Raw genomic sequence first — 576,716 nt, forward strand, 5'->3', positions numbered from 1 at the left:
AGCGGGCAGACTCCACTTGCATTATCGTTTGTTTAATTTAAGATTTAATTGGAATCTTGGTGCAGTCAGGACAGATAAAGAATAGAATGAGTGTTACTATATTAAGCCAAAACCTTGATCTGCAAACCGTAGGAAAATACTGGAATTTCATTCAGTCAATATTTGATTTAAATGGATTTCACATGTCATAATTTTTTTCATTTATGTGCAATCTTCCCAAGTATATCTGTAATTCCTACTTCAGGAAATGTGACACTATTCAGAAGAGAAATCAATTTTTTGAGAGATTTTAATTTTTTTTAAATTTAGAGTATTTTTTCCAATTGAGGAGCAATTCAGCATGGCCAATCCATATCCCCTGCACGTCTTTGGATTGTGGGTGTGAAACCCACGCAGTTATGGAGAGACTGTGCAAATTTCACACGGACAGTGACCCAGGGCCAGGATTGAACCTGGGACCTCGGCATCGCGAGACCAGCAGTGCTAACCACTGCGCCACCATGCTGCCCTCCAGAACAGAAATCTAGAGCATGATCTTCTGGCTGCTTATTCCGGTGGGATTTTCCGGTCCTGCCACTGGGGCACCCCCACCACAGGGTTCCCGGCAGTATGGGGTGGATTCAACAGGGGGAGGGAGGGGCATTGTCCAGCCATTTTTTGAGCAGAATCTCTTGGTCCAGTCAACAGTGAACCCCCGCTGCGGGCTTCTTGGCGATGTGAGGCAGATTCAACGGGAAATCCCATTGACAATGATGGGACTAAAAGATCCCGACGCCGTCCGACAGCAGACCGCACCCCACCATCGAGAAACACGCCTTGGGGGCCTTTTGGAAAATCCCCTCAATGGGAAATCCCATTGACAGCGGCGGGACCAAAAACTCCTGCCACCGACCAATGGTGAGCTGCCTTCTGCCACTGAGAAACACGCCCTTTGTTTCTGATGTTCTATTAGAGGCATTTCTGTGACGGCAAGGTTCACATTATCTGTCAGTGGATACACAAAACTTGTTCCGTTAACCTGGGTCATCAGTTCTTCAGACATCGAGGGAGTTCTGTCTGGTTTGGTTTTCCTGCCCAGCTGCACAAATGTCGAATATACAAAATATTCTTCAGACTTACTTATCCACATGGAGAATATCTTTAAAGACGAGGTATCAGCAAACGCAAATGGGCGGAGAATCGGTTTTGACGCCAAAATCGCAATTTCCCAGTGCCCCGACAATTGTGTCAATGCGCCCAACTCCGCACTTACAGAAAATGTCATTGGCAAATCATTAGCAGGTCTGACCCGATATTTCCCGGGGCCTCCGCGATTCTCCTCCTCCGCTTTTAAAAATCGTGAAACAGGCACGGTGACTGATGATGGAGAAAGAGGCGGTAAGACACGGAAAGGCGCGACAGTGGGCTGCTGGGCTGGACACTGGCTGGGCTGGCGGAGGAGCCCTGCTAGGGATGGGGGTGGGGGGGGGGGGTGACGGGGGGACGGGCTGTGCAGCTGATGTGACCTCCCAGGACCGGTGCGGTGTCTATGCATGGACTGCCATTGCCGCGACCTGCAAGGCAGCCACCTTGCTGCCCACTCCACTGACCACCCACCATGGCCTTGGTCCATATGGGTGCCCCAACCGACCACCCCCGTATACCACCCTCTCTCATACCAATCCCCCAGCCAGCCGCTCCCTGCTGGTGAGGCATCACGTGGACTGCCTAAGGGCAACGTCCACAGTTGCCCCTACAGGGGGGGCACCGAGCTGGGGTCGCTGAGGGTACCGCTGGCATGGGCAGCGGCAGCTGACGGTACTCCTGGCAGCAGGGATGGGTACTAGGGCCAGAGGCCACCACGGTGCTGGTCAATCGGAGCCAGGGGTGCGTGGATAGGGGAGGGGAGGGACATATGGCGGCAGAGTCCGCAGTGCCAACCAAAGGCCACTGTGTAACCTGACAGACCTGGCTGGGCATGGGAGTGCACACCATGCCAATATGTCGGCCTTTCATCTGCTGCACACAATGGATGTCGGTATTCAATCAGCAATGGTGGCCTTCCTGCTAGTCGCCGCAGCCCTGGGGGTGCACTGCAGCTGTACGAGCTACTCGAGGAGGAGGAAGCCGCAACGGAGCATGCTCCAAAGGAACAGGAGGCTGAGGAGGAAAAGGAGGAGAAAGGAGGAGCATGATGCCTAGTGTGTACCTGGAGCACCTATCATTTGAGAACCTGCTGGATTGGGCGTGCCGTCAACGACTCTGGCTGTGCAGGCGGACAGTGCGACATATCTGCCAGATATGTGTGGGGGGGGGGGGGGGGGGGGGGGGGGGTTACATGCAGCACGGTAGCACAGTGGTTCGCACAGTTGCTTCACAGCTCCAAGGTCCCAGGTTAGATTCCTGGCTTGGGTCACTCTCTGTGTGAAGTCTGTACGTTCTCCCCGTGTCTGTGTGGGTTTCCTCTGGGTGCTCCGGTTTCCTCCCACAGTCCAAAGATGTGCAGGTTAGGTGGATTGGCCATGATAAATTGCCCCTTAGTGTCCAAAAAGGTTAGGTGGGGTTACTGGGTTACGGGGATAGGTTGGAGGTGTGGGTTTAAGTGAGGTGCTTTTTCCAAGGGATGGTGCCGACTCGTTGGGATGAATGGCCTCCTTCTACATTGCAAGTTATTCTATGACACCAGAGTGGTGAGCTTTGGATGAACCCCAGTCCCCGAGCCAAACACACGCCCAACATCCACCCATATCCCCGCCCGCCCCCCCCCGCCCCGTGCCGTACTGCTCTGCAGCCAGCGCAGACCAACTCACCCCTAACACCCTTCTGACAGAGAACTGAGACAGGCTGTAACATTTTGTGCAGGTGTTTAATGTGACAACGTGGATACAGATTTGTGCCCTAATCCCTATCACTGAACTGTATCCTGCCCCCGTGCCTACTTAACTGGTGTCTAATTTTCTGGTCTTACGGGTCTTAATGCTACATCAGGTGGATCCCCAGATGGTACAGCAGGTGTGGAAGTGGCCTGCTGTGATTCCCGCCCTGTGACCTGGGTCCGCATTGGCGGCCATCTTCTGGAGTGACCGGGCCTGGATGGGCCCGGTTCTGCTCGGGTTCCCCAATCTGCTTAGGTTCCCCAGGTGTCATAGCGCTGCCCTGTTCTGCCCACTGCTTACCAGGTGTTCCAGGGATAAGAGTCCAAGGTGCTGCGGGGAGAGGGTGTTCCCCCATGGGTGTCACATGCAAGGGTCCCATTGCCACCTCCGACCTCGAGGTGCCTGATTGCCCCCAGGCTAGTCCATGGGATGGGGTTACGAGCGGAGCTAAACCTAGGGACTCCCCCACCACCTGGCGCTGCCAGTCCTGGAGGCCCACTGCTGCCTCAGCCAAGGTCTGCATGCTCGCGCCCATGGAGCACAGGGAGTGGACCACATCCTTCTGGGACTGCACCACATCACGCTGCACCTGTGTTATCTTCTGAGTCTGTACCGCATCAGCTAGTGACTGGCCATCTCCCTCTGGGATTAGGCCACCTCCCTCTGATCTGTACCATGTCGGTCAGCAGTTGGGCAATACTGCCAATGCTCTCAGCCATGGCCTGCTGTGACTGGGCCATGCCCAGGAGTGCCACTGCAATGTCCAGGTGGCTCTGGCACATGGCTGCCTTTGGGAGGAAAGCCCTGTCCTGGACCTCAGCCACCACCTGCACAGAATGCCCCAGGCTTGGACATGCTGATCCATAGCCGAAACTCTCACCCCCAGGGCCTCCACCGCAGATGCCACCCATGCGGTGTTGGCCTGGGTAGCACGCATGGCCAGCATCACCTCCTGCTCCTGTACACTGTTGGATTCCTCCAACTGCACCTGCAGGTGCTGGATGCTCATCGACAACCCCCCATGTAGTCCCTGGCTCTAAGACTGCATTTTCATTATCGGTGGGACTAACCGTTCCAGAAGCCCAAAACCCATCTGTACAGCAGCTAGTCCCTGGGGTTGGCCTGCCCTCCGACCGTCTGCCCCTTCGGAGGTTCCTACCTCCACCTGATGGACTAATGTGTGTGTGATGCAGAGCAGATAGTGTCCCAGGAGTCTCTTCACTAAAGAGCCCAACCAAGGTGAGTGTCTTTGGGGTGGTGGAGGTTGTTGGTGACAGCTGTGATGGGAAATCCGTGTCATCCTCGGACACATGCAGGTGTCCTGGGTTTCGGGCGTATGGTTCGCGTCCGTGTTGGTGTATTTGTCGCTGGTCGGCACTGGTGATTCTGACTGTTGCAGGGGGCGGGGTTCACTAGAAGGTCACGTCTCATCACCAGCAGGATCTGCAAGACACATGGGGCGAAAGTCTCCGATTCTCCGCCACCCGGGAAGTGGCGGCGGCAGGAATCTCGCCACTCCGATCGGCGAGGCCCCTGCGGCGATTCTCCGGCCCGCGATGGGCCGAAGTCCCGCCTCTGGGAGTCCTCTCCCGCCGCCGAGGTTTAAACCACCTCTGGTAACGGCGGGATCAGCGGCGCGAGCGGGCCCCCGGGGTCCTGGGGGGATGGGGGCGATTGGACCCCGGGGGGTGCCCCCACGGTGGCCAGGCCCGCAATCGGGGCCGCCCGCTCAGACTCCGGGCCAGTGCCCTGGGTGCACTATTTCTCTTTCGCGGCCGCCACGGCCTCCGCCATGGCGGAAGCGGAAGAGAAACCCACATCGCGCATGCGCCGGTGGTGACGTCCGGCGAAAGCCTTTTGGCCAGCCCCGCTGCCGGGGGCGCCGGTTTTTTGCGCCAGTCCTCTGGTGCCAACCGCTCCGGCGCGGGGCTGGCCCTTTGGGGAGGCCCGACCCCTGAGTGGTTGGCGCCACTCCCCTGCGCCGGGACCCTCCGTCACGCCGGGTACGGGAGAATCCCGCCCATGATTAGACCGCGGGCCGGGGTGGTGGGGTGTGTTGGGGATGCGGTTATGATTGGGAGGGGGGAGTAGGGGTGATGGTGGTATGGTGGTAGTGTGAAGGTGATGTGGGGGTGGTATTGGGGAGGTTGACACACGTGTCATGGGGAACTGCCTCGCCTGACGCCAACCTGCACCCCGACGACTGCCGTTTCCTTCTGCCCGTGAACCACGCCCAGGGCCTGCTCCTCTGCTGCATGAGGGGCCGCAGATCCTGTGGTCCCCTTCCAGTCTTTTTCCACTCCTGGCGGTTATCAGCGGCTGCCTCCTGGGGGGGGGGGGTGCAGAAAATGCACAATGTTAGTCTAAAGCATGTAGCACAGAGGGTGGGTAGCTGGTGGCTTCAGTGGCCAGGGCACGTGGCTATGGCAGCCAGTGTGTGTTGCATGATGGGGATTCGGACATCCTCAGGGTGGGCCCTCTTGTATTACAGAGATATATTACTTATTTGTCTTGCCGAGTTGTATTTAACTTGATGATAAACAGTCGAAGTCTTCCAGTTGATGACAAATTATTTATTGAGTAACAAAACAATATACCTGTGAGTTCTTTACTTTAATACTTTCACTAGTAATAGAAATAACTGAGATTATCTTAAATTAACAATTAATACAATACACTACACTCTGAGCTGGTCACGTCTATCCTCTAGCTGCAATACACACACACTAACACTAAATAAGAGCAGGAAACTCCTTCTATAGTTGCTGTTAGTGTGGCGATCCAGTGATCATCTGACTGTACTAACTGCACATTAACTAATCATGTATTAACATATACAGATATCACTACAGGGGCAGATAGGGTTACGTGTGTGTGGGGCACAGTGCTGCTTACTCACCCTGGCTGCCCTGAGGAGGTCGTGACACTGCTGTCTGGTCCGGACTGTGTTGCTCACAGTGTTTACAACCCTTGCCACCTATGCCCACATGTGGCAGACGGTGGCGCTGGCAGCCTCCTTCCTGGGCCGGGATACAGAATCTCCTGCCTCTCCTCCACAGCATCTAACAGGGTCTCAAGCTTGGCGTCTGTAAAATGTGGTGCCACTCTCATTGCTGCCATCTTGTTGGCTGGGACGGTGTGTGTGAGGAGTGATGTGTGTATATGCGGCTGCAGCTTGTCGGCCTCCTGAGTGTCAATTGCGAATCCGGCACCGTTTCTCATTGGACCCGGTTGTGATCCACATGGCACTGGTGCTAGCCCCTCAACAGTTGTTGGATCGGTCCAGGTACAGCGGCAGTTTTGCTGTCATAGAGGTCCCTGTATCCTTCCCTAGCATTAACACGAGGGCGCGATTCTCAAGCCTCATTACGCTCACGCTCTTGCAAAACGAGGCCGGTGAATAGCGGGAGAGGCAGAAAACTAGAATCGTGTCAGGTGCCAAACAGTTTGCGATGCAGCCCACCCGCTCCCCTAGGCGAAATCGGGATCTCACCCTAACGTGGTGAGAAACCAATTATCACCACTTAAGCCCTATTTCCACACAATTAACGAAAGTCACCCCATGGACAGCGGCCTCTCGTCATTCAGCAGCCTCCTCAGGAAGTGGACACGCTGATTAGTACTCCTTTTGAAAAACGTGAACCTGGCAGAAGGGCTTCTGTGGGAGCCGAGGAGGTGAGTAGCAATCTTTGCTGACAGGCAAAGAGCCCAGGGGTGCTGGGTTGCCACCGCAGTGCTTGGCTGGGGGTGGGAGACTCTTGGCTGGGGGTGGGGGACCGTCTGCAGGGGTGGGCCACCATGGGAGGGTGGGGAGGAGGCGCTGGGGTCAACTTGGGGGCAATCGCGCATGGCACCACCATGCCAACCCCTGTTCTGGGGCAACTCCTGTTCATCTCTTTCGCTTGGTGGTAGTGTCACACAACATGATGCAGGATATTCTCAGTGTGGCGATGGGATTTTGTCCCCACAAGGCCGGAGGCAATGGCGCTTTCACTGGTTTTCCTAACTGCAGGGGAGTTCCCCATTGTCTGGACTAAATTCTGCCCAAAGAGTCACTCACAGAACTTCCATTCAATTCATAGTTGAAGGGAATTCCCCAATCCTCTTCTAAATAAATTATACCAAGAATGGCAGAGTAAACAGTAAGGAAGATAGTAATAGTAATACAGTATAGTGAGAAAGTAAATAGAATAAATCGTGGGTAGAAAGATGGTTGATTAAATTTAACTGTGGTAGTCACCACTAACAGTATTATATGTATTACGGTAAGACACGCATACTAGAGGTACACGGGTAAATCTCTTCCTGCTGGCTCCGCCCAGTAGGCGGTGTATAAATGTGTGTACTCGCCAGTGCAGCAGCCATTCTGGTAGCAGCTACAGCAGGCACAACATCTTTGCTCAATAAAACCTCCATTATTCCACTACTCTCGTAGAGTAACATAGGGCGAAATTCTCCCCCCCCCCACGACGGGTGGGAGAATAGCGGGAGGGCCTTCCCGACTTTTTTGACGCCCTCCCGCTATTCTCCCGCCCCCCCGCCGAAATCCCGACACGAATCGCTGCCGCCGTTTTTTTACGGCCGGCAGCGATTCACAGCTGTTAGAAGGGCCGAAGTCCCAGCCCTTTACGACCTTTTTACGAACGGCAAACACACCTGGTCCTGCCGTTCGTAAAAACGTCGTGACCACCTGGAAAAAATAACCATGGCACCGATTGGCACGGCAGTACCACGGCCGTGCCAAGGGTGCCATGGGCCCGCGATCGGTGGGCACCGATCGCGGGCAGCGGGCCCGATGCCCGCGCACTATTTGTCCTTCCGCCGCCCCGCAGTATCAATACGCGGGGCGGCTGAGGGGCAACCCGGACCGCGCATGCGCGGGTTTCGCGCAAAAACGCGATGACGTCACCCGCGCATGCGCGGGTGGAGTCTTCCCACCTGCGCATGCGCGGCTGACGTCATATGACGCGTCAGCCGGCGCTAAGTCCGACAAGCGGGCTTAACGATTTTCGTTAAGCCCGACTTGTCGGAGCCTCCGACGTCGGGCTGCTAGCCCCGACGGGGGACCAGAATCGGTCCCCCGTCGGGAAGGGGCGCGATGCCGTAAAACCCGCCCGGGTTTTACGGCAGTTTGACGATTTCTCCCGTTTTGGGAGAATTTCGCCCATAGAGTATGAAGTGATTCATTTTGGTAGGAAGAATAAGAAGAGGCATTATAAACCAAATGGTAAAATTTTAAACATGGTGCAGAGACAACAAAACATCAGGATGTTATCATCAATCTTTCAAAATAGCAGGACAAGTTGAGAAGGCTGTTCAAAATGTAAATGGAACCCTTGGCCTTGTAATGGTTGCAAAGTGTACAAATGCGAGGAAGACATTTATAAAACATTTGTTCAGCCTCAGTTAGATTATTGTGATTAGTTCAGGGCACCACACTTAAAGAATGATATAAAGACGTAGAGAGAATGCAAAGGAATTTTCCTAAAATGTAGAACCAGGGATGTAGAGCTTCAGTAATGTGGAGAGAAAAGAGAAAGTTGTCTGTTTGTTTTGAAGCAGAGATGGGATTTGACAGAATTATTCAAAACAAGAAAGGGCTTTGATGGAGTAAATAAGGTAAGACTATTTCCAGTGGCAGAAGGGTCTGCAACCACAGGACATAGACCGAAGGTGAATCAGACGTGATATGAGAAAAAAACCTGCAGTTTGTTATCATCTGAAATTCACTATCCGAAAAGGTGGTAGAAGAATATTTAATAACCTCCATTATTTCATGGCTGACTTCATTGCTGAGTTTTGTATCATCTGCAGACATTGAGATTATGTCCCGTATGCCGAAATCCAAATCATTAATGTATATCCAAAATAATAGTGTTCCTGATACAAAGCCATAGGGAGCACCATGTATTCCACCCTATGGGCTAAAAAATAACCTCTCACAATTACTTTTTGTCCTTAAGCCAGTGTTGTATCCATGTTATCATTGCCTCTTTAATCCCTTGGGCTTCAATTTTGCAAACAATATATCAAGTAGTAGTATGTAAAATGTCTTTTGAAATCCATATACACAACAGAAGAGGTTTAACATTTTGGGCATGTATAGTGGGATCTTTCTCGTCGCCTGCAGTGTCAAGAAATAACTTGCTATCAAACGGGACTGCCTTTTTATGGCCTCGGTCGGGAACGCCCTTCCGAGGCCACACTTACCTCATTTCCTGCACTGACGAGCACGGCCTGCGGACTGCCCCACTGCCCCTCCGCTTAAGGGCACCCCGAGGCCCGATCACTGGCACAGGCAACCTGGCACTCAGGCACCTTGGCACTGTCAACATGGCACCATGGCAGTGCCTCTACCAGTCTGGCAGCGCCACCAAGGCAGTGTGGAAGTGACAGGCTGGCATTGTCAAGGTGCCTGGGTGTCGGCGGGAGTACGAGAGTACCAACCTGCCCAAAGCCCAATTATCCGGCCTCCAATGGCCTGGGGGATCTCCCTAGGTGCCATTGTACCTGGTCCACATTTAAGTGGACCAGTGCTGAACGATGCCATGACGAGATCCCCCAGGTGCAGCATTAATTCCCAAGCCGCGAGAGAATACGGCGCAGCCATATTAAATTATCCTGATGACTCACTTAAATGTGTTAATCTGGAACTCGCCCAGAGAGGGTGAGAGCCAGATCATGACATCTTGCGAAATCTTGTTAGATCTCGCTAGGCATTCAGAGATCGTGAGATTTAATGGCCTCGCCGAGTCACCAAGTCATGTGTAACAATGCCAGTAGATCGTGCCCAATATGAACAACATTGGTCCCTCATCAGCCCTTTCTGCTGCTTCAACTCAAAGAACTCGACCAAGTTAAACAATCCCAATTTGCTCCAACAAATTGTTTATTGGCATTTTCTGAATGCCAATTAACCTTGTTCCAGATTATTGTCTCTAAAAATTTCCGGACCTCTGATGTGAAAGTAACTTGCCTGTAGTTGCTGACATTATCCCTCCCTTTGTTTTAACAGGGGTGAAATGTCCTCAGTAAACAGTCCTGTATGTGAGGAAAATCAGTAAGTTGAGGCCAATATCCAGCTTACTTCACTCAGTAAATTAGGATCCTATCCTGACCGAATTAACTTCCTATTTCGAGAATGCCAACCTTTTAAGCACCTCCTCTTTAATTATTTTTGTTTCATCCAATATCCTCCTTGATTGTCATATTGACAGCAACCATTCTCTATTGAAGACAAATGCAAAATGAACATAGAACTTAGAGTGCAGAAGGAGGCCATTCGGCCCATTGAGCCATTTAAGCCCTCACTTCCACCCTATCCCCGTAACCTAATAACCCCTCCTGACCTTTCTGGTCACTAAGGGCAATTTATCATGGCCAATCCACCTAACCTGCACGTCTTTGGACTGTGGGAGGGTACCAGAGCACCCGGAGGAAACCCACGCTCACACGGGGAGAACGTGCAGACTCCGCACAGACAGTAACCCAGCGGGGAATCAAATCTGGGACCCTGGCGCTGTGAAGCCTCAGTGCCATCCATTTGTGCTACCGTGCTGCCCATTAATTAGTTCGGACCTGCCCTCTGCCTCCAGAAGTCTGCTTCCTTTCTGGTTTTGAACGGGCCTTGCCCTTCTTTTCAACACATTTTACTATTTATGTGTTTATGAAAGTATTTTTGATTTCTCTTAAGGTAGATTCTAGTGTATTTTCATTCTCTTTTTCTGTACCTCTTATTTAGATCTCCACTGCACTGTGTACTCAGCTTGTTCCTTCACTGCATTTGAAACCTTAAATTTATCATTTATCTCCTTTTGATGTCTCATTTTAACCTCTATGTCATTTATCATCCAGGAAATTGAATGACCTTCCTTTACTCCTTGTGGGCCATGACCTCCTTGAAGGCCTTCATCGTTCAACTATTGTTTTGATGAGAAATTTTGACTTAAATCCACTTGGGCCAATTTCTGTTTCGCTTCACTGAAGTTAACCCCCCTCCAAGTTAGGTATGTTTGGTCTTGATTGTTCCCTATCCTTTTCCATAATCACGCTAAACTGATATTACATTCACTGATCCCCAAATGCTCGCCTATGGATACATGTTTCACTTGCTCTATTTCATTCTCCAGAATTAGATTCAGGATTGCTTATTTTCTCATTGGGCTAGAAACACATTAATCAAGATAATTCTCATGTACACATTTCCTCTCACTCTTTTCCCCATGCACTGTTACCATCACTGCCTCTATTAACTGCATTTTTACTGTAATTTGCCTGCAAAATTGCTCCCCTCGCACCTGTAGTGATATGTGCATATGATATATGAAGGGTGAATGACAACATCATAGTGTAAGCCAACCACTAGATGGCAGCACAAGATTCACGTATAAATATGTGAACTCAAAGGATCTTGGATTTCTTCGAACGACGAGGAATGACGAGACAGCAGTTAGAGAGAGAGATAATAGCATAGTTAGCACGTGTAGTTAAATATTGTTAATATTTATTCTGAATTACTTTCTCAGCAGTTATAGTTCTGTAAGAGTGAACAAACTCAACATTATTCAATTTGTTATTCATTAAACCTATTTTGCTTTCAGTTGAAGATTGGTAGTTTCTTTAGAATTTAACCTGCAGACCATTCTGGAAGTAAAGCAAAGAGTAACAACATAATACAAACAAGTGTAACAACACCTTCATATTATTTGGTGGCCTGTAGTATATACCCGGTCTTGGAATAGCTCCTCAATTTTTTCTTATTTCTAATCAAATAGTTACTGTCTTTGACACCCCCCCCTTATATATTATCTTCTCTAGTGCCATAATAATTTATTTCAGCCAATCTGTAATTGCAATTATACCATTGCCCCACAGGGTGATTAATGCCTAAAACACAACAATCTTATTCACCATATTATGTGAGTTTACAAGTGCATCTCAAACGCATATTAGATTGCCTGGTGTTTTTTCCCGATCTGATCTTTACTATTTCTGAACCTTTCTTTAGTGCTACTGATATCTCCCAGTCTTCTGTACATGATCCTGCCTCTCTCTCACACGTCATTCTGCTGCTGGTCCTACTGCCAAATTAGTTTAAGCTCTCACTCACTGTTTTGGTGCCCGCTTTATTGAGTGCAGGCCGCCCATGTTGAACTGGTCCCTTTCTGGGACAAAATCCCCAAGGATTCAAAATCATTCCCAGTGGACTATTTCTCCAGCTCCACCCTTACTTATCCGAGGGATTTTACACTCCCTCGCGTATTGCACTGGGAATAATCTAGAAAATGCTACCTTTCATGTCACGGTCCTTGATTTTCTTGTGATTTCCTGAAACTCTGACTGCAGGACCTCACTGCGGTTCCTTCTTATTTCATTGGTTTTCACATGGAACACAACTTCCACCTGCTTTCCTTTGGCCCTCAAAATTAAACCTGTGCTGTAGAATTCTCTATCGACAGGATCCTCATGCCTGCAGATTTCCTGGCCACGTGGGGTACCCACTGTGGGAAATCTCAATGGCTGGCTGCGGAACAGAGGATCCAGCTGCCGGCGAGGCCGCACGGCGCAGTAAAACACGGCTGGCGGATGGGAGAATCCCGCCCCTGGTTTAGTCGGGAGATCCCCTCCCTCCTGAAGAACAGATCTGAGGCGTTCTTGACAGGCGACTCTGACTTATACAAGAAAGCCAGGTACGACCTCCGCAAAGCCATTAGTGATGCCAAGCGAAATACAAGACTAAGCTAGTCACAGACTAACAACACGTCGGTTGTGGCAAGACTTAAACAACATAATGGGCTACAAAGCAAAGCTGAATAGAATCTCTGGTGACAGTGCACCCCTCCCATATGAACTCAATGCATTCTATGCTTGTTTCGAGCAGGAAACCAACAAAACGTTGTCAACTGCCCAAGCAGCCCGGACACATCCATTCCTACCATCACAGCGTCCAAAGTCAGATCGGCCTTCTTGAAGTGAACCCTTAGAAAGCAACGGACCCTGATGGAGTCCCTGGTTATGTACTCAGATCCTGCTGGCGGGAGTGTTTGCCGACATCTTCCTTTTGGAGGTTCCCACCTGCTTCAAGAAGACCACCATCATACCGGCACCAAAGAAGAACCAGGCAACATGCCTCATTGACTGCCATCCGGTGGCCTTGACACCTATCATTATGAAGTACTCTGAGAGGTTGGTCAAGAGACAAATCAACTCTATACTCCCAGAATGCCTAGATCAACTGCAATTTGCCACAATCGGTCCACAGCAGACGCCATCACCCTGGCCCTACACTCATCACTGGAGCATCTCGACAACAAGTCTCCTATGTCAGACTCCTATTCATTGACTACAGCTCCGCCTTCAACACCATAATCCCAGCCAAGCTCATATCAAAACACCAAAACCGAGGACTTGGCTCCTCCGTCTGCAACTAGATTCTCAACTTCCTGACCTACAGATCACAATGAGGAAGGATAAACAACAACAACACTTCCTCCACGATAGTCCTCAAAACCAGGGCCCCACAAGGTTGTGTATTTATTGTATGTCCTATGTTTTTTTATGTATGGAACGATCTATCTGGATTGATAGAACAATACTTTCCACTGTTCCTCGGTACACGTGACAATAAGTCAAATCCAACCAATCAAAATATTCTGTGCCTCCTCAGTCATGTCCTTCAGCCTGGATGCAATACACCATGGTGGGTTCACATTGGCACATCTTCCTACCCCCTGACAATCGAATCTTTCTACACTTTGCTGTGCTCCTTCTGCACAGTCATTCTAACCATAGTATCAGGAGGTGCACCAAATTGCACTCTCCCAAGGTATTGCGACCCTCGCCAGTATTCAACATTGAAACTAGTTTCAAACTGCTACGCTCACAGAGGATTCCTGCACAGCCTGCCTCTTTCCAACTTGTCAGGAACAGACATAAATTCTCAGTCTTCTTATCTGCCCTGCAATGACTTCAGCTGCTTCTCAAGCTCTGAAACCCTGAGCTGGAGTTGATACAGTGGGAGAGACTTTGCACACATATGGTTATCAAGAAGACATGGTCCTGTAGTTCCCACACAGCACAGGAATTGCAGGCAATAAGTCTCAGTTAGCCCACCATTTGACGTAAATGTCTTTTCCACTGTGCTTGGCTTTTTAGTTTTTATCCCTTTACTCGTATGGATTAATTATTTCCCCCACTTATTAAGTTTCCAATGCTCACCCAGTTCAGCAGTTACTCTGAGCTCCATGCATGCACAGCCCTGCTGCTTCCAACATTGATTTCTATTAGAAACCTGCACCTGTGTGAAATGCCTGAGTACGGTGTGTATTGGAGGTCCCAGAGCTATCAGTCTCAGCTGGCGATATAAAAAGGAACAGACTACAGCTTCCAGAGGTATTTGTGCCCACAACAGCAAGCTTTCTTTTAAAGATTTCACACAATAATGGCTATTCACAGCAAGCACCAGGACTTGTTCTTTCTACTTCCCTCTCCAGCCTCCATTCTTACGTATTGATGGAAGGTTGCTATGGTGAAAATAACCATAGCAGCCACTACTAGGAGCAGAAAAAAAAGTCATATTTTCGTAGAAAACTTAAAAAGCAAGCAAGATATGGCATGAACTCTTCAACTTTTTTGTAAGTAGCTTTGAAGAATAATGTATGATATATATTAGCTAGCCTCCTGCAAGCACAGTTGACTAATGCAGTGAGAGGCTTAAACACAGAAACAGCAAGGGAGAAGACCATGGCTGGAATTCACCGGTCGTTGCAATTGTCTTTTCCCGGTGGCGTGGGGTGGTTACTCTGGGAGACCCCATTGACAATCGACGGGAAGATAGAATCCTGCCATCAGCGAATGATGAGCAGCCGTGAAATAAGTGGCTGGCAGACCGAAGAATCCCGCTCTTGGTGTGAGGAAGAAGTTGAGTGCATCCGAATCAGAACAGGCTTCATACTTCATTCTTGAGTGCTTACACCAGATGTATTTTCTTTTTTTACTTTTTGTTTAATCCAGCACTCAAAACACAATTGGGAAAGCAAAATGATTTGTACGGTGGCAAGATTTAGTAATTGTGAAGTTATTGAGTTTAGGAGTGAGACTCTGAGTAAAAGTTAGTCATGCTGTAATTCCATTGAGGTATTACTAATCTCTCATGGAGATGGAGATCACTTGATAGATGAAAACAGGCATTCACTCCATTTTCCTGGACGTTCTGTCAAACTCCTAATTGATTGATGTTGGGAAGCTATAGAGAAAGGCCAAAGAATTTTAGAGCTACTAAGAAGAATCTTCTGATAGCATTAAAAATGCTTTCAGATGTATTTGGTAGTAACAGAAAACTGAAAATGTACTTACTTTTTCTACAGTTTTATATATGCTATAAAAATCCGTGCCTTAACCCAATTAAGGCAAAGAGTTGCTCCCCAATATTACAGACATGTCTTTGTTTAGGCAATTGAGGTACGTGAGAGGAACGCAATTATGTATTTATCTGTCGGCAATGACTAAAGAGCTGATATTTATTTGTACAAATTAACACTTCACAGTCTCAGGATAATTTCTTTAAAATATTAATCCGAACACCTCCTTTTATTGCAATTCAGTAACTTCTGACGTATCACAGACACATTCATGGATGAGCTGCAAGTAATTTTAAAACATTGAAAAATTGCTCCATTTTGCAGTCAAGATTAAATAAAAGAGCTACTTTATCTTTGGAGCTGTAATGATGTTTTGTTCTCCTTTCTTAGACCGACCCTATTGATTCTCTTCACTTTGTTACTGGAGGCGATGTTGCTCAAGAGAGACATTTACCTTTCACTTGACACCTCTTATAATTTGTCTGAAGGTTCAGTATCTGGCGGTTGGAAAGTAAAATGTAATGCCATCATTTTAATTTTAAAATTCAAATTTCAGTAGGTTTTTATTGTATTGCTCCTTGTTTTCAGAATGGGTACAAGCATATTCATTGGCCATCTCGAGTGATGTGAGTGGTATATGTTTTAAAAATTATAGAATCCCTGCACTGCAGAAGGAGGCCATTCAGCCCATCGAGTCTGCACGAATCCTCTGAAAGAACACCCTACCTTGGCCCACTTCCCGTCATCACTACTTAACCCTTTTGAATACTGAGGGGCAATTTAGTATGGCCAATCCACCTAACCTGCATATCTTTGGCCTGTGGCAGGAAACCGGAACATCCGGAGGAAATCCACACAGCCATTGGAAGAAAATGCGAACTCCACACAGTCACCCAAGGTTGCACTTGAACCCGGGTCCCTGGCGCTGTGAGACTACAGTGCTAAACACTGTGCCACCGTGCCGCCCCCATGGTGATGAGTCTTTCTTGCCGCACTGCAGCCTTTGTGGTGTGGCAATACCACAATGGTGTTCGGCTTGAAATTCCAGGATTTTAACCTGCTAATGATGAAGAAATGATGATGTGCATCAAACGCACGACAGTTGATGATTTGGAGGGGAATTTGTAAGTTTTCCCAAGACATTTCTGCTCTTTGCGTTCAGCAGTAAATATCATAGGGCGGGAGGTTCTGTTAAGTGAGCTCATTGAGTTGCTGCAGTGCACTACATAGACAGTGCTTACTTCAGCGCTGTAGCACAAGTGGATAGCACTGTAGCCTCACAGCGCCAGGGTCCCAGATTCGATTCCCCCCTGGGTCACCATCTGTGCCAAGTCTGCATGTTCTCTGCATGTGTGTTTCCTCCGGGTGCTCCGGTTTCCTCCCACAGTCCAAAGACATGCAGGTTAGGAGGATTGGCCGTGATCAATTGCCCTTAATGATCAAAACGGTGAGGAGGGGTCATTGGGTTACGGGATAGGGTGGAAATGAGGACTTAAGTGGGTTGGTGCAGACTCGATGGGCCGAATGGCCTCCTGCACTGTGTGTTCTCTATTCTTTGTTCAGACGCATGCACTAGATGTTGAATGGACAGCAATTGAGTCCAGACACAGGGCGCTGCTCAAGATGATTACCCTGTTCAAAGTTGTTTTGAATGGGGAATTCGAATAACAGTTTTACATACACGTTCAATACTTTCATGTTTTTCAGTACTGGAGGCCGCTTTCAGTTGTTCGGTAAACTTCTTGATGAGATTAGCTGATGAGTCTTTTTGGAGTTAGCACACAGAGGAAGAACACTTAAAGATTGTCATCAACTCCCCTGACGCCACTACGTGGCACCTCCATCGCAATGCGAAGAAGACCGTTATGTCGGTGTCCCAGCTGAACAAAATCATTTGGAAAGAATATAATGTTTCCTCCTGTGGAAGTTGATATGTCCCATAACCCTCGTCCAAAACACTTAGACACCATCCTGGACCATCAGCCTTACCAATCGGCTAGAAATTATCAATACCTGTCCAAATATAAAAATCAGGGTAAACTTTGTCTGTAAATTCACTGGATGAACTCAGCCAAAATATTTCACATTGCAACAGAGACCACGCAGTCTGCTCTACTGCAGAATGTTGCCCTGCCAGCAGAGAAAGATCATGGACATGCAGCTTTTATGAGGAGAGTGTCAGTGCCCCTTAAGCCTGTTCCAACTCAACGGTTCCTGGTGCCATCCTTCATTGTCTTGCTGCCATTTTCCCTGATGCCATTGTGCCCCAGAACATGGAGAAAGTTGTGAGCAATGCCAATTTTCCCACCCACAAACGCTTGAGGACTTTGATGGAATGACATATGGGTGAATACTAATGAACATGTACACTTAGGTAGTCAGTGCATGAACAATCCTGTCAGGCAACCTGTTGTCCTGTCAAGGAACATGGAGGAGTCCAGCTCCAACAGGACACATGGCATCTTGCAGAGCAACAGAAGTGTTAGACAATACCGTGACAGATGGCACAGATACAACCAATATAGGGCACCCCAAGTTATCGAGCCAGTGCAACTGTTGATTAAGAACATTGATGGTCTGCATCGCAGTGTTTCTGGTGGAGGAATGGCTGACATTGTATGCCCATTTTTCTCAAATGGGTAGATGATGAGGAGTGCACATCAGCTATGCGCAGGGTGGGGTGCCCTTTGTGTCTCAGCCATCAGTCTCTGGCTCTTCCTGATGGCCAAGTTCAGGAACCACAGAGCTATGTGCATATAATCAATGGCATTCTGAACCATTAGAAATACCTCTAACATGAAAAGCTCGCTCTCCTATTTCTCTCTGCTGAGGGAGAAAATTATAAACTCGCCTATCCTTGCGTACAGAGCCTCTCTCATCTCTCAGATGCAGCAATGGATTATGAATTGGGATATGTTCACAATGTTTGCTTGTTGCCACCTGAAGTTTAGAGCGATGGTAAGCTTGATAAACGCTGGCAATGCTATCCTCTGTCTATTGCGAGGCATGCGTCATGTTGGAGCAGGACTCCTCCATGTTCCTTGACAGGACAACAACTTGCCTGACAGGATTGTTCATGCACTGACTACCTAAGTGTACTTGTTCATCTTATTGAAAGAAATTGTACTGTTCTGTTCTGTTACAACCTCCATCATGATTGCTGGGTGAGGTAGAGGTAGGAGAAGTGTTCCCCGAAAATGTTTGGTGTATACGGTCTTCTGTGGAGATCCTATCTCCTCTCTATGTGCAAATTTTCCTCTTTCTGCAGATTCCTCTACATGTTTTTGCATGTTTATTATGATCCTTGGCCAGACCTCAAAGTTGTTGGTGAGATCGAGTTACGAACCAATAAAGCTTTGTTTAAAGTCGATAAAATTTGGGATTCAAGAAACTTGCTCAGTGAAGAAAACCACAAGATTCTATGGGTTTTATATGTTATAACTAGACGGGAAGATCCCAGAATGGATCCCTGGCTCAAAACACCGTAACCTTTACCATTTTTTATAAAACGTGGAAGAAAAGAGTCACAGGACCATTAATTTGTTTTAGCAACAAGAAAGGAACAATTCATTAAACATGGTGTCATGTGAGAGTACCTTTAAGAAATGGATGTTTATCAAATAGCTGTAGTGGATGTACATTTAAGAAATGGGTGTTTGTCAAATAGCTGCAGTGATGTCAGTGTGTGGGTGGAGCTGAGCTGTAACTCTGCTTTTACTTTTGCTGTGAGCAAAAAGCTGGTGAGCTGGTGTGTGTCCGTGTGTTATGGTTTCGTTTTCAGAGTGGAAAGCTGCAGTGAAAGAAAGCAGATGTGTGTGGATATCTCCACAAGCTAAATAATGTTCATTTGAGGATTTCAAAGTAATACCTGTTTCTGTAGAGAATTTAAACCGGCTGTATTTCTGTAAAAAGGGTTTTTTGGACTTCTGGATGTTGTTAGGAAAGTTATGAAGGATTACTTATAGAATATTGTATCTGTGGGGATTATTGGTGTTGGTAGTTGTTAAGGTGTTTACTGTGTGTTTATAAAGTGTCAACTGGATTCATAAAAAACATGGTTTTGTTTTAAAAGTACTTTAGATCTCTGTTGCATCACACCTGTAAAGTAGGCTCTTGTGCTCCCCATAACCACAATCTATTAAAAGTTCTGGGTCAGGTGAACTCCATGATACACTTTGGGGTTCTCTAACTCCTGGTCCATAACAATGGAACAAATATATTATAACACAATACCCCTTTTGCTCCCCCCTGAGCTGAACAAATGCACACAGATTTAAAGATTAACATAGATCACAAAGTACATCTTAATTTACAATGGTTTCCTTCACACAAAGTCCCTTTTAAGCACACACAATGACTGTGGGCTGCAAGAATCCTCCCTGTTTATTACTTTATATATATTATTACAATATTATTATATAATTTCCCCTTTCTTTTATGTTGCCATTGCATTTTTGATCTATGGATTATTAAAGGACATACCGCTTTAAGACAAGAGGCCTGTGCCTTTAATTCAAGCAGAAGCCTGTGCTCGTTTGGACTGGAGTTGTAGACTGACCTGCATCAATGACAGAGATTGGCTGGGTCTCGGTTTGCTTTATTTGCCTGATGGCCAATGAATTTGCCCAAAATGCTGTGTTCTGCCTAGTAACGGGTGGTGATTGGGTATTATTCCATAGGTATGTTTTTCAGAGCTCCAAGGGTAAGGTTTGGCTTCAGTTTGACACCTGGCAGCTTAAGTGAAGAGATCCACTCTCTCCACTCCCTATTTTTCTCCAGTAAGAAGTCTTACAACACCAGGTTAAAGTCCAACAGGTTTGTTTCAAACTCGAGCTTTCGGAGCGCAGCTCCTTCCTCACCTGATCTCCACATCATATTTTTCTCCAGAGAGGCTGTGTTTCTGAACTGGCAGAAAACCTTTATGAATCTGTTTACAGGGGAACCGTTACAGGTGGTGCAGGTGAAGTCTAACATCCGTGAACTCAGAAAAGCTGGTGTAAATCACCTATCTTTCTGCTGAAGGCTTGCGACCTGTACGTACTACCTTTTCTGCACTACAGAGGCCTGAAGACAAACCCAAAAATGAAAGCTATGTTTGAGGAAACAATAGATGGGATTCTCCGTTCCCCAAGCCGATTTCATACTCAGCAATCGGGTGGAGAATCTCTTTTTACAATGGAAATGGGGGTGGCGCCTGTTTTCTGATGCTCCACCCCCTTCAAAACATCATTGAGGCGCACGCCACACGCCTTTGGGACGGCCACAGGACGTCATCTGAAGGCCTTCCCCCGATGCTCCGCCCCCGATGGCACAAGGTCCTAACTGCTTGGTTGACTCATGGTCTCAGTGGTCGGGAACCTGGCGTGGTGGCTGCGGACTGTGTCCAGCGCCGCCATAGTCAGGGGGGAGCTGTGCTGCTGGCCGGGGGGTTTCGGCAAAGGCTGGAGGGACTGGTGTGGGGGGTGGCCTGAGGGTGGCGAAGGGTTGTCCATGGGGGAACTACCTGGTAGGTCGGGTCTACGCACGGGCGGCACCTCGTTGTTTGGCGCGACCGCTGCAGGCCGTCGCTGTGCTCATACGCAGCCATGGAACCGGCAATTCTCCAGCCACTTATATCGGGAAGACCATGTGTTTTACGTGCCACTGCTGCTAGCCCCTCACTGGTCGGAGGATCGGTGCTGGGGCCTCGCTGAATTATCCTACGAAAACTGTCACGGATCCTCCGGACATCGCCCCAAAATCGGAGAATCCAGCACATGCTTTTAAAAACTGCCGGAAAACCAGTACAGGCCTCAACACAAATACTCTAATCTACAAGCTGTGATGAAAGTGTGCTAAAAGAATCACCATCTGAAGAAAAAACTCTTAACTTTTGACTTTCAGCCTTAGTATTTTTCACCACTTTCCACCCCTCTGTGTTTGTGTCTCTTGTCTGTGTGGATGTAAACGGTGGGGAGGCACGTTAAGGTAGGAGTTAGGTGCTTACTAATAACTAACCAACTGTATCTCCTGTGTACTTCTTCCATACCTCCTGCACCACATGCCGACACCCATTACCGGCTGCCATGGCCAGGTGCCCAAGCCACTGAAGCCACCAGCTACCCACCCCCTGGTTTGCGTGCGTCGGATTTCCTAACACTGTGCATTTTCTTATCCCACACCCCCTCAGAGGAAGGCTGCCCATAACTGCCAGGATCGGGAGAAGATTGGAGGGGGACAGCCGGAACTGTAGCCTCTCAACGCAGCAGAGCAGAGAACGTAGTCGGTGGGCAAGAGGACAGGGCAGCCGCTGGAGTGGAGACCAGCGTTGGGAGGGTAAGTGAGACCCCGCTGAATTGCGGCTCCCCGTGACACGTGTATCAATCAATCCCAACATCACCCTAATGCCAAAACCACCCTCACCCCCACACCACCCCAAAAGCCACCCTCACTCCCACACCACCCTCACCCCCATAACCCCCCAAAAGCCACCCTCACTCCCACACCACCCTCACCCCCACACCACCCTCACCCTCACACCACCCCAAAAACCACCCTCACTCCCACACCATCCTCACCCCCACACCACCCTCACCCCCACATCACCCCAAAAACCACCCTAACCCCCACACCATCCTCACCCCCACACCACCCTCACCCCCACATCACCCCAAAAACCACCCTAACCCCCACACCATCCTCACCCCCACACCATCCTCACCCCCACACCACCTTCACCCCTACATCACCCCAAAAACCACCCTAACCCCCACACCATCCTCACCCCCACACCACCCTCACCCCCACATCACCCCAAAAAACACCCTAACCCCCACTCCTCCCTCACCCCCACATCGGCCCAAAAACCACCTCATTCCCACACCACCCTCACCCCACACCACCCTCACCCCACACCACCCTCACCCCCACACCACCCTCACCCCACACCGCCCCAAAAAAACACCCTCACCCGCACACCACCCTCACCCCCATACCACCCTCACCCCACACCGCCCCAAAAAACACCCTCACCCGCACACCACCCTCACCCCCACATCACCCCAAAAGCGACCCTCACTCCCACACCACCCTCACCCCCACACCACCCTCACCCCCACACAACCCCAAAAACCACCCTAACCCCCACACCACCCTCACCCCCACACCACCCTCACCCCACACCACCCCAAAAAAACACCCTCACCCGCACACCACCCTCACCCCACACCACCCTCACTCCCACACCACCCTCACTCCCACACCACCCTCACCCCCACACCACCCCAAAAACAACCCTAACCCCCACATCACCCTCACCCCCACACCGGCCCAAAAACCACCCTCACCCCCACACCCCCACAAAAGACACCCTCACCCCCACACCACCCTCACCCCCACACCACCCCCCACTCCACACACCCCCACACCCACTGCAACCCCCCCCCCCCCCCCCCTCCGCCAACAGTCTTATAATGCATCTTGTCTTGTCAGCAAGAGCTGCTGGTGATGGCATGGGCCCATCTGGCGTCCCCGTCCCCAGAAAGAGTTCCAGTTGCCGAACAGTGACAAGGGCACTGACATGGACGTGTGCTATCGACCGAGGCCCTGGGCACCCCGTAGCTCGGGTCGGAGGATGGCACTGACTTCCCATCACAGCTGTCTCCAACACCTCCCACCTCCCCAGAGATACTCGGTGGGCATTTTAGTGAAAAGGCTCCTGGGACACTACCTGGTGTGCACCACACACATGCTCCAGTGGAGGTAGGAACCCCCAAGGGGGCAGACGGTCGGACGGCAGGTTGACCCCAGGGACTAGCTGCCGTCAGAGGGGTTTCGAACTTCTTGAACAGACAGTCCCATAGATCGTGGAGATGCTATCCCAGATACAGGGACTGCACGAGGGGTTGGCGGCGAGCCTCCAGCACCTGCAGGTGTAATTGGAGGAGTCCAACTGCATGCAGAAGCAGGAGGTGGTGGTGACCATGCCTGCCACCTAGGCCATTACAGCACGGGTGGTTTCCACGGTGGAGCCTTTGGGAGCAAGAATTTTGGCTATGTATCAGCATATCCAAGGCCTGGGGCAATCTGTGCAGGCGATGGCCAAGGCCCAGGACAGGGCACCCCTCATGAGCAGCCACGTGCCAGACACACCTGGGACATCGCAGTGGCACTCCTGAACTGCATCTTCAGACTTCTGAAGCACCGCTTGATCACGTTCCTGGTCGCTGTGTGGATGTCGGTTAGGGCCTCCGGATAGGCGTCATCAGCCACAACTGCAGTGGATAACCTCTTAATAGGGAGAACCCACAGGGACCCCCTTAATGGGGATCCTCCCCCCAGGGATCCCCTTAATAGGGAAACCGCCCCAGGGGCAACCTTAATAGGCAGAAGACCCCTCCCCCCACCCTATGGAGCCCCTAACTTAAGGAAACCCCCTCCAAGACCCCCGAACTACAGGGAGTGCCACAGAGACCCCCTAACTAAAGGACCCCCCACAGAAACTCTCCAATTAGAGGCACCCCCTAACTAAAACCCATCTGGTTCACTAATGCTCTTTATAAAAGTAAATCTGTCGTCCTTACCTGGTCTGGCGTACATGTGACTCCAGATCCACAGCAATGTGGCTGACTCTTAAGTGTTCCCTCAAGGGCAATTAGGGATGGACAATGAATGCTGGACCAGCCTGCGATGGCCTTGTCCCATGAATGAATAAAAAAATTAAAAATAAAAAAAACTAAAGGAACCCACCCACAGGGACCCTTTGATTAAGGACCTCCCCCCATCACAGGGACCCCCTTAACTTAAAGAACACCCACAGAGACCCCCTAATTAGAGGGACCCTCATAACTAAAAGGACCCCCCCATCACAGAGACTCACCAACTAAAGTAACTCCCTCCCACAGAGACCTAACAAAAGAGACCCCCGACAGTGGCCGCCTGAATAAAGAGACTCCCGACAGACCACCACCCCTCCCGAAGACAAACCTTTTAGACCTACTAAGGCAGTGATAAAATTACAGCTGGAACACTTACAGCTGAAATAGCCCCCCACACCCAATCCAGCCAAAGATAAAATCCTCTTCAATGGGAAGGAGGGTGGTGCCGAGGGGAAAGAGGGAAAATTACACAATTTCCTCTGGGCCCAATGGGGACTCCAACTCCTCATGCCTCTCCCCCTCCCCCTCATGGGATGGATAATCCATCCATGGCTGAACTCCCTGCCAGAGTCTCCGATCTAGAAAGAATGCAATAAACGGCTCAAAAGCCATATTGATGACTATCATAACTTAACTTACAATGTGCAATGAAGGCTAAGTCTAAGGAGGCTTTGTGCTTCGAAAGAAACAGGAGGTGTTGAAGGTTTCTCTGCTTTTGATAGAAGTAAATAACTTATTTATATAGCACCACACACAAGCTCAGCAAACCTGTCATCATCCATAGCTAATAAATGACTTGAAATACCGTTGGTTGAGGGACATCAGGAAAACTCGCTTGCTCTTCTTCAAATACCATCCATCCATCTGAGACAGCAGATAGCACCTTTTAAAAAAATGTTTTTATTGAAATTTTCATTCATGACAGGTAAACTTTATTATCATATAGATAAGTTATACTGTTGCACCAATCATAACTGAGGTTATAAATAATTTTACGATACATGTGGTCGAATTTTATATTCGTGTTATCAAACAAAGTCACAGAGGAAAAGAAAAAATACGGCATGAGATATAAGTGGTCTGTTTACATTGCAGTGACCAGTGTTTGGGCATGATCTACTGGCCAGTAGATGGCGGGCCTCCTGCGGACTTCCCAGCAGCCATTACGCCTCATGAGATCTACCCGGACCTCATGATGTGACGCGATCAGGATCTTGCCCACAATGGGCGTGACCAAGCCAGGCATACCTAAGTAGGTTTTAGACCTACATAGGCATACTCACTTGGAATCTACAGGTCTCCCTGGCATCTAATGGCCTCCCTCTGGAGTCCCCAATCAGGCACTGATTAGTCCTTGTCCACACAAACGTGGACCAGATGGTGTAGCCCCTAGGGGTGTCTCCCAGGCCCGACCTGAACACCATGCTCTGACACCCCACTAGTGGCATGAATGAGCTCCATGCAGAACACTAGATTTACATAGGTTTACACAGAATTTACAGTGCCGAAGGAAGCCACTCGGCCTATCGGGTCTGCACCAGCCCTTGGAAAGAGCACCCTCACTTAAGCCCACATGTCCACCCTATACCCGTAACCCAATAATCCCACCTAACCATTTTGGACATTAAGGGCAATTTAGCATGGCCAATCCACCTAACCTGCACATCTTTGGACGGTGGGAGGAAACCGGAGCACCCGGAGGAAACACACGCAGACACGGGGAGAACGTGCAGACTCTGCACAGACAGTGGCCCAAGCCGGGAATTGAACCTGGGACCCTGGCACTATGAAGCAACAGTATTAACCACTGTGCTACCGTGCCGCCCATTAGGGTGGGAGCATGAAAATAAATGCAAATGGGTTGTTCACTTGTGGTGTCTAAAATCGTGGCCCTGGCGTGGTGGACCTCATGATTGGCCAAGACCCATTGCGCCAGGCCAAGATGGTAGAGACCATCCAAACCCATCAAAGGCCCGACCCTCCCCCACCTCCAAAGCACACTTTGGCCCCGACCCCCCGATCTCCCGGATAGCACAGCAGCCCCCAACCCCTGGATTGCCTGGGTGACCCCCCCCCCCCCCCACCCCCCCCCCCCCCCCCCACACACACCCAAGTACAGGGGTGAGCTGATCCACCTCTCCCCACCTGCCCCCCTCCCCTGGGACCCCTGAAAGAGGGAGATATCCCACAGGGACCCCTGTAATAGGGGAAAGCTGGTGCTCCTCAATCAATGCCATAGTCTGACTCCTACCTGTCTACTCAGTGTTTGCTCATACCCACCACCTGGGGGGAAATGGTGGAGGGGGGAGGGGTGGTGCAGAGATCGGGAATGGGAGCTCAGGGCCTCGGGGCCTGGGGCAGTGGGTTGGGGGTTGGCCTTCATTGCGGAAGAAAGTGTCAGAGGCATCAAAAGCCCTTATCCCCTGTTGGTGCTCACCACCGTTTCCCAACCCTCCCAGCCCTCCGCAACCTGCCCCTTACCCCCTCGCTATCTAGGTGTGGCCTGGGATGCATGTCAGAGGTGGAGGCAGCCTGGGCTTACCACGCCCCATAGCTTTTGATGCCCCTGCCGGGCGTCCTCTGGGGGCCTTTGGGCTGGAAAGCCCCAGCCCACATGCCGGCGGTAGATCCCTCAGCGTGCCTCGCCGTGCCACCCTGTTCCGGGGGCTGACTCCGAGACGCGCCGTTGCCGAGAATGGGGAAGAGCATGGGGGAGCCGGTGGCTGGCCTCGCCACTCCCCCTAGTTGGCGCCCATCGGGTCCTGGGGGTCACTTTGGGATGGAGGGGCAGCTGGATTGAGACCCGGTTACACCTGTGTCATCTGGCTCTGCCAGCCTTGCGGCCCCCCAATGTCTGCACCACGGTGTTGGCGACCTTGACAATGTTCCTCAGTGCCTGGGAGCAGCCGTCCCCAACCTGCTCCGGAACACGCTGGCGATACCCACCTGCGACTTGGACATGTTCCGCAGTGCCTCAGAAAGCTCCTGCTTGGACGGGGACACCCTCCAGCAAGTCAGACAAGCTACCGAGGCCCGAGGTTATGGTTGTCATTGACTGAGCCACGCCTTGGATACCACCACTCATGCTGCTGATGTCGTGCACCAGGCTCCCTACTGCAGTCGCCACCCGAGCAGCCTCGCTGCCATGCATTACTGGCACTATCTGCTGCACCCGTACCCTTTGGGACTCCGTCAATCAGCTATGGACCTGCTGGACCGTAGGCGGCATCCCCCTCTGAATATCACGGCCGCACCCCATCGACTGCATCAGCTCCGGGTAAACCCAGTCCAGAGGATGGGGATCCTGCAGGATAATGAACATGTGGTCAGTGGGAGGGAAGCATCATTCTGTATGGCATTAACAACTCACATGTGACAGTTCATCTGGGTGGCGGCCGGTGAACCCACACCTCTGCACCGTACTCCAACCTCTATGCCACTTACCGATCAGTCCTAGGCCACCTCCGCCGTCTCCATGGCCTGTTCCTCATAGGGGGTGAGGACTCTGATGTCCGACACCCCGCTGCCTGTCTGGCTCCTCTCCCATCTGTTGTGGGCCATCCTCTCCTACGGGGAACACAGAGAGGGCATTGTGAGCCGCATACATCATTCATCACCGGGGGGTGGGGAGGGGGGGGGGGGGGGGTCGGGTGGATTGGTATGGGTGGGGGACAGCACTGCTGGACATGGGTGGGCTGGGCACAGTATGGTGCTCGGCAGGGTCCGCATGGTCATTGGGGGGGGGGGGCGGATTCCAACCCAACCATGAGGCCCAATGGGGGTCGTTGATCTTGTCACGGCACTGGGTTCCGATCATCCTGGTGATGCTCCCCAAGCTTAAGGCTTTTGCCACTTCCTCCCAGACAATATGGCTGCCCTGTGGCTGACCTTCCGAGCCCCTCGGGGGAACAGGGCATCCCAACTGCACTCCGCCACATCTGGCCAGGTGGGCATCCCCGAATTGTGGGCCAGGTCTCCTTGGTGTCATGGCTACGAGCTGTGTGGGGTCAGTTCTCTGGGATCGGTTTAAGTGCTGCTCCCCTTTGTTGGTGCAGTCCCGGTGAATCAGCCGGTGGGACCAACATTTGTGGAGTGAAGCACCAGGGACCTTGTTTAAGTGGACCAATTAACGTTTGATACCAGCGACAGCCTGCCCGAGTCGTGCATCGGGGAGCACACGGCAGTTCCTACACGTGACCACACTTGGAAACTCTTCCATTAAATTGCACCCTACATGCGTTTAGGTGGATCCATCCCATTTGCTGCAGCTCCCCCCCCCCCCCCCCCCCCACCCCCCCCACCCCCCCGCCCTTCTCCACATCCCCAAGTACAGTCACCTCTTTTCACACTGGATCATGAAAGTCCGTTAAAATATTTCTTTTCTCACTGCTCCTTCCTGAGCTCGTTCTTTTGGATGAAAGTCGCTTGCCTCCTCCGATGTATCGAGATAGTACTCTTTGTCCCAGTATCTGACCCATTCTCTAGCCAGCTACAGCATGCCAAATTACACCTTGCTTATAAACAGTGTGGGTTCAGCTCCATTAAATTCTGCCCGGCGCATGGCCAGGTGTGCTCCAATGTCCAGGTACAAGTGAATGGTGTGTCCTTCCCACGACCGATTGCTCTTCGTCACCTCAGAATCCGCTCTTTGTCCCGGAATCTGTGGAACCGCATTATCATTGCCTGTGGTAGTACCCCTGACTTGGGCCTTTGTTGGAGCGACCTGGTGGTCCAGTCCACTTCTGAGGGCTTGACGAAGCTCTCCTCCCCGAACAGCTTTCCGACTATCGACACCACAAATTCTGTTGGGTTCCTCGCCTCTGTGCCCTCCATTAGCCCGACAATCCATTGGTTCTGTCGGCAGGACCTGTTTTTCGTCATCAATGCCTTCTAGGTCCTCACCAACCTTGCCACCTCATATTTGAGCGAAGCGATCCACTTCTCCTGGTCCATGGCTGCCTTTTCCAGATCCCGCACCACTGCCTCCTGGGCCCCCAGTCTCCTCTCCACTCTATTTATTGCCTCCTTTATGGGGGCCAATGCGGCCTCTATTACTAACCTCTTTGCTGCCCTGAGGTTCTCTTTCACCACTTCTCTGTGCTTCTGGCGTTCTCTTGTGATGAACTGCATTCGCTTCTCCATTATCAACTGTCTGGCGTTGGCGTTCCTGTTGGATCCACCGTGCTCAGCTCTGGGCTGCCACGTGGGTCTCCCTATTCTGTGGTTGACGTTTCCTCTTTCTGCCTTTCCTGGCTTTGCAGCCTGGTTGCTGGCTCGTCGGCATCCTGGTCGATTAAGTAGTAGATGTTGCTTCAGCTGGGGAACCTTTCGCACTTGTTGTGTCCATTTAACGGCGTTAAAAGGTCTAGCCAGAAGTTTCTCGGAGAGAGCCACCTTTCATGCGACTGCTCAGCTCATGGCTGCCAGCGGAAATGTAGATGGTACCTTTAACCATGTAGCACTCCACTGAGGTATCGCATTCCCTGGAGTGGGGTGTGAACTCAGTTGAGATTGCCACCACTGAGCCAATGTTTCAGTTCAGAGAAAATGATGTAAAAAGTAATTTTCCGGATTTGCATTGCGAGCACGGAGTTCATTTTTGGAATGCTGAACATAGAGGATCATGCACCTGTTAGCAGCCACCCATGTTGAGCTCCCCACTTCAGAGGAGTACCTTCATCACACGGAATGCAGCTCAAGAAGATGACTAACCACCAACCTCACAATGTCAATTCGGGGTGAGCAAAAATGCTGGCCTTGCCAGTGATGCCAACATCCAACTAATTAATAAGGTCCACAAAGTGTTGATGTTTTACACGGTGCAGCGCAGAGAACATCCTGATGGGTATGGAAAATGCACAGAAGACCTGAGGGATCCCATGTCCATGTTTTGACCATAGGTTTATACCTACTGATGTCAAATCCCAGGTCATGCCAAACAGGACAATACCACCTCCTCCAAGCAATCTCTCTTACAGAGGCAAGACCGAGGGCTGACTCGAGATTTACAAACTGCTTGAACGATGCACTGACAATTGCAGTACGAGGGTATTGCAGGAGCTTGCATTCGGTAGACTTTGTTCAACAAAGAACACATCATACCACAAACAAACCTGAGCCTTGTTGTGGCTTTTCTGTTTACATGTTAATTAAAGTTAAGTTCTGGTACTCGATTTCCAGAGGGGATACAGGAAGCAGGGAAACTGCTCGGTATAATTTAAGAGAAATGCTGAAGTATGTTTCTCCCAGTAGACAGAAAAGAAAATCAAAAAGAAAAAAATGAATATTTCATTAATTGAGCTAGATACCTGTGTTGTTTTAAATTAAACTCAGTGATTTAATTAGACGTGCCATTATGTCTGCACTGAGGGGTAAAGTATTGTTCAATGACAGGGCTGCTGTGGACATGCTGTCCTTTAGAGAACAAAATTGGCTCGGTGTTGCCCTGGCATTGCATTAAATGATTCATAGCTCTTTTCACGGATGACTGAGAAACAGATGTGCTTGGCAAATGCAGGGAGTAAACTAACTAAAGCTATTTGATTTGCGACATATGCTTACATTGTGAGGTATGAAAACAACCATTTTTTTGTTCTTGATATCTTTCCCATCCACTTAATGTCATTTTTGTTCATGTATAAGTTCCACGTGAGCCATGAGGCCTACTTTCAAAATAACTATTTTATTGTTGCTCATTGTTTCTTTTTCCTAAACTCAAAAATGCCCCGAAACGCAACATTACCTCCACCACTATTCCAACTATCATCACCATTACCGATCACTATCATTACCACCATCACCGATATCAACACCATTACCTTCCTACCATTATTGCCACCACTGCCATCACCATCCCCATTGTAATAATAATAATAATCTTTATTAGTGTCACAAGAAGGCTTATATTAACACTGCAATTAAGTTACTGTGAAAATCCCCTAGTCGCCACACTATGGCGCATGTTCTGGTACACTGAAGGAGATTTCAGAATGTCCAAATTACCTAAGGAGTACGTCTTTCAGGATTTGTGGGAGGAATCCAGAGCACCCGAAGGAAACCCATGCAGTCGCAGGGAGAACGTGCACACTCTGCAAATACAGCGATCCAAGCTGAGAATCGAACCTGGGTCCCTGGCGCTGTGAGGTCACAGTACTAATCACTGTTCTACCGTGCCACCCAACAACCAGTAACATCCCCATTACCAACACTGCTGTCAACATCATGACTACCATTAGAGTCACTGATTTGGGAATAGTTACTGTATTTAGAATATATATTTTCGAGGACAGTTTTATCACGTTGTCAAGCCTCCAAAGCATCTAACTGCTTCCATCTTATTTTTTTTCCAATGTTTCCAGTGAAATTTGCAGGGCGAGGATGAGGTTTGATGGGTGAACTGTCAGCTCTCACCATCATTGTCCCTTTGATAATGACTATAACTTCAGGATGTCAGGTATCTGCAGATTGGCATACAAATCCTAAAGTTCTGGTCCGTAACTCAGGGCTCCAACACTGTACTGCAGAGGCCCAGTGCTGGGACACATTGAAATTAGTGATAATGTGAACTTTTCTGTTCCCACATTGCTTTAGAAGTCCTTAAAAGCTTTCGCATTTTTCAATCAGGTGTATTTGAGATTTGAACAGTGACATGGTTAATAAAGTTTGATGAAGAACAGGGCCAGCCCTGAAAATATAATTTTGTAATCATGGAGTACTGATGATGTTCATTTTTAAGTGAAACTTTGCAATTAAAAAAATTATTTTGCATAATATTTTCGCTGCTGCCTCTATCCCAATTTCTTAGTTATTCTATGTAAAAAGTTCCAAAAGTAAGTTATTTTACTGTTTTCTGCTTCCTGTTTGTGCGTCTGTGAGAATCCTTTATTGTCATTGGACATCTTAATAACTTCATTCCAGCTCCACACTATGACTGCCTATTAAAGAACGCTCCAATCAGTTGCAGTATCACTGCACAGTGATAAGAGGTGAAATTCTCAAAGAGATCACAGAATTTCTCAGCAAGACTAACTTCATGGTCAGCAATGAGAGCTCTTCACTACTGATTTGCAAAATCTGGCCCAATATAAAACCAATATTCTATACATTGTTTCATTTACTTAGCAATTAATTACAATACTTTGGAAGAACCCAAGAAGTTGTTCTTTTGTCACAACTTAATGAAACCAGTGCACTGTAAATCACTAACAAGGATACTTTACACAAACAGTTTCAAATTTAAATGGCTTGAGGAAGTACTTCCATGAAAGAAATGCATTATTACAATCATAATGAAAACATCTGTAATCAAAAATTTGCTTGTTTACTGGATTAGTGCAGGTGAGCTGGCAATGGTGTGCTTTTTAAACAGGTATTCCATAGGTTTATTGGAGAACTTCGATAAGCTCAAAAAGGCTTATTAAATGTTAAATTAACTTAATGGCATTTATATTTAGTTGAAAAACATAAATTGAGACATGTAGCTACCATATCCTAAGGTTGAAGACTAACCTGAGGTGAATTCTTACTTTTTGACAAGATCAAGACCATTGACAATAACGTCTGAAAATCAGCTGTGTTTGGTTCAGTCTCGTGGTTTATTCATTCACTCTGGGAATACAAGATTGGGGAGAAGATGCTAGCAGGCCTCTTAGTGTCTTCTGCTTACTTCACAGCTGCTCTTTCTGATTGGAATTCTGGAGTTCACAGAGGAAACTCAAAAATACAGCTCTCTTCAATCAAATACAATTTAACATTACCTTTGGATAAGCACCCAAGTAATTAATTTCATATACCGTGGCATCACAACTGCAGATTATCACATCATCTTAACTTTTTAATCATTAGCATTTTGGGATTCATGGATTGGTCATTGATTCCATCATTTCCAGCTCACCATTATCCTTGCTGTGGCATTTTCTCATGTGGTTTGCCAATCAATTCTGGTGTAAATTCGCTCCTTGAGGATGAGTGTGTACCAACATCTAACTTAAGGTGTTCATGGGCAAGTATGCTGTGCCAGGAATGGCCAGGGCATATCAAATTATAGTGGACTCCAGACAATTATCATTTTAATTCAAGCAAAGCGTCAACTATCCATTCACGGTAAACAGGATTCCCGAATCATTTGAATCTTTTGAAGACAAAACCTGGACTGAAATTAGTTCCTCAAAGATTGTATTGTTAATCATTGGTATGTTTCAGTAAAGGGAAATAGCCTGCGATGTAACCCTATTGAGTCCATGTTATGAAGCAAACGATCTGTATTTGCATGAATATCTCCCAGTTACTCAGTTATGATATGTTGCATTTTAAGATGGTAGGTACAATGGAAGCTGGGACCTGGGATAGAACTCCCCAGTTTGACAATGGGAGGATTTGCTCCAGTTACTTTAGGAATGGTGTCAATGGGTGGTACTACTGATGACATGTAAACAACCCAAATGTTGGAAGAAGTAATTGGATTTTGACAAACTATTATTTTAATTCATAGGGCCAAACATACAGCTCGGCCTTCAAGCAGAAATAATAATGCAAAATTTAACAATGTCAGTAACCCAAACCTGTTGACTAACTTTATTCTAATAGAAACAAAATGCAAATTCTCGTGTGATATGTGTGATGTGAAGCGAATTGTACCGGGGGCTCCGTTCCCGGGGGGGGGGGAGAGAGCCTCCGATGGGGTCTGGCCCACGATCGAGGCTCACCGATCGGTGGGCCGGCCTCTCCCCCCCCCCCCCCCCCCACCCCCCCGTGCCTACTTCCTTCCGCGACCAGCCCTAGAACCCCAGCGCCATGTTGGTTAGGGGCCGGAGCGCTCCGTGAGGTAACCGCACATGCGCGGGACCCAAGGCGCCACGTCTTTTACGTGCCGTCGGGTCTCTGATGCCACGCTGAGGCCCCGCCCCTGTAAATCGCGCGACGCCCCTACTAGCCCCACGGAGGCGGGAGAATAAGGGTCTGGGAACGGGCGCCGACACCGGAGTAAAACACTCCGGTTTTTACTCCGGCGTCGGCTCTTGGACTCCCGTTGGGAGAATCCCGCCCATCATGTCTATATGAGCCAATTGGTAAACTTTTAAATTTATATTTTTCTGGAATGACTATTATATTTGGCATTTTGTAGTATTTAATCTGATTTTAATCCTCTTTCCTTGCGCTTTTATTTGAATTAAGATATGTCATTTATTTGACCTACCGATATTGGGGGTACATCAATACAAAACTGTTAAAAATTTGCAAACATTTTTAAGATAGAAATTTTATCACTGTAATCTCACTTCATTGGGGGTCTTGTGGCACAATGCTGGTATCCCTATCTCTGGGGAAGCTCCAAGTTCAAGTCGTACTTCAGGCAGGATTTGATGGCCACAGAAAGTGAATTCACAATGTGACCAAACAAGTTCCCGACTCCATGGGGCTGTGAATCAGTGTGGAGGCTTGTGTGGTGATATGACTAGGAGGTTTGCAGTACCTATCTGCCATTGGTGCAGAACACTCGCTGCCCATTGGCTCAGGTCGGTCATGTGCCTCTCGGCTGGTTGGTTGAGATTAGTCATGTGACTGCTCACCAATTGGTTGGGAGGCAAGTAGTCCCGCCTACGAGGCAGGGTATAAGATCCCGTAAGACCTGACAGTTAGCCTTTCTCTGTAAGTCGACTGCCGGGCACACAACTAGTCAATTAAAGCCTAATGTTTGGATCTTCATCTCGACTCGTATCCAATTGATGGTTCATCAATTTAATCGACTAGAAGTTTAAAATGGAGCTACGGATCAAACCAGACTGCCTCCGCATCAGCCAGCACACTACAAGCGCGTCAGCAACTTTTAAGCACTGACTGGCGTGTTTCAACAGCTACCTCTCCACCACAGACAGCCAGCCCACCAAGGAGCAGAAACTTAACATCCTCCACTCGTGCGTGGGCACCGCCGTCTACTCGATGATTGAGGACGAACGAGATTACTACGGGGCCATGGACCGTCTGAAAGGACATTTCCTCAAGCCTGTTAACCAAGTTTATGCACGGTATCTCCTAGCTACAAGGCAACAGTTTCCCGGTGAGTCCCTTGATGAATTTTATCGGGCCCTCGTTGTCCTGGGGAGAAATTGCGCCTGCCCACATGTTACTGCAGCAGAGCTCAAAGAACTGTTAATCAGTGATGCCTTCGTTGCAGGCATGCAACACTCTGCAATTCGCCAGAGGTTGCGAGAGAAGGACACCTTGGGGCCTCGCTGAGGCACGGACCCTCGTATCCTCCCTGGAGGTTGCCGACCGAAACGCCCGCGCATATTCCCCCGGCCGCGCGGCAGCCCCTTGGGCAACGTGGCATGCAACCCCCTTGTCTCCTGCCAACTCCGACCCCCCCCCAGGCCTGCGCTGCGGGGTGCCCCGATAAGCTCACGGGGCCCCGCTGTTATTTCTATGGTCTAGCAAAGCAACCCCACCCCTGCTGTCCGGCCCGTTCCGCAGTGTGTAAAAACTGCGGGAAGAAAGGTCATTAACTCAGTGGCCTGTCAGTCAAAGTTGGTCGCTGCTGTTCCGCGTAGTGACCGTGGATCCCCCCCCCCGCTCTCCCCCAGGGCCCCGCGTGGCGCACAGGCCCCCCCTACTGCCACTGCCAGCCACCACGAGTGACCCACGGACTTCTCTGCCCCTGACTTCAGCCCCAGGAGTGACCCACGGGTGCCGCCATTTTGGGCCCCGGACGCCACATGTGGGTCCCGGGCGCCACCATCTTGGGGCACCGACCCCACGTGCGGGACCTGGGCGCCACCATCTTGGGGCCCCGACTCCACGTGCAGGTCCCGGGCGCCGCCATCTTGGGGCCCCGACTCCGCGTGCGGCCGACGGCCGCCACCATTTTGGACCAACACAGAAGACCCCACCAGTGACTACTCTGCAAATGAAGACGACCCAGACCTACTGCCACTCGCTGCAGTGACTCTCGACCAGTCGCGACCACGCACGCTCTCTACGGCAACGACACAGATACTTCTCAATGGACACGAAACGAGCTGCCTACTAGACTCCGGGAGCACAGAAAGTTTTGTCCACCCTGATACGGTAAGGCGCACTCCCCGTTCACCCAGTCAAGAATAAGATAGCTCTAGCCTCAGGTTCGCACTCCGTCCACATCACTGGGTGCTGCGTAGCGGACATCACGGTCCAAGGGATAGTTTTTAAAAACTACAAACTCCTCGTCCTCCCCCGCCTCTGCGCACAGGCACTCTTAGGACTGGATTTCCAGTGCAACCTGCAGAGCTTGACTTTCAAATTCGGCGGCCCTATTCCCCCCCTTACTGTCTGCAGCCTTGCGTCCCTCAAAGTGGACCCCCCTTCCTTATTTGCGAACCTCACCCCGGATTGCAAACCAGTCGCTCAGCAGGGGCATCGCCTCTAGCAGGACGACCAGTTATAACTCTCGGGGTAACGGGCAGGTCGAGCGGGAGAATGGCACAGTCTGGAAGACCGTCCTACTGGCCCGACGGTCCAGAGATCTCCCTATCTCCCACTGGCAAGAAGTCATCCCCGACGCCCTCCATTCAATTCGGTCTCTCCTCTGCACTACCACAAACCAAACACCTCACGAACGTCTTCTTGTTTTCCCTAGGAAGAAGTCCACAGGATCCCCACTCCCGACCTGGCTGGCCGCCCCCAGGCCCATCCTGCTCCGGATGCAAGTGCGGGTGCACAGGTTTGACCTGTTGGTTGAACAAGTCCAGTTACTCCATGCTAACCCGCAGTACGCGTACGTGGAGTATCCCGACGGTCGGCAGGACACGGTCTCCCTTCGAGACCTGGCACCTGCCGGCGTGCGGCCTCAACCTCCCACATCAACAGCCTCCACCCAGTCCCCCCCCCCCCTCCCCCCGCCCCCCCCGGCACCCCCGAAACCCGGCGCCAGGAACCCGCTCCCCCAGCCAGAGTTTCACTGGCACCGACCAGGGGTACGGACACAGGATCACTACCGACGCTCCCGGAGTCGAGGACGGCCATCGACCCGATGTCACCGGCACCGCTGTGACGGTCCAGTAGAACATCGAGGGCGCCCAACAGACTGATCGTGTCGATCTGATGTTTCCACTGGACTTTTATCGGACTCCTCGTGTCATTCAGAGTTCCAATGTACATGTTGCACATTTGGTTTCTCTCGTTTTACTTGTATACTGTTCATTGTTTTGCACAATTGTCGCGCGCCAGTGGGCAGCCATCAATTACCTTGGTACACCTCACAAGCTCTAGTCATTTCACTAGTCCTACAGCCCCCCCCCCCCACCTTCCTACTTCCGCCCCCCCTGGCTTCTTTCTCCACAAGGGGTGAATGTGGTGATATGACTAGGAGGTTTACGGTACCTATCTGCCATTGGTGCAGAACACTCACTGCACATTGGCTCAGGTCGGTCATGTGCCTCTCGGCTGGTTGGTTGAGACTAGTCATGTGACTGCTCACCGATTGGTTGGGAGGCAGGTAGTCCCGCCTACGAGGCGGGGTATAAGAACCCGTAGGACCCGGCAGTCGGCCTTTTTCTGTAAGTCGACTGCCGGGCACACAACTAGTTGATTAAAGCCTAATGTTTGGATCTTTATCTCGACTCGTGTCCAATTGATGGTACATCAGCCTGCATTTGGGGCTGGGGTCTGATGGTGGGGGAACAATTATGGTTTACAGAGGGAAGCAGTCCTCTTTTTACAGCACTTCTTGTGCATCAGAAAGGAGACTTACATTCTTCTCAAGCCTGTCCTCACCTTGCTGAATGCATAGCGTTTCCTGAGGCTTGGGAAGCTGGAATACGACACCCAGTTCTGTGTGTTGCACTTCAGAAAGTTGTGAAGGCATTGGCAAGTGTTCACGAGAATTATTCCAGAATGTTAGGGCACAGATTTAAAGGAATTAATAAAAGAAGCAAAAAGCAATATGAGAAAAAACTTTTATATGCAGCGAGTTGTTAACGTCTGGGATGTACAGTCTGAGAGTGTGCTGTTGGCAGGTTCAATCGAAGCATTCAAAAACTAAACTTTTATCTGACAATGAACAATGGCACAAAGTGAATTGCTAATTTGGACAGCCAGTTCACATATGATGGGCTGAATGCTCTCCTTCTGTGGTGTCAGAACTCATTATTCTGTGAAACAATAAAAATACTTCAAAAACAAATCAGAGGTTTCCAACCTCTTCAACATATTTGAAATGCCAATCCATCGCCTTGTGCTAAGTAAAACATGGAAGTCAGCAGATTGCCTTCTCGATGTGCTCAGCAGTTTTTGCCTATTTAACCTCTTCACTTGCACTCACTCCCACCCACTCAACTGTGGTTGGGATTTTCAGGCCCTGCTGTGTTGGATTTGGCGGCCCTTCCAAAGGTCCATTGACTTCTGGCAGGACTGGACAATCCTGGCGGCAGGCGGGGCTGTAAAATCCCACAAATTGTTAAAAATCCACCTTGCCCACCCTCCCCAGTTCCCCAATCCCTAATGACATTTGCTAATTGTTGTTATGCAGCCATATACTTCAATTCAAGTGTCATTTGCACATTGGCTTTTAAATGTTTATTCAGCTTTGCTAAGAATAGAGTCGAAACACTGACCTACATGAATTGACAAAGATAAATGTTTAGAAGCTCAGTCAGCAGTTGTTCCATATTTCCTTTTTTCATTTGGCGTGGAAACAATTCCTAAAAATGTTTCCATTGAAATGGTAGATTCTTGACACTCTCAGGACAAGGTGCCAATTATGTTGGGCAGCAAGGTAGCATAGTGGTTAGCATAAATGCTTTACAGCTCCAGGGTCCCAGGTTCGATTCCTGGCTGGGTCACTGTCTGTGTGGAGTCTGCACGTCCTCCCCGTGTGTGCGTGGGTTTCCTCCGGATGCTCCGGTTTCCTCCCACAGTCCAAAGATGTGTGGGTTAGGTGGATTGGCCATGCTAAATTGCTCGTAGTGTCCTAAAAAGTAAGGTTAAGGGGGGGGTTGTTGGGTTACGGGTATAGGGTGGATACGTGGGTTTGAGTAGGGTGATCATTGCTCGGCACAACATTGAGGGCCGAAGGGCCTGTTCTGTTCTATGTCAAGCAATATAAAGGCTCTATGGCTCTGTTCTTTTGCAATTTTAAACTCAGACTTTAAAAGGAAATCAGAAAAGTAACCATATCCTGATTACAGTTGGAGGAAATGTCTCACCAGGAAAGCTTTAGCAGGTTGGGCCTATACTCACTGGAGTTAAGAAGAAAGAGACGTGATCTAATTAAAACATATAAGATCTGCTTGTCAGGGCAGATGGTGACGGGATGTTTCTTCTTGTGGGAGAAACTAGAACTAAAGGACACAGTTTCAAAATAAGGGGACATCTTTTTAATAGGGAGATGAGGAGGAATTTTCCTCTCAGAAGATTATTATTGGATCAATGGAGGCTGGATTATTGAATATATTCAAGGCTGTTACCCTGATTAATATGATATAGACAGATTCCCTCGACACTGTGGACAAATCCTGGGCATCTGGCAGAAGACAGGAGTCAGCTAATGAGGTGCTAGATGGCGATGCTGAATTGTTTTGTCTATGTTAGCCAAGACATAGAGGCTCACAAGATACAGAAAGTAGTCTACGTTTTCTCAGATCTCACCATCAATTTTAATTGATGGGAGAAGGTGTTTTGCTCTGAGAGCTGGTTGAAAGAGGATCTTAGTTTTCTGGGTGTTAAGTGAAAGGCACATATTTTCCCATATATATGGAGAAGGAGTCAACAGTGACCTGGAGCTCAATTTCTGAATGAGGGCACACAAAGCATTTGTGGTGATACGATCTGCATACCTGTCTGCCATTGGGGCAGAACACCGGCTTACCATTGGCCCTGGTCTGTCATGTGCCTCTCGACCAATTGGCCGAGAGGCTGAGTTAACAACGCCTCCATTAACGAGGTATAAATGGACAAACGCCCGGCGATCGTCCATTCCATTGAAGACGATCGCAGAGCTGTGTTCTAGTCTATTAAAGCCTGACTTTTGTAAAGCACATGTCACGCGTACAATTGATGGCACATCAGCATTATCTGCGTACTGAAACTCAATGATTAAAGTTAGAGTGGTTTCGGTTTTAGACTGAAGGTGCCCACATTCCTATATGCTTCAGAGACTTGGTGATTTACCTCAAAGCACTGGAGAAGCATCACCAGCTGTGCCTTTGCAAGTCCCTCCAAATTCAGTGGTGAGAAAGGTGGTCCAACAGATGCAAACTCTCCCAAGCCAACTTACCCAACATCGAGGCATTAATCACTCCAGATCCGCTCTGGTGGGTGGGACAGGTGCCTCTTTGCCTGACAACAGACTCCCGAAGCAACTGCTCTACTCAGAACTCAAGAGGTCTACTCAGCATCCCTCAAGAGGTCAAGCAGACCTCCTGACTCGTGATGGAAGTCCCTGTCTTGTGACGAACCAAAATGGAAAAGGCTCATTGAGGAAAGCACCGAACATATCAGGAAAATGCAGAGGCGAATTGAAGGCGTTGGGGGCACAAACCTCCAAACACCCCATTTATCCAATCTTCCAAGCACCACCTGCCATGCATGTGGAAGAGTCTGCAGATCGTGCACTGGACTTATCAGACACTTCAGAACCCCTTGACCCTGAGTAGAAGCAAGTCATCCACAATCCTGAGGCACTGCCTAAAAGAAAAATCTAGATAGGCCATGTAAGCCTACTGCTGCCACCAGCAGAATATTTTTTTGAAAGGTTTATCAGTTTCCTGTGAAAAGGGAGGCTTAAACAAAAAAATGGAAATTTTCTTCTGGGGTCCAGCTTGACCCTATACTTATCTAGCTCAGAGCCAGCTTGATTGAACTGATATTGTAATTCAACTTGCTTTTCATCTTGTCCACAGATTAACATAGAACACTCAATACTTGGCCCTCAGCGCATTAATGCTTTGGTTGGTAGGCCGACATTTTATTTATCCGTGAGGCTGCTTTGACGGCAGAAGAATGATTTCTAATGTTTTTGATGGACAGTATTAGATAGGAAGAGATCAAAAGATGTGAGCAGATGTCAAGCCCATAATTGATGTGCTGATATTTGGGATGTTCAGTGATCCACTGTATTGACAAATCTAGCTTTTTCAATCAAATGAGATTTGGTGTACTTTCCAGAAACTCTCAAAATGTCCCGGAGATCCTGGCAATTCACTTAATTTTCTCATCTGCAGTCGTACTGGAATATTTTCTCAGGATAAAAGATTGTTTGAAATGGAATCCGCCTGTGCATCACTGAATGACAACTCCTGACAACCTGCCACAGTTGTATGTGGAGGTAATTCAACTATGACAGCTCACACCTACTGGTGCCCAGTGAGAACCAAAGCAGTCAACCACAGTATGAAAAGTTTCTTTCTAATGTATCAGACAAATGGCTCGCAGATTTTGACTATATACCGCATAGAATGAATACTGTGTCTTTCATCTCAGCTGAATGTTTAAACTATGAATGCTATAATGGGGATGATTTTCAACCCATTTCCTGGCTGAGAGACGAGCAGCCAACAATTGAAAATTGAGGGGCACCCACCTCAGCCCAGACATTCAAGGCCTGATTGGTGTAATTTTCAGACAAACCAGTAAACGGGGGGTTGTGTTCAATTATTCAGTTGTTTTGTGGGAGATGATGTGTTTCTGTTGACTGTCCTCCTATTTATTCTTTGTCAAGCCTGTGACTACAGAAAATGGAGAAATTGAAAGTAAGCTGGAACTTTATGGGAGTAGGCATTTTGAAAAATGTTTTGTGGTGAAGTTTTGCGCATACATAGAATTTGGATAAACACCGCCCGCTTCCCCAGTGGAGACCATAAAATACGACCCAAGGTGTGTACAATGGATGTTAGGTTGATAATAAGTGAGAACCAGCCTGGACATGCAAAGTTTAGAGGTGGAAGAAAGAAATGAGGGACAAAGCGATAGTACAAAAAGAGACTTACAGCTCGCATAGGGCTGGATTCTTCCAGCCCGCCCAGCGCAAGATCACCACAGGCGAGACGCAGACAATGGAGAAATCCATTGATCTCGCGTGGGATTCTCCGGTCACCGGGTGTGCAAAGCCAAAGAATCCGCCCATAAAAAGGAATCCAAATGTCTTCTGTAAGCTTATAAACAGTGAGAATGTAGTAAGAGGAGGAGTAGGGCTAATTAGCGATCAAAAGGTGGATCTACGCGTGGAGGTAGAAGGCATGGCTCAGGTATCAAATGATGACTTTGCATCAGTCTAACCAAGGAAGAAGAAATTGCTGGTCAGAGTGAAAGAGGATATAATTGAAATACTGGATTGGCTTGGTAAAGAGGTGATAATACAAAGGTTGGCTCTACTTAAAGTTGATAAATTGACAGGATGAGATGGGATGCAACTGAAGATTGTGGTCATTTTAAAATCATACTGCTGTCAAATCTCAGAAAGTCTGTTGCTCGTAGCCCAGATTGAGCCAGACTTTCGGTCAGGAAGACTGTTACCTTATATGGGAATAGGTCATGTGCAGCCCACACCACCAGAGATGGGACACCTGGGGAGGGCTAGGTGACCTTTCAAACAGTCATCAATTGGACCATTGGCTGTTGGGACCCCCCCTCCTGAGACCTCATTGGCCGAAAGTCAGAAAAGATTCTGGAAAAACGAGTGAATGGGGATATAAGTAGGCATCTCAGAGACACCAGAAGCAGAAGACTAACAGAAGACTCGAAGCAAAGACTCAAAGCAAAGACTCAAAGCAAAGACTCAAAGCAAAGACTCGGTGTGTGAGGTGACCCTGACCAGAGAAGAAGGAAGCAAGCAAGCAAGAAACAGCCAGCAGTATCACCTTTGCAAAGAGGAACCAGAGGGACTCAGGGATCAGGGGTGGAATTCTCCGACCCCCCCGGGGGATCAGCGCCAATCCCGCCCCCATTGTGTCCCGAATTCTCCGCTCCCCGAGATTCGGCGGGGCGGGAATCACGCCTCGCCGGTTGGCAGGTCCCCTGCGCCAATTCTCCGGCCCGCGATGGGCCGAAGTTCCGCCGCTGACAGGCCTTTACCGCCGGCGGGAATCAAAACACCTCTGGTGCCGGCGGGATTGGCGGTGCGGGCGGGCGCTGGGGTCTTGGGGGGGGACGCGCGGCGATCTGACCCTGGGGGGTGCCCCCACGGTAGCTTGGCCCGCGATCGGGGCCCACCGATCGGTGAGTGGGCCTGTGCCGGGGGGGCACACTTTTTCTTCCGCCTTCGCTATGGCCTTCACCATGGTGGCGGCAGAAGAGACCCCCTCCCCTGCGCATGCGCCGGTATGACATCAGCAGCCGTTGATGCACCGACGCATGCGCGGACTTCCGCCGGCCAGCAAAGGCCTTTCGGCCCCAGCTGGCGTGGCGCCAAACGCCGTTCGCACCGGTCGGCGGAGTGGCAACCACTCCGGCGTGGGCCTAGCCCCTCAATGTGAGGGCTTGGGCCCTAAAGGTGTGGAGACTTCCGCACCTTTGGGGAGGCCCAACGCTGGAGTGGTCGATGCCACTCCAATACGCCGGGACCCACCGCCCCGCCGGGTAGGGGAGAATCCCAGCCCAGATCTACAACTTACCAAACCACCTTTGCGGGTAGTATAGTCGAATCCTGGGTGTTTCTTGTATGTATACTGGGTAATTTTACGGCTTATCTATATTTAATAAAGTGTGTTGCATTATATCCGGGTCCGTACTTTGTTCTACTCATAAATAAAGACATCTGGGTAAACTTTAATTAAGGAGCTGGTTGAAGTATCTGAATTGGACAGATACAACAAGATATTGAGGATAGTATGGGTAGAAATTGACGCCCAGTCTTCAAATTCTTTATTAAATATCTGTGCAGTGTCAGATGACTGGAGAATTTCAAGTCCCTAGTCCAAAAAAGAATGCAAGTACATATCCAGCAACTGTGGACCAGTCAATTTATCCTCAGTGGTGGGAAAGCTTTTAGAAACAATAATCAAAGAGAAAATTAACAGTCACTTGGATAAATGTGGATGAATTAAGGTAAACCAACAGGGACTTGCTAAAGGCAAATTGTACTCAGCCAATGGGATTGAGTAGGAGGTAGGTAGGATCAGTAGGTAGTGTCTCTACCTCTAAGCCCAGAAGCTCTGGATTCAAGTCTCTCAGACTTGTTGGGCATTGAAGGAGTATTCATGAAACTCATTAGTGGGCAGCACGGTAGCATGGTGGTTAGCATAAATGCTTCACAGCTCCAGGGTCCCAGGTTCAGTTCCCGGCTGGGTCACTGTCTGTGAGGAGTCTGCACGTCCTCCCCGTGTGTGCGTGGGTTTCCTCCGGGTGCTCCGGTTTCCTCCCACAGTCCAAAGATGTGCGGGTTAGGTGGATTGGCCAAGATAAATTGCCCGTAGTGTCTTAAAAAGTAAGGTTAAGGGGAGGGGGGGGGGGGGTTGTTGGGTTACGGGTATAGGGTGGATACGTGGGTTTGAGTAGGGTGATCATTGCTCGGCACAACATCGAGGGCCGAAGGGCCTGTTCTGTGCTGTACTGTTCTATGTACTGTTCTATGTTCTATGAAACAATTCAACATGTTTGTAATCAGAAACATACAAAATAGAAGCAGGAGGAGGCCATTCTGCCCTTCAAGCCTGCTCCGCCATTCATTATGATCATGGCTGATCATCAAGTTCAATACCCTGATCCCATCTTCCCCCATATTCGTTGATCCTTTTCGCCCCAAGAGCTATATCTAGCTCCTTCTTGAAATTACAGAACGTTTTGGCCTCAACTACTTTCTGTGCGAGTGAATTCCACAGATTCACCACTCTCTGGATGAAGAAAGTTGTCCTCACCTCAGTCCTAAAAGGTTTACCCCTTATCCTCAAAGTATGACGCCAAGTTCTGGCCTTCCCCACCGCCGGGAATATTCTTTCTGAATCTGAATTTTTATGAGATTCCCTCTCACTCTTCTAAACTCCAATGAATATAATCCTAACTGATTTAGTCTCTCTTCATGTGACAGTCCCGCCATCCCAGGAATCAGCCTGGTAAACCTTCGCTGCATTCCATCCACAGCAAGAACATCCTTCCTCAGGTAAGGACACCAAAATTGCAGGTGCAGCCTCACCAATGCCCTATACAATTGCAGTAAAACATCTTAATTGCTGCACTAAAATTCTCTTGCTATGAAAGCTAACATACCATTTGTCCTTTTTATTGCCTGTTGTACCTGCACGCTTACTTTCAGCAACTGTTGCATAAGGACACCAAGGTCTCGCTGAGTATCTACCTCTCTCAATTTACACCCATTCAAATAATAGCCTGCAGTCCTATTTTTGTGATCAAAGCGGATAACCTCACATTTATCCATATTATACTACATTGCATGTGTCCACTCACTCAGCCTGTCCAAACCCTGCTGAAGCATCTCTGCATCCTCCTCACAGCTCATCCTCCCACCCAACTTGTATCATCTGCAAATTTGGAGATAAGTTAGTTTAGTTCCCTCGCCCAAATCATTAATATATAATGTGGACCAGTTTGGGTCCGAGCACAGATCCCTGCGGCACCCCAATAGTCACTGCCTGCCAATCAGAAAAAGACACATTCATTCCAACTTTGTGCTTTCTCTCTGCTGACCAGTTTTCTATCCATCTCAAGAGGCTACCCATAATCCCATGCGCTTTAACTTTTCATACTAATCTGCCATCTGAGACCTTGCCGAAAGCCTTCTGAAAGTCTAAATAAACCACATCCACCGGTTCTCCCCCCAGTCAACTCTACTGGTTACATCACCAAAGAATTCAAGATTTGTCAAGCATGATTTTCCTTTTGTAAATCCGTGCTACTTTGTCTGATTACACCACTGCTTTCCAAATACTGCGCTATGAAATACTTGATAATGGACTCCAGCAACTTTCCTACTCCCGATGTTAGGCTCATAGTTAGGTTTATAGCTGCCTGTTTTCTTTCTACCTCCCTTTTTGAATAGCGGGATAACATTCATTACCCTCCAATCTGTAGGAACCATTCCAGAGTCCAAAGAAGTTTAGAAAATGACCACAATGGATCTACACTTGCATCTCTGACTTCCTGCCTAATGCTATTCCCAATATTACCACTGCAGTTTGGTAGTCTATATGCCACCCCAACCAATGTTTTTTGCCCCTTGATGTTTCTTAACTTGACCCAGACAGATTCCAAATCATCTGTACTAATATCTTTGCTGAATATTGTATCAATATCTTTTTTAATCAACAATACAACTCAACCACCTTTTTCTTTCTGTCACGCCTTCCTAAAAACTGAATAGCCCTCAATGTTTAGTTCCCATTCTTGGTCACCTTGGAGCCGTGTCTCCATAATCCCAACTATATCATATCCATTTACATCTATCTGTGCAACTAATTCATCCATTTTATTTTGAAGGCTCAGGTGCAGAACCTCAAGGCTAGTTCTTTTAACACACTTTGTCCCATCCCAACTATTTTTTACAGTGTTATTATCTGATACAGTCCCTTAATCTCTCTGCCTATCACTTTTCTTATTCTCCTTTTTGTCTTTTTCTCTTGTTCTTGATTCCCTCTGCTCACAGGAGTGCTGAACTGGAGTGCTGAGCTTGTGGCATTTGAGTGCTACAGTGAGAGTTTGGTGACTGAGGGAGTATAAGGGTTCATTTTTATTTAAAGTCTAGTATTTCTTTTATTTAGTTAATTAACTTAAAAGTTGCTGTTTGGTCAATAAGAAGGTGAATTTTGAATCAGCTTTAAACAAGGTTCTACTTGGACTTACTTGCAGCTGGAGCTTGTTAATTAGTTAATTGCATTAGGCCAGTTTTCAGAAGCTAGAGTCGCAGTATAAATAGGAGCTAGTTACAGTGCAGACTTTGTTTGCACTGGAGTGCTGAGCTTGTGGCATTTGAGTGCTACAGTGAGAGTTTGGTGACTGAGGGAGTGCTGAGCTTGTGGCATTTGAGTGCTACAGTGAGTTTGGTGACTGAGGGAGTGCTGAGCTTGTGGCATTTGAGTGCTACAATGAGAGTTTGGTGAGTGAGGGAGTTAGGTGAGGAGGGAGTAAGGTGTTCCTTACATTTCATTTCCCATATTTATCAAAGAGCGTGAAGGGAGCCAGGAGTTTAGAGTACAGCTGACTGGAAGTAGAGTCGGAGGGCGGAGGTCCAGTTGGTCCAAGGGGCAGCTAATTCTGTAAAGTAAGAGGGGATGGAGGCTAGGGCAGTTGCATGCTCCTCCTGTAGGATGTGGGTGGTGAGGGAAACCACTGGTGTCCCTGCTGACTATACCTGCGGGAAGTGCACCCAACTCCAGCTCCTCAGAGACCGTTTTAAGGTACTGGAGCTGGAGCTGGATGAACTTCGGATCATCCGGGAGGCAGAGGGGGTTATAGAGAAGAGTTACAGGGAGGTAGCCACACCAAAGGTACTGGACAAGAGTAGCTGGGTTACAGTCAGGGGAAAGAAAACTAACAGGCAGACAGTGCAGGGATCCCTCATGGCCGTTCCCCTTCAAAACAAGTATTCCGTTTTGGATGCTGTTGGGGGGGATGACCTACCGGGGGAAGGCCCCAGCGGCCAGGTCTCTGGAACTGAGTCTGGCTCTGGGGCTCAGAAGGGAAGGGGGGAGCATAGAAAAGCAATAGTAATAGGAGATTCAATGGTTAGGGGAATAGATAGGAGATTCTGTGGTCGCGAGCGAGACTCCCGAAAGGTATGTTGCCTCCCGGGTGCCAGGGCCAGGGATGTCTCGGATCGTGTCTTCAGGATCCTGAAGGGGGAGGGTGAGCAGCCAGAAGACGTGGTGCACATTGGTACCAACGATGTAGGTAGGAAAAAGGGTGTGGAGGTAATAAACAAGATTAGGGAGTTAGGCTGGAAGTTAAAGGCTAGGACAGACAGAGTTGTCATCTCTGGTTTGTTGCCGGTGCCACGTGATAGCGAGGCTAGGAATAGGGAGAGAGTGCAGTTGAACACGTGGCTGCAGGAATGGTGTAGGAGGGAGGGCTTCAGGTATTTGGATAATTGGAGTGCATTCTGGGGAAGGTGGGACCTGTACAAGCAGGACGGGTTGCATCTGAACCAGAGGGGCACCAATATCCTGGGGGGGAGGTTTTCTAGTACTCTTCGGGAGGGTTTAAACTAATTTGGCAGGGGAATGGGAACCGGATCTGTAGTCCAGCAACTAAGGAAGACGATAGTCAGGACGCCAAAGCACATAGTGATGCAGTGGGGAAGGTAACAATGACAAAGGAGAGTACTTGCAGGCAAGGAGATGGGTTGAAGTGTGTATACTTTAATGCAAGAAGCATCAGGAATAAGGTGGGTGAACTTAAGGCATGGATCGGTACTTGGGACTATGTGGTGGCCATCACGGAAACTTGGATAGAAGAGGGGCAGAAATGGTTGTTGGAGGTCCCTGGTTATAGATGTTTCTACAAGATTAGGGAGGATGGTAAAAGAGGTGGGGGGGGGGGGGGTGGCATTGTTAATTAGAGATAGTATAACAGCTGCAGAAAGGCAGTTCGAGGGGGATCTGCCTACTGAGGTAATATGGGTTGAAGTCAGAAATAGGAAAGGAGCGGTCACCTTGTTGGGAGTTTTCTATAGGACCCCCAATAGCAGCAGAGATGTGGAGGAACAGATTTTGGAAAGGTGCAGAAGTCACAGGGCAGTAGTCATGGGTGACTTCAACTTCTCAAACATTGAGTGGAAACTCTTTAGATCAAATAGTTTGGATGGGGTAGTGTTTGTGCAGTGTGTCCAGGAAGCTTTTCTCATACAGTATGTAGATTGTCCGACCAGAGGGGAGGCCATATTGGATTTAGTACTTGGTAATGAACCAGGGCAGGTGATAGATTTGTTAGTGGGGGAGCATTTTGGAGGTAGTGACCACAATTCTGTGACTTTCACTTTAGTTATGGAGAGGGATAGGTGCGTGCAACAGGGCAAGGTTTACAATTGGGGGAAGGGTAAATACAATGCTGTCAGACAAGAATTGAAGTGCAGAAGTTGGGAACATAGGCTGTCAGGGAAGGACACAAGTGAAATGTGGAACTTGTTCAAGGAACAGGTACTGCGTGTCTTTGATATGTATGTCCCTGTCAGGCAGGGAAGAGATGGTCGAGTGAGGGAACCATGGTTGACAAGAGAGGTTGAATGTCTTGTTAAGAGGAAGAAGGAGACTTATGTAAGGCTGAAGAAACAAGGTTCAGACAGGGCGCTGGAGGGATACAAGATAGCCAGGAGGGAACTGAAGAAAGGGATTAGGAGAGCTAAGAGAGGGCATGAAAAATCTTTGGCGGGTAGGATCAAGGAAAACCCCAAGGCCTTTTACACATATGTGAGAAATATGAGAATGACTAGAGCGAGGGTAGGTCCGATTAAGGACAGTAGCGGGAGATTGTGTATTGAGTCTGAAGAGATAGGAGGGGTCTTGAACAAGTATTTTTCTTCAGTATTTACAAACGAGAGGGGCCATATTGTTGGAGAGGACAGCGTGAAGCAGACTGATAAGCTTGAGGAGATACTTGTCAGGAAGGAAGATGTGTTGTGCGTTTTGAAAAACTTGAGGATAGACAAGTCCCCCGGGCCTGACGGGATATATCCAAGGATTCTATGGGAAGCAAGAAATGAAATTGCAGAGCCGTTGGCAATGATCTTTTTGTCCTCGCTGTCAACAGGGGTAGTACCAGAGGATTGGAGAGTGGCGAATGTCGTGCCCCTGTTCAAAAAAGGGAATAGGGATAACCCTGGGAATTACAGGCCAGTTAGTCTTACTTCGGTGGTAGGCAAAGTAATGGAAAGGGTATTGAGGGATAGGATTTCTGAGCATCTGGAAAGGCATTGCTTGATTAGGGATAGTCAGCACGGATTTGTGAGGGGTAGGTCTTGCCTTACAAGTCTTATTGACTTCTTTGAGGAGGTGACCAAGCATGTGGATGAAGGTAAAGCAGTGGATGTAGTGTACATGGATTTTAGTAAGGCATTTGATAAGGTTCCCCATGGTAGGCTTATGCAGAAAGTAAGGAGGCATGGGATAGTGGGAAATTTGGCCAGTTGGATAACAAACTGGCTAACCGATAGAAGACAGAGAGTGGAGGTGGATGGCAAATATTCAGCCTGGAGCCCAGTTATCAGTGGCGTACCGCAGGGATCAGTTCTGTGTCCTCTGCTGTTTGTGATTTTCATTGACGACTTGGATGAGGGAGTTGAAGGGTGGGTCAGTAAATTTGCAGATGATACAAAGATTGGTGGAGTTGTGGATAGTAAGGAGGGCTGTTGTCGGCTTCAAAGAGACATAGATAGAATGCAGAGCTGGGCTGAGAAGTGGCAGATGGAGTTTAACCCTGACAAGTGTGAGGTTGTCCATATTGGAAGGACAATTATGAATGCGGAATACAGGGTTAATGGTAGGGTTCTTGGCAATGTGGAGGAGCAGAGAGATCTTGGGGTCTATGTTCATTGATCTTTGAAAGTTGCCACTCAAGTGGATAGAGCTGTGAAGAAGGCCTATGGTGTGCTAGCGTTCATTAGCAGAGGGATTGAATTTAAGAGCCGTGAGGTGATGATGCAGCTGTACAAAACCTTGGTCAGGCCACATTTGGAGTACTGTGTGCAGTTCTGGTCACCTCATTTTAGGAAGGATGTGGAAGCTTTGGAAAAGGTGCAAAGGAGATTTACCAGGATGTTGCCTGGAATGGAGAGTAGGTCATACGAGGAAAGGTTGAGGGTGCTAGGCCTTTTCTCATTAGAACGGAGAAGGATGAGGGGCGACTTGATAGAGGTTTATAAGATCATTAGGGGAATAGATAGAGTAGATAGTCAGAGACTTTTTCACCGGGTGGAACACACCATTACAAGGGGACATAAATTTAAGATAAATGGTGGAAGATATAGAGGGGATGTCAGAGGTAGGTTCTTTACCCAGAGAGTAGTGGGGGCATGGAATGCACTGCCTGTGGAAGTAGTTGAGTCGGAAAAGTTAGGGACCTTCAAGCGGCTATTGGATAGGTACATGGATTAGGGTAGAATAATGGAGTGTAGGTTAACTTCTTAAGGGCAGCACGGTAGCATTGTGGAGAGCACAATTGCTTCACAGCTCCAGGGTCCCAAGTTCGATTTTGACTTGGGTCGCTGTCTGTGTGGAGTCTGCACATCGTCCCCGTGACTGCGTGGGTTTCCTCCGGGTACTCCGGTTTCCTCCCACAGTCCAAAGATGTGCAGGTTGGGTGGATTGGCCATGAAAAATTGTCCAAAATTCTATGATTAACCTAGGACAAAAGTTTGGCGCAACATCGTGGGCCGAAGGGCCTGTTCTGTGCTGTATTTCTCTATCTATCTATAGGTTCTCACACCCCTGCCATAATAGATTAAATCCATTGCAAATCACTCTCGCAAATACCCCCTAAGGGCATCAGTCCCGGTCCTGACCAGGTGTAACCCATCCAGTTTGTACAGGTCCCACCTCCCCCAGAACCTGTCCCAGTGCGCCAGGAATCTGGCATTTTTACCTATGTCATTGGTATCAATGTGCCCCATGGCCACTGGCTGTTCAGCCTCCACTCCCGAATGCTCTGTAACCGCTCCGAGACATCCTTGACCCTAGCACTAGGCAGGCAACATACCGCTCTAGAGTCTCATTTGCGCCACAGAAATGCTTATCTATTCCCCTTACAATTGAATTCCCTATACTTATTGCATTCCCACACTTTTTACTCCTCCCCTCTGCAGCAGAACAGAATTTGGCTGTTGCTGCTTTCCCCCGAGAGGTCCTTCCCCTCAATAGTATATCTGTTTAGCAGGGAAATGGCCACAGGAGATTTCTGCACTGCCGGCCTAGCTCCCTTGTTCTGCCTTGTGGTCATTCCCTCCCTGCCTGTAGAGTCTGAGCATACGGTGTGAACAAATCTCTACACATGCTGTCCATGACACTCTCGGCTTCATTGATGCTCCATAGTGTCTCCAATTGTCGCTCCAGCTCTGAAACGCAGACTTTCAGGAGCTGTAGCTGGAGATACTTCCTGAATACATGCTGCCCCAGACACTGGAAATGTTCCCGGCCTCCCATATGCAGCAAGAGGAACAAACCAAGGCTTTGAGTTCTCCTGCCGTGACTTACCCTTTTGAATAAAAGCTTTAGAAGATGCTTGATATAAGATTAAATCCAATTCTCTATGGCCCTTCTTTGCTTGACCTCATTACTACCAATTATAGCCCTTACAGATTATAAACCACAAAACCTATTCTTAAACTATACTTGATGAAAGTTGTAAAGACTTACCGACCTTGTCCATTACTTGCCATCAGATCTCTCCCTTGAAGCCTCAGCTGCAGCAGGGCAAAGCCACTCTGAAGATTTAAAGTTACAAAGCAAGGAGAAAAGCAAAGAGCACCTCTTCCCGCTTTGCACCGAATCTCCATTCTGCTTCAAATTCCCAAGTGTAAAGCTCACTCTACCTGTGGCCTCTCTCCCATTGCTCGTGCCCAAAACTCACTATGAATACGCTTTGAAACTCTTTACTTGAATGGAGCTGAGATTGTCTGAGCTGACTTAGATGACTCACACATCAGTTGCGATTCAAATGATCTAATCAACACCTCTTGTCTGCTAATTCTTCTAAACCTTACTCACTATTTCCCAAAAGGAGGGACAAGGTATAAACATATGAAACAAATTTGATTAATTTCTTTGATGAGGGTAATACAATTGATGTTGTGTATATGAACTATCAAAAGGCATTTGATAAAGTGCCACATAATAAGTCAGTCAGCAAAGTTGAAGTCCATGGTTTAAAAGGGACAGTGGTAGCATGGATATAAAGTTGGTTATGTGACAGGAAACAAGAGTTTGGTAATAAGCAGTCATCTTCTGAACTGGAGGGAGGTATATATATATATTTTAATAAATTTAGAGAACCCAATTATTTTTTTTGGCCAATCCACCTAACCTGCACATCTTCGGGTTGTGGGGATGAAACCCACGCAGACATGGGGGGGAATGTGCAAACTCCACACGGACAGTGATCCAGGGCTGGGATTTGAACCTGGGTCCTCAGCGCCGCGGTCCCAATGCTAACCACTGCGCCACATGCCGCCCTGAGGAAGGTATGTATATTGGAATTCCCTGGGGCCCGTAGCATGACTTTTGCATTTCTTGATAGGTTTTAGTAACCTGGACTTGGGTGCTCAAGGCACAATTTGAAAATTGCAGATGACACAAAATTTGGAAATATTATCAACTGTGAGCAGGAGAGTGATGGAATTTAAGAGGGGATAGACAAGCAGGTGGAATAGGTGGACACATGATCGATAAAATTAATGTAGAGAAGTGTGAAGTGATACATTTTTATAGGACGAATGAGGAGATAGAAGGAAGGGTTCTAAATGGGGGGTGGTGGTTTCATGAACAGAGAGACCTAAGGCTTTTTATACGCAAATTGTCGAATGTTGCAGGGCTGGACGAGAAAGCAGTTAAAAAGACATATGGGATACTGGGCCGAGAATAAAGCAAGGAAGTTATGATAAACCTATGTAAAAACTAGTTTGGCCTCAATTGGCGTATTGTGTCCATTATGGGCACAATATGGGCACACTTTCCGAAAGATTTGAAGGTTTTAGATAGGGTGCAGAAAACACACCATAGGCCTTCTTCACAACCCTATCAACCTGGGTGGCAACTTTCAGGGATCTATGTACATGGACACCGAGATCCCTCTGCTCATCCACACTACCAAGAATTTTACCATTAGCCAAATATTCCGCATTCCTGTTATTCTTTCCAAAGTGAATCACCTCACACTTCTCCACATTAAACTCCATTTGCCACCTCTCAGCCCAGCTCTGCAGCTTATCTATGTTCCTCTGTAACCTGCAACATCCTTCCGCACTGTCTACAACTCCACCGACTTTAGTGTCGTCTACAAATTTACTCACCCATCCTTCTGCGCCCTCCTCTAGGTCATTTATAAAAATGACAAACAGCAACGGCCCCAGAACAGATCCTTGTGGTACGCCACTCGTAACTGAACTCCATTCTGAACATTTCCCATCAACTACCACTCTCTGTCTTCTTTCAACTAGCCAATTTCTGATCCACATCTCTAAATCACCCTCAATCCCCAGCCTCCGTATTTTCTGCAATAGCCGACCGTGGGGAACTTTATCAAACGCTTTACTGAAATCCATATCCACCACATCAATTGCTCTACCCTCGTCTACCTGTTCAGTCACCTTCTCAAAGAACTCGATAAGGTTTGTGAGGCATGACCTACCCTTCACAAAACCATGCTGACTATCCCTAATCATATTATTCCTATCTAGATGATTATAAATCGTATCTTTTATAATCCTCTCCAAGACTTTACCCACCACAGACGTTAGGCTCACCGGCCTATAGTTACCGGGGTTATCTCTACTCCCCTTCTTGAACAAAGGGACCACATTTGCTATCCTCCAGTCCTCTGGCACTATTCCTGTAGCCAATGATGACCTAAAAATCAAAGCCAAAGGCTCAGCAATCTCTTCCCTGGCTTCCCAGAGAATCCTAGGATAAATCCCATCAGGCCCCGGGGACTTATCTATTTTCACCTTGTCCAGAATTGCCAACACTTCTTCCCTACGCACTCAATGCCATCTATTCTAATAGCCTGGGTCTCAGCATTCTCCTCCACAATATTATCTTTTTCCTGAGTGAATACTGATGAAAAGTATTTATTTAGTATCTCGCTTATCTCCTCAGCCTCCACACACAACTTCCCACCACTGTCCTTGACTGGCCCTACTCTTACCCTAGTCATTCTTTTATTCCTGACATACCGATAGAAAGCTTTTGGGTTTTCTCATGTCCCCTCCTTGCTCGTCTTAGCTCTCTAGATCCTTCCTCGCTTCCTTGTAACTATCAAGCGCCCCAACTGAAACTTCACGCCTCATCTTCACATAGGCCTCCTTCTTCCTCTTAACAAGAGATTCCACTTCTTTGGTAAACCACGGTTCCCTCGCTCGACCCCTTCCTCCCTGCCTGACTGGTACGTACTTATCAAGAACATGCAATAGCTGTTCCTTGAACAAGCTCCACATATCCAGTGTGCCCAACCCTTGCAGCCTACTTCTCCAACCTACACATCCTAAGTCATGTCTAATGGCATCATAATTGCCCTTCCCCCAGCTATAACTCTTGCCCTGCGGGGTATACTTATCCCTTTCCATCACTAACGTTAAGGTCACCGAATCGTGGTCACTGTTTCCAAAGTGCTCACCTACCGCCAGATCTAACACCTGGCCTGGTTCATTACCCAAAACCAAATCCAATGTGGCCTCGCCTCTTGTTGGCCTGTCAACATATTGTGTCAGGAAACCCTCCTGCACACATTGTACAAAGAACGACCCATCTAATGTACTCGAACTATATCTTTTCCAGTCAATATTTGGAAAGTTAAAGTCTCCTATAACAACTACCCTGTTACTTTCGCTCTTTTCCAGAATCATCTTCGCCATCCTTTCCTCTACATCCCTAGAACTATTAGGTGGCCTATAGAAAACTCCCAACAGGGTGACCTCTCCTTTCCTGTTTCTAACCTCAGCCCATACTACCTCGGAAGAAGAGTCCCCATCTAGCATCCTTTCCGTCACCGTAATACTGTCCTTGACTAGCAGCGCCACACCTCCCGCTCTTTTGCCCCCTTCTCTGAGCTTACTAAAACACCTAAACCCCGGAACCTGCAACAACCATTCCAGTCCCTGCTATATCCATGTCTCTGAAATGGCCACAACATCGAAGTCCCAGGTACCAACCCATGCTGCCAGTTCCCCTACCTTATTTCGTATACTCCTGGCATTGAAGTAGACCACCTACCTGAACACCGGCACCCTCCTGTGAAGTCAAATCTGTGCTCCTGACCTCTATACTCTCAATCTCCCGTACCCCAAAACTACAATCCAGGTTCCCATGCCCCTGCTGAATTAGTTTAAACCCCCCCCAAAGAGCACTAACAAATCTCCCCCCCAGGATATTGGTGCCCCTCAGGTTCAGCTGTAGACCATCCTATCTATAGAGGTCCCACCTTCCCCAGAAAGAGCCCCAGTTATCCAGAAATCTGAATCCCTCCCGCCTGCACCATCCCTGTAGCCACGTGTTTAATTGCTCTCTCTCCCTATTCCTCATCTCACTATCACGTGGCACGGGCAACAACCCAGAGATAACAACTCTGTTTGTTCTCGCTCTGAGCTTCCATCCTAGCTCCCTAAAGGCCTGCCTGACATCCTTGTCCCCTTTCCTACCTATGTCGTTAGTGCCAATGTGGACTACGACTTGGGGCTGCTCCCCCTCCCCCTTAAGGACCCGGAAAACACGATCCGAGACATCACGTACCCTTGCACCTGGGAAGCAACATACCAAACGTGAGTCTCTCTCGCTCCCACAAAATCTCCTATCTGTGCCCCTGACTATTGAGTCCCCAATTACTAATGTTCTACTCCTTTCCCCCCTTCCCTACTGAGCAACAGGGACAGACTCCGTGCCAGAGGCCCGTACCCCATGGCTTACCGCTGGTAAGTCCCCCCCCCCCACAAGTATCCAAAACGGTATACTTGTTACTCAGGGGAACGACCGCAGGGGTCCCTGCACTGACTGCTTCTTCCCAGTCCCTCTTACAGTTACCCATCTATCTCCAGTCTTTGGTGTAACTACTTCCCTGAAGCTCCTATCTATGACCCCCTCTGCCTCCCGAATGATCTGAAGTTCATCCAGCTCAAGCTCCAGGTCCCTAACACGGTTAAAACAATGGATTAGAGAAATTTAGGCTATCCTTAGAGAAGGGAAGGTTGAGAGCAGAGGAGGCGTTAGACTGAGCTGATAGAAATAAACTATTCCCAATAGCAGGAGAATAGAGAACCAGAGGACATTGATTTTTTTTTCTTTCACTGGATGTGGGCATCATTGACTAGATTGACATTCCCTCATTGTCCTTGGGAAGGTAGGGTTGGGCTGCCTTCTTCAATATTCTTGCACCGCTGTAGGTACTGCTGGAAAAAACACTTGGGATGAATGGGATCAAAGCTTATGGGGAGAAAGCAGGATTCGGCTATTGAGTTGGATGATCAGCCATGATCGTGATAAATGGTGGAGCAGGCTCAAAGGGCATAAAGGCCTCCTCCTGCTCCTATCCTCTATGTATCTATGTTACTTCATTGTCACTGGGTCAAAATCCCTCCCTAAAGCACTGTGGATGGACCTACACCACATGGTCCACAACAGTTCAAGAAGGCTGCTCACCACCTTCTCGAAGGCAATGAGGGATGGGCAACAAAACTGCTGACTGTTGAATCAACGGTAAGCAGGACGCATAGACGAAAGGTAGAAATTAATGAACAAGGTTTATTACGATACAAATCCAAACTCCTCTACTCCCCTAAGGGCCTCCTTCCCCAACTTGCACCCAGGCTGTTTTTTCATGCGAGTTGGGCTCTCCCTTTAACGAGGCAGTTCACATTCTGGGGAAGTCATGGGAAATCGTATGGTCCTAATCCCAGGGCCTCCCTTGGGGTTATAACACCGACCTAGCCAGTGATGCCCACATCCAGTGAAAGAATTTTAAAAAGTCAAAGTTCTCTGGTTCTGGTTCTCTTCTCCCCTATTGATCAGTTGGGTCATAGATCCAGGAGACCTTCAGAATGATTGTTGTTGGATTCTGGCTTCCTGAGTCAGCCAATTCCATGACAGAAGCACAAACCAGGCCTCTGATCTCTCTCACCATCCCAGTCCTTCTCCTGTTGGGGGGGGGGGGGGGGGGGGGGACACACACAAATAGGGGAGGAGGGGGGAGTAGCATTCTGAACGCTGCTGATGGGCACAAAGCACCCCAAAATAATTCAACCCCCCCATTCTTCCTTCCCTCCTTTTAACCCATGGACATGAAAGAGTGGGCTGGCTTTCTTCATTCCACTTTGCCCAGCCTTTTGTATTATTGCAATGGAAACATGAAAAGGCCCTTAATTGGCAAGTAATTGGTCAGTTAAGGGCCTCAATTAGCTTAAGGGTAGGAAGGCTGGTTGATGCCTTACCTGCCCATGGTATTATGTGGCACATATCTGGGGTGAGCAGGAAATGGAGGGCTAATCACCTGCTCTATTTTAGCAAATATGCTAACCAAGATCGTAAAATTCTCCACCCAACTCAGACCAGGAAGTCGGATAGCCATGTAATGACTACAGACAACATAAGGGAAAGTAGAAATAATGCATTATGATTCAGCTACAACTATAAAGCAAAGCAAATGCCTCCTAGTTCATGACAAGGAATGATTTACAAATTGAGAGCGATGATTTGACTTCAGCTGATTTGGGGTCATAACCATAAGTCTCCCATTTCTTGGGAAGTTTATGTTGCGCTTGGACTAATATTGTCAAGTGACATAGTGAAGGGAACGCAGCAGATTTGCTGTCTGCTGGTACTGGTGCAGTTCATTGAGTTACAAGAGCAGAACTCACAAATGTCATAACATATAAAATATAGTCCACTAACAGTCTTAAGGCATAATTGTGGTAACAAAGTGTGACAGAGGCTGGAGCTGCAATTTGTGTTGACGTGCAATGCTTTTCATTTCCAGTGACAATACCACTACGCCACTGCCTCCCTGCGGTGGTGAAACCCCAATGTTTACAAACATTGACCACATCAAAAAGAGATAAGTGTAGTGCAATCCTTCCTACCCACCCCTTCCCTTAAATCCACTCCCCCCTCCCCATCCACTGTCCAACACCATGTATTACTCAGCTGATAATGCGGAAATCCATGCCCACGTCCCTCAGGAGCAGGCAGGGAGGTCGGAGTCTGGAATGGATGGGAAGGCTTGGGATGGAGAGCTGTTACCTTCCTGGCTACTGCTGATTAATTTGGGAATGGCATTAACCTCTGTACTAGAGACCAATTGAGATTCTCAGGTGGCCAATTAAGGGCTACTTAAGACCTATTTTGCAAACATTATTATTTTACCAGTACTGGCAGGGGCCATGCCATGTGGACAAACCACCCACAAAACCATAACAGCAAGTCAGGCGGTGGGGGTGGTGGGGGTCTCTTCTGCTTGAGCACCTTATTCCCAACATAGAGATCCAGCTAGGGGTCCTGCTCTTTCCATTGATTCGCCACACTAATCCCTTTCTCAATTACTTTTGATCTATGTCCCCTAGTTATTGACTTCCCTGTGAAGGAAAATAGGGTCTTCCCATCTACTCTAATTTTATACAACATAAATAAATCTCACATCAGGGCCGGGATTCTCCCCTACCTGGTGGGGCGGGGGGTCCCGGCATGGCGGAGTGGCGCCAACCACTCCGGCGTCGGGTTCACCAAAGGTGCCGAATTCTCCGCACCTTTAGGGGCTAGGCCCACGCTGGAGTGATTGGCGCCACGCCGACTGGCGCCAAAACCGGCCCCAACGGCCTTTGGCGCCCACCGGCCGGCGTCGGGGCTAGCTGAAAGGCCTTCACCAGTTTGCGCATGCGCCGGTGCGTCAGCGGTCGCTGACGTTACCACCGGCGCATGCGCGGTAGGGGGGGTCTCTTCTGCCTCCGCCATGGTGGAGGCCGTGGTGGCGGCGGAAGAAAAAGAGTGCCCCCACAGCACTGGCCCGCCCGCCGATGGGTGGGCCCCGATCGCGGGCCAGGCCACCGTGGGGGCACCTCCCGGGGTCCGATCGCCCTGCCCCAGGACCCCGGGGGCCCGCTCGTGCCGCCAATCCTGCCGCCACCAGAGGTGGTTGAAACCACGTCGGCAGGAGAGGCCTCACAGTGACGGGACTTCGGCCCATCGCGAGACGGAGAATCGCCGCGGGGGGCACGCCGATCGGCGCGGCGCGATTCCCGCTCCCACCGATTCCCGGGTGGCGGAGAATTCCGGCCACGGCGGGGGCAGGATTTACGCCGGCCCCGGGCGATTCTCCCAAGTAAAACAGTCTTTGTCCATCCAATCTTATATCATAGCTAAAATTCTCCTTTCTTGGCAACATTCTTGTAAATCTCTTCGGTGCCCTTTCTGGTACAATCACATCCTTTCTGTAATGTGGTGACAAGAAATGCATATAGCAATATAGCTGTGGTCTAAGTAGTATTTCATACAGTTGAAGCAAAGCCTCCTATATCTCAGCTGATAAAGCAAAATATCCCATAAACCTTCTAAAACCAGGTTATCTACCATCAGTGGACATGTACACCAAGATGTCTCGCTGTTCATTTACATTTTTTGGATTCCTACCTCTTATCATGTATGTGTTTGGCTTGTTTGCCCTCCCCAAATGCAGTACCTCACATTTCTGTGCATTGAATTCAATTTGCCATTTTTCTGCCCACCTAACCAGTCCATTGAACTCTTTTAGCGGTCTACAACTTTCTTCCTCACTATCAACTTTTGGTGAATCATAATAGCATAATTCACACTGTTATCACACATGTTGTACCATGCCTCTGTAAGCTCGTCACACGAGCAGTTGCGCGGCTCTGCCCATAAGGGGAGGTGTACTGGGAATGTACGGAAGTTTGTACAGGGCTCCACCCTTAGCTCCGCCCATGACTCCTCCCCCCCCACTGGTTCTGTAAAGCTTGCTAGTCGGCGCCTGCCTGCCAGTTCATCTAGAGTTCATCTTGTCACAGGCAGGCTCTGTTGGAAGACGATTAAAACCACTGTTCACATCTAATCACGTGTCACGTGAATTGATGGTCTCATCACAACTGCACAGCCAATACTTTATCATTACCAAACTTCTTAATTATACTCCCCACATTTAAGTCTAAAGGCTCTTGTACCCATCCTATATTTGGATACCACACGGCGCCGACTTTCTGGTTGCAGGATCGGAGAATCCAGCCCCTGGTCACAGTGCCTGCTGGAGTCTTGTCTCAGTGCCTACAGAGGCCTGGTCTCAGTGCCTGCAAAGGCCTCGTCTCAGTGCCTGCTGGGGTCTTGGCTCAGTGCCTATAGAGGCCTGGCCTCAGTGCCTGCAGCGGCCTGCTCTCAGTGCCTGGTGGGATTCTCCGCCGGCGTGATTCTCTGTTGCCGATGCCCAGGGGTTTCCTGACCCACAATGGGAAACCCCATTGACCAGTCAGCATAAAGTAGAATCCCGCCGGTGGGCCAAGGCTGAAAAGTGGCATGACGGGGCGGAGAATCCAGCCCCTGGTCTCAATGCATGCAGAGATCTGGACCGGGATTCTCCACTATCCGGCAGGGCGTGAACCACTCCGGCGTCGGGCCGCCCAGATGGTGCGGAATCCTCCGCACCTTCAGGGGCTAGGCCGCGCCGGCGGCGTTGGCGCTGCGCCAACCAGTGCCAAAGGGCCTCCGCCAGCCACCGTGAGTTGGCACTTGCGCGGGAGCGCCAGCGTGTTCAGCCGTGATCCCAGCGCATGCGCAGGGGGGTTCTTATCTGCGTCGGCCATGGCAGGCCATTACAGCAGCCGGCACAGAGGGAAAGAGTGCCCTCACGGCACAGGCCCGCCCACAGATCATGTGCCCCGATCGCGGGCCAGGCCACCGTGGCCCCCCTCCCCCCCCTTCCAGGGCCAGATTCCCCCCATGCCTTCCCAATGGAATCTGCAGGTCGCCCGCAGAGCCAGATCCCGCCGGTATGGACCTTGCTTGATTTACCTCGGCAGGATTGGCCAAAAACGGGTGGTCACTCAGCCCATCGCAGAGCGGAGGTTCACCGGGGGGCGCGGGGCACTGCCAAAGGCCCCCGACCGGTGAGACGCGATTCCTGCCCCTGCCGTTGGGGCGGGATTCCCGCCATCCCCTGCCGATTCTCCGGCTCGGTGGGGGGTCGGAGAATCCCGCCCCTGGTCTCAGTACCTGCAGAGGCCTGGTCCGAGTGCCTGCAGAGGCCTGGTCCGAGTGCATGCAGAGACCTGGTCCGAGTGCCTGCAGAGACCTGGTGTCAGTATCTGCAGAGGCCTGGTTCGAATGCATGCGGAGGCCTGGTCTCAATGTATGCAGAGTTCTGGTCTGAATGCATGCTGAGGCCTGGTCTCAGTGTCTGCAGAGGCCTGGTTCGAATGCATGTGGGGGCTTGGTCCAAATCCCTGCAGTGGCCTCGTCGGAGAGCATGTAGTGGCCTGGTCTGAATGCATGCGGAGGCCTAGTCTGAATGCATGCGGAGGCCTAGTCTGAATGCATGCGGAGGCCTAGTCTGAGTGTATGCACCTTTAGGGGCTAGGCCCGTGCCAAAGTGGTTGGCGCCACGCCCACCTGTGCCAAAACCGGCGCCAGCGGCCTTTGACGCCCGCTGCATCAGGGCTGGCCGAAAGGCCTTCGCCGGTTCACGCATGCGCCGGTGCATCAGCAACCGCTGATGTCACCACCGGCGCATGCATGGTGAGGTGTTATTTATTTGTTATCTTCATGGTTTTGGTTGTGTTTAATGTATCCATATAAATGCCTCAATAAAAAGATTTTTAAAAACACAATGCACCACCACCTTTACTGATGTAACGTTCCCGAATTATCTGCAACCATACTGACTGATTCACTGTGGCAGTGTATTAAGAAGGCAATAGTTACAGCAGCAATGCCATGAAATATAAAAACACACCCTAATACAATTGTAGCAGTGAAAAGAGCCTTTTATTTCAAAAGTGCAGTATAAGGAAAGACTTTGAACAGTTCTTATGAATGTATTAAAAAAATCCAACTATTTAAACTAAAATCCTGTTTTGGATTTTTTTTTTCAACAGGTTCCTTTGAAATCTTCATTCATCAAAATTTAATAATAAAATTCTCCCAAAACATTATTAACGCATCAATAATTTTCGATCTGACTTCTTGAATTGATATTCAGGGCGTTGTTTTCCAGAGAATTTCTAACGGCTTATCGATGTAGAATGGCTTGTCTGTCATTTCAACAAAAAGTTCCTGCAAATCAAGAAAGAAAATTAGACAAGGAAGATGTTCCTTCTAAGTCTATGCCCAACATTTGAGTGACAATCAGTAAATTATTTAATTGCTCCCCACAAAGGAATGGTAATAAACAAATGTTGAGCAGCCACCAGAATAACAAAATTGTCTTTTGATTTAACAATGTTTTCAATGTAAAGTAGACAACCTTTGTTGAAATGGCACTGGGCACTATATTGGAATAGAGGTGATGTTTAGCTCCTTAGAACATTTTCCAGCATTTTTTTAGATTTTGCAGAACTATAGGTTTAATCACAATTCTCTACCTTTTTATATTATCCAATATCATTAGTTCCCCAAGGATCTATTTTCCTTTTATATATCTCGACAGACTTGGCATTGGTAACCTTATGATTTATACACCATATTAAGATGTGATGAATGTAGAAAATTGTTATATATTATATTTTATATTTGTTGCAGTAATGTTATTAAAAACCCTGATCTAAGATACATACAGGCAGTGTGTCTGTTAAAGCTACGATTAAGGGGTTGTAAATGTGTGGTAATCATTGATTTTAACTGTTTACTGGTTTATAGAATGATAGCTAATAGAACATTTGAGAGGATCCCTGGGATTCAGATAATTTATGAGATGTTGCTTAGTCCTGGATAAACAGGATATCTTAGTGGGTGGAGACTGCAGAATGCCTAAAGATGTAGTTAAGAAGGGGAGCCAATTCTGTGTTGTTTCCAGTTTGCCGTAGGACTTTAGTCTGACAAGACAGGTATTCAGCTGGCTCCTGAAAGATCCGCTCCCATTGATTCTGATTAGCCGCAGTCATAGATTTACCACAAATACATTGATCACCAATTATTGTCTACTGGGGTTGATTTAATTTGGGAAGAATTTAATGTTCCCCCACCAGAGCCAGGCTCGGAGATAGGGTTGTGAGGGCGGTGGGTGGGGGAAATTGTGATCGGAGGAGAACTTGTGAAGTTGAAACTCTGCCACCTTCCTGCCTTTCGCCAATTTTGACCAAGGATGGTGGGTATGACTGTGGTCTAAAAAGGAATGTCCCTTCTCCTTGAGCAGCCCATGCCAAACGGAGTGATCTGGACCCTATCTACTATCACCACACCCACTCTATTACCTTGGGCCCCGCTGCGTGGCCCGGTGAACTCACCCAATTTACTTTATTTCTGGGACTCCATCAACAATCCTGGACGGGATTCTCCGAGCCTCCACGGCGAATGGGCATTGACGACGAAATCCCCGGAGAATCGCCGTGAATCATGCGCACGCGGTCTACGCAGCGCAGGTAGGCAGCCATTGACAGAGGCCTCCATGGCGATTCTCTAAGTGTAACTGGCTGAGTTCCCAACGGCACGGGTCTCTCATGGTCCCACCCATCGGGAACTCGGCATGGTGGCTGCGGACTCAGTTCGGGGCCGCCCTGGCGGGGACGGGGAGGATCCTTCACTGGGGGCGGCCTCACAGACATCCAGGCTATCGATTAGGGGTCACCAATCCGCGGCCAAACTCATGACATCGTCTATCCGGTGTGGGTCCGCCATGTCGCGCGGGGCGGCCGACGCTGGCCGCCGCCGTGCGAATGCGCGGACCACCGACCGGAAGTGCAGGGCCCCATATCGGCAGCCGGACATGCGAAGACTACTCCAGGGCCCTGCTAGCCCCCTTCAGGTGAGAGAATCACTCTGGACTTTCCTGAAGAAAGTCCTGATTCGCTCACGTTTTGATGCTGGAGTGGGGACATAGTCCCATTATTGGAGAATCCTGCTCCCTCTTCCTGGGCCTCCTGTAATAACAGCAGATGCCGCCACTTCTGGAGGGGCTGATTGTGCAGACGAGCTACCGTCCTCTGAAAGACTAAATTAGACTGAAAGCCTTTATTCTCTGGAGTTTAGAAGAATGAGAGGAAATCTCATTCAAACATACAAAATCCTTTCAGGGCTTGACACTGAAGATTTAGGAAGGATGTTTCCCTCGGCTTGAGTGTTTCAGAACTAGGAGCATTGAGGACTAAGATGAGAAGGAATTTCTTCACTCTGAGGGTGGTGAATTTTTGCAATTCCCTGGCCTGAAAACCATGGAGGCTCAGGCATTGAGCATGTTAGAGACTGAGATCAATAGATGCCGATGTATTAAAAACATAAATGGATACAGGGATAGTGCAGGAAAATTATGTTGAAGTAGAAGGGCAGCCATGATTTTACTGAACTATAAAGGGGGCTTGAAGGGCTAAATATCCCTCAGGGGAGCGCATTAGCCTGACAATGGGGAGATACATGCCCAATTGAGACTTAATCCCATTGGCTACATCAGGATTGCCACCAGTTTACCGTGATCATTAACCCGTGCCATTTATTATCAGGGTACTCTTTGTGTCAGCATCTATTTCTGTATAATTGTACAGTACATTAGATTCCGATATCTATAATTGTACGACCAACAATAGCATTATAAATAAATATTTACATCAAATTAAAGGAACCTTTAACTTGCAATGCTTCTGTATTGCATCAGATTATATAAATTCTGTGATTTCTACTTTTCATGATTATGTTCCTTTTCCTGTCTTCTGTTTCAAAAGTCAATTTCTATCTCTCACGGATTCCGAAACATAGTCTTATAATCCGCTTAATGTCAGTTAATAGGCACAAGAATAATAGGAACATTCATATAAATTGGGAATATTCCCAGAATAATTGATTTTGAATGCATTTAAATCAATACTAATGAGGTTTGCTTAATGGGGATAATCTGATTAATGGCATGACTTCATTTTACCTGGAAATATCTAATTAACAGGTTCACCGCTATGTCCTTTATCTAACGCTTAAAGGGAAAATGCATTCTATCGTACACTTATTTTTATCTCTTAAGTGGCTCTTGTTGCTATGTTTTTGGTTTTGAAAAGAACGATTGGAGAGTTCCTGGCAACGCTCCAAATGAATGAAGAACCTTCACGTTCTTCTTATTCATGTCAGCAATGAGGTGGAGCTTCATGGTGTCACATTAGGAGGACTTCTACACTATCAGGTTAAAAGTCAGCTTTGATGATGGTGTCAAATGGTTGGTAACCCATTATATCGGCTGCCCATTATAAACCCAACCTAATTATTCTTTCTATTGATTTTAGAGCTGCCCAGACCCTCTCTGCCCATTGCAAAGGATGAGCTTAAGCTCCCAGCAATCAATTGACAGGAGGTTTGAAACATTATATATTGCAGAAACTGGGAGATCAAAGGATGCAGGTAATTGTAAAGCTATTTAACTTAACATTTAAAGATAATTACACAATTTATTTGGATAAACATCAATCAAAGAAGTTTTACATACCAGAATCACTGATGTTAAAAATAAATTATCACAGGTACAAATAATGTTGGTGAATGTTCTCTCTACTCTGTCAGGATTCGAGTACCTTTTTGCTGAAAATAAATGAGTGATGGTGATATCGTCAAAGTTCTCGTGTGAAGGATTCATTGCCATTATCGGTAAGGAGGCGGAAAAAAATCTCACAGAAATATAGAACTGGATGTTCATCCGAAAGGCATCTGAGGAGGAGTTGGGAAACATCCTGGTTCAGCACAAATCCGCTGCTCCCGAAAAAAGTCAGAGATAGCTGAGGCGGGCTGTTTGAAAGGCCGACCTCAGTGCTCTGGAAATTTGGGTGGAGTGTTAACAAAAAACAGCAAACTGTCAGGTTCAGTTGGAAAAGAGGCATGTTTCTCCGCAGACATATTAGTATGTGCCCATTGATAAATTTAGAGGTTTAACAGGTCTTTCACTCCATCTATTATGTATATGTGAGCGGATTATATGGCGGGTTCCTCAGGGCAGGATCTTCCAGCCCATCCCGACAATGGGAATGTCCAGTCGATGTCGATAGACTTTTGGTTGGGCCGGTGACTCTCCCATGGCAGGTTGCGCCATGACATGGTCAAGAAATCCTGGCCGTCTGCTTGTTTTGAATAGTCAATTTAAGTGATGAGCAACATGATTTTTAATGTGAGCCTGTGTATCTTTGCAACAGTCATGCTTTCATACCTGTGATTCAGGTCTATAGTGGAAACTGCTGATGTTGTGTATTGTGTTCTCATAAGTTACAATGACACTTGTAGGCGGAATGGTCCCTGTTCCCCAGACTTGAAGATATCCTAGTTTCAGCTCGTTTGCTGTACTCTTCAGATTGTTGTGCAATATAGTGGTTTTCATGGTGTCCTGTAATTTGACAAATAAATCATAGAGATAATCAGATGTTATATCACAATTTATATTTTGACATAGCAGAAACAGTGGGTTGATACAAGACCGCTAATAATATTTAACTGAAGTCAGAAAAGTTAGTGAAGATTAATCATCTAAGGCTCACACAACGTACTATTGAGATAAATCCAGAAAATGAATTTCAATGCTGAATTAGTTAGTGCAATTGTAATCCAATAAAAACCTAAGGAAAACATAAGTAGAAAATCACCACATTGGAAACTGATTTCTAGACGTTAATGACAAAATCAGGGAAATAATTTGAATGGCTCCATTCCCAGTACAAAGTCTTAGATTTGCTCAGTGCAGCTCAGAAAATCAGTGCTACAATATAGCAACGCCGTGCGCGATCTACCAGAATAGAAATAGAGTACCAGAATAAGTGCATTTAGCCGCAGACTTGGGGTCTCAGCGGGGATAAGGCCGCACTTAGTCCTGTTTCCTGCGCTGAGGAGATCCGCTCATTGGACCTCCTCTGTGCAGAAGATCAGGGCAGGAATCTCCAATAATGGGGCTATGTCCCCATGCCCACCAGAAAACGGGGCACGAATCACTCCGGACTTCCGGCTGTGGGTCCGCGCATGCATGCCGCGGCACCGTGCGACAGTCTGGAGGACCCCCAAGATCGCGCGTGCCGCCAATCAGTGGCCCCCGATCTCGGGCATGGCCATCGAGGAGGTCCCCCCACTCCCTCCCAGAGACTGATACCCCGCCCCCCCACCAGGACAGCCACCGCAGCCACGACGCCGAGCTCCCACCGGGTGGAACCATGCGAGAACCACGCTGGCGGGAACTCGGTCAGTTGCCGGAGAATCGCGCAAAGATGTCGTGGGTCTGACGCCCCATTCTCCGCCCCCGCACCGGACGCAATTGCGACGCGCGACCTGGAGTATCCCGGCCCAGGGCACCATTTTTAAATGGCATCCTGATTTCGCGAGCCCCTAATACGACTTCCGAACTCCCCCAAAGCTTCAACTCACCTATAAGGATGTCCTCAGGCCCCTGAACTACACAGTCCACCCCCAGGTCTGATCCACGTCGCAGGGAAAATGCCACCTTGGCATTGTCACCTGGCACCCAGGTGGCAGTGCCAGGCTGACAGTGCCAAGTCTGAGTGGCACCAGTGCCAGGGTGCCACTCTGCCCAGAGGTCAAGCACCTTGGAGCCTCCAATCACCTTGGAGTCCCCCACAAGTGCCATTCCACCTATTCCCTGTTTGTGGAGACCAACACTGAACAGTGCTCGTCTGAACTCTCCAAGATGAAGGGATTAAAACCCACTGCCCTAGTCAGGTCGTGGGAGTGTATATTAGAGCGAGACTAGCTGTCTCACTCTAATACACAGATTTGCTAAAAAGTGATCAGCCCACAATGGTCAAGATTCACATCGCGACATCGTGCGAGATTGCATTAGATCTTGCGAGGCATGGCGGGATTCCGGAAAAGGGATCACCCAGCATTTACCGGCCGTGTGCGCCTCGCTGCCTTTCGGGCGTAATGCGTTTGGTAGATCATGCCTACCGCAGTGACACCTTACTGTTGTATCCCGCATTGGTCTTACGTGATAGGGGTGATTAACTGCCCTGTGGATCTTGCAGAATACAAGCTTGCCTGACAAGGGGCGAGGTACCTTTAACAATGTCTGGCTATGTATAAATAGAGTTGGTCAGTAACGCAACGTCTGGAGAAGATCCAGTAGGTTACTACTGGAGCGGTATAAAACAGTAATTGTAAAATAAAGTTTTTGTTTCCACCAACTCCGTGTGGACTCTTCATCAAGGTTAAAAAGTGGATAGCTATCAACGCTACTGCATCACCTCACTATCTCTATCGCATACAGGTTGGAAATTTTCATTCATCATGCCTCTTTTCAGATGTTTGAACATTTCTGATGCCAGACTGGAATCAGTACGCACAGAAGATGCGGTAGTTTTTCTGGGCGAACAATATCGCAGAGAACGACTGCCAGGTAGTCATTTTGTTAACTGTTTGTGCTGTGCATACATTTGGAGGGATACGAAGCCTTACCTAACCAACGGCCCCTACACTAAGACATTCGATGAGTTTTTGGCTCGAGTAGGGAAGCACATCCAGTGTTGACTCTGTGTGGCCTTACAAATCTTACATTACCCTGAATTTTTGTATCATCAGTATGTATGTAAATAGTTATTGCTGCATACCAACAGCATTAAAAATGGAATTGAACAAGACCATTAGAATTAAAGAATATAAAAAGGTAGAGAAAATAAAGCATGGGAATGCGATGACAGTAGATAACTCCAGTTGTGAAACTGACAGTACGCGTATGATAACCAAAAGGCTCAATTTTGTAATTCCCATACACCTGTGAACATCTTAGGGGTATGATGCCCTTCTTTCTACTGATTGTTAAGGTAAATGTTATATTTTCATAAAAGCACAACACCTGCATCTGCTAACAGTCAGGGCAACTTTAAACCTGCTGACTGCTGGGAAACTGAGGAGATGGTGCATAATAGCCTTGCCTTCTGTATCTTTTTAACCTCTTCCAATCCTACAACCTTCCAAGATGTTTGAGTTTCCTGAATTTGAGCTTCTTATGCAACCAAAATTTTATTACCTGACCACCGGCGATCAGGTCTTCAGCTGCCTAGGCCCTAAGCGTGGAAATTCCTCCCCAAACTTTCCCCCTAGCAGGGCAGCACGGTGGCGCAGTGGGTTAACACTGCAGCCTCACGGCGCCGAGGTCCCAGGTTCGATCCCGGTTCTGGGTCACTGTCTGTGTGGAGTTTGCACATTCTCCCTGTGTCTGCGTGGGTTTCGCCCCCACAACCCAAAAGATGTGCAGGTTAGGTGGATTGGTCATGCTAAATTGCCCCTTAATTGGAAAATGAATTGGGTACTCTAAATTTATTTTTAAAAACTTTCTCTCTTATCTATTTAATTAAGATGCTCCTTGAAACCTACCACTTTGATCAAGGCTTTGGTCATCTGTTCTAATATCTCCTTATGTGCCTCGGTATCAAATATTGTTTGATTACACTTTTGTGAACCTCTTTAGAATGCTTTACTGCTTTAAAGCATTAAATGCACCACATGTTCCGATGTTCTTCTTTAAATACAAGTTTTTTGTTGTTTTATTCAGCAGCTGCTGGATTTTACTCTCCATTAAAGTCAATCGATAGTCACATTGGCCAGAGTGTAGAACAGCTGTTTCACCTGATCCCACTGGTTCCCACTTTGCCAAGTTAGGTTAGATTTGAAATTCAGAAATAGCTAGGTGTTCTCTGCTGGACCAGTACCCTGTATGACAATGGGAAAATGTCTCCATTTGCGCTACTTGATTAATTTAAAAATGTTTCATTTATCAAAATTATATTAACCCACAATTTTTCCACAAGAAATTAAAAGACAAATTAAAAGATAAACAGCAAATTTTGTGCAAGTCTTTGTATCCTATGACATGCCCCTCAGACCTGCAGCTTACTATGTCAAAATCATGCCCCACTGTGCAAGTACATATCGTAGGCCTATTTTTGTAAACCACAAATGAGTCCAAATCGAGAAGGTTAAAGAAAACTTGGTTTTCTGACACATTGGTATTAACCATATACATCAGATCATATCCGGGCATGCTCTGTCGGTACCATACCTGGCCGACTTTATATAGAACTTAACCATGGATGATTTTGGGTTCCAACCCGTAGGTTCCATGCAGGTTACAACACCTATATTTTGTGCTGATTTTAATGTCATCAACTTTTGGTTAATAGTTAGGAAACAGAGTAGGAATAAACAAGTTATGTTCGGATTGACAGATTTTAGCTATGGGGTGACACAAGATCAGTGCTTGGGCCTCAGCCGTGTACAATCTAAATGCTAGACTTAGATGAGGAGACCAAATGTAATGTATCAAGATTTGTGAAGATAGAAAGCTGAGGGGGAAAATGAAAAGGTCTTCAAAGGGAGAAATAGAATATGAAAGTGTCCATTTTGTCAAGATGGATGGAAAAAGAAAATATTTTTAAAATTTGAGCCTCTAGTAAATGTTGGCATTCAGAGGGTCTTGGATGGCCTCACACAAGAATAACAAAAAAGTAATGTGCAGATATAGCAAGTAATAAGAAAGGCATGGGAGTTGGAGGAGAAGAGCAAGGAAATCTTGCTGCAACTATATAGGCCTTTGTTGTTGCGGGTACCATGTACAGTTTTGGTCAACTTACCCAAGGAAGAAAAGATTTGATTTTAGGCAGTGTTACAGAGGTTCTCGAGATTGATTCCTCAGATTACAGGGTTATCTGATGAATAAAGTTTGAGTAGACTAGGTCAGAATAATATAAGGTGACCTGCTTGAAACCAGTAAATTTCTTCAAGAACTTGACAGGATAAATTGATGCTTCCTCTGGCTGATGGGTCTAGAACTACGGTTCTCAGGATATGGGATTGGCCATTTAGGATTGTGGTAAGGAAAAATGTATTCACCCAGAGGGATGTGAATTTTTATAATTCTCTATCTCCGAGGGCTCTAGATGCCCAGTCACTGAGCATATTCAAGATCGGGTTTGATAGGTTTCTGGGTACGAAGGGAATCAAAGGATATGGGGATAATGTAAGAAAGTGAAGTTGAGGTCAAAGATCAATCATGACCTTAGAGAATGGCAGAGCAGGCTCGTAAGGCAATTTGGCCAACTCTGCCTTCTAGATATTAAGGGTTGTGCCAGTATTTTTTTAAAAAGGTTTTGGTCATTGTTTTACCAGTTATCCAGCTTGGCATGTATTTTGCAACTGGCAGTTGAAACATGGTAAGTTGACAGTTGAAGCAGGATGTGCCGATTGCCTGAGGCATACTGAACTTTTAATTGGAGGTGGGTAGATGGACAATATTCTTTTTCTTTGCTGCTATGAGCTGGAATGCTAAGAGAGAATGATGAAATCGACTAACTTGATGGGTGAGTTCCAATAACAGTCAACCCTCGGATACTGAGTCTTAAGTTTAGATCTCACCTAAAAGGATCTGAGTTACTGAGCAGCTAGGCATTCAGATATTTGCAAAGAGGATTAATCAACATTGCGAGGGTGTTTATAAAAAAAAGGGTGATTTTCTGCAACACAGTGGCACAGTGGTTAGCACTGTTGCCTCACGTCGCCAAGGATCATGGGCGGGATTCTCTGACCCCCGCCGGGTCGGAGAATCGCCGGGGGCCGGCGTCAATTCCGCCCCCGCCATGTCCCGAAGTCTCCGGCACCAGAGATTCGGTGGGGATGGGAATCGCGCCACGCCTATCGGCAGCCCCCCCCCCCCCCCCCCCCCCCCGGTGAATCTCCGGCCGCGATGGGCCGAAGTTCCGCCGCTGACATTCCAGTTCCGCTGGCGGGAATCAAACCACCTACTTTACTGGCAGGACCAGGTGGCGCAGGCGGGCTCCGGGGTCCTGGGGGAGGGGGGGGCGGGCACGGGGCAATCTGGCCCCAGGGGGTGCCCCCACGGTGGCCTGGCCCACGATCGGGGCACTGATTGGCGGGCGGGCCTGTGCTGTGGGGCACTCTTTTTCTTCCGCCTTCGCCATAGTCTTCACGATGACGGAGGCGGAAGTGACCCCCTCCCCTGCGCACGCGCGGGATGACATCAGCAGACGGCATGGCACCAAAGGCCGTTCTCGCCGGCTGGCGGGGCGCCAACCACTCCGGCGTGGGCCTAGCCACTCAATGTTACGGCTTGGCCCCTAAAGGTGTGGAGACGTCCACACCATTGGGGCGGCCTGACACCGGAGTGGTTCACGCCACTCCATCCCGCCGGGACCCCCCGCCATGCCGGGTAGGGGAGAATCCCGCCCCTGGGTTCAATTCCAGCCTTGGGTCACCGTCTGTATGAAGTTTTCACATTCTCCCCATGGAAGATTGAGCTTGGGTGAAGTACTCTTTCAGAGGGTCAGTGAAGACTCGATAGGCCGAATGGCCACCTTCTGGCACTTTTGTGATTCCTTTATATCTTTTCACACTGTAAGAGCGCTGGCACGCGATTCTCCGAGGTGCGGAGAATCGGCGTCATTTGTGATTTGTGCCAGCGTATTTGGCGCGGCGCCGGCCACAGGACACTGATCCTTCGGCCCAAATGGGCCGAGCGGCCGTGCGGATCCGAGAGAGTCCAACTGGAGGGAACTCTGCGCGAACGGTCGGGGGGGGGGGGGGGCCTGTGGGGGGGAGGCCCTTCTTCACTGGTGGGGGCCAACAATGGGGACTGGCCCGCGATCAGTGCCCACCGGGCAGGCCTCTGCCTCCCCGGGCCTATGTTTTGGCACAGCCGGCCCCTGAACACCGACGCCATGTTGAGTCTGGGCCGGCGCGCTAAAGAAGTCCTCCGCGTATGTGCAGGTTGGCGTGGCCCAACTGCGAATGTGCGGGTTGGTGCGGCACCCATTTGCCGCAGGGAAAGGAGGCTGGAGCGGCGTGAACTGCTCCAGCGCCATGCAACGGCATTCACGACGGCGTGAACACTTGGGCTCCATGTTTGAGAATTGCCCCCAGGTTATGTCATCTTGTAATCCTGAACAGGATTATTTATCACTCGATTCCCATGCTAATTCACTAACCATCTATGATATACGTCAATAACTGACGCTTCATGATCACCTGTGGCAACGCAACATCACCGTACAGATTATCAAAGGAAAAACAACTATTTACAGTAATTCTGGGAGAGAAAGGAAATAAATGAGCAATAATTTTCTGAACCAATGTTAAATAAAACTACTGGTTGGAAAATTGTGAAATGCATATTAGGGACAGCACAATGGCACAGTGGTTAGCTCTGCTGCCTCACAGTGCCAGGGACCCGGGTTCAATTTCGTGACACAGGTGACTGCCTGTGTAGCGTTTTACATTCTCCTCGTGTCTGTGTAGCTTTCCTCCGGGTGCTCCGGTTTCCCCCCACAGTCCAAAGATGTGTGGATTAGGTGGATTGGCCATACTACAATTGCCTCTTTGTGCCCAGGGATGTGGAGGTTAGTGTGGTGAAATTCACATATGCATTTCTGTATATAACTGTATATAATTGCCCCATTGTGTATAACTGTATATAACAGTACCAATGTATAAAGCTGATCACCAATACATGCAGTTATGGTATGATCACACATGAAGGTAATGTAGGGTAAATGAAATGGATACAGACAGCCATGAGAGGAAGCTAATCCAAAATAATTATGTACGGGATGACGCTGAGCCTTGTGGGACAGAAGGTTGGAGTAGGTGGTGGGAGCAGGAGCAGGTGAGGAGTACTGAAGACAGTGAGAGAGCAAGAGAGTAGTTAATGAGTTAGTGAGTTAGATGTTAGATGAATATAGTTTATGTGTGTTTATTCAACTGTTAGTTCTTAGGGATATGTGTCAAATCCAATTGTTTTGTTAGTTTATAAGACTCGTTATTTTCTGATCAACACGACACATCAAAGCCATCTGGTTAGAGCAAGGCAGAGAACACAGCAGTGACAGTTATGACCTCCAGCCAGTAGGTGGAACCAGACACACATGGAGCCAGATATATATATCAGGTGACTGATGAGACTCAGGCAGCTGGCAGCAGGACGGACAACAGGACAGTCGCATCTCACCTTAGCTCTACAGTAACTCAGATATAATTGTCTGTACATAGGTTTGTTGGTTACCTGTCCAAGTATTTAATATTAAATACTTGTTATATCTAAACACACATGTTCTATGTGTGACTTCATAATCAGGGGAGCCACAGAACACAACAGTTAGGTTATGGGATTATGGGGATAGGGGAGGGTAAATGGACAGAATGCACATTCAAAAGGTTGCTGTTGATCTGATGGGCCAAATGGCCTCCTGCAGGGATTCTATGATATACTGTAGTTTCCAACATGTACCTCCAGTAGGCAGAGCTTTCTGCTGGGGAGGGCAAAATAAATGTACTTTCTGTGGTATAAGCATAATCCTTCTGGTTCAGTCCATTGAAATAACACTGGGAATTTGTAAGGCAAAGGTAATACCTACTTTAACAGCACTGAATTCAGCTTGGAAATATTCCTTTCTTTCAATTGTATCTGCAAGGTGGAATTGAAATAAAACATAGATAAAAGCAATATCAATGGAAGTTCAGGCATTTGTGAGCATCATATATGGCAAGTGGCACTGATAACAATGCACCAGTTATTTTCTTTATGAGTTTAAAAGATTCCCATAAGTTATAAAGATCTTTGGCATGGCTGCAACAACATCGATAATACATCACTGGTATGCTGTGGATTATATCTAAACAATGACAGTGAGCAACTGCCCTTCTCTTACAAGCATGAAGGACCCATTACTCACAAGCATGACAGCTACGAGTGAGTTATGATGGTTTTCCACAAGTGTAGGTGCAGCTGGAAATACTGAAGCAGCACCCTGCAGAGGTAAAATAAAAGTGGAATTCTAATCCAATTTTTCAGGAATTGGAGAATGGGGTACATTGCTGCTAAATCTCATTAAATGCTACCCATATATGTCAGCGTAAGGTTCAACTCTACTGTGACAATGAAAAGATAATTACCTCCCACAGAATGCATTCTCTTCATCCCATTGCCCACACATGATTGTGACAGACGATTCCCTTGTGACGGTGTTTTATTAGGCATTCTTTCTTAAGCAGATTGTAGAGCTTACACATCGGTCTGGATTTTAACCTAGGTACGTTCACTTGGCAGGAGTGGGGTGGACGGAGAGAGATGGCTGCGGGTATGGGGTGGTACCACTGTGAGGTTGGGGGGGGGGGGGTGTCAGGAAACCCCACTAGAACGATTGATCTCCCAAATGCCCTGAACAATTTAAATGCATACCTCCTGTGAATTGTTTTCTGTGGAGCTTCTGTCCACCAACATCCTGATTGACAAGCTGGGAAGGCCTGTCAGGTGGTAACTGTATTGACAGGGCTGAAGCCTACAAGAGCAGAGATTTGGGGAAGTAGGGATTACAGCACACCAGCAGTGCTGTAAAAATACTTACCACATGGCTTCAGGCCCCCTTGAAGTTGTCAAGTTTCCTGAGGCCAGTGAAACCCGGTCGCCTGTGTTTGGAATTGCATGATTATTGAAGTTATGGCATGGAGCCTCAGTATAATATTTAAGTGACCAACTTGTACCTGGCCATTAATTGGTTGTCCACCCCTTATCCAGCTTCTGCTAAAACTGGAACTGAACAGATTCATGTTAGTTTCTCTTCCTATTCCAAAGGTTATGCTTCAATTGTAATCTCTGACATGACCGCACCCTATCTGTTTTAAAGAGGTAAAATTCAGCCTGTCATGTTTAACTGTTTCTGCACAGTGTAGTACTTTATTTATAAATTTAGTGGACCCAATTAATTTTTCCAATTAAGGGGCAATTTAGCGTGGTCAATCCACCTAGCCTGCACATCTTTGTGTTGTGGGGGCGAAACCCACGCAAACACGGGGAGAATGTGCAAACTCCACACGCACAGTGACCCAGAGCCGGGACCGAACATGGGACCTCGGTGCCGTGAGGCAGCATGGCTAACCCACAGTGCCACCCTGCTGCCCTTGCACAGTGTGGTATTATGGTGATGCCGCAAAGTAAGAGAAACACTGCAGGAAAGTTAAATAGCTTATCACTGAAGTGCAATGCAGGGTTTTGAAATCAGGGAAACAAGCCAGAAGTCTACGGTGGCAGTAGCTGCTGTGGTCCAGAGAAGGAAAGGGGAATTAGTTACCAGTCCTTCTCCATTATGTGACAGCTAATCAGCATTAACTCTTGTTAAATGTGTATTATGTCAGTTCAATATAGGATTAGGCAATGGCTGCCAAAATCCATTGGTCCAGTCACACAGATGAAATCGGCCACTGGATAAAACGTTTGTACCGATGAAACGAAAATCCAAAAGACGTCGGTGGCTTCAGGGTAGGAGAAAATAAATCAATTGCAAAAGAAGCGTCCAATATTGCCTTGAAAGTGATTCAATAGCATTACAATCCCTTCCAGGATTTGTTACAGTTCAGAAGTCATGCCTGCCATTGTAGATTTTACAGCAGGTCAACAAAAAAAAAGAATTGCAACAGAAATATCAAAAGCTGACGTACCAATGCTCTGACCATCATCCCAGAAAAGACGACCTTTAGCAACTTGATTATCATCCAAGGCAACAATTAGTCCAAGGTGGTTTTTCCGGCTGTAAAATTATTTGTTGTAAGTTAAATCTGAATTTTCTGAGATTTCCGCGTGCATATTCTTCAAGATCAACAAATTCAGACAGATCAGCTTCTTACAAAATGTGTTCATGTATTTATCACAGATTTGAAAAAGTTGGATTAAGCACCTAAACACCGCAGGAACGCCACCCAAATTTATACTTTTCTGTTATGTTCTTACACACATTCCTTTCCACCCTGCCCTTTCCTGATCTTCGCATCTCAGGGCCTGAACCCATTCATTTTCAAACAAACATATCTGTCAATATTTCTTCAACTAAGGGATAATTTTCCAACTCTGTGCAATGTATGTTCTTCTTTGTTATTGCATGTTGGCAATTTGCTGGTGTGCAAAATGCACTTTCTGTTGGTGGGCCAGCTCTACCGAAAGTGTACGGTTGGAAAATTATTTCTAGGGAAGAAACTTCATTGGGTATCTAGTTATTTTCTAGGAATTAGTTTACTTAAACAATTCTGTAAAATAAACATTTACCTGTAATATGTAGTGTTCGCTGGCTCTTGCCAGGGAATAATATAACCTCCTCTGATATGAAGATTGATGTGATCGAGTGGTGTTGGCATATAAATCCACTTGCCTCTTTGAGGAATAGTTTTGGCCTATATAAAATAAACATTGCTAATAAAGAGTGCCGTTTCTCGGTTCGCGGATTGCCAATTACAATTATAATAAATGCCACTCTTATCAGTTCTTCCTGCTGATTTGTTGAATACATCGAGTTACAAGAGACCATCTGATTTCTAAGATTATTCATAAATATCTTTATAGTTGAGTTACTGGCGTAAAATAAATGTTGTATCTGCAAAGTAAACAGCTAATTTTAATTTTACTGATCCTGAGTAAATAATCAGCAACCAAACGCCAGTCAAGGATTGTCCACGAACAGATAACGATGCAAAAGATGCTGCGGGGCAAGGGCTGGGGGAGTGAAACTGATCAACACCTGTAGCCTAAAGTGGGCACTAAAGTGAATCCCTACATTGCAGAAGGAGGCCATTCAGCCCTGTGAGTGTGCACGATGCTCTGAAAGAGTAACCCACTCATGCCCACTGCCCCGCCCTATCGCAGCTTTCCCAACTTTCACTGCCCAACCCTCTCCCTGCTACCCCGACTAACCTGCACATCTTTGTACATGGAGGGGCAATTTACCATGTCCAATCTACCTAACCTGCATATCTTGGGACTGTGGGAGGGAACTGGAGGACCCAGAGGAAACCCATATCGACACTGGAAGAGCATGCAAACTCTGCACAGACAGTTACCCAAGGCTGGAATTGAACCCAGATCCCTGGTATTGTGAGGCAGCAGGGCTAACCACCGTGCCACCAGATGGAGAACTCGCAGTATTGTTTACACCGCAGACAATTTTCATTCCTGTTGGCTCAGGAAAATTAGTCGTGAGCTTGCTATCTTCCCATTTTGTGTTTCTGCTGTTAACTAATTTCAACTTTTTGATTTCATTAAAGCTGTGAATGACAGTATAATAACTCATGAGTGACAAAGTCATAAAAGGTTTTGCACTGATCTGTGTACATTTGATCAAGTAACATCTGGGGAGCTAGATGGAGCGTGGTTTAGTACAATCTGCTTTCATCTCTGGGATTCCATCCAGCAAAGAATAATGGGATAAAATAAATGAGCTTAGGCAGATTTAAACTTGTTTCTAACAGGTAAGCGTCCAAAGCATAAAACTGCCCATAACATAAAGATAGCAGCTGCAATTTAATGCAGAGATGCAGCATTTTTGAGAAAAAAACAGGAATAGGCATATTCATTTAGTGCCAAGATGCTAAAGGATATATAGAAAAATCGAAGTTGGGAGCAGGAGGAGGCCATTCGGCCCTTCGAACCTGTTCCGCCATTCATCACGATGGCTGATTGTCCAACTCAATAGCCTAATCCTGCTTTCTCCCCATAACACTTGATCCCATTCGCCTCAAGTGCCATATCTAGCCACCTCTTGAATATATTCAATGTTTTAGCATCAACTACTTCCTGTGGTAATGAATCCACAGGCTCACCACTCTTTGGATGAAGCAATTTCTCCTCATCTCTGTCCTAAATGGTCTACCCCAAATCCTCAGGCTAAGCCCCTGATTCTGGACACCTACCATCAGGAACATCATCCCTGCATCCGACCTATCTAGTCTTGAGGTTCAAATAGATAATTACCTGAAATTGAAGGTGAATAAAGCAATAAAAAGGCCAACAACATACAGTACAAGAATGAAGGTATGTTAATAAATTTGCACAAGACAATGATTAGCCAGGCCATACTTGGAATATGTGTTCTGTTATAGGCACCCAATTCTAGAAATATAGAAACATAGACATTAGAAGGAGGAGAACGCTATTCGAACCTTCAAGCATGCTCCACCATTCATTACGATCATGGCTGATCATCCAACTCAATTGCCTAATCCCACCTTACCCATGTTGTTTGATCCCCTTCGCCCCAAGTAGTGTATCGAACTGCTTCTTGAGAACAACAATGTTTTGGCCTCAACTACTTCCTGTGGTCACAAATTCCACAAGCTCACCACTCTCTGGTTATAGAAATTTCTCCTCATCTCTATACTAAATGGTCCATCCAGTGTCCTCAGACTGTGACCTCTGGTTTTGGACATCGCCATCAAGGGGAACATCCTTTTTGATCTACTCTGCCTAGTCCTGTTAGAATTTTCTAAGTTTCTATGAGGTCCTCACCTCATTCTTCTGAACTCCAGCAAATACAACCCTAACCAACTCAATTTCTCCTCACACACCAGCCCCGCCATCCCAGGAATCAATGTGGTAAACGTTGGCTGCTCTCCACTAGAGCAAGAACATCCTTCCTCAGATATGGAGACCAAAACTACACACAATATTCCAGGCATGGCCTCTCCAAAGCCATAAATAATTGCAGTAAGACATTCCTGCTCTTGTACTCAAATTATCTCGCTATGAAGGCCAGAATACCGTTTTCCTTCTTTACTGCCTGCTGCACCTGTATACTTACCTTCAGCAACTGTTGTATGAGGCCACCCAGGTCTCATTGCACATTCCCCTCTCCTAATTCATGACTATTCAGATAATAGTCTGACTTCCCATTTTTTCGAACCAAAGTGGATAGCCTTGCATTTATCCAAATTATATTGTAGCTGCCATTTATTTGCCCACTCACTCAACTTCTCCAAATCACACTGAAGGATCTCTGCATTTTCCTCAAAGCGCACCCTCCCACACAAATTTGAGTCATCTGCAAATTTGGAGATATTACATTTCGTTCCCTCATCTAAATCATTAATATATATTGTGAATAGCTGGGGTCCTGGAACCGATCCCTGTGGATCACGGCCTGTCATTTGGAAAAAGGCCTGTTAATTCATACACTTTGTTTCTTGTCTCCCAACCAGTTTTCTATCCATCTCAATACACTACTCTAATCCCAAGCATTTTAATTTTACACGCTCATCTCTTATGTAGAACTGACAAAAGCCTTCTGAAAGTCCAAATGAACCTAATCTACTGGTTCCCCCTCTTCAACTCTACCAGTTACATATTCAAAGAATTCCAGCAGATTTGTCAAGCATGATTTCCCCTTCATAAATCCATGCTGACTCTGCCCAATCCTGCCAATATTTTCTAAGTGTTCTGCTAGAATCTTTATTGTCACAAGTGGGCTTACATTAACACTGCAATGAAGTTACTATGAAAAGCCCCTAGTCGCCACATTCTGACGCCTGTTCAGGTACACAGAGGGAGAATTCAAAATGTCCAACTTACCTAATAGCACATCTTTCGGGACTTGTGAGAAGAAACCAGAGGACCCGAAGGAAACTCACGCACTCACAGGGAGAACATGCAGACTCCGCACAGTGACCGAAGCTGGGAATCGAACCTGGGACCCTGGAGCTGTGAAGCCATAGTGCTAACCACTATTCTTCTGTGCTGCCCATCTCTAAGTGCTCTGCTTTAAAATCTTTGATAATGGATTCCAGAATTTTCCCCACTACCGACAACAGACTTACTGGTCTATAATTCCTCGTTTTCTCTCAACCTCACTTTCTAAATAGTGGTGTTACTTTAGCTACCCTCCAATGTGCAGGAGCTGTTCCAGAGTCCATAGAATCTTGGAAGATGACTACCAATGTATCCACTATTTTTAGAGTCACTTCCTTAAGTACTTGAGATGTGGATAACCAAGCCTGGCAAATTATCAGCCTTCAATCCCATCAATTTCTGTACTAATATTGATCTCCTTCAGTTCCTCCCTCTCACTAAGGCCTGCGTTCCCCAACATGTCTGATAACTTATTTGTATCCTTATTGGTGACAACAGAACCAAAGCATGTATTTAATTGCTCACACATTTCTTTGTCTCTATTATAAATCCCCCTGTTTCTGACTTGAGGGACCTACATTTGTCTTCACCAATCTTTTTGTCTACACTCACAGATAGAAACTTTTACAGTCAGTTTTTCTGTTCCCTGAAAGCTTGTACTCTACTTCCCCCTTCTTAATCAATCTCTTAGTCCTGCTTTGTTGAATTCTAATCTGATCCCAATCCTCAGACCTGTTGGTTTTCTTGGCCAATTTGTATACTACTTTCTTGGATTGAATACTATCTCTAATTTCCCTTGTAAGCCATGGTTTTGCCACCTTTCCTATTTTACTTTTGAGCCAGGCACGAATAAACAATTATTGCCTTTAAGTAAAGTTTCCCAATCGGTGATAGCCAACTTGCGGCTCATATTATTGTAGTTTCTTTTAAGATTCAGGACACAAGTCTCAGAATCAACTATGTCACTCTCCATCTTGATGAAAAATTCTATCATATTATGGTCGCTCATTCCCAAGGTGTCTCGCACAATTAGATTGCCAATGATTCCGTTCTCATTACACATTACCCAGGCTAGGATGGTCTGTTCTCTACTTGGTTCCTCAATATATCGATCCAGAAAACCATCCCATATACACTCCAGGAATTGCTCCTCTATGGCATTGTGACTAATTTGATTTGATTTCTATATGCAGATTAAAATCACCCATAATGTTAGATGTTCCTTTATCGCCTGCATCTCTAATTTTCTGTTTTATGTCATTCCCAACATCACTACTGCAGTTTGGGGGTTGATATACAACGCCCACTAATACTTTTTGGCCCTTAGTGTTTCTCAGCTCGTCCCATATCGATTTCACATTGTAGGACCTAATATCCTTTCTCATTATTGTGTTAATTTCATCTTTTAAAAAAAATAAATTGAGAGTACCCAATTATTGGTTTTCAATTAACGGGCAATTTAGCATGGCCAATCCACTTACCCCGCACATCTTTGGGTTGTGTGGGCGAAACTCACGCAAACTTGGGGAGAATGTGTGAACTGCACATGACCAGAGTCGAGATCGAACCTGGGACTTCGGCGCCGTGAGGTGGAAATGCTAACCACTGCACCTCCGCGCTGCCCGTGTTCATTTCCTCTTTAACCAGCAATGCAACCCCACCGCATTTTTGTTTCTGTCTGTCTTTCCTAAATACTGAATACCCTTGGATGTTTAATTCCCACCCCTGGTCACCCTGAAGCCATGTCTCTGTAATGTCTCTGTTTATATCATTGATTTACATCTATTTGCACAATTAGCTCCTCCGCTTTATTGCAAATGCTCCTCGGGTTAAGGCACAAAGCCTTTCGGCTTGTATTTAACATTATTTGTCCATTCCCAATACTTTTATTTACTGTGACCCTGTTTGAGTTTGGCTCTTAGTTTCTCTGCCTATCACTTTTCTTGGCCGGGATTCTCCCCTACCCGGCGGGGCGGGGGGTCCGATCGTAGCGGAGTGGTGCCAACCACTCAGGCATCGGGCCGCCCCAAATGTGCGGAATTCTCTGCACCTTTGGGGGCTCGGCCCGCGGCGGAGTCGTTGGCGCCATGCCGACTGATGCCAAAACTGACGCCAACGGCCTTTGACGCCCGCCAGCCGGCATCGGGGCTGGCCGAAAGGCCTTTGCGGGTTCGCACATGCGCCAGTGCGTCAGCTGCCGCTGATGTCACCACCGGCGCATGCGCGGTAGGGGGGTTCTCTTACGCCTCCGCCATGGTGGAGGCCGTGGTGGCGGCGGCGGAAGAAAAAGAGTGCCCCCACGGCACTGGCCTGCCCACCGATTGGTGGGCACTGATCGTGGGCCTGGCCACCATGGGGTCACCCCCCGGGATCCGTTCGCCCCGCGCCCCCCCCCCCAGGACCCTTCTGTAGCTGGAGACACTTCCTCCACACTTGCTGGCCCTGGCCACTGGAAATGTTTCCAACTTCCCACATGGAGAAAGAGAAGCGATCCACGATTTGAACTTTCTGCCGTGACTTACCCCTTTAAATTAATCTTTTTGAAGATACTTGATATTAGATTATATCCAATTCTCTCAGACCCTTCTTTTCTGGACCTCATTCCTACCAATCATAACCCTTACAAAGTAAAAACTACGAAAGGTATTTTCAACTATAAGCAATAAAAGTAGTCACGGCATACTGACCTTATCCATTAGCTCTTTCCCTTTTATCCTCAGCTGTTGCAGCAGGGCAAGGCCACTGACTGAAGATTTAAAAAGTTACAAAGCAAGGAGAAAAAGCAAAAAGCACCTCTTCCCACTCTGCACCGAATCCCCATTCTGCTTCAAATTCCCGATACTCCCTCTCACTCTGGCTGTCTCTCACTCAGGAAATGTGCTCTCTACCACTGCTCAGGTGCAAAGTTCACTGAGAGCACTAAAGGCATAGAGGGTAATACAGCTCACCAAGAATAAAATGTTGCAGTTAAGATGAGAGACTTGAACTGATTTTTTTGCACCAATGGAGAGGATACCCATCATTTAAGCACTGGAGGCCTGGATCTGGAAGTCCCATTCCTGAACACAGCCCCTACCATTTTGAGCAGGATTAGGGGCAGGTTGAACTTTGGGCATGTTAAAGTGAAGCTGTCTTCGGTCTGATTTGATTTTTGCAAGGGGGGTTTAGGAAATAAAACTTCTGTACATTAGACATTGTAGGAGAAGGCCTAAACCGATTGTATTTCTTCAGAGAGTTTGGTATCCCTTTGGATATGGTCCCAGAACATCTTTTGGAGAGACCAGATGCCCTTTGGAGGGTTAAGATGCTTTTTGGGAGAGTTCAGGTGCCCTTTGGGACTGTTCAAAGTAGACATGTGCAAATATGGATGAACTCATTGTAACTGGCAAGTCCACTGGAATTTTCTGGGAAGGTGCCTAAGGGAGCTCCAAGGCATTTAAATCCCCTGCCCTTTATATACATGAGAAGTGCTGACAAAATCAATGCTTATTATTTCACTCTGCTTGTTGACACTCTCACTTCTCTAGCTCCCCTCCTCTTCCCACTCACCGCCACATACTTGGATTGTACCTGCACCACCTGCTGTATTTTCCCCCCCACCATACCTCACACCAATTGCCACCCATGGTTCTTACCAATCCAAGTTCCTCAGTCTCGTTGTTTGGCAAGATTCAACAACTGAGCTATAGAGTGATTCAAAGGCAAAGGGTGTTGAAAATGGGTGGGGAATCTGGTAGAATGGGTGGATCTGTAATTAAAACTACATTAATTTTTTTTTAAATGTGAGAACCAAGAAACACTTCCAGTCATGGAGTTGAACACATACAAACAAAACACAGATCTCAAGGGGTGTGTCTTGATCTCTAAAGGGGCCATTGCTTCACTGTCCAAGGAATGCACCTGCAGACCTCTACATTCACCTCGTCATTAGATCCACACTGTGACCAGGAGAGCAATTTACCTCTGCAGACTCTGGAAAAGATAAGGCTGTACATCTTCACACCTCAGCAGCAAATGCCTCCGCTTTGCTCCTGGCTGAAAGATCTGAATAGTTAACAATTGTTAACATGGAAGGACTTGTTAAAATGCTCCTCTCTACCTGACCTGACATTTTGATTAAATTATTAATTGGGACAGAACATAAATAAATTTGGCAAAGTTTTAATTCTTAAGAATTAATAGCAATTCTACAAAAACAATTGATATTAAAAAAAGTACACAATTTTTGTAAGTTTGGAAGTCTTGCTTCAACTGCACAGGACATTGGTGAGACCACACAAGAGTATTGTGTACAGTTTAGGGCTCCTTACATAAAGAGGGAAATACAGTTCAGAGAATGTTCACTGGCTGATTCCTGGAATAAGGGGATTGCCTCATGTGGAAAAGCTGAGCAAGTTGAGCCTATATTCAGTGAAATTTAGAAAAATAGGAGGTGACCTTATTGAACTATTTAAGATTCTGAAGGAGCTTGACAGAAGATGTGAAGACAACCTTTTTCCTTGTGGTGGAATCTAAAACTGGAGATGGGATGGGGAGGGCACCGTTTAAAATTAGGGTTCTCCCATTTACAACTGAGATGAGGAGGATTTATTTTCTCTGAGGATTGGTAATATTTAGAATTATCTTCCCCAGAGACGAATAGAGGTTGGGTCATTGAATCTATTCAAAGCTGAGTTAGATTTTTGACCAAAAAGGGAGTCAAGGATTATGGAGGTCAGGTAAGAAAGTGAAGTTCAGGCCACAATCAGATGAGCATCTATCTGATTTAATGATGAAGCAAGCTCCAAGGAGATGAATGGCCTATTCCTGCTCCTGTTTCCTATGAGTTTTTGATCATTTGATCCATCTGAGATCATGATTTATAAAGAGAACAAAAACTCACCCACATTTTAACACTTATTAGGGTCACAGAGCATTGTTTTCGCCCATTGGATTATTTCCAGCCCAATTATCATTGGTCTTCCATACTGTGACAGTATTATTGCTGCTTTGATCAAAGGTTTTAAATGACTAACTTTCTAAACAAGTTGCACAATAAAATACTTTGAGGTTTCACGGTACAAACTTTAGAATTATTTTCATCATATTATTTGACTACTTCATATTTTGAGCATAATTTGAAATAACTTACTGTAAACCAGTCATACCAGCGAGTGTCAGGGACATAGGCATGTACAGTAGTCACCCCCTGAAATTCAGAGTGCGGAATGTTACTTATAGTTATAGTCAATGGTATTCAATAGGTAAGTGTGCAATAAAATAAAAATGACCCCTACCTTGATCAACGCAGGACTAATCATCAATGCTCCACCCCAAAGGAACTGTCGATCAATAGTCCATGTCTTTTTATCTTCAAAAAACCTTCACAAGCAAATTAAATAACATGCTGAATTGGTTGAAGAACTAAGCAAATTTTAATCAGTGGATAATTTTAATTAACTTACTCGTGAAGTAATGGTCTTATCACTGTACTGCCCTGAGAGTGAGCTTCGTACATCAATGTGTAGAGATATGGCAACAACTTGTATCGTATTCGGAGAATATTCCTTGAGATATTCTGGAATTTCTCATCCCAGGCCACGGGATCCTGTCTCTGAAAAATGAAAATGTAATCATTAAACCAGGTGTATGATTTAGCCAAAGCTACTATCAATCCCTGTGCACATGAACATTTCCGAGAAGAAATCTGCAAAATGTCTTGTTTTCTTCTGGAAAATGCTGCATAGCTATTTTGTACTACCTTTGGTTGTGCATGTGCAACGAGCGAAAATTTCAATCAGTTGATTCAGTTATAATATAAACAGGCTCTAAAAATGTAAGGGTGAATTTTCATGGGGGTTCTCTTGTTGTTTGCTGAATCCTGAAAAATCCTGGAAAAAATGGTATCAGCAGGGCGAATACCAATGTTTTCAATAGCTCTTCAAAGCACAGTTGAATGGACATGTGGAAAAATTATTTCCCAATGCACCCATATGGTGGAATATTTGGCTATAGAATATCTTGTGTATTAAAGATATTTCTGGAAAATGCATTCATATAGGGTTTCTCACATTCTCAGGACATTGCGGAACACGTCACAATTGAAGTACTTTTGAAATGTCATTGTTGTAGACGAACATGATGACCAATGTGTTCACAGAAAGGGCACGAGGAGAAACTTCACTGCTCTTGAATGGTGTCCTTTGATCTTTTACATCAGGGAAGACTTGGTCCTGGTTTAACATTTAATTCTATAAAATTACATCTCTGATGGTGCAACAGTCTCTTTAATGATGAGACTTTGTTAATAACACTTCCATCCCGAATCCTGCTAAAACTCCTTTGAGGCTGTTAGTTCCTGCAGTGTAAGCCACCATTCTCCACCATCTCACCCAGGGGCCAAAAGTACACCCAGCACAGAGAGCAAGAGCTGCCGGGGCACCATAGCTGAGCACACCCAACTCAATTGGAATGTGCATACATATGAACGTTCTGATTATTTCATGAATCCTATGGGCTGAGATCAACTAACTTGGCTCTGCACAATCATGGGCCCTTCAGGTAAAGGATTCAGAAGTTTGTTTTGGATATGCATATTGTTCATGACCTCAATATTTCAAACAGATTTCAAAAAGTAGTCAGACTGGATTTTCTGGTGGACATGCATGAGGGACATACGGGAGTTTCAAGCCTGCCCATGCCATTAGTACACTCCCCTGTGCAATCTTCAGGGAGATAGCCTACTAATTGGTCACTGTGAAATTAGGGTTCTCAAAGCTAAATTGTGTGGGAATGAAGAAACAGCACCGCCAACAAGGTGATGTAAAAGAGTCACATGACTCTCATGGCTGAGACCAATATCTGTAGTCATTTGCATCTGTAAATAGTTATGTTCATACAATAAACCAGTTATTGTTCAAACAAATCTTATGTTTCTGCCTCTGTCACTAAGCCTGATCACATTGGTGCTCCGGAATGGTTCTGGTTTCTAAACCAAACTTTACGGCTGTGTCAACCGGACTTAATTTAACAAGCCTGTGGTTCGGGAAATCTACACAATGCACTCAGTAGACGATAGCTTGACCAAGTCCTCGAAGAGTATGTTCTCAAAACTCTATGCCAACAGCAGCTTTTGGCAGTTACCATTCAAAGAAAAATCTAAATTATTGACAACCTTTATTACCTATTTGGCAGATTTTGCTTTAATGATTTGCCGTTTGGCATAAACGTAGCGCATAATATTTTTCAACAAACAACATCTCGCAAGGCCTGAAAGGTGTAATCTGCCTTCTAAAGGCCATGATGTTCCGTTTGGGATGCAATGTTCTCCTGTTGTTCCAGTTTTACAATTCCCTTGTGTAAAGCAGGATGCAATTCAGTGTTCCAAGCCATACAAATTTATGTATGGCCGTAGATTTTGAGTGGATTCCCTGGGGAATCCTGATCTCGGTCGCTACCTTGAGCAGCCGGCACCGCCCCCGCCTACATACATCGGCTACTAACCCCACACTGAAAATCAGCCCCAACCACCCTCCCCATGGTATGTTGCCTCCTGGCTGTAAGGGTTCTGGATGTCTCAGAGTGGCTGCAGGACATTCTAAAGGGGGAGGGTGAACAGGCAGCTGTCATGGTGCATGTAGGTACCAACAATATAGGTAAAAAATGGGATGAGGACCTACATGCTGATTCTAGGGAGTTAGAAGGTGAACTAAAATATGAGATAGGCTAAATGGGTCATGAAACATCATTGGCAAACATGATTAAGGAAAATCCAAAGGCTTTTTATACTGTTTTATATATAAGGCTCTTTCTGTAAAGAGCAAGAGGATAGCCAGAGAAAGGGTTGGTCCATTCAAGGATATTGGAGGGAATCTATGTATGGAACCAGAAGAAATGGGAGAGGTACTAAATGAATACTTTGCCTCAGTATTCACCAAAGGACCTGGTGGATGAGGAGTATAGGGTCGAGTGTGTAGATATTCTGAGTCATGTTGATATTAATAAAGAGGAGGTGTTAGGCATCTTAAAAAGTATTAAAGCAGATAAGTCCCCAGGGCCTGATGAGATCTATCCCAAAATACTGAGGGAGGCAAGGGAAGAAATTGCTGGGGCCTTGATAGTAATCTTTGTATCCTCATTGGCTACAGGTGTAGTTCCAGAGGACTGTAGAGTAGCCAATGTTGTTCCATTGTTCAAGAAGAGCAGCAGGGATAATACAGGAAATTATAGGCCAGTGAGCCTTATGTCAGTGGTAGGGAAAGATTCTCAGAGATAGGATTTACTCACATATGGAAGCAAAGGACTTATGAGTGATGGACAGCATAGTTTTGTGAAGGGGAGGTTGTGCCTCACGAATTTGATTGAGTTTTTCGAGGAAGTGAGAAAGATCATAGATGAGGGAAAGGCAGTAGATGTTGTATACATGGACTTCAGTAAAGCTTTTGACCAGGTACCTCATGTACTGGTACAAAAGCTGAAGTCACATGGGATCAGAGAACTGGCAAGTTGGATACAGAACTGGCTTGGGCAGAGAAGACAGAGGGTAGCAGGCTGTGACTAGTGGTGTTCCAAAGGGATCAGTTCTGGGGCCTTTGTTGCTGGTGGTGTATATTAATGATTTGGAAGAAAATATAGCTGATCTGATTAGTAAGTTTGCAGATGACACAGAAATTGGTGGATAGTGAAGAGGATTGTGAGAGGATGCAGCAGGATATAAACTTGTCGGAGTCTTGGGTGGAGAAATGGCAGATGGAGTTTAATCCGGACAAGTGTGAGGTATGCACCTTGGAAGGTCCAATGCATGTAGGAATTACACAATAAATGATAGAGCTCTTGCGAGTACTGACAGGCAGAGAGATCTTGGAAAGCTTGTCCACTGATCACTGAAAGTGGCAACGCATGTGGTAACGTGGTCAAGAAGGCACAGGGCATGCTGGCCTTCATTGATCGGGGTATTGAATATAAGAATTGGCAATTCATGTTGCAGCTGTACAGGACCTTAGTAAGCCTCATTTGGAATATTGTGTACAATTTTGATCACCACACCACCAGAAGGATGTAGATGCTTTGGAGAGGGTAGAGAAGCGATTTACTAGGATATTGCCAGGTATGGAGAGGTTAGATAAACTCGGTCTATTCTCACTGGAACGACAGATGTTGAGAGGCAACCTGATAGAGGTCTACAAGTTTATGAGTGGCATGGACAGAGTGGATAGTCAGATGCTCTTTCCTGAGGAAGGAGAGTCAAGTACTAGAGGACATAGGTTTAAAGTGCGTGGGGAAAAGTTTAGAACAAATGAACGATGCAAGTGGTAAAGATATGGGGCTGGATTCTCTGATTTTGAGACTAAGTTCTGATTCCATCATGAAAACTGTGGTAATTTACGCCAGGAAAACTGGTGTGAAAAGGCCACCGATTCCTCCATTTGCTGGAGGCTAGCAGAGAGCCGTCATGGAGCTCACAGTTCGAGCTGCCGATACGGCCCCCAGCACTTCCGGTTAAGAGGCCGCGTATGCGCATGGCGTAATCAGCCCGCGAAAGTAGCATCCCGCATCGGCCGCTCGCCCGCCCCGGACCACCCACCCACATTGCCCCCAGCCCCGATTGAAGCCCCTCCCTGCCCACCGATGGGCCCTCCCCCGACTGTGGCAGCCAGGGACTGAGTCCGCAGCTGCCATGCAAGGATCCCGGAGCACACGTAAGCCATTCCGTCGGGAATCTGGCCGATTGGCAACGGAGCATTGTGGAGCAGGCCTCAGGCAATGGCAATGTCGGCATCGGGGAGTGGAGAATCCAGCCCATGGAACGCGGTGATTGGGGAGGTGGTGGTAGCAGGTACGATAGCGGTATTTTAGGGGCATCTACACAAATATATGAATAGGGTGAGAATGGAAGGACACGGACTACATAAGTATATATGGTTTTAGTTTCGGCAGGTACAATGGTCGGTGCAGGCTTGCAGGCTGAAGGACTTGTTCCTGTGCTGTATTGTTATTTGTTCACAGAGAAGCTCCCCATCCTCATATTATCTGGGTACCCCAGTCACCCCCAAGTACGGGGGGGGGGGGGGGGGTTGACTTGACCCACCCTCCCAGGACCACTGTAATAAGGGGACCCACCATATGACCCCCTGCCTACAGGAACCCACTCCACAGAACCCCCCCCACACGCAACCCCCTCCCCTTGCCCCCGGAAAAGAGACCCCTGTCTAGAAGCTAGCGAGAAGTCCAGACAGGGCCTGTGGGAAGCATTCTAGCTGTAATACTTACCTTGCCACTCCGCTTGGCCAATCCTTGAAGATGAGCAGCTATGCCTGCGTCTGGTTCCCACAGATTCACTGTCTGCAATCCATTTGTGGCTTTAGTGATTTGTGATTGACAGCTCATAAAAATCCCCTGCTACTTTGATCCATTCATATCCCATCACCCTTCAGTGACCTAAGTGGTGAAACCCCAATGTTTGGAAACATTGCCCACATCAAAGAGAGGTAAGTGGAGTGAAATCACATGCTTGAGTGTTTGGAATTACTTACATCTCTCTGATGTAGCCCTCTAAATAGATGTAAATAGGTCATTATGACCCTTTTGCATTTTATTCCATGCTCCTACCGGTGTGCCGCTTGAAACTTTTTCACGCTGCCAGCGAGGGGTTGAAGCATAGCATTCGGGTTTGTGTTCGGTGCCAATTACACTTTTGCTCTGATGCTCTATTCACTGTCCCATCCGGGACTGAATTCTGGGTATCCCGCCAAAAAGTTAAGAAATTGTAATTCTTATTGGCGCGGTGATACCATGACTTCTGGAATATGACTCTCTTGGACACAGTTCAACATCACTTCAAATACAAAGTATAGAGACTTCACCTGCACTGACAACACCAAGAGTTACTGAGAGATGAGAAACTTCTATGTTGTCTTCACTGCTTCTGGTTACGTACATGTAAAGTCTTACTTAATAAATTCTACTTAATTCATAAATACTCATTATTTGTACCTTGTAGGTGAAGTACATCTGAGGACCCTCGTATTAGCAATGAAACATTTGGAACTTTATTTTAATAAGAAGGGTTTATGCCTCAAAACTTCAAACTGTATATGTGGGCGGTACGCCAAGTCTTTTGTCCAAATATATTTACATACTATCCTTTCTCCTCCCAAGTCTCTGATTTCCAAGGTTTGATCAGTCTGGAGGTTTCGCAACTCTCCATGATAGTGTCCATTTGAAGTTTGGAAGATTGATAGTTTCCTCTTGGACTTCTTTCCTTTGACTTGGTTGGTCGACAGGAAGAGTTGCAGTTTCTGGTGCATTGTCAGTTTAACCCTCAACAACTGGTTCTCCCAAATATACAATTGAATGTTCTCTTTGAGGAATGAGGATAAGATTTCTCCTGATCCTACTTATTGTGCATTCTGGGGTATGAATTAAATAGTCTGCTGTTGATTGTCATTTCTTTGGACAATGGCGCCTTCTCTGCTTTGTCTTCATCCTTAGCTCTCTGATAGCAGCAAACTGCTAATTGTTATGAAAACAATGGTAGTCTTAAGGAATTTCTATTTGTATTGGAAAAATATTTCTATTTATTTGGCTTTAATTCAATGTTTCTGTGCCTGGAAAGTAAAACTTATAGGGTGCGATTCTCCGCCCCCACACTGGGTGGGAGAATAGCGGGAGGGCCTCCCGACATTTTTCACGCCCTCCCGCTATTCTGACCCCCCCTCGCCACGAATCGCCGCTCGCCGTTTTTTACGACAAGCGCCGATTCTCCGATGCCGATGGGCCGAGCGGCCGGGCCTTCATGCCCGTTTGAACATGGCAGCAAACACACCTGCTTGCTGCCTTCGTAAAATGGGCACCAGATTCCCGTTTGGGGCATCTGGGGGCCCGATTGGCATGGCCGTACCACGGCCGTGCCAAGGGGGGCATAGGCCTGAGATCAGTGGGCACCGATCGCAGGCTGTGCGTCTGTAATGGATGCACTATTTTCCCTCCGTCGCCCGCAAGATCAAGCCGCCACGCCTTGCGGGGCGGCTGAGGGAAAAGATGCCAACCGCGTATGCGCAGGTGGCATTGTCCAACCTGCGCATGCGCGGCTGACGTCATCGGCCGTGTCAGCTGGCGTGACGCTTGGCATGCGGCCTTGATGACCGTCGTCAAGGCCGCGCCGCCGTGACGCACGGGGCCGCGTTCCTAGCCCCGCCCGGGGGGGAGAATCAGCCCCGGAAGTGGGCGTGAAGGCTGCCTTGGGTCACGGCCTGTCTCACGGCAGCCTTTACGATTCTCTACATTTGCGGAGAATCTCGCCCATAGTTAGATTCATGCTGGAAAAAGGTGTTTGTACGTGTGGAGGTTGGTTTCAATTCCAACTGTGATTCTATTGTACTTAGAGACAGCTATGCCATGAAGGGTCAATAAAACAGCCTTTGTTTCTTAACAACTGGGGCCTTGTAAAGTAGGGAAGATTTTAAGTTTTAGTTTCACTGAAATCGATAGCAGTTGGAGATAGGTAGTGACAGAAGGCAACTCTCACAGCTCTGCTAGAAGCAGTTGGCTTTAGAAGGCTAAACAGGAACACGTGCCTCAGCCTTTTTCGAAGAAAAGCCATATTATGGGGTAATGGTCAAGTAAACAGTTGCTGGAAACCTGAAGTTCAGTTAAGTAATATAGAGAAACAAAGAGAAGTTTCCAAGAAGTTTGGAGTTAACGTAACAGAGGAAACTGGGATAGTCAGATTATTGTTCAGTAAAGTCATAGTGTTGATGAGGCATTGGATTGTGAGAAGCCATAAATATATCTGCAGTAGTGCTGAGCTTTGTGAGAAATTACTACAGTTTGGGAGAGATTATTTGAGATAATTGTGGAAATCGGTGGCTGGACCTCAGAGTTGGTGTAAAAACCTCCAAGACACAGGAAACCTGAAGGGAGAGATGTAATACCTGAAAGTGAAATCTTGATAGAATCAACAGAGGGAAAGCTTAATTTAAAAGAAGATTTGAAAGCGTAACTTTTGAAAGCGGAATTTGAAATCACTCGTGTGGAAACCGGAGTTCAGTGAGACAAGGTGATTCATGGTATAAGAATCATCTGGGGGGATTTTGAGGAGAAAATTACAGACATTCACTTGAGTTCAGAGGAGAGTGCGTCTTACCACTGTCATCTTGCGTGCTTAAAAGGGACTTTGTGTGTGATGAGAACATTGTAGCTTAAATTGACACCCTATTAAGGATGTCAAGAGGGTTCCCAAATCTGGAGGCCCACTGAGAAAAACAGCAATCCCAGTGCTTGATCTTGGTTTTCTCTTAGACTATGCAATGATGGACAAACATATCTTCCTGTCAGGAGTGAAGGAAAATCCACTGAAAGGATAGTGACAGGCAGGATTGTGGCTTTTCTCCCTGTGACCCCATCTTTGGGACATGGGGCCTTAGGTTCCGATGACTCCCTGACATGCCATCAGAAGGTGACCTTGATTGAGCTGGCAGCCTCTGTACATGGCAGGGTGCACTCTGAAGGCAGGAGAATACTGTTGCCATTGCAAAATGGTCCCGAAGTGGGAACTACTTGACACCTATGGCGCTGCAAGCTGAGCTGGATGCTAATCATCCATGGATTCTTCCCTATTTTCACAACCCCCTGTCTCCAATCCCAACTCCATGGGGCTGGAAGAATCCAGCCCTTGATCTTGGCTTTCTCTCAGAATATGTTGTGATAAACAAACATATTATTCTATCACTGAACCGGTGAGCAGCTGACCAGCGTAAAAAGCTACGTACACCATTATAATTCAATACTAATATTCAAATAATATTTTGAATCAAACATTTGCCATGTTTTTCATCAACAGGCAGTTCCTCAGTAATTTCTTTTAGAAAAGTCTGAAAACCAGTACTTCACTATGACAGGATTTCAGCCATACCATTTATTCAGTTTTACAACCATTTAAACTGCTGCCAGATTAGTTTATTACTAAAGTCAAATTCAATGCATATTACACTAACATTATTTCAGGTAAACAGAATGTGAAAGGAAATTATTTTAGTTCTAAGTTTCATCAACACGCAAACTTTGGACATGAGCCTGTACACATGCTTATCTGTGTATTCTTTCCAGAGCTTACATAATGTAATTAACAGAGCATTCATTCATCAAAATATGTTATTTTACTGACAAGGTAAAGTGAGAGGCAGGTAAACAAATCTGTCTTGTTTCTCAGTGCCTTTGCTCCTCAAATTATTTGTGCTTTCTCTCTGGTTGCCATGGAATTCAGAAATTCTGGAATGCAGCTGGTCTGAGCTGACCCTGTTATTTTTCCAGTGTAGCAAATTGTGTTGTACCAAATGCAATATTATTACATTTAACATGAAGCACATTTCTTTTTACGAATGGTACAGGTGTGTTATTTATTTTACTCAATTATTTGACCGTTCATGGTGATGATTAGTAACTGTTACACGTTTTATTGCACAGCTAAAGAAGTATTTCTAAATTGACTATCCACCTGAAAATGTGCTTAGTGACCTTCATCCACTTCAGGAGCCTGGTTGAGATGAAATGTTTTAAACAATTTGGTGATTTTATGTTGTGCTATCCTACCCCACCAATGGTTTGTACAATTTTGAAATGGGCTTCTTATTGTGCCCATTGGTGAGTTTTCATCCGCAGATCGGGATTAGAACTGGGTAGTGCATGCACATCATGCACATTTCAGTAAGTTCCACAACTGATAGATCTAAAGCGACCCAGCAATGCAAGTTACGGCAATCCTTTATCGAAACTGAAATGTTCATCCAGGCCCCAGAAAATTTCCTAGGCTGTAGAATAACACCAGCACACCTCACTGGTTGCCACATCCTACTGACCCAGGACAACCCAGTGCCATTCACCGCGCTCCACGGGCCATCATGTTCCAGTTGCCAGCACGTTCCATTAATCAGCGCACTCCACCGGTTAGCACGCTACACCATTGACCACACTCCACCAGTCATCTCACTTCACCAACACCACACTCCACTGCCCAGCCCCTTTCAACAATCACTGCTGTCTGCCAATCACCACACTCCAAGGAGGGGGACTCAACCAATCACCACACTCCAGCAGTTGGCATACGCAACCACCTGGTACACCCCACTCGCCAGCACACTTCATCAATTGTCATGCTCTAATCAAAGTACCCCAACCACCAAATGTTTGGGTGTCAAAAGATCAAAATCAACTATCTTATTGTTCCGAAACAATGCTCCAATTAGCAACATTCTAATTAATACCTATACCTTACAACTGTTCCGTACAGAGGAATAGACTTAAAGAGAAATAACAAGTATTTTTTCCTCGGGCTCAAATTACCCTCCTTCAGCTTGTCACACGTTTTGTTCACAGCATTGGAAGTCGATTCATGATCTAAAATTCCCAAGATGGATACCTCACTGAAACAATTAGTATTGTATTCAGTTGTAATCGTAATTGATGGCAATGTCTTAAATTTGTCAGTCAGTTCCAGCAATTCAATGTATTTGGTGCCAGGTTAATTTCAAAAGAAAGTTAATTTTCAATCTCAATTCCCAAAGAAATTCATTAGTTTATGAAGAAATTCAAAGATTTAAAGCCAAAGTTGATAGTGCAGCCTCAAAGGACAAAATAATAATATCCCAATATTGCTCAGTCCTTAATATGTGATGCAATTTCTTCAGATTTTGCAGTCACTGTTGAAATGAAGAAAACTACTCATAAAGAGGCAATATCACTGTGACATGGGTTTCCCTTTCCCCAATGTTAATTTCATTCTGACATCAGCAATAGAAGATCTCTGGCACCCGGCAACACATTGTCAACAAGGAAAGCGACCAATCACGCTGAATATTTCTTACAGACAGCAAACCAGGAAGTAAAATAGACTGATTGCCCCCTTACTTTTTAATCAAGGAAAGTAACATACATATTAGGACAAATACATTGGATTATTGTAGAAGCTGAAATATCATAAATAAACTTACAAAATAATTTAAAAAAATAAAATCCATAGATATTTCCCTCATAATGTAGAAATGTGACATTCTGCAGTTGTAAATCTAGTTCCACAGTGCCAGAGACATAGTTCAACAGTAATAATGATACAGTATGGAATTCAAAACTCAGTTATACCTTATTCAACCACGATATAACTTTTTAAAATGAATTTTACATTGAGACTGACAGCATAGAAAATGGAAGTTCTTGTCAAAATAAGCGACTTCTAAGATTGCCATCACCAATAGTTTTAACTTTAAAGTTCAGAAACATTTGAAATGAATTATTCAGGATGTGGCTAATCATTATTGATAACTGATATAAGTAATCATAGAAAGAAAATTGTTAAATGGGGAATTGAAATGTATTTGCAGAATAAGGTCAGCGTAAAAAAGATGGTTGCTGGAAATGATTAAAGTCATGAACTACAAATAGACAATAGTGTCTAACGAGTTTCAGAATCCTAAGCTTAAGTACTGTTCATCTCTCAGGGATTAATAGGAAAAGGTTGAAGGCAAGTATTTTATCGGATTCACAATCTCTTTGTTTCAATTTCCAAAGTAGCCCTGCATTTCAACTTCTATATTCAATGCAGAATGCCAGATTGTATATTGACTGCTGAATTTAAAACTTTACATTCTCCTTTGAATTTAACACTGTTTTATCATAGTTAAGCAAAACTGACTTACCATGAACCCCAATCCATTGTGGTTCCTAGAATAGGGATAGAATGCTCCAAGCTGCATCCAGCGAAGACACAGTTCATAGGTACTATTCTTAAAAAAGCCACAAATATCTGCTCCAGTCTGAGGGTTAATAACATTTATATTATTCCACAAGAAACTGCTGAATTTCAGCATTATGCAATGAGAAATGGCTTTCAGCACATTCTGTACAAAATACTTCCTAATAGACTTACGTAGGAAATTCCAAATAGACTGAACTCCATCATTCCTAGAACACACAAAAGGCAATTATTTCATTACATATTATAATGATTCCAGTGGAGACCGATGAGTTTTAAGACCCTATTCAAACTCTCAGTGAGCGACTGAAAGGATCACATGACAGGACTTTTACTGTAACACACAATCGAAAAGCAATACTGACAAACCACTATTTCAATAGGCAACTTATTCTCTGAACTACAGAAAGGTTTTTCTGTTACCCTTTAAAACAACCGAGCATCCCCCTAAGATGATTATACCTTAAGTGGACATTCTGTTCTCCAGAAACAAGCTTCTGATTGTTTGTATCTTCTCTTCTTTCCCAGCCAGATAACTGCTAATCCCCAAACTGACTTTCACAGTGAGGGTTACCATGGAGATCCCACCCTCCTTCCAAAGTTAGGCAAATTTTCCTCCCACTTTAAATCACCACTTGAACTTCAATCCGAGCATGCGGTGCCACCACATTCTGCAGGTGAATAATAGAGACTAGCTGTCTCTATAATCTCTGCTCTCTCCCTCCATCAGATTCTTGCAGACTGACCATGTCTCTGAGGTTCAGGGATATCGTGAAAAAGGCCCCGTAACGTGATCCCACAAATGATTTCTATGGACACATCTGCTCTCAAAGCCCTTCTCCGTGGCAATGTGAATCACACAACTGGATTGGAGGTTAGATTAGTTTAGGTTACTAGCTCTGTTTGAATTTTTGAAAGTGCCGAGTGTTTTGAGCAGTTGCTTAGAGGTGGTGAAGTCTGCAGGAAGTGATACTGGACATGGGAGGGTATTGATTTTTACAACAAGAGTTCTGGGCACACAATTTTCTCCAAATTGCAGATGACATTCCTGCAGTACCACCGTCCCCTCCTCTTCCCACCTCCAGCGGAAGGAGCTGATGCAGAGGCAGAGAAGGAACAAGAGTAGAGGGGAAGGGCTTTCAGCTTTAAGCGTTATCCACCTAGGGTCTGCTGGAAACAGTGGGCAGAATTCTCCGACCCCCCGCAGTGCAGAGAATTGGCGCCATTGGCGCCGGTCGGGGTAGGCGCCGACTCTCCGACCCAGGCCGGGGCGACGAATCTCCAGCCCGGATGGGCCGAGCAGCCGTCATCAAAAGGCCAAGTCCCGCTTGCGCCGTTCTAACATCCTAAGAGCCGGCAGGACCTCGGCGTTGAAGAGTCTGGGGGTGGGCTATGGTTGGGGGCGGGTGGGTGAGGGTGGGTCTGATCCCGGGGGAGGGGCTTCTGTAGTGGCCTGGTCCACGATCGAGGCCCACAAATTGGCGGGCCGGCCTCTCTGCCCCCCAGCCTCCTTTCCTCCACGCCGGCTCCTGTAGCCCTGCGCCATTTGGCATCGGGGCCGGCGCGGGGAAGAAGGCCATTGCGCATGCGCTAGTTGGCACCGGCCCAACTGCACATGTGCGGGCCGCTCCAGTGCCATGCTAGCCCCCTGTGGGCCTCAGAATGGGGTCCTGGATCGGGCACCGATGCCGGAGTAAAACACTCCCGTTTTTACTCCGGCGTCGGCGCGTAGCCGCCCGATGGGAGAATCCCGCCCAGTATTCTTACTCCAAGAGCCGTATGCTTGTTGCCTGTGATTCACGGAAGAGACATTCAGAACTCTACCACCAGACCTGCTGCTGCAAAATCACGCAAGCTCGGGATGGTTAGAGGCCAAGGGCTTTGACATGTCAGCATTCTTCCAGGGTGGTACGCGCCTAACATCTGACTGTTCACCATCCACTATACCATCCAGGTGGCTGTGACTCTTTATGCCAGGAGAGGGGACTTTGTTGTCTTCTTTCTCACCTGGCAGAGATGGGTGAAGCGTGGAAATGGCTTTGCCAGTGTAGTGTGCTTCCTCATGGTGCAGGGCCATTGGCTGTACACGTGCAGCTTTGCTGCGATGTACCGCAAGAGAAAATTTTCACTTGCTGAATATGACCATGCTTGAAGAGTTCCATTTTCCTGGCAACCATCAGTCTGCTCATACATCAATTTTTCAGCCATCGCGTCACACCACAGGATGGCTGCTATCTGTTCCACTTCCTTCCATAACCCAGCCTCACATGATCAGCAAGAGCTGTTCTGCCACGAGAAACATATTACAAATGGGGGGTAGAAGCAAATGTTCCACAGCTTCAGCATACCCGGGGAGTCCTCCATAGCGGGTGTCCTGAATCACCCGAGAGTACAGTCCTTCCATCACAGGTTCACTAAGGACCTCAGAAAGAGGAGGTCGATGAGGTAGAGGATCGAGAACAAGAGGAGAAGAGAGCAGACAGCAACAAAACAAGAGGAGGAGCAGAAAAGAGGAGACAGCAACAGACCTATGTTCTGTACGGGCTGTCCATGAGCACCTCATCTCACTTCAGTTCCTGAGGATACAACCCCAGATCTGTGTTGTCCAAAAGCCCCACATTTTCCATCAGCAGTGATAGAGGATTAACTGGCGAACTGGAAGCAGAGAATTTAGACAAATGGGTGATTTTCAGGTTGACAAATGGTAACTGGTGGAATGCCACAGGGATCAGTGCTGAGGCATGCGCTGTTTACAATCTATATGAATTAGTTGCATGAAGGTGTATTGTAGCCAAAGGACTGACAAAAAGCTGTTTAGGTTTGCTTTCCTGAGATCCAAGACAAGGATGCACTGCAATCAACACACATTAGCTGCTTTGGTATGTCCTTGCTGAGTAGGAATGTAAAGGCCAAACTGTAAGTCTACCAAGCCTGTGTCCTCAGTGCATTGATTTTCAGCGGTGAGACCTGGAACACATAGGCTAGGCAGGAGAAAAGACTGAACAGTTTCCACCTTCACTATCTCAGACTTAACCTTGGGTTCTCTTTGCAGGACAAGGTCACTGACTCAGAAGTGCTGGAGCATGCTAAATCCATCAGTGTACACTAATTTCAAAGTCAATGATGCCTGCACAGGCTCGGCCATGTTCTTCGGATGGGTGACGGCCCAAAGAGATTGTGATGATGACCTGTCCACTGGCTCACGACCTTCTGGGAATCCATTATTCCCCAACAGGGACAACTGCAAACAAGATGTGAAGATGGCAGACATTGACACTGACAACTGGAGAATGTCTGGCCACAGTCCGACCACGGTTGGTTGATTGTTTGGAAAGGGTACTGGAAGAGAAGCTCAGCTGGCTGATAAGAGGGCCTAGACAAAACACAGGCCAATGAATTGTGCACTTTCTTCGCCAAATGTCTTCCATTGCAGAGACTATCATGTCAGACTGGATTCCTGAGCCACAGCAGGCGATGCTCAACACAAAGCCGATCATCACAGCACAAAACATTGCCTTACGAGGCTGAAGGCTACCATCCAATATAATTACAGCAGAAATGGTTCGAAATAGCTCACCTTTTAGAGTGTTAATTAAACCAGAGATATCAGGAAAGCTGGAGGCTAATTCGTGATAGTGATGAAATAGTACAACTATTAAAGGAAAGATTACACCAGGCTCCCGTTTCTCATTCACATACAGCAAAATAGACCATAAGACCATAGGGTATAAGAGCAGAATTAGGCCATGCAGCCCATCGAATCTGCTGACCATTCGATCATGGCCGATATGTTTTCATCCCCATCCCTCTGTCTTCTTCCCGTAACCCCTAATCTCCTTATTAATCAAGAACCTATCTATCTTTGTCTCAAAGACACTCAGTGACTTGGCCTCCACAGCCTTTTGAGTTCCACAGATTCACCATCCTCTGGCTGAATAAATTCATCCTCATCCCTGTTTTAAAGGATTGTCCCTTCAGTCTGAGGCTGTGCCCTCAGTTTCAAGTCCCTTCTACCAGTGGAAACAACTTCTCCACGTCCAATCTATCCAGGCCTCTCAGTATTCCGTTAGTCTCAGTTAAGATCCCCCTCATTCTTCTAAACTCCATTGAGCACAGACCCAGAGACCTCAATCGCTCCTCATATGGCAAGCCCTTCATTCCCAGGAACATTGTTGTGAGCCGCCTCTGGACCCCCTCCAAATGACCTCTGCTGAAAAGCACACATGTGGATGTGGGTCTGCTTCCTACTCCTCCCTGCAATGCCCAGCACTCTAAATGTCATATGTCTGCCAAGACTTGCTGTGCAACCTTATTTGTGAAGAGAGGCTACTTAATGAAGAGACCGGTGGACTGCTAACACTGCTGGGAGAGTAACACTACAAGCATGTACCATTTCTTGAATTATTGCTTTGCCGGTGGTGGTGGGGGGGGGGGGGGGGGGGGGGGCGCAGTGGGGGGAGCTTCAAGTGGACAGAAAATGGGAACGAGAGGAAACAAATACATGTATTCTGATTAAATATATAATAATTGTTCACTTGTTACCAATGATTGATTTATGCATTTGGTCCCAGGCAGCTGTGTTGTCTCCAAGCCAATGTCCTGCCCATTGACCACTACTTGGGAAAGTTGAACGTGTCACCACGATCCCACGCTCTCCAGTTATGTTCTGCAAAGATCTATGAAAAAACTATTGTTAATTGCAATGAGAAGAGTAAAATTGCACATAACAACACATCAGGCGATTTCATTTGAGAACTTTGAATGTTTCCTGAAAATATATTTTAAACTTTCTAACTTGCTTCAGTGCTTTATTTTATTGCGTTTGATTTTTTGTCTTTCCTTTTCAATACATGCCAATCTCCCAAAGCAATGGACAAGCACAAGGTTAGTTTTCAGCTGGGGTGAGGTTAGAGGCTCGAAATAAATTGACCCAGGTGGATCAATATCATTCATTCAAATCTTACTTTAAAATCAAACATTTGTTCTTATCTTTATTATGCTTTCATTTTATGTTATCACATAAATATTAGTGATAGTTCTGACAACTGGAAATCAGAGACGTAGAATTAATTGGAGAACAAGTGTTTCCCTGCAGCATAAATTGAGAAATCGAGACACTGGGCTGGATTCTCCTCCACCTGTTGCTCGCAGCGGAGTTCCCCATGAGGCGGAGAATACAGTGTTGGTGGGAAAGTGGGATCGCTGCCCATTGCTGATCCGTTTCAAATGCCCTGGTCCCCTGCTGGTCGGTTCAGGCCCCGCGCCAGCAGGAGGATGCAAAAGGGTCACGTGGGTGAAAATTGGTGCAGGTCTTGACAAGCAGGTACCTGATACGGGAGACCTGACACTGGGCCGAAGGGGCAACTCGCTAAGCCTAGCCCTCTCTAAGCACAATAGAATCCAGTTGGAACTGAAACCAACCCCAAAACATACAAATATGTTTGTCCAGCATGAATCTAAAGATAAATTTTGCCCTTCCAGGCACAGAAATATTAAATTAAACACACTTAAAACTGTACCTTATTTCTCATGTTTACCAATACAAATATAAACCCCCTGAAACTACCATTATTTTCCTAACATGGACAAGCAATCACCACATTATTGAATTGATGTTGTACCCCATGGTGGGCAAACTCTTCACTCCCGAGTACTGTGTGTTCCCAAACCAACTATGAGGGTGTCTCTAGCAGACCCTAGACATCACCTAAGGTTCTTCATCCCCTTCCTCCGCGTATTGACCCTCTCTGTCCTCCTCCTCTTTGGTGATCCTCCATCTCCTCCTCGTCCATTTGGTCTCCCTGCTGCAATATCAGGTTGTGCAGAGTGCAGCAGACCACTCTGATGCGGAACACCCTTTGGGGACTATACGGCAGGCAGCCTTGACAGGTCCAGGCATTGGAACTGTATCTTCAGCAGTCCAATTGCCAACATGCACGTTGATGCATGAGCCTCGTTATAGTGAATCCCCGTGGGTGTGTGTGGCCTCTGTCCTGACATCATCAGCCACCTCCTGAGGGAATCCCCCCCTGTCCCCGAGGAACCATCCCTCCAGCCGCTGCTCTCCCTCAAAGACAGCTGGGATCTGTGAGCACCCCAATATGTAACTAACATGGATGCTCTCCAGGAAACAGGAACACAACTGTCATTATGTGGTCACAGACAATTTGGACATTGAGTGAGTGGTATTCCGTTGCAGTCCATGCCACCATGGAGACCTCAGAGCCATGTGGGTGCAGTCAATGACACCCTGCATCTGCGCTTTGGCTGAATCGCATAGCCCTGGTGTCCTGGCTCATCTGGTTCCAGTTCAAGTCGATGTACCGGTGGGCCCCAGCAAATAGCACATCTGCGATCTCCCTTACGCACTTGTGTGTGGCAGACTGGGAAATGCCGCACATGTCACCTGCACTGCCCTAAAACGAGCATCTGGCACAGAGATTCAGAGCAGCGGTGACCTTAAGGGCTACAGGAAATGAATGATCTCCCACTCCATGTGGTGTCAGCTCTTGCATAACCTGGCAAATATGGGGCGGGATTCTCCCCTACCCGGCGTGACGGAGGGTCCCGGAGTAGGGGAGTGGCGCCAACCACTCAGGTGGAATTCTCCCCACCTTTGGGGGCTAGCCCCGCGCCGGAGCGGTTGGCCCCAGAAGACCGGCGCAAAAAACCGGCGCCCCCGGCAGCGGGGCTGGCAGAAAGGCTTTCGCCGGTCCACGCATGCGCCGGCAGTGACGTCAGCGGCAGCTGGCCGCTGACGTCACTGCCGGCGCATGCGCGATGTGGGGTTCTCTTCCGCTTCCGCCATGGCGAAGGCCGTGGAGGAAAATAGTGCAGCCAGGGCACTGGCCCGGAGTCTGAGCAGGGAGCCCCGATCGCGGGCCAGGCCACCGTGGGGGCACCCCCCGGGGTTCGATCACCCCCCGCCCCCCCAGGACCCCGGGGGCCTGCTCGCGCCGCTGATCCCACCGTTTCAGAGGTGGTTCAAACCTCGGCGGCAGGAGAGGCCTCCCAGCGGCGGGACTGCGGCCCATCCGGGCCGGAGAATCACCGCAGGGGCCTCTCCGATCGGAGTGGTGAGATTCCGCCGCCGCCACTTCACGGGTGGCGGAGAATCTCTGCCACGGCGGGGGCGGGATTTTAGGCGGCCCCAGGCGATTCTCTGACCCTGCTGGGGGTCGGAGAATTTCGCCCATGGTCCACCGACCCCCAGGACAGATGTAGTCTTCTCTGGCACTACAGCTCTGACATCCGGAGGTGGGATGTGTGACATCGGAAGGTCCTTTGCTGCTCTTGGCTCCACCATCTGTGGTTCTGCTTCCAGAAGAGCAATGGGCCCAGCATCCCCCTCATTTTCAGGGTGGGTGGTCCCAGCTATATGCAGTGGCATGTCTATATTGCTGCTGCTGGTCGATTGCAATCAGCAGAATAGCCAACTCGAATGGCTCCATGATTCTGTACATTCAAAATCACGAAGGAAGAGAACATCAAAGTGAGCAATAAGAATTCATGACAGTGCATTGACCCTCAGCCCTCTACCCTCCTGGAAGATCGACCCATAAGCTTCCCCCTCAATGAGTGCCTCTCCACAAAACCTCACTCTCTCCCCTTGAACACAATTGCCGCTTCCCCACAGTTGTTGCTCTCAACTTCATTTGGCTGAAGAATGCCGACCTTGGAGGGTCTCAGTGGTACCTGAACCCCGACCATTCTCACCCCCAACCCGAGGGTTTGATGACAGGGCATTTGAGTGCATGTTTTCGACCAGTGTTCAACCACACTGGGGACCTCAATGATTCGCCTCATCATGATCTTGAATGAGTTGAGTAATAAAAGACTTTACAGTCATTGTTGTGCACTGCTGTCCACATTAATGTGACATCTCTAATGTAAACATTGGTGTAAGCATTGGAGTAAAATGCTTGGGGAAAATGCTACCAGCTATTTTGCTGCAAATCAGATAACAAGGGAAACAAAACCAAACAAACTAAGGGACAAATTAAAGGGATCCTGCCTTAAATAATAAGCAAATCACAAATGCAACTTAGAATATCAAACCAAGAAGTTATTAAGCACGTTGACAAGGCACTCAGCTGTTAGTGGCCACCTGGCACAGAAGGCATCAACAGTGACGGTGGACTCTATGTGCTCCTTTTCCAGGGACACCAGGCTGTGAATGTAGCCACAGTAGAGGGGTAGACATTTGGGTTGGATGCCCCCCGCAGTCATCTGCTGCCTGGGACCTATCTATGGCGACTTTGGCCAGGCCCAGGAGCAGGTTCACGAGGTGGCCCACCTCCTTCCCCTCTCCCCTCCGCACTTAGTAGGAGCCAATGGCATTAAATGGTTAATCACTTGGTTTCAATCAGTGGCACACTCGTATGTTGCTTTGTTGACTTAATTGACTCATCAAGGAAGAATCAGGGAATTGATCAGGCAATTGACTTCCTCGTGTGGCAGGCAATTTCATGTGAAGAAAGCAATCCTCATTATCGAGGGCGTTCCCTATCTCACAAGGGCTGCAGATTAAACAATCCAACCATCTGTACCTGTCTTCTACCCTGACACTAACCACTGACAATCAAACGTCAGTAACCAGTGGGCTTGACCTTCCATGCAGCTTATCCCCTTTGTCCTCACACTGGTGTTTGAGTGTGGGGTTCAAGTCTCACAGCAGGCATCCTCCCCCCACTGAGTGAGCCATCAGGCCTCTTGAGCCAGGGAAGCACATCTTTCCTGAGTCCCCCCACTCTGCCCTTGCAGCTAAGCCTCTCCAGGGATCACACTCAAGAACTTCACAGTCGTTTCCAGTTCTGACCCTTTGTAATCACCTCCTCCCAACCATATTCCAGCTCCTACTCTCAAAGGGCACTCCGTTAGTGACGATATCACCATAAGCCCAACAAGGGGGATACTGGAAGCTTTGCCTGCATGCCAGCAGCCAGACCTCTTTAAACCAAGGGGTATCCCAACATGAAGGGAAGGCAACCCGAGAAGGCAATACCAAACCCTACCCCCACCCCCCCTCACTGGCCCCGATTTGTACTTTTTTGGGTCTCCTGCACCCTCTCCATTTCTCCCTTTGCGACTGGCTCCAAGAAGGGGAAGGTGACCTAAGCTCACCTCTGATATGCCCTTCAGAGATGAGGTCCCCAGGTTCAGGTTTTCATAAAGCTGCTGTAAATTGCGCCCGCCATTCAGTGACGAATATTCAGTGAGGGAGGGTGTCCCAGAGGGAGTGCTCACTCAAGACATATGAATGTATTATAATAAGGTTCCCGGGTTCCTCTGGCTTTTTTCACGTTACTGCGCCAGCGAGCGGCATTGAAAATCAGAAATCCCGATCTCGCCGAAGAGATGTGCGTTTTCCGATTATCTCAGTGCATCCATGCCATCAAATCCACGTATGGCTAAAATGGACTCAAAATCGCCCCTATATGTGATCATTAGGACTTATAAGTGGGGAAATGAGTGGGGAATAAGGTGAAAACAGGAAGCGCACACAAATACATACAGCGGAATTCTCCTTCAGTGCGATCCTCTGGTCCACCGGCAGCACACCCATGCCCACGGATTTCCCGATGGCATGGGGTTGCCACAATGGGAAACTCCATTGGCTGGCTGCGGGAATGGAGAATCCCACCCATGTTGCCAATTTTCCATGACTTTGCGCACAGGGCGACGCAAGTTCTTTGTAATTTTTAAGTCATATATATTGTTCTGATCATTTTCTTTTCATTCTTTCATGGGGTGTGGGCATTACTGACAAAGCCAGCATTTGCTGCTAATTGCAGTTGAGAACTGTTAAGTCAATTACATTGCTGGAATTACTTGTAGACCAGACCAGGCAAGAATGGCAGATTTCCCTCCCTAAAGGGCATTAGTGAGCAGACAGGTTTTTACGAAAATCAATAGTCATTTCATGATTACAATGACTGAGACTCGCTTTTCAATTTCAGATTTTAAAATATTAATTAATTGATTTTAAATGCCATTAGTGGTCATAGTGGGATTTGAACTCCCAATCCAGGGCATTAGCCGGAGGATCATTTGTCCTCAAGATCAATTGCCCCACCATCTCCCAATATACCACGATGCCCCCAAATATACAATGCTTCAATTTGATATTATTATTCATAGATAAATAGCAAGACATACCACAATTATTGGAGTAGTGTTGGTTAGATCATTTTGCCCCAAAACGCCTTTACAGCTGATTGTGCTCGGGGTTTGCAGGATCTGTAGGAAAGCATCTCTTTGCTAAGGGCCGCAAAGTACATTTTCCATAGAGGACATTTATAATGACAAAATTGAACAGATGTACAACCAGGTGTAAATCTTGAAAATATCTTACGAATAGATGTGCAAAAGAAAATTTACCAGGAATGAATGTATAACATTCAGTGTTAAACTTTCTTACTGCCACATGTGACAGCTTTAGCCTTCGAAAGGTGCATATTGTTGCCCTCAATAGTGAATCATTCACCTTCAACCTGCACATTGACAGCTTCTATTCACTAGTCCTTTCTATTCACTAGTCCCTTACATTAAAACACCTTGGAGCTACTTTTCTGGGTATGCAATAGTGACAGGTTTCTCATGTTGTACCATTACAAAACTAGAAGTATACAGTGTCGATAACAAGGATTAGCACAAAAGTCAGAAAATTACCCCAGGAGCATGTGCTCAGAACCAAGACTTTTCCACTCAACTTTCACTTTGGAACTTGGATTATAAAGAAATCAAAACTCACTTTGAGCACTTGCCTGGTCTCTTCTCTTAAGGCCCAGCAGTCAAATCAGTCGCAATATAACCCTGGAGGGATTAGATTTAGAACTCAAAGGTTCCACTAATTTAGAAGAAAACGCCAATCTTATTTACATGTTCAAGGTGGTTGTTATGTAAAATAAACTGATGTTGGGGTTAAGACTTACTTTGAGGTTCCAAAGTAAAAAAGCATTTAATTTTGCAGCCCAAGTGATCCTCCTATTGATGAACACAAAATGCCATCTTTCATATAAATCCTCAGATTACACATTGACAAAACATTGCTTCTCACCAGGAGGGTCTAAAGTGACTGCTAGAAGGAGAACCGTGCGCTTAAGTAAAGCATGCCACACAGCTGCTCTTGCTGTTACGTGATCACACACCATCTATTTCACAAAACCATATTGATTTTTCTTGTCTCTGCAGTTCATTTAGACCATTGACCTTCAAGTTTGCAAGTTTGCTGTTTATGAACAATTGCCCTGAATTTCCTCTTGACTTTTTCTCGCTGTGGTACCGTAACTTCATGGAAAGTACAGTGGAAACACCATTTGCATAGTGAATGATGAAGCAATGCGAATGGTAGAAATGTGCGGCCTTTAAATATTGTTCCAACATATGTATATAAATGCATCGATTTTGTTACTGTTCTAACTGGCCCGGATCCTATTGGCTGGGGATGATTGGTTACCCCATGTTACTTGAGGAATATGAGCTCTTCCAATGTGAGGATACCGACTCAAAAACAGCTTCTTCCCCACTGTCACCAGACTCCTAAATGACCCTCTTATGGACTGACCTCATTAACACTACACCCTGTATACTTCATCCGATGCCAGTGCTTATGTAGTTCCATTGTATATCTTGTGTTGCCCTATTATGTATTTTCTTTTATTCCCTTTTCTTCCCATGTACATAATGATCTGTTGAGCTGCTCGCAGAAAAATACTTTTCACTGTACCTCGGTACACGTAACAATAAACAAATCCAATCCAATCCAATTCAAGGGGGGTGGGGTAATCATTTGCAGTGCAGCTGTAAAAATAGAGGTGGCCAGTGTGATATGAGCTAGAGAGGGAACCAACAGTGAACTACTGGCCCTGTGTACATATTCTTGAAAATAAAGTTACTTTCTGTTTGACTCGACAAACTCCGTGCTGGATTCCTCATGGCCCTCACAAAGGTTATCAAACTTTTTGCATTGATTTTCTTCATTTAATTCTGCAATTTAGATCTTTATTATCCTCTCTCCATTTGTTAAAATCAGCTTGGCTACACGTATCTTCATTGATTTCCGATCAAGTAACATTTTAAAATCCCAAGTTATTTCAAGATAATCGTCTACAACTTACTGTAGTGTTGGTTTTGTTTGTGACCATCCATAAAGGTTATGCACATCATAGTGCCTGACTGGAGTTCCATCTGCTAGAAGCTGTTCACTCTCCATACATAGCGTTTTGTGTTGCAACCCCATATGACTTGATTCAAGAGCTTAGAAATGAGAATGCATCACGTGATGAAACAGATAGTAACAGAATGAAATAGGTAAAATGATTAATCAAATCCTTCTATGTTTGGAATTATTGCATGATCGATTTCAGGTAACCAAGACTTATTATCTGTAACTTTTTAAAATATATTTAGAGTACCCAATCCATTTTTTCCAATTAAGGGGCAATTTAGCACAGCCAATCCATCTACCCTGTACATCTTTGTTCGTGGGTGTGAAATCCATGCAGACACGGGGAGACTGTGCAAACTCCACACGGACAGTGACCCAGAGCCGGGATCGAACCTGGGAGCTCGGCGCCGTGAGTCAGCAGTGCTAATCACTGCGCCACCATGCTACCCTTAATATCTGTAACTTTTAATTTCAAATGTTTAAAAAAATTGTACTTTTAATTTTTTTGATGATGAAACTTAATTAAAATTTTTAGATGAAATGTTGTGCTGGCTTTGTGCCAGACACACTAACCCCCGCACCCACATTCCCACCAGACACTTCCTTTGCTTTATCTTCCACACTTGAAGACAATCCCAATATGTTATCAGCACTTCTTCAAGAAATCACTAAAATCTTTTTTAAAGAAAACACCAACAGAGCCTGCAGGAAATTGTTGCAATTCATTCAACTCGGCTGGTTCAAAACTTTGGGGCTGAGTAAGATTTGTATAGAAGTGTTCTCCGCCTTTACTTCCTACCAATGATGCTTGGCTCATCACTACCCCTCAGCAGGGCAAGGAATTAAATATTTTATGAACCCATACTTTCAAATAAGATAGAACAAATAACATGGACGGATTGAGAGTGAAGGTTGTTAACAGGCTTGTTACTGGCACACTTCAAGTGCCTATCAGCAAAACGAAAAAGTGGAGGCAATTTTACACATGAATCCCTATTTACATAGTGAGGGAACCGAACACCTGAGGCATCCACAGTCTCTCACATGAGGGAAAGCCAGTTACCAAGGGAAGAACTCATGAAAAGTGGCAGTAGCTTTGATGTTTACTGACCCCAACATGAAGATATTACCCCTCCTTCAATGTTGTTTTGGGAAGTCTTGTGAAGCAGTGGGAAACATCCCTGCTTCTGAACCAATACCCCAACTCATCTGTTGGGGCGAGGGGGAGGGGGGGGTTCCTCAAGCCCCTGCGTACCCCACCACATACTGGTAGGGCACACCCAGGCCCTTGGCACCTTGGCACTCACAGCCTAACACCCTGGCAGTCCCCTGCCAGCCTGGCATCTGGGAACCCTGACAATGCCAAGATGCCCGGGTGGAACCAGCCATGCCAGGGCACCCGCCTACCCAGAGGCCAACCACCTGGGGGCTTCCGATCATCTGGTGCTTTTTCGCTTGGTCCCTAGCTGGGGTCTCCTCGGCGAGGCCGATAGATGCCGGGTGGCTGTTTGATTCGGTGGCAGCATAGCTCAGTGAACTATTAAGTTCTATTAACTATGCGAGTCTAGGTCCTGCCCATTGTGAGAACATGAGATTCGGGAGGCATAATGACCTTCGGGATTCTCAGGAGCGTCCTCTCCTGGATTCTACCGACTGCGTCCTGCCCAAATTCCCATGGGATGTGGCTGGTAAATTGCACCCTTGGGGAAGCAGACAAAAGTCTGCCTTAGTGCATCACTAGGTGCGGTAAGAAGATTTGAATTAATTTTGATTTAGCCGACAAATGACCATGTCCAGTGAGTAACGCTGAAGCTGAGTACTATTCGCTGAATATACCTTTGGGAAAAATTTACAAATTATTCTGTGACAACTACAAATTAGGTAACAATGTGTGATTCACTACTTTGATATATTTTAGAACAAACTATGAACCGTTTTTTGAAATTCGCGAGGGAGATTCAGTATACAGAGAGTTACATTAAATACAGATGAGCTGTTTCAGTTTAAATGACAGAGCAGCCTACACACGAATCGATTTCCAAACTCAAGTGACTCTTTGCATTCTCTTTGAGCGGCACATTTGAAGAATTAATTAATTGGAAATGTCCTAACCTGGCATATAAGGTGGCTTGTTCAGTTTGATATCATAACAACCATTAACAGATCCATGGACAAAGCTTGCTGGTTCATTCATGTCCTGTAAAGAAATAAGGGAAAGTGTCTTTGCTGTTAATTGAAACTTAGTATTGCTGTTTAATGAGACAGAAAATTAACAGTGAAAACTCACAATCCAAAGTCCATCAAACGTCAACCTTTTACTATAATATTCTTTTATTGCTGTATGCCACCATTCTGCTGTTTCTTTGCGGAAGAAGTCTGGGAAAGCAGCATAAGATCGATAATGCTGCAACAACATGAAACAACAGTTTTAACAAAAAGAAGACAAAGCTTCTTAAATACATACTTTAAAATTAAGTCAAGACATTGGTTCTTTCTTTCTAATTTTCTCTTGCATGTTAATTAAATTCCTCTGCTTCCATGTTTGTTTTATGTTTATTATGTCCACACTGAAGTTAAAAATGATTTCAACTTAAGGTTTTTTTCATCAGGGCAAACACCAATGGCAGGTCATTCGGCTTCAGATAAGTGTTAAATTAATATATTTTAGTTGCGGGGTGATTTTGTTTGACAGACAGAATTAAATCATATACGTAATTTTTTAAAAATCAAGCTTACCTCCACTTGATAATCCCAGTCTTTTGATGTATTAACTGTTACATTTGGGAAATCTGGCCATACCTGTAATGGGTATTCAGAAAATTAAAAGTTTATTACTGCATTATGCATTTTGTAGATGTTATGATGCACAAATAATTCTGTTTGTGTTGTGAAATTAGAAGCAATAAAATTGTTTTCATTACAAAAGGAACTAAAATCACTTCAGAACATTGCTGCATTTTAAATATCTCACAAAAATGCTTTTAAAAAACTGATTACCTTCCCCCACACAATATCAGAACTTCCATTCCATTTAATGAAGACATCATTATTGACTCCAGTTGTAAAGGCTTTGTAAGATTTGGTTTCATTTCCTGAAATAGCTGGGTCCTGCATAGTTTAAAAATGTATAAAATTCATAGTTCCAAATTAGATTATTGATGTGTAATTCAAGTCTGCTTTTCTTCAAAGAGTACGCTAGAAGCTTACCAAAATGACAATAGTTCTCATCCCTTCGTTTCTCATTTTATTAAACAAATGTGGCAAATCCTGGAAGTCGTCAACATCAAGTGTAAAGTCCAACTGCCGCTCCATGTAATCAATGTCAACATATTGCACATCCTTCAAATAAAGTTATATTTTAATACATAGAATACATTAATATTTCAGTTCAACATTACATAGGCTGCTGATGAGGATATCAGCTACCAGATTAGACTAATACCTATATAGTGCAATAACTAGTTGGCACACCTGATTTACATTGACAGCTGTACCTCTGCATGTCACACTGAGCTCAGAGACAAAGACTGGGTGGGAAGACATGTATTTGGCTCAGTGCAGAATCTTACTCCAGAGGCAGGCTAAATTATAACTAAAAAAAGAGATTAAAAATAGTCAGAAATAAAGGATATATGGAGTTCCTCAGAGAACCAATGGCTGTGCACTGGGCAGTGTTAATACCACATTGAAGTCATTATGTGATCATTCATTTGAGGTGCTGTCATTTCAGTTGGCCATGCTGTTAAGAGACAGACATGTATGCTGCCATTTTACATAAATGCATATCTGAAACTAATTTCCATTGATGCAAGTTGGTGTATAATAGTAGCAAAGTGCTTTTTTACATCAGTTATTCTTTACTCCATACATCAAAAAAATCATATTCTCGCCAGATTATCAGATTGATAATATATTAATGCAATACTTGCACATAAGAATATAACAAACATACATATGGAATTTCAGCATTCCTCATATCAGTGTACAGATCCTCAATTTCGCTGGTATTCGTATATCCATATCGACATAACTGAAATCCCAGGGCCCAATACGGTGGCATGACTGGACGGCCAATAAGCTAGAAAGAGTACAAGAAAAGCCAATGCTTTGGATTTGTGTTTAAAGCTGACAAGGTGCCTTTTAAACCAAAAACAGAAAATGCTGTAAAATCTCAGCAGGTCTGATAGCATCTGTGGAGAGAGAACAGAGGTAACACTTCCAGTCTGGGTGCCTCTTCGTCAAAACCCTTTAACACAATTTGTCCTCTGTGCAGCATTAATCATATATTTGTACTTTGTTAGTTTACAAAGGAACACAAGAATTAGGAGGAGGAGTGGGCCATGTGGCCACTCAAGCCTGCTGTGACATTGAATAAGATCATGGCTGATCTGATTAGCCCCTTAACGCCAACTTCCTGTCTGCACATCTTACCCTGAAATGGAATATTACGTTCTATCATGTTATGATCACTGGTTTTTTAAAATAAATTTAGAGTACCCAATTATTTTTTCCAATTAAGGGGCAATTTAACGTGGCCAATCCACCTAACCTGCACATCTTTTGGTTTGTGGGGGCGAAACCCACGCAGACACGGGGAGAATGTGCAAACTCCCCACAGACAGTGACCCAGGGCCGGGATTCGAACCCAGGTCCTCAGCTCCGTAGGCAGCAATGCTAACCACTGCACCACCGTGCTGCCCTGTTATGATTACTGTTGCCTATAACACTGATTCCATTACTGTGAGACCATTAATTAATCCTGTCTCATTGCACATTAGCAGATCTAAAATAACCTGCTCTCTGGTTGACACTAGAATGTAATACTTTAAGAAATTGTCCTGAATATGCTCTATGAACTCATCATCCAAGCTACCTTTGCTAATCTGATTCATCCAATCCATAAAAAGATTAAAATCACCCACGATTATTTCACTACCCTTCTTACAAAATCCCATTATTTTTTCTTCTTTACTCTGTCCTATCTTGTAACTTTCGTTACAGAGCCTATGAATTACTCCTACAAGTGATTTCTTAACTTTGTTAGTCTTACCTCTACCCAAATTAATTCTGCATCTTGATCTTTTGAAAAAAGGTCCTCTCTCACTGTTATTCTAATACCATCCTTAATCACTATTGTACTAATACCATCCTCAATTAACAGAGCTGCCCCACCATTTACTAGTTTCTTGTCCTTCTGAAATTTAAAATACCATTGAATGCTTATCTTCCAGCCATGCTGACCTTCCAAGCAAATCTCTGAAATGGCTATCAGATCATGCGTAACACAAAGTGCATGGATCAGAAGTACTAATTAATGAATGGTTCAAATGTTTTATCATTGTAACTGCCTGTTGCAGTAATATCAATCTTGTAGGATCTTCCAAGAGTATGTGCAGAGATTTGAGAGTTTTTCTGCAGACATGTGCTTCTAAACGGTGCCTGGGCTATTTGGGGTTTGCTTATTGGACAATTAACTGTTGGCTGAAACTAGATGTAGAACTATTTCTTCCGGTTAAGCTGAAACTAGGTGTGGAAATTTTCCTCTGATTCAGCCTCAGGAAAACCATATTTTGGCACTGGGCCATTGTTCACAATACCTCTATACACATTGCTTGAATGACAGAATCTACCTATCCCCACCTCTAGGAAATAAGATAATAAGCATTGCATGGAGTAGGAAATTGAAATTCGTCCGCACACCATTTTGTGTGCATAGGCTAATAAGATTGTATCAACACTTTTCTACATTAATGTTGTGAGGTTACAACAGGGAGGAAATTACCCAGCAGTTTATGCACATCTGGAGACCCGATGGGAAGGTTCAGAGAACACAGAGCAGGGATTGGCAGGATTGTGGTTGTTGATTTTTTAAAAATTCTATCAAGATTTGTTTACCAAACTGTAATTTTGTGTCCAGCTGGAAGTGTGAGTGATTCCGTTCGCATTATCATTACTTTCCCAATATTCTGCTGAGATCTTAGAGTTTCTACAGGAATGAGAAGTTCATTAAGGTTGATTTGAGTTTGTGCTTTTGCAAAATTTATCGCAGGTGAAAATTGCATGACTTGCCTTGAAAATTAATCCTCAATCATCATCCAATTAACTTCAATTGAGAACTCTCCCTTTCGTAGCATACTAATACTTTGTTTAGTAGCAATCCTGAAATTATTTCAAACCAGTCCATTTAGGCATCGGTACTTACTGATGTATATTGTTCAACAACATTTTCTGGGTTTGGACCAAGAACCATATAAAAGTCCAGGATTCCTCCAATAGTGCGGTATGTCAGAGAAGGTGTTGGTTGAAGTGTTACATCTGGAGGTTAAAAATATCACAGACATGATAAAACAAACACTGATAATTAAGTTCAATATCCCAGATCACTAAGTGTTGTCATTACACAGGTTTTCACCTCAAATGCATGAAAGAACCATTTCCTTGGTATGGACCATTGATTCATTGTTGCGATTTCTGCGGACCACAATGTACAAAAGTAATTTTAAACGTTATTTTTTCCATAGATTACGGCTGACGAGAGTCAATCTAATATATCAGTGGGTATTAAAAGCACAGCTATCTCTAATAGTTTATGATGCACACTTACATTGTGGATTATATTACACAAGGATGTTTGTGAAGCAAATTACATTGCAAGTAATGTAACATCGATTATGGCACAGACTTGGTACACATAATTGTATTTCCCTCCCCACAGACCACCTGCAGTACTCTCATGGACCAGCCAATAGTCCATGGGCCACAGGTTTAGGAACCACTGATTTAAGATAAATTCAGATTTTAATCTTTTATCTTCTCGTTATCATTAGTTGCAGCTTCCTGAAAGAATTCTTTAGATTTCATATCAGTTTGCAACAAATATCTTTGATATTTAATATTGTTTACACTGATACCTATAAAAATCAGAATTTCAAATATTAAGGCATAATCACAACCAGCAAGGCAAATATAGCCCTTGAGGTCACAAGATTGAATAACGAAGGTGAGATAAGTTGATCTTTCGTTCATCATAGAATCCCTACAGTGCAGAAGACGGCCATTCGGCCCATTGAGTCTGCACCGACCCTTGGAAAGAACACCCTATGTAGGCCCATGCCCCCACCCTAGCCCCATAACCCAGTAGTCCCATCTGTCCTTTTGGATACTAAGGGGCAATTTAACATGGCCAATCCACCTAACCTGCACACCTTTGAACTGTGGGAGAAAACTGGAGCACCCGGAGGAAACTCATGCAGACACAGGGAGAAAGTGAAAACTCCACACAGACAGTCACCTGAGGCAGGAATTGAACCAGGGTCCCTGGCTCTATGAGACAACAGTGCTAACCACTGTACCACCTTTACTTCTTAATATGTTGATTAATTTATTATCTTTGCTGTTATATATTTCAGGTACAAAACTTAAATGACTAAAATGTGCTTAATCCTTTGAATATTGCCAATCCTTCGTGACTTGCAAAACCCTTGTGTGTTATTGACAAGCTAAAAAAAATTAAAATACGCTTTGGAATATTAAAGATTACCATTTAAAATGTGTGAAACTCAAAAGTTTCACTAATATTCTTACAACATGCAACATTTCCCCAAATGTAAAGTTCTAAGATGCTTTGTAAGAGCATTATAAAACAAAAATATTACAGTGAGCCACATAGGAATATATTAGATCAATGACCAAAAGCTTGGTCAATGAGGTAGGATTTAAAGAGTGTGTTATAGGAGGAAAGTGAGGTAGAGAGGAGGTGTGATATAAGAAAGATCTTGGAGCCTGGACAACTGATAGGATGCAGCCACCAATAGTGAAACGATTAAAATCGGGATGTACAAAAGACCAAGACATTTTGGAGGGTTGTGGGGCTGGAAGAGATTACTGAGATAGGGAGGAGCAAGGACCTGGAGGTCTTTGGAAACAGAGATCCGAATTTTTAAATTATGATGCTTCTTGATTGGGAGCCAAGGTAGCTCAACGGGCCCAGAGATGGTAAAGGAACAGGACTTGCTTCGAGTTAAGGCACAGGCAGCAGAATTTTGGATGGCCCAAGTTTACAAAGCATAGAAAGTGGGAGCCATTCAGGAACGTACTGGAATGATCAATGAATGAAAATGAAAATTGCTTATTGTCACAAGTAGGCTTCAAATTAAGCTACTGTGAAAAGCCCCTAGTCACCACATTCCAGCACCTGTTCGGGGAGGCTGGTACAGGAAGTTTATAGATAATGACGGCATGGGTTTCAGCAGCAGATAAGCTGAGGCAGAGATGAAGTTGGACGATGTGCCAGGGTGGAAATAGGCTGTCTTAACGATTGCGTACATAGGAGGTGGAAAGTTCATCTCAGGACTAAATGTGGCGCCAAACAGATGTCTTAATCTCGGACTTTTGACAGAGCGAGTGATGGATTCAATAACTAGTGAATAGAGTCCCGTGCGGGGGCTGGAAAAATTGGCGTCAGTCTTCCCAATATTGAGTTGGAGGAAAATTCTGCTCATACAGTACTGGATATCAGATTAGCAGTCTGATAATTTATCCACAGTTGAAGAGTTGAGAAAGGTGGTAGTGAGGTAGAGCTGGGTGTCATCAGCATTAATCTGGAAACCAATGCTGCAATTTCAGATGTTGTTGTCGAGGGGCAGCATGTAGATGAGAAGTAGGATGAGGGCATAGATTGATCGTTGGGGGCACCAGAGTTAATGGTGCAGAAGGAGGAAGAGTAACCGTTGCAAGTGAGTTTTCTGGTTGGAATTGGAGAGTTAAAGCAGTTGCACCCAGTTGGACGATAGTGAAGATGTGTTGAAGGAGGATGGCTTAGTCAACTGTCAAACTCTGCAGAAAGACTAAGAAGATGGAGAAGGAAAAGTTTACCGTTGTCACAGTTATGTAGGTCACTCTAAAATTTGACCAACATTTTATGATATGGTTCTTTGCATTTTGATGCCAAAAAAGGTTCAACAGTTGCAATATGATATTTTTAAAAGAGTGCAGAAACATTTTAACTTACCCATTGCATTACTGTTCAACAGTAGTACACCATGGGCATTGAAATCATTTTCAAGACCCATATAAAAAGGTTGGCTCCCATAGCAGTTCATTTTATCCTGTGAATATAGATCAAACTGAAGGTTAGAAGAACATTGTTTACATAGCCACTGGTTAGAACATAGAGCCAGCCATAAACACTTTTTTAAAATTCAAGTCAATGGCCTACAACTTCAAACAAGCAGAGATTGTTTCTTGGGTGCTAGCAGCCTAATCAAGCCCCTAATATGCAAGAGTGAAAACAGGCACTCATTTCTGCCTGAAAGTGTACCACTCACCATACTGGTGAAGGGATATTCAGGGCTCATGACTATATGCAAATATTGTTGGTTCGCCCTAAGCCATCCACATCAGCTGCATGCCATAAAACCAGACACTGGGACCACCTATGACCAAAAGGTTTGCGTTTTCATTTTTTTTTACGTAAACGAATGCGGGAGGAGTCGGACTGAAAATTAAAAAGGACGAGATCATGAGCTGCTGCTCAATTGTGACACCTCTCCAAATCAGCTCTGTTCCCCACCAATCCAGTTTCTGAACCGCCGAACACTGACCTTTGACCCTCCCCTGGACTTCTCACTCCCAAATTCTGATATCCCAATTCTGCTCAACTCTCACCTCTGCACCCTGCAAGCTCTGTGCACCCCAAAATGACAAAAATAATTTTTTATTAGGTCCCTTCATATAATTTGGATGAAGCTTATTAAAACATTAACTGATGTTCCATTTTAGAGCCATAAAAAACCTTCAGTGCAGAAGGCTATTTGTCCCATCGAGTCTGCAAAAATCCTCTGAAAAGTCCACCCCCTGCCCTATCCCCGTAAATCCACCCAACCTGCAGATCTTAGGACACTAAGGGACAATTTTATCATGGCCAGTCCCCGTAACCTGCATATGGGTGGCACGGTAGCATTGTGGTTAGCTTTATTGCTTCACAATGCCATGGTCCCAAGTTTGATTCCCGACTTGGGTCACTGTGCAGAGTCTGCACATTCACCCCGTGTCTGTGTGGGTTTCCTCTCTCAAGTCTCGAAAGATGTGCTGTTAGGTAATTTGGACATTCTGAACCTCTGTGTACCTGAGCAGGGGCCGGAGTGTGGCGACAAAGGGCTTTTCTCGGTGACTTCATTGCAGTGTTAATGTAAGCCTATTTGTGACAATAAAGATTCTTATTATTATTATTCTCTCTTTGGTGTGGGTGAAAAGCGGAGCACCTGGAGCAAATCCAAGTAGACACAGGGAGAACATGCAACTCGGCACAGACAATTACCGAGCTGAACCCATGTCTTTGGTGCTGTGAGACAGCAGTGCAAACCAGTGTTTCGCTGTGCTGCCACTGATACTGAGCAAATTGCTGTACATTTCAAACCCCATGTGCTTTATTTTGGATTTCCATCATTCATGATTTGATCAATCTGTCTCATTAATTATCAGTGTAATTTTGAAATATGTAGAATTCTATATTTAAAATTCAGTGCAGTGTAAATTGAGTGTTTCCTCACATCAGAGACAATCAACGGCATCTATCAATGTATCACAGACAAAGCTTCTTTCAGTGTTGATAGAGTATTGATAGTTTTAGGTGCTAATTGAATGCAATTGGCTGAGAGGTAACATTTTTAAAAGTGTCTTGACTGTGGGAATCCAGACATTGTTTCAGACAATGTTTCACATGATGAAATCAGCCATTGTATTCCAGTGTATTCAGCAATAAGAATGCATCAACTAATCAGTCATAGCAAGGTCTCCGGGCCGAGCTGTGGAGCGAAAAACATTTCCAGTAATTTTCCTAAGATTGCGCACACAGACACCAAGTTAATCTTGATGGGCACCAGTCTTAAGTAATGTCCCCTGGTTGATTAATAAATCATCCTCTAATAACAGACATCCATTTGAACGAACCGGGAGGTCTCAGCTGAGAATTAGAAACCAATGAGAGTAAATGAGGGATTAAACCAGAGATAAGAATTCCCTGAAAAGTAGGACCTCGTGGTCAACGTCTTGTTCCTGAATTCCTGCATTTCTGAATTCTTGAATCATCTATCTGTTTGTTTTTAAAGTGATTTCTTTATACTTTTACGTTTTATGCTTTTTGCCATGGGTTCGACCCTTTTATGTATCGTTTGATATTTCATTTCTAAGTTTTGATTCAGTTCTTAACCAAGTGTATCCAAGTGAATAATTAGCAAGAAAATATTATTTTGATACCTCCAATCAATTGGACTATCGACTTTTATTAGAAGGTAAAATAAGAGCCCCAACCAGTGTACATAGACATTCTTCATACAGTAACTATTTTATTTCTAATAATGATATTTATTTTCTCACATAAAGGTTTACTCATTACATTATATTTATGCTAATCAGCTATTTGCCCTTTGTTCACTGGTAGAAAACTCAATTCAGTTGAAGTTTTTTTTCTAGTAGTCACGGGATATTATAATTGTCAGTAGAGAGAAGCAAAGTGCAATGAGCGTGAGATTCTATTCGCTTATCATTCCATCTGAGAATCTATAGACCAATCACATGCTTAATGCCCACACTGATCGTAATAGCTCATCCCTCACTATACTCCTGCAACCGGAGAAGAATTTAGATGGCTGCCACTTAAAACAGGAAAATTACTCACATTCTCAGAGGGACATTTCCAATAACACCAAACCTAGAATCGTTTCTGATGTTCCCATGAGTGTGTGGGGGTGGGAGTGAAGTTGATGGTTCCTAATGTCAATGAATTCCTGGTCTGAGATTAGATGCAGCATTTCTGCTGCAGTACATCATCAACTCAGTCGCTGCCATCTCTCAAATTGTGTACAAACGAAATCCATGGTCATCACATAAACTTTATTCTCATTTCTGTTGAAATCTACTTCCCTTCCATTTCCCTAAAAATTTCAGCATTATTTTGAATCCATTTTGTAGGACTGATAACATTGATTTTTTGTTTCCTCTCTGCTCGACAAACATCATTTGTCATTTTATCCCATTTTAAAATATCCTCAAAGCAGTCACCTTAGACATAGATGCTGGAAGAGTATAACATAAAATCTCTGTTTTTGGAATACAATGGGTTACGGGGATAGGGTGGAAGTGAGGGCTTAAGTGGGTCGGTGCAGACTCGATGGGCCGAATGACCTCCTTCTGCACTATGTGTTCTATGTTCTATGTATGTAATGTGCAAAAACTTTACTTCCCATCAACAACCGTACATTCATCTTCACATTGTGATTGTGGGGGGTAATTTTGAGCCCATGTTAGCCGACGGCGTAAATGGTGACGCAGGCACAAATTCTCGCGGGAGTTGGGAAACGGGATTCCCGCTGGTGATGTAATGAGGTTCTTGCCCAGAAGGGAAATTTTAATAAATTTAAATATCACTACAGGGCTTCCCTGCAATATATTCCCCCTTCACCGAATAAATAAATAATCTTTATTGCCACAAGTGGGCTGACATTAACACTGCAATGAAGTTACTGTGAAGAGCCTCTAGTCGCCACATTCCGACACCTGTTTGGGTACATAGAACATAGAACATTACAGCGCAGTACAGGCCCTTCAGTCCTCGATGTTGCGCCGTCCTGTGAATCCCCTCTAAAGTCCCTCTACACTATTCCCTTATCGTCCATATGCCTATCCAATGACCATTTGAATGCGTTTAGTGTTGGCGAGTCCACTACTGTTGCAGGCAGGGCATTCCATGCCCTAACTACTCTCTGAGTAAAGAACCTGCCTCTGACATCGGTCCTATATCTATCTCCCCTCAATTTAAAGCTATGTCCCCTCGTGCTGGACATCACCATCCAAGGAAAAAGGCTCTCAATGTCCACCCTATCTAATCCTCTGATCATCTCGTATGCCTCAATTAAGTCACCTCTTAACTTTCTCTCAAACGAAAACAGCCTCAAGTCCTTCAGCCTTTCCTCATAAGATCTTCCCTCCGTACTAGGCAACATCCTTGTAAATCTCCTCTGTACCCTTTCCAATGCTTCCACATCCTTCCTATAATGTGGCGACCAGAACTGCATGCAATATTCCAAATGCGGCCGCACCCGAGTTTTGTACAACTGCAACATGACCTCATGGCTCCGAAACTCAATTCCTCTACCAATAAAAGCTAATACACCGTACGCCTTCTTAACAACCCTCTCAACCTGGGTGGCAACTTTTAGGGATCTATGGACATGGACACCGAGATCTCTCTGCTCGTCTTAGACGTCTACCAAGAATCTTACCATTAGCCCAGTACTCTGTCTTCCTTTTATTCCTTCCAAAATGAATCACCTCACACTTTTTTGCATTAAACTCCATTTGCCACCTGTCAGCCCAGCTCTGCAGCTTATCTATGTCCCTCTGTAACTTGTAACATCCTTCTGCACTGTCCACAACTCCACCGGCTTTAGTATCATCTGCAAATTTACTCACACATCCTTCTACGTCCTCCTCCAGGTCACAAACAGCAGCGGCCCCAAAACAGATCCTTGTGGTACACCACTAGTAACTGGACACTAGTTAGAACATTTTCCATCAACCACCACCCTTTGTCTTCTATCAGCTATCCAATTTCTGATCCAAACTGCAAAATCACCCTGAATCCCACAGAGGGAGAATTCAGAATTCTCAGCTGGTACGGAAATTGAACCCATGCTGCTGGCCTTGTTCTGCAAACCGGCTGTCTAGCCCACTGAGCTAAACCAGTTGTGGCAGCAAGTTTTAATAGTCTTAAAAAACATGAAGCCGTCGAGGGGAACCTGCCGGGGCATCTAGGTACGTATAGCCCCTGGGGGAGTGTGGCATTACCTGGCATTGACAACCTGGCACTGATAACCTGGCAGTGTCAACCTGTGCCAGGGTGATATTTCAGAGGTGAGTTCTCTGAGTGGAGAGGGGGGTGGGGAATTTATATCTATTACAGAGAGGGCATCCTTTAAAGATGGTACCTCAATCTCTATCAAACAGGCATTGTGTGTCCAACCCCGCCAGGGTGACAGTGAAAACCAGGCCTTCAGATTTCTTTTGCACAGACTGCAATAAAATCTGGAAAGAACACTCGGCTGTGCAGTTGGAGAGCTACGCGACGATCTTCCCACATCTGCCAGCACTCTGTGCACTGAGGTGAAGTTTCCACCCGGTGTATATGTATGAAATCAACTTCTGTGCTGCCCTTGGGTATGGCTGATAAAAGACATATGGAGCTGGATTTTCCAGTCCCCCAGCCACCTGTTTCTCAGCAGTGCACCGTTTGCTGGTGGCAGGATTTTTGTATCGCCCCGGGAAGCTCAACGAGCCCCCTGACGCCCTATCCCGAGGTATATGTACCAGCGCACAAGCGGACTGACTCCGGACCCTACACGCCGATCTCTGCCATCCAGGGATCACCCGGTTCTTTCACTTCATAAAGGCCCGCAATCTTCCCTACTCCATTGAAGAGGTCAGAGCTATCACTAGAGACTGCCAGGTCTGCGCGGAGTGCAAACCGTATTTCTACCGGCCATACCGGGCGCACCTAGTGAAGGCCTCCCATCTCTTTGAACGCCTCAGCATGGATTTCAAAGGTCCCCTTCCCTCCACCGACCGAAACACGTATTTCCTTAACGTGGTCGACGAATACTCCAGATTCCCCTTCGTCTTCCCATGTCCCGATATGACGCCTGCCACCATCATCAAAGCACTCATCACCATCTTCGCTCTGTTCGGTTTCCCCGCCTACATCCACAGTGATCGGGGATCCTCATTTATGAGCGATGAGCTGCGCCAGTACTTGCTCAGCAAGGGCATCGCCTCAAGCAGGACAACCAGCTACCACCTCCAGGGAAATGGGAAGGTGGAGCGGGAGAATGGGACGGTCTGGAAGGCTGTCCAGCTGGCCCTATGGTCCAAGAATCTCCCGGTCTCCCGCTGGCAGGAGGTCCTCCCTGACGCCCTTCACTCCATTCGGTCGCTACTTTACACAGCGACTAATGAAAGCCCCCATGAACGTCTCCTTGCCTTACCCAGGAAGTCCATCTTCGGGGTTTCGCTCCCAATGTGGCTGGCAGCTCCAGGACCCATTTTGCTCCACAACCACATGTGGCTCCACAAGGCAGACCTGTTGTTCAAGAGGGTACAGCAACTCCACGCAAACCCGCAGTACGCCTACGTGGCATACCCCTGCAGCCGCCAAGTCTCCCTCAGGGACCTGGCACCAGCTGGGTCCCCACTCCCCCCCTCTGCCCCGGCGCCATACCTTCCTCCCCCCAGCGCATCTCACCACAGGCCCTGCTCCAGGACGATCTGTCCTTCCCTTGGTCCCACCCAGGGATGAACATGAGGTCGACATGCTCCCGGAGTCATCGGCGACCGAACCGATGCCTACATTGCCACCGGGACTGCGGCGCTCACAACAGAGGATTTAGGCACCCAATCATCTTAATTTATGAACTTTCCCAAAATGTTAGCCTATGCATGTAAATAGTCTTGCACCACCCCCGCTGGACTCTTTTTTAATGGGGGATGAATGTGGTAGTTGTGGTGAATGTGATTCACACTATATATAGTTGCCAATATCACTCCATGTATATATGTTTGTTATCTACCCATTGTAAGTGCAGTTGCACTATCCGACCACCAGGGGGAGTCGCTCTGGGAGTACGCGAGAGTTTGTACTGGGCTCCTCCCTTGGCTCCACCCAGGACTCCTACCCCTGGGACCGATGTATAAAGATCAGTGCCTTAGAGCCAGCCTGCCATTTCACCTGAAGTTCAACGACGAATAGGTTGGCTCTATTGTAGGTGTATTAAAGCCTCTGTTCAGATCCAACTACACGTGTTCGCTGAATTGATGGTTCCATCAGTAGTCACCACTGTAGTATATATATCACATGAGGTGTAATACAGTAAGGCTCCTGTACTACAGTTGTGGGGATAGATCCCTGCATGTTGGGTCCGCCCAGTAGGCAGATTATAAATGTTTGTGCTCATTTCGGCAGCATCTGCGGGAGGCTATGCATCTCTGCTTAATATAGCCTTGATGTGGAGATGCCGGCGTTGGACTGGGGTGAGCACAGTAAGAAGTCTTACAACACCAGGTTAAAGTCCAACAGGTTTGTTTCAAACACGAGCTTTCGGAGCACGGCTCCTTCTTCAGGTGAAGAAGGAGCCGTGCTCCGAAAGCTCGTGTTTGAAACAAACCTGTTGGACTTTAACCTGGTGTTGTAAGACTTCTTACTGTAATATAGCCTTGATTACACTCTACTCTCGTCTCGTCGTAATTGATCGTGCATCAGGCACTAAGGTGCAATTTAGCATGGCCAATCCACCTCACCCAAAAGATTTTACACTGTGGAAGGAAACCTGAGACCCTGGAGGAAACCCCCACCGACACATGGAGAATGTGCAAACTCCACACAGTCGCCCAAGATCGGATTTAAACCCAGGTCTCTGGCGCTGTGAGGCAGCAGTGCTAACCACTGTGCCACTGTGTCGCCCCAAGAGATGTTATTTGCAGAAGAATAAATCTATGAATATACAAATCACTTCTTAAAATAGTTTTTTTTTACTGTGCGCCTGACAAATTTCTGGGTTTACTCTTGGCAAGATATGCAGATGAGCAATTAACTCATTCATATGACATTTCATGTCTACTATTTCCGGGGCAATGTTAACCTCATTAAAACAGACAGGTCAAGCATTTTTGGGCCTGTGTCTTCATGGCTTGGATGGCCCTTGTTTAAACTGATTGGGTGACAACAGAAGATGGTGGAATTTAGCCAAATTGTTCATCCGTTAACAGTAATTTCTAGGTTCCTGTGATGGAGATATATTTGAGAATGCAAATAAACAGCTGTTTATTTTAATCAACAGTGCTCTGTCTTTTAGCCAAGGGTACAGAGATCAAAGCTGAGATCATTAATCTGGCATAAACAACATTTGGTCAGCTATTTCTATATGAACCTGCTGCATCCACCGCCAAACGGAGGAACATTCAATTATTTGCTTCATAATTTTGCAGGCAACGGTCCTGGAAAGGCGAGATAAAGGGTTACAGTAAATCACAGCTCTGTGATTTATGTGTGAATGGGCTCTGTTGTTCTTCACAATAAAACTTCAAGCAATTGTAATCACTTTGACTTACAACACTGAAGCCCAGCTTTGATGTGCAGCCAGAGTAATTCAATTTTTCACAGCACTTGATGTTAGTAATAAAACACAATAAACCACAGCTGAAGAAACAGGTTTATAAACTTACACCAGGTGGCTGATCCTTGGCAAACATTCCCCAAGTCTGCCCGTTCATTTTGTGTTTGAAACTTTGGTGCTCAGTTTCTCCAAAACCATAAATGTATTGTGAAGGGAGCTGGGTTGAAATCTGTATGAATTGATCAGTAAACGTGAAGCCAGGCACTTGAGAATTCCAACTGTTACAAAGTAAACAAAACACAATTCTTAGCATTTTAGATTGAAGTTAACCAGCGGCACTATTAAAATTAGACAAGATTCTAATCTGGCGTTGACTACTATTATCAGGGGCAAGTATGAAAGAGTTCACACAAAGGACAGGGGGTGGGATTCTCCGCTGGCGTGCTTCTCCGTTTTGCCGGCCTGTGGCGGACCCTCCGAGACCTTCGGGGAACAGGACTTCCTGTCTGACTGTGTCCAAAAGTCCGGCCAGGTCGGCATATCATGGGACTGCCTCCTCGATGGCATGGCTGCCAGTTTTGTGGAGTTTACCCTGCAGGTTTAAGTACTGCGCTCCCTTGGTAGCGGGAGGCTGGCGAGCATGGTCCCGGTGAATCATTTGCAGCTCGAAGCTCTTGGGGCTTCATTAAACAAACTAGTTAATATTTGATACCAGTGATGGCCTCACCAGATTGAACGTTGGGTAGCCCGCGGCAGCCCCGCACACTTAGAAACTTTTCCGTTAAATCGCACCCTTAAAATTATTTTAATTACTGGGGAGCTGCACTCGCTGTCCAGACCAGCTCCTCAGTGATCAGGCCACCATTTTGAAAAGCTACCCACATCTCCAAGTCGGCTTGTGGGTCCCCTACACCTTCACCCACAGGCACTGACACTCACATGTGCATTACCTCACACCTTCGCCAAATGATGACACCCCACTATGGGGTGGCTAAGGGATCCGCTTATCCACACCCCCTTTCGGGCACCCTCCCCTTTCAGGACCCCCGCCCTTCATTCCCCCCCCCTCCAAACTTCCGGAGTCCCCTTCATACCCACCCTGCATCTCCTTCACCTTTCATATCCCCCTCAACCCTCCTTTAATATGCATGACCCCCCCTCAGGCCCTGACCCTTGGCAGACACTGCCACCATGACAGTGCTCCTGCCGACATTGTAGAGCCACCAGGGCTCCTTGGCAATGCCAGGGTAGCAGTGCCAATGTGCCAGCCTGACAGTACCTAGGTGTCTGCAATCAAGGGGGAGGGCCAGAGGGCCACCCTGGCTGTCCCTAACCACTCAGTGGCTTCCAATGGTCCAGGAGATCCCCAGTTGCCATTATTCCAAATCCACATTTGTGAGGATCAGCACTGATCAGCGCCCAGCTGAGGTCTCTCTGGGGATGCTGGGATCCCGACAGATCCCGGGTCAGCATGCCTAAGGCAGGTTTTAAACCTAGTTAGGTGTGCGAAGCTTGGTCCCGCCCATTGTGTCTGGAATCATGATTGTGACACCCTGTGAGACCTGGGTAGATCTCATGATGTGTATGGCTGTCGGGAAGACCACAGGCGGCCTTTCCCGGAATCTACCGACTGCGTCGCACTCTCATTCTGCGCAATGCAGTTGGCGTAGATCATGCCTTTATCTTTATCCTTTAATGTAATAAAGTGTCCCAAAAACCTCACTGGAACTTTATAAAGCAAATGTTACACTAAGCCACTAAACAAAATGTTTGGGAAGATGGCCCAAAGCTTCGTCAAAGAGGTAAATGTTCTGGAATCCCTTGAAGGAGGAATGAGAGGTAGATGAGGCGGAGAAGTTTGGGGAAAGAAATGCACAGCATTGGCACGGCCAGCATTCATAAAACAATTAAAATCGGGGATGCTAAATAGGTCAGAATTAGAGCAGCACAGGTATCTCAAAGATTTGCGGGAGAAGAGCAAATGGAAGGTAGTATTTCTAAAATTAATTAGTTAATTATTTGAATAGCTGCCAAAATTTGAACAAAAACAACTTCTCTGGGAAGGCAAAAACAAATTATTCAGTTGTGACATTGTAAAATAATGAAGACCTTTTTTGGCTGAACTGAAACTTTCAGATCGTTTCTCTTGATACATCTTCATTTTATGACAAAAGTTTATGTTAGAAGTCTCACGGAAACCAATTTTTTTGTAAACATAATACTATAATATTGAGTTCAGTAGCTCAAAATTTAAAAGAAAATCAATTGATTCAGTAAAGCCAGAGTTAACCGTTGTGAATTTAGTTCACTGCTTTGTTAATTCTGACTAATTTTATTGGGAGGATCATCCACGATGACCATGCTCCATAGAGTTCTTGTGCTGCATTGATCACTTGTTTCTCATTACCATTTATCAGCCTTTGTGTAAGAGAATATGAAAGTTATCTGTACTGACTGTAAAATAGAAAATACAATCCAAAAATCCTATACTCACATGATGGCACCAGTACTCTTTCTTCTGACCTGGATCCCAAATGGGCAATTGGTAAATGTAACCTCATAAAGCCTCGTAGAACCGTCACCTGGCTTTGAGCTGGGAATGTTTAATTGGATAGGAACTTCAAATCTTTTTGTCCGTGGATCAGAAATCTGGAGGACGATAGAGTTTTGGCTTTAATATTATTAAATATGAACAATTAACAGACATCAGCTTAGAAAAAACCCGGTGTCATCAGGTGGAGAGAGAAGGAATTTATAGCAGTGCTGGTCATCATTCTTCCCTTAAGTAATATCAAAACATAAAAATAGATTGGCCATTTATTTAATTTATTATATGTGGAATCTTGCGGTGCGGAAATGGACTTTACTTTTTTATTTGTTTTCAGGCCATAGACAGCACAAGGAAAACTATATATATTTGGTCTGGGAAGGTGGATGTTCTCCATGGATTGTTGGAGTCATCATAATGGTGGTGCACCCTGGATGGTGTTAAAAATGGAGGCTTAAGATCCAAATTTATTGATAATAAAGGAACAGTGATTAATGTCCAAGTCATAACGGTGCATGACTTGGTGGGGAATTAGGTGGTGAGGCTGCTTCCATGACATCGCTGCTCTTATACTTCTTTTGAAAAATATTTTTATTGGGATTTTTTTACATTTAATAACAAGATTATACGCAAGAGACAGAGCCATTGGCAAGAACACAAAATAAAAAAACCCAAGCAATTGGGCAGCATGGTGGCATAGTGGTTAGCATTGCTGCCTCACAGCTCCAGGGACTGGGGATCAATTCCGGCCTTGGGTGACTGTCTGTGCAGAGTCTGCACGTTCTTCCCGTGTCTGCGTGGGTTTCCTCCGGGTACTCCGCTTTCCTCCCACAGTCCAAAGATGTGCAGGTTAGGTGGATTAGCCATGTTAAATTGCCCCTTAGTGTCCAAAAGGTTAGGCAGGGTTACAGGGATAGTGTGGAGGCGTGGCCTTAGGTTGGGTGATTTTCCAGGGGCCAGTGCAGACTCGTTGGGCCAAATGGCCTTCTTCTGCACTGTAACATCTATGATTCTACGAACAGCAATTTCATAAACATCTGTAAAACAGGCTGTCGCTTTCCCTTGCTCGCATTTTCTTTTACATTCATATTTTATTATATTGTATTACATAGAACATAGAACAGTACAGCACAGAACAGGCCCTTCGGCCCTCAATGTTGTGCCGAGCCATGATCACCCTACTCAAACCCACATATCCACCCTATACCCGTAACCCAACAACCCCCCCCCCCCTTAACCTTACTTTTATTAGGACACTACGGGCAATTTAGCATGGCCAATCCACCTAACCCGCACATCTTTGGACTGTTATATAATTTGTATTATTATATAATATTATTATTATTTACAATCATGCCAGAACTCTACTGTATTTATATTTACAATCATTGTGATGGTTGGGGCGGCCGGGGGGGGGGGGGGGGGGGGGGGGGGGGGGAGAGAGAGTTCTGTTCCTCCGTTGTATTTCCGATGGAGGTTCGGATGGTCTGCCTTTTCAGTTTGCCATGCGTGGGAGGGATCTGTGTCCCCTCCTGTGAGTGGCCTTCCTTCCTGCCTCTCATCTGCTGTATGCAGCTCCCTTTCATCCCAGCAGTACTCCCTGCGACACCACATGACCTCCCTCCCCCTGTTTCTAACCCCCCTTCCTATCTGCATTCCCCCCTCCCCCCAGCTGGTTGTTGATCACAAACAGGTCCTCAAAGAGGTTTGCAAATTGCTTCTATGTATTGTGGAATCTCTCTTCGGATTATCTGATTGAGAATTTTATCATCTCTTGTCTCAGGAACGCAACCAGATGTGAGAGACACTCCAGCCTCGCAGAAGTCTCCACCTAGAAATCAGTGAGGTGAAGGCCAGGGCGTCTGCCCCCTTCCCTGTCCAGAGCTCTGGATGCTCTAACACCCTGAGGACCACCACGGATGGGCTCATCTTCATCTTGACCCCAACAACCCTGGACATTGCCTCAAAAACGGTCATCCAGAACTCAGAGTCTGGGGCAGGACCAGAAGATGTGGGTGTGGTTGGTAGGGCCCCCTGAAACCACTCGCACTTATCATCTGCCTCCAGGAAGAACCCGCTCATGCGTATGCCCTGTGCACCAACTTGAGCTGCACCAAACATAGCTTGGCGCAAGAGGAGGTGGAGTTGATCCTGTGTGGTGCCTCGTTCCAGAATCCTCCCCTATCTCCATGCCCAGCTTCTCCCCCTTTTCTGTCTGGTTTCATCCAGTGGGATCCTTAACTTTTCTATGAGTTGCCTATAAATGTCGCCACATTTGTTGTCCCTTAGCCAGTCCAGCCCACCAAGTGTCGAAAAGTGTGTGTCGGGACTCTGGAGGAACATTTTTGTCTTCCGGCAGAGAAAGTCATACAGTTAAAGGTATCTGAACTCATTCCCTTTTGGGAGTTGGAGCTTCCCCGTGAATTCCCCCAGGGCCGCCAGTCTACTGTTCTTGTACATGTTGTTTATCCCAATGGCCCTCTGTTCTCCCCCCACGTCCCAAATGTGGTGCCGATCTTCATCGGTGTGAACCTATGGTTGTTGCAGATGGGGGTCTCTTGACATAATATAATAATAGTATAATAATCGCTTATTGTCACAAGTAGCTTCAATGAAGTTACTGTGAAAAGCCCCGAGTCGCAACATTCCGGCGCCTGTTCGGGGAGGCTGGTACAGGAATTGAACCCGCGCTGCTGCCTTGCTCTGCATTACAAGCCAGCTGTTTAGCCCACTGTGCTAAACCAGACCCTAACATAGACATACTACCAAGTGTGACCTGGTTCCAGGTCTTCAGTGTGGCCAGTACTACCGGGCTCCTGGAGTGTGTGCATCGGGGCGGCGGGGGGAGGGGGGTGGGGGGGGGGGGGGGGGGTGGAGGGAGGAGTGTTGCAGTGGCCAGTGCTCAGAGAGATGTCCATGTGCAAGAGCCTGAGGCGGTTTCGTCCATTCGGACCCAGACCACCTCCGGTTTCCTCAGCCACCACTTCACCCTCTCCGTGTTTGCCGCCCAGTGGTAAACAGGCGGTTCAGTAGGGCTAGGCTTCCCATGTTTCATCCTAGCTGCAAGATGGTCTGACGTATCCTCAGGACTCTCTTTGGCTCCTCCACCAGCTTAGAGAGATTACACTTGTGGAGTCTCATCCAGTTGTGGGCAACTTGTATCTAAGGTAACTTCAAAAGTTCATAGGATATAGAAGGACGATTAGGCCATTTGGCCCATCGAGCCTGCTCTGCCATTCGATCATGGCTGATCTCATCCTGGTCTTAACCCTACCGTCCTGACCGGTCTCCGTAACCCTTCAACCCATTATCAATTAAAAATTTGTCTGTTAAGTTTAAATTTACTCACTGTTCCAGGATCCACCGCACTCTAGGGTAGTGAATTCCACAGATTCACAACCCTTTTGGAGAAGTGGTTTCTCCTTAACTCTGTTTTAAATTTGCTATTCTTATCCTAAAATTATTATCACTTATTCTAGAATGCCCCACAAGAGGAAGCATCCGCTCCACATCCACAATATCCCTCACTTTTATCATCTTGAATACCTCAATTTGATTTCCCCTCATTCTTCTAAACTCTATTCAGTATAGGCCTAAATTGTTCAATCTCTCATATGGCAAACTCGACATCTCTGGAATCAGCCGAGTGAACCCCCTCTGAACTGCCTCCAATGTCACAACATCTTTCCTGAAATAAGAAGCCCAAAGCTGTGCACAATACTGCAGGCCTTATTGCAACACACTTCCTGACCTTTATACTCTATTCCTTTAGCTAGAAATGCCAACATTCCTTTCGCTTTCTTTATTATTTGCTTTACCTGCATGCTAATTTCCTGTAACTCATGAACGAGGACCCACAGATCCCTCTGCAACGGAGCATCCTGCAGTCTCTCCTCATTTATATAATAAGTTGCCTTCCCATTTTTCGAACCAAAATGCATGACCTCACACTTAGCCACGTTAAACTCCATCTGCCACATGTTGGCCCACTCTCCTAACCTATCTTTATCCATTTGTGAGGCTCTTATTTCTTCATTGCAACTTACTGTCTCATCTATTTTTGTGTCATCTTCAAATTTGGCCATTGAACCTACTATTCCTGTATCCAAGTCATTAATATAGATTGTAAATAGCTGGGGCCCAAGGACTGAACCCTGTGGCACCCCACTAGTTACATCTTGCCATCTGCAGAAAGACCCATTTATCCTAGACTTTAAGTCTTCTATCTGTCAGCCAGTCTTCTATCCAAGCTAATAAATTACCCCTAATCCCCTGTGACCTAACCTTGTGAATTAATCTTCTGTGCGGCATCTTATCAAACGCCTTCCATAAATCCAGATATACTACATCTACAGGATCCCCATTATCTGCTGTTACATCTTCAAAGAACTCTAGCAAATTAGTCACACATGATTTGCCCTTCATGAAACCGTGCTGACTCTGATGGATAGCGTTTTGTCTTTCCAAATGTCCTGATATTACTTCCTTGATAACTGATTTTGACAATTTCCCAACAACAGATGTTAAACTAACTGGTCTGTAATTTCCCACATTCTGTTTCCCTCCCTTTTTGAATAAGGGTGTCACATTAGCATTTTTCCAATCCACTGGAACCTGTCCTGTGTCCAGGGAACTTTGGAATATTATAACCAATGGATCCACTATCTCCGTTGCCACTTCCTTTAACACCCTAGGTTGTAGGCCATCAGGCCCGGGGGGCTTATCTGCCCTCAATCCCAATAGTTTGTTGAGTACCATTTCTCCAAATAGTTTGCTGAGTACCGTTTCCCTATTGATGCTGATTTTGCTAAGTTCCTCCCTTTCTATTACCTCTGAATTGCCTGTTCCTATAGGAATGGTGCTAGTGTCCTCCACCATGAAAACTGAGGCAAAGTATTGATTTAGCAGCTTTGCCATTTCTGTGTTCCCTAATATTAACTCTCTGGTTTCATCTTGCAAAGGACCAGCATTTACTTTCGCAACTTTCTTCCCTTTTCGGTACTTAGAAGCTTTTGCTATCCTTTTTGATATTCTGCACTAGTCTTCTTTTATAATTTACCGTAGCTTTTTTTATTACTTTTGTTTGAAAGTTTCCCAATCTTCCAGCCTGCCATTGGACTTTGCAATATGATATACCACCAGCGGGATTCTCTGTCGGCGGGATTCTCCACTCTGCCGGCTGCGCACCCGCGCCTGCGGGTTTCTCGACAGCATGGGATGGTGACAGTGGGAAACCCCATTGGCTGGCTACCGGAACGGAGGATCCCGCCGTTGGTAGGGGTGTGTCACGCTGAAAAACGGGGCTGGCGGAACAGAGAATCCTGCCCCATAGATTTTGTCTTTATATTGTCCTTGAACTCCTTGCTTAGCCATCGATGTCTTTTACTACTATTATCATCTTTCTTCCTCTATGGAATATCTTTTAGTTGTGAGGAATGGAGTATCTCCTTAAACAACTGCCAAAGTTCATCAACTGTCCTACCTTTTAGCCTTCCTGCCCACTCTACTCAAGCCAAACCAGCCCTCATGCCTATGTAATTACCTTTCTTTAGTTCCAGAATGCAAGTGTGTGAGTTCTATTCCAAACTGAATCTTGAACTCGACCATACTATGGTCACTGTTACCAAGAGGATTCTTAATATAAGGTCACTAATTAATCTGGTTTAGCTCAGTGGGCTAGACAGCTGGGCCGGAATTATCCCCTACCCGGCGGGGCGGGGGTCCCTGCGTAGGGGAGTGGCGCCAACAACTACGGTGTTGGGCATCCCCAAAGGTGCGGAATTCTCTGCACCTTTAGGGGCTAGGCCCGCGCCGGAGTGGTTGGCGCCACGCCGACTGGCGCCAAAACCGGCGCCAACGGCCATTGACGCCCGCCGCCCGGCTTCGGGGCTGGCAGAAAGGCTTTCGCCGGTTCATGCATTCGCCGGTGCGTCAGCGGCCGCTGACGTCATCACCGGTGCATGCGCGGTAGGGGGGTTCTCTTCCGCCTCCGCCATGGTGGAGGCCATGGTGGCGGCGGAAGAAAAAGAGTGCCCCCACGGCACTGGCCCGCCTGCCGATCAGTGGGCCCCGACCGCGGGCCTGCCCACCGTGGGGGCACCCCCCGGGGTCCGATCGCACCGCGCCCCCCAGGACACTGGGGGCCCGCTCGCGCCGCCAATCCCGCCTCTAATGAAATGAATGAAAATCGCTTATTGTCACGAGTAGGCTTCAATGAAGTTACTGTGAAAAGCCCCTAGTCGCCACATTCCGGCGCCTGTCCGGGGAGGCTGGTACGGGAATCGAACCGTGCTGCTGGCCTGCTTGGTCTGCTTTAAAAGCCAGCGATTTAGCTTGGTGAGCTAAACCAGCCCCAGAGATCCTCTACCAGAGATGGTTGAAACCACGGCGGCGGGATTGGCCTCTCAGTGGCGGGACTTCGGCCCATCGCGGGCCGGAGAATCGCCGCAGGGGGCCCGCCGATCGGTGCGGCGCGATTCTCACCCCCGCCAATTCCAGGGTGGCGGAGAATTTCGGCAGCCCCGGGCGATTCTCCGACCCTGCGGGGGGTCGGAGAATTTCGCCCCTGGTCTCCTTGTAACCATGTTTCTGTAATACCCACCAAATTATGCTCTATTGTTTCTCTTTGCATCGTTAACTCGTCGAGTTTGTTCCAAATGCTTTGTGCATTTTGACACAAAGATTTAAAATTTGTTCCACCGCTAAATTTCCTTACTCTTCTATATTTCCGTGGTGCATAAAGACATAGACCCGTTCTGTCCCTCACCTTTATTTTCTGGTAACCATCCACCACATTGCTAACCTGTACCCTTACCGCCTCCTTTAATTTTTTTTTAAATTTCCCCTACAACTGAACCCTCCTCTCCCCACCCCCATCCAATTAAAAACCCTAACTACAGCCCTAGTTATACGATTCGCGTGGACTCTGGTCCCAGCTTGATTCAAATAGAAACCGTACCATCGGACCAGCTCCCTCCTTCCCTCGTACCAGTGCTAATGCTCCATGAATTCAAACCCATTTCTCCCACAACTATCTTGGAGGAACGCATTTACCTCCGTAATCTTATTAACCCTGTGCCAATTAGCTTGCGACTCAGCCAGTAATCCAGAGATGATTACCTTTTTGGTTGTGCTTTTTAATTTAGCTCCTAGCTGTTCATACTCCCTCAGCAGAACCTCTGTTCCTGTTCTCCTTTGTGGTTAGTACCTATGTAGACTTTGACAACTGAATCTTTACCCTCCCACTCCAAGTTTCTCTGTTGAATTTGGTTTGGGTCACTTTAAATGGTAGCTCTTCCAGCTCCACTCTTCCCTCTCGGGAGTATTTTGCTTTTATCCAGGTTGCATTTTTAACCTGAGAAGGCACTAAACTCCCTAAGGAGTCCTGTTATCTTTCCCATGCTGGCCAGAGGGTTCAATACATACAGGAGCAGGTCATCTGCATAGAGCAAAGTTGTGCTCTCTGCCCATCTACCACTCTGCAGGTCCAAGGACGATGGCCAATGGCTCGATTGCCAGCGAACAAGAGTGAGGATAACGGGCACCTCTGCCTCATTCCCCTTGCACTGAAGCTGGTGGCAATCGTCCAAACGCTGATCATAGGAGCGCTATACAGGAGCTTCACCCACATGGTGAAGCTTGCGACAAATCCAAACCGATCAAGCACCTCCATTCTATTCGATCGAAGGCTTTCTCAGTGTCTAGGGAGACGATCCCTCTGGTGTCTTCTCCAAAATGGGGGCCTTTAATGCTTTCAGCAAGGGCAGCACGGTGGTACAGTTAGCACTGCTGCCTCTCGGCGCCGAGGTCCCAGGTTCGATCCCGGCTCTGGGTCATTGTCCGTGAGGAGTTTGCACATTCTCTCCGCGTTTGCGTGTGTTTCGCCCCCACAATTAAAAGAAGAACAGGGTATGTGGATTGGCCATGCTAAATTGCCCCTTAATTGGAAAATATTAATTGGGTAATCTAAATGTGTTTATTTTTTAAATTATTACATTCAGCAGGTGTTTGATGTTTGCTGTCTGCCCTTAATAAACCCGGTCTGATCTTCCACGATCACCTCTGGCAGGCAGATCTCCAAGAGCCTTGCCAGAGCTTTCACTAGGGCTTTTTCATCAGTATTTAAGAGAGAGATGGGTCTGTATGATCTACTGGTCGGGTCTTTGTCCTTTCCGAGAATCAGTGAGATCGAAGCCTGGTCCAGCGTGGGTGGCAGGGCTCCTGTCGACAGTGAGTCTTTGAACTTCCCCTTCAAGTGCAGGGCCAGTGCTACTGCAAATGTGTTGTAGAAGTTGACCAGGGGCCCATCCAGTCCTACCACTGTTCCTGACCGCATGGAATTAATGCAATCCACAATTTGATCCAGGCCCAGCAGTGCTTCCAGCTCTTGTTTCCTGTCCTCCTCCACCAGTCTGTCAAGGAACTGCTTCATCCCCAAGTACCCCTCCTGGGGTTTGGAGGTATACAGACCGTGGTAAAAGTTTGCAAAGTTTGTTAACCTCGTTTGGGTCTGCCCTTTCTGTCCCTAACATGCGCTCTTTATTTTGCGGCTGCTTGCTTTCGTAGTTGGTGCACTAACATGCAGTCCCGCTGACCATAACGAAATGCGCCCCCCCCCCCGGGTCCGTCACTGCGCCTGTGAATGAAACTGTCACGTTAACTAATACGGCCACCAGTAAGTAACCCCTGAAAACCATGGATACGTAACCTCAGTGAGGCATTGGTGAATTCTAAGGCTGTTCCTCAATCAACTGAATCTGGGAAACTGGGTTCCAGGGAACGATTCAGCGGACTGAAGTTAAAGTCCGCTATTGGGTGTACTGAGCAGAGCTGATGGATCCTATTGTAGTTCACAGTGACCACATTTGTAACAAGTGTTGTTTGCTCGAGGAACATTGCGATACACCAGGAAGGAGGAAGAGTTTGGCAGCATGGTGGCGCAGTGGGTAGCACTGCTGCCTCATGGCGCCGAGTTCCCATATTCGATCTCGGCTCTGGGTCACTGTCCGTGCGGAGTTTGCACATTATCCCCGTGTTCGCGTGGGTTTCACCCCCACAACCCAAAGATGTGCAGGCTAGGTTGATTGGCCATGCTAATTTGCCCCTTAATTGGAAAAAATTAATTGGGTATTCTAAATTTATAAAACAAAAGGATGGAGGAAGAGTTACTTTGACGCTTCAGGAGGCAGTCGCACCCCATAGACTAAGTACCTTGAATTCGGTCAGTGGTCAAGGACGGGAGGGTGCGACTACAAGTGAGGAAAGTTGAGGGATCCACAAGGTAGCACTGCAGGACCTCAGCCCCTGTCCAATATGTTTGAGAATCATGTTCCATACATGGAGGAGAGTGCGGGCTGCAGGGAGGATGAGCAAAATTACCATAGGACCATGGTACAAGGAACTATTCAAATTGGCGATGAAAAGAAAAATGTAGTCATAGTCGGAGATAAGAGTCAGAGGAACAGACACTCTGTAGCCTGGATTGAAAGTCCAGAAGGCTGTGTTGCCTGTCTGGTGCTGGGGTTTGGAACATCTGCTCTGGGCTAAAGAGGAACTTGCAGTCGAAGGGGCAGCATCCCGTTGTGGTCGGTGTTGGTACCAATAACACAGGTAGAATGAGGGAACAGGTTCTTCATAGAGAGTTGAGGAGCTAGGCACTCAATTAAAAAACAAAACCTCCAAGGTTATAATCTCTGGATTATAGCAATGTACAAATTGGCATAGGGTACATAAAATTAGAGAGATGATTATGTGGCTCAAAGACTGGTGTGGGAGAAATGGGGTTTGATTCGTGGGACACCAGCATTAATGCTGGGGAAAGTGGGGGCTGTATCATTGAGACGGCCGACATCTGACCTGTGCTGGGACCAGAGTTCTTGCAAACAGCATAACTAGGGAAGTCGAGAGAGAGGGCTTTAAACTAAATAGTGGGAAGGGGGATTCTGGTGAGGGGATATATAGGCTTACAGAGCAAAAGAATGTGGCAGCGTTACAAAGCAGTTATATAGGTAATATATACATATAGGTAATTATACCCAGAATGTGACAGGAAGGGGCAGAAAGTACAAACATGATAAAACAGCAATAAATAGGCAAAAAGGGGAAAAATAGCTCTTTACTTAAATGCACATAATATTCAGCAGAAGATAAATTAATCAATGGCACAAATTGAGATTAATGCGTTTGATCTTATAACCATTACAGAGGATGGGTTGCAAGGAGATCAAAACTGGAAGCTAAATATTCAGGGGTATGTAATATTTTGTAAGGATGGCAAGAATGAAAGAGTGGTGGGGTAGCTTTGTTATTATGAGATGGAATAAGTACAATAACAAGAAATGCTGTTGGATCAGAATCCATATGGGTGGAGCTAAGAAATAAGAGTTCGATTGGCCAAATGACTAACCTCTGCTCCTACATTTTATGTTCTAAGGGAACACAGAGGTGATTAATTAACACGTATGGAATGGTTTGTTTGAAAAGTCTGCTTAAATGTTTTATTCTGTGATGGGTTTTTATTTGCGCATTGTGGCCAAGAGCACGTTGTGATGGTCAGAAACGGAGAGAAGGGAAGATGTAGGATTGTTCAATGGAAATTTAGACAGGTATCCACTAGAAAGTTAGCTGGATGAGGGGATCATTGACATGCAAGCAAAACGGTGATGTGCTGGTTGTCTTCTCCTTTCCTCCTCCTCCTTAGCTGCTCACCATGTCTGTGATGGCAAGGGTTGTGTCAACATGAAGGCGGACAGGATACAAGAGTGTAATGAATCATGACACATACACTGGTGAGTACTGTGGGGTTCCTCCACAGCGATCCAGCCAGCAGAACCATTGTTGAACATCATATTGGTCTATTCAATGATGTTTCATGTGAAGATAGGACTCCCATAAGGTGCATGCTGGCCACATGTGTACTGAAGTCGTGAGATGCCTAGTCAGCAGATAGCTCTCACCCCACATATCCTATTTGATATGGTGGCTCAAATACCAAGGTATGAGTGGACTGGTGCAGAATAAAAACATCATGACTGTTGTCTGGATACAAGGTATTCACCGGTATGATGTGCTGAGCATTGTCACACACGGCACATTCGGGGAGAGGCACCCTTTGCTTTGTGATAATTCTCTGCATGTAGTTAGATGCAGTACCTGCAAAGCATGTGTGCACAATCAATGGCACACTGGACCATAGGGAAGTCCATTACACTGAGAAAGCCATATGCACATCCTCCTCATTCTCTCTCATCAGCGGAACATCAAGAACTCCTCTTTCCTGACATAAAGAGCATCTGCCACTTCTTTGATGCAGCAAAAAGGCGACAGAGAACTGTTTGAGATATCATCTGTTCCACCCTCGAAGGATCTCAGGTCACTTTCGTAACCACTGACACTGCCCTACTTGTTCTGCTCTGAAACAGCAGGACTGTTGCAAGAAAGAGTATGTTTCCATAAGCATCTCCTTCATATAACGGAGATGAAACATATATTGTTCCTGGCTTAGGCTGAGGGAAAGGAATTGCTTCCTGAAGGCCTCCTGCTAACAGCCCAAATTTCCACTATTTTTATTTACATTGTTCTATTGGAATGATTGAATTATGCATATTCTGAGCTCAAGGAACAACATTTAATTACCGGGAGCAGGCTGTAAATTAAACATGTGATGGATTGCACCAATTCCCACTTTCTAATGATCTGTAAGTTTTCAAATCCTCTTGGCACTTTGGAATCTTACCTTAAAATTCAACATATTGTCACTCAGGTAGGTGACATCAACCTGCAGGAATTCCACAGTTGGGGTCTGGCCTTTGTAACTCTCTGGATGTGCTGTATTCCTTCTAATTTCAGCACGCATTCCATTTCCTCTCTGCGTAATCCTCTTGACTGAATTCAGGAGATAGCCATTATCACCTTCGTAGAAGCAGTGAGGTTCAGAAGGTACAGAACTCTTCTGCAAAAAACAAAAACCCAGGTTTCATCGACAACAAATATAGCTTGACTTAAAATAGCTAAATACATTTAAGTATTTTTCTCAACAGCAAGTGTAATAACGTATTAAATATTTTGATGTCTATTTCAGCAGAATTATTGTACTTTTCACAACATTGCTTACATTTTATTAGACCGTAGATATAATGGGTGGGATTCTCCCGTACCCGGTGGGGCGGGGGGTCCCGGTGGACGGGAGTGGTGTGAACCACTCCGGCATTGGGCCGCCCCAAAGTTGCAAAATCCTCCGCACCTTCAGGGGCTAGGCTCGCCCCGGAGTGGTTGGCACCCCGCTGGCCAGCGGGATAGGGGCCTGGCGCCATGTCAACTGGCACCGAAGGGCCTCCGCCAGACGTGTGCTGGCATCATCCCCACGCATGCGCATATGGAGTCACTTCCGCACCGGGAATGACGGATGATCACAGCCTCCAGTGCGGAAGGAATAGAGTGCCCCCATGGCACAGCCCCGCCCACGGATCGGTGGGCCCCGACCGCAGGCCAGGCCACCGTGGGGGCACCTCCCGGGGCCAGATCCCCCCGCCACCCACCAAGGGACCAACTCCAATTTACGCCGGCGGGACCGGCATAGAACGGGCGGGACTTCGGCCCATCGCAGGCCGGAGAATCCGGACAGCCCCAGGCCCATTGAGTAGCGCCGGACCCCGCCATTCTCTGAGGCGGGCGGTGCAACTCACGCCATGTCGGTTTTTGGGGGGCAGATGAATTGGGAGGATGGCGGGGGCAGGATTCATGCCGACCCCAGGCGATTCTCCCACCCTGGGGGGGGGGGGGTCGGAGAATCCCGCCCATTATTCCCATCATAAAAAGCAGTGCTTAATCAGCACATCATAAGTTAGATCAGGAGTTCCCAAACCGGGGTGCGCAGAACACAGGGATGCGGAGGAGCCTCCCAGGAGGGCCTTGGAATGGAACTCGGTGCCTCATTACAGCCCTGGTTCAAACATGGACAAAAGAGCTAAACTTCAGAGGTGAGGTGAGAGTGACTGCCCTTGACATCAATGCAGCATTTGACCGAGTATTGCCTCAAAGAGCGCCAGCTAAACTGGAGTCAATAGGAATCATGGAGAAGACTCTCCGCTGGTTGGAGTCACACCTGGCACAAAGGAAGATGGTTGTAGTGGTTGGTGGTCAATCATCTCAGCTCCAGGAGATCATGGCAGGAATTTCTCAGGGTATAGTCAGGATATAGTCCTAGGCCCAACCATCTTCAGTTCATGTCCAACTGCAGCAAGACCTGTACAACATCCAGGTTTGGGTTGACAAGTGGCAAGTAACATTCATGCCACTCAAGTGCCAGGGAATGACAGTCTCCAACGAGAGGGTCTAATCAATGCCCCTTGACATGCAATGGCATTACCATCGTTGAATCCCCCACTATCAACATCCTGGGGGCTAGACAGACACTGAACTAGAGTATACACATAAATACTGGGGCTACCAGAGCAGGTCAAAGGCTAGGAAGCCTGCCTACCATCTGCAAGGTCAGGATTGTAATGGAATATATGCCACTTGCCTGGATGAGTGTTGTTGTAGATGGAGCAAAGACTCCATAAGAGGCCAGGCTAATAGGATACAACTTTGTTTATTCTCACACTAGATATCACACCTCTCCACTCCCCGCAGGGTCACCTCCCTGGCCTACTTCCAGGTCAGGGTTTATATCCTGTGGGGAGGTCCTTCAATTGGAAGGAAGCACTGCCCCCTAGTCACCTGGGTCGCTAATACTCTGAGGTGTAGGAGGGGAATTGGATGCAATACAATTTCTGTCCCCGTAGGGGGTCAGAACAAGTACAGTTCCAACAACACTCAAGAAACCCGACACCATCCAGGACAAAGTTGCCCGTTTGATTGCTAAACCTTCCACGAACAATTAATCCCTCCACCATTGATGAACAGTGTATCATCTACAAGATGCACTTCAGGAACATACCAAGGTTCTTTAAATGGCACTTTACAAACCCACGAATGAGCATTAATATCTGGAACATAAGGACAAGAACAGTATGCAACCAGCTGAAGGTTCCCCTCCAAATCACTCACCATCCTGACTTGGAAATTGTGGTGAACTACTGTGTGCACCTATATTAGGGGATGTAAGGTAGGACCTGCACTACAGGTTCGCCGGTAGCCCCTGCCGGCAAGCTCCGCCCACAAGGAGCCATATAAATATGCGTGTCCTCCTCTGATCTGCCATTTCGCCAGCTGCAGTAAGAGGCCACGCATCTGACTGCAATAAAGCCACAGTTGTACCAATCTGAGTCTTTTGAGCAATTGATCGTGCATCAATTTATTGCAGTCAGATTTTCTAAGAAATGGATATCAGAATCAAACCAGATCTCCTGCAGCTGGATCCGCACTCGCCCGTCACCAGAAAGGACTTTAATCACTGGCTAGCTTGTTTTGAGGCTTACATCAACGCTGCGACCCCCATGCCGACGGAAGCTCAAAAGATTCAAGTCTTATACTCCAGATTGAGCTCCAACGTGTTCTGTTGATCCAGGACGCCCAGAATTATGCAGAAGCAATGGCACTCCTAAAAGAGAACTATGCACAGAAAGCAAACACACTCTTCACCAGGCACGTACTCGCCACTTGCTCTCAACTCCCTGGCGAGTCTATCGAAGACTTCTGGTGGGCCCTAATCACACTCGTCTGGGACTGTGACTGTCAGGCCGTTATGGCCACCACACATTCCAATCTCCTCATGCGAGACTCGTACGTAACGGGGATTGCGTCGGACCCCATCCGACAATGACTGCTGGAAGGGGCCACGCTCGACCTAAGGGAGACAAAAGCTTTAGCGCTCTCCATGATGGTCGCATCTCGTAATGTCCAGGCCTACCCCACTCGCCACGCGGCCCACCCGTCTTACCCCTCCTGGACCCCGCAAATGACCCCCCCGGTTGGGGCCCAGCTTAGTCAATACGCCACCCGCCAATCCACACATCCCGGGGATTCCCACTGTGACAGTTAGCAGAAGCACCCCCGCTAATGCTGCCCGGCCCGCGCCACCACTTGCAAGTTCTGCGGTAAAAAGGGCCACTTTGCAGCTGTGTGCCAGGCCCGCGCAGTCGCCGCTACCGCACCCGCAATCGCCCCCTTCCCCCAGCCAAATGCACAATGGGCTCCGCCACCTTCTCCTCCCGGGGCCACGTGCGGCCAGTGGGCGCCGCCATCTTCTCCTCCCAGGTCCACATGCGGCCAGTGGTTGCCACCATCTTTTCCTCCCAGGGTCATGTACGGCCAGTGGGCGCCGCCAGCTTCTCTTCCCAGGGCCAGGTGCGGCCAGTGGGCGCCACCATCTCCCCCCCTCAGTCCACGTGTGGACCATGGGCGCCGCCATTTTGTTCCCCACAGGACCTCCGGACGCCACCATCTTGTCTCCCCCACGGGGCTGGAACGTCAGATCTGGGTCGCCGACGCTCTCCATCTGAAACCTCGGATGACCACCCGCAGCTCGCCTCGATGACACTGGACCAATCTCGTGCTCACAACCTGAGCGCCACTTCGACGACGTTGAAAATCAACGGCCACGTGACCTCTTGCCTGGAGCACCAAAAGCTTCAAACACCCGGATATGGTAAGGCGCTGCTCCCCCGCGGTCCACCCCGCCAATCAATGGAAATCCCTGGCCTCCGGATCCCACTCTGTCCCGATCTGAGGGTTCTGAACGGTCACTGTCACTGTCACTGTCCTGGGCGTAGAATTCAGCGGTTTCCGTATCTAGATCTTCCCAAACTTCTGCACTGCACTATTGCTGGGCCTGGATTTCCAGTGCAATCTCCAGAGCTTCACCCTCAAATTCGGCGGGCCCCTACCTCCACTCACCGTTTGCGGCCTCGCGACCCTCAAGGTTGACCCCCCCTCCCTCTTTGCCAATCTAACTGCGGATTGCAAGCCCGTTGCCACCAGGAGCAGACGGTACAGCACCCAGGACAAGACCTTCATCAGGTCCGAAGTCCAGCGGTTGCTTCGGGAGGGTATCATCGGAGCCAGCAACAGCCCTTGGAGAGCTCAAGTGGTAGTAGTAAAAATGGGGGAGAAACACAGAATGGTCATGGACGTGGCAGCTTGATCTTGTGGGGCGGCGGAGGGGAAAGAGTGCGTCTCTTGGAGACGCCGGCCCGATGATCGGTGGGCATCGATCGCGGGCCAGTCCCCTCCCGAGCACGGTCGTGGTGCTCGCTCCCCTCTCCGCCCTCCCACAGGCCCCATACTCACCTTTTGCGCTGTGTTCACGCTGGCAGCGACCAGGTGTGGTTGCCGCCGGCATGAACAGGTCGGGAACGGCAGGCCGGTCGGCCCATCCGGGCTGGAGAATCGCAAAACACGACATGCCGTTTTGGGGGGTGGGAGAATCGCGGGGGGTGCCAGAGCGGCCCTCCCGCGATTCTCCCACCCGGCGTGGGAGCAGAGAATCGCGCCCATGGTATACGTGCCTTTATTAGCCGAAGTATAGATTTTAAGAGCAGGGAAATTAAGCTGAAACTGTATAAAATGTTGGTTAGGCCACAGCTAAAGTATTGTGTGCAGTTCTGGAATCCACATCACAGGAGGGATGTGATAGCACTGGACAGGGTGCAGAGGAGATTTAGCAGGATGTTGCCTGGGCTGGACAGTTTTAGTTACGAAGAGAGATTGGATAAATTGCGGTTGTTTTCCTTGGAGCAGAGGAGACTGAGGGGGGACATGATTGAAGTGGATAAAAGTATGAGGGGCATAGATAGCGCAGACAGATAGAAACCTTTTTCCTTGGTGGAGGGATCAATGAAAAGGGGCATAAATTTAAGGGGCTGGAGGTTTGGAGGGAATGTGAGGAAATCATTTTCACCTCGAGGGTAGGGGGAGTCTGGAGCTCACTGCCTGAAAGGATGATGAAGGCAAATAGCCTCATTGCATTTAAGAAAGATTTAAATGTGGACTTGTGATGCCAAGGTAAACAAGGCTATGGGTCAATTGCTGGAAATTGGGATTAGAATAGTTAGGTTGTTATTTTTACCCGGTGGAGACGCGGTGGACTAAAGGACCTTTTCCATGCTGTAGATTACAAGACTCTATAACTATTAAATCACCATCGATTAAGGTTTGGCATTTTGTTGTTTGATTTGCATTTGTATGTGATATATCCTGTAGAGCTGCTTCATTGAGAGACTGGGAGTTCTGCTCCATCAGCCAGGGTGCAATGTAAACACAACATAAGCTCAGCCAATATAGGCTCTGATGTTCTTTAAGAATATTGTGCTCCTCAACTTCATGTTTTAAGCATAACGCAACCAAACAGTTCACAGATTGGCACATCAGATTTCCTTCATCCGGATCTGGTTAAGAAGTCGGCTGAAACAAATGAAGCAGAAAGGTGTACTGTTAAACTGAATGAAGTTTGAGTGGACTCCTGCTTCTTAGGCCTTTGGGACCTAAATTAAATTTCTCTCTTTCGCTTGCCAGAGGAACTCTATATTTCCAATTTGAACCTTAACTCCTTCTGTTGAATTTCATAATGAACCGCACTCCAACACACTGACCGGAGAACATTTTCCATCGAGGTTTCCTACACCTCACCCTTTATACTTGTTCTATGTAATCTAAGATTTCCCCATGTCTATTCTGCAGACATTTTAGCTATAGCCCCCAGACTCCAATTTCCTCACCACCATCTTTAGGCTTTGCCCTGTTCTCCTGCCTTAATTTTCAATACCACCCCACACCTCAACCTTGCCTCCGTTCACATGCTCCAGCCTCACAACTCTAACCAAACTGCCTCAACTTCTGCAACCTGTTTATCTTCCCATTGTGCCTGCTCCTTGAGTTTAAATTCTCTAACTTTTGTCCTAATCCAGCTATCATCTATTTCCCTACAGACACTAACGATGGGATATTAATCACTGTCACAGTCCGTATCCTCCTCCACAACATTTGCTCCCTGAATGAATAGCATTTTTCAATTCATATTTCATTGAGAGCTATTTTCTTGATATCCTGTCACTGACTAAACCTAGCTATTGGATTTTTATTGCCTCCCCATGACTGAAGATTGCTAATCTGACCAGACATTCCATCCTGACCCAAACTGCTGTGACAGTGGGACAACCCACTTTGTCAAATCCTGCCTCAAACTCTCCCCTTACTCATCTCACATCTTATGTTCCTTCAAAGGCTTACATACCGCACTCCTCTTTTATACCCCCTGCATCTCCTTTCAAAGCATATGTTCCTTCTTTGAGCTATGCCAACATTCTCACAAGGATTACTCCCTCAAAGCCAAACGACTCCTTATCTTCAGTGCCTTATCCGCCATTTAAAAACTCGGCCATTCTGAACATTTTTTTCTGTCTGTATTATTTCATACACCAATAATTACACCCCTCCCCTTCACCCATATCCACACCTGATCTTATCAACAAGCCTCATTGCCTTTAAGGTCTCAATCAGTGGCGGATACCTGCTTCCTTGTCTCCTTCTTCAACCACAGTCCCGTAATCCAACATTTTTCCTCATCCACCAACAGAAAAGCACAGTTCCGAACTTTCTTATGAGGTCAATCTCAAACTCCAGTTCCCCTCTCAATTCCTCCAACCAGCATGAAACAAGAGTCGCCACTTAATTGTTGAATAAATATCTCACTGTTCCCCATTTCTAGCACCTCTCATTCACGATAAAGTCCATGGTCTTTATGGTCAATCTCCATGGTCTTTTGAGACCATGGGCGAAATTCTCCGACCCCCCCAGGGCCGGAGAATTGCCTGGGGCCGGCGGAAATTCTGCCCCCGCCATGGCCGGAATTCTCTGCCACCTGGGAATTACCGGGGGCGGGAATCGCGCCGTGCCGATCGGCGTGCCCTCCGCGCCGATCGGCGAGCCCCCTGCAGCGATTCTCCGGCCCGCAATGGTCCTGCCGTTGAGAGGCCAATCCCGCCGCCGTGGTTTCAACCACCTCTGGTGGCGGCGAGATTGGTGGCACGAGCAGGCCCCCGGGGTCCTGCGGAGGGGCGCGGGGTGATCGGACCCCGGGGGGGGGTGCCCCACGGTGGCCTTGCCCATGATCAGGGCCCACCGATCAGAGGGCGGGTCAGTGCCGTGGGGGCAGCTGACGCACCGGCGCATGCGCGAACAGGCGAAGGCCTTTCGGCCAGCCCCAACGCCGGGCGGCGGGCGTCAAAGGCTGTTGGCGCTGGATTTGGCGCCAGTCGGCGTGGCGCCAACCACTCCGCCGCGGGCCTAGCCCCCAAAGAAGCGGAGAATTACGCACCTTTGGGGAGGCCCCACGCCGGAGTGGTTGGCGCCACTCTGTTACGCCAGGACCCCCCGCCCCGCCGGGTAGGGGAGAATCTCGGCCCATCAGTCTAATATCAAGTCATGGAAGAGTGGCAACTCCCTTCAAGTGAACAATGAAAAAGATCAAAACAATCAGTACTGTCTTCTGCGAAAAAAATCCCCTCCCTTATTGCCAATCATTTGGTCCATTTTGCCAGCCATTCATTCATGTTTAAAGAGACAATCCAGAATCTTGGCACCCTGGTTAAATTAAAGCTGAACTTCAATCCTCATACCCTGTCCTATTTATTATCTGTAGTTTATTTTTATTCTTTCATGGGATGTGTTCATCACTGGCTTGGTCAGCATATATTGCCTATTCAAACTGCCCTTGAGAAGGTGGTGATGTGGGATCACATAAACCTGCAGAACACCCCAGAATCAGTACCATTATTCTGCTTCGCTATAATTAAAATGCAGCCCCAACTCGAGTACAAAAATGCAAATGAGGGTGCTGTGTACAATGGTGTTGTTCATAGTGACTTCCACCCTCCCCGCCATTTTCAGCATCAAACAGTGATTTTGCTTTGGGTGTAGTGAATGGTGACTATCTGCACCAGCACCTAAAACTGCACTATTGATTTTGAGTATCTCTTTGGATGTTGAGTGGACATAATTTCACAATAACACAGATTGTAGCCCTGCTGATGGTGAGTGGAATTTTATATATTTTTTTCAAAGTATTGTCTCCGATCAGATAACCGGAGGGCAGCCTGCTGGTTGCCTTGCCGGGTTTTCCCACTGTATTTTAAAACACATTGAAAAAGAAAAGTTAAGAGGCTGGTCCCAAAACGTCATGCTGGTGGGGGCAGCCCCTGAATGAGCCCCGCCCCTTCAGCAAACTCAGCTCAAGGCACCTTGATATGAGCAGAATAAATATAAAAAAGAACCCTACCCACATCCACGGAACCATCCTCCAATCACCCGGAACCTCACCGACAGAAGCACCCAACCCTGGCACTGGCTCGGCACTCAGTGCCTGGGTATGACTCTCTCCATTCTTAGGGCTGTGCATAGCTGTGCGATGCTGGCAGAGTCTGTTCGCCAGTTCCCTGTTTATAAAAACTGTCAGGAATCCTGCTGACATAACGTCACACTGCCAGAGGAGGGGGAGGACATTCATACATGAGGGTTTCCAGAGGGGAGGCCCGCTAATTATATTAAAGGGCATTCAAATGCATGGTGGGAACCCTGTTACATCGCTGCTGGGAGGCGGTGACAATCGAGCGGGAAACCCGCCAGCGTAAAGCTGTTTTGGGACTCCCCCTCAATTCTCCAACCCCTCTGTCAGTTTGCGGACCCCAAACATATCATTTTACTCGGAACCTCACGTCCCCGGTGGCACACGACTCCAAGACCGATGACCAGATAGTGAAATTGGTCAAATTGGTGGGTGGCACGGTGGCACAATGGTTAGCACTGCTGCCTCAGTGTGAGGGACTTGGGTTCAATTCCAGCCTTGGGTAACTGTCTGTGTTGATTTTGTACATTCTCCCAGTGTCTGCGTGGGCTTCCTCCGGGTGCTCCAGCTTCCTCCCACAGTCCAAAGATGTGCAGATCACATGGATTGGCCATGCTAAATTGTCCCTTAGTGTCTCGGATGGTGCAGGTTAGGTGGGCAGTGTATGGGGCGGTCTGGTCGCGAGGTCCATGGCAGGGTCAACAGGCACAGAGGAGAAAAACACACGGTCCTCATGACTGGACCGGAGTCAAAGGCCCAGGAAAAGCACCCGTGTTTGAAGTAGACTGCTATCAGTGTAGAGCAGACCATCCCCAGGAGGTCTGTCATATTCGGGAGTTTGTGTGCTCCTGGTGCAACCGAAGGACGCACATTCAAGCACGTTGCCACACTAGGCAAAGCGTGCCAATGCAAAAACAAATAACAACAGCAGTCCATAGCACCACTCAACATAGTGGAGAAGAGCTCTGAAGAAGAGCATGCAATGCATTGGTTGAATGCAGTCCAATTGGATAAGACAGCCCCGATGGAAATTGTCTGAAGGATAAACCGCTTGAATGGAAGTCGACCTCAGGGTTTCAGTGACTTTAGTGAGGAGCATACTTCCTAATATCTTTGTGCAGGAACTCAGTCTTTAAGCTTGAAGAGTACATAACCAAGCTTTCCACGTACACCAGGGAAACTTTGAAGATCTTTGGAACAATACACCAGTTGCATACAAAAGGGCAGAAAGCCAATCTGTCTTTGTTTGTCATGAAAGGGCATAAACTCAGTCTGTTGGAAAAAGATTGTGAAGACAGGGAGCACAGGGAGCTAGGCCAGGTTAAAGGCATCAAAGTCAAAATCTGAAGTGGTTTATGTAGAAGTGGGTACAACTCTGCAACTGTTTAAGCACTCACACAGAGTCTACAGAAACAGTCCATCTGCCTGTTGATAAGAATTCTATAACAGTGCATGCCAATACTGGGCTGGCCGGAGTGTGACCGATGGTCAGAAATTCTCCCCATAACTGATGATGGAAAGTACAAACTTACAAACAACCTTAAAAATAATTTCTAAATATGTTCACATGAATAAAAATGTATGTCTGTAATAAATAAACAAACTTTCTCTCTCAAAACAAGTTTCTGTTTTCAGATTACTTACAAGCCATTTGCAACCCCGCTCGATACAGATAGTTGCATTTGCATTTTTTTCAGGGTGACAATCTATCCTTTCAAATACAGCAGAATTCCATTGTACTGAGTAGGATTCTCCCAGTTCTAATTGAAGACCTGTTAGCTGAACAATCTATGCAAAGGAAAACACATTTATTACAAGAGTCATCAAAGTGTCCCGATTACAATAATTCAATCTTTAATTATTATTCTCAATAATAATTTTAAAGCATAAACTTCATTTTAGAGCATCTTTTGTGTTTGAGAATTCTATTTTCTTCGATCTTCAACATGGATTATCCTCTGAATTAGTATTCATTTTTGAACAGTCGCCAGATGGGCAGCAATGGCAAATGTGTCATAAATTCTTCTGTTGGCTCGTCAACTTTCCACTGGAAATGGCATCTGCCCGTATTTGGGTTGAGTGCATGCAAATCACCCATTATTAGCAGGAGGCTTTTATCCGATGCATTTCTAGTCATTAAATATCAAGAATCACTGGATCTCAAGAATGTCATCGCAATCTGTCATCCAACACTATTAAGGTGTGGGAGAGGGATGGACAGCTTAAAATTTAAATGTCTGTCAGGCTCAGTTCAATCAATCATGCAAACTTGAAATGACAAATCCTTTTAAATTCTTCTCTGCTTTACATGGTACCACTGATCTCAACAACTGCCGCAGTAGCAGCTCTCCCCCCCCCCCCCCCCCCCCCCCCCTCCCCCACAACCCACAGTGGGCCATGAGTAGCCCAGAAAATACGGCTGCTGTCTGCTCCCAATTTTCAAATTAATCCATCTTCGGAGCACACAGGTCGGCAAAAATTCCACCCTGATACTATCCTAACAGGAATCTCTGCCACGGTGTAAAACCTAATTAAATAAGTTTGATACAAATATACCTGCTGTAAATGAATGATTTGTTGCAATACAGTTTAATCTTTTACTGATATTATGGTTTCATGAGGTTTATCATTAGAAGATACTCGATCAACATAATAAGATAAAGCAAAGCAATTGATAAAATAACTTGTAATAATCATTACCAGATTAACGAATGTTACAAAGGTTGCACTGAGCGTTCACTCCAGATTAACTTCTCAAAGCAGGGGATGGTGAGAAAGAAAAAACGCTCAATTTTACAGGAAAATACTAATTGTCCAGTCATTACAATTCACTTTTCCCGCTGGCAGCGGATCCCCGTCAATGGGTTTCGCGGCGACATGAGATGGTTTCAATGGGAAAACCAATTGACAAGCAGCAGGATGATAGAATCTGGCCACCACATGGCTGAGGGTTTGGAAATCTCGCCCCTGGTCTTTTTTACCGCAGTCAGATAATGAGCGGCACCGACCTCTACGGGATCTTTCTTTGCAACTAAAAAGTGTCACTTATACAGATGACAGTCTCCAAAAGCATTTTTGGTGTTATCACCTTCTCCCACAGGATAGTCTTGTTTTACTTAATTCTGATCCTGCATGCATAAGATTCAAAGTTACCCCTGGAATCAAATTGCTCTGCTAAATATAGGAAGTAATGGAGAACCATAAACTGACATAATTTTGATATCTCGGTTTTATAGGTTAAAAGAAAATGCAGTTGGTCAGACTTAGTATCAGAATGGGACATTTAAGAGCTCAACAGGTAGTATATCTATTTAACTAAAGAAAGAATTATTGAGATTATAAGGAAGTTTCCATTACCTTAGTCTTTGCATTATAATTGATATTTTGTGGTGATAATGTGGTGACATTAGATCCATGTTTCACGGTTACTGATGCCAGGGCACTCTTGACACCAAGGATTCTTATTTCTCCAAATTTTAGGTTGTTTGGGTCAATGTATCCTTGTTTTAATACTGTAATATCCAAACGATTCTAAAATAGAACAAAACTTCATTAAGCATCTGATACAAATGATTTTCTTTCCCTGAGAGTGTTAAGACATTTAGGTCTTGTGCGTTTAGTTGCCCAATACAATGAGTTTGCTATCCACTAACAAGGCAAGCAAAGTGCAACTATTGAAGCAAGGAGCCTTGGCTGTAATGAATTAGATTTTCCTGCAGCAGGGCAACTAACTTCAGGTAGAGATTGCGGGTCCTTGAACTTGGCTGGTTGATGTGCTGCAGTTGGTGGGGCAGAGGTCGGTCGCAAAAGAGACAGAATATTGGTTGCGCAGTTCTTCTTATCCTCTGATCTTTCAAGCTCTTTTGGGCGGTCCCAATCTGGGATCTAATGGATCGATAGGATTTCGATCACCCTCATCGATTCTGGCCAATTAGGGGCGGATACCTTGATAGCTGGGCGGGTCTTAGTTATTATTGTCCTAGGCATGTAGGCACTCCCAAATAAGGTAAATAGGCACTCTGTTACTGCTGCTATCTTTCAATCTGTGTCCCATTGTCCTGGGGAAATTGGTGATTGACCTTTAGCAGGTGCAAGTTTCTATGTACATTTGGTTTCCTCTGCACAATACACAGGGGCTGTGTATTGTCTGTGTCCCAACCTGACCACAATTCCCATTATCCTTTGCAGGGCACCATTTTAGATGCCACATCAGACTCAACACTGGAGTTCAAACATTTCAAACTGTAATCTGTATTTTGTTTTCTTTCCTTGTTTTGGTTTCTTTCAAGTCTGCCACACACTTGCTCTCGGCACATCTTTGGCAGGGGATTTCATGAAGCGACAGTTACCATTGGGTCACGGCTCTGGCTGTATTTTTCTGTGCCCTGACGCAGCTATGCATTTCTGGGAAGGTGTTCTGAGCATGACTCCTCCAGAAATGCAGAAAGTACAGTTCATTGGAGAACTCCATCATCGCGCAGTAGCGTCGGAGGGAAAGATTGGACATGCCCCTTTTCACAGTAAGGCAAGTTTAAGTGTCCAGTGAGTGAGTGAGTAGGGTGGTTAATGGGTAAGGCAAGTGGGTAAATGAGTATGGAGGTAGGTGGGTATGGTGGCAGGCAAGTAGAATGGCAGTGATGCACAATCAATGGACACGAAACATAGATGAAGTCCGAAAGATAGGCTTTAATGCACAAGAAGTGTACCCGGCAGCAGATGTACAGTAGAAAGACTGACTGCCGGGAAGCACGGGTTCTTATATCCCGCCTCGTAGGCGGAGCTACCTACCTCTCAACCAATCGGCTGAGAGGCACATGACATACCCGGGCCAATGGGCAGCGGGTCCTCTGCACTAATAGCAGCTCATTTTCAGTTACCGTAATACCCCTAGTCATATTACCGCATTCACCCCTTGTTGAAAAAGAACCGGGGGGGGGGAGGGATGGTACGGGGAACGCGAACATTGGGGGGGGGTCTCCCGTGAGTACGTGAGAGACTGGTAGTATGACTAGAGATGTTTAGGTCATACCATTGCATTGATTGCTGCCTACTGGCCCGCAATTATGGGCAAAATACAATTATGTGCAAAATGTACAGTGTATAAAAATTGGGGGGGGGGAAATGGAAATGGAGAACAGACAAGGAAAATAAGAGCATCCGCAGGCAAGAGTCTACCAGTAGGTCACATTGATTCAATCAGTCGATCGGGCGCCTTGGATGTCCTGCTTAACCTGCGTAGCTGTGCCGGCGACGTTGGAGCAGTGTTCGTCCGTGACTCCGGGAGCGATGATCCTGTTCCTGTGTCCATACCCCTGGTTGGAGCTAGCGGGAGCCAGGCCAGGGGGGGGCGTCCTGTCCGCTGGGCCATGGGGGTGTCGGTGGGGCCGGGGGGGACTTGCTGGGGGCAGTTGGGGCCAGGTCCCGAAGGGAGACCATGTCCTGTCGGCCGTTGGGATACTCCACATACGCGTATTGCAGGTTTGCGTGGAGTAGCTGGACTCTTTCGACCAACGGGTCCGACTTGTGCACCCGCACGTGCTTCCGGAGCAGGATGGGCCCGGGGGTAGCCAGCCAGGTCGGGAGCGGGGTCCCTGAGGAAGACTTCCTGGGAAAAACAAGAAGGCGTTCATGAGGCGTTTGGTTAGTGGAGGTACAGAGGAGTGACCGGATAGAATGGAGGGCGTCTGAGAGGACCTCTTGCCAGTGGGAGACTGGGAGATTTCTGGACCGTAGGGCCAGCAGGATGGTCTTCCAGACCGTACCGTTCTCCCTCTCGACCTATCCGTTACCCCGGGGGTTGTAACTGGTCGCCCTGCTGGAGGCGATCCCCCTGCTAAGCAGGAATTGATGCAGCTCGTCACTCATGAAGGAGGACCCCCTATCGCTATGGATGTAAGCGGGGTAACCGAACAGAGAGAAGATGGTGTGTCGGGCTTTAATAATGGTGGTCGTGGTCATGTCAGGGCAGGGGTTGGCGAAGGGGAAGCGGGAGTACTCGTCAATCACGTTGAGGAAGTACATATTGCGGTTGTTGGAGGGGAGGGGACCTTTGCTGAGACGTTCAAAGGGGCGGGAAGCCTTTATCAGATGCGCTTGTTCAGGGCGGTAGAAGTGCGGTTTGCACTCCGCGCAGATGTGGCATTCCCTGGTCACTGTCCTGACCTCCTCGATGGAGTAGGGCAGGTTGCGCGTCTTTATGAAGTGGAAAAAGTGGGTGAACCCCAGGTGGCAGAGATCCGCGTGGAGAGTTCGGAGGCGGTCCACTTGTGCGTTGGCACAGGTGCCGCGGGACAGGGCATCGGGAGGCTGGTTTAGCTTCCCAGGACGATACAAGATGTCGTAGTTGTAGTTGGACAACTCAATCCTCCACCAAAGATCTTGTCGTTCTTTATCTTGCCCCTCTGTGCGTTGTCGAACATGAAAGCCACTGACTGTTGGTCTGTGAGGAGGGTAAACCTTCTGCCGACCAGATAATGCCTCCAATGTCACACAGCTTCGACTATGCCCTGTGCTTCCTTCTCGAATGATGAGTGGCGGATTTCTGAAGCGTGGAGGGTACGGGAGAAGGCCACGGGTCTGCCCGCTTGATGGAGGGTGGCCGCCAGAGCTACATCAGATGCGTCGCTCTCGACTTGGAAGGGGAGGGACTCGTCGATAACGCGCATCGTGGCCTTTGCAATGTTTGCTTTGATGCGGCTAAAGGCCTGGCAGGCCTCCATCGACAGGGGAAAAGTGGAGGACAGGATGAGTGGTCGGGCTTTGTCAGCGTAATTGGGGAGCCACTGGGCGTCATATGAAATGAAGCCCAAACAGCGCTTGAGGGCTTTGAAGGAGTGGGGAGGGGAGGCTCCACCAGGGGGCGCATGCGTTCAGAGTCGGGGCCTATCTCTCCGTTATGCACTACGTAGCCGAGGATGGCTAGACGGTCGGTGCTAAACATGCATTTATCCTTGTTATAGGTCAGATTAAGGAGTTTTGCAGTACGGATGAATTTTCGGAGGTTGGTGTCGTGGTTCTGCTGGTCGTGGCCGCAGATGGTGACATTATCGAGATACGGGAAGGTTGCCCGTAAACCGTATTGGTTGACCATTCGGTCCATCTCCCGTTGGAAGACTGAAACTCTGTTCGTGACACCGAAGGGAACCCTTAGAAAGTGGTAGAGTCGCCCATCCGCTTCGAACGTAGTGTACATTCGGTCACTCGCGCGGATGGGGAGTTGATGGTAGGCGGGCGTAAGGTCCATCGTGGAAAAGAACTTGTACTGCGCGATCCTGTTGACCAGGTCGGAGATACGTCGGAGAGGATACGCGTCCAGCTGCGTAAACCTGTTGATGGTCTGACTGTAGTCTATGACCATCCTATTTTTCTCCCCGGTCTTCACCACCAGCACTTGTGATCGCCAGGGGCTGTTGCTAGCCTCGATAACCCCTTCCTTCAGAAGCCTTTGGACTTCGGACCTGATAAAGGTCCGATCCTGGGCAGTGTACTGTCTGCTCCTGGTGGTGACGGGTTTGCAATCCGAGGTGAGCTTTGCAAACAAGGATGGGGGATCGATCTTGAGGGACGTGAGGCTGCAGACAGTAAGGGGGGGCATAGGGCCGCCGAATTTGAACGTTGCACTGGAAATCTAACCCCAGGAGTGCTGCTGCGCAGGTGGGGAAGGACGAAGAGCTTGTAGTTTTTAAACTCCCTCCCCTGGACCGTGAGGTCCGCTATGCAGCACCCTATGATCTGGACCGAGTGCGAACCGGAGGCCAGAGCGATGTTTTGTTTTACCGGGTAAATGGAAAGTGCGCAGCATCTTACCGTGGCGGGGTGGACAAAACTCTCTGTGCTCCTGGAGTCCAGCAGGCAGCTTGTCTCGTGGCCGTTGAGGAGGATTTTCATGGTTTCCGTGGACAGCGTGCGAGGCCGCGACTGGTCCAATGTGACTAAGGCGAGTCGTGGCAGCAACTCTGAGTCATCATCTGGCAGACACCTGCGGGGTCCTCGGTGCCGATCCAAGATGGCGGCGCCCGTCAGCCGCACGTGGTGGGGGGTGAACAAAATGGCGGCGCCCGGGGATCACACGTGGAGTCGGGGGCCCAAAATGGCGGCGCCCGGGCGTTGCACGTGGTGTCGGGGGCCCAAAATGGCGGTGGGGGGTGGGGGCAGCGAGGTCCATGGGCTGCATGGGTCCCCTGAGGAGAGCGGGGGGGGGGGGGGGGGGGGGGGGGGGGACCCGTGGTCGCTGCTCAGAACCGCAGCGACCGCTTTAGACTGGCAGACGGCCGCAAAGTGGCCCTTCTTGCCGCAGCCTTTACAGGTTGCGGAGCGGGCCGGGCAGTGCTGGTGTGGGTGCTTTGCCTGGCCACAAAAGTAGCAGCGGGGCCCCGTGGGTTTATCGGGGTGCCCTGTGTTGCAGGCCTGGGGGGGGGGGGGGGGGTCACGTTCCACGCTGCCCAGGGGGCCGCCGCGCGGTCAGGAGCGTACACGCGGGCGTTATGATTGGCAAAGTACAGGGAGGAGGCGAGGGCCCGTGCCTCGGTGAGGCTTAAAGTCTCTTTCTCTAAAAGTCTTTGGCGGATCTGCGAAGATTGCATACCCACAACGAAAGCGTTTCTGATTAAAAGTTCGGTGTGCTTTGCCGCAGAAACCTGTGGGCAGCCGCAGTTCCTCCCCTGAACGAGGAGGGCCCGGTAAAATACGTCTAAAGACTCAGCGGGGAATTCCTGCCTCGTGGCCAGTAAGTGCCGAGCGTAGACCTGGTTCACCGGCCGGATGAAATGACCTTTAAGCAAGTCCATGGCCGCGTCGTAGTCTGTCGTGTCCTCTATGAGCGTGTACACGGTGGTGCCGACGCACGAGTGGAGAATGTGCAATTTCTGTTCCCTCGCCGGGACGTTTTCGGCTGCTCAAGTAGCTATTGAAGCAAGCCAGCCAGTGTTTAAATGCTGCTATTGCATTTGCTGTGTGCGGGCTGAGTCGAAGGCACTCCGGCTAGATGCGAAGCTCCATCCTTTAAAATCTTGTGCATTAAATTGATGCACAATTAATGGACATGAAACGTAGATGAAGTCCGAACGATAGGCTTTAATGCACAAGAAGTGTACCCGGCAGCAGACGTACAGAAGAAAGGCCGACTGCCGGGAAGCACAGGTTCTCATATCCCGCCTCGTAGGCGGAGCTACGTACCTCTCAGCCAATCGTCTGAGAGGCACATGACTTACCTGGGCCAATGGGCAGCGAGTCCTCTGCACCATTAGCAGCTCACTTCCAAGTACCGTAATACCCCCTAGTCATACTACCATAGGCAGGTTTGTAGCGTGGCAAGTGGGTAGGATTGAAAGTGGATGAGGTTTGTAGTTGGCTGAGATGAGGTGAGTTGTAGGGGTAATCAGGTGGTCAGTTTAAAGGACAGATGGTGTATTCCCGTGTGGGCTGCCAGGTCCCGCCGGTAAGGGTCCTAGGCCGGGATTCTCCCCTACCCGGCGGGGCGGGGGGTCCCGGCATGTCGGAGTGGCGTGAACCACTCCAGCGTCGGGCCGCCCCAAAGGTGGCCTTCCCTCCAGCAGGCCCACAATATTCTGCCACCGAGATCAATTCTCTTGGACCTCCAGCCTAACAGCATCTTGCAAACATCACCCAGTCTCACCATCTCCGCTTCCAGAAATATGATCTGGCCACTCTGGTTGGACACCACTTTGTCCACGTCTTGGATTATCGTTCCTTGAACCTCCAAGTGCTTCTCTATTAAATAAGTTAAAAGCCCATGGTGTTAAGGGTAAGATCCTGGCATGGATAGAGGACTAATTTCTAAATAGGGAAATACTGAGGAAATCAGAAGCACAAAGGGACTTGGGAGTCCTTGTTTACAATTCTCTCAAGGTTAATGTGAAGGTTCAGTCGGCAGTTAAGAAGGCAAATTCAATGTTAGCATTCATGTCAAGAGGGCTAGAATACAAGACCAGGGATGTATTTCTGAGGCTGTACCAGGCTCTGGTCAGACCACATTTGGAGTATTGTGAGCAGTTTTAGGCCCCGTATCTAAGGAAGGATGTGCTGGCCTTGGAAAGGGCCCAGAGGAGGTTCACAAGAATGATCCCTAGAAAGAAGAACTTGTTATATGAGGAATGTTTGAGGACTCTGGGTCTGTACTCGTTGGAGTTTCGAAGTACGAGAGGGGATCTTATTGAAACTTACCAAGATACTGCGAGGCCTGGATGAAGTGGACGCGGAGAGGAAGTTTCCACTGGTAAGAAAAGCTAGAACCAGACGACACCATCTCAGACTAAAGGGACGGTCCTTTAAAGCAGAGATAAGGAGGAATTTCTTCAGCCAGAGGGAGGGGAATCTGTGGAACTCTTTGCCGCAGAAGGCTGTGGAGGCCAAATCACTGAGTGTCTTTAAGACAGAGATAGATAGGTTCCTGATTAATAAGGGGATCAGGAGCTATGGGGAGATGGCAGGAGAATGGGGATGAGAAAATATCAGCCATGATTGAATGGCGGAGCAGACTCAATGGGCCTAGTTGCCTAATTCTACTCCTATGTCTTCTGGTCTTCTCCACCTGACCGAAGGTCCCACGAATATGTGCATTTGCCCCCTCAATCACCATCAACCAGTCCCCTGTGTATCCTTTTGTTGCTGCTGATATTCCTCCTTGATGAAACCGATCAAGTGTTCAATTGGCAGCTTCGCCATCGACGATGACCCTTCCCCCTCTGCCATTTTCTCAGCTTGCGCTGCACTACGAGCCCCCTCCAACTCTTGGGCCAAGGCTCTCACTGTCTTTAACCGGGTCTGACATCCCATAAACATTCCAGTCCAGGAGCGAACTAATCATCCTCCACCCTCCTCACAACGTTCTATCAAATTCCCCCGAAAATCGTGCAAAAAGATCCAGGCTGGAGTCGCCTTAGTGCGACCGATCACACCATGGCTGCCACCGGAAGTCATTCAACATTTTCATGTTAGACTCTTTTTACTTGCTATTTACGTTTCTTTACCTGTTTCAACGTGCACATTCTGAAGCCATTGTTACTATTACCTAACGAGTCTCCTCCCTTAAGGTAATTTACCTGTCCTTTTTCATCATTAAGTTTTCGTCTCAGATTATTCCAAGTTCCCTGGCATTAAAACTCTATCATTCATGCAAACATCACTTAATTTCCCGAAAGATTCCGTCCTTAATTTATTTCCTGCCATTGGTTATCGCTGAATATACTAACATAGAGGAAAGTAACCAACAGATAGAAATGGCTGGGGTGAGAACAGTTTCCTCAGAAATTCCTGGAGTGATGCTCGATCTCTGATAACCATAGTTTTCCCTTCTGAATGAAGCACGACTTCAGCCACTGCAGGATCTTCTCTCTGACCATTTCATTAAGTATAGCTTAGGAAGGGTTTCTTGATGCCATGCTTGATTGGTAAGCAGTTTGATGGGCACTCAGAAGGAAAAAACATAATAAAAACAAGAATACTGGTCCGAATTAGCCTTGTACACCTTAAGATTGAACTCAATAAGAATACTGTCCTAACGTTTTTTTTTCCTTTTTGGTATGTAATGTTAGCATTAAACACTCCCAACAATGCTTCAGAGTGACATGCCAAGTTTGAACCAGGAAATTTTATCTGGTACCGTGACCTTGCAGATGTTGCGTGTCCTATTTTCATGCTGCCTCCCTTTTTTATGAGGTATTTATCTGCTTATTTGAAATGGGTTAACACGTCCTCTAAGTGTTCCATTTAGAGTATGAATGAATGAGGATGGATGAATTTTGACACTTGTATATATGCTTGGAAATGCTGTCATATTTTAGAATTCCCAAAGATTGGAGAATAGTCACATCCTTATTCTTGCACAGACTCCTCTGAAAACATAATTCATTTCAGCAAGGGTTATATTTATGCAGTTTAATGTCATGCCTAGTTACTTTTGTTAAAATAATCTCGACCAACAATCCGGGATATGTGTTCCATGTACACATTCAGCAGCAAGTTTTGTAACAAAATAACAATTAGAAATTAGAATTGACTCAATTTGAAAAAGCTAACCTTTGCAACTGTGAACTGATAAGCAGTGTAAGCTTCCTTTTGGAAAGTATCTGAAAGGGAAAATCAACACAATTTACTGCTCAGCAACAGGGCATCAGAAAATCCAGGGACAGAGTACATTAGAACCATCTATTAAGTTATATATTAAGAAATATATTTCAAAGTGTTTGAGACAGAGTAACGAACAGCAGGTCATTGCTTCAGGTAACATAATTGCTTGGCAATCAATATTGAATTGGCTCACCAGCCATGTGCTAAACAGAATGAACACTGCTTTTGAAATGACAATCCTAGTTGAGAAATAAAGGGCTGAATCCATCCCTGGTGGGATTCTCCGTTGCATCGGTAGATCACCGACATCCGCAGGTTTCCCCGTGATGTGGGGTGGCCACAATGGGAAACCCCATTGGCAGGTGACGGGAACGAAGATTCCCGCTGCCGGCGAGGACACACCACCCAGGAAAACACGGCTAGCGGGCCGGTGAATCCCACCCCTCCCTGGCTCAGACAATATATGCAGAAATGATTCTGCAAGCCGACAAAAGCAGGAGTGTGGGTGAGCATCCTGGCAGAATTCCAGAAGTTGGAGAAGGTCAAGTTCGCTTTGAGGGGGTCGGCAGATGGGTTCACCCAGAGGTGGAAACTGTTTATTGATTTCTTTAAGGAGGTTGGAGGGGTCAGCAAGGGTGGGTGTTTGGGAGAGGGGGTTGGGGAGAGTAAGGGGGTTAGTCAAAATGGGGAAGGTGGGATGTGAGGATGGGTTAGCGTCAGGAGAACATGTGGGATGTGGTTGTTTGCTGAATTGTTTGATTGTTCTGATGATTCTTTTTGTAAACATGAAAATGCTTTGAATAAAAATACATTAGAAAAAAAAGAGTTGAAAGCATTGGTCCGTAGTGAGCCAGCCAAAAGTCTATTAACTTCAACAGGACCAGGATATCCCACCAGTGGATAGAGCCAGGAAATTCCAGCCAGTATCTCCATCTTTTAGAGCAAATGCATATTTTTATATATACCGAGTTCATGATTCATAGGCAGATTTTAGAAGTAAATATTAGTTCTGAGAAGATTGCAGTTTAACTGTAGGAAATGTGACAAATGCAACTAAAGCAGCTTGAAGATTCATTCATGCACTTAAAGGATTGGGGCCATGTTGACTGAAGGGGTCAACAACAAAAAAGATTAGATCATAAACAGCAGCTGGGCTTACAATAGCTGGAGAATTGGAGTCAAGGGATGGAATTTCCCATTAATCCTATGTTGGGAGTGGGGAGTGTTTCCTCCGTCGGAGGCTGATGGGAAACCACACGATATCTTCGTCCTTGGTATAATTAATTATGTATTCAGGGGTTTTGCGCTCTTTTTCATGGTGGGGGAGACTTGATGGTGCGCATCCACTGTCAGATCCAGGTGCCATAGTAAAAAAGACGCCTGACATCACTGACCCGCCATTGAAGAAAGAGTATGGGCTTCCTGAAGAAAGAATTTAGTCCAGCAGGAACACTGTGGCTGGAAGGTGGACCTACTTGAAGACATTGAAGCTGGAAGATCCACCCGATAGGTGCTCCCCCCACCCATGGCTGTGGTGTTCCAAGTTCACTGATAGCCTCCATCCCGAACTCCAGAAGCAGCCTCAGCCTTTCATCAGGTAAACCCTGACAGGGAAGCATGCCATGTTGGTGCAGACATGTTCAGGACCAATGCTGTGGAGAATCGGGCGTAGGGGCAAAGATTGGAGCCAGGCTTTCATCTGCATCCCATTAGCGGGATGCAAATTTGTTTCACGCTGGCTACCACTGGGTTCCTGTCCTGCCATGGTGGGCAGCATCAATTGGCAATTTCATGCCAACACAAAACAGATTTTTGGGCCTGCCGCCGAATTCTGCTCTCCCACCTGCAATTGACCATGCTGGTGGGAGAATTCTGCCCAAAGGGTCGACACTGCTGGTAAAGAGACGTCCAGAGAGTAGCTTTGTTTTGGAAGTTAAAGCTACAATTACCTGAGAAGTGAGCACTGGAACACTACATCAGCATGAAAATGTGCTGCGATTAAGAAAATTCTAGGGTTTCAATTTATCATGTGTTTGCTGGGCAGAGAGCGTCCGGCAGCAAGGGAAAAGGTGCTATTAGAAGCAAGCTCCTGGCAGTAGATGTTTTATTGTCAGCTGGCTTTCTGCAGTTAGGGCTAATAAAAAGAATATGGGAGCTGCAAAGGTCACTACCTCCAAGTTGGAAAAGGTTAAGGTTCAGAAAAGTTTCCAACTACAAATAAATGCATTCTTGAAGGTTTCACATCACATGGTTTGCTCCATTAGTCGACCATCCTTGTGATGCACTGCCTTCCAATGCCAATTTGAAAGTAAAAAAGATTCAATCCAATTAGATGATGCTTAGCTGTCAGCCAAACAGCCTCTGCATTCCCAATTTTTATTTATTTTTAATAATAATAATCTTTATTATTGTCACAAGTAGGCTTACATTAACAATGCAAAGACGTTACTGTGAAAATCCCCTGGTCGCCATACTACAGCGCCTGTTCGAGTACACTGAGGGAGAACTCAGAATATCCAATTCATCTAACAAGCACATCTTTTGGGACTTGTGGGAGTAAATCGGAGCACCTGGAGGAAACCCACACAGACACGGGGAGAATGTGCAGACTCCGCACAGACAGTGACCCAAGCGGGTATTGAACCCAGGGCCCTGGCACTGTGAAGCAGGAGTGTACATCTGGGAAAGTGAAGTGTTCCAAGACAATTACAAACTAATAATTTTTTTAATGTCTCAATGATTTTTCTCCAGCGCTGCACACAGCAGTGTCCTGGAGATTGCTCTTCAATTCCTGGAGTCTATCAGCTAATCCTGGATGGTTGGAAACCCTGGGCTCAGAGGAACCCACAAGAACCATTTAGCATGACGTAGCTGGGGAAATTGAAGCTTTGTGAAATCTCGGGACAGGGCCAGATTAGTGATGCTAGCCAGCTATTAAAGGACTGAAATTGAACTACAAAGTAAAGGATCGAGTGCACTCATAAATCTGGCAAGACATGATTGAAACACTGGGAGATGTTCAATCATTGAGACTGTCTAATTTGGAGTAACCTTTGAAGAGAATTCCATGGTGAGATCTTTGGAGATGAAGACTGGAATCCCTCATGACAATGAGATTGGTTGGCTCTCAGCATTCACTGACATGTTGATGGGTTGCTGAGAAATCCCATGGAATCCGTCTTGGTCACGTTTGCTATTTAATGCAGTGTGCTGATTTCACAAATTTACCATATTTACCATGAATTTTAGGGCATGAAACAGATATTCAAAAATTGTTTCATATTTCTGACCTTTGTTTTATTTTATTTTGTGTGAAAGTTTATTTTATTTGTTCAAAACATGTGGAATCTTGTGGCTTTATTCTCTGAGCAAGTGTCTTGAATCACAAACTTTGTCCACTTTAGACAAAACATTATTGACCCTTAACCAGACCTAAAAAGAAATGGGGGTCTGGGACCAGAACAATATTCTGAGTAAAGTTATTTAACTTGTGAAAAGGTGTTTAGTGCGTATTCAGTATTCAATGCAGCTGTTCATGGTGGATTATAATAAATGTAAAGATTAATACAGTACCTCTGGATTCTCCATCATCCCAGAATAGCTCTCCACTAGCCTTTCCTTTTTCATCAAGGGCAATGAGGAGACCCATGGGGTTCTTCCGACTGTACATAAAAAAAGGTACTTATCTGATGCAATTCATTGGCACTGTCATTTTGACATTTTAATGTAAGTGTGCTAAACTTCAGGAAAATTAAGCATAGATCTAGCCGCACTCACCTATAAAAAGTAGTTTTTGCTGGTTGCTGTGTTGGGAAGATAAATCCACCTCTGACATGAAGTCCCAGTTTATCTCCTGGAACATGCATATTCACCATCTGCTTTCGAGAAGGTATGGCAACACCCTAATTTAACAAAAAATGGCTTTTTTTAGGCTGAGGTTGTGTTACATTTTTGTTCATTAATTAGCATGGCACAGCAATGGTGGATTTGAGTAAGGCACAGGTAACTATTAAATATAATTTCTGCATCCGTGCATGTCTTTATCGTGTGTCTAATATAATTCTGTTCCATTATCAGGATTGGTCATTTTAACTTGAAAGAACAAACATATCTAATGGTTGATGCACATGCATTAATTGCAACTGTTCCAGGTACATACACAGGTTTCTCAACAATAAATTTAAGAAAAACGGATGTTAAGAAAAGTTGAATCAATTATAGAGCGTTCAGCATTCACTGAAAAGGCACATGACTGAATTGTGCCCTTCACTCAGGTCAGGTAACCTGTTGGCAAATGTGATGGGCTTTCAGTCAAGCCACTAATTCCTCATTTTGATAGACAATTTAATGCTGGTGGAGAGAAAAAGTTGGCAGGCAAACGTAGCCTTCCGTTTCCTCTCAACTAATTTGATTGGACATCCCTATTCTCTTCAAGAGAAGGAGCCAGCATGGAGGCACCAGCATTAATGCTAGGGATAGGATGAGAATCTTAAGCCTTTCTTGCAGTATCTATCATGATTTTCATTGAATATCTGATATCTGGTTTGGAAGAATCTGGGTTAATGCAGGACTCTCATTGCTATTCTTGGGGGGAAAACAACTCATTTTCCAGGAGAATGTAATTAAACAGTTTTAAGAAAGCTGGAAACCTGCTAACCCAGGTGAACTGTGTACAAAGAGGACACATGGTAGTTTATGGCTTTGGAAAAAAAGAACATTTATAGAAAACTGTTTTGAAGATGGTCTTGGTTTTGCTTTGAGAAGAAAAAGGACCAATTAGTGGTGAAAAGAAGACAGCAGCGGGTTTGCATTCCAGATCCAGTCCACAATCAGAAGTGAATATTTGCTACTCCTAAGTTGCTCTACATGCAGGGATGGAGTACCTGAAATGCAAAGTGCGAGTCATTGTTGTTTCGCAGATCAGTGCAAAGAGAAAAATTGTACAAGATGGACAGTATTTCAAGGTCTCCAACATCTTTCCTTTACCCTTGAACTATTGACTGTTAACCTTTGGCCGAATTCCTCCATTTTTATTTTTGGGTGTCTGTATGTGACTTAGGGTATTTCATACTGTATATTATTATCCTGTGCCTTCTATTTGGACAAGACTGTTTTTTACAATAAAAAAATATTCTGGGTAACAGTAGCAAACAATTTTTGATGAGCGAATCAAACAGTGCACTACCATTCCAGTCATAACAGGCCTAACAGGAAACATGACCTAAGAAATGTGGGCCTGCAGTGTACAATTTGCTATTGATCAATTTAAATAAATGGAAAATCTGATGCAGTTGAAGCATGATTTATGGGTCAGTGTTCCTTGTGAGTAATCTTCCACTGCGAGAGCATTCAACTGTGGAATAAGAATTTATTAACTTCAAAATTGAATTAAAGGGATACTTACTGTTTCGTAATCATACCAAACTGCATCAGGTACATAGGCAGAGACATATTCCGTACCCTGAAAATAATGGAAGAAGCATTGGTATAAATTTTAAACAGATATTAAAATAGCTTCGATCTGCAAAATGAAATAGGAGGGTTATCATTATCTTATTGGGTTGGAAGGCACCCATTTTCACCACACTTCTAGTGTGGCATAATGCTGCACTATTGTCAGCTATAAAGCACCTTTGAGGCACGAGGATCTGGGCTACAAGCCCAGGCTGACACTTCAGTGCAGTGCTGAGGGAGTGCTGTAAAATCAGAGGGGCCATTTTGCCAAAGAGATATCAAACTGCTAACTAGGCAATTTGCAACAAAAATATAAACCCAAAGTCTGCCCTCTCAATATGAAAGACTTCATGACAATACTCAAGGAAAAGCAGAGGCATTCACCTGGTATTTTGGCTTGCAAGTACCCCTCAAAAAAAAATCAAAAATAATTATATGATCATTATATCATTGTTATTTGTGGAAACTTGCTGTGTGCAAATTGGCTGTCGTATTTCTTACAACAATGATAGCACTTCAAAAAGTATTTAATTTGGGGTGTCATGGGGTTACAGAAAGCAGTATAGAAACAAAATTCTCTTTTTCTTTCTTTCTTATACTGTGACATGGATGTTGGTTCATGTTTATGTTACAAATATTCAATTTTAGTTTGCAAAATACCACAGATAAATAAGTAAATTTGCTCCATCTTAATTCATGCGGCCAGATCCAGGTTGTACATTTGTATTTCAACATCTAGAATCCATATAGTGCAGAAGGAGGTAATTCGGCCTATTGAGCCTGCACTGATCCTCCAAAAGACCACGCTACATTAGGCCCACACCCCTGCAACCCCGCACATTGATCATGGACAATCCATCTAATCTGTGCATCTTTAGGCAATAAAGGACAATTTAGCAAGTTTAATCCACCTAACCTGCATATCTTTTGACTGTGGGAGGACACCGGAGCACCTGCAGGACTTCCACGCAGACAGGAGGAGAACGTGCAAATTACACACAGACAGTAACCCAAGGCGGTAATTGAACCTGGGTTTCTGGCATTGTGAGGCAGCAGGACTAACCACTGTGCCATCCAGTTGTTCCTCAAATGTTTTCATTAGTCTACCCATTATTAAGTTATTGTGGGTAGACACAAGGTGAAGACTAGGTCGTCACACATTGGGAACGCCAGAGAAATCAGAGGGCAGGCCATACACGCCAGTTTTGCATACTTCAGTGAAGAATCATACAGAGCAATAGTAACCTGGGGCGGGATTCTCCCCTACCCGGCGTGAGGGGGGTCCCGGCGTAGGGGAGTGGTGCCAACCACTCCGGGGTCGGGCCTCCCCAAAGGTGGGGAATTCTCCGCACCTTTGGGGGCTAGCACCGCGCCGGAGCGGTTTGTACCAGAAGACTGGCGCAAAAAATCGGCGGCAGCGGCCTTTCAGGCCCGCCGCCCGGCAGCGGGGCTGGCCGAAAGGCTTTCGCCGGTCGGTGCATGCACCGGCGGTGACGTCAGTGGCCAGCTGCCGCTGACGTCACCACCGTCGCATGCGCGATGTGGGTTTCTCTTCCGCTTCCGCCATGGCGGAGGCCGTGGCGGCGGGGGAGGAGAAAGAGTGCACCCAGGGCACTCGCCCGGAGTCTGAGCGGGGGGGCCCCGATCGCGGGCTGCTTGGCCACCGTGGGGGCACCCCCCGGGGTCCGATCGCCTGCGCCCCCCCCCCCCCCGGACTCTGGGGGCCCGGTCGCGGCACCGATCCCGCCGCCACCAGAGGTGGTTCAAACCTCGGCGGCGGGAGAGGCCTCCCAGCGGCGGGACTTCGGCCCATACGGGCCGGAGACAGCAGCGGCCCTAGGGTTGCTGGCGCCCCGGGCAAGCTGAACTTCGGCGCCCTTACAAGTGCCAATTTTAAAGGCCTCCAGCGCTGCGCTCCATCACCTTTCCCCGCTGCGGATAGCCTTTTCCTGCTCCCCTCGGCGGCCCTCCTCCCGCCGAGGACCCTCCGTGCAGCTACTGCCTCACATAGACACTGAGCAGCCGCCAGCGGCTGAACTGGACCAGCAGGCGGCCGAGGCCAATCAACATGGCGGCCGCACAGGGGGCGGGGCCAGGGCTGAAGGAGCACCCCACGTGACTCCGGGCTGCGCGTGGGCAGCTACTGAACATGCGTAGCTGCCATCAAGCGGAGGCAACATGTTGCAAATGCGCAGATCGTCCTTAGAATCTTACAACCTTTCGGCCACTGAATTAATTAGATTTGATTTATTGCCACCTGTACCATGAAACACATAGGACATACAGAAGTACATAATGCAAATACATAGACATAGACTTGATGGCGCCCCCTAGCACATGACGCCCCGGGCGACTGCCCGAGTTGTCGGTACCTTGAGCCGGCCCTGGCCGGAGTATCGCCGCAGGGGCCTCACCGATCGGAGTGGCGTGATTCCCGCCCCCGCCAATTCCCGGGTGGCGGAGAATCTCTGCCACGGCGGGGGCGGGACTTTCGGCGGCCCCAGGCGATTCTCCGACCCTGCTGGGGGTCGGAGAATTTCGCCCCTGGTGTGAAAAGGGCTGTCTCCCTGCTTTCTCAGCTGGGGAATAATGAATGACCTAGGGGATCTAAAAGAGTGAGGCAAACAGCTAAATAAAACGAAAAAACATTCAGTTCAAATCACATTAATTTCAGTGAAACTGTCCAGTTATTGATGGTACTAATGGGATAGGGTACATAAAAATGTTTAATAAGATGTTTTTTTACATTATACATTTTGCTATTAGAAAAACCAAAGTCGTATTCGACAACAGTAGAGTGACAAACGTGCAAATTTGATTGTTATTAATTTACTGATTATTTACTGTAAATTTAAAAAATATACTTTAATTAACATTTGTAAAAATAAATAAACATTAATATAAATAAATAGAAATGGATATTAATAAATAATACTTGAATTAACATACAGGATCTAGCACAGGCGTGATAAGAAGAGCAGGTCCCCATAGAAACTGACGGTCAACAGTCCATGTTGAATTGTCTGAAGGAAACCTTGGAAAAGATAAAGCAATTTACATATTTGGTTGTAGTTACAGTTGAATGACATGCTGCAGATGAAAATGCTGGGAAATGGAACTTGTTACTTTATCTCCAATTGGAGCAGTTAACAATGCCACACAATGGAATAAGCATCACACAATCAAACTGCTTCTACATTTTCTGATAAGTTTCCTAAAGCTCATGTCGGGAGCACACTGCCTATTTTATCAGTAAAACAACAAGAATAATTAACAGCTATGCAGTATATTTCACACTGCAAAATCTTTCCAGGCATTTCACAGTTATGGGGTAAGAGGCAGTCAGGCCCAGGAAGGAGCGGGAAGCAGCTGAAGGTGCGATCAAAGAGAAAGGCTTCAGTCAAGATTTTAAATGTAGCGAGGTGACTAGATTTAAGGAGGGAGTACCAGAGAGTGGTAAAATTTATGAAGACTCTGTCACATGTAGTGACTGGAATAGTGGAAGAAATTAGGCAGTGAAAGGAATTTGAGGAGTCAAAATGTAGGGGCATGATTGTAAGGTGACTTGATGATGAGCAGATTTGAAAATCAATGCACCAAGGGACACATGTCACAGGAGGAGGGGTGGAAAGATGGGTGTAGGTGGAAAGAACCAAAGTGAATAAAATTTTATATGGGAAGGGAACAAAGTGAATTTTTGATGAGTTAGAAGTGGCAGATCTGGAGGCAATAGAAAAGGTTGAATCTGGAGGTGAAAAATGCATGGTTGACAGTTTGACCAGCAATGTAATTGAGATGGATGCAGAGCTGAGGATATTTCAGAAGTGAAAGCAGACAGTCCTGCTGGGAACTCAGTGTGGAGTTTGAAGATGTGTTCAGGGTTAAACAAGTCACTTGAGTTGAACACCGTCAAACTAAGCTAAGGTAGGCAGGGTTGGGATCACAGTCCAGGGTCCAGAGTGGTGATGACTACTGAGGGACAAATTGAACAATTTTGCTGATGCTAAGTTGTTGGCTATGCAGTCCCAGTGACGTGATGTCCATGGAAATGAGGCAGATGATGGAGAAGTAAATGTGAGAACCACCAGTGTCCACGTGATGTTTCATTGACATGAAAGTAGTAGGAAAGCACCAGGAATGGAATCTTTGGAGCAAACAGGACATAACTGCCACAAATGGGAGCCTATCCAGAAGGTGTGTTGGTGGCACTAAGAGAGATAGTAATGAGTCCTTTACAAGTGACTGGCGTACAAGAATGATGTAAAAAGGATGTGTAATCTATTGTGGCAAAAATTGCCGAGGAGTTGAATAAGAGGGCAGAGGTTAAGGCACTTGAATGCCAAGAATGTTGTTGACTTTGATAAGTTCTGTGCAGAGTATGGAAACTGGGTTGCAAGAACATTAGCACAATTAAATACCAATGACCTATTTCATAATGGGAAGTCAGACAGAGGTGGTATTAGAAAGGACAAAGGGCAAGCTATTTAAGCAGCTGGACTGTTACAGTAGTTCTAAAGGTGAGGTTGAGATTCCTGTCTGAGGGCAGCATGGTTGCCTAGTGGTTAGCACAGCTGCCTCACGGCGCTAAGGTCCCAGGTTCGATCCCGGCTCTGGGTCACTATCCGTGTGGAGTTTGCACATTCTCCCCATGACTGCGTGGGTTTCACCCCCACAACCCAAAAATGTGCAGAGTAGGTAGATTGGCCACACTAAATTGCCCCTTAATTGGAAAAAATAATTGGGTAATCTAAATTTATAAAAAAAACAAAAAAGATTCCTGTCTGGCGGTTGATAAAGATCCATGCCATGTGGGCAATCACAATGCCTGCAACCTAGTTGGGATGGTTCCCTCCTATTGGGCAGCATGTGGCCATCGGAAGGACCTGTCAGCTGCAAGAGCAGCCCACACGGGAATACACCATCTGTCCTTTAAACTGACCACCTTTCTCCCTTGCCTCACCTAACTTTCCTCCAGGGCTCCAGCTATGGTCCTGCTCCTAAGCCCTACTGCAGTGCTGGAAGTGCCGAGCATTCCAGATGGCAGAGCTGGTATGGAGAGCAAGCAGCCGATGATTGTTTGAAACTCTCAGGGGTGGCATATCTGCCCTGACAGTACTGAGGAGTCACTGCACAACTAATAAATTCAGCCCACATTTCAATAGTGTATTAGGATATGACCATCTCCATGGCAGGAATAAATAAATGCCGATCACGTTTGTTCACTGGAAACTGGATTGATTCTGCTCAGAACTGTTTGTGATGCCTAACGACCATGCATGGAAGATATTTATTTCTTACTATCTACAAGATACACTGCAGGAATTCAACGAGACACTTTCCAAAACAAAGACCGCTACCATCTAGAAGAGCAAGAGCAGCAGACACATGGGAACACCACGACCTGGAAGTTCACTTCCAAGTCACTCACCACCCTGACTTGGAAATATATAGTCGTTCCTTCACTGTCGCTGGGTCAAAATTCTGCAACACCCTCCCTAACAGCACTGTGGGTGTACCTACACCACAAGAAGGCAGCTCACACCACCTTCTCTGGGGCAATTAGGGATAGGGAATAAATGCTGGTCTCGCCAACGATGACCACATCCCGTAAACAAGGACAAACATGTAATCTTCAGATGAGTAGAAAACATGTTATAATGACAAACTGCACAGATCTCATCCATACATGCCCTGTTCGTAAACATTACCCTGAACAGTTAATTTGTTTGGATCCCATTTTATTGCAGCGCATCAAAATTTAAAGGTCATTTTCTGCACCTTGAAACCCAAATACCGTGCAATACTTTTCATCTAACAGCTGAGAAAGGTAGCTTCTTCCCAGATTTCTGACAATTCTATCTTAGACTGCTCACAGGAATGTTTGTAATATTAGCCCACAGTGATTTCCTGTGGGGATGATTTGGTCCTTCACCCATATCATCCCAAGATGACATGGTTCAGATCATATGGGTGTCATACAATATTTGCTGTGAAAACCAGACCAACTGGAAAATCAACCTCATGAGCAACGCATTCGGCAAAATTTACTTAGATTGGATTTCATCTTTCATCTTTTCACTTCTTAAATTAATTTAAACAGAAATCATTCATTTGAACTCAAACTGCTCAAGCAGAAAGAATGCGATAAGGTGTGCTGACAATTTTGTCGCACAAAAAATGCAATGTCAGTTCAGTGAATTCATTTAATTTGTATATGAGTTGATAATATGTTAATATGGCTTTGCTAATTAACTGAGTACATGATTTTCTGAAAAACTTACTCATGAAACAGTGGACGGACTACAGTGTCGCCATAGACATTAGCCCTGTGAAACAGTGTGTAAAGGTAAGGAAGCAATGTGTAACGAATATTCAGGTAATGTTTGGAACTGTTCACTAAAAGGGAGTTTTCGCCGTATGAAGCAGGATCTTGATGCTAAAAAAAAGAAGAATTGGTCACCATAACGCCATTACATTCCCAGTTCATGTTATAACTGGATGGGAAGATCCCAGAATGAAATCTTGGCTCATAACTTTTACTTTTTTCAATAAAACACATAGGAACAGAGTCTCAGGACTGCTAATTTGTTTTAGCAACAAGGAAGAAACATTTATTAAACATGAAAAATTGGCTTATAATACAATTCTTCCTTACTGCCCCCACTTAGCTTCGCAAATTTAATATTGAAAGAAGAACATGGATTACAAAGTAGATCTTAAGCTACAATAGTCTCATTAACACAAACAGTCCCCTTCAAGTACTCAAGATGATTGTAGTCTGCACTCCGCTCTGAAGCCATGTTATTATTGGCCGGGATTCTTCGGCAGCATGATTCTCCATCGGGGTTTCCCGACGGCGAGGGGATGCCCCACAATGGGAAACCCCATTGACCGGCCGGCGTAACGGAGAATCCCGCTGGCCAGTCGGGGCAGAAATGTGGCCCGGCGAGGCGGAGAATCCCAGCCATTGTCTGTGGCTTTTTCCTCAGAATCGCCCCAGTTGATTATCACATGACAGTTTCCAAATTCCACTCCCAATTTTAAACAAAGCCTCTGTTCCACTTTCTACAGCAAATCCATTGCAGGATTTTGCACCTTCCCTTTTAGGATTTCTTTGTCTCACAGTTTTCTCCAAAAACTCTGAGATCCAGTAACTGATTTCTATAGTCATTTCAACTCACATTCCATACTTTAGTAAAATCTCACAAACCGGAAAATCACTTTAGATATCTTTCTGTCATCCTAGCCTCCCTCTAAACTCTGTCTGTCTTTGCTGAACAAGGGCTGCCTTCTCCCCTATCTGGCAGGGCGGGAGGTCCCGGCGGGATGGAGTGGCATGAACCACTCCGGCGTGGGGCCGCCCCGAACCTTTAGGGGCCAAGCCCTCACCTTGAGGGGCTAGGCCCACGCCGGAGTGGTTCCCGACCCGCCGGCTGGCGGGAAAGGCCTTTGGTGCCATGCCAGCCGGGGCTGAAGGGACTTCGCTGGCCGGCAGAAGTCCGCGCATGCGCGGGAGCGTCAGCAGCTGCTGACGCCATCCCAGCGCATGCGCGGGGGAGGGCGTCATTTCCGCATTGGCCATTGCGGAGGCTAAGGCCGACACGGAAGGAAAAGTGCCCCCACATCACAGGCCCGCCCGCGGATCGGTAGGCCCCGATCGTGGCCCAGGCCACCGTTTGTGGTAACCCCCGGGGCCAGATCGCTCCACGCCCCCCCCTCCCCCCCAGGACCCCGGAGCCCACCCTCGCCACCAGTCCCGCCGGTAAGGGGGGTGGTTTGATTCACGCCGGCGGGACAGCAGCGGGACTTCGGCCCATCGCAGACCGGAGAATCGCTTGGGGGGGGGGGGGGGGAGGGGGGCGCCGACCGGCGCGGCGTGATTCCCGCCCCCGCCAAATCTCTGGTGCCAGAGAATCCGGCGGCCGGCAGGGGTCGGAGAATCCAGCCCCAAATCTCTTTCTAGTGTCTTTAACTTCAAGGTCTCTTGGAAACTCTTCATTTCTCCAATTTCCTTAAGTAGCTGCTCATCACTCCATGGTATTGGGCATCCCAGTAGCATAGTGGTTAGCACAGTTGCTTCACAGCACCAGACCCAGAATTGATTTGCATCATAGGTCACTGTCTGTGCTCTGGTTTTCCCCCCCACGTGGCAAAAGACGTGCTTGTTAGGTGAATTGGACATTCTGAATTCTCCCTCAGTGTACCCGAACAGGCGCCGGAGTGTAGCGACCAGGGGATTTTCACAGTAACTTCATTGCAGTATTAATGTAATCCTACTTGTGACAATAAAGATTATTATTGGTGTTTCTTATAGAAAGACTGAGAGATATGCTCCCTCTCGAGCCTTCTGAACCAACTGCTTCTAGCAAAGCATGCGAGAGCTGCCTTTTCACTCTCTACACATCTCCGACTGCTCTAAAATTACCTAAAATAAAAAAAGCATTTTACCTCACAAGGACCTCCAGTTGCTAAGCAACGGCCACATACCTATGCCTTTTATTTATTTTTCATACAGTGGCCATCTTTGAAGCACGATAGTAACATTGTTGGAACTTAACCACCCCCACACATCCAAACACTTTTGTCCAGCCTGAATCTAACTTTAGGTTTTACCCTTTCAGCCACAGAAACATTAAATTAAACCCAATTAAAACTATTCATCATTTCTAATGTTAACCAATACAAATATACTTTAAAACTATCTTTGCTTTCCCAACCATTGTAAATTAAATCCATCCATACGCCACATTAATTAATGAGTCAACAGATTTTTCTTAATGCTTTACATTTTCTCCGAGTGCAATTAAATCCACATTGTCAACTGATGAGAACTCACTTTATATCCCTCAGCATTATGGTTTCGGGAAAATGGATAAAAGGCTCCAACCTGCATCCATCTCCTACAAAGTTCTTCAGGTGAGTCATCAAAGAAACCACAAATGTCTGCTCCTATCTGTCAAAAGGAAGCATAATTGTGACTTTACTAGTTCATCAAATGGTTGTGGTTGTTCAGCTCCTATAGGCAGCTAATAGAACATAGAACAGTACAGCACAGAACAGGCCCTTCGGCCCTCAATGTTGTGCCGAGCCATGATCGCCCTACTCAAACCCACGTATCCACCCAAACCCGTAACCCAACAACCCCCCCCCCCCCATTAACCTTACTTTTTTTAGGACACTACGGGCAATTTAGCATGGCCAATCCACCTAACCCGCACATCTTTGGACTGTGGGAGGAAACCGGAGCACCCGGAGGAAACCCACGCACCCAGGGGGAGGATGTGCAGACTCCACACAGACAGTGACCCAGCCAGGAATCGAACCTGGGACCCTGGAGCTGTGAAGCATTTATGCTAACCACCATGCTACCCTGCTGCCCCTAAGTTCGACTCCACACAACAAATCTTTGTTTTGAATGGCATCTTGCAATCTTAATATGCCAAATGTTACACAAAAAAGGTTGGTCATGAAAAAGTTTGTCCTGGGCAGCACGGTGGCGCAGTGGGTAGCACTGCTGCCTCACGGCACCGAGGTCCCAGCTCTAGGTCACTGTCCGTGTGGAGTTTGCACATTCTCCCCGTGTTGGCGTGGGTTTCACCCCCACAACCCAAAGATGTGCAAGGTAGGTGGATTGGCCACGCTAAATTGCCGCTGAATTGGAAAAATTAATTGGGCACTCTAAATTGTAAAAAAAAAGATTTCTCCAGACGACAAGATGAATGCTACTTCTACAGTTTTTACTGTCAACTTGGATATATATTCTTAAATCAACTTACATATGGAAAACCAAAGAGACCAAATTCTAACATTCCAGGAATTGCCCACTTGATGTCATTCCAGTTTGCAGCATTGTCTCCCAGCCAGTGTCCCGTGTATTTTCCTGACCCAGCAAAAGTTGATCGAGAAAGAATAATACTTCGATTTCCAGGGAACACAGTGTTAAGTACTCTGCGAAAAAAGAGAGAAATGAAATTAGATAAATATTTATTTTTAATACAAAATTTATTGCGCATTTGCTCTGCACCAAATCCATTTTGAGGAACTATCTAAAACCAACCTATATGATTATTTTTCTTTCCACTCTGCCAGTAACTTCTGGAGTGAATGATGGCTTTTTAAAGTACATAGAGGAAGTAATAGTAGTACATTTGGAAAATCACAATCTAATCAAGCCGAGTCAGCAAGGCTTCATGATAGAGAAATCGTACCAGGGGCTGGTTTAGCACACGGCTAAATCGCTGGCTTTGAAAGCAGACCAGAGCAGGCCAGCAGCACGGTTCAATTCCTGTACCAACCTCCCCGAACAGGCGCTGGAATGTGGCGACTAGGGGCTTTTCACAGTAACTTCATTTGAAGTCTACTTGTGACAATAAGCAGATTTCATTTCATTTTTAAGAGTTTTTGAGGTATTCTCAACCATGGTGGACAGAGGGGAACCAGTAGATGTGTTTTATTTGAACGTCCAAGAGGCATTCGACAAGGTACCTCATAAAATGTTGTCATAAGGTAAGATCCCATGATGTTGGAGGTAGCATATTGGCATGGATAGAGAATTGGCTAATGGACAGATAACAATGAGTGTTGTTAAGGGGTTCTTTTTCAGGTTGGTGACCTGTAACCAATGGGGTTGCAAAGAGATCAGTGCTGGGTCCGCAACTGTTTACAATATATATTAATGACTTGGAGGAAGGAAGGAAATGCACTATAGCTAAATTTGCAGATGATACAAAAATAAGTGGAAAGGCAAGTTGCGAGAGGGATGCATATATTTTGCAGAGATATTGATAGGTTAAGTAAGTAGGCAAAGGTTGACAAATGGAGTATAATGAGGGAAATTGTGAAAATATTCATTTTGGAAGGGAGAACAAAAGATCAGAGTATTATTTAAATGGAGAAAAACTTTAGAAAGCTGCAACACAATACAACACTCGAATACTGAGGTAGTATGGGCTGAGTTAAGAAACAGGAAAGGAGAGGTCACCCTGTTAGGGCTTTTCTATAGGCCTCCGAAAAGTTCCAGAGATGTAGAGGAAAGGATTGCAAAGATGATTCTGGATAGGAGCGAAAGTAACAGGGTAGTTGTTATCGGGGACTTTGAGCGTGATTCTCCGCAAATGCGGAGAGTCGTGAAGGCTGCCGTGAAACCGGCCGTGTTTCCCGGCAGCCTCCGCGCCCCCTCCCGGGACCCGATTCTGCTCCCCGGTCGGGGCTAGCAGCGGGGCCCCGTGAACCTCGGCATCGCAGGCTTAGCGAAATTCGCTAAGCCCGCACGCCAAAGTTAATGGCGACTGACGCGCATGCGCAGATTGGACGGCTCCAACCCGCGCATGCGCGGATGACGTCATCACGCATATGCGTGAAACCCGCGCATGCGCGGGCCGGTATGCCCCTCACCCACCCCGCGGACTGATCCAGCGGGGCGGCGGAGGATCAAAGAGTGCGCGGGGTTCGGACCCACTGCCCGCGGTCGGTGCCCACCGATCGCGGGCCCATGGCACCCTTGGCACCAATCGGTGCCATGGTTACCCAGAACGGCACTTTGCGGCCATTTTCACGAACGGTCAGAGCAGGTGTGTTGCCGTTCGTGAAAACGGCCGTAAAGGCCTGGGAAATCGGCCAAACGGCGAGCAGCGATTCGTGTCGGGGGCGGGCGTGGGGTGGGGGGGGGGGGGGGGGGGGGGGAAGAATAGTGGGAGGTCGGGAAAAATGTCGGAAGGCCCTCCCGCTATTCTCCGACCCGTCGTGGGGGGCTGGAAACACTATAGTTCGAGTACTTTAGATGGGTCCGCTTTTGTCCAATGTGTGCAGGAGAGTTTCCTGATGTAGTATGTAGATAGGCCAACAAGAGGCGAGGCTGTATTGGATTTGGTACTGGGTAATGAACCAGGACAGGTGTTAGATTTGGAGGTAGGTGAGCACTTTGGTGACAGTGACCACAATTCGATTACGTTTACTTTAGCGATGGAAAGTGATAGGTATACACCGCAGGGCAAGAGCTATAGCTGGGGGAAAGGCAATTATGATGCGATGAGGCACGACTTGGGATGCATCGGCTGGAGAGGAAAACAGCAGGGGATGGACACAATGGAAATGTGGAGCATGTTCAAGGAACAGCTACTGCGTGTCCTTGATAAGTATGTACCTGTTAGGCAGGGAGGAAGTGGTCGAGCGAGGGAACCTTGGGCTGCTAAAGCAGTTGAAACACTTGTCAAGAGGAAGAAGGAGGCTTATGTAAAGATAAGATGTGATGGTTCAGTTAGGGTGCTTGAGAGTTACAAGTTAGCTAGGAAGGCTCTAAAGAGAGAGCTAAGAAGAGCCAAGCTAGGACATGAGAAGTATTTGGCAGGTAGGATCAAGGATAACCCTAAAGCTTTCTATAGATATGTCAGGAATAAAAGAATGACTAAGGTAAGTGTAGGGCCAGTCAAGGATAGTAGTGGGAAGTTGTGCGTGGAGTCCGAGGAGATAGGAGAGGTGCTAAATGAATATTTTTCATCTGTATTCACACAGGAAAAAGACAAAGTTGTCGAGGAGAATACTGAGATACAGGCTACTAGACTAGAAGGGCTTGAGGTTCATAAGGAGGAGATGTTAGCGATTCTGGAAAGTGTGAAAATAGATAAGTCCCCTGGGCCGGACGGGATTTATCCTAGGATTCTCTGGGAAGCAAGGGAGGAGATTGCTGAGCCTTTGGCTTTGATCTTTAAGTCATCTTTGTCTACAGGAATTGTGCCAGAAGACTGGAGGATAGAAAATCTTGTCCCCTTGTTCAAGAAGGGGAATAGAGATAACCCCGGTAACTATAGACCAGTGAGCCTTACTTCTGTTGTGGGAAAAGTCTTGGAAAGGTTTATAAGAGATAGAATGTATAATCATCTGGAAAGTAATAATTTGATTAGAGATAGTCAACATGGTTTTGTGAAGGGTAGGTCGTGCCTCACAAACCTCAATGAGTTCTTCGAGAAGTTGACCAAACAGGTGGATGAGGGTAAAGCAATTGATGTGGTGTATATGGATTTCAGCATTTGATAAGTTTCCCCACGGTAGGCTATTGCAGAAAATACAGAGGCATGGGATTCAGGGTGATTTAGCAGTTTAGATCAGAAATTGGCTAGCTGATAGAAGACAAATGGTGGTGGTTGATGGGAAATGTTCTGACTGGTGTCCAGTTACTAGTGGTGTACCACAAGGATATGTTTTGGTTCCGCTGCTGTTTGTCATTTTTATAAATGACCTGGAGGAGGGCACAGAAGGATGGGTGAGTAAATTTGCAGATGACACTAAAGTCGGTGGAGTTGTGGACAGTGCAGAAGGATGTTACAAGTTACAGAGGGACATAGATAAGCTGTAGAGCTGGGCTGACAGGTGGAAAATGGCGTTTAATGCAGAAAAGTGGGAGGTGATTCATTTTGGAAGGAATAACAGGAAGACAGAGTACTGGGCAAATGCTAAGATTCTTGGTAGTGTGGATGAGCAGAGAGATCTCGGTGTCCATGTCCATAGATCCCTGAAAGTTTCCACCCAGGTTGAGAGGGCTGTTAAGAAGGCATACGCTGTGTTAGTTTTTATTGGTAGAGGTATTGAGTTTCGGAGCCATGAGGTCATGTTGCAGTTGTACAAAACTCTGGTGCGACCGCATTTGGAGTATTGTGTGCAGTTCTGGTCGCCACATTATAGGAAGGATGTGAAAGCATTGGAAAGGGTACAGAGGAGATTTACAAGGATGTTGCCTGGACTTGAGGCTGTTTTTGTTAGAGAGAAGAAGGTTAAGAGGTGACTTAATTGAGGCATACAAGATGATCAGAGGATTAGATAGGACATTGAGAGCCTTTTTCCTCGGATGCTGATGTCCAGCACAAGGGACATAGCTTTAAATTGAGGGGAGATAGATATAGGACAGATGTCAGAGGTAGGTTCTTTACTCAGAGAGTAGTAAGGGCGTGGAATGCCCTGCCTGCAACAGTAGTGGACTCGCCAACACTAAACGCATTCAAATGATCATTGGATAGGCATATGGACGATAAGGGAATAGTGTAGAGGGAGTTTAGAGGGGTTTCACAGGACGGCGCAACATCGAGGGCCGAAGGGCCTGTACTGCGCTGTAATATTCTAAAGGGACTTGGGGGGATTTGTGCACAAAACATAAAAAGCTAGCCTACAGGTGCAACAGGTAATCAGGAAGGCTAATGGAATGTTGCCCCTTATTTCAAAGGGGTTGGAGTATAAAAGTAGGGAAGTCTTCCTGCAATTGTACAAGGTACTGGTGAGACCACATCTGGAGTACTGTGAGCAGTTTTGATCTTATTTAAGGAAAGATATTATTTAATTGGAGGAGGATAAAAGAAGGTTCACTGGGGTAATCCTGGTATGGAGGGATTGTCTTATGAGCAATATCAAACAGGTTGGGACTCTAATCATTGGAATGTACAGTGCAGCACGGTGGCGCAATGGTTAACTCTGCTGCCTCACGGAGCCGAGGTCCCAGGTTTGATCCTGGCTCTGGATCACTGTCCGTGTGGAGTTTGCACATTCTCCCTGTTTTTGCATGGGTTTCACTCCCACAACCCAAAGATGTGCAGGGGAGGTGGATTGGACATGCTAAATTTCCCCTTAATTCTAAAAAAATAATTGGGTACTCTAAATTTTTTTTTTAAATCATTGGAATGTAGGAGAATGAGAAGTTATCTCACTGAGACATATAGGGGGCGCGATTCTCCGCTCCCCACGCCGGGTGGGAGAATCACGGGAGAGCCGGGTGAATCACGCCAGGCCGCCCTGGCACCCCTCGCGATTTTCCCACACCCCCCAAAAATGGCGTGAACAACACGCGACAGGTAAGTGTGGGGCCTGTGGGGGGCGGAGAGAGGATCGAGCACCGTGGGCATGCTCGTGAGGTGACTGGCCCGCGATCGGTGCCCACCGATCGTCGGGCCGGCATCTCTAAGAGACGCACTCTTTCCTCTCCGCCGCCCCGCAAGATCAAGCCGCCACGTCGTGCGGGGCAGCGGAGGGGAAGCCGGCAACCGTGCATGCAAGTGTTGGAGCCGGCCAACCTCCGTATGCGCGGCTGACGTCACTTAGGCGCCGCCGGCCGCGTCATTCTCGGCGCGCCGCTTTGACGCAAGCGTCAAGGCCCGGCGGATGAAATTCACACAACGCCGCTCCTAGCCCCCCATGGGGAGGGGGGGGGGGGGGAGGGAGAATAGGGGGCGAGGTGCGGCCTCTGATGCCGGAGTGAAACACTCCGGGTTTCACTCCGGCGTCGGCACTCAGTCTCCCTTTGGGAGAATCGCGCCCAGGGTTATTAAGGGGCTTGACAGGGTAAATGTTGAGAGGATGTTTCCCCTAATGGGAGAGTCTAGGACCAGAGGCAGTCTCAGAATAAAGGGTACCAATTTGACCGTCTTAGAATAAAGAGTGCTGATTTCTGACTCAGATGAGGAGGAATTTCTTCTCTCAGAGGGTTGAGAGATTTTGGAATTCCTTGCCACAGAGAGCTGTGGAGGCAGAGTTCTTGTGTATATTTAATGCTGAGATAAATAGATTCCTGATCACTAAGTGAATCAAGGGTTACAGGGAAAGGGCAGGAAAGTGGATGTGAGGAATGTCAGATCAGACATGATCCTATTGAATGGCAGAACAGGCTCGGGGGCCCGAATATCCTACTCCTGTTCCTATTTCCTATGGTCTTATAATCTTCAAAAGTGCATAAGTTAGGGCAGAATTTCAGATAACACATAGTTAGCAATTTAAAGTTCCAAACTGAAAAAGAGTAGCAGTTGAAAAGCACAACCTGCTTAATTACAATACCTATGTGTTCGTTTCTTTCATATTGTTAAAAAAAGAGGTTTATCTCTCCTGAATTGGCTAAATTAATTTTAAATATAGCACAATGTATACATGTAATACTGGTATCCATAGTGTATAGATGTATGTACTGTTTATGAAAAGTCAAACAACGGAAAGGTTTGCAAGATATTCTTGCATAACATCCCATTAGGATATGAAAATTACTTAAGAGGTGATAACAGTATCTGGTAGCAGTAATGGGCAGCACAGTGTTTAGCACTGCTGCCTCATTCACCAGGAACTGGGTTCAATTCTGCCCTTGATTGCTATCTGTGTGGGTTTCCTTCGGGTGATCTAGTTTCATCCCACAGTCCAATGATGTGCAGGTTAGGTGGATTGGCCATACTAAATTGCTCCTTAATATCCGGGGATGTAGGGCGGCAGGTGGCACAGTGGTTAGCACTGGGATTGCGCACTGAGGACCCGGGTTCGAATCCTGGCCCTGGGTCACTCTCCGTGTGCAGTTTTCACATTCTCCCCATGACTGCGTGGGTTTCACCCCCACAACCCAAAGATGTGCAGGTTAGGTAGATTGGCCACGCTAAATTGCCCCTTAATTGGAAAAAAAAATAATTGGGTACTCTAAATTTAAAAATAATATAACCAGGGATGTACAGGTTATGTTATGGGGTTACGGGGATAGGGTAGGGTGAACAGGGAATGGGTAGAGTGCTCTTTCAGGGGGCTGGTGATGATTCAATGGGCCGAATGGCCTCCTTCTGCATTGTAGGGATTCCAGGAGTATATGCATTAATTTTTAAAAGGTAAAAGGCTCAATATTTGAAAGAGCAATGAAATGAGTAAAGTATGGGAGAGATAGTTGGGTGACAAGAATCTTTAGAGAATTGTACAAAGCATCACAGATCAAATGGCTTTCTTCTGTGCTGTTGAATTTTATGCTTCTATGATCCATTTGGCTGTTGTAACCACATGATGTCCTTGGAAGAAAGATCCTAATTTTCAATCACTATCAGCACCTTTTTCTATCAAATAGTGTATCCCCAGTTGCTGGTTTAGCTCACTGAGCTAAATCGCTGGCTTTTAAAGCTGATCAAGCAGGCCAGCAGCACGGTTCGATTCCCGTACCAGCCTCCCCGGACAGGCGCCGGAATGTGGCGACTAGGGGCTTTTCACAGTAACTTCATTGAAGCCTACTCATGACAATAAGCGATTTCCATTTCATTTAAGGTAACTATGTAATTATGTAGTTAATGATACATTCTTATCAGAATTCAGACACATGCCAAAGCAGATACTAAACCAGATGCATCCAATGCAGGATGTTAACATTATGAATGGAGCAGTAATGTGAGTGAATTTGCATGAGGCCAGATTTTAAACATGCTGCTTGGCGACAAAACTAAAATCATTCTCTTTTCCAGCCCGACTAGATCCAGCTCAGCAGAGAAATCAGCCCGTCTTCAAGTTTTAGTTAATTTGGAAACTCTCCACTGACACACAACCCACCCCCCACCTTCACGAACCCAAAATCCAGAAAACCCCCATATCAAGCATACAGTTGGTCCTGAGCTTCCCAGATACGGGATCTGATACCTGCACTCCTACATTTAATACTTACTGTTCAGTAGCAAGAATCATAGAGTGTCCATAAAGACTATGGAGATCATAATGCATTCCTCCAGTCTGTTTGGCATCCATGCAAAGGGTTTTAGAGTACATCAGTTTATCAAGAATCCCTTCAAAAGAAAATAGTGTGTTACATAGATGTTGATTTCCAAAGCTTTAAAGATTGTCCATACAACTTTGGCACATGCTTTCCCGAAACTTTGCTGTGGCAAAAGTGTAAAGAATTATTGTGCAAATTCCGTTGTACTCACGGAGTTTGACTCATAGGCTTATTTTTGATTGTGGTATGCAGCAAAGCTTTTCCCCATAACTTACGACCTCTCGCCTTCAAGTCTTAAACTAAGTCCCATGTGGCAATGCGGAAAAATAATTACACAGTCTCCACCTCATTTGTTCCATTGGCCATAACGCAAACTAACAAGCAAAACAGAACACGGTAGAAAAACCAACAGATTTTTTTAAATGAAAAAGGATGTTGGGTGAAATGTTACGGTCCCTCCCGCCAAAGCCAAGGGATTTTTGAATGGTTTGTTGCAATTTATGATTCCTCCCACACCATGACAGGCCTGTAAAATTCCACCCATTGACTTGTTCAGAGAAAACTGCTTAAAAGCAATCTTTTGTCATGGCTGCAAAGCCCCAGAGTTAACAAGAAAATGCACATCTGGAAGAAATGTTGTCGAAAAGTCAATGTCAGAGGTGAGAAAACACAATCACAGGGTAAGTTTAAATTATGTTTGTACCTGTGTGAGGATGAGGTCCAGCTTCCAATATTTGGCAGCAGTGTTCCCTTAAACCATTTTCACAGTAGTGACTTCATTCTCAGCACCACAGAACTCAAATCATAATAAGTCATTCTCTAAACTGACATTTCCTGAAGGCAGGGATTCCCAAACCATGAGACATGACCCCACTGGGACAGAAACCTTAGTGTCGCAAGCTCCAAGGCCATAAAGATGGTTGTGGAGTGGATAATCTGGGGGGAAAGTCCTGCAAGCACATTTGATTTTTCTTTCCGGCTCGAATTTCCCTGGGCAAAAAGGGGACGAAGTAGACTTCTCTGTGTCATGCCCATGTGTCCCATTAGGTCCAATCTGTAGGATGACATGTTCACAAAACGGCTGTAACTTGTAAGCTCCCCAGCGTTGGATTTGGGTGTGTACTCTCATAAGTGCACAGGCAAGGTTTGTGGGGCAATTGTCCAGAAGCACAAACATCCCCTGGGCAATTACCCTGTGCTGGGAAACATCTGATATTGTGATTTAAATCACAAACTTCGATGGTTCTAATTGGGTTACACTAATAGTTACCCTCCACCTTATCCCCCATAACCTAATTTTACGTTTTGGACACCAAGGGGCAATTTAGCATTGCCAATTCACCTAACCTCCCTTTGGACTGTGGGAGGAAACCGGAGTGCCCAGAGGAAACCCACACAGACACGGGAGAACGTGCAAACTCCACAAACGCTGTCACCCGAGACCGGAATTGAACCCGGGTCCCTGGAGCTGTGAGGCAGCAGTGCTAACCACTGTGCCATTGTGCCGTCCCTAAAAGGTAAAGTCGCCCAAAAATTGCCCGGCCACGTATAAGGCCCCGGGCCTGCCCTCCGATTGGCTCGCCCCTGACCAGGGTGGCCGCAGGCTGAGTCCACAGCCACCACGCTAATATCCCGACCGGCAGGACCATGTTAGGTCAACACTGTCGGACCTTCGCGTACACCGCTTTTTGGGGCCCGGAGAATCGGGGAACCGGCGACGGTCCTGATTCTATGCGGGGAAATGGATTCTCCGCCCCGGCACCGGCCGCAATTTTGGCGTCGGGGTGTGGAGAATCCAGCCCCATAGAGCGAGGAGAGCTGACTGGTGGTGATTTAATCTGAACACCTCAGGTGAGGGGCAAGGTTGAGAAGGTGGGGCCTTCATGAATAACCTCTGCCGGTTGTGGAATTGAATCCGCACTGCTGGCCTCACTCTGCATCACAAACCAGTTGTCCAGCCAAGTGAGCTGAGCTGGCTGAAGACTCTTCACTTTGACTCTCCTGAGCTCTGATGCTGAACCCTGGGATCTCACCCAGCCTGAGTCAGAAGTACAGGCAAGAAAGGATCGAAATAAATTGATGTAAGTAATTGGGCACAGAATCGCAATTTGGCTCATTAATACCACTCATGAGGAAGTTTAGGCCCATGATTTTCATATGTTTAAAACTAATGTGCACTTTTAAAATTTAAATAGTGAAGGCTACTATCCTGTTATTTTGTTTTGTTTTAGCATCACCCACCCAAACTACAGAGAAAACTACCCACCACTGCTTAATAACTGAATGTCACCCTCTCCACTACCCCCAATTCAACATCTTTCACATCCCCCAAACTGTCACTGGGGTCACACCAAATCTGGCACCCCAAAACCAGAAGAAAGGCAAGGCAGATACTGAGGCAGAAAATGTGAAACTTGTTCCCTTGTCACCGATTCCGACCAGAAAATGAATTAGTTGCTCTCATGACAGACTGCTTGTGTGAAGCTGATTCACTCCCCAAGATCCGATGGGCTGCGAGCCGGGATAAAAAATACAGATTCAGGTATCATGAGGCCTTGGAGCCGGCCCCTGGACTTTCCCTTTAGTTCCTCTCCATGGCCTTTGGAACTCACAAACCCAAAATTTCATCCATTGCAACCAATGTTTGGGAACCTCCATTCCCTTGAGGGGGAGGAGATCTTGATTGAGAGAGGGGGAGGAAGCGCCCATGAGGGATGTGCCTTGAAGCGGCAAAGTGCCTGATGTGAAAAAGGGGCCCTTGAGGAAGACAACTTCCCATCTTTCCATCCGACGCACGATCAGTGTGACCTTCCAGCTTTCCCACTGCTGCTCCATTCCTCCTACTAGACTCAACATTTGAGGCCCACCCTAAAAAAAAGGGAAGGTTGCTAGTTCAAAAGTGTGTACAAAGGTTATTGGTGCTTGTGTGTCCCTGAAGTATCACGAGTGGCCAGACAGTTGTTCTGGTTCAAACTTGGACAATGCAGGTACTGTGAACACTGGTGGTCATCACTCATGCAGCTGAACATTGTGCCGCTGTGGTCCGAGAGAAAATAATAATCTCATTGGAACATTATACTTACTTGGAATGAAAGGTGGATAGTTCCATTGATTCTTAACACATCCTTTAATTGAACCTTTCTTGAAGCTTGACACCTCATTCATATCCTACAAAGGAGATGGATAGGAAGAGATATATGTATGATATATTTATGTGCAAACCTTACCAATTAGACTTCATAAAGCAGCCAAAAATGAATCAAATAAGATTAGCAAATAAAATAAAGATAGAACATACAATCCAAAGTCCATCATATTTTATCTTCTGATAGAATTTTACACATTCCTCCACCCACCATTTAATGCATTGGGGGTTTGTGTAGTCAGGGAAGACTGTTTCACCCGGCCAAACCTAAACAATAGGAGAAAAAAAAACAGCAACGTATGTTATTCGCAGATCGTGCAAGTTCTGTAAAAATACATTTCATACAATAGAGGAAAAACAATGTTGTGAATCAAGACAATCATCAACTTTTAACCTACTTCTTCTCAATTATTTATTTATTTTTTTATAAATTTAGAGTACCCAATTCATTGTTCCAATTAAGGGTGAATTTAGTGTGGCCAATCCACCTAGCCTGCACATCATTGGGTTGTGGGGGCGAAGCCCACACAAACACAGGGAGAATGTGCAAACTCCACATGGACAGTGACCCAAAGCCAGGATTGAACCTGGGACCTCGGCACCATGAGGCAGCAATGTTAACCACTGCACCACCGTGCTGTCTTACTTCTCCCCAATTATAACCCCATTTTAATAGATGGGCATTAAAATCATTTGGCAATATGCAATGTATCAAAAGAAAATAAATATTTGTGTCAATGGGCACGATTTCCCCATTGTGTTGGGCCCAGTGCTGATCCTGTTGCGGCAGGTGCATTGTGGGAGAAGTCCAAAACGGGCTTTTCACCAGTCGCTAAGCTGATTGCGAGTCATCCGACTCGCTACACTCGGCACGATCTGGATCATGCCTTCACTGGGCGCGATCCAGATAATCATAGTGAAGTGAGCCTTTAAGCTCATCTAATTACGCATGGCCCATTTGAGGTTGCATTCTCCTGGCTCCCAGGAGTCACCGGAAGCACCGGAGAGGTCTCACTCTGATGCGGATTAGTACTGGTCTCCACAAGCGGAGACCAGGAGAGATGGCCACACCAGGGGGCTCAGACGCCATTGCTGTCCTTCGGGTGGTCAGCAACAGGGCAGAGCAGTGCCCTGGAACCCTGGTGCTGCTAACCTGGCATTCTGGCACTGTCAATCTGGCACTCTGGCACTGTCAACCTGGTAGCCAGGCACACTGGCACCGCCAACCTGGTACCCTGCCAGTGCCAACCTCAGGGTCAAGGGGGAGGTTACCCCTCGGGGTCAAAAGTTGGGGATGTTGCACCTGTCTGTGGTGGGGTCGCATTGTCAGTGGTGGGGGTACGGGGGATCCTCAGCCTCACTTTGAGATTGGGACAGTCCTTCAAAATGACACCCTGATCTCTGAGGAGCCGACCTTACCGACGAGTTTAGGTCGCCACAGCAGAAAAAATTCTAAGTGTGGAATTTACCAGGTAGAAACTCACCAAGCTCCAAAAAATTACTCAGTGTGGGAGAAACCTCTCCAAAATGACACTAGTAATTTTTTGGAGGAATCACGGCCCAATATCTCCATTCCTTCTTTTACAGACTAGCATTTCCAGACCGTTATCCACCATTTGTACAAGATATGGTTCATTTCAGTTACCTCTCCTAAAAGGGGCGTCTTTCCATCCGATTCATTGACCCATACTCCCATTTGTGTGCCTTTATCATAAGCTTCGTAGGGACCATTTATCAGCTTCTGAGTGCTAATGGCTGGATCCTGGGTTTAAAAAGAACAAAGGTTATAAACAGTTAAGTGATAAAAGCCTTTGTTCCCTGCATTTCAAAGGCATTGATGTCTTATTGAAACGTGTACATCGGATGTGGATGATACCGGGAAGGCAATCATTACCTAACCTGCGTTGCCCCGAGGTTCCTTTCTCTGAAGGACATTAGTCAAGCAGTTGCACTGTTACGGCAACCTGGCAGCTTTCATACTGTTAGTCCACAAATTTATCTCCATTGCCTAGTTGGGATTTGAACTCCGCACCTCTGGTTTACCAGCCTAGCACAAAATCCCCTGTACTGTCATCCCAAACTATAATTGTGTAAGCTGAATCACTTCAAATACAACACTATTCCAAGGTCATAAATTTTTAAAAAATGGTTTTAACATCAGAAATACAATAATTGACGAGTTGCCGAATAGCCATTTATCATGTGATATTTTAAAATATTATTTTTTCATATTTATTCCTTGTGTTTTATTTTCATCCAACGGCATCGCAAGAACTGCATTGATAAAAGATCTCCTTTTTGAAACAGTTCATTCTGATTTATTAGAATATTTTTAAGTGATCACAATGAAAAGAAAACAGCAAGATCATGGAACTTACCAGAATGATGATGTATCTCTGCCCGTGATTATGTAAATCCTGAGCAAATTCAGGTAGATTTTGGAAATTGACCAAGTCATAAGTAAAATCTTTTTTATCTTCCATATAGTCAATATCAGTGATCTGGACATCCTAAACAAGTTTAATTAAACATCAGTTAGTCCATAGCCAATAACCTGGATAATAAAGATAGCTAGAATTATTTACAAAAATATACTTCATTGGCCTAAATTGGTGGACGGATCAGAATTTTAATTATCTGCCCTATTTTTAATAATAATAAAAATAATAATAATCTTTATTGTCACAAGTAGGCATACATTAACACTGCAATGACGTTACTGCGAAAATCCCCCAATTGCCACATTCCGTCGCCTGTTCGGGTATATTGAGGGAGAATTCAGAATGTCCAAATTACCTAACAGCACATCTTTCGGGACTTGTGGGAGGAAGCTGGGGCACCAGGAAGAAACCCACAGAGACACGGGGAGAACTTTCAGACTCCGCACAGACAGTGAGCCAAGCCGGGAATAGACCAGGGACCCTGCCGCAGTGAAGCAACAGTGGTAACCATGCGCTACCGTGCATTATTGCATTGACTTTTCCTGCTCATGTCAGAAATATTTGTTTACTAAAATAATCAGAGTTTATTGATGTTTTTTAAAACAGCATTCATACATACTTAGTTTTCACTTCGGGTAAAATTGTAGTGCATTCGTCGAGGGAAAAACACAGGTAAAATGATGAGGAAAGAGATAGGGAGTGAGACAAAGCAGAAAAATTATGCATGTGATAGACATCATGTGGATAATATAAGTGAGAATAAGGCTGAATATGGAATGATCGGACAGGAAGAGAAAATAAAAGTAAAAGAAGCAAAGAGATTGTATGTGAAGAAATCAGTAGCTAACATAAAAGTCTTCTGTAATAATACAAATAACGACTTCCGGTGGTGGCCATGGAATAGGAGGTCGCGTATTAGGTAGCTCCCACTTGTGACGGGCCTCTTGGACCTTTCCTCCCGATATTTTCGGAATTTTATTAGAGAAATCGGTGGAGAGTGAGACAGTGAGGAGAAATCACCCGGCAGTAAATGGAGCCATGGACCAGAAGTGGTCGTAGAAGAAGAATTTGTCGAGTAACAAAGGCGACTATAGAACCTGCAGCACGGGAAAGCATGGTGGAGGTGTAGGATCCCGGTTTGGTGGCACAGTGGTCAACAGTACAGCTGGTGGAGTTCATTCAGGAGAGTTTCGCCAAACAAAAGAAGGAAGGATATGACCCGATTAAGGCAACGATTGATCGGGTGGAACGGGCTGGAAGCCCGTGGACTGGCGAGTCAGAAGGTGGAGGAGAAGATGCCCGTGCAAGAGGACCATTTAACCGCTTTGGAGGCGGAGGTGGGGCTGATGAGGGACCACAGCAGGAGAAGCTGGAGGACCTCGAGAACAGGTCCCGGAGACAGAACCTGAGGGTTATCGGCTTCCCAGAGGGCATTGAGCGCTTGGACGCAAGGGCATATGTGAGAAGTACACTGGAAAGGTTGATGGGAGATGAGGCGCTTACTCAACCCTTGGAAGTGGACAGAGCGCATAGAGGGCTTGCGAGGAAGCTGCGTGTGAATGAAACACTGTGGGCGATGGTGATGCAAATGCACCAGTTCTTGAACAAGGAACAGATTTTGCGGTGGGACAAACAAACAAGGAGCTGTAAGTGGAAGAACTGTGAGTTGCGTATCTACCAGGGCCTGGGCGCGGAACTGGCCAAAAGACGAGCCGGATTCAATAGGGTAAAATTAGCCCTCTTCAAGAAGAGGGTGAAGTTTGGGATGTTATACCCAGTCTGTGGGTCACTTATGAGGGCCGGGAACTTTACTTTGAATCACCGGACGAAAGCAATGGACTTTATCAAAGACAAAAGGCTGGCAGGGGTTTGAGGGCATTGAACCTTGGGGGAGGGCATTGCGGTATCGAGTCAGTTAAAGTAATTTTAGTTTTGAATTGTATTTGCAGTGCCCTTTATAACAAGCTTTTGGGCTGTTGCTCAGATCTGTAAGTTAACTTTGTTTCAGTGGGTGGAGGGTGGAGGGATTTTTTCTACTGTGGTTATTGGGGACTGTGATGTTTTGAATATGTATGTTCGAGTGGGCGGGAGGGAGAACAATAGGGGATAGGATTTCTGGAGCCATGGGTGGGGATTACCAGGCTAGCTGGGCCGGCTAGCTCATGGAAGGGGTGGGGGGGGGGGGGGGGGGGAAGCTGCTCTGCTAACAGGGGAGAAACTTGTGGCGCTAACAATTGCACACAAAGACGAGAGACATGTACACTCAAGGCTTTATTGCTGTGTGATGCTATTCCTCCGGCTGCAACTGTAGAATAGGATCTTAGTGACTCACACGCATATTTATACACAAGCTCTCTGTGGGCGGAGCTAGCCGGCAGGGGCTTACCGAAGGAACTTGTATTACAGGTACAGCCATACATCTCCCTACTGCAATTACGCATATCTACAATGGCTATCACCACAGAACTGTTGCTGGGAGACAAATGGGAGGTCAAGGAACGTGGATGCCCGAGGGCGGGTCCATGGAGGTGAGAGATGCGAGCTGGAGGCTGGCTAAGAAGCGTGATGGCTGATCTACGGGAGGGGGGGAGGGGGGGGGGGGGGGAGAAGCCTCCCGACTAGGCTGCTCACATGGAATGTTAAGAGGGCTGATTGGGCCGGTTGAAAGGGCTCAAATGTTCGTGCATTCTGAGGGGTTTGAAGGCGGACGTGACAATGCTACAGGAGACACACCTGAGGGTATTAGATCAGACCAGATTGAGGAAGGGGTGGGTCGGCCAAATATTTCATTCAGGGTTGGATTCAAAGACGAGGGGGGGTTACGATCCTGATCAACAAACGGGTGGCATTTGAAGCAGGGAGAATAGTGGCAGACGTGGGGGATACGTACATCATGGTGAGCGGGAAGTTTGAGGGGATGCTGGTGGTGCTTGTGAATTTATACGCACAAAATTGGCAATTTATGAGGCAGGTGTTAAGGAAGATCACAGACCTGGAGTCGCATAAGCTGATCGTGCGGGGGGGACTTTAATATGTCAATTTATCCAAGGTTGGACGGGTCAAGGTCAAGGACAAGGAGGCTTCCAGCCATAGCGAATGAACTAAAGGGGTTAATGGAGCAGATGGGGGGAGTGGACGCATGGAGGGTCGGGCGGTCAAGAGGGAAGGAGTTTTCCATTTTCCCTCATGTGCACATGGCATACTCCCGGATAGATTTTTTAAATTCTTAGCAGGACTTTACTAGCGGGGTGGTTGATACTGAGTATTCGGCGATTGCCGTGTCGGACCATGCCCCACATTGGGTGGACCCAAGGGTGAGTAAGGAGAGAGGGCATCGCCCGCAATGAAGGTTGGATGTAGGACTGTTAGCGGATGAGGAGGTGTGTGGGCGTGCGAGGGAGTCCATCCAGAACTATCTGGAAATAAATGACGCAGGTCTTGGCAACAATGGTCTGGGATGCGCTGAAGACAGTGGTTAGGGAGGAGCTAATCTCGATACGGGCCCATAGGGAGAAGGGGAGCAAGCAGAGATGGAAAGGTTGGTTGGGGAAACACTCCAGGTTGACAGGAGATATTCGGAGGCCCCGAAGATGGGGTTACTGAAGCTACGGCAGAGGCTACATCTGGAGTTTGGTCTGCTATCTACTGGGAAGGCGTGGAGCATTTGAGGAAACCGAGGGGGCGATATACAAGTATGGAGAGAAGGCCAGCAGGATGCTTGCGCACCAGCTGAGGAAAAGGGAGACAGCCAAGGAGATGGGAAGAGTGAAGGACAGAGGTGGTAACGCGGTCTTGGACCCATCAGGGGTAAATGGGGTGTTTAAGGAGTTTTACAGCAGGCTATATGAGTTGGAACTCCCAGCGGGGGTAGAGGGGATGAGGTAGTTCCTGGGTGAGTTGAAGTTTCCGAAGATGAAGGATTGGTGGAGGGATTGGGAGCCCCGATTGGAATTGAAGAAATAGTAGAGGACCTGGAGGCCATGCAGTCGGGTAAGGCCCCGGGACCGGGCGGCTATCAGTGGACTTCTATAAGAAAGTCTCATGGTGGTGGGTCTGCTGCTGGTGAGGGCATTTAATGAGGCAAGGGAGCAGGGTGTCCTTCACCCAACAATGCCACAGGCCTCGATCTCACTGATCCTGAAGTGGGAGAAGGACCCAGAGCAATGTGGGTCACATAGGCCAATCTGCCTATTGAATGTGGATGCTAAACTGTTGACTAAAATATTGGCCTCAAGGATAGAAAACTGTGTCCCTGAGGTGATAGGGGAGGACCAGACAGGGATTGTTAAGGGCAGGCAGTTGACGGCCGATGTTAGAAGGTTCTTAAATGTTTTCATGATGCTCTCAGAGGTGGGAGGGGGGGTGGAGAGAGAGATGGTGGTGGTGGAAAATGGCCTCTGACCAGGTGGTGGAATTATTTGTGGGAGGTGTTAGGATGGTTCGTGTTTGGGCTTCATTGATTGGGTTTCATTGTTGTACCAGGCACCGGCGGCGAGTGTACGAACGAATTGGCTGATGTCAGGCTGTTTTAATCTGCACCAAGGTACAAGGCAAGGGTGTCCCCTCTCCCCTCTCTTGTTTGCTCTGGCCATAGAGCCATTGGCGATGGCGTTAAGAGCATCTCGGGACTGGAAGGGGTTGGTGCAGGGGGCGGGACACAGAGTCTCGCTTTACACCGACGACCTGCTCTTGTATATTTCCGATCCATTGGAGGGATGGGGGAGATTATGCAGATCTTCGGGAAATTTGGCTGGTTTTCGGGGTATAAATTGAATGTGGGGAAAAGTAAGATGTTCACAATCCAGGCAAGGGGCAGAAGAGGAGAGTAGGAGAGCTGCTGTTTAGAGTGGTGGGAGGGAGCTTTCGCTATTAGGGAATCCAGGTGGCACGGGAATGGGAGACATATGTTAAATCTGAACCGTCTGGTAGAGCAAATGAAGGAGGATTTTAGAAAGTGAGACATGCTCCCGCCGTCACTGGCGGACAGGGTACAGACCGTGAAAATGACGGCCCTCCCCAGATTTCTGACTGTTTTACAATGCCTCCCCATCTTCATCCCAAGGGCCTTTTTAAAATTATTAAACAAGGTGATTTTGGGCTTTGTGTTGGGCGGGTAAAACCCCGTGAGAGAAGAAAGTGTTGCTAGAGCGTAGTCGAGGCGGGTAGGTTTGCACTGCCGAACTTTAGCAACTATTCTGGGTGGCAAATATAGCCATGATTAGGAAGTGGGCAGTGGGGGGGGGGGGGGGGGGGGGGGGGGTCGGTGTGGGAGCGATTCGAGGTGGCATCATGCAAGGACACAAGTCTGTGGGCATTGATAACAGCACCTCTGTACTGGTAAGGCTGGATGGGGGGTTTCGGAGATGGCAGAGTGCAAGGACTGAGAGAATGGGGATCTATTCGTAGATGGGAGATTCCTTTGTTTGAAGGATTTCGAGGAGAAGTTTGAACTGCCTGAAGGAAATGGATTCAGGTATCTGCAGGTACGGGATTTTTTACGAAGCCAAGTTTCGATCTTTCTGCTCCTGCCGCCACGGAGGATACAGACAGGGTAGTTTCCAGAAGGGTGGTGGGAGAGGGGAAGCTAATGGACATCTACAAAGAGCTTATGGAGTCGGTGGAAACTCAGATAGAGGAGCTAAAAGGCAAGTGGGAAGATGAGCTCGGGGGAGAGATAGAGGCGGATCAATGGGCAGATGCTTTGAGCAGAGTTAACATATTCTCATCATGTGCCAGGCTTAGCCTGATACAATTTAAGGTAGTTCAACGGGCACACATGATGGTGGCCCGGATGAGCAACTTTTTTGGGGTAGAGGACAGGTGTGCGAGGTGTACGGCGGGCCAGCAAATCATCTCCATATGTTTTGGGCATGCCTGAAGCTTAGCCGACTCTGGCAGGTTTTTGCAGATGTATTGTCCGCGGTACTAAAAACACAGGTGGTGCCGAGTCCAGAGGTGGCGATTTTTGGACTGTCGGAAGATCCGGGAGTCCAGGGGGCGAGAGAGGTTGATGTCTTGGCCTTTGCCTCCCTGGTAGCCTGGAGACGGATATTCCTCACATGGAGGGACTTAAAGGCCCCAAAATCAGAGACCTGGGTTCGCGACATGGCTGGGTTTCTCAGTCTTGAGAAAATCAAGTTCGCCCCAAGAGGATCAACGCTAGGGTTCGTGCAGAGGTGACAGCCTTTTATCGATTTCTTCGGGGAAAATTAACTGTCAGCAGAGGCAAAAATCTAAAAGGGGGTTAGGCTATTTTCTGTTAAGGGTAGGAGGGACTTGTTTGGGATGGAAATCATGTATGTACTACGTTTATATTTGGATTCGCTTTCTTTTATGTTGTTATTGTTATTATTACAAAATTACAAATACCTTAATAAAATGTTTTTTTTAAAAAAGGTACCAATTACAAAAAGGTAATGAAAGGTGGAGTGGGGTCAGTTTGAGACCCCAAAATGTATGCAGAGAGGCAAAGGTCATGGCTAAGCTACGAAACGAATCCTTTGCATTTGCCTTTACCAAGGAAGAAGATGCTGCCCAAGGCAAAGTGAGAAAGGAGATAGTTGAGAAATGGTTGATTAAAAACTGATAAAGAAAAGATGTATTAGATGTACTAGCTGTACTTAAATTTGATAAGTCAGCAGGAACAGATGAGATGCATCCAAAATTACGGAGGGAAGAAAGGTTGGAAATCGCAGAAACTCTGGCCCACAATCTTCCAAACTCCTTCGATACAGGGATGGTGTCAGAGAACTGGAGAGTTGGAAAGAAAGATAAAAGAACCATACAGCACAGGAACAGGCCCTTTGGCCCTCCAAGCCTGTACCGATCATGATACCAACCTTTACCAAAACCCTCAGCACTTCCTTGTGCCGTATCCCTCTATACTCATCCTATCAAAGAACAAACAAAGAACAAAGACAAGTACAGCACAGGAACAGGCCCTTCGGCCCTCCAAGCCTGCGCCGACCATGCTGCCCATCTAAACTAAAATCTTCTACACTTGCGCGCTCCATATCCCTGTATTCCCATCCTATTCATGTATCTGGCAAGATGCCCCTTAAACGTCACTATCGTCCCTGCTTCCACCACCTCCTCCGACAGCAAGGTCCAAGCATCCACTACCCTCTGTGTAAAAAACTTACCTCGTACATCTCCTCTAAACCTTGCCCCTCGCACCTTAAACCTATGCCTCCTAGTAATTGACCCCTCTACCCTGGGAAACAATCTCTGGCTATCCACTCTGTCTATGCCCCTCATACTTTTGTACACGTCTATCAGGTCGCCCCTCAGCCTCCTTTATTCCAATGAGAACAAACCAAGTTTATTCAACCTCTCCTCATAGCTAATGCCCTCCATACCAGGCAACATCCTGGTAAATTTCTTCTGCATCCTCTCAAGCCTCCACATCCTTCTGGTAGTGTGACGACCAGAATTGAACACTATACTCCATGTGTTTGTCAAGGTGCCTGTTGAACGACATTAATGTACCTGCTTCCACAACCTCCCCTGGCAACGCATTCCAGACACTCACCACCCTCTGCTTAAAAAACCTGCCTCGCACATCTCCTCTAGACTTTGCCCCACATACCTTAAACCTATGCCCCCTGGTGACTAACCCCTCCACCCTTGGAAAGAGTGCCTACCCATCCAATCCATCCATGCCTCTCATAATCATGTGGACCTCTATCAGGTCACCCCTCAACCTCTATCTTTCTAATCAAAACAGCCCAAGTCTATTCAGTCTCTCCACATAGCTAACACCCTCCAGACCAGGCAACATCCTGATAAACTTCCTCTGCACACTCTCCAAAGTCTCCACATACTTCTGGTAGTGTGGCGACCAGAATTGTGCACAATATTCCAAGTGAGGCCTTACCAAGGTTCTGTATAACTGTAGCATGACTTGCCAGTTTTTATTCTCGATGCCCGATCTAATGAAGGAAAGCATTCTGTAGGCTTTCCTGACTACCTTGTCCACTTGTGTTGTCACCTTCAAAAATCTGTGGACATGCATGCCCAGACCTCTCTGACTTTCTATATTCCTAAGACTTTTACCATTTACAGTATCTTAGAGACCTACCAAAATGTATTACCTCACTTTTGTCCAGATTAAACTCCATTTGCCATTTCTCTGCCCAAGTCTCCAACATATCTATGTCCTGCTGAATCTTCTCACAATCCTCAACAGTATCTGCCACTCCACCAACCTTGGTGACATCCACAAACTTACTAATCAGGCTGGCTACATTTTCCTACAAATCATTTATGTACACTACAAGCAACAGAGGCCCAAGCACCGATCCCTGTGGAACACCACTAGTCACAACCTTCCATTCAGAAAAACACCCTTCTACTGCTACCCTTTGCCTTATGTGATCGAGCCAGTTCTGTATCTATCTTACCAGCTCACCTCTGATCCCATGTGACTTCACCTTTTGTGCAGTCTGCCATGAGGCATCTTGTCAAAGGCTTTATCACCTCCTCAAAAAACTCGATCAAGTTAGTGAGGCACGACCTCCCCTTCACAAAACCATACTGTCTATCGCTTATGAGTCCTTTTGTTTCCAAATGGGTATAAATCCTATCCCTGAGAATTCTCTCCAATAATTTACCTACTACTGACATGAGGCTCAATGGCCTGTAGTTTCCTGGATTATCCTTGCTACCTTTCTTAAACAACGGTACCACATTAGCTATTCTCCAGTCCTCTGGGATCTCACCTGTAGCCAATGAGGATACAAAGATGTCAGTCAAGGCCCCAGCAGTTTCCTCCCTTGCTGTTACACACTTGTTCAAAAAAAGATTTTGGGATAAGCCAGCAACTACAGGGCAATCCGTTTAATTTTGGTGGTGGAAAAGTTATTAGTTAATAGTTATTGGGACAAAAATTGATTAATTTAAGAAAAGTCAACATGGATTTGATAATGGAAACCTGTGTTTAACTAACACGATTGTGTTTTGTGACTATGTAATAAAGAGAGTTGGTGAGGGTAATGTCAGTTATGCGATGGATATGGACTTCCAAAAGCAATTTGATAAAATTCCGCACAACAGGTTTATCAGCAAAGTAAACACCTAAGGAATAAAAGGCCCAGTAGTAATATGAACATGCCTGAGTGACAGGAGCAGAGCAGTTGTGAATAGGGTTTTTAGGGGGCACTAGAGGAAGGCATTTTGAAATAGTGGGGTTTCCCAAGGCTCATTGTTGGGAACAATGCTGTTTTTGATATATATTAATGATCTAGACTAGGGTGTACAGTGCACAATTTCAAAATATGTGGATGACACAAAGTTTGAAAATATTGTGAATTGTGAGAAGGATAGCAATTAATTAAAAGAGGCTGCAGGCAGTTTGATGAAATGGATGGACAAATTGCAGATTAAATATAATTCAGAAATATTTGAAGTGATAATTTCTGGTAGAAATCAAAGAGACAATATAAATTAAAGGGTGCAATTCCAAAGGGGATGGAAGGTGGAGAGGGCCCTGAAGATGCATGTTCACAAATCATTGGAGACAGCAGGGCAGGTTGAGAAAGTGGTTCATAAAGCAACTGAGATCCTGAGCTTTTTAAATAGGGGCATCGAGCATAAAAGTAAGGATGTTATGATGGATCTTCTGTAAAACACTGGATCCAGCCTCAGCTGGAATACTGTGCCCAATTCTGGGAATACACTTTAAGAAGGATTTGAGGGCATTGCAGAGGGTTCAGAAAAGATTTATGAGAATGGTTTCAGGAATGAGGGACTTCCTTTATGAGGATAGAATGACAAAGCAGGGGTTGTTCTTCTTGGAGAAGCGAAGGTTAAAAGATTTGATCGAGGTATTCAAGAGCATGTAGAGCCCCAGGATAGTAGGTAGAGAGGCACTGTCCCTGTTGGCAGAAGGGTTAAGAACTAGAAGATACTGATTTAAGGTGACCAACTAAAGGAACAAAGGCGATATGGGGAAACATTTTTATGCAGTGGACCATTAGCATCTGGAATCTATTGGCTGAGCGTATGGAGCAGGCAGATTCAGTCACGGCTTTCAAAAGAGAATTGGACTATTAGCTGAGAAGTAAAAAGCAGGGGAAGAGGATTAGCTGAGTTTCTCGTGCAGAGAGCTGGCGTGGGATTGATGGGCTGAATCGCCTCTTCCTGTGAGGCGATTCTCCAGTCCTCTGAAGCCATGTGACATTCTATGACTGAAAAATACTTTTTGAACAAGTGGGTAACATTACTAATTCTCCAGTCCTCTGACACAATCGCCGAGATTCTCCGATCCGGGTTTGTCCCGTCATCGCCGCCAGCGAGAACGGAGGATTTGGCACTCGGCCAAAAGTCCTTTTGCTGCAGCTGGGACTGGAGAATCCCACCTGGGTGAACGGACAGAGAATTCTGGCCCATGCAGCATCCTATAAGTTTTCTAAGTGATAATCTTTTTAGGGTACAAAGGTAGCAAACTATTTTCTCTCTGTTACTGCTATGTTACTGATGCGATTTTTTGTAACAATGTGCTGCACTCACATATGGGAGATTGATGTCTCTGTTCCTCTTCACTGTAGCTTCAACATCACTGAGGTTTTTATAGCCCCAACGGCTAAGTTGGAATCCCAGAGTCCAGTATGCAGGCATTAATGGTTTGCCAACCAGCTACATTTGGTTTCAACCAACAACAGAAGATTAATTACATTCATTATAATACAGATCGCAAACAAAAACATATCAATGACTTAATTAAGAAGAGCTTCCTCTTAAATAACTAGAGTAGCATGCAGGAATAGTGTATAGTAATTGTTTGAAAGTCATACTTCTGTAATTTTATCTAGTTTCATCACTAGTACTGATAATGACTGTGTACATACTGTTAAGTATTCACGAACAACATCCTCAGGTGAAGAACCTACAAAGATGTAAAAGTCCAGAACTCCACCAATTGTCCTGTATGTTATTGATGGGCTTGGCTGAAGTTCAACCTCTGCCAAGAGAAGATAATGAGTCATGATTTGTTAATCAGGTTTAGCCATTATGTTCAACAGTGATGTATCAGAGATAGCCATAATTAGCAATGTGGTGCACTGTAATAGTTAAACATTTTTATACCATCCTCTTTGCTGGGAGGAGTAAACAAAGTGTTTCGATAATGGTGGCCTGTAGCTGAGAATGTGTTAATCTTACATGATGCAATATACAACAAATCGTTCTGCTGAGTTCAAGTTCTGCTATTAGTGAAGCTTTCAGTGATAATAATAAACTATTGTAGGTGGCTATTATTGGATTACGAATAACACTGTAACATATATTAAAAAGTACATTGAGTTATTTATACAATTAATTGCACTCTTACATTGTTCCTCGGGGCTGATTACTGTATTATCGATACCCTAGAAACAATTTAGTGGCTAACATAAGACACTGAAAGGATGAAAACAATGATGTTTAATTATCTCACATAGCACAGAGTAATGTGCTTCCGTAAGATTATTTATGTGTGCCATTTTGATTCAGTCGTTAGTCCGTTTAAAATATGAATGTCATGAACAGTTATTAATAGTGCACAAGGTAACCTTTTTACAAGCCATTCAGTTCTATATGCTTCCATAAGCAATTAAGTATATATATATTTTATTTCTTTTGATTATTTTGTCAAGAAGACTTAGCTTGTAATATATGTTTTAGAATATTACATTTAGTTTTAGGAATATTACTTTTGGTTGAAGGTTAAAAGGTTAAATGTAGATAAATGGCCACAGGTGGCTACGAAGCTGATAAGAATCCCTGAAGTCGATCGAATCAAGCAAGCTTGAAGTTCATTGCACTTAAAAGTTATTGCATCTTTATCTTGCAAATGTCAAGGAAGGGTACAACACTTAAACAATGGAAAATCATATCTTAAGCCTGAGGGGCTAGATCTTCATCTTTGAATTGGATAGTAGGAGTTGGGACATTTCCCGGCTCGACACCCTGGCCTCAGGAGGAAGTTCTCACAAAGACACGGAGCGCAATCCACCATAAACGGTAGCACAAGTGGCTAGCACTGTGGCTTCACAGCGCCTGGGTCCCAGGTTCGATTCCCGTCGGGACACTGGGCGGAGTCTCCACGTTCTCCCTGTGTCTGCGTGGGTTTCCACCAGGTGCTCCGGTTTCCCCTCACAGTCCAAAGACGTGCAGGTTAGGTGGATTGGCCATGATAAATTGCCCTTTGTGTCCAACAAGGTTAGGAGGGGTTATTGGGTTACAGGGATAGGGTGGAAGTGAGGGCTTAAGTGGGTCGTTGCAGACTCGATAGTCCAAATGGCCTCCTTCTGCACTGTATGTTCTATGTTCTATGTTCTAAACATTTCAAAGTCCTGTTTCAGACGGTTGGTGTTTTGCGACGATTGCAATGCGAGGTTCTGACCACTATTCAACGGCACTCGGCCAATTCCTTTGGGCCTCAGAGTTCTTACCCATCGAGGCTACGCTTTGAAATTTTTCCGGCACTGGGGAGCTGAGGTCACCAGCAGCATCGGCTCCTCACAGATCGGGGCACCATTTTGTTAGGCTGCCCCAAACCCACACACACCCCTTTCAGGAACCTCTGCTTTCAGGATCTGCCCCCTTCACCTCCTCAAAGTTCCTGTGGCTCCCTCAAACCCCCTTTCATGGGTATGGCTCCCCAGGTTCGAAACGTTGGCAGTGCCAACCTGGAACCTGGGCACCATGGTGCCTCCAGCTTGGCACCCTGGCAATTCCCCTGGCACCAGGGCTGCCAGGGTGCTGGGGGGGGGGGGGGGCGCTGCCAAGATACTACCCAGCCCTCTTCCCAGCCACTGGGGAGCTCGAATGGCATCTGAGCTCCTCCCAGGTACCATCATGCCTGGCCCACGCTTGTGAAAAATACTGCTAATTGGCACCCGGTTGCGGCCTCGCAAGCCTAATTGACTCCCAGGCGCCCGGTGAATGCAGTCAGGATGTTTAAATGAGCCTAATAGTTCATTTAAGTATCTTTATCTGGATCATGGTTAGCAAAGACGTGAGTCAGGTGACATGCGATTGGCCTGACACAAGCACTGATTTGGGGCTCTTCCGGGATTCACCCATCACATCGGCTCTGTGCCAAGGGCAACACAGTGGCTGGATCACACCCATGATTTTCATTGAGAGGGGCAGGCTACAGTCAGACCTTCAAATTTAGGAAAAGGTTTGGAGGCAATCACAGTGGCTGCCAAGTGCTGAGTTGGGCTCTCAGGAAGGCCTGGCTCGGTGCTGTGGGATGTCATCCCAGTGAAAATAAAAAAAGTAATGCCCTCTAGCCCTCATTCCTTACCCACCCACTCCGAAACTTCCTCACCCACCCACACCCCATCAATGCTACTTCATGTCCCGCAAACCCCATCTGCCATTGTCCCTCATACCACTATGCCAAGCTATGCCCACCCTTGATGGCCTTGATGGGCCTTGAACCAGAATCAGATCTGGTCACCATTTCTATTCCTTTATGGAGTCTTCCCATCTCTGTCAAAATCCATCCCTAGCATGGCCAAAAGGTCTCCCCATACGTCAATATATGATTTACATTATTTTCAGATGAAAGAAAGCTGAAAAACACTTTACAAACATGAGAATGCCTTTTGGGCCAAAATATCTGATGGGCTATCATATGTATTAGCAATATAAATTATTTATATGAATCTCAGAATCAAACTGGAGTTTACAAGAAAATTGCAAAAAGGGTAGGCTATAAAATCCATTGACTTCTTCAGATCACAACAGCATTTTTATGTTAGGGATAATGAACCCAAAGTTCTGTTTGAGGACATCCCAAAACATGTTATGCTGTCATAGAGATAATAATAATCTTTATTCTCACAAGTAGGCATATATTAACACTGCAATGAAGTTACTGTAAAAAGCCCCTAGTCGTCACATTCTGCCGCTAATTCAGGTACACAGAGGGAGAATTCAGAATGACTATTCACCTAACAGCATGGGTGGAATTCTCTGCTCCCGGGAAAAATCGGGATGGCCGTTGTGAACTCGGCTGAGTTTCACGGCGGCCTCGGAGGCCGCTCCTCGCCCCCTATTCTCCCCTCCCGGCGGGGCTAGGAGCGGCGCTCCGTAAATCCCGGCCGCGGGGGCATCGCGCCGAGAATGACACGGCCGGCACGCCTAATGACGTCAGCCGCGCATGCGCAGGTTGGCCGGCTCCAACCCGCGCATGCGTGGCTGACGTCACGACACTGACAGCTCGAACCCGCGCATGCGCGGTGGCCGTCTTACCCCTCAGCTGCCCCGCAAGACGTGACGGCTTGATCTTGCGGGGCGGCGGAGGGGAAATAGTGTGTCCGATTGAGACACCGGCCCGACGATCGGTGGGCACCGATCGCAGGCCTGTCCCCTCCCGAGCACAGTCGTGGTACTCATTCCCCACCAGGCCCCCTAAAAGCCGCAAACGGGCATCTCCACACCCGTTTCACGACGGCGGCAACCACACCCGGCCCATCCGGGTCGGAGAATCGCAGGTCGTTGTGAAAAACGGCGTGCGGCGATTCTTCCGAGTCGGGGGGGGGGGAGAATCGAGGGGGGCGCGAGGGGGGGCGTGAAATTTGTCGGGGGGCCCTCCCGCGATTCGCCCACACGGCGTGGGGAACGGAGAATCGCGCCCCATGTCTTTCGGGACTTGTGGGAGGAAACCGGAGCACCCGGAGGAAACCCATGCAGACACAGGAAGAACGTGCAGACTCCGCACAGACAGTGACTCAAGCTGGGAATCGAACTGGAACCCCGGAGCTGTGAAGCAATAGTGCTACCCACTGTGCTACTGTGCCACAATATGTGCCAGAGAGAAAATTATTTTGCTCCATTTGTCTGGATGTTTTCTCCAAAGGCAGTTGAGTTGCAGCTTGGGTTCTGGCCGTCTGCAGCTCATTGAGAGAAGATAGCCAAATTTGATGAGTGTTTGTTAGGCCAGCAGTTAAGGCAAGCAAATACTAATTTAATTATTCTGTGTAGAGTACAGATGGGGGCTTAATCCTATTTCCAATTTCATGAGGATAAAGCAGCTGGAGGATTTACTTTAGTTCTCAGCTCATGGAAAAAATCTACAGTATTCTCACAGAGCAAAGAAAGCAATCAGCAGAATTAACTGTGGAGCATTGAGAAAGGAACTAGAACAAAGGACTGAAATATCCAAAGTCTAGACGTATTCAACAAAGAATCTTACTTTGGAGAATAGCTGGAACTTGAGGAAAATTAAGGTAAATTGCAGAGGACTGTGGCATACCTTTGGGTGGTCCTGACAGAAGTAACTAACTCTAAGGTGCCATAAATTATGGGTGGGGTTTATTTTATGGCCAAGACTGAAAATTTAGTGAAGGCACAAAAAGTTCAGTCTGTAGGAATTTCCAGTTCCTGAAAAATCCCAGCCTATAAGAAAATTTTGGGGGGGATTAAGTATTAAAACTGAGTGCACAACTTACATGGTTATAAATCATACTGTTAAAGATAATAGCACTCTTTTTGTTTAAGTCTTTGATATACAGGAGTTTGCTTTTATTTAAAAATCCAAAATCTTGTGGTAATCTATTGACTCATATGCAGTGTTCAGATTTCTCTTTAAATGTTAACTGTCCCTAAAATGGTTGTCGCAATTGATGCTAGGTGCGAACATGGTATATCCTACAGTCTGGAACAGTGCGTGACCTGATTTAAAAGTAGGTCATATTCTATTTGTAAATGATGATGCTCATGAGGATTGCTCATTATAAAGTATGTAGTAGAAAATGAAGTAAGCAATTATGATGGCCCCAAATTATGCTCATGCAATGGGTAATCATAATGCCTGGATAAAGGTTGTTACTGTTTATAGTGCAAAATATTTTGTGACATTCACTGCTATAATGTGCAATATAAACATAAGTTTCCTAAAGGGTTATCTTTTACCGGAGATTCCTTTTCCTTAGATTTCACACTGTGGCAAGAATTAATGCCTTACCAGAACCCATTTGAAAGTGTGGAGAATTGTGAAGAAAAATGGGGGGGAAAATTACAGTACAAATGTAATAGTATTTGAAGGAACATTGGGCTAAGATTTAATAGCATGACATCACTAGAAAGGAAGTACGTCATGCGATCCAGTTTTGTTTCATTTTTGCTTGTAAGCTGAGCACACACAGACAGCTCTACTGCTGGTGTCTTCAAGCTTTATACCTCTGTATAAATATTCCCATGTGCCTGGTCTCAATACATGAATGCGCATCATATTTATACAATCCGTTATGAGCAATCGGTGCCTTTAAATAATTAAAAAATCAACATGCAGAGGCTTATTCGGTTCACTAGCGTATGTGATGGGGCGTACCTCACAAAATTGAGCAGAGTTGTCTAAGCTTTATCATTGTGCATCAGTATGAGCAGCCGATTAAATAAGGGGGGTTGTCACTTTGAGATAAACTGTGAACTAGGCCCATTAGGCCCTCAACATTAATCTAAACTAAGGCAATTGTTCCATAATGTTGCATGTGCAGCTAAGCTAAGTTCCAGTTACACATTGTACATTAGGCATGGCTACTGAGAGGGAAGGTGCCATTCAGTTTGAATAAAATCAGGCACCCCTGCCTTTTGAATCCAAGCAAGCATTTTGAAGTCCCCATAAATGTTCCAAACATCGAGGAGATAAGTGCTTTCACTTCCTCTTTTTATCAGCAGAAAGCAATTAACAGCTTTCAGCCAATAATAGCTAGATGTTTACAAACACTGTGGTTAGTTTCACAGCAGACTACATTCAAGTGTGAAGGTAAATCAAAATAATCAATCCAGATATCTGGGCCGGGATTCCCTGAGTCTCCGCGCCGAAATGGGGCTCGACACGGGGGTGGAGAATGGGGCCTCAGACCTGTGATCGGTCCGACACCGGGACACGATTCTCCGGCAACCGGAGAATCGGTGCCAGTTCGACGCGTCGCCGGTCGGGGGTCATTGAAAGAGGCCCCCACAGTGATTCTCCGCGGTCGACCGGCCGAGTTCCTGCTGGCGTGGTTCACGTATGGTTCCACCCGGTGGGAGCTCAGCGTTGAGGCTGCGGTGGCCGTCCTGGTGTGGGGCAGGAGGATCAGTCTCCGGGGAGGGGGGGGGCGTGGCCTCCACGACAGCCAGGCCTGTGATCTGTGGCTTTAAAGCTTTATGATGTGGCTTTGTTTTTTTTTAAGTTACAGTGGCTGCTTTCTAGATATTTCTCTGAGGCAGCAGGTGAAAGGCACAGGTTTGTGAAAAAACGGATTTTGTTCAACTGTTTCTGTCTGGACTGCTGTTTAGCCTCCAGGCAAGAGTGGCTGATGGGGATCCTCTCTGCTGTGGGGGGAGGGGGATATTCTCTGCTATGGGGAGGGTTTCTGCCACAAGGGGAGTTCCCTGTTCTGGGGATCTCTGGTGGGGGTGTCTGAATTGGTGGTCTCTGATGGGGGAGTCTGATGGGGGTGGTGGGGGGGTGGAGGAGTCTGGTGGGGGTCTCTGGTGGGGGGGGGGGGCTGGAGTGGGAGTCTTTGGTGGGGTAGTCTGGTGGAGGTGCGTGTGTGGGGGTGGTTGGGACCCAGCCTGCATGTGTTCTCTAGGAGCAGGTAACCCAGCAATTGCCATGATGGGGGTGGCGGAGGATTTGCATTGTGGGGCTGAGGTGGGCCAGCCTGCTTAAAATGGTGACCGGGTAGTGTGATTCACAGTGGAATCCCTTGCGACCCCAATGTGTATAAATTAGCATGGCAAGGGACACTGAACACTTCTGCGCGTCACTGTAAGTGCCTGCACAAAACAGAAGCAATTCAGATCTGGCAGGGGAACATAATCTCCCGGACTGAGAATCCAGCCCTATATCGCTCCATTACACTGTCTCTTGTTTGCATAATTAATATTGAATTTTAATACCTTTATAAAAAACGTATTTACAAATTTAGTACAAAGAGAAACCACAAGAAATCTTCCCTATTGCACTTAACAAACTGTAAATGCTCTCTTCCATCTTTTGCACTTCTTTACAATGGTTGTTTTAGATATATTTCTGATACCAACGATAACAGCAGCATTTGGTAATCAGCAGCATTTGATAATTAAAATGCAAATCAAAGTCAGCTGAAATACGACCCAAAAATCATTTAGAAAAACACCATTGATCTAGGATTTGCAATTTTTTTTTTAACGTGTTTTTAAGGGGATGGGCAGTGCAAATCCTGCTATGCAATTCCAGACAGAGCAGGAGTAACAACAGTACACTTTGTTCCATCTAGATTGGGATTATATTTACAGTGCACCTTACAATGAAATGAAATGAAAATCGCTTATTGTCACGAGTAGGCCTCAATAAAGTTACTGTGAAAAGCCCCTAGTCGCCACATTCCGGCGCCTGTCCGGGGAGGCTGGTACGGGAATCAAACCGTGCTGCTGGCCTGCTTGGTCTGCTTTAAAAGCCAGCGATTTAGCTGAGTGAGCTAAACCAGCCCCTGCATTTATTGTATTCCCACTCTTCTCCCCTTCTTGCCAGCTTTTGCAGGACATGTTTGCAAAACCGATAGGGAGCAACAGATAAGCGATAGGGGATGGGCAGGTCAGCATCTTCTGAGCCCCTTGTTGGAGATGATGCTATCTCACATGGGATCAGCTCTTAGTTTGGCTGTTGCATCTAGTCTCATCGAGAGCATTCTGCTATGGTCCTACCTTCTGAAATCCTACTTCGTCTTCATTTTGCTGTGTGGTATGAAATAGAAGCTGCAGATGGTGAGACCCTGGACCTCTTGCTTTCTACCCAATCTTATTCCCGCAACCTAAACACCACTTCTGTATTTTTCCTTTCAGATACCCAAAATCTACCACTTAACAAGGTAGTGTAGCCTCACCAGGAAAGGCAAGAGCTACACCAAACGTATGATAAAGAATCACTGCCACAAGCCGGAATCTTCCAGCATGTTTTCCCACCGTGGAGGTGGCTTGCCATTGACTGCTGGCGGGATTTTCTGGTCTTGTTGAAGTCTATGTTGTTTACATGGCTCACTCACCCCATCACCGTGGAACCCTCAGCAGGGGGAACCATCGATGAGGCCAAAGATTCTTGGTTTAAATCTGACACTCACAGCCACCAACACAGATGTCGGCACTGCACATGGCTTGGAGGATACAGAGTCAGGATCAGCACATGTGGATTGCTGGGCACGAGTGGGCTGCAGACAGGTCAGAAGGAGGACAGCCTGAATGCTGACTTCCCAGAAAATGCGTTCTGCTGCAGAGGATTTTAGGCAACATAAAGCAAGATGCTGATGGTCATCCAGAAATAGGCGCTTGCATGTCAACCACGTTGACACACGTCTGTCACTATGAAGGTGCATTCGGGAGTCATAGATATTATAGAATTAACAGTGCAGAAGGAGGCCATTCGGCCCATAGAGTCTGCACCGGCTCTTCGTAAGAGCACCCTACTTAAGTCCACACCTCCACCCTATTCCTGTCCCTATCCCACCCTATCCCACCAACCCCATCTAACCCAAGGGCAATTTAGCATGGTCAATCCACCTAACCTGCACATCTTTGGACTGTGGGAGAAAACCAGAGCACCCGGAGGAAAGACATGGGGAGAACGTGCAGACTCCGCACAGACAGAGACCCAGGCCAGGAATTGAACCTGGGACCCTGGTGCTGTGATGCCACAGTGCTAACCACGATGCTACCATGCTGCCCCCACTATGCTACCGTGCTACCCCAATGTCCAGCTCCAATGTGGCAGAAGACTTCACACTGAGCTTGAGTCCATCCTTTCTAGCTTGGAAATGCTGGTCACTAGCATGACAGTATTCGAGGACACAACTATGAAGCAGTGTCTGGTGGTCAATGTGTCAGCTTCAGTTACAGCAGAAACAGAAGCCACCCAATGTTTCAATGCGGCAGTGGAGCCTCAGACTCAGGTCATGAAATCCATGCTTACTGCTATGCAAGTTCAGCCTGCTGTCATGCAAGCTTTCAAAACACTCCAACAATCTGTCCTTTAACCTTATTAGGATTACTCAGGCAGTGCCCGGAGTAGGTCGCATTTGCTCGGTGGTGCACAATACTGCTGTCCTCTCTCAAAATGACAGCATTCATACTCTCACCACTGCCTCTCCACCAGCATCACCGCTGATGGTTCTCATCCAGTCAGCCCAGACTTGTATCATCCAGGCCAAGTTGGTGCAATCCTAAGCGAGACCCTTAAGGTCTATCGTTACTCCAAGGTGTCCAGCAAAGCCATCTGCAGTCTACCCCAGTGAAGGTCAGTTGCCATTAAAGGAGCACTGCGTAGGAGTTCAGGACAGGCAAAGGTACTTGGAATACAGGCACTAAAAGTTTGCACAAGGGTGAACTGATCAATTTTGCATGTATTATTGGAAGCATTGTTGATAAAGTGGTTGTGGAACAGTTTGTGATGGTAGTTTTATTTCAGGATTTTGGCAGGAGAACTCTATGATGGCATAAAGCAGATATATATAAGGGTGGGAAATAATGTGGGAATCGGGGCGGGATTCTCCGACACCCCGCCGGGTTGGAGAATTGGCGGGGGCCGGCGTCAATCCCGTCCCCGCCGTGTCCCGAATTCTCCGCCACCGGAGATTCGGCGGGGGCGGGAATCACAACGCGCCAGTCGACGGCCCCCCCCCCCCCCAGCGATTCATTGTCTTCATCATGGCGGAGGCGGAAGAGACCCCCTCCCCTGCACATGCGCCGGGATGACGTCAGCAGCCGCTGAAGCCCCGGCGCATGCGCGGACTTACGCCAGCCGGCGGAGCGCCAACCACTCCGGCGCGGGCGTAGCCCGTCAATGTGAGGGCTTGGCCCCTAAAGGTGCGGAGACTTGGCACCTTTGGGGCAGCCCGACGCCGGAGTGGTTCACACCATTCCAACACGCCGGGCCACCCCGCCCCGCAGGGTAGGGGAGAATCCCGGCCCAGATCTCATGGAAACATAAGTGTGAATACCTCGTTGCATACAACCCTGTTTTCAAATTATTTCACGCATATTACCACACCTTATTGCCTTTGAGAACGTGGTGGCCAGCTGCCTGAGCTGAGAGATTCCAGTTGCCTTCACTATTCCACTTCCCCCCTCTTCTTTCTCCTCCACTTCTTCCTTTTCCTGAGATTCCCCTTGAAAGCCTAGTAACAAGGGCTGCATCCTCAGGAGAGCAGAATTGTAGAGGATGCAGCAGTCTAGTATGAATTTGGAGGCATACACCTGCGAATAATGATGGGCTCCCCTAGAGTGGTCCAGGCAGCATTGTTTTCAGATGCAAGTTATTTACTTCATGGTGTTCCTGGTGGCAGCATGGTTCTCACTGTAGGAACAAGGTCAACATGGTGTAACGGGTGACATGAGCCCGGTGTAGAGTCAGTATCCTTTTTATCCACAGCTAGCCTCTGGTTCTTCATGGTGACTTAAAGTTGGTGATAATGGTTAGATATTAACCATTGCAGAATGAATGTGTTGTAAATACTGCCAAATTGGCAAGTATTCGACTCTGGGATTTTCTCCAAATGGTGACATACCAATTGCACATTTTTGGAGTGGTGGTTTCTTGCAGTTGATATGTAGAATCCACAAAGTCTTGTGCACGCAGTCAATTATATCCTGCACTATTGGGAATCCCGCTGGTTTGGAAAAGCCATGTGCTTGCTCCTCTTGCTTTTCTCCATTCAGAGTTTAAAAATGCTGAAATCCCTTTTCTATCTGCATACCTCCCTGATGCAACGATGCTTGGAAAATGTTGCAAAATGTTGAACTATCCCCAAATCAAACTTAGAGTGACCTACTGGTGTAGAACTCGCGGGTTCCAGTTATTTTCAAGGCCACTGACGGCACCGTCCTTATCTGCTTTGCAGCTGATTGTAGATTAGTCACCAACACCTTGTAGGTGCCTCTGACATTGCTCCTGGCTGAAGTGGAGGTAGAGGAAGGGGTCCCTAAATATTATTGTTGGATATAGCCTTCAATAGAGGGTCTTCCTCCTCCTCCTCCCTCTGCATCTTCTCTGAGTCATGCTGCACCCCAAGAGGGACTGCAACGACAGTCCATAATATACACACAAGTATATGCTGGTGCATAGACAGATATTGATTGACACACAGGATGACCAATGAACACACAGAACACATCAGCCAATCACCAGACAGGACACGGCCACTATAAAGCCAGAGGGCACTAGTTTTCCCGCTCTCTTGGGATGCAGCCTCTGAGACAGTCAAAGCCCGTGAGCAACAACTGGAACATCCACTATGTGGTAGTAAGATAGTCTAATCAGGCTAGTCTCAGGTCTCCAGTCAACTCAGCACAGTGTCAACCCACAGTTACAGTATGTTTAATAGTTAAGAGTTCAGTAATATAGAGTTGCATTTCTTCAAGTGTTGGAAGCCTATCTCTCTCACTGCTGTAGTAAACGCAGTCCTCGCAGACCCAGCATACCCAACACATCACGGTACTAGTGAATCATGTTAGAGTTTGACGGACCTGCCTTGAGATAGTCTGCCTTTGACCAATGATCAGCCATCCGGCAACGTGGACAGCGTCTGCCCTCCCCCGCCGTTCCGCATCGCCGGCAACCTCGGTGCCAACTGGAAGATTTTCAAGCAGAAGTTTCAGCTGTATCTTGAAGCCACCGACCTTGAAGCCACATCAGATGCCAGAAAGATTGCTCTCTTCCTCGCTACAGCCGGGGACCACGCTATCCACATTTTTAACTCCCTCACCTTTGCTGAAGGTGAGGACAAGACAATGTTCAAAACAGTCCTGCTCAGGTTCGTCAGCCACTGTGACAACGAAGTCAACGAGAGCTTTGAATGCTATGTGTTCCAACAGAGGCTTCAGGGTAAGGATGAACCTTTTCAGTCCTTTTTAACCCATCTCCGTATCCTCGCACAATCCTGCAATTACTGCTCCACTTCTGACTCCATGATCTGTGACCAGATCGTTTTCGGGGTCCACTCTGATCCCCTTCGCCAGCAGCTCCTTAAAGTTCAGCAGATCACCCTTACCATCGCCATCGAGACCTGCGTCCTACATGAGCACGCTAATAACCGGTACTCCCATATCAAGGCGGCAGAGACGGTGCGGCAAGGCCCCCATGATGCGGAGCGGGTGCAGGCCGTAAAACAGCTCCTGGGCCTGCGTCTGAATGAGGGCAGCCATTTTGCGCGTTTTTCCCAGGCTCCTGCGCATGCGCGCAATGACCGAGGGGACGGCGAGGCCGAGGACTGAACTGCGCAGGTGCGCACATCATTCGACCGTACTGCGCATGCGCGGTGGCGTATGGATCATCCTGACGTCGGCGCCATGACGTGCAACAACTGTGGCTCCGCCCACTTAAAGCGGCAATGTCCCGCAAAATCTCAACGCTGTCTCGTGTGGCAAGCTTGGCCACTACGCAGCCCTGTGCAGATCTGCTCAACTGCCCACCATACAGCGATCCCAGCCGCAGTGCAGGAACATCCAGGCAGTGCAGCAACCCGTTGCTGACTCCGACTCTGACATGGTTCCAGATCCTGACACCGAGGATCTCACATCCGCATTCCGGGTAGGCATCACCAAGCATTGAACATAGAACATAGAACAGTACAGCACAGAACAGGCCCTTCGGCCCTCGATGTTGTGCCGAGCAATGATCACCCTACTCAAACCCACGTATCCACCCTATACCCGTAACCCAACAACCCCCCCCCCCCCCTTAACCTTACTTTTCAGGACACTACGGGCAATTTATCATGGCCAATCCACCTAACCCGCACATCTTTGGACTGTGAGAGGAAACCGGAGCACCCGGAGAAAACCAACGCACACACGGGGAGGACGTGCAGACTCCACACAGACAGTGATCCAGCCGGGAATTGGAGCTGTGAAGCATTTATGCTAACCACCATGCTACCGTGCTGCCCATGCGTTGCTTTCCGCAAAAAATGCTAAACCACTCCCAGTGATGTGCATTGATCAGGACGACAGTGGTGTGTCACCCTTACAGTCAACAAATCTCGCATACGCTTCAGGCTGGACACCGGCGCATCAGCTAACCTCATTTCGCAGTCTGACCTAGATACCATCCACGTCAAGCCGAACATTCTTCCTGCTTCAAACTGCCAGCTTCTCGACTACAATGGCAATGCCATTGCTGCCAGTGGCTCCTGCCAGCTTGTGGTATCTCATCGTTCTTCAAGAGCCACCCTGCGTTTCAAAATTGTAGGGTCCAACAAAGCTTCCTTGCTCGGTGCACAGGCCTGCAAAATCCTGAATCATTTGCAACGGGTTCACTCCATGTCGCCCGCTGAGGCATCAGCCTCGCTAAATGCCAACTTCCAAATCCAATTAAATGACATCATAGCACGATATCACAGCATCTTTGAGGGTATGGGCACATTCCCCTACACATACAAAATTCTTCTGAAACTGAATGCCATACCTGTGGTTCATGCACCCCGTCGGGTGCCGGCACCCCTTAAGGACAGCCTCAAGCAGCAGCTGCAAGACCTCCAGGACCAGGGCATAATTTCTAAGGTCACGGAACCCACGGACTGAGTTAGTGTCAAAAAACCATCAGAGGAACTGCGTATTTGTATCGACCCCAAGGACTTGAACCGTAACATCATGAGGGGACACTCCCCCATCACTAAGCGCGAAGAGCTCACCAGCGAACTGGCTCACGCCAAGTTTTTCACGAAGCTGGATGCCTCCAAGTGGTTTTGGCAGATACAGCTGGACGCATCATTTAACACCCCGTTTGGTCGTTATTGTTACAACCGGATGCCCTTTGGCATCATCTCCGCCTCGGAGGTGTTCCACCGAATAATGGAGCAAATGATGGAGGGCATCGAGGGGGTGCGAGTGTACGTCGATGACATCATTGTCTGGTCCACAACTCCACAGGAACACATCGATCACCTCAAGCGAGTGTTCCAGAGGATCCACGAGCATGGCCTCCGACTCAACAGAGCCAAATGCTCGTTCGGTCAAGCAGAAATAAAATTCCTTGGTGATCATATTTCGCAGTTCGGTGTGCAGCCAGATACAGATAAGTTGTCGCCGATCAATGCTATGAAGACACTGGAGGACAAGAAGGTGGTCCTCCACTTCCTAGGGATGGTCAACGTCCTTGGGAAGTTTATCCCCAACCTTGCATCTCACTCCACAGCTCTCCACAATCTTGTAAGGAAAACCACCGACTTCCAGTGGCTCCCCGCCTTGGTGAGTTTCGTCTTGAGCTCACGCCACTCTAGCTCATGAGCGGGGAGCCACTGGAAGTCGGTGTTTTTCTAGCTCATGAGCTAGAACGAGACCCTGCCAAGGAGACGAAGATCTCCACTGACGTGAGCCAGTCAGGAATTGGGGCAGTACTCCTGCAGCGCGACGAATCCTCCTCCTGGGCCCTAGTCGCAGAGGCATCTAGAGCCATGACACCTAGTGAGCAGCGCTATGCTCAAATCGAGAAAGAGTGCCTGGGCCTCCTCATGGAGATTGACAAATTCCATGATTACGTGTATGAACTCTCCAAGTTTAAGGTCAAAATGGTCCACAGGCCACTGGTTCACATCATACAGAAGGACCTCAACGATATGACGCCACGCCTAGAATGTATCCTCCTCAAATCCGATGCTATGATTTCGACCTGGTCTACACCCCCGGCAAGAAGCTCATTGTGGCCGATTCACTCTCTCGCTCCATCAGCACGCCATGCGAGCAGTCGGACTTCGTCTGCTAGATCGACGCCCATGTTGTGTTCTGCGCATCCAACTTTCCGGTCATTGACGAAACGGTCATACAGATTCGTCATGAAACGGCCAGGGATCCTTTACTCCAACGGGTCATGCGCCATTTCACAGATGGTTGGCAAAAGGGCCAGTGCCCACAGTTCTACAATATAAAAGATGATCTGGCAGTGGTCGATGGCATACTAATAAAACTGGACAGAATAGTAGTACCACAGATTATGCGAGAGCTCGTCCTCCGCCAACTCTACGAGGGTCACCTGGGGGTGGAAAAGTGTCGCCGGCGAGCCAGAGAGGCAGTATATTGGCCTGGCATCAATCACTACATCACCAACACTGTCCTAAATTGCCCAACGTGCCAAGGGTTCCAGCCGGCTCAGCCGAAAGAGACTTTGCAGCAGCATGAACTGGTGTTCTCCCCATGGACCAAGGTTGGCATTGATCTCTTTCACGCAAAAGGCCGGGACTACGTCCTCCTCGTGGGCTATTTTTCTAACTACCCCGAGGTGGTCAGACTGAATGACCTCACATCAGCAACAGTTATCAGGACGTGCAAAGAGACCTTTGCCCGTCATGGCATTCCACTTACGGTCATGACTGATAATGACCCGTGCTTATTCAGTCAGGAGTGGTCGGAATTTGCCCGACAGTACAATTTCACGCACGTCAAGCCCCCGCTACCTCCAGTCACATGGGAAAGCTGAAAAGGGAGTACACATTGTTCAGCGACTGTTGTGCAAAGCGGCTGATTCGGGTTCAGGTTTTAACCTGGCACTGCTAGCCTACAGGGCGACTCCTTTGTCCGCTGGCCTGTCCCCAGCACAGCTGCTAATGAACCGTACACTACGGATGGCAGTGCCAGCAATCCACATCCCGGACCTTGACAATTTTCTGGTCCTGCAAAGAATGCAACTTTCTCGGGCCCAATGCAAGTCCACGCCACGGATCTCCCTGTTCTCGTCCCTGCTGACCGAGTTCATGTTCAGCTACCTGACGGTGGCTGGTCTGCCACAGCTGTGGTTGTCAAGCAAGTGGCCCCCAGATAATTTCTCGTTCGCATGCATGATGGCTCTTTTCTTTGGCGTCATAGACAGGCACCGCGGCTGCTTCCACGCTCGCCACCTGAACGTGATGTCCCGCCTCGCCGGCTGATTCCTCAGGACACACCCTTCCAAGCGGCCACCAATCTGCCGCTTCTTTTGCCACCCTCTATATTGGATGCAGCTCCGCCCATTCCAGTGCAGGCGGCCCCTGACCCTCCCTTGAGGCGGTCAACCAGAATTTGTCCGCCACAGAGACTGAATTTATAGACTGAATGTTTCATTGCCTTGTGCTTCGTTTACTCATCTGTACATATTGTTTCTTCCTAATTTGTTGTATGCACTCCATCTGCACTAAACACCTTCCCATGTAAATATGTTCACGTATTTTGTATATAGTCAGGCTCCTACTCATGTAAATACGCTCACATACTTTGTACATAGTCAGCTCAGACACACACTCACTATTTATTGACATATCCACATTTTTTACAAGGGGAGAGATGTCATAATATACACACAAGTATATGATGGTGCATAGACAGACATTGTTTGACACACAGGATGACCAATGAACACACAGAACACAGCAGCCAACCACCAGACAGGACACAACCACTATAAAGCCAGAGGGCACTAGTTTTCCCGCTCTCTTGGGATGCCGCCTCTGAGACAGTCAGAGCCTGTGAGCAACAACTGGAACATCCACCATGTGGTCGTAAGATAGTCTGGTCAGGTTAGCCTCAGGCCTCCAGTCAAATCAGCATAGTGTCAACCCACAGTTAAAGTATGTTTAATAGTTAAGAGTTCAATAAAGTAGAGTTGCATTTCTTCAAGTGTTGGAAGCCTGTCTCTCTCACTGCTATAGTAAACGCAGTCCTCGCAGACCCAGCATACCCAACACATCACCTATCGCAGTGAGCAGGCTTTGTCCTGACCAGCCTTCCAACTCCTCTGGCCACCTTGACAAATTCAGCACCACTTCTCTCAACACCAAAAGCACAGTATTTCCACTGACTGCAGCAGCAAGAGAAAGTCCAAATCACCTCACCAGAAAGTTGAATGGTGATCCCATTAGGATATAATCCCTCAGGTAGCTGAACACATCTTCAGCTGGGAATGTTGAAGAAGGCACTTACAGGATGTGGAAAATCCAAAAATAGCAGATCAGTTACCAAGTCAGCATTCGAGGCTGTTTGATATCATGATCGACCCACTCTGCCTGTGCCTGGTGCACCTGGGAGGCAAGGTGCAGAATAGGCTCCCAATAGTTTAAAGTGTTTCCACCAGCACCAACACAGGCCCAAATTATGTGGCCTTGACCTCTGACATATTCCAGTTCTGAATGAAAGTTGATAAACCTGAGAACTTATTTTTAACACAGCAGCTGCCTGATGAGTGCTTTCAGTATTTAAGACAACTTAATTTCCTTATTATACTGCATGGTTGCACAGTGGTTAGCACTGCTGCCTCCAGGGACCCGGGTTCAATTCCGGCCTTGGTTCACTGACTGTGTGGAGTTTTCACGTTTTCCCCGTGTCTGCGTGCGTTTTCTCCGGGTGCTCCTGTTTCCTCCCACAGTCCAAAGCTGTGCAGGTTAGATGGATGGCCACTTAGTGTCCAAAGGTTCGGGGAGGTTACTAGGTTACGGGATAGGATGGAGGGGTAGGCTGAAGTAGGGTGATCTTCCAAGGGCTGGTGCAGACTTGATGGGCCGAATGGACTCCGTTTGCACTGTGAAGTCTACGATTCTATGATTCTAAGCACAGGCATTTGGCCCAGGACCAGCTAGCTATAAATGCAAAAAAAAACTACAGAACCATGCCATGCATGCATATTCAATGACAATTAATTAGAATGCAATCTCGTGAGCATTCTGCTGAGTGTCTTTGCATTGATCAACATAAAATGGTGCAGTCAAGCAGAACACAAGAGACTCATCAGCAATACTGTGAAGTTTCTACGGCTTTCCCCTCCAACTCTCTTCCCTCTTGGTTAGTATTACTTCTTGTCATAGTCATTACAATAAGCTTACCCATTGCATTGCTATTCAGCAAGAAAACACCAAAGGCTAAGCCACTCTCTCCTTCCAGACACATGAAAAACGTGTGATGCCCGTAGAGATTATGCATCTCCTGTTAAAGGAAAACACCAACTTTAACTGTCTTGAGAGCACTTATATCATGCAACATTTATTGTTTCAATGTCAATTTAATCTTTACAGTCACACAGGCCTCAAACTGCTGAAGGCAATAAGCATAACAACAATTTTCACTCACACAATAACTTTTTTCAAAAAAGAAAACGTCTTGCCATTCTTTGCAAGAACAATATGGGCACCATGGAGAATGCAAGCAGAGGTTTGGGGTTGCTACAGTTCAGGAATATTCCAGATCTTTTTCTTTTGTCTAAAACAAAGAACAACATCAAGGGCCGAAGGGACTGTACTGCACTGTAATGTTCTATGTTCTATGTTCCAACAAGAAAGACCAACTGCTAACAAACTGAAGAATAGTCTATGAGGAAATTATGCATTGATACAGGGAGCAGCATTGGCAGTTGTTTGCTTAACCAACTTGACACCATGTTTAGGAATTCACTACATTATCCCTTTTCTCTTATCCATTAAGACATTTCTTAAAATCCTACATCCTTAACAAAGCTTTTGATCCAAATCATTTGCTTGCTATCCAATGATTGCCTTACATTTCTGAGATGTAAATTTTCCTATGATAAAGACACAATAAAAATGCCAGCTGTTATTATTTTTGTTGATGGGCCAGATTTCCGCTAAGGTGGGCCGACTCTGAAGGCTTTAAGTGGACAGGGCAGAGAGGCAGAAGGCACGCCCCATTTCCAGAAGATTCCATTTTTGTTGGCAGGAGTGGGTTGTAGATCTCAGGTGTGAAACGCAAACTCCTCAATACCATTTGAAATTAAAGTTGAATTTCAACGCACCTCATTTTCACTGTTATAAGGGCCTTAACCTGCAGTGTGGGAGTGACACATTTATGAAGGAAATGTAAATGGTCTTGAAGTGCAGATGTTAAGTATGAAGATCTGAAGTTATTTAAATCCCCAGCCCTTTACTTGTGAAAAAGAAGGCTGCAGCTGCCAGAGTAAAAGAAACACACAAGCTGTTTGTCTGACTTGATTGACAAGCCATCTGGTAAAGCTTGGAAAAAAAGTTACCTGTTACTTTAGTTTCAACATTTCATTGTTCGCATTACCCAAGGACTGTTATTATGTTTGAGCCCATTATGAATATTCGGCAGAGTTTCAAAATCTCTTATCCCAACAGGATGGGAAGCTGTGTTTGGATTTGATTGGCAGTTTTGTCATGTGAGAGTGCATTTAAGACATAGAGCAGCTCATATTTCTGAAGTGATGTCAGAGGGGGGAGCTGAGCTGAGATCACTTCTGCTTTTTGGGGCTTTTGGTTTCAGTTTTGAGAGAGAGCAGCTGAAAAGTGCCTGGTTGGTTTGCTGTGAGCTGTTTGAAAGAAAAAGCCAGTTTTGAGAAAAAGAGCTTGGATGTGTCTGTGTTTGCAGGGAGCTGGATTTGCTGTCATCTCTGCCATGAAAGTCTATCTCTGAATCATTTGGGTGATTTAAACTCATTATAGTAATGTCTTTAACCTGATGTGTTTCTGTTGTTAAAGGTGTTAATTCTTTTGGAGGTTTGAAGGAACATTTTGAGGGATTATTTAGTGTTGTATTATTTTCGGGGTTATCTTTGAAGGAAAGGGTGTTAAGGGATCCAATGTTTATTTAAAAGGTTAAGTTGAATTCATGGAATAAACATTGTTTTGTGTTTAAAAACCCCTGTGTCCATAATTGTAATACCACATCTAGAGACCAAGCCGTGTGCTTCAAAAGCAATAATACATTAAAGGGAGAGGTTGGTTGAACTCCATGATACATTTTGGGGTTCTGAAAATGCCGCTCCCATAACAAGGTTAAGAGGCTGTTAAAGAATGATCTCCCTTTGATGTGATTACTTAATTTGCTTGTTTTAATAATAGATTGATCATTTGAGGGGATTTTAAACGTTTGAATGGGCTTCTTGTATGAGGATTTTTTCTGCACCAATTATATATGTTTGAGAGCTTTATTAAGGTATTAGAAGATCTATTTTTCATCTCCTCTCATGAGATCAGCCCAGTGGCTGAGAGTTTATGGAGGTGACATGAGATATGAGGTGGCATAGATCAAGGGAGGAGGGGGTGGTGGTGCTGGAGGGCCTAACAGCTTTTAAAATAATTGAGACCAAGTCTCAGAGAATTGAAATGGGCTTTCTAACCGGATGTGCTTCCAAGGTCAGTAGGCCTGACACGTCTCCACCCCTGGAGCACTGCCTGTGATGGGGCTCCTTTATACCAAAGCAGAGTCTGAAAACCTCAGTCCCAAAAGATAAGAGGGGAAATATTAACATAACTGTAGAAATGGGAAAGAAATAGTAAAATAGTAAAACATGTCGAAGCCAATTGCTTTATATAAAATAAACTGTTCAGGTCCCATGCTGCAATTCATGGTCATCACTCCGTTGGTTTATAACCATCACTTATCAAATCTATTTTAGGGGTGTTGGTTAAAGAATAAATATTGGCCAAGAGATGTGCAGGTTAGGTGGATTGGCCAGGCTAAAACTTAGTGTCCAAAAAGGATAAGTCGGGTTACGGGGATAGAGGGAGGTGTGTGCTTAAGTCGGGTGCTCTTTCTAAGGGCCCGTACAGACTCAATGGGCCGAATGGTCTCCTTCTGCACTGTAAGTTCCATGATTCTATGAAGAGAATTACCCTGCACTTCTTTGAATAGTGTCATATTCGCCATGAGAGGGCAGACTGGGCCTCAGTTTAACATCTTTTCAAAACATTGGCAGTTCCAACAATGTAGCATTTCCTCAGTCTTTCACCAGCATGTCAGCCTAGATTTTCTTCTTCTTGAGTTCTCTGCTTGAGGGCCGGTCGAACCCACAGCGCGCAACCTTCATCCTCGGTAGCGCAGGTTGGCAGGTCCCGAATCCACCCCAGCAGGAATGGGAATCTGCCGTTGTTGGCACAATTTGATACACACCAGCCATCAGAGTCAACACCCCCACCCACAAGAGTCCGGTTTCTGTGGCATCATGCATGCAGATTGTAATCGAAAGCTGTGAATAGTGGTGGTAAAGGCTCAAATTCCCTTCCAATGCATGGTTGATCAGGGTTCAGGTTAACCCTAACCTAATCCTAACTCTCCCAATTTTATCACCTGCTATTGGCACATGCTGGAAGGATTTACAAGCCATACTCAACAAAGTCGGGGGGTGGGATTCAAACCCAGAGCCTCTGACTCAGAGGCAGGGACACTACCCATTGCACTACAAGACCTGCTTTAGCCTCAATACGTACAGTCAAAACTCTGAAGTCGGGCTTAAACCATAACCTTCTGAGACAAATGCTGACTTCACACAGACTTCTGAGTACTTAGAATTGGTTTCACCTGAGGAAGGAGCTGCACTTCGAAAGCTAGTGATTCGAAACAAACCTGTTGTACTTTAACCTGGTGTAAGACATCTTACTGTGCCCACATAATTGTAACTGTTGCAGTGGGACTGATGAGTTGTTTTACCAGTTGAACATAGAACATAGAACATAGAACAGTACAGCACAGAACAGGCCCTTCGGCCCTCAATGGTGTGCCGAGCCATGATCACCCTACTCAAACCCACGTATCTACCCTATACCCGTAACCCAACAACCCCCCCCTTAACCTTACTTTTTATTAGGACACTACGGGCAATTTAGCATGGCCAATCCACCTAACCCGCACATCTTTGGACTGTGGGAAGAAACCGGAGCACCCGGAGGAAACCCACGCACACAGGGGGAGGACGTGCAGACTCCACACAGACAGTGACCCAGCCGGGAATCGAACCTGGGACCCTGGAGCTGTGAAGCATTTATGCTAACCACCATGCTACCCTGCTGCCCCGCAAAGAATAAGGATAAAAGAGGAGTGCAAAAAACATGACAAGTGGAATCATCAGATGGTATTATTGAAAAGAAACCTGAATTGAAACGGTTTTCATACCCCATTAGGAAATGCATCTCTGGTGAAGATAGGCCAGGTCTTCCAGTTGGTGTCATGGCGATAGTGTTTATGAACATGCTCTCCTAGTCCATAAATGTTATGACTGGGAAGCTTTGCAGTTATTTGCAAATACTGATCAGCAAACTGCAATGGTGCCACTGAAGTGTCAAACCTATGGGCAGAAATACGATTATTCTTTTATTCTGCATGAAGTGCTACTTGAAACATTTGGAATTGGAAAATGTATGTTAGTCTACAGCGCACAAAGATATTGTGCTGCTCTTTGTAATTGTTCATAACCAAAATAAAGCACCAAGCTCGCTCTCTCAATAAAAGAAATATTGTGAAAGATATTACAATGAGTAGTTTAAGATTTCACAGTTCACATAACTTCTATTCCGCAGAGAGAGGAGATAAATTGAGTTCATAAGTGTCCTGTAAGAAGGTCAATAGTGGTTTGATATGGCATTTCCAATATCTTACTTTATGCACTAACTAAAATTCAGCATAGAGGGGATAAATTGAGTCCTTAAGTGCCCTGGAAGAAGGTCAATAGTGGTTTGATATGACATTTCCAATATCTTGCTTCATGCGCTATGAATTTAATAACTAATAATTAATTGCCGTTTATTAAAGGAAATATACAATTAGTCTGAGATAAGTTACAGGTCAAAATACTGTCTGATTATATTGCTTTGCCATTAAATGTGATGAGTTGATAAAATGTATTTTCAAAGTACAAACTCATTCTGAATCAGGAAATTACATTCTGTGGTGCAGCTTCCATTTTGGTCACAATTGGCAATTTGGGCGCAAAATAAAATTGCATTCTTTTTCTGAACTGACGTTATGGATCAAATTTCTAACCAAACTTGCTGTTCTCATTGCAAACATGCTGCAAAATTTAAATTTCTATCTCACATTTTTTGGATGCGTCATGTTGCCTTTGAAGTCTAAAATGGCATACGCACTTTTGGTGCGAGTCCCTGCCAGGCGCCATGTTGGCAAGGGTATTTACATGCACACAGTGAACACCCGACAGACATACTCAGATAGGCAGATCATGATGTTAATCAGCCGGAAATCTTGCGTTGATGCCAGACTGCCAATCTGGAGCTCGGCATTCATTTAAACCTGTCACTTAATCTCATCCAGCTGAACATATGTCTAGCAGCAGGAAAGAGCTCCCCCTCCCCTCCCCACCCAGCCATCCCCCACCCACCCCCCTGCCATGTGGAGGCATCATCAACTATTTTCAGATTAGTTAATGATTGATTCTGACTGGCTGCTGTGATTTATGAGTGATTAGATTTTCTTGTGTTCTCTAAACTTGCTAAAATCTGCACAGAAAGGTGCGGCAGGTGTTAAGGATTTGGTACTTCTATTATTGTTCGGTTGTCTTGGAAGAATTAGGGTGTCTTTCCTGAGTAAGATATTATGTTGGAGGCAAAAATCCTTCCTCAAAGTACTTCTGTTCACATAACTAACTATATACAAGATTAGAGAATATCAGGACAGAGATACTAGCCCGCTCTTTGGTTCTTCTCACTCATCTCTTTGAGTGATATTATTATGACAGAGCTCCTTACACACATGCTCAATAGCTATTATTCGAGTAGTGTTAGGGTTAACCTTTTACTCAACAGCCACTCATAGTTGCTAACTATAGGTATGATGCAGGAGTTGGCATTAATCTTGGAGTACAGCGTGACTAGGCAAATAAGCAGAGGTAAAACAGAGCAGAACAAGCTATTGGAAGAGGGAGAAGGAGAAAAAGGAGGAGGGGTCTCAGCAAAGAGTTATATCGACCTAGGGTCTTGTGTGATTAATTTTCCTATCTGTACCTCAGCAAGAATCAAAATGGTAGATGTCTCCATTTCAGTAAGATGACCTCACTGAATTCTGCCAACTGCTGCAGACGTAATTGAAACCTCAAAGCGGGTCAAAGATTATATTGCCAGTTACAATGAAGATGAGTGTAGCCATCAACTCTTATTCATCAGCCTCCTTCCAGATTTGAGCTGGAGATATTTGCACCATCTCACAGTTTTCTATCCCCTGTTTCATAGTGGAGGTCACATAGTGTCTCTATTCAAAGCGACCTAACTATACTTCATTCTCACTTGTCAAAGAGCAGCAGAGATTGAGCATGGAACATTATCAAGATTGTGGGTTTCCCCATGGCGCAGGGTGCCACTCATTCTACACACATTGGTTTGCAGGTGCTGAATGTCAACTTTGAGGTACACAGCAACTGAAAGGTATTCCACTCCCTCAATTGTTGGTTGGTCTGCAACCATATGTATAGAAACACGCAGGTCAATGCCCAGGATCCTGGCAGAAATCGTAATGCCTTAATTATGTGGCATTTCTCTGTGTCATCTACATTTGTGCTATCACAGCAAACCAAAAGGTGGCTAACTGGTTGACAGCCGACTGGCTCGTGTCTCCAATGGCTCGTGTCTCCAATGCCTAACTGCACACAATAAAAGCATGCTGCCATATGAATCAGATGATTGGTATACTGAAGCGATGCTTCCAATTGCTAGACAACTCTGTAGGTAACTCTGCAGTACCTTATCATCTTGATGGCACAGCCAATTCCTGATTCAATAGAACCACACATCACCTTGCCTATGATATTGACCATTATACATCTGCTTGGCTACAAGGTAAAAATAAAATCCAATACAAGATAAACAATCCAAAACAAATTTTAAAATCAATGTAAAATTCAATCATATTATGATCACTATTTGCAGACAAATTCACAGACCCTGACCACTGGTGTTCAGTCATTGATATTTTTTTTTCACAACCTCATCCAGACCCTTTGAGCTTGACTCATTGCATTGCCCACCATGGCTATCTAGTCCCACAGCGTTCTGAGTGTTTCGTGGGATCGGCTCCTGGTCCCCTGTGGATAGTGCACATCTCTCCTCCACTGTAAATTCATGAACAAGGCCTCCATTGCATTACTGGAAAATCCTGGAGCCCGTTGTCTCCCATGCTGTAGCATCATTCAATACTTCTCAGATCAAAAACAGTTGTAGGAGAAATGCTAGCACCCTGATCCAGCTCTTTGAAAATGCAGTTGTCTTTTAGGAGTGCAGGCTAGCTGGTCTTTCAGAATTATGGACCACCTGTGAGGTTCTGGTCAGACCAGGTAAAGGTGAAAGACCTCCTTCCCTACAGGGAAATTGTGAACAAAATGGGTTTCGTGGTCATCTTTAGACTTTTAATTCCAGCTGCTTTGGTGGGATTCAAAACCTATCACGAAAGCATTACCTTAGGTCCCTGGTTACTAGTCCAATCACAATACCACGAGGCCACCTTGGCAATGGCTGTATGATACAATAATATTAATGAATAGGTAGCATTTAGTATGTTGTCTGCACTGGAAGTAACAGGGATAGTTCAATCATGCACTGCAGTTACCAAAATTAACCCTGAGGGTCTTATGTATGAACCACGTAATTGATCAGTTCACTAGAATGCAATTATTTACTATTTTTAATTTTCATTAAAATACATTCATTAATATATTTGGGAGTGGTAACCTTGCGAGATTTTACTAATACTGAGAATGAGTTTATCATAAAAAATTAGCATTTTGATCTGGGGGCAGGGTGCGTTTTGTGGACTGGTCCAACTTTAACAAGCACTAAAGAAAGTGGAAGCTTGATGTAAAATTCTCAAATCTTTTATGCTGCTTTTCTGATTTCTGCCAGGTCATGCTGATAAAACCAATGCAAACTACCAGAAACTTTAGGCCATGCGACAATTCTAATCTGTTAGGAAAGGTTCATATTCCTCAGTTTTGGAACACTGTATGTATTTCTTTTTTTATAAATGTTTTTTATTGAGTTTTCATATTTTATATATGACAAATTACAAATTATTAGAGAGAAAAAAAGAAAACACAAAACTTTAACATGAATATTTACAGGTAAGCATCTTCATAACAACAATTGTGGCCGCCCCCTTTAACCAGCATACATATTTAACCTTCCCCAATATGGCCGAGGCACATGTTTATAGGCATTTATAGTTTGGTTTTGGGCCTTGGCTTGCCATCAAACCCCCATAACGAGCCCGTAACCCCCCCCCCCCCCCCCCCCCCCCCCCGGCTACCTTCCCCCGATTCCCGTCCATTTTCCCCTGATTCTTGGCCACCCGACTATTCTTCCTCTTGTACGTTGGCCACAAACAGGTCCCGGACAATTGCATGAATGGCTCCCACGTTCTGTGGAAGCCGTCGTCTGACCCTCGGATGGCGAATTTGATTTTCTCCATTTGGAGAGATTCAGAGAGGTCGGACAGCCAGCCTGCAGCTCTGGGCGGTGCTGCTGACCGCCAGCCAAACAGGATTCTACGGCGGGCGATCAGGGAGGCAAAGGCAAGGGCGTCCGCCCTCCTCCTCAGGAATAGATCTGGCTGGTCTGAAACCCCGAAGACCGCCACTATCGGGCATGGCTCCACCCTCACCCCCACCACTTTGGACATAACCTCGAAGAAGGCTGTCCAGTACTCCACAAGTCTGGGGCAAGACCAGAACATGTGGGCGTGGTTGGCCGAGCCTCTTTGGCATCGCTCACATCTGTCCTCCACCTCCGGGAAGAACCTACTCATACGGTTTCTCGTTAAGTGGGCTCTATGTACCACTTTTAGTTGCGTCAGGCTGAGCCTTGCGCATGTGGAGGTGGAGTTGACCCTATGCAGTGCTTCGCTCCAGAGTCCCCACCCTATCTCCATCCCCAGGTCGTCCTCCCATTTCCTTCTTGTTGCGTCCAGTACGGCATCGTCCCTATCTACCAGTCGGTCATACATGTCACTACAGTTCCCTTTCTCTAGGATACTTGCGTCCAGTAGGTCTTCCAGTAGTATCTGTCGTGGCGGTTGTGGGTACATCCTTGTCTCCTTTCGTAGGAAGTTTTTGAGCTGCAGGTACCGTAGCTCGTTCCCCCCAGCTAGCTGAAATTTCTCTGTCAGTTCGTCTAGTGTTGCGATCCTGTCGTCCGTGTATAGGTCCCTGACTCTCAGTGTCCCCCCGTCCTGCCTCCACCTTTTGAAGGTGGCGTCAGTCAGTGCTGGTTTGAACCTATGGTTGTTGCAGATGGGAGCCTTGTCCGACATTTTGTACAGGCCAAATTGCTGCCGCAGTTGGTTCCAGGATTGGAGGGTGGCTGTCACCACTGGGCTGCTGGAGTGTTTTTTGGGTGGGGATGGGAGTGCTGCCGTGGCGAGGGCCCGGAGGGAGGTTCCCATGCAGGAGGCCTCCTCCGCACGCACCCACTCGGCTTCTGGCTCCAGTGTATGTATTTCTAAGGTTGCTGATAAGTGAATGATTGCTCATACCCCATAAAATGCTCTGATTGCTAGCATAAAATAAATTGTGGCTTTGTAAACACACACAAGATTGCTCTTTGGAATTTATGCTCTGATAACATTTACCTTTTCATTATGCTTGCATCAAAAGAAGTGGACAGCTGGCTAATCTATTCTACCCAAAAAGATTTTCTATATTTTACAGAAAGAGTGAGACTAGCTTACGGAGGGAAAAAACACCACGCCACATTGAAGGATCGTGACGGAAGATTGATATGGATGACCCCCCCAGGATATAGAGCTCTACGCCACTAAGATCTAAACAGAATTTAAGCAAAGAACAAAAAAATATACACCACAGGAACAGGCCCTTTGGCCCTCTAAGCCTACACTGACCATGCTGCCCGTCTGAACTAAACTCTCCTACACTTCCAGGGTCCTTATCCCTCTATTCCAATCCTATTCATGTATTTGTCAAGCTGCCCCTTAAACGTCACTATCGTTCCTGCTTCCACCACCTCCTCCAGCAGCGAGGTCCAGGTACCCACTACCCTCTGTGCAAAAAACCTGCCTATTATCTCTCCTCTAAATCTTGCTCCTCGCACCTTAAACCAATGTCCCCTAGTAACTGACCCCTCTACCCTGGGAAAAAAATCTCTGACTATCCACTCTGTCTATGCCTCTCATAATTTTGTAGAGCTCTATCAGGTCGCCCCTCGACCTCAGTCGTTCCAGTGAGAACAAAGCGGTTTATGAATTCAAATAAAGGCTTGAAATATATGTGATCTAATTTTTTTAACATGACAGGGACGTGCGGTAGAGTTGAGGGAGTGCTTGGAGATTCTGAATAGGTTACTGTGCTTCATGAGTTGACAAATATAAGGTTCAAGCACAACCAGAGACTGGGACAATTTTGTTTAACTGGGAGTGTTTATGTGTTGAATTCACAGCAAAAAGAATGGAGTTGCGGAAACACTCATGAGAAATTAAGAGGCAGCACATAAAATATACTTCTACAGATTCTGATTAGAATTGCTGCAAATAAGCCAATTGGGCCTGTTCTATTTCAGCAATATCACTTTTGCCTTTAAATTGTACTGAGCAAACCTAGCAACATAAACGCTTTCATATTAAATTCCTTGTCACGATTTTAAATGTTGACTTTTAATCCCACAAAAGAGCAGTCAGAAGAATTTCATGTCAGTGTAATAATACGGTTATTATGAATATTTTGTGTCAGCATTGTCTCAAATATGTATCACGGAGAAAATTGCTTACAGAACTGTTCTGGTGGACTTTCTCCTGATTATAATTCCAAAAGGATTCTCATTAAGCTCAACTTCGTAATTCGGGTTTGATGCTGCAGGACCCCCAAATGGTTTAATGCTTTCATGCAGAACTTCAAATCGACGCTTGTCAGCATCTGTAATCTTAACATGACAGTTAATAACAATGAGTATATGTTCGAAGCACATAGTAATAACATAAAATGATGCCTTAAATGCCAATCTGTTCACTAAGATATTAGCAAAAACCATGAGGTTGCTGCCCAATAATTTTAATTACTTGTTTTGCAGCTAATTATTTTGATACTTCAAATATTCTGATGCACCGTATCGAAAAGTATCATATCTGGAAAGCCAGCATGTTTTTGTGAATGGCAAATCATGTTTAACTAACAAGGCCAGGATTCTCCGACCCCCCGCACCGTAATCGCGCTCGGCGCAGGGGCAGAGAATGGGGACACCTTCCCGCGGAGAATCGTCAAAATCGCCTGGACGCGGTCGACGCGATGCCAGTCGGAGTCCATTGAAAGAAGCCCCCGCGGCGATTCTCTGCCGACAACTGGCCGAGTTCCCGCTGGTGTAGTTCACTCAAGGTTCCACCCGGCGGGCACCCAGAGTGGCGGCTGCAGACATACCCTGGTGGGGGGCAGGGGGAGTCCAACACCGGGGGGGGGGGGGGGGAGCAGCCTTCAGGACAGCTAGGCTTGTGATCAGGGGCCACCGATAGGCAGGGACATGCAATCTGGGGGGGTGGAGCCTATATTGACGGGGCATGTCCGCTGTGTGGTCTGCCATGTTGCGCGGGGCCGCTGCTGCAGGAGGTCGCCGCGCGTATGCGCAGACCCGCGGCCGGTCCGCAAGTAGAGGGCCCCATATTGGCAGCTGCATGGACTAATCCGGGGCCCTTCCAGCCCCCTTCAAAATGGAGAATCACTCTGGACTTTCTCCAGGAAAGTCCAGAGTGATTCGTGCCCGTTTTCTCACAGGCGTGGGAACATAGCCCCATTCCCCCCAACTATTTGGAGGATGTAACCGGGAGGGTTACCTCACTATGGGAAGGATGTGATTGCACTGGAGAAGGTGGAGGAAATTCATCAGGGTTTCCTGGGATGGAGCATTTGAGCTATGAAGAGAGAGGCTGGGTAGGCTCAGATAGTTTTCTTTCGAGCAGAAAAGACTGAAGGGGGATCTGACTCGGTGTATAAGAGTATGAGCGGTAAGGACAGGGTGACAAGGAAGCAGCTGTTCCCCTTAGTTGAAGGATTAACAATAAGGAGGGAGCATAAGATGAGGGGTAGGAGGAGATTTGAGGAAGAATCTTTTCATCCAGAAGGTGGGGTGAATGTTGGGGGGGTGGGGGGTGGTAAGAGTCTGAAATACACCCCTTCGAGGGTAGTAGAGGCGAGGAACCTCCCAAACTTTAAAAAGTACGAGGATGAGCGCTTGAGATTTCTTAGCATTCAAGGCTATGGGCCAAGTGTTGGAAAGTGGGATTACTATAGATTTATGTAGTTTTGTCGGTGCAGACTCAATAAGCCACAGGTCCTCTTCTGTGCTCTATGACTTTATGACTAAATAAAGCAAGGTTAAACTTGAGCAAAACACTGGTTGTACTGTGTCCTGTTCGGGGCATTAGAGAGCGTACAGAAAGGATTCATGTGTCCAGCTTGGAGGAAGTTCAGTTATATAAAAAGGTCGGAGAAGTTGGGTCTGTTATGTTGGGGAGGGTAAGGTTGAGTGGAGCTCTGATAAGAGGAATTCAAAATCTTGAACAGAAAGAATAAATAGGAAGAAACGGATCTCAGTGGTGGGAGGAGCGAGAAAACCAGTGGGAACAGAATTATGCTAATTAACAACCGAAACTATGGCAACATGAAGAACACACTGCCTGAGAGCATGGTGGGGCAGGGTCAACTGAAGCTTTCAAAGGGTGTTGGATTATTGTTTGAAAAGGAAGAAAATAAGGAAATATATGGTGAAAAAAGGCAGGTGGGGGGGCACCAGCTGAATTATTCCTTCAGGGGCCAGCACAGACATGGCAGGCCAAATGGCCTCATTTTGTGATGTGAACACATTAGCATCTTAGTTGTACATTCGGTGTTACCCTTTAAGGTTAAGTTAAAAACATATTTTACTATTGATATAAACATATTCTCAGTGTCAAAAAGCATTATTTGGCCTTCTCCTCATTCTATCTACATTTTTTCATTTATTCCTCCGTCTATGACAAAAAAATAAGTACTAAAATTTAAGAATTAAAAGAAATGGATAATCCATTGTGCAGTTGTGTTAAAAGGATGGTAGTTGAAAACCCAAAGATTTCAGTTCTCTTTAAGCCATGCTGACCTTGAATCGGAAGCGATTTGCAGTCTGTATTTCTGCAGTCAGCAGCAATCGTTCAGTGTCATTTCCATAGATGGAGGGTGAAGGTAGACGGTGCAGCAGAGTTTCAAACCCTTTTACAAAATAGGATCTGGGTTAAATGCACTCGTCCATAAAAACATTCAACTCTCATAAAGATCTTATAAAGCTACAGTGCAGACCTGCTTGAGTTTTCTTCTGACTTTCCTGCATCTTGTATCCAATATTCAGAGCAAAGAAGCACCAAGGCCCATTTCCAACAGTTACTGGTTTCCAGCAGCAACCTCGAGCTTCACAACCTTCCTGTGAAAAAGAAAAAACCCAACATAACAGGCCATACCACATAGTAAAAATCACAGCCAGGCTAATGCCGCTCACCTTTATTTATACACAAATTTGACAACAGCTTTAGGTGATAACCGCAATATGTAATGCAAAGATCTGGATGTTGCTGTCTGCAATCCACCACTCCTCCATAAAGTACATGAAACCAGCATCTCTCCAGCTGGCTCCCCATTCCGATGTATTAGATTTCATGAAGTTCCTGTCGTGGTGTCATAGTGTTATGGGCCAGGGTTTAGAACGCTCCAAAGTATATTATGGAATTCACCTGATCTATAACTGTTTATTGATTTTGGCTAGGATGAGTAGAAGGGCCTGCCTTCTTAGGCACTTTTAATTTTGAAAAAAAAACAAGCTTTATTCTAAGAATTCAGTTAACATTTGTATAAACACACACTGCAAGATTTATCAACTACAAATAAAAATACCCCACGCAGCTCCCAAGACTGACCGGTCAATGGGAGGACTCCCCCCCCAACCCAGCACTGAAACATCAACAACTCCAACATGGTGATGGCCCCGAAGAGGATTTATCCATTTTTAGAACTTTAAATGGTCACAGCCTTGGGGGACTTTCTGCAGGGGGTGTTCCCTCACTGGTGAAGCTCCCCCTCCCCCCCATTCCCCCAATCCAGAATCTCTCCCCCCCCCCCCCCCCCCCCCCAGTCCACATTTCCTGAATGAACCAGCCATGGGTGCCTGACCACGATCCGTGCCAATGTTACCTACACTGCCAACTAGAAACCCAGCACAAGAACTGCAATTGCCCTCAACTGGCTGCTCACTACTTGGTAGTCATTCTGAACCTGACCTGGCCTTTGCCAAAATGGCTTGCAGTTAATATTGTCACCAAACTGGCACGACAGCAAGTGGCACTTAACTGTGGGCCTGCCTGCCCCCAGCCCCGGCTCTGGCGCATTTAAAAATCAGTTCCTGGTTCAGATTCTATGTTACTCATTCACAATACTTCAATATGATTACTTGCGGAGAAACACTGTTGCTTGCACTGTTCACACAGACCCCAGATTCTCAAGTGGAGCTTAGGGACGGAATTCTCTGGCCATTGGGATTCTCTATCCTTGCTGGCAGCTCACCCTTGTTTGCGGGTTTCCAGGCAGCATGGTGTGGCTTCAATGGAAAGTCCCATTGACAAGCGGCCAGAGTAGGGAATGTCGCTGCCGGCTGATGGTGTGTCACCGAGGAATACATGGCTGGGGGATCAGAGAAACTAGCTCCAGATTTAGACTTAGAGGTCTTTCCATGCATGGTGACACAAGAGTGGCAGCATGTTAGCATAGTGGTTAGCACAGTTGCTTCACCGCTCCCGGCCTTGGGTCACTGTATGTGCGGAGCCTGCACATTCTCCCACTATCTGCGTGGGCTTTGGTTTCCTCCCACAGTCCAAAGATGTGCGGGTTAGGTGGATTGGCCATACTAAACTGCTCTTAGTGTCCAAAAAGGATCAGTGGGGTTACTGGGTTACAGGGATAGGGTGGAAGTGTGGACTTGGGTAGGGTGCTCTTTCCAAGGGCCGGTTCAGACGCGATGGGCCGAATGGCCTCCTTCAGGACTGTAAATTCTATGATTCTATGAAGAGGCAGACAAAGCACATGCTGATACCTGTTATGGTTAGTTTTTCCTGGAACAGGTCACCAGCCTATTGCCAAAGGCTGTAGCTTGAGGGACCCTTTCTCCACATTAAGCATGGCTGATGAGGAAATACTCATGCTCTTACTTCCTGCCATCGGCACATTGGAAGGTTTCACAGGTTGATACTCAACCTAGTCAGCCTAGTCAGCCCTCAACAAAAGGTTAAGAGGGTGAACCAGACGCTTCACATTTTTAAGTTTCAAGACTGTGCAGAAAGATAGATTCATTCATGAATCAAAAATTTAGCCTGGTTATTTTATGAAAATACTTTACTAAAACAAAAGAAAATAATATTTAACATTTCAAACTTCGCATTTCTGACATACCAGATTACAGATTACATGTAGATTCTTAACCTTAACATTATTTCCCATTAAATAATGCTTGGCATAAATAATACAGCTTTCATTCCACTGACATATCCAGGCAAAACCACACTTGAATTTGGGAAGAAATCTTTCTTCTGTTCGGACATCTCTTTCAGATTCCTTTCTCAAAGCTTTCTCTCTCTGTGTGGCAGTTTTCATGACCTGTTCCATGGTTGCTTACATCCTTCAGCCAGCAGGAATCAAGACCTGTTTCATGTCCGCTCACCTCCATTTGACTCAAATTGATTCTCTCTCTTTCTCCCAGCTCCATCCAGCCCTTCAAATAAAGGTCCTGTCCTGGAATATCCAGACTGGAACTCAAACTGTAATGTGGACTTGATTGCCCACAAAAAGGCAGTGCTACGCCATTCACATGCACTTGACCTTCCATTGATGGAAATGGGTCATCAAACTCTATAATGGGATAATGGCTTGTCGAGCAAGGTTGTCCCAAATGACAATGGATTTCATGTAAATCACCTTATGTATTCCCTCACAAATTTAATTTCAAATGGGACCACGTGACTCAGCCAGGTATGGGTGTAATCCATTGATTCCGCTGCTACTAGTTTTTTTTCAGTCTGTTTTAACCCCTAAATTTCCTGTTACATTGTGGAACCAATTCTGGGCCCAATTTCCTAATATATCCCTATCATAATACATGACCACCAAATCCTGGAAAGTAACTCAAACCTGGAGCTTCAGGTTCACAGCGAGGTACTCACTGTGCCACAAGGGGTTCCTTCACTCAAGATTGCTAATTTAAATTTCTAAATTTCCTGTGGAGAAAGTCACACAAATTAAACAGGCAAAAGCAAAGCTGGCAAACAGAAATGCAGTTTGTTTGCTCGCCGATTCGAGTAAATTCCAGCCTGTGATGATGCAATGCTCAGATATCGTTCAAATTTCTTTTGTCTCCCATGCATTTGTATTATCCTTTTGCCTTCATTAGCACCAACTAAATGTGTGTCGTAATTCCCTTGGCACAATTGGGCTTTTGAAAGATTTATTATTATGGTAATAATCATAGTTTATATCACAAAAGAAAACCCTTGTTGGGTACATTTCAAGTTGACGTTCAGATAATTTCACATACTGTCAGGTCAAATCATGTGATTTCCCATGTCTGAACTGACGGTTAAAGTTAAATCATCTTGACCTGCTATCCCCAGCCACCATGCCTTACATTACTGTCACTAAAGGTCTTTTACACTTGACATGGAAAACATTACACTTTGCTAATTTAATTTGCTAATGGATGAACCTGCAAAATGAACTGGATAATGGGGTTTTGATAAGGCATTTATAGCATGCACTTGCACCAAGAAGTAGTTCTGTAAATTGGATTTCTGCTCTCCAACTGTTAAAGTTGCTGTGCTCCAAGTGCGAGGTAGTTTAACAACAGAAAGACGAGCAAAGAAATAATACTGACTGTCAGTACAAGGACTGTATCCTATCTGTTCTCCCCTGTGTGTCGGTAGTTTCACCATCACTGAGCCTCCCCAGCCAATAGGGAAGTTGTAAAATACGTAAATTGAAAATCTTTTGTCAAAATGACAGTGGCAGGCACATTAATTATTAAACACGTTAATTGTCCTGATACTGCATGTCACAATTTTGTATCTCAAGCATGATTTTAATCTTGTCACATTGTCCCAACATTGAAATCGGCATTTCTACCCCCTTCCGCTCCAAAGAAGTGACATATGGACTTGAAACATTAATTCTATATCTCTTTCTGCAGTTGCTGCCAGACTTGCTGAGTTTAACCAGCATTTTCTGCTTTTATTATTCAAATGGTATTCCCTCATGTTAAAGTGACAACCATATCTGAAGTTATGGTGATATGATAACATGAATATTGATGTGAAGTAGCTTCATTTTTGAAGTGAGAGGGTACAAATCAGGGCTCTGCACTCAAATCATTGGGAAGTGCTTTTTTGAAAGAATCTGGGCTCACCACATTTCGTGAAGGTACCAAATGGAAGGCAGTTCCAGCACATTATCAATCCCAGATATCGGGCCCCTTTGAACCTCCTTGGGGATTTGGGCCAACAGTTAATGTACAGTCACCTCAAAGAGCGTGAAGGGAGTCGGGAGTTTACAGAGTGCAGCTGACTGGGAGCAGAGTCGGAGGGCGGAGTTCCAGTTGGTTCACAGGGCAGCTACATTTTGTAAGGTAAGAGTTGTTTATGCAAGGGCTTTGTAATTTTTAAATTTTTTTAAATTTTATTTTTTGTGTTTGTTTTGGTTTTTGGGGGCAGCAAGCTATCATTGTACCATTTTGCAGAATCACCAATTTTAGAGGGTTCACTTGGGAGAGTAGCAACAGTATATATATTTTTTTTTTAAAGGGCCAAACGGGTGTTTAATCCTTTCTTTTTTTCCCCCTTTAAATCTCTTTGTGAATTCAGATCAGAGGGGATGGATGCTCGGGCAGTTGCATGCTCCTCCATTAGGATGTGGGTGGTGAGGGATACCACCAGTGTCCCCGCTGACTGCACATGCGGGAAGTGCACCCAACTCCAGCTACTCAGAAACCGTGTTAGGGATCTGGAGCTGGAGCTGGATGAACTTTGGATCATCCAGGAGGCAGAGGGGGTGGTAGAGAAGAGTTACAGGGTGGTAGCCACACCCAAGGTACAGGACAAGAGTAGCTGGGTTACATTCAGGGGAAGGAAAACGAACGGGCAGACACAACAGGGATCCTTCTTGCCATTCACCATCAAAACAAATATACTGTTTTGGATGCTGTTGGGGGGATAACTTATTGGGGGAAGCCCTAGCGCTCAGGTCTCTGGCACTGAGCCCAGCTCTGTGGCTCAGATGGGAAGGGGGAAGAATAGAAAAGCAATAGTGATAGGAGACTCAATATTTAGGGGAATGGATAGGAGATTCTGTGGTCGCGAACTTGTGTTGCCTCCCAAGTGCCAGGGCCGGGAATGTCTCGGATCGAGTCTACAGGATTCTTAAGGGAGAGGGGGAGCAACCAGAAGTCGTGGTGCACATTGGCACCAACGACATAGCTAAGAAAAGGGATGAGGATGGAAGGTTGGAAGCTAAAGAGCAGGACAAGCAGAGTAGTGATCTCAGGGTTACTACCGGTGCCATGTGCAAGTGGGGCAAGGGACAGAGAGCGAATGCAACTGAACACGTCGCTACAGGGCTGGTGCAGGAGGGAAGGCTTCAGATATTTGGATCATTGTGATATCTTCTGGGGAAGGTGGGACTTGTACATGAAGGACGGATTGCACCTAAACTGGAGGGGCACCAATATCCTGGGTGGGAGGTTTGCTAGAGATCTTCGGTAGAGTTTGGCAGGGGGTGGGAACCCGCGCTATGGATCAGAGGATAGGATAGCTGTTGAATAGGCAGAAATAGTATGCAGCAAGTCTGTGAGGGAGGATAGACAATTGATAGGGCAAAGTTGCACTCAGTGGAATGGGTTAAAGTGTGTCTGTTTAAATGCAAGGAGTGTCAGGAATAAGGGAGATGAACTTAGAGCATGGAGCAGTACTTGGAACTACGATGTAGTGGCCATTACGGAGACATGGATTTCACAGGGCAGGAATGGTTGTTAGATGTTCCAGGGTTTAGATGTTTTCAGAAGAATAGGGAGGAAGGTGAAAGAGGAGGGGTAGTGGCACTGTTAATTAGGGAGTGCACCACAGCTGCAGAAAAGAAGGTAGTTGAGGAGGGTTTCTCAACTGAGTCAGCATGGGTGGAAGTCAGAAACAAGAAAGGAGTAGTCACATTATTGGGAGTTTTCTACAGACGCTCTAATAGCAGAGAGATAGAGGAACACATTGGAAAAGTGCAGAAGTAACAGAGTTGTTGTCATGGGTGACTTCAACTTCCCTAATTTTGACTGGAACCACCTTAGTGCAAATAGTTTGGATGGAGCATATTTTGTCAGGTGTGTACAGGAAGGATTCCTGGCTCAATATGTAGATAGGCTGACTGAGGGGAGGTCATATTGGACTTGGTGCTCGACAACGAACCAGGCCAGGTGTCAGATGTCTCAGTGGGAGAGCAATTCGGTGACAGTGACCACAACTCCTTGACCTTTACCTTTACCATAGTCATGGAGAGGGAAACCAACAGACAGTATGGGAAGGTATTTAATTGGGGGAGAGGAAATTATACTGCTATTAGACAGGAGTTGAGGAGCATAAAGTGGGAACAATTGTTCTTGGGGAAATGCATAACAGTAATGTGGGGGTTGTTTAAGGAGCACTTGCTTTGAGTGCTAGATAGTTTTTCCCCACTGAGACGAGGAAGGAATGGTAAGGTGAAGGAGCCTTGAATGACAAGAGAAGTGAAGCTTCTAGTCGATAGGAAGAAGGAATCTCACGTAAGGTTGAGGAAGGTTGAGGAAGCAAGGATCTGACTCAGCTCCAGAGGGTTACAAGGTAGCCAGGAAGGAACTCAAAAATGGACTGAGGAGAGCTAGAAGGGGGCATGAAAACCCCTGGCGGGAAGGATTAGGGAAAACCCCAAGCACTTATGTGAGAAATAAGAGGATGATCAGAGTGAGAGTAGGGCCAATCAGGGATAGTGGAGGGAGCTTATGCCCAGAGTCTGAGGAGATAGGAGAGGCCCTAAATAAATATTTTGCTTCAGTATTCACTGGAGAGAGGGACCTTGTTGCTCATGAGAACAGTGTGAACCAGGTTAATAGACTTGAACAGGTTGATATCAAGAAGGAGGATGTGCTAGAAATTTTGAAAAGCATCAGGGTAGATAAGTCCCCTGGGCCTGACAGGATATACCCAAGGTTACTATGAGAAGTGAGGGAGGAGATTGCTGTGCCCCGTTGGCGATGATCTTTGCATCCTCACTCTCCACTGGAGTAGAACCGGATGAATGGAGGGAGGTGAATGTTGTTCCCATGTTCAAGAAAGGGAAGAGGGAAACCCCTGGGAATTACAGACCCATCAGTCTTATGTCTGTGGTGATCAAAATATTGGAAAGGATTCGGAGAGATATAATTCATGATTATTTCGAAAAACATAGTTTGATTAAAGATAGTCAGCATGGCTTTGTGAGGGGCAGGTCATGCCTCACAAGCCTCATTGAATTCTTTGAGGATGTGACGAGACACATTGATGACGCTCGGACAGTGGATGTGGTGTATATGGATTTCAGTAAGGCATTTGATAAGGGTCCCCATGGCAGGCTCAGTCAGAAAGTTAGGGGGCATGGGATACAGGGAAATGTGGCTGTCTGGATACAGAATTGGCTGGCCGAATGAAGACAGCGAGTGGTAGTGGATGGAAAGTATTCCGCCTGGAGATCGGTGACCAGTGGGTGTCCCACAAGGATCTGTTCTGGGACCTCTGCTCTTTGTGGTTTTTGTAAATGAACATAGAACATAGAACATAGAACGATACAGCGCAGTACAGGCCCTTCGGATGAAGAAGTGGAAGGGTGGATTAGTAAGTTTGTCGATGGCACGAAGGTTGGGGGAGTTGTAGATTGTGTTAAGGGTTGTTGCAGGTTACAACAGGACATTGACAGGATGCAGAGCTGGGCTGACAAGTGGGAGATGGAGTTCAACCTTGATAAATGTGAAGTGATTGATTTTGGAAGATCGAATTTTAATTCTGAATACAGGGTTAAAGGCAGGATTCTTGGAAGTGTGGAGGAACAGAGGGATCTTGGGGTCCACGTACATAGATCCCTCAAAGTTGCCACCCAGGTTAATAGGGTTGTTAAGAAGGCATATGGTGTGTTGGCTTTCATTAACAGGGGGATTGAGTTTAAGAGCTGCGAGGTTTTGCTGCAGCTTTATAAAACCCTAGTTAGACCACACTTGGACTATTTTGTCCAGTTCTGGTCGCCTCATTATAAGAAGGATATGGTTGCTTTGGAGAGAGTACAGAGGATATTTACTAGGATGCTACCTGGACTGGAGGGCATGTCTTATGAAGAAAGGTGAGGGAGCTAGGGCTTTTCTCACTGCAGCAAAGAAGGCAGAGAGGTGACTTGATAGAGATATAAAAGAGGTGATGAGAGGCATTGATAGAGTGGATAGCCAGAGACCTTTCCCCAGGGTGGAAATGGCTGTCACAAGGCGACATAATTTTAATGTGATTGGAGGAAGGTATCGGGGAGATGTCAGTGGTGGGTTCTTTACACAGAGAGTGGTGGGTGTGTGGAATGCATTGCCAGCAGAGGTGGTGGAGTCAGAGTCATTAGGGACATTTATGCGACTCTTAGACACATGGACAGCAGTAAATTGAAGGGGTGTAGGTTAGGTTGATCTTAGATTAGGATAAATGGTCAGCACAACATCGTGGGCTGAAGGGCCTGTACTGTGCTGCACTGTTCTATGTTCTATGTTTTAGTTCACATAGTGTGGACAGTGCTCATCATGTTCTGTAAGCATCTCACATTTAATTATTGATTAGGAGGAGGTAACAAAGATGTAACCTAATGCCCACTCTTGAACTAGAGCACTGTATGGGATGGTGCCTGGCTGAAATCATTGTCCAGCCACCTGTCTCCAGGGAAAGCTTTATATGAAAAAGCAAGTGTGGAATTTGAGTGTCATTTCAAATGCACTATTTGCTTGTTTCTGCCAGGCAGAGGAAGTCAAAATCACCCTTCAGATTGTTTTCCTTTTCTGCCATCTATCTGCTGAACTAATTTTTCTGTCTATCCCTTGATATCACTTACTTATAAAGTTTTCTTCACATTAGTGCTGATTTGTTTTTAATACTGCCCACTCTATGCACAAGTTCAAATCATTTATAAATATACCTCTAAGAAACACCTCCATCTCCATCCCTCTGATCTGAAAAGGTATATTAGCTGCAGTCTGTTTTGATCGTTCCTATGTTGTTATATTCCTTTCTGTGCAATGTGCCTAATAAACCATTTATGTGAAACATCCTTTGAAAATTCATACACACTGTGTGCGCCGCATTTGTCTTATCAACGTACACCATTATTTCCATCAGGAACCGTTTCAAGTTTATATCTAAACTACATGGCCACAATGATAAAAGGAGTTGGTCAATGTTACCTGGACTTAGTTCGGGTTCAATGTACTGAAGTAACTAGTTAATCACCATATAAAATGTACGTGGTGTTCTTAAGCACACGCACTTCTTATACTATGATCAATGTGCATAACATGTTTATGCACTGTCAGCTGAATGTCTGTCTGTGTTTCTAATGCACAATGACAAAGAGATTATAAACTTGCAATGAAATCAATCGTCAAATTCATTTAGATTTAAACTACACACATTACTACTGAACTGGCAGTCTGACTTCAGGCCATAATATATATAAGGTATACAAGATGCTAAAAGATATGGATAAAGTAGACGTGGAGCGGATGCTTCCTCTTGTGGGGCATTCTAGAATGAGAGGTCATACTTATGGTGACAGGTGGCAAATTCAAAACAGAGGTGACGAGAAATTACTTCTCCCAAAGGGGTTGTGAATCTGTGGAATTCATTGTCGCAGAGTGCAGTGGATGCTGGGACAATGAGTACATTTGAGGAGTTAGTAACCGGTTGAAGGACTATGGCGAATGGGCAGTACGGTGGAGTTAAGGCCAGGATGAAATCAGCCATGATTGAATGACGGAGCAGACTCGATGGGCCAAATGGCCTATCTGCTCCTTATGAACTTGTGCACGGCTCTAAAATAACAACATGCTTCACTTTTAATTGCCCTCTAAAATGGCCTAACAAACCATTCAGTTGTGCCAAACTGCTGAGACATAGAACATAGAACATAGAACAGTACAGCACAGAACAGGCCCTTCGGCCCTCGATGTTGTGCCGAGCAATGATCACCCTACTCAAACCCACGTATCCACCCTATACCCGTAACCCAACAATCCCCCCCTTAACCTTACTTTTTTTTTTAGGACACTACGGGCAATTTAGCATGGCCAATCCACCTAACCCGCACATCTTTGGACTGTGGGAGGAAACCGGAGCACCCGGAGGAAACCCACGCACACACGGGGAGGACGTGCAGACTCCGCACAGACAGTGACCCAGCCGGGAATCGAACCTGGGACCCTGGAGCTGTGAAGCATTTATGCTAACCACCATGCTATTGTGCTGCCCCCAAATTTAGTGTACCCAATTCATTTTTTTTTTCCAATTAAGGGGCAATTTAGTGTGTTCAATCCACCTACCTACCTCCATCAAGAGACAAAAAGGAATCACAACAGTTGACCACCCGGCATCAACTTAAGGCACTGGAAATGGCACATCCTGCTCAATCAACCCTGCAAAGTCTTCCTGGCTAACAGCTAGGGACTTGTGGCAGAAATGAGAGCGCTGTTCCACAGACTGGACAGGCAACAGCCTCAAACATACTAACCAAAGCATACCTTACAGCCAATGTTCCAGACCACTTCATCGCCATCCCTTGTTATGTCCTGTCCCACCATAGAAGGTGATACATATTTGGGAGAGAGTTTCCCGGTGTGTCCTCAGACTCTCCATTCAGTCTAATAGCTCCAAGACCAACATAGACAAGGAAACTTTCTGACGATTACCACCTACTGCCTTCCCTCAGCTGATGAATCAGCATTCCTCATTATTCAACACTATTAGAGGAGGGTCTGAGGCTAGCAAGGGCACAGAATGTATGCTGGGTGGGGAATTTCAATGCGTACCAACAAGAGTGGCTCGATCACACCACAACTATATTGTGTGGCATGAGTGCAGTGCTAAATGGAGCAAGTACAGAACAGGTCAAGTAACTCACAACTGGACACCCATAAGGCACTGTGGGTCATCAGTAGCAGCAAAATTGTATCCAACCACAATCTGTAATCCCATGATCTCGAATATCTCTCACTCTACCAGCCAGGCGGACCATGAGGCATGCCAGGAGTAACACCAGGCATACCTAAAAACTGGGTGCTAACATGTGAAGCTCCAACACAAGACCAGAGAACAAAATAAATTTTACGAAGCAGAAGGAGGCCATTGCATCGGCCAAAGAGGAGAAAAAAGACTCACCGCTCAATTCGATCCATTCTCCAGCACCTAGTCCACATCTTTTCAAGTCACAACACTTCAGGCACAGATTCAGGTACCTTAGAAATGAGTTGCATTTTAGCGTCAACCACCAATTTAGGCAGTGAATGCCAGATGCCCACGACCTCTGGGTGAAAAACTGTTTCCCTCCATAGAACCATAGAATTCCTACAGTGCAGAAGGAGACCATTTGGCCCATCAAGTCTGCACCGACCCCCTGAAAGAGCACCCTCATATCCCTCTAGTAAATCTATACCCCCCTAGTAATTGACTCCTCAGTGAGAGGAAACAAGTCTTTCCTGTCTAGCCTGTCGAGGGCTTTCATAATTTTGTGCACTTGAATCACCCTTAGCCTCCTTCGATCTAAGGAAAACAACGCTAGCCTACCCAATCTGTCCTCATATGTGCAAATTTCAAGCCTTGGCAACGTTCTTGTAAATCCTCTCCACACTCGCTCCAGAACAATTATATCCTTCCTGTAATGTGGTGACCAGAACTGCACACAAAACTCCAGCTGTGGCCTAACCAGTGTTTTATGCAGTATTGGTATTACATTCCTGCTTTTGTACTCAATACCTCGCCCAATAAAGGCAAGCATTCCACATGCTTTCTTGACCACCTTGCCCACCAATCCTGACACCTTCAAGGATCTGTGGACATGCACTCCAAGGACTCACATTTCTTCAATCTTCTCAATATCTTCCCATTTATTGAGTATCCCTTGCTTTGTCTGCCCTCTCCAAAAGCATTACTTCACACTTTTTTGGATTGAATTCCATTTATCACTTCTCTGCCCACTCAAACAAACCAGTGATATCATTCTGGAGTCGCTAACTATCCTCTTCACTGTCAACTACATGACCAATTTTTGTGCCACCTGCAAATTTACCAACCCTGACACCCGCATTTAAGTGTAAATCATTGAAAGAGACAACAAATAACAAGGGCGCAAACACTGGGCCCTGAGGAACACCACTGACAACTGTTTTCCATTCGCAAAAATATCCATCAACTCTTTCCCTTTTGTTTCTTTTTCAGTTTTATCGTGGCCTGTACGTTTCTGGATAACCAGGGGTCTCTAGATTTGGCAATGCCACCCTTTTTCTTTGTGGGACATGTTTACACTGTGCTCATAGAATTTTGCCTTTGAATGCCTCAGACAGCTTTGAGACAGCTTTGCGTTCTACATGCATGCTAAATAGCAGAAACAGCATGCAGTGGACAGGGCAAAATGAGCCCACAGCAGATCAAATCTCTAAATTCCTGCACATTCCGTGCAGAATGCTAGTGGACCATTAAAAATAACCAGAGAAAGAAGCTCCACAAGTATCCCAATCCTCGTTCGAAAGACAAGGCTGAAGCATTGTCTGCCAGCTTCAGCCAGAAGTGCCTCATAGATAACCCATCTCAGCCACCGCCAGAGGTTCCCATCATCGCAGAAACCAGACTTCAGACAGTCCACGTGATATCACAAAAAGGCTGAAGTCACTGGGTGCAGAGATGTGTATGGGCTCTGACATTACTCTGAGGTTCTGACATCTCTGTGTATCTCTGTGTACAGATGTGTATGGGCTCTGACATCACTCTGGCAACTGTACTGAAGATTTGTACTCCAGAATTAGCTGCCCCCCAGTCAAGCCTTATCAGCACAACTGCAACATTGGTATTTACTCAACATTGTGGAAAATTGCCCAGGTATGCCCTGTCCATAGACAGCGAGGAAAAAAAAATCAGTCTACTCTCGAACATCAGCAAAAGGATGCCCTGTTGACAGTATTAACAAATGGAACTAAAGCAGTAATAACCTGCTCACCAATGCTCATTTTTGATTGCGCCAAGGTCACTCAGCCACTGACTTCATTACAGCCTTGCTCCAAGGTAACATTTATGCCTGAAAACTACCAGACAATTACCAACTCCAACAAGAGAGAATATAATAATACACCCCTTAACATTCAATAGCACTACCATCGCTAAATCTCCCACCATTAACACCCCGGAGGCTACTGCTCCTCGTGCTCAATGCTCCTCGTGCTCAACGTGGGAGTTCAGGGACACGGCCGATGCCCCTGACTCCTTCATGTGCAGGAAGTGTGTCCAGCTGCAGCTCCGGTTAGACCGCATGATGGCTCTGGAGCTGCGGATGGACTCACTTTGGAGCATCCACAATGCTGAGGAGGCCGTGGATAGCACGTTCAGTGAGTTGGTCACACCGCAGATTAGGATTGGTGAGGGAGACAGGGAATAGGTGATCAAAAGGCAGAGAAAGAGCAGGAAGGCAGTGCAGGTGTCCCCTGCGGTCATCTCCCTCCAAAACAGGTATACCATTTTGGATACTGTTGGGGGAGATGACTCACCAGGGGAAGGCAGTAGTAGCCAGGCTCATGGCACCGTGGCTGGCTCTGCTGCACAGAATGGCGGGAAAAAGACTGGCAGGGCTATAGTCATAGGGGTTTCAAATGTAAGGGAAGTGGTTGAAAACAAGACTCCCAAAAGTTATGTTGCCTCCCGGGTGCACGGGTCAGGGATGTCTCAGATCGGCTGCAGGACGTACTGAAGGAGGAGGGCGAACAGCCAGTTGTCATGGTACAAATAGGCACCAACGATATAGGTAAAAAACGGGATGAGGTCCTACAATCAGAATTTAGGAAGTTAGGAGATAAGTTTAAAAGGAGGACCTCAAAGGTAGTAATCGCAGGATTGCTACCAGTGCCACGAAACAGTCAGAGTAGAAATTTTAGAATAGTCAGAATGAATACCTGCCTTGAGAGATGGTACAGGGGGGAGGGGTTCAGATTTCTGTGACATTGGAACTGGTTTTGGGGGTAGTGAGACAATTACAAATCGGATGGTCTACACCTGGGCAGGACTGGAACCAATGTCCTCAGGGGTGGTTTTGCTAACACTGTTGGGGAGGTTTTAAACTAATGTGGCAGGGGGGTGGGAACAAGGTTAGGAAGTTAGAGGTCAGTAAAGAGGCAGCAACTAAAGCCAGTAAGGTACTGGATAATAAACTCAATGTGACCAAGGGAAGAGTAGACAGGGAAGAGATGATGATTGCAAAGGGACAGGTGGTCTGAGGTGCATTTGTTTTAGTGCGAGAAGTGTAGCAGGTAAGGCAGATGAACTTAGGGCTTGGATTGGTACCTCGGAATATGATGTTATTGGTATTACTGAGACTTGATTGAGGGATGGGCAAGACTGGCAGCTAAATATCCCAGGGTATAGATGCTTCAGGAGGGATAGAGAGGGAGGTAAAAGGAGTGGAGGAGTTGCATTACTGGTCAGAGATTATATCACAGCTGTGATTAAGGAGGGCATGATGGAGGATTCGAGCACTGAGGCAATATGGATAGAGCTAAGAAATAGGAATGGGGCAATAACATTGTTGGGACTTTACTATAGGCCTCCCAAAAGCGAGTGTGAAGTAGAGGTATAAATATGTAGACAGATTATAGAACAATGTAGGAGCAATAGGGTGGTTGTGACGGTAGATTTTAACTTACCCAACATTGAATGGGACTCATGTAGTGTTGGAGGCGTAGATGGAGCAGAATTTGTAAGGAGCATCCAGGAGAGTTTTTTAGAGCAGTATATAAATAGTCCAACTCGGGAAGGGGCCATACTGGACCTGGTATTGGGGAATGATCCCGGCCAGGTGGTTGACGTTTCAGTCGGCGATTACTTTGGGAATAGCGATCACAATTCCATAAGTTTTAGAATACTCAGACAATAGACAAAGACGAGAGTGGTCCTCAAGGAAGAGTGCTAAATTGGGGAAAGGCCAACTATAACAAAATTCGGCAGGAGCTAGGGAATGTGGATTGGGAGCAGCTGTTTAAGGGTAAATCCACATTTGAAATGTGGGAGTCTTTTAAGGAAAGGTTGATTAGAGTGCAGGACAGACATGTTCCTGTGAAAATGAGAGACAGAAATGGCAAGATTAGGGAACCATGGATGACGGGTGGAATTGTGAGACAAGCTAAGATGAAAAAAGCAGCATACATAAGATCGAGGCGACTCAAAACTGATGAAGCTTTGGAGGAATATCGGGAAAGTAGGACAAATCTCAAATGCACAATAAAGATCTAAAAGGGGTCATGAAATATCTTTGGCTAACAGGGTTAAGGAAAATCCCAAAGCATTTTATTCATATCTAAGGAGCAAGAGGGTAACTAGAGAAAGGATTGGCCCACTCAAAGACAAAAGAGGGAATTTATGCGTGGAGTCAGAGGAAATGAGTGAGCTTCTTAATGAGTACTTTGCATCGGTATTCACCAAGGAGAGGGACATGATGAATGTTGAGGCAAGGGATGGATGTTTAAATACTCTAGGTCATGTCGGCATAAGGAAGGGGGAGGTTTAGGGTATTCTAAAAGGCAATAAGGTGGACAGTCCCCAGGACTGGATGGGATCTATCCCAGGTTACTGAGGGAAGTGAGGGATGAAATAGCTGGGGCCTTAACAGATATCTTTGCAGCATCCTTGAGCACGGGTGAGGTCCCGGAGGACTGGAGAATTGCTAATGTTGTCCCTTTGTTTAAGAAGGGTAGCAGGGATAATCCAGGGAATTATAGACCTGTGAGCTTGATGTCAGTGGTAGGCAAACTGTTGGAGAAGATACTGAGGGATAGGATCTATTCACATTTGGAAGAAAATAGACTTATCAGTGATAGGCAGCATGGTTTTGTGCAGGGAAGGTCATGTCTTACAAACCTAATATAATTCTTTGAGGAAGTGACAAAGTTAATTGATGAGGGAAGGGCTGTAGATGTCATATACATGGACTTCAGTAAAGCATTTGATAAAGTTTCCCATGGCAGGTTGATGGAAAAGTGAAGTGGTATGGGGTTCAGGGTGTGCTAGCTAGATGGATAAAGAACTGGCTGGGCAACAGAAGACAGAGAGTAGTGGTGGAAGGGAGTGTCTCAAAATGGAGAAAGGTGACTAGTGGTGTTCTACAGGGATCCGTGCTCGGACCACTGTTGTTTGTGATATACATAAATGATCTGGACGAAGGTATAAGTGGTCTGATGAGCAAGTTTGCAGATGATACTAAGATTGGTGGAGTTGCAGATAGAGAGGCGGACTGTCAGAGAATACAGCAAAATATAGATAGATTGGAGAGTTGGGCAGAGAAATGGCAGATGGAGTTCAATCCAGGCAAATGCGAGGTGATGCATTTTGGAAGATCTAACTCAAGAGCAGACTATATGGTCAATAGAAGAGTCCTGGGGAAAATTGATGTCCAGAGAGATCTGGGAGTTCAGGTCCATTGTACCCTGAAGGTGGCAACGCAGGTCGATAGAGTGGTCAAGAAGGCATTAGGCATGCTTGCCTTCATCGGACGGGGTATTGAGCACGAGAGCCGGCAGGTCATGTTACAGTTGTATCGGACTTTGGTTAGGCCACATTTGGAATACTGTGTGCAGTTCTGGTCGCCACATTACCAGAAGGATGTGGATGCTTTAGAGAGGGTGCAGAGGAGGTTCACCAGGATGTTGCCTGGTATGGAGGGTGCTAGCTATGAAGAAAGGTTGAGTAGATTAGGATTGTTTTCATTGGAAAGACGGAGGTTGAGGGGAGACCTGATTGAGGTCTACAAAATTATGAGAGGTATGGACAGGGTGGATAGCAACAAGCTTTTTCCAAGAGTGGGGGTGTCAATTACAAGGGGTCACGATTTCAAGGTGAGAGGGGAAAAGTTTAAGGGAGATGTGCGTGGAAAGTTTTTTACGCAGAGGGTGGTGGGTGCCTGGAATGCTTTGCCAGGTAGAGGCGGGCACGATAGCATCATTTAAGAGTCAGGCACGATAGCATCATTGGACAGATATATCAACGGATGGGGAACATAGAGAAGTAGACCTTGAAAAATAGGCAACAGGTTTAGATAAAGGATCTGGATCGGCGCAGGCTGGAAATGAAGGGCCTCTTCCTGTGCTGTAATTTTCTTTGTTCTTTGTACTGCTGACCAGATACTTAATTGAACCAGCCATATCAATATTGTGGTTGTAAAAGCAGGTCAGAGGCTGGTAATTTTAGAATCAGGAAGCCATCTCTCCACAAAGCCTGCGCAACATCTATTTGATTTTTTAAAATTGGATTTATTATTGCCACTTGTATTAGTATACAATGAAAAGTATTGTTTCTTGCATGCTGTACAAACAATGCATACTATACATAAGGAAGGAAGGAGGGACTGCAGAATACAATGTTACAGTTATAGCAAGGTGTAGAGAAACATTGTTAGAGAGTTTAAAAGAGTTAGAATGAAGTTTTAGGAGCATAGAGCGAGAGTAAAAGATGGAATTAGAGGGTATGCTGGCTACAGCTTGCAAAAAGTCGCCTCGCTCCGGCACCATCTTGAATCTACCAGGGACAAGTAAGGAGTGTGATGGAATACTCTCCACTTGCCTGGGTGAGTGCAGCCGCAACAACACTCAAGAAGCTTAACACCATTCCATTCAGGATAACGCAGCCCCCTTGATTGACAACCCATACACTGCCTTAAACATTCCCTCTCTTCATCACCAGCACAGTGGCAGCAGTGTGTACCATGTAAGATACACTGCAGCTATTTACTAAGTCTCGCTCACCAGCACTTACCAAACTCATGACCTTTACTACCGGGGAGGAAAAGGGCAGCTGATGCATGGGTGGCACGGTAGCACGGTGGTTAGCACAGTTGCTTCAAAGCACCAGGGTCCCAGGTTTGATTCCTGGCTTGGGCCACTGTCAGTGCGGAGTCTGCACATTCTCCCAGTGTCTGCGTGAGTTGCCTTCGGGTGCTCCGGTTTCCTCCCACAGTCCAAGATGTGCAGGTCAGCTGGATTGGCCATGCTAAATTGCCCTCAGCGTCCAAAAAGCTTAGATGTGGTTACTGGGTTACTGGATAGAGTGGGGGTGTGGGCATAGGTAGGGTGATCTTTCCATGGGCCGGTTCCCACTCGATGGGCCGAATGGCCTCCTTCTGCACTGTAAATTTTATGATCTATGGGAACACAACCATCTGGAACTTCCCTTCCCCGTCACAAACTATTAGGACCTGGAACTATTTCGCTGTTCCAACATCATTACTGGTTGAAAATCCTGGAACCCCTTTCCTAGCAGCACTGTACCAGCACCAGATGGCTGCGCAAGAACACAGGCAAGAGCAGGAGTAGACCATGTGGCCTGTTGGAGTCTGCTCTCACCTTTTAAAAAATATTCAACTTATTTATCCTTTCAACCAAAATGAATAACTTCAGACTTCTCTACATTATAATCCATCTGCCATTTTGTGGCCCGCTCACTTACCCTGCCTTTCTGTCCTTACAGCCTCTCTGTATCCTCTCAATTGCTTAGCTTTCCACTTTGTATTATCAGAAAACTTAGCTACATTACTCTGTCTCGTCATCTAAGTCATTAATATAGATTGTAAATAGTTAGGGCCCCTGCACTTACCCCGTGGTACTCCGCTATTCGCCACCTGCCAACTTGAAAATGCCCCACTCTCTGCTTCCTGCATGTTAACCAATCCTTTATCCATTTTACATCCAACTCCATGCTCGCTTATCTTGTGTATTAACCCATTCCATTTGGAAATCCAGGTCTACTGCAATGTTCCAAGAACTCACTTCACCACTATCTTCTTAAGGTCAATTAGGCATGGGCATCAAATGTTGTCCTTGCCAACAGTACTCACATCTATGAAAGTAGCAAAAACAAAATATCCTGCCATTCCAGACAGTTATTTCTATCACTTATGTACAGCTGTACTAGAGCTTGAGCGGACTATCCTCCTCGCATGCAACTGTTGTTAGTATATGAGTATTGTTTTCATCTTTACAGTGTTACACTACATATGCCAAAATTCTTCAGAAGTATCATCAGTAACTCAAGGAAGCCCTCTAGAAACATGAAGTTGGGAAATTAACCCATAGGCTATCATTGACCCATTCTGTGAGCATAGTTCCAAATGAAATTAAATCCCAAAACCAGGCAAAATATATGATAAAACAACACTCGCTGCAATGAATCATTAAAGTAACATTAACTTTCATTCTAAGTCATTGATATACAAGTGGACTTTATTACCAGGATTTGGATTTAAGGTTTTAAATTTAAGTGCATGATTGTCTGCATAACAGAGTCAGGAAAACATTATAAAATAAACCTTTAGTATTTTGCAGAACTATGTCTTCGGCTTTCCCCAACAATTGAGGAAAATACTATGGTTATGATCCAATAATCTACTCATTAATCTCCATAATAATAGGCATAATGTGATGCTCAGATTTGAACTTCTGCAGCATTCAGCACACAGTAGACTTAGTCACAGTGGATTCAAGCCAAATAAGAAACTATTTTTGTGAATGGTAATATTCCCTTTGTGAAAGTAATATATTTGACCTCACAAGAGTTTAACTTGCTCCAGCAGCATGCTATTTAATGCATTCAGACACACAATTTAAATTTTAAAAAACTGTTCTTAAATGCGTCAAAGGCAGTGTTAAAATAGTATACAATGGGATTTGATGCAATGGCTAACGGCAGAATGTAAATCCATTGCTGTCCCCTCACTTTTTGTGACATTCCTTTTAATGGCTTTCTCCTCCCTGATCATGCCAGTTCTTATGAAAGCCTAAAGCATTAACAGCCTGCAGTTTCCTCCTCGGTTGAAGTGAAAGTGAGTTCTGCACAAACTAGTTAAAATAGATTGAACGTTAAAGCTCCCATGAATCGGCACAATCAACCAGCGTAATCTGGCATAATTCATTTCTGAGTCAGCAGGCCCTCAAAGAGCCAGGTTGGAACAATGGAAAAAGGTCAGGTAAAAACAAACGCCTTCAGAATGAAACTGAAGAGTGCACTTAACCATTATCTCTCAGCCCTGTAAACCTTTACAGTCATCAATTTAAATTCTTCTGCATGGTGTCAAAAACATTTGGAATTTTGCAATCTCTGCAGAGGATTAGCCAAAAAATACTTCAAGTTTGATTAAAGATGTGTGACTTTTATAGCAGCAACCAGATTTTAATTCACTGCTGGTCAAGTGATTTGTGCAGGATTCATAGGAACATAGGAGGAGGAGGAGTAGGTCATTTGAACCTCGGAGCCTACCCCACCCTTCAATAAGACCATTGCTGATCTGGTTGTTGTCTCAGTTCTGAAGTGTTATGTACTCTGGGATAACACAGGCTGCAACTGGATGCAGCTTTAACCAAAAGATACTCCAGGCCTTGAAGTTAGTTCAATCTGATTTATTGAACCAGCAGCACAGTTAGCACAGTTAGCACAGTTCTCTATGCGTTCGACTCTCTGCTAACCTAAGTGTGGTTACTCTGACTGACTGAACCAGGCCAGCTCTTAGCCACGTGCTGGAGGTGTGATACTGTAAATACACCCTGACTCATTCTGTAGATGTTCATCAGTGGAAAGAGCTGGAGTTTGAGTGCCTCGTGCCTTTTACAGTGAGATACCACCCCTGAGTGTCCTGCCTGCTCATTGGTCATGTCCTTTTCTCTGTGTTCATTAGCTGCCTGTCTGTGCCTGTCTGTATATCATTATCTGTATGTCTGCATATCATGACATGTTCCACTTTCCTGTCTGCCCTCCATAACCCTCGACTCCCTTGCTTTACAAAAACCTGTCTTAACTCTGCCTTGAATATATTCAAGGACCCAGCATCCACTACTTTCTAAGGAAGAGAATTTTACACGCCAACAAACATGCCGAGCAGAACCTACAGCCAAGTTCCGTATGGCCTCAACCGAGACCTTGGATTCATGGTGCATTATATTCACCCCCACCATCTGGCCTGGGCTTGCGAAATCCTTCCAACTGTCCTGGCATGAGACAATTCACACCTCTTTAACCTGACAACGATGATATGCTGCAGACAGCCAAAACAAGTCAAGGGGTCAGTAGCTTTTCCTCCTTGTTTTAAAAATACAAAAAACATAGACCTACTTTTGAGATTTGACTTGTTCAACAATAACATTGGCTGTGGTCACAGCACCATGAGCACCAGAATTCAGCAGTAGACAGTCTGGCAACGTGAATTCCAGATACAGGCAAGTCTGGGGTTTTGGACGGTGAAGGAGTGGGAAATCATGGTGGGCTGGGAGAAGGAGGAATGTCATGGGGTAGATTTTGATGGACGGGTAGGACGTAAAAAAAGGTACGAGCATACCATCTTATTGGGGAGGCCCTGATGTGCACTGGATACCTCCCCTCCCCTTCCCCCCCTCCCCCACCCCACTCAAGTGACGCACCTCCTCTTCCTGGTCAGCACGGTAGCACAGTGTTTAGCACTGTATTTTACAGCGCCCGGGTCCCAAGTTCGATTCCCAGCTTGGTCACTGTCTATGCGGAGCCTGCACATTCTTCCCGTGTCTGCGTGGGTTTCCTCCGGGTGCTCCGGTTTCCTCCCACAAGTCCCAAAAGATGTGCTGTTAGGTAATTTGGACATTCTAAATTCTCCCTCTGTGCACCCGAACAGGTGCCGAAATGTGGCGACCAGGGGCTTTTTACAGTAACTTCATTGCAATGTTAATGTATGCCTACTTGTGAAAATAAAGATTATTATTATTGTTCCTGCCTTTTAATCAATTTTGATTCAGAAAATGGCCTGCTCACGCAATTGTAACATTCAGGTCAATTGACTTATTAACAAGCTGAATTGTCCATTAATTTTTGTTTTCCAAAATGAGAGCTGAGCCTTCAATTTCAACACCCACTCTCCTAATATTTAATGGGGAACAGGCCTGGGTGCGCAGGGAGGCAATGAGCTAGCTGCATGTCATACTTTACGCTCCTGCCAAAAGCACACAAGGCAGGAGGTTGCAAAATGCAGCTCCTAGAGTTCAACCATTTATAGTTCTGTACTTTAAACACCTCTCAAGAGTAATGCTGCTGCCAATTTTGGAAGCTATTTTAGTAAAGTTGAATAGTACTCAAGATTTTGGGAACTATTGCAGTGTAGCAATAAAAATCAACAGTAATAATGCTTAAAAATTCAATTCACCATTGGGTCTCATGCTAAATTAAATTCCTTCATCTTATGGAGGTTGGGTGACATTGAGCTATGAGCTATTGAGCTATCATTTTACCTGCTGAGCCAAAAGCTTGAACCTTCATCATGATCGGTCATTATTCACCAAATCCCATAATTACTCATCAAATCCCATCATTTCTCACCAAGTTATGTCATTCATGCTCACATACAGAAATTTACACAAAGGCACACAATTTTGAAAAAGTGTGCGGCACAATTTTTTCCAGTATAAATGAATCCATCACTGAAGAAATTAATTGAAGAGAAAAAAGAAAGTTTGCTGAGGTGTAACTTGCCTCTTTCTCAGTACAACTCCTATTGGTGCTTCAGGACATGAACATTTCATTGAAACAGTGATGCTAAAATCAAATTTCACCCCTAAAATTAACAGTAATTTTTCAAACTACCCATTTTCCAGTGGGTGGTAATGTCCTCAGATACGCAATGAAAATACAAGTCAAAGCTAAGTCCAACACTGCTTTGAGATTATGAGTTAAAATACAGAGTTAGTCAAGCTAATTATAGTGAGAATAGATTCAAATGCCTCACATACAGCCTCTTTCGTGAAAATTTGTGCATTAGCTCTGGCCTCCATAGAACATTCTCTCCAACAGCATGTGAATAATTTTGTGGTGAGCCCCATTAAGATCTTACAATAAATGTAAGAATTATTGGGTACGATTTAGCAGCCCTGTTTGCCATTGGTCAAATCTTGTGTTGGCTGCTAGACCTTGCAAAAAACGGTATTTGCATAGTGAGATCTCAGTTTGAGATACCAGGGGTTGAGGGACAAGGTTGTGCATTGCTCCAGGCCTACTGGATGTGCCCCTGGCAATACCACCGGCAATGGCAGACGGCAGTGCCAAGTTGGCTGTGACAGGGTGGGTAACCCTCCTCCATTGGTAGGGGGTTCCCCTTTATTGTGATGGGGTGGGGGAGAGTGGAGAGCCCTGATACCTGCGACGGTGGGAGGGGGGAGAAGTGGGAAGAGCCAATGTTAGTGTGGAGAGAGGGATACTAGGAGGGTCCCAATACCTGCAATGTAAGGGGGGGGGGGGGGGAGAATAAGAACCGAGAGCCCTGATGACTGTGAGGGGCAAGGGGTGGGAGGGGGAAAGATGGAAGAGCCCCGATGCTAGCGAGGGGTGAGGGGATAGAGGGGAATGTTCAATGTCAGTGAAGCTGGGGTTCCCATTTGTTGATGCTGTGGTGGATATGGTAGTGATGCCCCAATCTCTGTGAGTGAGTCCTGATATCTATGAGGGAAAGGGATCTTGTGTGTAATTTAGAGATTGGGCTGCCCTTTTTAAAGTAGCTGCGGTCTCAGAATTGCGGCTTTGCTGGCGCGTTTAGGCCCCGCCCCTCCAGCTGGCTGCGTGAGCCTCACCAGCGCTTTGAAATTTCAGAGTAATGTTAGACCAGGCAAAAAAAGGCTTTTTGTGAAGCCTACGGGTTTCCACACAGCTTTCCTTGCCTGATCCAACATGGTGCAGTTTTGGGAAAATTGCACCCGTTATACTTACAGGATAATCTGTTACTAAATATGTGCCTTTTGTTTTGTAAAAGAGCCATATTTGTGGAGAGCAAGTTTTTCCAAAGCTTTAAAAGATGTTTCCTAAACTTACCCTTGAAGCTCCATCTTCTGGATAGCAGTTGGTTCGATCATTATCTTGAATGGTGAAAGGACAAAATGGGGTAAAAGGCTGGGTTGTATCTGTGAACATACAGACAGAAATTCAGCAATATAGAAGTACAGCAATTACAGCCAACACAGAAATTCTTAATGTCTTTTTTAAACCAGGTATTGCAGGTAATAAATTTCATACTATCCTTTTAAATACAACAAAAAAGCTTCAGAAGAATTAATAAGGTTATGACGGTGAACTGATTTCATCAGGGCTAGGATTCTAATTTGTTTCTTTTCATCCCAGAAGCCTTTTAAAAAAATAATGAAAACCTAGCCTCTGATGAAAGATATCTTTCAAAGTGAGAGAATCTCAAAACGAATTTAAAAAAAAAGAACTATACAGCTTAGAATCCACCTTTCAATAAAATGTGCCAAACCAAATTCATATTACCTGGAGACATTTTTTACTTAATGGGATGTGGGTGTCTTCCGTTGAACTGGGTGGATTGCTAAGCTACTTCTGAGGGCAATAAGGGTTGGGGGGTGTGGAGTCACATGTAGGACAGGCCCGGCAAAGACAGCAGGTTTCCTTCCCCAAAGGACGTCAGTGGACCAGACTGTTTTTTACGGCAATCGTTCATAGTTTTGTGCTCACCAATACTGAGACTTCAGAATTTATTTGTTGAATTCAAATGCCACCGGCTGCCTATGGCAGGTCCATAGATGCGCAGGTTAGGTGGATTGGCCTTGCTAATTTTCCCCTTAGTGTCCAAAGATGTGCTGGTTGGGTGGGGTTACAGGGATGGGGCGGGAGAGTGGGCCTAGGTCGGGTGCTCTTTCAGAGGGTCAGTGGCAGACTCGATGGCCTGAATGGCCTCCTTCTGTACTGTAGGAATTCTACGTATTTGGACCTACATCCACAGACCATTAGCCTAGTCTTCTGATTATTAATCCAGTAACATTGGCACTATGCCACTGTCGCCCCACTGTTTATCCTTATTGCATAATTACCTTGTTATATAATTACAATTAAGAAAATTCAATGATTAGTAATGCAGAATGTCTCTGGATTCTTTGTGCTTTACCTTTATCAGATGTACATGGTTTGTTAGTGGCCAAAAGTACAATTAAAGCAATGGCCACAATAACCATTAAGATGAACAAAACAATAAGCATTATTTCCAAGGCAGAAAATGTCCTCCTCGCCATCTTGCAGAACCAGCAGCAACCTAGTCGGGGAATACATGAGGACAAGTATTGTTATATCATCACGATGCTTACACAGAGGATTAGGCCACACTCTATTAACTATCTTTCACTCACTTTCTTCTTTAAATTCCTTTATTTTATCATTTGGAAAAATTGGTTTCAATTTCTGCCACACCATCTTTAATCTTTTGTTCATGTAATTTCAACATTCTGATCACTTTATCAGCTTAATATGGATAACATTGTCCAAGTACAAACAAATCCTTAAAAATAATTTGCTTGCTATGTTCTGTTGAATTTCCCTGGGGATTCTCTCAAACATCCATCATTTCTCTTTGACTTGCAAGGAATTTTTACAGAAACAAGGCAGGCAATTGGATGAACCTGAAGAAAAATGCAACCTCTGTAGGTTCCAATTTAACTTAAAAAACTTTATTGAAGTACACAGGATGCATCAACATATAATGGGATATCACTCAATAGCACCTTCCCTGTGCTTGGGTCCATTAAGGCTTCCTCATTACTCTGAGCCCAGGGAGCAGCAGGTTTCCAAATGCTTCAAATGGCACAAAACAAGACTGTGAAGTAATCAAATTTGAAAAATAGCCTCAATTCAGAACAGACTGCTCTACCCTCAGTTAATTACACCAAACGAATGGACATCCACTGCAAAATTATTAATAAATTCAGCAGCCATTGAGTTTCTCGTCCATCTCCTTCTGTTCAGTTTCTAAAAGTTTGAATTCATGGTGAGCGCTGATACAATCTTCAGGGTGTCCCTTGCTGAGTGGTATAAGAGAAGTGGCAATTAGTATTACAAGATTCATGGACAACTTAATGAGCCTGTTTTATCAACTAATTAGTGGTGGTGAGTTATACTGTAGTATACAAGGCGGGTGATTTAGGTGGCCTGTTCGCCGTGGGCACAAATCCCATAACGGCTGCTAATTATCGGGAGAGAAAAAGAGAATATGCGCCTGTGAAATTTCGGAACACGACCTTCCCGGGGTCTCCCCGATGATGCAATCCGCAGTTGGACCCAAAGAGGCCCTGGGCGGGAGTCTCCAACCCCCCCCCCCCCCCCCCCCCCCCCCCCCCCCCGGGGTCGGACAATCGCCGGGTGGTGGCGAGAATTCCGCCCCCGCCGGCTGCCGAATTCTCTTTTTCTCTGGACGCCCGTTTTCAGTCGGTCCGGCCGGCGTATGTTACTACAGGTATTTACCGGCTGGACCTGGCTCCGCGGGCAGCCTCCGGGGTCCTTGGGGGAGAGGGTGGGGATCTGGCCCCATGGGGTGCCCCCATGGTGGCCTGGCCCGCGATCGGAGCACACCGGTCCGCGGGCGGGCCTGTGCCGTGGCGGCACTCTATTTCTCCGCGCCGGCTGTGTAACAGTCCGCGATGGCCGGCGCGGGGATGAACCCCACCCCGGTGTATCCGCTGGGATAACGCCAGCACACGCTGGCGCTCCCACGCATGCGCCAACTCGCGCCAGCCGGCAGAGGCCCTTCAGCGGCGGTTGGTGTGGCACCAAGCCCTTCCACGCCGGCCGGTGTGACGCAAACCACTCCAGCGCCGGCCTAGCCCCTCAAGGTGCAGAGGATTCGCCACTCTTTCGCTCTGGAGTTTCCCGCCCCGCCGGTTCGCGGATAATCCCGCCCTCTATTCTTTCAAAGATCAAATGAGTGATACAGTCTAGCTGGCGTTTTGAGAAGTCTGTACCGCTTGGCCTTACTTCCCTTGTCAAGACAAGTTGACATGTGAAGACAGCATGATTGTGGGGGGGGATCACGAGTGGTCATCCCTTCTCCAACCAGGGGATTCCTCCTTCAAGAGTTACACAGCACCCACCCAGGGCAGACAAAGATGAATATGCTGGTGCATAGTTACATCTGGTGGGCAGGCACGGACAAAGCCATTGAACAACTCATACAACAGTGCCACCCTTGCAAAATGTAGCAATCTTTGCCACCTTCTGCCACACCACATCTCAGATTGGCCAGGTAGTCCGTGGCCAGGGTCCACATTGATTCTGGAGACCCGTTCCTGAGCAAGATGTTTTTGATGCTGGTAGATGTTCACTCGCAGTGGGTATCAGTTCAAGAGATGAGGACCACTACCTTGGCAGCCACAGAAGATGCCTTGCGTCAAGTGTTTGCCATTCATGGGCTTCCTGAATCAATTGCTTCAGACAATGGCATCGCCTTCACTGATAATAATTTCGAGTTTCGTGAAAGCAAATGACATACGACAAACGAGGACAGCGTCCTATAACCCAATCTCAAGCAGTCTGGCTGAGAGGGCCGTTCAAACTTAAATGCCATGAAAATGCAATCCGATAAACCACTTTGCCAGAGGTTGGCTAATTTTCTGCTGTTGTACAACTCAACCCCTCATTTAACCATGAGGGTCACACTAGCTGAGCTGCACATGGGCGGTCAGTTGGAAACCAGATTGGATCTTGTATTGCCAAATTTCATAGGGAGGTTGAAGGTACGCTAGACCCCCCAGAAGAGTCAATAGTCAGAGCTGAAAAAGGACTGGTTGGAGACCTGGTTTTAGTCTGAAATTTCACTGCAGGTTCACCTTGGTTAACAAAGGTTGTGGCCCAGTCAGGACCAGGGGCTTCTGTGGTCGATGTTAAAGGGAAGACTGTAAAAAAGCACATTGACCACTTGAGGAGTGGCGACATCCGACATGGAGTCGATAAGTTCAGCGAGCATCATGAATACTCCTGTAACTCGGTCCAGTCAAGGAGAGCCAGGGACACCCATTTCTATTCAACCTGCTGCATCTGTCGAGGCCAGTGAAGCTAATTCACCCGTCATCGAAGTGGGCCTTCCTGACTTGGCATCGAGTGTGGATCACTCATTTGTCCAAAAGAGTGCCAAGACTGTGGCTGGGCTAAAGTCCATGAGGACCAAGGTGTCTCCAGACTGATTGACTTTTTGATAGATCTTGGATGTCCCTGTTAACCATTGTGACGTTTGTTCACAGTTTTGGGGCAGTGTGTTAAGAGACTTGAGGAGCGAGGGATGTGGTAGCATGACCCTTTCAAGCAGGGAAACCCAGAAAATCCAGGGGTGGGAGACTGAATGGTGATGTGGGGGGGGGTTGCTGATTTGAGATGCAGGGTGGGGAGAGCCTGCCGCAGGATCTTACTATCGAGCTGCCAACTGGAAATGTGGGCCCAGCCGCAGGATTCCCTCGAGGATCCCTGGCATTCCTCGTCATGCATAAATTTGCTTGTCAAAGGATTGTGAATCACTTCCCACTGTGTTATAATCAACACAGGTCTTACAGGGTCGGGATGATTAACTACTCCGTGGATCTTGCAGAGTACGAGTTCCCCCGATAAGTGGGCAAGGGACCCTCAACAATACTTGTCTTGTGTAAATAGAGTCGGCCACAAAGTAACAGACTAGAGAAGATCCAGTAGGGATCTACTGGTGCTGTGCATAATAGTTTGTTGTAAAAAAAACAGCACCTCCAACAATGCAGCAGGGTGTCAATAAGGGAGTTCATAGTCTGAGCGTGGCAGGAAGGCACAGAGTGTACACACTGAAGAGTGCACCAGTAGATAAGGCCAGAGGTTGTGAAAATATTTTAAATGACAATTAAAAGTAGTCTCTCTGAACACATATTATTTGCTATTATAATGTAGTAAAATAATTTACAATAGGGCAAAGAAAAATGACAAACATATTCAGCAGTTGAGAGTTGCTGAAATAATGGCAGGCATCATGTAGGTTTGAACCAGAAACATCTTAATTTCCAGGCCAATTCTCTCCTACTGAGGTATACCTCCACACATTAGGCACGGCCTTGGGGAGACCAAGAGTAGGCTCCATTCCCATCCACAACCAAGTGCAGGAGATGAAAAACCTGTCCCTTTACCTCTTCTTTCTTCACCGTCCAAGGCCACAAACACTGCTTCCAGGTGAAATAATGATTTATTTGTATTTTGTTTAATTTAACATGCTGTATTTAGTATTCACGATGTGGACTGCTCGACACTGGGATGACCAAGCGCGGATTGGGTGACCGCTTGGGAATAAACGGACCCTGAACTTCCAGTCGTCTGTCTTTTGAATTCTCCGCCTTACCCTCGTGCTGATCTCTGTACTCATTCTCCTGCAGTGCTGTCAAGAAGCTCAATGTAAGCTCAAGGAACAATAACTCATTCTTTGATCAGGCACATTGCAGTCTTCTGGACTCAGCGCCCAGCGTTTCAGACCCTGATCTATGGCCCCATTTGGTTTCAATTTTTATTTGCAGATTTTGGTTTCAACTTTTTTTTGCTTTCAGATGGCACAAGAGCACAAGAAATAGGAGCAGAGGTAAACTAGCTCAGCTGTTTATCGTTCTGCTAATCCCTCCCCTCGACAGGCAGCACAGTAGCACAAGTGTATAGCACTGTGGCTTCACAGCGCCAGGGTCCCAGGTTCAATTCCCCACTGGGTCACTGTCTGTGTGGAGTCTGCACAGTTCTCCCCGTGTCTGCGTGGGTTTCCTCCGGGTGCTCCAGTTTCCTCCCACAGTCCAAAGAATTGCAAGTTAGGTGGACTGGCCATGATAAATTGTCCTCAGTGACAAAAAAGGGTGGGAGGGGTTATTGGGTTACGGGGATAGGGGGGAGGTGAGGGCTTAAGTGGGTCGGTGGAGACCCGATGGGTCGATTGGCCTCCTTCTGCACTGTATGTTCTATGTAAAACACATTTTCTGTTTCCTTGCTTGTTCCATTTACCTCTCCCTTTGGCATTGTCTCATCAAATCTCTTGTCATTTAATCACTCCTGTTTTTACCATCATCACAGATCTTCCCTTTTATTCTCTTTCCACCCTCCCCCATTATATTTCTAACCTCTCCATTATGATGAAAAGTCACTAACCTCAAAAGGTCTCTCTATTTCTCTCTCCACAGATGCTGCCTGACCTGCTGGCAATTTCCAATCGTTTCTCTTCTTATGTTGAGCAGATGGCCTGGCAAAGAGCCGAAATGAGCAACATTGACTAAATAAAGCAAAAAAATGAAATTAAGAATAAACTCTTACTTTTGGTGAAGGGTTCCTGCTGTTCCACGTTTTGTCCGTTGGGACGGGATACAGAGTGACGCTCAGGGACTTTGGGATTTGATTTTGAATCCTTAGCAACACCTCCTGCTGTAAAATGTGAATTACACTTTGGTAAATAATTAGATGGAAAGTCTACACACAGAGGTCAATATACGTATCATAAATAGCTTTTCTCCTACCTCTTAGCCTCCGTAGACTCAGTCACGCAGACTGAAAGTTAAAGCATTAGGTAAGTTTAATATATTATGTATTATGGGCCTATAGACAAAAAGTAATGTGGGAGGAATCATGTGATGTTTACTGTTTGAAAGTGTAGCTGTTCATGATAGTAACTGTTAATTATTTATTGTTGGTTAAATGCTGGTTGCTTTCTTGAATCTTCCTGGATTTTAAAGGACCACTATTTAATTACCATGTTAGGACATTGGCTTCTGTGCTTATTTTTAGTCATAAAATTATTTAAAAGTATCGGTTAAAGTCTGAGGGTGTTACTGTGATGACAAAGCATTTTCTTTATACTCGCACAAATTTTAAGATTAGTAAGCTAATTACTGTTTCAACAATGCTTCTGTACTGATGGACATCATTCAGAATACTACATAACAATACAACTTTATTGGTTTGGATTTGGTAAATTTTTCTGAGGCATGGGCACATCAACTCACAATGCAACACAATTTTGCTACTAAATTGGCACCCTTATCTGAAGATTTCAAAAAGGCAAATAATACAAGAAATGCAGCCAAAGCTGCTCACTAAAGTTCTAACAATTTGGGACTCTTTCCAAATTCATTTACGGGATTTCGGCGTCGCTGGTTAGGCCAGCATTTATTGCCCACCCCTAGTTGCCCTTCAGAAGTTGGTGGTGAACTGCCTTCTTGAACCGCTGCAGTCCATGCGATGTAGGTAGACTCATAGTGCTGTCAGGAAAGGAGTTCCAGCGACAGTGAAGGAATGGCGATATATTTCCAAGTCAGGGTGGTGAGTGACTTGGAGGGGAACTTCCTGGTGGTGGGGCTCCCAGGTATCTGTTGCACTTGTCCTTCTAGATGGTAGTGGTTGTGGGTTTGGAAGGTGCTTCCTAAGGAGCCCTCATGAGTTCCTGCAATACATCTTGGAGATGGTACACAAGGCTGCCACTGTTCATTGGTGGCGGAGGCTTTGAATGTTTGTGGAAGGTGTAGCAATCAAGTGGGCTGCTTTGTCCTGGATGGTGTCAAGCTTCCCGAGTGTTGTTGGAGCTGCACTGATCCAGGTAAGTGGACAGTATTCCATCACACTCCTGACTTGTGCCTTACAGATGGTGGACAGGCTTTGGGGGGGGGGTCAGGAGGGGAGTTACCCGCCACAGGATTCCTAGCCTTTGACCTGCTCAGGTAGCCATATTGTTTATATGACTAGACCAGTTCAGTTTCTGGTCAATGCTAAACCCCCCCCCCCCCCCAAGGATGTTGTTTACCGAGTTCATGCAGGTGGGCAATGGGAGCAGGGAGATAATCTTTCCAGTTGTAGCCTTTTAATTTTCAGTTGCCAGGCCTGCAGTCCAATCAGAGGGCCGATAGCTCATCAGCTTCTGCAGCAGAACCAAGAGTAGTCAGGAGAATAAACGACAAAGGGCCCCAGTTTCTAACTCCCCAGTCGAGAGAACAAATCGCTCCCAGCACCAGCGGGCCCGCGGGGCCCGAAACGCTGCGGCCTACGCCCCGTCTCTGCCCCCTCCCACCACGTGCGATCCATGGGGGCCGCCATCTTTGCAAACCCCCTCCATGCAGCCGGCCACGTGCGACTCATGGGGGCCGCCATCTTGGACGGCATCTTCCTCGCCGCTCACCACGTGCGATCCACGGGCCCCATCTGCATCTCCACGCTCAGATAGCTCATCAGAAGACTACGACTTCCCCGAACACTCATCACGCGGCCCGCAACTCAGCGCAGCGATCCTGCATCAAGCTCGCCAGAACGAACCGGCATCTACTCGACCGGACGCCCACTCGGAAGACTACGACTTCCCCGGGCATCCATCACGCGGCCCGCAACTCAACGCGGTCACCCTAGATCAATCCCACCCCAAGTACCTACGAAGTTCGATGGCGGAGGTCCAGATCAACGGGTACAGCACACCATGCCTCTTTGACTCCGGGAACACCGAGAGCTTCATACACCCAGAGCTGGTAAGACGCTGTTCGCTTCATATTTTTCCTGTGAGCCAAACTATCGCCCTCGCTTCGGGCTCCCACTCAGTCCAAATCCAACGACGCACCGTCGCTACGCTCACAATTCGAGGCGCTAGTTATTCGAACTTTAAACTTTATGTCCTGCCCGACCTCTGCGCGCCACTCTTATTAGGCCTGGATTTCCAGTGCAACCTCAAGAGCCTCACCCTCGGCTTCGGAGGGCCCCTGCCCCCACTCACTATCTGCAGCCTAGCCACGCTGCGCATCTCCCCCCTCCTCTCTTTGCCAATCAAACTCCAGATTGCAAACCAGTAGCTACTCGCAGCAGGCGATACAGCCGACAGGATAGGGTCTTTATCCGATCGGAGGTCCGAAGGCTGCTCAGTGAGGGGAGCATAGAGGCCAGTATTAGTCCCTGGAGAGCTCAGGTGGTGGTTGTCAAGACCGGGGAAAAATTTCGCAAGGTCGTCGACTATAGCCAGACCATAAATCGCTTTACGCTCCTAGACGCGCATCCCCTCCCCAGAATTGCAGACATGGTTAACCAGATCGGCCAATATCGGCTATTTTCCATGGTGGATCTGAAGTCTGCATACCACCAGCTCCCAATCCGCCCAGAGGACCGCCACTACACGGCGTTCGAGGCCGATGGCCGTCTCTTCCATTTCCTCCGGGTTCCCTTCGGCGTCACTAATGGGGTTTCGGTGTTCCAACGAGCAATGGACCGAATGATAGACCAGTACGGGCTGCGGGCCACGTTTCCGTATCTGGACAATGTTACCATCTGCGGCTATGACCAGCAGGACCACGACGCCAACCTCCACCGTTTTCTCCAACGGCACAGAAATTAAACCTCACGTACAACAAGGAGAAATGCGTTTTCCGCATAAACAGACTGGCCATCCTCGGCTACGTCGTGGAGAACAGAGTCCTGGGCCCAGACCCGGGCCGTATGCGCCCCCTCTTAGAACTCCCCCTCCCTCATTGCCCCAAGGCCCTCAAACGGTGCTTGGGGTTCTTTTCATACTACACCCAGTGGGTCCCTTCAATATGCGGACAAAGCCCGCCCACTCTTTAAGGCCACACGATTTCTCCTGTCAGCTGAGGCTCGCCAGGCCTTCAGCTGCATCAAGGAGGACATCGCCAAAGCAGACATGCGGGTGGTGGATGAATCCACTCCCTTTCAGGTTGAGAGCGACGCCTCAGAGGTAGCTCTAGCAGCCACCTTACATCAGGCAGGGAGGCCCGTTGCATTTTTCTCCCGTACCCTATCCGCTTCAGAACTCCGACACTCCTCAGTCGAGAAGGAAGCACAAGCCATCGTGGAGGCTGTTCGTCACTGGAGGCACTACCTCGCAGGTAGGAGGTTCACCCTCATCACCGACCAACGATCGGTTGCCTTTATGTTTGACAACTCGCAAAGGGGCAAAATAAAAAATGATAAAATCCTTCGGTGGAGGATCGAACTCTCCACCTACAGTTACAATATTAAATATCGACCGGGGAAGCTCAACGAGCCCTCGGATGCCCTATCCCGCGGGACATGCACCAGCGCGCAGATCAGCTGTCTGAAAGCCATCTACGAAGACCTCTGCCATCCAGGGGTCACCCGGCTCGCCCACTACATCAGAGCCCGAAACCTGCCTTTCTCCAACGAGGAGGTAAAAGCGGTCACCAGGGACTGCCCGATCTGTGCAGAGTGCAAACCGCACTTCTATAGACCAGACAGGGCCCACCTGGTCAAGGCTTCTAGGCCCTTTGAACGCCTTGCGATCGATTTCAAAGGGCCACTCCCCTCCACTAATAAGAACAATTATTTCCTCAACATCATAGACGAGTTCTCCTGATTCCCTTTTGCCATTCCGTGCCCCGACATGACCTCCCACACAGTCATTAGGGCCCTGCATAGTGTCTTCACCCTGTTTGGTTTCCCTAGCTACATGCACAGCGACCGGGGTTCGTACTTTATGAGCGACGAGCTGCGTCAGTACCTGCTTGACAAGGGCATCGCCTCGAGCAGGACTACCAGCGACAACCCCAGGGGGAACGGGCAGGTGGAGAGGGAGAACGCGACGGTCTGGAAGACCGTCCTACTGACCCTCCGGTCTAGAAAACTCCAAGTCTCCCAATGGCAAGAAGTCCTCCCAGACGCGCTTCACGCAATTAGATCCCTCCTCTGTACAGCTACCAATCAAACCCCTCACGAGCAGCTCTTCATTTTTTCTAGGGGCACTACCACGGGGGTCTCACTTCCAGCGTGGCTGAGGACACCAGGCCCGGTTCTCCTGAGGAAGCACGTCAGAGTGCACAAAACCAACCCCCTTGTTGAAAAGGTGCACCTCCTCCATTCCAACCCCCAGTACGCATTCGTGGAGTTCCCGGACAGTCGCCAGGAAACAGTATCCCTTCGGGACCTGGCACCCGCTGGATCCAGCCCCCCCCACCCCCACTGAGGAACCCCTTATCCCGTTCCCTATGCTGCCGCCCCCTCGCGCCCCCGATCCCGCAAGCTCACCCCACCTGTTCCACGCGCCAGCACCAACCCGTCCCCAGCGCCCCCAGTCTCTGGTCGAACCTGAGGTGTATGAAGTTTGGACGAGACCCGCCCCGGAGTCTGCCATCGTACCCCAGCTCACAACAGTCACCCAGCCACCGCAAGAGGCTGCAACCCCGGTGCTCCGCAGTTCGCAACGAACAATTCGCCCACCGGACAGACTGTGTGAGCCACCACCCCCGCCGGACATGATTTTTTTCACAGGGGGTGAATGTGGTGAGTGAGATTCACACGGTATTATAAGCTACCAATGTCACTGTATTGTATATACGTACCAATATTGTAAGTGCAGTTTCACTACCTGACCACCAGGGGGAGTAGCTCTGGGAGTACTCGAGTGTTTGTACTGGGCTCCCCCCTTGGCTCCGCCCAGAACCCCTCCCCCTGGAGCTGTATGAAGATCCGTGCCACAGAGCCAGCCAACCAGTTCATCGAAAGTGCAACGGCGAATAGGCGTGCTCTGTTGTAAGTATATTAAAACCGCTATTCTAATCCCACAAGCACGTGTCCGTAGAATTGATGGTTCCATCATTGTGATAGGCCCATAATACATAGACCTGAATTTTCAGGATGGCGGACGCTCGCACCGGAGAGTCAGCGTGGAACATAGCCCCACTGACTCTTAACAGGCCCATTGCCATTTTACAGCTCATGACCATTGATTGACAACAGGCAGTACTTCCTCCCTCACTTGGTCTGGGTACCGCCTTGGAGAGCTGTCGCTCAATCTGATTGGACGACAGCTTTCCAGCCAATCTAGGCATAGCCCAGCAATGGCCGGAAGAGGTACTGCAGTGTTGTGTCTGAGACTAAGTGCTGGAAACTGCCGTCTAAGTACCAGGGGTCCCAGGGTGGGGATGGCTTGGGGAGGATGCGAGTGGGTATAAACTTGCTGGGTAGGCCGGAGGAGGAGGAGGGGGAGCGGGGAAGGAGGAGGCGAAAAAGAGGGAGGGCCAGAGGCGTCTGGTCAGTGAGTGCAGGATGCCTCTGGTCTGAAGGGGCCTTCCGACGGAGGCATCCTCCCCCCCACTGCCAGTGCAAAATGGAGCGTGAGAAATATTTGTTTCTCGCCCTCAACCATCGGGTGCCCCCAGCGTCAAAATTGAAGTTGGGTGGGGAAAACCCTTAATAGGCTATTGGGTGACCACTTAAGGGCTTCCATTTGGACAAGGGCAGGCTTGCCTTTCGAGGTTGTGTCTCCCCTACCATAAAGTCTTGCCTGGTTCAGGATCAGCGGGATCTGGGAGGGGATTCTGTCCATGCTATTTCACACTTCCCGCCTCACTCCCGGCCTCAGAATCTATCAAGAGGGGAGCGTTCTAGCCTTAGGTTATGAACAATACAGTGCACATGTTTATGAAGGGACATTGACAGTATGCCATTTATAGTGATCTCTGTATATCAATATACATGATCAGTGTATGTAAAAACTAGTACAGTCAATTCAACACTCGATGTCTCACTATCAGGTGATATAAAAAGGACTTTCCCGCTCTTTCTAAGTGTGCATCAGGAGAGTGCACATACAAGACATAGAATAGCTAGAGAGAGAGAAGTCATAAGTTATTTCATTATTATATTGTATAGTTAGTTCGTTATCTTTACTATATTTAATTTGTTGATTATTAAGTAAAAAGAACTCACAAATATAATTTATATTACTCAATAAATTAGTTTATCTTTACAAGAAGACTACTGTTCATTTCATCAACTTGGCTGGTTTAAAAGAGTAATATACTATATTACATTATTAATATAATATTTACAATTTGAAATTCTTGTCAAATCTAATGCACATACATTGTGTACTTATTTTTTTAAATATAATTGTTTTTAATGTTTTGCTGTTTTTAATAGTAAGAACACTATCAAAAAAAGTATTCTTCTGAATAAGCAAGACAAATTGATATTTTTCATTAAGATAGAGTCATAAGAACATAAGAACATAAGAACATAAGAACTAGGAGCAGGAGTAGGCCATCTGGCCCCTCGAGCCTGCTCCGCCATTCAATTAGATCATGGCTGATCTTTTGTGGACTCAGCTCCACTTTCCGGCCCGAACATCATAACCCTTAATCCCTTTATTCTTCAAAAAACTATCTATCTTTACCTTAAAAACATGTAATGAAGGAGCCTCAACTGCTTCACTGGGCAAGGAATTCCATAGATTCACAACCCTTTGGGTGAAGAAGTTCCTCCTAAACTCAGTCCTAAATCTACTTCCCCTTATTTTGAGGCTATGCCCCCTAGTTCTGCTGTCACCCGCCAGTGGAAACAACCTGCCCGCATCTATCCTATCTATTCCCTTCATAATTTTAAATGTTTCTATAAGATCCCCCCTCATCCTTCTAAATTCCAACGAGTACAGTCCTAGTCTACTCAACCTCTCCTCATAATCCAACCCCTTCAGCTCTGGGATTAACCTAGTGAATCTCCTCTGCACACCCTCCAGCGCCAGTACGTCCTTTCTCAAGTAAGGAGACCAAAACTAAACACAATACTCCAGGTGTGGCCGCACTAACACCTTATACAATTGCAACATAACCTCCCTAGTCTTAAACTCCATCCCTCTAGCAATGAAGGACAAAATTCCATTTGCCTTCTTAATCACCTGTTGCACTTGTAAACCAACCTTCTGTGACTCATGCACTAGCACACCCAAGTCTCTCTGAACAGCGGCATGCTTTAATATTTTATCGTTTAAATAATAATCCCGTTTGCTGTTATTCCTACCAAAATGGATAACCTCACATTTGTCAACATTGTATTCCATCTGCCAGACCCGAGCCCATTCACTTAACCTATCCAAATCCCTCTGCAGACTTCCAGTATCCTCTGCACTTTTCGCTTTACCACTCATCTTAGTGTCATCTGCAAACTTGGACACATTGCCCTTGGTCCCCAACTCCAAATCATCAATGTAAATTGTGAACAATTGTGGGCCCAACACGGATCCCTGAGGGACACCACTAGCTACTGATTGCCAACCAGAGAAACACCCATTTATCCCAACTCTTTGCTTTCTATTAATTAACCAATCCTCTATCCATGCTACTACTTTACCCTTAATGCCATGCATCTTTATCTTATGCAGCAACCTTTTGTGTGGCACCTTGTCAAAGGCTTTCTCACAAAAGGTTGCTGCATAAGATGTAGTCATAGATGTTTACAGCATGGAAATAAGCCCTTCTCCCCAGCTTGTCCATGCCACCCAGTTTCTATCACTCAGCTAGTCCCACTTGCCCGCATGTGGCCCATATCCCTCTCAAAGAATCTTCAGGCATCACAATCTGTTCAATACTGCCCTAATAGTATAAGGTTTGCCCGCAAATTAAGTTGGAGCCATTATTTCACACTACTCCATGCTAAGTTCTAGACATTGGATTGTGCAGCTCCCATTTATCTTTTTGAAAGCATGAGCTGAAACGTCAAATATGTTGCGAATTGTGCAGCTGCATAGTCCATAGCAGAATACCACATGTCAGATGGGTAAGGACACTTTGGAGTTGTCCAGGGCTTCTATTTAAAACTAGTGCTCACCCCATTGCCTATTCAAACAGATGGCCTGTTGCTTGTTTCACATCCCTTTAGAGAATTGGATTATGCCCGAGCACAACATGCGTTCAGTTGTAAAAAAAAAATTCAAGTTTAAATCAACCAAACTAGCAGTCCCTAAATGAGCCATTGGAGGCTGCCAGCAAAAAAAGTAATTTCAAAAGGCTTTTACTTTGCAGGATGTGGAAAGTCAGGAACAGCAGGCTACTGCCAGCCACCACAGACCACCACTCAGCCCGTACCAATCACCTCACTGCCCTACCTGACTTGCCAACACTTATTTCCCTGCCTTCTCATCCTGCTTCAGCACCCCTCATCATTATGTACACTTCAACCAAAGTTCCTCTCAACCTCTCTGGAGAACAGTCTTCAGGCGAGGCAGGGGAGGAATTAAAAGTGGAGGGGGGTGTCACAATTTTGATCAGGGAATCAATTACAGCAGTAAGGAGAGATGACATCTCAGAAGGCTTTTCAAATGAAACCATATGGGTAGAACTTAAAAACCAAAAAGGTACCATGCTGGGAGTGTCCTGTAGGCCCCCTAACAGTCCAAGAGAAATAGAAGAGCAGATATGTAGGCATATTTCAGAGAAGTGTAAAAATAATGGGGTAGTGATGGTGGGGATTTCAACTTCCCCAACATTAACTGGAGAAGTAATAGTGTGAAAGGTTTAGAGAGAACGGAATTCTTAAAATAAATCCAGGATAACTTTTTAAACCAGTACATAGAACGTCCTACAAGAGAGGGGTCGGTCTTGGACAATCTTAGGTAACGAAGGTGGGCAAGTTGTTGAAGTATCAGTGGGGGTGAATTTTGTGGATAGCAATCTTATCTCTTGTTAGAGTCTTGTTAGATTCAAGTTTCTTATGGAAAAGGACAAGGATGGGCCTGAAATCAAAGTTCAAAACTGAGGGAAGGCCGCTTTTAATAAGATCAGATACGATTTGGCCAGAATGGATTGGGAGCAGACACTTTTGGTGAACCTGTGACACAACAGTGGGCCGCATTCAAGAAGCAAATGGGGAGAGTGCAGGGTCAACATGTTCCAATCATGTAAAGGATGCGACTATCAAATTTTGATTTGAATTGATTTATTATTGTTACATGTATTAGTTTGCAGTGAAAAGTAGTGTTTCTTGCATGCTGGACAGACAACGCATACCATACATAGGGAAGGAAGGCAAGACCGCAGAATGTAACGTTACAGTTCAGTGAAACTTGGATATTGAGGGATGTACAGCTTTGGATAAGAAGAAAAAGGAAGGCTAATGGCAGATATTGAGGGCTCAAAATATAATAATAATAATCTTTTCTTGTCACAAGTATGAAGTTACTGTGAAAAGCCTCTCATCGCCACATTTCGGTGCCTGTTCGGGTAAGCTGGTACGGGAATTGAACATGCGCTGCAAGCCTTGTTCTGCATTACAAGCCAGCTGCCTTAGCCCACTGAGCTAACTAGAGGCATATTGAATGTGCAAAAGGGAACTTAAAAAAGGAAATTAGGAGAACAAAAAGGGAAATGAAAGGACACTAGCAGGTAAAATACATAAAATCCCAAGTTGTTTTACAAGCATATTAAGAGTAAAAGGGTAACTAGATAAAGAATAAAGTCCATTAAGGATCACAATGGTAATTTGTGTGTGGAGCCAGAGGACATAGGTAAGATTCTAAATGAATGCTTTGTCTGTGTTCACTAATGAAAGGGCCGATATAGGTATAGAAATCAGGGAGAACTACAATGAAATTAAAGAGACAAACATAAACAGAGAGGAGTTTCTGAGTGTTCTGGCAGGCTTAATAGTAGACAAATCTCCAGGGGTAGATTAAATGTTTCCCAGGCTTGTTGAGTGAGGCATGGGAAGAGGTAGCAGGGGCGCTAGCAGTAATTTCCCATCCACGGTGACCACAGAAGAGGTGCCGGAGGACTAGCAATAGCCATTGTGGTGCAATTATTGAAGGAGGGAGGAAGGGATAAACCAGGAAACAACAGGCCAGTCAGTCTAACCTCAGAGAATGGGGAAACTATTGGAAGCTATCCTGAGAGACAAAATTAATCTGCATTTGGTGAGACAGGGGTTCATCAAGAACAGTCAGCATGGTTTGTTAAGGAGAGGTCCAACTTGATTGAATTTTCCGAAGAGATGACCAAGTGTGTAGATCAGGGCAATGCATTTGACATAGTCTACTTGGACTTCAGCAAGGCTTTGATAATAATTATAATAATAATAATCTTTATTATTGTCACAAGTAGGTTTACATTAACACTGCAATGAAGTTACTGTGAAAAGCCCCTAGTTGCCACAGTCCGGCGCCTGTTCGGGTACATGGGAGTATTCAGAATGTCCAATTCACCTAACAAGCACGTCTTTTGGGACTTGTGGGAGGAAACTGGAGCACCCGGAGGAAACCCATGCAGTCACAGGAAGAACGTGCAGACGCTGCACAGACAGTGACCCAAGTCGGAATCGAACCTGGATCTGGCGCTTTGAAACAACAATGCTTACCACTGTGCTACCATGCCGCCCACAGAGGGTGTTGGCCGGGGGGGGGGGGGGGGGGGGGGGGGTTCGAGGGGTAGGAGTCTGTCCAGTGGGGTCCCACAGTGATCAGTGTTGGGCCCCACTGTTTGTGGTTTATATAAATGATTTAAACATTACACATGAATGTAAGAGGGTTGACTAGTAGGTTGGTGGATGATATAGAAATTGCTGGGGTGGTAAATAGTGAGGAGGATAGGCTTAGACTGCAGGAGGATATAGCTTACCTGGTCAGATGGACTGATCAGTGAAAAATGGAATTCAATCTGGATAGGTGGGACGTGACTTGGGCAAGACAAACAAGACAAGGGACCACTTAATAAATGGCACGACCCTGGGAAGCACCGAGGATCTGAGGGACCTTGGTGTGCATGTACACAGGTCTCTTAAGGAAGAAGGGCAGGTAAGTTAAGAAGGCATATGGTATAATTGTACCACAACCATCGGGAGAGGGCCCAGACAGGCAGCAGGCTACCGGACAGGCAGAATCCTCACCACCTGGTTACAGGGGTGGCCAAGGACAGAGCGGTCACTGACGCGGAGGTCGGCGCATGCCACAGAGGCGAGGATCCACACAAGTGGACTGTCAAACATGAATTGTTAATGCCATACAGAATGGCCCATCCCTCCCACTGACCACATATCCATTCGCTCACAAAACCTCCAGCCGATGACGCCTGCCCATCTGGGGTGGCTCTCCGCAACCCCCCCCCCCCCCCCCCCCCCCCCACCACCACTTCCCATGAGAACATGTCGGAGGAGAGCTCCGAGGATGCCACCATTGATGCGTCACAGCTTCCACCAACACAGAGACACGCACCTCGGTGGGCAACGGTAGTGGTCAGGCATCTGGGGCACAAGTGGTGAGCACTACGCAGTGGCTGATGTCCATCGGGTAGAGGCAGGAATGCCCAGGCGAGACAGCAGTCGGAGGTCTGCTTGATCCCAGGACCCAGCTGGGTCTCAGACAGATGTTGAGCCTCTGGATCAGATTTACCTGAAGCTGATGCAATCGATAAGGTGTGGCTGTGATATTCAGAGGGGGCCATCAGCAACCCTCCAGCAGGTCCATAGCCAATTGGAGGAGTCACAGAGGCTAAGGGCGCAGGAGATGGCACAGCAGTGTGTGGCACCGAGTCCAATACTGATGCAGTAGCGAGCCTGGTGCACGATGTCAACACCATGAGTGGAGGTGTCCAAGGCGTGGCTTATTCGGTGACATGGCTGAGGGCCTCAACAGAATGTCTGACTCCCCAGGGGACGTGACACAGTACCAGGTGAACCTTGGATGAAGTGTATCCCAGTCGCAGGTGGGCATTGCAGAGCTTGTCCCAGTCACTGAGGAGCATCGCCGAGGGTGTCGACATAATGATGCAGACATTGGGGAATCGCCAGGGCTGGCAGAGCCAGATGACGCAGGGGCAGCTGGGGCTCGAACCAGCTGCCCCTCCATCACGAGGTGAACCCCAGGGCCCTATGGGCACCAACCGTGAGGAGAGGACGCTGGGTGCTAACCCGGACTCATATGGAGTGGCGATGGTAGCCACCAGCTTCTGCAAGCTCCACTCTTCTGACGACACTGTGCCTCGCAGTCAGCATCCTGTCTAGTGTGGCACGGCAGGGCACGTGCCGGCGGCAAGTTTGCCGGGCCCCTCCAGCCCCAGAGGACATCCGCCATGGACATTGAAGGCTATGGGACGTGGTAAACAGCTGGTTGCCTCCACATTTGATGTGTATCCTGGGGAAACACTGAGACGCAGTGGTAGAGCACAGAAGGCACATCAAGGATCACTGAGAAGGCATTTTGGGGGGTGGTGTAGTGAGGCGGCACAATCGGGAGATTGGGGAAGTAGAGTACATTTGTGAGATACATTAAAAATCCTTCACCACATCCGGTATGACGCCTCTCACCTTGTCAGTTCTATTTCATGAGCTTCATATCCCTTCAGGCATCCTCAGCAGGTGATGCAGGAGTAGGACCAAGAATTCTCAAAGGAGGGCACTCATTCTGAAGATGCACTTTCAGGTGACTTGTGCACATCCTCCACCAGCTCAGATACATACACCATGATGGGCCTGCCAAGTTATTTGCCACATGAGCAGGTTGGTGGAAGCAGGAACAGCAATGGAGAGGCCCTGTTGTAGGGCACAGCATACGAATGCTGAGCCTTGGTGGACATTGGAAAAGTGGATAATTCTAGATTTGCAGGCGTAAACATGCGAGGTTCTGTCAGCACTTCCAGAGGTACTCTGCAAGATGAAGAGAGATTGGAGGAGTCTATCTATAGCAGGAATGCAATGATATCTCTGGCCTTCATGCCAGCGGTTATGTCCATGGAAAGAATGACCATCTGCATGGAGCATCAGGCATGGCTGTCCACCAACAGCATGTTGGCCCAGTCCAGTAGCTGGCACACATGGAATGCCACCTTCAGCAAGATGGAGTTTGTGTGGCCCACGACAGAGAAGATGGGAAACAGTCACATGGAAGCAGGGACTCTGCTCGAAGCTCTTTCATTTCTGAGGCTCTGCCACCACCTCAGTCATAGCTCATCAAGCTGGCTCCTGACTCAATGGACGTGTCTGCCCCCATAGAGGTGCATATGGGGCAGTCTTAGATGGGATCTTTGTGGCCATTCAAATCTGGAGAACATCAGCAAAAAGCTTTTGAGTCAGGACATGAGCAGCCCTGCTGAAGCCATGGAGGTAGCACCACATAGGAACAGCAGAAAAAGGAAGATAACAGATTTATAGTTGCACAGGGCATTTATTTGTGTGTTTACAGTGTCATATTTCAACATTTTGTGCACCATAACATTTATTGTACCATTACAGTGCCCCATCTTGCCATTTTTGTCTGCTGCCTGCCAAGTCGCTTCTGCCTTGTGAAGAATGATAAGACACAAACTGAAATTGAGCAATAGGTGTCTGTGAAACAGATGGAATGTTAATGGTGGGACAACTTTCTGCTGGGGGGCTGGATGTTCAGTGGTTCAAAATTTGTGTGCAATGTGTCTGCATTGCTTTTGATTCACTAAAAGGTGCCTGAATTAGGCTGTACTGAGCATCAGTTGCAGCTGTGAGTGCAGCTAAATGTACCCTCACCACATCTCAGTCCTCTTTCTCCTGTTCTCCTACCACCTTCTCCTCTAAAGTGGTGAAGCACTAATCATCTGCTTCCTCCACAAGCTCCAGTCATCGTTGCTGTGACATGAATGTCACAGTGGATTATTGCCACTCTGGAATCATGTGGCTGCCGCAAGCTGAAAGCATCTACTCCCCCACTCCCACCCACCGACCCCGATCTGCTTTCAACATTCAAATTTCATTCTGTATTAATAATTCTGGTGGCAGCTACCCTCAAGATTTGGGGGCAGTGGAGGCGACATAGGGGAGAAGTGGGGGGCTCGATGGAGGCTCCGTTAAGGGGGAACCATAGGTTTGTCCCGGGGAACATGGATGGGGGATTTCGGGGATGGTATAGAGCGGGCATTAGACAGCTGAAGGACCTGTTTATCGACGGAAGGTTTGCGAGCCTGGGGGAGTTGGAAGAGAAATTTGGGCTCCCGCCGGGAAACATGTTTAGATATCTGCAGGTAAAGGCATTTGCTAGACGGCAGGTGGAGGGATTCCCTGCGCTCCCCGCGAAGGGGGTGAGTGACAGGGTGCTCTCGGGGGTCTGGGTCGGGGAGGGGAAGATATCCGATATCTACAAGCTTATGCAGGAGAAGGAAGAGGCGTCAGTAGAGGAGCTGAAAACGAAGTGGGAGGGGGAACTGGGGGAACAGATCGAAGACGGGACATGGGCTGATGCCCTGGAGAGGGTAAATTCTTCCTCCTCGTGTGCACGGCTTAGCCTCATCCAATTCAAGGTGCTGCATAGGGCCCACATGACTGGGACGAGGATGAATAGGTTCTTTGGGGGTGAAGATAGGTGTGCCAGGTGCTCGGGGAGTCCAGCGAACCATGCCCATATGTTCTGGGCATGCCCGGCATTGGAGGAGTTCTGGAAGGGGGGTGGCGAGGACGGTGTCAAGGGTGGTGGGATCCAGGGTCAAGCCAGGATGGGGACTCGCGATCTTTGGGGTTGGGGTAGAGCCGGGAGTGCAGGAGGCGAAAGAGGCCGGTGTGCTGGCCTTTGCGTCCCTAGTAGCCCGGCGAAGGATTTTGCTACAGTGGAAGGACGCGAGGCCCCCAAGCGTGGAGACCTGGATCAATGACATGGCGGGCTTTATTAAGCTTGAGAAGGTTAAATTCGCCCTGAGAGGATCGGTGCAAGGGTTCTTTAAACGGTGGCAACCTTTCCTCGACTTCCTGGCTCAACGATAGGGTACTGGGACAGTAGCAGCAGCAACCCGGGGGGGGGGGGGGGGGGGCGTTGATTATGTTAGCTTATTTTATTTAAATTTGATTTATCTAATTTTAATTTATGGTTAAGTTCTCTTGTTTGGGGGGGGGGTGGGGGAATGTGATACATGTGATGTTACGGTATGGGGGGGAATTGTGGGTGTTATGGGGCTGTTAGTTGCATATTACTGCTTTTTGCTATACTTTTTGTTATATTTTCTGCAAAAAATTCCAATAAAAAAAAAAAAAAAAAAAAAAAAAAAAAAAAAAAAAAATAATTCTGGTGGCTTCTGTTGTATGTTTGCAGGATGTCACTGTTTGGATTCCACACAGGTATCAGAGGGCAGCCTTGACATCCCCTAACTCTGCTTCAAGGTAGCATCATCCCAGGGACGTTTCACTGACACAAAAAGAGCACATCATGGCAGCTCCCCAGGAATCTTATAATCAAGTTAATAGCCGAGGTCAGTGAGTTCCTGAAAGCTCCCTGACATTCTGGTGATTTCAGCTCTTTTAACTCAATGTCCACTGATAAACCCAACCTTGTCAGGTTAAAATCCCCCCTCAATAATCTTAGACTTAGTTCGAATCATTAAGCCAATTAATCTCAACAGCATAGTGCATGTGCCGAGGGACATGCTTGATCGTGTGGCCTTCCTTTAATTGGTAACATTTATCACTGTGTAAGTTTAAAATATGGACGTTCCATATGACTCCACTTCAACTTAAACAATTAAGCTGACTTTTTTCAGCCTGTCTTTCTTGGAACTTTCTACTTCAAGGTGCAGCTCCTGTCGCTGTCAAAGTCCCGAAAGCCCTTAATTTCTAATTTATTTACATCTGGCTCCTTCCAGGGATCTGCTGGTGACATTTGTAGAATCTCACAATTCACTGCCCGCCAGTGCATCTCACAGGTTACTATTGCCATGTTTCCCTGGGCCAGCAATCATATACTCAAGTGATGAGGCCAGTCAGAACGAGCAGGAGCTCAGCTTTGCCGCACTATCTGGCACCCCGCAGGTATTTTTTTTAAGGTATCTGATATTCGACTTTAATTCCTCACTGTTCACAGCAGGAAAAAGATTAAAGACTTTCCAACACAGGAATTTATCAATTAAGAAGACAAACCACCAAATTGCTTGGAGTCAGTAAGTTATAATATCAAGGTTAGCATCTTAACTGCCTATCACCTTTATTCCTTGGAAACTGTTAAAAATTAAAATTAGAAGTAAGTATTTTACAAATGTTGTTTCCTTGTAAAAAAAAAATAAAACCAGACAATTACATTTTATTTCTCTTCCTTTCAAATTGCTGCTCTCTCAGGGCTCCCTGACTGAATGTCAACCTTAAGATTCAATCCAAAGCAATCCGATTCAATAATTTCCAATTGAGTTTTTTTTAAATTTACTTCCTTTAACTCCTGTCTCCAGTAAAACAGCACTCACCGGGTCGAACTAAGGATATTTCTAATGGGAAGGTTGATAAATCTGGGGGATAATTCCCCCCCCACCATCATCTAATTTTTCAAGAAAATAAATGAGGTTTACAGAGGGTCCTCGATTTAGGAAATCAGTACTCCCACCAGAAACAAGTGGGAGCACAATGGATATGAGTAGACGAGGGTTCCATTGTGGTTTTAGGCCACGGACACCATTTTGGTTGGTATCCACATTGCTATCACCAGTTTCTCAAACCATGGACACTCACCAGTTGGGAGGCTGCCATTTTCTTTTTTTAAAAATCGTTTTATTGCCATTTTCAAAAATTATGTCCATTGCCGTTCGTTTTCATTTATTATACAGTGTAAAAAAGTTTTGTCTTACGTTTCTTTATTTACAAATTGTTGCCATCTAGTTCAGCATGTCCTCTCCCCCCCCCTCCAATCCCCCTTTCCCTAACCCCTTTCCCTCTCCCCTGATGTCTTCCCTGGTTGATCAGGGGAATGCTCTCCTGTCATAATATACATCCAGGTATATGATGGAGTGCAGACAGGCAGTGATTGACACACAGGATGACCAGTGAGCACACATAACACAGCAGCCAATCACCAGACAGGACATGACCACTGTAAAGCCAGAGGGCACCAGTTTTCCCGCTCTCTCGGGATCCAGCCTCTGAGACAGACTGAGCTCATGAGCAGCAGCTAGAACAAACACCATGTGGTAGTCAGTTAGTCTGGTCAGGTTAGCCTCAGGTCTCCAGTCAAGTCAGCATAGTGTCAACCCACAGTTAAGCATGTATTATAGTTAGTTGTTCAATAAAATCGTGTTGCATCTGTTCAAGTGTTGGAAGCATGTCTCTCTCTACACTGCATCAAACACAGTCCACATAGACCCAGCTTGCCCAACACATCATGGTACCAGTGAGTAATGCTGAAGTTTGACGGACCTACCTTGAGATAATCTGCCTTTGACCAGCGATCAGCCATCCGGTAACATGGACAGCGTTTGCCCTCCTCCGCAGCTCCGCATCGCCGGCAACCTCGGTGCAAACTGGAAGATTTTCAAACAGAAGTTCCAGCTCTAGCCACCAACCTCGAGGCTGCATCGGATGCCAGGAAGATCGCGCTCTTCCTTTCTACAGCCGGGGACCACGCTATCCACATCTACAATTCCCTCACATTTGCTGAAGGCGAAGACAAGACGAAGTTCAAAACAGTCCTGCTGAAGTTCGACAGCCACTGCGACATTGAGGTCAATGAGAGCTTTGAAAGGTACGTTTTCCAGCAGAGACTTCAGGGTAAGGATGAACCTTTTCAGTCATTTTTAACCCATCCCAGCATCCATGCAACTATGACTCGACAACTGATTCCATGATCCAGGATCAGATCGTTTTCGGGGCCCACTCTGATTCCCTTCAACAGCAGCTCCTAAAAGTTAAGCAGCTCACCCTTACCATCACTATCGAAACCTGCGTCCTCCATGAGCACGCTAACAACCAGTACTCCCACATCAAGGCGGCAGAAACGACAAGGCTCAACCACCACGAGGCAGAACAGATAGAGGCCGTCAAACAAATGCAGGGCCTGAGTCTGGATGAGGGTGGCCATTTCGCGCACTTTTCCCAGGCTCCAGTGCATGCACGCCATGACCGAGCGGACGGCGAGACCGACGACCAGATCGCGCAAGTGCTCACATCGTTCGACCGCATTGCGCATGTGCGGTGGCGCACGGAACAGCCTGACGTCGGCATCATGACATGTTCCAATTGTGGCTCCGTCCATTTAAAGCGGCAATGTCCGGCAAAATCTCGACGCTGTCTCCAGTGTGGCAAGCTTGGCCACTACGCAGCCCTTTGCAGATCTGCTCCACTGCCCAACACACAGCGATCCCAGCCACAGCACAGGAGCGTCTGGTCTGTACAGCAACCCGTGACAGACTCCGACCCCGACAGTCTGCCAGATCCCGACGCCGAGGGCCTCAAATCCCCATTCCGGGTGGGCATCATCACTAAGCATGCGCTGCCTTTCTCAACGATGGTGCAACAACTCCCAATAATGAGCATTGATCCGGACGATGAGTGGTGTGCCACCCTTACGGTTAACAAGGCTCGCATAGGTTTCAAGCTGGATACCGGTGTGTCAGCAAATCTCATTTCAAAGTCTGACCTCGACACCACCCACGTCAAACCAAGCATTCTTCAACCTGCCTGCCAGCTCCTCGACAACAATGGCAATGCCATTGCTGCCAGTGGCTCATGCCAGCTTGCGGTATCCAATAGGTCATTAAAAGCAACGCTGAGAATTGAAATTGTAGGAACCAACAGAGCTTCCTTGCTCGGTGCTCGGGCCTGCAAACTCCTGAACCTAGTGCAGCGGGTTCACACCATGTCGTCCGCACAGGCAACAGCCTCGCCAGATGATAACTTCCAGGCTCAAATCGATAACATCATAGCACAATACCATAGCGTGTGTTCAAAGGTATGGGCACACTCCCATACCAATACAAAATCCTATTGAAGCCAAATGCTACCCCTGTGGTTTAAGCACCGTGTCGGGTGCCGGCACCCCTCAAGGACCGTCTCAAGCAGCAGCTGCAAGACCTCCAGGACCAGGACGTAATTTCAAAGGTCACGGTTAGCTCCATGGTTTGCGTCAAGAAGCCGACAGGGGAACTTCGAATCTGTATCGACCCCAAAGATTTGAATCTCAACATCATGAGGGAACACTACCCAATACCTAAACGAGAGGAACTAACCAGCAAGATGGCTCATGCCAAATTCTTCACAAAGCTGGACGCCTCCAAGGGGTTTTGGCAAATACAGCTGGACGCGTCCAGTCGCAAGCTGTGCACATTCAACACCCCGTTCAGTCGCTACTGTTACAACCGAATGCCGTTTGGCATCATCTCCGCATCAGAGGTGTTCCACCGCATAATGGAACGAATGATGGAGGGCATCGTGGAGGTGCAAGTGTACATCGACTATGTCATAATCTGGTCCACAACTCCTCAAGAGCACATCGATCGCCTCAAGCGGGTGTTCCACAGGATCCATGAGCATGGCCCTCCGACTCGACAGAGCCAAATGCTCGTTCGGTGAACCAAAATTCGTCGCCCGCCACAGAGACTGAATCTATAGACTGAATGTTGCATTACCTTGTTCTCTCATCGTTTTGACATCTGTCCATATCGGTTTTTTTCTCATGTGTTATCTGCCCTCTATCTGCACTAGACACCTTCCCATGTATATAACTTAGCGTGTTCTGTATATAGTCACGTTCCTGTCCACATATTCACTATTTATTGACCTGAACACATATGTTTTTTTTAAAAGAGGGGGAGATGTCATAATATACATCCAGGTATATGATGGAATGCAGACAGGCAGTGATTGACACACAGGATGACCAGTGAGCATACAGAATACAGCAGCCAATCACCAGACAGGACACGACCACTATAAAGCCAGAGGGAACCAGTTTTCCCGCTCTCTCGGGATCCAGCCTCTGAGACAGTCAGAGCTCGTGAGCAGCAGCCAGTGCAAACATCATGTGGTAATCAGTTAGTCTGGTCAGGCTAGCCTCAGGTCTCCAGTCAAGTCAGCATAATGTCAACCCACAGTTAAGCATGTATTATAGTTAGTTGTTCAATAAAATCGAGTTGCATCTCTTCAAGTGTTGGAAGCCTGTCTCTCTCTCTCTACACTGCAACAAACACAGTCCACATAGACCCAGCTTACCCAACACATCACCCCTTTCTTTTCATAGAATTTACAGGGCAGAAGGAGGCCATTCGGCCCATCGAGTCTGCACCAGCTCTTGGAAAGAGCACCCTACCCAAGGTCAACACCGCCACCCTATCCCCATAACCCAGTAACCCCACCCAACACTAAGGGCAATTTTGGACACTAAGGGCAATTTATCATGGCCAGTCCACCTAACCTACACATCTTTGGACTGTGGGAGGAAACCGGAGCACCTGGAGGAAACCCACGCACACACGGAGAGGATGTGCAGACTCCACACAGACAGTGACCCAAGCCGGAATTGAACCTGGGACCCTGGAGCTGTGAAGCAATTGTGCTATCCACAATGCTACCGTGCTTCCCCTTGTTCCCCCCTTTCTTTTTTCCCTCTATCTGCTTCAGCCGTATTCTTTTTGTGGGTCGGGGTGGGGTTTCCTCCCCCTCCCCCTCCCCCTCCCCCTCCCCCAGTGTTGTCTCTCTTGTCCCTCCCCCCCCCCCCCCCCCCCCCCCCCCCCCCCCCCCTCCGGGCTGGGCAGCCCCGACATTCCTCCTTGTCTCATTTTTTCAATTTTCCTTTCTAATCCTTTGAGTTTCCCTCTCTATTGGTTGTTGTTGGCCTCTAACAGGTTTTGGAACAGGCCGACAAATTGCACCCATGCAGTAAGGAAGCCTTCCTCTGACCCTCAGATCGCCTATTTGATCTTCTCCAGGTGGAGAAATTCTGGAAGGTTATCTATCCAGTCTGCAGCTGTGGGTGGTTGCTGCTGATCGCCAGTCGAGCAGGCTGCCCATTTTCTGTGCTTTTTGATAGGATTTATTGTCACATGTACCGAAGTACAGTGAAAGGTATTTTTCTGCGGCCAAGGGAACGTACATAGGACGTACATGCCAGACAAAAAAACAATAATCGACAGAGTACATTGACAAATTGTACATTGACAAACAGTGATTGGTTACAATGTGGAACAAGGGGCCAAACAAAGCAAATATATGAGCAAGAGCAGCATTGGACGTCATGAATTTAGTTCTTACAGGGAGCAGATCAGTCCGAGGGTGAGAGGAGTCTAGTAGCTGTGGGGAAGAAGCTGTTCCTATGTCTGGCTGTGCTGGTCGTCATACTTCTGTATCTTCTGCCTGATGGAAGGGTCTGGAAGAAGGCAATGCCTGGGTGGGAGGGTCTCTGATCATGCTGTCTGCCTTCCTGAGGCTGCGGGAGGTGTAGACAGAGTCAATGTGTGGGTGGTAAGCTTGTGTGATGCACTTGGCTGAGTTCACCACACTCTGCAGTTCCTTGCGATCTTAGGTCAAGCAGTTGCCATACCAAGCTGCCATGCAACCGGATAGGATGCTCTCTATGGCACATCTGTAGAGGTTTGTGAGAGTTGATGCAGACACATCGAATTTCTTCCGTAGTACGTAGAGACGTTGTTGGGCTTTCTTGACTGTTGCTTTTAAAAGGGAAACTGAGCCTCTCCCGGGTAAACAATGAAAGGAAACCGAAAGCAACCATCAGACAGTGCTGCAGCATTACCTGCTACACTCAAAGCCCCTGCAGCCTCAAGCGTCTTTGCCCTTGGCCACTTCCAAAATGGCCCAAGGAATAGCAGCTACATCAGTCGGTCCCACGTTCATACTTACAGTAAACTAACACGTGCAACACATTCACATGGATATTCAGAAACATTAGATAGGACTCTGGAGTTTGATCTGGTTTCTGGAATCCCCCACACAAGTCCACAGTGTGACATGAATTTGCACACATCACCCCACAAGGATTTTCAGATGACTCCAGTGTACTCATGAATCATAAGAGCTTCCAAATTATTAATGTGCAATAAGTGTGTTTATTTTGCTTATTTGTGCTGCCAGCATGGCCGCTGTAACAATTCCACCAATCCTCCGTCCCCGACACTTTAGGCTGAATTTTACTCAAAGGCGGTGACCTAGCTGAAAGGTCAGCTGACAACTTGGGAAGCCACGATGCAAACATACGTAGCTGGGCAGTTAATTGCCAGAGTTTGTGTCACCTGCCCCCAAAAGAGAGGATGTCCATCCTCCACGAGCTGCTGGTCAATCAGATGGCTGGGACTGAACTCAGTCCTCAGACAGTGGCATCACTGAAGGCCGATTTGAAGGTTGGTGTAGAGACCTGCTAATCGGGATTACCGCTGGGACGGTGTGTCCAAGCGGGTAGGCTAGAGGGGCACTGCATTGGATACAGCGTTCCCAAACAGGAAGGAAACCCTCCAAGAGCCAGTAATTGGGCCACCAGGTTATACGTGGTAGCATAATTCAGTGGCGTGGACATCCCATAATCCTGGTAAAATGCCAACAACAGGTGCAGACCTTAAATGACCATTTATTTTTTGATTTGGGGTCACAATTAGCCGAAGTGCAGGTTGGCCACCTGACACCAATCCCTATTTTGGTCAAATAAAAGTAAAGGTGGGTAGATGATGGGTACAGTGCTCCCACTAACCTATCCTACCTGTCAGTCATCTCTTGGAGCTTGTAAAATTCTGGCCTCTGATTCTGCTGAACTAGTGGCTAGTGAGATGCTGACTGCTTTGCAATAAGAAGCATCTTGTGTCTGCTTGGTTCAAGATCCCTCTCAAGAACCCATGCTGATGTCCACTTGTAATGCAGCCCACAAAGAATGTCGCTTATGATCGTAGTTTGCTATCCTTTTCGCTGCAGTGAATCCTTGGGCAAGGATCTGTATTGCAACGTTCCATCAATCTTGCTGAATTTCTTTGTCTAACATCCACCTGAGTTTTTCTTTGTTTAATTTTTTTTCCAATTAAGGGACAATCACAGACTCCCTACAGTGTAAAAGGAGGCTATTCAGCCCATCGAGTCTGTACTTTCCCCTGGAAAGAGCACCCCACCTAGGCCCACACCCCCATCGTATCCCTCTATCCCAGTAACCCCACCTAACCTCTGGATACAAAGGGGCAATTTAGCATGGCCAATCCGCCTAACTTGCACATCTTTGGGCTGTGGGAGGAAACGGTAGCACAAGTGGACAGTGGACAAGGCAGCACGGTAGCACAAGTGGCTAGCACTGTTGCTTCACAGTGCCAGGGTCCCAGGTTCGATTCCCCACTGGGTCACTGTCTGTGAGGAGTCTACACGTTCTCCCCGTGTCTGCGTGGGTTTCCTCTGGGTGCTCGTTTCCACCCACAGTCCAAAGGCGTGCAGGTTAGTTGAATTTGCCATGTTAACTTGCCCTCAGTGTCCAAAACGGTTAGGCGGAGTTATTGGTTACGGGTGGAAGTGAGGGCTTAAGTATGTCGGTGCAGACTCGATGGGCCGAATGGCCTCCTTCTGCACTGTATGTTCTATGTATGTTCTGTGAAACCGGAGCACCCAGGAGGAAACCTACGCAGACACAGGGAGAAAATGGCCAATCAGCCGACCCTGCACATCTTCTGGGTTGTGAGGAGGGGACCCAAGGCCGGGATCGAACTGGGTCCTTGGCACCGTGAGGCAGCAGTACTAACCACTGCACCCTCACCTGAGTTTTTCTGACATGGTTCTTGTCAGATACCTTCGCAAAATCCATAGATACAACATCTAAAGAATCCTATTAACCTATACACAAGCCACATTTTAAAAAAATACATTTAATTTGACAATCATGAATTTGTCTTTAACAAATCCAGACTAGCCGCCCTAGTTTTTTCATCCAATTCTAACTGCTCACTGCTTTGTTCTTGAATTATGGACTCTATAAGTTTGCTCCTGACTAATGTTGGATGGATTCTCTTCAATTACTCAGTTTATCGTGATGTGAATGGGTGAACGGGGCCTTGATGGCGGCATGGGTTTCGCAATGCATTGGAGTCCTGGAAAGCTTTCCAGTATAAGGCTTTATGCATTATCCAATTATACCTTTTTGCCACTGAGAAAATGGCTCCCCCAGCAATCATTAACTTTACATGCATTCAGCTGAAGACTGACTCGTTTGATAGTTGTCACCTGCGATGGTTTGGAAGGTTCTTTTTTCTTCATAGAAGATTAATGACATGCTGTGCTTCATAACTGAAGGAAAATCTTTCCCAGTTCACTCTCAGTCAGCCAGCAGCAAAAAGTGAGTCAGTGAAGATCTCCCCTGACATATCCAGGTGCCAAGCTCTGTGTAGACATGGCCTGATGAAGTGAGAACAGTGAACATGTTGCTGCCGGATGTGTTGTTAAACTTGAAGATATATTTTTTCTCTGGTGAATTTCTTCCTTTCATTCAATTTATGGAGCATCATGGGAACAAACAAAGGAATTCTCAAAGTTTCAACAGTAATTGTTTATACTACAGAACGGTTTTGTTCAATAGCCTGAAGGCTTTTATAAGAAGGCATCATCGCACCAGTTAAAACATTTGTGCAAAATATTTAGCACAGAAATAAATGCTCACTGAAGGGCTGTACCTCAACTCCAACCTTGCTTCCACAATGAGATCAATGCAGGTCAATACTGCTGAGCAGGTGTGTGTGCATTTTATATCGGAATGATGCATTGGCAGAGCCAGATGTTTTGACAAAGTTGTGAAATGAATTATAGGACCTCACTTTAATAATCTGAATGTGTAAGACTGGTTTTGCCTCACCTGTAGAACTACCTCCTCTTTTACCTGCAAACTATAGTGACAGAGCTTCGTAAAATTGAGGCTTGTATTGTGCAGCATCATTCCCCTGTTCATCGAAAGCAGCATATCCTCCTAAAGTGCTGTGAGCAAAGCAGTGAGTGATCTGTCAGCATATCAGGAGACAGGGCTGCTGTATGTCTTTTATTATTTTGCTGAACTATTTCAGCTTCTTTTATGCTGCCTTAACCTTTGCGTCTTCTGTCACCTATAAAGCCCTCACCGCTTTTTGCCTTCCCACACTTACCTCTGTTGTGAGTTATTTATATAATGGCTGTGATTCAACTGCAAAGTGCAGAACTATATATATTGTCAATCTCAAAAGGCCTGAAAACATTAGTGCTCTGTTACGCTGCATAGCTTTGTATCTAGCTATGAGAATACAAGTGATTCCATTTACAAATAATGACAACTTCTGATCTTTTGGCATGTGATGGGGGGGGGGGGGGGCGTGATGATCATAGATCACGTAAGGGCCTCAATAAGTCCAAGGGTGGGCAAGCCACCCAGTATATCCCCTGCTTCAGGTCAAATTTCAGATAGAGGTAGGCAGCTAGAAGGCTTCCCTCTGGATGTTACATGGTCCCATCTTCAAACCCACCAGCAGGAGGAGCCTAAAATCCCACCCCTTTGTACAAACCGCCAGAATTGAATGATTGCAAAGATTTAGCAGGGATGTAGAATTGGATAAAAATGACCAAGTTATATGTGAGGGGGTGAGGCCATGGAGGAACGCGAGGGCGAACAGGAGCAAAAATATGACGGAAAGGTATTTACACATCAAAGGACCAGGAAGCAAAGAGATTGCCTGGTAAAGCACTGGAGAATAGGTAAGGTTGGCAGGTTGCTTTCCCACAGTAATCAACAGCAAAACATACTAATGCCTTTCGCTCAGTACATTGCTACAAAGATCAAACCAAAATAATAGCTGCAAGATTAGATGTTGGAGGAATAGTCATTGCCAACAAATCAGCAATGTGGAATTGAAACAATCCCACGCTTTTTACATTACAATGCAAAGCCTTTATGCCTTCAAAATTATTCGACATGTCATCCCATTGTGGTCATGTACATTCCAAGGCAAAAAAATACGGTCCCTGCTCACATAATAGGATAAGGATTAACTGAGGAGGAGAAATCCATTACAAAATATACAGTGGGAAAATGAAGGAATTCAGTTGGTTAATGAACCGTAATGAGAGAGACATAATAGCCGAATTATGCCTCCCCAATAGAAGAAAAATAGAATGTTTCCAGGCTAGCACAAGTCAAACAAATAGCAAATTTTCACAGATGCTAGAAATCTGCCGCCAAAAAAAATGTTGTAACCACTCTCCAGAAGCCCACGGGGATACCCTAATCGATAACCCCATGGGGTTCATGGGCTTCCCCCGCTAGTGGGCAGAGGTCCAGTCAACTGGGTCATGTTGCTGCATTGTGTAAAAGCCGGCTGGGATAGGGACCGGCATTCTGGTAGCCTGGCAGGGGCTTATTGAGCGTGATTCCCCGGCCTTGTTTTGCTCGAGTGAGAGCGCAATGAGGCCGATGAATAGCGGGAGAGGCCAAAAATGAGAACCCTGCTGAGCGCATAACTGTTAGCGATGCAACCAGCCCACTCCTGTGGGCAAAATCGGGATCCCACCGTAGCATGGTGAGAAACCAACAATTACCACTTTAGAACCATTTCCATACAATTAACCAGAGCCACCCCACATCCAAAGGCCTCCCGCAATCCAGCAGCCTGCCCAGGGGTGATCATGCTGGCAGTGCGGGAGGAAGTGGGGTAGGCGACAACTGTGCTCGGGCCTTCCATGTCAACCCCTGCACCGTGTTCCCGCTTCAGGGGCATCCCATCACCCATAGCTCTCATTGACCGCGGAGGTCGCTGGCCGTACGGCTAAAGGCTATAGCTGATGGGAATTGGTAATCGTGATTAAGTGAGAACTTCACACATCCCAAGTAAATCCTTATGGGTGGGCGTGCAACATAGCATGTGGGGCTCATTGCCTAGCATCCCAATTGCACCTTGATGCATGGACACAATGCCTGAACACGCAGGAGGCAGCACCACATACGCAGCGGCCAACCTTCGATCACCCAGCCTGGGGCACATGACTTTCTTGCGGCACCGGAGGCCAGTCCTCCTGGTCATGCTTCCTGAGCTGATGGCCGTTGCCACTTCATCCAGGCTGGCACTGGCTGCCCTGTGGCTCACACTCCAAGACCCTCAGGGGAACAGGAGATCCCTCCTGACCTCGTCTGCATCTAGGAGTCTCCCCAGGTCGTCATAGAACATAGAACATAGAACAGTACAGCACAGAACCGGCCCTTCGGCCCTCAATGTTGTGCCGAGCCATGATCACCCCACTCAAACCCACGGTCATCTCCAAACGTTGAGGCCAGTCGTCTTGGCGCCATGGCCATCGGCTGAGTGGATATTGTCTGTGAAAGTGCTCTTTAAGTGCTTCTCTACCTTGCCAGCAGGGGGCTGGTGAGCATGATCCCGGTGAGTCAGCTGGTGAGTCTTTATATGCGGCGTGAAGCCCATGCGCCTCATTACGTGAACCAAGTAACGTTGCATTGCGTTGCCAGCCTCGCTATTACATTTAGACATCTTTCCAGAGCATTGCGCCCCTTGCGTGTACGTAGCCATAGTGTCTGTTTTCTATGTCTACAATAAACTCATGTTTATTGTAAAGAGCCACCTGGGTCTTCAAACTGATGGCAAGGGGAAAACAATAATTGTGATTCTGGATGTCCCAGCCACACCAGAACATTACCGCACTGGAACGCGTTCAGTGAAGTTTTGAAAATGCCGCTCCTCAGGAAATTATAATCCTTTTATGCAGGTTTGAAAGATGGGCACCAAAATGCTGAGCAAATGCGGTATTTCTTTCAGGTGAATGGCATCATTGCAGAGGACTCAGAGAAGGTAATCCTCCTGGCAGTCTGCAGGGCCCCAACCTTTGGCATAATCACTTGCCTAGCGGCCCCGGACTCGAAGTCCTTTGATGAACTGATGGAATTAGTGCAGAATTACTATCATCCATAATAATGCAAATGTATTGGTTTAACACGACTGTGCAGACTCGTGGGAGTCGGTAACGGACGTCTTCCACACGGCTCTGAAGGCTGGCAGAACATTGAAAGTTCAATGTTAAGGGACCATTTTGTGTACGGGATTAACAATGTAGTCTGGCGATCGATATACCAGGGAGCCATTGAGCAGTATAGGGACCACCATGACCCCGGTAACCCATGGACAGCAGACAGTCTGGCTTTCATAATATAACATTGGACCTGAAAAGAGCCAGGAGCTAGCCCTATCATGTGTAAATGCTGATACGGGGGTTCAGATGCTCCAGGGTTTGATTGACTATTGCGTCCAGAGCATTGGATGACCCTCGTACAGGAGTGCAATGCCCTCTCAGGGCAGTGCTCACATTATCAGATCACCACAAAGCAGGAACCTAGTAAACAACATCACGTCTGGACTCAACTGGTCAAGCGACATCAGGGACCCGTGTGCCACCTCTCCCCGGAAGACGATGGGGAGTACCAGCAGCATGGCCAGGCCTGCAGTCGTAGAAAGCAGCCAGAATCGACAAAGAACACGCCGCCCTGGGCAGATGACAAGATCACCCCAAGCCAGGGCCTTTCACATGGCCCAATCCGAAGAGGACGACCTGATGCAGCTGAACTGCATCATGGCCCATAAAGTGGCACCGATACGGATTAGACTTGAAGTCAGCAGTCAACCCTGGTAACGGTGATCGACATGGGGGCTGCTGTCTCCATCATCGGTCAACAAGCCTTCCAACTGCTTTGCACGGGTAACCTGCAGCTGAGCTTGCGTGATAGCAAGGCCCGGCCGGTGACATATAGAAGGGAGGCACTGAGCAGCAGATAGTCTGGCTTCCACTAATATAACACGTTGGGCTGTGATTGGCTGCGAACACTTTGCCTGGACTGGCAACAAATCATCCAAATGGCCAACGGCAGTCTGGCAACAAATCGTCCAAATGGCCAACTGCAGTCTGTACAAGGTCCTCGGGAAATATCCAGAGGTTTTCCAGGAGGGTGTGGAATAATATAAAAGGGGCCAGGGCAAGAATTTACGTCAACCCTGAGGCCCAGCCCAAATTCTTCAGAGCATGACTGGTCCCCTACACCTTACCTACAAAAGTGGAAACCAAACCACGGTGTTCAGAAAGTCTGGGTGTCATACTCCTGGTCCGATTTTCAGAGTGAACTTTACCAATGATCCCGATGTTGAAACCAGACAAGTCAGTTCATCTCTATGGCGATTATAGATTGACAATGAATAGGGCCTCCCGCCTAGACTGACATCCAATGGCGCGGATAGAGTATCTGGACGTGAAGCCAGCTGGGTGCCACTCGTTCACGAAACTGGACATGAGCCACGCGTATCTCCAACCAGAGCAAGGTGCAGCATCACGGACGTCCGTGGCCATCAATACCCACAGGGGTCTGTATGAGTATACTTGGCTCCCCTTCGGGGCCTCATCCACGATATTCCAAAGGGTATTGGAAGGCATCCTCCTGGAACTGCCCAAAGTGATGCAAAACCTGGACGATATGCTTATTTCAGGGGCCCGGAGAAAAGCTCATGACCAATTTGGAAGAGATCCTCAGGCAGTTCTCCCAAGTGGACATCCACCTGAAGCGAGGTGTGTGTGCGCTTCAGGCGAAGGTGGTTACATACTTGGGATATCATGTAGACAAGTATGGCTTGCACCATGTAGAAGGAAAGGTCCAGGCAATAAAGGGAGCTCCAACAGCTGAAAATATGACCAAACTGAGGTCATTTATGGGGCTCATGAACTATTATGGGAAATTTATCCCGAACTTAGCCACTCAGTTGGTACTCCTTCACCTGCTGCTGAAGGAGAACCAAAGATGGGCATGGGGAGCACACAAGAGGAAGCGTTTTCTGGGGTAAAGAGGCAGATGCTATCTTGCCAGCTGTTGACACATTATGACCTTTCAAGGCCGCTCGTCCTCACAAGCGATGCCTCCCTGTACGGCATTGGAGCAGTGCTGTCCAATCGGTGCAATAACGGCACGGAATGCCCAATAGCATCTCGCATCCTGGCCGGTGCAGAACATTGCTATGCCCAGGGTTAGCCATGATATTTGCAGTGAAAGATTCCATGAATACGTCTACGGTCGCCGCTTCTTTATCATCACTCAATAAAAGCCCCTGCTGGGCCTCTTCAAGGCAGCCAAGGGGATTCCCCCCATAGCCTTAGCCCAAATCCAGCACTGGGCCTTGTTATTAGCATTGCAGGAGTGCACGTTTGAGCATCGCTCAGGTGCACAGATAGCAAACGCTGATGCCCTCAGTCAGCTCCTGCTGCACGTGAGCACCCCCCTCTCCACGAGTAACAGCCCAGGTTGTGGCAATGCTGAACTTCACTGACACTTTGCCCGTGACGGCCGCGCAGATCCGTATATCGATCCAGAGGGATCCCACATTGGCAAAACTATGCCTCATCATCCTGCACAGTGGGTTACAGGGAAGCCCCCAATCAGCACGATAGCCCTGTATCATGAAGCAGCAGGAGCTCAGTGTGGAGGATGGTATGGGGAGCTCATGTGATTATTCCGTGGCTAGGTCGCGAGACAATACTACAGGACCTGCACAGTTCACACCCTGACACCTCGAAGATGAAGATGCCAGCGCGCAGCTATGTGTGGTGGGATGGATTTGACAGTGACTTTGAGATTGTAGTAAAATGATGCCCGGCATGTCAGAAACACCAAAAGCTCCCTCCGTTGGCCGTGCTCCATCTCTGGGAATGACAAGCGTGCTCCTGGGTGCGATTGCAAATTGACGTCACCAGGCTGTTCATGGGGTCCATGTTTCTGGTCCCCGTAGATGCCCACTCCAAGTGGCTGGACATGCACCAGATGTCCACCATTACCATCTTGAGCTCTACTGTGGAGAAATTGCGTCAATCATTAGCACCCACGGGATACCACATGTATTGGCCACGGACAACTGTACTCATTCACTCATGAGGAATTTAAATTATTTATGCATGCCAACAGGGTAAGGCACATCCGTACCACCTGTCTCGAATGGTTGGGCAGAGTGGGCGCTTCAAACATTCAAGCAAGGCATGAGGAAATGGAATACGGGGTCCCTCGGCCTGGGTACAAGGCTGGCAACGGTCCTCTTCCATTATTGGACCATGCCTCATGTCACAACAAAAGTAACACCACCGGAGCTATTAATGGGCTGATACTTCTGAACATGCCTGAGCCTGACATTTCCAAGTCAAGGCGGAAAAGTAGAGACAAAGCAGCACCTCCAAAAATGACCACCAGATGCCAGGAAGAGGCTTTGAACCGGGAGACGAGTGCATGTCTGTAATTTAGGGGAAGGTGTCCATTGGGTCCCTGGGGTTGTGTTGGAGAGAACGGGGCCCGTACCATACAAGGCGAGAACCCGAGAGAAGACCATGTGGACCACCTCACGGGCAGGGAACGCCCCCCCCCCACCCCTTGGAGGAAACCACATCAGGTATGTCATTGGCTCCAACCCCCTGGCGCCACTAACCCTCGAACCACCATACAGTCGAGGCACAACCTACCATGAGCCAGCATCCGGACCGACAGGACAATGACAACTCGGTCTCAGACATTCGACACAGAAGCATCGCACTTACAGACGACGCCATGGCCAGAGCCAAACCCCAGCAGTGACCCTGTTATAGACCTCCAGACCCGGCAACGCCGCTGTCAGAAATGCAGTCACGCGTGAACTGCTGAAGAAGGCCCGCTCAGCTGGCTACTGGAGGGGAACTTTAGACTTTAGACCCCCCCCGACCCCTCCCCACACTGATCCCACACGCTGACCACCGCCAATCCCTCCCATGCTCACTCCCCCCCGCACCCCTCGCGCTCACCCCCCCCAACCCACCCATGCTGACCCCCCGATGCCCCCCGCAGCCCCCTCACACTGACCCCCCGCCCCCTCTCATGCTGACCCCCCAGTCCCCTCACGCTGATCCCCCACCCCCCCCCACGCTGACCCCCCCCCCTTGACCCCCCGATGCACGATCAATTGCACAAAGATTAGAGTTGGATACAACTGAGGCTTTATTGCTCTAGGATGTGTGGCCTCCTACAGCAGCTGGCGAAATGGCGGAGCCAGCAGGCAGGGACTACCGGCGAACGTGTAGTACAGGTCCTACCTTACATCATCTAATGCAGGTGTAACACCCCCCCCCCCCACGCTGATCCCCCCACGCTGACCCTCCCCCACGGTGACCCCCCCAAGCCCCCCCATGCTGATCCCCCCATACTGAACCCCCCACGCTGACCCCCCGTCCGTCCCCCACACTGACCCACGCTGACCCTTCACCCCCCCGACCCCCCCACACTGACCCCCCCAACTCCCCCACACTGACCCCCCCCCCAACGCTGACATCCGAACCTACATTCCTTTCACAAAGACACTTTCATGCGATTGGAAAACGTGAGATATGTCAAAGTGTAACATTAGCATTGCGTTGTTCACTGTGATTGCTGCTTCCATACAAGATCCACGGGCGCGATTCTCCGCTGCCCACGACAGGTCGGAGAATAGCGGGAGGGCCTTCCCGACAATTTTCACGCCCTCCCGCTATTCTCTCCCCCCCCCCCCCCCCCCCCCACGGCCGCCCCACGACACGAATGGCTGCTCGCCGTTTTTTACGGCGAACAGCGATTCTCCCCAGGCCGATGGGCCGAGTTCCCAGGCCTTTACGGCCGTTTTCACGAACGCAATCACACCTGCTCTCACCGTTCATGAAAACGGCCGCAAAGTGCCGTCCCGGACAACCATGGCACCGATTGGCACGGCCGTGCCAAGGGTGGCGTGGGCCTGCAATCGGTGGGCACCGATCGCGAGCAGCGGGTCCGATACCCGCGCACTATTTGTTCTTCCGCCGCCCCGCAGGATCAGTCCACGGGGAGGCTGAGGGGCATGATGGCCCACGCATGCGCGGGTTTGACGCGTCTGCGTGATGACGTCATCCACTAATGCGCGGCTAACGTCATCGTGCGCGTCAGCCGCCGTGACGCTTGGCGCGCGTACTTAGCGACGGTCGCTAAGCCGTGCTATGCCGTGCTTCACGGGGCCGCGCTGCTAGCCCCGCCCGGGGGGGGAGAATCGGGTCCCGAGAGGGCGCGGAAGCTGCCGTGAAACATGGCCAGTTTCACGGCAGCCTTTACGACTCGCCGCATTTGCGGAGAATCGCGCCCCACGTTTGGTGTTGAGAGCGACGAATAATCTCTCAACAATATTGCACACAAACAAGGTATAATTCTGGACTAGTTTACAACTCGATGTGCAAATATATCGCCATACAGGGTTATTGAAATGCCGGGTCCTGGTGGCTTTAATTGCAAATTGCTCCTTGCAATTATAGTTTTGTTATTTGCAAGTCATGTTTTTGACGAACACCGGACTGCACATTTTTCAAGTTGCACACCAATGTCCCACGCCCACCAATGTCCGAATCCCGTATCCCTCCGATACAAAACTCCCCCAACCTTCTCCCGATGTCCAAATCCTGTACCACCCCCTCCCCCGGGTTGTTCAAACCTCCACACCCCATTCACTTACCTCAGACACTCCTTGGCCTGTTATTTTCAATAAGACATGTAAACTCACCTGCTTTCTGGCAGCTAGTGCCCTGGAAAGGAAGTGTGTCTTCTCCACTCCTTTGGAGCTGAGGATACACGTCACTGTCTGGATTTAGTAATTAATAAACTCTTTCTTTGGCTCCGGAAAGTCTGGTTTCATTGGCGCCTTTTAAACATATAAATGCATTTGGATTCGGAAAATCATTTACAGAGAAAATAAATTTTAGAACCGTTGTGACAAACCGAGGGAGCTAAATAAAACGGAAGCCAACTCACTCCTCACCCTATATTAACATTTTAAAAATTCATTTACTGGATGCGGGAGTCGCTGGTTAGGCCCACACTTATTGCCAATCTGAGTTGCCCTTCTGGTGGTGAGTTGCCTTCTCAAATCACTGCAGTCATCGTGATGTAAGTACACCCACCGTGCTGTTAGGGAGGGAGTTCCAGGGTTTTGTCCCAGTGACAGCGAAGAAATGGCAATATATTTCCAAGTCAGGGTGGTGAATGACTTGGAGGGGAACCTCCATGTGGTGGGGTTCCCAAGTATCTGCTGTTTTTGTACTAAATGGTTGGGTCGTGGGTTTGGAAGGTGCTGTCTGAGGAACATTGGTGAGTTACTGTAGTGCATCTTGTAGGTGGTACACACAGCTGCCACTGTTCATCGGTGGTGGAGGGTTTGAATGTTTGTGGAAGGGGGAGCATTCAAGCCGCTGCTTTGTCCTGGATGGTGTTGAGCCTCTTAAGTGCTGCTGGAGCTGCACTCATCCAGGCAAGAGGATAGTATTACATTACACTCCGGACTTGTGCCTTGTAGATGATGGTCAGGCTTTGGGGGGTCAGGAGGTGAGTTACTCGCCATAGGGTTTCTAATCAATTTCTAATCAATGTAAACCCCAGGATGTTGATTGTGGAGGTTTCAGCGATGGTAATGTCATTGAATGTCATGGGGCTGTGATTAGATCCTCTATTGTAGGAGCTGGTCATTGCCTGGCACTTATGTGGCATGAATGTAACTTGCCACTTGTCAGCCCAAGCCTGGATATTGTCCAGATCCTGCTGTATTTGGACATGGACTGCTTCATTATCTGAGGAGTTGCGAATGGTGCTGAACATTGTGCAGTCATCTGAAAACATTCCCACTTCTGACCTTATGATGGAAGGCAGGTCATCAATGAAGCAGCTGAAGATGGTTGGGTCATAGTCACTACCTTGAGGAACTCCTGAAGTGATGTACTGGAGCTGAGATGGTGGACCTCTAACCACGACACCATCTTCCTTTGTGCCAGTATGACTGCAACCAGTGGAGAGTTTTCCCCTGATTCCCATTGACTCCAGTTTAGCTAGGGCTCATTAGTGCCATACTCAGTCAAATGCTGCCTTGTCACTCTCGCCTCACCTCTGGCATTCAGCTCTTTTGTCCTTGTTTGAACCAAGGCTGTAATGAGGTCAGGAGCTTAGTGACCCTGGTGGAACCCAAACTGAGCGTGTGAGCAGGTTATTGCCAAGTAAGTGCCGCTTGATAGCACTGTTGAGGAGTCCTTCCATAACTTTGCTGATGATGGAGAGTAGACTGAAAGGGTTAGCTTTGTCCTATTTCTTGTGGACAGGACACACCTGGGCAATTTTCCACATTGCTGGGTAGATGTCAGTGTTGTAGGCGTACTGGAACAGCTTGGCTAGGGGTGCGGCAAGTTCTGGAGCACAAGTCTTCAGTAGTATTGCCAGAATATAACCAGGACTCATAGCCTTTGCAATATCCAGTGCCTTCAGCCATTTCTTCATATCACCTGGTGTGAATCGTATTGGCTAAAGGCTGACATCTGTGGTGCTGTGGAACATCGGGAGAAAACGAGATGGATCATCCACTCGGCACTTCTGGCCGAAGATGGTTGCGAATGCCTCAGCCTTGTCTTTTGTGCTAGGCTCCTCCATCATTGAGGATGGGGATATTTGTGGAGCCTCCTCCTCCAGTGAGTTGTTTAATAGTCCATCACCAGTCACGGCTGGATGTGGCAGGACTGCAGAGTTTAGATCTGATGCTTTGGTTGTGGGATCGCTTAACTCTGTCTATTACTTGCTGTTTATGCTGTTGGCACACAAGTCGTCCTGTGTTGTAGCTTCACCAGGTTGACACCTCATTTTTCAGTATTCTATATATCTATTACTTTGTTTTGATTTTTTTTTAAATAGACTACGAACTGTATCCGCAGCACTGTTGAGGATATGAGGCTGAATTTCCGCCACAGAGGTGATAAACTTGCTTCTGACAGGAAGCTGATCCAAGTTCAGATTTTCAAAGGCTCTTAATGGATAAGGAGCTGATTTCCCATCCAACTAAAGCCAGTGGGGGCCGGAAAGGAGATGGATCAGATGAAGAATGGGACTGCTTTATGCTTAGCATGCCAGCTGTCACTGTGACTGCTGAGTGGAGAAATTTGAAGGAGAAATTCGATGATCATGTCAAGATCTTCCACAGCACCGCAAGCAAATCAGATGTTAGAGGAGAGCTGAAGGCTTGACACACAGAACAAAGTTGTCCCTCGTATTATCAATGCTAACTTGGATATAATGTTGGGTTCTATGTGGAAAGGAAGGAGGTCCTTCCGCCTGGAGGGTGGCAGCAGGAAGGCACTACATAGAGCAGAGTGGACTGAGATAACTTCCTGTCTCTGTCTACCATTCTCCTTTATTTGCACTGTTTAAATAATGACACTTTAAACCACATGTCTGGGCTCCTTTTATTGCAGCCACGACAGTAAAAGTGATATGAGGTGTTAAAGAGATAGCAAGATCTTCCACAATGATGGAAGCTTCTTGTCAGAAATGCATGAGCATGATTATATGTTCCAAAACGTGTGTCTTCCATGCAGGTATTAGTACAGCTAACTTAGACTCCCTTCCATCCCTTGTACCTCAACCTATGTCAGGGGAGCTCAGTTGAAGGATTCCTGAATCGGGAGTTGTGAGAGATCATGGCATCCTCCGATCCCTTTCAGCCCTGAGCTCTGCCTGGCCCCTCATCATGTAGTCAGGAAGGCTTTCTGTTTAAAATCATCTCACTCTCCCTCTGCTTCCTCCTCCTCGCTCACTTCCTGCGTTTTCCCCAGTGAACTTTCTCCTTCCAGGGTCTCACTGCTCTTAAGGATCATACCTCTCTGGAGGGGCTGTAATGGAGAGCAGATGTCTCTAGTGAGATAAATGTTTAAAATTTTATGTAATTCTTTGTAATTTTTGATTGATTTTCATTATCATGACACAGAGGAGGCTTGCAGTAAATGTAAGATAGATTTATTTACAATGGTCTGCACAGTAGCACAGTGGTTAGCACAGTCGCTTCACAGGTCCAGGGTTCCAGATTCGATTCCCGGCTTGGGTCACTGTCTGTGGCGGAGTCTGCATGTTCTCCCCATGTTGCGTGGGTTTTCTCCCGGTGCTCCGGTTTCCTCCCACAATCCAAAGATGTGCAGGTTAGGGGGATTGGCCATGCTAAATTGCCCTTAGGTTTTGTGGGGTTGCTGGGTTACGGGATAGGGTGGAGGTGTGGGCTAAAGTAGGGTGCTCTTTCCAAGAGCCGGTGCAGACGTGATGGGCCGATGACCTGCTTCTGCACTGTAGATTCTATGATCTCACCAAGCCCTGTTCTGGGCCTGATTTTAACCTTCTCATAATGAGTTCCAGGTGACAGGCCTCCGCCCCCTACCTGGGGAGCTCATACTCCACCAGTCCCACACGGAGATCAATGAATGTTTCCCCATGGTTCTCGTGGGGGTTATGACATTCACCATTGATTTTGGGAACATTGATAACAATTTCTCGTCTATATTTCAGCTTAACTTAACTTTGGTGAAGATGGGGTTAAAATTCTTACACAAACCAGAGCAGCAAAGATCAGAAGGATTTTCGGTGAATTTCTTAAGAGACAAAACTTCCTATTTTTGTATCTGTCCTACACAATAATGATGGCTAATTCAGAGTAATTATGTAAAGTAATTTCATGGACTATTAATGATATCAGTTCCTTTTCTGTACAAGGGTGAAAATTCTGGCATCATTAAACTTAGAAAAATATGCTATTTGGCTGATCAAGCGAATTAAACTAAGATTTCACATTTAAATTTTATAGTTGAGGGGGTAAGTATCCTAATTGGAAAGATACAAGTTAAACCAGCACTTCAGATGAGGCTTTCGATGGAGAAAGAGATAGGTTGATACCAAATTAGACTGGGAAGAACTATGAATATTCAATAATTGGAACAATTGTTATATCTGAATTGTTAGATCTATGTTAGAGACTGAATGGAACCCTCCATTCTAACTAAGATTGAAAGGGAAGCTAGCATTCCATTAAGGTCAATGATAATACTAAGCTTCTGAATCGATGGCTTACAATGAAAACTACGATCAGTGAGACACTAATTTTCCATTGCTCAAGCGAAGGGTAAGAAAATAAAAGAAAATCAAGAAACTTCACAAAATAAAAAGATAAAAAGATTCAGAGGCAATATTTTCCAATTGTTAGCTCAGGTACCTGTCAATTAAATAATTTCCCCTGAAATTGTTGAATCGTTAAATGAGCTGAAGCTGCATTGTCTTGGGTCCTTGATCACTAACAGCAAAACCTGATCCAGAGTCGATTTCGCCTGAGTCATGTGTTAGTGGTGGTTTAATGGTATCGTGTAAAAAATATTGTGGAAGAGATTGGATAAGGCCTGAAAACTGGCACAGAGATCGTGACATACAATTAACATGCACCCGTTTGCAAACTTTGTGCTGTCTACTCACTATAATGATTTCAGGGTGCAACCAGCACTAAGCGTGAATTTGAGTCACTCGATGTCTGCGAAGGGGGTGAAAAATCTTGACAGGGTATCGCAGGTTCCAGTTAGCCTTTGCTACATTAAGCACATTACACCCAATAAAGGGCAGGAACGTTTTGCTGAAACAGGTGCTGGAATTCTTTGCAGAAGTGTCTCGGGGAAGATAAGAAATGACAAAAAATAGAGGAATGTGGACTCCAAAATTTTCTGAAGCAGACTGCTTTGTGCAGGAGATCAAGTCGAGCCTCAGGGTCTTCTCAGGGACTTTGAGAGCCAATAACAGCAGATAGCCTTGCAGGTCAATACCATCTGTGTAGCCCTGGGGACCTGGGTGCAGAATCAAAAAATGTACAATGATCTCATACGTGTGGTCAGGATAAGTATGTATGCATCTTTACACTGCTATAACTATTAATTATTACATGATGTTCTGTGCATTTATGTATGGAACAATCTGCCAGAACTGTAAGCAGAACAATACTTTTCACTGTACACGTGACAATAAATAAATAAATACGCCACTAACAACACCACTATTGTCACACACTGATCAATGCACAGTCTCATCTCTCGCCTACCAACAATTTCCATTAATAACAATATGTTTTTAGGTTCACCAGGTACAACCTCACACACTTACTATTGTTGCAATCCTCACAGTCCCAATTCACCTTGTGCAAACTGTCAGCTATTCAACCAGGGGAACCTAAGTGTATTGTACCACACTCACGGAGCACTCTTACCCTCTTGCAGCTCAAGCTGGTGCATAACTGAAGGCAGCAGCACCTAACTGTCAACAGACAAGCGTGGTTGCCTGCTCGCACCCCCCTGGAGAAGATGGTAAATCATCGGAATGGTCATGAATGAGGCCAGCAGTGGATTGCAAAGATTACCATTCACCCTCCTCACATTCACTTCCTCTTCATTGAGCAATGAAACTTAGCTAAACTTGCACCTCTTGCTTGCCCCACCTTCTCCCACTGTAGCAAAACCATTGTGCCTTTCCGCTTTCAGATACCCCAAGACCTATCACCTTGGCAGACATGAAGGAGAAGCGAAAGAATAAATGATTGATGTCGAAACCATCAATCACTTGCCCAGATATGTGTAAGTTTCGAGGATAGTATCGAGGCAGGATTTTCATGTGATGTGAATGACCTGTGGTCAGGGCAGGGCAATAGGAAGAGGGAAATACCAACTCCCCAGAGTGCAAGATTGCTCATGGGTTCTGCTGCAGACAATTCTGATGAGAATCTAGATGGATTGGTATAGGGAGAAGGTCTAGTGGGCAGAATGGTATGGCCTCATCGTGACTGGGGTTGGGGTGAGACTGTAAATATGGCGAGCAGTTCAAAAGTCCATTGACTTTGGAGGGAGCAGAAAATGCCACTGGAGGGAGGGGCTGTAAAATTCTGCCCAATGAGAATGCACAATCAAATGGTTGGAATATTGGCAGGCACACCAAAAGTCATTCAAGGACTACCTGGAGGAGCCCCGCATCACTTGGTACATCTTTTTGCAGAGCTTGGGCAGATAATTTCCAGTGTGGAAATAGTAACCAGTTCCATGAGATCACTTGCAGGCCAGACCATGATGGTCATCTGATGGCCGATGTCTCAGCTTCCATTGCAGCAGGGGCCACCCAACATCTGAGTGCTACAGTGGAAGCTCAGGCTGAAACTGTGCAAGTTCAGTTTGCTGCCAATCTGTGCTTGATAGGGCTTACAGAACCTCACAACAGGTCAGCAATCTGTTCTTGACAAGATTAGTAGAACTGTTGAGGCACTGTGCCATGGGAACAGCAATGATTCTGTGGAGCACAAACCATAGTAGAATGAGGAAGATCAGAGACTTAGAGGGGGGAGATGTAGTATAAGGGGTTAATTCTACCTCTGTGATCTGCTACTAAGCCACAGTGCACATCATCAAAGGAAGTGATACAACAGGCAAGATCCATTGGCCACGCCGCACCATAAAGCAGGTCACTACGATGGAGCATGGCCAATGAAAGGCAGGAGACTCCATTCGCAGGATCGACCAGCTCACAACGCCTTGTGAAGTCCAACACGACCTCGCAAGGCGTTGTGATGTGAATCCCGCCTACAATGAGCGGGATCGCATTTTGGCAAATCTGCATATCAGAGTGAGGCAGTAAGCCTCATTCTAATGTGCAGATTCCCACGGTACGTGAGGCTTTGGAAATCAACCCTTTCACCACAGAGACCTTGGGCGTGCGCTGTACAGCACTGGTCCCCACAAATGGGGACCAGACGGAATAGCACTCAGGATCTCCCAGGGGATTGGAGGCGCCCAGCTGCATGCCTTTTGGGCAGGATGGAGCCCAGCACTTCTGGTGCTACCCGGGTACTATGGGAGTGTCGGCCTGTCACCTGGGTACAGACTGGTGCTGCTGAAGTGTCAAGTTGGCACTGCCAAGCTGGCATTTTTTGCGTGTGAACGATCAGGCCGGAGTTGCCTGGTGCGGGTGCAGGGCAGGGAGAGGGTAACACCCTCCCATGGTGCATTCTGGCTGGGGGGAAGGTGGAGGGGAGCGGGAGGTCAGGGGTTGTTTTGGGGAAGTCCCAATCTTTCGCTACAATGGGCAGTTCTGGCGAGCAGAGCGCCCCACTGTACAAAATGGGGCTATGTGCAGCTCGGCTGTACGTTCCCAGTTCCGACCCCTTATTCACAGCCATGTGTTTCCCAGCACTGCAACCGCTGTGAAACGCGCTCACTAGGGGACTTTGTTGCCATTTTGGAGAATCCAACGTATCATGATCACGCTCTCAGTTGTTGATCCTCAAGACAAGCTGAAGCTACAGTAAGAGATGTGCAATAAAGTTGACATTCTCATTACTCAGCAAACTCTGTAAATATTCTGTATAAGTAAAAAGTGACCAAGAATATTCTACAGATTGTTGTCCTCTCTCAGGAGGACAGCATTCATGCTCCCACCACTGCCACTGTTTATTCAACAGTGGGTAGCAAACTGCGAACTGGCACAAGTGTCATCTACCCCAGCCTGGGAGGATCTTGACCTAAGGAAGCACCGCTGGCTCTGTCGTGCTCACCCCATTCTCAAGCTGCAGCATATTCCTGCAACAGGTGATGGATTTTACTGAGCACGACCTTTGTAAAATAGATTCTGTTGCACATTCAAGGCTGAATCTCTCCAGCTCTGTGGAGATGGGCAGGATGTGGGAGGGTTGGTAAAGTAGGCACGCCCACGGGTGGCAATGAGTTTCTGCCGCCATACAGGATCAGCAGCCGTTTGGCAGCCTGCTAACTGGAGGTCAGCCATCAATGAAGGGAATTAATTGGCCTGTCGATAGCCATTTAATGACCCTGTTGGTATTGTAACAATGATGTAATAGCTGCTGCCGATCGCACAGTGATTCCATCAAAGGTGACTTCCAAAGGACTACCAGGGGTTGTAGGAAACCTTCTTTTCTGGAGGATCCATAGCCAACAGAGGGAACTCCTGATCGCAATAGCCTCCCCCGTGGCTCCAAAGCCATTACTGGCGGGTTTATCTTTCCAGTCATCAGGATCTTCATGCCAAGCCCCAGCATATAAAATACATTTTTCACTTACCTGTGATAGAAACTGAACTGGAGCAGCCATATAAATACTGTGGCTACAAGAGGAGGTTAGAGGCTAGGAATGCTGTGGAGAGTAACTCAACTCCTGATTCCCCAAATCCTGTTCACCATCTACAAGGCACAAGTCAGGAGTGTGATGGCGTACACTCCACTTGCCTGGATGAGTGCAGCTCCAACAACACTCAAGATGTTCGACACCATCCAGGACAAAGCAGCCGGCTTGATTGGCACCCATCCACAAACAGCCACTCTGTCCACCGCGAAAACCCAATGGCAACAGTGTGTACCAACTAGAAGATGCACTGCAGCAACTTATGAAGCTACTTAGACAGCAGCTTCCAAACCCACAACCACTACCATCCAGAAGGAGAAGAGCTGCAAATGCACGGCAACACCACGACCTAGAATTACCCCTCAAGCCACACACTACCCTGAGTTGGAAATACATCACCATTCCTTCATTGTCACTTGATCAAAATCCCAGAAATTCCTCTATAACAGCACCATGGGTGTACTTACACCACATGGACTGCACTGGCATTTTGGGATAGGTGACAAATGCTGGTCTAACCAGCAATATCCACATCCCATAAATCAATTCTAAAAATTCTTATGCCCTCACCTAATTCACATGCAGCTTGGCGCACAACAGAAATATACACGTGGGGCACGGGTGCCATTTTACGTCCAACATGGCTTCCATTGCCCAAGGAAACCAAACTTTGCGGCCATTGGGTTTTAAGCTTCCAAAGGAAAAAAATAATTGTTCACTCCACAGTCATGGAAATCCTATCACAGGATTTAGAATACTCTTCCTGGGTGAAATTCTCCGACCCCCAGCAGGGTTGGTGAAATCGCCTGGGGGCGCCTAAAATCCCGCCCCCGCCGTGGCAGAGATTCTCCGCCACCCGGGAAGTGGCGGGGATAGGAATCTCGCCACTCCGATCGGAGAGGCCCCTGCGGCGATTCTCCGGCCCGGATGGGCCGAAGTCCCGCCACTGGGAGGCCTCTCCCGCCGCCGAGGTTTAAACCACCTCTGGAACGGCGGGCTCAGCGGCGCGAGCAGGCCCCCGGGGTCCTGGGGGGGCGGGGGGGCGATCGAACCCCGGGGGGTGCCCCCAAGGTGGCCTGGCCCGCGATCGGGCCCCCCCCCCCTCAGAGTCCGGGCCAGTGCCCTGGCTGCTCTATTTTCTTCCGCTGCCGCCACGGCCTCCGCCATGGCGGAAGGGGAAGAGAACCCCACATCGCGCATGCGCCGGCAGTGACGTCAGCAGCCAGCTGCCGCTGACGTCACTGCTGGCGCATGCGCGGACTGGCGAAAGCCTTTCGGCCAGCCCCGCTGCCGGGGGCGCCGGTCTTCTGGTGGCAACCGCTCCGGCGCGGGGCTGGCCCCCAAAGGTGGGGAGAATTCCCCACCTTTGGGGAGGCGCGACCCCTGAGTGGTTGGCGCCACTCCCGTACTCCGGGACCCTCCGTCATGCCGGGTAGGGGAGAATGCCGCCCCCTGTGACTGAGTTATTTGTAGCACACAGGTTGTCAGCGTTCTGATTCAGCAGTCACTCTTCATCTTGACGCTATCCAACCTACCTAAGGCAGTTAAGAACTGTCCTTTTTACAAGAAAGATACCCAGCCAGTGGTACAACGTTTTTCAGAAAATTGAGTGATGGGATTACGAATAAAGGACATAGCAAACTATTCCACAGTGGCGAACACCGAGACGTTCATAGGGCCGTGATAGCAGCACAACTACGTGTGCAGCTGATGCTGAGAACACAACGTCATGGTGCTTGAGAGTGTGCTTCGTAAAATCCTCCATCATAGTCCCACTGACCTGCTCCCTACCCTTAGTTTTTGAATTTGAGCTAATTGCCCACAACCAAGGGTGACTTTTATGTGGCTTTGTTTGGAGCTGCTATTAATCAGGCACAGAGCATGTTCAGGGGGAATTTTTCCTGTTACTTTCAACAACTCCACCATTCCAGGCAGGAGGAAACTTTCAGAGTTGAGTGTAGACATGTTAAATGTCGAATTTTATTTGTTTGGCGATCTTTAGTATGGTCACCACACTTGTTAAACTGCTTTTATTTGTCTGATGTTAAAAAAAGATTGAAGTGAGTTAAAATATGTTTAAATGTATCTGGCTTTTTATCAATGTGTGTCTCTTTCAATGTAAAGCATTATTTGGCAAAGTTGAAGGGAATTAAAATGATCTGTGGGGGATTCCCCATTACCAACGCTGCAATCAGGATCCCCAATTGGGCAGAGAATGGAACGTCCCCTGAGTAACGGATGGTAAACCCGTTGCGATTCTCCGATCCCCCACTGACGGCTTCAGCGCGCTACCCATGCTTGCCAATATGTGTATGCAAATCAGTGGCTTGCATCCATTTCAATTTGATTAACAGGCTGGAAGCCCGGTTCACCCCCCCCCCCCCCAGGAATGCACTGACCCCCCCCCCCCCCCCCCCGCCCCCACAGCGGGAAATCCACTGGGCGGGCTTTGGTGCAAATTTGCTCAAGGGTGGTCCTGACACAGTGGACCCAGAGGCGAGTCAAAGTGTTCAGTGCACAACTGAGATGCCCCCCTCACCCATGACCAATGGGAGGTCCTGCTCACCCCATAATGCAAATCCCTCCCCCTCCCAGCTGACAAGTAGGAACATCCTCCCCTACACCACGCGAATGATGGGTCACCCCCACTGCACACACGCATGAGGGTGACGTAACCTCTCTTGCCCCCCCACCAATCCCCCAGCCTTCCCCTATCATATCCGCCATCAGTGACCCCTCACCAGAGATGCTCATCAGTCAACCTTTAGTGAAAACTGAAGAGCAGTCCAGGCAGTACAGTGAAAGACCACTGCATTTTCACTTACCCTTCCCTAACATCTGCGGTCTCAGACAAAAAGTGTTTAAAGCAGCAGCTGTTACAAGTGTCAGATGCTTCCTTGACAGCTAACTACACTTGAAAAGGCTTTAAATCTCCTGACAACCTTTGAAATGCAAACATTGCATTCAATTATCATCCGTGATTGCAGACCAGATGGGCCGAATGGCTTAATTTTGCTCCTATGTCTTTTGGTCAATTGGCCTAATTTCATACTGCAATACATTGCAATAGCAAGTGATTGACAGTTTTATTACTCCAAAGACAACTGCCTGGTGGGTTGTTTATCGGTCTTTCCCTTCATGCTTGAATGCATCTCCATTATGTAGTTTTGATGCTAACCACAGTGTTTATAAACACTCTTTTGCTATAGGAACATAGAAAACATAGGATTAGGAGAAGACCTTTCGGCCCTTCAAGCCCACTCCACCATTCATTATAATCATGGCTGATCATCCAACTCAATTGCCTAATCCCGCTTTCACCCATATTCTTTGATCGACTTCGCCCTAAGTGCTATATCTAACTGCTTCTTGACACCATGCAATGTTTTAGACTCAACTACTTCCTGTGGTAATGAATGCCACAGGCTCACTACACTCTGGGTAAAGAAATGTCTCCTCATCTCGTCGACCCTGTATCCTCAGACTGTGAACCCCGGTTCTGGACACACCTGCCATCAGGAACATCCTTCCTGCATCACCCTGTCCTGTCCTATTAGAACTTTATAGGTTTCTATGTGATCCCCCCTCATTCTTCGGAACTCCAGCGAATACAATCCTAACCGTTTCAATCTCTCCTCATACGTCAGTCCTGTAATCAGTCCAGTAAACCTTCCCTGCACTCCCTCTATAGCTAGAACATCCTTTCTCAGATGAGGAGACCAAAACTGCGCACAATATTCCAGGTGTAGCCTCACCGAGGCCCTGTACAATTGCCGCAAGACATCCGTGCTCCTGTATTTGCATGGTTAAGGAGAGAGACTCACACCTGGGTACCGCTCCCAGTGCCAGGAGGGACCAGTCCCAATTCACCTATGATTGACAGCTCCTCACCACACCAAACGGAGCTAAGGGGGTCGGATGGAGTGGTTGTGAGATCAGCGGGGAGGATCAGTGGATGGGGAGTCGATTCACCCTTTTGCATACATGCTATGAGCGGGGTGGGGGGGGGCGGGTGACACTCCCTTGGTGGAGTCAAAGATGTCTCTCCTTGTTACCCATGGGGCAGACGGCAGAATTAGCGTTTTGGGATGGAATGGGCCCCACCGCTGGACCTCAGGATCGGACTGGCCACTCAAAAGGGCAGCCCGATGCCGGGATTCTGATAGAATCTGGCGGGCACTTCCCCATGCGTATATTTGCATGGTTAAGGAGTGGGACTTGCACGTGGGCACCGCTCCCAGGGCCAGCAAAGACCATGATTCACCTCTGGAGGGAGCACATAGTCTCCAGAATGGTTCCAGGTCCTGAAGCCTTAAAATGCTGCTTACATATGCATATGACAATGTACGATTACTTCAAAATAACTGAGACTATTCTTTGAACAGGTACTGCAGTACATTAAAGATTAAACCTGTGAGAGAGAAACCTGTATTTCCCACGACTGTATACGATAGCCCAATAGCTGTTGATAGACTGACTTGGAAATGTTATTGCACAACATTGCCCTCCAGCGAGTATTGATCCTCCACCCCACAGCCAAGATTGTGCCAGAAATGGACAAATTTTTGCAGGAGCCAATTCTGATTGTGGACCATCTGAGGAAGTCTCAGCTCCAGCTGATTCGGATATGGAGAATGACAAAATTCCTCCCCTTCATCCAATAAATCAGAGAAAAGAATTGTAGATGGAAAGTGAGACGAGACATTTTGTTTGTAGAGTGCAGACTCATTGCAAGGCTTAAGATAGTTATTGAGGAATAAAGTGAAGGTGCTTGTGCTAATTATCTACTTTGTAATCTTGTAACATTTAAAATAGGTCATGTTCATTAAATTATTTTCAAAACTTCACAATAACTATACGCTTACATGTAAATACAACAGACTCAAATAGAACATAAACCCTAATTTAGAAATATAGCTCAAACTTTACACAACACAACTCAACACAACACTGTTTGGCCCTCTCTTGATAGTAATTAAGATGCTTCAGAAAGACCCCATCAACCTAGTAAATGAATGGCTGCATGGATTATAAATCATCTTACTCTCAACCATGGAAAGTAAATAAATCTCACCTTGTGCTTTGTTGTTGGTTTGGATAAAACTTGTTGGGTGGTTTGGAAACAATTTCATACTTCCACTCTGTGGGGGTGCTGATAAAGCGACCTTTACCAGCACTCAGTGAACGTTGTCTCCGAAGGCAACTGAATTTTACAAACACTTGACATTAGATATCCCTGAACACTCAATTTGCCCACCAAGCGGATTTCTGCTTCCCAGTCTATAAAACCCTAAATTAAAATTAAATTTAAAAAACCTGCCAAAAACTTGACAATTCCTGGCAGATTGTGTCAAATCATTCAATTTCTTGCACCATTTCTTGCAGTGCGGGGGACTTTGCAGTCACAGGCTCTGCAACCTTTTTCCACACCAAGATGCTAACTTTTTTATCACTACCAATGAGCTGGTGACACTTTGCTTCCACCTCAGTGAAACCTGTGCTGTGGTTCGTCCTCTAAAGTGTTCCTCTAATCTGGTTTCATGCTGCCATCTTCTTTCCTGTCAGCAAAGAAACAATTCTCTGTATTAAGGTTTCTTTTTAAAGTCTGTCCAATTTACCTCACCATTTATTCTGACGTTTTACAGTTTTTAAAAAACATTTTCCTAAGGTTTTTGACATTATGACCCAGTGTTCAAAGTAGGCACGCCCACGGGTGGCAATGAGTTTCTGCCGCCATACAGGATCAGCAGCCGTTTGGCAGCCTGCTAACTGGAGGTCAGCCATCAATGAAGGGAATTAATTGGCCTGTCGATAGCCATTTAATGACCCTGTTGGTATTGTAACAATGATGTAATAGCTGCTGCCGATCGCACAGTGATTCCATCAAAGGTGACTTCCAAAGGACTACCAGGGGTTGTAGGAAACCTTCTTTTCTGGAGGATCCATAGCCAACAGAGGGAACTCCTGATCGCAATAGCCTCCCCCGTGGCTCCAAAGCCATTACTGGCGGGTTTATCTTTCCAGTCATCAGGATCTTCATGCCAAGCCCCAGCATATAAAATACATTTTTCACTTACCTGTGATAGAAACTGAACTGGAGCAGCCATATAAATACTGTGGCTACAAGAGGAGGTTAGAGGCTAGGAATGCTGTGGAGAGTAACTCAACTCCTGATTCCCCAAATCCTGTTCACCATCTACAAGGCACAAGTCAGGAGTGTGATGGCGTACACTCCACTTGCCTGGATGAGTGCAGCTCCAACAACACTCAAGATGTTCGACACCATCCAGGACAAAGCAGCCGGCTTGATTGGCACCCATCCACAAACAGCCACTCTGTCCACCGCGAAAACCCAATGGCAACAGTGTGTACCAACTAGAAGATGCACTGCAGCAACTTATGAAGCTACTTAGACAGCAGCTTCCAAACCCACAACCACTACCATCCAGAAGGAGAAGAGCTGCAAATGCACGGCAACACCACGACCTAGAATTACCCCTCAAGCCACACACTACCCTGAGTTGGAAATACATCACCATTCCTTCATTGTCACTTGATCAAAATCCCAGAAATTCCTCTATAACAGCACCATGGATGTACTTACACCACATGGACTGCACTGGCATTTTGGGATAGGTGACAAATGCTGGTCTAACCAGCAATATCCACATCCCATAAATCAATTCTAAAAATTCTTATGCCCTCACCTAATTCACATGCAGCTTGGCGCACAACAGAAATATACACGTGGGGCACGGGTGCCATTTTACGTCCAACATGGCTTCCATTGCCCAAGGAAACCAAACTTTGCGGCCATTGGGTTTTAAGCTTCCAAAGGAAAAAAATAATTGTTCACTCCACAGTCATGGAAATCCTATCACAGGATTTAGAATACTCTTCCTGGGTGAAATTCTCCGACCCCCAGCAGGGTTGATGAAATCGCCTGGGGGCGCCTAAAATCCCGCCCCCGCCGTGGCAGAGATTCTCCGCCACCCGGGAAGTGGCGGGGATAGGAATCTCGCCACTCCGATCGGAGAGGCCCCTGCGGCGATTCTCCGGCCCGGATGGGCCGAAGTCCCGCCACTGGGAGGCCTCTCCCGCCGCCGAGGTTTAAACCACCTCTGGAACGGCGGGCTCAGCGGCGCGAGCAGGCCCCCGGGGTCCTGGGGGGGCGGGGGGGGCGATCGAACCCCGGGGGGTGCCCCCAAGGTGGCCTGGCCCGCGATCGGGCCCCCCCCCCTCAGAGTCCGGGCCAGTGCCCTGGCTGCTCTATTTTCTTCCGCTGCCGCCACGGCCTCCGCCATGGCGGAAGGGGAAGAGAACCCCACATCGCGCATGCGCCGGCAGTGACGTCAGCAGCCAGCTGCCGCTGACGTCACTGCTGGCGCATGCGCGGACTGGCGAAAGCCTTTCGGCCAGCCCCGCTGCCGGGGGCGCCGGTCTTCTGGTGGCAACCGCTCCGGCGCGGGGCTGGCCCCCAAAGGTGGGGAGAATTCCCCACCTTTGGGGAGGCGCGACCCCTGAGTGGTTGGCGCCACTCCCGTACTCCGGGACCCTCCGTCATGCCGGGTAGGGGAGAATGCCGCCCCCTGTGACTGAGTTATTTGTAGCACACAGGTTGTCAGCGTTCTGATTCAGCAGTCACTCTTCATCTTGACGCTATCCAACCTACCTAAGGCAGTTAAGAACTGTCCTTTTTACAAGAAAGATACCCAGCCAGTGGTACAACGTTTTTCAGAAAATTGAGTGATGGGATTACGAATAAAGGACATAGCAAACTATTCCACAGTGGCGAACACCGAGACGTTCATAGGGCCGTGATAGCAGCACAACTACGTGTGCAGCTGATGCTGAGAACACAACGTCATGGTGCTTGAGAGTGTGCTTCGTAAAATCCTCCATCATAGTCCCACTGACCTGCTCCCTACCCTTAGTTTTTGAATTTGAGCTAATTGCCCACAACCAAGGGTGACTTTTATGTGGCTTTGTTTGGAGCTGCTATTAATCAGGCACAGAGCATGTTCAGGGGGAATTTTTCCTGTTACTTTCAACAACTCCACCATTCCAGGCAGGAGGAAACTTTCAGAGTTGAGTGTAGACATGTTAAATGTCGAATTTTATTTGTTTGGCGATCTTTAGTATGGTCACCACACTTGTTAAACTGCTTTTATTTGTCTGATGTTAAAAAAAAGATTGAAGTGAGTTAAAATATGTTTAAATGTATCTGGCTTTTTATCAATGTGTGTCTCTTTCAATGTAAAGCATTATTTGGCAAAGTTGAAGGGAATTAAAATGATCTGTGGGGGATTCCCCATTACCAACGCTGCAATCAGGATCCCCAATTGGGCAGAGAATGGAACGTCCCCTGAGTAACGGATGGTAAACCCGTTGCGATTCTCCGATCCCCCACTGACGGCTTCAGCGCGCTACCCATGCTTGCCAATATGTGTATGCAAATCAGTGGCTTGCATCCATTTCAATTTGATTAACAGGCTGGAAGCCCGGTTCACCCCCCCCTCCCCCAGGAATGCACTGCCCCCCCCCCCCCCCCCCCCCCCCCGCCCCCACAGCGGGAAATCCACTGGGCGGGCTTTGGTGCAAATTTGCTCAAGGGTGGTCCTGACACAGTGGACCCAGAGGCGAGTCAAAGTGTTCAGTGCACAACTGAGATGCCCCCCTCACCCATGACCAATGGGAGGTCCTGCTCCCCCCATAATGCAAATCCCTCCCCCTCCCAGCTGACAAGTAGGAACATCCTCCCCTACACCACGCGAATGATGGGTCACCCCCACTGCACACACGCATGAGGGTGACGTAACCTCTCTTGCCCCCCCACCAATCCCCCAGCCTTCCCCTATCATATCCGCCATCAGTGACCCCTCACCAGAGATGCTCATCAGTCAACCTTTAGTGAAAACTGAAGAGCAGTCCAGGCAGTACAGTGAAAGACCACTGCATTTTCACTTACCCTTCCCTAACATCTGCGGTCTCAGACAAAAAGTGTTTAAAGCAGCAGCTGTTACAAGTGTCAGATGCTTCCTTGACAGCTAACTACACTTGAAAAGGCTTTAAATCTCCTGACAACCTTTGAAATGCAAACATTGCATTCAATTATCATCCGTGATTGCAGACCAGATGGGCCGAATGGCTTAATTTTGCTCCTATGTCTTTTGGTCAATTGGCCTAATTTCATACTGCAATACATTGCAATAGCAAGTGATTGACAGTTTTATTACTCCAAAGACAACTGCCTGGTGGGTTGTTTATCGGTCTTTCCCTTCATGCTTGAATGCATCTCCATTATGTAGTTTTGATGCTAACCACAGTGTTTATAAACACTCTTTTGCTATAGGAACATAGAAAACATAGGATTAGGAGAAGACCTTTCGGCCCTTCAAGCCCACTCCACCATTCATTATAATCATGGCTGATCATCCAACTCAATTGCCTAATCCCGCTTTCACCCATATTCTTTGATCGACTTCGCCCTAAGTGCTATATCTAACTGCTTCTTGACACCATGCAATGTTTTAGACTCAACTACTTCCTGTGGTAATGAATGCCACAGGCTCACTACACTCTGGGTAAAGAAATGTCTCCTCATCTCGTCGACCCTGTATCCTCAGACTGTGAACCCCGGTTCTGGACACACCTGCCATCAGGAACATCCTTCCTGCATCACCCTGTCCTGTCCTATTAGAACTTTATAGGTTTCTATGTGATCCCCCCTCATTCTTCGGAACTCCAGCGAATACAATCCTAACCGTTTCAATCTCTCCTCATACGTCAGTCCTGTAATCAGTCCAGTAAACCTTCCCTGCACTCCCTCTATAGCTAGAACATCCTTTCTCAGATGAGGAGACCAAAACTGCGCACAATATTCCAGGCGTAGCCTCACCGAGGCCCTGTACAATTGCCGCAAGACATCCGTGCTCCTGTATTTGCATGGTTAAGGAGAGAGACTCACACCTGGGTACCGCTCCCAGTGCCAGGAGGGACCAGTCCCAATTCACCTATGATTGACAGCTCCTCACCACACCAAACGGAGCTAAGGGGGTCGGATGGAGTGGTTGTGAGATCAGCGGGGAGGATCAGTGGATGGGGAGTCGATTCACCCTTTTGCATACATGCTATGAGTGGGGTGGGGGGGGGGGGGGCGGGTGACACTCCCTTGGTGGAGTCAAGGATGTCTCTCCTTGTTACCCATGGGGCAGACGGCAGAATTAGCGTTTTGGGATGGAATGGGCCCCACCGCTGGACCTCAGGATCGGACTGGCCACTCAAAAGGGCAGCCCGATGCCGAGATTCTGATAGAATCTGGCGGGCTCTCCCCCATGCAAATTTTTGCATGGTTAAGGAGTGGGACTCGCACGTGGGCACCGCTCCCAGGGCCAGCAAAGACCCTGATTCACCTCTGGAGGGAGCACATAGTCTCCAGAATGGTTCCAGGTCCTGAAGCCTTAAAATGCTGCTTACATATGCATATGACAATGTACGATTACTTCAAAATAACTGAGACTATTCTTTGAACAGGTACTGCAGTACATTAAAGATTAAATCTGTGAGAGAGAAACCTGTATTTCCCACGACTGTATAAGATAGCCCAATAGCTGTTGATAGACTGACTTGGAAATGTTATTGCACAACATTGCCCTCCAGCGAGTATTGATCCTCCACCCCACAGCCAAGATTGTGCCAGAAATGGACAAATTTTTGCAGGAGCCAATTCTGATTGTGGACCATCTGAGGAAGTCTCAGCTCCAGCTGATTCGGATATGGAGAATGACAAAATTCCTCCCCTTCATCCAATAAATCAGAGAAAAGAATTGTAGATGGAAAGTGAGACGAGACATTTTGTTTGTAAAGTGCAGACTCATTGCAAGGCTTAAGATAGTTATTGAGGAATAAAGTGAAGGTGATTGTGCTAATTATCTACTTTGTAATCTTGTAACATTTAAAATAGGTCATGTTCATTAAATTATTTTCAAAACTTCACAATAACTATACGCTTACATGTAAATACAACAGACTCAAATAGAACATAAACCCTAATTTAGAAATATAGCTCAAACTTTACACAACACAACTCAACACAACACTGTTTGGCCCTCTCTTGATAGTAATTAAGATGCTTCAGAAAGACCCCATCAACCTAGTAAATGAATGGCTGCATGGATTATAAATCATCTTACTCTCAACCATGGAAAGTAAATAAATCTCACCTTGTGCTTTGTTGTTGGTTTGGGTAAAACTTGTTGGGTGGTTTGGAAACAATTTCATACTTCCACTCTGTGGGGGTGCTGATAAAGCGACCTTTACCAGCACTCAGTGAACGTTGTCTCCGAAGGCAACTGAATTTTACAAACACCTGACATTAGATATCCCTGAACACTCAATTTGCCCACCAAGCGGATTTTTGTTTCCCAATCTATTAAACCCTAAATTAAAATTAAAATTAAACAAACCTGCCAAAAACTTGACAAATCCTGGCAGATTGTGTCGAATCATTCAATTTCTTGCAACATTTCTTGCAGTGCGGGGGACTTTGCAGTCACAGGCTCTGCAACCTTTTTCCACACCAAGATGCTAACTTTTTTATCACTACCAATGAGCTGGTGACACTTTGCTTCCACCTCAATGAAACCTGTGCTGTGGTTCGTCCTCTAAAGTGTTCCTCTAATCTGGTTTCATGCTGCCATCTTCTTTCCTGGCAGCAAAGAAACAATTCTCTGTATTAAGGTTTCTTTTTAAAGTCTGTCCAATTTACCTCACCATTTATTCTGACGTTTTACAGTTTTTAAAAAACATTTTCCTAAGGTTTTTGACATTATGTCCCAGTGTTCACAGTTTTAAAAAGTGTTTCAAAGTTTTTGAAATCACTAAAGAACAGTCATCTGCTTTTCAGATGAAGACAGCCCTTAATGGGTGTGTCTTTGGCTCATGACATAATCGGGGGGCAATGCTTCACTCAGAATGCCCACCACTGCAGTACCTCATTATTCCTCACGTTGGAAAGCCATGCTGCAGCCAGAAATTAAAAATCTTGCACCAGCCTCCAAACAATGTGCACATGAACTTTTCAGCAGTGTCAGGGATGAACGCTGTTGGTTCATCGCTGACTGCAAAATCCGGGCCCATATCTATTTCAATGTAATACTGAGGGGCAATGTTGTAGTATAGGAGGGCTCTCTCTCAGTGTAGTGGGTTTCCCTGTCTCCAGTGCCTCAGGTGCTTTGACAAAGCTGATTGGGCATTTCAATCATTCTAATGAGTAGGCAAAGGTCAGGCTGCAAGCATAGGAAGGAATGGGCACAGGTTTAATCAGGCATTGTAACCACATTTTCTGGCCTTGTCTAATTAATTGTTTCCCCAAAGAAACCTGAACCGGCAGCTCCGGCCAGGTAGATGGGGAACATTCCTGGCTGTACTCCGAAATTCACTCTCGGCAGACTGGGTAATGAGAAGACATGTTAGCAAGATGAGTATCCCTTTTCCCATCCAGATCCAACAGGCCGCATGGTGACCCTGAATTGCACTTCAGCTCCACCCTCCAGATGTCCACCCCCCAATTCCACCCCCACCCCTCAGCCATTGCCCCTAATATGTGGCCTTCCACACTGGACCCCCTGTCCCTCCAGCGAGTGACACCAAAGAGCCTCTATCCTCACTGCCTGTCCCTGTCAATAGATATACAGAACTTCCTCAACTGGTGCCAGCAATAGGCTCTGCTGCCCCTTTCCTGTCTCCCCAGTAGTGTCCACTGTGGGTGTCATCATTGGATGGGCGATGTGTTATCCCGCCAGCAGGGTGGCACCTGATTGTGCGGTGGAGAGGGTCATCGTATGTCACCAACAGCCTCCATGCTTAGATGCTTGTGTGTATGCAGGTCCTACAGGTGGGGGTGTGGGAGGGAAGTGGGTATCTGGTAACCGCTTAAATACAGAGTGATGTAGGTCCTGGGAGTGATAACCTGACTGCGGGCAGGATGTATGGGAGCAAGGGGCAGTAGGTAGGCTCGGCTTGGAGACAGCTGGTGGCTCTGCGGAGTGGGCCCGCTAATAGTGTCACTGGTGAGGCCTCTTTCGTAAGATGGGCAATGTGCCAGGGAGGGTGCCAAAGGCCACAGTCCTTTGATGGGGGGGGGGGGGGGGGGGGCTCTGCTATTTCCCCTGCACTGGGGCTGCACTTTTGATGAGTGCACTGAGGAGTAGCAGCACCTGGTGGGCCACTGATTGAGCTTGGCCACGCCCATCCCGTTGATGGGTCAGCTGGGGTCTGAGGGTTTCCAGGGGGGTGGCCTGAGTGGTCTCTCAAAGGACCAGAGGCTTTGAGAACATTTACAGGATACAGTGAGTAGTCAGCAAAATGAGCAGCCAGGGGCCTGTAATTTGGACCAAACAGGTGCATTTGAAGCACAGACTTCAGCGATGGCAGTCTGAGCTAGGCCACCAGGGGGAAACCCCAAATTCATGGAGCTGTCAGCAAGTCGCTCCCTGCTCCTCCCCTAGCCTTGGCAACCACCCTCTGGAAACAATACAATTTTCCCATATTTTTTCAAACTTTGCTTACCTTCTCTCTCGCCCTCTGCAGCCATGGCGCCCAGGCTCCATTTGTAAATAGCTGAAGTAAATCACACCCGTGTGACTTCTGCCTGAGAGGGGTAAGGTGAAAGGTAAAGTCGCCATAATCCCATCGGCTGCTCTCCCCTTTGAGAGGGAGAGCTGGCTGGTGGTGATTTATCCTGAGGGTCACCACACCTCAGGCGTGGGGCAAGGTTGAGAAGGCGGCGCCTTCATGAACAGCCCCACCCGGACGGGAATTGAACCCACGCTTCTGGCCTTTCTATGCATCACAAACCAGTTGTCTAGCCAAGTGAGTTCAACCAGTCCCAAGAGGGCTGCCTCAGAAGGGTGGAGCATCGTGGAGGCCCAGGTCATATTGAGTCAAATGCGCTAATGCTACTTAAATTAATATAAATGCCAGTTTTGCATGCCGCCGCTGGCACGGAATGCAAATCTCAATACCGCCACCAGCGAGTGACCAGAGCATGGCGTTCGATTCAATGCCCGGTATGGACTTCGCTTTTGGCTGGACGCCCGATTCTCCACCCAATTACATTTCGCCCTTGCGGCGGCGTGAGGCAGAGAATCCTACCCGTTATCTTTAACTTCCTTGCTCAGCAAAGGATGTTTTTCCCCCTTTTACAATCTTTCTTCCTCTTTGGAATATATTTTAGTTGGGATAAATTGAATCTCTCCTTGAGCAACTGCCTCAGCTCATCAACTGTCCCAACTTTTAGTCTCTCTTCTCAGTCCACACGGGCCAAATCTGCCCTCATGCCAACATGATTGCCTTTGTTTAACTCCAGAATACAAGTATGGTGCTCCAGTTTCTTGCTCTCAAACTGAATTTGAAATTCTATCACTATATGATCACTCTTCACACGAGGACCCTTATGAGTTTGTTAATTAATCCCTCATCATTACACAATACCAAATTCAGAATACCCTGCTCTCTGGTTGGTTCCACAACATGTCGCTCCAAAAAACAACCTATAACACATTCAATGAACTCTCCCTCCAGGCTGCCCTTGCCAATTTGATTAATCCACTCCATAAACACACTAAAATCACCCATGTTTATTGCTGTACCTTTCTTACAAGCCTCCAATATTTCTTGGCTTATGCTTTGTCTCACTGTGCAATGACTGTTTGGGGATCTATACATTACCCGCACCAGGGACTTCTTTCCTTTGCTATTTCTTTATTCTACCCAGACTGATTCCACGTCATGATCGCCAGTACCTGTGACTGCTCAGGACGTGCCCAGCCATCAAGGCCCCTTCTCATTACAGCACAGATCCCTTCCTTTACCAGCAAAGCTACTCCACCTCTTTTACCTTTCTGTTTCTCCTTCCAAAATATTGAGTACTCTTGGATATTCAATTCCCAGACCTGCAGGGGCGAAATTCTCCAACCCCACGCAGGGTCGGAGAATCGCCTGGGGGCGCCTAAAATCCCGCCCCCACCGTGGCAGAGATTCTCCGCCACCCGGGAAGTGGTGGGGGCAGGAATCTCGCCCCGCCGATCGGAGAGGCCCCTGCGGTGATTCTCCGGCCTGGATGGGCCAAAGTCCCGCCGCTGGGAGGCCTCTCCCGCCGCCGAGGTTTAAACTACCTCTGGAACGGCGGGCTCAGCGGCGCGAGCAGGCCCCCGGGGCCCTGGGGGAGGGCGGAGGGCGATTAAACCCCGGGGGGTGCCCACACGGTGGCCTGGCCTGCAATCGGGGGCCCCCCCTCAGAGTCCAGGCCAGTGCCCTGGCTGCACTCTTTCTCCTTCCGCGCCGCCACGGCGTCCGCCATGGCGGAAGCGGAAGAGAACCCCGCATCGCGCATGCGCCGGCAGTGACATCAGCGGCCAGCTGCCGCTGACGTCACTGCCGGCGCATGCGCAGACCGGCGAAAGCCTTTCGGCCAGCCCCGCACCAGGGGCGCCGGTTTTTTGCGCCAGTCTTCTGGTGTTAACTGCTCTGGCGCGGGGCTGGCACCCAAAGGTGGGGAGAATTCCTTACCTTTGGGGAGGCGCGACCCCTGAGTGGTTGGCACCACTCCCCTACTCCGTCACCCTCCGTCACGCCGGGTAGGGGAGAATGCCACCCCTGGTCTCCTTGTAACCACGTCTCAGTAATCACCACCAAATCATACCCGCTTGTCTCTGATTGCACTGTTTACTCATTCATTTTTGTTACGAATGCTTCATGCATTCAGACGCAAAGCCTATAAGTTTCTTCCATTATCCAATTTCCCTATTCTTGTCTGGTTTCTTGGTGCAATATGACTTTCACACGTTCTGTCCATTCCTTTTATTATCTGGTAACAATCCATCTCATCATTAATCTGAACTCCTACCTTCTCATTTAAATTTGATTTTCTAATTTTCCTACAACTAAGCCCCCCCCCCCCCCCCACCCCCCCCCCCCCCCCACCCCAATTATTTACTTTAAAGCCCTATCTACAACCCTAGTTATGTGATTCACCAGGACTCTTGTCCCACTTGATTCAGGTGAGGACCGTCCCATCGGAACAGCTCCCTCCTTCCCTAGTACTGGTGCCAATGCCCCATGAATTCAAACCCATTTCTCCCACACCAACCTTTCAGCCACGCATTGTAGCCATCTCAGATGGCCACCTGCAAAGGACCATGGGAATTATGGCCAACCCAGGACTCAGACACACTCAGAGCTTGTGTGTGTATTTGCAACCCAGATAGGTAGACGTGATCGAACCCCCCGCTCGTTTGAATTCTAATGGCCCATTTCCCGAGAACAAAAGGACTGTACTCAGGTAACCGATACAGATGCAGACTAACCGGCACCACTCTCTTTGCTCAGAAAGCCCAAACAGCCAAGGTCAATGACCGCTCAGGACATGCCCAGCCATCAAGGCACCCGCCCCTTTATTGGCCAAAATCGAAGGCAATGATCGAAGCCTGTCGAATTATTGGGTCCAGTGCTAAGGACAGCCCCAAAGAGCGCAAAATCCCAGAGGGATAAAAAGAGACATAGCCATGTGTTCGGTCTCTCTTGGCCCTGGCCTACGCCTAAAACCAAGTGTAGCATTATGACCGGAAGACAAGTTCAAGACCAACAATCGCTATCAGACGGATGAGCCCAGCAGAAACGAAGCCACTTCTTCTACCCAGCCACGCAAGATCCGAACAAACGCCTTGTCCATCTGCATAGAGCCGGTTGCCCTGAAGTTAAGTATAGGTTATTATAGATGTTAGGTGTAGTTTAATTTGTAGTCTTTTATGTTGCATGTCGAAGTAATCCTTGTCGGTGTAATTTAACTTTTAGTCTTTTATGTTGCATGCCAAAGTAATCCTTGTGTGTAAATAAACTATCTTTGAATGTGAACTGACTAACTGGTTGTTTGATCTTTGATCAATATCCAGTAGAGCCTTGTGGTGGTGATACCTGGCAACTCTGAAAAGCAATATTATCATTAATAACTGCCATATCTAGTTAATTTGGAAACATTATTGGTGCCGATTAGCAACATTATTGGTGACGCTGGTGGGATAGTATTCCACTCATTAAAAAGAGCAACATTATTTACCTCTTTCGTCTTATTGCCCCATGCCAATTAGCTTGTGGTTCAGGTAGTAATCTGGAGATTAATACCTTTTTGGTTCTGCTTTTTAATTTAGCCCCGAGTTGCTTATATTCCTTCAGCAGAGCCTCTATCCTTGTTGGACCTATGACATTGGTACCTACGTGGATCACAATAACTGAATCTTTACCGTCCCAAACCCAAGCATCAGGTAGGCAACACAACCTTTGGGTCTCTCGATCTTGGTTGTAAAGGACAGTGCATATGGCCCTAACTATGCTATCCCCAATTACGAAGACAATTGCTGATTTCAAAATAATATCAGAGGCCAAATGCCTGTTTGGAAATTTTCTGAAAATAATGAGATTCTTTTCTTTGCAGATCACAGTCAGTTGCTGGCAGATTCATTTCAAGAGTCCCAAATATTGATGCACAAAAGTATCCAGGACTCCCGTAGAAGCTGACCAACTTAAACTTCATTTTCCTGGACCCCACCGGAGAAGAGAAAAAGGGTGTTTCGGTCTTTCTTGTTTTTGTTCAATGGCAGCAAAGTTCCAGTGCAGATTAACTTTCCATCATGACATTTTACAGACACTTCTGCTTCATTGATCAAAGCTGCTGGATGTGCAATAAAGAGTTTCTGCTATCCATCTGCAAGGTTCGGGATAAAGTTGTGAAATAGATCTGTGATAAAAAAGGGGAAGTCCTTAATGAGAGGGAAGACTGAGTCCTACTCCAGCGTGTCCCTAGCGCCAGGGACCTGGGTTCGATTCCCAGCTTGGGTCACTGTCTGTGCGGAGTCTGCACATTCTCCCAGTTTATGTGTGGGTTTCCTCCGGGTACTCCAGTTTCCTCCCACAAGTCCCGAAAGATGTGCTTGTTAGATGAATTAGGCATTCTGAATTCTCCCAAACGACGTAGTGTTGTGACGAGGGGCTTTGCACAATAACGTCATTGCAGTGTTAGTGTAAGCCTACTTATGGCACCAATAATGATGATTATTATTATTAAAGGATGCTTCTTCATCAAAGTCACTCACAAGAAATTGGATGAAGCAATTGTTCAATGCTAGGCAAAGATGACTGGATTGTCAAGGTTGATGGCGTGATGTAAACTGCTCTCTGTCGGCCTTATACCATGATGGAGGTATCCATTCATCACACAGCGAATGAGGAATCTCTCAGCTGCTGGAAGGAGGCATGGGAACACATGATCATATATCTTAGACTCTGCCTATCAGGGTAGCAGAGTGGCAAAAGGCTGCTGTTCTTTTGCTGGAATCACCATGCAACAGAGGATGATGTTATTAGACTAACATTTCAGGTTTTATTGTAAATCACAGGATTAACAGTGAAACAGACTATAATAAAAAGTCTTAAAAGCAAGCTTCAATATACCAAAAGAACATTGCTGGCCTGGGAGACATGAGCATCTGCCAGCTGGGGCTAATTCTATTCTATCTTGCTTGCAGGATCATGAACGTATTTTCACCAGAGAAAATCTCTCAGATTAAACTCTCAGGTCCTGTGTGAGCTTGCCACTGCCACGTCCATCTATTACAATGATTGCACCAAAACGCTTTCAACACAAATCCAAGTAAGATAAATCTAATAGATAGACTATGAGCGTGAGTCAACCATCGCATTGCGTGTGGCGTGGATCTGAGCACGCCAGGTAAATAGTGGGAAAAGCCAAAATCAAGATTCACACTGGGCACAAACCAATTTGTTCGGCCCGCTCCTGATGCCGATTTCCGATCTCGCCCCAAAGATGGCGAGCATATGATTCACCCTCATTTGCATTCATATCGATCTCATCGGCGGGACTGAAGTCGAATGCCGGAAATTACCCGATTCGTCAGCGAGAAATCACGTGGGCATTGTTTAGCACTCCGTACTAAAAAGAAACGTGAGGCTGGCACAATGGCTGCTGAGGGGAAGTGAGGAGGCGAGTAGCCATTTCCATTTTCCAGCACACAGCACAAAGGCAGTGGAGCCGCTGGCCGAGTGCTTGGGGAGGAGGAGGTGTGCGGAGGGTGGGGGGGGGGGGAGCGCAGGTTGTGTGGTGAGGGGCTTTGCTTCTGTGAGGCATTCAGGCCAACTTTAAAGACTGTGGCGGCCCATAACAGGGGCATGCCGCAGTCTGACTGTCCACCAAAAGCTTCCAGGACAGAGTCTTGCTGCAGCTTCAACACTGAAAGTCAATTTCACTCCCTTTGACTGTGACCAGCCTCTCGCTTCACAGCTGAAGGTTATTACGATTGATGAATTAGCCTTGTTCGTTGTGAGAACACTTTACACTCCGCAACTCTCAAGTACCTACTCCAGGGTACACATGCCATGCCTCAGAGATTAGTGCATAGCATCTCAAGGAAACATTGAAGTCTGAACTCTAAGAATGGCAGCACCATAAAGGCAGCTGTCAACAATCTAACACAAAAGAGAAGGACTTCAGCACGAGGGATCTTCTCCTGACAAAGGGTTAGTGTGTGGATCAGGGGAGGGCACCTGAGCACGGTCTCCCTAATGTTCCGGCAGGGACCTGGAGTCGGGGTCTAGGAGCCCCTGATGTTGTCAGGGATGAGTGCGCAGCGCAAGGTTTGCCAGCACAACTGCCTCGCTGGATGGCACTCTGAGAGCAGGCAGAACAGTTATGGTGAGGGTGAGGGGAGGAGAGGGATCTGAGGGTCCAGGGATGGAAGCCAGAACTGATTGTTGATCTCTCTCCCTCTCCAATCCCTTACAGACATCAAAATGGATGGTGCTGTCGGTCCCGCAGCGTCTGCCCTCAGGTGGCTGGAGGCAGCCGAGGCAGGTAGAATCTGGAGAAGGCAGCAGCAGCTACGACGCAGGCTGGAGGCAGCACCCCGTGCAGGATGCTTCCTCACTCCCTGAAGACCTGGCTGCCCATCAGGCCAAGTTGGAACTCAGAGGGGCGGGGGGGTGGGGGGGGGGGGGTGGGGGGGCAGCGGTTGCCCAAGGTGCAGAGGTGTTGTTGGTCTTTTGATGAGATGACAGACAGCATGTGCCACACGAGACTTTGTCTCAACAAAGACACAGTGTGGCATCTCACGGATGTGGCACCCATGGAGGAGGAGGACACCACAGTCCTCAATGTTTATATAACTGGTTCATTCCAGGGCTCGTGTGGAGACCTGTGCAGTATTTCCCAAGCTACAGCCCACAGGTGCATCTAGGAGGTCACGGATGTCCTGTATTCCTGGGCATCGGACTTTACTACCTTCACCCTGGACCAGGCCCACGAAAAGCAATAGATGGCACACATGTCGTGTTGCGCAGACCAGGGGATCAGGGAGTGCACTTCCACGCCCCGAATGTTCAGATTGTGTGCAACTACCGGCTCCGTATAATGCATGTATGTGCCCGCTGCCAAGGCAGCATGAATGACAGCTGCAACCTAGGCATCTTCGAGAACCACCTAGGATGACGTGTTTATGGTGGTCTGTTGTGCACTCCACAACCTGGCCCAGCAGTGATGCAACATGCTGGAGGAGGAGAAGGATAAACATGTAGCTTTGTCTGAGAAGGAAGAGAAAGGGGACCAGAAGAGGCTGGAGGATGAACCCAGGGAGGAGCCGGGGGAAGACCCGGAGGATGGAGGACAGGCGGCAAGGGGCTGACACGTGTGGAGGACCAGGGAGGCCCTCATCCTCACCAAGTGTTTCCCCCCAGGGAGCACATCAGAGATGGAGGCAGCCTGCTGCTTTCAGGATCCTGTGGTATTTCATGCCCTTCGTGGTCGTCCTCTGGAGGGCCTGTACCCAGAGTGCACCAGTGGCCTTACCAGGGCCACACGCACTGCCGTGCCACTCTGTTGTGCCCGCACCCCTCGGGATTTCTCGGTGTCAGGAAGGGGGCATTCAAAAGAACTGGAGACCGCCGTAGTGTCCTCGGTGGCAGGCCGCGTGCATCCTCCTCTCTGACAGTGCCGGTAGGGCCCTGGGGGTCTCCATGGAATGAAGGGGCAGCTGGAGTATACTCCAGTAACCTTTGAGTCATCTGGCTCTGCCAGTCCTGGTGTCTCTCCAGTGTCTGCACCATGGTGTTGACGCACTCAGCGATGCTCCTCAGTTACTGGATCATGGCAATGTCTGGGACGTGTCCCTCAGTGAGTGGGCCATGCTCTGCAGTGTCTTGGCAAAGTCCACATGTGCCTGGGACACATCCCTCAGCGACTGGGACATGATGTCGAGGCCCTCAGCCATGGTCGTCACAGACTGAACCTTGCCTTGGATACCACCACTCGATGTGGGTGTTGTTCTCCAGGTTTTCCACTGCTGCCGCCACCCTAGCAGTATTGGCCTCGGTACCACACATGGTCGACAATATCTCCTCTGACCAAAGCCTTTGGGACTCATCCGTTCAGCTCTGCACTCACTAAATGGGGGCGATTCTCCGAGTCCCGCGCCATGCCAGAGAATCGGAGCAACCGCGCCACGACGCCCTGAAGCCGGCGCACGATTCTCCGAGGTGTGGAGAATCGGTGCCATTTGCGCCGGCGCGTTTGGCGTGGCACTGTGATTCTCTGGCCCGGATGGGATTCTCCCAACGGGCGTCTAAGTGCCGACGCCGGAGTAAAAACCGGAGTGTTTTACTCCGGTGTCGCCGGCCATTCCCAGACCCCTGTTCTGGGGCCTCCGTGGGGCTGGCAGGGGCATAGTGCGATTTGCAGGGGCGGGGCCTCGGCGTGGCATCAGAGACTCGAGGGGCGGCCTGTGGAGGAGGGTCACTGGGGGGGGGCCTCCGATGGGCAGGCCGGCCTCTCTGTCGGTGGGCCTCCTTTCCTCTGCCGGCAATGTTATATCCCTGTGCCATTGTTGTGCGGGCCGGCCTGGGGGAGGACGGCCACTGCGCATGCGCTAGTTGGTGCCTGCCCAACTGCGCATGCGCGGGAGCCAACCGAGTCTCTGATGCCACGCCGAGGCCCAGCCTTCGCAAATCGTGCCACACCCCTGCCAGCCCCACGGAGGCCCCGGAATGGGGGTCTGGGAACGGGCGCCAACGTCGGAATAAAACACTCCGGGTTTTACTCCGGCGTCGGCACATAGACTCCTGTTGGGAGAATCCCGCCCTACATACCTGACACCCCTCCTGAATGTCACGCTCTGGCCTACCATCTGCATCAGATCTGGGAGAACCTTGTCCAGAGGCTCGGCATCTGATTGGAATCCAGCTGAGTCCTGGGATCCAGCAGACCTCTGACTGCTGACTCCTTTGGATGTTGGTGCGTCCACCTGAAGTGCATCAGCAACTGCGTGGGGCTCAGCAGATTGTGCCCCAGAGGTTTGTCCACTAACTATGGCCACTGAGGTCTGTGCCTCTGAGCTGGTGGGAAGTGGGGGTAATAGCTGTGACTCCTCAATGGTGGTCTCCTCAGAGCTCTCCTCTGAGCTGGTCTCTTGGGTGGCAGGGGAGCGAACGACTCTGGAAGGCCCGGATTCATCAGATGGAGATCCTGCAGGGCAATGGACATGTGATCAGTAAGAGGGAAGGACCATTTTTGTCTGGCATGAATACTCACTTGAGACAGGTCATCTGGAAGAATGGGTAGTGGATCATCACCTCTATGGTGCAGGCCAACCTCACTGTCAGTGACTGCTCTCTCCTTGGTCAACCCTGCAATCTCCACAGCCCATTCCTCGCTGGGTGAAAACATGAATCTCTGAGACTCTGTCCTCCATCTTGGTATTTTCCCATTATGGGCTACCTTCTTGTGCACAGACAAAGAGAGGGCATTGTGAGCCACATACTTGATGAATCAAGGGTGACTATAGCAACTGGCGTGTATGGGTACCGCACCTGGACTTGAAGGGATTGACCTGATGGATGCCAGTGGGTTCTGAGGAACAAGTATGGAGATTAGATGTGGGGAGGGTGCAATCTGTTGAGGGGAGGGGAGAGGGGGTGTTGGGAATATAAGTGGTGGCAAGCGGAACTGATGCCAGGAGAGAGGTGGTAACTTACCCTTGCAGCTCGGTGGAGATCATTAGTCTTCTTCCGACATTGGGCAGTCGTCCTCCTGGTCATTGATGTGTTGGGCAGGCTGGGTCTATGTGGACTGCGTTTGATGCAATGTAGAGAGAGACATCCAACATTTGCTGAGATGCAACACGATTTTATTTAACATCTAACTATTTTACATGTTCAACTGTGGGTTGACACTATGCTGACTTGATTGGGGACCGGATGCTAGCCTGACCAGACTTACTAACTACCACATGATGTTTGCACTGGCTATGCTCATGAGCTCTGACTGTCTCAGAGGCTGGATCCCGATAGAGCAGGAAAACTGGTGCCCTCTGGCTTTATAGTGGTCGTGTCCTGTCTGGTGATTGGCTGCTGTGTTCTGTGTGCTTACTGGTCATCCTGTGTGTCAATCACTGCCTGTCTGCACTCCATTATATACCTGGATGTATATTATGACAGTCATGCTGCCCGAACCGACAGCCGCTGCCTCCCAGGTGGCAATGCTGAACCTGCAGATGGTCCTCCGATCCCCTCGGGGGAACAGGATGTTCCGACTGGCAACCATTGCCAAATTCCCACCATCAAATATCTTAGAATGATGTGTTCTTTTGGAATATAGATTTGCTTTTAATCAGAGTTGTGCTTTTTTTTTAAAACCAGCTTCCACATTTTTCCAGGCTAATTTTAAACATTTATTTTAAAATATCAAACACAGTAACTTATTAAACATATAACTGAACCAATTTTGTGCTGTATCTTGGTTTTCTGTAGATGGAATTCTATTAAAGGAAGCACAGCTAACCAGATATGTTAATTTCTTAAAATTAATAAAGCAACAGTCAAAATAATGACAGTTTTCTCAAGTTGACAGTTCCTGGCAACTTTTTAGCGATATGCGACTTGTCCCTTGTCCTGTATCCCTGTAGCCAGGAGACTGGCCTTCATCGTAGACCGATCTGCAACCATGAAATCTGAAACTCGCAAAATGGCCGTCTTCAACACGAGAAAGGAATCTTCTGGAATTCGTTTTTGAAGTGAATGCAAGGGTAGGATTTGTCATTAACGGAGGAGGAGAGGCAATGATTGACGTGCCTTTGTTAGCAATTGAAGTTTCAGACAGAGTTATGGGTAGGATTAAGGTGAAAGCTGCATCATACGGTTGAATACCTGATTCTAACCATGTCCATTTTTCTTCCATTGTACAAACATCCTGCATTTCACATAAATCATGTAATAAGGTGGTTACTCCCAATTTGTAAATGTGACTGAATTCCTGGCGCCACTGAGAGGCACAAAAGGAGGCAGCTTCCCTTGCTGCTTGGTCCGCAAGAGCATTTCCTCTTGCTTCCATAGTGTCCTCATGAATATGGGCTTTACGTTTTAGAACTGTGATGCGACCATCAATTCACTCAAAGACACGAGTAGAAGCAAACCGAGGTTTTAATCAGCTTAGAACAGAGCTTGCCTGCGACTAGTACAATACTGTGGACCGCCTACAGGTCAACTGCTCTTTATACTTCCTTTCAAGGGGAGGAGCCATGGGCGGAGCCCGTACATGCCTCAACATATCCCCCTGTGGGTGAAGCCACACAATGGCCCAAAGGTGGAGCCCACAAGGTCAACAACATAACATAGCAGTAACACAATGGCAGAACATGATACTAATACACTGGTGAATTACTAGTACTATACATTCACTACAAACTGATACTTCTTTTGCAAGGTCAAAGCTTCTAGAAGGTCGCGTACTTCCTTTCCATTTTGGATACGTGTACCTGCTGTTGTGAAAAATCCTCTTTTTCTCCACAGGTGGCCAAAATCATGTGCTACTCCAAAACCATGGGCGGGATTCTCCCCTACCCGGCGTGACGGAGGGCCCCGGCGTAGGGGAGTGGCGCCAACCACTCAGGGGTCGGGCCTCCCCAAAGGTGGGGAATTCTCCCCACCTTTGGGGTCCAGCCCTGCGCCGGAGCGGTTGGTACCAGAAGACTGACGCAAAAAACCGGCGCCCCTGGCAGCGGGGCTGGCCGATAGGCTTTCGCCAGTCGGCGCATGCGCTGGCCGCTGATGTCACTGCCGGCGCATGCGCGATGTGGGGTTCTCTTCCGCTTCCGCCATGGCGGAGGCCGTGGCGGCCGCGGAGGAGAAATAGTGCACCCAGGGCACTGGCCTGGAGTCTGAGCGGGGGGCCCCGATCGCGGGCCAGGCCACCGTGGGGGCACCCCCCGGGGTTCGATCGCCCCCCGCCCCCCCAGGACCCCGGGGCCCGCTCGCGCCGCTGATCCCGCCGTTCCAGAGGTGGTTCAAACCTTGGCGGCGGGAGAGGCCTCCCAGCGGCGGGACTTCGGCCCATCCGGGCCGGAGAATCACCGCAGGGGCCTCTCCGATCGGAGTGGCGAGATTCCCGTCACCGCCACTTCCCGGGTGGCGGAGAATCTCTGCCACGGCGGGGGCGGGATATTTGGCGGCCCCAGGCGATTCTCCAACCCTGCTGGGGGTCGGAGAATTTCGCCCTACATTGGAGTCAGTATAGATGTTAGCAGTTTTATCTCTCGCCACATGACATGCTTCTGTTCATGCCTTTAATTTGGCTTGCTGAGCCGATGTACCTGGGGGCAAACTTCCTTCAGCTAATACTTCGTATGGGCTTGTGACTGCCCACCCAGCTTTTCTGATACCCTTGTCAATAAATGAGGAACCATCAGTGAATAAGATTAAATCTGGGTTCTGTAGTGGCTCTTCTTCTACTAAGCGTACTTCTTCCATTTCCTCTATTATTTTCACACAGTCATACCCTTCTCCCTCCCCTCCCCCTTGCTCCTCAGGAAGCGGGAGCAAAGATGATGGGTTTACAGGACTGGCTTTGTGAAAATATAGGTTGGGAGCTTCCACACCTGCTGTCCATCTAGGTCATCTAGCTTATGTAACTTGTGACACTCTGTTCATGGATAGTAGAGAATGGACTAAGTGTGGACATTTAATGGTGAACTGTTGGTCTAGAACAAGGCCTGATGTCGTCATTACAGCTCGACATGTGGCTTCCATGGCTCGTAAACAACTGCCAAATGCTAGTGCCACATTGTCAAGTTTAAGGGAATAGTACCCAACCGGTCTTAACTGATCACCATGTTCTTGGGCTAGTACTGCAGTCATATAACCATCTCTTTCATGAACAAACAAGGTTTTCCGTTGTTTGGAATACCTAAGGCTGGTGCTGAACACAGGACCTTTTTCAAATTCAGAAATGATTGTTTTTGTTCAGAATTGAGTTTAATCTCTTGATCTCTTGATTTTCAGTTTCCTTTTAAAAGATCATTTAATGGCTGGCATAACTGAAGTATAAGAATTAATCCAATTTCTGTTAAAATTGCAGAGTCCCAAGAAAGATCTGACTTCCTGTACATTTGAGGGTTCTTTAGCTGCTTTGATGGCAGCTGTTCTGTTCTGAGTAAGTTCCCTTTTGCCTTTGGCAATATTTTGTCCCAAGTAAACAACTTCTTCCTGGGCAATTTGTGCTTTGGCGAAGCTAGCCTTGTGACCATTAGTACTGAGGTGGTTCAAGACCACCTGTAAGTCTTTTTCATGATCATCTTTATTGATGGAGGCTATCAGAACATTATCTACATACTGGATGATTCTGCAGAGTCATGTGGTAAACAGTTGGGCTATTGTGAAAACCTTGCGGCAGTCTAGTCCATGTGTACTGTTGCTGATTAACTGTCAAAGCAAACCATGATTGTACTTGTTTAGCTAGTGGAACTGACCAGAAGCCATTTGCCATATCAATGACTGAAAACCTTTGAAGGTCAGGAGTTAAAGAGTTAAAGACTGTAGATGGATCTGCCATTAAAGGAGCTTTTCTGACAATAAATTGATTTGCCTTTCTGTAGTCAATAGTGAGGCGCCATGTACCATTAGCCTTTTTTACAGGCCATACAGGGTTGTTTGATGAACTGTGAATGCGCACTAAAATACCCCTTTCTTCAAGTTGTTCTATTATAGGTAGAATACGTTGAATTGAAGTTTTATTAATAGGGTATTGTTTGGTACAAGGTGGAGTGGATCCCATAAAAGTGACTGGTTTCATTTTCAAAAGACCACAATCATTTTTGTCAATTGCCCAATTTGGATGATTTTGTATTTCATCTTTTTTGTTATGTCTAATGGACCAGGCGATTTTTCCATTATTGAAATTGAGTGAAGAATTTAGTTGTGATAAGACGTCCATACCTAGAAGTGCTTGTGTTACCGGACCTACCCATATTGATGCCATCAGTTGATGTGGTCCAAATTCCCGGTTCGATTCCCGGCTGGGTCACTGTCTGTGTGGAGTCTGCACGTCCTCCCCGTGTGTGCGTGGGTTTCCTCCGGGTGCTCCGGTTTCCTCCCACAGTCCAAAGATGTGCGGGTTAGGTGGATTGGCCATGCTAAATTGCCCGTAGTGTCCTAAAAAGTAAGGTTAAGGGGGGGTTGTTGGGTTACGGGTATAGGGTGGATATGTGGGTTTGAGGAGGGTGATCATTGCTCTGCACAACATCGAGGGCCGAAGGGCCTGTTCTGTGCTGTACTGTTCTATGTTCTATGTTCTAAATTCTAAAAGCAGTGGTTTAGTCTTCCGAAGAGTGATCGAGTCTCCTCCTGCAGCAAAAGCTTTAATTTTTCCTGCAGTTAGGGGAAAGAAAGCAGCATTCTGTTCAGTAACACAGGTAAGTTCAGCTCCAGTGTCAAATAAGAAATCAATATGAATACCTCCCACTCTTAGTGAAATATATAATCCATAATTTTTCTGTTCCAAAAGTGCATGTAGAGAAAAATGGAGAGAATCATCAAGAGTGGGGTTGAGAAGTTTTTTGAATTATCATACAGAGAACGTCTTTGAGCTGGAGGACAGCTGCTAAACATTTCATTCATGGCATTGTCATCATCGTGTACGTCCCTACGTGGGTAGGTTCCTCTCTACGTGGGTATGGCTCGTCCCTACGTGGGTATGATTCCTCCCTACATGGGTATGGCTCGTCCCTACGTGGGTATGGTTCCTCCCTACGTGGGTATGGCTCCTCCCTACATGGGTAAAGTTCCTCCCTACGTGGGTATAGCTCCTCCCTACATGGGTAAGGTTCCTCCCTACGTGGGTATGGCTCGTCCCTACGTGGGTACGGTTCCTCCCTACGTGGAAACGGCTGGGAGGGTCTAGAATCCCTGTACGCAAATCTGGGTGTGGCTTGTTGGAACGTAACCCTAGATGCGTCTTGTTTGTGCGCATTACGTGATTGACCACGAGGTGGAAACGTATTGTAGTGAACAGTGTCTACTTCATTATTATCTCTCGAATCCATCCGTTGTTTATGATAACATTTTGCCATCCAGTGTCCGATTCTACCGCAGAAAAGACATTGTGGTATTTCCTTACGTGATTTTAATGGAGCAAGGGTACATGTTTGCCCTGACGCTCGTGGTGAAATTGAAGGTACTGCTGATATTCCTGCAGGCGCTGCAACAGCCACTGCTAGAGCAGCGGGTAAAGCACCACCTGCTGCTGGAGCCTGCCGTGAAACGTGGCACGCCGTCTTGGGGGGGTGGGAGAATTGCGTGTGGGTGCCAGGGCGGCGTGGCGGGAATCGCCCGGCACTCCCGTGATTCTCCCACCCGGCGTGGGGGTCGGAGAATTGCGCCCACAATCTCGGCTGTGCTATTGCCAATTGTGCCACTGGGGCTGCTTGCTGAGTCTGAGCTGTTTGTTCAGCTGCTGGTCAAACCTGAAAATGAAATGAAAATCGCTTATTGTCACGAGTAGGCTTCAATGAAGTTACTGTGAAAAGCCTCTAGTCGCCACATTCCGGCGCCTGTCCGGGGAGGCTGGTACGGGAATCGAACCATGCTGCTGGCCTGCTTGGTCTGCTTTAAAAGCCAGCGATTTAGCCGAGTGAGCTAAACCAGCCCCTAATCTGAGGTGTGCATTGCTTTAAATTCTGAGCTGCAAGACTGTCAGGATTTTGCAATGTCCTGTTAAATTGTTCATGTCTCCTTCTAAAACATATCTTTCTTCGATTAACTTGCAATTTTCAAGTTCAATTCGCTCAGTTTTTGATTGTAACTTGGTATTTTGACTCCACTTCAAAAACTTGATGTTGCAATTCTGCAATTTGAAAAGATAGCTAGCTGCTGGACTTAGAGGCTTCGTTTTCCAATTCTGTTCTAATTTCATCATAATGGTCAAGTTTGGATTTTGCATCTCGTAATTCCTCAACAACTGCAATTAGTTGAGCTTCAGTCGACTTAAGCTCATGATCACTTTTATTTTTAATAGTTATTTCTTGCTGTCTGCGTATTTGTCCCATAATTGCCAGGAACCATTTTGTACGTTCTGCACCGTGCAATCGTGTGCATTTTCCCCATAGCTCTCTTGATATTATCGAAGGACAACTATCCTCTGGGGATATCATACCTTGATTCAATTTTTCTTGAGATTTCACATAGATCAAATTGTCGAAGAATGAAAGACCCCAAATCTCCCAACATATCTTCAATAGAGACATCTGGTACCCCACTGCCCCCTTGGACATCGTGGGAGTAATTTTCTGCCTGGTAAAGGCAGAAATCTATCTTAGGATCTGGATCATCCATAAATTCAATCTTTCACCCAATTTTTTCTAGGTCACTGATTGTGTGTAGGCTGTGTTAGTCTCAACGACCGGCACCTGATTGATTTAACAGTCTATAAAAATGTCCATTTCAGGGGTCGAAGCACTGATTGATGCGCCTTTAAGACTTTTAATGGGTGAAAAAGATATTCCATTCCCCAGTCTAGCCGTGAGTCCTGGCTGGCTCCTCCAATTATTGCCGAAGCTCCCGAACGTCTCCAATGTCATCCAATCTCATCTCAGAACTCCTCCCCTCCTACCTGACTCGCCAAGTTGATAGATCTACCATCTGGATTCAGTGATGTACTTTACAAATTGCTAAATCTCAGTAGAAATTTAAGTTAAAACTTCTCAGGTGCAAATAAGAATTGTTTTATTTGTCTTCTATTGATTACAATTGAAAGTCATTTAAAAGGCAACTCGTAGATGAGGTGTTATCTGTGTTGGTCTAACATCAACTGCAACTGGATGCAGTAAAACGAGAAACTGACTTCCGACACAGGAGATTGTCCAACACTGTTTTATTGAACCTGCTGATTGCTGTACACAATCTGCTGTGGGTTGTGATGGGCAATCAATAACTACTGAAACGAGGATGTAGTCCGAATTGAAGGCTTTAATCAACAAGATGTTTCCCCAGCAGCTTGAGTACAGAAAGAGGCTGGCTGCTGGGAAACACGGGTTCTTATACCCCGCCTCACTGGGCGGAGCTACCTTACATTCCGACCAATGAAATGCAAACACTTGGGCCAATGAGCAGCGAGCCTTCTCCACCAATGGTAGCTTACACTCCTAGGTACCATAGTACCTCTAGTCATACTACCACAGGTTGACACTCTATTAACCTAACTGATAACCTCCTATGGCTTGACCAGATTAGCTCGCTACCCATGGTGATGATGTTCATTGGCCTGTGCACTGTGACTATCTCCCTAGCCATGTCCTGTGAGAGAGGGAGAGCCTTAATGCCCTGTAGGCTTTATAGTGGTGGTGTCCTGTCTGGTGATTGGTTGCTCTGTGTCGCGTGTGTTCATTGGTTATCCTGTGTATCAATCACTGCCTGTCTGCATCTCATGATATACATGAGTGGATATTATGACATCTCCCCCTTTTAAAAATAAATTTTGGAATGTGGCTGTATATGCATGCATAACTATGTACAAGTGGGGAATGAATAAACATATGTCCATGGGAAGGTGTCTATCATGCAGATACAGAGCAAACTGAACAAAATTTACAAGATTTAAGTCTATAGATTCAGTCTTTGTGGTGGGCGACGAATTCTTCTCAATCGCTGCAGAGGTGGAGGGGGGGACGCCGGCACCTGGACAGGCGGGATGGCTGCCATCTCGGTGGCCTTGTGGACAGGTGGGATCGCTGCCAGATCGGAGGCCTCGTGGTGCAAGACGTCCGGAGGAGGCATGACATGCGGAGAAATGCGGTCGGATGATGGGCAGGGAACTTTACGCAGCGCCCTCCTGTTGCGCCGTAAAATGGAGCCAACAGCTATTTGGACAATGAAAGACCTGGGAGAAGCCTGTCTGACAACAACAGTCGGGGCTGACCAACCTCCCTCAGGCAGCTGAACGCGAACAACATCATCTGGAGCCAGCGCAGGTAGATCCATGGCATGAGCATCATATGTGATCTTTTGCTGGTCCCTGGATCGCTGCACCTTCTGCAGAACCATGAGGTGGTCAAGGTCTGGAACATGGATGGTTGGAACAGTCATCCTCAGGTTGCAGTTCATGAGCAACTGCGCCGGAGACAAACCAGTCGACAGAGGGTTTGCCTGTATGCCAATAGTGCCAGGTTGAAATCCGAGGCTGAGTCTGCAGCCTTGCACAGCAACCGCTTGACAATATGGACCCCTTTCTCGGCCTTGCCGTTTGATTGCGGGTAATGGGGACTGGATGTGATATGACTAAAGTGGTAGGATCGTGCAAAGTCGGACCACTCTTGACTGTAGAAACATGGACCGTTGTCACTCATTACTGTGAGTGGTATCCCATGCCTGGCAAACATCTCTTTGCAGGCTTTGATGACTGACTTGGACATGAGGTCCGACAGTTTCATCACTTCCGGGTAGCTGGAGAAGTAGTCGACCAGGAGCATGTAATCACGCCAATTGGTGTGAAAGAGGTCTATCCCCACCTTGGACCATGGAGAGGTCATGATCTCGTGCAGTTGCAGCATTTCCTTGGGCTGAGCTAGTTGAAACTCCTGGCATGTTGTGCAGTTGAGGACTGTGTTGGCTCTGCGTCGACATTTCACGACCCCCAGGTGACCCTTATGGATCTGTCTGAGCACCATGTTTTGCATGCTTTGGGGAAAGACAATTCTATCTTGTTTAAGAAGGATCCTCTCAACAACCGTCAGCTCGTCCTTAACGTTGAAGATTTGGGGGCATTGCCACTTTTGCCAGCCATGGGCGAGGTGCTTCATCACGCGCTGCAGTAGGGGACCTTTGGCAGTTTCTTTGCGTATTTGTATAACTCGTTCATCAGTGGCTGGGATGTTGCTGGCACACAGCTGCACCTGTGCTTCAATGTGACGAATGAAGTCGCCCTGTTCACACGGTGTGGTGACGGATCGGGATAGGGCATCTGCGATGATCAGCTCCTTCCCCGGTGTGTAGACGAGTTTGAAGTCATATCGGCGGAGACGAAGAAGAATTCGCTGCAGCCAAGGTGTCATGTCATTTAAATCCTTTTGGATTATGTGGACTAAAGGCCTGTGGTCTGTTTCCACCGTGAACTTTGGCAGGCCGTATAAGTAGTCATGAAACTTGGCTATTCCTGTCAGGAGACCCAAGCACTCCCACAGCCATACCGTTGTTCGGTCGGAGTCATGGCCCTGGAGGCGTATGCCACTGGAGCCCAGGACAAGGAGTCGTCTCGCTGGAGGAGCACCGCCCCAATGCCGTCCTGGCTTGCATCTGTGGATATCTTGGTATCCTTGGTTGGGTCAAAGAATGCCAGTACTGGGGCTGTGGTGAGCTTCGCCTCCATCTTAAGCCACTCCGCTTGATGTGCGGAAGCCACTGGAACATTGCCGGAGGGCTGTGGTGTGGGATGCCACGTTGGGAATGAATTTCTCGAGAAAATTCACCATCCCAAGGAAACGGAGGACCACCTTTTTGTCCTCTGGGGTCTTCATGGCATTGATTGGCAGCACGTTGTCAGCGTCAGGTTGCACACCCTGCTGTGAAATGTGGTCACCCAGAAACTTGATAACTACCTACCAAATGAGCATTTGGCCCTGTTGAGCTAGAGGCTGTTTTCATGAATCCTCTGGAAAACTTGCTTGAGGCAAGCGATGTGATCCTCGGGCGTCGTGAACCAAATGACCATGTCGTCCACACAGACTCGCACCCCCTCGATGCCCTCCATCATTTGCCCCATTATGCGATGCAATACTTCGGAAGCTGATATGATACCAAAAGGCATGCAGTTGCAGGAATACCTGCTGAACGGAGTGTTAAACATGCACAGCCTCCGACTGGACTCTTCCAGCTGTATCTGCCAGAACCCACGGGAGGTGTCCAGCTTGGTAAAGAATTTGGCATGAGCCATCTCACAAGTTAACACTTCATGCTTTGGGATCGGGTAGTGCTCGCGCATAATGTTGTGATTCAGGTCTTTGGGATCAATGCAAATGCGGAGTTCACCAGAGGGCTTCTTGACGCAGACCATGGGGCTGACACAGTCTGTTGGTTCCGTGACCTTTGAGATGATACCCTGGTCTTGGAGCTCTCTTAGCTGCATTTTCAGACGATCCTTGAGAGGAGTTGGCACCCGGCACGGTGCATGGACGACTGGAATGCATTTGGTTTGAGCAATATCTTGTAACGATATGGGAGCGTGCCCATTCCATTAAACATCTTGTGGTATTGCGTGAGAATGTCGTCTATCTCAGCCTGGAGATTTACATTGGGCGAGGCAGTCGCCGGTGTCGAGGACATGGTGTGGACGCGCTGGACCAGATTTAGGAGTTTGCATGCGCGAGCACCGAGCAGGGATGCCTTGTCAGGCCGGACGATCTCAAATCATAACGTCGCTTTGATTGCCTTGTTAGATACACCTAGCTGACACAATCCACTGGCAGCTGTGGCATTGCCATTGTAGTCAAGGAGCTGGCAGGCTGGTGGAAGAATGCCAGGTTGGTCTCGGATGCTGTCGAGGTCCGGCTGTGATATGAGGTTTGCAGATGCGCCAGTGTCCAATTTAAATCGGATGCGAGACTGGTTAACCGTGATGACAGCACACCACTCGTCGTCAGGATCCACAGTGAGGATTGAAAGGCAGTTTTCAGGCACGGTGGAGGACAGCTCGCGCGTGGTGATTATGCCCACCGGGTATGGAGGCTCGAGGCAGTCAGCATCGGGGTCCATTGGGCTGTCGGGATCCGAATCCTGCATGACTTGTTGTACACAGCAGATACGTCTGCGCTGCAACTGGGATCTCTGGCTGTTGGTCGGTGGAGTGGACCTGCATAAGGCCGCATAATGCCCAGGCTTTCTACACTGTAGACATCGCCTTCCTTTCGCTGGACATTGCCGCTTTAAATGGGCGGAGCCACAATTTGGAGAAGTCATGATGCTGACGTCAGCGCGTTCTGTGCGCCATCGCGCATGAGCAGTGTGGTCGGCCGACATTCGCACATGTGCATCGGGGTCTTCAGCCTCGTCGTCACCCGGTCGTGGCGCGCATACGTAGGGACCCGGGAAAAGCGTGTGAAATGCCCACTCTCTTCGATGCTCAGGCCTTGCATTTTTGCGATGGCCTGCACCCTTTCTGCCTCGTGGGAGGCTAGTTTTGCATTTCCTGCCGCCCTGATGTGGGAGTAACGATTCCTGGCATGCTCGTGGACAACACACGTTTCATGGCGACGGAGAGGGTCAACTGTTTGATTTTGAGGAGCTGCTCCCGCAGGGAGTCAGACTGCACCCCGAAAATAATCCGATCCCGGATCATGGAATCAGCCATCGAGTCATAACTACATGACTGCGCTAGGATGCGAAGATGGGTAAAGAAGGACTGAAAACTTTCTTCCTTACCCTGAAGCCTCTGTTGGAAGATGTACTGTTCAAAGCTCTCATTCACCTCAATGTCGCAGTGGTTGTCGAATTTCAGCAGAACAGTCTTGAACTTCGTCTTGTCTTCGCCATCGGAAAACGTAAGCGAGTTATAGATGTGGATGGTGTGATCCCCTGCAGTCAACAGGAACAGCGCGATCTTTCGGACATCTGATGCTGCCTCAAGGTCGGAGGCCTCGATATATAGGAGGAACTTATGTTTGAAGACTTTCCAGTTGGCGCCGAGGTTGCCGGAGATCCGGAGTTGCGGAGGAGGTTGGATCGTTTCCATGCTGCTGGATGACTGCGTGCTGGTCGTTGCAGATTCACTCGAGGTAGGTTCATTAGAGTTAATAGCTCCCTGGCACCATGATGTGTTATCTGTGTTGGTCTAACATCGACTGAAACTGGATGCAGTAAAACGAGAAACAGGCTTCCGACTCGAGATGGTCCAACACTGTTTTATTGAACCTGCTGATTGCTGTACATAATCTGCTGTGGGTTGACACTCTATTAACCTAACTGATAACCTCCTACTGGCTTGACCAGACTAGCTCTCTACCACATGGTGATGATGTTCATTGGTTTGTGCACTGTGACTATCTCTCTTGCCATGTCCTGTGAGAGAGGGAGAGCCTTAATGCCCTGTGGGCTTTATAGTGGTGGTGTCCTGTCTGGTGATTGGTTGTTCTGTGTCGTGTGTGTTCATTGGTTATCCTGTGTGTCAATCACTGCCTATCTGCATCTCATGATATATATGCGTGGATATTATGACAGTCGACAATTGAAAACTTTCAAAGAATCATGGAAATTATTTTCTTGCTTAGGCAAACAGCTCGCAATAACTTTAGAAGTCAAAGTCTGAAAAATGAAATATGAAGACAGGAAGACAGCGAATAGTTCAGTCAAAGTATAGATTGATTCTGGAAAGAGAGAAATCCAGCTAATGATCCAGCTCAAAATGGCCGACCAAAACTTCACAGTTATACTATATCATATCTGTCTTTAGCCATCTAATTACACCCCAATATAATCCTAATTAGTTTGGGTTAGACTCAAACACATCTGATTTGACGGCAACATGAACCTGAAATGAATTCCTATATGAATTATGGAATGCTGTTATTGAACTGGTTTGTTACTGAATACAATAGCGCCTTTAGGCTCCTGTGGTGTTGCCATGGAGACTGCCCTATCCTTGGTCACTTTATCTTGCAAATGTATTTGATAGCTGAGTAGGAATTTCTGTTTGCTGCTCTGTTTTTGAAATGCTGAATCTGTGTTTTTAAATGATCTGAGATTATAAGTGGTTCAATAGGCCAGTAGCTCACTAAATAGCTATCTTTCAAACTATCACTTTTACCTACTAGATGTATTAGGAAATAGCGGGCTTCGACATTACCGCACATGGACTTGAAGGGATTGACCTGATGGATGCCAGTGGGTTCTGAGGAACAAGCATGGAGATTGGATGTGGGGAGGGTGCAATCTGTTGAGGGGAGGGGAGAGGGGGTGTTGGGAATATAAGTGGTGGCAAGCGGAACTGATGCCAGGAGAGAGGTGGTAACCTACCCTTGCAGCTCGGTGGAGATCATTAGTCTTCTTCCGACATTGGGCGGTCATCCTCCTGGTCATGCTGCCCGAACCGATAGCCGCTGCCTCCCAAGTGGCAATGCTGAACCTGCTGATGGTCCTTCGATCCCCTCGGGGGAACAGGATGTTCCGACTCGCAACCCTAGCGTCTAGATGCCTGGCCAGGTCAGCATCCCCAAAGCAAAGCAGGTCTGCGCGCTGCCATACTTGCATGTTGGCTGGGAGTGAGTGGTGAGGGAGCGTTTCAAAACAGCTCCCTCTTGTTAGTGGCAAGCTGCCAAGGCATAAGTCCAGCAAATCAGATGTCGAAACAGCCGGTAATGGCGAGAAGATTGTTGGGGCTCATTTTTGGCACAAAGTGCTTCACTCACCTTTTCCCAGTCTGGCAGCTATGTCCTTCAGGACTCAGCCAGCTTAGTCAGTAATGGTGCTGCCAAGCCTCTCTTATTGATGGACATTAAAGTCCCCCCCGCCCCAGAGATCTTTCCATGCCTTTACCGCACTTAGTGCTTCTTCCAAGTGCTGTTCAGTATGGAAGGTTACAGATTCATGAGCTGAGGGAGGGTGGTAGATATAACCAGCATGAGGCTTCCTTGCCACTGTTTGACCTGATGCCATGAGATTTCATGTATCAACATTGAGGACTCCAGGGCAACTTCTTCTTGACTGTATAACATTATGTCACCATCTCTGCTGGCTGAGGCAGGACAAACCCAGGGATGGTGATGGTCGTGGTGATAAGGTATGATTCTACGCGTATGACAGGTTACTGCTTAACTGTTCTATGGGGAAGCTCTCCCAATTTTGGGACAAGTCCCCAGTTGTTAGTAAGAAGTACTTTGCAGTGTCGACAGGGATTGGTGAGCCATTGTCATTTTCAGTGCCTAGGCCAAGTGTTCTGTCTAGTTTTAATCCTTTTAACTTTTCAGTATCAGTTTGGTATAACTGATTGGCTCGTTAGGCATTTCAGAGTGGGTTTTCAAGAGTGGACCACATTGCTACGAATCTGAAGTCACATGTAGGCCAGATCGGATAAGAACAGCAGATTTCCTTCCCGAAAAGAAGGGCATTATGTAACCATCAGGGTTTTTCCAACTGTCAATGATAGTTTCAGGCACCATTATTGAGACTAGCCTTCAATTCTGGATTGTTTTTATAAATTACTGAATTTATTAATTAAATCCTAGCTGCTCTGGTGGAATTTGAGCCTGTGTCCCTGGGCTATTAGTTTAGGGCTCAGGGTGACTAGATCAGTGGCATTACCACTACACTACTGTCTCCCAAGTTAAGCTGGAGGATTTTGTGGCTTGTACCTTATCCAGGCAAGGAGTCTGGCAACAGAGAAGCAGTTGGGTACTTGAAAGTGATAGCGAGGCAGAATTGGGTGTCATCAACATATTTGTGAAAGCAGATTCTGTGCCAAACTAATGCAGCTTCATATGCAACACATTTTTAAACCAAAATCAATCTTACTCTAAACAAATGAGAAATTGACATATCTGCTAATAGGGTGAATCATATCAAAATATCCCCTGGCAAGAAGGTTTTCTCAATATCCTTCTGCCATGAATCTTCCTATCTGGCTATGATGCTAAGCTGAAAAGAAGCTATTGATGCAGCAATTCAATCCTCTATTGATGCAGTAATTGTCCTTGGCTATCCTCTTGTTGTGAGTATTTTTGCTTCAAAATTGGAAATAAAATGTTGGAAGTTTAACAATCTATTACTCAACGATAATTGCTTTCTCCAATAATGGAGATGTAATCAGCAGCCACTATGTGGGAGAATGTTAAAAGGCTATTCTCACAATAAGCTCTGCATGTACCCAGAAGAGGTAGATGAATCAAAAGTATACCCAATTTGATCAAAAAAAAAGGAATTAATGCGTCCATTTAATGAAGGTTAAAGATAAATTTTGCATGCTCCTCACCAAAAGGTCAGGGCACCCCTTTCTTCCTTCAGACAGGATAAAGATGTCATGATCAGTGAAACAAGACAGATGAGCTACAAGCCTTCCAACAGAAGGAAACACAATACTGCCTGTGCTATCCTTGGAATAATAAAAACATCAACTCATTTGAGGGAAACTAATTCAATATTTCATTTCTTTCATGAACAATTGTAAGAATCAGAAAGAAAAACACAGACTTTCAGAATATAATTACATATCTTTTTCAAAAGTTGGTTCAATAAGGACTTGGACTGATCACTGGGACTTACAAAATTACAAAGGGCAATGGATGGAGTGAAGAAGCAAGGAGTACCCTAGGGTTAAATATAATTGAATTCTGCTCATAAAAAGATTGGTAGAGAGATCATTAATGCTCAGAATTTCATGTTCTGTAGTTTCTCACTTTCAGACTTATTAAAAACACCTTTCATATCAGTTCTACCTAAGGGAGGAATGGATCCAGAGCACTGCTGTAATTAGAAATGAACATCAGTATTGAATGTAAATTTCAGCCATTCGATAAAAAATCTTATTGAATTGCTCGGAGGAAGTTATTCCTGTGACAAATATGGAGTAACACATTGGTGTTTTTCACGGAACATGCAGCATGATGTCTGTTCCAGCCATTGCTACTAAGGATTCATCAGCTTTATCGTCAAATGGCATCAGTGGAGTGGGTATTTGATGGGCATAAACAAGAAAACCATTATGGTTTGAGGGTTATACATATAATTAGTGGATTGAAAAATTCGGCTCCTCTTTTCTCAGCTCACTGAATATGAAATCACTATACCTATTCATTTTTTAAAAAGACAAATTAAAATTGCGCAGTGTTTCTATTGCTTCTTTTGGTTGAACTGTTAATCTTCAGAATGACAATTCTTGACATCCTACTTCATGGAGTTTAAATTAAATGGGCATTGATATAAAATCGGTGTGTAGCTCCTGGGTAACATGAGGTTTTTAGCTCTGATTTTCACTTGTTAGGATAGGCATCAGGGATTCACCACGGTGTGTTGACTATGAGGCTTGGGCCATTTTAACTCTGGAGCCTTATTAGTACTTGGTGGAGCAGCCTCCAACACTAAATTAGGAATAATGACAGATTGCCAGCAGCCAGGAGTGGGAATTAGGTAGGTTGGCAAGGCTACAAGGGGCCCAAGGGTTCGGGAGTTGACAGCTTTAGGAGCATCCCAATTTTCATAGAATTTACAGTACAGAAGGAGGCCATTCGGCCCATCGAGTCTGCACCAGCTCTTGGAAAGAGCACCCGACTTAAGCCCACACCTCCACCCTATCTCCATAATTCAGTAACCCCACCTAACCTTTTTGGACTAAGGGCAATTTAGCATGGCCAATCCACCTAACCTGCACATCTTTGGACTGTGGTAAGAAACCGGAGCACCCGAAGGAAACCCAAGCAGTCATGGGATGAACGTGCAGATTCCGCACAGACAGTGACCCAAGCCAGGAATCGAACCTGGGACTCTGGAGCTGTGATAAACTGTGCTAACCACTGTGCTACCATGCGGCCCAATTTTATGAGTTAAAATTCTGTCATGACACGAAGGATTTAATCGGGACTTTCCAATGGAGGGCAAATTGCCTGACCATGTCTGGTTCGAGATAAATAAAAATGGTGAGGGTCAGGAGTGTATCAGGTACAAAGAACAAAGAACAAAGAAAAGTACAGCACAGGAACAGGCCCTTCGGCCCTCCAAGCCTGCGCCAACCATGCTGCCCATCTAAACTAAAACCTTCTCCACTTCCGGGGTCCGTATCCCACTATTCCCATCCTATTCATGCATTTGTCAATATGCCCCTTAAACGTCACTATCGTCCCTGCTCCCACCACTTCCTCTGGCAGCAAGTTCCAGGCATCCACTAACCTCTGTGTAAAAAACTTGCCTCGAAAATCTCCTCTAAACCTTGCCGCTTGCACCTTAAGCCTATGCCCCCGAGTAATTCACCCCTCTACCCTGGGAAAAAGTCTCTGACTATCCACTCTGTCTATGCCCCTCATAATTTTGTAGACCTCTATCAGGTCGCCCCTCAACTTCCTTCGTTCCAGTGAGTACAAACCAAGTTTATTCAACCTCTCCTCGTAGTTAATGCCCTCCATACCATGCAACATCCTGGTAAATTTCTTCTGCATCGTCTCTAAAGCCTCCACATCCTGCTGGTAGTGTGGCGATCAGAATTGAACATTATACTCCAAGTGTGGCCAAACAAAGGTTCAATACAGCTGTAACATAACTTGCCCCGGCCAAAGAAGGCAAGCGTATGCCTTCATAGAACAGTACAGCACAGAACAGGCCCTTCGGCCCTCGATGTTGTGCCGAGCAATGATCACCCTACTCAAACCCACGTATCCACCCTATACCCGTAACCCAACAAGCCCCCCCTTAACCTTACTTTTTAGGACACTACGGGCAATTTAGCATGGCCAATCCACCTAACCCGCCCATCTTTGGACTGTGGGAGGAAACCGGAGCACCCGGAGGAAACCCACGCACACACGGGGAGGATGTGCAGACTCCGCACAGACAGTGACCCAGCCAGGAACTGAACCTGGGACCCTGGAGCTGTGAAGCATTGACGCTAACCACCATGCTACCGTGCTGCCCCTGCTTGACTATCTTCTCCACCTGTGTTGCCCCTTTCATTGGCCTGTGGACCTGTATACCTAGAGGTACATGGCATAAACCCAAGTATCATTTTAAAGGCCGGTTGCCTCATTCACACCGCGTTGGCTGGGCGAAAGTTAGGATCATTAAATCTGTATTGGTTGGAACTAAGTTTGCTTTTTAAGCAATATAATAAATCGAAAGTTCAAAATCATCCAAAATGTGAATGATGTAGTTTGAAACGCACATCTTCTTTTTAGATGCTGCTCAGTTTAACATCCAGATTTAATTAATGTTGAAAAGCACAGTGTTGTAAAGGTTAACTTTCCAAAATAGAATTTAAAGCAAAAATTGGATATTGAAAATATACGTACATATCAAATTAATCTTATCTGAACAACATTGCTGTTGAATAATGCTACCATCAGGAAAACACAATACAGTCTAGTTTTGCAGAAATGGAAATCATCAGGAAGATTTGGTTTTTGTAGCTCTGTAATTTACTCTTGAATTTAAAGTATACAGCCCAGTGCAGTGAGAGTTGGTCCAAAAGGAGTACCAATGAAAATTTATCCTTTAGCCAGAATCTCATGCTGCATTGTGATTCAAACTATTTTAAAAATATCCGTATATTTAAAACAAACTTTCGGATTATTAGTGAGGAGATTTCCAGTAGAAGGAAGAGATTCTTATTGCAGATGCTGCTTTTTCAGAGCACCTATCAGTCAGTGCATTTTCTCTACACCTTGCTATAACTGTAACATTATATTCTGCCGTCTCTCTCTTCCTTCCCTATGTGCGGTATGCATTGTTTGTACAGCATGCAAGAAACAATATTTTTCACTGTAAACTAATAAACGTGACAATAATAAATCAAAAAATAAAAATCAAAAGACGTTAAACAAGTGGAAGGCGGGGGAAATTCAACTTTCATAGTCGACTGAGGTCATATTTTATGTGTCTTCGATCTTTGCACAGAGCTTCATACATTGAGAGTACATATTGAGGATTTAATTGTTAAGGTCAGTCGGTCCTGAAGAATTTTCTGTCTATTAGTTTTAATGGATAGAAAATCTACCTGGGCCACAGACTTCTGCCCCCGAATTCCTCACACATGCTTGTTCCTTATGCAGAAAGTCTATTTCAAGTTTGGAGCTCCACCACTATAATTGAAACTGTATATTTTTTTTTAATTTAGAGTACCCAATTCATTTTATCCAATGAAGGGGCAATTTAGTGTGGCCAATCCATCTACCCTGCACTTCTTTGGGGGTGAAACCCACATAAACACGGGAAGAATGTGCAAACTCCACATGGGCAGTGACCCAAGGCCGGGATCGAACCTGGGACCTCAGCGCTGTGAAGCAGCAATGATAACAACTATGCCACCGTGCTGCCCATTGAAACTGTGGGCGAGATTCTCCCAAACCGGGAGAAATCGTAAGAATGGCGTCAAAAACGGGCGGGTTTGACGCCAGCCTCCGCCCCCCCGACCGGGAACCGATTCTGGTCTCCGGTCGGGGCTAGCATGCCGCGGCCGTGAACTCCGGCATCGCGGGCTTAACGAATTTTGTTAAGCCCGCTTGCCAGAGTTTGCGACGGCTGATGCATCACATGACGTCAGCCGCGCATGCGCGGATTGGAAGACTCCAACCCGCGCATGCGCGGATGACGTCATCGCGCATTTGCGCGAAACCCGCGCATGCGCGGGCCGGGATGCCCCTCAGCCGCCCCGCGAATGGATACAGCGGGGCGACGGAAGGACAAAGGGTGTGCGGGGTAAGTACCCGCTGCCCGCGATTGGTGCCCACCGATCGCGGGCCCATGGCACCCTTGGCACGGCCGTGGTACTGCCATGCCAATCGGTGCCATGGTTCCCAAGGTCCGAACTTTACGACCGTTTTTACGAACGGTCAGGCCAGGTGTGTTTGACGTTCCTAAAAACGGTCGTAAAGGGCTTGGACTTCGGCCCATCGGCCAGCTGAGAATAGCTGCTCGCCGTAAAAAAACGGCGGGCAGCGATTCGTGTCGGGAGGCGGGCGTGGGGGGGGGGAATAGCGGGAGGGCGTCAGACTAGCGTGGCCGTAAAAATTTACGACCCCCGCTATTCTCCGCACCGTCGTGAGTGCGGAGAATCGCCCCCTGTATCTTCAAGTTTGGTCAATAACTCATGACTGAAAGATCCTAACTTCATTGTTTCAAATGTTCCCTCTAATGTACTCAAAAAGACAAATCAGGAGAAAAATTCAATCTCGTTTTGCTGCTTTAGCCGCTGCTGGTACATGTCTGTTGGAGTGGTCTGCACCCCTGGGTGTTACCTGTCTGTCTTATATTTTGACTCTTACAGATGCACCATGGAAAGCATCCTATCTGACTGCATCACAGCCTGGTATGGCAACTGCTCGGTCCAAGACTGTAAGAAACCACAGAGAGTCACAAACACAGCCCAGTCCATCACACAAACCTGCCTCCAATCCATTGACTCGATCTACACCTCCCGCTGCCTGGGGAAAGCAGGTAGCATAATCAATGACAACACCCACCCAGTTTATCCTTTCTTCAAACCTCTTGCATTGGGCAGGAGATACCAAAATCTGAGAACACACACTAACAGGTTCAAAAACAGCTTCTTCCCCGCTCTTACCAGACTCCTGAATGACTGTTATGGATTGAACTGATCTCTTCCCACATCTTCTCTACTAAGTAGGACTGTACTCTGTACGCTCACCTGTGCCTTTGTACTTACATTGTGCATTTATGTATGTCCTTTGTTTATTTTTCATATATGGAATGATCTGTCTGGACCATACGCAGAACAATACATTTCACTGTACCTTGGCGATTGTGACAATAAAACAAATCCAAATCCAAATGTCACATTCGTGGAAGCCTTCTCTAACCTCTTCAGCTTACTCTGCTACAACAATTTGCACCTCCTGTCAACTCTCTTTTGTTTCCATACTTGTCCCATCTACTTTGCATCATAATCATTTTGATCTTCAACGTGTGTGAAATATACATGTATAATATGCCTTTTAGTTGAAAGATGCAACAAACAAGGTACTGTCACAAAGGGAACCGCACTTGCAGCCTGCTTTACCTCTCAGCTACACCATTGATAATTGCTGGTCTATTTTAGCTTTTGGACGAAAAGAAAGGTAGGGCCCGATTCAACAGCTTCGATGCGCCCGTCTTGGTGTCGGGATGAGGCCATTGAATCATGTGAGAGGCCTCCCATGAGATTCGCAATGTTTAAAACATCTCACGAGATTCCGTTGAATTTTGCGAGACATCGCAATCTGGCAATGCATAGCTCATTTAAATATACATTTGCCGGATTCTCCCAGGACCCGAGATTCACCGGGCCAGGCCTGGGAGACCTCACCAGAGCGCTGTTTAGTATAGGTTCACACAAACTAATTTAGGAAATTACTAAAGTGTGGCCTTGATGGGGCATTCCTCGCCGAGGCCAAAAGTGCCATTAAATAGCAGGGTGTTTCTCAGAGTTGCAGGCACCAAAATCACCCCGCCAAATGCGCCAAAACCAGATATAGTCTCAATTCAACTAAATGGGAACAAACGTGTTTCCCAGCACTCGCAGCAGTGAGAAACGCATGGCTATATAATGCAACTCACATTGTATAAGGGGCCTCAACGGTGAACGAGCAGCCAAGGCCACATATCGCCCCGTTTTGGACACTGAGGAGCTCTGCTCGCCAGAACTCCCCAGTGTACGAGAGATCTAAAAATGGCATCCCGACCTCCAAGGCCCCTGAAGCAATCCCCAACCCCCTCATTCAGAATGGACTATGGGAGGGTGGGAGGGTCCGTCCAGTAGTGCCAGGGCACCACGCTGCCCAAAGGCACGCACCTGGGGTCTCCGATCTGCTGGGTGACTCCCACAAGTGCCATTCTGTCTGGTTCCCGTTTGGGGGATCAATGATGAACGGCGGTCACCTGTCTCCAATCCCAAAGACTCGGGTGCCTTGGGATACTGCATATTACAGTGAGATTAGCTGTCTCGCTCTAATATGCAGATTTTCCATAAAGTGATCCCACCGACAAAGGGCGGGATTTACATTGCAAATCTCGCAAAATCGCATTAGTACCGCGTTGCGAGCTGGGTAGATCCTGGGAGCGGGGTCTCCCAGCTTTTATCGGCCACCCTGCGCCATGGAGAGCTGCTTTTGGGTGCAGCATGGCCACTGGATCATGCCCATAGAATTTATTTTGTTGAATCGTGCTTGGAATCTCACAGTGGCTTCATTCCAAATTACCACAAAACTGTGAACTTGAAGATACGACATTGAGAATGTAAAAATTCTAAGATTAAACCAAAAGGTATTTTAAACATGGTGAGCCAGCATGGGGCAATGCAACTTTAAGTGTAGCTATTTTGGCAATGAGCCATAACTGGAAAAGGTTCAGAACTCTACATGATAGATCTAGGACTTTCTATTATGTGCTGATATAATTGGTTTAGTGAAGGTGTTGAAATGAATGGTGAATATATTTTTAGGTCTTTCTCTTGGTTTTGGTTAATTGCTATGCTGAACTTATCATTGGCTAGAATGAATAGATATGTATGTGATGGTTCACCCCCCCAACCCTCCTCCACAATCTGATGTAGGGAGGTAAAGACATGGATAATGACTGACAGGAACAATTAAACGCCCTGGGTGAATTTTTGCCCTGCAGTAATTCCATGTCTTGGGGAATAGAAAATTAAGTGCGCATTAGTGTTGCTTGCCAATTAACATGCTGACAACATGCTCTCTTGTAGGCAGCACGATCAGTGAGAAAAACAAAGAAGATAAAAAAGACTGGCAGCAATAACTGTGTAATATAGATGAAGGAAAAACAGGAGATTGTATGAGTTTACCAGCTTCCCTGCTGAAGCTTCAACATACGCTGTCATTTCCATTAAAGCATCCCACTTAAATATGATGAGCACGTAGCCCCATTTTGTACACTGGGCAGCCCTGCTCGCTGGAATTCCCCATGGTAGAGAGGCCTCCAAACTGACCCCCCCACCCAGAGGAACAACAGGAGGAACACCAGCAGGAGGAACATTCAACAGGAGGAACATTCAACAGGAGGAACATTCAACAGGAGGAACACCAGCAGGAGGAACATTCAACAGGAGGAACATCAGCAGGAGGAACACCAGCAGGATGAACACCAGAAGGAGAAACACCAGCAGGAGGAACACTCAACAGGAGGAACATCAGCAGGAGGAACATTCAACAGGAGGAACATTCAACAGGAGGAACATTCAACAGGAGGAACATTCAACAGGAGCAACACCAGCAGGAGGAACACCAGCAGGAGGGACATTCAACAGGAGGAACATCAGCAGGAGGAACATTCAACAGGAGCAACACCAGCTGGAGGAATACCAGCAGGAGGAACACCAGAAGGAGGAACAGCAGCAGGAGGAACAACAGTTGGGGGATCAGCAGCCGTCTTCTCTCCAAAAATTGCTGGCTGTAGGAGGCGATAACTCCAAATAGGATATGCTGGCAGAGGGCTTGATCACTTTACATGACCAAGCAATAGAGCCTCAGGAGGCTCAGATTTTCTCAGCAGTTCATTGTTAATTTCTGCACTCCAATGAAAACAGACCATTCTCCCAAAGGGCCAGGCTAGCCTGCTTGTCTGTTGTGGTCCCCATGGTTCTGAATGTTAAATGGCCAGTGAGCCTGGGGCTGCTCACCCAGCTGCCAGAAACCTCCCTGACAGACTCACACAGGCACGTTTCAGATAACCTGAGGCTGTGAAGCAATGGGACACACCAATGCTGAACCACGGTGCCATGCCAAACACCAACCCAGCACATTTCCGCAATCACAATCACTTTTAACTCATTGGCACCCATTGCTTATTTTCTACCCTGGTGACCCCATTTTCATCAAGGCTGATGACCACTTGGCCTAAAGTAGTAACCTGTGCTGTAGTACGCCTGATAGCAATCCTGAATAGTTTAGTTGTGTTATGTATCTGGGATGCCTTCCTGCTGGTTTTGCATCACATGATGTGTTGTGATGTCAGCAGAATGTTTGAGCGGGTGTTGGGCAGATCATCGTCTTGATTGTATGAACAACACCCTAATACACGTCTCAGTGTGTTTTACAAGAATTCAGAGTGTGGGCACCTCCACAACTTTTCTCTTTGAGGCAACAAAGAAATATAATAGGGGAGAAAACTGGTGATGAAGATTGAGGAAGAAAAATCACTGGAAAGAAGATTTTTGTTGATTGTGGGTCAACATCAAGAACAACAGAAGGTTCACGGGGCCGGTCACGTACACACATAGATGTCGGGAAAAGCACTGCAGCCGATGTGAAGGTTTAACAAAAGTTTTCGACAGCAACTGCAAGGAAGAAGACTGTCAGTCAGGGAAGACTTGCTTGAGTTGAAATGAATGGGGTCGGGGCTACAAGGATTGTGCAAGTGGCGAAGCTGCACGGGCTGTGGGGAATGGGGATTTCGAAGTCTGTTGACTCTGCATAGGCCACTACTCAGGCAAAAAGTCAAAAAACTCAGGCATAAAATGAAATGATTTCCTAATTCCTTGTTCACGGGACTTTTTGTGCCACACCTACCAAAACAATTGGAAGGGAGGGAGTGCAGATATTGGGGCTGGGATCCAAAAATGGCGGGAAAACGAGCCCCATGGACTCAGTTGAGGAGGATTATGAAGCATTATGGAATTCATATGAAGAAAGATTCCAATTACTTTCAATAACTAATCAGACAGCAGAGGACCTGAAGATTGCAACTCAGCTTAGTTGGTCATAAAACGTTTATGTTGCTACAGAATTTCGTTAACCCAGCAAAACCAGGAGACACGTCTTCAGTGAATTAATGACAATTTTAGATATTTCTCTCCTAAACTGTCATTGATTGCATAAAGGTTCTGATTCCCCTGCCACAGTGAGGAAGAAGGTGCAACGATTTACAGTTTGTAATGTCTTTCAGAAAATTAGCTTGTTATTGTGAATTATGTACAACACTTGATGATACGCTGGATTACGCAGTGGAGATATTCAGAGGAACCTGCTCGCTGTTGTTAGGACTGTGCGAGAATTCCAACAATTTGCAATTTGTAAGACTGTGAGGGAAGACTAGCACTGGTGGTTAGCACTGTTGCTTCACAGTGCCAGGGACCCAGGTTTGATTCCTGGCTTGGGTCACTGTCTGTGCAGAGTCTGCACGTTCTCTTCGTGTCTGATAAATCCACAAGATAGCTATAAAATATGTTTTCAACCAGAGGAAGCAGACTGAGAAATGGGAGTGTTTATATGGCTTTCCTGGGTATGTATAATACCAAGAGCCATCGGGGGGGGAGTGTTAGTGAAGAAATGTGTCTTCCTGCTATATGTGTCAGGATTGGTATAATAAAGATGTCTCAAAAGTATTGTAATAGCACGGGTCAAGGGCAAACCAGCAGACAAGGGGTTAAACATATACCAAGGGAAAACCAGCAAGCAAGGGGTTAAAGTCACCCACATTGGAAATGATTTATTCATCTCACAGAGCATTTGAATATATCAAAGGGAAATACAGGAGGCCCCAGTAAGTCTAAGGGATCCATTGTCCAACACATTCGCACCTCTTCTAGAAGTTCTGGAAGTTAAATACGTTAAGCACGAACCCATGAGATTGTAAGGAAACATTGTATTCTTTCATCGTTTTCCCATTACGGGGACCAGAATATATGCATACTGATCACTTTGTATTGTTCCGATTGATTCAGTGACATCAATACCTGCTTGTGACTCCAAAGAACTTTAAATATATCTGCATGTAATTCTGAGGACAGGCAGAGCTGACTTTTGCAAGCTACAGGATAGTCGCACAATCTATCTCTTCTGTGTGCACACAGTTTTCCCGAATTAAACACAGTTTTACCAACACCACAAGGTCGAGAACAGACTTTGATGTTTTTCTTCCCTCCAACAGATGGGAAAGCAAGCTGTGGGGAGGATACAAAAGGCAGAATTTTAACATTTAGACCTGCTTACAACGGAGGTGGCTGGATGTGGGCTGGGAACCCAAAACTTACAGGAGCTCGCTTTGTCATGGCTTTTTAACTCATCTGCAGCATTAGCCTCCTGCTTCTGGATTTCTCAAACAGTCAGAGCAGGCAGGCATGGAGACAACCCACTTCTGACTGCTCAGTGCCCGTTATTTAAAGGGCGCCTGGCAGGGATTAGAAGCAATCCCCTATAGAAATGACAAGACAGGGAAACCGAGTTCCAGGTGGGAAAGCATCTCCCCAGTTCCTCACGTAATACAAGAGGTCATGTTGCGTGCCTGAAGAGTAAGAAAAACTGTGGTCAATGGTTGGGAAGAAGAGGCCAGGTTCTGAAGCTGAAGTGGCTCAGGAAGTCAGCAGCAAGGGTACAGTAACTTGTGCATAGATAGTGCTAAATGAGATTCAATTACCCCTTCAGGACAGGAGAATGAGTGTCATTTAATGTCCACCCCATTCTCCCATTTTCCCACCATTTTCCTTCACTGCATTCTTCAGACCAGCACAGGTTCTCTCTCGAAGCATTCCCTCCTATCCCCATCGGATGGCCACCACTGACATTCACCTCACACCCATGCCTCCTCGTCACCCCCTGAAAATATTATCATTCTATCGTCTCAATTTATTCAATTCTTCACACTTATGAAGTGAAGCGAGAATGCTGGACATTGTTATCAAGGCAGTGTTTGATCAATGTGGCATGATGGAACCCTAGCAAAATTGAAGCTAATGGGATAAACTCTCCAATGGTTCTCATACCTGGCACAAAGAAAGATGGTTGTGGTTGTTGGTGTTGTGAAATTGCTTTAAGAGTGATGTCCCTTTAAGAAGCTCAGCATGTAGATGAGCCAGGCGCACCGTTATGTGATCAGGAGTCACGGTCTCTCTTTGCACTGCAGTATCTGAGACAACAGGATGTGTCTAGAGATTGCTCTACTGCTTGTACTGATTTAGCTGTAACTAAATCCTACCAGAGATCCACAAGCAAATGGAATACACATACCTGATTTATATTACATATCGAGAAGCATATCACTGCATGGTGGCAGTGGTGATGATTATTTTTTAAATGAAGAAGCGGAACAAAGGATACAAGCTTGAAGACCAAGGGGCGAAATAACAGACAAGGTTATAAAACACTCCAGAAATTCCCATTGTATAGAAAACATGCACTGAAAATGGTAGAAAAAAAGCTCACTTACTTTTCACAAACTGTGAGTACATTTGAGCTGAGCAAGCTCAGGCAAGCAGCCAGTTGCCTCAGGATTGCGCTACTTGAAGTAAAGGGCCATTGGAATAGAGCAACAAATTTCCCAGATTCCTTAAACAGCACCTTCCAACCACCGAAGAATAAAGGCAGCAGGCACTTCAGCACAGCACCATCTGCAATTCTCTTTCAAGTTGCACACCATCCTAACTTGGAGCTATATTGTCATTCCTTCACAGCCATTGAATCAAAATTATTAAACTATCAGCACTGCGGGTGTACCTATACTACATGGACTGCAAAGGTTCAAGAAGGTGACACACCACACTGCTCGCACCAGCTTAAACAAGTAAGGGAATACCCCATTGTGGCAAATCTGACCACTATTTGGAATAACCAGAGTCATGTTTAAGGTACTTCCAGAAAGGGGAGGCTTACAGCCCAGATGGGTGGACTGCATGGAGTGATTGTTGCAGAGGATACATATGCCTTAATTGAAATGAAAGGCACGTCGAAGTGGAAGCATTATACTCAAATTAAAATGTACAAGGAACCAAAGGAGGTCTAACTTCCCCCGGATATGAGGGGTTCATACCAACTTTTGTTACAGATTTCTGCTTCTGTGGATACACCTAGGACAGACCTGGGAGGCATCCACGGTATTCACCAGCGACCACACATGCTTGCACCCGGGGCAATATGTGCCATTCCCCACAGAAAGAATGGGGGAATGGATAAAGAAACCGACCACATGGATCTCGGAGAGGATCACACCGGACAGCTATCAAACCCAAGTGATCAAGACCATATGGGGAAGGACAGTGGCAGAGCGCACAGTTTTGGTGCCCCTTGAAAGACCCGGTACACCCATCAGACTCAAGGATCCAGGCTGCGACTGAGCCAACGCCAACTGGGGGACAAACAGCATGAAGCGACCCACAGGCTGGTACTTTCTGAAGACATGTGCGGGAGGAGGGTGGTTTGCCACCCCTTCTGACTTGGGCCTAAAAACTGAATGGACACTGAAGGACATTTGCTCATAAAGGGGATTTATGATGTACACACGTGTTTGGGGGGATATACATGCAATGTAACAGGATCACAAGGGAAAGCTTGGGTATTTGTTCCGTATTTAAATATTACAGCCGGATGGGCCAGTCTGCCACCCTTGTGTGGGAGCCTGGCCTTGGAGGGTTGTGCTGTCAGGAATATTGCACACATGTAATAGACAGATTAGAATGTAAAGATGTAAGATGCTACAATCTCAGCACTTGTGGTACCAAAAGCCCACAAAATGCCCCATATGGTTGAACTTCCCCCGGACGGGTTAGTTAGGATTGGGCAGCCAAAATTACTACTACATGATGTCACCATGGTGTCGCTAGAAGCCACATATAACGTTACAAGGTTATTGGACGTTTTGCGCTCCAAATCCTATGATCACCCAAGTGCTATAATTTGGGCAGAGACCAGACTGCAGGAAGCCATAGATGACGATACCTACAGGATCGCCCCAGAATCAAAGTTATACAGGAGCAGCAAACGCAGTATCCTAGGGGGCATTGGCAGGTTGTTTGGCATCGCAAATTCTGTTATGAATTCAGCACAGTTAGCGGAGGCCAACAGTTATGCCTCCTGGGTAGCATCCGAAGCAGGAAAGGGCTGCAGTACGGAGCTTATGCGACTGAATATGCACTGACTGCCATAAACCTACAAGGAGAAAGGCCAGCATGAGTCTTAGATATGCGATCAGCAGGAATAATTAACACCATAGAAGAGCAGGCGAAAGGCAGAGCTTGCAATACATTGGCAAGGGTTGCCATTGATGGTATCAAAGCAGATGGACAATGGATCCCTTAGATTTGCAGGCCAGATGGTGGGGGATGAATGTAATGCAGCATGAATCCAAGGTCCCGGGCTTGCGAAATCCTACCAACTGTCCTGGCTTGAGACAATTCACACCTCTTTAACCTGGGGTTACCCTTGTCTCTGGATCTGTAAAGACTTAATTACCTGAAAATGCTCGCATTCAAAGCATTGTCTTGCTTCTTTGACTTTGTCTACATGTATGTTTCTGGACCATACCTCTTCATTCACCTGAGGAAGGAGCAGTGCTCCGAAAGCTAGTGGTTTGAAACAAACCTGTTGGACATTGACCTGGTGTTGCAAGACTTCTTACAGTTTTTTGCTAGTTCACTATCATAATTCCATTTTATCCATCTTAATTAATTTTTGTCACAATTTGCTGGTCTTCAGAATTCTCTCTTCCTCAGGTATACGACTCTCTATAGGAATATTATAAGCCTCTGTTTTAAATTTAATTTATCCATAACCTCTTTAGTTGAATATGGATGGATCACTTTTTGCTGAAGTTTGTTTTTATTTTTCAACAGAACGCACATTTGTTGAGAATTATGAAATATTTCTTCAAATTGTTGCCGTGGCTTACCTACTGTCGGACCTTTTATCTGATTTCCCAATCTACCTCAGCCAACTCATCCTTCATACCTCCAGAGTTAGCTTTATTTAAATTTAGTTCTTTAGCTCTGCACTTTTGCATGTCATTTTTGAATTCAGTGTGAAATTCTACAATGTTTTCATCGCTGTTCTCCAAAGATTTAATATTGTGAGTTTACTAATTGTGTTTACACGAGATCTAAAATAGTTTCCTGCCTACTTAGCTCCATGACTTATTGTTTTACAAAACTGTCTCATGTGCATTCCATGACTATTTTCAATAATTTGAATTGTTTAGCCTACATGAAGATTCACAGGGCTATTTCTTTTTTTTGTATACATTTAGAGTACACAATTCATTTTTCCAATTAAGGGGCAATTTAGCCTGGCCAATCCACCTAACCTGCACATCTTTGGTTTGTGGGGGCGAAACCCACGCAAACACGGGGAGAATGTGCAAACTCCACATGGACAGTGACCCAGAGCCGGGATCGAACCTGGGACCTCAGCGCCGTGAGGCAGGAATGCTAACCCACTGCGCCACCGTGCTGCCCAACAGGGCTATTTCTTAAAGAGGACAGCAGATCGGCAGTAGCATCTCATCAAATTTGAAGAATGGATAGAATAGATATACTCCTGTAAGATTAAAAAAGATAGCGTCTGGGTGATTAAAACAAAAGTGGAACTTGTGTGATAGTTACGTGCTAAAATAAAAGCAAAATACTCCAAATGCTTGAATATCGGAAATAAAAACAGAAAAACCCTGGAAACATTCAGCAGGTCTGGGAGCAGTTGTGGAGGGAGAAACAGGGTTAGTGGACAGGATTTTCCAGCCTCCCAGCCACGTGTTTCCCGGTGGTAGGAGGAGTTCTCTGTTGGCGGGAGTTTTGCTCCCCCCCCCGATATCAATGAGAATTCGCATGGAAGCCACCCCATGTCACCGGGAAACCCACCGAGAATCCCACCTCCAGTGAATTCCGGCCAATGTTTCAAGTCAATTACCTTTCATCAAAACTGAGAAAAATTTTGAGCTATAATAGTTGTAAAGAAGTGAAATGGACAAGGATGGAAAACAGAAGAAAAAGAAATGTCTGTGATGGAGTGAAAGCCAGGCAAGTATGAGGAGGCATGTGTGAAAACAATGGCTGACAATACCTTTCGGAAATCATAAGAAATCTTACAAATGTATTAATGAGGTGGAAAAAGAACAGCTAAAAATGAGAAAATGATAGAAGAGAGCACGGCAAGAAATAAACTGGTAATGTGAAGAGAAAAATAATAGTTAAGAGAGGGCTCTATTAGTCACGGTTGAAGGGTAGTTTTATATTCTGGAGGTTGAAGAAATGGCAAAGACATTAATAAAAGGTGCTTAGCTTCAAATTTCACGTATGTTGGTAGAAGTGAGACTGTAGGTGTATCTGAGGAGGCTGTGAAAGAACAGTTTGTGAGTAGCGTAAAAAGTCATTGTTTACAAAAGTAATCAGTGATTAATGACCACCATCTAGTGTGCTATAAAATATGGAAGTTCCTGGCAGGTTAAATCCTGAATGATCAAAAACAGATTTATCGTTGCTAAATCATATAGATAGGCAAGTAAAAAGTCAAACAATACCGTCTGATACAATTAAATTTGTAAAGAGGGAAGCGAGTGTCATAATGGGTTCAAACAAAGCCTTTTCAGTTTCCTAACCTCGGACACTAATCAGTTTACAAAGTAAGGAGGAATTATAGCTATTAACCTGGATCATGGATTGGGATTTGTTCTGGGACATGCTTGGCAGGATTTACATTATTCTTCTTTTATGTCCTTGAAATATTAGCTCAGTAAAACTCATCACGCGTTTGAAAAACTTTGGAAATTTAAACTTGAAGGAAATGGTATATTTCATTACACTCAGTATGCTCTCATTTGTAACTATACTATTCTACCTCTTGGCTGCTGTTTCTTTGAATCTAAAAGTTTCTGTTGTCACCCAAACCAAATGTGCTTCATATTCATGCAACGTACATGAGATATGTGCTCCATTTGATCCATCATTTTGATAATACATTTTGGCCATGAATGAGGAATGTCTTAGCTCCAGCTCGTCTTTGTAATTTGTAGCTTTTCACCAGGTTTCCCAGCAAAATCTGGCCTGTTCCCACTGATTGAATTTTATGCCGTCTCTGATGAGCTTTACTTCACTGTTAATGTGTTAAGTCTGAGAATCAAGCTTCCCTTTTAGGATCTGTGCTTCAAGATCATCTCGCACTTCAGATCATAAGAAGAAAAATGGAAGAGCTGCCTGCTGTTAGCGGACATTGTTATTGGCCAGGGGTTAGAGAACCCCAAAGTGTATCATGGAGTTCACCTGACCCACTCTACAGGTGTGGTACAGCAGAAATGGAAAAGTATTTTTTAAAGCAAAACAATATTTATTCTTGAACCAAGTTAACCTTTTTAAAATATACATTGAACATCTTAGCATCCATCAATTCAAATACTAGCCCCAAAGAATACAACACTAAGTAATCCTTAATAAATTCTCAAACAACATGCAGAAGACAAAAGACCCTTTTAACACAGAGATCAGGTTTAAATTCTTTAATGGGTGCAGTTATCTCTTTGAAATCACTCAACCAAACACTCTTTAGCTTGTAGAGAGATCCATGCACATCTGCTGGCTTTCACGGCAGCTCTTCTCTCTGAAAACGAAACTAAAAACTCACTCTATAGCAGCCTGCTCTAAAACGAAAGTAAAGCAGACAGACAGCCCAACTCCACCCACTCTCTGACATCACTGCAGTAATAAACACGAATTTCTTAAAGGGACACCCACTACAGTTATTCTATAAAAATCACTCATTTCTGAAAGGTACTCTCACATGATACCTCTCCCCTAGAAAAAAAAACCCATCAACTTCAAGATGGTTTCATTTTTCACCTTTTCACTATCCTTTAAGAAATGCACATCGTAAATATACATTTTTTGTTTCAAAAAACACACGCAAACAGGTATAATAATATTGTCCATTTTTGTTCTTCTTCCTCCAACTGGAATGCCTCTCGATTGACAGTCTCTTTGAGCAAGAAGGTCTCCGCATGATCCGTTCATTTCTCTACACCTCGGCATTTCTCTTTAAAGTCAGATACTTCAGTTAAATCTGATCACAGATTCCCTTGTAATTCTCCAACACAGGAGAATTGGTTATCACAGCTTTCAGGCAGTCAAATGCCTGTTGAAATTCCGCTGTCCACTGAAATTTTCGACGTTTCTTCAGCAAGTCCTTCAGTGGAGCAATCACGCTGCAAAAAGTTTTCACAAATCTAAGATCAAATCCACTCATGCCAAGAAATTGCATTGTTTCCCTTAGTCTTGAGGGTATCAGAAACTCCTCAATAACTGTTGGTTTCACATCCCGTGTGACCATTCACCCCTGTCCGATTGTATGGCCAAGGAAAGTGACTTGGGCTTTTCCAAATTCACTTTTGGCTAGGTTTATCACCAAACCAGTCTCCTGAAGTCGATCAAATAACTCCATCAGATGTTTTAAATGTTCTTTCTATGTCTGGCTGAAAATTACCATATCGTCGCTGTATACCGCACACTTGGGTAATCCTTCGTTAGTTAACCGTTGAAATGTGGCTGGGGCATTTTTCATGCCAAATGGCATAACTTTGAAATGGTATATGCCATCTGGAGTCATAAGGTAACTGCCAGTAATCTTTAAGTAAATCCAGTTTGGAAATAAAAGCTGATTGTCCCAGTTTCTCAATGCAATCCTCCAAACATGGGATAGTATAAGAGTCCGTTCTTCTAACTACATTAACCTTTACATAGTCTACACACAACCATTGGGTACTGTCTGGTGGAGGTACCATCACTATGGGTGAGCTCCATTGGCTGCAACCCACTTCAATTATGCCATTTTTCAGCATACTCTCAATCTCTCTGTTAACTTGTGCCAATCTTAAAGGGTTAAGTCTATATAGATGTTGTTTGATTGGAACAGCATATCCCACATCTAAATCATGCATAGCCATTTTAGTATTTCCCAATTTATCGCTACAAACTTGCCCACGTGATATCAATAACTCTTTCAGGTCAGTTCATTTTTCCTCTGGAAGATAAGTCAACAATTTATCCCAATTTTTAAGAACATCCTCATTTTCCAATTTAATTTGACATATATCAAATTCACAGTCATCTGGATTTGGTTCCTCACTTTGAGTTAGAATCATTAAAAAACCTCCTTTTTCTCTCCTTCCCTTTCAAATTATCTTCACATGACACATTAGGTGAGTCTTCCTTCTATCTGGTGTTTTTACCACATAATTCACCTCACTTAATTTCCTTTCAATCTGATAAGGTCCCCAAAATCTTGCTTTTAAAGGTTCACCTACCACTGGTAATAATACTGAAACTTTATCTCCACTGACAAAACTACGAACTTTGGATTTCTTGTCCACTATCCGTTTCATCAAATTTTGTGCAACTTTTAAATGTTGTCTAGCCAATTCACCTGCTCCATTTAATTGTTCCCTAAAATTTGACACGTAATCCAATAATTTAATTTCTGATTTCTCACTCACCAACTTTTCCTTAATCAATTTAAGTGGTCCTCTTACCACATGACCAAAAATTAGTTCAAAAGGACTGAATTTGGTTGACTTGTGAGGTGCATCCCTAATTGCAAACAGTACGAATGGAATTCCTTTATCCCAATCCTCTGGATAATCGTGACAATAAGCCCTCAGCATTGTTTTTAATGTCTGATGCCACCTTTTTAACGCTCACTGCGATTCTGGATGGTACGCAGTTGATGAAAATTGTTTTATTCCTAAGCTATCCATAAATTCTTTGAATAGCCTTGAGGTAAAATTTGATCCTTGATCCGATTGTAATTCTGTGGGTAGTCCATATCTAGTAAAGAATTTACTATCTAGTAACTCCTCCACAATCTTTTTAGCTGTAATATTACGTACTGGAATGGCCTCTGGAAACAGAGTAGATATATCCATTATCGTCAAAAGATATTGATTCCCACTTTTTGTTTTAGGAAGCGGTTCTACGCAATCAATAAGGACCCTTGTAAAAGGTTCCTCAAATGCTGGAATGGGTATTAAGGGTGCTGGTTTTATCACTGCTTGAGGTTTCCCTATCACTTGACATGTGTGACATGATTGACAAAATTTAACTACATCTTTATGTAGTCCAGGCCAGTAAAAATGTGTTTGTATTTTAGCTTGAGTTTTCCTTATTCCCAAATGACCTTCCACTGGTAGCTCATGTGCAACACACAACACCGCCTTTCTATAACCTACCGGCAATACTACTTGATGAACTTCTGCCCACTTTTCATCAGCCTGCGTATCTAAAGGTCTCCATTTTCTCATCAAGACATCACTTTTACGGCAATAACACTCAGGTATACACTCAAATTTCTCTTCAGTATGTGCTTTCTGATACATCCGTTTTATTTCTGTATCTTTCTGTTGTAACTCTGCCAATTTTCCTGAACTAAAAATATACGCCTCATCCTCCACTTGTTCTTGTTCTTTTTCAACCACCTGATCAAAAATTGTTTCTGATAATTGCACTTCAAATTCATCTTCACTCTTTGATTTCTCCTCTTGTCTTAACCTGTGACTTTGCGACCTTGATAGGTGGATAAGGGCTACACAATCCAAAAAAAATCCCAGGATATTCGTCCTTCAACACTTCAGTTTTCTGATTTTCCACTGGCTTATCAACCATGCAGACATTACTCCCAGCTGAGATCCAGTTAGATAATTACCCAAGATAAACTGTATTCCTGGACAAGATAGTTTCTCTATTACTCCTACTACCACTTCACCACTCTTCACTGGACTTTCCAATCTTACCTTATATAATGGAACTCTACTCTCACCCTGAATGCCACATATTACCACCTTCCCAAACTACATAACTCCTCATATCTTACCATTAAAGATTGACTAGCTCCCGTATCTCTTAAAATTTTGAGTTCTTTACCTGCTCCTGCTGATACACATGAGTAAACTTTGCCCACACAAGTAAATTCTTCAAAGACATCTGGCACCTTCTTAACAATCACCTCGTGATCAGGCTGTACGATCATTTGCACCTCCGCTTCACTTGGGCTTTCTTTTAACACCTTAACAAACCCCACTATCTTATCCTGTTTTACCACATCAGCCTTCCCTGTGCTTTTCTTCACCCACCAACACTGTGACTTTACATGGCCTAGTTTATTACAGTGAAAACATTTGAAACTTTTCATTTCTTTTCTGCCTTCCTGGAATTCTTTTTTAATCTGAGGTATACTCTCTTTATTATCTCCCATCAGATCACCTTTGCATCTGCCACTTGAATATTTCTCATGTCCCCAGTTTCTATCCCTCACAGGCTGAAAATGATGTCGGAAACCAAGCTTTGATTTATGAACTAATTCATAATCATCTGCCATTTCTGCTGCTAACCCTCTGCTCTTCCACATGAGTTCTCACTACATCAGGAATTGAATTTTTAAACTCCTCCAAAGTATAATTTCTCAGAGAGCTTCATATGTTTGGTCTATTTTCAAAGCCTTTATCCTCCTATCAAAATTACTCTGTTTGAGCTGTTCAAATTCCATGTATGTTTGACCAAATTCTTTCCTTAAATTTCTAAACCTTTGTCTGTCGGCTTCAGGCACCAGTTCATATGCACCTAATTAAGATGGATTTTTTCACCTCTTCATACAACTCAGATACTTCCTCTGATAATGATGTAACACTTGGGTTATGGGGATAGGGTGGAGGTGTGGACCTTGGGTATGGTGCTCTTTCCAAGAGCCGGTGCAGACTAGATGGGCCGAATGGCCTCCTTCTGCACTGCAAATTCTATGATCTGTGAAATGTTAAAGGCTTCTATCACCTTCTCATCAAACCTTGGCAATGCTTGGACATATTTAAATAGATCCCCACCAAGCCTTCGACTATGAAGTTCTTTCTCACTATCATTCAACTGTATGTTTCCCTTTACGTCTGCCAATTTCATCTGAAGTTCAAACTCTCTCTCTTTATATTTTTCGCTGATCTGTATCTCCCATTCTCTTTCTTTTTGTTCTGCTAGGGCTATCATTTCATTTCTCCTTTCTTCTCTCTGCTTTTCGTTGTGCTCTCTATCTCACTTTCTTTTTCCCGTTTTTCTCTTTCTGTTTCCTCTCTCTCTTTCGTATTCAAGCTTCTTTAATTCTTTCTCATGTTCCATTTTTTAAATTCGTAACTGAATTTTTGCCATTTGCAATGAGTCAAACTGTATCTCAGGCAACTTTAAATGCTCAGCCACTGCCACAATTACCTCGGGCGCGATTCTCTGCAAATGCGGAGAGTCATAAAGGCTGCCGTGAAACTGGCCGTGTTTCACGGCAGCCTCCGCGCCCCCTCCCGGGACCCGATTCTCCCCCCCGGGCGGGGCTAGCAGCTAAGCCCGCGCGCCAAGCGTCACGGCGGCTGATGCACACGATGACGTCAGCCGCGCATGCGCGGATGACATCATCGCGCATATGCATCAAACCCGCGCATGCCCGGGCCGTCATGCCCCTCAGCCGCCCCGCGGACTGATCCTGCGGGGCGGCGGAGGAACAAAGAGTGCGTGGGTATCGGACCCACTGCCCGTGATCGGTGCCCACCGATCGCAGGCCCATGCCACCCTTGGCACGGCCGTGGTGCGGCCGTGCCAATCGGTGCCACGGTTGTCCGGGACGGCACTTTGCGGCCGTTTTCCTGAACGGTGAGAGCAGGTGTGTTTGCGTTCGTGAAAACGGCCGTAAAGGCCTGGGAACTCGGCCCATCAGCCTGGGGCGAATCGCTGTTCGCCGTAAAAAACGGCGAGCAGCGATTCATGTCGTGGGGCGGCCGTGGGGGGGGGGGGGGGAGAATAGCGGGAGGTCGGGAAAAATGTCGGGAAGGCCCTCCCGCTATTCTCCGACCCGTCGTGGGCAGCGGAGAATCGTGCCCCTCATCTTCTCTCATTTTGTCAGGTAATGTTAACTGCAATGTTTTTGCCAAATCTAACAATCTGCTTTTAGTCTCTGTCCGTAAGGTACTGCGTGTGACCGTCTCCACCCCTAAAACCTTCAGAGCCTCTGTGTTGTTTGAAATAAGCACATAGTTTTACAACACACTCCCCACTTAAACTGGAATACCACACCTAAAAAGCAACTTCAATATGCTCATCCCTCACTGTCTTTAAGTTCACTAAGCCAACACAATAGATATACTTTTATCCCGGATGGGCCCCCAATTTGTTATGGGCCAGGGTTTAGAGCACCCCAAAGTGTATCATGGAGTTCACCTGACCCACAACTTTTACTAGATTGTGGTATGGGGAGCACACATCCCACTCTACAGGTGTGGTACAGCAGAAATCGGAAAGTATTTTTTAAAGCAAAACAATGTTTTTTCTATGAACTCAAGTTAACCTTTTTAAAACATACAGTGAACATCTTAGCAACCATCAATTCAAATACAACCCCCAAAGAATACAACACTAAGTAATCCTTAATAAATTTCCAAACAACATCCAGAAGACAAAAGACCCTTTTAACACAGAGATCAGGTTTAAATTCTCTAATGAGAGCAGTTATCCCTTTTCAAAAGAACACTCTTTAGCTTGTAGAGAGATCCATGCACATCTGCTGGCTTTCACTGCAGTTCTTCTCTCTGAAAACGAAACTAAAACCTCACTCTACAGCAGCCTGCTCAAAAACGAAAGTAAAGCAGCCCATCTCCACCCACTCTGTGACATCACTGCAGTAATAAACACCCATTTCTTAAAGGTACACCCACTATAATTATTCTATAAAAATCACCCATTTCTTAAAGGTACTCTCACATGACAACATGTATAGTGGTACTGAACTATCTGCCTCATTGACAAACTAGGATGCTGAGGCAAACCACAGTTAATAACTATCTTACAAATAGTAAGCTGAATTCAAGTATAAATAATTTTCCAATAATATTTAATTATTACAGCTTGAGTACTTGCCATGCTACTAATTTCTTCATTAAAAATAATCCCCCAGACAACTATCAAGAAAGTAGTTATTGACTAATCTGTTGTTTGAAATGAGCACATAGTTTTACAACTATTAAATACTCAGAGAAGCAACATTAACGTTATTGCTAAATGCTCAGATCTTGAAAAGAGGAATTCTTGATAAGAGCTAGTTGTGAGTTCATAATACTGCACTGCAATTAGATTTGACAACATGCTTATACAGGAAAGAAGAAAATTGAATTATTTTTCTAAATGTATCTACTTCCTGCCATTTCCAGATACTACGCTAGACCTTGAAATTCAACATGTCAATTATGGCCGGTTGTGCATGCATGAGCCGAAGGTTAATCCCTCCACTAACTGGAAGTGTTAATCTATTAATATTTTTGTTTATCACATATTTTATTGATAAATCTTCCTTTAATTTTTTTCCTACACTGTTTATTCATGCTAATATTTGTCTGTTCTATAGCCTGAAGGCTCATTGGGGGTTTCACATTCGATTTTTGTCATCTCGGAGAATTTTGTCGTGTTAACTATACTTCTATACTTGTAGAATGCTCCAATCTGCAACAAACAACTTTTTTAATAGAATCCCTACAGTGCAGCAGAGGGCCATTTGGCCCATCGAGTCTGCACTGAACCTTTGAAAGACCAGCCCATCTAAACCGAATCCCCGACACTCTGCCTGCAACCCCGGTGAATGGACAATTTGGAATGACCAATCCACCTGCACATATTTGGACTGTGGGAGGAAACCGGAGCACCCGGAGGAAACCTGACAAAGGCAGCTGCTAGCGGCATCTTTAAAAGGCAGGCAAACATGGATGCACAATAACCCGTCTGAGCTACCATGGTAAAGTTGTCACTCTTGAGAGACCCGTCACCCTCACTGGCTCAACATAGAACTAATGGCAGCAAACAACATTCCCGTGGTAAGGCACAAGTTGGCCCCATAAATTAGAGATGCCGTCCTGCAGGTTCTCCTCCAGGCTGCATGGGGAAGGAGATAAGTAGTCTTCTCAGGATGGATGAGGAGATCTTACCTCCTGACCAAGAAAGCCTTGTTGGAGACAGCAGCAGAAGTCAGCATTCACTGGGTCCAGCAAAACTGACGGCTGCAATGCTGCAGACAGGTCAATGATCTCCTCTGCTCTGCCAACACAAGTCCTACTTACTGCTGAGCTCATTGAGGTTGGAAATTGGCAATGTAGGATATGGAGGGACTGAACAGGCAGACCCTGTTCAGGGTCTGCAAATGCCACCAGCTGCCTGATTATGAATTGATCCACCTGGATGACAGGCATCTGACTACTGTTGACAGCATTCTCAATGTTCCACGGGGGCAGATATGAGGAAGTGCCCTCCAGGAAAACCCATATTGGGCCAGAGGGATGACAGCAGCATATATGTTCAGTTGATCTTTGTGTGAAGACTCACAGTTTTACCCATTATGCCTGCCACAACATCAAGAACAACATCAAGACTAGTGGTGACGTGGTCAAACTTCATCCATTGATGCCTGCAGAGGAGGAGGCTCTTAAACTTGTGAGGCACATGGTAGCCAGACAATAATGGATGGAGAGAATGAGGGGGATCAAGCTCATGTGTCAACTGCTGGACTAGAGCATTTTAGCACCAGCCTGGTAGACGGATGAAATTCTTTGGGTGTCAGCCTCATGGAACCTTCTGGAGCTGCAGCGACATAGGGTAACATTTGGTGGAGTTTTCACAAGCAATATGCTGCATACGTGGATGATGGAGAAGTCCATCCAAGTCATGAGTGCTGTCCTGTCTTAGGCTTCTACAGATTTGGCTCCCTCAATCAAGCATTTGGACCCTCATGGGGAAGCCAGATCAAGCAGATCAGGGAGTGGCTGCCGGAGATGCACATTGACCTGCATCCATTGCCTTAGTCGTGAGCTCAAAGCAGAGGTGGGTATGTGAGAGGGATTGAGGTCTCCAGAAGCCCTTCCATCTTGGGTGAGGAGGGAGGTACCATTGTACATTAAGCTGGAGTAAGATCAGTAGGGAGCAAGCCTAGAGGCTCATTTCCAGACTCTCCTGGTATGCCAGCAGATCCCCAGCTCCTCTACCACTGACGGCAGTACCACCAGTCGCCACGGCAACTAAATAGGATTCTGCATCTGTTCAGATACTGTGGCTTCAAGGGCTCAATCTGCCAGACTATGGTCATCAAAATCATCTCTGGCCACAGGGTAACCCTGCATCCAACTCAGCTGCCAGCACAGGAGTTACACCTCATACAAGCACTTGGAAATATGTTAAAATCAGCACCTAGAAGCAACATGGGGTCACAGTATCCTCAGCTTCAGCCCGAGGTGGGAAAGGCAGTGTCTCCTCAGTTCCACAGATTGTGCACTGTGCATGGAGAGGTTGTGTTCTCGGCAATGGTGAGTAATAAGTGATAGAATCATCAAAATATCCAATGGTTACAACAGTGAAGGAAGCCACTCACAATTCTTGTCCATACCCTGGGCAGCTGCAGGAGCAATTCACCTATTGCCGCTCACCCATCTTCCCCCCCGTAGCCCTGTACATTTTTCATTTTCAGATAACTATCCAATTCCCCTCGGAATGCCACATTTGAACCCGTCTCCCCCACTTTCAGCATTCCAGATCCTAAACACTCATTTTTCTCATGTCATCATTATTTCTTCAGCCAATTAACTTAGTTCTGGGCCCTCTGCTTCTTGATACTCCCATGCAATTGGAACAGTTTCTCCCTAGTTACTCTGTCAAGACCCCAAATGATTTTGAATACCTCGACCAAATCTTCTCCAAAACCCTAGAACCATCATTGCCCCTGAGGATCTATTCCTTGAAGGCTGGAACAACAATGGCATCAGGAACTGGCATGTCATGTAAATATCACAACTGTCCCAGGGAGACTAGGCGTTCACAAGTAGGATGCACTTCCGATGGTGCCTGACCAGCTGAGAGTTTATTGATTGGAACCTTTTCCTATTAATGAAGGAGGTAGGCTGGCATAAGGGAACCTCAATGGCCATATGCAGTTAACTACACCCTGCATTCTCAAGGGCATCTGCAATGCCCACAAATGCTGATGGCTTTCTTTGCCTGGCTACCAAGGTTGATTCATTAATGCACAAACCTTCTGCCTCTCTTGAAAGTATACTGGTGTCCTCCATAAAGCAGCATTGAGCAGCTGCCTGGGATATCCCACACCTGTCTCAGTGTATCCCAGGAAGAAGCCGGAAGCATGGAAATGCAATACAGCAGTGAGTTTCAGCAATACTGGAACTGAGGGCCCATCCAAACTGGGTCGCAGGTCATTCTGCTACATGTTGCACAGGTGTGTGACAGCCTCCCTTGGCAAGCACAGTCTTCCTCGACGCTGGTGCTCCAACATCTTTTGGTAATTCAGATGAGCCCTGAAAAATCTAGGCTATGGTTAGCCATGTCCTGTGTTGTGATCCTGATGTCAGGCTACTTAACACACTTCTGCAGCCTGCCCAGCCAGATGCTGGCCCTCTTGCTGCTGCTGTAGTAATTCTTGTGAAGCCTGGTCTTCCCATCCTTTGGCACCATTTCTTTTCTGCAAGGGAGTCAAGGGAATGAATTCGATCTCTACTGCTTTCCCCCATTATTGTGCTGGTACCTTTGCTGTTCGTAGTAGCAACGGGCAGCACGGTAGCAACGGACAGCACGGTAGCATTGTGGTTAGCACAATTGCTTCACAGCTCCAGGGTCCCAGGTTCGATTCCCGGCTTGGGTCACTGTCTGTGCGGAGTCTGCCCGTTCTCCCCATGTGTGCGTGGGTTTCCTCTGGGTGCTTTGGTTTCCTCCCACAGTCCAAAGATGTGCAGGTTAGGTGGATTGGCCATGCTAAATTGTCCTTAGTGTCCAAAATTGCCCTCAGTGTTGGGTGGGGTTATAGGGTAATGGAGATAGGGTAGAGGTGTGGGCTTGGATAGGGTGTTCTTTCCAAGAGCCAGAGCAGACCCAATGGGCTGAACGGCCTCCTTCTGCACTGTAAATTCTATGAAATTATTTGGGGGAAAATGTAACTGGTCTGATTAGTAAGTTTGCGGATGACACAAAGGTTGGTGGAATTGCGGATAACAATGAGGACTGTCAGAGAACACAGCAGGATTTAGATCGTTTGGAGACTTGGACAGAGAGATATGGGGCTGGTTTAGCTCACTGAGCTAAATCACTGGCTTTTAAAGCAGACCAAACAGGCCAGCAGCACGGTTCCCGTACCAGCCTCCCCGGACAGGCGCCGGAATGTGGCGACTAGGGGCTTTTCACAGTAACTTCATTGAAGCCTACTTGTGACAATAAGCGATTTTCATTTTTCAGATGGCAGATTGAGTTTAATCCGGACAAATGGGAGGTAATGCATTTTGGAAGGTCTAATACAGGTAGGGAATATACAGTGAATGATAGAACCCTCAAGAGTATTGACAGTCAGAGAGATCTAGGTGTACAAGTCCACAGGTCACTGAAAGGGGCAACACAGGTGGAGAAGGTAGTCAAGAAGGCATACAGCATGCTTGCCTTCATTGGCCGGGGCACTGAGTATAAAAATTGGCAAGTCATGTTGCAGCTGTATAGAACCTTAGTTAGGCCACACTTGGAGTATAGTGTTCAATTCTGGTCGCCACACTACCAGAAGGATGTGGAGGCTTTAGAGAGGGTGCAGAAAAGATTTGCCAGGATGTTGCCTGGTATGGAGGGCATTATCTATGAGGAGCGGTTGAATAATCTTGGTTTGTTCTCACTGGAACTACAGAGGTTGAGGGGCGACATGATAGAGGTCTACAAAAGTATGAGGGTCATAGACAGAGTGAATGGTCAGAGACATTCCGGCGCCTGTCCGGGGAGGCTGGTACGGGAACCGTGCTGCTGGCCTGCTTGGTCTGCTTTAAAAGCCAGCGATTTAGCTCAGTGAGCTAAACCAGCCCCATATCTCTCTGTCCAAGTCTCCAAACGATCTAAATCCTGCTGTGTTCTCTGACAGTCCTCAACTCCAGGGTAGAAGTGTCAATTACTGTGGGACATAGGTTTAAGGTGTGAGGGGCAATGTTGAGGGGAGATGTACGAGGCAAGATTTTTACACAGAGGGTAGTGGGTGCCTGGAACCCGCGACCAGAGGAGGTGGTGGAAGCAGGGACGATAGTGACGTTTAAGGGGCATCTTGACAAATACATGAATAGGATGGGAATAGAGGGATACGGATCCCGGAAGTGTAGAAGATTTTAGTTTAGACGGATAGCATGGTCGGCGCAGGCTTGGAGGGCCGGAGGGCCTGTTCCTGAACTGTACTTTTGTTTGTTCTTTGTTCTTATTCTTTGTGTGCTGCTCTTTTCAGGGAAGTCCCCAGCCCTCCCAATCCTCCAGATCATGTGGCACTGCACCTAACTATTCCTTACTGAATGGCAGCAGCTCAGTTCCTCAGTGAAAACCTACATGCTCAGTCTCCCCAGCTCATCGGGAAGGTGCGCCTCATTGAGACAATGGCCTCCTCTTCCCTTTCCTCAAATGATCAAAGTCATAATGAAGGCAACTTCAACATGGATGACTCCCACAATGAACTCAAGTCCCTGCCTAGCTGTCTCCAGTTTTAAGCAGTCGAGGATCTGGCAACCTGTGTTTCCCCATGTGCTGCTCATTAAAATTAATAGGTGCCATTAAATTGAAGACTCACTGAAAAGATAAATTAATTAATGATCTGCACAATGAGCACAATTGTCTTCCCCTCACATTGTAGCAGCAATGCCGTTTTGATGGTTTTCCACTGTTCGCATAATGTGGACCCTGCATCGCATCATTGGGTTTCTGCTCCTGTAAATCCTATCACAATTCGACTGCTGCCCACCTGCTTCACATCCCACTTCAGAGGGCCATGTTAAACTCTGCTCATAAAAAAAAATCTGCACTACCTTCACATGAGGACAATGTTCCTATGCCAATTTTGTTTCTTGGAAACTAGGAGTGCGATCAGATTCGGAGGTTGCTCCAATTCATTTCTGGTCAATCCATCATCCATTAAATGCCCTCTAACTGACCAATTATACCCTCCTGAGATAGTGGGCAGGATTCTCCACCAGCAGGAGTTTCCATTGCGCTGGCAGCACACCCATGCCCGCTGGTTTCCCGGCCATTATGGGAGAATCCCGCTGCCGATGAAGGCGCGCCACTGAGGAACACATGGCTGGCGGACCAGAGAATCCACCCAGTGCTTTTGGATTGTGCACAAGGAAGAAAGATCTCTGATGGAGTTGGTAAAGATATCAGGTTAGATGTGTCAAGTTACACTTCTAAACACTCAGGGCTTGATTTAACGAAATGGGAACAAAATCCCATAGTCAGCACGTTTAGCCATGTGTTTCCCAGCGCTCGCAAAAGTGAGAAACACAATGCTATTCAACATCACTTTGAGTGGGCCTCAAAGGGGAACGTGAGGCCGAGACTGTACATAGCCCCATTTTTTGCACTGAGGCGCTCCGCTTGCCAGAACTTCTTAGTGGTCCTGATCTCTGGAGCCGCTGATGTCACCCCCGACTCCCCAAGTCCCAACTCACTATGACTGGTCCCCGAATTTTACCGGCACCCGCGGAGGGCACCCAAGCCCAATCACTACTGCGCAAAAAATGCCAGCTTGGCATCTTGGCAGTGCCACCTGGACCTCAGCACTACCAGGCTGACAACCAGGTGGCACTGCCAAGGTTCCAAGCTGGCAATGCTAGGGTTCTCAGGTGTTAAGAGCAGTGATAAGATACCACCCTGGCCAAAGGGCATGCATCTGGGGAGCGGCAATCCCTCGGGAGATCCCACAGTGTCATTCCCTCTGGTGCCGTTTGTGGAGACAAGTACTGAATGGTGCTTGCCGACAGTCTCTAAGGCAAAGGGGATAGGCCTCAATGCCTCGGGTGTCTCAGGAAACTCCATGTTAAAGTGAGACCAGCTATCTCGCTCCAATATGCAGATTTACTAAAAAGTGATTTTGCCCACAATGGGCGGGATTTGCATTGCAATATCTCACAAGATCACGTTAGATCTCAAGAGGCATTGTGAGCCAAGTAAATCCTGGAGTGAGGTCTCCCGGCTTCTATCAGCCCCGTTGCGCTGCTGAGCACTGCTTTTTGGGCACAGCGTGGCTGTTCGATCGCGCCCTCATCATCTATTGCTGAGTTGCACCCAGCAGAGAAACAAATGAAAACTTATTTATGGAGATGAATTTTATATGTCACTGTTAAAATATCACAGCTTAATAATATACCTGCCATAAACTTGTCCCAGGAGACTAATTCATCACTGCACTGTAGATTGTCCCTGCAATTAGTAACCTCTTCCTGGTATTTCACTTGATGATTACCCCATATCCCAGTGCCTTTTGTGTGCCTCTTTCTCTTTCTCAGGAGTTGAAATACTGGAGCCTTGTGAATACTTATTGGTCTAACTTTGCCAGTTCCTCCCTTGAGGCAGTTTACTGTCAGCTATGTGTAACCTTTTCATTTGAAGTCAGACACATCAAGAAAGAAATGATTGAGGCAATAAATTCCATCCAGATGTCTGCATTTATACCATCATGGTACTACTTTGAACTGCCAGCTTGCATGAATCAGCTCTCCTTTGGTACCCTTCTAATCAGGTACTGAGAGATGGTGCAATGTTTTTGTAGTTATGTGTGCGGATGCTGACATTTGTTGTGCATATTATCACATTATATCATCCAGTCACTTGCACTGGAGTAATTTCTTTTTCTTTCAAGATGTGCATGGCAACTCTGGCCTTTACCTATCTTGGTTAAGTTTAAGATGTCATTCAGGCGCTTCCACACTCTATGTGGTGGTAAATGAGGTGGCGGAGATAGCAATCACTGACCCTGCTAACTCGCTCTCCTCAGCACCTGGCCAACAGTACTTCCATGCCTCAGTTTCTAAAAGGCAGTTCTTCCTGGATCTTGTTTCTGGTTGTAAATTATCCACTGGTGCTGCTTTTCCTGCTGCTTGCCCCTTGAGGCTGCACCTTTTTCAAATGGCCTTTGCTGACTTGTCTTTTCTTTCTGTATATTTCCAGGATTCTCTTATTGTGTATGCCCTTTGCATGTTGCATCACCTCAGCATTTGTCTCTCCCAGTGGGCAGATAGTATGTTCGGAGCAATGACACTATTGTAACCCCAATGCTTCACATAAATACTTTGGTCTCGCCCAAGATAATTCAGTGTGTGCCCATGTGAATGGTGGAACTCCTCTCCATTGCCTTTGTGAAAATCCAGTTCCTGCGAAGTGAGATAAATCATCATTTATATCTGTAACACCCCTACAAATAGCATCCTTAGGTCATGGCGTGTTTTTGGAAAACTCTTTTGGACCAGAATTTACGATGATCAGAGTAGTCAACATCATAAGGGTTGGCGAATCTGACTTTTAGTTAAATAGTCATAGGTCAGCAGTGCTAGGCCTCTGCCGGACCATCCCTGATTTGGACTGTGTCTCCCTTCAAGCACATGTGCCATGACATGACAGGTCACAGTAAACTTCGACCTTTTGTTTTATTTGTTCATGGGATGTGGGCATCATTGGGCCAGCATTTATTGCCTATCCCTGAGGGCATTTAAGAGTCAACCACATTGCTTTGGATCTGGAGTCACATGTGGGCCAGACCGGTCAGGACATTAGTGAACCAGGTGGGTTTTTGTTACAATCGAAAATGTATTTAATTCCAGATTTTTATCTTCTGCCATGGTGGGTTTGAAACCAGGTTCCCAGAGAATGATAAATATGAAAGCACATTACTGTGGATGTTGGAATCTGATAGAACATACCGGAGAATCTCAGCAAAGGTTTGACAGAGTCATCCAGACTCGAAAGGTTAGCTCTGTTCTCTCTCCACAGATGCTGTCAGACCCACTGTGATTGTCCAGTATTTTCTGTTTTTGTTACCCGAGAAATACCCTGGGTCTCTGGATTGCAAGCCCAGTGACAATACCACTATGTCACCTCTTCAGCTAACATGGTTCATCAATTGACAAGATTATTATATATTTCCCCCCGGAAAATTATGTCTCGCTGTATCAATTATTGCACAATTTCTATGGGTGAATTGAATTTCTATTCACTACTTTTGAAAGCCCAATAAGAGATGGTGTTAATCTCTTTTGACATGTTTACCATGAGATAAATTTACCTGTATACTTACGAACTACAACGCATCCACTCTACCTCCCTGTCCCACACCAAACAACATACCTATAAACCTGTCCCACACCAAAAAGCATACCTATAAATTGCTATGCTTTCACTTCAACACTGAGCACCTATGATTATATTTGGTCACGCAATGCATGAAGTACCTTCAAATATATTCTTGCAATATTACTGAGTCAGTTTTAGCTTGTGCACAGATAAATGGTCACATTTTAAAAAATTGATTAAATAATAATACTATGGATTTTTTTTTAAAGACAACTTACGATTTATAGCTGTTAATTTAAGAATTTTCAAGCATTAATTATTACTTCCATGAGCTGTATGATCTCATAACTTTATAAATAGAAATGATGTTTTCTTATTTCAAATGCAGAGCTTTTTAACAGGTCGAGAAACTATTTGAAAATGGACAGTGTCGAAGCTGACATAGATAGATAGTCCATGAATGAGACATCTCATCTCCTTCCAATGTTAAGCAACTGTCACAGAATGACCTTTATTTTTTAATGACTTCTTTCCCATCAAATTTGAGGCTCTGCTTTTGATAACAGAGCATGTATCTCTGCCAAGGTACAAGCAGTCTGCTTCCTGTCACTGAGAAATTGATCAGATAATTTATGATATTATGCTTGCTGTTTGAATTCATCATGGTTTCTATATATAACACAGGATTGCAACCTTATCATATTATACTGAGGCAGATACGTGTGGTAAGTTGCTTGACTGAGTGCAACTTCCCTCAATTAGTACACAGTTAAAGCAGAACTTACAATTTAGTCAATGTTAATGTTGTAAGCTCAATGCACTGTTCAAATTGCAAGGTATAAAATCTCAGGTTACAGTACTAATTGTAGTGCAGTTATAATGCAATTACTATAACTGTTTCCAAAACAAAACATTATCATACATAAGAGAGGAAAGACAAACAAAATCTTTTATCTTTCCTCTATTATGCTCTATATGCACGCGTGCAAATTTACGAAGAGTCAAATAAAACTATTAATTTGTTATTTGGTCCAGCAGAGGGCCTGGCACTGCTGACCTGGGACTATTTGACTGAAAGTCAGATTCGCCTACCCTTATGCCTGTTGACTGCTCTGATCATTGTAAGTCTGCCTATACTGGGAATTCTTGATACATTTGATCTCACTTCGCATTTCTTCTCTCTTGACTGCTACTTTCTCCCTTTTCCCTTTCTTTTTTTGCTTTTCTTTCTGTGCTTCAATTATCTTTGCACGCTCTCTCGGAGTACCTTCGTTTTTTTCACTCCTTGTCGTGGCTCTTCATTTCAATGTTGTTGTTTTCTGTCTCTGGTTCTCTTTCCCTTCTGTTTCTGATCCTTATCTCACTCTCCAGCTGAGGATCACCTTATGACACACCTATATTTAGGATGTGCGACGGACATGTGGGTCAGCATTTGGGTTCAGTCCAAATGGCTTGTTAAGTTATTCCTGGCTCCTGACATGTGAACGGTAGCCATGTTGTAAATTATCCGGAATGAATGAAACATCCTTGTGAGTTTACAATTTTACTGTCTGCAGCTAGGATCATGTCAAAATTCCTGGGAACACTGCCAACGCATAAAATTGAAGAAAGATCATACAGCCAGAAGAGCATCCATATGAAATTTTGTTCAATTACAGCCTAGCATTTATTCAGCACTTTTCATGACCAAAGGCCATCCCAAAGAGCCAATTTAGTACTTGTGAAGTGGTGGCACTATTGTACTGCAGGAAACATTTTTTTTGTGGCAGCCAATTCGTGCAAAGCAAGCTCCCACAAACAGTAATGTGAAAATGATTAGATAATCTGATTGTGATGTTGATTGAGGGATTAATATTGGCTAAGGCATCAGGAATAATCTTGTTGCTCTTCTTCGAAGTGGTGTCATGGGTTTTTTTGAAATTTAAATTTAGAGTACCCAATTATTTTTTTTCCAATTAAGGGGCAATTTAGCGTGGCCAATCCACTGAACCTGCACATCTTTGGGTTGTGGGGGCGAAACCCGTGCAGACACAGGGAGAATGAGCAAACTCCACACAGTCAATGACCCAGGGCCAGGATTCAAACCCGGGTCCTCAGCGCCGCAGTCCCAGTACTAACCATTGCGCCACATACCACCCTCCTGGATTTTTATCTGACAGGGCAGATTGGCCATCAGTTTAACATGTTGTCTGACAGACAGCTCCTCCAGCTGCACCGGAATGTCAACCTGGATTCCAGTGCTCCCATTCAGGAATAGAACATGAACCCATGAGCCATCTGGCTCAGATGGAAGAGCATTCACTACTGAGCAATGGCCGTATGAAGATGAGGACATGATAATATGCAAAAGAATGGAAGCATGTACAAAATGGGAGGAGCAATTGGACATTTAGCCCTCCAGTACTTACCCACCATTAAACAAGATAATGTCTGCATTAACATTTCCCTACTCTAGCCATCTATCTCTGGATCCCCTCAGTACCTAAACATCTGTCAATCTCCACCTTGAACATACTCAATAACTGGGCATCAACAGCCCTCCAAAGGTTTACAACTCTGAGTGAAGGAATTTCTCTTCATCTTAGTCCTAAATAACCAGCTCCTTATTCTGATGCTGTGGTTCCTAGGAAAATTTTTTAACCTGATCACGTTAGTGGGTTTGCGAGAGGCCAGCAGATTAGACGTGCTAAAATTGCTGGCTTGTCAGGAAGCTGGCAACGTCCGGCCGACTTTTACCTTAACCTCAGATTACAGGAAACCCCCACGGGACAGCAAGTTGACGATTCAAATATGCTTATTTATCAGCTTCTTTAATCCATAATCCCCAATATGTGACTTTAAGAGGTCGGCACGGGTTTGCTGGGCATCATGGAACTTGCCAGGGAAATCAAAGCTAGACAGCAGTGGGATTTGATGGGGCTGAATTAGTGACGGAAAATAAATTCTTTAAAATACTGAGATTTCTCACCTGGTTCTTTGCGAAGATAGACAGCTTTTGATCACAGGCCTTGATCTGAGTGTGAATTATGACACCAGACCAGACACTAAAGTTTGGTACAACCCAGGACAAGATCAGCAACTTTGTCACAATTTGATAAGGAGGGGGCGGCACGGTGACATAGTGGTTAGCACTGCTGCCTCATGGCACCAAGAGCCCGGGTGGAATTTGCACACTCTCCCCGTGTCTGCGTTGGTCTCACCCCCACAACCCAAAGATGTGCAGGGTAGGTGGATTGGCCACGCTAAATTGCCCCTTAATTGGAAAAATGATTTGGGGACTCTGAACTTCTAAAAAAAAAATAATTTGGCTAGGGGCTAGTATACATTTATTGTTAAAATACACAAAAACTAAAATCCGAGTTACTAAAAGAATAAAGCCACAAGATTTGATGGTTTTAAACAAACAAATGATTTTTTTTACCAGACAAGAGTCAGCAGGGCAAATGGTCAGTACTCTCTAACTTGTACTCAACATACAGAATAACATCCAATAAACATGAAGTAACAGGCTATCTACGGTCAACCACACCATAAACTGCACATTAAGTGACAGCCACATCCAAAGCAGATCCCACAATTGACTCAGCAACCCATCCAGATGTCAGTGATCACTGTGAGTTGCAAAAATTCTTTAAGGTACTGTCTTCCACACACGGGATTTCAGCTCTTCTTTTTCAAAGAGCTAATCTGATCCACAGCTGATGGCAGTTCTACTCCACTGAAGTTTCACATGTATAATCTTAACCAAAAAGGTTTATGATTGCAGATTTCTCAAAAATCTGCTCCCAAGTCCAGACTCCTTGGTCTCCTTGTAGCTGAACTGACCTATTCCTGAGACTGCGCCACCCCTGTGATAGCCGGGCCACACTCCAATGTCTATTCATCGGCATTGTCCTAGTTTCCTAGCTATGATGCTGAAAATAACTGCTCTGGACCTTCTTGAGCCCTAATCTCGTCAGCACCATGGAATAATCCTGCTTTTCTGCTTCCTGAGCCCCAATCCCTTCAGCACCATGGAGCAATCCTGCTCCTGTGCTTCCTGAGCCCCAATCTCCTCAGCACCATGGAGCAATCCTGCTCCTGTGCTTCCTGAGCCCCAATCTCCTCAGAACCATGGAGCAATCCTGCTCCTGGGCTTCCTGAGCCCCAATCCCCTCAGCACCATGGAGCAATCCTGCTCCTGTGCTTCCTGAGCCCCAATCTCCTCAGCACCATGGAGCAATCCTGCTCTTGTGCTCCATGATCCCCAATCTCGTCAGCACCATGGAATAATCCTGCTTCTGTGCTTCCTGAGCACCAATCTGCTCAGCGCCATGGAGCAATCCTGCTCTTGGGCTTCCTGAGCCCCAATATCTCAGCACCATGGAACAATCCTGCTCTTGGTCTTCCTGAGCCCTAATCTCCTCAGCGCCATGGAGCAATCCTGCTCCTGTGCATCCTGAGCCCCAATATCTCAGCACCATGGAGCAATCCTGCTTTTGTGCTTCCTGAGCCCCAATCTGCTCAGCACCATGGAGCAATCCTGCTCCTGGGCTTCCTGAGCCCCAATCTCCTCAGCACCATGGAGCAATCCTGCTCCTGGGCTTCCTGAGCCCCAATCCCCTCAGCACCATGGAGCAATCCTGCTCCTGTGCTTCCTGAGCCCCAATCCCCTCAGCACCATGGAGCAATCCTGCTCTTGTGCTCCATGATCCCCAATCACGTCAGCACCATGGAATAATCCTGCTTCTGTGCTTCCTGAGCACCAATCTGCTCAGCACCATGGAGCAATCCTGCTCCTGGGCTTCCTGAGCCCCAATCTCCTCAGCACCATGGAGCAATCCTGCTCCTGGGCTTCCTGAGCCCCAATCCCCTCAGCACCATGGAGCAATCCTGCTTTTGTGCTTCCTGAGCCCCAATCTGCTCAGCACCATGGAGCAATCCTGCTCCTGGGCTTCCTGAGCCCCAATCTCCTCAGCACCATGGAGCAATCCTGCTCCTGGGCTTCCTGAGCCCCAATCCCCTCAGCACCATGGAGCAATCCTGCTCCTGTGCTTCCTGAGCCCCAATCCCCTCAGCACCATGGAGCAATCCTGCTCTTGTGCTCCATGATCCCCAATCACGTCAGCACCATGGAATAATCCTGCTTCTGTGCTTCCTGAGCACCAATCTGCTCAGCACCATGGAGCAATCCTGCTCCTGGGCTTCCTGAGCCCCAATCTCCTCAGCACCATGGAGCAATCCTGCTCCTGGGCTTCCTGAGCCCCAATCCCCTCAGCACCATGGAGCAATCCTGCTTTTGTGCTTCCTGAGCCCCAATCTGCTCAGCACCATGGAGCAATCCTGCTCCTGGGCTTCCTGAGCCCCAATCTCCTCAGCACCATGGAGCAATCCTGCTCCTGGGCTTCCTGAGCCCCAATCCCCTCAGCACCATGGAGCAATCCTGCTCTTCAGCTTCCAAGCGTCAAGACCCAGCGGCCGAGAGTTACGGAGCACCGCTCCTAGCCCCCCCGGGTGTGGGTGAATAAGGTGCGAGGAGCGGCCTCCGAGGCCGTCGTTAAACTTGGCCCAGTTCACAACGGCCTTCCCGATTTATCGCGGGAGCGGAGAATTCCGCCCAGTTTGCCAGTGGCTGAAGAATGTTTGGACATCCTTCAGTATGCACAAGCCATGGTATTCAGTATGAATGTAGTATGCTGAGGGGAAATTCAATTGAAGTGCATAAAATTGTGAGGGGGTTAGCTACAGTGGATAGGAAGGAGCTATATCATCACTAGCGAGGTCAATAACCTTGCCAGATCAAATATTATGTAATTTGCAAAAGGATTCAAGGAAAGTTGAAGAGGATTATTTTCTGAGGGTGGTTGAAACTCACTGTCTGAAAGGATGGCAGAGACAGAGACGCTCATAATGTCTGTGGCGTGCTGATCAGACATATTTCTTTTGGTGAAAGGGCAGCACGTAGCTCAGTGGTTATCACTGCAGCCTACGATGCTGAGGATCCAGGTTCAAATCCCAGCCCTGGATCACTGTCCGTGTGGAGTTTGCACATTCTCCCTTGTCTGCGTGGATTTCACCCCCACAACCCAAAGATGTGCAGTCTAGGTGGATTGGGCACGCTAAATTGCCCCTTAATTGGAAAAAAAAATAATTGGGTACTCTAAATTTAAACAAATATAGCTCTCTTGGTAAAACTATGTGTGGAATACGTACGTGCCATACCAGCCATGATGTAATCAAGGTAACTGGAATAAAATAGCCATGACCATACTGGGCAGTTTAGTGAGAGAGAAGATCATTTGACAAACTCACCCTCTGAGTGTTTAAGCACCTGCTTTTCTCTGTAGAACAGAAAAAGCAAGTGAGACACTGAAGGAACAAATCCCTCAATGGGTTCCTTTGTCTCCCCCTCTCTCTTTTTCTCGCTCTCTCTCCATCCAACTTCGAAGTCCTGAACTCTGTCTGGTGATTTTGACTATCCAGGTGCCACAGGCAGAGATTATAAAAATAACTCAACCAAGTGTGATTGTGTCCAGAAGAACAGATAAATCATCCATTTACACCTTTAAACCGCCTGGGTGTTGGAAGCACAAGGGCCACTGAGTGAAAGCCTTAACTAGTATGTCACCAGCTTTCAAGAACTGTTCACCCCTTTACTCTAACTCGGTTATAAATTGATCCTTCCCACTTTGTAATCTGGTTGTGTGTGTTTGTGAATTCTGAATATTTGCGTAAAAGCCAACGCACTTCCAAATTATTTTTCTTGGACCTGGTTAAGTATAAATAAAAAAGGGCAGCACGGTGGCGCAGTGGGTTAGCCCTGTGCCTCACGGCGCCGAGGTCCCAGGTTCAATCTCGACTCTGGGTCACTGTCCGTGTGGAGTTTGCACATTCTCTCCATGTTTGCGTGAGTTTCGCCCCCACATCTCAAATATGTGCAGGCTAGGTGGATTGGCCACGCTAAATTGCCCCTTAATTGGAAAAAATGAAAAGTACAAATAAAAATATCCTCTTTTTTTTTAAGGAAGACTGAAGAAAATCTATCATATCATGTCTTGTATGTTCACAGCATGCAAGCAGCTAAACACTCATGCAAATGGCACGTATATCTATTTAAAAAAAAACTATTATGGTCAAATGGGGAGAGGGAAAGGAGTGTAACGATTCAAACATGTCTCACCTTCTTGTAACGGTTTACTGGGGCAGTGTGATTATATGTCACACAAAGTCCGAATCTACTTGGCTCCCCGAACCCTCAGCATAAACCTGTTTCACAATCAACATTGCATCCCTTTCAATGACACCTATTGCTCATCCTGAACTCTTGTCCTGCAATTCATCATAAAATAAAAGGTCCCTTGGTAGTGAGCATTCAAAATGTGGCAGACAGAAGAATGGAGCAATCAAACACAAGTTATGGTGCTGAAACATGAAACGGAAATGCTACAGTCTTAGTCACCTGTGCACAGCTAACAATTCCTTTCCTCTACTTTTCCAATACTATTGTGTGGTTCTGCCCCGCAGCTTCTCAAGCTTTTGGAGCCCATGCAGGGGCACACTCGGCCATCACCAGGATTCAGCAGATGGACCTCTGACTAATGGCGGCGCAAGAGGACGGGAATGGGAGCACCTTGCCAGAGTCACCACGTTTATGTTCCCATGCTCCATCTTTCTCCTCCGAGCCAAATTGCACTTCACTGCTAGGAAGGAGCTGGAGAACATTTTGCTGCCCTTCAGTGAGGTGCTGATCAGCCAAAGTAAGGTTTTCCTCAGTCCTCCTAATGATGGCATGTTGAGTGTGCAGGCCATTTGTGAAGGCCAGCACAGGCTCAGTGCACCTGCTGTGTAGGTGGCTGCTCTTTCCAAATCATGCTGACAGAATCATAACAACCTGAGCCACCAGGATGCTCATGGGTCCACCAATATATCTCTAATTAGGCTTATTAGTGTGGCTGGAAAGGCTGACAGGACCTCTCACGTTTTCTGCTGCGTCTCTAAAGTAAATTTTTGGCCTCCCAAACCCAGCATCTATGCTGACCTGCAGTGAGCTTGGAGAGTGCTGTGGCCTCCAACAGGCATTCGTTTTCACTGCTGCATCTACCTCCACTACCGCATCCCCACTTGTGATGTTTAAGACATCCAGTTTCCTGTCTTGACAGTCCCATTGAGGTGTGCACTTCTGAGCTGGTTCACAGTGCAAGAATCCTGTGACGTGGCGTTGATGGAGTGACTGACCACTTGTGTGGAATCTTTGCCCTCATCCTGTAGCACCTCCTGAGGGACATTTGAAGGGGCCGTGGGAGTTACAATACATCATATAGAACTGTCAAGGTGAGGCATCATTGTGCATTTTATCATTTTTCACTGCGAGCATCAAGTTAGCATGAGTGAGTGATGTATGCTCTGTGAATGTGTGATATTCCATTACCAAATATCTTGGAGGCCCCGCTTCTCCATCAACAATGGCCAAGCATGATGAGGCTGGTCTTATCACTGGCACCTACTCCTGGGTAGTTTGCTGGATGGCCACCGTAGTTCTCTGCCTGTCTTCTCATCACTGGTAAGGAAACAAAGATGAGACCCATCAGCTTGAAACATTTAATGTGTGGAGAAGATGGAAAGATGACATTTGTGGAGGATCCCTGCGAAAGTTGGGTCTAGCCATGCTTAAGGTTGGGTATCAGTGATGACTGGTCAGGTATGAAGTGCTTAAACTGAGGGAGGGGATGCACCTAGAAGATGTGTTGGTGCTTGGCAAGGCAGAGTGAGGGGGTCTTAAGTAAGACACACATGGGACAGCACGGTGGCACAGTGGTTAGCACTGCTGCCTCATGGTGCCGAGGTCCCAGGTTCGATCCCAGCTCTGGGTCACTGTCCGTGTGGAGTTTGCACATTCTCCCCGTGTCTGCGTGGGTTTTACCCCCACAATCCAAAGATGTGCAGGGTAGGTGAATTGGCCACGCTAAATTGCCCCTTAATTGGAAAAAATTAATTGGGTACTCTTAAATTTATTTTTAAAAAGTAAGATACACACGAGGATGCATATTAATGTGCCATACCACTCACCTTTCCCACCTTGACTCGGCTGTTGAATCTCTCCTAACACAGTATCCTGGAAAAATGCACAACACTCTTGCTGCTGACTTTCTTGGACCGTCCTGTTGTCTGTAAATGATCAGACACTTTGACCAGTTTATCAGCAAACAGTTTTACCCAGGTGCCCTTGTTTGCGACATGAACAAAGGACAGGCACAGGTTCATAATTCAACACAAGTTTATTTTCAAACACATAAAACAGTTATTCCCCCCAAATTATCCCAACTATTAGGGCAGCACGGTAGCATGGTGGTTAGCGTCAATGCTTCACAGCTCCAGGGTCCCAGGTTTGATTCCCGGCTGGGTCACTGTCTGTGCGGAGTCTGCACGTCCTCCCCGTGTGTGCGTGTGTTTCCTCCGGGTGCTCCGGTTTCCTCCCACAGTCCAAAGATGTGTGGGTTAGGTGGATTGGCCATGCTAAATTGCCCGTAGTGTCCTACAAAGTAAGGTTAAGGGGTGGGGGGTTGTTGGGTTACGGGTATAGGGTGGATACGTGGGTTTGAGTAGGGTGATCATGGCTCGGCACAACATCGAGAGCCGAAGGGCCTGTTCTGTGCTGTACTGTTCTATGTTCTATGTTCTATGACATGCCCAAGACTCCACCCATGGCGATAAACAGAGCTGTGGGTCCAATCCTTTGAATATCAGGGCTCTCGTCTGTGAAGGTGAACCTTGCACACTGCTTCCATCTGTCCTCTGGTCCACCATTAAGTCTCCTCCCGTGCCTCTGCATTGAGTCCTCGCTGGGGAGGGTCACTTAATGTCCTGGTCTTATCCCCCTCTTCGCACCCTTCCAGACGTTTCTCTGGCCCTCAGCCAATCAGGTCACTGGGCAGGGTCGCATCACCCAATAGAGTTGCGATCTGCCGGACACCAAGGACTCCTCCCCAGAGGTCCATCCTCAGGTGCACGGTCTGCACGTAACCTTATCCCATATAATATTATCTGTGTGCCAGAAAGTCTGGCTTCATCTCGGCGATCCACAACAATTGATCCATTTGATTGGGGCTGATTATCTTCTGATGCCCTGTTTAGAGAACAGCCCAGACTTGCCCCAGCTGTCTGTCTCTGTGTACTCTGTGAATGAACTGTTACTGCCCTGCCACATTTCTGCAGATCTTGGCTCCGTCTGAAGAACTTTACAATGTTTCAAGTCTGACCCTCAAAGAGTCCTATCAATAACTGAGCTGAAATAGATTGATAAGGATTATCATCTCCTCCATTCACCATAAATGGTTAGGAAACCCAGATGTGAATTCATAGAGTCAGAGTCATACTCCACAGGAAAGGCTCTTCAGCCCATCGCATCTGCGCTGGTCAAAAATAACCACCTAACTATTCTAATCCCAAATTCCAACACTTAGCCCATAGACTTGTATGCCTTGGGATCACAAGTGCACTACTTCTTAAATGTTATGAGGGAATCTGCCTCCACTACCCTTTCAAACAACAAGTTCCAAACTCCCACCACCCTCTGGGTCTGCTGTCGTGAAAGTCCACGAATCCTGCGTCAACACTTAGTCTTAGATCTGGAGAACCTCGTCCACCATGTTCCTGCCTCCCATCGCGCAATTCAGTCTCAAAATGGGAGAATTCCACACTTAGTTCCGGATGTTCCAACCAGATAAAACATCCTACCAGCAGGGGGGCGAGATTTTCCGGCCATTCCCGCAGCGTGATTTCCCGTCCCCATCGACGGCAACCTACCGTCCCTGTTTCCCCAGTGGCAAAGGGTGCAAACAAAGGGAAACCCTGTTGACAGTGGCAGCACCAGAGGATCCCACTGTCAGTCAATGGTGGCCTGTCTCCATTGCCGCAGAACACACCCTGCAGTGTGTGGAGTGGGGGGGTGGGGTGGGGGTGGGGGAGCGTAGAATCCAGCCTCCTAGCCTGGCAAGCCTTATATAATTTTTCCATGCTTCAATGAGATTGCGACTCATTCTCCTAAATTCTAAGGAATATGAACCTGCACGTGAATTTTTATTTGTGTTATCAATTATTAATTGAGACACAATGAACACAGAAGCTTCAAGTGATAATTCAGCTCAGTGCACAAAAATGTTTATTTATTCCTTCTCCAAAATGACAGGAGAAATATAATGTGCAATCCAATGTAGGATTTCCGTGCTGGAAAGTATTTATTCAGGCAGCACCATAGCAAGTCCTACATCAGCCAGGGACTTTATAACTATGCGAGGCAAGTATGCATTGTGAGTATAATGACTACTTGTGCGGTTCAGAAAAGCTCAGCAGGCGATGAACTCCAATGTTACAAGGTGCCGCTGGGGACGAGGGGCCTCACTCGAGGCAAGTGTGGGTCTCAAAGTCAGGTGCACAGGTTTCCATGCTCAATTTGCAACACAGCACATTACACAGTGAAGAGAAAAGCGAGCTGGTTAGAGGTTGCTTCAGTATCCAACGCTACAAATGTTATTTAATTAGACCCCACATTGCTTTCCCCCATGAAATAGATGCAAGAGCATCTGGACGGTCTGGTTTGCAAGAATCTGTGTAATAAAATCCAAGCCTCATTTAAAAAAAATTATGGTGTGCGATCTACAAATAAAAAAAGAGTCCGTTCTGGGCTGGATTAACGGGGTCATTCTCGTCGTTTGGAGTGCCGGGAACAACCCTGCTATCTAAAGGCACTTTGTAATTTTTTTAGTGCCTGGGAGGGAACCCCGAGGCAGCACTCAGCGTAATTTCCTGCTCAGAGGAGCTCCGGCGATCAGAACTCCTCCGTGCAGGAAGGCCCCCCTCCGATCAATTACTGACCCACTTCGACCCGGAAAAACCTCTGCTCGTCACGTGCAGCACCTCGCCATATGGCTTCGGAGCGATCCTGGCACACCGCATGCCCGGCGACTCGGAGCGGCCAATAGCCTTTGCGTACTGCACACTCGCAGACGCTGAGTGGAACTGTGCACAGATAGAAAAGGAAGTCTTGGGATTTGGTTCACAGTAACGAAATTCCACCAGTACATTTATGGATATGTGTTCGCAGTATAGACCAACCACATGTCCCTGCTGGTGTTATTCAAGGAAGTTGGGGTGATTCCACTGATAGCAACTGCCCGGGTTCAGCAGTGGGCCCTGCTTCTGTCTGCCTGCCCACTTTAGAGCATCGCCAGGGCACAAGAATCCTGCATGCAGATGCGTTGAGCCGCCTGCCCCTGCCCACAAAGCTGCCAGCTTCTGGCACAGCTGTGGATGTGATACATGCCCTCCATTTTTTGGACGCATTGCCAGCAACGGCAGCACACATCAGAGAGTGGACCCAAACCAACCCTGAGTTATCGAGGGTCCAACAGGGGAACCGACAAAGGGTGATTCCAGATAGACTGAGGATCTACACCTCCAAGCTACCTGAGGGTCGAAGATGGTGTCCTCCTGTGGGAACATGGGTTGAAAGACGTGCACCCTGGGGCCCCCAAAATAAAAATGATGGCGTGCAGCTATGTTTGGTGGGCCGGACTGGATGACGAGATCGTGTAGGTGGCCCGCAATTGCGCCCCATGCCAGGAACATCAGAAGGCCCCACAGGCAGCCCCACTGCACTCTTGGGAGTGTCCATCGACTTTGTAGGCCCATTTTAGGGATTACATTCCTCATATTAGTGGACGCCCACTCAAAGTGGCTTGAAATACACAGGGTCCCCACGGCAACTACACGAGCAACCACAGACAGACTGTCAGGCGATTTTAGCACGCACACACTGCCCGAGGTCCTGGTGCCCAACAGGAGTTAGAATCCAGGAGATTGCACAATATATGTGTGGTGTATGTGTAACTGGTAATTCACACTGTACCTTACTGTTGTCCCTGTGGGCCCCATCTGTGAGCCACTGTGCGGCTCTGCCCACAGGGGGGAGATGAGGAGCATGTACAGGGCTCCAACCTAGGCTCCTCCCCCTTTAGGGAGTATAAGTGCTGGGGTCCTGTGAGACCGCCCTCAGAATCGTGCAGTCGCAGGCAGGGTCAGTTGTAAGCCGATTAAAGCCACAGTTTACTCCAACTCTTGTCTCTTGAGTGAATTGATGGTCGCATCAATATGGCACAAATGGTATCAGCACGTCCGGAAGGCTGTGTCACACCTGGCTTTCAACGGACTAGCTGAACCAGTGGTTCAAGCGGGCCATAAAGAAGATGACCTTGGGATCTTGGGAGACGTGGTTGGCATGATTTCTCTTTAGTTACCGTCTGACGTCTTACACAGAACACACAGAACATACAGTGCAGAAGGAGGCCATTCGGCCCATCGAGTCTGCACCGACCCACTTAAGCCCTCACTTCCACCCTATCCCCGTAACACAATAACCCCACCTAAACCTTTTTGGTCACTAAGGACAATTTATCACGACCAGTCCACCTAACCTGCACGTCTTTAGACTGTGGGAGGAAACCGGAGCACCCGGAGGAAACCCACATAGACACAGGGAGAACGTGCAGACTCTGCACAGACAGTGACCTAGTAGGGAATTGAACCTGTGACCCTAGCGCTGTGAACCCACAGTGCTATCCACTTGTGCTACCCTGTACCTTATGCTACAATTGGCATCGCGCCAGCAGAGTTGCTCATGGGGTGACAACTCTAGTCACGTCACAGCCTTGACCTCCCTGATGTCAGGGTGTAGGGTGCCAGTGGCAGGACCACTTGGAGATGGACTCTCACCGCTACCCACAAGTGCGCAACTTCATGACAGGTGACGTGGTTTACGTGAGAAACTTTGGGGCCGGAGCCGCATGGATCCCTGGGATAGCCCTCCACGTGACGTGGTCCAGCTACAGAGCACCGATACACACCGCCACCTGGAACACATATGACGATGCAAACAGGAACCACTGGCGCGAGGCCCGGAGGCCCTGCGCAGGATCCAGACTCTGTCCCCCATATGCCCGAGGAGAAGTCCCGAGGCCAGAGGAAAACCAGGATCCCACTCCCCGTTCGGCCTGCCATTGAACATCAGGGTGCCAGGAGACCTGAGGCGCCAATGGAACCGGCTATTCATGGCATAGACAGTGACAGATTCCTTTATGGATATTGGACCGCCTGGCGATGATACACCAGCACCCATTATGCCGACAGCCTTGCAGGCAGAGCCGTACCAGCTACGACGATCCTCACGGAAGCAGCGGTCACTGGTGTGCTACACATATCCCCGAGCCGGCTGTTCCAACCCTGGACCGCCTTCCACAACCCAGGCAGCCACAAGACCTTCAACTGAGAATGTGGCTATTTCTCTGTACTTGGGGAGGGAGGGGTATTACAAGCCCCAACAGGGACGGAACTTGTATAGCATTCAATTCCCCTTCTGCACCTCAGAGTATGAGCTACCCAGCTGACTAGGGGGCAGAGCTTCCTCCCAATAGGTGGAGCTCCCCACAGGATATAAACCCCGACCTGGAAGCAGTTCAGGGAAGGTGACCCTGCAGGAAGTGGAGAGGAGTAATTGTTGTATCTAGTGTGAGAGTAAAGAGAGTTGTATCCTGTCAGCCTGGCCTCTTGTGGAGTTTTTGCCTCCGTCTACAACAGTTTGTTTACACAAATTTCACTTTTAAACTAGCTCACCTCAAACACCACTCTCTGTCACCCATCATGAGCGGAATTAATAATGAGCTTCGAGGGATTGCACTGTTTTAAATTGACTTGCTAATCACCCATTGCTTTCCCCCAACAATCCCCTCCCTGCCTCAAAATCCACACTATCAGGTTCACTGAGAATACAAACACAAAGATGTGCAGGGAGATCATTAATTATTCAAATGACCTGATGCAAAATAAAAATTGCACTCAAGTCTCATCCGTGAATTTTTTTTTGACATTATACTGGCAGGTAGACATCCCAGCACAGATTTAGCTAAGACCACAGAATCGACTAATTCCATCAGGGAATTGTTTTCTTCAGCCTCATTGAACTAAGTTTAATGTGCAGGGTCAAAGAGGTTTTGTATGGTACAAACTATTCATGCTTTGGGCAGAATTGTCCCATATTTTGTCAGGGTGCCAGGCTCTTGCTGAAAACCAGCTGCGCAGCCCAGTTTTTAGACCAGATTTTCTGTCACTCTGGGAAAAAGAAGAGTGAGCTTGGTTTTCGCCATCAGCCTGGCAGGGCGGGGCCTGGAAGAGTCGGCAAGGCTACTCCACAAAGAGCAGGGAGCCATCTTTAAAGGATGCCCCAATCAGCACAGAATGTGTCAACCTGTCCAAGGCACTGCCTGGGCTTGTCCCTCTCTCCCCTGGGCTATATTCACCTTGGCGCTTGATGCACTATCAATTATGACGAGGCTTTATTACACTGAGATGTGTGGCCTCCTGCAGCAGCTGACGAAATGGCTGCTGTTCGGAGAGCACACACATTTATCCTCTGCCTATTGGGCGGAGCCAGAATGCAGGGATCTACCCCTGAACCTGTAGTACAGGGGCCTTACCGTAAAACCCATATATACAATATGCAACAGTGGTGACTACCATAGAGCCCCCGGTGGGATCCCCTCACCTGCCTTCCGTCTTCACAAATATGTTTCAAACACATCGGCGAGGTATGAATATTAAGTGAGGAGGGCGATCATGTGGCGGAGGGGCATTGAACGTATTACAATGATACCCTTGCCCTTCATGGGTGGAAAACTCATTCTGTCATCGGCAGAAACTTGGAAAATCGGGCGTTTCCCGACTCTCGGGATTTTTTGTACATGTGTCGCTGTTCTCACTGATGGTTAATGCAGGCACAAATTCTTCCCCTTTATATATACGGGAGCATAATGGTGAGCACAGTTGTTTCACAGCGCCAGGATCCCAGGTTCGATTCTTGCTTGGTTCACCGTGAGGAGTTTGTACGTTCTCCACGTGTCTGCCTGGGTTTCCTCCGGTGCTCTGGTTTTCTCCCACAAATCCCAAAAGATGTGGTGTTAGGTAATTTAAACATTCTCCCTCTGTGTACCCAACCAGGCGCAGGAATGTGGCGACTAGGGGCTTTTCACAGGAACTTCATTGCAGTGTTAATGTATGCCTACTTGTGACAATAAAAGATGATTATTATTATTGATCGCTGGTAGTGGTTTGAAGAGGACTCTTGAAACTCATCGAGAGGTTTTCTGGGCTACTGTATCAAGACTTCACCAACATTTTATCAGCATTTATTCTGGACATTCTCTGAACACTTTCAGCAACTTGACACACAACAAAATTTAAAACCTAGAGGTTCAAGGACAATTCTAACTAATGGCAGAAGCTGTTACACTCCCTGCTGCAATGAATCATGGCCCAACCTCTTTGGTTAATGTTTGGTGTCTCAAAGCAGAGCGAGGAGCAGGTTCAAGTCCCACTGTGCGGATGTGCTTAGCTTTTAATACAAGCTTCGTTGAGCAAAGAGCGTCTGCAGAATCTCTTTCTGAAGGAGTGGGGAGGGAAAGGATGTGGGAAAATCAAAATTGACGGTTGTACCTGAGCAGCCCCTGGTACCTTTTGCCAGCTGCCAGCATTGGAAAAAGAAAGGAACAGTTCACAAATCAAGCTTCAGCTACAATTATTAGACTCAGCAGCCAAGGAAAGAGGAGCTGAATACTCCCCTGACAGCTGACAATACTGTTAATAATTTTCAGGCATTCAGCAAAGTTACAGGTCTTGTGCAGGAAGAACTAGCAAAGAACAAAACATTTTGAAAGCAGTTCTGAGAACGAAAATAGACAAAGATAGTAATGGGAAAATATTTAAGAAGATGAAATGCTCAGACCTGGGCCCAAATTTTTCAGCCAGTCTCGCTGGCGGGGTTTTCCGGTTTCGCCGGCTGCGAAATCCCACCGTGTGTTTCCCAATGGCGTGAGGTGCATTGAACAGGAAACCCCGTTGACTGCAGCAGGATCAGAAGATCCCACCACCGGCCAATGAGGGGCTACCCCGACCGTCACGAAACATGGCGTTGGGGAACGGGATGCGGAAACACCTGCCCCTGATTGTCATTCATAACTCTGGACATGGCAGCATTGACAATGTTGGCTTTGTTGGAGTGGGCCCGAGACAGAGGCACCTGCAATATGTATTGAATACATATTACTTTCTATGTACACACTATGTATAATCCGATCTAAAATGGAGTATAACGGTTTGCGAGACATCATGGGAATTGGCTGACAAGTTGATTTGATTACATTCTTGCAGCAGGTCAGTTACACAGACACAGAGAACAGCTCGCTTAGCAGGGCCTCCCTTATCAGCCACCCCCCAGGCAGTTGCCCCTGTGTAATGCTGACTGTAGTACCATACATAAATGTGGTTAAGACAAGGGAGGCTCGAGTTTGTGAAGACCCAAGGACAGTTGATAAGGGGTCTGGAAAACATCATGTGGGGGCCTCCATCTGTTCATGAGCTGATCATGCAGCCCCATCATGCCTGGTAACTAATTTAATTGGATCCATAAGTAATATATGTTATAGTTCGGATTGGATTGTGCCCAATTGAGATCGGCTGAAAAACTGTCTAGGAATTGCTGATTTTCTTTACTCAGTGGAGAAGCTCATGGTGAGCCCACCGATTTGCTCTCCGCCATTGTTAAATCAATGAGCTGTTTAACATTTGGAGCAGGCCCAAGTGTCAAGTGATTCTTTTGGATTCATTGGCATTAATAGTTTTGACATAGTCAGCAGGATTTAAAGGTCACCCACCACCAACCACCGAATGCAAATTTGAGTATATTTATAATAAATATATTCATAATAAAATGAATTTAAACTTATACTGGGACCTGTTGGTATTCAGCAGTGAATCCGAACCTGTCAAAGAGGTTCTGACCAACATACAAATGGTGGTAGGTAGTACGTTAAGAGATGTAGAGCATTGTCAGGAAGTGTTTAAAGTGTTTTGTCATAAGTTTGTTGTCAGGAAATAGGAGCAGACTTGTGACCCGACAGTCAGCCAAGAGACGGTCGACTGCAAGTAATGCTGGACTGAAAAGCGGACCTCTGTGAGTAGATTTTTAATGGTCTTAATTCTACCCATGCAAAGCCAGTGAAAAAGCAGAACTCGAATGGTGACAGAAGATGTCACTCATGTGCCATTTGGCAACGAAGAACAAAAGCTTATTGATGAGATGATTAAATCTGATTTGAACTTTATTGAGTGGTGAAGTTTCCTGCAGGGGTGGCGGGGGGCGGGGGCGGGGGCGGGGGCGGGGGCGGGGGCGGGGGCGGGGGGGGGGGGGGGGGGGGGGGGGGCAAATTTGCACAAAGTTTAGATCTTCAATCACCATTTAGATAAAACTAAAATGCTAAATGCTAAAAGACGGACCTCGGATTCATTGAGGAATGGGAGGGGAATGTACGATGACCCTTCTCCTCGGCCAGAAGTATTGCAGCCCAATTGATAAAATGCAAAAGCAGGGGTGGATTTCATTGGACACCGCAGCTGAAGTGAAAAAGAGGAATGAGGTAAAGAGAAGTTAAATTGAAAATGTAACAAATGGGATCCCGTCTAAAAGAAATTCAGATTGTTGCAAATTTGCAAGATTGGGTTTGAGTTTGAGATGAAGCCATTCAAATCATCCAGGCCAGTCCCTCCGAGATCAGCTTGGCAGAAATCCAATTTGAACTTTTCAAATATTTGAGTTAAAAAAAACTTGCAAGATATCTGTCAACCGCTGGTTAAGTAGCGAACATCAGAAATTGAAATCAGTTCAAAGAACAAAAAAGGGCAGGGGAAAGAAATTGGAGCAAAATTAAAGAAAGCAGAACAAGAGAAGTTGTTTAAACAATGTAAAGTAACACAATTGCCAGTTAAGTTTCCACTGGTTCTGTAGAAAATGTAATCACTTCAGCAGGTGCAACTGATCCATTTGCAAATTGCCCGGAAACCTGTGTGTCAATGATTATTATATATATGTCAAAATTACTTGATATAAGGTTTAATTCTGGAGTTATGAGAACTCAGTGCCAGTTAAATGTGGACATTTTAAGCATAATCCCGTCTAATTTTGTAAAAATGTGAGAATTTTATTGTGTTTAGGTGAGAATTCATTTGAGATTTTAAATCCACGAACATTAGCTGATTCCTATAAAACAAGTCATTGAAAATGGGCTAAAATGGAACTAAATAAATAATTTACGGTTTATAATAATAATAATCTTTATTATTGTCACAAGTAGGCTTACATTAACACTGCAATGAGGTTACTGTGAAAAGCCCCTCGTCACCACACTCTGGCGTCTGTTCGGGTACACAGAGGGAGAATTCAGAATGTCCAATTTGCCTAACAGCACGTCTTTCAGGACTTGTGGGAGGAAACCGGAGTACCCGGAAGGACAATTTGCAGTTAAGGCAGCTGTTTGTGAGGAACTGGTGGTGATGGATTTTTATTTTACTTTAACGGAATTGTAAAGTCTGGATGTGAGAAATTGTATTTGTTTAAATTGCACTGTGCAATTGAGGGCCTCTTCATCAGCTTTGAGGGCATAAACAAGGTTTGAACATAGCATTGGGAACTTAGGATGAAACCTTGGCTGGAATTCTCTGGCCGTTGGGGCTCTCTGTTCCAGCCGGCAGTGCACCCCCACCCACGGGTTTCCCAGCGGGGTGGAGTGGCTTCAATGGGAAATCCCAGTGACAATCAGCGGCAAGACGGAATCACACCACCAATGAATGGCGTGCCACCAAGAAACACTCAGCTGGGGGCTGGAAAATCCAGTCTCTTATCTTTAAACAAAACCATGTATCATTAGAATTAAGTGGTTAACCATATTTGTAGGCTTAACAATTGTATTAAGGGAAAAACTTCTTCCTTGACATTATGGTAGGAAGGGTTAACATTTGTTCTTAATGGCTTTAGTATCCATGGAACTTGGGTTAAAATATGGCGGCGTGAATGTTTACAATAGGCTGTATTACTTGATAAGAGGATGTAACATTGTTTGTACAATTTCACTGTATCTACAAGCATGTGTCATTTGTTCACAATGAAATATATATCCGGGCCCAGAGGACAAGGGGTTGACATTTATCCTACCATAATGTCAAGAAAGAAAAGTTTTTCACTTAATACAACTGTTAAGCCTACAAATGATCCTAGTTGCAGTTGTGGGGTTACACCAGGTGACCCGCACCAGAGGCCAATGAGGGTAATTTGGACTATTTACAAGTAAGGGATGAGAAGTAGAGATAAAAGTTGGAAAATCAAAGACCAGGAGGTGGCCCGCCATTTGCCAGCGGCATGGTCGGTGAGCCACGGAAACCGCCATTGCCTTCGGCTGGACTGGAGGATCAATGATGGGCCACCTCACTGCCAGAAAACCCACTGTGGGATAGGCAGGGGTGAATCCTGACCAAAGTCTTTGTTGGTTTAGTTTTGCCATCACTTCTGTGGTAAGTTTCTCCTGAGCCACAGGGCGCGATTCTCCGATGCCGCGCGGCATCGGGAAAGCCGGCGTAAACTCGGCCGAGTTCCACGACAGCGCAAAACGGCCCCGTTCACGATCGATTCTGCCCCCGGAAATGGGCTAGGAGCGGGGCCACGGGAAACACGGGGGGGGGGGGGTGACGTCTAAAGCCCGCGATGCCCGAATGACGCCGCTCCGCATCGTGAAAGGGCGCGAGCGACGACAACAAGGGAGGGGGTGAAAATGTTGGAGCCACGGAGGGCCGCCCCGAGGTTCGGTGATGCTGACCTTGAGACCCTCCTCGATGAGGTGGAGCAGCGCAGGGGCATCATCTGCCCAGGACGAGGGCATCGCCACCCTTCCAGCATTGTGCGACGGGCCTGGCGTGAGGTGGGCACGGCAGTCAGTGCTGTGGGGCAGACCCCTCGGTCTGGGGAGCAGTGCCGCAAGGAGCTCCACGACCTCACCAGGGCTGCGAGGGTAAGTGCCATGAGGGTGCCCGCGGGTCACAGCCATCCCCCCCCCCCCCATGTCCCTCATCACCCACCTCCCCCCGGGCACGAGGGATTCTCCGGGCACGAGTTCTACATTTTCAGAGACAAATGATTTACTGGTTTGGTGATTTTGAAAGTTCTCATGCATCAGGAAGTAAAGAGTAGTTGCAGGTTTAAAATTGTAAAATGTAAGCAATGAGCAACAACTCACAATGCGTGCAGTGATGTCACTGAAGATGTTTTTCCCTGCATAGATTAATCTTGAAGGTAGAACATGACTTTAACCATCTTCGTTTTTGTCCTCTGGACTGGTATAACTTTGGCTGCTGCCACAAGCTCTGAGGGTTCCACACTAATCTTGGAGGAGGAAGAGGCAGTCTCAGGGAGTGGAGCTTTGCACCCTTGCTCCACACTCAACATCAGCAGAGGCACCAGCATCTCAGTGGGTGTAGGTGCCTCAAAATTGAGGGAATCACAAACGAGTAAAGGCATTTTCATGTGCAGCTGCCAGAGCCTGAGATGGAGCTGGCCTCTGACAGTCCAAGGAGTGATGAGAATAACTAACAGGCTGAGCTCCAGTCGGTTGATAAAACTCTGGAGTTATCCATAAGGTGGCAGAGACTGGCTGTCCAGGAGATATGGTGGTGATACCAGAGGCATTGCGTTTTCTGGCACGGACTCTGGAGTAGCACATTAAGGCCAAAAGCACTGCAATCATCTGTGTTTGCCTGCACATGGGTGAATTGATGATTTGTATTATCTGCACATGTTAGTGTGTTGGGTGTTCCTAATGATTTATTGTTTTAACATCTTCCAGAAGATCACTGATTTATACACTGTCTGTTTGAGAAGTGCCTGGAGATGGATTCTAATGATCGTGCTAATTGAAAATTTAATAATGTGCATTCAATCGAATGACACTGAAACATCCAAACTGTGTTACTCAGATGATAATCTAATTTTCTTCCGATGAAGGAGTGTGAAGAAGGAAGCTCTGGGCCAGATGATGACATTTTTGGATAGACTGAACTATTGGAATCTTCTCAGGATTCGTGCCTCCCCTGTTTCATTCCCACCAAGACGTTCCCTGGCAGGGCTTTGTGCATTTGGCTGGAGTATTTCTTCCGCCTCTTCTTCCAACTCCTCAGAGGAACAGTTGGACCCCCACAACTGATCTTCCAATAGGGTACTCCCCACTCTGTAACACCAAGTTGTGGAGCATGCAACAAATAACAACCACGCAGAACACTCTGGATGGCACAGACAGGAGAAATCTGCCAGATCAAGTGCTCAGGGTCAGTCCTCTGTCCTCGAAGGGATGTTGTGAGCCATCTCTTCAGCCATCCTGCCAAAGCATTCAGTCCACAAAATATTCCTGGCACCTGGGAGTACCTGAGCAAGTAAGAGTCATGATTGCACTCTGGGCATCATGCACACACCTGCATGATACACTGCTGGTAGTCATGCCTGGTCACAGGCAATCTGGACGTTAATTAAATGATAATCCTTTCCATTAATAAAGGCCTCTGGCTGTAATCAATGATGCCTTTCACCTTTGGAATAACTGCCAAAGCCTCTGCCTCTTTCTATAAGACTAATTTTGTCTGCAGTGAAGAAAGGCTTGGTGAAACATGATGTGGAGATGCCGGCGTTGGACTGGGGTGAGCACAGTAAGAAGTCTTACAACACCAGGTTAAAGTCCAACAGGTTTGTTTCAAACACGAGCTTTCGGAGCACGGCTCCTTCTTCAGGTGAATGATAATCTAATTTTCTTCCGATGAAGGAGTGTGAAGAAGGAAGCTCTGGGCCAGATGATGACATTTTTGGATAGACTGAACTATCATCACCTGAATTTTTGGATAGACTGAACTATCATCACCTGAAGAAGGAGCCGTGCTCCGAAAGCTCGTGTTTGAAACAAACCTGTTGGACTTTAACCTGGTGTTGTAAGACTTCTTACTTGGTGAAACATGGCATCTGTAAAGATCTTTTTGCAGTGGTGTGTTGCAGGCTGCATTACAGCACTCATGTATCCACAGGTCTGAAACAGATCTGATGTGAAAGTTATGCTAAATGGCTAACAGAGCTGACTGTAATTTCTGCGGAATAGCATATCACCCAGAGATGCCACAACGGTTTGTGAAAGGCAAAATCTCCACAGGCACTGTCTGGCAGACATTTGTAGATATGTCATATGGACTTTATATACAAAATGAGCAGGGTGATTTTCGTCCATGTCTCTGTGCCTCCTGCAGCCTGTTCTCAGCAGTTCCTCATCAGGTTGTCTTCCATCCTCATTTCTCGTGGCATCAGCCCCTGTTCAGCTGGCCTCTTCCCTCCTCCTCGTCTCTGGAGAAGGTATCTCCAAGAGAATACACAATATTGGATTCAGCACCAATGCCACGGACAGTTACGTTAGCTCACAGTATCAACTACTTTGCAGACACTGTACTGAGTAATATCGCTGATCTGCCAGTCAAATGACTGTCAGTAGCTTCACCTACTAAAGTCAGGCAGAAACTGTAGCCACCTAAGATGGACACTGGGCTACAAAATGGAGAACTGCTAAGGCTGCAGGGAGAAAACAGTCTTAGCAAGGACAAGCAGTTTGCAGGAGACTAATTAGCATTCTGCACGTACAGAAACCAGTTTGTGGCCAGGTGCAGAGTCTCAGCCAAAGGTGTAAATGGCAACAAGATCTACATAGTAATGAGGTGATCCAGATCCAGACCCCACACAATAGAAATATTTAAGTATGAATGGATACTTTTGAGTAGACGCCCAGACAGAACGGCACCACTGTATCCAACACAAAGAACCATAGGGACAGCCCACCCATCGAGAAACAACCCTCAGATTGGGGGGGGTTTGGAAGATATCGATTGGGAAAGGCTCAATCGATACATGGCAGGTAAAAGGCCCGCCCCGAAGGGGCACGGACTTCTAGGGACTATAAGAATAGACCCCGCACATGGTTCGGTCTGTTGCTTCCAGACTCCGGCCCAGACTTGTTACATCGCATCCTGACTCCAGTTTCAGCACCGGCCGTTGAGCATCAGCCATCGAACTGTAAGTGCCAATACAATGATCGCTATGTGATCCAGACCTTGCTAAATCCTGACAACTTTAAGTACCTGAGAGTTGCAGACCAAGAACGGGACGAAGGCCTTGCTCCCTGACCTTGCCTGTTCCTGTCTAGATAAGTATTTTAGTTGTTTAGTATTAGAAGTAAGTTAGTCTCTTTAGCGTATGCATGTGTATTTATTATATTTGTCATAATAAATATCAATCGTTTGGACATACTAATCGGTGTACAGATTTATTACTTTGAACCTGACCTTGATATACTTGTGAGGTGTCTAAATACGGCACCTGGCGACTCCTGAGCATAATTACATACACAGAGCCATAGTAGTGTTAAGCACACGGCCTTTAAACGGAGGTGTGTTAATACACTCCAGTAAAACGAGCAACAAAACCCACTTTCACTGTTTATATCCGCCCTTTCCAGTATCAATGAAAAGAAAAAGGATGTTCCTATCTGCTGTGTTTCATGTGCAGGCGATGCATTATGGCTTCAGGGATATTATTGCAGTTGATAGGACTGCTAATAAGTTTTAAATGGTGGGCAGGCTGTCTATTTCAGAGCTTGCCCACCAACTCTATTAGTGCCGACTAGCCTGATGACATTGGGATCACAATCAAATGTTCATGTCACTGGATATTATCCTTCTGCAGGACTATAACAGTCCCATTTACACGGTGTAAAATTTAGCTCTAGATCTACCTGCTCAATAACATCAACCTTTGTTTCCATATCTATCATATGTACATTTGGGGACTTCCCCACTTCTGAACTAGCTTCAGATCTACCTCGACATGCTGTATGACTGCGACATGTAAATTTACCATGGCTTAGAGGATTACTTTTCTTTAATCAGGTACGCCATCTGGATACGATCAACTTTCTCACAGACAAAGCACTTTGATTGGAAATGGGGGCATTTAAAAGGTTAGTGGCTACCATGGCAACAGTAGCAATTATATTTCTGACTCTGAAACTGTGAACTTGGATGCCATGACCTGGATCTCACTGAAATCATAGATCAATTAATTTACAGTGCAGAAGGAGGCCATTCGGCCCATCGAGTCTGCACCGGCTCTTGGAAAGAGCACCCTACACAAGAGCATCCACACCTCCACCCTATCCCCATTAGCCAGTAACCCCACAGTAACCCCATCCAAAACTAAGGGCAATTTTGGACACTAAGGGCAATTTATCATGGCCAATCGACCTAACCAGCACATCTTTGGACTGTTGGAGGAAACTGGAGCACCCGGAGGAAACCCACGCACACACGGGGAGGATGTGCAGACTCCGCAGACAGTGACCCAAGCAGGGAATCAAACCTGGGACCCTGGAGCTGTGAAGCAATTGTGCTAACCACTATGCTACCGTGCTTCTCATCTGGTGGACCTAACCTACTGACTCATTAATATTTGCAACTATCTCTATCTGCCTTTTCCATGGCTGGCCTCCTTCCATGCCAGCATGTTGCCAAAGCTCAGAAGCTTGGTCTGGATTTTATTATCCTTTCAGTCTCATATAGAAAGGTCTCCATGGTTGACTTCTGCGCCATACTGCAGCGCTGACAAGAGAGTTTCTTCAATCGAGAATGAAATTTGCAAATACCTCAGTTGGCAACTGCTTCGTTTGATAAAATATAACTCGGTGCAATTTCATCCGTAGTCATGCCATAATACTTGTGCAGAATTTCATTAATTTCAACATATTCCAGAATACTGGACAACATTTGATAGAAGTCACCGCAACAGCTTCTGGCCCCGTCATGGTGAGGAAAATATTTACTTTATCCTAATTTCCTATTTTGTTCACGTTCAGCCAAATGTGCAACATTCATTTGTAATTACTCTCGCTCACTTTATTAAGGTTGAATTCCCCCATTGACCCTAAAAGTGTCTTCAGTGTTTTTTTCCCCCAGTGGATGATAAATGCCCATGTACTAACTTGCACCAAAGTCCCAATCAGTCATCATCAGGGCCGGCCCAAGGTACCGGCAACTCGGGCAGTCGCCCGGGGCGCCATGTGCTAGGGGGCGCCAGAGACTCGGGTCCCGCGCATGCGCAGTTGGGCCGGTGCCAACCAGCGCATGCGCGGTGGCCGCCCTCCCCCAGGCGGCCCCCCCCTTCGTCCGCCGCCCCCCTCCGTCCGCCGCCCCCCCTCGCCCCCCCCCGGCCCCGCCCCCCCCCCGGCCCCGCCCCCCCCCCCGGCCCCTCGGTCCCCCCCCCGGCCCCTCGGCCCCCCCCGGCCCCGCACCCCCTCCCGGCCCCGCGCACCCCCCCCGGCCCCGCCCCCCCTTCAGCCCCACCCCCCCCCCCCCTCAGCCCCCCCCCCCCCCCCCCGAAGGGCGCCGAAGTTCAGCTTGCCCGGGGCGCCAGCAACCCTAGGGCCGGCGCTGGTCATCATCCTTGTGTTCACTGGCCTCCATTGACTCCCTGTTAAGCAGCTCCTCAACTTAAAAATTCTCGGGCTGGATTCTCTGACCCACCAGCTACGTGTTTCTCAGTGGCACACTGTACGGTGGCGACAGGATTCTCTCATCCTGCCGCTTGTCAACGTGTTTCCCACTGAAGCCTCCCACGCTGCTGGGAAGCCCATGGGTGGGGGTGCGCTGCCTGAGGGAAAAGAGAATTCCGATGGCCGGAGAATTTCGGCCCTCATCCTTGTTGTCAGCTCCCTCCATGACCTCGATTCTCTCTATCCCCATAATCTCCTTTAGTTCCAAAACTGTCCAAGGAAGATGTGCTCCTCTAATTCTGGTTTAGCTCGCATCCTTGATTTTAATCGCTCCACCATTGATTTTCTTTTACAAAACATTTTATTGAAGCATTTGTAATTTTTTACAGTTTAACAAATTAACATTCTAAACAGCCTAGCAGCCCGACACACGGAACAATATTACAATAACATAACCAACTAACTCCCCGCCCGAGCTCCTAACTACCCGTATATAATAATAATAATAATCTTTTATTGTCACAAGTATGAAGTTACTGTGAAAAGCCCCTAGTCACCACATTCCAGCACCTGCTCGGGTAAGCCAGTATGGGAATTGATCCCGCGCTGCTGGCCTTGTTCTGCATTACAAACCAGCTGTTTAGCCCACTGAGCTACACCGGCCCTTATTAGATTCCCTGTCTATTATTTTACACGGCCATGCCTCTCATTTTCCTCCCCCTGCCTTTCCCCCTCCCCCTCTTTCTGCTGACGTTCAGTTTTCCTTCAAGAAGTCGATGAATGGCTGCTACCTCTGATCAAACCCCTGAGTTGAACCTCTCAAGGCGAACTTAATGTTTTCCAGCCTGAGAAGCCCTGCCATGTCGCTGACCCACACTCCTGACTTTGGAGGCTCCAAGTCCCTCCATCCCAGCAAAATCCGTCTCCGGGCCACCAGGGAGGCAAAGGCCAAAACATCGGCTTCTTTCCCCCCCCCCTAGGGCCCCCTGATCCTCCGATACCCCAAATATTGCCATTTCGTGGAGTCACCCTCCCTTCCAGGACTTCTGTCATGATGTCCGCAAATCCCTGCCAGAATCCCCTCAACTTCGGACATGCCCAGAACGTGTGTACATGGTTCGTCGGGTTACCCCCACACTGCCCGCACCTATCCTCTACTTCCTGAAAAAACCTACTCATCCAGGCCACAGTCATATGAGCCCAATGGACCACCTTGAACTGGATCGGGCTAAGCCTGGCACACGGTGAGGATGAATTGACTCTCTTCAAGGCTTTTTCCCATAATCCGACTTCCAACTCCCCTCCCAACTCCTCCTTCCACTTCTTCTGCAGCTCCCCGATAGGGACCCCTTCCCACTCCATCAACTCCGTGTACATCTCTGAAACCCTCCCCTCCCCAACCACTGTTATCACCTTATCCTGTAGTCCCCTTAGGGGGAGGCTCGAAGAGCTTGGAACCTGCCTGGAGACAGCGTCCTGTACCTGCAGGTACCAAAACCCATTCCCACTCGGCAACTCAAACACCTCCTCTAATGCCTCCAGACTAGGGAAGCCCTCCTCAATGAAGAGATCCCCAAATCTCTCAATCCCTGCCTGCTGCACCTCCCAAAGACCCCATCCAGTCCCCCCATCCAATGACCACACTGACGCCCCCTCCAATCTCATGTGCTGTCTCCATTGCCGCCACCACCAGGCTTGTGGAGTACCTAGCTGGTGCGAACGTCGGGGCGCCGTTAGTAAAGCCTCCAAACTCGCACCCTTGCAAGGTCCGTCTCCACTTGCTCCCGCACTGACCCTCCCCCATTACCCACTTCCTAACCATCGATATGTTGGCGGCCCAGTAATAGTTAATAAAATTCTGAAGGACCAAGCCCTTACCAGCCCATACAAAACCCGAGATCGCCGTGTTCACCTTCCTGAAAAAAGCCTTGGGGATAAAAATTGGAAGACATTGAAAAACAAACAGCAACCTCGGAGGACTCTCATCTTCACAGTCTGCACCCTCACTGCCAATGACAGCGGGAGCATGTCCCACCTACGGAAGTCTCCTTTCATTTGCTCGACCACCCTGCCTAAATGTAACTTATGGAGCTGACCCCAGTCCCTTGCCATCAGAATCCCCAGGTACCTAAAACTCTTCCCCACCACTTTAAACAGTAACTCCCTCAGTCTCCTCTCCTTCCCCCATGTCTTTGGATTGCGAACACCTCGCTCTTACCCATATTTAACTTGTAGCCTGAGAATGGACCAAATTCTTCCAATATCTCCATAATTCCAGGCATCACCCCCAACGAGTCTGTTCGGTAAAGGAGCAAATCGTGCCCACAGAGCGAGACCCTATGCTCCATCCCCCCTCTCACTATCCCCTGCCAGACATTCGATGACCTAAGGGCCATTGCCAAGGGCTCTGTGGCCAGGGCAAACAGTCGTGTGGAGAGCGGACATCACTGTCTTGCCCCCTGCACAAACTAAAGTAATCTGACCGGACCCATTTGGTCCTTACATTCGCAACTGGTGCCTGGTATAGCAACCGGACCCAATCCACAGACCACTGCCCAAACCCAAACCTTCCTAGGATGTTCCACAAGTACTTCCACTCCACCCAATCAAAGGCCTTTTCTACATCCATGGCTACTACCACTTCTACCTCGCTCCCCTCCGCTGGCATCAGTGCAACATTCAGGAGCCGTGTAATGTTGGATGTCAAGTGCCGTCCCTTCACAAATCCCGTCTGGTCCTCCCCTATTATCCCTGGGACACAGTCCTCTATACGTGTAGCCAAGAACTTTGCCAGCAACTTCGCATCTACATTCAAAAGATAGATCGGCCTATACGATTCTCAGCTCTCTGGATCCTTATCCCACTTCAAAATAAGGGAAATTGAAGCCTGTGATAGCATTGGGGGCAGCACTCCCAGCTCCTTGGACTCATTAAAAACCTTAACCAGGAGGGGCCGCAGCAACCCGGCGAACGTTTTGTAAAACTCGACCGTGTATCCATCAGGTCCCGGAGCCTTACCCGATTGCATCGCCCCCAGTCCATCTCTCAACTCCCCAAGCCTGATTGGGCCTCCCAAGCCTTCCACCAGCTCCTCGTCTATCCTCGGGAACTCCAGCGCCCCCCCCTTCCCCCCCCAAGAATCGCTTCATACCCTCATCCCCGGCTCGGGTTTCCGATTTATATAGTCGGCTATAAAATTCCCGAAACACATCATTCATACCCTCCGGGTCCATAACGAACTTTCCCCTTATATCCATTACTTTCCCAATTTCTCTCGCCGCCTCCGCTTTCCTCAGCTGATGCGCCAACGCCCTGCTAGCTTTTCCCCATATTTATACACCGCCCCCTTTATCCTCCTCTGCTGCCCCTCCGCCTTACCTGTGGACAGGAGCCCAAATTCCATTTGCAGTCTCTGCCGTTCCTTCCGGAGCCCCTCATCCGGAAACACCGCATAAGAACATAAGAACATAAGAACTAGGAGCAGGAGTAGGCCATCTGGCCCCTCGAGCCTGCTCCGCCATTCAATTAGATCATGGCTGATCTTTTGTGGACTCAGCTCCACTTTCCGGCCTGAACACCATAACCCTTAATCCCTTTATTCTTCAAAAAACTATCTATCTTTACCTTAAAAACATGTAATGAAGGAGCCTCAACTGCTTCACTGGGCAAGGAATTCCATAGATTCACAACCCTTTGGGTGAAGAAGTTCCTCCTAAACTCAGTCCTAAATCTACTTCCCCTTATTTTGACGCTATGTCCCCTTATGCATATTTCCTGTCTACCTGTACAATTTAATCTACCAGCCTGTTCAACTCTGCCCTTCCGTCTTTGCCCTATGGGCCCGAATTGAGATGAATTTCCCCCCTAATAACCGCCTTCAGTGCCTCCCATACTACCTCTGCCGAGATCTCACCCATATCATCAATCTTTATATATCCCCGACTGGCCTCCCTCACCCACTCACACGCCTCATCCTCTGCTAGCATTGCGACCGCTGGGCCATTCCTTTGCTCACTTGCAGTTCTACTCAGTGTGGAGCCTGTTCTGACAGCACAATTACTGAGTATTCAGTGTCCACCATCTCGGCCAGCAGCCTTTTGTCCAGCACAAAGAAGTCTATCCGGAGGTGCACCTTATGCATATGGGAGTAGAATGAAAACTCCTTACTCCTTGGCTTCCCGAATCTCCACGGATCCACCCCTCCCATACGCTCCATAAACCCCCGCAGCTCTTTTTCCATTGCCGACATCTTTCCAGACCGGGACTCGACCGGTCCAGTCTAGGACCCAGGACCATGTTGAAATCCACCCCCATAATCAGTCGGTGCGAGTCCAGGTCCGGAATCTTCCCGAGCACCCACCTAACAAACTCAACATCATCCCAGTTTGGGGCATATATGTGCACCACAGCCATTCCCACCAGCTTCCAACTAACCATAATAAATATACATCCCGTGTCTGCCTCTATCTTCCCAACTCGAATGCCACCTTTTTATTGACCAGAATTTCCACCTCCCTCGTTTTAAAGTCCAATCCCGAATGGAACACCTGTCCGACCCATCCCTTCCTCAGTCTAACCTAATCTCCAAACTTCAAGTAAGTCTCCTACAACTTACCAGCCTTCAGTTGCCTTAAGTGTGTGAACATTCAGGCTCTTTTGACTGGCCCATTCAGTCCACAAACATTCCACGGGACCAACATGGTCCGGCGCACCCTACCCCCCTCCCTTGTCAATCAGCCATAGCCTCTCCTCGAACAAAGAACAATGAACAAAGAAAATTACAGCACAGGAACAGGCCCTTCGGCCCTCACAGCTTGTGCCGATCCAGATTCTGTCAACTATTTTCCAAGCATCTATGTCCCTCTGTTCCCCGCCCGTTCATATATCTGTCTAGATGCATCTTAAATGATGCCACCTCCGCTGGCAAAGCGTTCCAGGCACCCAGTACCCTCTGCGTAAAAAACTTTCCATGCACATCTCCCTTAAACTTTCCCCCTCTCACATTGAAATCGTGACCCCTTGTAATTGACACCCCCACTCTTGGAAAAAGCTTATTGCTATCCACCCTGTCCATACCTCCCATAACTTTGTAGACCTATCAGGTCATCCCTCAACCTCTGTCTTTCCAACAAAAACAATCCTAATCTACTCAACCTTTCTTCATAGCTAGCACCCTCCATACCAGGCAATATCCTGGTGAACCTCCTCTGCACCCTCTCTAAAGCATCCACATCCTTCTGGTAATGTGGTGACCAGAACTGCATGCAGTATTACAAATGTGGCCTAACCAAAGTCCTATACAACTGTAACATGACCTACCGACTCTTGTACTCAATACCCTGTCCGATGAAGGCAAGCATGCTGTATGCCTTCTTGACCACACTATCGACCTGCGTTGCAACATTCAGGGTAAAATGGACCTGAACTCCCAGATCTCTCTGTACATCAATTTTCCCCAGGACTCTTCCATTGACCGTATAGTCCGCTCTTGAATTAGATCTTCCAAAATGCATCACCTCGCATTTGCCTGGATTGAACTCCATCTGCCATTTCTCTGCCCAACTCTCCAATCTATCTCTATTTTGCTGTATTCTCTGACAGTCCCCCTCGCTATCTACAACTCCACGAATCTTAGTATCATCTGCAAACTTGCTAATCAGACCACCGATACCCTCGTCCAGATCATTTATGTATATCACAAACAACAGTGGTCCGAGCACAGATCCCTGTGGAACACCACTAGTCACATTTCTCCATTTTGAGAGACACCCGTCCACCACTACTCTCTGTCTCCTGTTGCCTAGCTAGTTCTTTATACATCTAGCTAGTACACCCTGAACCCCGTTTAACTTCACTTTTTCCATCAACCTGCCATGGGAAACTTTATCAAACGCCTGACTGAAGTCCATGTATATATGACATCTACAGCCCTTCCCTCATCAATTAACTTTGTCACTTCCTCAAAGAATTCTATTAGGTTTGTAAGACATGACCTTCCCTGCACAAAACCATGCTACCTCTCACTGATAAGTCTATTTTCTTCCAAATGTGAATAGATCCTATCCCTCAGTATCTTCTCCAACAGTTTGCCTACCACTGACATCAAGCTCACAGGTCTATAATTCCCTGGATTATCCCTGCTACCCTTCTTAAACAAAGTGACAACATTAGCAATTCTCCAGTCCTCCGGGATCTCACCCGTGCTCAAGGATACTGCAAAGATATCTGTTCAGGCCCCAGGTATTTCGTCCCTCGCTTCCCTCAGTAACCTGGGATAGATCCCATCCGGACCTGGGGACTTGTCCAATTTAATGCCTTTTAGAATACCCAAAACTTTCCCCTTCCTTATGCCGACTTGACTTAGAGTATTTAAACATCCATCCCTAACCTCAACATCCGTCATGTCCCTCTCCTTGGTGAATACCAATTCGATGAGATTCATTAAGAATCTCGCCCATTTCCTCTGACTCCACGCATAAATTTCCTCTTTTGTCTTGGAGTGGGCCAAACCTTTCTCTAGTTACCCTCATGCTCCTTATATACGAATAAAAGGCTTTGGGATTTTCCTTAACCCTGTTAACCAAAGATATTTCATGACCCCTTTTAGCCCTCTTTATTGCGCGTTTGAGATTTGTCCTACTTTCCCGATATTCCTCCAAAGCTTCATCAGTTTTAAGTCGCCTAGATCTTATCTATGCTTCCTTTTTCATCTTAGCTAGTCTCACAATTCCACCAGTCATCCATGGTTCCCTAATCTTGCCATTTCTATCCCTCATTTTCACAGGGACTTGTCTGTCCTGCACTCTTATGAACCTTCCCTTAAAAGACTCCCACATTTCAAATGTGGATTTACCCTTAAACAGCTGCTCCCAATCCACATTCCCTAGCTCCTGCCAAATTTTGTTATACTTGGCCTTTCCCCAATTTAGCACTCTTCCTTTAGGACCACTCTCGTCTTTGTCCATGAGTATTCTAAAACTTATGGAATTGTGATCGCTATTCCCAAAGGAATCACCGACTGAAACTTCAACCACCTGGCCGGGATCATTCACCAATACCAAGTCCAGTATGGCCCCTTCCCGAGTTGGACTATTTACATACTGCTCTAAAAAACTCTCCTGGATGCTCTTTACAAATTCTGCTCCATCTACGCCTCCAACACTACATGAGTCCCATTCAATGTTGGGGAAGTTAAAATCTCCCATAACGACCACCCGATTGCTCCTACATTTTTCTATTATCTGTCTACATATTTGTACCTCTACTTCACGCTCATTTTGGGAGGCCTGTAGAAAAGTCCCTAGGCCAGCCCTTGGCCCATGCCCCGCACCTCATCTGGCCCGCCCTCTGGCAGCTACCATCATCAACTCCTCTCCTCCACCACCTTAAAAGTCCTCTCCCTGTCAGCAGTCTAACCAACCGCCCCCCCCCCCCCAACCCGACCCCCCTTGCCCTCCCATTCTCCCGCCCCCCTTACGTTAGTCTTCAGATTCCCCACTTTGCTTCCGTGAACTAGCCCTCCCAGCTAGCTTGGCAGCCCCCGCCCCTGGTGCCTGGCATCCTAGCCCCCACTGGTTCCCCTCCCCCCCCCCCCCCCCCCCGCTCTTAATTCAAATTCTCAAAACAATGGCAGGAAGCTAGAACAAACAAACAATCTCTCCCAAGGTCCGAGCACAAAGGCCCCCCTCAACAAAGTATTATCTATTCAGCTAACCCCACACAGAACCGAATGAAAAACGGAAAAAGAAAATATATATACGAAGCCTCAAACGTCATTCCAAACATCGCAAATTGAACTTGAAAGTTAAAAGTTTTACAAAACCTAGCTCATAGCTCAGTTCCCCACAGTCAAAGCTCATTCTCCCATCAGCTTATTGTCTTTCATAAAGTCCGCCATGTCCTCCGGCGAGCCAAAGTACAATTCCCGACCCTCATAGGTCACCCATAGGCGGGCTGGGTAAAGCAGTCCAAACTTTATTCCTTTTGCATACAGGGCCGACTTGACCTTGTTGAAACTCGCCCTCCTGTTTGCGAGTTCTGCTCCCAAGACCTGGTACACACGGATCTCAGCATCTTCCCACATACACCACCTCGTCTGCCTGGCCCATCTCATTATATGTTCCTTGTCTAGGAACCGATGCAGTCGTACCACCATCGCCCTCGGGGGCTCCCGTCCCTGGGGCTTAGGCATAAGTGCCCTGTGGGCCCAGTCCACCTCCAACGACTTGGCAAACGAACCTTCCCCTATCAGCTTCTCAAGCATCTTCCTCACATACGCACCAGCATCCGATCCTTCCTTCCCCTGTGGCAGACCCACGATCCGGATGTTCTGCCTCCGAGAATGGTCTCCAGGTTCTCCAACAATCGCTTGTGCTGGTCCTGCAGCATCCCGATCTCTACTGCCATCGAGGTGGACTGCTCCTCATGCTCCACCGCCTGCTCCTCCAACCTCTGGATCGCCTGCCCCTGGGTCGTCAGTCCCGCCTCCACGCGGTCAACCACCGCCCTAATCGCGTCCATCGCCCGGGCCAAGTCCTCCGCACGCTCCTTACTTTGTTGGGTGAACTTCTCATTCAAGAAGCTCACCAACTGGTCCGTCGACCACTGAGCTGGCAGGGCCAAACCCTGTGCATCTGCCATTGCCACACGCGTAATCTGATCCTCACTCCCCACCAAATTCTGATTCCTCTTTTTCCAATATTTCCTGGGGTGCAGCTCCATAGACTCGGGGCCCCCTGCTTCTGTTCCTGCTTCTACACCCTTACTTCACAAAATTCCTACAACAATTGGCGTAAAAGCCACAAAAAGACCACCATGAGCGGAAGCTGCCAAATGTGCGATCTTTCACTCCATGGCTGTCCCTGGAAGTCCCGCTCCACCATTGATGGCTGTGCCTTCGGCTGCCAAGTGTCTGGAATTCCCAACCTGAACCTCTCGACCACTCATTCCACTTCTAAGACGCTCTTTAAACTTATTTCTTTGACTAAACATTTGTCACCTGCACTAATAACGTAAGTGCCTCAGTGTCAAATTCTGTTTTATAACATTTCTGTGAAATGTTTTGGGATGTTTTCTGCCTTAATGGATAAGTTATTGTTGTATCTGCTAGTGAAATACATATTGTACCTTTGTTGCCTCTATACTTCACTCTTCCAATGCTTTCCTGGCTATACTTCCATCTTCTACTCTCCATTAGGGGCTGGTTTAGCACACTGGGCTAAATCGCTGGCTTTTAAAGCAGGCCAGCAGCACGGTTCAATTCCCATACCAGCCTCCCCAAACAGGTGTTGGAATGTGGCGACTAGGGGCTTTTCACAGTAACTTCATTGAAGCTTACTCGTGGCAAAAAGCGATTTTCATTTCATTTTCATTAAGTGGAAATCATCTAAAATTCTGGTGCCCCTATACTAATTTGAACCAAGACCCATTTACTTATCACCAGTCTGCCTGTGACGCTGCCAATCCAATAATGCTTTGGTTTTATCATTTTCTGTAATCTTTTCCACACCCCCAACCCTCTGAGATCTCTTCACTCATCCAATTCTGGCCTAATTGTAATCTCCACCATTGGCCACTGTACCTTCAGCCCCGGGCTGTTGCTGCGGAATTCTCTCCTTTCGCCCATTTCTCTCTCCTGCAGCTTTTTCCTAAGCTTTTTGTCATCTTCTCTGGTAGCAAAGTGGCTCGGTGTCAAATTCCTCTCCTGTGAAACATCTTTGGACATTTTACGACATTAAGTTGTTATGTCGTAATTGGTACGACAATTAAGTTGCATTGTTACAACTATGCAAGTTGTTATCGTTATGGGTCATCGGTTTGACACATATGTGCTTCACACATTAGTGCTGCTGCAGATGGTGCCCCATACTGAATGAAACAGAAAGAGGTTGAGGCAGAAACACTAAGCAGGGATGAGCAAGTCAGCTACAATTGTTGGTCCAGAGACTGTAACTCCGGCATTCTATGGCAGGCTTCAAGATCATTTCAGATTCAGGTTTGATATTTGCTGCTTCTACAAACTCCATGATGAACAAAGATGGTGAAAAGCCTTTCACGTATCAAAATGACTTAGGATCTAGTAAAAGCTGACCAGCAAGAGAAGCTTCAATAATACTGGCACAATTCCAGCTGACAGCTCGAATCAGCACTGAATGCCGTCCTTTCAAGAGTGGTGGAAAGTGCAGAAGTGCATTGGGTTTGCCATGACTTAAGTTGCAGGCAAACATGAATTGATTAGATTTCCTTCTAGCAATAATACTGAAGTAAACAGCAAAAAAAACAGTTTGCACAGTAATGGATTTGGGTGCGGATACTGAATGCAAATGATATCCTATCCTTTGTCCCTCAGTAAAATTGAATTTGGTTGATTTATTTGTTACTTTAACTGGGATTTGAGCCTTCTGTAGATGTCAGTCGTCAAAACATTATCATAGAAACAGTTACAACCAGCTTAAATTTGAAAACAGAAACAGTTAAAAGAACTGCATCAGAATTTTCACTGAGAATGGAAGAATTTGTGAATTAGAATTCTCAGCTCTCTATTCTCACTGGCTCAGCATTTTACATTAACTGGGCACACCAGCCTCACTATGCTTCCCCTCACAGAGCCTGTGGCAGCACAGGATTACCTGGACTGAGGATACGATGATTAAAGAATCAACTTTTTATTTTTACGGAGCTTCAATATAAGGAATTTCAAATGCAAGTTTTAAATAAAGGTGACATCCAATATGCTTCATTTTGCAGTAACGCCATAACTCTAGTGCAAACATTGGAAATTTAAAATACAAAGTTTTCCTGGGCCAGTAGTTCCCAGTAGATACGTGGATGAGTCAGATGTGACGAGTCGCACAATTCCCCAGAATTAGTGAGGGATATGCTGAGTACAGAGGCGACAGCAATATGTCCAATTTAAAAAAAACATAAAACATTCCTTCAGCCCTCAGAGTTCACTCCCTGCAGAATTCTCATGCCCCATCCATGCTAACCTGTGCCACCTGATGTCCTTTACCTATCCCATAATCCCTCATACCTTCAATGTCACAGAGGCAGTGGCATCATGGTATTGTTCTTGGACTAGTAATCCAGAGACCCAGGATAATAGTCTAGGGACCCGGGTTCAAATCCCACCACAGCAGGTGGTGGAATTTAAACTCAATAAAATATGTGGAATTATAAAATCTAATGATGACCATGAAACCCATTGTCAATTATCAGAAAAACCCATCCGGTCACTAATGTCCTTTAGGGAAGGAAATCTGCCATCTTGTCTGGTGTGGCCTATATGTGAATCCAGACCCATAGCAATGTAGATGACATTTAACTGCCCCCCCAATTAGGGATGGGCAATAAGTTCTGGCACAGCCTGCGACACCCACATCCCATGAATAAATAAAATAAATGCCCCTGTATCCATCGAATGGTCCTTTTTAGCCCTGATACCACATCATGCCAACCCATGACTCACTCACTAACCACCCTTTTCCCTTAAACCTACCATGCCAATTCGCCCTGTATATATTATGTGCAGACTTGCTGGAGTGAGTTCAAATAAAGTTCTAAGGGCTTATTTCAGAATTCAAGATATTGAAAAAAAACACATTCATAAAAACACATTTACTACATTTAAATGTCTGCAACTATGTAAAGCTTCAACACAACAACAATTCAAGTTCACAATGCCTTATGACAAGAAACGTTGAAACTCATAGTCCCACTTCAAAGAGTTTATAATACTTATAGCTGCCAATTAAATTGTTGAAATGGCAGGAATCCTCCTAAGAAAATGGATGGTTGTGAAATCCATCATGCATCAATATCCAGTAATGGAAGGTCTCAGGTTTATATGAACAGAGTGAAATAGCAAGCAATGATGTTTTGTTCAAATTCTCCCAACATCGTTTGCAAAGATTTAATGGGCAGGAATGTTAAATACCTCAACAGCTTGATAGCTCCCTTTGGCGGGTGCTTTTGAGAATTCCGCTTGACACTTTTGGCAGGTACGCTTTACAGTTTATTTTGACAGGTCTGCCGACAGATCCAAATTACTTTAATAGCTAATGAGCTGATACATTTTTTAATACACAGTTATGACGACTTCTAATAATGCCAAAGGGCATATGACCCCAACCAAAGATGTTCCTGTACCATATCCAAAGGAGTATCTTAAATCATTAAAGGGATATCCAAAGAAATGCACAAAGTTCAGACCTGCTCTTACCAGGTCTACTCAGCGTACTTCAGGTTTCACACTCCTGGCTATCAAAATCTGACTGATGATTTAAATGGCCAGCTGTAACCATAAAATGCACATGTGTGAAACGTGAACACCAGTGCCACCACAACCCCCCCCCCCTCCTCCACCCTCCCCCTCCCCAACGCCCATGATAATAGCAAGTGTCATGTTGCGATTTTTCACGTATAGCAAAATTCCAGCCCATAGGCTGTTCTGCGAGTCAGTCAGGCAATCTGCCAGTGTTAGCGACACTATACCAGCCATAGGGCAGCTTGGGCTCCAGCCCAAACAAATCCCGATGTAAGATACCAGAGATGGTTAGGACTCAGGATGTGCAAGAATTGCCATGAAGTTTTAGCCAACTAGACAATGAGAGAAAGTAATATCTGATTAACTCAAGCCTTGCCCTCCAATTGATTCAATTTGTTCTGGCAGCTTCTAACGCCACCTTCTAATTGATCTGATTGATTAATGCTGACAACCTCCGGTTTCACTAAAACGTACCTGATTCTTTTTGTGAAATGCTGAAAGACTGATAGGATGATTTTAATGCTGGCTGTCAGCTTAAAGATTGATGGATGACAGGTATACTTCCTACATAGGTGCGGGTAGTGAACTCCTCCACACCCCTACCTGGACGTGACAGTGTGTTAGGAACAGACTTCAGTACCCCTAAAGAAGAGAGTAATTTCCTTTAAGAAGCAAGCCTGGAGAGCTAAAAATCTGAGGCACTGCAATCAATGAAGGAATGAAGCTGGTCCATGTCAGCAGGTTGTTGGTCCTCTTTGGTTCTATCTGTTTAAGTTCATGTTTGAACAACTTTTGTGCTGTTTCGTTGGATTAAGAGTTTACTCTGCCGCTGCATTACTTAATTCAACAACTTTTTTTAAACTGCCATTTACGACATGGAAGCATCACCGTTAAGGCCAGCATTTATTTCCCATCCCAGATTATTACTTAGGGAAGGAGTTCCAAGATTTTGATCCAGTGAATTGACAGCGATATAATTCCAATTCGAGACTGTGTGCGACTAGAAGGGGAAACATACAGATGGTGGTGTTCGGAGCCTGCTGCTTCCTTTGTTCTTCAAAGAGGTTACATGTTTGGAAGGTGCTTGATGCGACCATCAATTCACGCGAGACGATTAGTAGAAGTGAACAGTGGTTTTAATAAGCTAGATCTGTGCCTGCCTGCGACTGCTCTGTACTGAGTGCCGCCTACAGGCTGAAGGTTTATATACCACCCCCGAGGGGGAAGAGCCACAGGCGGAGCCCACAGGGGCATCAACATAATACAGTACAATACAGTGGTGAATTGCAGTAGCAATACGTTCACCACATTCACCCCCTGTTAAAAATTGAAGTCCAGCTGGGGTGAAGTTGGCTCACATATCGAGTCTGTCCGGAGCCTTAATCATTCTCTGTGATCGCCTCAGCTCCGGCTTCACTGCGGGCACGGGTGTAGGACTCGTTGACTTTAGGAGCTTGTCGTCTGGAGCTTCATCACGGTGTGTCGGCGATGGGGAAGGGGGGGTGTAGGCCGTGTAGCGTTGGGGGTGGTGTTCAGGATCCCCAGGGGGGCAGCTGGTAGCCTGCCGTGAGGGATTCGGTTGGTGGTGATGGGGGGTGTGGGGGGAGCACGTTGGTGATGGTCGCTGGGGAACCGGCGGGTGCCAGATCCCAGAGGGAGAATGTATCCTGTCGTCCGTCGTAGTGCGCCACGTAGGCATACTGAGAGTCGGCATGTAGGAGCTGGACCCTCTCGACCAGGGAGTCAGACTTATGTCTCTTCACGTGCTTCCGGAGCAGGACAGGCCCCAGTTTTGTCAGCCAGGACGGAAGCGAGGCCCCGGAAATGGACTTCCTGGGGAAGACAAATAGACGGTCGTGAGGGGTCTCGTTCGTGGCTAAGCAGAGGAGCGACTAAATGGAGTGGAGCGCGTCGGGGAGGACCTCCTGCCAGCGGGAAACCGGGAGACTTCCAGACCAGTGTTCTTCAAACTTTTTTTCTGGGGACCCATCTTTTCCAACCAGCCAACCTTCAGGACCCAACCTGGCCGACATTCGCGACATACGCCGACCGACCCTCGCGACCCACGCTGGCCGACCTTCGCTACCCACCATTTTCTCTTCCCGTTAATGTGGGAGGTGAGCCTGCTTGGTCCTCACGATCTCACTCCAATAAGGTTCACAGGAAGAGAAGGCTATGCGCATATTGGGTGAAGGATTCAGCCGGTTCCTTTGAGGCGTCTTCATCTTTGTGAGAACGGAAAATCCAACCTCGCACATGTAGGTCGTTGTGAAAGGCAAGAGCAACAAAATGCTTGTTTTCTCAGCTCTGGATACTCCTCAGAGACACTACTCCAGAATGCTGACAGCCTCATTGATTTTTTTATGCATAAGCTCAATTTCTTCTTTTGGAGGCAGCTACAAGTTAAGAACTGATTCTGGGGTCTCAAACTCAAAGGGATTTTCCACCCACCTCCTCTCAGAATCTTAAACTTCTCCTCTGGAAAGTAGCGACCAAAATTGTCGATGAGGGCAGCCAGATCCAACTCAATAAGGCTTGCCACTCCATTTACAGTTTCCTTACTAAAACTGTTTTCTTCAATGTGTCGTAGCAGCGTGGGAAACATATAGTAGGTTTGGCTTCGCACTCGCAATTGCCAAACTTTCAATATCTTTTGGAAAGCTTCGATTTCTTCAGAGTGCCAAAAGCAATCATCATCCTTCCCTTGCAATTTGAGGTTCAGTTCATTTAGAATTGAAAAGATGTCTGCAAGGTAAGACATTGCTCGCATCCAAGTTCCATCAGCAAACAAATCAGCCAGAGGGGACAATTTCACAAGGAGGAAAGTGTGGATTTCTTACTTCAGTTTGTAAACTGAACAACACCCGACCCTTTGACAGCCAACGTACTTCCGTGTGAAACAATAAATGTGTGTGCTCAGCCCCCATATTGGAATACAGAATGTCAAAAAGTCTGGTATTGAGTGGGCTGCGTTTACTGAAATTCACAACTTTCACTATTCCTTTTGTCATGTGAGAGTGCCTTTAAGAATTGGATGTTTAAGAAATGTACCCTTAAGAAATGAAGCTGATCATATTATTGAAGTGATGTCACAGGGTGGGAGCTGAGCACATTTCTGATTTTTGGGAGTTTTAGTTTCAGTTTGAAGAAAGCTTGGGCTTGGCTGTGAGCTGCATTGCTGGTGACTTCTGCCGGTGATTAACACGGTAGCATGGTGGTTAGCATAAATGCTTCACAGCTCCAGGGTCCCAGGTTCGATTCCCGGCTGGGTCACTGTCTGTGCGGAGTCTGCACATCCTCCCCGTATGTGCGTGGGTTTCCTCCGGGTGCTCCGGTTTCCTCCCACAGTCCAAAGATGTGCGGGTTAGGTGGATTGGCCATGCTAAATTGCCCGTAGTGTCCTAAAAAAAGTAAAGGTTAAGGGGGGGGTTGTTGGGTTGTGGGTATAGGGTGGGTTTGAATAGGGTGATCATGGCTCGTCACAACATCGAGGGCCAAAGGGCCTGTTCTGTGCTGTACTGTTCTATGTTCTAATCCTTTGGTGAAAGCGGAATTATAAAAAGGTCTCAGTATTGAAGATAAATCTAATGTGCTTCTGTTTGAAGGATTTGTTAAGTCTTTTGGATGTGTAAAGGAACAGTTTGCAGGATTGGGTAGTGTTGTATTATTTTTGGGGTTATCTTTGAAGTAAGGAGTGTTAAGAGATTCAATGTTTATTTAAAAGGTTAATTTGAGTTCATGGAATAAACATTGTTTTGTTTTAAAAACCACGTGTCCATAATTGTAATACTACACCTGGGGAACAAGCCGTGTGCTTCAAAAGCAACAATCCATTAAAGATGGGTTGGTTGAACTCCATGATACATTTTTGGGGTTCTGAAAACACCTCTCCCATAACACTTTCAACACCACTTCAAGATCGGATGGAATTCCTTTTGATGCCAGTGCCTCATGGTGAATAAAACAATGATTCCAAACAATGTCCTGACCAACTGCCTCCTTAATCCTTGCTATAACTCCGTTCTTTTTCCCAGTCATGTTGGCTGCTCCATCGCTTGTGATTCCTCTGCAATTACCCCAGTCGAGCCCGCACTTTCCAACCTCAAAACTCTTCAAAACTTCAAAAATTTCTGCACCAGTTGTGTGGGTTGCTAAAGTTAAGTAGCACAGAAAATCTTTCACAAATTCATTGTGCCAAACATACCTAACATATACTAGCAAGGTTGCACAATCTGAAATGTCTGTACTTTCACCCAGTTGTATTGCGAATGCCTGCGCTGATTTTAAATGAGAAATGAGCTGAGCTTCTAAATTCTCAGCAATATCAGAAATTCGGCGAGCCACTGTGCTATCACTAAGATTGATGCATTTCACTTTTCGACGCACCTCTCATCTCTGACCATATGGACTATATCTAATGCTGCAGGGAGAATTAATCTCTCTGCGATAGTGTGGGGCATTTTCTCTTTAGCTACACGGTAAGCTATCATGTAAGAGGCTAATTGTACTTTGTCGTTCAATGTAACATTTCTGCTGAGGGCTTCAGCCGACGATTTAAGTTCTTGTTGCATCCTTTGAAAAACATCAGGAGGCTTGTCCTCGAACGCGCCATGCTTAGTCTTCAAGTGCCTTTGAAGTTTTGAGGGTTTTAAACTTTCATTTGCCAGCACTTCCCTACATATAATGCACATGGCCCTTGCATCCTGATTTGCACTGGCGCAATTAATAAATCCATACCTTAAAAAATCATCCTTACAGTGCTTTGTGCCTGATTTCAGTTTCTTCTTAATGGGCTGTTCACCAGAGGCCCTGGAGCTCACACCAACACTGCTTTGTCCTGCTGTGGATTCTTCTGAGCCACTCTCTCCAAATGGTTTAGTTGTGAGATCCTGGCCTGTTTGTGTTTCTGGGCCTCTCTTCCTTATAACAAAACGATCCATTTTTAATTTTACTGTCCTGTTGCTTGTTTGCTGCTAACAAAATGGAGGAATCGCAATCGAGCCCAAAGCGCGTGACGTCGACGTTCGGGGCGGAGGGGGGGGGGCATGACTTGCCCTCTGCCTCCCTTTAGGCAGAAAGATTAGGTAGATTAGGTAAAAAACATCTTCTGTGATTCTGCAGCAGCTGGCTTTTAATAACGTTGGCTGCAAGCGTCCTTCAAAATGGCCGCAAACATATTTTTAAAAATCGGCCGCATTGCGCATAGTTTTGCACATGCACACCGATGATCGGGCGTGCATGCGCAATGTGGCCGATTTTTAAAAAATGTTCGCTGGGGGGCAGTGAATCCCACTCGCAGCCCCCCCCCCCCCCCCCCCCCCCCACCCCCGGCGATTCTCCAGCCCGCAGTGGGCCAAGAGGCTGCCCATTTTCAGTGTGTGCAGGAGGGTTTTCTGACACAGTATGTAGACAGGCCAACAAGGGGCGAGGCCACATTGGATTTGGTACTGGGTAATGAACCCGGCCAGGTGTTAGATTTAGATGTAGGTGAGCACTTTGGTAATAGTGATCACAACTCGGTTATGTTTACTTTAGCAATGGGCAGGGATAGGTATATACTGCAAGGCAAGAATTATAGCTGGGGGAAAGGCAATTATGATGCTATTCGGCAAGATTTAGGATGTATAGGATGGGGAAGGAAACTGCAGGGGATGGGTACAATCGAAATGTGGAGCTTTTTCAAGGAACAGCTACTGCGTGTCCTTGATAAGTATGTACCGGTCAGGCAGGGAGGAAGTTGTCGAGCAAGGGAACCGTGGTTTACTAAGGAAGTTGAAGCACTTGTCAAGAGGAAGAAGAAGGCTTATGTTAGGATGAGACATGAAGGCTCAGTTAGGGCACTTGAGAGTTACAAGTTAGCCAGGAAGGACCTAAAGGGAGAGTTAAGAAGAGCGAGGAGAGGACACGAAAATAGTAGGTCAGATAGGCTTCAGATGATTTCACAGGTCGGCGCAACATCGAGGGCTGAAGGTCCCGTACTGTGCTGTAATATTCTATGTTCTATAGAGTCGCAGGTATCTTTATGATACCGCCACAAGGTTCAAGTTCAAGTTCAGATCAATGACTCAATACACCAGTTAGTAAGGTTCAATCAAACACATTTATTAATACACAGTAAATCGATACTCATGCAACTAATACTAGCGGACTAAACTATTCCTACCACTATAAGTCAATACTTACCTTCGATAAGGGAACCCACTGGATCAGGGAACAATGGCCTCTTGTTCTGTCCTGAGACTGCAGGCTTCCCAGTTGGAACGGGCTAAGGGGTCAGGAGTGTCTATTCTCGTAGCGAGCGTTTGTTGGACACTTACTTGCCGATGTAGCTGTTGGCCAGGCCTCTCCTTCTCACGGTCAAGTTCTGAGAGAGCTGCTGCAAAGGTGTCCTGCTGGGAGGGCCGGCTATGAGAGAGAGCTGGACTTGGGATCTGACTTTTATATGTCCCAGGGGCTTCGCGCCCATCTGGGTGGACCCTATACCTGCTTGCAATCGATTGGACCTCATACCAATTGATTGGTTTGAATTCCCCAATACTGGGGCTGTTTCCAGATCGCTGGGCGGTTCTTGGGGCTGTTTGTAACTTATTGTCCGGGACTCCTGCTGGCGCCTAAGAGTCTGGCTTGACCTTTGTTATTCTCGATTGTGTCCATTGTGCCCGTGAATCACCGGGAATCGCTCAATTAGTATGCGCAACTGTTAGTTTCAGTGCCGAGTGGTTTCTTTGCAGACAGAATACACAGGGAGATTCTGCAGCCTGCCTGTTTTCCTTACATTGTCCTGTTTTTCCTTCATGCATTCAATTCTCCATTTTGTGTCGGGCAATGGCCAACTTCGGTGGCTACAGTACTCTGGATCCGTGGAGACTGCGTTGACCTCAGCAGTAACACATACAGGCTACCAACACTTGAAATAGTGCAACACTATTTTATTAAGCTGGAAACTGTTGAACATACTTTCACTGTGGGTCGACACTATGTTAGATTAAACTAAAATCCTATGCCTATCCTAACCAGTCTATGCACTCAGCACATGGTGAAGATCTGTGCTGCAAGCTATGAGCTCTGTCGTTCTGAGAGGCTGCATCCCGAATGAGCAGGAAAACTGATGCCCTCTGTCTTTATAGTGAGTGTGCTTTAACTGGTGATTGGCTGCGGTGTTGTGTGTGTTAATTGGTCTTGCTGTGTGTCAATCAGTGTATGTCTGCACCATGTGTATTATGACACACACTCCTGCCACACACAGGTAAACATTGCAGTCACACACTGGTACACACTGCTGCCACACACTGGTACACACTGCTGCCACACACTGGTACACACTGCTGCCACACACTGGTACACACTGCTACACACTGCTGCCACACACTGGTACACACTGCTGCCATACACTGCTGCCACACTGTGGTGATAACCACTGTAGATATGCATACTTGCAGTAGGGGGATGTATGGCTGTACCTATAATACAGGTTCCTCCAGTAAGCCCCTGCCGGCTAGCTCCGCCCACAGGGAGCTTGGGTATAAATATGCGTGTGAATCACTCAGACCCTAGTCTACAGTTGCAGCCGGTGTAATAGCATCACAAAGCAATAAAGCCTCGATTGAACTTGCCTCTCGTCTTTGAGTGCGATTGTTAGCGCCACACACACTGGTACAGAATGCTGCCACACACTGGTTTACACTGCTGCCACACACATAGTACACACTGCTGCCACACAATGGTACACACCGCTGCTACCCACTGGTAAACATTGCTGCCACCCATCTGCTGCACATTGCTGTTACACACCTGGTCCACACTGCCACCATACACTGGTAAACACTGCTGCCACATACTGCTACACACTGCTGCCACACACTGGTACACACTGCTGCCACACACTGGTACACGCTGCTGCCACACACTGGTACACACTGCTGCCACACACTGCTGCCACACACTGCTGCCACACACTGCTGCCACACACTGCTACACACTGCTGCCACACACTGGTACACACTGCTGCCACACACTGGTACACACTGCTGCCACACACTGCTACACACTTCTGCCACACACTGGTACACGCTGCTGCCACACACTGGTATACACTGCTGCCACACACTGGTACACACTACTGCCACACACTGCTGCCACACACTGGTAAACACTGCTGCCACACACTGGTACACACTGCTGTCACACACTGTCACACATTGCTGTCACACCCATGGTACAAATTGCTGCCACACACTTCTGCACCCTGATATTACACACCTGGTGCACACTACCACCATACACTGGTACACACTGCTGCCACACACTGGTATACACTGCTGTCACACACTGGTACACACTGCTGCCACATACTGGTACACACTGCTGCCACACACTGGTATACACTGCTGCCACACACTGGTATACACTGCTGCCACACACTGGTACACACTGCTGCCACACACTGGTACACACTGCTGCCACACACTGGTACACACTGCTGCCACACACTGGTACACACTGCTGCCACACACTGGTATACACTGCTGCCACACACTGGTACACACTGCTGCCACACACTGGTACACACTGCTGCCACACACTGGTATACACTGCTGCCACACACTGGTACACACTGCTGCCACACACTGGTACACACTGCTGCCACACACTGGTACACACTGCTGCCACAGACTGCTACACACTGCTGCCACACACTGGTACACACTGCTGCCACACACTGTCACACACTGCTGCCACACACTGGTACACACTGCTGCCACACACTGGTACACACTGCTGCCACACACTGCCACACACTGCTGCCACACACTGCCACACACTGCTACACACTGCTGCCACACACTGGTACACACTGCTGCCACACACTGCCACACACTGCTACACACTGCTGCCACACACTGGTACACACTGCTGCCACACACTGGTACACACTGCTGCCACACACTGCTACACGCTGCTGCCACACACTGGTACACACTGCTGCCACACACTGCTGCCACATACTGGTACACACTGCTGCCACACACTGGTACACACTGCTGCCACACACTGCTACACGCTGCTGCCACACACTGGTACACACTGCTGCCACACACTGCTACACACTGCTGCCACACACTGGTACACGCTGCTGCCACACACTGGTACACACTGCTGCCACAGACTGCTACACGCTGCTGCCACACACTGGTACACACTGCTGCCACACACTGGTACACACTGCTGCTACACACTGGTACACACTGCTGTCACACACTGCTACACGCTGCTGCCACACACTGCTACACGCTGCTGTCACACACTGCTACACGCTGCTGCCACACACTGGTACACACTGCTGCCACACACTGCTACACACTGCTGCCACACACTTGTACACACTGCTGTCACACACTGCTGCCACACACTGGTACACACTGCTGTCACACACTGCTGCCACACACTGGTACACACTGCTGTCACACACTGCTACACACTGCTGCCACACACTGCTACACGCTGCTGCCACACACTGGTACACACTGCTGCCACACACTGCTACACGCTGCTGCCACACACTGCTACACGCTGCTGCCACACACTGCTACACACTGCTGCCACACACTTGTACACACTGCTGCCACACACTTGTACACACTGCTGCCACACACTTGTACACACTGCTGTCACACCTGTGGTACACATTGCTGTCACACACCCTGTACACTCTGTTGCCACACACTGGTATACACTGCTGCCACAAACTTGGTAAACACTGCTGCCACACACTGGTTAACACTGCGGACACACTTCTGTCACACCTGTGGTACACACTGCTGCCACACTCCTGGTACGCACTGCTGTCACACCTGTGGTACACACTGCTGACACACCCGTGGTACACACTGCTGTCACAACTGTGGTAAACACTGCTGCCACACACCTGGTACACACTGCTGCCACACACTGGTACACACTGCCGCCACACACCCGGTACACACTGCTGCCACACACTGGTACACACTGCTGCCACCCACCAGTACACACTGCTGACACAACTGGTACACACTGCTGCCGTATACTGGGCAACATTGTTGTCACATACTAATACACAGTACTGCCACACACACTGGTACCCACTGCTGCTGTACACACTGCTGTCATACACCGGTTACACATTGCTGCCACACACCTTGTACACACTGCTGCCACACACTTTAAACATTGCAGTCACACACCTGGTACAAACAGCTGCCAAACATGTGGTACACACTGCTGCTATACACTGGTAAACACTGCTGTGACAGACTGGTAAACATTGCTGCCACACACCTGGTACACACTGCTGCCACACACTGGCATACATTGTTGTCACACACCTGGTACACACTTTTGCCACACACTGGTTAACACTGCGGACGTACACCTGGTACACACTGCTGCCACACACTGCTACACACTGCTGCCACACACTGCTACACACTGCTGTCACACCCGTGCTACACACTGCTTCCATACACTGGTTAACACTGCGGGGACACACCTGGTACACACTGCCGTCACACACTGGTTTATACTGCTGCCACACACCTGGTACACACTGCTGTCACACACTGGTTTACACTGCTGCCACACACAGTACACACTGCTGCCACACACAGTACACACTGCTGCCACACACATAGTACACACTGCTGCCACACAATAGTACACACTGCTGCCACATACTCGTAAACATTGCTGCCACCCATCTGCTGCTCATTGCTGCTACACGCATGGTGCACACTACCACCATACACTGGTAAACACTGCAGCCACGTACTGTCACACACTGCTGTCACACCTGTGGTTCACACTGCAGCCACACACTGCTACACACTGCTGTCACACCCGTGGTACACACTGCCGCCACACCCCTGGTACACACTGCTGCCACACACCTGGTACACACTGCCGCCACACCCCTGGTACACACTGCTGCCACACACCTGGTACACACTGCCGCCACACCCCTGGTACACACTGCTGCCACACACCTGGTATACACTGCTGTCACACCCGTGGTACATACTGCCGTCACACCCCTGGTACACACTGCCGTCACACCCCTGGTACACACTGCCGACACACACCTCGTACACACCGCTGCCACTCACTGGTATACACTGCTGCCACAAACGTGGTACACACTGCTGCCACACACTGGTTAACACTGCGGGGACACACCTGGTACACATTGCTGCCACAACCGTGGTACACACTGCTGTCACACACTTGGCACACACTGACACCACATACTGGTAAACATTACTGCCACACACCTGGTACACACTGCGGCCACACACCTGGTACACCCTGCTGCCACACACCTGGTACACCCTGCTGCCACACACCTGGTACACCCTGCTGCCACACACCTGGTACACCCTGCAGCCACACACCTGGTACACCCTGCTGCCACACACCTGGTACACACTGCGGCCACACACCTGGTACACCCTGCTGCCACACACCTGGTACACCCTGCTGCCACACACCTGGTACACACTGCGGCCACACACCTGGTACACCCTGCTGCCACACACCTGGTACACCCTGCTGCCACACACCTGGTACACACTGCGGCCACACACCTGGTACACCCTGCTGCCACACACCTGGTACACCCTGCTGCCACACACCTGGTACACACTGCGGCCACACACCTGGTACACCCTGCTGCCACACACCTGGTACACACTGCGGCCACACACCTGGTACACCCTGCTGCCACACACCTGGTACACACTGCGGACACACACCTGGTACACCCTGCTGCCACACACCTGGTACACACTGCGGCCACACACCTGGTACACCCTGCTGCCACACACCTGGTACACACTGCGGCCACACACCTGGTACACCCTGCTGCCACACACCTGGTACACACTGCGGCCACACACCTGGTACACCCTGCTGCCACACACCTGGTACACACTGCTGCCACACACCTGGTACACCCTGCTGCCACACACCTGGTACACACTGCGGCCACACACCTGGTACACCCTGCTGCCACACACATGGTACACACTGCTGCCACACACCTGGTACACCCTGCTGCAACACACCTGGTACACCCTGCTGCCATACACCTGGTACACACTGCTGCCATACACCTGGTACACACTGCGGCCATACACCTGGTACACCCTGCTGCCACACACCTGGTACACACTGCGGCCATACACCTGGTACACACTGCGGCCACACACCTGGTACACACTGCGGCCACACACCTGGTACACCCTGCTGCCACACACCTGGTACACTCTGTTGCCACACACCTAGTACACACTGCTGTCACACCTGTGGCACACCCTGCTGCCACACACCTGGTACACTCTGTTGCCACACACCTGGTACACACTGCTGTCACACCTGTGGCACACACTGCGGCCACACACCTGGTACACCCTGCTGCCACACACCTGGTACACCCTGCTGCCATACACCTGGTACACACTGCGGCCATACACCTGGTACACCCTGCTGCCACACACCTGGTACACCCTGCTGCCACACACCTGGTACACCCTGCTGCCACACACCTGGTACACACTGCTGCCACACACCTGGTACACACTGCTGCCATCACTGGTATATTTTGCTGACACTCACTGTTACACACTGCTGCCATCACGTGGTACACACAGCTGCTACACACTGGGACACACAGCTGCCATATTCGTGGTATTCTGCTGACACACTTTTCGCACTGCCGTTACACACTGCTGCCACACACATAGTACACACTGCTGCCACACACATAGTACACACTGCTGCCACACACATAGTACACACTGCTGCCACACACATAGTACACACTGCTGCCACACACATAGTACGCACTGCTGCCACACACATAGTACACACTGCTGCCACACAATGGTACACACCGCTGCTACCCACTGGTTAACACTGCTGCCACCCATTTGCTGCTCATTGCTGCTACACACCTGGTCCACACTGCCACCATACACTGGTAAACACTGCTGCCACATGCTGTCACACACTGATATCACACACCTGGTGCACACTGCTGCCACACACTGCTACACACTGATATCACACACCTGGTGCACACTGCTGCCACACACTGCTACACTCAGCTATCACACACCTGGTACACACTGCTGCCACACACCTGGTACACACTGCCGCCACACCCCTGGTACACACTGCTGCCACACACCTGGTACACACTGCCGCCACACCCCTGGTACACACTGCTGCCACACACCTGGTATACACTGCTGTCACACCCGTGGTACATACTGCCGTCACACCCCTGGTACACACTGCCGTCACACCCCTGGTACACACTGCCGACACACACCTCGTACACACCGCTGCCACTCACTGGTATACACTGCTGCCACAAACGTGGTACACACTGCTGCCACACACTGGTTAACACTGCGGGGACACACCTGGTACACATTGCTGCCACAACCGTGGTACACACTGCTGTCACACACTTGGCACACACTGACACCACATACTGGTAAACATTACTGCCACACACCTGGTACACACTGCGGCCACACACCTGGTACACCCTGCTGCCACACACCTGGTACACCCTGCTGCCACACACCTGGTACACCCTGCTGCCACACACCTGGTACACCCTGCTGCCACACACCTGGTACACCCTGCTGCCACACACTGGCATACATTGTTGTCACACACCTGGTACACACTTTTGCCACACACTGGTTAACACTGCGGACGTACACCTGGTACACACTGCTGCCACACACTGCTACACACTGCTGTCACACCCGTGCTACACACTGCTTCCATACACTGGTTAACACTGCGGGGACACACCTGGTACACACTGCCGTCACACACTGGTTTATACTGCTGCCACACACCTGGTACACACTGCTGTCACACACTGGTTTACACTGCTGCCACACACAGTACACACTGCTGCCACACACAGTACACACTGCTGCCACACACATAGTACACACTGCTGCCACACAATAGTACACACTGCTGCCACATACTCGTAAACATTGCTGCCACCCATCTGCTGCTCATTGCTGCTACACGCATGGTGCACACTACCACCATACACTGGTAAACACTGCAGCCACGTACTGTCACACACTGCTGTCACACCTGTGGTTCACACTGCAGCCACACACTGCTACACACTGCTGTCACACCCGTGGTACACACTGCCGCCACACCCCTGGTACACACTGCTGCCACACACCTGGTACACACTGCCGCCACACCCCTGGTACACACTGCTGCCACACACCTGGTACACACTGCCGCCACACCCCTGGTACACACTGCTGCCACACACCTGGTATACACTGCTGTCACACCCGTGGTACATACTGCCGTCACACCCCTGGTACACACTGCCGTCACACCCCTGGTACACACTGCCGACACACACCTCGTACACACCGCTGCCACTCACTGGTATACACTGCTGCCACAAACGTGGTACACACTGCTGCCACACACTGGTTAACACTGCGGGGACACACCTGGTACACATTGCTGCCACAACCGTGGTACACACTGCTGTCACACACTTGGCACACACTGACACCACATACTGGTAAACATTACTGCCACACACCTGGTACACACTGCGGCCACACACCTGGTACACCCTGCTGCCACACACCTGGTACACCCTGCTGCCACACACCTGGTACACCCTGCTGCCACACACCTGGTACACCCTGCAGCCACACACCTGGTACACCCTGCTGCCACACACCTGGTACACACTGCGGCCACACACCTGGTACACCCTGCTGCCACACACCTGGTACACCCTGCTGCCACACACCTGGTACACACTGCGGCCACACACCTGGTACACCCTGCTGCCACACACCTGGTACACCCTGCTGCCACACACCTGGTACACACTGCGGCCACACACCTGGTACACCCTGCTGCCACACACCTGGTACACCCTGCTGCCACACACCTGGTACACACTGCGGCCACACACCTGGTACACCCTGCTGCCACACACCTGGTACACACTGCGGCCACACACCTGGTACACCCTGCTGCCACACACCTGGTACACACTGCGGCCACACACCTGGTACACCCTGCTGCCACACACCTGGTACACCCTGCGGCCACACACCTGGTACACCCTGCTGCCACACACCTGGTACACACTGCGGCCACACACCTGGTACACCCTGCTGCCACACACCTGGTACACACTGCGGCCACACACCTGGTACACCCTGCTGCCACACACCTGGTACACACTGCTGCCACACACCTGGTACACCCTGCTGCCACACACCTGGTACACACTGCGGCCACACACCTGGTACACCCTGCTGCCACACACATGGTACACACTGCTGCCACACACCTGGTACACCCTGCTGCAACACACCTGGTACACCCTGCTGCCATACACCTGGTACACACTGCTGCCATACACCTGGTACACACTGCGGCCATACACCTGGTACACCCTGCTGCCACACACCTGGTACACACTGCGGCCATACACCTGGTACACACTGCGGCCACACACCTGGTACACACTGCGGCCACACACCTGGTACACCCTGCTGCCACACACCTGGTACACTCTGTTGCCACACACCTAGTACACACTGCTGTCACACCTGTGGCACACCCTGCTGCCACACACCTGGTACACTCTGTTGCCACACACCTGGTACACACTGCTGTCACACCTGTGGCACACACTGCGGCCACACACCTGGTACACCCTGCTGCCACACACCTGGTACACCCTGCTGCCATACACCTGGTACACACTGCGGCCATACACCTGGTACACCCTGCTGCCACACACCTGGTACACCCTGCTGCCACACACCTGGTACACCCTGCTGCCACACACCTGGTACACACTGCTGCCACACACCTGGTACACACTGCTGCCATCACTGGTATATTTTGCTGACACTCACTGTTACACACTGCTGCCATCACGTGGTACACACAGCTGCTACACACTGGGACACACAGCTGCCATATTCGTGGTATTCTGCTGACACACTTTCGCACTGCCGTTACACACTGCTGCCACACACATAGTACACACTGCTGCCACACACATAGTACACACTGCTGCCACACACATAGTACACACTGCTGCCACACACATAGTACACACTGCTGCCACACACATAGTACGCACTGCTGCCACACACATAGTACACACTGCTGCCACACAATGGTACACACCGCTGCTACCCACTGGTTAACACTGCTGCCACCCATTTGCTGCTCATTGCTGCTACACACCTGGTCCACACTGCCACCATACACTGGTAAACACTGCTGCCACATGCTGTCACACACTGATATCACACACCTGGTGCACACTGCTGCCACACACTGCTACACACTGATATCACACACCTGGTGCACACTGCTGCCACACACTGCTACACTCAGCTATCACACACCTGGTACACACTGCTGCCACACACCTGGTACACACTGCCGCCACACCCCTGGTACACACTGCTGCCACACACCTGGTACACACTGCCGCCACACCCCTGGTACACACTGCTGCCACACACCTGGTATACACTGCTGTCACACCCGTGGTACATACTGCCGTCACACCCCTGGTACACACTGCCGTCACACCCCTGGTACACACTGCCGACACACACCTCGTACACACCGCTGCCACTCACTGGTATACACTGCTGCCACAAACGTGGTACACACTGCTGCCACACACTGGTTAACACTGCGGGGACACACCTGGTACACATTGCTGCCACAACCGTGGTACACACTGCTGTCACACACTTGGCACACACTGACACCACATACTGGTAAACATTACTGCCACACACCTGGTACACACTGCGGCCACACACCTGGTACACCCTGCTGCCACACACCTGGTACACCCTGCTGCCACACACCTGGTACACCCTGCTGCCACACACCTGGTACACCCTGCTGCCACACACCTGGTACACCCTGCTGCCACACACCTGGTACACCCTGCAGCCACACACCTGGTACACCCTGCTGCCACACACCTGGTACACACTGCGGCCACACACCTGGTACACCCTGCTGCCACACACCTGGTACACCCTGCTGCCACACACCTGGTACACACTGCGGCCACACACCTGGTACACCCTGCTGCCACACACCTGGTACACACTACTGCCACACACCTGGTACACCCTGCTGCCACACACCTGGTACACACTGCGGCCACACACCTGGTACACCCTGCTGCCACACACCTGGTACACACTGCTGCCACACACCTGGTACACCCTGCTGCCACACACCTGGTACACCCTGCTGCCATACACCTGGTACACACTGCTGCCATACACCTGGTACACACTGCGGCCATACACCTGGTACACCCTGCTGCCATACACCTGGTACACACTGCGGCCATACACCTGGTACACACTGCGGCCACACACCTGGTACACACTGCGGCCACACACCTGGTACACCCTGCTGCCACACACCTGGTACACTCTGTTGCCACACACCTAGTACACACTGCTGTCACACCTGTGGCACACCCTGCTGCCACACACCTGGTACACTCTGTTGCCACACACCTGGTACACACTGCTGTCACACCTGTGGCACACACTGCGGCCACACACCTGGTACACCCTGCTGCCACACACCTGGTACACCCTGCTGCCATACACCTGGTACACACTGCGGCCATACACCTGGTACACCCTGCTGCCACACACCTGGTACACCCTGCTGCCACACACCTGGTACACACTGCTGCCACACACCTGGTACACACTGCTGCCATCACTGGTATATTTTGCTGACACTCACTGTTACACACTGCTGCCATCACGTGGTACACACAGCTGCTACACACTGGGACACACAGCTGCCATATTCGTGGTATTCTGCTGACACACTTTTCGCACTGCCGTTACACACTGCTGCCACACACATAGTACACACTGCTGCCACACACATAGTACACACTGCTGCCACACACATAGTACACACTGCTGCCACACACATAGTACACACTGCTGCCACACACATAGTACACACTGCTGCCACACACATAGTACACACTGCTGCCACACACATAGTACGCACTGCTGCCACACACATAGTACACACTGCTGCCACACAATGGTACACACCGCTGCTACCCACTGGTTAACACTGCTGCCACCCATTTGCTGCTCATTGCTGCTACACACCTGGTCCACACTGCCACCATACACTGGTAAACACTGCTGCCACATGCTGTCACACACTGATATCACACACCTGGTACACACTGCTGCCACACACCTGGTACACCCTGCTGCCATACACCTGGTGCACCCTGCTGCCATACACCTGGTACACACTGATATCACACACATGGTACACACTGCGGCCATACACCTGGTACACCCTGCTGCCACACACTGCTACACACTGATATCACACACCTGGTGCACACTGCTGCCACACACCTGGTACACACTGCTGCCACACACCTGGTACACACTGCTGCCATACACCTGCTAAACACTGATATCACACACCTGGTGCACACTGCTGCCACACACTGCTACACACTGATATCACACACCTGGTGCACACTGCTGCCACACACCTGGTGCACACTGCTGCCACACACTGCTACACTCAGCTATCACACACCTGGTGCACACTGCTGCCACACACTGCTACACTCAGCTATCACACACCTGGTGCACACTGCTGCCACACACTGCTACACACTGTTGCCACAGACTGGTAAACATTGTTGCCACACACCTGGTGCACACTGGCACAAACTGCTGCCAAACACCTGGCACACACTGCTGCCACACACTGCTACACACTGCTGCCACACACTGTCACACGCTTCTGCCACACACTGTCACACGCTTCTGCCACACACTGCTACACACTGCTACACACTGGTACACACTGCTGCCACACACTGCTACACACTGCTGCCACATACTGGTACACACTGGTGTCACACACTGGTATACATTGCTGTCACATACTGGTACACACTGCTGCCACATACTGGTACACACTGGTGTCACACACTGGTACACACTGCTGTCACACACTGCTACACACTGCTGCCACACACTGGTACACACTGCTGCCACATACTGGTACACACTGGTGTCACACACTGGTATACATTGCTGTCACATACTGGTACACACTGCTGCCACATACTGGTACACACTGGTGTCACACACTGGTACACACTGCTGCCACACACTGGTACACACTGCTGTCACACACTGCTACACACTGCTGCCACACACTGGTACACACTGGTGTCACACACTGGTATACATTGCTGTCACATACTGGTACACACTGCTGCCACACACTAGTACACACTGCTGCCACACACTAGTACACACTGCTGCCGTACACTGGTATACATTGCTGTCACACACTGCTACACACTGCTGTCACACACTGGTATACACTGCTGCCACACACTGGTACACACTGGTGTCACACACTGGTATACATTGCTGTCACATACTGGTACACACTGCTGCCACACACTAGTACACACTGCTGCCACACACTAGTACACACTGCTGCCATACACTGGTATACATTGCTGTCACACACTGGTACACACTGCTGCCACACACTAGTACACACTGCTGCCATACACTGGTATACATTGCTGTCACACACTGCTACACACTGCTGTCACACACTGGTATACACTGCTGCCATACACTGGTATACATTGCTGTCACACACTGCTACACACTGCTGCCACACACTGCTACACGCTGCTGCCACACACCGGTACACACTGCTGTCACACACTGGTACACACTGGTGTCACACACTGGTACACACTGCTACACACTGCTGCCACACACTAGTACACACTGCTGCCACACACTGTCACACACTGCTGCCACACACTGTCACACACTGCTGCCACACACTGGTACACACTGCCACACACTGCTGCCACACACTAGTACACACTGCTGCCATACACTGCTGCCACACACTGTCACACACTGCTGCCACACACTGGTACACACTGCTGCCACACACTGGTACACACTGCTGCCACACACTGGTACACACTGCTGTCACACACTGCCACACACTGCTGCCACACACTGTCACACACTGCTGCCACACACTGCTACACACTGCTGCCACACACTGGTACACACTGCTGCCACACACTGGTACACACTGCTGCCACACACTGGTACACACTGCTGTCACACACTGTCACACACTGCTGCCACACACTGGTACACACTGCTGCCACAAACTGGTACACACTGCTGTCACACACTGTCACACACTGCTGCCACACACTGGTACACACTGCTGCCACACACTGGTACACACTGCTGTCACACACTGTCACACACTGCTGCCACACACTGGTACACACTGCTGCCACAAACTGGTACACACTGCTGTCACACACTGTCACACACTGCTGCCACACACTGGTACACACTGCTGCCACACACTGGTACACACTGCTGCCACACACTGGTACACATTGCTGTCACACACCTGGTACACTCTGTTGCCACACACTGGTAAACATTGCTGTCACCCACCAGTACACACTGCCGCCACACACCTAGTACACACTGCCGCCACACACCTAGTACACACTGCTGCCACACACCTGGTAAACATTGCTGTCACCCACCAGTACACACTGCTGTCACACACCTGGTACACACTGCCGCCACACACCTGGTACACACTGCCGCCACACACCTGGTAAACATTGCTGTCACCCACCAGTACACACTGCTGTCACACACCTGGTACACATTGCCGCCACACACCTGGTACACACTGCCGCCACACACTGTCACACACTGCTGCCACACACCTGGTACACATTGCTGTCACACACTGGTACACATTGCTGCCACACACCTGGTACACACTGCCGCCACACACTAATACACATTGCTGTCACACACTGGTACACATTGCTGTCACACACTGGTACACACTGCTGTCACCCACCAGTACACACTGCTGCCACAAACATGGTACACACTGCCGCCACACACTGTCACACACTGCTGCCACACACTGGTACACACTGCTGTCATACACTGGTACACACTGCTGCCACACCTGTGGTACACACTGCTGCCACACCTGTGGTACACACTGCTGCCATACACCTACACACTGCTGTCACACCTGTGGTACACGCTGCTGTCACACACTGGTACACACTGCTGCCACACACTGCTGTCACACCTGTGGTACACACTGCTGTCACACACTGGTACACACTGCTGCCGCACACTGCTGTCACACCTGTGGTGCACACTGCTGTCACACACTGGTTAACACTCCGGACACACACCTGGTACACACTGCTGCCACATGCCTGACACACTCTGCTGTCACAAACCTGGTATACACTGACACCACATACTGGTAAACACTGCTGCCATACACCTGGTACACCCTGCTGCCACACACCTGGTACATGTGGTGGTATGACTAGGAGGTTTACGGTACCTCAGAGTAGTGCTGCCATTGGTGTAGACGACTCGCTGCCCATTGGCTCAGGCAGGTCATGTGTCTCTCTGCCAATTGGCAGAGGTCAGTCATGTGACTGCTCGCCGATTGGCAGAGAGGCCAGTAGCCCCTCCAACGAGGCAGGGTATAAGAACCCGTAGCAGCCGGCAGTCGGCCTTTCTCTGTAAGTCGACTGCTGGGCACACAACTAGTTCATCAAAGTCTGATATTTGGAATTTCTTCACGACTCGAGTCCAATTGATGGTGCATCAATTTAATGAACTGGAACTTGGAAATGGAGGTTCGGATCAAACCAGACTGCCTCCGCGTCAGCCCGCATGCTACAAACGCGTCAGCAACTTTTAAACATTGGCTGGCATGCTTCAATAGTTACCTCACCACTTCTGACAGTCAACCAACAAAGTAGCAGAAACTCCACATCCTCCACTCGTGCATGGGCACCGCCATTTATTCAATGATAGATGATGAACAGGACTATGACAGCCATGGATCTCCTGAAAGGACATTTTCTCAGGCCTGTAAAGCAAGTCTACGCGCGGCACCTCCTGGCAACAAGGCAACAGTTCCCCGGTAAGTCCCTTAATGAGTTTTATCGGGCCCTCATTGTCCTGGGAAGAAATTGCGCCTGCCCGCAAGTTACCACGGTGGAGCACACTGAACTGCTAATCAGGGATGCCTTTGTCGCAGGCATGCAATCCTCTCAGATACGCCAGCGGCTCCTAGAGAAGGACACTTTGAGCCTCACTGAGGCACGGACCCTCTCATCCTCCCTGGAGGTTGCCGACCAAAATGCCCGTGCATATGCCCCCGGCCGCGCGGCGACCCCTTGGGCAACTTGGCACGCACCTCCCCTCACTCCCGCCGAATCCGACCCCCCCCCCCAGGCCTGCACTGCGGCACGCCCCGATAAGCCCACGGGGCCCCGCTGTTATTTCTGTGGCCAGGCCAAGCACCCCCGCCCGCACTGTCCGCCCCGCTCCGCAGTCTGCAAGAGCTGCGGTAAAAAGGGCCACTACACCGTGGTCTGCCAGTCCAGGTCGGTTGCTGCTGTTCCGCGCAGCGACTGCGGATCACCCCCCCTGCACCCCTCCAAGGCCCCGGGCGGCCCACAGACCCCTCTGCCCCCGCTCCCAACCACCACGAGTGACCCACGGACACCGCCATTTTGGGGCCCTGACGCCACGTGCGAGCCACGGGCGCCGCCATTTTGGGACCCCGACTCCACGTGCGACCGACAGGCGCGCCATCTTGGGTCGGCACGGAGGACCCCACCAGTGAATACTCCATGGGAGAAGATGACTCCGAGCTCCTGCCACGACTCGCTGCTGTGACACTGGACCATTCGCGGCCCCGCACGCTCTCCACGGCGACTACGCAAATCCTCCTTAACGGACACGAGACGAGCTGTCTACTAGACTCCGGGAGCACAGAGAGTTTTGTCCACCCTGACACGGTAAGACGCTGTGCGCTCCCTGTTCACCTGGTTAAGCACAAAATCGCTCTGGCTTCAGGTTCGCACTCCGTCCAAATCACTGGGTGTTGCATAGCGGACCTCACGATCCAGGGGAGGGTTTTTAAAAATTACAAACTCCTCGTCCTTCCCCGTCTCTGCGCACCAGCACTTTTAGGACTGGATTTCCAATGCAACCTGCAGAGCTTGACCTTTAAATTCGGCGGCCCTATTCCCCCCCTTACTGTCTGCAGTCTCGCGTCCCTCCAAGTGGACCCCCCTTCCTTGTTTGCGAACCTCACCCTTGCTTGCAAGCCCGTCGCCACTAGGAGCAGACGATACAGTGCCCAAGACCGGACCTTCATCAGGTCCGAGGTCCAGAGGCTGCTGAAGGAAGGAGTTATCGAGGCCAGCAACAGTCTCTGGCGAGCCCGAGTGCTGGTGTTAGGACTGGGGAGAAAAACCGGATGGTCATTGACTACAGTCAGACCATCAACAGGTTTACACAGCTGGACACGTATCCTCTCCCCCGTATCTCCGACCTGGTTAACAAGATCGCAAAGTACAAAGTCTTCTCCACGGTGGACCTTAAGTCCGCCTGTCACCAGCTACCCATCCACGCGAGTGACCGAAAGTACACTGCGTTCGAAGTAGATTGGCACCTCTACCACTTTCTAAAGGTTCCATTCGGTGTCACAAATGGAGTCTCGGTCTTCCAATGGGAGATGGACCGAATGGTCGACAAGCACGGTTTACAGGCAACCTTCCCGTATCTCGACAATGTCACCATCTGCGGCCATGACCAGCAGGACCATCACACCAACCTCCAAAATCTCCTCCGTACCGCAAAACTCCTTAACCTCACATACAATAAGGATAAGTGCGTGTTTAGCACCGACCGCCTAGCCATTCTCGGCTACGTAATGCGTAAAGGAGTGATAGGCCCCAACCCCGAATGCATGGGCCCCCTAATGGAACTCCCTCTCCCCAACTCCCTCAAAGCCCTCAAACGCTGTCTGGGCTTCTTTTCTTATGCCCAGTGGGTACCGAACTACGCCGACAAAGCCCGCCCTCTCATCCAGTCCAACACGTTCCCCCTGTCGATGGAGGCCCGCCAGGCCTTTAGCCGCATCAAAGCAGACATTGCAAGGGCCACGATGCGTGCTATCAACGAGTCCCTCCCAGTCCAGGTTGAGAGCGACGCGTCTGATGTAGCTCTGGCGGCCACCCTGAACCAAGCGGGCAGACCCGTGGCCTTCTTTTCCCGGACCCTCCACGCTTCCGAAATCCGCCATTCCTCGGTGGAAAAGGAGGCACAGGCCATAGTCGAAGCTGTGCGATACTGGAGGCACTATCTGGCCAGCAGGAGGTTCACCCTCCTCACAGACCAACGGTCAGTGGCCTTTATGTTCGATAATGCACAGAGAGGCAAGATCAAGAACAACAAGATCTTGCGGTGGCGGATCGAGTTTTCCACGTACAACTACGATATCTTGTATCGCCCTGGGAAGCTCAACGAGCCTCCTGATGCCCTGTCCCGCGGTGCCAGCGCGCAGATAGACCGCCTCCGCACCCTCCACGCGGACCTCTGCCATCCAGGGGTAGCCCGCTTCTACCATTTCGTTAAGACCCGCAACCTGCCCTACTCCATTGAGGTCAGGACTGTAACTAGGGACGCCACATTTGCGCGGAGTGCAAGCCGCACTTCTACCGCCCCGAGCAAGCGCATCTGCTAAAGGCGTCCCGCCCCTTTGAATGTCTCAGCATGGACTTCAGGGGTCCCCTCCCCTCCAACAACCGCAACATATACTTTCTAAGTGTGATTGACGAGTACTCCTGCTTTCCTTTTGCCATCCCCTGTCCCGACATGACCACAACAACCGTCATCAAGGCCCTCCTCTCCATTTTCTCCCTGTTTGGTTACCCCGCGTACATCCACAACGACCGGGGATCCTCTTTGATGAGTGACGAGCTGCGTCAATTCCTGCTCAGCAGGGGCATTGCCTCTAGCAGGACGACCAGTTATAACCCCCGGGGTAACGGACAGGTCGAGCGGGAGAACAGTACGGTCTGGAAGACCGTCCTACTGGCCCTACGGTCCAGAAATCTCCCTATCTCCCACTGGCAAGAGGTTCTCCCTGACGCTCTCCACTCGATTCGGTCTCTCCTCTGTACTGCCACGAACCAAACACCTCATGAACGTCTTCTTGTTTTCCCCAGGAAGTCGTCCTCAGGATCCCCATTCCCGACCTGGCTGGCAACCCCCGGGCCCACCTTGCTCCGGAAGAATGTGTGGGTGCACAAGTCCGACCCGTTGGTTGAACGAGTCCAGTTACTCCACGCTAACCTGCAGTATGCGTATGTGGAGTATCTGGACGGGCGGCAGGACACGGTCTCCCTTCGGGGCCTGGCACCCGCCGGCATGCGGCCACAACCCCCACACCAACACAAACCCCCCCCCCCCGGCGCCCCCGCAACCCAGCGCACAGGAACCCCCTCCCCCAGCCAGAGCTTCGCTAGCACCGACCAGGGGTATGGACACAGGACCGCGACACTGTGGTACACACTGCTGCTACACACTGGCAAACACTGCGGCCACACACCTGGTCCAAACTCCTGCCACAATCTCCAGCTTCTGCAGAGAATGTGGTTGTGCTGTTGGGTAAGTAGTTAAGATAAATGGCAGAGATTGATTTAAAAACAAGCTAGATCAGCACATGATTTAGAAAGGTCTAGAGGAGTGGAATGGAGTGGAGTGGGAAGAGATGCCTGTGAAACATAAATGCTAACTGTGCTCTGTGCTCTGGTCCTGTGTTGTGAATTCTACGTAGTTCTATGTCATGGAAAAGTCCAGTTCCATCTTTGAGCCTGCTGAATTCTCCCAGACAGCTCCAATCAATGTCAGTTAGTATGTGTATAGTTGCCTATAGTTGGCATGTGTACAAAACGGAAAACAACCTTCCCTACCAGGATTGACACATCTCTTTGGTTTACTAAGCCTAAGATTTATAAAAAAATGAATCGTAATGCGTTTCTCAAACCAGAATTGGTTACATTAGGACTGCTGCATGCTGTATCTCGATTCCCGCCCTGAACCTCCTGGAAATAAAAGACAATTATTACCAGCAATATAGTTCTGAATTTATGAACAAAAATAAAATTCAGCTCAATTACCATCTGGATGCAGGAAACAAAGTGACATGTTTCCTCAGCCTCACTGTCTCCTCACCCCATTGCAAAGTCCGCATCGCTCATTGAAAAATTAAAAATAATTGCTTGCTGCCTGTATGCCCTTATGCATCCCACAGACAGTAATGAGCAATAAAAACCATGCCCAAATCAAGATTTTCTCCAAATTCATATCAGAATGTCTGATAAATTGGTTCACAGCCTCCAGCTCATCATAAACATGCTCTAAGGAGCCATATTCACATATTCAAGATCACTACTATCAGATACACCGAATTATGCAGCAGGAAAACAGAAAACAATTACAAGAGCATTTTAATTTCAAATATATAGTGCTGAAAATGAGCTTGCCAGCACAAAATATAACGTCACACAAACTATGGGCGCGATTCTCCGCTCCCCATGCCGGGTGGGAGAATCGCGGGAGGGCTGGGCGAATCACGCCACACAGCCTGGCACCCCCCCGCGATTCTCCCGCCCCCTGCAAAATGGCATGTCGCGTTTTGCGACATGCCGCTCAGAGAATCACCACTCGCCGTTTTTCCCGGCGACCAGCGATTCTCCGGCCTGGATGGGCCGAGCGGCCTGACGACCCCGGCGGGTTCACGCCGGCGGCAACCACACCTGGTCGCTACTGGTGTGAACATCGCGCGACAGGTAAGTGTGGGACCTGTGGGGGGCGGAGAGAGGATCGAGCACCACAGGCATGCTCGTGAGGTGACTGGCCGGCGTCTCTAAGAGACGCACTCTTTCCCCTCCGCCGCCCCGCAAGATCAAGCCGCCACGTCTTGTGGGGCAGCGGAGGGGAAGACGGCACCCGCGCATGCGTGGCTGATGTTACTTACGCGCCGCCAGCCGGGTCATTCTCGGCGCGCAGCTTTGACGCAAGCGACAAGGCCCGGCGGCCGAGTTTCTTGCAACGCCGCTCCTAGACCCCTCGGGGGGGGGGGGGGGGGGGGGGGGCGGGGGGGGGGGGGGGGGGGGGGCGGGGGGGGGGGGGGAATAGGGGGCGAGGAGCGGCCTCCGACGCCGGAGTGAAAACATTCCGGGTTTCACTCCGGCGTCGGCCGTTGCGGAGAATTGCGCCCTATATCTCGAGCCACATTCTGAACTAATATTTTGATTCATTTTCGCATTTCTCTGAATCGATTGCACCGAGGAGGTTGGTGAAATTTTGATTCAATTAAAAAGCTAGCCTCAGTAATGGTGACCATAAAATTATCATCGATTGTCGTGAAAACCCATCTCGTTCATTGTTTTGCATTAGGGAAGGAAATCTGCCATCTTTACCTGGTCTGGCCTACATCTGACTCCAGACCCACAGCAATGTGGTTGACTCTGAACTGTCCAGTGCAATGGCTGAGTACTCAATTCAAGTGCAATGAAGGATTGACAATAAATGCTGGACTTGCCGGCAATGCTCTAGCCCCATAGAAGAATAATGAAAAAATATATACAATTTCCAAGAGTCGGAAAACCACAAAAATTAGCAATGTTTTTAAAAACGTATTGCTCACTATGTATGGAGAGCAAGTTGTGGGGGAGAAGCAGGAAATCCTTGTGTCATAGAGATCCTTCAGAAATGAATAACAGAACTTCAGAATTTTTATATTCCGTATCCCACCTGGCAGAGGTGGGGGGGGGGGGGGGGGGGGGGGGGGGGGGGGAGATACCGGGAAAGGCGGTTCCTTCAGACGGGCAACTGGAACAGAGGAAATTATCACAGGGCAGAAGGATTGGAATCGCGAGTTCGGAGAGTTGCGTGAATGGTCAGGAGAAACACTTCCATGTGGAAGCCAGTCCTGTCTCCATTTAGCTGGTAAACTGGCCCACAGCCATTAAATTTAAATCAGGCATCCAACTCCAATGGGAGCCTGACTTACACATTATAATGGTGTCCTGCTTCTCCAGCACATGACACAAATATGTCACACAACCCACCACCATAAAAATGCAGTCACATTTCGTGATTTTACATTTTTGCCCATTCCCAACTTTCTCTCGTTCATGAGGGAGATTCACACTGACCCCGTTCATACTGTAGTGGAAGACAAGAAAGAAATGTTTGTCTTTATGTAACGGCTGTGAATCTCCTGAATGAAACCAATAACCTCTGGATGTTGCAAAGCGCTGAATGATAGTTACTACTGTAACATAGGAAAGACATCAGTATATTTGCACACAGCAAGGATGCACAAATAGTAATGTGGTAATGGCCCAATAATCTGTTTTAATGATGATGATTGATGGATCGTTACTGGTCAAGGCAAGGTAGATTCTTTTCACCAAATCTGTGAGATTTTATTTAAACTAGTTGAGCGAAGTGATGAATTTAGCCACAGACACACTTGAATAAAACAAAATGAATACTCATTACACAGTCCCACCTTTTTTACCACCATTTTTAAATGGTGCCCCAATCTCTGACCCCCGCACCCCTATCGCAGCCTCTGGACCCTTCCAACAAACATCCCACCTTACCAATTCGGGGATCTTTGCGTCTTCTCCCCCCTCCCCACACACAATCTGATAAAGGCAAGGCACCCCGGGCCCAATCCCAACACGGGCAAAATGCAACCCAGTCACGTTGGCACTGCCATCTTCACCCTGGCAATGCCACCTGGGCAACCTGGCCATGACACCTGGGCACCCTGATAGTGCCAGGGTGACACATGAGTAGCAGTGCCAGAGTGCTCAGGTGGCATCAGGGGTGCCAGAGTACCACCTTGTCCAGTGCCCGACCATCCAGAGGGCCCAATCCCCTGGGAGATCCCCCAAGTACTGGTACAGCTGGTCCACATTTGTGAACAGCGTCGCACGCTCAGGGTCTCCGAGGCGAGAGCGTTTGATGCCGTGCCTCGGCTAACTCTGGTGCAAGCATATTCAAGTGAACCGAACTGCACCTTAAATATGCGAATCTGGATCTCACCGTCAATGGGCGAGATCCAGATTGCGACGCCGTGCAAGATCTTGTCAGACATGACAAAGTCGGCAAATCTCACAAGAGGTCTCTCGCGAGATTTAGCGGCCTCGTCGCATCCTGAGTCGGGCGCGACAGGGCCGATATCTCACATTAGGTATCCACAAGCCCAGGAAAAGATGACTGTTGAATTTACAAAGCATATCTAAATATGGTTGAGTCCATGATGTAATCAATGGTGTACCAGTTCTACATTTTCATCCAGTTGCTATACTTTCTCAATCTCTCAACCACTGAGAACTGCTCTGCCCTTCTTCAAAATAGATGCATGCGATTGGTCTGTGGTAGTATGACTAGAGGTACTACGGTACCTGGGAGTGTGAGCTGCTATTGGTGGAGAAGGCTCGCTGCTCATTGGCCCAAGTGTTGCTTTCTCATTGGTCAAGACGAAGGTAGCTCCGCCCAATGAGGCGGGGTATAAGAACCCGTGTTTCCCAGCAGCCATCATTCTTTCTGTACTCAAGCTGCTGGGGAAACATCCTGTAGATTAAAGCCTTCAATTCGGACTACTCCTCCATTTCTGTGGTTATTGATCGCGCAACAATTTAATCTACAAGTTTTAAAGGATGGAGCTCCGCATCGAGTCAGAGTGTCTACGACTCAGCTCCCACGCAGCTAACGCAGCAGCTACGTTCAAGCACTGGCTGGCTTGTTTTAACATCTACCTCAGTACGGCGGAAAACGTAGCGACGAGGGAGCAGAAGCTACACATCCTCCACTTGTGCGTCGGGCCTGCCATCTACACGCTCATCGAGGACACGACCGACTACGACGCAGCCATGGAACTGCTCAAAGGACACTTCATCCAGCCGGTAAATCAAGTTTACACTCGGCACTTACTGGCTACGAGGCAGCAGATCCCTGGTGAGTCGTTGGATGATTTTTGCCGTGCACTCCTCGTACTGGGGAGGAACTGCGGCTGCCCACAAGTGTCAGCTAATGAGCACACTGAGATCATCCGAGACACTTTTGTTGCGGGCATGCAGTCCCCACAGATCCGCCAGAGACTATTAGAAAGGGAAACCTTGAACCTTACGGAGGCATGGGCCCGTGCTACCACTCTAGATGTTGCGAACAGAAACGGCCACTCATACGCCCCGACCGTGCGGCAGCCCCCTGGGCAGCGTGGAATTCAGCCTCCCTCTCCCCCATGGACTCGGACACACCCCAGGCCTGCGCCGCAAGACGCCCCGAAAAACCCGCAGGGACCCAATGTTATTTTTGCGGCCAGGCGAAACACCCCCGACAGCGTTGCCCAGCCCGATCGGCAAATTGCAAGGGCTGTGGGAATAAAGGGCACTTTGTGTCCATCTGCCAGGCCAAGGCGGTCGATGCGGTCCTGGGCAGCTCCCCTCCCTGGCTCGCCAACCCCCTCACCCGTGCCACCTACAGGACCAGATGCCCCCCCCCCCCCCACACGGCCCGGCCCTCACCAGCCCCGTCTAGTGTGTGGAAACCTCCACAAGGACCGGATAACGCTCCCAGAGTCATGGACGCCCGCATCTCCAACATCTCCGACGAAGGTCCGCCGGTCGCAGAGGACATCCAAGGCCCCCGATCGTCTGACCGAGGGATATGAACTCTTAATGGACCCTTTTTTTTCTCTGACTCTGTAAATAATTTGTCGTGTGATAACACAACTCTATATATAGTTATGGGCCAGTAGACAGTGGAGAGGTATAATCCCATATCACTAGCCATACTACCAGTAAATTGTCCCACCCGCACCGGACCACCAGTGCTGGCTGGACCCCCCCCCCCCCCCCCCCCCCCTGGTTCCTTTCTCAACAAGGGGTGAATGTGGTAGTATGACTAGAGGTACTAAACCTCAAAAGAATATGAAATGGATGTAACTGAGCACAAATATTTGGGACTGAAAGGAAACATCAAAGTCACATCAGTATACTTCTATAAATATGAAAATTGAAGTATCAACTCATTGAACCACCATTCATGCACATCAGGCACATCATGTTTAAGAACCTGCAATCAGGTAAACGTTTCAATTTTCAATCTTCCTATCCTGATGCTGAAAACCTCCTTCCAGGAAAACAGAAAATGCATTGCAGATCTTAATGAGGATCCAAAAAAAAAATAAGCTGCACAGATATCAGTCACCTTGATGAACACAAATAACAACCAAACCATTCAAGCCTTACTTTCTCCTTCCCCAGAATAATTTCTGGTTCTTGTTTCTCGAATTGATCATTTAAAAAAAAAAAATCCATACTTTCAGCAAAAAGGAAAAAAGAACAAAATCACGGAGCCAGCCTTTAATTAAGCCACACAGCTCACCAATGTATTGATTGCTGAAACAAATTACAAATGGCTTTTTACAAGGAAAAAATTAAAAGGTTAAAATTACTACATGAATTCCAATGGAACAAACGTGTGTCTACTTTGACAAAAGGGCCCAAGGCAAAGCATTTGCTATACTTGGAGCTTTAGGTCAAAAGCATCTGATAACCTTTGACAACAGGGCATAATTTTCTCCCTTTAAGTGAAACAATTTATAGTAATATATCCTACTTAAGATCTTGAGAGAAGAATCCCTCTCTTTTGCACTGGTTTAATAATAATTTTAATTGCTCTAGGTAGTTATTTTTCTTCAAAAAGAAAGTTAAATTTTATGATAAACCCAGAAATAAAAGGCAACGTTCATGAGAAAGGAATAACAACCCTGGACTGAAAACCGTTCTGTTAACACCGCAAGTGTTAACTGCTGAATATTGTGTGCCAGTAATCCACTGCTATTATTCTACTTATGAAATATTGATGATTTGTGTTATTTTTGGCAGTTTTATTGACAATCTCTGTTGCAAGCAATTATACATCCCAATTTAGACAAGAAAACTACCACATTTTGTTTACAGACAAGGAAAGAAGTTTTAAATAAATGGTTGATTGAAGTGCCAAAAACAGAAAAATAGGAGCTAGAAAACAGCACCTTCCCAAGACGAAGGATAATGGATTAAATATAAAGAGAAGAAAAGGATTAAATAAAAGAGGAGACTAAAGGATTATTATAACCATAGGATCGGCTCAAGCATGGCTAAACAGAATGGTAGAGCTAATAAAGGAATAAAATGCCAAATGTCAATTAATTTTAATTGTAAGTTTATTTTTATGCTCCTTTTTTATAGCTCTATCTGTTTTGACACCCTTTGTGGTTCTTTGCACTTTCCCATTTGTCATAGTCTGTGCTACTTTTTGCATTTTTGTCTGCTTTTCATAGTTATATGTTATCTCATACTGCTTTAGTTGCACATGGTTGTACTTTCTGGCAAGTAGAGGTCCCCTCCGTTAAGGGTATAAGCTGGTTCTCTCTCTCTCTTCAAATACCATGCCTGAAAAACGGTATTGTTGAAGATGGGCTTCCATGTATTAGGCCATGGTTAAGCTTCTCAAGGTACTGCAGTGGTCTGCTGTTGTCTTCTGCAGGGTCAAGCTGTCCAGTAGACTCTCCTGTTCTTATTACCTACCATAGGCACATTGGAAGAATTTTCAGGTCTCTAATCAATCTTTTGGCCATGATAAGAACACACTTTTTGTGGCCATATAAGTCCCAGAGCTTCCGACTAGGGACACAATACTACCCTAAACTGGTTCTATTTCTCATTAAGTTATTTTTTGAATACCTCCCATTTCTCTCACAATGCCAGTGAACTAATTTGTTCAATTCACTGTGGATAATACCACTTATTATATCCCCTCATAGCACTGAACTTATTTCACCCTTAATCACTAAGGCTACCCCTCCACCTACACAGTGTCCCTATCTTTCCCGAAAACCTTTGAATCAGAGGTAAAGTTTGAGATTGCTCCATCCGTCGGTTTGAAGGTGGTAGGAGGCTTGAAAAATGCAGCTTATGACCAGCACACTGCCAAACAGCCAGCCCCATCTCCTATTTACAGGGTGCGGAGGAGGCGTTGAGCATGCTGCTCACCTTTGGGTCTATTGAAGCCCTTATGTAGCCAATTAGTTTCAACTTAAGCACCTCATCCTGCTGCTAAATGACCGCAGAATTATGAGGCCGACCACAGGTGGGTAGCCCTGCAGTTTTTACTTTGTGGCTCGTGTTGGGATGAATTTAGGAGGGTAATGGGGGGAACCTCCTTTGGGAGTCCCTGTGTCTATCAGAGGCAATACCTACACTTCTCCTCCCACACAAAACAAAAGATTACAGTCCTCTTTTAGCCCATCTTCTGGCCTCTGAAACCCAGCACCCTCAACCCACTCACTGGAACCTGCGAACTAGGCCTCGTTGATATCCCAAACATACCTGAATCTTAGATGTATGTGTGTGTGTATGTATGAGAGAGACAGAGGGCACGATTTAACGGCCAGAAAACCATCGTCCCATTTTGGAGCAACAAGAACAATCCTGCCATCAAACAGGATTCTCGTTTTTTTGGGGCCTCTGTTAGGAAGGCCCGCTGAGGCCACACTTACCTCATTTCCTGCACTTACACGGACACCACATCGCAGCCTCCAGACTTGCCACTGCCCCAACTTACCTCTTAGGAGGTCTTTGAGACCCCTTTCTGCCCCACCTCACCCCACCTCATAAGGGCAAGACCATCCTGGCACACTGGCAGTGCCCTTACAGGGTGCCTGGGTGGCACTGACAAGGTGCCAGGCTGGCACTGCAAAGATGCCTGGGTGGTAGTGGGAGTGTCAGGGTAATAATCTGCCCAGAATCCGGCTATCCGGAAGATTCTGATAGCCGGGAGACTCCCCAGGTGCCGTTCTGCCTGCTTCACATTTGTGTGGACCAGTGTTAAACGGCTCCATGGCGAGATATCCCAAGTGTGAGCGTTCTTTCCGGAGCCTCAGCAGAATCGGGCACCGATATATTTGAATGAGCCGAATGGCTCATTTAAATATGTAAATGTGGATCTCGCCCAGTGAGGGCGAGATCTTGATCACAACGTCTCACAACATCTCGTTGGAGCTCGTGAGGCTCCGAGTGTCGTAAAACCCACGCGAGGCCTCTCGCAAGATTTAGGCCATGGCCCGTCACTGGGTCGGGTGTGACGCGGCCGTTCAATAGCGGCCAGAAAGTACAAGTGAGATAAATGATGGGAACCAGCAGCCTTTTAAAGTTGCCATGAAAATGAGGAGAGGGAACTAACAGATGAAAACATAAAAATTAAAAGCAAGCTTTTCAGGCCCAACTAACCTCCCAATCTCATGAGAATCTACTTGTAATATTGCACTTTCAGAGAATTCATGAATGAACAACAAAAAATTACTTACAAGAATCCACAAGAGCAGCAGCATCTCTGCAGTTAATTCTGCGACGCCTCCGCCAAAGATAACTCTTCCACAAGGGGTAACTCCTCACTCTGAGTACCAATTGGTCACCCAAACCGGGTGACCCTGCTGTGTGGTCCTTAAAGGGCAATCACAAAACTACCCAATTTTAAAATGGGCATAAATAAGCAGAAGAACAAGCACCCAATAAATTGTCAAACCCCCACCAGTATATTTTGTCGTTGTGTGTTAAAAGTTAAATTGCAGCTCTTTTAACCATCAGTCATGCACATTAAGTATCGCATGTTGAATGACATTCAACCATAATACCATAAAGTTGAAGCTGTAGTCAGCGATTCTCCTGAATCAATTCTAAGTGCTGCTGCCAATCGGAAAACAATTGTGGGTCCCACTGGCTCTGCAGTGGTGGGATTCAATAGCATTTTGAAACTTTTTTTGGAGAAGGGCGAGTTCTGCACTGTCCACGAAAGGTTGGGAGCTAAACTCGCTGGCAGATCCTGTTCAGGACACCTTTCAGAATAACACAGCAGCTCCCCCTCCCTCCCAAATCACTAGCAAGCCCCCCCCCCCCCCCCCCCCCAATTGCTGGCAATGTCCCCCCGCCAAGTGAGCGGCACTCCATTATGAGCTCGCCAAATGCACCCCCACTTCAAAGCCCCTCTTCAGACCCCTCCCCTTAAGGCTCCACCACTCCCTCTCAGTCCGCCCTTCAGATCCATCCCCTTGGCAGTGTCAGCCTGGTGCTGTGGACTCTTAAGGGATTTAATATCCTCTCTACACTTACCTCCATGGTGCCAAGGGGGGATATTCAGGGGAAATAGGGGTCGGAGGCTTGGGTTGGGCTGGAGGAGCTCAGGTCAGGGTCTTTTCTGGGATGGGGGGTCATGTGGCAGGTCTTCCCTCTGCAGCTTTGTCAATCATTAACCTTTATGTCTATAACATCAAGTTACAATTAAAAGTCTTCCCTCTGATGTGTTAGAACTCTTTGATGTCTCTCCCAGCATGTCAATATTAATGCTCTGTCAGATGAAGACGAAAGTCTTCCCTTCTGTGTTGAACACCTTTGAAGTGTTTTTTCGAAGTCAATTTCACTGCCCTTTTGTAGCCACCTGGGGTGGCCACGTCCCGATTACAAAATGAACACTTGCAGAGAATGAAGGGAAATTTGGACAATGCTAAGAAAGCAAGCAGGTGCAAGGTTTGTCTGTTGATTGATACTGCAAAGCCATTAGCATACTAATGAGCAATCTCCGGGGACAAAGGAGAAACATTTAAGCAAACGATAACAAAGCAGACACCCCAGGCCAGAGGAGACTAAAACAAAAGCAGGCCAATGGTCACCTATGGTCCACCCAGCGATGAGGCAGCCACCCCTTTATTGGAGAAAATCAATACCGATGATTAGGATATGGTCCAATTAATTGGGACCAAGTTCAAGGCCCGACCAAAAGCGCGCGAGCCCCTTTGGGGTATAAGAGGAAGACCCCAAGACAGAATCAGTCTTCTTGGCCTTGGCTCTCAGCAGCGAAAGACCTGCCTAGCAGCTGCACCAGACAAGTAAGTCCAAATTCAACGCACGCTACGAGATAGACGCTCCTAGCTACTATTCTATACAAGTTCGATGCCAGCAGCCTCAGAACCGGACAATGGCCATTGTTCCTCTGACTGAGTGGGCACCCGAAGCTAAGTATAGGCTTTTAGTAGTAGTGATAGTTTAGTTAGTAGAGTTTGTGCATGAGTATAATTGACTGTTTGTAAATAAATGAGTATTGGTTTTGAACTTACTAACTGGTGTATCGAGTCTTTGATCAGTATTCGGTTTTGAACCTTGTGGCTGTATCGGAAAGATAGCTGGCGACTCTTGAGCAAGTATAATTAGAATTAAGGACGGCGACCATATTAACCGCCATAAACAGAGCCAATTAAGGAGAGAGCATAACGAGCAACACTTTAATACTTTCAAGTTTGTGGGCATTCTGAGAAGCCGAAAACCTTTGAACTGCATTGTTTACATTCGATTTCACAGTCCATTACCTTTGACAAGACTCTTGATTGACAGCTCCAGGCTATTTCAAAGGAAGCTTAACACTGTTTATTTTTATAGCTCTTCACGGTCCATTAATTCTGAAGAGTTTCCTCTTTTGAGCAGATGTTCCTAACTGGTTTTTTTAAAGAGTTGCTTCTTTTTTGGGGGGAGCTTCCGAGAACGACCAAATGTTCTGTCTGAGTACTGCGCCCGCATCTGCTCTTTCGAGGAAGCTCTTCATGATTTGGTTGGGGGAGGGGGGCCTTCTGATAGACTTTGGGGGCACCTTAGTTATTCAGTGATCCCCTTGAAGCACCGCTGGGTCGACCACATCAGGGCTTCGCTTGGGAAAACTGGCGCCAAATCCCGGCAGGTTGATTTCCCACTGTGGGATTCGATGCATAATGGGGGAGTGAGATGGCGATTCATGCAAATCACCCAGGCAGGCTTTGTAGCTCCCTGTTGCCACCATCAGGGGACTGGAGCATCGAAATTGGATTGGCACCCAGCGCTGATCCTGTTTTTTGGCCGACGATCCATTCTCTGCCGGATCAGGAAACTGGCTACCGGCATCAGGCAGTGTAGAATCGACCCCATAGTCTTAGTTCTAATGGAGGATCCAGTGAAAAAGACTTTAAAGCACAATGGTGCAGCTAAAATATGTTAATGACAGATATCAAAATTCACAGTAGCAGTTTACCTTAAATCCCCGAGTGTTTCAGCAGCTGGACACAAAACACTGTCTAATTTAGGAAATTCAACCCTTCGACAACCAGAGAAGCATTGAACGTTTCCAAAATACATTTGAGCCTTTCTCCAATACCTCCAATTTTTTAGAAACAAACAAATAAAATTATATACACTGAATGTGATTCCATCACCTTTTACTAACTATGGATTAGTTATCTGCCTCCTTGATTAAGCACCTCTTTCTTGATTAGTCCATATAATTCACTTTTTATTTACCTATGCTGTGAGTCTATAGCTGGTCAATTTGTTTATCTAATATGCTCTAATATGGGGCGGTATTCACCGACCCACTGCAGGGTCAGAGAATCGCCCGGGGCCGGCGTAAATCCCGCCCCCGCCGTGGCCGGAATTCTCCGCTACCAGGGAATCAGCGGGGGCGGGAATCGTGCCGCGCCGGTCAGCGGGCCCCCCGCAGCGATTCTCCGGCCTGCGATGGGCCGAAGTCCCGCCGCTGACAGGCCGTTCCCGCTGGCGTGGTTTAAACCACCTCTGGTGCCGGCGGGAGCAGGCAGCGCGAGCGGGCCCCGGGGTCCTGGGGGGGGCGATTGGACCCTGGGGGGTGCCCCCACGGTGGCCTGGCCCATGATCGGGGCCCACCGATCGGCGGGCGGGCCTGTGCCATGGGGGCACTCTTTTTCTTCTGCTGCCACCACAGCCTCCACCATGGCGGAGGCGGAAGAGACCCCTTCCACCGCGCATGCGCCGGGGTGAAGTCAGCGGCCGCTGACGGTCCGGCGCTTGCGCGGACTCACCGCCGGCCGGCGAAGGCCTTTCGGCCAGCCGACTTGCGGGGTGCCAAAGGCTGTTCGCGTCGGTCGGCGGGGCACCAACCACATCGGCGCGGGCCTAGCCCCTAAAGGTGCGGAGGCCCGACGCCGGAGTGATTCGCGCCACTCTGGTAGGCCGGGACCCCCCCGCCCCGATTCGCGCCACTCTGGTAGGCCGGGACCCCCCCGCCCCGCCGGGTAGGGGAGAATCCCGGCCATGATACCTGGTTTCTTGCAATCGCGTCCATATTTTCATTAAGTGATTTTAAAATTCTGATAGAAAAATAGAGATTTTTTTAAAGTTCCTTTTCCTTTGATCAGTTTACAACAGAGCTGTGTATCTGTAATCGTGTCCAATTCTGATTCGCCGAGATAGGTTCCAGGGATGTCTTCTTCTTAGGTGACAGACCTTGTATTAATCTTCCCTAAATTTACTTTGCCAGTGAATGTGGCAATTAAAAGTATCTCTATTTCCAAAGAGGTAGTGCCTGGTAACTGGGACGAATTAGATGATCTGTGTATGAAAGCTTCTGAGTAAAAAGCCAGTGTCCATTTTCTCAATTCTGAAGTTTAATCTCTTAAATGTATATGAACTCTCCCCATTTATTCACCCAGGGAGGGAAAAAGTGAATGGGGGAAGCAATTTTGAAGGTCACTTCAGATCGTTCCATCACAGGGGAGTGTAAAGGATAATAAGAGAGATTGAGGGAGAAAAGGAGAAGACAAGAGAGTGTATTACCCCCCGCCCCATTACTTTCGAAACTCGTGAAGAAGGATTATCCATAGATGTTGTTATTAGCCCATCGTGCTTTGACAGTCTTTATACTTCAATTCTGTGTGGTAATTTAGCTCCCATACATTGTCAAGCAGTGGAATTCCTCTGAGCCAATTCTCTTGATTATATGAATCCCTCGCAGCTGAAACAATTATTCCAATAAATCAAAGGTTGTTCAGACTTTTTAGAAGAAAAGGTAAGAATTCTAAATTTATAGTGTGAAAATTCAAAGGCAGCATATCCAAAAGGATCAAACAAAACATTTTAAAATGAGTGCCAAGACCGCAACAAACAACCTGTGTGGCGACAAACAGTAAACTCTGGAGGTCTTCACAGTCTTGTGTATAAAGGGATAAATAAAAAGTTAACTCAAAGTAAATCGTTGAAATAAAGCATGAATAACGACAAAGTACTGAGAACGTTTTGAAGGTAAATGTGATCAAATGGAAAAGCTGAAAAGATGTGATGAGAAATGAAAATTAAGTGAATGTTTGAAAGTGAAAGGCTTGTGTTAGGAGTTACGGAGGTGGAACCATGTGATTAAAGAGCGATGTCCAGGGTTCAAAGACTTTGCAACACTGCACCTTAATTCTCACTGACTCAAAGAGCCTCTGTGAACACGGGACGTAGGAGCTGAACTGCAATGAGCACAGAGGAGAAAGTTAACCAGTTTCTGTGGGCATGGAGAGCAAGGCATTCAGAAGGAGACGAGCAAGGAGAAAAATATTTTAAATAAAAGCAAGATACTACAGATGTAGGAGATCTGAAATAAAAACAAACAGTGCTGGAAAAAGTCAACATCAGTGGAGAGATAAACTGAGTTAAGCTTGCATGATTCAAAAGAGTCATACTGGCCTCAAAACATCTTAAATGCAGGAATTACCTACAAATGCCCGCATTCAAAGGGTCGGCTTGCATCTTTGACTTTGTCTATATATATCTTTCTGGAACCCACCTCTTCATTCACCTGAGGAAGGAGCAGTGCTCCGAAAGCTAGCGATTTGAAGCAAACCTGTTGGACTTTAACCTGGTGTTGTAAGACTTCTTACTGTCTTAAATGTCTGACAGTGGAAGCAATGTTCAAAGACCATAAAAGGAAATTAGCAAAGTATTAAGACCCGGGAAGCCAGATCGGTAAGGTGAACACCAATTTATTTAGAGTCACAAAACATCTGTACACGCAGTGATTATATTTGCAGAGTACAGTCCCATTGGACAACACACATGCTGGTCCCTGTCCAGGCTGGTCTTTATATTCAGCTCTTATGAGCCCCTGCTGGACGGACGTCTGCCCACTAGTGGGAAGCTCATATTCCACAAGCCCCATAGAGAGATCAATCAGGTTATCCCGTGGGCCTCGTGAGGGTTATTACACCTCTCCCTTCCCCCCAACTCTGAAGGTTCCCCCTATGCCACAAACTGAGGAGGCCGTCTGCGCTGCCTTGTGCGTGGTTGTGCATCAGCTGTTGGTGGGTCTGGGTCAGGTGGCGTATAGTGTTTTGTAAACCGCGATTTCCGAGACGATCTGCGGAAGGATACTGCCAGGCATTTGGCTCCAGACGTTATGTTGTTTGGAGTACTGACGCTTTGGTGACCCTCTCTGAACCGGAGTTGTCATCAGCTTGATGATCTGGGTTTTAGACCATAGTGGGTTGAATACCATGGCTAAGGAGTGGGCCATGAGGTGGTGGAGGTGCCAACGTCCCTGGCTGGGCATCCTGTGAGGAAAATTCTCACCTCTTAAGACGGTCGATGTGTTTGCGCAAGATATTCGCTTGGGTCTTGACCTTATAATGTCCAGGCCCTGTTTTTTTTCCAGCACAATTCCCAGGAGCAGAAGAGCACCATCTCTGAAGTTCCAGGCATAAAAAGCGTCCCCGGGTTGAAAACCTCTCCCCGGTGTCCTGTGATAGTGATAATTTCCCTGCATATCTTGCTGCACCTCTACTTTTCTGCCCAAACATGGGAAGGTCAGATTTAACAGGTTCAGAGGCATTGGAGCATCAGCAGCCCCATCACCGCTGCAGTGACATCTGGCATGGTCCTATAATGAAAATTGTTCTCTAGCAAAGTAAATTTAGGGAAGATTAATACAAGGCCTGTTATCTAAGAAGAAGACATCCCGAGGACCTATCTCGTCGAATCAGAATTGGACATGATTACAGATACACAGCTCTGTTGTAAACTGATCAAAGGAAAAGGAACTTTAAAAAATCTCTATTTTTCTATCAGTCGTGAAGTCCAGGCAGTCCGTGGTTTGCTTCCGCATGCCTCACTTGAACATGTGCACCGCCCGTTTAGCCATGCCATTTCAGGGCCAGTGGTGCGGGATGGTCATGATGTCTCTTATCCCATTTGTACGTTCAACTGTGGAGAACTTCTCATTCGTGAACAGGGTCCTGTTATTGGTGAGCAGCACCTCTGGAATCCCTTGGGTGCTGAACGAGCACCTTAATTTTCGATGTGATGGAGGTCATCCTATGTGCATCCAGCCACTTGGAATGGGCATCCACCAGGATTAAAAACAGGAACCCATGAAAGGTCCAGCAAAGTCAGCATGCAGCCATACCCAGGGACGCCCTGGCCATTCCCAGCTGTGAAGAGAGGACGGAGGAGAGAGCTTCTGGTGTTCTTGACACACTGGGAATCTTTTTACTACCCGTTCAATGACCACCAGACATAACTTATTGTCAACATATTCATCTTTGAATCTCCTGGGTGACCACGAAACATATTCTTCAGGATGAATGATCAATTCATGGCCTGGCTGTGGGATGACTGTATTGAGCTCCCCACAGGAGGATGCTGCCTTTGACGCTCAGCTCAGTGTCGCCAGTTCAGGTCAAACTACAGGTGAATGGACACACCCTGGCGATGGAGATAGATGGGCAACCCGGTGGCACCGTGATTAGCACTGCTGTCTCACAGCGTCAGGGACCCAGGTTCAATTCTGGCCTCGGGTCACTGTCTGTGCCAAGTCTGCACGTTCTCCCCATGTCTGCGTGGGTTTCCTCTGGGTGCTCCGGTTTCCTCCCACAGTCCAATGACGTGCAGGTTAGGTGGATTGGCCATGCTAAATTGCACTTAGTGACCAAAGGTTATGTGGCGTTATGAGGTTCCAAGGATGGAGCAGGGGAGTGGACCTGGGTATTTACACACATGGCTGTGATGCAGTGGACCTCGCGGTGGACCAAGGTTGTCACTCTTTCAGTCCATCGAAGGGCCACCCTCCACCCACAATGCAAATTCTGCCCACCAGACATCTCCTCCCACCACCCCCCCCCAACAGAGACCTCCCAATTACAGGGACCCTCACCAGAGACCTCCCAATTACAGGGACCCTCACCAGAGACCTCCCAATTACAGAGACCCTCACCAGAGACCTCACAATTACAGAGACCATCACCAGAGACCTCCCAATTACAGGGACCCTCACCAGAGACCTCCCAATTACAGGGACCCTCACCAGAGACCTCACAATTACAGAGACCATCACCAGAGACCTCCCAATTACAGGGACCCTCACCAGAGACCTCCCAATTACAGGGACCCTCACCAGACATCACCCAATTACAGAGACCCTCACCAGAGACTTCCCAATTACAGCGACCCTCACCAGAGACCCACTAATTACAGAGACCCTCACCAGAGACCTCCCAATTACAGAGACCCTTTCCAGACATCACCCAATTACAGAGACCCTCACCAGAGACCTCCCAATTACAGAGACCCTCACCAGAGACCTCCCAATTACAGAGACCCTCACCAGAGACCCCCACCAGAGCCCCCCCAATTACAGAGACTCTCACCAGAGACCCAATTACAGAGACCCTCACCAGAGACCTCCCAATTACAGAGACCCTCACCAGGGGCCTCCCAATTACAGAGACCCTCACCAGAGACCCAATTACAGAGACCCTCACCAGACATCTCCCAATTACAGAGACCCTCACCAGAGGCCCCCCAATTAAAGGGACCCTCACCAGAGATCTCCCAATTACAGAGACCCTCACCAGAGACCCCCACCAGAGCCCCCCCAATTACAGAGACCCTTTCCAGACATCACCCAATTACAGAGACCCTCACCAGAGACCTCCCAATTACAGAGACCCTCACCAGAGACCTCCCAATTACAGAGACCCTCACCAGAGACCCCCACCAGAGCCCCCCCAATTACAGAGACCCTCACCAGAGGCCTCCCAATTACAGAGACCCTCACCAGAGACCCAATTACAGAGACCCTCACCAGACATCTCCCAATTACAGAGACCCTCACCAGAGGCCCCCCAATTAAAGGGACCCTCACCAGAGATCTCCCAATTACAGAGATCCCCACCAGAGGCCTCCCAATTACAGAGATCCCCACCAGAGGCCTCCCAATTACAGAGAACCTTGCCAGAGACCCCTATAAGAGAGACCTCTGCCACCCATAAGAGAGACTCCTTCCTTGAAGCTAGTCCAGACAGAGGAATTGAACAAAATCACTGCTATAACACTCTCCTGTGCAATACACTTGCTAGTTCAGGTAGAGGAAGCAGCACCTGTCAATTCCTGGAAGGAGAAAACCAGTCAGCTGGGTGAATGCAGGGAGAGTCCTTTCAGGGGCTTCCCCACAGTCTTCGAACCTTGCGGTATTCAGCAGAATCTGAAACACGTCCATAAGGGGCATGACCAAATGGCGCGCGCTGAAGCCAGTTTTAAACCAGCTGAGGCAAACTTACCCGGTATCCACCAGGCATCCTGGGTGAATCCTGCGAGGTGTGAAGAGTGTTGGGAGGCCTGCGAGAGGGCTCTTCCAGGATTCACCGGCCGAACTGCGCTCGAGGGAGAGGGCCGCCATTTTGAGTGCCAGACTCTCAAAGTGTACTCGTGGGTCCCCCACACCCTCCACCCATGGGAAATATCATCTCCACACACATGGGCAGTACCCTGCACACCCCAAGTGAGGACACCCCACTATGGGGCCCCTGGGGGTCTCTCTTCAGGCCCACCTCCTTACAGGCCCCCATTTCTGGACACCAATTCATCACACCCCATCCTCCCAGAGGTCCCTATTTACCTGCCATGCACAATCCACCCTTCTTCCCCCCCTCCACCCACTTTTCATCGACATGGCCCCATTCAGCTCCTGAGCCTTGGCAGTTCCACCCTGACATCCAACCAGTGCTCCTTCCATCTTGGCAGTGCCACATGGGCACCTTGGAAGTGTCAGGCTGGCTGTGACAAGGCACCAGCTGGGCAGTGCCAAGGTGCCCGTGTTCCAGGGAAAGGGACAGGGAGTCACCCTGCACTGACTCCGACTATTCGATGACCCAGGGGATACTCGGGTGCCGTTCCGCTTGGGTTCTCACCGGAGAGGCCGGTAGATCCCAGGAGTCCGGTAGATATCGGGTAAGTTAGCCGAAGTCGGTTTTAAACCAACTTCAACGGGCACCGTTTGGTCCCGCCCCTTTTGGGAGTGCTTCAGATTCTGGCGTCTCACGGGACTTGGGCGGATCCCGTGAGGTATGAAGGCTGCTGGGAAGCCCACGAGAGTCCTCTCCGTAACGTGCTTGAGCAAGTGGATTACAGTGTCCCAAATGGTGAATTCAGCTCATTAACTCTGTTTGTTCCTCCACAGATGCTGCCTTTGACATGCTGAGTAGTTCCAGCATTTTTTGTTTTTATATCAGATTTTTCAGCATCTGCTGTACATAACTTTTGTGCCAATTCATGTTCTTCTTTGATGTACGAGACCTATCCAAATTGTTCTCCTCTCCAGACATACACAAGAATGATATTCTGCCGTCCCATGCCTGAGATTGGTCATTATCAGTAGAACTTGTAGAAAATCCCTTATTTATTTTCCATTGATTTGGCAAATATTGCCAAGATTTTAGTTTCTATCTAATAAAAGATCAGGAAACAAATCTGCAAAAAGAATTTGAACTATCATTCCACGGAATTCAATGAAGTGAAGGTTAGTCATGGTGAACAATCAGCTGCTGATTCACTATGATGTGTTTCACATTGCTCATGTAAATGAGTTTCACAGCCCCCAGTATCTCAATTCACATGTGAGAGTTCGTGCTCTGCAGAACATTTACTCTGCCAATCAGTATCTTTGCTCTCCACACAGGTAATTGGAGTGAGTTCCTATCTGGCGAGCGCCTGCTCTCCAGATACAGATTTCAGAGGCTTGTTAAGATCTGGAATGCACTGCCCAAGGTTAGGTATCCAGGGCAGGCGTCAGCTGTTACTGAGGGGCAGCAACTTTGCCTCTGTGTTCGGCAGGTTGCTTTCAAATCACAAATTGAAGGACTTGAGCACAAAATCTTTTTTTTAAATGTTTTTATTGGTTTTTACATTTTTATGTTGCACGTTGCAGTTTGTACTTTGAATTTGAAAGTTGATGCACCGTCAATTACCACAAAACGAGAATGGTGGAACAATCGAGGCTTTATCGTACGAGATGTTATGCCTCCTGTAGCTGGAACCAGAATGGCTGCAGCGCAGGTGAGCACACACATCTATACGCCGCCTGCTGGGCGGAGCCAGCAGGCAGGGATTTACCATCGTACCTCTAATATAGGGGCAGTGCCGTAAAACATATAATATACCACTAGTGGTGTTCGCCACGTTCACGCCCTGTTAAAAAAGAGTCCGGCGGGGATGGTGGAAATATTACAAATTAAGTCTGTCGGTGGCCTTGACCCTCCTCCGCGATCGCTTCAGTCCTGGTGGTGATGTGGGCACCGACGTGGTCACCTGCGGCTCCGGGAGCGTGTTGTCCTCGTCTTCGTGGATCCAGTGGGGGGACGGATCCTGCTGGGGTGGGGGGTGGGGGCTGAGGTGAGGTTCGCTGGAGGGAGGGTGAGTGGCGAAGGGGTGAATGAGGCAACCGGGGGGGGGGGGGGGGGGATGTGTCAGGTCGGGGGGCCGTGTGTGGGGACCCAATGGGTGCCAGGTCCCGGAGGGAGACTATGTCTTGGTGCCCCTAAGGGTCTGCCACGTAGGCGTACTGCGGGTTAGCATGTAAGATGTGGACTTTTTCGACCAAGGGGCCCGACTTATGGGTCATTTTTGGACCACAGGGCCAGTAGGTCGGCCTTCCATGCCGTCACGTTCTCCCTCTCCATCTGCCCGTTTCCCTGGAGGTTGTAGCTGGTCATCCTGCTTGAGGCGATGGCCTTGCTGAGCAGGAACTGATGCAGCTCATCGCTCATGAAAGAGGGTCCCCGATCGCTGTGAATGTAGGTGGGGAAACCGAACAGCATGAAGATGCTGTGCAGGGCCTTAATGACCGTGGCAGAAGTCATGTCGGGGCATGGGCTGACAAAAGGGAACCGGGAGTACTCGTGATTCACATTCAGAAAGTACGTGTTGTGGTCGGTGGAGGAGAGGGGCCCTTTGAAGTCCATGCTGAGGCGCTCAAAGGGGTGGGAGGCCTTCACCAGGTGTACTCTATCCGGCCGGTAGAAGTGCGGCTTGCACTCTGCGCAGACTTGGCAGTCTCTGGTGACGGTCCTAACCTCCTCATGGAATAGGGCAGGTTGCGGGCCTTGATAAAATGGAAGAACCGGGTGACCCCCCGGGAGGCAGAGGTCATAGTGGAGGACCCGGAATCGGTCCACTTGTGCGCTGGCACACGTACCGCGGGATAGGGCATCAGGGGGCTCGTTGAGCTTTCCCGGGCAATACAAGATCTCATAATTATAGGTGGAAACCTCGATCCTCCACCTCAATATTTTGTCATTTTTGATCTTGCCCCACTGTGTCTTATTAAACATAAAGGCAACCGACCGTTGGTCAGTGAGATGAATCTCCTGCCGGCCAGGTAATGCCTCCAATGTCTCACAGCTTCCACAATTGCTTGGGCCTCCTTTTCGACAGAGGAGTGCCGAATTTCGGAGACATGGAGGGTGCGGGAAAAGAAGGCCACGGGCCTGCCCGCCTGGTTGAGGGTGGCGGCCAGAGCTACGTCCAATGCATCGCTCTCCACCTGATAGTGGAGGGACTCGTCGACCGCGTGCATCGTGGCCTTGGCGATGTCTGCCTTGATGCAGTTGAAGGCCTACAGGAAGGTGGGCCTCAACCATCAGGGGAAAAACTATGGACTGAATGAGTGGGCGGGCCTTGTCCACATAATTTAGGACCCACTGGGCATTGTAGGAGAAAAACCCCAGGCATCGTTTCAGGGCCATGGGGCAGTGTGGGAGAGGGAGTTCCATGAGGCAGCGCATGCAGTTGGGGTTGGGCCCTAGGACTCCATTTTCCACTACTTAGCCAGGGATGGCGAAGCGGTTGGTGCGGAACACGCATTTCTCCTTGTTGTAGGTGAGGTTAAGGAGTTTGGCGGTATGGACGAATACTTGGAGGTTTGCTGATCGCGGCCGGAGATGGTGACGTTATCTCGGTACAGGAAGGTGGGCCGCAGTCCGTACAGGTCAACCATTCGGTCCATCTCTCGCTGAAAGACCGAGACCCCCATTGGTGACACCGAAGGGAACCCTAAGTAAGTGATAGAATCGGCCAACTGCTTCGAATGCAGTGTATTGGCGGTCCTCCGGGCGGATGGGGAGCTGGTGGTAGGCGGACTTCAAGTCTACTGTGAAAAAGACTCGATACTGTGCAATCTGATTGACCATGTCAGATATGCGTGGGAGGGGGTACGCGTCGAGCTGCGTGTACCAATTGATGGTCTGACTTTGGTCAATGACCATCCTGTGCTTCTCCCCAGTCTTCACTACCACTACTTGAGCTCTCCAGGGGCTGTTGCCGGCCTCAATGACACCGTCCTGCAGAAGCCGTTGGACCTCCGACCTGATGAAGGTCCTGTCCAGAGCATTGTACCGTCTGCTCCTGGTGGCGATGGGTTTGCAATCTGGGCGAGGTTTGCAAACAGGGAAGGTGTATTGACCTCAAGGGTCGTGAGGGCACAGATGGTGAGGGGGGGGGGGGGGGGGGGGGGGGGGGGGAGGGGGGGGGGGGGTAGGGGTTCTGCTGAATTTTAAAGTCAGGCTTTGGAGGTGGCACTGAAAATCCAGGCCAAGTAACAGGGCAGTGCAGAGCTGAGGGAGGATATAGAGCAGGAAGTTGCAGAACTCTACGCGCTGGACGGTGAGGGTCGCGATACTGTACCCCCGGATTTCAAAGGAATGTGGTCCGAGGCCAGGGAGATTTTCTGGGTGACGCGGTGTACCGTGAGGGAGCAGCGCCTTACCGTAGTGGGGTTGATGAAGCTCTCTGTGCTCCCAGAGTCAAAAAAGCAGTTAGTCTCGTGCCCATTTATCTTCACCGTCGTGGTCGTGGTCGCGAGGTTGCGGGGCCGAGACTGATCCAGGGTGATTGAGGCGAGCTGCGGGAGATGCTGGGGGGTCCCAGGCTGGTCAGCGGTGGCAGAGGCAGCGGTAGGCGATGAACGGCCAGACGAGCAGAGGTCCTGAGGCACGGTCCAAAACGGCGCTGAAGATAGCGGCGCCCACGGGGCACACATGACGGACGGCATCAAAGATGGCGGCGCCCATGGGCCGCACGTGGCTTGCGGTGAGAAAGATGGCGGCGTCCATGGGCTGCACGTGGCTTGTGAAAAGTAAGATGGCGGCACCCCTGCATCACACGTGGGGGGGGGGTGTAGAAATGCTGGGCCTGGAAACAGCGGCGACCGTCCGGGCTGGGCAAAGAGAAACAAAGTGTCCTTTCTTCCCACAACCGTTGCAGGTCGTGCTCCGCGCCGGGCAGCGCTGCCTGGAGGTTTTGTTTTGTCCACAAAAATAACACTTAGGGCCCCCCAGAGTTGGCTGCCGCGCAGCGCAGGCTTGCGGTGAGCTGGATTCGGCAGCTGGTGGGGCCCACGATGCCCACGAGGGTGCTGCGCGGTCAGGGGCATAGGACTGGACATTACGGAAGGACACTTCTAATGAATTAGCGAGCTGCCTAGTTCCCACAAGGTCAAGCGTACCCCCTTCCAGTAGCTGCTGGCGGACGTACGCAGACTTCATGCCCGTGACGTGAGCGTCTCTAATTAAACGTTCGGTATGCTGGACTGCCGAAACTGCCTGGCAGTCACGGTCCCTACCTAGGATGTGCAGGGCATGCCAGAAATCGTCCAGAGACTCCCCGGGGTGTTGCTGTCTTGTGGCCAGGAGGTGCCTGGCGTATACTTGATTTACTGGTCAAATGTAATGTCCCTTCAGGTATGCCATCGCTTTGGAGTAGGTGGGCGCATCCCGGATGAGGGGAAAAATGTCAGGGCTCACTCATGAATAGAGGACTTGGAGCTTCTGCAAGTCCGAGGGTTCTTCAGTGGCTGTTCTGAGGTAGCTTTTGAAGCAGGCTAGCCAGTGGTCGAAGGTGGACGTAGCGTTGGCTGCCTGAGGGCTCAGCTGCAGACGATCAGGCTTGATGCGGAGATCCATCGTTTAAAAAATCTCGTTCAATAAATTGATGCACCATCAATTACCACAAGACGAGAATGGTGGAACAATCGAGGCTTATTGAGCGAGATGTTGTGCCTCCTGTAGCTGGAACCAGAATGGCTGCAGCACAGGCAAGCACAGACATTTATACGCCGCCTGCTGGGTGGAGCCAGCAGGCAGGGATTTACCAACGTACCTCTAATATATGGGCAGTGCCGTAAAACATATAATATACCACTAGCGGTGTTCACCACACAAGTTTCATCACTGCACACAGTGTTGGTCAAAGCAGCTTAAGAAAAGTTAGAAATTTTAAAATTACAAGTGAAAGATAAGATAAAGAAGAGAACAAAAACAATACAGACAAACAAGGATCATTATACTTACTTGCATATCACCTCCTCTCCTTCCCCTCCGTGGCTGTGGGGCCCCTGTGGCTGCTTTGCCTTAGTTGTAATATGGAGATGCCGGTGTTGGACTGGGGTGAGCTCAGCAAGAAGTCTTACAACACCAGGTCAAAGTTCAACAGGCTTGTTTCAAATCACTAGCTTTCAGAGCACTGCTCCTTCCTCAGGTGAATGAAGAGGTGGATTCCAGAAACATTTATATAGACAAAGTCAAAGATGCAATACAATACTTTGAATGGGAGTCTTTGCAGGTAATTAAGTCGTTACAGGTCTAGATGGAGCAGGTTAAAGAGATGTGAATTGTCTCAAGTCAGGACAGTTGGTAGGATTTCGCAAGCCCAGGCCAGATGGTGGACAATGTTGGCTGATACTTCACTGCTACATTGAGGCAGTACTGTTGGAGCTGTTGGGCTATATTTTCCATTGAGTCCGCCCTGCTACCACTGTTAGTGAGGATGGAGAATTTGGCGTATTGTTCGCTGGGGGCGGGCTTTTCTACTCCTGCCACTTGTCAATGGGATTTCTCATTGAAACCACTACAGGCCACGAGGAAACCCACGGGACCAGAGAACCCCGCTGCCAGCGAACAGCCGGAGAATCCTGCCCGTCGTCTTTTGGTTGAAACAAAATCTCCAATTGCCCTCTTGGCTGGATTCAAAAGCATTCTTATGCAGAAGAACAGGATACTTCCTTGTGTTGACCTGGTTTATAACCATCCTTTAAACCACATCACTGGAGCAAATTATCTGACCATCATCACATTGTTGTCTGTGGGATCTCAATGTGCACAAATTGCCTTCTCTGCTTCTTAGATTACAACACTGACCAGCCTCCAAAAGTGCTTCACTTGTTGGAAAGTGCACCGTGATGTCCTGAGGTGAGGAAAGCAGCTATAAAAATGTAAATGAGTTTTTTTCTTAATAGGATGGTAGAAGCAGATTTCTTTGGAACTTTCAAAAGGCAACTGAACATGTATTTATAGAGGGTTAATTTTCAGTGTTAAGGGGGAAAACTGGACTGCGTGACTAAATTGAGCAGTTCTTTCAATGAGCCTGCATGAGGCCAAATGGGATCTTTCTGCTATAAGGTTCGTAGATGTAGACTGATACAATAATTCTACACACAGTTAGTTAAATTCCCACCCATTCCATAATAAGAATGTTTTAAGGATGGCTTTCACAAGTTGCCTTTCACAAAGGCAACTTTCACAAAGGCAACAATGCTTTCATTATCGCATGATTGCATCCAACATCTTATGTTTGCCTAATCATCTCATTATGTATCTGTTTACTGTAAACTAACATTTGAAAGTAAGTGCCAATTATTTTCTTGACCTTATCATTACTAATTTATTCCCAAGTTAGTGCTGTCCTCTTCCTTTCTGCGATTATATCCACCCCTTTGACAGTCTGCAGATAAATAAAACTATTCCTCAACCCACTTAATGATCTTTACAAAGCATCCTGTTTGCCCTGTTAGCACCATTTCTGTCCATCTTCTGTGATGACAGGAATGTCAATATTTCATTAGTATGTACATTCCTAGTTCCAACAGTTGGTCTGCAGCATTCCTTGCATTACAAGAAAAGCATTTAGGCTTATTCCTCAATGACATTATTCTCATTTATGTCTATTTTCCTGAAGTCAGTATCTCTGTCAGCAATGTGTGCACTGTGTTTACATCAGCCAAAAGTATCTGTTTAACCATTTTTTGCTGTTCTTACACATTCAGAAAATGTACAGAGATCCAACTTCAGCTTATATTAGATTATCTTAACTCTAATTTGCTTTTAAAATGTCAGGCAGAGTTTTCTGGATTTTTTTCAATTGCGGGCCCAGGATAAGTCAGGAAATTACAGGCCAGTCAGTCTAACTTCAGTGGCAATGGAAACTATTGGGAAAAAATTAATTCTGAGGGACAGAATTAATCTCCACTTGGGGAGGCAAGGATTAATCAAGGATGGTCAGCATGGTTTTGTCAAAGGGAGATCATGGCCGGAATTCTCCAGCCATTAGGATTCTTTGTTCCCGCCTGCAATGAACAGCACGCCACCAAGAAATAAATGACTGAGGGACCAGAGAATTTAGCCCCATGTCTTACAAATTTGATTGAATTTTGTGAGGTGGTAGTGCAGTTGATATAGTCTACATGGACTTCGGTTTCGCATGGAGACGGGTCAAGAAGGTAAGAGCCCAGGTGATCCAGGGCAATTTGGCAAAATGGATCCAAAGTTGACTTAGTGACAGAAGGCAGAGGGTGATAGTCGAAAATTGTTTTTGTGACTGGAAGCCTGTGACCAGTGGTGTTCTGCAAGGATTGGTGCTGGCTCCTTTGCTGTTCGTGGTATTTATTAATGATCTGGATATGAAATCAGGAGGGGAAAACAACAGCAGCCAGAACAGTAGCACCACGACTGACTCCATTGCTTAGCAGGGGAGGGCAAAGTGCAGGACAGCGATAGTTATAAGGGACTCTATAGTAAAGGGCACAGATAGATGCTTCTGTGGACGTGACAGAGACTCCAGACTATGTTGCCTCCCTGGTTCCAGGGTCATGGATGTCTCTGAACAAACACAGGGTATCCTGAAGGGGGAGAGTGAACGGCCAGAGGTCGAAGTACACATAGGTACTAATGACATTGGCAGGAAGAGCGATGAAGTCCTGCAGAAGGAGTTCAGGGAGTTAGGCAGTAATCTAAAAAGCAGGACATCTAGGGTTGTATTCTCAGGATTAGTCCCTGTGCCAGTGAGGTTAGAAATAGGAGGATAGTGCAGCTAAATACGTGGCTAAACTGGTGGTGTAGGAGAGAGGGTTTCAGATTTCTGGAACATTGGGATCTCTTCCGGGGTAGGTGTGACCTGTACAAGAAGGATAGGTTGCATCCAAACTGGAGGGGCACCAGTATCCTTGCTGGGAAATTTAAACTAGTATGGCAGGTGGGGTGTGGGAACCAGAGCATTAGTTTAAAAGATGTAATAATTGAAGGGGAAATAGAGGATAAAAATAAGAGAACAACATCACCCTGTCTGCTCAAACGCAGTGGTTTGAAGTGTATTTGTTTCAACGCCAGAAGTATAGCAGTTAAAGCAGATGAGCTAGAGCATTTATTTGCACTTGGAACTATGATGCTGTGGCTATCACAGAAATGTGGATAAAGGAGGGGCAGGATTGGCAGCTGAACGTTGAAGGATATAGATGCTTCAGGAGAATTAGAGGGGGATCTAAAAGGGGTGGGGCTTAGCATTTCTGGTGAAGGAACATATCATGGCCACACTGCGAAGCATAAGTATGGAAAGTACTGGAGAATAGCTAATGTGGTGCCATTGTTTAAGAAAGGTAGCAGGGATACTCCAGGAAATGAGAGGCCGGTCAGCCTCAAGTCGGTAGTAGGTGAATTATTGGAGAGAATGATCAGGGACAGGGTTTATACCCATTTGGAAACAAATGGACTTATTAGTGATAGATGGCATGGTTTTGTGAAGGGGAGGTTGTGCCTCACTAACTTGATCGAGTTTTTTGAGGAGGTGACAAAGATGATTGATAAGGGATTTTGTTTACATGGACGTCATTAAAGCCTTTGACAAGGTGCCTCATGGCAGACAGATAAAAAAGGTGAAGTCACACGGGATCAGAGGTGAGGTGGCAAGGTGGATACAGAACTGGCTCAGTCACAGAAGGCAAAGGATAGCAGCGGAAGGGTATTTTTCTGAATGGAAGGTTGTGTCAGGAGAATGGAGATGAGGAACTTATCAACAATGATCGCATGACGGAGCAGATACAATGGACTGAATGGCTTAATTCTGCTCCTATGTCTTATCATCTTATGATGTTTCTGGTCTAATTGATTCACTGTCTATTCAGTGTGAGCGAGTCCTCTAATCTCCCTGGGCATTCTCCTACAAAACGGCTGGGCTATCACTTGTTCTGAAGAGGGTCAAAACATCAGTGCTGAAGTCCCAATCCAGATCTTCATTGCAGTTGGACAGTTTCAGGGATCATATCGAAAAATTATCCTTGGATGCTTGTTTATTGTCCACTTTCCTGGTAAGATCGAGGTCTATACAGGCTTGTCTACTCAAAAGAGAGAATTCTTGATTCGGTAGAACACAAAATATTTGCAACATCAGCTTTCTTTTATACTGGAATATTGCCTGGGGCTATCCTTTGATTTGTAATTTGATTTATCCTGGTCTCTCTAGCTGGGTTTCCGTTGGCTGCAGGCACTGTATTCAGACCCACAGTTCTTTCTCTGATAAAACTATCACATTCGCTCCAGTATCTGATTTAAAGTTGGTGATACGCCCGTTAAGATTAATACCTGTGTTTCAGAATGCCGGATTGGGGTAATTGATCTCACCTAGGAAACATTTTTGCTGCTCTTCTGCTGTACTAGAGCCGGGTGCTCTACGCTGCCTCCCTGCTGGCTCCAAGCAAAACGGGGTATCGGTGGCGTACCATTCCCACGCCAGCCTGGGGACATAGATCATAGAATTTACAGTGCAGAAGGAGGCCATTCAGCCCATCGAGTCTGCACCGGCTCTTGGAAAGAGAACTCCACTTAAGCCCACACCTCCACCCTATCCCCGTAACCCAGTAACCCCACCTAACCTAAGGGCAATTTAGCATAGTCTCCAAGTCAGAGAATCCAGCCCTTTGTTTCACCCAGCCTTCTTCGCTCGGGCTGGGTGAGATAGGATCAGCGAAGTGCGCCCCCGGCTGCATCGGAATGAAGTAGCTGGGCCACAGAGAGTTGAGAAACATCCCCTTTTTACGGCACTAGTTGGCATGAAGGAGGTGCTTGAAGGAACAATTAAAAGGTGAGTGGTTCAGACAGCATGGGGGGGGGAGCAGGATTGGTTCGGGTTAGGCCGGTTAGGGTCGACCGAGGGGTGAGGGGGATGGGTTAGGATCAGACTCGAGACAGGGGTGGGGATTGAGCTAGACCAGAGGGGGGTGTCAGACCGGAAGGGGGTCAATCCAGGAGAGGTAGGCTCAGACCAGAGGGGAAGCCAATTTGGGAGAGGAGAGGGATGGACCAGAGGGGGTGGGGTCAGGTCAGGAGGAATTTGAGTCCGGTCGGGGGTTTTTGGGAGGGGGGAGGGAGAGGGTCAGCAAGGAGGGATCAGGCTGGGGGTGATGTGGGGGTCCCCTGGGTGATCATATGTGTGCCGGATGTCCCATGCAAGGCTGGACCTCAGTATTTTAAATAGATGCTCTGGAGTTAGGAATAATTTTTAACTCTGGGAGTAACCATCAGGGCAAAATAGGCAGAGCCATCAAAAGTTAACAATTGAAATTGCTTCTGTCAGATGGTTCCCAGCCCAGCACATTTGTCCAGAGGATGTGATCACTCCAGGGCAATTGCCAGTAAACCCTTACGTGGGGACCTCTGTGAGAGATTCTCCAGCGTGTCATTGGGTACCCCTAAATGCAACCCAGGGGAACCGGGAAGTTATGAATTATGCTTGGTATCATCAAGAACATTCAATATTCCACATTGGGATCAAGCTAATTCCACACATCTACGACCCATTGACAAAATGGTGCAAGTGAGGTTGCTCGATACTTTACCCCTCAGTGAATGATTTTCACCTTCCAACATCCAATTGTTCCACAGTTTTTGGATAATGTTTATTATTCCAACACCCAAAGGCTGAACAACGTAAAACTATCAGGAATAACTGCGATATCGGTGTTGGTTGCTCTGACGTCACTGACTGCATCGTCAATGAGCTGGGATTTGATAATCTTTCTTTGTGTCAGAAGTAGGCTTACATTAATACTGCAATGAAATTACTGTGAAAATCCCCTATTCGCCACATTCCGGAACCTGTTCGGGTACACTGAGGGAGAATCCAGAATGTCCAATTTACCTAACAAACACGTCTTTCAGGACTTGTGGGAGGAAACTGGAGCATCCGGAGGAAACCCACGCAGACACAGGGAGAACGTGCAGACTCCGCTCTGACAGTGACCAAGCCGGGTCCCTGGTGCTGTGAAGCCACAGTGCTAACCACTGTACTAACATGCCACCCATTTGAGCTGGTCTCACAGGAAAAAGGTTTTTTTTGTAGTCCTCCTCAAGTTCCATGTATCTTTGATCCTTTTCTTGCAACTGCAGACATCCATCGATCCTTTCTTATGAACACGGATGACAATGCCCATCTTCCCATGTCTCCTTAGCACACTGGGCTAAATCACTGTCTTTCAAAGCAGACTAAGGCAGGCCAGCAGCACGGTTCAATTCCCCTACCAGCCTCCCCGAACAGGTGCCGGAATGTGGCGACTAGGGGCTTTTCACAGTAACTTCATTGAAGCCTACTCGTGACAATAAGCGATTTTCATTTAATTTCATTTAATTTCCTTCAGTTCCGTGTGTAGGGAGAGACTGCAGTGTGAGCATCCTGTTACTAATATAGCGGCCTTTCCTGAAATACAAATAGAAATCACACCATAGCGCAGTTCTGCCCATTTCTCCCCAATTTCACCCATTGGGCGAGGTTCTCCGTTTGGGAATCTGTAAGGTGAATTCTTCATTGGTGGGATTCTCCATTCCACCGGCAGTTCACTTCGGCCTGCGGGTTTCCCAGATGCATGAGATGGCTACAATGGGTAATTCCATTAGCCAGTAGCGGGAACGGAGAGTCCTGCTGCCAGCGACGGGAGGCCACCAAAAAACACACGGCTGGGGAGGCGGAGAATCTAGCCCGTTGTCCTCCTGCCGGAGGTGAATTGCAACTGATTTGCATTCCCGCTGAGAGTGCAGATCAGGAAACAATTTACTATCCTTCGCCAAGCACATTTATGCATGGCGAGGATGAAGCGGGATTCCCGAGGGAATCTTGCTATCGGGCCACTATTTCAACAGGCAGTCCAATTGCGTGGCCACACAGATGGCCACTCCCCCAGCATCGCAAACCAGCCTCCCCGGTCCTCGCACAGCGCAAATCAGCTCCTCACCTCCACATTAGCTAGATTCCCCACTTCTTCCAAATGTGGGCCCCACCTCCCAGAGACCCTTAAATAGGAGGACCCCTCCATTAACCCCCTAAATAGAGCCCCCCACAGAATTGTCTAAATATGGGAGCCCCCCCCCCACAGAGACCCCCTAAATAGGTGGACCCCTCCAGAGACCTCTTAAATAAGGAGACTACCACAAAGACCCGCTAAATAGTGAGACCACCCCACAGATCGCACAAAAAAGAGACCCCTGTCAGGATGCACCTCAGAAAAATTATCTCTGTCAGGAAGTCCCCCCGAAATGAGACCCCTATCTGGCAAGCTCCCAGAAAAGAGGCATCTGTAAGAAAAGAGAAACCAGTCAGGAAGACCCCCAGAAATGAGATGCCTGTCTGAAGGCCAGAGAGTTGACACAGAGGAGGTGAAAAAAATTCTATCGTAACACTCACCTGGGCATACATCTGCTGGCTCAGACAGAGGAAACACGATGTGTCAATTCCTGGAAAGAGAAAACAGTGACCTGTGCTTAAACCCCTCAGATCCTTGAACTGCAAGCTATTCATTAATTTCCTTTAGTTGGTTGTGATTGACAGCTTCCACACACACACCTGTGAGTCTGGCTTCATTCATCTCCCTTCATCGTTCAGTAACTCTGAAGTGCTCTGACCACAATGTTTACAAACATCAACCATGTCAAAGGGAGTTAAGTGTATTCCAATCACACCCCTGAAGCTTGAGTGAATTTGAAGCGCTCAACTGGAAATTGACAGCGCTTAACACTGGTAAATGCCAGGAGTAAATCCCACCCATCTGATTCCCAGCCCAGAGGACCGGAGAATCACGTGGTTCCTGGCCCACTAAGAGGATGGAAATGGGGTGTCAATCCCATTTTTACCCCAGGCACCCGATTCTCTGCCGCATTCGGAACCGCAGCAGGCGGCGGAGAATTTTGCCCTTTGTAGCAACAATAATCCAATTTGATAAAAGTGGAATGCATTTCCTCCCGAGAATAATTATTGTCAACTTCAAAAAATAAATGTCTTTTCTGATGTCTCTCATACAATATTGCCACCATAATTTTACGAGAAATTAAATTAAAATAACAATGTTAAACCTAGTCAGGAACAAGATGACATCTTTATAGTTTCAGAGATTAAGGTTGTGTTGTGGATTTTACTCTGCAGTCCAATCTGATGAAATAATTGCTGGTTAAATTTCAGCCTGAGTGAGGTTTATTTGAAGCAGCTATATTTGCAATGTTACATGTACAACATGCAACTGGGGGTCACAAACATGATTTATTTCTCAAACATTTATAGAAATAGAAAGCTTATTCTGAAATCTGAGCGAGATTATTCAGGTACATCTGAGATTATGCTGAATCCGCCCGAATATCTGGTTGGACTCAAGGGAGCTTGGTAGCTGGCACCTTGTTGAATTGACTGAGTCGGGTTGTCAGGAGAAAGTTTGGAGACATAGGGATCTTGTGGAGCTACACATCTGTCAGATGTTTAAAATGGTGCTACATTGGTGATGACATTCAGCACAGCTCGTAAGTATTGTAGCCACCTGGGATGGCCACTTCCTCACACAAAATGGAAGAACGCAAATGTTACAGGGAAAAATGAACATTGGCAAAGAAACAAGCAGTTTGCAGAATCCCCTGTATTCTGGCTGCTAAAGAAACCAGACAGGATTGTAACTAACGAGCTGCGTATATTAAGTGAGCGATTCACGGTGATTCCCAGGCACAATGGACACAACAGTTAACTGCAATCGCTACATTCTATGGAAGGTCAGACATACCGGCGCCAGTGGAGTCTGAGACAAAGGACACCAATAAGGTGTAAGGAACCGCCCGGTGATCGAGGAACGGCCCCGTTATTGGGGAAATTCAAATCAATCGATTGGGAAGAGACCCAATCGATTGCAGGTTTAGAGAGGATCCGCCCAGAAGAACGCAGAGCCCCTGGGACCTATAAAAGTCAGGTCCCAGGACTGGTCTTCTTGACCAGCCGGCCCTCCCAGCAGAACACCTTTGCAGTAGAAGACCTTGAGAAGTAGAGGCCTGGTCAGCAGCCACCATCAAGTAAGTGTCATACAACGCACGCTACGAGAGTAGACACTCCTGACCCCTTTAGTCCACACCAACTGGAAGCCTGCAGATCCAGGACAAAGCAAGAGGCCATTGTTCCCTGATATGGCAGTTCCCTTATTCCAGATAAGTATTGGCCTGTTAGTGGTAGGAATAACCTAGTCTTTTAGTTTTATATGCATAAGTAGTAGATAACTGTATTATAATAAACGTGTCTTGTTTGAACTTACTAACTGGTGTATTGAGTTATTGGTCTGAACTTGAACTTGAATCTTGTGGCGGTATCATAACGATACCTGGCAACTCTAGAGCTAAGGAATAAAACAGAGCCAAATTGAGTGTAAGGCACACTCACCCAGAACGAGCAACAGTATGTAGTGAGGTTCCTATCATGTGAGGGAAGCAACCAGAAAGGGATTTATGTTTCCAATGCTGTGCTCAATTTTTGACTTGCCATTCACATGTACAAACCAGCATTGCTGTTTTTGAATCCGTTTGCAAAAGCACTAACTAAATAAGTAAAATGAGTTTCAATACAAGTTGAGCTGAAGTAATTACAAAAATTAAAACAAGAGACAACAGATTTTAATTTATACCGATTTGAAGAGTAGGTCAGTGTCCCGTTTGGGAGCTGGAACTCAGGAAGTACCTGAAAGGGAAAGGATGGCCCCTTTGGAGTGAGTTTTGTTCGAATGAGGAGACAGGTTCCGGGAGTATAGGGCATACTTGGTGGGAGAACTTGTCTGAAATTCATAAGAAAGGTTTGAGTAAAGCACGTAAGCCGATGGCAACTGTGTCCTGCTTGGCACAATTGCAAGGCACAGAGGAGGTCGTCAGGATGCTCCGAGCAGATTTAGAGGAGAGAAATAGAATGAGCAAAGTGGATGTCAGGGACATCGAAAGAGAGAATTTAGAATTAAGGCAAAAGTTGGCAGATAAGGATAGAGAGGTGGATGATGCCAAGAGGGCACACTAGTCTTGTCTAGCCCATCTGAGCAGCTCCCAGGTACAATACGAAAAAGCCTATCAGGATGTGCAGCGTGCAGTCTTGATAAGACAAGAATCAGAGAAGCAGATAGAGACAAACACAGCCAAAACAACCACAAAGATCCTGACACACCACATCTTTACTAGATGGGGACTCCCCAGAAGTATTGAGTCGGACCAGGGATCTCATTTTACAGGACGGGTCATGAAGAACGTCCTGACCATATTCGGCATTAAACAAAATTTCCACATTGCGTACCACCCCCAGTCCAGCGGTATAGTGGAACGCATGAATCGGACTCTAAAATCGGCCCTCAGAAAGGTGGTCCAGGAAAACAATACGACTTGGGATTCAGTGCTCCCATTCGCACATGTTTTTAATCAACACTGTTTCAGCTTCAACAGGTTTCACCCCACACACACTCATGACCGGACGCCCCATGAAAGGTTCTGAATTCCTTTTAGGACTCGACATGACCAGCCCAGAAGTGACGGCCCTCACACACGAGACAGCAGTAAAGCAATTAGTAGAAAATGTAAGATCGGCTCAGTTAGCAGCCGCAGTTAAATTGGGAAAGAAAAAGAAACAGAGCAAGGCTTGTTTTGACAGAACAGTACATTCCACAGAGTTTCAGGTTGGACAACAGGTAATGTTGTCTGTTTATAACCCCAGCACGCTTTTAGCCCCAAAATTTCAGGTCCATACTCAATTGCGGACAAAATCAGCTCTTCAGTATATAAGATAAAGTACCCCAACGGGAAGACTGCGTGGTTCCATATCAACCAGTTAAAGGCATACGGAACACAGTCCAACCACACACACCATGTCCAGCTAGACTCAGCAGAACACCACGCCCCGCCCACAAGAGACGCATTTCCACCCTCCCCCTCACAGACCAGCTCCTCATCGGACTCGACCTTGACTCCGCCCATTGACTTCAGACCACGCCCCGAAACGGCCACAAGCTGCTACAGCAGAGACAGCGACTGTGACTTTGACGACAGCCACAGCACGCCTCTCTACTGCTCTGATACAACAGACCCCACACACATCAACTCCGACCCCGTCTACAGTGATTTGGAGATCACTTACATTAAGACACCAGACCCACCGCCCAACTATGACGACCCCGACAACGTTCACACAAATTTGGACATGACCATTTGGCACCGAGACAACTCTTACAGGCTTGTCTGGAATGACGAGAGAGATCCTCGGTCACACAACTCACTCATAGCATGCCTGATCCATACAAGGGTATGGGATCCGGGAGAAGAGGATGACTTTAAGTCTGACTCCCGACACGGCAACCCCTTTGCAACCCTTAACACAGAGAATGAAGAGAATTGAGATGTCCAGATGATGTAAAAAGTGGAACCGCTTGAGAGATAAACTGTGTCCTTTTCTGATGGAACCTGCAATATGTTTGTTGCATCTTTGTTTGTTTGTGTTTTGTTTGCTTCCCAGCAACAGTAGCTCTGCGGACACACACTCAAGCTGTCCGCAGATACCTTTGAGAACTTGTAAGACGCCAAATCAGCTGGAATGTCTGAAGCCCTGCTAAAGGCTTCTCCCTTGATTCCACACGGAGCTCCCTAGCTCCACTTTCATATCTGCTCTTCTGTTTGGAGGACAGAAGAGGCAACCCCCATGATTACTACATTCTTGCCCGTTCGTTTCAGGTCGCTCAGGCAGTGGAGAAACGGCATTGAGGACCCGCCCTGTCTGAGGACCACCCCACTGGTCAACTAAGGTCGGGTACAGCACAGCACGCCCTACCCAGGGATTCCACCCAACTCTTACCCGTCGCGGCCCATACGCAACTCATTCGAAAGTCTAATTTCTAAAAAGTTTGGTTTTGTTTCCTTTGTTTTAGGTAGCCCTTTGGTTGCCATTCGACACGCTATTTACATCCAGGAACATTGGGATGGTAAATTGCAAAACCTGCGAGACGGCTCGCAGTGACATAGTAGTTAAGTGTATGTCTGGTCCTAAATTCGTTTTGATAAAAAAAAAATGAGGGGAGTCACAGGGAGTGACTTGACCATTCATAAAGGGAAAAATTGGCACAAGAGGACAGATATACTATCATTCGAGGTATTAAGCAGAACACTAACGGATACTATGCTTGATCCCCTAGCTTTCGGACGTTCGAAGGAGGGACCAAAGTAGGATCAGAGCAACATCAAAGCACTAAAAGAGAACAGGAAGAGAAGAGAGAAGAAAATTGAAAATGAAGGAAATTTTTCCTTGTAATATGTTCATTTTTGCGCACGAACGCAAACCCCCTTTCCCCTATGACCCCGGCCGTTAATGTTTCCCAGACACAGACCACTCCAAGCCCAGTAAACGGTAACAGTACCCCGACCTGGTGTACCAGATTTCTAACTTGGTGCTCCTTGTCATATGTCGTAGAATCGCTTTTGGCACTGGCGATTGTCTGCATCATAGTACAGACTTTTAGGATGAGGAAATGGTGAAGGAGAGCCTACCGCTCACGTACCTCGACGATATATAGGATGAGATCCCCTATCTTCGGTTTCCATTAGTCCCCCGAACCCCTTGAAATGTAAATAAAGGATTTTCTTTTCGTTGTTGCCATGCCATGTAAATAAAGGAACTTTTTCAATTGATTGTGACACTCTGAGCTCGACTGCCGAGCCAGAGAAATGGAATGTAATACTGCTATTGTTTGTAAGGTTAGGAATTTAGGATGTTTTAAAATGTTTGAGTGAGTATAGTTTATTTAAGGTGAGAAAGAGGTTCCCGTTGTGATTTTGGTAATGCATGTCCCCTATGACATAGCGCCAAATAAAGATTGTAGGTAAACATTTTCTGCATAGTTGAGGAAAGTGCAGAGGCCATGGAACTCGCTGAGGTCAGGGAACACAGACACCGTACTTAGGTGATCCTTCACGCTTTCGCGTTAGGATCACAAGGAGGGAGTGTAGCCACCTGGGATGGCCACTTCCTCACACAAAATGGAAGAACGCAAAGGTTACAGGGAAAAATGGACATTGGCAAAGAAACAAGCAGTTTGTAGAATCCCATGTATTCAGGCTGCTAAAGAAACCAGACAGAATTGTAACAAACGCGCTGCGCATATTAAGTGAGCGATTCACGGTGATTCCCAGGCACAATGGACACAACAGTTAACTGCAATCGCTACATTCTATAGAAGGTCAGACATCCCGGCGCCAGTGGAATCTGAGACAAAAGACACCAATAAGGTGTAAGGAACCGCCCGGTGATCGAGGAACAGCCCCGTTATTGGGGAAATTCAAATCAATCGATTGGGAAGAGACCCAATCGATTGCAGATTTAGAGAGAGTCCGCCCAGAAGGAAGCGAAGCCCCTGGGACCTATAAAAGTCAGGTCCCAGGACTGATTCTTTCTTCTTGACCAGCCGGCCCTCCCAGCAGAACACCTTTGTAGTAGAAGAACCTTGAGGAGAGGCCTGGTCAGCAGCCACCATCAAGTAAGTGTCATACAACGCACGCTACGAGAGTAGACACTCCTGACCCCTTTAGTCCACACCAACTGGAAGCCTGCGGATCCAGGACAAAGCAAGAGGCCATTATTCCCTGATCCGGCAGTTCCCTTATTCCAGATAAGTATTGGCCTGTTAGTGGTAGGAATAGCCTAGTCTTTTAGTTTTATATGCATAAGTAGTAGATAACTGTATTATAATAAACGTGTCTTGTTTGAACTTACTAACTGGTGTATTGAGTTATTGGTCTGAACTTGAACTTGAATCTTGTGGCGGTATCATAACGATACCTGGCAACTCTAGAGCTAAGGAATAAAACAGAGCCAAATTGAGTGTAAGGCACACTCACCCAGAACGAGCAACAGTATGTAGTGAGGTTCCTATCATGTGAGGGAAGCAACCAGAAAGGGATTTATGTTTCCAATGCTGTGCTCAATTTTTGACTTGCCATTCACATGTACAAACCAGCATTGCTGTTTTTGAATCCGTTTGCAAAAGCACTAACTAAATACGTACAATGAGTTTCAATACAAGTTGAGCTGAAGTAATTACAAAAATTAAAACAAGAGACAACAGATTTTAATTTATACCGATTTGAAGATATAATACTGTAACACGTATGATCAGGATATAGAGCTCGAGAACGGGCATTGCAACGTAATTGTTTTTGCTGCCAAAGGAAATTGGCATTGGTTTTTTATTGACCCCAGGGTAGAATTTATTTTCCTTGGAACATCTTTTCCTCTGCCGTTGGCTCGGTTCCAGCCTTCTCCAGCTACTAATGTGCAACTGCAAACCTGTCACCTCCTTTCATTCATTTAACTTTTCCAAGTACTATATGTGTTCATGAGAAGGTGTGACAGAGCAGAGAACTCCTTCAAACGCAATGGAGAGAGACCCAATCTGTGAGTGGACAAGCAGCTGCAGCAGCTCCTCCAACCACAACTCTGCAGTTATTCCCTGCTCTCAGCAACCATCAGAAACTGAGAGCAGTACGTGCTGCTTCCAACCTTTCAGTAGCTTTATGGCTCTCCAGCCAGCTTTCAGTTCCGATTTATCTTAAAGCGCTGTCAGATTTTTAAATGTCCACCATCACCTCCTCTCCATGCCTGACCCTCTTCCACTACCGCCAGCGCCCCCCCCCCCCCCCCCCCCCCCCGCACCACCAAATTATACCACCCGGGGCAACTACCTGATTTGCCTAGTGGTTCTGTTGTGATACTGGGCTTGAATTCTGGAGTACCATCTATCATCACTTCTCTGAGGATGACTACAGGCTTAACTCGCCCACTTATTGCACAGCAGAGTTCACAAAGGATCTACGATCCCCACCAATTTGAGAGCATCTGTTCTGATGAAAGGCTTGCTGAGGAATGACATGACTCTATATCCTTTGAGGTCTCCTGCTTCTCCTTAAAGTTGGAAAGCTGTCTTGCTGGCTCTGTTGGCTCTTCTTGTCCATGACCTGTGAGAGAGAGGAGTGATGAGAGGGCATTATGCTTTCCGACACATTCTTCTAACCCCTCACCTGGAGCTCTGTGGACCAGAGCTTGACTGATGGGCACCATGCTTTATACTGACCACACTCTCCAGAGAATCTTTTGTACCCATTTATTAGACCATTCACTCTCAAAGCCTCCACACCTGTGAAATTAAACAGACATCACTGTGTGTTGTCAAAATTTGACACATCAAAAACTGAGTAGGCAGAACAACCATTATTCCCTTTCTTAACTTTTACAGTCAGAGACTTGGATTTTAAGTTTTAGCAATTACTTTATCTGTTAAGATATTTATACGCCCAGGTCCAAATCAGCGTCCATGAAGTTCTGACTTCTCTTCTTCACAACTGCATTTTTAGTTGCCATATTCTAAATTAAAACATGTGAATACTTTTAAGAATGCCACATGTAAAGTTAGACAATAATATATTGCCGATTTACATAGTAGTTTCACAGATTTAAAACAAATAACAAACCTTCACTCATAAATATTGAATAATAATCATAAATCATAAAAACATTAAAAATTACACTTTAAACGAGCCAATAACAATGATTGGGATTCTCTGTCCCGCTCCGGCCGTGTTATGGTGCAGTCCTGTATTATGACGTGTCCAGACAGCCGGCCAATGGAGTTTCCCATTGTGGGCACCCCATGCTATCGGGAAATCTGCAGGCGTCAGTTCACTGCCAGCGAAATGGAAGTTCCCGCCGACGGAGAATCCAGCCCAATAGCTTTAATTGTTTAAAAGAAAGAGCAAAATAAAAAAAGCTAACAAAGCTTCAACGTACCTTAATAGTAGTAGGGAATCCTTGGACTCTCCGTCTTGTCTTTAAAACTATTCTTTCACAGCATGCCATCAACGGGCATTCCCCATTTGGTCCCATCATAAAGGGGCATGGCTACACTCCTCCTATGCTGTGCTGGGGCCTGCGGAGATTGTCCCTCCACAGGCCAAAGGCTGCTGCTCTCATCTGGTGTTCTATTGAGATATTTCAACGGAGGTAAGTACCCAAAGGAACCTTCTGGCGGGATTCTCTGTCCCACCGCACCAGATTTGTGGTGCGGCGCGCCCGCAGGATTCTCCGTTTCGGTTTCCCATTGTTGGCAACCCCAAGCCGTCGGGAAAGCTCCGGTCTGCCGGCGAAACGGAGAATCCCAACAGCGGAAAATCCATCCCTCTATCTTTGAAGGCCCATGGCTTTCCACTGCTTAGTGGAACTTATGGGCCAATAACACCAGTCTTGCCAGAGCTGGTAATTCCTCCCACCCCTTGTCTACTAACTGGTTGACTCCCACACTGCAGGCCGTTAATTTATCGGCCCCCAACAATATCACTTTCTCACTTCTGTCCCCTGCCCCACGGTCACACCATCTGCTTTTCGTTTTGACGTAGGGGCATTGTTGCTGTTGATAAAATACCAGACTAAGAATGCAATGGAAAACAACTGAGGTTTTGGATACCATGAAGTAGGCTTCATAGTCTTGGACAAATTAACAGCAAGTCTTTATCAACAACTTATAACTATATTTACATATACAGTAGAGGGTACAGGTATGGAGCTGACTCCATCCTAGATCTCTGCCCATCTCTTTGACCGACCCTGGCTCAGGGTCATGGACCTTCTCACATCACCGTTTGGGCAGTACTGTGCTCAGTCCCACATTAACCCTATATGTACCAAACCCTTACACTACAATGACCACTTACAAAATTGTAAATCTATTTACAGAGTGCTCAATAATTAAGCTTGTCACATTCAAATAATTAGCCTTGTCAAGTTTGATCTTCTCTCCAACCCATCAACAATGCTGCCTGAATTCCCCTAAAGTATATATTATTAATAAACACAGACCTTCATAACACTCAGCAGGAATAGAGCTACTCCTTACATGTAAGTCATTACTGACATTTCCTGTTCTTCTTTGGATTTGAGTCCCTGCAGTGAATAGAATGCATAACTCTTCTATGTTTTATTAAAATGACTGTCTCTTCGGAAGTAGGGATTTGGAAATTTGCTGTAATTTACTAAAGTTTAACGCAATTACTAGTCGACCAGCAGAATTGAGCTTTACAAAGATTAAAGTAAATATGGGGAGCAATTTAACGGCCTCATCATGCCTGACTTGGTGCCGGAACACGGCGTTTCTTGCAAGATTTGTGATACTCGAAACATCGTGTGAGAGTAACCTGGGACCCGGGATTTACTGGCCGTGCCTGGGAGACCTCGCCCGGGCACCGTTTAATACCGGTCACATAAACATGGACCAGTTGTCACGACACCTTGCGGGGGAGGGGTCTCTCAGGCCATTGGAGACCGGCGGTGGGGGGGGGGGGGGTAAAGGCTTTGGGAAGGGTGGTACTCTGACACTCCTTCTGGCATCCAGGCACCTTGGCACTGCCAACCTCAAACCTTGGCACTGCCACTCAAGCACCCTGGGAGTGCCACCCGAGAGGCACTACCAGGTTGGTGGGGCACTGCCCAGGGTTCAAGGCTGGCAGTGCCGAGGTACCCAGGTGCCAGGTTGGCACTGCCACAGGGCCGGAGCCTGAGGGGGGCCATGCCCATGAAAGGGAAGGTGAGAGGGTTATGAAGTGTAGGGTAGAGAAGGTGGATATGAAGGGGCCTAATAAAGCTTGGGGGTGAAGGAAGGGCCCTGAAAAGGGGGAACAAAAAGGGGGTGTATGGTCTGAAAAGGGGGGCCCTTAGTGACCCAACAGCTGGGTGGCTAGCACTGCCCATTGGTGAAGGGTGCCGTAGACCCTCAAGCGCACTTTCAAAATGACGCCCCCATCTCTGAGCCAGTCTCACCGACAAGTTCAGCTTCACACTGCTGAAAAATTAACCCGAGGCCCAAACATATGTGGGCGAATACCAGTCCGGATCTCAACCAAAAAGCTGATTGGAAAAACCCCGCCAAATGGCACTTTGAAATGTTTGGATGAATCACGCCTGTTATGTCAAAAAAGGCATTCTGTCTCGTGGCCATTTACTTTCCTGTAGATTAAAGCTAGGAACAGACATTATGCTTATGATTGCCCACCCCTCGCCGGGTTGGAGAATCGCCGGGGGCCGGTCTCAATCCCTCAATCCCGCTCCCGCTGTGTCCCGAAGTCTCCGGCACCAGAGATTCGGCAGAGAAGGGAATCGCGCCGCGCCTGTCAGCGCCTCCCCCCCCCCCCCCCCCTCCCCCGCCCCGTGGATTCTCCTCCAGCCCACGATGGCTGTCATGCCTCTCCCGCCGGCGTGGATCAAACCACCTACCTTACTGGCAGGACCAGGTGGCACGGGCGGGCACTGGAGTCCTGGGGGGGGGGACACGGGGCGATCTGGCCCCAGGGGGGTGCCCCCACGGTGGCCTGGCCTGCGATCGGGGCCCACTGATTGGCGGGCGGGCCTGTGCCATGGGGGCACTCTTTTCCATCCGCCTTCGCCATAGTCTTCACCATGGCGGAGGCTGACTTTCCTGCGCATGCGTGGACATCCGCCGGTCGGCGAAGTCCCTTCGGCCCCGGCTGGCATGGCGCCAAAAGCCGTTCCCGCCGGCCGGCAGAGCGCCAACCACTCTGGCGCGGGCCTAGCCCCTCAATGTTAGGGCTTGGCACCTAAGTGTGCGGAGACCTCCTGAACTTTGGGGCGGCCCGACGCCGGAGTGGTTTACGCCTCTCCATCACGCCGGGACCCCCCGCGCCGCCGGGTAGCGGAGAATCCCGCCCTAGGTTCATGTCATCACTATTCCTGGTAGATATCCAGATCTGTGCTTTCACATTAATCATTCCTTCACCGAACACAAGAAAACTATCAGTGACTATTAATCTAAAAATATTTCCTTTGTGAGTAATCCTCCTCAAAAATGAACAGGACGTAATATTAGAACTAATGCCAACTGTTTCAGTTGTTTAACATAGATATCCGGATACATATATCTATATATGCTTATTTATTGGGCGAAACTCTCCCCTACCCGGCGGGGCGGGGGATCCCGGCATAGCGGAGTGGCGCCAACCACTCTGGCATCGGGCCTCCCCAAAGGTGTGGAATTCTCCGCACCGTTAGGGGCACGGCCCGCACCGGAGTGGCTCCCACTACGCCGATTGGCGCCAAAACCGGCGCCCACTGCCTTTGGCGCCCGCCGGCTGGCGTCGGGGCTGGCCGAAAGGCCTTCACCGGTCGGCGTGAGTCCGCGCATGCGCCGGGGCGTCAGCAGCCACTGACATCACCACTGGCGCATGCGCGGTAGAGGGGGTCTGTTCCACCTCCGCCATGGTGGAGGCCGTGGCAGCGGCGGAAGAAAAAGAGAGCTCCCACGGCACTAGCCCGCCCGCCGATCGGTGGGCCCCGATCGCGGGCCAGGCCACCGTGGGGGCACCCCCCGGGGTCCGATCGCCCCGCGCCCTCCCTCAGGACCCCGGGGGCCCGTTCGCGCCACCAATCCCGCTGGCGCAGAGGTGGTTTTAAACCACGTCGGCAGGATTGGCCTGTCAGCGGCGGGACTTCGGCCCATCGCGGTCGTAGAATCGCCACGGGGTGCACGCCGATCGGCGCGGGGGGCACGCCAATCGGCGGGGCGTGATTCCCGCTCCCGCCAATTCCCGGGTGGCGGAGAATTCCGGCCAGGGTGGGGGCGGGATTTACGCCAACCCTGGGCGATTCCCTGACCCTGCAGGGGTCGGAGAATTCCGCCCATTCTTTTTAACTAGTACATTGTTTTTGCACAACCTATATGGTCAGCATTATCACAAATTGAACCTTGCTGTGTGCCTGATACAAAACCCTACTTATTTGTTTATAAACTTTTCAATCTCTGACAGGTTTAGGGGATGCAGAGGTGCTGTAGTATTATCGCTGGACTAGCAACCCAGAGACCCAGAATCATGCTCTGGGGACCAGTATTCAAATCCCGCAAGGCAGATGGTGAAATTTTAATTCAATAATAATCTGGGGCGGGATTCTCTAATAATTGGCGCGATCGGCAGAACCCGGTGCCTAAAACGGCGCAGATCACTCCGGCATTGGGCCCCCCAAACGGCGCAAAGTCTCCGGCCCGGAATGGGCTAGTAGCGGCGTGACATAAGACGCCGGACACCCCCTCTGGAGAGCCTGCCACCCAGGCCGAAACCGCACGGGTGGCGTCCGCGGTGGAGGCAATGGGTGCGGCGGATGCAGACATAGGGAGCAGTATACAAGGCCTGGGGCTTTACGTGCAGGCGCCGTCTGTGGGCCAGGACATTGCTGCCCTCTCACATGAATCCATGAGCCAGTTCCAGTGGCAGATGGCAGAGGCGCTCAACGCCGTGGCCCTGTCTCAGCAGGCCATGGCCCAATCTCTGCAGGCAGTGGCCCAGTCTCAGCAGGCCATGGCCCAGTCTCAGCAGTCCATCGCTGAGGGCATTGGCTCCATTGCCCAGGTGCAGGCTGGCGTCGCCCAGACACAGACAGGAATGGCCAACTCCCTGAGCTCCATGGCTGCAAACTTGCAGACCCTTGTCGATACCAGGGCGGGCCTCCAGGACTGGCAGCTCCAGGTGTCGGGGGGGGCGTCAGATGGCTGGTCCGTTCGTACCCCCGACCCATGTAGAGGCCCAGGGGCCATCGGGCACCCCGAGGGAGGAGGAGGTGCTGGGGCCCGTTCCGTGTCCCCCTGTAGGGGAGGTCTCGGGACACGACGGCAACTTGGACTCCCCCCTTTCTGTCCCAGGTGCATCTGGTGGGCAGCGGGCAGGACTGGCTGGCAGCTCGCCATCCCAGTCGCCCGGGCCGGGCCGCCCCAGGAAACGGCCGCCAAAGGGATCCCGGGTTACAGGGCAGATATCACAGGAGTCCATCTCCAGTTCTGCTGTACCATCTGGGGAACCACCTAGATGTCGTCATAGGCCAAAAAAATTAGACACTGAGTAAGTTGGCATGGGTGCAGGGCACAGACAGGTTATAGGGGCTAGAGCACGTGTATGGACTGTTTGTTATTAAAATCACTTTCACACCTACAGAAGCTGCCTTTGTGCTCTGTCCGAAGCGTGCGGGGGTGCGGTGAGCGCCAATGTGTGTGTGTGAGGGGTGGTATTACTTAAGCCCCAGGTGCGTGTGCCCCCTCCTCCCCCCAGGTCACCCTCGCAATCCCTCCCGGGCAGAGGACGGGACCGTGCGCTGCAGTTTCACGGCCGCATGCAGGGATGGTCCGGGTGGAGGGTGGTACTGTGGCCATGGGTCAGACATTGGCCAACGATGTAGAGCCCGAAGCTCATCGCAGAGCGGGTCGTCATCATCCTCCATGGCCTGCAATAGACACGCTTCCACCGGCGACCATGTGAGCCCGTCCCGTTGTGCCGCAGGTGGATCTGCAATGGAGGGGTGATGTGAATGTGGGTGGGGTGGGTGTGGTTGGTGGTGGGTGGGTGAGTATGGTTGGTGGTGGGTGGGTGGGGGGGTGAGGATGTTGGTGGTGGGTGGGTGGGGGGGGGTGGGGTGGTCGGCTTGTGTCGTGGTCTGCGGTCTGTCCCCTTACTCGGCAATTCCCATGACCCCCCTAGTCAGTGAACTGGGCGGCTTTCAGCCTGTCCCGTGCCCTCTGGCCCAACTGGTAACGGTGGGCAGCCTCCCGCCCATTTCCAGCCCGTCTGTCCTGACCATTGCCCCCATCCTCCTCATCTAGGGAGGTCTACGCCTCGTCTCGCTGTTCCTCTACTTCCCCCTCCTCTGCCTGCAGCACATCGCCCCTCTGCTAGGCTATGTTGTGCAGGATGACGCACACCACAACAATGCGGCCGATCCGATCGAGCGGGTACTGGAGGGTCCCTCCAGAACGGTCCAGGCACCTGAAACGTATTTTTAGCCACCCAAAGCACCTCTCTATCTCATCCCTGGTCCCTGCATGAGCATTGTTGTAGCCGTTCTCCACGTCAGTCTGTGGCCTCCATAAAGGCGTCGTCAGCCTCTACCGCAAAGGGTAACCTCTGTCGCCCAGCAACCAGCCCCTTAGCCGGGGGGGGGGGGGGGGGTCCCTCGAACATGCCGGGGGTGTAAGACTTCGGCAATACGTATGAGTCATGTACACTGCCCGGGTACCGGGCGCAGACGTACGGGATCATCATTTGGTGGTCGCAGATCATTTAACGTTCATGGAATAGGTCCCCTTCCTATTCGTGAACATGGCCCTGTTATCTGCAGGTTGCCGTACAGTGACATGCATCCCATCAATCGTGCCCTGGACCATGGGAAACCCAGCCATGGTGTGGTGGTATAACTAGGTTTACGGTACCTATCTGCCATTGGTGCAGAGCACTCGCTGCCCATTGGCTCAGGTCGGTCATGTGCCTCTCTGCTGATTGGTTGAGGCTAGTCATGTAACTGCTCACCCATTGGCCGAGAAGCAAGTAGTCCGCCTACGAGGCGGGGTATAAGAATCTGTAGGACCCGGCAGTCGGCCTTTCTCTGTAAGTCGGCTGTCGGGCACACAACTAGTTGATTAAAGCCTGATATATGGAACTTCTTCACGACTCAAGTCCAATTGATGATACATCACACGGGAGTGATGCCCGCTGCCCGGGCATCCTGGCTGGCCCGGTCCACAGGGAACTGGATGTAGCAGTTTGCAATGGCTTATAGGGGGCGGAATTCTCCGCACCTGCGCAGCATCGGGAAGGCCGTCGTGAACTCGGCAGAGTTTCACGACGGCCTCGGAGGCCGCTCCTCGAACCCTCTTCACCACCCCCCAGGGGGCTGGAGCGGCGCTCCGTAAATCTCGGCCGCCGGGCCTTGACGCTTGCGTCAAGGCGGCGTGCCGAGAATGACGGGATGGCGGCGCCTAAGTGACGTCAGCCGCGCATGCGCAGGTTGGCTGGCTCCAACCCGTGCATGCGCGTCTGACGGCTGCAACCCGCGCATGGGCGGTTCCCCTCTGCTGCCCCGCAAGACGTGGCGGCTTGATCTTGCGGGGCGGCGGAGGGGAAAGAGTGCGTCCTTTGGAGACGCCGGCCCGACGATCGGTGGGCACCGATCGCGGGCCAGTCCCCTCCCGAGCACGGCCGTGGTGCTCACCACCTTCTCCGCCCACCCACAAGCTTCAAATGGAACTTTGGTGCCATGTTCACGACGGCGGCGACCAGGTGTGGTTGCCGCCGTCGTGAACCGGTCAGGTATGTCAGGCCGCTCGGCCCATCCGGGCCGGAGAATCGCCGGTCACAGTGAAAAACAGCGAGCGCCGATTCATCAGAACGGGGGTGGGAGAATCACGGGGGGTGCCAGGGCGGCGTGTCGTGAGTCTCCCACCCGGCTTGGGGAGCGGAGAATCGCACCCAGGGTTTCTGCCACTGCCCGAATGCACCGGTGGACCGATATAGAACATAGAACAGTACAGCACAGAACAGGCCCTTCGGCCCTCAATGTTGTGCCGAGCCATGATCACCCTACTCAAACACACGTATCCACCCTATACCCGTAACCCAAGAACCCCCCCTTAACCTTACTTTTATTAGGACACTACGGGCAATTTAGCATGGCCAATCCACCTAACCCGCACATCTTTGGACTGTGGGAGGAAACCGGAGCACCCGGAGGAAACCCACGCACACAGGGGGAGGACGTGCAGACTCCACACAGACAGTGACCCAGCCGGGAACCGAACCTGGGACCCTGGAGCTGTGAAGCATTTATGCTAACCACCATGCTACCCTGCTGCCCAAATATCTGTGAGATGCTGGACAGGTCTCCACTCGGTGCCTGGAATGACCCCGTGGCATAAAGGTTCAGGGCCACCGTAACCTTGACGGACACGGGGAGAGGGTGTCCTCCCACAGTGCCACAGTGGCACTCGCACCCCCCTCCCCGGCACTCGCTCCCCCCTCCCCGGCACTCGCCCTCTCCCCAGCACACGCTCTCCCACCCGCTCCCCAGCACTAGCCCCCTCACCCAGGCATTCACCCTTCCCCCTTCCCCGGCACTCGCTCCTCCCAGGCACTCGCCCTCCCCTGCTCCCCGGCACTCGCCCACCCTCCCCGGCACTCGCCCCTCCCAGGCACTCGCCCTCCCCTGCTCCACGGCACTCGCCCCCCTCCCCGGCACTCGCCCCTCCCAGGCACTCGCCCTCCCCTGCTCCCCGGCACTCGCCCCCCCTCCCCGGCACTCGCCCCTCCCAGGCACTCGCCCTCCCCTGCTCCCCGGCACTCGCCCCCTCTCCCCGGCACTCGCCCTCTCACTCTCTCCCCGGCACTCACCCTCTCCCCGCTCCTCCATACTCGCCCACCCCCCCCCCCCCTCCCCGGAATTAGATCCCTCCCCCTGGCATTCGCCCTCTCCCCAGCACTAGCCCCCTCTTCCCGGCACTTGCTCTCCCCCCCTCCTCAGCACTCGCCCTCTCCCCGGCACTCACTGTCCGGGACATCGTTTCCTGTCCCTGCCTCCCCGGCACTCACCCCCTCATATCGGCACTCGCCCTCCCTGCCTCCCCGGCACTCGTACCCTCACCCAGGAACTTGCCCTTTCACAGGCACTCAACCTCCCCCCTCCCCGGCTTTCGCCCCTTCACTGGCACGCCCTCACCCCAACCCTCTCCCTCCTCCCCCTCGCGGCACTCACTCCCTCACCCCGGCACACGTCCTCTCCCCGGTACTCGCCCTCCCCTCACCCCGGCACTCGCTTTCTCCCCCCCTCCACCCTCCCCCACACACAGCCCCCTCCAACCCCACTCCTTCACACACACCCCTTACACCCCCAACCTCCACCCCCCCTGTACCCCTCCCCTCCACCCACCCTCCAGCCCCCCCCACACACACCCCCTCCACCACCCCCCTCACACATCCTCTCACATACCCCCCTCCACACCGACTGCAGCCGTGCTGTGACCCATGGTCATGCTGGCGGGACTTCAGCCCATCCGCGCAACCTCAAACAAACCATTGTTTGCAGCAAACTACCCAGCCTTCAGAACAGCGACCACGATACCACACAACGCTGCCATGGCAATCTCTGCAAGACGTGCCAGATCATCGACGTGGATACCACCATTACATGTGAGAACACACCCACCAGGTACGCGGTACATACTCGTGCGACTCGGCCAGCATTGTCTACCTAAAACGCTGCAGGAAACGATGTCCCGAAGCGTGGTACATTGGCGAGATCATGCAGACGCTGCGACAACGGAAGAACGGACATTGTGCAACAATCGCCAGGCAGGAATGTTCCCTATCAGTCGGGGAACACTTCAGCAGTCAAGGGCATTCAGCCTCTGATAAGCATTCTCCAAGGCGGCCTTCAGGACGCGCGACAACCCAGAGTCGCCGTGCAGAAACGTATAGCCAAGTTCCGCACACATGAGTGCGGCCTCAACTGGGACCTGGGATTCATGTCACATTACATTCATCCCCCACCATGGCCTGGACTTGCAAAATCCTCCCAACTGTCCTGGCTTGAGACAATTCACACCTCTTTAACCTGGGGTTACCCCAATCTCTGGATCTGTAAAGGCTTAATTACCTACAAATGCTCGCATTTCATCTTTGAATTTGTCTATATATATGTTTCTGGAACATACCTCTCCATTCACCTGAGGAAGGGGCAATGCTCCGAAAGCTAGTGTTTGAAACAAACCTGTTGGACTTCAACCTGGTGTTAGAACATAGAACAGTACAGCACAGAACAGGCCCTTCGGCCCTCGATGTTGTGCCGAGCCATGATCACCCTACTCAAACCCACGTATCCACCCTATACCCGTAACCCAACAACCCCCCCCGTCCCCCCCTCCTCCCCCCCCCTCCCCCCCACCCCTCCCCCCCCCCCCCCCTCCGCCCCCCCCCCCCCATTGGAATAGTCAAGTCTTGACATAACAAAGGAATAAATTAGGGTTTCAGATAAGCTGAGGCTGGGATGACGTCATGCGATGCTACAGAGGTGGAAAAATCCAGTCTTAGTAACGGTGCAAATATGAGGTTAAAAATTCATCTTGGGATCAAATGTGGCACCAAGGCTGTGAACAGACTGACTTTATACCAGACTGTTGCCAGGAGGAGGGATGGAGCTGAACGCTGGAGCGGGGAATGAGGGTACATAGAATTGCTGTCATACTCTCCTGAAAATCAATTTTTATATAAAGGGTTAATGCTAAATCTGTAAATATTAGTCTGCATCATCAATGATGTAAGGTCACATGACAACAAAGCACCAAGAGAGCTTTCTCTATGTGGAGCTTGATTTTGAGCCTGTGTTGTCTGCCGACAGCATTGTCTAGGTCCAGACCTATGACCATCACATCTAAGAACCACAATGATAATGACAGATGTTGACATTGGGAAACACGATGAAAAGATCAACAAGTGAGGAGCCCAGTGGCTGGAAGAAGCAACAACAGATATGACTGCAAGACAAGGGCAGTGCAGACAAATCTTCCACTGAATTCCAGAGAAGCATAGCAAAAGAGATACTTGAAAAAAATCCTACATTTCCTCGAGTGCTTCAACCATATGGAATGCCCAGATTATTCCAAGAAGTGACAGAACCAGCACCACAGGTTCACTGAATAGTATCAAGACTAACAGAAAAGGCTAGCAAGGAGCAGGTCAGTACCTTACTCTATGCTACAGGCAGTAGTGCTGACAATGTTATGGGCAGACGGGGCAATAACGAAGACAGGACATCCTATAAACAAGTTATGAAAGGCTTCAATACTTATTTTAGTATTCTGAGAAATACCCCAATAGAGAGAGAAAAATCCAATAGGCATACCCAAAGACTTGGGGCGCGATTCTCCGCTGCCCACGACGGGTCGGAGAATAGCGGGAGGGCCTTCCCGACAATTTTCATGGCCTCCCGCTATTCTCCCCCCCCCCCCCCCCCTCCGGTCGCCCCCCGACACGAATCGCTGCTCGCCGTTTTTTACGGCGAACAGCGATTCTCCGCAGGCCGATGGGCCGAATACCGCGGAGTTTACGGCCGTTTTCACGGCCGCGATCACACCTGCTTTCAGCGTTCGTGAAAACGGCCGCAAAGTGCCCGTCCCGGACAATCGTGGCACCGATTGGCACGGCCGCACCACGGCTGTGCCAAGGGTAGCATGGGCCTGCGATCGGTGAGCACCGATCACGGGCAGCGGGTCCGATACCCGCGCACTATTTGTTCTTCCGCCGCCCCGCAGGATCAGTCCGCGGGGTGGCTGAGGGGCATGACGGCCCGCGCATGAGCAGGTTTGACACGCCTGCGCGACGACGTCATCCGCGCATGCGCGGGTTGGAGCTGTCCAACCCGCGCATGCGCGGCTGACGTCATCGTGCGCGTCAGCCGGCGTGACGCTTGGCGTGCGGACTTAGCGACGGTCGCTAAGCCCGCGATGCCGTGCTTCACGGGGTCCTGCTGCTAGCCCCGCCCGGGGGGGAGAATCGGGTCCTGGGAGGGGGCGTGGAGGCTGCCGTGAAACACGGCCAGTTTCACGGCAGCCTTTACGACTCGCCGCATTTGCGGAGAATCGCGCCCCAAGAAATTGCATGCCATGGCGAGATTTGAACTCGGGTCCTGGGAGCATGACTCTGGGTCTCTGGATTACAAATCCAGTGACATTACCACTATGCCACTGCCTCCCCGATAGCAAGGCAAACAGAAGAGAGAAAGCAAGATATTTTTTCAAGGCAAAAATGAAATCTCATGAAAAAAAACGCGGATTCAGCACAGTTTCCAGAAAATTAAAATTGCAGTATACAGAACACCAAGCAGAGGAAAAGCAAAGAGATCACATGACAACAGAGCATGGAGAGAGATAGTTCTATGTAGAACCTTGTGCTGAGAGTGTATTGTACTGAGTTCACCTAATGTTCAATAAAGCGTAAAGTTTATCAACTGCCTTCCTCCAGCATTGTTTATAAGTCCAGACCTATGACTATTAATTTAAGACCCTTAACAATGATGAAAATTGTAGAGTGGCACAAACATAAATTCAATGGTAGTTTGTCTTTGATTGCATTTTCACTCTTTTAAATTTCATATTCTAATTGGATTGCATCATTTTCCCTTATTAGGCACTTGGGGACAATCAGTTTATAAAACGTGCAGTGCCAGTGCAGGTTATTATTGCCAGATTATCGTTGCAATGGATTTTTTTTATTAATTCACACCAACTGGGCATTTCTGGCACAGTCAGCCCATATTACTGTGTGGAAGGGAAGTTAATGAGTTACCAATTTAAAAGCATGCTGGGAATATTGACTATATTTTAACACTGCTTTTGAGCGAAAATAAGTAGGTCAAGTAATGTAAACTAAATACTGCCTAGTATTTTGTACTAAGCTTTATTATGATAATAAGTTGTTCTTCCGAATGCGTACTCGAATTGTTTTTAAACCAAGGGCAAAACATTCATATTTCCTCTTGCGTATGTTCCCAAGCTTTATCTCTTCAAAGTTTTTTATTTCACACTACAAATATAATAGTTTTTGACTGCATAACTCAGAGTGCAGTGCACGAGCTTTTGCAGCTGGAACACTCTGGGAGGAGTTCTCCGCTCCTGCGAAAAATCGGGAAGGCCATCGTGAACTCGGCCGAGTTTCACGACAGCCTTGGAGGCCGCTCTCACCTTATTCATCCCCACCTGGGGGGCTAGGAGCGGCACTCCGTAACTCTCGGCCGCTGGGCCTTGACGTTTGCATCAAGGTGGCGCGCCAAGAATGATGCGACGACGGCGCCTAAGTGACGTCAACCGCGCATGCGCAGGTTGGCCGGCTCCAACCCGCGCATGGACGGCTGATGTCACAATGGCTGACGGCTCCAACCTGCACATGCGCGGTGGCCATCTTCACCTCCGCTACCCCGCAAGACATGGCGGCTTGACCTTGCAGGGCGGCGGAGGGGAAAGAGTGCGTCGCTTTGAGACGCCGGCCCGACGATCGGTGGGCACCGATCGCGGGCCAGTCCCCTCCCAAACACGGCCGTGGTGTTCAATCCCCTCTCCGCCCCCCACAAGCTTCAAACGAGCATTTGGCGCCCATGTTCATGACGGCAGCGACCAGGTGTGGTTTCCGCCGTTGTGAACCGGTCGCGAACGGCAGGCCGCTCGGCCCATCCGGGCTGGAGAATCGTCGGTCGCCGTGAAAAACGGCGAGCGGCGATTCTTCCGAGCGGGGGGGGGGGGAGAGAATCGCAGGGGGCGCCGGGGTGCATGTTGTGAGTTGCCCGGCCCTCCCGCGATTCTCCCACCCAGCGTGGGGAGCGGAGAATCGCGCCCTCTCTCTCCACAAATATATTTGTGTCAATAAATATCCTTAAATCGAACCTTGAGGAATTTGTCTTTATTATGATTTCCACGACATACTGTCTATCCTTAATTGACATTAAGAAGCTACTTTCTTAACCCTGTTATGGACAGGAAGGAGAGAGAACTGAAATTCTTGTTCCCTACCCTTACTGCCCATAATTAGTGCTTTTTTCAACGGGGAGGAGAGTGTTTCTTAACCCCTTAGTGTGTGGACAACTTGAGTAACCAACATCAAACTTCTCATGTGTTGAAATAAAGAGGATTATTTAGTCATGCTGACACTTTCCTTCCAATTTCAATTTCATTGTACACACAGAAATTTATTTTGGGTACATTGCTCACACATTAAAATACAACATATTGGGGCGGCATGTGGCGCAGTGTTTAGCACTAGGACTGCGGTGCTGAGGACTCGGGTACAAATCCCAGCCCTAGGTCACTGTCTGTGTGGAGTTTACACATTCTCCTCATGTCTGTGTGGGTTTCACCTCCACAACCCAAAGATGTGCTGGTTAGGTGGATTGCTCTGACTAAATTGCCCCTTATTTGGAAAAGAAAAAATAATTGGCAACACTAAATTTAAAACAACATATAAATCAATAATATCAACAGAAATAAAATCACTCCATCACAGAGATCTAACTTTAATCAAAATATGTATTAAAAGCTAAATACAATAAACGATCAGTGCATCCCACACTAATTGCATATCCTCATCCATACATCAAATTCATGTTGAACGTTCTTGTAGAAAAGGACAAATTAGTTCAGGATCTGATTTGTCCTGCGTCTGAGGGATTGTAGCTTTTTTCCAGAATTCATCCGACAGTAATACTGAAACAAAGAGTGATTTTCATTGTTCATGACACTGTTAACAAGCATCAAAATTCTTTGCCAACAGATTTCATCAAGAAATATCTGTTCATCAAATACCCTTCCTGCCTCGTTCAATAATTTTTGTATCCTTATAGATCGGGACTGGGAACTGAATCTACCTGGTTATAAAGTTTACAAGAGGACAGAGAATATGGAAGAGGGGGTGGAGTAGCTTTATTGATTAGAAATACTATTATTTCTTTTTATTTTTTTTATTTTTATAAATTTAGAGTACCCAATTATTTTTTCCAATTAAGGGCCAATTTAGCGTAGCCAATCCACCTGTTCTGCACATGTTTGGGTTGTGGGGGTGAAACCCACGCAGACACGGGGAGAATGTGCAAACTCCTCACGGACAGTGACCCAGGGCCGGGATTCGAACCCGGGTCCTCAGCGCCGTAGGCAGCAATGCTAACCACTGTGCCACCGTGCCGCCCGAAATACTATTATTTCAATGATGAGGGAGGATATAATAAAGGGAAACCATCCAGTAGAACGTATGAGTGGAACTGAGGAACAAAAAAGGATCTAAAACAGTAATGGGTGTTGTGTGTCAACCCCCTGGTCGCAGTTCTGAGGTACTAGATTATATAAAGACAGAAATTAGGCAAGTGTGTAGCAAAGGCAGAGTAGTATTAATGGGGAATTTCAACTTACACATAGATTGGGAGAGATAGACAAGCACCTGTCAGAAAGGTAGTGAATTTCTGGAATGTGTCCGGGATAGTTTTCTGCAGCAATATGTTCTAGATGCAAGAAGGGGACAGGCAATATTAGATTTAGTTATGAGAAATAAGCCCAATTTGATTAGTCGCCTAACTGCGTGAACATTTATCAAATAGTGATCATTACATGATTGAATTCAGTGTAGCGTTTGAAAGTGTAACGCATATTTCAGATACTAGAATTTTAGACTTGGGTAAGGCTGACTTTAATAGGATGAGATAGGGACTGTCCATGATAAACTGGGAAGATCTGTTAATGGGTCAAATGACTGAAGATCAGTGAAGAATATTTAAAGAAATATGTAACGAGATACAGACCAGGATATGGCCATTCGAGGAAAATATTCCATTTCACAAAACAAAAACAGCCGTGGACAACTAATGAGGTTAGGACAGCTTACAAAAATGCAAAGCACAGCACAGATCCAGGCGAATGAGATAGATGCAAAGACCAGCAAAGGATCTCAAATATAAGAGCTATTAAAAGGGATTATGAAAGGAAATTTGCAAGGCATATCAAGATCAATCAGAATTTTTAAAAAAGTTATATAAAGGGAAAGTGGTTGGCGAAGAGCAATGTCGACCCACTAAAAGATGAAAATGGTTCACTGATAATGGGGAAATAACAGACATGTTGAACAATTACTTTTTACATTTGAAAAGGAAGATAACGCACATTCTCCCCGTGTTTACTCGGGTTTCACCCCACAACCCAAAGATGTGCAAGTTAGGTGGATTGGCCACGCTAAATTACCCCTTAATTGGAAAAACAAAATAATTGGGTACTCTAAATTTATATTTAAAAAAAGAAAAGGAGGATAACTTGCTGGAAGTCCCAAAAAAATAAATAGTCGATGGAGGATATGGACTTAATACAAGTAACGCAAGTTCAGCATCACTAACTAGGAAATTAATGGATTAAAGAGTGATAAATCCCCAGGACTTAACAGTTTCCATCCAAGGGTGAAAAAAGGAGGTAGGGGAGCACATTGGCAGATGTCCTGAATATAATATTTCAGAGTTCCCTAGATTCAGGAGTAGATTGGAAAATTGCACACGTCACTCCACTTTTTAAGAAGGATGAAAGTGGAAAACCAGGAAACCTAACACCTGTGGTGGGGAATTGCTGGTGTCTATATTCAGGGATGGGGTAACTGAACAAATTGAAAAATTTTGGTCAATCAAGGATAGACAGCATTAATTAGTGAAGGAAACGTCATGCCGGGCTAATCGTATTGAATTTTTTGAAGAGGTGACTAAGGTAGTGGACAGGGAAATATCTATGGATGTTGTTTATATGGACTTCCAGAAGGCATTTGATAAAGTCCCAAGTAAAAGACTGTTAAGGTGGAAGCCCACAGAGTTGAGGGCAAATTATTGACATGGTTCAGAGGTTGGTTAAGTGGCAGGCAACAGGGAGTGAGGATAATGGGTAATTACTCTATTTGGCAGGAGGTGAATGTGGTGTACCACAGTGATCTGTGTTGGGGCCCCAATTATTCACACTATTCATCAATGACTTGGACAATGGCATAAAATTCACATATCCAAATTTGTTGATGATACAAGGTTAGGTGGCGTTATAGACAGCCTAAACGATAGCATAAAATTGCAAGGAGATATTGACAGGCTAGGCAAATGGGCAAAATTATGGCAGATGGAATTCAATGTAAGAAAGTGTGAGGTTATCCATTTTGGAACAAAAAAGGATAGAGCAGAGTACTTTCTACCAAGGGAAGAGGTTAGGTACAGTGGATGTCCAAAGAGACTTGTGGGTTCAGGTGCATAGGTCCTTAAAATGCCACAAACAAGTGCAGAAAATAATCAAAAAGGCTAATGGAATGTTAGCCTTTATATCCAGAGGGTTGGAGTATAAAGACACAGGAGTAATGCTGCAGTTATACAAAACCCTGGTTGTATCCCCACTCAGAGTACTGTGAGCAGTTCTGGGAACCGCACCGCAGGAAGGATATTTTGGCCTTGGAGGGAGTGCAACATAGGTTTACAAAAATGATACCTGGATTACACGGACTAAGTTAGGAGAAGACATTACCTAAATTATACCTATTTTTGCTAGAATTTTGAAGGTTAAGGGGGTGATCAAAGTATTCAAGATATTAATAGGGAAATATCGGGTAAATAAAGATAAATTATTTCCATTGGGTGAAGATTCTAAAACGAGGGGCATAGTTTAAAAATTATGGCTGGACCATTCGGAAGAGCCATAGGAAGTACTACTTCGCTCAAAAGGTGGTAGAGGTTTGGCAGTCTCTCCAACAAACAGCAGTTTAAGCTAGATCAGTTGTTAAATTTAAATCTGAGATAGATTTTTATTGAATAAAGATATTAAGGGATATGGGCCAAAGGTAGGCATATGGCGTTGGGTCACAGATCAGCAATAACCTCATTGAATAGCGGGACAGGCTTGAGGGGCTGAATGGCCTACTCCCATTCTGATGTTAATATGTTCCTATGAGTCTGCTTTCTTAAGACAGCAGTACCAAGTGAGATATCCAACAATGAAAAGCACTCTCAAATACAGCCACATAGAAGAGTTGCATATTTGTAGGATTTACTCAGAAGGAATGTAATTTTCTGAGGTGTATAATTGTGTATCTTCCTTGGCCACCACATCTGTATACTTTATCCTCCAATTCAATTTGACATCTACATTGGCATCGAGTTACTTGTAGTTGGCATCAATTTCAATGTTCACATCATGAATCTTCACAGATCATTAACTGGCTTTTCATAAAGCCTATAATTGTTTCTTTCATCTTGCTTTTGTTCGGCTTGAGAGAATTGTTGTTGGACCATTTTACGAACTTCTCCACCAAGTTCTTTATGAGACCCACATGTATCATATTATCTGTATGATTGAGGATTGTTATGTTTTGTACTCTGATCAAAAATCATTTGTACAGAGGATTAAAAAGCAAATGTGACAGCACGCAACCCTGAGGAAACCCAATATTCATTAACATGGGCTCCGAGTAAATCCCAGAAACCAACACCCGTTGGTCCTGTTGTGATGGAAATTACTGATCCAAAGTAGGAGAGTAGGATTAACATCAATGTTTCTCAATTTGTCAACACACTTGAATGATTGCACGGTACTAAAAACTGATGAGAAACAACAAAGGAAGTGTGAGCCATAGTTGCCTAAACCATGTGCATTCGGATGGACCAAGGTCAGACAGCATTATCCTGAGCAGCAGGGTGGTGTAGTGGTTAGCATTGCTGCCTCATAGCGCTGAGGATCCGGATTCGATCCCGGCCCTAGGTCACTGTTTGGGTGAAGTTTGCACATTCCCCCGTGTCTGTGATTGGCTCAAAGATTGGTGTGGGAGGAATGGGTTTGAATTCATGGGACATTGGTACCAGTACTAGGGAAGAGGGGACTTGATCCGATGGGACGGTCTTCATCTGAATTATGCAGGGACCAGAGTCCTAGTGAATCATATCATGAGGGCTGTAGATAGGGCTTTAAATTAAGTAGTGAGGGGGAGGGTCACCCAAGGCTGGAATTGAACCCGGATCCCTGGCACTGTGAGGCAGCAGTGCTAACCACTGTGCCCCCGTGCTGCCCTTCTTAGTAACCAGGGCAATGATGGCCGATTTACAACCACAAGGAAGAGTTCACGTATTGAACAATTTCTGAAAGATCAGGGAGAAAGGAACTGCCAACTGATAAGCACATATTTTAAGAATTGAACCTCATGGTTTCTGTGGACTCACTGATGTTCCTTCCCGTTTCACTTAACATATTTCCCTTATGTCCTTCTCACAACTTACTTTAGCTTTGTATTGTCAGTAAACTCGGATATTATTCTTGATCGCTTTGTCTAAGTAATGAATATAGATTGTAAAAACTGAGGTATAGCACAGAGCCCTTTTGATAACAGTCTGTTAATTCCCACTCCCTCTAACCAATTCATTCCCGGTGCCAACTCCTGCTGCTGAATAACTCTCAACCTCATGAGCCCTTATCTTTTCTCTGGAACCTTACCAAATGCCTTTTTAAAATCCAAATATATAAATCCATTGCTTACCCTTTATCAACCCGCCCGATGGATTTCCTGCGATGGGGTGAGGGAGCAGGTTCAGGCTTCCAACCTGTTCGTTGCTTGCACCAGCATGCAATTCATCTTCAAAATAAATCTCATTGATCGGTCAAACACAATTTCCTTTTCCATGAAACCTTATTCACTTTGTTGAATCAGATCATGATTTTCTAAATGCCATTTCCCACGTTCTGAATAATGGGTTCCAGCCGTTTTCTGTCACAAAATGTCAGGCTAACATGCTCATAGGTCCATGGTTTGTTTCTCCTTTGTTTCTTGAATAATGGTGTTATATTTGCTACCTTCCTTTTCCTTTACTAATATTAAAGTTCATCGCTCTCATCAGATACTTGGTTTCCTCACCATTTTTGTTACGCTTTTTGTGTCTTGCTCTGCGAAGAGAGACATGAGGGCCCGGATTCGCCATTTCCCACTGCTAAAATAGGGAATCCCAATCAAGCGGAGAATGGAGCGTAGCCCGAAAAACAGGTTTGGCATTGGGAGCCCGACCCATTCCCATTCTCCGTTGCCCCACTTCCAGCAGTAGCACACTACCACCCAACGCCAGTGGGAAAATGCAAATTAATGAATTGCATGCTGGTGCAAGCAACAAACAGGTTGGAAGCCTAAAACTCCCCCCTCACTCCATCGCAGGAAATCCATCGGGTGGGTTTTGGTGTGAGGTTAGCCAAGCATAGCCCTGGTGTGGTGGAGCCCTAAGGGGTCAAAGACCATTGATAATGTGCCCCTCTGTCACTGCCAAGCTGCAGAGGGGGATGGACCCCCAGGGATCCTGGGTTTGGCTGGGTTGCGGGCAAGTGGTTGAACCTGGGACTCTCCCCCAGGATGGGGGTCCGGTGTCTGACCTGCCCCTTCTTCCAGCACTGGACAACCTGATAATCACCCTTGGCAGGATGATCTCAGATAGCCCTCTGCCAAACAGCATCCTCTTGCTCTGACTTGGTTAAATCTGAATTGGCCTCCTCAGCATGAATTGCTCTGCCTGACAGCTAATAAGCCGTGAAGAATCAAAGGAGCAACACTTTCCCTTTCCTAACACCTGTTCCCTCAAACAAATGCGTTCAAAACAGCAGCTGTTACAAGTTTCAGATGCTTCCTGGAAAAGTCACAATTGAAAAACTTCATATCCCTTGACACCCTTTGAAATTAAAAACATCCCTTCAATTTCACAGAGTAATATCTTTCACTGGCCTGAGATTGGCAGTTTAATGGTTCAGACACTGCTGCTTTGGGGGATTGTTTATTTACCTTTTCTTTAATGCTTGAATACATCTCAGGTAATCTGCTTTGATGGCAACTACAATCTTTATAAACACCTTTGCTTTGATTGACAGCTCCTCACCACATCAAAAGTGGTTTCTGCTGTTAACAACGTGTCAGGACCAGGGGGCAGTGTATCATTGGCAACGCCAAGGGGCGGGGACTGAAGGGTGGTGGCTGATGGGGGTGGCTGATGGGGGTGGTTGTTGGGGTGACAGATGGAGCAGCTGATGGAGGTGTCTGATGGTGGTGGCTGAAGGGGGTGGCTGATGGGGGTGGCTGATGGTGGTGGCTGATGGGGGTGGCTGATGGGGGTGGCTGATGGAGATGGCTGATGGGGGTGGCTGATGGGGGTGGCTGTTGGGGTGACATATGGAGGAGCTGATGGAGGTATCTGATGGAGGTGGCTGATGGTGGTGGCTGATGGGGGTGGCTGATGGGGGTGGCTGATGGGGGTGGCTGATGGGGGTGGCTGATGGGGGTGGCTGTTGGGGTGACATATGGAGGAGCTGATGGAGGTATCTGATGGAGGTGGCTGATGGTGGTGGCTGAAGGGGGTGGCTAATGGGGGTGGCTGATGGAGGTGGCTGATGGGGGTGGCTGATGGAGGTGGCTGATGGAGGTGTCTGATGGAGGTGGCTGATGGTGGTGGCTGAAGGGGGTGGCTGATGGGGGTGGCTGATGGGGGTGGCTGATGGAGGTGGCTGATGGGGGTGGCTGATGGGGGTGTCGGATGGGGGTGTCTGAAGGGGTGGCTGATGGGGGTGGCTAATGGGGGTGTCTGAAGGGGTGGCTGATGGGGGTGGCTGATGGGGGTGTCGGATGGGGGTGTCTGATGGAGGTGTCTGATGGAGGTGGCTGATGGAGGTGTCTCATGGAGGTTTCTGATGGAGGTGTTTGATGGAGGAGCTAGTGGAGGTGTCCGATGGAGGAGGCTGATGGAGATGTCTGAAAGGGGTGTCTGAAGGGGGTGGCTGATGGGGGTGGCTGATGGGGGTGTCGGATGGGGGTGTCTGAAAGGGGTGTCTGAAGGGGGTGGCTGATGGGGTGGCTGATGGGAGTGTCTGATGTGGGTGGCTGATAGGGACCTGGGGGGGGGGGGGGGGGGGGGGTGAGGTGTGGGGGGGCTTGTGCTTTCTGAGGCTGGTTTAACACACTGGGCTAAATAGTTGGCTTTTAAAGCAGACCAAGGCAGGCCAGCAGCACGGTTCAATTCCCGTACCAGCCTCCCCAAACAGGTGCCGGAATGTGGCGACTAGGGGCTTTTCACACTAACTTCATTGAAGCCTACTTGTAACAATAAGCGATTTTCATTTCATTTCATTTTCCCTTGTGCATGTATCCTCCCTTATGTGTTGTGTTAGGGCGGGCGTAACCCATTATCCCCATGGTGGGGGGAGGATTCCCCTCCTTAATTCCCCCTACTTGTTTAGCAGGGAGGTGTGTTCAGGATCTATGATATGGGGGAGGATGGGGCCTGCTGACAGACTTTGGTATGGGACACCCTCACAATATGGCCACCCGATACCAGGATTTTTCGGGAATCCAGCCAGCTCTCTACCATGCATAAATGTGCATGGCAAAGGACTGTGACTCGCACCTAGGCTCTGTTCCTAGTGCTGGCAGAGACCAGTCCCGATTATCTGTTGGTGGGAGAACTTAGATTTTGGAACAGAAAATCCCAGCTGGGGGGCAGCCTGGTGGCGCAGTGGGTTAGCCCTGCTGCCTCACGGCGCCGAGGTCCCAGGTTCGATCCCGGCTCTGGGTCACTGATGGTGTGGAGTTTGGACAATCTCCCCATGTTTGCATGGGTTTCGCCCCCACAACCCAAAGATGTGCAGGGTAGGTGAATTGGCCACGCTAAATTGCCCCTTAATTGGAAAAAATTAATTGGGTACTCTTCAAAAAAAAAATCCCAGCTTAAATATTTGTTCAATGTACCTGCCATTTCCTTATACCCCATTATAATTTCTGCCATTTCCTTATACCCCATTATAATTTCTTACATCTCAGTCATGAAATGACCCATGTTCACTTTTACAGGGTTGAGACGGCTTTAGTCTCATATTCTATTTCTTCCTCCTTTATTCATTTTTTGCCCATCCTTTGCTGACATCTGAATCTGATTTAGCTCTCTGGATTATCAGTCCAGTAACATGACTACTATGTTATGGTTATTTAGACTGGTGTTGCTGCATGTGAGGCAAAAATGAAAAGGCATTCAAAATAATTGACGAAGTATGAAACTGCCTTTTAAAAAAGAAACTCTATGCAAATTTGCCAAAGATTGGTTTTCCTTAGTCTTATTAGTCAACGGGTTCTCTCTTTCTTATTAAATACAATGCATTAACAAAACATTCAGCTGTAAATGTGGCCAATATAATTAAATACATTTTATGAATTTGTCAATACAGGCTGAGAGACAATATTTTTAAATGCTACCAGGGCAAAAATGTCTTAACTTGCATTCATTGTTTATCTGCTTCTATTTCACTCCTCTGCTATATGCATGTCATTACCCTCTGTCAGGGAACATTTCCCCAGGAAAAATCGATATATTTCTCCATCGAAATGACTTAAGCATTGAACAAAGATATCTCTTTGCAGCACTCTTGAACCCACCCTCAGATGAAATAGTTCACATTGGCAAATGCGTTCTCTGGGGAGAGACCAGCGATGGATGTCAGCTGAAGCTGAATTTGAACTTGATTTGCCTGAGGGGCAATTCTAACACTCCAGAAACATAATGACTAAAACAGTCCCCCAGTAGATTTTAACTGTAGTTTAAGTCATAACAATTCACATTGTTGCTCTCCTCAATCCCGCGTTAAATTTTTACATGTCAATCTATTTGTAAATTAATTCAATATTAAAACTTAGACAAGCAGAACCATCTTTTTGTATTTCCTTACAGGTCACCTTTTTTTTTGCTTCAATAAATGTTTTTCCAATTAAACGGCAAGTTGACATGGCCAATCCACCTACCCTGCACATCTTTGGGTTGTGGGAGCGAAGCACGGGGAGAATGTGCAAACTCCACATGGACAGTAACCCAGAGCCGGGATCAAACCTGGAACCTCGGCGCCGTGAGACAGAAGTGCTAACCACTGCACCACCATGCTGCCCTCCAGGTCACCTTTTCCACATCTCACCCAAGACACCAGTTATCAAAGTCCTTAAGAACCAGGGATGCAAAATTTGGTTACAAAGAGCCGATGTTTGAGAGCTACTCATTCCATTTCAAGTTCAGAAGGGCATGTACACACTTCTGCCGTTTGCGACGTTGGATGCCATTTTGCCAAAGTCATTAATGTAGACAGAGACCACGCACGAGAGGTGTGCAGAGTTGGCAGATTTCATTTTGTGTGTAACATTAAGTTGATACCAGCAATGAATTTTCAACATGAATACTCCATCTGATGCCCATTTGAACCTTGCAATAGAACTTGCATTCAACAACAGGAAGAACCAGTGTTATTTAAAGGGAGCATCAACTCTTCTCAGGTAATCTGCTGATTGATTACTGCTGTCTGCTGCTGAGTTAGGAGATATGGTTGATTGTTTATACCACTAATTTGCTCAGTGGGCTAGACAGCTGGTTTGTGATACAGAACAAAGCCAGCAGTGTGGGTTCCACCACCACCAGTCATCTATGCCCCTCAAACGGGAAAGCAGCCTTTGGTCATCTGGGACTATGGCAACTTTTCCTTTACCTTACCACCAATGGAAGTTGCTGAAGTCCACAGTGGCTGGTGAAGACCAAGATTCTGATTTCAAGGATTCTGCTCTGACAACTTGTTCCCAACCACGAGTGTAATAGTTTCTATTCCCCCTTTGAACTACAGCATGACGGGGAGAATGAGCAGAGGTAATATAGAAGACAGCAGGCTTATTGAAGCCGGCAGAGGCCTTTTCCATCCAGAAACTTCAGGGAGCAGTATGTTCTGATGGAGGAACAGTATGTGTGATGTCTTCCATTTCACTCTGGGCATACCACTGAACTCTGGCCACTGCTGAAGGCAAACCTACAGCCTCAGAGAAGGGCAAGGAACACATTACTCATGGGTTGCATGAGGGCAGAAGTAAGAGTGCCATACTCAGACCATCTAAGTAATTCTGAAGGGATTGTGAGATGCAGTGTGAGTTAAAAGGTAGGATTAAGTACCATCATCTTCAATGATTTTCAGCCATGTCACAGGCTGGCTTTTAAATAGAGCAGACTAGCTTTAAAAGTTGCTAGTCTCTTGTGCTTTTATAACACTTGCTTAGGGGTGTAGCCTCTCAGCAGAGTGCTCAGAGTTGGCTGCATGCAAAAATCATTTAAATGAACCAACAGCAGAAAGTTTGTGCGATGCCTGCATCAGAAATTCCCGACACCATTTAATAATCTATCACACTTTGTATGCTCAGTTTAGGTGTAATCTGCATTTGGGTAACATTTAAAAAAAGTTTTTAAGAAATTTATTCCGTAAGGTTGAAGCACATTTATGGCGGCTTCTTGAAAGATTCTGATTTTTACAGTACCATCTTTTCTCTCATACAGCAGTTCCCATAAACTAGACATTCTTCCCCAACACTTCAAAGCTGTAACTTTTTAATATTCTGCCCCTGCAGATGCATATGCTTAGAAGTTATCCATGTAATCAGCTTCTGAGGTTTAGCTTGGTTTTGGGCAATTGTCTTCAAAAAGGTGATCAGGGATTTACAGAATGAGAATGCTAGGTTAATTGGTAGCACAGTAGCATTGTGGATAGCGCAATTGTTTCACAGCTCCAGGGTCCCAGGTTCGATTCCGGCTTGGGTCACTGTCTGTGCGGAGTCTGCACATCCTCCCTGTGTGTGCGTGAGTATCCTCCGGGTGCTCCGGTTTCCTCCCACAGTCCAAAGATGTGCAGGTTAGGTGGATTGGCCATGATAAATTGCCCTTAGTGTCCAAAATTGCCCTTAGTGTTGGGTGGGGTTGCTGGGTTATGGGATTTGGGTGGAGGTGTTGACCTTGGGTAGGGTGCTCTTTCCAAGAGCCGGTGCAGACTCGATGGGCCGAATGGCCTCCTTCTGCACTGTAAATTCTATGAATTGGTTAGGCTGTACAGGAGGGGAAGAAGAATAGAAGAGGACCACTGAAAGGGAATTCATTAGTTCGCGGAACAAACAGGCATTATGTGGCCATAGCTGTGCCTCCAGGATGGTATCTTGCTTCACGGGTGCCAGGGTCAAGGATGTTACAGAATGGCTGCAGGACATTCTTCTGGAGGAGGGCGAACAACCAGAGGTTGCGGTCGACATTGGTATCAATGACTTAGGTAGGAAGAGGGATGGGGCCCTGCATCTAGAATTAAGGGGGCTAGGTACAAAATTAGCGAACAGGACCTCAAATGCAGTAATCTCTGGATTGCGCCCAGTGCCACATGGAAGTGATGCAGAAATAGGAAGATAAGGCAGATGAATGTGTGGCTGGAAAATGGTGCAGGAGGGAGGGCTTTAGATTCCTGGAAAACTGTGACTGGCTCTGGGGAGATGGCACTTCGAGACATAGGATCCCTACAGTGCAGAAGGAAGCCATTCGGCCCATCGAGCCTGCACCAACCCTTCGAGTTAGCACTCTACCCATATCCACCCCACCCTATCCCCATAACCCCATAACCTAATTCCTGGACACAAAGTAGCAATTTAGCATGGCCAATCCATCTAACCTGTGCTGTGGGAGGAAACGAGCACTCTGAAGAAACCCATACAGACACGGGGAGAATGTACAAACTCCACTCAGACAGTGACCCAAGACAGGAATTGAACCCGGGTCCCTGGCACTGTGAGGCAGCAATGCTAACCAATGTACCACTGCGCTGCTACTTGTTCAAACTTGCACCTGAACAGAGCTGGGACTGAGTTCCTTACAGGGCACTTTGCTTGTGCTATTGGGAGAGCTTTAAACTAACTCGGCAGGGGTGTGGAAATCAAGAGGTAATATTAGAGAGGAATACCAGCACGTACAAAATACTAGGAAAGACAGAAAACATTAATATATAGAATAATCAGTTAAGAGGTGATGTCGGAGTAAGTAATGATGTGTAAATCAGGGTATATAAGTAAATGCACAGAGTATAGCTAATTAAATTGGGGGATTACAGACACAGATTGCATTGTGGGAATACATGATGTCGTGGCGAATGCAGACACGGCTCAAGGAAGGGCAGGACTGGATGTGAAATATTCTTGGGTGCAAAGTGTTCAAAAAAGATAGGAAAGAAATTAACTAAGGACAGATGGCAGTATTGGTCAAGGAGAGCATTTCCATGCTGGAGTGTTTAGGACAGAATCAATTTGGCACGGGCTAAGGAACAAAAAGAATGCAATTACATTGCTCGGTGTAGTCTATTGACTGCCAAGTCATGAGAAGGAATTGGATGAACACATTTCCAGGGAAATTACAGAGAATTGTAAACATTACAGAGACGTTATAATGTGAGACTTTAATTACCCAAATGTTGACTGAGACAGTGGTAGCTTAAAAGCTGGAGATGGAAAAAGTTCTTAGATTGTGTTCAGGAAAACTTTCATCGGCAGTATGTGTCCAGTCGCACAAGGAAGAGTGGACCTGGTTCTTGGAAATGTGGTGGGCCAGGTAGATCAAGTGTCGGGGGAGAACATTTAGGAGACAATTCTCATTATATCATAAGGTTTAGGATGAAGGTAGAAATGGATAATAGGTAATCCAAAGTAAACATAATTACCTGGGGAGAACTGACTTCCAGAGGGCAAGAAAAGAGCTAGGCTAGTCAGACTGGAATAAAAAGTTGGCAGGAAAAACTCTTGGGGCGGAATTCTCTGAAACGGCAGCTAAGTGTTGACGCCGGCGTAAGCACCGGAGTGTTTCACGCTGGCGTCAACGCGCCTCTTGGCCCAGCGATTCACTTACCTGAAGGGGCCAGCAGGGCACTGGAGTGCTCCGCGCAGCTCCAGCTGACGATACGGGACCCTGCACTTTCGACCGCACAGCAAACTGCCCCCCCCCCCCCCCAAGATCGCCGATCGGTGGCCCCCGATTGCGAGCCTGGCCGTTCTGGAGGCCCCCCCCCCCCAGCGAAGGATTCCCCTGCCCCCAACCAGGGCGACTGCGGACTCAGCCCGCATCCGCCACTCCGAGTACCCGCCGGGTGGAACCATGTTAGAACCACACTGGCGGGAACTCGACCAGTTGCCGGCGGAGAATCACTGCAGGGGCCTCTTTCCATGGCCCCCGACCGGTGCCACATCGACCATGCTCGCGCGACCGACGCTGATTCTCCAATCCGCGGAGAATCGCGAGAAGGCATCGGACCCGATCGGGGGTCTGACACCCCATTCTCCACCCCTGCGTTGAGGGCAATTTTGGAGCGGGAGCTCGGGAATACAGGCCTAGCTTCCTTGGGCTACAATGGGCTATCTTCAAAATAGTAATGGTCAGACACATTTAAGGTACATTCCCTTCAAAAGGAAAAGTCGGGCAAGCAAATTCAGATTTCCATGGATGAAAAAGGAGACAGAAAATAAGATAAGGAACAAAAAGTGTATTTATGACAGGTGTTAGATAGAAAATACAATTGAGAACACAGATGAAGACAGAAAGTTCAGAGGGAAAGTGAAAAAGCACATTAGAGAATCAAAGCTCGATTCTGAGAAAAGATTGGCAGCTAACATAATGGGGATTCCCAAAGTCTTCTTTTGACACATAAACAGTAAAAGGGGGAGTCGGGCCGATTCGGGATTTAAAAGGGAATTTACACATGTAGGCTGGGAGCATGGTTGACGTATGAAATAAATACTTTTTATCCATCTTTACCAATGTGGGAGATGCTACCCAGGTCACGGTAACAGACAGAGAAACTCTGTCCCTAGAATTGTTCAAAATTGATACGGAGGAACTGTTAAATAGACTGTTGATACTTAATGTTGACAAGGCACCGACCCAGACCAGATGAGATGCATTCAAGGATATTGAAAGAAGTGATAATGGAAATTGCAGACATCAGCCATAATCTTCCAGTCTTCTTTGGACTCAGGGGAGGTACCGGAGGGCTGGAGAATGGCAAATGTTAAGCCCTTGTTCAGAAATGTTGTAAGGATAGCCCCAGCAATTACAGACCAGTCAGTTTAACAATCTTTGGTGGGGAAGCTTCTGCAAACAATTATTTGGGATAGAAGTGTAGTCACGTGTAAAAATGTGGGTTGGTTAGGAAGTGCCCGCATGGATTTCTAAAGGGGAAATTGTGTTTAATTATTTTCTGGAGTTTTTTGAGGAGCTAACAGAAAGGGTTGATGAGGGTAATGCTGCTGATGTGGTCTTTCAAAGGACATTCGATACATTGCCATACATCAGACTTGTGCAAAAAGTCATAGCTCATGGAATAAAAGGCACAGTAGCAATGCAGATACAATATTGCCTTAAAATCCCTGCACTGCAGAAGGAGGCCATTCAGCTCATCGAGTCTGCACAGGCCCTATGAAACAGCAACCTCACCAGGTCCCACCCTATCCCTGTGACCCTGCAACTGCACTTAAATCGCATATCCCTGGACACGAAGGAGCAATGGCCAACCCAACTCATCTTTAGACTGTGGGAGGAAACCAGAATACTCAGAGGAATCCCCAGATACAGGCAGAAAGTAATAATAGGAAGCAGAGAATAATGACCAATGGATATTCTTCAGGGTAGGAGGAAAGTTTATCATGATGTTCCCCAGGGGTCGGTATTGGCACCCTTGCTTTTCCTAATATATACTAATGATTTAAATCTTGGTGTGCAGGGAACAATTTCAAAGTTTGCTTATGATAGAAAACTTTGAAGTATTGTAAACTGAGAAGTGCAGAACTTCAAAAGGACAAAGACAAGTTGGTGAAGTGGGGAGACAGGTGGCAAATGAAGTTCAATACGGAGGAGAAGTGTGAGGTGATGCATTTTGGTAGGAAGAACGTGAAAAGTCGATATAAAATAAGGGGTAGAATTCTTAAAGGGGTGCAGGAGCAGAAATACCTGGATGTATATGTGCATGGATCATTAAGCTTGCAGGACAAGGGAAGAGAGCAGTTAATAAAGCATACAGTATTCTGGGACATATTAATAGGGGCATAGAGATGTTAAGATACATAGATATATTTAGTAAAAGCAGGGAAGAGGGGTTAGAACTAAAACCCTGCATTAGAGTAAGTGCATGCGAGTCAAATGTTTATAACCTGAGTGAACTTTACATACCCTCTTGGGCCTGAGATCAGAAAGAAACCTCCAGCAAGGCCTTGATTGTTTATGTCAGAGGAAGTAGTCTCTAGCTAGGTTTTTTTTTTTTTTTTTTTTTTTGCACTGAGTGCTGAGCTTGTGGCATTTGAGTGCTACAGTGAGAGTTTGGTGACTGAGGGAGTATAAGGGTTATTTAAAGTCTAGTATTTCTTTTATTTAGTTAATTAACTTAAAAGTTGCTGTTTGGTCTATAAGAAGGTGAATTTTGAATCAGCTTTAAACAAGGTTCTACTTGGACTTACTTGCAGCTGGAGCTTGTTAATTAGTTAATTGCATTAGGCCAGTTTTTAGAAGCTAGAGTCACAGTATAAATAGGGGCTAGATACAGTGCAGACTTTGTTTGCACTGAGTGCTGAGCTTGTGGCATTTGAGTGCTACAGTGAGAGTTTGGTGACTGAGGGAGTATAAGGGTTATTTAAAGTCTAGTATTTCTTTTATTTAGTTAATTAACTTAAAAGTTGCTGTTTGGTCTCTAAGAAGGTGAATTTTGAATCAGCTTTAAACAAGGTTCTACTTGGACTTACTTGCAGCTGGAGCTTGTTAATTAGTTAATTGCATTAGGCCAGTTTTTAGAAGCTAGAGTCACAGTATAAATAGGGGCTAGATACAGTGCAGACTTTGTTTGCACTGAGTGCTGAGCTTGTGGCATTTGAGTGCTACAGTGAGAGTTTGGTGACTGAGGGAGTGCTGAGCTTGTGGCATTTGAGTGCTACAGTGAGAGTTTGGTGACTGAGGGAGTTAGGTGAGGAGGGAGCAAGGTCCTCCTTTCATTTAATTTCCTATATTTATCAAAGAGCGTGAAGGGAACCAGGAGTTTAGAGTACAGCTGACTGGGAGCAGAGTCGGAGGGCGGAGGTCCAGTTGGTCCACAGGGCAGCTAATTCTGTAAAGTAAGAGGGGATGGAGGCTAGGGCAGTTGCATGCTCCTCCTGTAGGATGTGGGTGGTGAGGGATACCACTGGTGTCCCCGCTGACTATACCTGCGGGAAGTGCACCCAACTCCAGCTCCTCAGAGACCATGTTAAGGTACTGGAGCTGGAGCTGGATGAACTTCGGATCATCCGGGAGGCAGAGGGGGTCATAGAGAAGAGTTACAGGGAGGTAGCCACACCAAAGGTACTGGACAAGAGTAGCTGGGTTACAGTCAGGGGAAAGAAAACTAACAGGCAGACAGTGCAGGGATCCCTCGTGGCCATTCCCCTTCAAAACAAGTATACCGTTTTGGATGCTGTTGGGGGGGATGACCTACCGGGGGAAGGCCCCAGCGGCCAGGTCTCTGGCACTGAGTCTGGCTCTGGGGCTCAGAAGGGAAGGGGGGAGCATAGAAAAGCAATAGTAATAGGAGATTCAATGGTTAGGGGAATAGATAGGAGATTCTGTGGTCGCGAGCGAGACTCCCGAAAGGTATGTTGCCTCCCGGGTGCCAGGGCCAGGGATGTCTCTGATCGTGTCTTCAGGATCCTGAAGGGGGAGGGTGAGCAGCCAGAAGTCGTGGTGCACATTGGTACCAACGATGTAGGTAGGAAAAAGGGTGTGGAGGTAATAAACAAGTTTAGGGAGTTAGGCTGGAAGTTAAGGGCCAGGACAGACAGAGTTGTCATCTCTGGTTTGTTGCCGGTGCCACGTGATAGCGAGGCTAGGAATAGGGAGAGAGTGCAGTTGAACACGTGGCTGCAGGAATGGTGTAGGAGGGAGGGCTTCAGGTATTTGGATAATTGGAGCGCATTCTGGGGAAGGTGGGACCTGTACAAGCAGGACGGGTTGCATCTGAACCAGAGGGGCACCAATATCCTGGGGGGGAGGTTTTCTAGTACTCTTCGGGAGGGTTTAAACTAATTTGGCAGGGGAATGGGAACCGGATCTGTAGTCCAGCAACTAAGGTAGACGATAGTCAGGACGCCAAAGCACGTAGTGATGCAGTGGGGAAGGTAACAATGACAAAGGAGAGTACTTGCAGGCAAGGAGATGGGTTGAAGTGTGTATACTTTAATGCAAGAAGCATCAGGAATAAGGTGGGTGAACTTAATGCATGGATCGGTACTTGGGACTACGATGTGGTGGCCATCACAGAAACTTGGATAGAAGAGGGGCAGAAATGGTTGTTGGAGGTCCCTGGTTATAGATGTTTCAACAAGATTAGGGAGGATGGTAAAAGAGGTGGGGGGGTGGCATTGTTAATTAGAGATAGTATAACAGCTGCAGAAAGGCAGTTCGAGGGGGATCTGCCTACTGAGGTAATATGGGTTGAAGTTAGAAATAGGAAAGGAGCAGTCACCTTGTTGGGAGTGTTCTATAGGCCCCCCAATAGCAGCAGAGATGTGGAGGAACAGATTGGGAAACAGATTCTGGAAAGGTGCAGAAGTCACAGGGTAGTAGTCATGGGCGACTTCAACTTCCCAAACATTGAGTGGAAACTCTTTAGATCAAATAGTTTGGATGGGGTAGTGTTTGTGCAGTGTGTCCAGGAAGCTTTTCTAACACAGTATGTAGATTGTCCGACCAGAGGGGAGGCCATATTGGATTTAGTACTTGGTAATGAACCAGGGCAGGTGATAGATTTGTTAGTGGGGGAGCATTTTGGAGGTAGTGACCACAATTCTGTGACTTTCACTTTAGTAATGGAGAGGGATAGGTGCGAGCAACAGGGCAAGGTTTATAATTGGGGGAAGGGTAAATACAATGCTGTCAGACAAGAATTGAAGTGCAGAAGTTGGGAACATAGGCTGTCAGGGAAGGACACAAGTGAAATGTGGAACTTGTTCAAGGATCAGGTACTGCGTGTCTTTGATATGTATGTCCCTGTCAGGCAGGGAAGAGATGGTCGAGTGAGGGAACCATGGTTGACAAGAGAGGTTGAATGTCTTGTTAAGAGGAAGAAGGAGACTTATGTAAGGCTGAAGAAACAAGGTTCAGACAGGGCGCTGGAGGGATACAAGATAGCCAGGAGGGAACTGAAGAAAGGGATTAGGAGAGCTAAGAGAGGGCATGAAAAATCTTTGGCGGGTAGGATCAAGGAAAACCCCAAGGCCTTTTACACATACGTGAGAAATATGAGAATGACTAGAGTGAGAGTAGGTCCGATTAAGGACAGTAGCGGGAGATTGTGTATTGAGTCTGAAGAGATAGGAGAGGTCTTGAACAAGTATTTTTCTTCAGTATTTACAAATGAGAGGGGCCATATTGTTAGAGAGGACAGCGTGAAGCAGACTGATAAGCTTGAGGAGATACTTGTCAGGAAGGAAGATGTGTTGCGCGTTTTGAAAAACTTGAGGATAGACAAGTCCCCCGGGCCTGACGGGATATATCCAAGGATTCTCTGGGAAGCAAGAAATGAAATTACAGAGCCGTTGGCAATGATCTTTTCGTCCTCGCTGTCAACAGGGGTGGTACCAGAGGATTGGAGAGTGGCGAATGTCGTGCCCCTGTTCAAAAAAGGGAATAGGGATAACCCTGGGAATTACAGGCCAGTTAGTCTTACTTCGGTGGTAGGCAAAGTAATGGAAAGGGTACTGAGGGATAGGATTTCTGAGCATCTGGAAAGGCATTGCTTGATTAGGGATAGTCAGCACGGATTTGTGAGGGGTAGGTCTTGCCTTACAAGTCTTATTGAATTCTTTGAGGAGGTGACCAAGCATGTGGATGAAGGTAAAGCAGTGGATGTAGTGTACATGGATTTTAGTAAGGCATTTGATCAGGTTCCCCATGGTAGGCTTATGCAGAAAGTAAGGAGGCATGGGATAGTGGGAAATTTGGCCAGTTGGATAACAAACTGGCTAACCGATAGAAGACAGAGAGTTGTGGTGGATGGCAAATATTCAGCCTGGAGCCCAGTTATCAGTGGCGTACCGCAGGGATCAGTTCTGGGTCCTCTGCTGTTTGTGATTTTCATTAACGACTTGGATGAGGGAGTTGAAGGGTGGGTCAGTAAATTTGCAGATGATACGAAGATTGGTGGAGTTGTGGATAGTGAGGAGGGCTGTTGTCGGCTTCAAAGAGACATAGATAGAATGCAGAGCTGGGCTGAGAAGTGGCAGATGGAGTTTAACCCTGACAAGTGTGAGGTTGTCCATTTTGGAAGGACAAATCTGAATGCGGAATACAGGGTTAATGGTAGGGTTCTTGGCAATGTGGAGGAGCAGAGAGATCTTGGGGTCTATGTTCATTGTTCTTTGAAAGTTGCCACTCAAGTGGATAGAGCTGTGAAGAAGGCCTATGGTGTGCTAGCGTTCATTAGCAGAGGGATTGAATTTAAGAGCCGTGAGGTGATGATGCAGCTGTACAAAACCTTGGTCAGGCCACATTTGGAGTACTGTGTGCAGTTTTGGTCACCTCATTTTAGGAAGGATGTGGAAGCTTTGGAAAAGGTGCAGAGGAGATTTACCAGGATGTTGCCTGGAATGGAGAGTAGGTCATACGAGGAAAGATTGAGGGTGCTGGGCCTTTTCTCATTGGAACGGAGAAGGATGAGGGGCGACTTGATAGAGGTTTATAAGATGATCAGGGGAATAGATAGAGTAGATAGTCAGAGACTTTTTCCCCGGGTGGAACACACCATTACAAGGGGACATAAATTTAAGATAAATGGTGGAAGATATAGAGGGGATGTCAGAGGTAGGTTCTTTACCCAGAGAGTAGTGGGGGCATGGAATGCACTGCCTGTGGTAGTAGTTGAGTCGGAAAATTTATGGACCTTCAAACGGCTATTGGATAGGTACTTGGATTAGGGTAGAATAAGGGAGTGTAGGTTAACTTCTTAAGGGCAGCACGGTAGCATTGTGGATAGCACAATTGCTTCACAGCTCCAGGGTCCCAAGTTCGATTTCGACTTGGGTCACTGTCTGTGTGGAGTCTGCACATCCTCCCCGTGACTGCGTGGGTTTCCTCCGGGTACTCCGGTTTCCTCCCACAGTCCAAAGATGTGCAGGTTGGGTGGATTGGCCATGACAAATGGTCCAAAATTCTATGATTAACCTAGGACAAAAGTTCGGCGCAACATCGTGGGCCGAAGGGCCTGTTCTGTGCTGTATTTCTCTATCTATCTATCTAGCTAGAGGAGATAAAATCCTGCTTTTGGATGGAATGTTTAATAATGTTGTTTAATAATGCAAGATTGGAAATTAAACAATGTTCTGTGTACTCATTAAACAGTGTATGTCCGTGACTTAGAAGAGAGAACTTCCTTAGAATGCTCTCTCTGTGAGTGCAGTCTTAGAGGAGAGTGCTGCCTCGGAGGTCTCTCTAGGGTAGTGCCCTCCATGCTTGAATCATGAATGAACCATTGTAGCCTGTCCTTGAGTCTCCTGTGGATAGCTGGAAGATGTCCACCACAACAGAATACAAGAGCAAGGAAGTGTCTAAGCTGAACCTATTCAAGAAACTAGCCAGACCTCATCGGGACAGTTGTGTTCTGGCTGCCACACTATTGGAAGGATGTGAACGCATTGGAGAGAGTGCAGAAGAGGTTGAAAGAATAGTTCCAGGGATGTGAAACGTCAGTGTTCAGGATAGATTGGGGAGGTCCATCCCAGGATGACGGATTGACTCTTGGGGAATAAAAGGCACCTGCTAATAAGCCAGTGCGGTGAGCCGAGACGGAGGTGAAGACACGGTATAACGAGGAATGGACAGAGTAGATGGGAAGAAATGGTTCTAGCTCATAAAAGGGCAAAGAACAAGAGGGCATAGATTTAAGATGATTTGTAAAAGAAACAAATGTGATGTGAGAAAAAGCTTTTTCACACAGCGAGTGGTTCAGGTCTGAATCACACTGACTTGGTGTGGTGGAGGCAGGTTCAGTTGAAGCATTCAAGAGGGCATTAGATGATTATCTGAACAGAAACAATGTGCAGGGAAAAGACAGGGGAATGGCACTAGGTCATATGTTTGTTTACAGAGCCGGTACAGACATAATGGGCCAAATGGCCTCGTTCTGTACCGTAACAATGCTGTGAATTACCTACTGCAAGCATGACTTCCAATTTAGTTTCAAATTTTCTAAAACTTGTCAAATAACATTCCTCTGATTACAGGATGAATTATTTCTGTCTTTGCAAAACTTGTTAAACCATAATTTACAATCGCTCCAAACCTTCAACTTCAAACAAATCCCTAGGCTTTTAAGTCTGTCGTATCCAACATTTGGTGGTAGTATTCAGTGCTGCCTTTTCTACATAAAATCAAACAATATCTCTTTAATATTCTGATCAATATTGGAAATTCCTGAAATAAATGTAAACATTGCCACGTTCACAAATGCAATTAAACATAGTGGAATGATACACTGTGTACAAAATATGTGATTCCAATAGTTGACAATTATATGCAGAACGGTTCATTTTATTTTCATCATAGCAAAATCTGCTACTTAATTCATTGAGGCAAGTTGCAAATTCAGTGATGAACTAATCTTATTTGAGATCAAAGATCCCTTTGAACATTTTGCTCTGTGCCAACTTGGCTCAGACGGTTGTGGTTTCTTGTCCGACTCCAAGACTTGAGCTCACATTATAAGATGCAATCTATACTGTGCTGAGTGTATAGCACTGTAGAGATGTCAGAGTGCAAAGTCCTCGGAGTGGAAATGACTGGCGAATTATCACTCTGTACCTACTTACATGTGCTTAAATTGTAAAGTGCCTGTCTTGCCTGACCTTCTTGTTTCAGGCCGGGTGAGACTCAAGCAGAATATCAGCTGCCTGGCCCCAGCAACAAAATGCAAAAAGAACGCGGTGAAGGAGCACTAGCTGCCATGAAACAGGTGAGTTTAAAGGCCATATTGAAAAGGAGAAGGTAAGTTTCTAAGGTAGGTGAATGGTAAGTGGTGGTTTGGACATCGGCAGAAATTGGGGAAAATTCGGACATGAGGGGTGGGTAGGCCTGGACATCAGGGGTTGCAGTTGGATGTAGGGGTGGGCAATAGGTCCGGACATCGGCGGGGGTGAGGAGTTAGACATCAGCAGTTGGGGTTTCAGACATGGGGGAGTGGGGGTTTCAGGCAAGGGGGTTAGAAGTTCGGATATGGGGGTGTCGGGGCATTGGACATTGGGAAGGTGAGAGGATTTGGACATCGGGGGGGGGGGAAAGAGTCGGACACCGGGGTTGGGGAAATCTGACATCAGGGGCATGGGGCCAGGTCAGGTTGGAGGTAGAGGGTCTTTCGGCTCAGGGGGTTGGTTGGGCAAGTCTGATGTTGGGCTTTGTCGGGTAGGGGAGATGTCGGTTCAAGGGGATGGAGGGGAGGAAATCCATGTGGGTGGGGAATGGAGATCTTTGTCGGGGGAGGGGGTCCTGAGTGGGGCTCAGTCTGGGTTTTTACAGTAGTCAGAATCGTTAAAGAATCGTAGAATTATTGCCGTGCAGAAGGAGGCCATTCGGCCCATCGTGTCTGTACTGACCCTCTGAAAGAGCACCCTACCTAGGCCCATGAATTTCGGGGAATGGGGGAGAAGAAGGGGGAAAATGGGTGGAAAGGATGGGAATAAAGGGGAGGAGGAGATTGTGGTGAAGGAGGGATTGGCAAGATTGTGGGGAAGGAGGGATCCATCCTAAGAGAATCGGGTGAGGATGAGGACCTCCCTGGTCCTCCGGGCATGCTGGATCCTTGTCGCTGCCTGTCCTTCACCCTCTTGCTCACCCTACTGGTCCTCCCCGGGCTTGCTCTCCATCCCCTCCTGGATGGCCTCCTCCTCCTCCCCCTTAGACGAGGTTGCATGTCCCTTCTTCTCTTCCTCCAGCATGTCGCCCCACTTCTGTGCCAGGTTGTGGAAGGCACAGCAGACCACCACAAAGCAGGAGACGCTCTGGGGAGGGGTGCACTGCAGTGCACCACCAGAGCAGTCCAGGCATCGGAACCGCACTTTGAACAATCCAATGCAGTGCTCAATCACAGAACAGGTGGCAGCATTAGCCTCGTTATACCGGGTCTCCACCTCTGTCTTGGCTCACCGCATTGGCTTATTAGCCAGGGACTCAGCGGGTGCCTCTTATTCCCCAAGAGTCAATCCGTCATCCTGGGATGGTCCTCAAAAATGCCAGGGGTCTCCTAGTGTTCTAGGATAGGATGTAGCTGTCCGGCACACTCCCTGGAAGCATGCACACACACGTGTGATCCGGAGGTGGTGGAAGCACACGACTTAAACATTCAGGGAGAGGAACCCCTTCCTGTTAAGGGCACTCCCTGATGCCTCGGTGTGCGCAAGGCAACATGTTGCCATCAATTACCTGCTAGACCTTGGGCATCCGGGCGATGGCGGAGGATTCTGCAGCCAGGTCATCTTGGTGGGCATGGTCCAGTTCAAAGTCTGATAAGCGGATACAGGGCACCCGTGAGCTCACAAATGCATTTGTGGGCTGTAGTTTGGGATATGCAGCACAAGGTCCCACTCAAGCTCTGGAATGAACTGGTTGCACAGAAGTTCAGGGGGTTGGTGATCTTCACTGCCACTAGGAGCGACTGTCCTCCTCCTCCATAGGGTGTCAAGTCGCAATGCCTTGGCACAGATGCCGTACTGTCCCTTTGGTGAGACAAAGTGTCTTGCGGTACATGTTATTCGTCATCTCCTCAAATGACAATGAAGCCTTAGGCTGTCACTAGTGTCCCTCTCTGGGTTCCTCCTCAGCCTGATGGGCGGCCGGGTGTGTGTTGACACTGCTGCCTTCTCTGGCATTTGCCTGTCTCAGCTGCAATCAGCACCACAAGGGCATCTTCTGTGGGACCAACAGCACCAGCCACATTGTTATATCTGTAAGGGTTTGGAGAAGGAGAGAGACCGATAATCAGTTAGGGGTTCCACCCGGGGATCCTCAATTCCTCCAAGCCTCCCCCACTCTGCCATGTCGTATCAGAGTCACACCCACTTAGCCAGTTGGAAACCCTTGCTCAGCACACTCACCGCCAGACACAGCAGGAACCCCTGGACCCCAGACTCCTGCCAGGAACATTAGGGAGACCATGCTCAAGAGCCTTCCCCTGATCCACGCACTTACCCTACGGTCACGAGGATATCCCCAGTGCTGAAGCCCAGTTAGTGAGTGTTTGATTGCTGGCTGCTGCCTCGATGGTGCTGATTCTTCTAGAAGTCAAACAAACTGTTCAGTCTTCAAAGTTTGATTGAAATGCAATGTAATAATCATCGTCTGAGACATGGCATCTGTACCCACGAGAATGCACTTGAGAATATTTTGTTTATTAAACGATCAACTGACATCCATGAGCACATGGAGATCTTGTAATGATTGCAACACCTTCTATATCTGACTGCATCCAAGAAACCAGCTAACCTAAATCAACTGCAGCTGGTAAATCTGTGCCTCAACAATAATCAAAGGATGCTTAACTATATTTTCTTTTACCTTTTTTATTGCTCTCGATCTTCCTTATTTCTGGTGTGTGTCCAAATTGATAAAGGGGAGTCAATGGATGTGGTGTATTTGGACTTTGAGAAGGCTTTTCACAAAGTCCCGCACAAAGATTAGCCTGTAAAATTAAATCGCAGTGGATTAGAGGTAGTGGATTCAGATGAATAGAAATCTGGTTGGCAGACAGGTAACAAAGAGTAGGAATTAACCGGTCTTTTTCAAATTGGCAGGCAGTAACTTGTGGGGTATCACAGGGATCGGTGCTAGGACCCTAGCTATTCACAAATAATGATTTAGATGAGGGAACAAAATGTCATAATCTCCAAATTTGCCAATGACACCAAGTTGGGTGGGAGGGTGAGCTGTGAGGAGGATTCAGAGATCCTTCAGTGTGATTTGGACAAGTTGAGTGAGTGGGCTAATGAATGTCAGGTGCAGTATAATTTGGGAAATATGAAGTTACCCACTTTGGTGGCAAAAACAAGAAGGCAGACTATTACCTGAATGGCCATAAATTAGGAGAGGGGAACGTGCAACGAGACCTAGCTGTCGTCATACAGCAGTCACTGAAGGTAAGCATGCAGGTGCAGCAGGCAGTAAAGAAGCAAATGGTATATCCTCCGCACCTTCAGGGGCTAGGCTGGCGCCGGAGTGGTTTGCACCCCGCCGGTTGGCGTGGAAGGCCTTTGGCGCCATGCCAGCCGGGGCCGAAGGGACTCCGCCGGCCGGCGCAGTCCACGCATGTGTGGGAGCGTCAGAGACTACAGACGTCATCCCTGCACATGCGCAGTGGGGGGACGGGTTCACCTACGCATCGGCCATCGCAGAGGCTGACATGGCCGACGCGTAGGAAAAGAGTGGCCCCACGGCACAGGCCCGCCCCCTGATCGTGGGGCACCCCCCGGAGCCGGATCGTCCTGCGCCCCCCCCACCCGGAGCCCATCCTCGCCACCAGGTCCCGCCGGTAAGGAACCTAGTCTAATCTATGCCGGTGGGACTAGCAAAGAACCAGCGGGACTTCGGCCCATCGCGGGCCGGAGAATCGCCGGGGAGGCCGCTGTGAGCGGCTGCCGACTGGCGCAGCGTGATTCCCGCCCCCACCGAATCTCCGTTGCTGGAGAATCGGCGGCTAGTGGGGGCGGGATTCACGCCGCCCCCCCCCGGCGATTCTCCGACCCGGCGGGAGGTCGGAGAATCCCACCCCAGGTCTTTGTTGAAACATCACGCTTCACGATTCCAGTATGAGCGCAGCAGAAAGTATCTCACTCATATTCCATATCATAACTCTACCATTCATAAACATAAAATACAAATTAGAAGCGGGAGTAGGCCACTTGGCCCCTCGAGCATGCTCCACCATTCAATAAGATCATGGCTGATAAGATTGTAACCTCAACCACACATTCCTGCCCACCCCTGATAACTCTCCACTCCCTTGTTTATCAAGAATCTATCGAGCTCTACCTTCAAAATATTCCAAGGTTCTGCTATCCACTGTCTTTTGAGAAAGAAAGTTCCAGAGACTCACAACCCTCTGAGAGAAACATTTCTCCTCATTTCTGTCTTGAATGAACAACCCCTTATTATTAAACAGTGAACTCTGGTTCTAAATTCTCTGACAAGAGGAAACGTCCTCTCCACATCCACCCTGTCAATACCCTGCAGTAGCTTAAAGGCTCAAGATGCCTCTTACCCTTCTAAACTCTGCTGGTTACAAACCTAACCGCTCCAACCTTTCCTCATAAGGCAACCTGTTCATTCTTGGTATTAGTCTAATAAACCTTCTCTGAACTATCTCCACCATTCAATGAGATCACTGCTGGCACGGTAGCACAATGGTTAACACTGTTGCTTCACAACGCCAGTGTCCCGGGTTCAATTCCCGGCTTGGGTCACTGTCTGTTCTCTTGCGTGGGTTTCCTCTGGGTGTTCCTGTTTCCTCCCACAAGTCCCGAAATATGTTTGGTGATTTGGACATTTTGAATTCTCCCTCTGTATACCCCGAACATGCGCCGGAATGTGGCAACTAGGGGATTTTCACAGTAACTTCATTGCAGTGTTAATACAAGCCTACTTGTGACACTAATAAAGACTATTATTATTAACTGTTTCTAAAGCAATTACGTACATCCTTAAATAAAGAGACCAGTACTGTGCACAATACTCCAAATGTAGTATCACCAAAGCCCTGTATAACAAAAGCATAACCTCCCTACTTTAGCAATCCGCTCCCTTCATAATAAATTATAACATTCTATTAGCTTCCCTAATTTACTTGCTGTATCTGTATACTAGCCTTCCGTGATTCATGCACTGATTCATCCAGATCCCTCTCCACTAGAGCTCTGCAATCTCTGACCATTCAGATAATAAGCTTATTTTTTATTCTTCCTGTCAAAATGGACAGTTTCACATTTGCCCACATGATACTCCATTTGCCCACTCACTTAACCTGTCTATGTCCCCTTGTAGCCTCCTTCAGCAAATTCAGTGACCGTACCTTCAGTTCCAACATTTCATCACATAATCAATCTATATTGTGGATCAAAGAAACATAAAATTGACATCAGAATAACAACATAAAACCAGAAAAGTGTATCTAACTCTTTCCAATTTCTTCCAATCGTCCTGTTACCATGATCATGTGTTTATCAGCCTTGATTATGTGTTCAAATCTCTGAATTGGAACTCAGCTGACATTGCTAATATTGAGCCATTGCTCTCATCAAGTGTCTGTGGCAACATTCCTCTCGTTACCAATACCAACAAAAACAAATTCACTCGTCATTCATCTGATGGAACTCTTCCCATTGCTAATAAACACAAGTGACCAAGATAACATATTCCAGATAATCGTAGACATGTCTGAGTTTCACACATTTAAAACCATGGAATTCTTACAGCGCAGAAGGAGGCCTTTCAGCCCATCGTGTCTGCAACGACCTTCTGAAAGAGATGTGCCTCAGGACCCTGCAGAGGTCCTGATGTACATACATCCACTGAAATTGCTTGGGAAGTTTAAACTCCCAATGGACTGATTTCTGCTGCTGAGGACAGTCTGCAAAAGTATCCAAACCCTGAATTCAGGGTAGAGTTTCGAGCCTCAACTAATCCTACAGTCACTACACCCACGAGTACCCGACTACCTCCATCACCCGACGACCCACCCAACCACCTAACTACCGGGCTAGCATGGTAGCACAAGAAGCTAGCACTGAGGCTTCACAGCGCCAGGGTCCCGGGTTCAATTCCCTGCTGGGTCACTGTCTGTGCGGAGTGTGCACGTTCTCCCCGTGTGTGCGTGGCTTTCCTCCGGGTGCTCCAGTTTCCTCCCACAGTCCAAAGATGTGCAGGTTAGGTGGATTGGCCAGGCTATATTGCCCTTAGTGACCAAAATAGGTTAGGAGGGGTTATTGGGTTATGGGGATAGGGTGGAAGTGAGGGCTTAAGTGGGTCTATGCAGATTCGATGGGCCGAATGGCCTCCTTCTGCACTGTACGTTCTATGTACTCCTCCCGACCCCAACCACCCAATTGCACCCCCCCCCCCCGGACCACCTAACTACCCCTCCCCAGCCGTCCAACTATCCCTCCGCCTCATTCACCTATCCAGTTCCCTGCCTTACCCACCTCACCTATCTAGCCACTTCATCCATCTATCCACCTTACACACCTCACCCACTCACTCACTCAACTAACCCACTCTCCCACCCACCCACTCTCCCACTTATACATTCTCCCACTTATCTACCCACTCACCCAGTCACTCACTTACCCAGTCACCCACTGACCCCACCCACTCACTTACCCAGCCACTCACTCACCCACTCACTCATTAACCCAATCACTCACTGAAACACCTAGACCTTTAAAGGTTTTCCTGAATACAGGATCTGCTGTTCTGAAAAGGAGACATGTCCTCCTTTCTTCACCTCTACTTGCATCTGGTGGTTTCTGCTGAAGAAATTGCAGTGGACCTTTAATGTTTGAGCTGAGATCGGGAAGTAAAACCGAAAATAGTAAAAGGTTCAAGTCATGGAAATCTTTGTGGGCAGCTTCAATATGCAACTAGAAGATTTAGCCCATTGGCTTCTCTCGTCCGAATATTTAGTTGGAGGAAATGTCTGCTCATGCAGTACTGGCTGTCAGTCGGGCAGAGTGACAATGAGAGACAGAGCAGAGGTAGATGTCAGTTTGAGCTGGATGTCTTCGGTGTACATGTGGACATTGACACTGTGTTCCAGGATGATGTTACTAAGAAGCAGCACGTCGATTAGAAACAAGAGGAGACCAAGGGTATGTTCTTGGGGGACTCCAGAGGTCAGTACAGAATCAGAATGGAAGCTAGATGGTTCTCGGGCTAGGTTAGAAGGGAATTAGCAAGGGTAGTTCCACCCATCTGGATGAATGAGGATAGGAGAGGGGCTGCCTGCTATTTATCATTATCACTGCATGAAACCAGTGCTAATCACACTGCTGAATATCTGCACACCTCAGCAGGGGTACATGATCGTGAGAGGCTAGCACCACCTAAAGCTTTCCTGCACCACTGCCATTAGGCCCGCACCTCTTAAAAAGAAGTTGGATTGTGGCTGGAGATGGGATAAAAAATGGCTGGAGAAGAGCATCTTAGTAGGAGGAACATTCAAGAATGGGCAGAAAGCGTGCTCCATGACTCCATGATGCAGCACTGGATACTTTGGCGTTAGGGCTGGACGGTCAGAGCGAGGTGTTCTATCCACGGGGAACCAGGAGATTCTCCAGTCAGACACTTCAAATTCTGTGGAAGCAGATAGCCACTGTGATCAGTGCCAGAGGTCGAGCCCCAAGGGGCTGGATGCAACACTGCAAGAGGTTCAATGACCCCATTTGAGTGATCAAAGTCAGTGAGGAATCTTCAACGCCATACCCTTACAAATGAACAACTAGCCTCACACACTGCTTCATTCACCACCTCCCTTTGCTCACCTACCAACAATCTCCATCAACCATGAGTCAGGCCTGAAAGTCATGGCTGTGTTTCATCCTCAGGCACTTCGCACAGCTCCAAGTCTCATAGCCACAGAATACATTTCCAGCTATTCAACAATGACAAACACGTCAGTTAAACTGATTGTGGCTAACCAATAGGGGACAGGATCACTGACATGTCCTGATACCATAGAGCAAACGTTAAGCGGGTCCTGTAATCCGATCCCTGGAACGCTGTACCTGGTGGGTACCTCAACGATGCACTGGGAACACCCCCCACTCCAGAAAGTTCCCATGTAAGGATTGCAAACCAATTGTCCAGAAGCTTCAAACCTCTTTTAGGCAATTGCCCTGAATGATCGGAAACTGCTATTTAAATCATAAACTTTGATGGTTCTGACCGTATTACAGTAATAATTACCCAGAAAATGTTAGAAAAATTAAAATCACTTTTAACTTCTGAACAACTATAATATTGACCCCCCCCCCCCCCCCCCCCCCCACTGACCACCCCTCGCAATGATTACGTGATCCCCTCGAGTTATCACACCCCAGTGAGGAACACCGCTCACTGATCACTCATCTCCCCCAACTGGCCACTCACTCCCACTGACCAAACCCCCCCACCTGGCCATACAACCCCCTGCGAAGTTACCCAATTATCTTATACGAGGGGCCTCACGGTAGCATGGTGGTTAGCATCAATGCTTCACAGCTCCAGGGTCCCAGGTTCGATTGCCGGCTGGGTCACTGTCTGTGTGGAGTCTGCACGTCCTCCCCGTGTGTGCGTGGGTTTCCTCCGGGTGCTCCGGTTTCCTCCCACAGTCCAAAGATGTGCGGGTTAGGTGGATTGGCCATGCTAAATTGCCCGTAGTGTAAGGTTAATGGGGGGATTGTTGGGTTATGGGTATACGGGTTACGTGTGTTTAAGTAGGGTGATCATTGTTTGGCACAACATCGAGGGCCGAAGGGCCTGTTCTGTGCTGTACTGTTCTATGTTCTATGTTTACCTTCCCCCTGGCTTCTTAAAGTGGTTGGACCTTTAAGCCTACCCATGGCTTCTCGTGCTGGAAAAAGGCAGTGTGGTTTCCTTACCTCCGACTCAGTTGTCCTCAGCACAAGGCCTCAGGAACCTTTCTCACGTTGCCCAAGTCAGAATGTCAGGTGAGAAAGACGCAGCTTCATTTTAGGGCAAGTAAGTAGAAGCAAAGTTCCAATCCGACTCTGATTGCCACTCCAAGGCTGTTACAGCACCACGTTTACCATCATTGAAGTAGCAATGACTGAGCTTTGACCTGCAGTGAAACGACTGAATATGGTGACATGCTCAGACCTATTCCTCCTTCTCACATCCCACTTCCGTCTCAACCCAAAATCTCCTTTGATTTACAAACTACGAATGGGGGACCTCTTGCTTTATTCCACACTCTCAATACAACCCCATACTGGTGTCTTTCTTCTTTCAAACAGCCAAGAGTAGCAACCTGGCCAGGAGGTGCTGGAAGAGCAAGAGGTGGCAGAGCAGGAAGACAGTAATGAGGGAGAAACGCTATCGCTCACTCCATCCCCAGCAGCCGCCAGCTCAGATATTGACACTATGCATACTTTACAGAATCTCTTAGAGACAGGGCCTTCACAAGGTGCTTTGCCAACCAGGATTGGGCTTCAGCCAGGGCTGTGAACAAGGATGGTGCAGCCGCACACAAGGCCTGCTGCAGAGTCAGATAAGGACTTTCCTGGATCAAAGTACAGAAAACGGCTGATTGGAATGCACAGAAGTACTTTGTGCATGGTCACAGCTATCAGAAAGCCTAGGGGCACAGAAGAGCCTGGCTGGCACAGCTCTCTGCATAGAGCTTGAAGTCCAAACCATCCAAAGTGGATGTGATAGCCAACTCTATGAGAACACTTGTGGACTCAACCATCATGCATTATTTAAACATCCATCGCTGTACAAACAGAAGTCACTCAGCATCTTAAGTGCTGCAGTGGAAGCTCGTACGGAAGATACACAAGCACAGACCATTGCCTTCATAACTGTTGATAACAGCGTGCAAATGGTTTGCAGGGTCTCAAATCAGTCCAACCCATTATGAGGAGCGCTGAGACATCGCCCAGGGAAATGGCAGTGATTCAATGGAGCATGTACCTGCTAACATGCTATCCTCTCTCTGAATGACAGCATTGTTACCACTGCCATTCCACCTGTATCCGAGCTGCTGTCTTCCAGCTAGCTAGCCTGGACTGCGACTGACATCATATCCATAAGACATGAAGGAGATCATAGATTGTTCAAATCAAACCTTACTTTTCGCTCATTTAAAAAAAGGTATTTGCTGGACCAAAAAGATGGCTGCTACAGGTCGTATGATTTTCAAGTTGGACCAAGTTCTGGAAAATTCCAACAGCAATTACAGGACAAAACACAACCCTCACCCATGTGAAATCTGACATTTATCATTGTGTGGGTCTATTACAATCAACTAAGCAAGAGAGCTGCTTTAACTTACAACAAGAGAGTGCCTAGGAATTTGCTTTACCTGCAGAGGGAATAAGAATCACCATCTATCTCCTGGGATGGAATTCTCTGTTTCAGAGTGCTCCCGCCAGCAGATAATTGGGACTGTGTCCCACTGGCGCCAGGAGCATCACTGAGGCGGTATTCTCATACCTTTACTATGCAAAATTATGCACAGTAGGCAAGCACATCAGTTTTCCTGCATTTACTGGTCTCAGGCTGCCATTATGAACAAGCTCCCTGATCTCAGCATCCAGAGACAGGCCCCCCTCCTACAAACAGCACAAATGCTGATCCCCCCCACTGACAAGGGAGCACCCCCAGCCCCTCACCAAGGAAGGGCATCCTCCCCCCGCCGACCGTGGAAATAATGGGTCACACCTACACATCACGCATGCCTGAGGGTGACCCAACCCCCCACATACGTGACCCCCAGCCAGAAAGACTTTCCCTGTCCCCACATCTGCTGCCCCAGCTCTATGCATTTAAAACTGCTGCTTTCTGAAGTGTCTGAGCCTTCCTAGAAAGTCCAAAACACTTGAAAAGTCTTACAATCCCCTAAGATCCTTTGAAATACTAAGCAATCATTCAATTTCACTGTGCTGTACTTTAACTAGCCTTTGATTGACAGCAGAATAGTTTAAACGCAGTAGGCTGGAGGTTGTTCATTTATCTTTCTCTTCACACTTGAAAGCATCTGAAGTACACTCCATTGATCCTGACAATGTTTATAAACAGCCTCATTCTGATTGACAGCTGCTGGCCACTTCAGTAATGCTGTGCTTTCTGCCGGATGGAAAAGAGGAAGTGAAAGCACTTAGTATTTCAGGGAACCACTCCACAACCAACTTCAAAAAGTATAAACACCTCTGTTTATGGGCAGTTGGCGAGTAAAATAGAGGCATTCAGTTTGAGAAACTCTCTCATATTTAATACTAACTCTGCTGATGTGACACAGCATTGTGTGCAGTTTTGGGTGTCCTTATCTGAGGAAGGATGCTCTTGCTATGGAGGGAGGCAGTGTTCAGTGGAGTATGGAGGCAGTGTTCAGTATTGTGTGCAGTGTTGGGTGTCCTTATCTGAGGAAGGATGCTCTTGCTATGGAGGGAGTGCAGCAAAGGTTTACCAGACTGATTCCTGGGATGGCGGGACTGTCATACGAGGAGAGATTAAGTTGGTTAGGATTATATTCATTGGAGTTTAAAAGAGTGAAGGGGGAACCTCATAGAAACTTTAAAAATTCTCACCGGATTAGACTGGGTAGATTCAGAAAGAATGTTCCTGATGGTGGGGGTGGTCCAGAACTAGGGGTCATAGTTTGAGGACAAGGAATAAATCTTTTCGGGCTGAGGTGAGGAGAAGTTTCTTCACCAAGAGACTGGTGAATCTGTGGAATTCGCAATCACAATAGGTAGTTAAGGCAAAAACACTGTGCAATTTCAAGAATGGATTAGATATAGCTCTTGAGACTAAAGGTATCAAGGGGTATTGGGGGAGGGGGAGGTGGGGAAGGTGGGATCAGGGTATTGAACTTGATGGTTACCTTCATAATCACCAGCAATGCAGGCTTCACCCTGCCCTATGGCTGAAGACCAGGCTGCAACAAGTGACAGATTCAATAAGCATTTCCTTGGTGAAACAAAGACAACTAAAGCACCATTCTTTATTGAAGCTGTGATAGGAGAATTGAGCCCAAAAGATCCTGGGTCAATGGGGCCTTGTCCGCTGCCTATTCCTCCTCATCCACCTTCAAGCAGTTTGTCGTCGTTTGTGTCCTCTTTAATCATTTTCTCTGTCATATTGCAAGCTAACTGGATAGAAACAACGATGCCCATGACAGGGAGCATATGATTTGAGCAGAATCTTTTCAATCAAAACTAAGGCCTTCACAATATGTCACAGCTCTTCCTCCAGATTTCAGCAACTTTAGGTGGGAACACAGATCCGCAAGATCGTCTGAGTAGCAGCAGGCAGAAATGATTCAGCAACCAAACTTCAAAGTTGAAGGTCCCTTTAAATAGTGCTGATGAGGGCTCCTTCCTACTGCTGAATACGCGGTCAGTTGTGCTAGGTTAAGAGTAGGCAGTAGTTGGAGTATTCAGATCAAAAATTGCCCAATTGAAACAGCATTGCACACTGACTGAGTTCATTATCTGCATACTCTGCATTAGTTCCAGTGCAGGCTTCCTGTGCAACTGCATTTACTAAAATAGCATCCGACACAGCCAGCATGGACACCATTTTGAAACTGAAAAGGTGCTAATGGTGCCAAAATCACATGTGCTACACAACCACATTTTATGTCCTCTGCTTTCATCATCACTCATGTAGGTAAGCATGCCAGATGTAATAACAGCTAAATGTGTGTATATGCACAGATGGCAGCATCTTAAAATGCAGTAAAGCCATTTCTCAAATTTGCTGTAAAGAAACCATCATCACGGTCTGCACTTTATTTATTTTTGAAGTTAATTAAAACAAATATCCTTTTTAAGCTTTTCAAATACAGATGTCAATTGGTTCCTTACCTCGTCCACCATTAATCCTATTTTAGATCATAAGTGTTAGTTATTCAGCTCTGATATTGATTCTCCAACCTGAACACTTGTAATATTTTCACCATAATATTGCCTGCTTATTTTTTGCCGAAACCTGTGTGCTTTAAGTTTTGGAATAGTTATTCACAACTGTGTGAAGAAATAAAAATCACTTACTGTCACGAGTAGGCTTCAATGAAGTTACTGTGTGTGGTGAATGTAATATATGTTAATATATATGTTAATTCACACTGTTGTTGTAAGCGCAGTAGCGCTGTCCTACCACTAGCGGGAGTAGCGCTGGGAGCACTTAGCAACTTGTACTGGGCTCCACCCTTGGTTCCGCCCACGACTCCTCCCCCTAGTGCAGATGTATAAGTACCCGTGTCCAGAGTCAGCTTGGGTCACTACGAGTTCATCGACAGGTAACAGGCTGGCTCTGAAGTAAGTCGATTAAAGCCTAGATTCACATTGGAAACACGTGTCTGGTGAATTGATGGTTCCATCAATGTAATCGACTTAAGAACAGTAAAGATCGATTATGGAATCGGCCCTCAAGCCTGGATGCCTGGAACTCAACCCGCAGGATGCAGAGGCTAAAGAAATCTTCTCCCACTGGATCCGGTGCTTCAAGGCCTACCTGGCCGAAGTGAGCACAGCCGAAACTACAGAGGATCAGAAGCTAAGTCTACTGCACACGAGGGTGAGCCACAGAATCTCGACGCAACTAAACTCGGCCAGTTCATATACTGCGGCACTAGCAGTTCTCGAAAAAATATATGTAAGGCCCATTAATTAAGTATTCGCTCGCCATGTGTTCACGACTCGCCGTCCGCAGCCTATGGAATCACTCGCCGAATTCCTAAGAGAACTTAACAATTTGTCCAATGACTGTAATTACCAAGCGGTTACCGCGGCTGAACACCGGGAATTGGTGGTACGCGATGTTTTTGTAGCGGGCCTCAGATCTAACTATGTGCGCCAACGACTGCTGGAAAAGCGGGCCCAGGACTTAGAAACGACTGTGGAAGCTGCGACCACGATGGAGGTCTCCTTCCGCAGCCTTAACTCGTTCCCCGCGGACCCCGCGACCCAATCATGGGCCCCCGACCAGCGACTCCCCCAGGCCTGTGCTACACGGCCGCCCAGCCACCACGCTGCCCCAGCCAGCCACTATGCTGCTCCAGCCAGCCACTATGCTGCTCCAGCCAGCCACTGTGCTGCCCCAGCCAGCCACTACGCTGCCCCAGCCAGCCACTATGCTGCTCAAGCCTGCCATTTCTGTGGCCAGAATCAGCACCCGCGACAGCACTGCCCGGCCCGCAACGCGACCTGCAGCAGCTGCGGGCGAAAGGGGCATTACGCAAGAGTGTGCCTCGCTAAAAGGGCCCCAGCTTCCAACTCCCCGGCGACTCGCAGTAACCGCTCCCCTCACTCGCAGCCCCGCGGGGCCCGAAACGCTGCAGCCTATGCCCCAACTCCGCCCCCTCCAGCCACATGCGATCCATGGGGGCCGCCATCTTGGAAAACCTCCACCACGCGGCCGGCCACGTGCGACTCATGGGGGCCGCCATCTTGGACGCCATCTTCCTCGCCGCCCGCCACGTGCGACTCATGGGGGCCGCCATCTTGGACACCATCTTCCTCGCCGCCCGCCACGTGCGACTCATGGGGGCCGGCATCTTGGACACCATCTTCCTCGCCGCCCGCCACGTGCGATCCACGGGCCCGATCGGCATCTCCACGCTCGGACAACTCAGCGGAGGAATTCGAACTAAACTATGAACTCAGAGGGCAGTCATCACGGGGCCACCAGCACAGCTGATCGAGCCGCCGACTACCCGCAACTCAGCGCGGTCACCCTGGACCAACCACGACCAAAGAATCTACGAAACCCGATGGCAGAGGTCCATATTAACGGGTACAAAACGCCATGCCTCTTCGACTCCGGGAGCACTGAGAGCTTCATACATCCAGACCTGGTAAGACGCTGTTCGCTCCCCGTTTTACCCGTGCAGCAAACTATCTCGCTCGCTTCAGGCTCCCATTCGGTCCAGATCCAGGGACGCACCGCCGCGACACTCACAATCTGAGGCACTAGTTACTCTGAAGTTCAAACTCTAAGTTTTGCCCGAACTCTGCGCGCCACTCTTATTAGGCCTAGACTTCCAATTAAACCTCAAGAGCCTCACCCTCAGCTTCGGAGGGCCCCTGCCCCCACTCACGATCTGCAGCCTAGCTACGCTGTGAATTCCCCCACCCCCTCCTCTCTTTGCCAATCTCACTAAGGACTGTAAACCCGTAGCCACTCGTAGCAGGCGGTATAGCCTGCAGGATAGGGTATTTGTCAGAGCAGAGGTCCGAAGGCTACTCAGTGAGGGGGTTATAGAGGCCAGCAATAGTTCCTGGAGAGCTCAGGTGGTGGTCGTTAAGTCCGGGGAAAAATTCCGTATGGTGGTCGACTACAGTCAGACTATATACGCTCCTCGACGCGTATCCCCTCCCCAGGATTGCAGACATGGTAAACCAGATCACCCAGTACCGGCTCTTTTCCACAGTGGATCTGAAGTCTGCATACCACCAGCTCCCAATCCGCCCGGAGGACCGCCACTACACGGCATTCGAGGCCGATGGCCGCCTCTTCCATTTCCTCCGGGTTCCTTTCAGCGTCACCGATGGGGTCTCGGTGTTCCAACGAGCAATGGACCGAATGGTGGACCAGTACGGGCTGCGGGCCACGTTTCCGTACTTGGACAATGTCACTATCTGTGGCTATGACCAGCAAGACCACGACGCCAACCTCCACCGTTTTCTCCAGACGGCACAGAAACTGAATCTCACGTACAACAAGGAGAAATGCGTTTTCCAAACATCCAGACTAGCCATCCTCGGCTATGTCGTGGAAAACGGACTCCTGGGCCCCGACCCGGACCGTATGCCCCAAGGCCCTCAAATGGTGCTTGGGATCTTTTTCCTACTATGCCCAGTGGGTCCCTCAATATGGTCCCTCTTTAGGACCACACAATTTCCCCTGTCAGCCGAGGCACGCCAGGCCTTCGATGGCATCAAGCAGGACATCGCCAAAGCGGCCATGCGGGCGGTGGATGAATCCACCCCATTTCAGGTAGAGAGCGATGCCTCGGAGGTAGCTCTTGCAGCCACGTTAAATCAGGCAGGGAGACCAGTTGCATTTTTCTCCCGTACCCTCTCCGCTTCAGAACTCCGACACTCCTCAGTCGAGAAAGAAGCACAAGCCATTGTGGAGGCTATCCGTCACTGGAGGCACTACCTCGCAGGTAGGAGGTTCACCATCATTACCAACCAAAGATCGGTTGCCTTCATGCTCGACAACTCGCAAAGGGGCAAAATAAAAAACGATAAAATTCTGAGGTGGAGGATCGAACACTCCACCTAAAATTACGATATCAAATATCGACCCGGGAACCTCAACAAGCCTCCGGATGCCCAGCACGCAGATCGACCGATTAAAAAGCATCCACAATGACCTCTGTCACCCGGGAGTCACCCGGCTCGCCCACTACATCAGGGCCCGAAACCTGCCTTTCTCCAAAGAGGAGGTAAAAGCCATCACCAGGGACTGCCCGATCTGTGCGGAGTGCAAACTGCACTTCTATAGACAAGACAGGGCCCACCTGGTCAAGGCTTCTAGGCCCTTTGAACGCCTCGCGATTGATTTCAAAGGGCCACTCCCCTCAACTAACAAGAACGTTTACTTCTTAAACGTCGTAGACGAGTTCTCCCGTTTTCCATTCGCTATCCCGTGCCCCGACATGACCTCCCACACAGTCATTAGGGCCCTGCATAGTATCTTCCCCCTGTTTGGTTTCCCCAGCTACGTACACAGCGACCGGGATTCGTCCTTCATGAGCGACAAGCTGCGTCAGTACCTGCTCGACAAGGGCATCGCCTCGAGCAGGACTACCAGCTACAACCCCAGGGGAACGGGCAGGTGGAGAGGGAGAACGCGACTGTCTGGAAGACCGTCCTACTGACCCTCTGGTCTAGAAAGCTCCAAGTCTCCCAGTGGCAGGAAGTCCTCCCAGACGCGCTCCACGCTATTAGGTCTGTTTTGTGTACGGCGACCAACCAGACCCCCCACGAGAGGCTCTTCAGTTTTTCCAGGGGCACTACCATGGGAGTCTCACTTCTGGCATGGCTGAGGACGCCGGGCCCCGTAACTGAGGAAACACGTCAGGGCGCACGAAACCGACCCCCTTGTTGAGAAGGTGCACCTGCTCCACTCCAACCCCAGTACGCATTCATCGAGTTCCCTGACGGACGTCAGGACACTGTATCCCTCCGGGATCTGGCACCCGCCAGATCCAGCGCCCCCCCCTACCCCCACAGAAGGATCTCTCACCCTACACCCCATGCTGCCGCCCCATCGCGCTCCCGAGCCCACGAGCCCGCTCCACCAGTTCCGCGCCGGCCAGCCCCCAGCGCCCCCAGTCCCCGTTCGAACCAGGAGAGTATGAAGCTCGGATACAACCCTCCCTGGAGTCCCCCATCGTACCCCAGCACACCACACCCATCCAGCCACTGCAAGAGGCTGCAACCCCGGTGCTCCGCAGATCTCAGGGGACAATTCAACCGCCGAACAGACTGACTATATAGACTAGACCACCACTCCCGCCGGACTTGATTTTTTTTGAAGGGGGTGAATGTGGTGAATGTAATATATGTTAATATATATGTTAATTCACACTGTTGTTGTAAACGCAGCGGCACTGTCCTACCACTAGGGGAGGTAGCGCTGGGAGCACTTAGGAACTTGTACTGGGCTCCACCCATGACTCCTCCCCCTAATGCAGCTGTATAAGTACCCGTGTCCAGAGTCAGCCTGGGTCACTACGAGTTCATCGACAGGTAACAGGCTGGCTCTGAAGTAAGTCGATTAAAGCCTAGATTCACTTCGGAAACACGTGCCTGGTGAATTGATGGTTCCATCACTGTGAAAAGCCCCTAGTCGCCACATTCCAGCGTCTGTTCGGGGAGGCTGGTACGGGAATTGAACCGTGCTGCTGGCATGCCTTGGTCTGCTTTAAAAGCCAATGATTTAGCCCAGTGTGCTAAACCAGCCCCTAAATAATGAGTCTGCTGGCATTCCTAAATACCATGTGGTCCTCTTTAGCAATGAACTGCTTATTCCAATTTGGGGATGGTGTTAGAAAACAACCTGAAGACAAGATGCACCTAGTAGGTCAAGTGATCTGGGAATGACTGCTATCATTGGTAGCAAGATGCTGAAGCTGAACATTGATATATACATGCTCTCAGAGACCAGACTAGTTGATTCAGGGACTTTACACAAGATGTATTACACACTCTTTGTAGAAGTTAACATGTGCCGTGAATGCATTGTGGGTTTACAGTTAAAATGTTCTTACTATCCAAGGTGAAATGTCCTCCTGTAGTTTCAGAATGCATGATATATTTAAGAATATCTTCTGCAGGGGCTTTGTGATTGTTATCAGGTTACGTGCTCCAACACTTCCCTCCTCCTCTGATCAGCAACTTGACATATCACCAGAAAGCAACCAGCAGCTCTCTATCTACAGGTGAATTTAAATGCTAGAATTGATAAGATGTGCCACTTTGCATTGGCCACAATGCAGGGCGGAAAATGAATAACAATGGACGAAGACTACCTGAGCTCGACACACGCTACTGAATGTGTTATTACCAATGTCTACTTCTAAGATCCTTACCTCCAGAAGGATTGATGGAAACATATCTAACATGGATATTGGTCCAACCTAAATTAGATTTTCATCAGATGAAGCATCTGCAGAATGTTCCCCATACTTGCAGTTTATAACACGTGTGCTGAACCATAAATATTTTTCTACGGTAACATCCGTGGATTCATATTCAAGATATGAAAGGCCAAAGACAATGGAAGGAATTCTCCGTCGGCCGATAGCGGAATCAGGTAAGGCAATTGGGAGGAGAATGGGTTTTGATGCCAAAATCGTGGCGGATGCTGGGTTGACGCCAAATCACAATTCACCGGTGCCTCGCCAGCGGCATCAATGTGTTTCACTCTGTACATACAGTAAACATTTTCATTAGTGAGCCTGACCTGGTATCCCTGGGGCCTCTGGGATTTGCTGCTTCCATGGGGGGAGGGAGCGGGGGGGGATTTTCCCGGCGGCAAGGTTCACTTGTGCTTCTAAAAATTAGGAAACGAGTGTCGTGGCTGATGAGGGAGAGAGAGGAGGTAGGACATGCAGCGGCTTGACCGTGGGCTGCCGGTCCTGACGCTGGCCAGGCTGGCTGGGTGGGGGAGGCGTGCCAGGGCTGGGAGATGGAGGGAGGTGACGGGAGTGGGCCATGGGATACTGGGGCGGTGACCAGGCTTGACAGCCAACTTGCCAATGCACCTCACTGACCATCCAACATGGCCCCTGGTTCTGCAGAGCGCCACCGGCTGTACAGGTGTCCTCCACTCCACCATGCCGGCACCTCAGCCCCCAGACCCCACACCCCCATCCCGCCGCCACCCACCAGCAGGTCATCATGCAATCCGCCCAAGGACAACACCCACAGTAGCCCCGACAATGGGGCGCCAGAAGGGAGCCGCAAAGCATACTGTTGGCAAGGGCAACTTGGAGGGGCGCCAGGGCCAGTGGCCCCAATGGTGCTGGCCACTGACGGGCCAGTGGTGTGGGGATGAACAGGAGGCATGCAGGGGCAGGATCTATAGTGCTAACTGGGGCCACGGTGTAGTTTGCTGGATCTAGTTGGGCACAGGGGTACGCACCATGCTAACAGGTGGCCCTTCACCCCCTGCAGACAATGGATATTGGAATTCAACCAGCAATGCTGGCATTCCTCCTCGTTGCCACAGCCCTGGGAGATGTATAACCTGGAGCTGCTCAAGGGGGAGGACACTGCACCAGGGGAGTCTGCCCCAGAGGAACAGGAGGCAGCCAATGAGGATGGGGAGCTGAAAGCCGAAAAGGTCGAGGAGGAAAAGGTGCAAAGGAGGCACCACATGAGGCCTCATGTGCACCGGCACTGCCTGTCATATGAGGACCTGCCGGACAGGGCCTGCCATCCTGAACCTCTGTGCCTCGGGGTCTTTTCAGGCGCCAAGAGAGGACCTGTCCGGAACCTTAGAGCTCGGTGCACAGGTGCATCTGCACTGTCATTGATGTTCTAAATGCCCAGTCGGCGCAATACATCCATTTCAATGTGGACCAAGCCCACCAGGATCCCTTAGGCAGCGGGGTTCGCTGCCATAACTGCCTTAGGTCCAGGGAGTGATCAATGGGATGCATGTCCCCCTATGAGCACCTGCAGGAGGCAGGCCGATCTTCACAACCGAAAAGGATGAATGTGCAGTTCATGTGCAACCATGATATGCACACCATGTACGTCTGCACCCGATACCCAGGCAGTGCACATGATGCCTTCTTCCTGGCACACTCGATGGTTGCTGGACTTCAGCTGGGATCGGGCCTTCATGGACCCAGCTGCTGATCGGGTGTCCTGGGTGGCGTGGTGCCGCTGCCCAAGTGATGTGCTAGGGATTGGAGGGGGGCAGTCCAAGGTGCTGCGGTGTACTGGCACCTCCCCTGCGGGAGTCACTGGCACAGACCCCATCACATCCTCCTCCCTCGGCGTGCCCGATGGGCCCCAGGCTACTCCATGGGACATAGGCACGAGCAGAGCTATGGCCTGAGGTTCCCTCTCCACCTGGCACTGCAGATCAGGGGAACCGCAACTCAGCGGTGGCAGGCGGCAACCTCCTTCCTACTCTGGGATACAGGGTCACCCACCTCTGCTGCACGGGGTCTCGCAGGATCTCCAGTTCCGCGTCGGGGAACCTCAGGGCCATGCATCTTGCTGCCACCTTGTGGGCTGAGATGATGTGTGGGGGGTGAAATGTGTATATGCGGCTGCAACTTGTCAGCCTCCTGTATGTCAATCAGCGACCCAGCAAATCATACAGGGTTTTTCATTGGAATCGGTTGTGTTCCATGTGATGCCGGTGCTTGCCCCTCAAAGGTCTCTGAATCAGTCCAGGTGCAACACAAAGTTTGCTGTCAAGGCCACAAACCCTGCCCCGATGTCAACACTTTGTCTCAAGAACGGAGAATCCGGCCCAATGTCTGCAATTTATTGTTAATCTTAGACAGGATGCCAAAGATCTGAGTCCTCAACACCTATAAGGAACTGACCCTGGAAATCACGGGGTTGGCCGTGGTGCGGGCAATCACCGAAAGCGAGGTTGGCCTGCAGCACAGCGGTGAGGATCCACTACCCCTTCACCCAGTTAACCTATTTTAAGTGAATTGTTCATGTCAGACAAAAGGATCCTTCCCTCTCACTGACCGCATGTCCAATGTCTCAGGAGCTCTATCTGATGAGGCTGGGCCATCCAGAGTTGTCTCCCCCTCTGCTACCCAACAGCTCCGAGGACACCACCAGTGAGTCATCACAGCTGTCATCTGCACCTTCCATCAGCACAGAGACACATCTCTGTGGGTGACATGAGTGGACTAGCTTCTGGGGCACAATCTGGTGAGCACTGCACAGTTACTGATGCACACCAGCTGGAGGCAGCAACATCCAAAGGAGTCAGCAGTCAGAGGTCTGCTGGATCCCAGGACTCAGCTGAATCCCACTCAGATGCCGAGCCTCTGGACAAGGTTCTCCCAGAGCTGACGCAGATGATAGGACTCAGGAGTGGATGTCAGCGAGATTCCAATGGGTGCATAGTCAATTGAAAGAGTCCCAAAGGCTTCAGGTGCAGGAGATGCTGCTGACAATCCATGACACTAAGGCCAACACTGCTAGGATGGCTACCACAGTCGAAAGTCTAGAGCACCACGCCCGCATCTTGAGTAGCGGTGCCCAAGGCATGGCTCAGTCTGAGACGACCATGGCTGAGGGCCTCAACATCATGTGCCAGTCACTGAGGGACATGTCCCTGATGCAGGTGCACATTGCCAAGGCACTGCAGAGCTTTTCCCAATCACTACACCATGACGCAGGCAATAGGGAGCTGCTACGCCCAGCAGAGCCAGATGACACAGAGGCCTCTGGAGATCACTCCATCTGCCCCTCCATCCCATGGAGGCTCCTAGGGCCTTGGGACATTGTCAGGGAGGAGGAAGCACTGGATGTCAACCTGGGGGCTGCTACCATGGAGACAACGGCGGTCTCCAGTTCTTCTGAATCTTCCTTACTGACACCGCGAGATCTCAAAGGCAGCGGGAAGAAGTGCGTAGCATTAATAAGTCGGTTGGGGCCCTCGGCTCCTGGTCCTCCAGAGGACGTCAGCCAAGGAAATCAAAGGCCACAGGGTGCGGAAAGCAGCAGGCTGCCTCCATCTCTGATGAGTATCCTGGGGACACACTAAGACATAGCAGTGGACCATGAAAAATCAAGAAGGATGAGGATCACTGAGTGAGCCCTGGGGGTTGACTACCTGTAGCTAGAAGAAATGGAAATGTAAAATGTTAAAACATGTCACACCACATACATATGAAGTCTCTGTAACATTAATCTTCACAGCAAGCCTGCCTGCATCCCCACCCCACTGTTACTCTCTGCTCCCCCCACCCAGAGGAGGGTTGTGAGCATGCTGTGAGAGAATTATGCAGAAACTGAGGAGCACCAGAATTTTCCACATAGTGAGCGATCAGCACTCTCCTGCCTTGCATAATGACCCATTGATAGTGCTGACACAGGCCTATTATCCTGGGGTGTTGTTACGCAGAACCTTGGAGGGTGCAATTGGGTCGTCGGGGAGTGGGTGAAGGTGAGGGGGAATGGAGGGGAAGAGGAATTGCAGAAGGGGAAAAAGGGGGAAGAAGAATTGGGGATGAAGAAGGTAAATGGGGGAAGGGGGATTCGAGAGGATGGGGGGATTGGGGGAGGGGAGAAATGGGGTGAGGGAGGGAAATGGACTGACGGATACAGCCTCGTCCTATGAGAATCTGGAGATGATGAGGCCTCCCTGATCCTCCGGTCATGTTGGATCCCTGCTGCCGTCTGTCCTCCATTCTTCGGCTCCTCCTCGGGCTCATCCTCTAGGCCCTTCTGGTCCATCTCCACCTCCTCTTCAGATGAGGCCGCATGTCCCCCCTCCTCCAGAATGGTGCCCTGCTGCTGTGCCAGGTTGTGGAGGCACAGCAGACCACCACAAAGCGGAGTGTACTGCAGGGCACCACAAGAGTTGCCCGGACATCAGAATCACATATCCAACAATCCAATGCATCCGCTCAATGACAGCACGGGTGGCAACATAGGCCTTATTATAACAGATCTCCGCATCGATGTGAGGCCTCTGCATCAGTGTCATCAGCCAGGACCTCAGTGAGTATCCCTTGTCCCCCAAGAGCCAACCCATCATCCTGGGGGGGGGGGGGGGGGGGGGGGGGGGGGGGGGGGGGGGCGTCGAAGATCTCTGAGTGCCCCAGGATGTAGCGGGCAAGCACGTACATGATACCGAGGTGGTGGTTGCACATGATCTGAACATTCAGGGAGTTGAAGCCCTCCCTGTTAATAAAAGGACACTCCCTGATTCCCCATGCACACAGGGCGACATGTGTACCATTGATGGCCCCATGGACTGGGGTATCCTGGCAATGGTGGTAAAGGCTGCAGCTGTGGTTGCTCCTGTTATGGGTCTCCACAATATTTAAAGATGATTTGAAGGCCTCACTGACACAAAGCCCCTCAGCCCCCAACGCCCATTCCCCTCCCCCCCCCCCCCCCCCCACCCCAGCCCAGGGGCCACACACCGACCTATAAAGCCTCAACCTCCCGACCAAGCTCAACCCCTGTGAGGAGTCCGTGCCTCCCCCCCCCCCCCCCACCCCCCACCTCCCCACCCACCCACCCCACTCTGGGACAGCACTGGGACAGTAGCTGCAGTGCCCTTGAGCTGCATGTCGGAAAATGGAATTGGCTCCTCACTCCTCATTTCCCCTCAGAAGCCAGCGTGCCAGCATCATCTTTTTAAAAAGGAGTACGAAACAAGTGATTTGTCACGGGGCAGTTGAATAATTCCCGGGCGGCAGCTGCATTCAACCTGTGTCTCGCTAATGAGGGTTAATGATTTGCTCGCCATTTTGGGGCGAGATTTGGAACTCGCTATCAGGAGCGGGTCGGGTGAATTGCAAACTATTTCAGGCCCAACTGGAATCTCGATTTTGCCCTTTCCCACCATTTATCCAGTGCACCCAGATCCATGACGGGCCCAACCCGGTGGTTAAATCATGCCCATATAGAACGGTAACAGAACAGAGGGGGTTCATTGGACCCATTGTGCTGGCTACTCCCAATAACCTGCCTTTTCAACATAGCCCAGAAAATGTGGACTCTTCTGATAATTATGCAATTCTCTTTTGAAAGGTATGGCTCAACCTGCCTCGACCACACTCTCAGGCAGTGCATCCCAGATCCTAACCACTCACTGTGCCAAAACGATTTTTCTCCTGCCACCTCTGGTTCTTTTGCCAATCACCATAAATCAGTGGCCTCTTGTTCTTCATCTTTCCAGCAATGGGAGCAGTTTTTCTCTATCCACCCCATCCGGACCCCGTATGATTTTGAACACCGTGATCAACTCTCATCTCAACCTTCCCTTTCAAACTGTATAAAATAACACAGAAAGTAGTAGGTCTTAGTCAGGAAGATTACACCACTTAAATTTCTCAATGGAAACATAATCCCTGGTCGAGAGAAACAGTTGCAATAGGATCACAAACTTTATTCTGGTGAAATTATTGATTCTTAAGTTGTGCTGAATATGTTTCCCAGGTTTCAAACCAACCAGGAGCTTAACATGGATCTATAAATCAACTTGAAAAGGCCACCAGCTCTCGAGCAAAACAAAAGCTGCAGGAAAATATGAACTCCAACTGAACTACTGAAACAAGAAAGATTAGTTGAGCTTCAATATCTGCACAATGTCTTACTAGCTGGAGGGAAGTATAGGACACCGCAGCACTTGAAAAATCCCAACATAATTCCATTGTGCAAAAGCAAAAGGATTTGCAGTGACAAGCATGGAGAAACTATGCTCCTTAATGCTGCTGGCAAAGCAGGTGTATGGGTCATTCTCAAAAGATTGCAAGTGTTTGATAAATGCATTTATCCAGAGAGTCAGTGTGGTTTCCGTGCCAGGAGATCTACGATCGGTATGATGTTTTGTCAATAAAGCAGCTGCAAGAGAGACATCAAGAGCAGCGAAATGCTGAACACGGAAGTGCTTTGGCATCATAGTTCTTTGGTGTTTTCTTCTCTCTGCTGCTTTCTTATGCTATCTCATCTGCTGCCGAAGTTATTTTACTTTATGCAAGATCAGATGGAAAACCCTTTAATATTGCATGCCTAAAAGCTAAATGTAAAATCAATTGTCTGCTCCTTGAGACCATCTTTTTTGCCAATTATGCTACGATGTTTGCACACAGATGTTTCCATAAATAATGCCACACCAGAAGGCAAACACAAATTCCCTTGCTCAGAATTAACTGTGTCCTAAAATTTACATATATATATTAAGATTAATTGTCACCACTTTTGGCCAATTGGCTAAGCTTGTTTAAAGTGAAAGGAAATCAGCATTATCTAACAATATCCGAATGGCCACCTAAGATGGTGTCCTGGAAAGGGCGCATGGAAATGAAGCCCAATCTGATTGGCACTTCTGTCCTTATGATGGAAGGAAGGTCATTTGTGAAACAGCTGAAGATGGCTGTTCCTAGGACACCATCCTGAGGAACTCCTTCAGTGATGCCCTGGGACTGACCTCCAACCACAACAACAAAGTTCTTTTGTGCTCGTTATCATTCCAACCAGCAGAGAGTTTTCTCTCAATTCCCATTGACTCCATGGCTCCATGCTGCCACATTCGGTCAAATGCTGCCTTGATGTCAAGGTCTGTCACTCTAACCTCACCTCCTCAGTTCAGCTCTTCTATGCTGTAGGTCAGGAATTGAGTGGTCCTGGCAGAACCCAAACTAAGCATCAGTGAACAAGTTATTGCTGAGTAGTGTCAATCCCTTCCATCATTTTGTTGATGATCAAGAGGAGACTAATGGGGCAGTAATTGGTCTGGTTGGATTTGCCCTGTTCTTATGGTCAGGACATACTAAGGCAAATTTCCACATTGTCAGGTATGGCCAATGTTGGCACGAGGGGCTCAGGTAGTTCTGGAGCACAGGTTTTCAATACTATTGCCAGAATGTTGTCAAGGCCTACAGCTTTTTCAGTATCTGGAAAGAGGGAATTGAAGCCTTTCAATATTGGTAGCAAGGATTGTAAATATATGGCAAACAGCAGCTCATACTGAAGACCTAAGCTGCATCAGGAAGCCAATGAGACTGGAGAGGTGACTGAGAGAGAGGAAAAAGAAGAAAAAAAGAAAATATATCAGAATTAATACTGTGGACGTTTCATCATCTGACTGTGAAAACATTGGATCATCTGTGACAAGGGCCTTTGTTCAATCCTCCAAATAAGAGCTGTCGCTATGCAACCTGCATGGGTCCTCGTTATGCCTGTCCTATCGAGGGGTATGTAGAACCTTCCTAGTCTCAGTCCTACTCAGCCCCCTTCCCATAACTCTTTTTCCAATACATTGATGACTGTATTTTTGCTGTTTCCTGCTCTTGTCTGGAACTGGAAAACTTCATCAGCTTTGCTTCCAATTTTGACCCTTCTCTTATCTTCACATGATCCATCTCCAACAATTTCCTTCCCTTCCTCAATTTTTCTGTCTCCATTTCTGTGAATAAATTGTCTACTAATAATCACTTTAAGCCCAAAGTCTCCCACAACCATCTTGACTGTACTCACACCCTTCTTCCTGTGAAGACTCAATTACATTCTCCCAATTACTCCATCTCATCTCATCTGTTTTACTGATGCAGCCTTCCACAACAATACTTCTGATCTGTCTCCCATTTTCCTCAACCAAGGATTCTCCCCCACTGTGGTTGATAGGCCCTCAACCATGTCCAACCCATTTCCCGCACTTCTCCCAATCCTCCCCCTTGTTAAAACTTTCCGTCCCAGCAGCCTCCATATCCAAAGGATCATCCTCTGTCATTTCCGCTACCTCCACTCTGATGCCACATCAATCACATCTTCCCCTCCATGGTCAGCGTTCTTAAGGAACTGTTCCCTCGCTGACACCCTGCTCCACTCTTCAATCACCCCAAACAGCTTGTCTCATTGCAACATACGTCACCTTTCCACGAATCACAAGTGGAGTAGCCTTTTACCTCCATCTCCTCACCAGCCAATGTCCCAAACACTCCGAGGCGAAGCGGCAATTTACTTGTTCTTCGTTCAATTTAATATACTGTATTCACTGTTCGCAATGCCATCTCCTCCACTTCTGCAGATTGGGTGACCACTTTGTGGAACATCTCAGCTCAGTCTGCAAGCAATGCCCCAAGCTTCAGGTTTCTTGTCATTTTAATCCTTACTCTCACGCTCACATTTCTTTTCTCAAGTGAAGAGCAAAACAAGCTTAAGGAACAGCACCTCACCTTTCAATTAGGCACTTTTTAGCCTTCTGGATTCAACATTGAGTTCAACAATTTCACACCATGGCTTTTTGCCATGTGCCAGTTTTATGCTTGTTTTTTATGCTTTTACTTTCAGATGAAGCTGTTTATTTTTCTGTCGTGCACATTCATTCTGGACAAATGCTTTGTTTCTTTACCACAATCATAACTCTTTGCCTTTTGTGCCATAACATCCTTGTCATTCAATCACTTCCAAACTCTGCCCTATCCTAGACCTTTACTTTTTTTTCTTCTTTCCTTTCTGCCCCCCCCCCCCCCCCCCCCCCCCCCCCCCCCGAAAAGACATAAAGCCCAACACATTTGCACCTTCCAATTCAGGTCTGAAACAGCTTCATATTCAGCTTCAAACAGAAACTATGTTTCTCTCTCCACAGATGCTGGCAGGTGTGATGAGTATTTGTAGCACTTTCTGTCTGGAAGTAATTTCTTGGCTCTAAAACACTTTGAAATGTCTGGTAGTCATGAAACACTCTCTACATAAATGCAAGTCTTTTTGGTGGTAATTCATTTTTGCAAAGGGTAGTGGAGAGTGATGTGGACAATGCATTGAAATTACGAACACACTTCGCAATTTGATTTTTCTTTTGGCAAGAGATTCTCCTTACCTGTGCAACCTCCCATCTCAACCTTCTGTTTCAAATAAATGATCTGTCACTTCTAACACAAAATGAAATATTCCTTCTTGTAACTCAGCTCATGCTTATCAGCTTTTCAGACTCTGCTTACTGTGGGTAGTGACTGTGCTCTTGGCAGCTAGACACAGGCATTAGGTAAGTGATTTACTGCCAGTGGTAACCCATTACTAACTGCTGAGAGAATTGTAAAGGCCACGGACGTTTACTAGATAATAGATTTTTTTAATGTGCCTATTCCTCGATGATTGCAGTTATCTACATATTTCCTTACAGATGTATATCTCATTCTTTTATTGCTTATTTTGTTAGCTTGGTGTGGATCAACAATTGATTTTATAAATTCTCACTGCCATAGTCTTGTCAATGCACACTTTTTTTAAATGGGCTGTTAACAGCTAAATCTGCTGGCGATTATTTTGATTTATTCCCAATATAAATACATCAATATAACAAAACACATATAGTTGAAATGCAATTGTAATAATTATCACCCTATAAACAGGTGTGAGTGTGAAAAAACATATTTAGAGAACAGAAATAGCTATGAAAAAGAGCAGTAATCAATCCTATTAAGTGAGGAATTTGGTGATTGGGATAATAATTGGTCTCTATACAATATCATTCAAAACTTTTACTAGATTCCTCTATTAATAAGCCTCTAATTGTTTTGAGTTCATACCTGTAAAAAGAGCACATTTAAGATATATCTCTTCTCATTAAGCACAAGTAATGTAACATTGCAAGTCCTTGGAAATATAAAAACCGATAACATAAGCAAATAAATCAAATGGAAATAAAGATTTACACCCATCAGAAATGCAATGAGTTGAGCATAGACGACAACATTAAATCTAATTTAAATTTTCACTGTTGCTTCAAACATTGTTTTTAAAATTTCAAAGCGCTGTAACAGAAAGAGGCTGAGGAAAATGAAAGCCAAATTTGAAGTGTGCACACCACTACACATAACACGGCGTCAGGTCAGCAATGAGATCATCACCAGTTAATTTGTATTAGTGGTGTTGGCTGGGAGAGGGCAAACAGGTTTGAACATAGTATTTGAAAGACAGCACCACTAACAGCGCAGCATTCTCTCAGAATTGTGCCGAAGAGTCAATCCAGTTTACTTGCCCAAGTCTCTGGAGTGCAACCTTCTGAAAATGCTATCACAAAGCAAGCCACAATTTCCCTACATTTCTGAAAATCTTAGTCTTCTGACACTGGGGATCAACCTCTTGAACACATGAACACAAGAAATAGGAGCAGAAGTTGACCATATGGCTTGTCCAGCCTACTCCTCCATTCAATACGAGCACGGCTCATCTCGGACTTCAACTCAATTTTCCCACCCATTCCCCATATTCCTTAATTCCCTGAAAGACCAAAGGTCTGTCTAATCCAGCCTCAAACGTATTCAGTGATGGAACATCCATAACCCTCTGGGATGGATAATTCCAAACATTCACAACCCTTTGAGTAAAGTAACTTCTCATCTCAATCCGAAATGATTGATCCCCTTATCCTGAAACTGTGCCCCAAACTCCCAATCTGTGGAAACAGTCTCTCAGCATCCACCTCATCCAGCCCCTTCAGGATTTTACAGGTTTCAATGAAATCGCCTCTCATCCTTCTGAGCTCCAGAGAATATAAGCTCAATTTATTCAGCATCTTATCATAGGACAACCCCCTCATCCTCAGGACCAATTTAATGAACCTTCGCTGCACCACCTTCAATAGAAGTATATCATTGCTTAAATGTTGACACCAAAATTATACACAGCATTACAGATGTGGTGTCACCAAAACACTGTGCAACTGTCACTAAATGTCTTTATTCTGACACTCCAACCCCTTGCAATAAAAGCCAGCATGCCATTTGCCTTCCGAACTGCTTGCTGCAACTCATTGCGAACCTTTTTGCCATTCCTGGTTTGAGCACACCCCAAGTCACTTTGAACATTAACACTTAAAAAGTTCTCAAGATGTTTTTTAAAAATCTACTTTTCTATTCTGAGGACCACGCTTGGTATCATGAGCAAACTTTGATGCTGCAGCTTAATCTCTTCATCAGATTCTTGAATATAGATTGCAAATAGCTGATGCTCCAGCACTGATCCTGGTGGCACTGCGCTATTGTCTGGCTGCCAACTTGAAAAAAAACCATTTATGCCCACTCCCTGATTTCTATCCATGCTAAAATGTCACCGTCAACTCCATGAGCCTTCTGATTACCTTTTTCTGTGACAACTTTTCGAATGGCTATTGGAAATCCAGAGCCAGGATTTTTCAGGTGGAGGTGTTTCCCTTCCCACAATCCAAACAGTCGGCAGAGAGCACATTCCTGCTGATGTTGCCTGGTCCACAACCATGTAATGGGCCAACTTTAATTGCCTTCAGTTGGGACTTTGGCTCCTCACTCAGGAGGAAGTCCTATTTCAGAGAGCAGCCAGATTGGTCAGCAGTTCTCAAATCCCTGCAGTACCAATGTCAGTTCCCAAAGTCCCAGTCGTGGGTATCCAGGACCAGGTAAGTTACGGTGGTCTCAGGGTGGACGGGGCAGTGGAGCCTGGGGAGGTGGACACCAAGGGTTTGGGGTGTCTGCCGAGAGGCCGTGAGGGACGAGCCGCCGCATGGATCAGACCATTTTGGGTTAGGGTTGGGGGAGCGCCTGATATTAAATGGAGGCTGCTGCTGAAGACCCTCGCACCACTTCCCTCTCGAGATCTGTTTAGCTCACAGGGCTAATCGCTGGCTTAGAAAGCAGACCAAGGCAAGCCAGAAGCACGGTTCGATTCCCGTAACAGCCTCCCCGAACAGGCGCCGGAATGTGGCTACTAGGGGCTTTTCACAGTAACTTCATTGAAGCCTACTCGTGACAATAAGCGATTTTCATTTCATTTAATCTGGAATGGATTATTTTTTAGGCTTGCTATTGAACTCCTTTCACTAGTCTGCAAGTCGGGGCTGGGCAGAAAGCAGCCCTTGAGTGGATAATAATTAAGCATTTAAGGGCCTTATTTGTGGTAAGGGTGGGTGGGCCTTGCCCGCTCCTGTGTAAAATTTCTGAGAGGTCAGAGCAGGCAAGAAACTTTCGGGGAGGCATAACAAACAAACAGGGAGGAGCAAAATTCTGCCCCAGGTATATTCCATTTACTGGTTTCCCTTTTTCTACCTTACCAGTTACATCCTCAAAAAACTCCCAATAAATTTGTCAACCATGTTGACATATTCAAATCATGCTGTTTTTCTAAGTGCATTATTAAGACTTCCTTAATAGTAGATTCCAACATAAAGTCAGATGCGAGGATGTTTGTTGATGATTGCACAATGTTCAACACTATCCGTGACCCTTCAAACACTAAAGCAATCCATGTGCAAATGCAGCAAGACCTGGACAATATCCAGCCTTGGAGTGGCAAGTAACATTCACGCCACACAAGTGCCAAGCAATGACAATCTCCAAGAAGAGAGAATAAAACCATCATCCCTTGAGATTCAATGGCATTACCTTCACTGTATCCCCCATTATCAACATTAACCAGAAACTGAACTGGACTAGCCATATAAATTCTGTAGGCTGGATTCTCCGCAGACCCGCTCCGAATTTGCGTCCGGCGTGGGGGCGGTGAATCCAATTTCACGTTGAAATCAGGCCTGGTGTCGGTCCGGCGATTCTCTGGGACTCGGGAATCGGTGTGATTGCGGAGTACTTCGCGGGGCTGAGGCCCCATTGACAGAGGTTTTTACATAGAATTTACAGTGCAGAAGGAGGCCATTCAGCCCATCGAGTCTGCACCGGCTCTTGGAAAGAGCACCCTACCCAAGGTCAACACCTCCACCCTATCCCCATAACCCAGTAACCCCACCCAACACTAAGGGCAATTTTGGACACTAAGGGCAATTTGGCATGGCCAATCCACCTAACCTGCACATCTTTGGACTGTGGGAGGAAACCGGAGCACCCGGAGGAAACCCACGCACGCACGGGGAGGATGTGCAGACTCCACACAGACAGTGACCCAAGCCAGAATCGAACCTGGGACCCTGGAGCTGTGAAGCGATTGTGCTAACCACAATGCTACTGTGCTGTGTGGTGAATTATAAACCCACTAATTCACACTGTGTTCCAGTATATGTATTGTGTCCTTGTGGGCTTTGTATACGAGCCGTTGCGCGGCTCTGCCCATAGGGGGAGATGAGAAGTTTATACTGGGCTCCACCCTTGGCTCCGCCCATGGCTCTGCCCATGGCTCCTCCCACTAATCGGAAGTATAAAGCTTTGTAGTCGTGAGCCTGCTGCCAGTTCATCTCGTCGCAGGCAGGCTCTGTTGTAAGATTATTAAAACCACTGTTCACTTTCAATCACGTGTCTTGTGAATTGATGGTCACATCAAGAGGCCAGCCAAACGATTCGCTGCTCCCAACCGGCCGGGTTCCCGACGACGTGGAACTAACCTGGTATTGCCGGCCGGGATGCTCGCTTGGCAGCTGCGGACTCAGCCCACGGCCGCCCTGGTTTGGGGCGGATTGGACACTGGGGAGGTGGGGGGCCTTATATGCAGCCGGAAGACAGATCCGCGCGGTCAGATGCTCGGGCGCATGGCCGATTGAGGGAGGTCTAGTTTTTATGTGTGGCTCCATGGTCCAAGTCCGCCATGGCGCTTGGCGCGGCCACTGGAGGCCGCAGCCTTGCGCATGCGCGGACCCAAAAGCAGAAGTGCGGGGGCCCATATCCACAGCTAAAGCTGCGTGAATTACTCTGGGTCCCTGCTAGCCCCTTGCAGGGCATTGAATCAGCTCATCTTTTTTGCAGGAATCTTCAGAGTAAAACACCAGTGTTTTTACGTGAGCATGGGGACATAGTCCCATTTTGGGAGAATCCAGCCCTGTGGCTACAAGAACAGGTCAGAGGCCAGGAACTCTGCAGCAAGTAACTCACCTCCTGACTTCCAAAAGCCTGCCCACCACTGACAAGATACACGTCAGGAATGTGATGGAGTACTCCCCACTTGCCTGGATGAGTGCAGCTCCAACAAGGAGCTCCAACTCAAGAAGCTCAATACCATCCAGGACAAAGCTTGATTGGCACCCATTCAACAAACATTCACTCCCTCCAGCAAAGACGCACATTAGCAGTAGTGTGTGCCATCTACAAGGTGCATTGCAGAAACTCATCAAGGCTCAATAGGCAGCACCTTCCAAACCCACGATCACTACCATCTAGAAGTACAAGGGCAGCAGATACCTGGCAACACCACCATCTGGAAATTCCCTTCCAAGTCACTCACCATCCTGACTTGGAAATACATTGCTGTTCCTTCACTGTTTCTGGGTCAAACTCCTGGCACTCCCTCCCTAATAGCACAGTGAGTGTACCTAACCACATGGAGTGCAGCAGTTCACAGAAGGCAACTCGCCATGACCTTCTCAAGGACAAACAGGAAAGGGTAACAAATGCTGGGCAAGCCAACGAAGCCCACATCCCCGAACAAGATGAATTAAACAAAAGATTCCAGCATTTTCCAATAGCTAATGTTTGGTTAACTGCTCTGTATTTCACTGTTTTCTCCCCCTTTTTCTTGAAAAATGGTGTAACATTTGCCAACTCCCAATCAAATGGATCTGTTCCAGAATCTAAGGAAATCATGGTGAACACATCCACTTTATTTGCAACTATGTCTTTCAAAACCCTATGCTGGAAGCCATTCGTCCTGGTGATTTATCAGACTTTAACCCTTTAAATTATGTCAATACTTTTTCACTGCTGATATTAATTTCATTATTTTCCACTTTCTTTCTAGCCCTAACTTTACCGTCTTTTTCTGGTGTGGAATTTGTGTCTGCTCCACGTGCATTATCTTCATCTGGTGGTCGCACACGAGCTGTATGTTCAGGGAGTGGAACTCCTTTCGGTTAACATGGGGCACCCCCAGATGGTCCGGTGAGTGCGTGGCATCTATTACCCCGCCTGGGCTTCGGGCATCTCGGCAATGGCGAGAAACCTGCTGCCCGGGCATCTTGCTGGACTCAGTAACGGCAAAGATTATGTAATTTTTTGCCCAAACAGGGCATCCATGATCTATTGGATGCACCTGTTGTCTGTGGCCTGTGAGATACCACACAGGTCCCCGCTGGAGACCTGGAATGATTCTGAGGCGTAAAATTACAGGGCTGTGATGACCTTGGTGGCAACCGAGAATGGGTGCCCTCCTCCTTCATGTGGTGCCAAGTCTAGGAGGACATGGCATAGATGCCGCACCATCTCCTTGTTGCACCAGACTCTCTCACAACATGCGCTGTTCAAACAACCAGCGACGACTGTACACCTGAGGCTGTCGCGGGACTCCCCCTCTAGTCCCTCTTTGGCCTAATGGGCGGCCGGGTCCTCAGGATGTGGGGCAGGGTCCGGCACATGGTCTGCTGCCTCGAGCATCTGCAGATGCTGCCGCTGCCGCCATGTCCTGCATCTGGCTGCCCGGCCTACCAGCAGCATCAGTAGTTCTGGGTCCAAAATGCCTGCCATAGTGTTCAATATCTGTCAGGCATTGGGAAAGGATGTTAGACTAACAAACAGCGGTGGCTCCCACCCCGGGACCCTTCAATCCCCCATTGATTCCACCCTTCCCCACACCTGGAACACCCTGCTGTGGACCCCCTCATCAGGCCCCAGACCCTGTAGCTTGGACACCTGCTCATAATGTCACCTGGACTGGGTGCTAGTCCCCTTCGTGGTGCACTCACCAACTCTCCGGCCGTGGACATGTCCCCGGAGCTGTGTCCCATCCCCTCGTTGTTCGGATGTTGGTTGCTGCAGGTGTGGTGTTGGCTCCTGCAGTGTTCAGGCACAGTGTCCAGGCATCACAGTCTGATTGGGATGCAAGGCAATGACTCCCACATGCTATATGGCTTGCCCACCTCCAAAACTCCACTTGGGTTATGCAAAGTGCTCACTTAATCATGATTGCAAATTCACTATTGGCAACAGGCTTCAGCCGCAGGGCCAGAGGTCTCGGCAGTCGGTGGGGGCCATGGATGGTCAGTGGGGTAGACGAGCAGGAAAAAGGGTTGCCCCCAGAATGGGTACACACGATTCAGAGGGTGGCATGGTGGTGACACGCGTGGTTATCCCCCCCTCCCATTCCCCCCTGTGCTGCCCCCCACCCTCCCATAGCGACCCACCCCTGCGGAGGGTCCCTCCCCACCCCAGCCAAGGGTTCGGCAAACCCAGCGGTCAAAGACTCTTTGCCTGTGAGCGAAGATGGCGACTCACCTCCTCGGCTCCCCACAGAAGCTCTTCCGCCAGGTTAACGTTTTTAAAAAGGAGTACTAATCGGCACCAGCATGACCACTTGCTGGGGAGGCTGATGAATGATGGGAGGTTGGATATGGGGTGGCTCCTGTTAATTTATGGAAATAGGGCTTAAGTGGTGATAACTGGTTTCTTGCCACACTTCGGCGAGATCCCGATTTTGCGTATGGGCGCGGACTGGTTGCATTGTGAACTATTTGGCGCCTGTCGTGATTCTCATTTTACATCTCTCCTGCCATTCAGCAGCTTCGTTTCACTCAAGTGGGGGTGCAATGAGGCCGGAGAATCGTGCCTAAAGCAACTTTTGTTTTAAAAAAGTTAGAATTGAACTAGACATAGAATAAACACTCACGTATTGGGTTTAGGCCACAGTGATAAATACTGTCAGAATAATGTTGTATACACAGCACCAACAGTAAATGCTTACAGATAGTTAAGGATTGCCAATGGGTATATTTTGCAAACATGACTGCAATGCCCAAAGGAAAACCTTCTGCTTGTTGTCAAAGTAAGTAGGGAATAAACTATAATATAACAGCAATGGTCACCCTGTGGGGTTTTTATGTTTTGCTGAAAATATGTTGTGATCACATAGAAGTTTGCGTCTTTGAGTCACAAGGTTATGGAATCAAGTCCTACACAAAATCTCGATTGACATTTCAGTGGAGTATTAAGGGTGTGCTGGGGTCTAAGAGAATTTGTGTTTCAGATGTTATTAATCTGAGGCTCTGTCTGCCCTCAGATGGATGCAAAGGTTCCTATGGCATTTCAAAGAAGGTCAGGGAGCTCTCCTAAGTGTCCCAAGAAATAATTATACCTCAACCAACACTTATGAAAAGGATATTTTTCAGGTCATAACCACATTACTGAATGTGGGATATAACTGTGCAAACAATCACTGACATGTATATCTTTCTTTACAACAGTGACCACATTACAAAAAAGTATATCATGTCTGCAAAGCACTTCTTTAATAATTTTTTCAGATGTGACGGTCATTGACAAAGCAAACATTTATTGTTGATTCTGAACTGCCCTGTAGAAGATAGTGATCAGCTCCCTTCTTGAACTACTGAAGTGCATCTGGAAATAGATACCCTCACAGTGCTGTTAGGATGAGAGTTTCAAAATATTAACTCAGTGACAGTGAAGGAATAGTGATATAATTCCAATGTAGGATAGTAAGTGACAAGGAAGGGAATTTGCAGATGATTATGTGTCCACCCATCTGCTCCCTTGGTCCTTATAGGTGGTCAAGGGTTTGGATGGTGTTGTTGAAGGAGCCTCGGCAAGATATTGCAGTGCATCTTGTAGATGGCACACACCACTGCCTCTGCGTGGTGATGGCGGAGGAAATTAATGTTTAAGGTGGTGAATAGTGTGCCAATCAAATGAGTATCTTTGTCCTGGATGATGTTGAGCTTCTTGAATGATGTTGGAGCTGCACTCATCCAGGCAAGTGGGAATATTTCATCACACTCCTAACTTTGCCTTGTAGTTGGTGGACAAGCTGCGGAGAGTCAGGAGATGAATTACTTCTCACACAATTCACTGCCTCTGACCAGCTCTTGTCGTCACAGTATTTATATGACTGATCGGTTCAATTTCTGGTTAACAGTGACAATTCAGAATGTTGATGATAAAAGATTTAGTGTTGGAAATGCCATTAAACATCAAGTGGTGATAATTAGATTTCTTTCCTGTTGGAGATTGTCATTGCATGTTGCAAATGTTACTTGCTCCTTATCAGCCCAAGGCTGCATGTTGTTCAGGTCTTGCTGCATGCAGACATGGACTGCTTCTGTCTATGAAGAGGCATTGAACACTGTGCAATCATCATTAAATATCCGCAATTCTGAACTTATGTTGAAGGGAAATGTATTGAAGTAGCTGAAAATGTTAGCGGCAATGTCCTGGAGAATGAAATGATTGGCTTCCAACGGCAACCTCCATGATGCTAGATATGACTCCAAACAGATTCCAATTATCTCCAATTTTGCTCTTTTATGCCTCCTTAAGGAGACGAGCGTTATTATTCTCGATTTAAATTCCCTGGGCTGTCATGGTGGGATTTAAATGCACATTTCAAGAGCATTAGTACAGGCCTCTGGCTTACCAGCCCAATAAGATTACTACTATGTTACCGTTGTCAGGTTGGGAAAGGTGAAAGATTTTTCATGCATTATGTTTAAGCGAATCGCTGTTAGCATTACTTTGGAGGAATACCCAATTAGTTCAACAATCAGTATTGAATGAATACCTGAAATGGGTAAATAAAATGGCAATCTGACCACTATAGAACATAGAACAGTACAGCACAGAACAGGCCCTTCGGCCCTCGATGTTGTGCCGAGCAATGATCACCCCACTTAAACCCACGTAACCTGTATACCCGTTACCCAACAACCCCCCCTTAACCTTTACTTTTTTTAGGACACTACGGGCAATTTAGCATGGCCAATCCACCTAACCCGCACATCTTTGGACTGATGCTAACCACCATGCTACCGTGAGGCAGCACGGTAGCATAGTGGTTAGCATAAATGCTTCACAGCTCCAGGGTCCCAGGTTCGGTTCCCGGCTGGGTCACTGTATGTGCGGAGTCTGCACGTCCTCCCCGTGTGTGCGTGGGTTTCCTCCGGGTGCTCCGGTTTCCTCCCACAGTCCAAAGATGTGCGGGTTAGGTGGATTGGCCATGCTAAATTGCCCGTAGTGTCCTAAAAAGTAAGGTTAAGGGGGGGGTTATTGGGTTACGGGTATAGGGTGGATACGTGGGTTTGAGTAGGGTGATCATTGCTCGGCACAACATCCAGGGCCGAAGGGCCTGTTCTGTGCTGTACTGTTCGATACATGAGGTAACATACTGATCTCATGCAATTATTTATTTTTTCCAGCAATAATCAGTATCTGTATTACAGAACAACTATGAAATAATTCTATTTCTCTTGTAATTTTCAGTCACTCCACTATGAGAAGTAATACTGTGAGATGTTAGGCTGATACATATAGCTGAATGTGATTGCCATTTGTAAAGGTGACTTTGGGTCAATATTGTACAAATTAAGCATGGACGTGTATGGACTGTAAATTAAACATTATAAATGATAATTATCTTTACTTTCCACTTGACAGGTATTGCGATAAAAAGATATAATGAAACGAAAATGCAGACTAAATAGATATGCAGTTAATTGAAGCAGATTCAGCCAAGTTTTAAAAAAAGGATAGACGGGGTGGTGAAATGGGCAGAAGCATTGCAGGTGGAGTTCAATGCAGGAAAATATGAAGCGATACACTTTGGGAGGACCAATACTGAAATATGGTGGATTCAAAATGGTATCAGAGGTGAGCAGAAATCCTTCAAGGCGACACAGCTAGTTAATGGTTAAAAAAGCAAATAAGTTAATTGGGTCCATTCATTAATTTATCTGTGAACTGCACAAAGGCAGGTGCTTTTATCTGTTGATTCTTCATCCTGGACTGTTTTGTTCAGTGGTGGTTTGCCATTTGCTTCCATTCTCAGGGACAGGGCAACGAGGCAGATACCAAACCCACCCCTGCCAGAATAGGAATCGAACCTATTGGCATTAATCTGAACCACATGCTAGCCAACTGAGCTAACCAGTCCCCTAATGGAAGAATATAAAAGCAGAGGCCATACTTGAACTTTAAAATCTCTGTTTAGGCTTCAGCTGGAGTAACTGTGGTCAATGCTGGGCATCAAAATTTAGGAAAGGTGTAGATTTCAGAAAGAGTACAGAGGAGATTTACCAAGGCATTACCAAGGACAAGAAACTTTGGTTCTGAGGATAGGTTGGAAAAGTTAAGACTTTTCCTTGGAAGAAAGAAGGGCAGGATGTGACTGACACAAATCTTTGGTGTAGTGGATTCTCTGCCCAGTGGATCAACAACTAGGGGTCACAGATTCAAAGCCACTGGTAAAGAATCTAGAAGGGCGATACGGAGAAATGCTATCACTCAGAGAGTTGTCAGGATCTGGATCACTCAATCTGGAAAGGTTATGGAAGCTGATTCCATCAATAATGTGAAAATAGAGCTGTGCTCAAGGATGAGGAGCTCACAGGAATATGGACACAAAGAAGAATTGTGAGACTAAGCACAACTCTTATTTCAAATAGTCAGCACAGTCACAATGAACCCAATGGCCTCCTTCTATGCATATGTTTGTATGCAAAGAAATGCTAAACTGGCAAATTTTCATTTGGAGGAAGGGCATAAAATTTGTGTTCATGGAGTAAAATGGAGTATTTTCAAAAGTTTAGTCTGATATCTGCAACAAGCAGCTCATGGTCAGTTCCAAAATCCTAAATGAAGAATAAAGCCCTCTCTATAATAATCCAACAATATACCTTCAACTCAACCTCTACCTCAGGAAAACATCCTTAAAAGTTAAGTGAATGACCATTGTCTATCTGCCATGACTGCAGCTTCATCGAATTGTAGAATCCCTACAGTGCAGAAGGAGGCCATTTGGTCCATCATGATGGCACTGGCCCTCCGTAAGAGCATCCCACACAGATCCATTCCTCTGCCCTATCCCCATAACCCCACCTAACCTTTGGATACAAAGGGGAAATTTAGCATGGTCAATCCACCTAATCTGCACATCTTTGGACTGTGGGAGGAAACCAGGACATCCGGAGAAAACCCACGCAGACACGGTGAGAGCTTGCAAATGTCAGTCACCCAAGGTCGGAATCAAACCCATGTCCCTGGCACTGTGAGGCAGCAGGGCTAACCACTGTGCCACAGTGTAGCCCCATCAGTGCCCATTGGTATGATATCATGGGGGCGGTGGGGGGGGGGGCGGGGGGGGGGGGGGGGGCATTGTGCTGTGAGCTCATACATTTCAGAGCGTGTACCTCTTATACTTAGCATTTTTACTTCCATCATTGAGAAGATTTGTTTTATTCTATTGTTTGGGCTAGATTCAAATACAGAAATACAGGTCCAAAAGGTAAATAGACTAACTATACAACCTGGCCCTTATGCACGTATTTATAGAAAAACTGAATCAGTAAAGTATTTTGCAAAAACAGTTATCACGTATAGAAACAATTTTAACAGGTCTGTACTACTAAATGAAACATTGCACAAATAAACTTGCATAGATACAGGGAAATGTATTTAAGATCCATCATTAAGGATGGTGAATTTTGGAGCAGAAAATGCAATGAAATGAATCTAATAAGAGTTCACATGAAGAACGCACAAAAGGAACTGAAAAAATATGCTACAAAGTTGGGAGCGCTTCCCACTTTACCGGGTGTATTATGGGACGTGATGATGGTGGGTACCGTTTACAATGTCATCACGCTGTTTTCTGATGATACAGCAAGCAGGTGCGTCAAAAGGTCGGGAACCCACCCACATTATTTAACTATCTATACAAATAGCAATTGAGCTCATTAGCTACCCATCTCACGGCAATTATATGGTCATAAGGCAATAATATATCTTCAGAGTGTGATTTATGACAGATGAGGAATCTGTTTTTATGGGAAAGCTTGTCCAGGTGGATGTTAAAACTGCAACTGAGACAAAAGTTTCAACTTTACCGTTTAAACTGCATAGGCTGCAGGGACTTCTCATTTGAATGAGCAGAGGAACCTTGTGGATTTTCTTTCACGAGGGGCGGCACAGTAGCACAATGGTTAGAACTGTTGCTTCTCAGAACCAGGGACCCGGGTTCGATTCCCGGCTTGGGTCACTGTCTGTGCGGAGTCTGCACATTCTCCCTGTGTCTACGTGGGCTTCCTCCGGGTGCTCCGGTTTCCTCCCACAATCCAAAAATGTGCAGGTTAGGTGGATTGGTCACGCTAAATTGTCCCCTTGTGCACAAACGTTAGGTGGGGTTGCTGGGTTACTGGGATGGGATGGAGGTGTGGGCTCAGATGGAGTTCTCTTTTGGCAGCCGGTGTAGACTCGATGGGCCAAATGGCCTCCTACTGCACTGTAAATTCTATAATTGAATGATACTCTCCACTGATTCAGGGGGCTCCTTTGGTTCAATATTTTCCTGTCAATTACAACGGATTGTTGTCTCAGTTGGAGACACAACCTCCTGTGAGGAGGAGGGAAGGAAGAGGAGGAGGGGAAGATGGGTGAGAGGAAGATGGGAATGTTGGAACCAACAATTCTATGGACACGTGCTTGTAGGATTAGAATAGCGGTTTTAATATACTTACAACAGAGCCAGCCTGTTAGCCGTTGAACTTTCGGTGAACTGGCCGGCTGACCCTGTGGCACTGATCTTTATACAGCAGCTCCTGGGGGAGGAGTCCTGGGCGGAGCAAAGAGAGAGCCCCGTACAACTCTCAAGCATTCCCAGAGCTACTCCCCCTGGAGGTCAGATAGTGCACCTGCACTTACAATATAGACACATGTATATACAGGTTATAATCCGGTGTGAATCACATTCACCACAAGGAACACAGGGAAATTCAGGATGCTGTGGTTCCTCAGGTATGGGGACAGAACAGTGCCAGACCCTGAGGATCAGGAGGAATTGAAAAACCCTCAATGGAGGTACACACAAACTCATGCCACCCCGAGGATATACAGGCAGGGGTTTAACTGCTTGCAACAGGCCTCATGAGGTCACTGAGCCTTTTGTGGAACTGGGACCAAGCCCTCATCACCATTGCTGACGGCGTCAGCCACCTTCTCCCACACAGCACGTGACTGGTTGGACTTCCTCCTCTTCACAGCATGAGCTGGTCACATCTATCATGTAGTGCACACAGGAGGGTACCAATAGCGGCCTGCATTGAATCTGGGGCAGCTTTTCCAATTCTAGAACACCTCTCCACTCACTCTGTTGATGCAGGTATCTATTTATAGAAATGTACAACTCCTTAATGCCAAAAGGTGGGAGACTTGCTGAATGTTGTGTCACCCATGAAGATTGACATGGCTGGCAGAGATTAGCTCAATTTTAAATTACCTGACAAAACAGAAAAATTCACAATTCTTCACTGTGTATAGTTTCTGCTCTCCAATGATCACCCAATGGGTCAGCCGGTACTGTCTCATACAGGGGGCCCCTTAAAGTCCTGGCCATTACCTTGTTCTGGGCTATGGCTTGCAGTCTCTGAGACAGGACATCCCATTCTCCAACACTCTTTAGGTGGTATGACAGTCTGTAACCACCCTCTTGCCACTAATTGGTGACAGTTAATGTATTATTGAGCATGTACCGAACTGGAATTCCAACCAACTTGCAGGTGCGGAACCTGCCATCACTACACGAGTATATTATTCAACTTAAGACCAAAGATGTTCAGGTTAGGTGGATTGCTCTTGTTAAAATTGCCCCTTAGTGTCCAAAGATGTTCAGGTTAGTTGGATTGCTCTTGTTAAAATTGCCCCTTAGTGTCCAAAGATGTGCAGGTTAGGTGGAGTTACAGGGAAAGGTTGGGGAATTGGGCCCAGGTAGGGTGCTTTTTCAGAGGGTTGGTGCAGACTCAATGGGCTGAATGGCCTCTTTCTGCATTGTTGGGATTCTTTGGACTTCTACGTTCTGAGGTTGACTAAGAAATAAATGTTGAAATATTGAAACTGAACACTTAATGTGTCTTTGTTTTTACAAAATAAATACATTGGTTTGTTATGACTAACACATCTCAAGCTCCTCATCAATGTTTTCCTTTTACAACCCATTTCTTTATATCAACACGTATGATTTGCAATTTGATCATATACTCATACGCCATCACAAAAATGAATACATAGCACAAATGATAAACCAATTTCAAATTCCCATTGCAGCCTACCAACATATAGTATGTTATGGCATCAATTATCCTTAGAATAAGAAAAGTAGTTAATATGTATAAATCTAAAAGATTGCATTGCAGTTGATAAATGATTGCGATCTGATTTTTCCGTCAGTTCTCCACAACAGAAAATGGCAATCCTTAATAACAAAACCTTTGTGTCTCCCTCAAGTGGTGGCACTTGTCATGTGTGATCTCACCACCACTGCCACCTCCTATACTGGCTTTAAGATAGGAGCTAATTAGTTACAGAAGGTGTCAACCAAATGTCTATGAATACTAGAAACTGTGCAAATGGAAAGCAGCATATGGTTGACCTTAATATCAGGTTGTTATTTGCACTATAATTTCAATTTGGAGCAACATAGGATAGTGATTGTAAACAGACAGTAACAGTATATATAATACATTTATACAAATATCTGCCAGCACTAAATAAATATTTTGAAGACACATTAAGTCTCAGGTGCTTCACTATAATTAAAATGGGAGCTTCTAAAATCCAGTAATCTGAGAACGCAACTCTGCAAGAAATATGGTCCAATTTTTAAGATGTTGACCTTGTATATATAATAAATATTTTTCAACTCGTGGATAGAAATGGGATTAAACTGATGTTTTGGTTTAGAAAAAATGCAAATGTTCAATTATTTAAAGAAGTTTATTATGGTTTTCATATAACTGTTGACCTAGCAAGATGTGGCAGTCAGGTGATACATTTTTAAAAATACATTTAGAGTACCCAATTATTTTTTCCAATTAAGAGATCATTTGTGTGGCCAATCCACCTACCCTGGACATCTTTGGGCTGTGGGGATAAAACCCACACAGACTCAGGGAGAATGTGCAAACTCCACATGACAGTGATACCCACAGACAGTGAAGTGTTACATTGTAGGTAACCAATATCTACTTTTTAAAATTCATTTCCGGGATGCGGGTACGCTGGTTAGGCCAGCATTTATTGGCCATTCCTCGTTGCCCTTCAGAAGGTGGTGGTGAGTTACCTTCTTGAACCGCTGCAGTCTTTGAGGTGTAGGTACACCCACTTTGTTGTTAGAGAGGGATTGCCAAGATGTTGCCCCAGCGACAGTGAAGGAACAGCAATATATTTCCAAGTGAGGGTGGTGAGTGACTTGGAGGGGAACCTCCAGAGGGGTGGGGTTTCCAGGTATCTTCTGCTCTTGTTATTCTAGATGGTAGTGCTCATGGCATTGGAAGGTGTTGTCTAAGGAACCTTGGTGAGGTACTGCAGTACATCTTGTAGAGGGTACACACAGCTGCCACTATTTGTCACTGGTGGAGGCTTTGACTGTTTGTGGAAGGGTGAGCAATCATGTGGGCTGCTTTGTTGAGCTTCTTCAGTGTTGTTGGAACTGCACTCATATGGGCAAGTGAAGAGTATTCCAATCCATTCCTGGCTTGTGCCTTGTAGATTGTGGACAGTCTTTGGGGGTAGGAGGTAAGTTATTTGTCATGGGATTCCCAGCCTTTGACCTGCCCTGGTAGCCACAGTATTAATATGGCTTGTTCAGTTCAGTTTCTGATCAATGGTAACCCACATAATGTTAATTATGAGGGATTCAGTGATGGTAATGTCATTGAATATCATGGGGTGGTGGTTAGATCTGCTCTTGTAGGAGCTGGTCATTGCGTGGCTTGTATGGCGTGATTGTAACTTGCCATTTGCCAGCCCAAATCTGGCTATACAAATTTTTTTTTTTAATAAACTTAGAGTACCAATTAATTTTTTCCAATTAAGGGGTAATGTAGCGTGTTCAATCCACCTACCTTGCACATCTTTGGATTACGTGGGAGAAACCCACGCAAACATGGGGGAATGTGCAAACTCCACATGGACAGTGACCCAGAGCCGGGATTGAACCTGGGACCTCGGCGCTGTGAGACTGCAGGGCTAACCCACTGCGCCACCGTGCTGCCCCGGCTATACAAATATTTAATAAATACTCTTATTAAGGAGTGTCACCTTAGACCAATATTTGCATTTTTGTTAATTTTCAGTTTGTTATTATCTTTGCATTCCACTATCCTGAACAATTAGTACCTCTAAAATAAAAGCTGGTTTCAGTGGTTCTGATGAACAGAGCATGGTAGCACAGTGCTTAGCACTGTTGCTTCACAGCTCCAGAGTCCCAGGTTTGATTCCCGGCTTAGGTCATTGTCTATGCGGTCTGCACATTCTCCCCGTGTCTGCGTGGGTTTCTCCAGGTGCTCCAGTTTCCTCCCACAGTCCAAAGATGTGCAGATTAGGTGGATTGGTCATGCTAACTTTCCCTTGGTGTCCAAAAAGGTTGGGTGGGGTTACTGGGTTATTGGGATAGGGTGGCGGTGTGGGCTTAAGTAGGGTGCTCTTTCCAAGAACCGGTGCAGACTCGAAGGGCCGAATGGCCTCGTTGGCACTGTAAATTCTCTGACTATGAATTAAATGAGGTCTTGCATTTCACACTTTTCACACTTCAAATTATGAGATGTACAGGGAGTACAAAGCCACAAATTAATGTTTACTATGGAATCAGAAACACCAAATATCAGTGATGTTTGAGGAGGTGGGGGGATGCGGGGATGGGGGGGGGGGTGAATAAACTGGCAAGGCAGAAATCACACATGCTAAATTCCACAATGACTCCCATTCCTACAGAGCACAATGGGTCCTGAAAAGAGCAGAGCATTGCATCAGCTGAAGTGAGATTAATTCATTTTGCTTAAAAAGATGTGGCCTACTTTGTTGGATTTCAATCATAAAGATAAATACAGTGCCATGTTTACACAGGGTCTACAAGTGCCTTAATCATATTTGATCATATACATTTTACTCCTAACATTTCCTGAATGCTTACTTTTTTAAATTAATTTATAGGATGTTGGCATAATTGGCAAGATCAGCATTTATTCCCTATCACTTAATTGCCCTTGAGACGATGGTGGTGAAATGCCCTCTTGCAATGCTGTGGTCTGCATAGAACATGGAACATACAGTGCAGAAGAGGGCAATTCGGCCCATCGAGTCTGCACCGACCAACTTCAGCCCTCACTTCCACCTTATCCCCGTAACCCAATAAACCCTCCCAAACTTTTTGGACACTAAGAGCAATTTATCATGGGCAATCCTCCTAACCTGCACGTCTTTGACCTGTGGGAGGAAACTGAAGCATCCAGAGGAAACCCATGCAGACACGGGGAGAACGTGCTGACTCCGCACAGACAGTGACCCAGCGGGGAATCGAACCTGGGACCCTGGCGCTGTGAAGTCACAGTGCTAGCCACTTGTGCTACCGTGCTGCCCATGGTGAAGGTACTCCAACAATACTGTTATGGAGCGAGTTCCAGAATTTTAACCCTATACTGAATCTATAATTCTATAATTCTATAATTCAATGAATATGATCATAGCTGATCCTCTATTTCAAAGCCACATTCCCGCTTGCTGCTGGTACTCCATTATACCATTAAAATCTAAAATAGTATCTATCTCTTTCATGTATGCATTTAGTGATTTGGCCTCCACAGCCTTCTGTGGTAGAGAATTTCACAAGATCACTACCCTTTGAATTAAGAACATTTTCCTCATTTCAGTCTAAAATGGTCTATCCCATATCCAGAAACTGTCCCCAGTTCTAGATTTCTCAACGAGGGAAACTTCCTCCCTGCATCCAGTCTGTCCAGCCCTGTTAGAATTTTATATTTTTCAACCAGATCTCCTCTCATCCTTCCGATCTCTTCTGGCGACTAGCCCATTCAAACAAACTTCTCTTTATAGGACAGTGCCACCAACCCCGGTATCAGCCTAGTGAATCTCCGCTGCATTCCCTCTATGGCAAGTATATTCTTTCTTAGGTAGGGAGACAAAAACTGCATGCAATATCTCACCAATATTCCCAGAAAATGACTGGCAGGAGTTTGTGTCATCTTCTAATAAAAAATGAAACGTTACCCCCATCTTCCTTTCTCAACAGATCCTGCTTGACCTGCTGAGTGTTCCAATTACTTCCTGTTATTACTTCAGATTTCCAGGATCGAGAATATATTCTGCTCCACGTATTGTGAGGCTGGTGAAATGCAGACTTCCACATATGCCGGCTCTTGGAAAGATTCACCCAATTCATGCCACATCCCATTCATTTCACAAAGCCTTACAGTTTTCCCCTTTCAAGTATATGTCCAATTTCTTTTTGACAGTTACAATTAATGCAAAACTATATTAATGACTGAGCCATCATCCCTAGTCAACATTCTAGACAAACTATAAAATAAATAGATGGCTTGCCTTTACCACTGGGCCTTCAAGAGTTGCATGATTAAAGTGCTTATACACTGTGACCAAAGTGATGAAGGCACTCAAAAATTGACAATCTGTGAATGTTATGTAAATTGACTTTTGGTCTCAGCATTTCAAAATCACAAAAGTCACAAGCAGCCGAATATTTCATGTGCTTAATCTTGAAGCACATGATGGGTAAAGTTGAAATCCGGGGCATTATTGCACACGCAAAGACACATCTATACAACATGGCTTATAGATTGAAAACTGCGATCAAGACTTATTATATTGTCCCTTTGTGCTTTTAATTATTTTGAAATGCAACAGAAAATAAGGAATGATAAGCATAGAAATAAAAGAGGATCCACATTTTCCACATTCTGATCTTTTAACAGCAATCTGCGCTCCAGACCCACAGAGCAGTAATTATCACAGTATGGTTGCTCAATTTAGTGAATGGCCATCAGCAAGTTTCAATCTCAAGAACGTTTGTGTACATATTGTATTTTGCAAATTTGCATCTTCTGATGTCACTGCAAGAGTTTTTTTTTATAGTTAATGTCATCCGTTGAAGACTTCTGTCCATTGGCATCAATTAGTGCAACATATTTGAACTATTTTCTTGTGCAATGATGCTTTATCTAATCTTAATGATCTTGTGACAAAAATGCAAAAAAATTAATCATTTTTTGTTATTCATGATTAACTTTAGACCATTGAATATTTATTTGAATACTGTTGTACGGTTAGAGAATAAATTTCACTGAAATATGTAAATAGAATAGCAATCTAATTATCCATCATACTAAAAGCCTATACTTTACAGTTTTCTGCATAGCTGATCTAGTAAGTTACGACAAATCAAAATCAACATCCTGAAATTATTAATTTTCATCAAAATCTTTGTTTCAATCAGTAATTAATCCCTGCATCCAAAATCCATCCATAAGTATCAGTTGTATTAAGTTATTTGAAAAATAGATTTTGGTAGAGTACAATTTATACTCACCTACTTTCTGTATATTTTATAGAACTTGCATTGTAGGAGTCAACAACAAGTATACATTTTTAACAATTAAATCAAACTTTACTCAGTAAATCAACCCAACCAACAACAAACATTTATGGCCATCACCCATAACCAGACAGTGCATCAGGTTCCAGGCCCACAGATAATTTAAAAATCCAACCTTAAAGGTCGCTGACCTGAACAGTTCACTTTGGTTCTCTCGTCAAAGATGCTGCCAGAGCTGCTGAGTATTTCTAGCATTTTCCATTCTTGTTGCAGATTTCCAGCATCCATGGTATTTTGCTTTAGTGCTTGAAAGAACATTCTTATATAGTAAAGGCCTTTGAAAATATTCACTTACACATCTGTCAATAATATGGTTGGCAATTTATTAGTCCTTTGTTTTTCAGAGCAAATTGAAATGAATTTATTATATAACCAATAAAAACTAGGAAAGACATTAATGAATTGATTTGCAAAAGTTTGTGTATTAAGGTTTGTCAACCATCCTGCCGTAAATGTCTTTCACAGAAGAAGAATAGAATCCCTACAGTGCAAAAGGAGGCTATTTGGCCCATCTGGTCTGCATCGACCCTTCGAAAGAGCATGCTAACCTCTTCCACCCCGCCGTACCCCCATAACCCCATAACCTAACCTGCACATCCCCAGACACAAGGGGACAATTTAGCATGTTCAATCCACCTAACCTGCACATCTTTGGACACTATGGGACAATTTAGCATGTTCAATCCACCTACCCTGCACATCTTTGGGCAACATGTGGACAATGCTGGACTGCATTTTCATAGGTAACATTGCAAGCGAATGTTTCATAATGAGCTATGAATGGTGGATGCCGGACTTATCCTGGCTGAAAATCCTCCAAAAGAGAGGAACATTCTTTCCCCGAATGTAAAGTGTTAATATTTTAGGATTATTCATATTTTGTTAGCATCATTTTGTGGCGACATTGAAAATTCTATCACCATTGGAATACACCTGAATCTTTCAGGTGAAATCAGCTTCAGTTACTGAGAGGCTCTAATCTAACCAGATGCAAGGTGTTGCCAGATGGGTATCCAAGGATGCTAAAGGGTGCCAGTCAATGCCTTATTAATTCAGTGGCAGCTAGATGTGAACTTGGCAGATACTCTTAGCAAAGATTTCACATCCTTTCGAGTGATGCACGAGAGATATATTTCTGTCCAATCTATCCCCTCCCTATCACTGGTTCTCCCTTTAACGTACTTGAGAGTGGCAATACAAATACTGGGAAAGGTGGAAATCTGAAATGAAAACAGAAGGTTCTGAACATCCCCCAGCAGGTCCTGCAACAGCTGTGGAGAGAGCCAAATAGAGGACACATTTCAAGTCGATGACATTTGGTTAGAACTCGAAAAAGGTTAGAAATGTGACACGCTTTAAAGAGAAACAGAGGCAGGGAAAGTGGGAGGGGAGGTTAAAACAAAAGGAGAAGTCGAGTTCGATTGAAAAATACTCTTGTTTGAATGGCAGATTAACAACCCAACAGCAACTTCTTGGCAAGAAAAACAAGTGGAAAAATTAAACTCTCAGCTCTATCCCCTCGAATGACCTTCTGTACATATGAGGTTTTAAAAAAATAAGTCACCAAACAACCGCTTCCACCAATCTAACAATTTCAGAAGAGGAAGCAGTGGCGCTCTTGGCGGATTGACACCACTATTGTGCATTAGTTAACCCGCCATGTGTAATGCAATCGTCCCCTTCTTCACAGGATCGGGGTTCAGACAGCAGAAACCCCATTGAAACACAATACTCAAAATCAGTGCACCCCATTTGAATCTTTTCAAATACGTACACTTCTGACCGATGCAGGTCGATCTTTAATGCTTTAATTGTTAAACCATAGTTACCCTTTTTAAGAAAAAGGTGTGGCATATTCGGAAATACACAAGTTAACATGCAGTAAAGTTCTTGCCGTCCAATGCGTGGGTCTGACTCCACCACAGCAACATCTAAATGCAGCCTCTGCCTCATTTTTCAGTTAGAAAGATAAATTCTGTTCTACATACTGTACTGGATGTGCAGTTAAATCACGAGGACGAGTAAGTTCAGCAAATAGAACCACCGAAATAATGTAATCAATCTAAACCAGATCTGCCCTTGTGCTTGGAAACGGATCTCTGTTCACGAGTTCACAAGATGCCATAAGTCCAGATAGGACAATGTGCAGATCCAAAACAGTTGCATATATATATATGTATATAACCGACCGCCACCATGGAATGTTTCAATCAATAAACCTTCAAATGCTAAATAACAATGTAAGTTCAATAATAAAACGTAACTTCCAATCCATACACCAACAAGTTCGAACGGAATTTGGAAAATAATTGAACTTGCGTGCCATCACTGAGTTGGAATAAAATGGAAATGCGTCAGCAATTTACTGACAGTAAGATTCAGCCTCTTGGGTGAAGACAGACGATTGCATTCTGTGTTAAGATCCCTCCTTGCGTCAATTCAGATTTGTGATTGGGAAACGCTGCCCTCTGCTGGAACTAGTAATTCCTTCTCACGTCAGCCCCACAGCAATTGCATTTGACCAAGTGGCTCCCAGAGGCAGGTACACTTTTCCAATAGATACTAACCGGCTAACCCGCGGCACTGTTCAATCGATTGTTCACCCCCCCCCCCCTCCCCACCCGCAATGTTGCAACACGTTTTTCACAACTCCACACCCCCACCCCCCTTTTGGGAATTGCCTGCACGAGCTGGTGACCATCCAGTTGGGCCAAGTGACAAATACTTTTTAATCCGTGGCCAACAGGTCCTGCTGGGAACCCTAGCTACCATTGTACCGACCCCATATCCTCCTGCTTCGGCTGCGAATTATGCACAATAATAACCTTCAATTTGAAGATGTCATCAGTTTGCTCAATGGAATTATTTATTGAAAGAAGCATTGCTTACAATTTATCAAGGACAGTTTTATTTACATTGAGATCCAGTTTTCGTTGCTTCCCCGGCCTTCCTGCGATTGTATCCATAATCTGAGGATGGCACAGTGTTGTTGCCCCCGCCTCGACAGGGTGTGCTTGCTGCAAACCGAATGCATTGCTTCAACAAGAAAAACGGAACACTTTTGAAAGGTAGTGTCTCCAAAAGGTAGTCGAATAAAAGAACCGCCGGGTTTACTTCCTATCGTCTTTGCAAGACTTTATTTGCTCGCTGTGCTTGAAGCCTGAGAAAGTGCAGATGCAATTTCAGAGAGAGTAGATTGCATTGTTAAGACAACATGTTAAATTGGATTTAATTCTGGAACTGGGCTTTTTTTTTGCAAATGAACATGTAACTGCTTCCGAAGCTTCCTCTATTCCCTTTACCCGCTGACATTCTGCTAACATACAATCTCTACATTGTCACTGCATCGTTTTCACACCTTTTATTAGGAAAGCTTCACCAGACGCAGTCACTACATTGAGTTAACATTATTACCTTTACAATGATTGTTCACAGAAATTACAGAATAAATATGCACACTTTGAAATCTTTGTGTGTGTGTTTGAGAGAGAGAGAAAACATTAAAAGTGCTTCTTACAAAGCTGTTAGTGGTGTAAGCATCAACATTGACGAGCTTTTTTTTTAAGAAAGTGCATTGTTTATAATAAAATCTTGGCGTCCTATTCACAAATTGAAATCCTTAGATGCGTCGTAGAGTTTTTTTATACTCCCCTCTTGAATATAATATATATTTATATATAATATATATAAAAATTAAATAACACTGAACGATAAAGCGTTGCAGTCACTTTAATTACCAAGTTTACTTCTTGTCATTTGAGCGGGTTACACCCCGGCAGTTTTACACATGCAGCAAGACTGCAGTCAACATTTCACACAGTATGATGCCCTCGGCGTTCGTTCAGGTGACAGAAAGAGAGAGAAGAGAGCATGAGAGAGCCATCATTTCCCGCCAAATAAAGTGAATAAAGTCGCTGCCAGTAATGAATAGGGTTATTTATATGACCATCGATAACCAGGCCTCTACCACACGATTGTAGATGGCGCTGTCAGTTCTCGTTTCCATAAAAAAATATGATTGATATCATTGCTGGCTAAAGTCTGCAAAGGCACTTCATTGAGTGTGATTTGAATATGGCCTTTCCTCCAAAGCAACCTAATTGAGGGGACGGCGATTAATTTCCCTTTACCTTCTAAACATGCTTGTGTTTGGGGTTCTTTTCTGTTCGATGTGGGTGTTTAAAATCGGTACGACGTCTTCTCTAGTACTTCGAGGTAGTCTGGCTTAGTTTGCAGTTTGGCTCTTAACTCGAGGTATTCACTTTGGCTTTGGTCAGGGTAGCCCCGTCCAGATGAGCCAAACAGAATGGTTTCTTTAAACCTGGCATCTTGCTGTAAGTCAGGGTATTGCATGCCAGGGGGGTGGACATGCAGCTCTTTTAACTTGGGCACGGTGCCGTATAGGCAGTCCACAAAGCCAACAGTGTGAGCCGGCCTTTCTCTGTCCAACACGCTGGGGTAAATCACCCCGTTTTCGGGAAAATTTACAAAATCGCTAGTCTGATTGATGGTGACTATGGTGTTAAGGTTGCTGCTGGACAGGGACGTTTTCCACTCTTTGTCTTTCTCCAGGGTTTTGTAATTGGTGTTAGTTTCCTGAGTCTCTGAGAACTCCTCCTCCATCTCCCCCTCGCGTGGCTTGTAGATGGGGTTGTTGCACATTTGCGTGACCGGGTGGGGGATGTAGTCGTAGACGTGGCTGGCGGCCTTCTCGGGTGAGCTGGCCGCCCGGTCCTCGAAGATCCGGCACTGCATTTGCATGCCGGTCAGGTCGACGTCCTGCCGCCTGCGGAAGGGCGATTTCTTCCGCCTCCTCAGCACGAAAGCGAAGAGGCCGGCGGCGATGAAGACCGCCGAGATGAAGATGACCAGCAGGCTGAGGATCAGCACGGAAGGGGGATGGCGCCACCTCGCGAGGAGAAACCAAACCCCGCGGTTGTGGAGATCACGTTGGCGTTGCCTCCCCGGGGGGCCCCGGGGAGAGGCGGAGAGGCGGCCGCGTGCTTCAGCTCGGGGCACAGCACCTCGTAGTCCACCAGCTTCAAATCCACCCCCCGCAGGAACTCCGGGGTCTGGCACAGCACGTTGCCCACCAGCTTGACGGTGCTGGTCCTCTCCACCCACTGCTTGAGAGCAATCAGGTCGCAGGAGCAGTCCCAGGGATTCTGGTTCAGATCAATCTGCACAATGGACTCCAAATTCTCCAGCACCCCGCTCACAGGCAGGTACAGAAAGTAGTTGTTCCTCAAGCTTAGCCTCCCCAGGGAGGTGCCCGTGAATGCGTCGCTTGGGAGAGTTCGGAGGAGATTATTGTTGAGAAACAGCAGTTGCAGGTTAGGCATCAGGCTGAACGACGCTGGTTGGATTTCCCTTATGATGTTATACTCAAAATAGAGGTATTCCAAACTTTGCAAGCCCCTGAACATGCCCGGGGTAAGACGCTCGATTTCGTTATTGTTCAGATACAAGGTTTTTAAATGTGGAAGATTCATAAAAGCACCATCCTGAATGTATGACACACTGTTGCTCCCCAAGTGCAATAGATCCAAACTGGAGAAATTCCAGAAATCCGACCTGTAGATTTTCTGAATTAGGTTCTCAGTTAAATATAACTTCTTAGCGTTCAATGGCCTGGGTATTAGCTCAGACATGTTTTGAATCGCTTTATTCTTGCACTGTACTGTCAACCCCAAGTCATTGATATGTAGGCTACACGAGCATTCAGTCGGGCAAATGATTGGTATGGGCGGCCTGGTCTGGTAGCCTGCAACTATCGGCTGGATGCTGCGCATTGTTGGCTGTGCTTTTAAAGTGTTCGGAGTCTTGGTTGCTTTTGGTAATTTACCTGATGTCTTATACTCGACAGAAGAGGCCGTATATGTCACGGATAGAGACATGGAGGAAGGTTTGGTAGGCCACGTATTGTCGTTACTGGAAGCAAGCTGTGGGATACCCAAACTCACTTCCACTTCCACGCTGGAATGGAGTGGACACAATGCACTTCTCCTGATCTCCCTCAAGTCCTTGCCATGGAGGTGGAACGGTGTCTCACAAGTAATTTCCCCGACAAGAACCGTGTACGGTATGCTTTCTAACCAAGACTTCAATGGCATAATGTCACAGGTACAGTTCCATGGGTTCTCCTGGAGTTGAATCTCCATGAGGCGCCTGCCAATGTATTGCAGCGTCCCGACGTAAGGCAGTGACTTCAACCGATTGCCACGCAGATCGATGTGGGTTAAGGAAACCGCCCTGAAGAGATTGAGTGGGAGGAGGGGGATGAGATTGTCATTGATAATCAACACTTTCAGTTTATGGAGGTTTCTAAATGCACCGCCGTCAATCCTCTTCAGCACATTGTAGTCGGCCTGCAGGTACTCCAAGCTCTCCAAGCCCAAGAAGGTGTCATTTCGAAAAACCTCCAGCTTGTTCTCGTGCAAATACAAACGTTTCAGAAGTTTCATACCATTAAACGCGCCCGCCTGGATGTCCTGCAATGCGTTGTTTCCAAGGTTAATGGAAACTGCGTTGGTTAAAAATAGAAACCCGTTCGTGTAGAGTTTCCTCATCGAGTTCCTTTGCAGGTGAAGTTTAAACGGTCTTCCCCATGACTCGGTAATCTGACTGATGTTTGTAAAACCTTTGCTTTCACAATGTATTTGCAAAAAGCTCTCCTTCTCCTCACAGTAACATGGCTCCATGCAAGGCTCGTCTAACTCGTTCGAGTCCTCCATCAGCGGGATCGACGTGCTCCATCCGAGAGCTATTGTGCTTACAATGGTTATCCAGAACATCCTTATATGTTTTTTTCTGTTCAGCTGGAGGTATAGCGGCTCTTACGGTTGCCGAGCGGGACCTCCCCGAAGATGCAATGACTGTACATAGAAGACACGTAGAAAATGGCATTAGATTTTAGAATTCCCTAATGATGCCCTAACCAATTGGATTCATCCTTGTCAATGCATATAGATACCCCCCGAACATACATGTTAACCCCTGTGTCTCCCCATTTACACAAAGCACAGTATCCTACATGTGGAAGAATGTTCTACAATCTACACCTCATCCAATATCTACAACACAAAGACCACACAAATCCCTGGGAATGTGAAAGACATTTGACAACATCGACGGCGCAAATGATGCTAATGGCATTCCTGCAGTGCCCGTGACTTTAAGGATTGATTCGTGTTCCACTCTTTTTTTAAATTTCATTTTCAAAAAAAGAAACTGGCGGATGACTGTTTCCTATTGAGAGAAAATGCGTCTGAATCTTTTCTCGGTGTCCAATTAAGAGACCGTACAGAGAATTGGGGATGTTTTTTTCCGCCAACACACGGGTCTGTGTGCTGTCCGTCCTTATTGCCTCCTTGCATTGAGAAGCTCTGGGAGCAGAGTGTGACAGACACAAAGCGGGGGGATCGTTCTGCGAAAACTCAAGTGACTTTGAGGCGGGGCGGCCGCGAGAATGGGGGGGGGGGGCGGCGGGGAGAGAGGGGGTCTATCAATTTCGGAGGTTTGTGAATTGTATGGTATAAACATTCCCCAAACCCCATCCAAAGTGTGGAGAAATTGAAAGGGAACACACGGCCGAATGTCTTGGAAGCAAAAAAATGGGATAATCCTGGTGTGGGGATGTGCAGACACATTGAAGAAGGGCCGTCAATCGGGGATCCAGCTTGGGAAGGAGGGTATATGTCGGTGCTTGGAGCGGTGCCTGGCTGTGCTGGCCCGCTTTATTGCACAGAATGGGAGAAAAGCCGGCTTTGCGCATAAAGATGGCATTGCATGTGTCTCCAATTTAATCACCAATTCGCTTATTGCGATCCCTGAAGATCAAGGCGGACGGAGAACGGGAATCAGAATAGATGTCCTTTTTTCTTTAAAAAAAATCGTCTTTGTCTGACTCAAGACGACGTCCAGTTGGACAAGTTGTGGGCTTCAAACAGACACATACACACGGGGAGGAAAAATCCCTTGAGCTGCGCTGTGGAGCAATGACAGCTCAATAAATAAACTCAAAAGGTTAATTGCAAGGACCGGGAAATCAGGATAATAGAAAGGGAAGTTCAGAAATAGCAATTCCTCTGATGATAGATGGGGAGATAGCTGGTCAAGTGCGGGAGAGCGGAGAAGGGAGGGAAACCGGGGTTTCAATCAAGGCATTTTAACAATCTGTTACTGTCTAAAGAGCCAGATACAATCATAACATTATTCCATTAGAGCAACGCCTTCGAGAAACCTCCCCGATACACCAGTTTACCACCCAGTCAAGGGCATCTTTTAACACAATTAAACCGTGCAGAAAGTCTCGAATGCAACATTGTACTCACCCGCCGGGCGCTGATTTTAGTGCAAGAAGTGAAAAGTGTTGAAGGTTTGCTCGAGCAGCCTTCACTCCCGCTGTAGAAGAGTCTGAGGAAAATGCCGACGTGATAGGAATGTAAGTGAATCTTTAGAATGCAGCTCGCTCGCTCTCTCCCTCTCCTGGTCTCTCTCTCTCTCTCTTCGCTGCTCCCTCTCTCTCTCTCTCTCACTCTCTCTCTTCCCCAGTCTCTCTGCTTTCTCAATGATAGCTGTGAGAAGTCTAGCCTCTCCCTCAGCCCAAGCAGGAAGGACCATTCGAGGCAGCTGCTTCCAGCCAGTGCACCAGCACATTTGGGATGCTCGATTGCATCGGAAAAGCTCTTCAACAAACCCCCCCCCCCCCCCCAACAACACAACAACGATCCAGGCTCTTGATTTTTTTCTTCCCTTTTTACGTCACGGGATGAGCTTTTGAGGACTCGCGGGTGACTGGAAGGAGCCTGGAGGAGTGTGAGAGTGAGTGTGAGTGGGGGTGAGTGTAGGGGGTGGGGGTGAGTGTGGGGGGTGGGTGGGGGAACAGAACCTGCCACACACCGGGGTCGCGCATTCACTTCCCACTGACTGTGGGGGGGGGGGGGGGGGGGCGGTCTGACCGGCTTGCTCCCTTCTCTTCCCGCCCGGAGGAGTTGACGGTGAGAAACAGTCAGCAGCTGCCCGGTGCTAGCCTCCTGTTGACCGGCTGAGGGGTGGCTTTGTGTTGGACTGGAGCAGTCACAGCACAATCAGGCTGGAGTTCAGACCCAGGCGCCCAGCTCCTCTCGCTCACTGTGTGTTTAACATTCATTCATTGCCCCGGGGCTCGAACCCCAGCCTGTCAGTAACCCCCCCCCCCCCCCGGTTTACCCCAGCAGACTGGGGGAAAGGGCACAGCCCCCAGCAGCCGCCCGCCGCTGTCTGCAATGTGATTTATTTGGTTTCACACTGCGTGGCCGCCTCGCTTGGTTTCCTGCACCAACAGCACTCACCGTTTTATCAGAGAAAAAGATGATGACAATTCAACGTCCTTTTCGCTCTTAATTTAAAGAAGAAAAAAAAAATCAAAGCCAGTTATCTCAGCTCGGTCTTTAAGAGCTAAAACGTGTCCCTGTTGTTCAGGGATTGAGGCTGATTTGGGCTCCAGCAGCAGTTTGTAATCCCCACCCCAGCACCTCCCCCCCGCCCTGTTAATCCGTCCTCACCTCGGTCTCTGTCCAAATGCTGACAGGGCTCAGAGAGGGGGCTGAGAGAGAGGGGGGCTGAGAGAGAGGGAAGGGGGGGGGGGGGGGGGGCTCAGAGAGAGGGAGGGGGGGGGGGGGCTCAGAGAGAGTGGCTCAGAGAGAGGGTCTCAGAGAGGGGGCTGAGAGAAAGGGGGGCTCAGAGAGAGTGTCTCAGAGAGAGGATCTCAGAGAGGGGGCTGAGAGAGAGGGAGGGGGGCTCAGAGGGAGGGAGGGGGGCTCAGAGAGTGTCTCAGAGAGGGGGCTGAGAGAGCGGGAGGTGGGCTCAGAGAGAGGGAGGGGGGCTCAGAGAGAGGGAGGGGGCTCAGAGAGAGGGAGGGGGGCTCAGAGAGGGGTCTGAGAGAGAGGGAGGGGGCTGAGAGAGAGGGAGGGGGGCTCAGAGAGAGGGAGGAGGGCTCAGAGAGAGGGAGGGGGGCTCAGAGAGGGGGCTGAGAGAGAGGGAGGGGGGCTGAGAGAGAGGGAGGCTCAGAGAGGGGTCTGAGAGAGAGGGAGGGGGCTGAGAGAGAGGGAGGGGGGATCAGAGAGAGGGGGGCTCAGAGAGAGGGAGGGGGGCTGAGAGAGAGGGGGTTCAGAGAGAGGGAGGGGGGCTCAGAGAGGGGGCTGAGAGAGAGGAAGGGGGCTCAGAGATAGGGATGGGGCTCAGAGAGAGGGAGGAGGGCTCAGAGAGAGGGGGGGCTCAGAGAGGGGGCTGAGAGAGAGGGAGGGGAGCTCAGAGAGAGAGAGGGGGGCTCAGAGAGGGGGGCTGAGAGGGAGGGGGGCTGAGAGAGAGGGAGGGGGCTCAGAGAGTGGGAGGGGGGCTCAGAGAGGGGGCTGAGAGAGAGGGCGGGGGGCTCAGAGAGGGGTCTCAGAGAGAGGGAGGGGGCTCAGAGAGGGTCTCAGAGAGAGGGGGGCTCAGATAGAGGGGGGCTCAGGGAGAGGGAGGGGGCTCAGAGAGAGGGAGGGGGCTCAGAGAGAGGGGGCTCAGAGAGAGGGTCTCAGAGAGGGGGGCTCAGAGAGAGGGAGGGGGGCTCAGGGAGAGGGAGGGGGGCTCAGAGAGAGGGAGGGGCTCAGAGAGAGGGAGGGGGGCTTAGAGAGGGAGGGGGGCTCAGAGAGAGGAAGGGGGCTCAGAGAGAGGGTCTCAGAGAGGGGGGGGGGCTCAGAGAGAGGGTCTCAGGGAGAGGGGCTCAGAGAGAGTGGCTCAGAGAGAGGGTCTCAGAGGGAGGGGCTCAGAGGGAGGGTCTCAGAGGGAGGGGCTCAGAGAGGGGGGCTCAGAGAGAGGAAGGGGGCTCAGAGAGAGGGTCTCAGAGGGAGGGGCTCAGAGAGGGGGGCTCAGAGAGAGGAAGGGGGCTCAGAGAGAGGGTCTCAGAGAGGGGGGGGGCTCAGAGAGAGGGTCTCAGGGAGAGGGGCTCAGAGAGAGTGGCTCAGAGAGGGGGGCTCAGATAGAGGTGCTCAGAGAGAGGGTCAGAGGGGGGGCTCAGAGAGAGGGGCTCAGAGCGAGGGTGTCTCAGAGAGAGGGGCTCAGAGAGGGGGGCTCAGAGCGAGGGTGTCTCAGAGAGAGGGGCTCAGAGAGAGGGGCTCAGAGAGCGAGGGTGTCTCAGAGAGAGGGGGGCTCAGATAGAGGGGCTCAGAGAGGGGGGCTCAGAGAGGGGCTCAGAGAGAGGGACTCAGAAAGAGAGAGGGGGCTCAGAGAGAGGGGAGCTCAGAGAGGGGGGGCTCTGGGAAGGGGGGCTTAGAGAGAGCGAGGGGGGCTCAGAGAGTGGGAGGGGACTCAGAGAGAGGGGCTCAGAGAGAGGGGTTCAGAGAGAGGGGGTCAGAGAGAGAGGGGGCACAGAGAGAGGGGCTCAGAGAGAGAGGGGCTCAGAGAGAGAGGGGCTCAGAGAGAGGGGTTCAGAGAGAGGGGGTCAGAGAGAGAGGGGGCACAGAGAGAGGGGCTGAGAGAGAGAGGGGCTCAGAGAGAGAGGGGCTCAGAGAGAGGGGCTCAGAGAGAGAAGGGCTCACAGATAGGGGGCTGAGAGAGGGAGGGGGGCTCAGAGAGGGGGGCTCAGCGAGAGTCTCAGAGACAGGGGGCTCAGAGAGAGGGTCTCAGAATGGGAACGCCGTGGCTCCAGCGGTCAGCAGCAATTCACAGGAGACCCTCAAATCATCCCGCCTGGCCAAGTCAAGGCGCCGCATCCCATCAGGAAATGCAACTTGAGGAGGTTAAGGGTGATGCTGGAGCAATGCAAATGAAGATGAAGCGGCTTTGCGCCGCTGGTGGTGGTGTCGCCCTCCCGGATCGAGTTTATTTGTTGGTTTCACATACTCCACTTGGTTCTGGAAAGGCACTGAAATACTTTTCTGTGTTGCTCCATTCCTGATTGGTGAATAAGCACCCTCCGGGGGTCGGGACAACTCTTATCCCTTAAAGGGAAACCTGAGCCGGGAAACGGTCCCGTATCCCCAAATTAAACGCACTCCCCCTCCTGAATCGCACCTTCTCTGGGCCCGAAGCTACTGTGAAGGGTGGCAATCAGCCGGAGTGGGGGGGGGGGGGGGGGCACCGCTCTCAGTGTGAGGCGCCAAATCACAGGGAGGCATCAGCTCTGTGAGCAGC

The 576,716-nt window shown here is 47.5% G+C and overlaps 2 protein-coding genes, 1 long non-coding RNA gene and 1 pseudogene across 8 annotated transcripts; 1 reads left to right on the top strand and 3 right to left on the bottom strand.

Moving 5' to 3' along the window:
- The first annotated feature begins 21,411 nt into the window (after nucleotides 1–21,411).
- Nucleotides 21,412–66,746, top strand: LOC119976283. The gene is made up of 3 exons (XR_005462902.1): nucleotides 21,412–21,529; nucleotides 65,876–65,990; nucleotides 66,150–66,746. It is a non-coding gene; the product is annotated as an uncharacterized LOC119976283 (long non-coding RNA).
- On the bottom strand, nucleotides 62,423–262,726 carry si (sucrase-isomaltase (alpha-glucosidase)). Of its 6 annotated transcripts, XM_038816697.1 has the most exons (49): nucleotides 262,625–262,716; nucleotides 262,463–262,553; nucleotides 257,451–257,594; nucleotides 256,364–256,452; nucleotides 232,506–232,626; nucleotides 232,309–232,418; nucleotides 229,955–230,106; nucleotides 223,349–223,520; nucleotides 219,310–219,409; nucleotides 201,361–201,473; nucleotides 201,023–201,148; nucleotides 190,451–190,582; nucleotides 189,718–189,834; nucleotides 188,226–188,339; nucleotides 188,011–188,095; nucleotides 184,880–184,997; nucleotides 177,228–177,399; nucleotides 176,288–176,404; nucleotides 173,733–173,887; nucleotides 170,401–170,485; nucleotides 167,402–167,458; nucleotides 165,775–165,899; nucleotides 165,571–165,659; nucleotides 161,947–161,996; nucleotides 153,268–153,441; nucleotides 151,555–151,698; nucleotides 141,364–141,579; nucleotides 129,576–129,730; nucleotides 127,191–127,359; nucleotides 118,930–119,026; nucleotides 116,122–116,234; nucleotides 113,872–113,997; nucleotides 113,127–113,258; nucleotides 112,917–113,027; nucleotides 112,656–112,718; nucleotides 112,207–112,323; nucleotides 112,032–112,116; nucleotides 109,870–110,008; nucleotides 102,293–102,426; nucleotides 97,925–97,959; nucleotides 97,695–97,811; nucleotides 86,472–86,620; nucleotides 86,304–86,388; nucleotides 86,159–86,215; nucleotides 77,680–77,804; nucleotides 77,079–77,167; nucleotides 74,999–75,048; nucleotides 66,787–66,960; nucleotides 62,423–62,729 (listed from the first exon to the last, which is right to left on the bottom strand). In XM_038816697.1, the coding sequence occupies exons 3-49, from the start codon at nucleotides 257,572–257,574 to the stop codon at nucleotides 62,652–62,654; spliced, it is 5,457 nt and encodes a 1,818-aa protein (XP_038672625.1). In that variant the 5' UTR covers nucleotides 257,575–257,594; nucleotides 262,463–262,553; nucleotides 262,625–262,716; the 3' UTR covers nucleotides 62,423–62,651. The 6 variants fall into 6 exon arrangements, 2 of the variants coding, with proteins under 2 accessions (XP_038672625.1, XP_038672624.1); XM_038816696.1 differs by lacking the exon at nucleotides 262,463–262,553 and having other exon boundaries at nucleotides 262,625–262,726; XR_005462898.1 differs by lacking the exons at nucleotides 62,423–62,729; nucleotides 66,787–66,960; nucleotides 74,999–75,048; nucleotides 262,463–262,553 and having other exon boundaries at nucleotides 77,126–77,167; nucleotides 86,304–86,386; nucleotides 86,471–86,620; nucleotides 262,625–262,726.
- Nucleotides 262,727–416,518: 153,792 nt separating this feature from the next.
- LOC119975632 lies at nucleotides 416,519–458,059 on the bottom strand (annotated as a pseudogene).
- A 109,348-nt stretch (nucleotides 458,060–567,407) lies between these two features.
- Nucleotides 567,408–573,343, bottom strand: slitrk3a (SLIT and NTRK-like family, member 3a). The gene is given in 3 exon segments (XM_038816507.1): nucleotides 567,408–569,458; nucleotides 569,461–571,438; nucleotides 572,897–573,343. Coding segments are annotated over 2 exon segments (2,613 nt in total). The 5' UTR covers nucleotides 571,358–571,438; nucleotides 572,897–573,343; the 3' UTR covers nucleotides 567,408–568,742.
- Nucleotides 573,344–576,716: the final 3,373 nt, after the last annotated feature.

The sequence above is a fragment of the Scyliorhinus canicula genome, chromosome 13 (genome assembly GCF_902713615.1).
Source record: "Scyliorhinus canicula chromosome 13, sScyCan1.1, whole genome shotgun sequence".
Classification (NCBI taxonomy): domain Eukaryota; kingdom Metazoa; phylum Chordata; class Chondrichthyes; order Carcharhiniformes; family Scyliorhinidae; genus Scyliorhinus; species Scyliorhinus canicula.

Bases quoted from the DNA above. Each gene is read 5' to 3' on its own strand.
- si (XM_038816696.1), bottom strand. From the start codon at position 257,574: ATGGCGAGGAGGACATTTTCTGCCTTGGAAATAATGCTTATTGTTTTG. The intron at 188,096-188,225 runs GTATGTTCTATC...TCTCCTTTGTAG, and splicing joins AATATGATGGACTTTGGATT to GATATGAATGAGGTGTCAAG. The intron at 119,027-127,190 runs GTAAGTTTATAA...CTATATTCACAG, and splicing joins CCAAGGATCAGCCACCTGGT to GATAAAATGAACTGCTATGG.